General features: G+C 45.9%; 1 protein-coding gene across 1 annotated transcript; it reads left to right on the top strand.

Moving 5' to 3' along the window:
• Positions 1-268831: 268831 nt before the first annotated feature.
• On the top strand, positions 268832-554115 carry LOC144756262 (complement factor B-like). Its single transcript, XM_078645907.1, has 18 exons — positions 268832-269086; positions 326435-326665; positions 328566-328751; positions 346826-346999; positions 355605-355703; positions 356920-357053; positions 381478-381616; positions 390922-391053; positions 391436-391525; positions 399994-400131; positions 416150-416247; positions 428221-428341; positions 482229-482400; positions 493569-493648; positions 494072-494190; positions 524899-525031; positions 545885-545934; positions 552718-554115. The coding sequence occupies exons 1-18, from the start codon at positions 269029-269031 to the stop codon at positions 552880-552882; spliced, it is 2319 nt and encodes a 772-aa protein (XP_078502033.1). The 5' UTR covers positions 268832-269028; the 3' UTR covers positions 552883-554115.
• Positions 554116-576716: the final 22601 nt, after the last annotated feature.

The raw sequence follows: 576716 nt of genomic DNA, 5'->3' as shown, positions 1-576716 counted from the left end.
TCCATGCGGTGGTGCAATCCCTCCGGCAGAGCCGCCGAGTATTCATACAGTTCCACAGTGCTCCAAGCTTAGGATGCACTCCCCATCTGCAAACCTCCGTTATATTAGTCTGCAACAAAGTCCATCAATGCATGAGTTCAATAATTATGCCTTACGCGTTTCAGACATTCATTCTGCCCTTGGTCACAGGCTGAGTGGCAGAAAATAAATGGCAGAGACTAAGAATCACATCGCCAGTTTCTTTTATTGCCCACATCTGGGGGCTCACATGATCAAAAATTGCCTTCTGGGATATGTAGTCTCAATAACACCAGAGTTCGTAATAAGGACTCACGCTGTCATCTCAAAATTACTAAAAACAATATGGCCATTAATGGGCTCCGGCTGTATGACATTACAACGCATGCTTTTACATCGCATGCCTTTACAACGCGGTTATTACAACGCATGCCTTTACAAAGCATAGTGCTTTGGGGCGCTGGATAGTGAATTGTTTAATTTACTATTCCAACTCCAGTCCCCGTGGATAGTAGGGAAGGTGTTGGATAGTACATTAAACCTATTCCCTGTCCTAGAGCGCCCCCCAGCGCATTGCGTTGTAATGGTTTGCGTTGTAAAAGTTGCGTCGAAAAGGCACTGCGTGGTAAAAGTTGCGTTGTAAAGGATGTTCCCCATGGGCTCCTCATGTATTGAAGCCCGTGTTGCACAACAATAAACGCCCAGCAGAAGGGCCGATATCAAGGCTCCTCATATAGAGCCCGCTGGGCCGCTTTAACTTCATGCGGTGGTGCAATCCGCCCGGCAGAGCCGCCGAGTATTCATACAGTTCCACAATGCTCCAAGCTTAGGATGCACTCCCCATCTGCAAACCTCCGTTATATTAGGCTGCAACAAAGTCCATCAATGCATGAGTTCAATTATTATGCCTTACGCGTTTCAGACATTCATTCTGTCCTTGGTCACAGGCTGACTGGCAGCAAATAAATGGCAGAGACTAAGAATCACATCGCCAGTTTCTTTTATTGCTCACACCTGGGGGCTCACATGATCAAAAATTGCCTTCTGGGATACGTAGTCTCAATAACACCAGAGTTCGTAATAAGGACTCACGCTGTCATCTCAAAATTACTAAAAACAATATGGCCACCAATGGGCTCCTCGTATCGAAGCCCCTGTTGCACAACAATAAACGCCCAGGAGAAGGACCGATATCAAGATTCCTCGTATAGAGCCCGCCGGGCCGCTTTAACTCCATGCGGTGGTGCAATCCCCCCGGCAGAGCCGCCGAGTATTCATACAGTTCCACAATGCTCCAAGCTTAGGATGCACTCCCCATCTGCAAACCTCCGTTATATTAGGCTGCAACAAAGTCCATCAATGCATGAGTTCAATTATTATGCCTTAAACGTTTCAGACATTCATTCTGCCTTTGGTCACAGGCTGAGTGGCAGCAAATAAATGGCAGAGACTAAGAATCACATCGCCAGTTTCTTTTATTGCCCACAGCTGGGGGCTCACATGATCAAAAATTGCCTTCTGGGATATGTAGTCTCAATAACACCAAAGTTCGTAATAAGGACTCACGCTGTCATCTCAAAATTACTAAAAACAATATGGCCACTAATGGGCTCCTCATGTATTGAAGCCCCTGTTGCACAACAATAAACGCCCCAGCAGAAGGGCCGATATCAAGGCTCCTCATATAGAGCCCGCCGGGCCGCTTTAACTCCATGCGGTGGTGCAATCCCCCCGGCAGAGCCGCCGAGTATTCATACAGTTTCACAATGCTCCAAGCTTAGGATGCACTCGCCATCTGCAAACCTCCATTATATTAGGCTGCAACAAAGTCCATCAATGCATGAGTTCAATTATTATGCCTTACGCGTTTCAGACATTCATTCTGTCCTTGGTCACAGGCTGAGTGGCAGCAAATAAATAGCAGAGACTAAGAATCACATCGCCAGTTTCTTTTATTGCCCACAGCTGGGGGCTCACATGATCAAAAATTGCCTTCTGGGATACATAGTCTCAATAACACCAGAGTTTGTAATAAGGACTCACGCTGTTATCTCAAAATTACTAAAAACAATATGGCCATTAATGGGCTCCTCATGTATTGAAGCCCCTGTTGCTCAACAATAAACGCCCAGCAGAAGGGCCGATATCAAGGCTCCTCATATAGAGTCCGCCGGGCCGCTTTAACTCCATGCGGTGGTGCGATCCCCCAGCAGAGCCGCCGAGTATTCATACAGTTCCACAATTCCCCAAGCTTAGGATGCACTCCCCATCTGCAAACCTCCGTTATATTAGGCTGCAACAAAGTCCATCAATGCATGAGTTCAATTAATATGCCTTACGCGTTTCAGACATTTATTCTGTCCTTGGTCACAGGCTGAGTGGCAGCAAATGAATGGCAGAGACTAAGAATCAAATCGCCAGTTTCTTTTATTGCCCACAGCTTGGGGGCTCACATGATCAAAAATTGCCTTCTGGGATATGTAGTCTCAATAACACCAGAGTTCGTAATAAGGACTCACGCTGTCATCTCTGTTGGACCCGGCCTCGTGGCGTGGTTCGCCCATGCTCCTCCTCACCCTGTTTAGCGTAGCCCTACACCCTGAGTCCCCGCGCAGCACCCCGTCAGTGTAGCTTGCACCCCGAGCCCTCGTCGTCCTGCTCCCTGTACGCCCAGATCCCGTAACCGACGACCAACCCCTCTTATCCCGTCCCACTCCCGGCTCCAAGCGCCTAACCTGGCATGCCCCACAAGGCCCGGCAGCCATTTTCCCTTCCCAAGATCCCTGTCTCCCTGGGCCTAGCGTGACCCCGGCACCAGCGAAACCCAGACTCCAAAGGCGCGCCAATCCCGGCTGGGGGGGTAAAGGGCTCCCCAAGTGAGATAAGCCAGGGAGTTTCGATGGCACCTCCGGCCTCCCCTGAGAGACTGGTTTCTGTCACACCTCTGGCCTTCCCCTGGGGGCCAGTTTCGATTGCACCTCTGGCCTCCCCGAGTGCTGGCTCCAGACCTGCTGGGCGTCTGGGAATCCCCGGACGCATCTTTCAAAGAGATCAAAGAGCCAACCGCCGTACCTCGCCAACGACCAGCCCCCAAAGCCTGAGACCTCCGCCTGCGAGGGTCCGGACATCAAAGGGCCAGTGGACTATATCAAGGCCCGCACCACAACTAGCGGGCAGTTGTATCTTGGACCTGAAGCCCTGCTGATCTGATCGCGGCTGACCCTGAGAAGAACTCAACCTCGCATCGCTGAGCCCTGCTGACGCTGTCGCGGCTCCCCCTTCGCAACAAGGACCTGAACCACCTGAGCCCTGCTGACACTGTCGCGGCTCGAGCTGAACTCGTAACCATCGGAGCCCTGCTGACGCTGTCGCGGCTCATCCTCTCTAAGACCTCGGAGCCCTGCTGACGCTGTCGCGGTTTGAGCTTGAACTCGTAACCATCGGAGCCCTGCTGACGCTGTCGCGGCTCGAGCTTGAACTTGTGACCACCTGAGCCCTGCTGACGCTGTCGCGGCTCGAGCTTGAACTTGTAACCATCGAAGCCCTGCTGACGCTGTCGCGGCTCCTCACGAACTTCTCCGGATCGAGCCCTGCTGACCTCGTCGCGGCTCGAGGAGTACTCTGGTCCGGCTGGACCATCGAGATCACCATCACGACCGAGCCGACTCAAAGTGAGTGAAGCAACCAGTACTACCATCATCTCCCGTATCCCCCGGCTCGAGGATTGAGAGCTGTGTGCAGGGTATGCCTCGTACTGGCCCCAAAGGCTAAAGACTGTCCCGCTTCCCTCTTCCCGAATCCCTAAAGACTTTATGATCCCTCGATCGTCTGTACATAAGAGTGCTACTTCCTTTTTACTGTTTATAAAGAACTTGTTACTGAAAACCTACGGTGTGGTGTCCGTTCGTAAGTGTGGTGTGAGCTCAGTGTGTACGATCCTAGACTCGAAGTCCTCCCCGGTGGGGACCTCACGATAAGACTCGACAAGATCTGTGGGAGAGGTGGGTTCTCGGGTAGTCGGGTGAGCACAACCTGGCCCTCTGAGATCGCCCCTTCTAACAATCTCAAAATTACTAAAAACAATATCGCCACTAATGGGCTCCTCATGTATTGAAGCCCCTGTTGCACAACAATAAACGCCCCAGCTGAAGGGCCGATATCAAGGCTCCTCATATAGAGCCCGCTGTGCCGCTTTAACTCCATGCGGTGGTGCAATCCCCCCGGCAGAGCCGCCGAGTATTCATACAGTTCCACAATGCTCCAAGCTTAGGATGCACTCCCCATCTGCAAACCTCCGTTATATTATAGGCTGCAACAAAGTCCATCAATGCATGAGTTCAATTATTATGCCTTACGCGTTTCAGACATTCATTCTGTCATTGGTCACAGGCTGAATAGCAGCAAATAAATAGCAGAGACTAAGAATCACATCACCAGTTTCTTTTATTGCCCACAGCTGGGGGCTCACATGATCAAAAATTGCCATCTGGGATACGTAGTCTCAATAACACCAGAGTTCGTAATAAGGACTCACTCTGTTTTCTCAAAATTACTAAAAACAATATGGCCATTATTGGGCTCCTCAAGTATTGAAGGACTTTGAAGGGCGTTCATTGCTCAACAATGAACGCCCAGCAGAAGGACTGATATCAAGGCTCCTCATATAGAGCCCGCTGTGCCGCTTTAACTCCATGCGGTGGTGCAATCCCCCCCGGCAGAGCCGCCGAGTATTCATACAGTTCCACAATGCTCCAAGCTTAGGATGCACTCCCCATCTGCAAACCTCCGTTATATTAGTCTGCAACAAAGTCCATCAATGCATGAGTTCAATTATTATGCCGTACACGTTTCAGACATTCATTCTATCCTTGGTCACAGGCTGAGTGGCAGCAAATAAATGGCAGAGACTAAGAATCACATCAACAGTTTCTTTTATTGCCCACAGCTGGGGGCTCACATGATCAAAAATTGCCTTCTGGGATACGTAGTCTCAATAACACCAGAGTTCGTAATAAGGACTCACGCTGTTATATCAAAATTACTAAAAACAATATGGCCACTAATGGGCTCCTCATGTAGCGAAGCCCCTGTTGCACGACAATAAACGCCCCAGCAGACGGGCCGATATCAATGCTCCTCATATAGAGCCCGGCGATCCGCTTTAACTCCATGCGGTGGTGCAATCCCCCCGGCAGAGCCGCCGAGTATTCATACAGATCCACAATGCTTCAAGCTTAGGATACACTCCCCATCTGCAAACCTCCGTTATATTAAGCTGCAACAAAGTCCATCAATGCATGAGTTCAATTATTATAACTTACACGTTTGAGACATTCATTCTGTCCTTGGTCACAGGCTGAGTGGCAGCAAATAAATGGCAGAGACTAAGAATCACATCGCCAGTTTCTTTTATTGCCCACAGCTGGGCGTTAACATAATCAAAAATTGCCTTCTGGGATACGTAGTCTCAATAACACCAAAGTTCGTAATAAGGACTCACGCTGTCATCTCAAAATTACTAAAAACAATATGGCCATTAATGGGCTCCTCATGTATTGAAGCCCCTGTTGCACAACAATGAACGCCCAGCAGAAGGACTGATATCAAGGCTCCTCATATAGAGCCCGCCGGGCCGCTTTAACTCCATGCGGTGGTGCAATCCCTCCGGCAGAGCCGCCGAGTATTCATACAGTTCCACAGTGCTCCAAGCTTAGGATGCACTCCCCATCTGCAAACCTCCGTTATATTAGTCTGCAACAAAGTCCATCAATGCATGAGTTCAATTATAATGCCTTACGCGTTTCAGACATTCATTCTGCCCTTGGTCACAGGCTGAGTGGCAGAAAATGAATGGCAGAGACTAAGAATCACATCGCCAGTTTCTTTTATTGCCCACCGCTAGGGGCTCACATGATCAAAAATTGCCTTCTGGGATATGTAGTCTCAATAACACCAGAGTTCTTAATAAGGACTCATGCTGTCATCTCAAAATTACTAAAAACAATATGGCCATTAAAGGGCTCCTCATGTATTGAAGCCCCTGTTGCACAACAATAAACGCCCAACAAAAGGGCCGATATCAAGGCTCCTCATATAGAGCCCGCCGGGCCGCTTTAACTCCATGCGGTGGTGCAATCCGCCCGGCAGAGCCGCCGAGTATTCATACAGTGCCACAATGCTCCAAGCTTAGGATGCACTCCCCATCTGCAAACCTCCGTTATATTAGGCTGCAACAAAGTCCATCAATGCATGAGTTCAAATATTATGCCTTACGCGTTTCAGACATTCATTCTGTCCTTGGTCACAGGCTGAGTGGCAGCAAATAAATGGCAGAGACTAAGAATCACATCGCCAGTTTATTTTATTGCTCACACCTGGGGGCTCACACGATCAAAAATTGCCTTCTGGGATACGTAGTCTCAATAACACCAGAGATCGTAATAAGGACTCACGCTGTCATCTCAAAATTACTAAAAACAATATGGCCACTAATGGGCTCCTCATGTATCGAAGCCCCTGTTGCACAACAATAAACGCCCCAGCAGAAGGGCCGATATCAAGGGTCCTCATATAGAGCCCGCCGGGCCACTTTAACTCCATGCGGTGGTGCAATCCCCCCGGCCGAGCCGCCGAGTATTCATATAGTTCCACAATGCTCCAAGCTTAGGCTACACTCCCCATCTGCAAACCTCCGTTATATTAGGCTGCAACAAAGTCCATCAATGCATGAGTTCAAATATTATGCCTTACGCGTTTCAGACATTCATTCTGTCCTTGGTCACAGGCTGAGTGGCAGCAAATAAATGGCAGAGACTAAGAATCACATCGCCAGTTTATTTTATTGCTCACACCTGGGGGCTCACATGATCAAAAATTGCCTTCTGGGATACGTAGTCTCAATAACACCAGAGATCGTAATAAGGACTCACGCTGTCATCTCAAAATTACTAAAAACAATATGGCCACTAATGGGCTCCTCATGTATCGAAGCCCCTGTTGCACAACAATAAACGCCCCAGCAGAAGGGCCGATATCAAGGGTCCTCATATAGAGCCCGCCGGGCCGCTTTAACTCCATGCGGTGGTGCAATCCCCCCGGCCGAGCCGCCGAGTATTCATATAGTTCCACAATGCTCCAAGCTTAGGCTACACTCCCCATCTGCAAACCTCCGTTATATTAGGCTGCAACAAAGTCCATCAATGCATGAGTTCAATTATTATACCTTACGCGTTTCAGACATTCATTCTGTCCTCGGTCACAGGCTGAGTGGCAGCAAATAAATGGCAGAGACTAAGAATTACATCGCCAGTTTCTTTTATTGCCCACAGCTGGGGGCTCACATGATCAAAAATTGCCTTCTGGGATACGTAGTCACAATAACACCAGAGTTCGTAATAAGGACTCACGCTGTCATCTCAAAATTACTAAAAACAATAATGGCCATTAATGGGCTCCTCATGTATTGAAGGACTTTGAAGGGCGTTCATTGCTCAACAATGAACGCCCAGCAGAAGGACTGATATCAAGGCTCCTCATATAGAGCCCACCGGGCCGCTTTAACTCCATGCGGTGATGAAATCCCTCCGGCAGAGCCGCCGAGTATTCATACACTTCCACAATGCTCCAAGCTTAGGATGCACTCCCCATCTGCAAACCTCCGTTATATTAGTCTGCAACAAAGTCCATCAATGCATGAGTTCAATTATTATGCCTTACACGTTTCAGACATTCATTCTATCCTTGGTCACAGGCTGAGTGGCAGCAAATAAATGGCAGAGACTAAGAATCACATCGACAGTTTCTTTTATTGCCCACAGCTGGGGGCTCACATGATCAAAAATTGCCTTCTGGGATATGTAGTCTCAATAACACCAGAGTTCGTAATAAGGACTCACGCTGTCATCTCAAAATTATTAAAAAGAATATGGCCATTAATGGGCTCCTCATGTATTGAAGCCCCTGTTGCACCACAATAAACGCCCAGCAGACGGGCCGATATCAAGGCTCCTCATATAGAGCCCGCCGGGCCACTTTAACTCCATGCGGTGGTGCAATCTCCCCCGGCAGAGCCGCCGAGTATTCATACAGTTCCACAATGCTCCAAGCTTAGGATGCACTCCCCATCTGCAAACCTCCGTTATATTAGGCTGCACCAAAGTCCATCAATGCATGAGTTCAATTATTATGCCTTACGCGTTTCAGACATTCATTCTGTCCTTGGTCACAGGCTGAGTGGCAGCAAATAAAGGGCAGAGACTAAGAATCACATCGCCAGTTTCTTTTATTGCCCACAGCTGGGCGTTAACATAATCAAAAAATGCCTTCTGGGATACGTAGTCTCAATAACACCAAAGTTCGTAATAAGGACTCACGCTGTCATCTCAAAATTACTAAAAACAATATGGCCATTAATGGGCTCCTCATGTATTGAAGCCCCTGTTGCACAACAATGAACGCCCAGCAGAAGGACTGATGTCAAGGCTCCTCATATAGAGCCCGCCGGGCCGCTTTAACTCCATGCGGTGGTGCAATCCCTCCGGCAGAGCCGCCGAGTATTCATACAGTTCCACAGTGCTCCAAGCTTAGGATGCACTCCCCATCTGCAAACCTCCGTTATATTAGTCTGCAACAAAGTCCATCAATGCATGAGTTCAATTATAATGCCTTACGCGTTTCAGACATTCATTCTGCACTTGGTCACAGGCTGAGTGGCAGAAAATGAATGGCAGAGACTAAGAATCACATCGCCAGTTTCTTTTATTGCCCACCGCTAGGGGCTCACATGATCAAAAATTGCCTTCTGGGATATGTAGTCTCAATAACACCAGAGTTCTTAATAAGGACTCACGCTGTCATCTAAAAATTACTAAAAACAATATGGCCATTAATGGGCTCCTCATGTATTGAAGCCCCTGTTGCACAACAATAAATGCCCAGCAGAAGGGCCGATATCAAGGCTCCTCATATAGAGCCCGCCGGGCCGCTTTAACTCCATGCGGTGGTGCAATCCGCCCGGCAGAGCCGCCGAGTATTCATACTTTGCCACAATGCTCCAAGCTTAGGATGCACTCCCCATCTGCAAACCTCCGTTATATTAGGCTGCAACAAAGTCCATCAATGCATGAGTTCAATTATTATGCCTTACGCGTTTCAGACATTCATTCTTTCCTTGGTCACAGGCTGAGTGGCAGCAAATAAATGGCAGATACTAAGAATCACATCGCCAGTTTCTTTTATTGCTCACACCTGGGGGCTCACACGATCAAAAATTGCCTTCTGGGATACGTAGTCTCAATAACACCAGAGTTCGTAATAAGGACTCACGCTGTCATCTCAAAATTACTAAAAACAATATGGCCACTAATGGGCTCCTCATGTATCGAAGCCCCTGTTGCACAACAATAAACGCCCCAGCAGAAGGGCCGATATCAAGGCTCCTCATATAGAGCCCGCCGGGCCGCTTTAACTCCATGCGGTGGTGCAATCCCCCCGGCCGAGCCGCCGAGTATTCATATAGTTCCACAATGCTCCAAGCTTAGGCTACACTCCCCATCTGCAAACCTCCGTTATATTAAGCTGCAACAAAGTCCATCAATGCATGAGTTCAATTATCATACCTTACGCGTTTCAGACATTCATTCTGTCCTTGGTCACAGGCTGAGTGGCAGCAAATAAAGGGCAGAGACTAAGAATCACATCGCCAGTTTCTTTTATTGCCCACAGCTGGGGACTCACATGATCAAAAATTGCCTTCTGGGATACGTAGTCTCAATAACACCAAAGTTCGTAATAAGGACTCACGCTGTCATCTCAAAATTACTAAAAACAATATGGCCATTAATGGGCTCCTCATGTATTGAAGCCCCTGTTGCACAACAATGAACGCCCAGCAGAAGGACTGATATCAAGGCTCCTCATATAGAGCCCGCCGGGCCGCTTTAACTCCATGCGGTGGTGCAATCCCTCCGGCAGAGCCGCCGAGTATTCATACAGTTCCACAGTGCTCCAAGCTTAGGATGCACTCCCCATCTGCAAACCTCCGTTATATTAGTCTGCAACAAAGTCCATCAATGCATGAGTTCAATTATTATGCCTTACGCGTTTCAGACATTCATTCTGCCCTTGGTCACAGGCTGAGTGGCAGAAAATAAATGGCAGAGACTAAGAATCACATCGCCAGTTTCTTTTATTGCCCACCGCTGGGGGCTCACATGATCAAAAATTGCCTTCTGGGATATGTAGTCTCAATAACACCAGAGTTCGTAATAAGGACTCACGCTGTCATCTCAAAATTACTAAAAACAATATGGCCATTAATGGGCTCCGGATGTATGACATTACAACGCATGCTTTTACATCGCATGCCTTTACAACGCGGTTTTTACAACGCATGCCTTTACAAAGCATAGTGCTTTGGGGCGCTGGATAGTGAATTGTTTAATTTACTATTCCAACTCCAGTCCCTGTGGATAGTAGGGAAGGTGTTGGATAGTACATTAAACCTATTCCCTATCCTAGAGCGCCCCGCAGCGCATTGCGTTGTAATGGTTTGCGTTGTAAAAGTTGCGTCGTAAAGGCACTGCGTGGTAAAAGTTGCGTTGTAAAGGATGTTCCCCATGGGCTCCTCATGTATTGAAGCCCGTGTTGCACAACAATAAACGCCCAGCAGAAGGGCCGATATCAAGGCTCCTCATATAGACCCCGCTGGGCCGCTTTAACTTCATGCGGTGGTGCAATCCGCCCGGCAGAGCCGCCGAGTATTCATACAGTTCCACAATGCTCCAAGCTTAGGATGCACTCCCCATCTGCAAACCTCCGTTATATTAGGCTGCAACAAAGTCCATCAATGCATGAGTTCAATTATTATGCCTTACGCGTTTCAGACATTCATTCTGTCCTTGGTCACAGGCTGACTGGCAGCAAATAAATGGCAGAGACTAAGAATCACATCGCCAGTTTCTTTTATTGCTCACACCTGGTGGCTCACATGATCAAAAATTGCCTTCTGGGATACGTAGTCTCAATAACTGCAGAGTTCGTAATAAAGACTCACGCTGTCATCTCAAAATTACTCAAAACAATATGGCCACCAATGGGCTCCTCGTATCGAAGCCCCTGTTGCACAACAATAAACGCCCAGCAGAAGGACCGATATCAAGATTCCTCATATAGAGCCCGCCGGGCCGCTTTAACTCCATGCGGTGGTGCAATCCCCCCGGCAGAGCCGCCGAGTATTCATACAGTTCCACAATGCTCCAAGCTTAGGATGCACTCCCCATCTGCAAACCTCCGTTATATTAGGCTGCAACAAAGTCCATCAATGCATGAGTTCAATTATTATGCCTTAAACGTTTCAGACATTCATTCTGCCTTTGGTCACAGGCTGAGTGGCAGCAAATAAATGGCAGAGACTAAGAATCACATCGCCAGTTTCTTTTATTGCCCACAGCTGGGGGCTCACATGATCAAAAATTTCCTTCTGGGATACGTAGTCTCAATAACACCAAAGTTCGTAATAAGGACTCACGCTGTCATCTCAAAATTACTAAAAACAATATGGCCACTAATGGGCTCCTCATGTATTGAAGCCCCTGTTGCACAACAATAAATGCCCCAGCAGAAGGGCCGATATCAAGGCTCCTCATATAGAGCCCGCCGGGCCGCTTTAACTCCATGCGGTGGTGCAATCCCCCCGGCAGAGCCGCCGAGTATTCATACAGTTTCACAATGCTCCAAGCTTAGGATGCACTCGCCATCTGCAAACCTCCGTTATATTAGGCTGCAACAAAGTCCATCAATGCATGAGTTCAATTATTATGCCTTACGCGTTTCAGACATTCATTCTGTCCTTGGTCACAGGCTGAGTGGCAGCAAATAAATAGCAGAGACTAAGAATCACATCGCCAGTTTCTTTTATTGCCCACAGCTGGGGGCTCACATGATCAAAAATTGCCTTCTGGGATACGTAGTCTCAATAACACCAGAGTTTGTAATAAGGACTCACGCTGTTATCTCAAAATTACTAAAAACAATATGGCCATTAATGGGCTCCTCATGTATTGAAGCCCCTGTTGCTCAACAATAAACGCCCAGCAGAAGGGCCGATATCAAGGCTCCTCATATAGAGCCCGCCGGGCCGCTTTTACTCCATGCGGTGGTGTGATCCCCCAGCAGAGCCGCCGAGTATTCATACAGTTCCACAATTCCCCAAGCTTAGGATGCACTCCCCATCTGAAAACCTCCGTTATATTAGGCTGCAACAAAGTCCATCAATGCATGAGTTCAATTAATATGCCTTACGCGTTTCAGACATTTATTCTGTCCTTGGTCACAGGCTGAGTGGCAGCAAATGAATGGCAGAGACTAAGAATCAAATCGCCAGTTTCTTTTATTGCCCACAGCTTGGGGGCTCACATGATCAAAAATTGCCTTCTGGGATATGTAGTCTCAATAACACCAGAGTTCGTAATAAGGACTCACGCTGTCATCTCTGTTGGACCCGGCCTCGTGGCGTGGTTCGCCCCTGCTCCTCCTCACCCTGTTTAGCGTAGCCCTACACCCTGAGTCCCCGCGCAGCACCCCGTCAGTGTAGCTTGCACCCCGAGCCCTGGTCGTCCTGCTCCCTGTACGCCCAGATCCCGTAACCGACGACCAACCCCTCTTATCCCGTCCCACTCCCGGCTCCAAGCGCCTAACCTGGCATGCCCCACAAGGCCCGGCAGCCATTTTCCCTTCCCAAGATCCCTGTCTCCCTGGGCCTAGCGTGACCCCGGCACCAGCGAAACCCAGACTCCAAAGGCGCGCCAATCCCGGCTGGGGGGGTAAAGGGCTCCCCAAGTGAGATAAGCCAGGGAGTTTCGATGGCACCTCCGGCCTCCCCTGAGAGACTGGTTTCTGTCACACCTCTGGCCTTCCCCTGGGGGCCAGTTTCGATTGCACCTCTGGCCTCCCCGAGTGCTGGCTCCAGACCTGCTGGGCGTCTGGGAATCCCCGGACGCATCTTTCAAAGAGATCAAAGAGCCAACCGCCGTACCTCGCCAACGACCAGCCCCCAAAGCCTGAGACCTCCGCCTGCGAGGGTCCGGACATCAAAGGGCCAGTGTTTTTTCAAATCGGAGGGGGACCCCACATCAATTTAGGCAGGTCGATGGGGAAAGTAACAATCAAACACTGAAAGGGGACCTGCCCGCAATAATTTTTGTCAATGGCCTAGGAGAGGTCCTTTGTATTATAAAAATTGTCCTGAACCCAAGCAACTCATATAACAAGTTAGATTTTATCAAAATATATTTTTTATTTTCATGAATTCATTATCATTGTATATAGATATAAATAGTTATACATCCAAATAAATAAACATCTTGACAACAATTAAATGGTGGTTCTGACTTCATACTAACATACCCTTCACATTCTTACAAAAAACATTCACACATCATGCATCCTACAACACTAGGCAGAGATGATTTTTAGATGACAGGGGGACCGATGATCGGATGTCCGGGTTGGTTCAGAAGGTTCCTAAATAGGAACAGACGCCAACGCGCGTTTCGGTGTATGGCCCCGTCCGGGGCAACACCTTCATCAGGGCAAAGTGGGGTAGAGAAGAAGGAACCACACATGTACAGAAGATCTGTATGAAGAAACATATTAAAAACATATATTTTAGAACACATGCTTGCGTGGGTTCAGGGTACAATAAGGCAGAAATATATAAATACTCATACAAATAATGACTAACAGTTTGTACCGTCCAGACTAGGCCCAGAGACAACAATTATACAATAGAGGAACCACACCAATGTATAGACATTTTTAGAAAAAGAGAAGAAAAAAACACACTTAGGTGCCTAGATGGAAATATTAACGAAGGACATCTCCTTTAGCCTGATATAATGTTAGTGCTGTTCAAGATTTTTACCTACTGGTAGCGGAAGGAGCTGGCGTATGGTTAACCACAGTTGAAGGCAATTTGCTTATGCCTGGAAAAGATCGTGTTGCCGTGGGTGAATGGCTGGGATAGAGGGGATCACGTCCCCAGTTGTATGTGGCGGAGTCAACCCCAAGGGGGGTAACGCAAGGATAAGTAAGATTGTGAGTCCCTGGGGTGGAACAAAAGGCACATCAGTATGCTTGTCTTGCCCTAAATTAGTTTTTGCCTAAAAGTGAAATGGTAAGGTACAGTGTCACGGTTTGTAAACACATACCTTCACATCAAAAGGGAGATACCGTGGAGGACAGTTGGAGGATGCTGACCTTGTCTGCTACCCATATAGAATAAATATACCTGAAAACATCAGAAATGGCAGTTTAGTTTAGACGCTAACTATTAGTATCGTCCTGACACCAAGAGAGACACACGTTAAAACAACATAGGGAATTATTTCAGGGGTACCTTTTCTAGGTAGGGGCGAAAACCACAGTTGGATTCTGGTCAGAGCTGGGGCCGCCGGCTGAGTATGTAGGTTAGACTTATCTACAACAAAGGGAAGAGAGGGGAGGTGGGATGAGTGAGGATTAGGCTGCAAGGAGCATCGGCTGAAGGTAAACGTTAAGATAGGGGCTAGCCTACCACAAAGGATGTCTTGGACGTATTCGTCGGTACTGCCGTCAGGTTGGTTTCGGGTTTAGTCTGATCCCGTCTAGATGGAACCTGGGGGGTGACAATCGAATATTACCGAAATGCGGGGATTATACAAAGAAGGCGGTTATGGGTTAAAGCTGTGACTGCTCAATTTAGTCAACAGACTTACCTGACGCATGGGCAAGGGGCAGTCTCCAGTCGGCGGTCCGGGTCGCTCACACGAGGATAGGCAAAACGTACGGCGTTTGAGTGTGACTATATATACTGAATATGGGTGCCGGTATTGGGTTCAGGTGTAGGGACGCGAGGGAATCCTAGCGTTTACGCGACATAGAGGACGGGTTTAGAAAGGTATACATTCCTGCGGTGAAACCGCGGCGGCCATCTTGTAATGGGGACCCATCATTACAGAACAGAGGTTGAGATTTAGAGTACTTTAAGACGATCGACAGACCAGAGGAATACTCTAGGCAGATAGCGAGGTATAATTAAATCAAAATTTACAGTAGGGCATTCGCCCATGGGCATTCCTCGTTCAGGCCCTTCTCCATGCTGTTGAGAAAAAAGATCCAAAAGACCTCACGTTTTTTTCTCAGCGATGTGGGGTCAGTGCCTGCAGGAGTTTGAATTTTTTCCAGTATGGACCATCTGAGGTCGTTTTCGGAATGTCCCTTGGATATCCAGTGTTCAACTAGAGGAGCTCCTCTTTTGCCAGTGCGTATGTTGGATTTGTGCTCTCCAATGCGCAACCTGATCTCCCTTCCTGTTTCACCAACATATGGTGTTTTGCATGGACATATGATGATGTAAATACAATTGGAGGACCTACAATTGCTCATTTTAGAGAGGTGAATGGTACGGGTGGGAGTCACTATTTCATTTCCCACTAGAGCATTTGGGCATGCATGGCATTTACCACATTTATGGTTTCCCGTCACAGGACCGGTCCCAGTGATGGAACTCTGTGTTAAGGGTTCCGGTCCTCGCATTTTACCTTTTACTAAGTGATTTTTGAGGTTTTTATTGCGTTTAAATGCAAAAATGGGTTTCGGTAGCGCACTTTGGTCTTGGTTTAGATTGAGCAAAAACCAACTAGAGTTAATTGCTTGTCTTAGTTGGTTGTTTATGGTCGAGTGTCGGGTGATACAGACAATAGATTCCCTGGGGTTAGGGTCCCTAGGTTCGAACATGGCTTCTCGGTTATAATACCGAGCCCGTTTGAAGCTGTCCTTAACCAGCCGGTAAGGATACCCCCGTTGCAACAACTTCTCCTTGAGTACATCTCCCTCAGTTAAGAAGTCTTTGATGTCTGTACAATTCCTTCTGATGCGAAGGAATTGACTGAAGGGGATGTTGTCACGTTGGCAACGGGGGTGGTAACTTCCATATTGCAGTATGGTGTTTCGGGCGGTGGGTTTGGTAAAAAGAGACACTGTGATCTCCTCGTTGCCATGTTCGACCCATAGGTCCAAGAATTCAATCTTGTCTTGACTGAAATGGCTCGTGAACCTTAAATTGGGGTCTGCTGAATTGAGCCATGCAATATATTCAGTTAGGGTGATGTCATCCCCTTCCCAAATGAAAAAAACGTCGTCGATAAAGCGAGACCAGGCTCGCACGTTCTCGTAGAAAGGCGACATCTCGTTGTAGACATGCATGCGCTCGAATTCGCCCATGTATAGGCAGGCAATGCTGGGGGCGCAAGCAGCGCCCATGCTGACTCCGCCTACCTGATGGTAAAAGTTGTTATTGAACTCGAAATAGTTCTCCTTTAGTACTATTTTTAGGCAGTCCATAATGAAGTTGGAATTTTGTATCTGGGGGTTGGATGTTAGAATGTCTTGTACTACCAATAGGGCACCTTCCTGGGGGATGTTGGAGTAAAGAGACTCCACATCCAAGGTTACCAGGAGTTCCCTGTTGGGATGATAGGGGGTTCCCTCTACCTTAGAGATAAAGTGGCCAGTATCTTTGATGAAAGAGTCTAGAGCTCCGACCAGAGGTTGGAGGAATTGGTCAATGTATTTTGATAGGGGCTCTAGGGCGGATCCTATCATAGATACAATGGGCCTTAAGGGTGGGTCAAGTTGGTTTTTGTGGGTTTTAGGAACCCCGTAGATAATCGGTATCCTGGTGAATGAAGGGGTGAGAAACTCAGCTTCTTGTTCACAGATATCACCGTTCATGACTCCTCTTTCGGTCATTGGCAGGATACGACGCTTGAGGGCTGGTTCCGGGTTTCTGGTGATTTTTACGTAATATTCAGGGGCAGATAGAAGGATGTTCATCTTATCTATGTAGGTGGGTGTGTCAAAGATGACAATGCCCCCTCCCTTGTCACAGGGTTTTATGGTGAGTGAATCGTTAGTTTCTAGGGACTTTAGGGTTAGTTCCTCAGTGCTACTTAGGTTTTTGGGTCCTGTGGGAACAAATTTCAAAATTCTGTTAATTTTCAGAGTTACCGTTTTTTCAAATGTTCCTACCTCATGACCGATTTCTTCCAAACTCGGGGTAAAAGTGGATGGAGGTTTGAGACCTGATTTGTTATCAGAATCCACTAAGGTCGGACGGTTAGAAAAGAATTTTTTGAGACGTATTTTTCTGAAAAAAGAATGTAGGTCCCTCAGAAATTCAAATTTGTTGAAGTGGGTGGTGGGCACAAAGGATAGGCCCCTGGTGAGTAGTCCTACTGTCTCAGGGGTCATATGCTTATTGGACAGGTTAAATACTGGAATGGTTTTCACCTTGTCCAATATTGTTGATGTCGGGTTTGTACATATGGCTGGGGAGGACCCTGATGGTAATTCCCTCTGGGAGGATTCCGATTTCTCGGTCTGAAATTCCCCCGGCGGTTCCCTAAAAAACGGTTGGGTCGTGGGGTTCGATCTGTGTTATCCTGTCTGCCTGTCTGAGGGTAGTTGGTGTCGTAGTTGGAGTCATAGTTGGAGTTGTGTCCATCGTCGCCCTCGGAGTCCGTGGTATCGGAGAACGTGGTTATACGTTGATGGCCCCATCTTTGATAACCACTTTGCTGGTCAGTACTGTTTTGAGTGTTATAAAAATTGCTGGTAAGGAACGGATAGGCTCTCTCTTGAGTAAACAAGCGGATGTCCTTGCGGAACTTATCCGTTTTCCTTTTTAATAAATACTCGGAGAATGAGTCCAATTCTGCTTCAATCTCCTCAAGTTTCTTTTTTCCTAGGTCTACGGCATCTTCAGATTTTAATTTGGCTTCCAATGTCTCGATTTCTTTGGCTAGGAGATCTAAAACCTGCCGGGCGGTCTCAATGATGAGCATCATCCAGTCCCTGGAGCAACGGTTCGCAATGAGAGCCCATTTCTCCAGGAACTGTCTGATCTCAACAAAGAGACCCGGGATGTTCCTTACTCGGAGGCCAATGGGGATGGTGCCTGCCTTGAGGTAGTCTAGGATAAACTTTGCATGTAATTCTGTGCGTTTGGATTTTTTGCGGAGATTGAGGAGTTTAGACCACTCCCCTTGTAATCCTTTAGGTAGGGAGAAGGTCGATTCATTACTCGATGTGGCTCCGACCATTTTAGCAAATTCATCGTCAGAAAAGCCAAACGATTTAATACTTTCCATCTTAGGGAGTCCAAGAAAGAGTGACTGGACGGTGAAACAGCAAAGATACAAAAGTTTGAAAAAAGAGAAAGTTGAATTAAATGTGGTTAAGGCAACTGCCTGTTAGAATAAATGAGACAAAATCAGGACAAAAAATATTCAGAGGGCCTAGACCGGGTTACGGAAACAATACTGAAGTCATACGAGTATAATAGAACACACAAACCCCCACAGCATAGGCTGTGAAGAAACTTCAAATCGGAGGGGGACCCCACATCAATTTAGGCAGGTCGATGGGGAAAGTAACAATCAAACACTGAAAGGGGACCTGCCCGCAATAATTTTTGTCAATGGCCTAGGAGAGGTCCTTTGTATTATAAAAATTGTCCTGAACCCAAGCAACTCATATAACAAGTTAGATTTTATCAAAATATATTTTTTATTTTCATGAATTCATTATCATTGTATATAGATATAAATAGTTATACATCCAAATAAATAAACATCTTGACAACAATTAAATGGTGGTTCTGACTTCATACTAACATACCCTTCACATTCTTACAAAAAACATTCACACATCATGCATCCTACAACACTAGGCAGAGATGATTTTTAGATGACAGGGGGACCGATGATCGGATGTCCGGGTTGGTTCAGAAGGTTCCTAAATAGGAACAGACGCCAACGCGCGTTTCGGTGTATGGCCCCGTCCGGGGCAACACCTTCATCAGGGCAAAGTGGGGTAGAGAAGAAGGAACCACACATGTACAGAAGATCTGTATGAAGAAACATATTAAAAACATATATTTTAGAACACATGCTTGCGTGGGTTCAGGGTACAATAAGGCAGAAATATATAAATACTCATACAAATAATGACTAACAGTTTGTACCGTCCAGACTAGGCCCAGAGACAACAATTATACAATAGAGGAACCACACCAATGTATAGACATTTTTAGAAAAAGAGAAGAAAAAAACACACTTAGGTGCCTAGATGGAAATATTAACGAAGGACATCTCCTTTAGCCTGATATAATGTTAGTGCTGTTCAAGATTTTTACCTACTGGTAGCGGAAGGAGCTGGCGTATGGTTAACCACAGTTGAAGGCAATTTGCTTATGCCTGGAAAAGATCGTGTTGCCGTGGGTGAATGGCTGGGATAGAGGGGATCACGTCCCCAGTTGTATGTGGCGGAGTCAACCCCAAGGGGGGTAACGCAAGGATAAGTAAGATTGTGAGTCCCTGGGGTGGAACAAAAGGCACATCAGTATGCTTGTCTTGCCCTAAATTAGTTTTTGCCTAAAAGTGAAATGGTAAGGTACAGTGTCACGGTTTGTAAACACATACCTTCACATCAAAAGGGAGATACCGTGGAGGACAGTTGGAGGATGCTGACCTTGTCTGCTACCCATATAGAATAAATATACCTGAAAACATCAGAAATGGCAGTTTAGTTTAGACGCTAACTATTAGTATCGTCCTGACACCAAGAGAGACACACGTTAAAACAACATAGGGAATTATTTCAGGGGTACCTTTTCTAGGTAGGGGCGAAAACCACAGTTGGATTCTGGTCAGAGCTGGGGCCGCCGGCTGAGTATGTAGGTTAGACTTATCTACAACAAAGGGAAGAGAGGGGAGGTGGGATGAGTGAGGATTAGGCTGCAAGGAGCATCGGCTGAAGGTAAACGTTAAGATAGGGGCTAGCCTACCACAAAGGATGTCTTGGACGTATTCGTCGGTACTGCCGTCAGGTTGGTTTCGGGTTTAGTCTGATCCCGTCTAGATGGAACCTGGGGGGTGACAATCGAATATTACCGAAATGCGGGGATTATACAAAGAAGGCGGTTATGGGTTAAAGCTGTGACTGCTCAATTTAGTCAACAGACTTACCTGACGCATGGGCAAGGGGCAGTCTCCAGTCGGCGGTCCGGGTCGCTCACACGAGGATAGGCAAAACGTACGGCGTTTGAGTGTGACTATATATACTGAATATGGGTGCCGGTATTGGGTTCAGGTGTAGGGACGCGAGGGAATCCTAGCGTTTACGCGACATAGAGGACGGGTTTAGAAAGGTATACATTCCTGCGGTGAAACCGCGGCGGCCATCTTGTAATGGGGACCCATCATTACAGAACAGAGGTTGAGATTTAGAGTACTTTAAGACGATCGACAGACCAGAGGAATACTCTAGGCAGATAGCGAGGTATAATTAAATCAAAATTTACAGTAGGGCATTCGCCCATGGGCATTCCTCGTTCAGGCCCTTCTCCATGCTGTTGAGAAAAAAGATCCAAAAGACCTCACGTTTTTTTCTCAGCGATGTGGGGTTAGTGCCTGCAGGAGTTTGAATTTTTTCCAGTATGGACCATCTGAGGTCGTTTTCGGAATGTCCCTTGGATATCCAGTGTTCAACTAGAGGAGCTCCTCTTTTGCCAGTGCGTATGTTGGATTTGTGCTCTCCAATGCGCAACCTGATCTCCCTTCCTGTTTCACCAACATATGGTGTTTTGCATGGACATATGATGATGTAAATACAATTGGAGGACCTACAATTGCTCATTTTAGAGAGGTGAATGGTACGGGTGGGAGTCACTATTTCATTTCCCACTAGAGCATTTGGGCATGCATGGCATTTACCACATTTATGGTTTCCCGTCACAGGACCGGTCCCAGTGATGGAACTCTGTGTTAAGGGTTCCGGTCCTCGCATTTTACCTTTTACTAAGTGATTTTTGAGGTTTTTATTGCGTTTAAATGCAAAAATGGGTTTCGGTAGCGCACTTTGGTCTTGGTTTAGATTGAGCAAAAACCAACTAGAGTTAATTGCTTGTCTTAGTTGGTTGTTTATGGTCGAGTGTCGGGTGATACAGACAATAGATTCCCTGGGGTTAGGGTCCCTAGGTTCGAACATGGCTTCTCGGTTATAATACCGAGCCCGTTTGAAGCTGTCCTTAACCAGCCGGTAAGGATACCCCCGTTGCAACAACTTCTCCTTGAGTACATCTCCCTCAGTTAAGAAGTCTTTGATGTCTGTACAATTCCTTCTGATGCGAAGGAATTGACTGAAGGGGATGTTGTCACGTTGGCAACGGGGGTGGTAACTTCCATATTGCAGTATGGTGTTTCGGGCGGTGGGTTTGGTAAAAAGAGACACTGTGATCTCCTCGTTGCCATGTTCGACCCATAGGTCCAAGAATTCAATCTTGTCTTGACTGAAATGGCTCGTGAACCTTAAATTGGGGTCTGCTGAATTGAGCCATGCAATATATTCAGTTAGGGTGATGTCATCCCCTTCCCAAATGAAAAAAACGTCGTCGATAAAGCGAGACCAGGCTCGCACGTTCTCGTAGAAAGGCGACATCTCGTTGTAGACATGCATGCGCTCGAATTCGCCCATGTATAGGCAGGCAATGCTGGGGGCGCAAGCAGCGCCCATGCTGACTCCGCCTACCTGATGGTAAAAGTTGTTATTGAACTCGAAATAGTTCTCCTTTAGTACTATTTTTAGGCAGTCCATAATGAAGTTGGAATTTTGTATCTGGGGGTTGGATGTTAGAATGTCTTGTACTACCAATAGGGCACCTTCCTGGGGGATGTTGGAGTAAAGAGACTCCACATCCAAGGTTACCAGGAGTTCCCTGTTGGGATGATAGGGGGTTCCCTCTACCTTAGAGATAAAGTGGCCAGTATCTTTGATGAAAGAGTCTAGAGCTCCGACCAGAGGTTGGAGGAATTGGTCAATGTATTTTGATAGGGGCTCTAGGGCGGATCCTATCATAGATACAATGGGCCTTAAGGGTGGGTCAAGTTGGTTTTTGTGGGTTTTAGGAACCCCGTAGATAATCGGTATCCTGGTGAATGAAGGGGTGAGAAACTCAGCTTCTTGTTCACAGATATCACCGTTCATGACTCCTCTTTCGGTCATTTGCAGGATACGACGCTTGAGGGCTGGTTCCGGGTTTCTGGTGATTTTTACGTAATATTCAGGGGCAGATAGAAGGATGTTCATCTTATCTATGTAGGTGGGTGTGTCAAAGATGACAATGCCCCCTCCCTTGTCACAGGGTTTTATGGTGAGTGAATCGTTAGTTTCTAGGGACTTTAGGGTTAGTTCCTCAGTGCTACTTAGGTTTTTGGGTCCTGTGGGAACAAATTTCAAAATTCTGTTAATTTTCAGAGTTACCGTTTTTTCAAATGTTCCTACCTCATGACCGATTTCTTCCAAACTCGGGGTAAAAGTGGATGGAGGTTTGAGACCTGATTTGTTATCAGAATCCACTAAGGTCGGACGGTTAGAAAAGAATTTTTTGAGACGTATTTTTCTGAAAAAAGAATGTAGGTCCCTCAGAAATTCAAATTTGTTGAAGTGGGTGGTGGGCACAAAGGATAGGCCCCTGGTGAGTAGTCCTACTGTCTCAGGGGTCATATGCTTATTGGACAGGTTAAATACTGGAATGGTTTTCACCTTGTCCAATATTGTTGATGTCGGGTTTGTACATATGGCTGGGGAGGACCCTGATGGTAATTCCCTCTGGGAGGATTCCGATTTCTCGGTCTGAAATTCCCCCGGCGGTTCCCTAAAAAACGGTTGGGTCGTGGGGTTCGATCTGTGTTATCCTGTCTGCCTGTCTGAGGGTAGTTGGTGTCGTAGTTGGGGTCATAGTTGGAGTTGTGTCCATCGTCGCCCTCGGAGTCCGTGGTATCGGAGAACGTGGTTATACGTTGATGGCCCCATCTTTGATAACCACTTTGCTGGTCAGTACTGTTTTGAGTGTTATAAAAATTGCTGGTAAGGAACGGATAGGCTCTCTCTTGAGTAAACAAGCGGATGTCCTTGCGGAACTTATCCGTTTTCCTTTTTAATAAATACTCGGAGAATGAGTCCAATTCTGCTTCAATCTCCTCAAGTTTCTTTTTTCCTAGGTCTACGGCATCTTCAGATTTTAATTTGGCTTCCAATGTCTCGATTTCTTTGGCTAGGAGATCTAAAACCTGCCGGGCGGTCTCAATGATGAGCATCATCCAGTCCCTGGAGCAACGGTTCGCAATGAGAGCCCATTTCTCCAGGAACTGTCTGATCTCAACAAAGAGACCCGGGATGTTCCTTACTCGGAGGCCAATGGGGATGGTGCCTGCCTTGAGGTAGTCTAGGATAAACTTTGCATGTAATTCTGTGCGTTTGGATTTTTTGCGGAGATTGAGGAGTTTAGACCACTCCCCTTGTAATCCTTTAGGTAGGGAGAAGGTCGATTCATTACTCGATGTAGCTCCGACCATTTTAGCAAATTCATCGTCAGAAAAGCCAAACGATTTAATACTTTCCATCTTAGGGAGTCCAAGAAAGAGTGACTGGACGGTGAAACAGCAAAGATACAAAAGTTTGAAAAAAGAGAAAGTTGAATTAAATGTGGTTAAGGCAACTGCCTGTTAGAATAAATGAGACAAAATCAGGACAAAAAATATTCAGAGGGCCTAGACCGGGTTACGGAAACAATACTGAAGTCATACGAGTATAATAGAACACACAAACCCCCACAGCATAGGCTGTGAAGAAACTTCAAATCGGAGGGGGACCCCACATCAATTTAGGCAGGTCGATGGGGAAAGTAACAATCAAACACTGAAAGGGGACCTGCCCGCAATAATTTTTGTCAATGGCCTAGGAGAGGTCCTTTGTATTATAAAAATTGTCCTGAACCCAAGCAACTCATATAACAAGTTAGATTTTATCAAAATATATTTTTTATTTTCATGAATTCATTATCATTGTATATAGATATAAATAGTTATACATCCAAATAAATAAACATCTTGACAACAATTAAATGGTGGTTCTGACTTCATACTAACATACCCTTCACATTCTTACAAAAAACATTCACACATCATGCATCCTACAACACTAGGCAGAGATGATTTTTAGATGACAGGGGGACCGATGATCGGATGTCCGGGTTGGTTCAGAAGGTTCCTAAATAGGAACAGACGCCAACGCGCGTTTCGGTGTATGGCCCCGTCCGGGGCAACACCTTCATCAGGGCAAAGTGGGGTAGAGAAGAAGGAACCACACATGTACAGAAGATCTGTATGAAGAAACATATTAAAAACATATATTTTAGAACACATGCTTGCGTGGGTTCAGGGTACAATAAGGCAGAAATATATAAATACTCATACAAATAATGACTAACAGTTTGTACCGTCCAGACTAGGCCCAGAGACAACAATTATACAATAGAGGAACCACACCAATGTATAGACATTTTTAGAAAAAGAGAAGAAAAAAACACACTTAGGTGCCTAGATGGAAATATTAACGAAGGACATCTCCTTTAGCCTGATATAATGTTAGTGCTGTTCAAGATTTTTACCTACTGGTAGCGGAAGGAGCTGGCGTATGGTTAACCACAGTTGAAGGCAATTTGCTTATGTCTGGAAAAGATCGTGTTGCCGTGGGTGAATGGCTGGGATAGAGGGGATCACGTCCCCAGTTGTATGTGGCGGAGTCAACCCCAAGGGGGGTAACGCAAGGATAAGTAAGATTGTGAGTCCCTGGGGTGGAACAAAAGGCACATCAGTATGCTTGTCTTGCCCTAAATTAGTTTTTGCCTAAAAGTGAAATGGTAAGGTACAGTGTCACGGTTTGTAAACACATACCTTCACATCAAAAGGGAGATACCATGGAGGACAGTTGGAGGATGCTGACCTTGTCTGCTACCCATATAGAATAAATATACCTGAAAACATCAGAAATGGCAGTTTAGTTTAGACGCTAACTATTAGTATCGTCCTGACACCAAGAGAGACACACGTTAAAACAACATAGGGAATTATTTCAGGGGTACCTTTTCTAGGTAGGGGCGAAAACCACAGTTGGATTCTGGTCAGAGCTGGGGCCGCCGGCTGAGTATGTAGGTTAGACTTATCTACAACAAAGGGAAGAGAGGGGAGGTGGGATGAGTGAGGATTAGGCTGCAAGGAGCATCGGCTGAAGGTAAACGTTAAGATAGGGGCTAGCCTACCACAAAGGATGTCTTGGACGTATTCGTCGGTACTGCCGTCAGGTTGGTTTCGGGTTTAGTCTGATCCCGTCTAGATGGAACCTGGGGGGTGACAATCGAATATTACCGAAATGCGGGGATTATACAAAGAAGGCGGTTATGGGTTAAAGCTGTGACTGCTCAATTTAGTCAACAGACTTACCTGACGCATGGGCAAGGGGCAGTCTCCAGTCGGCGGTCCGGGTCGCTCACACGAGGATAGGCAAAACGTACGGCGTTTGAGTGTGACTATATATACTGAATATGGGTGCCGGTATTGGGTTCAGGTGTAGGGACGCGAGGGAATCCTAGCGTTTACGCGACATAGAGGACGGGTTTAGAAAGGTATACATTCCTGCGGTGAAACCGCGGCGGCCATCTTGTAATGGGGACCCATCATTACAGAACAGAGGTTGAGATTTAGAGTACTTTAAGACGATCGACAGACCAGAGGAATACTCTAGGCAGATAGCGAGGTATAATTAAATCAAAATTTACAGTAGGGCATTCGCCCATGGGCATTCCTCGTTCAGGCCCTTCTCCATGCTGTTGAGAAAAAAGATCCAAAAGACCTCACGTTTTTTTCTCAGCGATGTGGGGTTAGTGCCTGCAGGAGTTTGAATTTTTTCCAGTATGGACCATCTGAGGTCGTTTTCGGAATGTCCCTTGGATATCCAGTGTTCAACTAGAGGAGCTCCTCTTTTGCCAGTGCGTATGTTGGATTTGTGCTCTCCAATGCGCAACCTGATCTCCCTTCCTGTTTCACCAACATATGGTGTTTTGCATGGACATATGATGATGTAAATACAATTGGAGGACCTACAATTGCTCATTTTAGAGAGGTGAATGGTACGGGTGGGAGTCACTATTTCATTTCCCACTAGAGCATTTGGGCATGCATGGCATTTACCACATTTATGGTTTCCCGTCACAGGACCGGTCCCAGTGATGGAACTCTGTGTTAAGGGTTCCGGTCCTCGCATTTTACCTTTTACTAAGTGATTTTTGAGGTTTTTATTGCGTTTAAATGCAAAAATGGGTTTCGGTAGCGCACTTTGGTCTTGGTTTAGATTGAGCAAAAACCAACTAGAGTTAATTGCTTGTCTTAGTTGGTTGTTTATGGTCGAGTGTCGGGTGATACAGACAATAGATTCCCTGGGGTTAGGGTCCCTAGGTTCGAACATGGCTTCTCGGTTATAATACCGAGCCCGTTTGAAGCTGTCCTTAACCAGCCGGTAAGGATACCCCCGTTGCAACAACTTCTCCTTGAGTACATCTCCCTCAGTTAAGAAGTCTTTGATGTCTGTACAATTCCTTCTGATGCGAAGGAATTGACTGAAGGGGATGTTGTCAAAGGGCCAGTGGACTATATCAAGGCCCGCACCACAACTAGCGGGCAGTTGTATCTTGGACCTGAAGCCCTGCTGATCTGATCGCGGCTGACCCTGAGAAGAACTCAACCTCGCATCGCTGAGCCCTGCTGACGCTGTCGCGGCTCCCCCTTCGCAACAAGGAACTGAACCACCTGAGCCCTGCTGACACTGTCGCGGCTCGAGCTTGAACTCGTAACCATCGGAGCCCTGCTGACGCTGTCGCAGCTCATCCTCTCTAAGACCTCGGAGCCCTGCTGACGCTGTAGCGGCTCGAGCTTGAACTCGTAACCATCGGAGCCCTGCTGACGCTGTCGCGGCTCGAGCTTGAACTTGTGACCACCTGAGCCCTGCTGACGCTGTCGCGGCTCGAGCTTGAACTTGTAACCATCGAAGCCCTGCTGACGCTGTCGCGGCTCCTCACGAACTTCTCCGGATCGAGCCCTGCTGACCTCGTCGCGGCTCGAGGAGTACTTTGGTCCGGCTGGACCATCGAGATCACCATCACGACCGAGCCGACTCGAAGTGAGTGAAGCAACCAGTACTACCATCATCTCCCGTATCCCCCGGCTCGAGGATTGAGAGCTGTGCGCAGGGTATGCCTCGTACTGGCCCCAAAGGCTAAAGACTGTCCCGCTTCCCTCTTCCCGAATCCCTAAAGACTTTATGATCCCTCGATCGTCTGTACATAAGAGTGCTACTTCCTTTTTACTGTTTATAAAGAACTTGTTACTGAAAACCTACGGTGTGGTGTCCGTTCGTAAGTGTGGTGTGAGCTCAGTGTGTACGATCCTAGACTCGAAGTCCTCCCCGGTGGGGACCTCACGATAAGACTCGACAAGATCTGTGGGAGAGGTGGGTTCTGGGGTAGTCGGGTGAGCACAACCTGGCCCTCTGAGATCGCCCCTTCTAACAATCTCAAAATTACTAAAAACAATATCGCCACTAATGGGCTCCTCATGTATTGAAGCCCCTGTTGCACAACAATAAACGCCCCAGCTGAAGGGCCGATATCAAGGCTCCTCATATAGAGCCCGCTGTGCCGCTTTAACTCCATGCGGTGGTGCAATCCCCCCCGGCAGAGCCGCCGAGTATTCATACAGTTCCACAATGCTCCAAGCTTAGGATGCACTCCCCATCTGCAAACCTCCGTTATATTATAGGCTGCAACAAAGTCCATCAATGCATGAGTTCAATTATTATGCCTTACGCGTTTCAGACATTCATTCTGTCCTTGGTCACAGGCTGAATGGCAGCAAATAAATAGCAGAGACTAAGAATCACATCACCAGTTTCTTTTATTGCCCACAGCTGGGGGCTCACATGATCAAAAATTGCCTTCTGGGATACGTAGTCTCAATAACACCAGAGTTCGTAATAAGGACTCACGCTGTTTTCTCAAAATTACTAAAAACAATATGGCCATTATTGGGCTCCTCAAGTATTGAAGGACTTTGAAGGGCGTTCATTGCTCAACAATGAACGCCCAGCAGAAGGACTGATATCAAGGCTCCTCATATAGAGCCCGCTGTGCCGCTTTAACTCCATGCGGTGGTGCAATCCCCCCCCGGCAGAGCCGCCGAGTATTCATACAGTTCCACAATGCTCCAAGCTTAGGATGCACTCCCCATCTGCAAACCTCCGTTATATTAGTCTGCAACAAAGTCCATCAATGCATGAGTTCAATTATTATGCCTTACACGTTTCAGACATTCATTCTATCCTTGGTCACAGGCTGAGTGGCAGCAAATAAATGGCAGAGACTAAGAATCACATCGCCAGTTTCTTTTATTGCCCACAGCTGGGGGCTCACATGATCAAAAATTGCCTTCTGGGATATGTAGTCTCAATAACACCAGAGTTCGTAATAAGGACGCACGCTGTCATCTCAAAATTACTAAAAACAATATGGCCATTAATGGGCTCCTCATGTATTGAAGCCCCTGTTGCACCACAATAAACGCCCAGCAGACGGGCCGATATCAAGGCTCCTCATATAGAGCCCGCCGGGCCACTTTAACTCCATGCGGTGGTGCAATCTCCCCCGGCAGAGCCGCCGAGAATTCATACAGTTCCACAATGCTCCAAGCTTAGGATGCACTCCCCATCTGCAAACCTCCGTTATATTAGGCTGCACCAAAGTCCATCAATGCATGAGTTCAATTATTATGCCTTACGCGTTTCAGACATTCATTCTGTCCTTGGTCACAGGCTGAGTGGCAGCAAATAAAGGGCAGAGACTAAGAATCACATCACCAGTTTATTTTATTGCCCACAGCTGGGGGCTCACATGATCAAAAATTACCTTCTGGGATATGTAGTCTCAATAACACCAGAGTTCGTAATAAGGACTCACGCTGTCATCTCAAAATTACTAAAAACAATATGGCCATAAATGGGCTCCTCATGTATTGAAGCCCCTGTTGCACAACAATAAACGCCCAGCAGAAGGGCCGATATCAAGGCTCCTCATATAGAGCCCGCCGGGCCGCTTTAACTCCATGCGGTGGTGCAATCCGCCCGGAAGAGCCGCCGAGTATTCATACTGTTCCACAATGCTCGAAGCTTAGGATACACTCCCCATCTGCAAACCTCCGTTATATTAAGCTGCAACAAAGTCCATCAATGCATGAGTTCAATTATTATACCTTACGCGTTTCAGACATTCATTCTGTCCTTGGTTACAGGCTGAGTGGCAGCAAATAAATGGCAGATACTAAGAATCACATCGCCAGTTTCTTTTATTGCCCACAGCCGGGGACTCACATGATCAAAAATTGCCTTCTGGGATACGTAGTCTCAATAACACCAAAGTTCGTAATAAGGACTCACGCTGTCATCTCAAAATTACTAAAAACAATATGGCCATTAATGGGCTCCTCATGTATTGAAGCCCCTGTTGCACAACAATGAACGCCCAGCAGAAGGACTGATATCAAGGCTCCTCATATAGAGCCCGCCGGGCCGCTTTAACTCCATGCGGTGGTGCAATCCCTCCGGCAGAGCCGCTGAGTATTCATACAGTTCCACAGTGCTCCAAGCTTAGGATGCACTCCCCATCTGCAAACCTCCGTTATATTAGTCTGCAACAAAGTCCATCAATGCATGAGTTCAATTATTATGCCTTACGCGTTTCAGACATTCATTCTGCCCTTGGTCACAGGCTGAGTGGCAGAAAATAAATCGCAGAGACTAAGAATCACATCGCCAGTTTCTTTTATTGCCCACCGCTGGGGGCTCACATGATCAAAAATTGCCTTCTGGGATATGTAGTCTCAATAACACCAGAGTTCGTAATAAGGACTCACGCTGTCATCTCAAAATTACTAAAAACAATATGGCCATTAATGGGCTCCGGATGTATGACATTACAACGCATGCTTTTACATCGCATGCCTTTACAACGCGGTTTTTACAACGCATGCCTTTACAAAGCATAGTGCTTTGGGGCGCTGGATAGTGAATTGTTTAATTTACTATTCCAACTCCAGTCCCCGTGGATAGTAGGGAAGGTGTCGGATAGTACATTAAACCTATTCCCTATCCTAGAGTGCCCCCCAGCGCATTGCGTTGTAATGGTTTGCGTTGTAAAAGTTGCGTCGTAAAGGCACTGCGTGGTAAAAGTTGCGTTGTAAAGGATGTTCCCCATGGGCTCCTCATGTATTGAAACCCGTGTTGCACAACAATAAACGCCCAGCAGAAGGGCCGATATCAAGGCTCCTCATATAGAGCCCGCTGGGCCGCTTTAACTCCATGCGGTGGTGCAATCCGCCCGGCAGAGTCGCCGAGTATTCATACAGTTCCACAATGCTCCAAGCTTAGGATGCACTCCCCATCTGCAAACCTCTGTTATATTAGGCTGCAACAAAGTCCATCAATGCATGAGTTCAATTATTATGCCTTACGCGTTTCAGACATTCATTCTGTCCTTGGTCACAGGCTGAGTGGCAGCAAATAAATGGCAGAGACTAAGAATCACATCGCCAGTTTCTTTTATTGCTCACACCTGGGGGCTCACATGATCAAAAATTGCCTTCTGGGATACGTAGTCTCAATAACACCAGAGTTCGTAATAAGGACTCACGCTGTCATCTCAAAATTACTAAAAACAATATGGCCACTAATGGGCTCCTCATGTATCGAAGCCCCTGTTGCACAACAATAAACGCCCAGCAGAAGGACCGATATCAAGATTCCTCATATAGAGCCCGCCGGGCCGCTTTAACTCCATGCGGTGGTGCAATCCCCCCGGCAGAGCCGCCGAGTATTCATACAGTTCCGCAATGCTCCAAGCTTAGGATGCACTCCACATCTGCAAACCTCCGTTATATTAGGCTGCAACAAAGTCCATCAATGCATGAGTTCAATTATTATGCCTTAAACATTTCAGACATTCATTCTGCCTTTGGTCACAGGCTGAGTGGCAGCAAATAAATGGCAGAGACTAAGAATCACATCGCCAGTTTCTTTTATTGCCCACAGCTGGGGGCTCACATGATCAAAAATTGCCTTCTGGGATACGTAGTCTCAATAACACCAAAGTTCGTAATAAGGACTCATGCTGTCATCTCAAAATTACTAAAAACAATATGGCCACTAATGGGCTCCTCATGTATTGAAGCCCTTGTTGCACAACAATAAACGCCCCAGCAGAAGGGCCGATATCAAGGCTCCTCATATAGAGCCCGCCGGGCCGCTTTAACTCCATGCGGTGGTGCAATCCCCCCGGCAGAGCCGCCGAGTATTCATACAGTTTCACAATGCTCCAAGCTTAGGATGCACTCGCCATCTGCAAACCTCCGTTATATTAGGCTGCAACAAAGTCCATCAATGCATGAGTTCAATTATTATGCCTTACGCGTTTCAGACATTCATTCTGTCCTTGGTCACAGGCTGAGTGGCAGCAAATAAATAGCAGAGACTAAGAATCCCATCGCCAGTTTCTTTTATTGCCCACAGCTGGGGGCTCACATGATCAAAAATTGCCTTCTGGGATACGTAGTCTCAATAACACCAAAGTTTGTAATAAGGACTCACGCTGTTATCTCAAAATTACTAAAAACAATATGGCCATTAATGGGCTCCTCATGTATTGAAGCCCCTGTTGCTCAACAATAAACGCCCAGCAGAAGGGCCGATATCAAGGCTCCTCATATAGAGCCCGCCGGGCCGCTTTAACTCCATGCGGTGGTGCGATCCCCCAGCAGAGCCGCCGAGTATTCATACAGTTCCACAATTCTCCAAGCTTAGGATGCACTCCCCATCTGCAAACCTCCGTTATATTAGGCTGCAACAAAGTCCATCAATGCATGAGTTCAATTAATATGCCTTACGCGTTTCAGACATTTATTCTGTCCTTGGTCACAGGCTGAGTGGCAGCAAATGAAAGGCAGAGACTAAGAATCAAATCGCCAGTTTCTTTTATTGCCCACAGCTTGGGGGCTCACATGATCAAAAATTGCCTTCTGGTATATGTAGTCTCAATAACACCAGAGTTCGTAATAAGGACTCACGCTGTCATCTCTGTTGGACCCGGCCTCGTGGCGTGGTTCGCCCCTGCTCCTCCTCACCCTGTTTAGCATAGCCCTACACCCTGAGTCCCCGCGCAGCACCCCGTCAGTGTAGCTTGCACCCCGAGCCCTGGTCGTCCTGCTCCCTGTATGCCCAGACCCCGTAACCGACGACCAACCCCTCTTATCCCGTCCCACTTCCGGCTCCGAGCGCCTAACCTGGCATGCCCCACAAGGCCCGGCAGCCATTTTCCCTTCCCAAGATCCCTGTCTCCCTGGGCCTAGCGTGACCCCGGCACCAGCGAAACCCAGACTCCAAAGGCGCTAATCCCGGCTGGGGGGGTAAAGGGCTCCCCAAGTGAGATAAGCCAGGGAGTTTGATGGCACCTCTGGCCTCCCCTGAGAGACTGGTTTCTGTCACACCTCTGGCCTTCCCCTGGGGGTCAGTTTCGATTGCACCTCTGGCCTCCCCGAGTGCTGGCTCCAGACCTGCTGGGCGTCTGGGAATCCCCGGACGCATCTTTCAAAGAGATCAAAGAGCCAACCGCCGGACCTCGCCAACGACCAGCCCCCAAAGCCTGAGACCTCTGCCTGCGAGGGTCCGGACATCAAAGGGCCAGTGGACTATATCAAGGCCCGCACCACAACTAGCGGGCAGTTGTATCTTGGATCTGAAGCCCTGCTGATCTGATCGCGGCTGACCCTGAGAAGAACTCAACCTAGCATCGCTGAGCCCTGCTGACGCTGTCGCGGCTCCCCCTTCGCAACAAGGAACTGAACCACCTGAGCCCTGCTGACACTGTCGCGGCTCGATCTGAACTCGTAACCATCGGAACCCTGCTGACGCTGTTGCGGCTCATCCTCTCTAAGACCTCGGAGCCCTGCTGACGCTGTCGCGGCTCGAGCTTGAACTCGTAACCATCGGAGCCCTGCTGACGCTGTCGCGGCTCGAGCTTGAACTTGTGACCACCTGAGCCCTGCTGACGCTGTCGCGGCTCGAGCTTGAACTTGTAACCATCGAAGCCCTGCTGACGCTGTCGCGGCTCCTCACGAACTTCTCCGGATCGAGCCCTGCTGACCTCGTCGCGGCTCGAGGAGTACTCTGGTCTGGCTGGACCATCGAGATCACCATCACGACCGAGCCGACTCGAAGTGAGTGAAGCAACCAGTACTACCATCATCTCCCGTATCCCCCGGCTCGAGGATTGAGAGCTGTGCGCAGGGTATGCCTCGTACTGGCCCCAAAGGCTAAAGACTGTCCCGCTTCCCTCTTCCCGAATCCCTAAAGACTTTATGATCCCTCGATCGTCTGTACATAAGAGTGCTACTTCCTTTTTACTGTTTATAAAGAACTTGTTACTGAAAACCTACGGTGTGGTGTCCGTTCGTAAGTGTGGTGTGAGCTCAGTGTGTACGATCCTAGACTCGAAGTCCTCCCCGGTGGGGACCTCACGATAAGACTCGGCAAGATCTGTGGGAGAGGTGGGTTCTGGGGTAGTCGGGTGAGCACAACCTGGCCCTCTGAGATCGCCCCTTCTAACAATCTCAAAATTACTAAAAACAATATGGCCACTAATGGGCTCCTCATGTATTGAAGCCCCTGTTGCACAACAATAAACGCCCCAGCTGAAGGGCCGATATCAAGGCTCCTCATATAGAGCCCGCTGTGCCGCTTTAACTCCATGCGGTGGTGCAATCCCCCCCGGCAGAGCCGCCGAGTATTCATACAGTTCCACAATGCTCCAAGCTTAGGATGCACTACCCATCTGCAAACCTCCGTTATATTAGGCTGCAACAAAGTCCATCAATGCATGAGTTCAATTATTATGCCTTACGCGTTTCAGACATTCATTCTGTCCTTGGTCACAGGCTGAGTGGCAGCAAATAAATGGCAGAGACTAAGAATCACATCGCCAGTTTCTTTTATTGCCCACAGCTGGGGGCTCACATGATCAAAAATTGCCTTCTGGGATACGTAGTCTCAATAACACCAAAGTTCGTAATAAGGACTCACGCTGTCATCTCAAAATTACTAAAATCAATATGGCCACTAATGGGCTCCTCATGTATTGAAGCCCCTGTTGCACAACAATAAATGCCCCAGCAGAAGGGCCGATATCAAGGCTCCTCATATAGAGCCCGCCGGGCCGCTTTAACTCCATGCGGTGGTGCAATCCCCCCGGCAGAGCCGCCGAGTATTCATACAGTTTCACAATGCTCCAAGCTTAGGATGCACTCGCCATCTGCAAACCTCCGTTATATTAGGCTGCAACAAAGTCCATCAATGCATGAGTTCAATTATTATGCCTTACGCGTTTCAGACATTCATTCTGTCCTTGGTCACAGGCTGAGTGGCAGCAAATAAATAGCAGAGACTAAGAATCACATCGCCAGTTTCTTTTATTGCCCACAGCTGGGGGCTCACATGATCAAAAATTGCCTTCTGGGATACGTAGTCTCAATAACACCAGAGTTTGTAATAAGGACTCACGCTGTTATCTCAAAATTACTAAAAACAATATGGCCATTAATGGGCTCCTCATGTATTGAAGCCCCTGTTGCTCAACAATAAACGCCCAGCAGAAGGGCCGATATCAAGGCTCCTCATATAGAGCCCGCCGGGCCGCTTTAACTCCATGCGGTGGTGTGATCCCCCAGCAGAGCCGCCGAGTATTCATACAGTTCCACAATTCCCCAAGCTTAGGATGCACTCCCCATCTGCAAACCTCCGTTATATTAGGCTGCAACAAAGTCCATCAATGCATGAGTTCAATTAATATGCCTTACGCGTTTCAGACATTTATTCTGTCCTTGGTCACAGGCTGAGTGGCAGCAAATGAATGGCAGAGACTAAGAATCAAATCGCCAGTTTCTTTTATTGCCCACAGCTTGGGGGCTCACATGATCAAAAATTGCCTTCTGGGATATGTAGTCTCAATAACACCAGAGTTCGTAATAAGGACTCACGCTGTCATCTCTGTTGGACCCGGCCTCGTGGCGTGGTTCGCCCCTGCTCCTCCTCACCCTGTTTAGCGTAGCCCTACACCCTGAGTCCCCGCGCAGCACCCCGTCAGTGTAGCTTGCACCCCGAGCCCTGGTCGTCCTGCTCCCTGTACGCCCAGATCCCGTAAACGACGACCAACCCCTCTTATCCCGTCCCACTCCCGGCTCCAAGCGCCTAACCTGGCATGCCCCACAAGGTCCGGCAGCCATTTTCCCTTCCCAAGATCCCTGTCTCCCTGGGCCTAGCGTGACCCCGGCACCAGCGAAACCCAGACTCCAAAGGCGCGCCAATCCCGGCTGGGGGGGTAAAGGGCTCCCCAAGTGAGATAAGCCAGGGAGTTTCGATGGCACCTCCGGCCTCCCCTGAGAGACTGGTTTCTGTCACACCTCTGGCCTTCCCCTGGGGGCCAGTTTCGATTGCACCTCTGGCCTCCCCGAGTGCTGGCTCCAGACCTGCTGGGCGTCTGGGAATCCCCGGACGCATCTTTCAAAGAGATCAAAGAGCCAACCGCCGTACCTCGCCAACGACCAGCCCCGAAAGCCTGAGACCTCCGCCTGCGAGGGTCCGGACATCAAAGGGCCAGTGGACTATATCAAGGCCTGCACCACAACTAGCGGGCAGTTGTATCTTGGACCTGAAGCCCTGCTGATCTGATCGCGGCTGACCCTGAGAAGAACTCAACCTCGCATCGCTGAGCCCTGCGGAGGCTGTCGCGGCTCCCCCTTCGCAACAAGGAACTGAACCACCTGAGCCCTGCTGACACTGTCGCGGCTCGAGCTGAACTCGTAACCATCGGAGCCCTGCTGACGCTGTCGCGGCTCATCCTCTCTAAGACCTCGGAGCCCTGCTGACGCTGTAGCGGCTCGAGCTTGAACTCGTAACCATCGGAGCCCTGCTGACGCTGTCGCGGCTCGAGCTTGAACTTGTGACCACCTGAGCCCTGCTGATGCTGTCGCGGCTCGAGCTTGAACTTGTAACCATCGAAGCCCTGCTGACGCTGTCGCGGCTCCTCACGAACTTCTCCGGATCGAGCCCTGCTGACCTCGTCGTGGCTCGAGGAGTACTCTGGTCCGGCTGGACCATCGAGATCACCATCACGACCGAGCCGACTCGAAGTGAGTGAAGCAACCAGTACTACCATCATCTCCCGTATCCCCCGGCTCGAGGATTGAGAGCTGTGCAGAGGGTATGCCTCGTACTGGCCCCAAAGGCTAAAGACTGTCCCGCTTCCCTCTTCCCGAATCCCTAAAGACTTTATGATCCCTCGATCGTCTGTATATAAAAGTGCTACTTCCTTTTTACTGTTTATAAAGAACTTGTTACTGAAAACCTACGGTGTGGTGTCCGTTCGTAAGTGTGGTGTGAGCTCAGTGTGTACGATCCTAGACTCGAAGTCCTCCCCGGTGGGGACCTCACGATAAGACTCGACAAGATCTGTGGGAGAGGTGGGTTCTGGGGTAGTCGGGTGAGCACAACCTGGCCCTCTGAGATCGCCCCTTCTAACAATCTCAAAATTACTAAAACAATATCGCCACTAATGGGCTCCTCATGTATTGAAGCCCCTGTTGCACAACAATAAACGCCCCAGCTGAAGGGCCGATATCAAGGCTCCTCATATAGAGCCCGCTGTGCCGCTTTAACTCCATGCGGTGGTGCAATCCCCCCCGGCAGAGCCGCCGAGTATTCATACAGTTCCACAATGCTCCAAGCTTAGGATGCACTCCCCATCTGCAAACCTCCGTTATATTATAGGCTGCAACAAAGTCCATCAACGCATGAGTTCAATTATTATGCCTTACGCGTTTCAGACATTCATTCTGTCCTTGGTCACAGGCTGAATGGCAGCAAATAAATAGCAGAGACTAAGAATCACATCACCAGTTTCTTTTATTGCCCACAGTTGGGGGCTCACATGATCAAAAATTGCCTTCTGGGATACGTAGTCTCAATAACACCAGAGTTCGTAATAAGGACTCACGCTGTTTTCTCAAAATTACTAAAAACAATATTGCCATTATTGGGCTCCTCAAGTATTGAAGGACTTTGAAGGGCGTTCATTGCTCAACAATGAACGCCCAGCAGAAGGACTGATATCAAGGCTCCTCATATAGAGCCCGCTGTGCCGCTTTAACTCCATGCGGTGGTGCAATCCCCCCCGGCAGAGCCCCCGAGTATTCATACAGTTCCACAATGCTCCAAGCTTAGGATGCACTCCCCATCTGCAAACCTCCGTTATATTAGTCTGCAACAAAGTCCATCAATGCATGAGTTCAATTATTATGCCTTACACGTTTCAGACATTCATTCTATCCTTGGTCACAGGCTGAGTGGCAGCAAATAAATGGCAGAGACTAAGAAACACATCGCCAGTTTCTTTTATTGCCCACAGCTGGGGGCTCACATGATCAAAAATTGCCTTCTGGGATATGTAGTCTCAATAACACCAGAGTTCGTAATAAGGACTCATGCTGTCATCTCAAAATTACTAAAAACAATATGGCCATTAATGGGCTCCTTGTCAAGCCCGCTCTGGTGTCGAAGCTTTCAGGTACTAGGTCATCGCCAAGATCGTTTAACCAGTTATCCCATCTACTAACTCCTGCTAGTTGGAGTCAATTGGTGGCGCAATTCAGATGGAGAACTTCCTGTTGTTCCGCTGTTGAAAACGTCAACCCTGGGTTGGCGTTCTAGCCTTTGAAGCAGTGCCGCCATTTCGTGCGTGCGCTGCTCTGGCGCTGCGCACTTCAACTGAAGAATTTGGCGGAGTCGGTTGCGTTCCAGAGAGCCTCTCCTGAGGTGTCTTCATTCTGCAGCGGCTCGTCAAAAGAAGATTTTATCTTGTTCGGAGAAGTCTCAGAAGATATTGTATTCTGGGTGAGAAGTCCAGTCGGCAGTATCGTTGCCTTCAAGTAAAGGTCTGGTTTCCGTTATCTTTCCACTCTCGTTTGCCGTGCAGTTTGTCCGAGAGTAACGGTAAGACTAGAACTTATATTCAAGTGTTTTCCAGACTAATTCTGATTAAAGAAGCATTCTCTGGGAGTGAGACCGTAGTGAATTCCAGTATCAAGTTCGCTCCAGAATTCTCTAAAGCGATATCAAAAGACTTTGATATAGACTCAGCAATTGGGTGATGGCATCGCCCAAATGACCGCAGTTGTATTATGAACTTTCCTTATCTGACTTGAAATTCATAGAGGAGCATTTTGAGAACTTAATTGAGCCTACTCGCTACACCGAATTTCTGGGCAAGAAAGTGTTTAGGGGGATATCTATATGCGCATGTAGTTATATTCTCTTACTCACTAGAGTAGTTCTCAGTGGCATCATCTCCATTATCAACGCAAGTCTCCACATCAACTCCTCTACAGAGAGAAGCAAATTCCACATCTACTACAGGTATAAGAGGAGCAGTTTCTGAATGCGATATAACCTGAGCAATCTGGTCAAGCTGGTGAGAATGTATTAATGTTATGTTCCTCTTACAGGTGCCGACAAGCTGAAGACACCAGGGTGTGGCAGTCTCTCTGTTGTTTGTTATCCACTTCCCCTTTCCCCCTCATTCCTGAGCTCAGAGGTATCTGGGACCAGGGGTGTTTGGGAATTGGGAATTACTCATCTGGACGCCCTTCACTCTCGCCCCCACAGACCACAGGAAAATCAGGTACAGCGATTCTTGACAGATTGAAGTGCCCAAAAATAGGTTGCCTTCTGTCTGGGCGAGATGGCTGAGGGTCTGGACGTTAAGGCCTTGACCTCCGTCCTGGAAAGTTTACAGAAGCAGTTGAGTGAGACTAGGGAGGAAGTTAAGAGGTCCAATTCTGAGACTAGATATCTTAGGCAGAGAATAGATGAGATAGCAGCAGCTCCCAGTCCCAGTCCCAGTTTTGAGAAAATGAAGGGGCAAGGTTTCGCGCCTTCTTCCTCTTCGTCAGAGTTAACTACTCAAGTAGTGCATGCCATGTCCCCAACCATTCCTTTGGCCCCTCCAGAAAGGTTTCAGGGGGATCCACTTAAGGCTCAGATTTTCCTCACACAGTGTGCTCTGCATTTTTTGTGTAAACCCATTTTGTTTAAAGAAGATCAATCCAAAGTGGCTTTCGTTCTGTCTTACCTGAGTGGGGATGCAGTGGCGTGGTCGTTGCCTTTGGTATCGACAAACGATCCAGTATTATACAAGTATGAAGACTTCAAGGCAGAATTTTTACGAATTTTTGACCGAAGAACAATATCCCAAACCACAGACAATGAGTTACTAGATTTAAAGCAAGGTAATAGGGATCTGGTAGCTTACATAGCTCAATTCAATAAGTTGATAGTCGAGACCAGTTGGCCAATGGCTAAGAGAGCAGCCATTTTTTATCGTGGGCTCAAGGATGAACTAAAGGATGGGTTATCCCAAATCCCGAAGAGACCTACTGAGTTATCGGAGCTGATTGATTTGGTTTTACAGATAGATCAACGTCAATTTGAAAGGCGCAGTGAGCGTCGAAAGGAGACAAGAGTACTTCCCCCCAGGTTTGATCGAGCTCGTTTTGATGTGAGTAAGAGTTCCGAAGGGAGTTCCAGTGAAGAACCGATGCAAATTGGAACTGTTCGAGGTCCTCTCAGCAAAGAGGAGAGAGAGAAGAGACGAGCAGGAAAGCTGTGTATGTATTGCGGCCAATCGGGTCATTTTGTTCGAGAATGTCCTAGAAAACCCAAGTCTGCGGCGTTGGTAAAAGATCGGCTCCACCAGTAGACGGAGTTGCGCTGGTGGGAGCTGAATCGGAATCAACTCCAGTTTCACAATCCTTAGCTAATACTCTTCAATCTTCCGCTCCACACTTAATCCTTTCCAGTCGGATCACTTTTGGAGAAACTGAGAAGGAAGGCATCTCCATTATGATTGATTCAGGAGCAACCGGAAACTTCTGCGACATCCAGTTTGCTAAGTCTTTGGGAATTCGTTTTGAGAAGAAGCTGAGACCTGAGCCAGTTCGTGCAGTGGATGGCACAAATTTATCCTCGGGCCCCATAGTTGCTGATACCGAAATCATCACTGTGTATGGTCCCGGAGAGCATAGAAGTCATGTCCGTTTTAATCTGATTGATGCTCCCCAGTTTCAGCTCATCTTGGGGTTGCCTTGGCTCACCGAGCATAATCCAAGAATTGACTGGGCCACACGTACTTTAGAAATGAATTCTGAATTTTGTTTGGAGCACTGTTTCAAAGCCTCTTCGGGGGTGGCCTTGCAGTCGATGTCTTCGAACTTAGCCAATCAGATCCAAACCATTTGTGCCATAGAAGTTCCAGAGATTCCAGAGGAATATTCAGACTTGAAGGAAGCCTTCAATGAAAAAGAAGCCCGGAAGCTCCCTCCACATAGACCCTATGATTGCAGAATTGAATTGGAGCCAGGGGCGGCCTTACCTTGTAGCCGCATTTATGCTTTATCTGAACCAGAGAACGTACATCTGAAAGAATACATCGATCAACACCTGGCGAGTGGTTTTATACGACCGTCAAAATCTCCAGTGTCTTCCCCTCTTTTCTTTATCCCAAAGAAGGATGGAACCTTGAGGACCTGCATAGATTATAGAGCCTTGAATTTGGTTACTAAAAAGAACCGCTACCCTCTGCCACTCATTTCGGAGTTATTAGATCAAGTTAAGGAGGCCCGAATCTATACCAAATTGGACTTACGAGGGGCCTACCATTTGGTTCGTATGGCAGAAGGCGAAGAATGGAAGACGGCATTTCGCACCAGGCTGGGATTATTTGAGTACCAGGTGATGCCTTTTGTGCTGTGTAATGCCCCAGCAGCTTTCCAGCATTTCGTGAATGACATTCTTCGAGAGTACCTAGATCGATTTGCAGTCGTCTACATTGACGATATTTTGATATTTTCAAACAGTTTAGAAGAACATGTGGGTCATGTGCGTGCCATTTTGAAGCGGCTGTTGGAACATCAATTGTATGTGAAGTTGGAGAAATGCGTCTTTCATTCGTCCAAGGTGGAATTTTTAGGCTTCATTCTTTCCCCTGAAGGAGTGTCAATGGACGACTCAAAACTTCAAGCCATCAAGAACTGGCCTGCTCCGCGATCCGTCAAAGAAATACAGAGTTTCTTAGGCTTTGCAAATTTTTACCGGCGATTCATTCCTGATTTCTCCAGCACAGTGAGTCCCATTACTCGATTGTTAAAGAAGAATGAGAAATTCGTTTGGGGACCTGCGTCGGAGGAAGCATTCCAGCAGTTGAAGGAGGCATTCACCACTGCTCCAGTGTTGCAACATCCAGATTTGAATGAACCCTTTTTTGTGGAGGCTGATGCTTCGAATTTGGCCCTTGGGGGAATTTTGTCTCAGCGACAGAAGAATACAGGTCAGCTCCATCCAGTTGCGTATCATTCTCGAAAATTGTCTCCTGCAGAAATAAACTACTCAATAGCAGACAAGGAACTCTTGGCAGTGAAGGATGCCTTTCAGGTCTGGCGCCATTATTTATTGGGAGCCAGACATGTTATAACGGTTTTCACTGATCATCGAAACTTACAATTCTTAAAGTCCGCTCGCACTCTCACTCCTCGACAGTTGAGATGGTCTCTGTTCTTCGCTGACTATGATTTTGTTTTAACCTACAAACCTGGCGCTACTAATGTTAAAGCTGATGCTTTATCGCGACTGGATTTGGGGAGTGAAGCTGAGCATCCGAAGGAGCAATTTGTCATTCCTAAAGACAAGATAATTGCCACCTCTGTAGACGACGACCTGGGCACAAGGATTCGCGAAGAGTTCTCTAAGGAGAAGTTTCAAGATTGGAAGTCAGAGGGTCCAGATCGAGAGGTCAAGGAGGGAACCCCCTATCTTCAAGGAAAGATCTTTGTTCCAAGTGAAGATCTGCAAACTGAAATCATTCAATTTTCCCATGATCATCTGATGGCCGGACACAAGGGTTTCGCAAAGACTTTGGAGTTGGTGAAAAGAGACTTTATTTGGCCTGGCATGGACACTCAGGTGAGACAGTACGTTGCCACATGCGAGCAGTGTATCAAGGGGAAAAGTTTAAGGCAGTCCCCACAGGGTCTTCTCCAACCTTTACCGGTAGCTCCATCCCCTTGGCATACCATCTCGATGGATTTCATTGTGTATTTGCCCTCTAGTCAAGGGACTTCTGTCATCTGGGTGGTGGTGGATCAGTTCACTAAGATGAGTCATTTCATTCCGTTGAAAGCCCTTCCCACAGCTCCCCAGTTGGCCACATTATTTGTTCAGCACATTGTGAAACTTCATGGAATTCCCAAGGTGGTGATTTCCGATCGGGGACCCCAATTTGTGTCCCGTTTTTGGAGGTCCTTCTTGAGAGGAATTGGGGTAGATTCTCGGCTGTCCACCAGTTTCCATCCAGAGACGGATGGACAGACTGAGCGGGTGAATCAGGATCTGGAGCAATACCTTCGCATGTATTTAATGGATCAAGAGGGCGAGTGGCCCTCCTTGCTTAGTACTGCGGAGTTTGCTTACAATAACGCGGTTCATTCAGCTACTGGTTTCTCCCCATTCTTTTTGAATTCAGGCAGGCATCCTAATATGTGGGTGGGTAAGGTGGAGGTTGAGGTTCCGGCAGTTCAGGAGCTTTTATCAAAGTTGCAGCAATCTTACCAGACAGCATCCGCTAATCTTTCCAAGGCTAAGACCAGTTACAAAAATCAGGCAGACCGAAAGCGTAGAGAAAGTCCCATTTTAGAACCTGGGGATCTGGTATGGGTCTCCACTAAGCATATGCGTTTGCGAGGTAATCGCAAGTTTCAACCAAGATTTGTGGGTCCATTCCCTGTAGATAAGATGGTCAATCCTGTGAGTGTCAGAGTCGTTCTTCCAAAAACCATGAAGATACATCCAACCTTTCACGTCTCCTTGGTTAGAAAAAGTCCCCCCCATCTTAGACAGGATACTCCACCCACTTCAGTTTCAGTCCAATCCTCGGAAGAGTTTGAGGTTAAGAGAATTCTAGATTCCAAGATTAAACGAGGGAAACTGTTTTATTTAGTGGATTGGAAGGGTTTCGGCCCGGAGGAAAGATCCTGGGAGCCGAGTGGTTATGTTCATGCCCCAAGATTGGTGTCAGCTTTTCACAAGACTTACCCACAGAAGCCTGGGGAGGGGGCTTTGGTGGGGGGTACTGTCAAGCCCGCTCTGGTGTCGAAGCTTTCAGGTACTAGGTCATCGCCAAGATCGTTTAACCAGTTATCCCATCTACTAACTCCTGCTAGTTGGAGTCAATTGGTGGCGCAATTCAGATGGAGAACTTCCTGTTGTTCCGCTGTTGAAAACGTCAACCCTGGGTTGGCGTTCTAGCCTTTGAAGCAGTGCCGCCATTTCGTGCGCGCGCTGCTCTGGCGCTGCGCACTTCAACTGAAGAATTTGGCGGAGTCGGTTGCGTTCCAGAGAGCCTCTCCTGAGGTGTCTTCATTCTGCAGCGGCTCGTCAAAAGAAGATTTTATCTTGTTCGGAGAAGTCTCAGAAGATATTGTATTCTGGGTGAGAAGTCCAGTCGGCAGTATCGTTGCCTTCAAGTAAAGGTCTGGTTTCCGTTATCTTTCCACTCTCGTTTGCCGTGCAGTTTGTCCGAGAGTAACGGTAAGACTAGAACTTATATTCAAGTGTTTTCCAGACTAATTCTGATTAAAGAAGCATTCTCTGGGAGTGAGACCGTAGTGAATTCCAGTATCAAGTTCGCTCCAGAATTCTCTAAAGCGATATCAAAAGACTTTGATATAGACTCAGCAATTGGGTGATGGCATCGCCCAAATAACCGCAGTTGTATTATGAACTTTCCTTATCTGACTTGAAATTCATAGAGGAGCATTTTGAGAACTTAATTGAGCCTACTCGCTACACCGAATTTCTGGGCAAGAAAGTGTTTAGGGGGATATCTATATGCGCATGTAGTTATATTCTCTTACTCACTAGAGTAGTTCTCAGTGGCATCATCTCCATTATCAACGCAAGTCTCCACATCAACTCCTCTACAGAGAGAAGCAAATTCCACATCTACTACAGGTATAAGAGGAGCAGTTTCTGAATGCGATATAACCTGAGCAATCTGGTCAAGCTGGTGAGAATGTATTAATGTTATGTTCCTCTTACAGGTGCCGACAAGCTGAAGACACCAGGGTGTGGCAGTCTCTCTGTTGTTTGTTATCCACTTCCCCTTTCCCCCTCATTCCTGAGCTCAGAGGTATCTGGGACCAGGGGTGTTTGGGAATTGGGAATTACTCATCTGGACGCCCTTCACTCTCGCCCCCACAGACCACAGGAAAATCAGGTACAGCGATTCTTGACACTCCTCATGTATTGCAGCCCCTGTTGCACCACAATAAACGCCCAGCAGACGGGCCGATATCAAGGCTCCTCATATAGAGCCCGCCGGGCCACTTTAACTCCATGCGCGGGTGCAATCTCCCCCGGCAGAGCCGCCGAGAATTCATACAGTTCCACAATGCTCCAAGCTTAGGATGCACTCCCCATCTGCAAACCTCCGTTGTATTAGGCTGCACCAAAGTCCATCAATGCATGAGTTCAATTATTATGCCTTACGCGTTTCAGACATTCGTTCTGTCCTTGGTCACAGGCTGAGTGGCAGCAAATAAAGGGCAGAGACTAAGAATCACATCACCAGTTTATTTTATTGCCCACAGCTGGGGGCTCACATGATCAAAAATTACCTTCTGGGATACGTAGTCTCAATAACACCAGAGTTCGTAATAAGGACTCACGCTGTCATCTCAAAATTACTAAAAACAATATGGCCATAAATGGGCTCCTCATGTATTGAAGCCCCTGTTGCACAACAATAAACGCCCAGCAGAAGAGCCGATATCAGGGCTCCTCATATAGAGCCCGCCGGGCCGCTTTAACTCCATGCGGTGGTGCAATCCGCCCGGAAGAGCCGCTGAGTATTCATACTGTTCCACAATGCTCGAAGCTTAGGATACACTCCCCATCTGCAAACCTCCGTTATATTAAGCTGCAACAAAGTCCATCAATGCATGAGTTCAATTATTATACCTTACGCGTTTCAGACATTCATTCTGTCCTTGGTCACAGGCTGAGTGCCAGCAAATAAATGGCAGATACTAAGAATCACATCGCCAGTTTCTTTTATTGCCCACAGCTGGGGACTCACATGATCAAAATTTGCCTTCTGGGATACGTAGTCTCAATAACACCAAAGTTCGTAATAAGGACTCACGCTGTCATCTCAAAATTACTAAAAACAATATGGCCATTAATGGGCTCCTCATGTATTGAAGCCCCTGTTGCACAACAATGAACGCCCAGCAGAAGGACTGATATCAAGGCTCCTCATATAGAGCCCGCCGGGCCGCTTTAACTCCATGTGGTGGTGCAATCCCTCCGGCAGAGCCGCCGAGTATTCATACAGTTCCACAGTGCTCCAAGCTTAGGATGCACTCCCCATCTGCAAACCTCCGTTATATTAGTCTGCAACAAAGTCCATCAATGCATGAGTTCAATTATTATGCCTTATGCGTTTCAGACATTCATTCTGCCCTTGGTCACAGGCTGAGTGGCAGAAAATAAATCGCAGAGACTAAGAATCACATCGCCAGTTTCTTTTATTGCCCACCGCTGGGGGCTCACATGATCAAAAATTGCCTTCTGGGATATGTAGTCTCAATAACACCAGAGTTCGTAATAAGGACTCACGCTGTCATCTCAAAATTACTAAAAACAATATGGCCATTAATGGGCTCCGGATGTATGACATTACAACGCATGCTTTTACATCGCATGCCTTTACAACGCGGTTTTTACAACGCATGCCTTTACAAAGCATAGTGCTTTGGGGCGCTGGATAGTGAATTGTTTAATTTACTATTCCAACTCCAGTCCCCGTGGATAGTAGGGAAGGTGTTGGATAGTACATTAAACCTATTCCCTATCCTAGAGTGCCCCCCAGCGCATTGCGTTGTAATGGTTTGCGTTGTAAAAGTTGCATCGTAAAGGCACTGCGTGGTAAAAGTTGCGTTGTAAAGGATGTTCCCCATGGGCTCCTCATGTATTGAAGCCCGTGTTGCACAACAATAAACGCCCAGCAGAAGGGCCGATATCAAGGCTCCTCATATAGAGCCCGCTGGGCCGCTTTAACTCCATGCGGTGGTGCAATCCGCCCGGCAGAGCCGCCGAGTATTCATACAGTTCCACAATGCTCCAAGCTTAGGATGCACTCCCCATCTGCAAACCTCTGTTATATTAGGCTGCAACAAAGTCCATCAATGCATGAGTTCAATTATTATGCCTTACGCGTTTCAGACATTCATTCTGTCCTTGGTCACAGGCTGAGTGGCAGCAAATAAATGGCAGAGACTAAGAATCACATCGCCAGTTTCTTTTATTGCTCACACCTGGGGGCTCACATGATCAAAAATTGCCTTCTGGGATACGTAGTCTCAATAACACCAGAGTTCGTAATAAGGACTCACGCTGTCATCTCAAAATTACTAAAAACAATATGGCCACTAATGGGCTCCTCATGTATCGAAGCCCCTGTTGCACAACAATAAACGCCCAGCAGATGGACCGATATCAAGATTCCTCATATAGAGCCCGCCGGGCCGCTTTAACTCCATGCGGTGGTGCAATCCCCCCGGCAGAGCCGCCGAGTATTCATACAGTTCCGCAATGCTCCAAGCTTAGGATGCACTCCACATCTGCAAACCTCCGTTATATTAGGCTGCAACAAAGTCCATCAATGCATGAGTTCAATTATTATGCCTTAAACGTTTCAGACATTCATTCTGCCTTTGGTCACAGGCTGAGTGGCAGCAAATAAATGGCAGAGACTAAGAATCACATCGCCAGTTTCTTTTATTGCCCACAGCTGGGGGCTCACATGATCAAAAATTGCCTTCTGGGATACGTAGTCTCAATAACACCAAAGTTCGTAATAAGGACTCATGCTGTCATCTCAAAATTACTAAAAACAATATGGCCACTAATGGGCTCCTCATGTATTGAAGCCCCTGTTGCACAACAATAAATGCCCCAGCAGAAGGGCCGATATCAAGGCTCCTCATATAGAGCCCGCCGGGCCGCTTTAACTCCATGCGGTGGTGCAATCCCCCCGGCAGAGCCGCCGAGTATTCATACAGTTTCACAATGCTCCAAGCTTAGGATGCACTCGCCATCTGCAAACCTCCGTTATATTAGGCTGCAACAAAGTCCATCAATGCATGAGTTCAATTATTATGCCTTACGCGTTTCAGACATTCATTCTGTCCTTGGTCACAGGCTGAGTGGCAGCAAATAAATAGCAGAGACTAAGAATCCCATCGCCAGTTTCTTTTATTGCCCACAGCTGGGGGCTCACATGATCAAAAATTGCCTTCTGGGATACGTAGTCTCAATAACACCAAAGTTTGTAATAAGGACTCACGCTGTTATCTCAAAATTACTAAAAACAATATGGCCATTAATGGGCTCCTCATGTATTGAAGCCCCTGTTGCTCAACAATAAACGCCCAGCAGAAGGGCCGATATCAAGGCTCCTCATATAGAGCCCGCCGGGCCGCTTTAACTCCATGCGGTGGTGCGATCCCCCAGCAGAGCCGCCGAGTATTCATACAGTTCCACAATTCTCCAAGCTTAGGATGCACTCCCCATCTGCAAACCTCTGTTATATTAGGCTGCAACAAAGTCCATCAATGCATGAGTTCAATTAATATGCCTTACGCGTTTCAGACATTTATTCTGTCCTTGGTCACAGGCTGAGTGGCAGCAAATGAAAGGCAGAGACTAAGAATCAAATCGCCAGTTTCTTTTATTGCCCACAGCTTGGGGCTCACATGATCAAAAATTGCCTTCTGGGATATGTAGTCTCAATAACACCAGAGTTCGTAATAAGGACTCACGCTGTCATCTCTGTTGGACCCGGCCTCGTGGCGTGGTTCGCCCCTGCTCCTCCTCACCCTGTTTAGCGTAGCCCTACACCCTGAGTCCCCGCGCAGCACCCCGTCAGTGTAGCTTGCACCCCGAGCCCTGGTCGTCCTGCTCCCTGTACGCCCAGACCCCGTAACCGACGACCAACCCCTCTTATCCCGTCCCACTCCCGGCTCCGAGCGCCTAACCTGGCATGCCCCACAAGGCCCGGCAGCCATTTTCCCTTCCCAAGATCCCTGTCTCCCTGGGCCTAGCGTGACCCCGGCACCAGCGAAACCCAGACTCCAAAGGCGCTAATCCCGGCTGGGGGGGTAAAGGGCTCCCCAAGTGAGATAAGCCAGGGAGTTTGATGGCACCTCCGGCCTCCCCTGAGAGACTGGTTTCTGTCACACCTCTGGCCTTCCCCTGGGGGTCAGTTTCGATTGCACCTCTGGCCTCCCCGAGTGCTGGCTCCAGACCTGCTGGGCGTCTGGGAATCCCCGGACGCATCTTTCAAAGAGATCAAAGAGCCAACCGCCGGACCTCGCCAACGACCAGCCCCCAAAGCCTGAGACCTCTGCCTGCGAGGGTCCGGACATCAAAGGGCCAGTGGACTATATCAAGGCCCGCACCACAACTAGCGGGCAGTTGTATCTTGGATCTGAAGCCCTGCTGATCTGATCGCGGCTGACCCTGAGAAGAACTCAACCTCGCATCGCTGAGCCCTGCTGACGCTGTCGCGGCTCCCCCTTCGCAACAAGGAACTGAACCACCTGAGCCCTGCTGACACTGTCGCGGCTCGAGCTGAACTCGTAACCATCGGAGCCCTGCTGACGCTGTTGCGGCTCATCCTCTCTAAGACCTCGGAGCCCTGCTGACGCTGTCGCGGCTCGAGCTTGAACTCGTAACCATCGGAGCCCTGCTGACGCTGTCGCGGCTCGAGCTTGAACTTGTGACCACCTGAGCCCCGCTGACGCTGTCGCGGCTCGAGCTTGAACTTGTAACCATCGAAGCCCTGCTGACGCTGTCGCGGCTCCTCACGAACTTCTCCGGATCGAGCCCTGCTGACCTCGTCGCGGCTCGAGGAGTACTCTGGTCTGGCTGGACCATCGAGATCACCATCACGACCGAGCCGACTCGAAGTGAGTGAAGCAACCAGTACTACCATCATCTCCCGTATCCCCCGGCTCGAGGATTGAGAGCTGTGCGCAGGGTATGCCTCGTACTGGCCCCAAAGGCTAAAGACTGTCCCGCTTCCCTCTTCCCGAATCCCTAAAGACTTTATGATCCCTCGATCGTCTGTACATAAGAGTGCTACTTCCTTTTTACTGTTTATAAAGAACTTGTTACTGAAAACCTACGGTGTGGTGTCCGTTCGTAAGTGTGGTGTGAGTTCAGTGTGTACGATCCTAGACTCGAAGTCCTCCCCGGTGGGGACCTCACGATAAGACTCGGCAAGATCTGTGGGAGAGGTGGGTTCTGGGGTAGTCGGGTGAGCACAACCTGGCCCTCTGAGATCGCCCTTTCTAACAATCTCAAAATTACTAAAAACAATATGGCCACTAATGGGCTCCTCATGTATTGAAGCCCCTGTTGCACAACAATAAACGCCCCAGCTGAAGGGCCGATATCAAGGCTCCTCATATAGAGCCCGCTGTGCCGCTTTAACTCCAGGCTGTGGTGCAATCCCCCCCGGCAGAGCCGCCGAGTATTCATACAGTTCCACAATGCTCCAAGCTTAGGATGCACTACCCATCTGCAAACCTCCGTTATATTAGGCTGCAACAAAGTCCATCAATGCATGAGTTCAATTATTATGCCTTACGCGTTTCAGACATTCATTCTGTCCTTGGTCACAGGCTGAATAGCAGAAAATAAATAGCAGAGACTAAGAATCACATCACCAGTTTCTTTTATTGCCCACAGCTGGGGGCTCACATGATCAAATATTGCCTTCTGGGATACGTAGTCTCAATAACACCAGAGTTCGTAATAAGGACTCACGCTGTTTTCTCAAAATTACTAAAAACAATATGGCCATTATTGGGCTCCTCAAGTATTGAAGCCCCTGTTGCACAACAATAAACGCCCAGCAGAAGGGCCGATATCAAGGCTCCTCATATAGAGCCCGCCGGGCCGCTTTAACTCCATGCGGTGGTGCAATCCCCCCGGCAGAGTCGCCGAGTATTCATACAGTTCCACAATGCTCCAAGCTTAGGATGCACTCACCATCTGCAAACCTCCGTTATATTAGGCTGCAACAAAGTCCATCAATGCATGAGTTCAATTATTATGCCTTACGCGTTTCAGACATTCATTCTGTCCTTGGTCACAGGCTGAGTGGCAGCAAATAAATGACAGAGACTAAGAATCACATCACCAGTTTCTTTTATTGCCCACAGCTGGGGGCTCACATGATCAAAAATTGCCTTCTGGGATACGTAGTCTCAATAACACCAGAGTTCGTAATAAGGACTCACGCTGTCATCTCAAAATTACTAAAAACAATTTGATACGGTGAAACGGCAGTCTTTGTGTCTTAAATTCCCTGAAGAAGGGGCGTTCATGGCCTCGAAACGCGTCGGATAAATGTGGACACTTTTTGAAGGAGAAGGGTTATGAGTGCTGCGTCGGGGCGCAAACAGGCTGGATGGCAAAGCAGCGTGGTGTGCCTTCTTAAAGCTATAGCGCTTATAGCTACTATATATATATATATATATATATATATATATATATAAGGCCAAAAGAGACGCTTACCTGAGGGCCGAGATGGTGCCTTCTGGGAGTAGTGGTCCGCCGATGGGGACTACGATATGGCGCTCACTAATTACCTTCGCTGGGCTCCCGCCAATGGGAGCGAGATGGTTTACTTGAAAAGCGGCGGTGACAGTGCGCAGTTTGCAGGCATTTGATAAAGACATTTAACGTCGAAACGCGTCATGCCGTCTGTGCAGAAATAAAGTTTCTCTACCTGGTCCCCTGTTGTGTCCCTTCGGTTCTTTGGAGCAGTGAGGAGCCTTTTTTGGATACATTACACGCTATCCCTTGGCGTGTTGTTGGGACCCGTCTCGTTTGTGGCGAAAAGCTTCAAGGGTACAGTCTGTGCATCCGTGCAGTCTTTAAGTGGCAACCAAGGTATTGGACAGCTTTAGCCCCCGCAGCCAGGAACCGTGGACATTTCGTTGCAAAGCAGTCTGTGACTTCACAGAGGGACGAGCTCACTGAAGTTAGCCCCCGATGCTACAACATCCTGGAGTCATGCGGTGAGACGTCGATGGGGGCCAGGGGGAAGAACTCTTACTGCAGAGACACTGTGAAAATTATTTAATCTGCACCATACACGCTTGTTCAGACAAACGCCAGCGCTCACCAAGAGTTTCAAAGAAGGCCAAAAGAGACGCTTACCTGAGGGCCGAGATGGTGCCTTCTGGGAGTAGTGGTCCGCCGATGGGGACTACGATATGGCGCTCACTAATTACCTTCGCTGGCCTCCCGCCAATGGGAGCGAGATGGTTTACTTGAAAAGCGGCGGTGACAGTGCGCAGTTTGCAGGCATTTGATAAAGACATTTAACGTCGAAACGCGTCATGCCGTCTGTGCAGAAATAAAGTTTCTCTACCTGGTCCCCTGTTGTGTCCCTTCGGTTCTTTGGAGCAGTGAGGAGCCTTTTTTGGATACATTACACGCTATCCCTTGGCGTGTTGTTGGGACCTGTCTCATTTGTGGCGAAAAGCTTCAAGGGTACAGGCTGTGCATCCGTGCAGTCTTTAAGTGGCAACCAAGGTATTGGACAGCTTTAGCCCCCGCAGCCAGGAACCGTGGACATTTCGCTGCAAAGCAGTCTGTGACTTCACAGAGGGACGAGCTCACTGAAGTTAGCCCCCGATGCTACAACATCCTGGAGTCATGCGGTGAGACGTCGATGGGGGCCAGGGGGAAGAACTCTTACTGCAGAGACACTGTGAAAATTATTTAATCTGCACCATACACGCTTGTTCAGACAAACGCCAGCGCTCACCAAGAGTTTCAAAGAAGGCCAAAAGAAACGCTTACCTGAGGGCCGAGATGGTGCCTTCTGGGAGTAGTGGTCCGCCGATGGGGACTACGATATGGCGCTCACTAATTACCTTCGCTGGGCTCCTTCCAATGGGAGCGAGATGGTTTACTTGAAAAGCGGCGGTGACAGTGCGCAGTTTGCAGGCATTTGATAAAGACATTTAACGTCGAAACGCGTCATGCCGTCTGTGCAGAAATCAAGTTTCTCTACCTGGTCCCCTGTTGTGTCCCTTCGGTTCTTTGGAGCAGTGAGGAGCCTTTTTTGTGTATATATATATATATATATATATATATATATATATATATATATATATATTCTGAACTCCGCTCCCAAACCTGCTTTTCAGCAAGAAAGGATGCAGACACAAAATTTGTGCTTAAGCTGTTTTATTTCGCCCGCACCACCGCCATAACGCGTTTCACCCTGATCCCAGGGCTTAATCACATGACAGGTTTGAAACTTTTTTTAACCCTTCATAGTCACTCTTGCTGCTACGTCTACACCGTATTGAAATCGAGGCAAGGACATGGAAGAAATTTGCACATTCATTGACCATAACGCAGACTGTTCTCTTCCTGCTTAAACCTTAATGGTACTCAGGTTGTTTTATCTTGGTGTGAAAAATAGAATATAAAATTCACATTATATTTGTAGGTTTGCATGAGAGTATAAATACATAATCATAAATATAAAAATACATATATAAATACATAAATATTTATCATGTTCAATAAAAACATTTCGTTTTTTTCAAACCCCAATAAAATATTGACCACAATATTGTCATTATGAAACAACCATACTGCTGATAAAGCTTGTAAAATTATATACATTGCTTCTACCTGTTTCCAAAGAGTGCAATAGGTTAATAGCTAGGCTGCCTCCTCGGATGTGCAAATAGATCCCTTTCTAAATCTATGTAAATAATATTGCCCCAGTGGGCTTGGTCTCCATCTCCTCAAATACGTGTCACGTAAAGTGCATTTGTGCAAATGTGTAAACTTAGCAATTTTATTACCTGGTTCTACAGCCCTAAAAACCTGTGAGATAAAATTACTCTAAAAAACCATTATTATAAAAATAGATATAAAATGGATAGTGCAATCAGATGTTATATATGTGTTAAAAAGTGCAGATATAAATGTTTCTAAAAATTGTTATTTACCAAAATTCACGTTGGAATGAAGGCGACAATTATCCCCTAATGGGTGACTGCAGCATAAGTGTGTGTGTGTGTGTTAATTAAATGCTGTGGATGGTGGCTGTGCGCATGGAGAATGGTGTTCCCTGCTGTCTCCTTTCTATGTAACCGGGTTTGGATTTGCTGGTCCCTGATAAAAACTTCCACATCCAAGAACACCACTGCGCTTTTGCTCCTCTGTGATGTAAATTCCAGATTCACTGTGTTCACGTTAATTTCCTCAAAGAATCTGATAGCAGAACTTTCATCACCTTTCCAGATCAAGAACAAATCATCAATAAAACGATACCAACATATTATGTGTTCGTGAAAGGTGTCCGCATGTTGTGCCATGAGGATCTGTTCCTCCCAGTACCCCATATGCAAACAGGTGTAACTGGGAGAAAAACAGGCCCCCATGGCTACACCCCTCACCTGATGATATATCTGGTCGTGAAACAGGAAAAAATTATTTTCCAAACACATGAATATCATTTTCAGTAACATTTTGTTATATATATAACGATATGGAGGTCTCTGAATATTCCCTATCAAATGAATGATAGGACTTTATGGCCTTCTTGCTGTCGATCTTTTTGGGTTGTGGCCTTCAGGATCCTCTTTGCCCCTTGAATGTGTCACTTAGAATATCATCGTCAGATCAGCTTGCTCTCTCTTAGTGCTGGTACTCTTTTTATGGAATTATATGACATTTATCTGCAAAGTTGGGGGGCGTGGTTTGGCGCGCGGCAAGATGGCAGCACAGTGGAGCTGCTCTGCCGGCCACCACAACGACATCTTGCAATATCCTGCCCTTAAAGTGCCAGCCGTAATTATATGTGGTGAGCGACGAGTAGTGGGTGCCCTCCTCTGCAGTCGGTAAAAGTTCTGGAGGCAACGCGTGACAGATGCCGGTGAAATCGGCCCCGGTAGCTCCGGCCGCAGAGAAGCCCAAGTCCTGCAAAGAGACGAGCGCGAGTGGCGCTTCTTTGATTGAACCCCCCCGGAGCACCGGAGCTGATGATTATCGCGACGGGGAACGGTGCACGGCCACCAGTGAGCTCCATCCCCCCCTCTTGCAACTCGGGCGGGGCGGAGATCCGCGCGGACCTCGAGTTTTGAGACGCTGGAGAGCGAGGAGGGCCTGAAAATTGAGCGGCCGGCTCCGTGACGGCTGGTGGGCCGTGAGTAGGCCACGAGGACCGGGGCTGGACACACGGCGACTCACGGATGCGGAGCTTCCCAACATTGCCTTAGTGGGTAAGACTTGCAGTGGGGGCCTATGCTCAGAACAGAGGTGTAGACCCTGCTCTGTGAGGGACAATTATTGAGATTGGCGAGCGCGCAGATCTACACTGCACTCCTGCTCCCACTGCCCCGACATTAGCGGAGGAGCGGCTGGTGGTATCGAGTGTGGATAGGACTACGCACCTGGGATCCACGCTGAGCAGCTCCATGCTCCTAGGTGACCTGCTGGGACTCGGTTGCACCTCCATTGGGACACTGCTGACGGGCGCTTGGACAGGCCCTTTCTTCGTGGTGCAGCTGGCACACACTTGGTGCGGAGTGTAGTGGATTGCGGACTGTGAGGGGCCTGCGCAGCTAAGCTGCACACCGCTTTGCACCATCCTCTTCGATGCCCTGCCGGAGCCCACTTCGGGTACTGCATGATCGTCGTGACCGAGAGCTGTTGAACTGCGGTGGGGATGCCTATGGCGGATGTGACGACTCCCATTGGCTGGGGTAAATCAGAGCTACACCATATAGCGCGGCATAAAGATACGCTACACCACTCGCGAAGTTGTGCCGAGACAGGTGGTTGGAACACGGTGGTTCTGGAGAGGCCGGGTGCGGAACAAGGAGGGCTTCAGCGCTTGCCCGGGTGCTGGAGAGGTGCGCACGGCTAGCGTCATAGTGTGTGGTGAGTCAGGCACGCAGAAACACAATGGGCAAACCGGACAAGACGCAGCCCAAACTGACCTTTGAGCTCTGCAGGGGTAGTAAACAGACCAACTCATATGCGGCGGACGTGGACCACGACGCCACATCGCAGGGACCCTCCATGTTGGAAACAACGCTGGTGGCGATACAAGCGAGCCTGCAGGTGATAGATGGGAAAATTGAGGCCTTAAATGTACGCATGGACCAATTCTCGGCTAAACTTGACAAACACGCCACGAGATTAGGGGAGGCGGAGCAGAGGATCACGGACACGGAGGATGATCTACAACAGGTGGCAGAAAAAACTTCAGAGATGGTCAAGCTTCTGGAAGTGATTCAGGCTAAGAACGAAGACATCGAAGCGCGGGCCAGGCGCAACAACATCCGCGTCCTGCGACTGCCGGAGTCGACCATTGTGGGGAGACTAGAGGACTACGTGGAGACCATGTTGCGGGAGATCTGTGGCACTGACGACCTGTCCCCCATGTTCGCGGTCGAGAGGGCCCACCGTTCGTTAGCAGCTCGCCCACCACCTGGTACACCGCCGCGGCCCATAATTATAAGACTGCTGAACTATAGAGACCGGGATACTGTGCTACGCATTACACGACAGAAGGGCAAGATCACATATCAGAATAACCAGCAGTCCTTCTACCCCGATTTCACTGCTCAAGTACAGGCGGCGCGGAAAGAATTTCAATCTGTGAAGCGGTTACTCTAGTGTGAAGAAATACCATATGCTATGCTCTACCCTGCGAGACTTTGTATTGGTGAATTCGAGGGAGGGAAAATCTTTGCCACCCCCAAGCAAGCGATGGCATATGCTAAGACACTACAAAAACGTAGCAAATCACCTGCTGACACGTCGGACGTCGACGACTGAATATGGTTGTGTGCTGGTACTCACTGTGGTTGTTGTGATTGGTTGCCCTGCAGTTGGGGATGCGATTGGGCTGGGGAGGGGAGGACAGCCTGTCAGTTCCATTAATAGTTCATGTCCTCGTTGATGATCCTCCCCGTGTTGATAGCTTCTTCAATTACATGTGGGAGGACGGGTTGCAAGTTCAAGTACCAATGTCTATACGGTTGTCGAAACGTTGCATGTCTCACCAGATGCATCCGCTTGGTTCATGTAGGCTGGCGCGATAATGGGCCACTGATTGATACTTGCGGAGGCCCACTTCTGCCTTGTGCCGGAAGTGTGCATTGCCTCCACTGCTCCCAATGGGTATGACCCACATGCTGAAATGTTTGTTGTTTTGTGATGGGTGGGAAGGGGGGGGGGGTAATTGAGGTCCTTTGGCGGGTTGGGATTGCCAAAGTGGGAGGGGGGGGTCTGGTCTCTTTTTCTGCTTTAGAGCATATTCTGCAGCTACTACTCACCTAATTGCAATGATCATATCACTATGTAAATGTGCTTTGATACACGGCGACACTGTTTTGCGGTCTACTAGGAGCCTCCTTGATGGCGGGTGAGCGATATACCTGTGTCACCTGGAATGTGCGCGCCCTCAACACGCCTATGAAGACTAGGCAGGTGCTTGCTCACTTCGACAGGCACGGGGTACAAATTGCATTGCTGCAGGAGACGCATTTAACTGCACAAAGTGAGGGATCCATAGCACGTAGATGGGCTGGATATCGACTAGCCTCCTCTTATTCTAATTATGCCCGAGGAGTCCTCAACCTCATTAAAAAGGCGTACATTTTCAGCCACTAGACTCCTGCACGGATCGGGAGGGTCGCTGGGCAGCTGTGCGAGGCACATTGGGTAAGATGGTTGTGACTATCGCTAACATAAATGGCCCTGTGATTGAAGAACCAGCGTCGCTGTCCTCTTTGTTTCAGGTGCTGCGCTCATGGCCGGAGTCGGCGATAGTGATTGGGGGAGACCTGAATACACACTTAGACCCTCGGGCAGACAAATCCACTTTTGCGGGTAGCCGTATGTTAAAAACTGCTGCATGTATCCGGCAGTTCATGGAGGAGATGGGGTTGGTTGACGCCTGGCACCTGAGACACGAAGGTGTTCGGGAAGGAACTCACATTACACCTTCCCACAATACGTGGTCCCGCCTGAACTACTGGCTGGTAGACGGATCGACCAATGGATGGGTAACTGAGGCTCATACACTCCCCAGGACTCTATCGGACCACAATCCGGTCATGCTTAAATTGCAGGTCCCACACACTGCACACCCCCCATTCACATGGCGGTTCCGGGCGGATGCCCTGTTAGATCCAGTCTTTGCCAACACTATCCATAAAGCTATAGTACAGTATTTCGACCTGAATGTGGGTACGGTTGATAGTGCAGCTACCCTATGGGAAGCGTTTAAGGCCACTATAAGGGGTGTGTGTATAGGCACGACGGCAGGCATCCTACGTGACCTGAGATAGCATATACGTAGCATAGAATTCAAACTGCGTGACCTGGAAACCTCATATGATGCGCTCCCCTCACTAGACACATTGGCATGCATTAGGGAATACGCTGAGGAGCATAAATCTCTGGCGGAGACAGAAATGAAGTATATATCAAAACGATTTGTGGCGAGAGCGTATGGGGAGGGTGGCAGACCGGGTAGAGTGCTAGCCAACCGTCTGCGGGAGCGTGAGAATGCCCCTCCTATAGAGCACATTGTAGATAACGATGGCACTAGTCATTACACATCCGACGCTATATTGGGCCGATTTCATGCATTCTACGAACATCTCTACACATCTCGCGGCGACATGTCTGACTCTGCGATGGCCGACTACCTACAGGACACGGCCTGTGCCTGGCTGTCGGACGCCCATAGGAAATATCTTGGCCTTCCTATTGATGAGGCAGATATCAAAGAGGCCATACTTGCCCTGCCGAACAAGAAATCTCCCGGTCCGGATGGGCTGACGGCGGAATTTTATAAGCGTTATGCTGATCTCCTGGCGCCCCACATTTTGTCCATGTACGCGGAGGCACATGAGGTAGGCTATCTCCCTCCATCTTTGCGGCAAGCGCTAATTATAACTTTACTGAAAAAAGATAAGCCCCCCACCAGGTGCGAATCTTATCGCCCCCTGTCCCTGATAAATATTGATGCCAAGATTCTCGCAAAAATACTAGCCACCAAGCTTCACCCATTGATGCCAATGCTTGTCCTGTCCAACCAGTCTGGCTTCATTCCTGACCGTTCCACATCTTGGAACCTCCGGACGATTTTTGCAATGTTCCATGTTCTAAATCCAAATCTACAAGCCGTGGCCGTGTTGCTGGACGCGGCCAAGGCCTTTGATTCGATCGAATGGCGGTACATGTTCTTTATCCTGCGCAGGATGGGGTTCCCCCCCTGTCTTTATCCAATGGATACAGATCCTATACACGGATGCCTCGGCACGAGTGAGGGTCGGCTTCACCTCTGATCCACTGGCTATACAACGAGGTACTAGACAGGGGTGTCCTCTCTCCCCATTCCTCTTTGCTATTGTGCTGGAACCACTGGTGTGTAGAATCCGGCAGAAGCACAGGGAAGCAGCGCTAAACTTTTATAACAGACCAGTGGGTATCTCTGCCTATGCAGATGATATGGTTGTGTATGTTCGAGAGCCACGCACCCACCTGTCGCAGATTATCCGAGAATATATCCGATTTGGCCTCTTCTCTGGACTGAGTATAAACTGGGAGAAGTTGGTTATAATTCCCCTCACGCTGGCTACTTCCACCCCCACGCTGGAGTACCCTTTGGTATGGACTGTAGATCCGGTGAAATACCTTGGTATCTGGATCCATAGAGACCCTGCTACTGTCATACGTGAAAATTATGGAAGGGCTTATACTGACTTAGTGCAACAGGTGGATAGATGGGTGAGTCTGCCTCTGTCCTTGGCGGATCGCATTGCGGTCATAAAAATGGTAGTACTCCCCAAGTTTCTGTACTTATTCTGTAATGTCCCTATTCGCCTAAATAAACATTTTTTCGCGACGCTGCAAACACAATTGCTCCGCCTGGTGTGGGGTGCAAAATCTCTACGTATCAGCTGGAACACCCTAACATTACCATTTGACAAAGGGGGGTTCTGCGCTCCAGATTTTTATATTTATTATTTGTGCGGACTAGCTCACTTCGCGTTCTTTTGATACAGACCGCATGGCTTTATCCCACATGTAGCGGTGGAGGAGGGAGATGCGGGTGATATTCCTTTGCAGGGCATAATAACGCATACACACAGACACACGCCTACGGCAGAGATCAATACGATTGATGCCACGAGCTCGGCTTGGCAGGAGATTGGTAGACAGACGGGCCGCCTGCCTCTATATGCACCGAATATGTGCATCATGGGACATTCGCCTTTTCTGTGGCACAAGAGCGTGGCCCAATGCGAATGCTCACTGAAGCCAGCATCTCTGTACTGGGAGACCTATTTAAAGATGGGATCTATGTCTCCGGAGATGATCTGAACTATATTTCCAACATCTCTGCTGCGCGGGACCATTATCCCAGTTTTCCACGTGAACCTGTCATCTCCAATTTGCTACAGCTGGTGATTACGGCTGCCACTAGGAAGCATCTGCTCACCAGACTATACAGGATGTTGTCCTCAGAATTGGTTCTCCCGGAGGACCGCAGCTTAGCTCGAGGGAACAATGCTCTGGGTATACAGTTGGCGGAGGACATATGGGCCCAGATCTGCTCGCTCACGGGTAGGCTATCACCTAACAGCAATTTACGTATTATACACCTGAAGTTCATTCATCAGACGTATCATACCCCCACAAAGCTCCACAGAATAGGCTACAGAGACACTGATTGTTGCTGGAAGTGTGGACGGGCTGGCGCTGACTTTATACACTTATCGTGGCACTGCCAGGCTGTTCACTCCTACTGGGTAGATGTTCTGAAAATGTTAGATGTTATGACAGGACTCACTCTGGACTGTACACCGTTTCTGTGTCTTCTGGGACATGTGCCAGAGGCCAAAGGGGTGCTGGGCCGATTTGTGAGAGTGGCTCTGCTGCTGGCGAAAAGGAGGGTACTGTTCACGTGGGATGGGAAGCGCTGCCCCAAGGCATCCCAGTGGCTTAAAGACTTGGTCTATTGCCAGGAGCAGCTAAATACATACTCGGAAGAACTTCCCAGGAGCTCTAGCCCTAAAGATATATGGACAGCGCTCAGAGACTATTTGCTGGCGTGTAGTGAACAAGAAGGAGACACCGAGGATGTTGTGCAGAGTAATGTGGATTTGGCTCAGTAGTCCCTAGGTGCCACGCTGACCGATTCAGGGGGTTTCGATTGTAGCCTTAGCTTTATATATCTTAAATAATTTGCATAGGTGAGGGAATGTTACTGATACAGCATGTCTCAAATTGCAGAATGTGGGACCGGGAAGTGGGGTTGACTGTTAAGTCGCAGTTCAATTTTCTATAAAAATAACACTGTATCTTGTTCTATCCTTGCATTCTAACTGCTGTCAATAAACAAATTAAAAAAAAAATGTATCTGCAAAGTTTGGTTCTTCATATTGCCTCAGTCCCTCTGGTTTCATCTGAGACAAAGAGAGAGGCATCCCTGCTTTCTTTAACCCCTTCCACGCTCATGACGAGCTCAGCTCATCATGAGTTACGCCTGTCGTACGCTCATGACGAGCTTAGCTCGTCATGAAACGCGGGTTTTCGCAAATGTCAGCGCACAGCGGGAAAACCCGCAGCGCGCATGGGGTTAAGAGGATCTCAATGAGCCAAATCTGGTTTGCATTATGACATACCCTACAATGCTTAATTTGTAAAATAATAAGTGCCGGAGACCAAAGTTTTGCTCTGAAGTCTGCAGCCGGGGCTATGGAAGGTTGAGGTTCCAAATACCAATGCCGCATTGTCTTAATTCCACCTCATGCCTCTTTCACACACCACCAGACACATGAATTCCACAAGAAGCTGAAGACCTGGCTTTTCAGTTAACCAACCACCATAGGCAGATCTAGACACACAGGCACCGGCTCAGCTCCAGGATTCCCTCGCGGGTGATAGTGTACATTATATAAACACATAACAGAACACTCCCTGTCTATTTATCTCACTCTTGCTGGTCCTTTTCATCCCTGCTTTCTGCCTTCGTAACTTTTTTTCAGTCTTTCTCTTCCACCTTCTTTTAGTGTGTTTTTTGTCTTGTCAAAAGCCAGTGGAAGAAAAATAAGTGATGGTGAGCCCCACCTGCAACCACCGGCTCAAATGAAGCACTGGTTCCCCAGACTGTTATGTTCACTGCCCCAGTTCTAATGATTCATTCAGTTTGAAAAACACCGAACATCCCCCACCAAGTCAAGATGGGCTCGGATATAAGGAGACTTGGGCCGACCCAGTCTCAATTCGGACTTCTCTTCAATTCATAGTATATCAATTACTAAAAACTTCACACGTATCTGCACAAAAAAATCCTTAGCCTGGCCACTGTATGTGCACAGATGATTTAATTCTAATCAATTTGATGCATAAAATCTCTCACTGCGTCCTTGATGTTTATTTTCTGTACTTAGCTTTGCAAACATGTTATATCTAATGTTTCTACCTTACATCTTCCATGTTTCTCTGCTTCTGCTGTTCATCCAGTGAGTATAGAATGTTAGTGTGAATGTGATGTTATTGGAATGTTTGGTATGCTGGGAGTGGAACTGTCAGTTGGATCCTGGCTGAGCAGCAGAGAGGATGCTCCTGGTGGGGTTTTGATTACATGTCTATTGGATAACCTATCTATCCATCTAAGAAGAATAAACGTATCATCTGTAACCTATCCAAGCCTTCTGGAACTCTTTAGTAGAATATAACAAAACAGTTTTGTAAGCCAGACCTTAGTCGCTTATTTTTACTGTGTACACACACACATGGATCTCTTTTCACTTCTCTTTCTGTTCTGTTTCTGGTGTGAGTCATTTTTTAGTCTGATGATTCCAAAGAATATAATCTGGTTTGATTAATTAAGTCCCTGTCCTGTCAATTAAAAACAAAAAATGAACCTCTCAGTGTTCCAAATGGGCCCCGGGTGCATCAGCTTCCCCCGCTGATACATGTTGCCACAGCGCCGGTTTGTCTCTGCCTGGTGAAGACATGACTCCTCGCGAGGGCATGACCCCTCTGTGAACGTGCTGTGGAACTATTTCACTTATTTATAAATTCCTGCCTGCACTATTTCTAAATTTCTTTGGAATTTCCCCAGCACTGTCTTACGCCCTCCAGGAGTTTTCTCTTTCCTGGCTGGGCCTACATGTCGTAATACAAAGCAGGTGTGTGTGGGGGAAGCAAGTACAGTGTGTGAGTCCAGGCACTGTGACGTCAGAGAAGCATGTCCCACCAGACACCTGTGCTTCACTGGAAAAACAGAACAGGTGAGTCAGGGTTCATTATGGATGTGAATCCAAAGGCAGGATTGAGATGGGGCTTGACATTCATCTTTAATGGGTAAGTAAGTAAGTAACTTTATTGTACAGTTAATTAAAACTCACAATTTGTAAAATTCACAACTTAACAAAAAGAAAAAAATATTTATCAAAGATTAAAATTCATTGTGCGCCGTATTTTGCGATAGTAAATAAAATTCATGTTTCCAATTTACTTTTTAATGTTGTTTGTATGAGCTGCAGTCCCAGAATTGTGCTCTAGAGCGCTGTCTGCCTATTAGTCTGCTTCCTCATTTTGCTTGTTCTTAAGTCTTTCTGTCACTGTATCAAAGAATTTTGAGAGACGGCAGTTTAATTGGGTCTCCTGCGGGTTAAAACATAATTTGACTGCCTGTCTGCAGGTTCTGATACCCTTCCGGTTCCATCTTTAATGGTTAGGAATACATGTGAAACAGCATTTCATGACACTACGCAGAAGCGTAGCCATACTGTTCTTTGGGCATAGTACAGCTGGGGCCGCATTATGTATTGTTCCCCCGGGGGTGCAACATGTGAGTGCGCCCAGATTGTGGGCCCCAGGGCACTATGGTTTTACCCAAAGGGCAAAGATACTTGTGTGGGTCTTTCTATAATACTGGTAGCACTTGTGCAGGTAGCGCCAGCTCTATCTCGAGAGGGTGTTCCCTCATTTGCGCGGGGGCGTGGCCCCATGCAAATGAGGGAATCACTTTGCCTCTGCGCCCGCGCCCTATTATGTGCATCAGCACAGAGGCAAACAGACCCTTAGGAGGCACACTGACAGTGTGCTCCAAAAAGGTGGCACTTTGTTAGTGTGTCGCCTGACAGCAGCCTTAAGGAGGGGCTAAAGGGAGTCCCAATACTCCAATCACTTACTGTGTCTGCCAGCAGGGAGGATCTCTGTCCCCTCTTTAAAGTGCAGATGGCTGCTAGGTACACTTTGAAACACACAGCGGCTTGGAAGCAGACGCTCTGTCGGTCACTGAATGTACTGGCTGCAGGGCATTATAATAGGGCACACTGTTCCGGTCTGCGCCAGGCACGCCTTTAGAAAGGTGCACATGGCACAGACTGGAACAGTGCACCTATTAAGTAATGGGGGTCTGATGGGTATAGCAGAGTACAGTAATTGTCATAGTTTATGGCTTCTGAATTCTGATAGGTCTATTCTCATGAATTGGGTATTTTAATAGGCACATTCTCCTAGGCCCAAGCATTCTAACGACACTTTCTATGATGCAATAATTGTGATTTTATTGTGCTGCCGTCAGACACTGTTGCATGTGCTTCAACTATTCACAACATGCAGTGGGAACAGGGGGTGACCTTGCCAAGTCCACACTAAGCACACGCCTCCTGAGGCCAACACTGCTTATTACTGTGCATGCCAACACTTTCGATTTAAGCAGGGTACCACTCCTTTGTTTTCAGGAAAACATTATGATAGTTAATAGATAGTTAATTGATGGAGACTTTTACTATTTGATGTATGAAATCGAGTTTTACCATCTGTTTGTTTGGGGAGATCTCTGCCACCAGGCGGACATCTCTGAGTGGAAGTGAAGAAGGAAATAGTCTACACCCGAAGTAAAAAAAAACACTCACATACATGACATTCTGTCACATAGCTAGTACATTAAATGCATCCTACACCCGGGGCTCTGCCCTTTTACTCTTAGAGAAGACTTGTAGTTATGTTGTAGTAGGACACAATGACAGTCGATGTCCATTCAATCTCAGTGGAGCAGAGGAGACAGCCTTGTGGCAGACATTACGGACTCAGTAAATGCTTAGGGCGAGGAGGCAGGCACAGTGGAAGACATTAAGTAGAAATGGCAGGATAAGAGGAGGCGGGTGAAGAAGTTCTCCATGATTATGATTTAGGTGGAAAAGGTGATTCTTGGAGGCAGACCTGGATCCCCTCTCCATCTCACTCCCTCCTCCTGCCCCCATCCCCTTCCCCCAAGCCCCCAGGAGCATGCCCTTTTCACCTTGCATTTTGAACTGTTAATAGGCTGCCTATTTCTGAAAACACCAAATTCAGGCCAGGTATGAAATCCACACCTTTCTATCCCAACTACTTCTAATTTACGCCATCATGCCAATCTGCCATGCGCAGCCTGTGCTGGTAAGAGCAGTGGGGCAGGGGGGGAGTTGACAGACGACGATGAGGTTAAAAAACAGAAAAACACTTTACCTTGTGCTTGCCGCATCGCCGACTAGGCCGAAATGCAGCAACCAAACAATCAGCTCAAGTGAAAAATTAAACCACTGGCACACCCAACTTCTTCTCTGTGCCTCCCTCTGGGAACCTGAATGTGCCTGTAGATTGATGGTTATGTCTATTTATAAGGTCTTTCACACTTAAATGTTGTGCAACATGTAACACAATTACGGAGGAATTCAGGAGGACTCTCCCGTTATGGTCTTGACATATGAAACACGGCATAAGGATCCCAAAAGCAAGTTCAAAGATGGCACGTGTACCTATGTGTGGCCTAATGTACCTTTGTTCAGGCTGTGTGGTAGAACCTCTGAATGGAGTAAAGCGAAAGGGAGACAGGGCTTCTGGGGCATCACCTGTAACAAAGGCGTGATTTTGGTTATGTTTTGGAACTAATCTAGTTATGGAACATAATCTATACATACATGTAGTCACTGTCATGGATATGTGTGTCTATTATGATGTTGTGAAGTAATGAGTGACAAGGTATCCCTTAGATGTACATGCCTCTTCAGTGTAATTTACAATAACTTACCAATTGGCCACACGCCACTTAAATCCCCGCCACCACCTGATGAGTAAAAGGTGACTGCCGGATGACGTAGCTGTTGTATGTGCTTCTAAGAAAGACAGAATGCATATCAGTTGGGCAGCCCCTGGCATTGCAGACTGCTTGCACATTGTTGGAGTGCCAAATGCTGCAGAGACAGCTTGGGAGTAGCCGCTAAAACTGAATCAAGCTCCTGCTACCAGTCAGCAACTACGTCAAGGATCATTTCCAATGAGGAGCAGTATCTGACAATGACTGCTTCACTAGACTTGCCAAATATGTTAATCCTTTGCCTGCCAAACCTCTCTCCTTCCTCAACTACTGCTCTTCAAAATAAGGGGCAAAGCTACATTCACTAACATAGTGAACCAAAAAGGTTGGTTGCAGTTGTAATGAGTTATACCTGTAGATGGGTTGTAAGAGTCCTGACTGCTCACTAACTCTTCCCTTTTTCATTAGCAGGTCATGTCATGTGAGCCTTATTGTAATATTTTCTTTTATTCATTGTAAAGTTAATTTAAATATTTGCAAATATATGGCTGTATAGATATATTAAAAAATGGTATGGTTAATTCGATTATTTGTTTGCATTTTCTTCTTTTTTGCTATGTTCTTCATTGGCTCCTTTGATTTGTATCAGAGTTTCTGGCAGTATCAGTGATTGAAAGAATTCCTAGAACTGGTGTCCCAGACACAGTGTGCGCTACTGGCTCCCAAAAATGGGCTAACAATAAATCCACTATATAACCAAAGGCTTATATGATAAATGCAAATCAATTCATTAATAGTGTACATGTACAGGAAGTCACCAATAGAAAAAGATGAATTGTGCGTAAGCGTAGTTTTTCATCCAATCACTCTATTGACAGCGATGTGAACATTCAAAAATAGTTTCAATACATCAGTTAGTCTTGGCAATCTTCAGATGCTAGCTGCGAAATGGGTTCCCAATGCATTTCGGGCTACCGAAAATGCCCTTCATCAGGGGTATTTCTGTCTTTTAATCAATAATGGTTACCATCGATATCTGTGCCATTGTCAAAACCTGTGCCGAAGAGAAATGCACGAACCAGGAGAGTGCATTAAAAATTCACTGCCGATTGAAAGTGCTCCAGCTGCAACAGACTGACGCAGTCCGTTACACAGACTTGAAACCAGGTGAGTGCAACACCAGTTCTCACTTACCTTTCTTTCCAAAATGTATCAGTGATTGGCCATGTGTGGTGCTTGAATTACAGTATCAGTGATTGTCCATGTGTGGTGCTTGAGCTGCAGTATCAGTGATTGGCCATGTGTGGTGCTTGAGTTGCAGTGTCAGTGATTGGCCATTTGTGGCGCTGGAGTTGCAGTATCAGTGATTGGCCATGTGTGGTGCTTGAATTACAGTATCAGTGATTGGCCATGTGTGGTGCTTGAATTACAGTATCAGTGATTGGCCATGTGTGGTGCTTGAGTTGCAGTATCAGTGATTGGCCATGTGTGGTGCTTGAGCTGCAGCATCAGTGATTGGCCATTTGTGGTGCTTGAATTACAGTATCAATGATTAGCCATGTGTGGCGCTGGAGTTGCAGTATCTGTGATTGGCCATGTGTGGTGCCTGAGCTGCAGTATCACTGATTGGCCATGTGTGGTGCTTGAATTACAGTATCAGTGATTGGCCATGTGTGGTGCTTGAATTGCAGTATCAATGATTTGCCATGGGTGGTGCTTGAGCTGCAGCATCAGTGATAGGCCATGTGTGGTGCTTGAATTACAGTATAGCTGATTAGCCATGTGTGGTGCTGGAGTTGCAGTATCAGTGATTGGTCATGTGTGGTGCTTGAGCTACTGTATCTGTGATTGACGATGTGTGGTGCTCGAGCTGCAGCATCAGCATCAGTGATTGGCCACCTGTGGTGCTTGAATTACAGTATCAGTGATTAGCCATGTGTGGCGCTGGAGTTGCAGTATCAGTGATTGGGCATGTGTGGTGCTTGAATTACAGTATCAGTGATTGGCCATGTGTGGTGCTTGAATTACAGTATCAGTGATTGGCCATGTGTGGTCCTTGAGTTGCAGTATCAGTGATTGGCCATGTGTGGTGCTTGAGCTGCAGCATCAGTGACTGGCGATGTGTGGTGCTTGAGTTGCAGTATCAGTGATTAGTCATGTGTGGTGCTGGAGTTGCAGTATCAGTGATTGAGTTGCAGTATCAGTTGCAGTATCAGTGATTGGCCATGTGTGGCGCTGGAGTTGCAGTATCAGTGATTGGCCATGTGTGGTGCTTTAATTACAATATCAGTGATTGGCCATGTGTGGTACTTGAATTATAGTATCAGTGATTGGCCATGTGTGGTGCTTGAGTTGCGGTATCAGTGGTGCTTGAGCTGCAGTATCAGTGATTGGCGATGTGTGGTGTTTGAGCTGCAGCATCAGTGATTGGCCATCTGTGGTGCTTGAATTACAGTATCAGTGATTAGCAATGTGTGGCGCTGGAGTTGCAGTATCAGTGATTGTCCACGTGTGGTGCTTGAATTACAGTATCAGTGATTGGTCACGTTTGGTGCTTGAGTTGCAGTATCAGTGATTGGCCATGTGTGGTGCTTGAGCTGCAGCATCAGTGATTGGCCATGTGTGGTGCTTGAATTACAGTATCAGTGATTGGCCATGTGTACTGCTTGAGCTGCAGGATCAGTGATTGTCCATGTGTGGTGCTTGAATTACAGTATCAGTGATTGGCCATGTGTGGTGCTTGAGTTGCAGTATCAGTGATTGGCCATGTGTGGTGCTTGAATTACAGTATCAGTGATTGGCCATGTGTGGTGCTTGAGTTGCAGTATCAGTGATTGGCCAAGTGTGGTGCTTGAGCTGCAGCATCAGTGATTGGCCATGTGTGGGGCTTGAGGTACAGTATCAGTGATTTGCCATGTGTGGCACTGGAGTTGCAGCATCAGTGTTTGGCCATGTGTGGTGCTTGAGTTGCAGTATTAGTGATTAGCCATGTGTGGTGCTTGAGCTGCAGCATCAGTGATTGGCCATGTGTGGTGCTTGAATTACAGTATAGCTGATTAGCCATGTGTGGCGCTGGAGTTGCAGTATCAGTGATTGGCCATGTGTGGTGCTTGGGCTGCAGTATCAGTGATTGTCATGTGTGGTGCTTGAGTTGCAGTATCAGTGATTGGCCATGTGTGGTGCCTGTACTATTCTACAATACATTTGACCCAGGTTTGTCAGTAGTAGAGTTATAGTGAAAACATAAATCTATTTTTTGAATGACAATTGTCTTACTCTTTTGTGAGTGCATTTTTGTACTAGCAAGTCCCTCCCCAAACCCTTGCTGCAATTTTCCTTAACTCCACCCATTTAGTTGTATTTACTTATACATCTTATACTTACTTTTGCGGGGATCTCTGTCCGGAAAAATATTAGAATCAGAGCCCTCCAGCTGGAGGTTTGTGAATTGAATTCTGGACAATGTAAAATTTACTTCTTTTGGTACTTGAAAATAGTTTCATTATTAGGGCCCTACTCGCACATGGAATTAAAAAAGTTGAGATCCCTGTTGTTTGACAAGAACTCAAGCCTTTACCTCATTGAGGATTCCAGGCACTCAGAATGCCTCGCTATATCACTTGATGTCTTTCTGTATCCTCCATGTCTGAACCATTATCACTTTTCATGACTTAGCAACAGATTCACGAACCGATCTGGCTGAAGTCACTGCATCAAACTGAGGGAAGGTGTTAGCACATGGCGTTCATTAGCGCCTGGTCGCAGTGGTCGCTTGTTGTCTCGCGATATTCCCAGGTGATTTCAATAAAATTGTGGGATTTCATTCCCGGTTTACCAACAATGTAAGTTTGATTCTGTTTTTATCTGAAACCAATTAGCAGAATAAATAAATATTAACACTATGAACCATTAAACTTTCACAGCAGATGAATTATTTGGGTAATCTCTGACAATGTGGTAATGTCGAGAAGGACCCCAAATACGTAATTTTAACCTGTGATGTTTGACACTTAGCTTGGCAGGTAGATGGACTAGAAGAAATTCCCAGTCCCCGTCTGAGTTTAAAGTCTAGGTAAAGTATGTTCAGATGATGTTGGTACTTGCAAAATAAATGCGAATGTCACCTGGCCTGTGCGTGGGATGTATGTGTGGTGTGAGGCCATGGGCACTCATTTCTGCACTGGCTCATAACTAGCTCTTTAAATCCACCTAAACCTTTCTATACACCAGTCTTTCATGCTTGAGTTGGACCCGCATGAATATGTTCTTTAGTGTATCAGGTAAACTGGCAGTGCTACAGTACTAAGTGTTCTGTAGTTCATATATACCAACACTTCCATGTACTTGGACGACTCACAGTTTGAAGCCAAAAAAATTGCATTGTTTCAGATTTCTGAAATACAAGGTAGCAGGGCTTTAATTTGCACTGGTGTTTTCCAAATCTGTGTTGCTAAATGTTGGCATGCATGGTGGGTGTGTCCTTCCACTAGCCCAGGTCCTAGAATTTGACTAGTTTCCTTGGGCTTTGGGAAACTGAAGAGGGCACGGGGGGCCTTTACCATTACAGACCCCTGAGTTAATTGCTACCATGGCTCATGAGAGATAATGCTCACGGCATGCATGCCTCCTGGCACTGCAGCATCATGCAAGCCATTCCCTGCCACTTGAATCATCCGTGCCATAATGCATTGTGTCTTCTTCATTGATCGGCACCCATTGTACTTCACATTGTCGCATTTGCACAAGCGTACTGTCATCAGTATCTACTGCACCATGTCATATCTTTACCTGATTAGCCAGAAACCGGTCCAGGATGCTTGTTTCTGGTCCAGGGAAGACATGGCTTGCCAGTTCGGGCTGAACTGTTCCCATGAGACACAGGGTCAGACTGATTTGCATATGGCCATGTCTAAACTGGGGTGGTGGAGTGAGCTAAGGAATGATGATGGATTAAACCCAGAACAGTTGACTGGGGGTGAGTGCTTGCAATGTTCAACACTCCGTCCATCATCCCCTTTGGTTTTGCTTTGTTCCCCCTAAGTTGGCAGGGTATGCCCAGACGTGGGTCCTTGCTCACTTTGCCACTGGATTCAAGCTAGCCTGGCTGATGACGGCTGATTAGCCAGAAACCGGTCCCAGGTTGCTCGTTTCCGGTCCAGGGAAGACAGGAATGACAAATAAAACGCTGTGTCACTGGCCATTCACCCCTTCCCCTTTTCCTCCACCCTACATAAAGTCACCTTTGTATATAATTCTCACTTTCACGAATATCACAGAACACCAAAACGTCACCTTCATCACATTTGATGCGCCGTCATGTATTGCTTACAGCCTTGTAAATTGTGAATTTAGGGTAATTATAAATTAAACTAATTTATAAAAGTATTTTGATGTACCCTATTTGGTTTGGTTTGACGCTTCTTCTTCAGTTGGATTAATTTACTGTTTAGAAATATGAATAACTTGCTGAATATTCAGAATATCTTGAAGAAATAAGGTAAAACCCGACAGAACCAATTGTATACTTCATACTATTGCCCAGACACTAAGGGATACTAGGTTACCCCATTGTGATTTCTTGGACTGTTCCCATGAGGCACAGGGTCAGACTGATTTGCATATGGCCATGTCTGAACTGGGGTGGCGGAGTGAGCTAAAGAATGATGATGGATTAAACCCAGATCAGTTGACTGGGGGTGAGTGCTTGCAATGTTCAACACTCCGTCCATCATCCCCTTTGGTTTTGCTTTGATATCTTGACCCATAGCATTTCACATTCGATAGTTTGTATCTATTGCATTTCACATTCCTTACTCTGCATCTATTGCATTTCATATTCTGCACTCTGGGTCTATTGCATTTCACATTCAGTTGTCTTTGCATATTACATTTCACATTTTATACTCTGCTACTATTGCATTTCACATTCAATAGTTTGCATCTATTGAATTTCACATTCCGTACTCTGAGTGTATTGCATTCAGCGGAGGCTGGCATCTATTGGAAGGGGGAGTGGGCAGGCAAATAATATATAAAAAAAAGTGCACCCAAATAATATATAAAAACCACACGTAACTTACATGAACACGACGCCTTCCGGTGCAGACCTCTTCTTCGCAGGAACTAGACTTGAATGCAGCAACTCCCTTGGCCAATCCTAGCACTGCTCTCCCCAGCATGAGATCATCGCTAGGATTGGAGGGAGCGGCCTCACTTAGCTCTCCATAGTGCTCTGGAGGCTTTGGCCTGTTCATACCCAGCTGTATTTGAACAGCTGTATTAGAGATGTTTAAAGTGCACATTTGTGGTTGGCCGTCGCAAGACGGCCGCTCAAAAAGACATGCTCACTTTAAACAATGCACAGCCAGCCCACCCTCCTCCCTGCTGCTGTCACTCAGCAGTGCAGTGGCCCGCCCCCGTCCTGATGCTCTGTTTGGGACGGGACATGAAAAATAATATGGTAATAAATTACCATTTTATTTTCCATCTCTTGGCCTTGGGGTGGGTTTTAACTGTGGCGACACTCCTCTGCTCCAAAGGAGGAGTGCCACTTATTGCATTTCACATTCAGTAGCCTGTATCTATTGCATTTCACATTCTGTACTCTGTGTCAATTGCATTTCACATTCTGTACTCTGCGTCTACTGCATTTCCCTTTGTATCTATTGCATTTGACATTCTGTACTCTGACTATTGCATTTCACGTTTCGTGCTGTGTCTATTGCATTTCACATTCTGTACTCTGCATCTATTTCATTTTACAATCAGTAGTTTGTAGCTATTGCATTTCACATTCTGTACTATGTTCATATAGCATTTCACATTCCGTACTCTGTGTCTATTTCATTTCACATTCCGTGCTCTGCCTCTATTGCATTTCACATTCAGTAGTCTGTGTCTATTCCATTTCACATTTTACAATCAATAGTTTGTATCTATTACATAGCACATTCTGTGCTCTGTGTCTATTGCATTTCACATTCAATACTCTGCGTCTACTGCATTTCACATTCCGTACTCTGTCTATAGCATTTCACATTCCCTACTTTGCCTCTATTGCATTTCACAATCAGTAGTTTGTATCTATTGCATTTCACATTCTGTACTCTGTGCATATTGCATTTCACATTCCACACTCTGTCTATTGCATTCACATTCGCTACTCTGCCTCTATTGCATTTTACAATCAGTAGTTTGTATCTGTTGCATTTCACATTCCGTACTCTGCCTATATTGCTTTTCACAATCAGTAGTTTGTATCTATTGCATTTCACATTCTGTACTCTGCATATTGTATTTCACATTCCGTACTCTATTGGGTTTCACATTCCGTACTCTGCCTCTAAGGCATTTCACAATCAGTAGTTTGTATCTATTGCACTTCAAATTATGTACTCTGTGCATATTGCATTTCACATTCCATACTCTGCCTCTATTGCATTTCACATTCAGTAGTCTGTGTCTATTCCATTTCACATTTTACAATCAATAGTCTGTATCTATTACATAGCACATTCTGTGCTCTGTGTCTATTGCATTTCACATTCAATACTCTGCATCTATTACATTTCACATTGCGTACTCTGTCTATAGCATTTCACATTCCCTACTCTGCCTCTATTGCATTTCACAATCAGTAGTTTGTATCTATTGCATTTCACATTCTGTACTCTGCATATTGTATTTCACATTCCGTATTCTATTGGATTTCACATTCCGTACTCTGCCTCTATGGCATTTCACAATCAGTAGTTGGTATCTATTGCATTTCAAATGATGTACTCTTTGCGTATTGCATTTCACATTCCGTACTCAGTCTATTGCATTTCACATTCCCTACTCTGCCTCTATTACATTCCACATTCCGTACACTGTGTCTAGTGCATTTCACATTCCCTACTTTGCCTCTATCGCATTTCACAATCAGTAGTTTGTATCTATTGCATTTCATATTCTGCACTCTGGGTCTATTGCATTTCACATTCCGTGCTGTGTCTGTTGCATTTCAAAATCAGTAGTTTGTATTTATTGTATTTCACATTCTGTACTCTGTGCATATTGCATTTCACATACCATACTGCCTCTATTGCATTTCACTTTCCCTACTCTGCCTCTATTGTATTTCACATTCAGTAGTTTGTATCTATTGCATTTCACATTCCGTACTCTATCTATTGCATTTCACATTCTGTACTCTGCGTCTAATGCATTTTACATTCCCTACTCTGCCTCTATTGCATTTCACATTTCCTATTCTGCCTCTACTGCATTTCACAGTCAGTAGTCTGTGTCCGTTCCATTTCATACTCTACATTCATACTTGTGGGACACCCCCGCGTCGCACGGCCACCAGCTGCTGCGTGCGCCCCTCCGCTGTGCCCTGCCTCGCTGCCGGCTGACCCTGCTGTTTCAGTCACTTGTGCTTGTTCCGCTGTTTTGTTCTCTTGCCCGCGTTCTGCGTTGTTTTGACCCTAATTTGTGCTTGTTCCGCTGTTTTGTTTTCTTGCCCGCGTTCTGCGTTGTTTTGACCCTAATTTGTGCTTGTTCCGCTGTTTTGTTTTCTTGCCCGCGTTCAGCGTTGTTTTGACCCTAATTTGTGCTTGTTCCGCTGTTTTGTTTTCTTGCCCGCGTTCAGCGTTGTTTTGACCCTAATTTGTGCTTGTTCCGCTGTTTTGTTTTCTTGCCCGCGTTCTGCGTTGTTTTGACCCTAATTTGTGCTTGTTCCGCTGTTTTGTTTTCTTGCCCGCGTTCAGCGTTGTTTTGACCCTAATTTGTGCTTGTTCCGCTGTTTTGTTTTCTTGCCCGCGTTCTGCGTTGTTTTGACCCTAATTTGTGCTTGTTCCGCTGTTTTGTTTCTTGCCCGCGTTCTGCGTTGTTTTGACCCTAATTTGTGCTTGTTCCGCTGTTTTGTTTCTTGCCCGCGTTCTGCGTTGTTTTGACCCTAATTTGTGCTTGTTCCGCTGTTTTGTTTCTTGCCCGCGTTCTGCGTTGTTTTGACCCTAATTTGTGCTTGTTCTCAAGTTCAGGCCATCCCCCGTCCCGTTTCCCGCCTCCCTCGCCGCCCCCGCTTCCCGCCACCACCGCCGACCCCGCCCCTTCTTTCCTTCTGTTCCCTCCCCGCTCCCGCCTCCCAGCTGCCCCGCCCACCCGCGCACTTCGCCTTAAATGGCGACCGTGCGAACGCGCAGCGTTGACGCGCAGCGGGCGCGCCGATTGTGCGCCGAAGGCGCGCCAAAGGTAAGCCCGTCTGCGCCCGTCCGCGACCGGATCGCGACCAGCGCCAGGACCCCTGGCCCCCACCGACGGAAGCCGACCCGACGAACCTACAGCGCCGCCGACCTCATCGCACTCAACACCGGCCATATCCCAGGATGTCACCGAGCCGCCCCGAAGCACACCCACGGACCCTTCAGCTGCCTCGCCTGCAAGTTCACCTGCATCCGGACCTTCCCTGCACCCGCCAAGCCGAACTCTAGCAGCACCCACCTCAAGTGCATCCTGCTCAACACCCGCTCCGTCCACAGACACGCCGTAGAACTCTGGAACCTGCTCGACACCACCGCCCCCGACGTTGCCTTCATCACCGAGACCTGGATGAACGCCTCCTCAGCCCCAGACATCGCCATCGCCATCCCAGAGGGCTACAAGATCACCCGGAGGGACCGCGACAACCAGACCGGAGGAGGCATCGCCATCATCCACAGAGACACCATCCGCATCACGACCAACACCGACGACACCCTCACCACCGCTGAACACCTGCACTTCCAGATCCACACCAACCCGAAGACCACCCTCAGAGGCACCCTGATCTACCGACCCCCGGGACCGCGCACACGATTCAGCGAGGACATCGCCGACTTCGTCAGCCCGCATGCCCTCCCCTCCGCCGACTACATCCTCCTGGGGGACCTCAACTTCCACCTGGAGAACAACAACGACCGCAACACCATCACCCTGCTCGACAACCTCGACAACCTCGGACTCAAGCAACTGGTGACCACCCCCACCCACCTCGCCGGACACACACTCGACGCCGTCTTCTCATCCAGCAAAGACGTCACCTTCAGCCACGCAACAGGACTCCACTGGACGGACCACAGCTGCGTCCACTTCACCTTCAGAAGAACGACGATCCACCACCTCCAGCAACAGGTTGCTCGAAGAAGCTGGAACAAGATCACAGCCGACCAGCTCACCGCCTCCCTGAGCCAGCACCCTCCCGCCAACTCAGCGAACCCCAGCCAGGCCGCCGACAACCTCACGAAGTGGATCAGCAACTGCGCGGACGAACTCGCCCCTCTGAGGACCCCGCCCAGCAGATCCTGCAGCAGAAAAACACCATGGTTCACCGACGAACTCAAGTGCTCCAAGAAGAACTGTCGAGCCCTCGAGAAAGCCTGGAGAAGGGAACCGACGACGGACAACATGACCACCCTCAAGCTCGCCACCCGGAAACACCACCAACTGATCCGCGCCACCAAGAAAAATGCATACAAGGACCGGCTGGACAACAACGCACACAACTGCAAGGAACTCTTCAACAGCGTGAAAGAGCTCTCCAACCCCAACGCCGGAAACAACGACATCACCCCGTCGCAAGACCTCTGCAACTCCCTCGCGTCCTACTTCCACAACAAAATCACGGACATACACAACAGCTTCAACAACCAACCAACGCAAGCCACAACCGCAACGACGCCACCATCCACCACCCTCCGCACCTGGACCCCGATCAGCACCGAAGACACCATCCGCACCATGAACTCCATCCATTCCGGATCTCCGACTGACCCCTGCCCTCACCACGTCTTCAACAAGGCCGACGCTGTCCTCGCACCCCACCTGCGGGACATCATCAACACCTCCTTCGACTCCGCCACCTTCCCTGAGAGCTGGAAGCACGCCGAACTCAGCGCTCTCCTCAAGAAACCCACAGCAGACCCCACCGACCTCAAGAACTACCGTCCCATCTCGCTCCTCCCGTTCCCGGCCAAAGTCATCGAGAAGACCGTCAACAAACAGCTGGCCGCCTTCCTCGAGACGAATGGATCCCTCGACCCCTCACAGTCCGGCTTCCGAGCGAACCACAGCACCGAGACCGCCCTCATCGCCGCCACCGACGACCTTCGAACTCTGATGGACAACGGAGAAACAGCGGCCCTCATCCTCCTGGACCTCTCCGCGGCTTTCGACACTGTCTGCCACCGCACCCTAGTACAGCGCCTCAGCAACATCGGAATCCAGGAGAAGGCACTGGAATGGATCACCTCCTTCCTCGACGGAAGAACACAAAGAGTCCGCCTACCACCGTACAAGTCAGAGGCCACCAAAGTCATCTGCGGCGTACCCCAAGGATCCTCGCTGAGCCCAACCCTCTTCAACGTCTACATGAGCCCCCTCGCGGCCATCGCACGCCAACACAACCTGAACATCATCTCCTACGCCGACGACACCCAGCTGATCCTCTCCCTGACCAACGACCCCGCCACCGCCAGAGCCAACCTGCACGAAGGGATGAGAGACGTAGCCGAATGGATGACGACCAGCCGCCTGAAACTGAACTCAGACAAGACGGAGGTCCTCATCCTGGGCTCCACGCCCTCCGCCTGGGACGACTCCTGGTGGCCCCCCGCCCTGGGCACCGCACCCAAACCGACGGACCACGCACGCAACCTGGGCTTCATCCTGGACTCCTCCCTCTCCATGACCAGACAAGTCAACGCCGTCTCCTCGTCATGCTTCAACATCCTGCGCATGCTACGTAAGATCTTCCGGTGGATCCCCACCGAGACGAGGAAGACGGTCACCCAAGCCCTCGTCACCAGCCGACTGGACTACGGCAACGCCCTCTACGCCGGAACCACTGCCAAACTCCAGAAGAGACTCCAGCGGATCCAGAACGCCTCGGCGAGACTCATCCTCGACATCCCCCGACGCAGCCACATCTCCGGACACCTGAGAGATCTGCACTGGCTCCCGGTCAACAAGAGAATCACCTTCCGGCTCCTCACCCACGCGCACAAAGCCCTACACGACCAAGGCCCGAGCTACCTCAACAACCGGATCAACTTCTACGCTCCCAAGCGCCTCCTCAGATCAACCAACCACGCCCTCGCCGCCGTCCCCCGCATCCGAAGAGCGACAACAGGAGGAAGGTCCTTCTCCTACCTGGCCGCCAAGACCTGGAACTCACTTCCGACCAATCTGCGCCTGACCCAAGACCACCTCTCCTTCAGGAAGAAGCTCAAGACCTGGCTGTTCGAGCAGTAGCGGCACCCCCCCCCTCCCAGCGCCTTGAGACCCTACGGGTGAGTAGTGCGCTCTACAAATGTCCTGATTGATTGATTGATTGATTGATTGATTCAGTAGTCTGCATCTATTACATTGCACATTTCGTACTCTGTGTCTATTGCATTTCACATTCCGTACTCTGCATCAATTGCATTTCACATTCCGTACTCTGCGTCTATTGCATTTCACATTCAGGTGTCTGGGCCTACTGCATTGTGTCAACTGCACATATTGCATCAGTCAGCCTGTGCCTTTGCACTTTCACAGTCGTCGGACCCTCAGTTTACTTGAGCTACAGTCTGTACACCACGTCCACAAAATCTAAACTCATGCAAGCATCCACCCTACAACCTCATACACCGCAACACCAGACGCTACCCACATGCCCTTTACCTTTCATCCCTATAAATGCCCACTCTGTACACCAACAAGAAACAGCTCATTCTTATTTGCACCCCTAACTTCAGTGATCTCATCTAGGAAGAATACACCAACATCTACTAATCTACTGGTGCTATCATCCACTACCTAACTGCACTAGAACAGTGTTACAGTTTCTGGAATCACAGTTTGTTTGGTTACTTATGAAGTCATTAATTGCCCATCTGGCCAGGACATGCTATACAATTATCTTAAATAGATACACTAACCTGTCTGCAAGAATTGGGTTTCGGTCACACAGTTGTTCATATATCAACCAATCACTCTCCTTTATCCACCCCTGTACATTCACTCTCACCCACCCATCAGCTAACATTCATCACCTTTCTAAATGCGACAAAAAACAAAATAGTCACTTCTCCAGTCTCATCGGCTAATCATTCACCTTCCAATAGCAACAGAGCCTAACCGTTGCCAGTTGATCTGAGTAGCATTCAGAGCCATCGTTTTGTGCCTACGGTACCACACTAGGCATCAGTACTGATCCTGCTCTCCTTGGGAATGGTTCATCCCGAACTGAAATGTAAGCGCCCCTTGAAAAGAGAACACAAGCAACTTCTGACGGGTTCAGTCTTGTGGGGCCTTGGCAAAGGGGTATGGCTCGGATCCTTAAGAGGGTCCCAGATTGAAAGGGAAATGCTTAAGAAACGTCCTTGCTATTATTAGTAGTTTTTGATTGTAGATAATTGAAGGAGTTGGAGTTTATAAAACAAGAAGCCAACATTACCATACATCAGGGTTGAGAAAGAGCTCAGCATGAGATATTACACCAAAGCAGAAACAAACTACACAAATCTAAGAAAGCCAGACAAGAATCCAGGTGAAGAAAACCAAAGTAGAATCCAGCTACACAAAATCAAGAAATCCAGCTGCAGAAAACTAGGAAAGCCAAAGTAGAATCCATCTGCAGACAGTGGAAAATCTAAAGTAGAATCTAGCTGCACAAAAGTAGGAAACCCAAAGTAGATTCCATCAGCAAACAGTAAGAAAATCCAAAGTTGAATCCAGTTGCACAAAACTAGGAAAGCCAAAGTAGAATCCAGCTGCAGAAAACCAAACAAATCCAAAGTAGAATCCAGCGGCAGAAAACTAGAAAAACCAAAGTAGAATCCAACTGCACAAAACAAGGAAATCCAAGTTAGAATCCAGCTGAAGAAAACCAGGAAAGCTAAACCAAAATCCAGCTGCAGAAAACCAAGAAATCCAAAGTAGAATCCAGCTCCAAAAAAACAGGAAATCCTAAGTAGAATCCAACTGCAGAAAACTAGGAAAGCCAAAGTAGAATCCACCAGCAGAAAACCAAAAAAATCCAAAGTAGAATCCAGCTGCAGAAAACCAGGATAACCAAAGCAGAATCCAGCTGCACAAAACCAGGAAATCCAAGTTAGAATTCAGCTGAAGAAAACCAGGAAATCTAAAGTACATTCCAGCTCCAGACAACCAGGAAATCCAAATTAGAATCCAGCTGCAAAAAATCAGGAAATCCAAAGTAGAATCCAGCTCCAGAAAACCAGGAAATCCAAAGTAGAATCCAGCTCCAGACAACCAGGAAATCCAAAGTAGAATCCAGCTTCACAAAATCAGGAAATCCGAAGTAGAATCCAGCTCAAGAAAACTAGGAAATCCAAAGTAGAATCGGGCTGACAAAATCAGGAAATCAAAAGTAGAATCCAGCTCCAGAACACCAGGAAATCTAAAGTAGAATTCAGCTGCACAAAATCAGGAAATCCAAAGTAGGATCCAGCTCCAGACAACCAGGAAATCCAAATTAGAATCCAGCTGCAAAAAATCAGGAAATCCAAAGTAGAATCCAGCTCCAGAAAACCAGGAAATCCAAAGTAGAATCCAGCTCCAGACAACCAGGAAATCCAAAGTAGAATCCAGCTTCACAAAATCAGGAAATCCGAAGTAGAATCCAGCTCAAGAAAACTAGGAAATCCAAAGTAGAATCGGGCTGACAAAATCAGGAAATCAAAAGTAGAATCCAGCTCCAGAACACCAGGAAATCTAAAGTAGAATTCAGCTGCACAAAATCAGGAAATCCAAAGTAGGATCCAGCTCCAGAAAACCAGGAAATCCAAGGTAGATTCCAGCTGCAGAAAACTAGGAAAGCCAAAGTAGAATCCAGCTGCACAAAATCAGGAAATCCAAAGTAGAATCCAGCTCCAGAAAACCCAGGAAATCAAAAGTAGAATCCAGCTGCACAAAATCCGGAAATCCAAAGTAGAATCCAGCTGCACAAAATCAGGAAATCCAAAGTAGAATCCAGCTCCAGAAAACCCTAGAAATCCAAAGTAGAATCCAGCTGCAGAAAACTAGGAAAGCCAAAGTTGAATCCAGCTGCACAAAATCAGGAAATCTAAAGTCGAATCCACCTCCAGAAAACCAGGAAATCCAAAGTAGAATCTGGCTGCACAAAATCAGGAAATCCAAAGTAGAATCCAGCTCCAGAAAACTAGGAAAGCCAAAGCAGAATCCAGCTGCACAAAACCAGGAAATCCAAGTTAGAATCCAGCTGAAGAAAACTAGGAAATCCAAGTTAGAATCCAGCTGAAAAAAAACAGGCATTCCAAATTATAATCCAGCTCCAGAAATATAGGAAATCCAAAGTAGAATCCAGCTGCAGAAAACCAGGAAAGTCAAAGTAGAAACCATCTACAGACAGTGGAAAATTCAAAGTAGAATCCATCTGCAGAACAATAGTGCAAAAATCAGGAATTAAGACAAAACAATGTCTTCAGCAGAATGTCGTCTTCCACGAAAGATAAGAAGAACCCTCTGTTTGAGATCATTCCTTTCTTCCATATTTCTGCAATTCGCTCCCACCTCTCAGGCCGCTTCTTTGCTCTTTGCAGAAGAGCCCTCTCGGCAGTGCTGGAAATGCCAACACTCTTTCCTTCATGACTTCCCCGCACTCTTTGATGCAGAGCTACCCCTACTTATTTTTTTCCTTTTCTTGTTATGCCTTTCACGCTGGTCCAGTCCAGTCTCATATCTCCTTGTGACTTTGGACCATCTTTCTATTATGGCCTTTTTCCCGTTTACTACTTCTGTGAGCCACGTCTCCTTCTATCTGTGCCAAGGCAAATTCAAACAGAAAAAGATTTCGAATTGGACTATACTTCTGTAGTTCTAAGCGGATGTTTTTTGCAAAGGCTGGGGTCAATTCCACACCTTTAAATTCACTGAAGGCGCCAGCACCACTTCTGCATGTTCCTATTCATTTAATTATAGATTTGCATCCATATCATGATTGCAGGATTGAATTTAGAAAGAAAAATAGCCTAACAAACTCTAAGGGCCTGATGTAGATCACCAAATACCGGTCGTTAACGGCCGAATTCGGCCGTTAACGACCGGCATTTGGTGATTGAGATGAAGGAGGCAATATTTTGAACAATCAGTAAATTCCAGATGTAGGTAGCACTGTTTACAGTGCCACAGGCCTTCAGAATTCGGTATTTTACCACCCAATCCTTTTGGGTGATAAAATACCGAATACAGGTGTACATGCACATCTGTGCATGTACACCTGTGCCATGTGGCACACAGACATGCCCTAAGGGCATGTCTGTGTGCCACATGGCACACATGCCTGTACTTGGGGTGCTAGAGGGTGTCAAAGTGACACCCCCTGCACCCTTGCAGGATTCGGTATTTACAGAATCGGTAAATTCCGAATCGGTATTTCCCATTGATTCCTAGGGGCTTCAAGGCCCATAGGAATCAATAGGAAATACCGATTCGGTAAATACTGAATCATATAGATTCGGTAATTCTAAAATAAGAATTACCTACATCTGCCCCCTTCCTATTTACCTACTCATAAATACCGAATCGGTATGATTCGGTATTTAAGAGTAGGTAAATAGGAATTACCTACATCGGGCCCTAAGTGAGGTCCCAAGTCGAAGTGACACAACTCCACTGGCTGTCTTTCCTGACAGACTAGACTTCCTGCTGCTCCACGCTGCCTCTGACCTGTGGACCTGTGTGCACAGGCTCCTGACGTCATGTGTTTGGCAAACACCAGTAAACTACAAGAAGGCCTTGGGATTTCAGACCTCATTTCCAGTAAGGGTGCTACACCAGACAACGAAAAAACTAACAAATAGCGGGTGGTTAACTGTTATTTCCATGAAACATGTCCTGCATGAGCAAAATGTAGTGGTCTAATATGTGTTTGGTTTGTTTTAATTATGCTGATCTGTTTTTATCATTTAAGCCATGCCCATTGTCGTGTATTATCTCCTAGTCCTTATTTACTTTCCCATAACCCTAAAATGTAACAGGAAGCAAAGAGCTCTGACCGATGGATGAGAGCCAAGAGTTATGATTCAAGGTTGTTTACCAAGAAGCAGGTGCCAGATGTATTCCTATTGAGTGGGGGCCAGTGCTTGTATGCTTCTGATGGCCAGAGCGGAAAATAGGAGCCAACCAGAGCACCTACAACAATCGGCTACAGGGTCTGTATAAATCAGATTTTAATTGTATGTATTGCAGCATTTTCTTTTTATGGCTATATATGCCAAATAAAAATATAATAAACAACAACAACAACCTACAACATTCAAGAGCTGAGGTCATCTTCCAGTTCTGGGGCAGGGCATCTGGCATCTGTGCCAATTGTCCCTAGTTAGGCCAGTTAGGGTGGATGTATGACATTACAACGCATGCTTTTACATTGCATGCTTTTACAACGCGGTTTTTACAACGCATACCATTGCAACGCATAGTGCTTTGGGGCGATGGATAGTGAATAGTTTAATTTACTATTCCAACTCCAGTCCCCGTGGATAGTAGGGAAGGTGTTGGACAGTAAATTAAACCTATTCCCTATCCTAGAGCGCCCCCCAGCACAATGCGTTGTAATGGTTTGCGTTGTAAAAGTTGCGTCGTAAAGGCGCTGCGTGGTAAAAGTTGCGTTTTAAAGGTTGTTTCCCGTTCAGGTTAGTCTTAGGTGAGGCTTGTAGTCAAACAATCATCAAAGCTGCTCTCTCACACTAGCAATGCCTACACGTGGCTCAACCTTGATATTAATCAGGTAGAACATATAGGTTAACAAAAGGGTGGTGACAGGGATCAATCCCTTTGCTTCTGAAAAAAAGCCTAGGGGAAGGCTTGAAACATGTAGACCAAGGAGAAAATCACTCATTATAGTGTAAATTCCTCCCCCTTTTTTTAACAATACCAGCCACAGGAATTATTAAAGTATGGTTTCCACGTAGTCAGGTATTTTTTAACTCACATTTTTCTGACTCTTCCACTCTCACAAATAACACATAGTATTAATTTACAAAAGTGCTCCCATGTCTCCGTCGGTCGCAGCAGGCCCCGTCCCACAGCGGGGTGGGAAGAACCCGATAATGAAGCATGCCACCAAGGTGGGTGAGGGCTTTTTTAAGAAAACTCATCGTTTTCATTAACATACAAAGCCAATCACTAGAAGTACAGCTATTTTCAAGAATGAAGGGTGGACTTTCTTAGTTTTCTCTCGACTTCTAAAGGAGGCTGAGTCCCCATTGCACCTAACCTCTTTTCTCCCTTCCTTGATCTTGGTTAATAAATTTAACTAACAGCAGCTCCATCTCATGGTTGGTTTACGTCAGGAACACCTTAACCAACTTAGACCTAAGAGCAGTTTTCGATTCCCCGGAGAGTATCAGGCCAGAAACTAGAGCCTTGGGCCGTGTACAAAGAGGACATTGAATCAACTGCACATATTCCATCGGTCAGTCTACGCCTTTGCACTTTCACAGTCATTGGACCCTCAGTTTACTTTAGCTGAAGTCTGTACACCACGTCCACAAAATCCAAACTCAAGCAAGCATCCACCCTACAACTTCATACACCTCAACACCAGACGCTACCCACATGTCCTCAGTACTCAATTATATGCTAATTTACACCACCCATGGGATGGAACCCTACTTAATATGGGTCGAAAACCAGGAATATAGATTTTTTTTAATTGCTTAGCCACCAAAGATCCTCAGCACGTTTTCCCATGAGGGGCGAAACTATTTTCTGGATGCCGCAGGGGGAGACTACATCTCCCGTCACCCCCTGCACTTCCTGAGCGCTTTTAATCGTGACGTCACCCCACAGCCCCCAAAGCCGACAACTATTATCTGCACGTTTCCCCAGGAAGGGAGAAGCTATTTTCTGGATGCCTCAGGGGGGAACTACATCTCCCATCACCCCCTTCACTTCCAGAGTGCTTTTAAACGCAACGTCGGCCAATCGCCCCTGTAGCTACCAACGATCCTCTGCACGTTTCCACAGGAGGGGAGAAGCTATTTTCTGGATGCCACAGGGGGGACTACACCTCCTGTCACCCCTTGCACTTCCTGAGTGCTTTTAAGTTAAGCGCAACACCGGCCCAGGGCACAGGACGTGCCAGGGATGTGCCCGGGCAAATCCTGGGCCAAGGGCTGACCCGTCCGCGCCTGTTGGAGCCCATAGGAGGTTGGGCCCCCCATCTGACACACGGCTTGGGAAAAGGATTATCACCCGTTGGACTGAAAAACTGCTCTTTGAGAATATGGGTAAGCAACAGAACGCAAATTATCATGCGAGTGGGGTGATAGTGAATACTCAAGCAAACAAGCATTTACAATGCAATGGCTTCGCCTTTTGAAAAGTTTGAGCTATTCGCATTGTAAATGACAAAATTTGTATTTATGTATTGGTTTTGAAAACAGATAAATAAATGGCATTGTCATTTACAATGCCAATAGTTTAATATCTGGCAAATGCCACACAAAAACACACAGACCCACACACACACACAGACCCACACACAGACCCACACACACAGAGCCCCACACACACACACACACACAGAGCCACACACACACAGAGCCACACACACACAGACCCACACACACACAGAGCCACACACACACAGACCCACACACACACAGAGAGCCACACACACAGAGAGACCCACACACAGAGCCACACACAGAGCCACACACACACACCCAGAGCCACACACACACACCCAGAGCCACACACACACACCCAGAGCCACACACACCCACCCAGAGCTACACACACCCACCCACCCAGAGCCACGCACACCCACCCAGAGCCTCACACACCCACCCAGAGCAACACACACCCACCCAGAGCCACACACACCCACCCAAAGCCATACACACAATCAGGAGAGCAGGCACAGCGAGGGGGCAGGGAAGCAAGCACAGCGAGGGGGCAGGGAAGCAAGCACAGCCAGGTGGCAGGGGAGCAAGCACAGCCAGGTGGCAGGGGAGCAAGCACAGCCAGGTGGCAGGGGAGCAAGCACAGCCAGGGGAAGGGGAACCAGGGGGCGGGGGAGCAAGCACAGCCAGGGGGCAGGGAAGCAAGCACGGGCAGGGAAGCAAGCACAGCCAGGGGGCAGGGAAGCAAGCACAGCCAGGGGGCAGGGAAGCAAGCACAGCCAGGGGGCAGGGAAGCAAGCACAGCCAGGGGGCAAGGAAGCAAGCACAGCCAGGGGGCAGGGAAGCAAGCACAGCCAGGTGGCAGGGGAGCGAGCACAGCCAGGGGGCAGGGAAGCAAGCACAGCCATGTTTCCAGTGCTTGGCTATTCTGAACAAACCATTGGTATCCGGCCTGCCACTCAAACGAAAACAACTCCCAGAATACCTTCTATGAGCATTGGTACCCAGGAACCTGCACTAGCCTAACTGACTTGATAAAGTAACAGTGACCAAGTGGTCTCACTAGTGGTGTGACACCTTGAGCCAGTTCACCTAGAGAAAGGAGCACATGCAGACCTCCACTTCACATAGAAACAAGGGCACACGCAGACCTTCACTTCACATAGACAGGGACACACGCAAACCTCCACTTCACAGAGACAGGGGCACACGCAGACCTCCACTTCACAGAGACAGGGGCACACGCAGACCTCCACTTCACAGAGACAGGGGCACACGCAGACCTCCACTTCACAGACAGGAGCACACGCAGACCTCCACTTCACATAGACAGGAGCACACGCAGACCTTCAAATAGACAGGGGCACACGCAGACCTTCCCATCGAGACAGGGGCACACGCCGACCTTCACATCGAGACAGGGACACACGCAGACCTTCACATCGAGACGGGCACACGCAGACCTCCACTTCACCTAGAGACAGGAGCACAGGCAGACCTCCACTTCACCTAGAGACAGGAGCACACGCACACCTGCACTACACAGACCGAAGCACACGCAGACCTCCACTTCACCTAGAGACAGGGGCACACACAGACCTCCAATTCACCTAGAAACAGGGGCACACGCATACCTTCAAATAGAGACGGGGGCACACGCAGACCTTCACATAGAGACAGGGGCACACGCAGACCTTCACATAGAGACAGGATTACACGCAGACCTCCACTTCACATCGAGACAGACCTACTCTTCAGATAGTAGTAGTGTGTTGGCGCCTCTCTGAGCACTCGTCTAACTCCAGAAAACATTGAGACTCCAATACAGTCATACATGCACCTGGAGCCCCGGGTCATACTACAGACTGCAGTACCTCACGCCGGAGCCGATCCTTCCACGGAGGCTGTCACCCACCTCGGCAGAGACTGCCCGCTGTCCTCCCTTGGACCCAGTGCCAGAGTCTGCCCGAACTTCGGCAACTCTCCTGCCCCGTCCCTCGCCCCGCCCGCCGCTCACTTCTCCTGCACACAATAACCAGGAATCGTGTCGCTCTGCGGTAGGTTTGAGCGATGGAAGAGGCCAGGCTGTGGCAGGGGGCAGAGGGACACCCCCAGCTGGGGCCGGACCGGCGCCAGCACGGCCCAGTCTGAAGAGGCACAGAGAAGGAGGGGCCGAGGAGGAGAGGCGAGGCCATAGAGGGCAGGCAGGATTAATGGATGGAGGAGGGAGGGACAACGGAAGGGGGCAGTCACACAGAGGGCACGAAGAATCAAAGGAGGGGAGGGACAGAGGAGGGCCAAGGATGGGGTGGTGGAGCAAGGAATCTTTGTGTGTGCGAGAAAAGTGGCTGAGGTGAAAGAAAAGGCAGCCATCACAAACCCAGCTACAGACTTAATGGAGATTGCTGCAAGCACAGCACCGAAACCAGGCAATAAGGCATCTCGGGATTTGGAGTGTTAATTAACTGGGGCGTTAAGGAGATAGGGGTTGGGGAGGGGCAGCAGTAAGACAGGAAGAGGAGGATGGCGGAGAGCCAGTAAGGGCCGGGGCGGCACCGGTGGACAGAACCAAACCTTCCCAGTCTGGAGACAGACCGGACAGCGAGGGGTCGGGGCTGCCAGCAGCAGAGACCTAGCAGAAGCGCAGGCTCCCTCGCTGCCCGGCGCAGACACTCCCGGAAGGGAGTCTGGTCGCCAACTTCTGTGTGAGGAAACCCACTTCCAGAAGTGGCAGGACTCCGTTTCCTCCTTGGAAGAACACATGCGTGCGAAGAGGGACCAAAGTGCGTCCGTGTCTGCCACAGAGGGGACACGGCGAGCCTGGAAGACAGGCACCCAAGAGGCCATGTACATAACACAGCAATGCCTCCACGACGAGCCTGGAAGACAGGCAGGCGCAGACAGCCAAGAGCCATGCTCAAAACACAGTAATGCCTCCAAGGCCAGCCTGGAAGACAGGCAGGCGCAGACAGCCAAGAGCCATGTTCAAAACACAGTAATGCCTCCAAGGCCAGCCTGGAAGACAGGCAGGTACAGACAGCCAAGAGGCCATGTACAAAACAGTAATTCCTCCACGGCGAGCCTGGAAGACAGGCTCAGACAGCTAAGAGGCCATGTACAAAACACAGCAATGACTCCAGGGCGACCCTGGAAGACAGGCAGGCTCAGGCAGCCAAGAGCCATGTACAAAACACAGGGACGGTCACACGGACAGCGGGAGGGGGGCGGGAACGGACTCACGGACAGCGGGAGGGGGGGCGGGAACGGGAGTAAAATATGCCGCTTACCTGCTAGCAACTCTTGGAAAGTGAAATCGCGCCGCCCACCCCTGCAAGGCACACGTTGGAAATGAAACCAACATGCCAATACAAAAAAGAAAAAACAACCGCCCACCGCCGGAATGACGTCACAAAGGGGCGGGATGAGAAAAATTCGACGGAAATGCCCACGAATCGCCTCGCAGAATGACGGACGCCTCTCTCTTCCAATGGCTAGCCTCCATTTATGGAGCTAGCCAGTGGAACAGAGAGGCGGGACAACACACACATACTATTCTCAAAAGATTTCGCCTGCGCGAAACGCTGCTGCGCAGCTGTTCGCCAGGCGAAACCTAAAAAGGGGGACCCCCTCTGAGAAACGTAATTTGAGGTCAGAGGAGAAGAGGGGAAAAGCAATAGAACAATATAAAGAAACTCCCTTTGTGATCTATATTTCTTTCACAAATTAGAGATTACATTCAACATGGGCTAACCAGCTATATCATATCAAAAATGTACTTCAAAAAGAGGAAAGACTTATATAATTTAACATTTTGTCATTGTTTATTTGACCTCATTTTTATATTTTACAAAAATATATATTTTTCTTAACTTATTTTCTCCTTTTTTTGTGTAAAAATATAATTTTCAACATGTACATATAAATAAACATAATTTTACCATACAGAATAGAATGCAATACAATCTATCATAATTAACCCCTGAGTGAAGAATCATACACCGAATTCATACACACTACAACACCAATTCGCAGGGCTACTTCCAGGCCCTCGTGTTACTGACCGACTGATGACTGTGTGGCTCCCAATCTCGAGCCCTATTAGCACTGGCCATGACGAACGCATAAATACAAACTGGAACGTGCACGAAGTGACTCGTTGTAGCATCAGTTCATCGCATGATCAAATCTGATTAGTATTTGGACCCATGCTACGAGGAGACCTTTCACTGCTGACAAACACCATCAACGCATATTGAATTTAATGCATACCACACGTGAGGTCTTTTAGATCGTGAATTATCAGCGACTAAATATTGCAAAAGCAGACTTGCATAGTCAATGTCTTCCTCGGCTGATACAATTTTTTATTGAGAGATAAGTATCCCCTGGGTGTTTCTGTGTTTTGGCATCTGGCTAAGGTCTTGAGGAAGGTGGTGTCATCATCTTTCTTACCACCGGAATGTGCATCGACCAATATTGTTCAGATACTGCAGTATGCAGCCATTATAATTGGTTGTGGAGACAGTGCAATCTTTTGTCTCCCACTTTCCAGATAACCGTATTAGTGTATGTTGTATGAATTGGTATGAGAGTGCATGTTGGTGTTGTAGTATGTATGAATTCTGTGTATGATTCTTCACTCATGGGTTAATTCTGATGAAAATGTTAAATTATATAAGTCTTTCCTCTTGAACTACATTGTTGATATGATATAGCTGGTTAGCCCATGATGAATGTAATCTCTAATTTGTGAAAGAAATATAGGTCACAAAGGGAGTTTCTTTATATTGGGGTAATAGTGAATACCCTAGATGCCTTCCTTTGGAGGGCTGCAAACGTGCTATTGCAGGAGATTGCATTTTCTGGAGCGCTGGCTCTCCCTGGAGAAGGATAGGAGGAATACTGTATCAACATCACTTCTACCCAAAGCGCACAACGAGTGTTTGGAAAAGACGAGAAATAAACCTTCTACTGTTCAAGTAATCAGTTCTCCCGTGGCTCTTGCAGAATCTGAAACCCCTCCCCTATCTGATTTAGTTGTTCAGCCAGCGGCAAAAAGGAAAAGGGGTGGTAGAGTTCAAGAACAAAAAACTTATTTACAAGAACCACTAGAGGCGATTCGTCTAGAGAAGACAAGAGGAGTAAGGCCCAATCTCCATCTGAGAAGTCTCCTGTTAAATGATGAGTCAGAATGGCAGAGGCTAGAAAATTTGATCAATCTCTTACTTAATCCATTGGTGCACAGATTAACCAAAATAGAGGAACGATTAGCCTCCATTAATAAAAACAGTCCAAGTGGTATGGTCTTTCCACTACCCCCAATCAAAACAGTGCTCTTCAAGGACAAGGGTGTCCCAAATCACAGGGACTTATTAGTAGATGTTGTCTCCACCAATCAGCCCCACACAGTTCCACAACTCCCCCCGCCTCAGACCCACAAGGCGAAATATATGGGGGATAGGAATACGGTGTTAAGGAGAATTAATTCTCTTGGAGGTTTTAATGACCACAGAGGGGCAAAAGACAGACATGGAAGGAGGGTTATCAACAGGCCAAGTAGTCAATAATAAGAGAGTATATCAGTCATTAGATCTCCCGCCCGCTGCATCCCGGTTAGTTGGGGTTCTGTCAAATATCCCGGTGCTTCGAGAGGGGCAAATGGAATCAACACACAACTATTAGATACATCACTTCATTGGCTAACCAACCACCTTGCAAATCCCGGAAGAAATAAGGGTTTAGCTACACATATTATCATGGCCAGGAGAGTGGGGTGGGCAGGCCCCTCAACCAAAGCATTTCAGGGGGATTGTGTAGTAATAAATTTCAATGACAAACATGTAACAAGATTTTTTTAGACAGATTGCAAGAAGTGGCATTACCCAGGACTTAGATTTCCACACTACCTCTGGAGTATTTTTATAGACACACTTCATTTTCCTCTAAAACTATTATTGGAGTTCCGAGTGTAGGACTGCCTGGCAATGTAACACCAGGGTGCAGGGGCTGGAGTGGGTTGAGTGTAGTGAATAGTTTGAACCTTTTACACATCTGGCAAATCTGGAGGCTTGTGACTGACAATGAGCGGAGGCCATATACTAGCCCCGGGAGGAGGAATAGAGGGCTAATAATCAAGGAGAACTAAAATCCCCTGATTGTCAGATAATGGAGCAAGAAGTAAGCATTAAACCAGCCTCTTGGAATGTAGTGGGCGTTGGGTCAAAGTTGGGCAACCCTCAATGGCTAGCATACTGGCATAATCTGCAAGAGATATGGTCGACTAATCCCATATTTATTGATGTGTATCGCTCAGTCTAAACGGAGGCACTTCCATCTACCTCAGGAAGAGCAAAGGGGGGGTTTGTTGACTCTTATCTTTTATACTTTGACATTAAGTATTATAAGATTTGAATGACTGAGTCCGCATTTTCATCTTCTGTTAGTTGAGGGGGATAATGATTGGGGGTGGCTCTTAATAAACTTTTATAACATCAATTTTGGGGGCAACATGCAGGAAGTGGTGACCTCTTTAGACGCAGAGATCGATAACATTAATAGAGTCATCCGAAAAAAAGGTGTTAATATCCTGTGGATAGGTGAGTTATAAGTCCAGCCATGCAAGTGGAACTTAAATAAGGTTTGTGGCCTAGAGGACACGCTGGGGGACCCTATTTGTCATTTTAATCATCATGAATATGGCAACAGCTTAAAAAGACTGCTAATTGCTAGAAACTTGAAAGTTATTAACAAGGCAAATCCATTGAGGGCGATCTTTACAATACCTTCTCCCGAAATGAGTATGAATCTACTCTTGATTACGTACTGATGTCAAAGACTTTCCTGGGAATGACTGAGTAAGTTGACATTCAATGTTCTTGTTTAAGTGACCAAGCAGTCATTCCTATTACATTGGCAGTGGCTCCACGAAATAGTACGCCCACAACAAAAATTAAAAAACCAATGCTGGTAATGAAAAATGGCTAGAAATTAAAATGGAGTCAAATTGATGAAGCCAAAATAGTTCCGCAAATTATATCTAATAGCAAGGAATATGTTTTACATTGCTTGGAATCAGATCCCCTGACTCACTTGTTCACTATTTTTTTTAATTTCTTTAAGAAATTAAAATGGCCCTGACTCGTATGAACCAAAAACAGTAGCCCCTCTCAATTGATGGTTTGATCACACCTGTACCAAAGCGCTAAAAGCATTGCATATAGCACTTAAAGCCAGACCTAGAAACAGTGCCCTGATAAAGTCCCTGCGTACAAACTATCTAGGTGTAAGGAAGGCAAGGGAAAGAGCCTTGAGGGTGGAGGCTTGGGAAAACCTAGAAAATGCAGCAATCACCAAAAGCAGTAGGGATTTTTGGAGAGTAATTAACTCCCCTCTTCTCAAAAATCCCTCTGATCCCACGCTGGGCACACATGTTAGTGAAGATATGTGGGTGGTTCACTTTGAGCGGGTTTTTGGCTCTTTAGATCCCACCCCCAACCGAACACTCCTCCTCGGTCTTCCCATTGAAGAAATACTTAACATTCTAGATTGGTGAAATAATAAGTAGCCTAGGGAAATGTATTGGCGGGAAGGCCCCGGGCCCGAAGGGCGTTCCCATTGATTATTTTAATACATCAGGACATGTGCCCCCCCCTGCTAACAAATGTCTTCAATCCAATAGCAAGAAACGTCCCTTTAGCTTTGTGGAAGTCTAGCATAATTGTACTGATTTTCAAAAAGGGTGTTAAAGAGAACCCCCAAAACTATAGACCCATTTCCGTGCTGGACACTACTGCAAAACTCATGGGCCGTCTTCTGTTACATAGGCTAGAAGACTGGGCAAGGGAGAAGATATCTTGATCCAGGCACAGTACGGCTTCCAAAATGGTAGAGGCACTATAGACCAGTGCCTCAACGTAAGCCTGACTGTAGAAAAATACACCAAAGCAAAGGGAGTCCAGGTTTTCATGGCATTCATGGACTTAACAGCTGAATTTGATTCCATGAGCCATTCCAAACTATGGAGCCTAATGGAAACTATGGAGATCGAGACTGTAATAATAACCTTCAGCCGTCAATTGTATTCCAGTGCAACTGCATGTGTCAGTTTTGGCAAAAACGGGGAATGTATGCACCCTTTTAAGATCTCTAAGGGACTAAGACGAGGGTGTGTCCTCGCCCCCTTTTTTATTTTCAATCTACACAAATGGGTTGAGGCAGCACTAATGGAGTCAACAACTGAAGTTTCAGTTTTTGACAAGCTCACAGTACCTATGCTGTTTTAATCGCCAGAACGGGGTTGGCCCTCCAACCTTTAATACAGGAATATGTAGCCCTTATGTTCTCATGGGACCTGAGAGTCAACCAATCTAAATGTTTCGTTCTCATAACAGCGGCATCTTCAACTAAAAGAAAACCACACTTCCACATAGGAACACGGAGTCTAGAGGTGGTAGAGTCCTTTCTGTACCTAGGGATCCGGTTTGATAAAAAAATCAGTCTTGGTAAGTATGGTTGCTAACAGGGCCCTAGTGATGGAGAGGAGTATAGCAGCAATCTCTTGCTTCATTAAGAAACTGGGAACCAAACCTCTTGAGTCAATTAAAAAGATTTATCAAGCAAAGACAGTATCTGCTGTGTCCTCTGGGGCAGGAGTGTGTTGAATGGCTCCTGTAGATCTACTCCAAAATTGGAAGATAGATTCTTTAAGAGTGTAGTCTCCCTTCCCAGATCTTCTCCAAATTATATTTGCCATCTAGAGTTGGGATTGACCTATGTGTCAGACTGTACCAAGCTAGCGTCGATCATGTTATGGCATTCCATATGGCACAGGTACACGTTAATCTTAACACAGTCCATTATAAAAAAACCTGTTTAAAATTAGATAATACTCACAAAATTACTTGGCTCCAGTATGTGAAGTCAATGTTGACCTCAGTCGGGCAAATGGAACTGTTTGACGACCAAAGCAAGAATTAAAAGCCATCTATCTGAACAAGGTCGCCCTTGATCTACACAAAACAAATCGTGCAATGAAATCAGTTATGCTAAAGCAGCAAACCCTACCAATTTTAGAGAGATATTATTCTTATTTAGAAATGATCAGAATACCACAACATAGAAACAACTTGGGGCCATATGTAGGTGGCCAAATACCGGTCGGTAAAGCCGAAATTCGGTAAATTTCGGCTTTACCGACCGGTATTTAGCCCTGTGCGATGTACGTATTACCGAATTCCATCGGTAATAACGAATCGGTAAATCATTATCGATTCCTTATTTACCGATCGGTGAACACCGAAACAAACAATACCGAACCGGTAAATAACGAATCGGTAAAAATCCCAAAATGCGATGTAGCAAAAATCGGTAATACCGAATATGACCAAATTCGGTATTAACGATTTGGTATTTACCACTGATCCTGAGCAGGTGGTAATCAGGTGCAGTGCTTAAAAACAGCCCCAATGGCGGGCCTCTACCTCATAGCAAGGCGGATACATTTGAGAGCAGCAGGAGTGAAGATTTGGAGACGGGAAGAGCGGGTGTACAGACTGCGCGTCATATTGTTCCAATTGACTGAACCAGAAATCCATGAGAGGTACAGGCTGCACCCACACACCATCCTTGACCTCAAATGGGACCTGAAACCATATCTTGAGCATCAGACACCAAGGGCGCACGCAATACCCACCCATGTACAGGTGCTCTGTTGCCTGCACCTCCTGGCCTCAGGAAGTTTCCAGGGTGTGATAGCCGCAGTAGGTGGTGTGTCACAGAGGTGCCTATCCACATTTTTCAACACCTTCCTGGACGCCATGATAGACCGAATGCATCATTACATAACCTTCCCCAGTACACAGGCGGAGCTGCAGAAGACCAAGCTGGATTTCTACCAAATGGTGCAGTTCCCACACGTCATTGGCAGCGTCGATGGGACCCACATACCAATCTGCCCACCTGCAGCAACAGAATACATTTATCGCAACCGCAAATCCACTCACTCCATAAATGTGCAAGTGATATGTGATGCAAAATTCATCATAACTGACATTGTGGCAAAATTCCCAGGGAGTACCCACGACTCGTACATATTCAGGAACAGTGGTATCCATTGGCAGCTGGTGAATTCGGAGAAGGATACCTACTAGGTAAATCAATGTGACACACCCTGATGTATTCCTTGGCTCAACCTATTGGTGACACAAATTAATGGCACTTTCATTTGCATTTAGGTGGCAGCGCATATGCCCTCCGGTCCTACCTACTCACACCAAGGAAGAGAAGATACATTGTGGCACATAAGAGAACACGCAACGTGGTGGAGCGCACCTTTGGACTGTTTAAAAACAGATTGCGTTGCCTCCACAAAAGTGGAGGTGCACGTCAGTACTGCCCCATCAAATGCTGCAAAATAATTGCAACATGTGCAATGCCCCATAATCTAGCCACAAAATAAGGAACAGCAGTGGAACTAACTGACTCTGAGGACGAGGGCGAGGACAAACCCCAGCCAGAGCCCTGCGCAGCTGGTGTTGCAGTAGAACAGTATGGGAGACACAGACGGGCAGAGATAACTTCCAACTATTTCTGAGTGAGTAACGAGACAGAGCCAGTAACAGTTTTTGTGCAATGGTGTTTAATCAGCACACCACCAGGATTGAAAGCAGTGTCCATAAAGACATGGGTTACATCACCCATCTAATGATTGCAAATAATAGCAGGTGGACCTATTTTCTGCGCCCACACGCTGCATGTCCACGTTCCCTGGCCACACTGTCTGTAGTGTCAGAATGTTCCTGGGCAGCGCTGTGGCGTTCGCTGCGCCTCCTGCCCTCGGTGGGAGAGGGTGTAATGCTACCACGGCTGGTAGCCTCCTCACTGTCCCCCCCATCCATTGTAGCCACCTTCACATTCTGCAGCAGTTCCAATGCAGAGGTCATTGAGACCATGCCCCTGGCCACGTCACTGCTACAATGCGCCATCTCTTCCTGCATGGCGATAGACCTTCGACACATTAGGGAGGTAGCACTGGCCAGCCGGTTCACTGCCTTGGTGTAGGCCTGGAGTCTCTGCCTCTCCCTGCGCCTATAAAGACGGTCTGGCTCCAACTGGCTGCAGAGTTTGTCCATCGAGGTTGCAATTTTTCCTCATTCCCTCAGACATGTTGTCGCCCATTGAACTAATGCCCTTTTCAATCCTGTACATGTGTTTGTTCATGTGGGCCACCTCTCTGTTCAATATTCGCATCCCCCTCCATTGCAGGCACTGGACCTTGAGCATTTTGCCTTCCAGTCCAGCAAAGACACTTTCTTCCTGTTCGGAGCCTTGAGGACTGGCTGGCCTTGCCCTGCGGCGTCTTGATGACGTGTGGGTGCCCTCAGATGGAGTACCAGCCCTCACTATGTTGCCCTCCTCATGGACTGGAGACTGTTGGCCCCCTGTGCCCTCCTCCTCCGATTCCTCCATCTGCTGGAGGGTGGCCACGGCATGCCTCCTGCCTGACTGTGATGGTGGTGGTGATTGTTGCAGTGGTGATTGAGTATGAGGAGATGGTGGCATTCCCTGGCGCTGTGGTGATGTCTGTGAAGGAGTAGTTGGTGGTGGTGGTTGTTATGCGGAGCTTGTGTGCCCTGCAGGCAAACTCTCTTCATCATGTTGCCTCCCCTCTGGCCTGGCTGTCTTTGTTCTGCTCCCCTCTGCAGCACGGCGAGATGTCTCGCCTGTAATGACAGAATGTAGATGTACTCACTTCTCTGGCTGCATTTGCGTTGCATTAAACTTCATGCCTAAAGATCACAGTGACTGTCCTGAGCTTGCCAATTACTCTCACATGCTATTGTTTTTGCTAGGCTGACTGTCCTATACATCAGTTCCCTAGGACTACATCTCCCACAATGCATAGCAGGTAATGAGTAAGACATGAAGTGGAGTGGGAGCCCCTATGCCACTATGGGGATTGGGGTTGGGGAAGGGGTAGCACGGCATTCTGGGCATGCATCTTACCTTGTTTCCTTGCAGCTCTGGCAGAGCTGTCTGCGTCTCCCACGCCACTCACCCTCTCCGGCTGGAGGGTGGACTCTACCATCAGTTCCAGTGGTGTTGATGCAGGTGCTTTGTTCTTCCCTTCGCCAGTTTTGCCAGCCTGCCTCTGCCTCTCAGCCATCCTTGCCTTCGCTGTCTTCCTGAGGTCGCACCACCTCTTCTTGATGTCCTCAATGGAACGCTGGGTTACACCAATTGCATTGATCTTGCTCTGTATCCCACTCCAGATCTGTCTCTTCTGAGATTCTGGCACATGGAGGGACTGCTTCCCAAAAAGCTGTCATTGTCCTGACTCACATCCTAAATTAGCACCTCCAGCTCCTTCTCGCTGAACTTCATCTTCCTTTTCCTTTCAGTTGCCTCCTTCTCTCTCTCCTGGCTTGCCATTTCAAAAGTTTTTGTTGTTGTTTAGTAGCTGTGAGGCTATGTAGCTCCTGGATCCTCAGCTCACCTACCTGCCTCACAGTCAGCTCCAGGTTCATTGCAGCTGCCTGGGTGTGGCCACTTCCTGTTTGGGAGGTAATTGGATGACACAGGATTGGCTGATTCATCAAATTACAAATTTTTGAATTACCGAATCTGTGTTTACCGAATCGGTAATGGATTTGGTAATTCCGATTCGGTATTGCTGTTTCGTTTTTTTTTACCGATTCCTTCCGAATCGGTAATTTTACCAATTTTTTTACGTACATCGCATTTTCCGATTCCTTAATACCGAATCAGTAATATTCGGTATTAAGGAATCGGTATTCATAGTTTACCTACATATGGCCCTTGATGTGGTTCGGACTGAATTTAATCCCACTGATGGTGGGCTTTCCTGCAAAGATGTTTATCCATTCTGGTTTGTTAACCTGTCCGTGTGATAACGTTACAAAGAAGTCTGATCTCAAAAAATATATTTATATTATGTGGTTTTTATAAGGAGGAACATGAAAAATGTATCCTTCCCATTTTAAGACGTTTTAATTTTAAGCACTGCTGTGTAGCATTATATTGTTTAAAGAAACTTTCTGATACTTTTATATGTTGTTCAAGAACTTACTTTATTTGGGCTTGCATAAGGAGAACTAAAACATTGTACCCTAGCCTTCATTAATTGGGACGATGAGGCGCTTGTGCTGTAAAGACATTATGTTATAAAGTATGCTAGCATTATTTAGAAAACTGGATTTGCTGAATTTGAGGGGCCCTTTTTATTTGGAAATGGATTTTGTGTCAAATATTAACATATTTATTCATCTTTTTTAAATGTCTTTTTGCACTTTCATGATCTGTATTTTGAATGGATCGAATAAAAAAATTGAAAAGAAAAGAAGATGTTTTCCCCTCTGGTTTTCCTCCCTACCACCTTGACGATGTGATTATTCCTCCATCCAATCTAAGGGGCATTTTATGCTTTTTTGCACTTTTTACCGCAATTTTAGAGCCCGCTTTTTATTCCCCATTTTAAATTATGCTCACCTTACATCGTTGTTGTTGTTGATAAAGCTTTATTCGAGGTATATACTCATAAAAGCACAATCAAGCATTTAAAATACACATTAATTAAAAACATTATTTCATACATATAAGTATTTTTAAGACAGTTGTGCAGCTTCATCGAATAGAAAAATGAATTAAAATTTTAAAACAAATATCAGGTTGCATTAAGAGATATAGCCCTCCGCCTAATGGACCATGCCCACCCCAAATACTTTGCTGTTCCCAGAACAATAGGCATGTCAGTGGATGTACAAATAATTCTTAGCCCCTCAACACCACTAGATGCCCCAAGGTTTCGACAAACTGGGGCCAACCATACTCTCCTTGGAATAGCATAGGCCTCGCACAAAAATATAAAATGGCCTATACTTTCATTAGTTGCACCACACATTGGGCAGCATGAAATATTCGAGCTCCGCCATCTGCCCGTCAGGGATCTCAGGGGAAGGGAACCAGACCTTAACTGGAAAAATAACTTCCTGTCCATTGGGGCAGTAATACTGTCCCAATACTGTTCTAATACAGGACTCATTTTAAATTCCAGAAATCTACCCCCCATTGTGTCAGATTTTGTACTTCTCCAGAGTCTACCATCTATGTAGTCCCAGTACAGGGACTTAATGATGTTTTTACTTGGAAATACTTCCCCAGATGGATTATCCCAGAGATTAGGGAGGCCAAGCTCACCCAGAGCAACCCTGAGATTCTTCAACCAAGGTATTTTGTGGAAGGTATCGGCTTTAATTAAGGCTAGAAACCCATCGGCATAATGCCGAATCTCAGGGGTGGTCCATAGACGTCTGCAATAAAGAATAGGCCGTAGTCGAGCTCGGTCGCTAACAGATCTCCTCCCTAGATCTAGACCGAGCGGGATTAGTGGCGCACTCTGTGGGAGCCCCGTAATTCCCCTTAAGAACCTATTCTCTGATGTTTGCAGGGGGAGAAGCCGCCCAAAACCCCACACTTCTGCCCCATATAGGGCTGACCCTATAGCTTTGGCGTCGTATACGACAAGAACCGGTTTTATAGGCTTAGTTTTTTATTTTGATTGCTCCACCCGTAGTGCCCCTGAGATCTGCTGGTGCCTCAAAACCGCCTTTCCTATATGGTGGGACCAACCTGGCTTACTTGTTATCTCAACCCCAAGATAAGTAAAAACACTAACTACCTCAAGCTCACTGTTGTTCAGGAAAATCCTTGGGCGAGGTCTACACCTTGGGGAAAAAGCCATCAGCTTGGTCTTGCTAACGTTAACTTCAAGGCCGTGCTCCTGACAGAAAACATCAAATATATTTAGAGCACGCTGCAAACCAGCCGGAGTTTTGGACAAAATTAAAGTATCATCAGCGAACATCAGGATCGGGACCCTGAGGCCCGCTAACGAGGGAGCATCTAGACTTACATCCAACATCCTACCCACGATTCCATTAATGAATAGGGAGAAGAGCAAGGGTGCCATTGCACACCCCTGCCGTACTCCCCGCTCAACCGGGAAATCGACGGAAGATTCCCCATTCACCCCCCACTGGACTTTGGCAAAGTTGCACTCATGCAACCTCATGATCAAGGTGAGCAACTCGGGTGGAACCCCCGTTCTGCTCAAAACCGACCAGAGTTTGCTCCTTGGGACCAGGTCGAAGGCAGCCCGCAAGTCGACAAAGGCGACATATAGGCTGCCCTCACCAAGCAAAACCGTCCCCCACCGCAACATGGTGAAACGGAATACTTGGTCTACCGTGCTGGTCGCCCGCCGAAAACCTGCCTGGTAAGGAGACAAAGCATTATTCTCCTCTACCCAGTCCATCAGTTTGTTTACCACCATCTTCCCGATCACTTTTTGGACAGTGGCAATCAAACTTATTGGCCTGTAAATGGCCGGGAGTGACCGATCACCTTTCTTATAGATGGGTATAATAATTGCTCCCTTCCATGTTTCTGGGATTGCAGCCCCCATTGCGATGGCATTTCCCAGTAGGGTCACATACCTGGCCCATCGTACTTTATCATTTTTAAATACATCGGAGGGTATCCCATCTAAACCCGGTGCCCTACCCCCTTGTAAGGTACAAATTACAAGTTCCGCTTCTTTAGGGGAAAACAAACTTCCAATGCAAAATACGGTTGAAATTGCTTCCACGTCCACGACTTCCTTTGTCTCTGCATACTGGGGTTTAAAGTACTCCACCCAGGCCGCCTCATCGACATTATTGTCTGGTTTATTTGGGGTGCCGCCTCTACCCCACTTTACAATTTTCCAAAAAAGCCTGGAATCCTTAGCCCCCGAGGCCTCGAGCAATTCGTCCCAGTACTCTTCATCCCACTTTTTCTTAGCCAGGCGAACACTAACATTATATTGCTTCCTGGCTGCACAGATCACAACCTTATCCCTAGTTCTAATTGCTCTACCCAATGCTAGTCTGGCTGCCCTACACTGCTTATTGAACCACCTAGCTGGTTTGGGTAAAACTTTCCTATTTGCCTTAAAAGATCTCATAAAATTAGGTTTTAAAAGGGAAAAAAACTTGTTGTGTATATCTGCAGTTAACTTAGACCCTGGGATTATAGAGCTTACTGCCTCCATGGCACCGATTGCAGAATCCACCTCTGAATTTATAAAGTCCATGGACTCCGCATTCGCCAACACACTTGGCCAATTAAGTCTACGTGTGTCGTTGGCCATATCGGGCAATACTCGATCCCAAGGTTGCGAGCAACCTGTCATAGGCGTCCACCAATTATGGGTGACACAGAGGGGATTGTGATCGCTTTCCAACCTACCCTCGATTTCCATATCACATAACCCCTGCCATAAGTTAAGGCTACAAATGACATAGTCTATTCTACTTTTGCTATATCCATTGTCAAATGTACAGACACCTTCCTGGTCACCCTTAGTTCTTCCATTTAGGGCTCTCAGCCCGTATTCCAGGCACATAGCATTTAGTAGTAGTATGTCCTTCGTCCACCGTTTGACTGCAACCAAATTTAGGGTTGGAACACCCCATAGGATGTCCTCCTCCTGGCCTAATGGATTCTCAGTGTTATCCATCGGTTCAAATGTCCTATTTAGGTCGCCAGCCACTACCACTCTGTTTCCCAGGGACTGTGATTCAAGGAAAGTATACAAGGCCTCTAGAGTGGGTGAACTCCCAGTGTTGGTACCCCTGGCATAAATATTGTAAATGTCAACCACACCCCACTTGTCCGATGTCATTGTTAACAATTGGATGTCCTTGCAACCCAGGTCCAGGACTTTTACTTTAACTTGTAAACCTTGCTTAACCCAAACTGTTAAGCCTCCCATAGGTCGACCCCTAGCACCTCTACTTGCTGGGATTGAAAAGTTTAAATAACCTGGTAAAAAAATAGGATCGCACGCCCATGTCTCCTGGAATAGACACACTTCAAACCCCTTAATAAAATCTATCCAGTTTTGGGACAATAACCGGCTAGATAGCCCTGCAATGTTCCACGAGAAAAACTTCCCTGGGATTGGGCCATCTCTGATTCCGACCTCAGGGACTAGCGTGGAAGATAGGTTAGTTGGGCTTTCAGTATTCCCTTCTTGAACTATTCCAAAGTCCAGAAAGTTATTATCAGTTTCCTGGGAATTAATAGTACTTGCTATAAATGCTTCCTCTCGCCCCATACTATACGTACAGGCCCCACAATTTGCCCTCGGACTCGCAATCTTCCCACCAGTAATCACCTCTTTTGGGGACACTCTTGTGTCCAAACTAGGCACGGTAGAGTTCCCACATAAGTCCCCCTTTTTTATCACACCTCCCCCGATACTCAGGGGATCACCCGACTTCGGTCAACAGCCCCAACCCAAATTTTTAGTCCCATCATGGGAATTATAGGTTTGACCATTGTAGAAGTTTGGTCGTAACATAGGCACAGTGTGGGGGACATTCCTTAGCAAAGGAAAGTAATTGAAACTACCCAGGTCGTTATTTGCACCAGATTGGGCACCCATTGGTCTTGGGTAGAAAAGGTAAGATCCACAATACCAACCCCTCCGCTATTAGTGCCCCAGCCCGGCCTTGTTATCCAACCTGCCACCCTTGGGTCTTGGAAATTTATTACAATACACTTCCCCCCCAGATTTTTAGGAGTACAACCTATCCAATTAATCCGTCTTACCCCGATAATCAAACCATCAACTTCCCCGGGCAATGGTCTATTAACCCTTAACCAGTGCATGACCTTATTATTTAACATCTGTAAGGTTTCTCTTTGTCCTAACAATAAAGATGGAACATTGGTAAGGACAGCCACATAGGGGTAGGGATCTGGGGTAAGGTTCATAGGGGTATCCTGGGGGGAGGCTTCGTCACAGGGAGTGTAGGGCGGCTAATGTCTGGAACAACAGGGCGGGGTATTAGAACATTTTGTAAAGCCTGGGGGTTATTCAGTGTACCGTTGCTTTTTCTGTGGCTGTTGTTACCACCAGCCACAGAGCCAGAACAAGATTTCTGGATGCTTGGTTGGTATTGGATACTATTACTTAAAGGAATAGCATTTTTAGGACACTCTTTACTACCCTTGGCCACGGTGTCAGGAAACTTTGTTATCCCCCCAATGGTGCTACCTAGGGGCACTGGCAGTTCGGTATTAATCTTGTTGCTTTGTCCATTTCCTTTAGGCCCAATTACAGTACTAACCACGGGAGGGTGCAATTCAACCGTAGGAGCACTTTCATCCTGTCCAGCAAAATGCTGGGTGTTCCTACTCTCACCCGTCCTAAAATGGGACTTAATTAATAATTTTGTGGAGAAGAAGTTATCCAGACTAGCCTGCTCAAAGTGATCTAAGCGATCCGCTAGTTTTTTAACTCAATCCTCTATAGGAGCCAGAAGGGACCTTAACAGTCTCTCCAACTCAGGGAACAGTAGCGAAATAGACGGTAGTGTCTCAGGCGACACTATCGCTATAGGGGCTGGACTTACTGGAACAACTTCCCCCTCTCCCGTCAATGCCCCGATAGAACTACTCCCAACAGATTCCTGTGGGTTTGTACATATTCCCACTTTTCTGATTTTTCTCGGGGGTTTTTGGGGCATAACTTTTTTTAGGAGCCACACTCCTCTTCCTTTTAGGACAAGGTTTGGATTGTACTACATGAGATAATACACTAGTTTAGTGGGATTTGCCCACGGCTGGTTATTGTTGTTCTTTGTTTTCCCCTTCCCTAATGTCTTCCTGAACATTGCTGAGTGTGCTGAGGGGGGTGGGTGTGGGAGAGTTGGACAATGGAGTGAGGTGGACCCTGGTGGGGCTGCTGTTTATAGACTTGGAGGGGGGGAGTTCGCAATGCTAAAATGTCTGAGTTAAAGATCTGCACCTGGAACATCAGAGGCATGCACACACCAGCGCGCCGCTATCAAATATATTCCTACTTAAAAAGGCAGCAGGTGCACATTGCACTCCTACAGGAAACACACTTGTGCGGGCGGAGGTGGCTGCGCTGCGTCGTAGATGGAGGGGACAACTGTATGCCACAGAGTACTCCTCATTTGCCCGTGGGGCGCTACTGTGGGTGAGGCCGGGCACTCCCTTCACAATGTCGGATGTACTAATAGACCCGGAGGGGAGGTATGTGCTACTGAGGGGCCGCATGGATGGGCAACCGGTAGTACTGGCGTCCATTTACTCTCCAAACACAGACCAGGGGGGGTTCCTGGTACGCATATCGGAGAAGCTGGCGCCTTGGCACGGTGTCCCCTGGATACTGGGGGGAGATTACAATACAGTACTGGATCCCATGTTGGACCGCTCGGCCCCACCCAGGCCGGACGCGTCGTCTCTGGGAGCCACGAGAGCACTCACACAATGGGCGGCACAGTGGGACTTGAAAGATGCATGGCGCGCTCGCAATCCCAGCACCAGGATATACTCCTATTACTCAGGGGCGCACGCGCTACACGTCCGCCTCGACAGGTACATGGTGTCCACAGAAATGCTACCACACAATATGGATTCTCAATACCTTGGCAGGACACACTCAGATCATAATCCACACACACTACACATAGCCTGGGAACGCCCACATCCGCCCATTCCCACATGGCGATTACAACCTGCCCTACTGCTGGACGCCCCCTTTCGAGACTCACTGCAGGCCTGCGTAGCCCAATATTTCACAGACAACACGGGCACAGCGTCCTCCCCACAGGTAGAATGGGACACCTTCAAAGTGGTGGTACGGGGGCACTGCCTGGGAACGCAGGGAAGTATGCAGAAAACGCTAGAAGCAGATTTACGCAGGGTGGAGGTGGACCTGCTACGCTGGGAGCAGGAAGCGGTGGCTGGGGTGGGAGAACGCCTGAACAAGGCCCGAGCGGATCATGCGGCATTATTGGAAAGACTGCGGCACATCAATTATGCGGCCCACTCGGCGCGCGTGCACCAACACAGCGACAAACCCGGGAGATTGCTGGCATGGCTTGTCAGGCAAGAGAACCGCACGGAGCCGGTTTCCGCCATTCGCACAGTTGAGGGAGAAATAGTGTACACACAGAATAAGATACACCAAGCCTTTGTAAGTCACTACCAGGCACTGTACAAGTCCCAGCTGAGGGTCTACCCGGTGTCTATTTCAGATTACCTCACAGACATGCAGCTGCCTTCCCTTACGAACGCGCAGCAGGGAGAACTAGGAGCACCATTCACCCAGGAGGAAATGCGCGAGGCCATTTTCGCCTTGTCCAATGGCAAAACCCCTGGCCCAGATGGCTTGCCTGCTGAATTTTTTAAAGCATGTTCGGACACACTGATCCCGGAGTTGCTCAAGATCTATAACGTGGCGATCGAGGATTCGGCACTCCCGGACACGCTCAATGAAGCCAATCTAGTCTCACTTTTGAAGCCGGGCAGGGATGCGACGTGCATGGGGTCCTACAGGCCACTGGCCATGTTGAACACTGACTATAAAATCTTCACCTCCTTGTTGGCCCGACGATTGGCCCTAGAGGTCTCAAACCTAGTGCATGCCGACCAGAACGGTTTCATGCCAGCGAGGAGCACTTCCCGTAACATACTCCGCCTGTTCAGAGTCCAGGAAGCCGCCACGTTACATTGGCCGTGATCGGGGTGTCTAGTTTTGGACCTTGAGAAGGCTTTTGACTCCGTGGAGTGGCCCTATCTGGGGGCGGTGCTGGACTGGTTCGGTGTGGGCGATGCTTTCACGGACATGGTGGGACTCCTCTACCAGCGGCCCAGCGTCCGCGTGAGGACGGGCAGGCTGCTCTCGGAGGCGGTGCGGGTACGCAGGGGCACCAGACAGGGCTGCCCCCTGTCACCCCTTCTCTTCTCCCTGGCCATTGAACCCCTGGCGGCACTGTTGCGGGACAGGGGAGCAGAATGGGGGATCCCGCTGGCTGGCGGGGTGCACACAGTTTCGCTTTACGCGGACGACCTACTGCTATATGTGCGGGATCTCACCGCGGTACCGGACATGCTGTCAGACATTTTCCGGACCTTTGAGGAAGTATCGGGTCTCAGGGTCAACTGGACTAAGTCTGGAGTATATTCGTTCAGTCCGGACCTGCAGGAGTGTGATGTGCGCCTCGGTGGCAATCGACTCACGTGGTACCCCACCACGTTTAAATACCTCGGAATGTATATTTACAGGGATGCACACAGCATCCTGGAGGGCAACCTGGTGCGCGCTGTCTCGTCGTTGCGGGCCCAGATGGCCTTCTGGAAGACACTGCCACTGAATGTGCCCAGCAGAATAGCATTATCCAAAATGATAGCCCTGCCCAGGCTGCTATACCACTTTGCAAACATTCCGCTGTATGTCCCCACTAAGATATTCCGCGACCTGGAATCAATGCTCCGCAGCCTGATCTGGAACACTGGGCGCCCCCGCGTGGCACTGGCGAAGCTGTATTCCCCAGCTGCTGAGGGAGGACTGGCAGTCTCTAACATGGAGCTGTATTACCTGGCCGCACAGCTACAATGGGTGACACACTGGCTCAGCGGCACGCACCTAGACGACACGGCCACCGCTGACTACCAATGGACCCACCCGCAGATTTGCGCTCTGTTTCACCCCCTGACCAAGGGACCCCGCCCCCTCCCCCTGCACGTGGATGTGGCCCGCAAATGCTTTATCCGTAGCCTGAAACTGACTCGGGAGGTCAGGCCGTATGCCCCTGCGCTCCCCCTGCTGGGCACCCCCCGGAGGAGTGGAACGGTAACAACACGTCTCCTAGAGAGCTGTACTACGGCTGGGGTGGAGACCATGGGCGATCTCTATGCGGATGGGGCCATGCTCTCATTCGCGGAACTGTCGGAGGGCACGGGCCTGCCGGCGGGGCAATTCCTGCTACACGCGTCCATACTGCGAGCATATACGGAGTCCTGGGGGGATATTCAGAATGAGCCACCGATTCACCACCTAATTCAGTACCTGCACGTTATGGGCAACGGCTCCCACGTCATTCACTGGCTGGCGCAAGCCCTCCACATACACACACGACGACCCACGCAACCAATCAGAGACAAATGGGCAACCCACCACGGGAGGGATTGGACGGATAAGGAATGGACCCTGGTTCTGGCCAGCCCCGTGGATGTCCCACGCAACTCCCGCATCCGGATCATCCGGTTGTATATACTACACCAGGCATATTTATCGCCAGACAGGATCAACAAATATTTCATGATCAACACTGCCGCCTGTCCTAGATGCGACTTACTGGGCGCGGATATCTTACACATGCTCTGGCATTGTCCCTCTCTGGCTGCATACTGGGGGGAAGTAACATCTCTCCTGACACATAGCACGGGCCCGGGGTTACCCCACACGTGGGAGGCTTGTATCCTTGGGTTGTACAAAAGAACCAAACACAATAAGACGCAGGCTCGGTTCTGGGATCTAGGACTCATTACAGCCAAGAGATTGCTCACTAAGCACTGGAAACGAAGGGAACCGCCGATCCCCAAACACTGGTATGCATCCTTCACCAACTGGGCTAGAGCAGAAAGCACGGCACTACACAGGGAGGAGATAGCGGGCTTAAGGCAGTTCCCGATAGCCCAACTATGGGACGAAACACTGAGGACCCTCCAGGGGGAGGGCGCGGCCAGAGGGCTCACGTAAAGTTCGCCGCAAATAGGATAGCGCTGCTGGGGTAGTAGTGGCGAAGACAGGGACACAGGCCGCATTCCCCCACAACACGACGCCCGCCAGCAGGAAGCGTTGGGAATGAGGCGCCAGCGAGTCATAGGCAGCTTGCCTCCCCGCCGGACACACTGGATAGCGACTGCGCCATGCGTCTGCCATGCTAGCCCCGGACACGGGCGAACACCCACTCGAAGACAAACTAACCCACAGCAGATTGATACACGCCCCAGGCCACTCCCTGGGCATCGCTCCCGCAGGCACACTCTCCCTTACCACTCCCCATCCCACACATATCCCCATGTTCATTGTTTCGGACTCTGGTTTCCCACGCGTAGCCACGACCTCCTTGCGCACCACACCTGGAGGATGCACCTTGACCCTTGCCCGGCCACAAGACCGGACTCGGGTGGCGTCCCCCGAGGCCATAGCATGGCTATATTAATCATCCGTTAGGCGCTATGCACACTCGGCCGACGGCCCGAGGGGCCCCACTGCCCTCAACGGCTGTCGCAAATTCCGACGGCGGCAGACTGAGCACATGCACTGCTGACCCCCGCTTCATTGCCGCCCCCCCCGGGGATTGCTGCGCAGTTTCTGTGGGTTTAAGTGTCATGGGTGCCAACAAAACACGCGATGGCGCAGCTACATATTGGGATATACCAATGAGAACTGATTTGTTTTGTTTGCAGAGTTAAAAAGCTTACTTATAAGAAAAAACGAAAAAAAAAAAAGACGTCATTTGCAGATATAACTGTGCAGTAAACGCATGTGATATGTAAACTGTGTTCGAAGCCTCATCCACTGAGGGTGCAACGGATGGTACGATGCATTTTTCTATGCACCCCCTTACCCCCGAGATACATCGCAATGTTGCAGCCGGCCCGCAGGGTTGTAGGCTAAGCTATATGTACTGCTTTCTTGAACGATAATAAAAGTCTTTATCCAAAAAACAAAAAAAAACAAAAAATGAGATAATACACTAGGTTGAGCCATACTTGGCTGACCAATAGGTGAATCAATAGGGGTGCTAGAAGGGATTTCGGGCAAAATAGAGGTGTCAGATTCTAAAGACAGGACAACCAGTGGCTCTATAGTTGGAGGAAAGGGGTAAGATGTTTCCAATACAACTGGGAGTGTTGTAGAAGGTAAAGGGGTAACCAGTGCCGGAAAACTTTGTGGGGTACGTTTTTCTACTGGGTTTTTCAAAAGTTCAATAGATAACCTGCGTTCCGCACGTTTTTCCGCCAGGGCAATGTCCTTGTCAATATCTTGGGTAAATCGATGAAAATATTTTTCCAATGGACCCATAATGGCAGGCCCTGCCTCAGGCACCAAAGTGGTGCTACTAAATGATGAGGACATAGTTCAGGATCTCCTAAACGTTCACCAAAAAACCAAGAAACACTTTACACAACAATACGAGTTACAGAGCACACTGTTAATAAAACGGAATACCAGTGATATGAATGTCAGTGAGGGGGCCCAGCCCGGCCTCCTTCGGCCCCTGACGGCCACAGACGGTCCCGCCCTTGTCCCGGGCTTCTCCCGGGCTTCTCCCGCGCAGCGGAAAAGACAACTCCTATTAAAGGAAGGAGGTGTTCAAGGGGCGGGGCAAACAGGGAGAGCGTCCAGGTGCAGGTGATGATGGCAGCGCAGGGACTCCTGGGCAATGGAGTCCCTGTCCCTCACCTGGCGCTCGCAGCCCTGTTATTTCCAGTTCCAGCCCACAAGGTCCAAAGTCAAAGTCCCTAGAGAGGCGAGGCGCCCAGGCACACGGGCGAAGCGGGACCCGCGAAGCGGGTGCCGCGAGGTCTCTTGACAAAGAAAGCAGCCTTGGAAACGAAAACGGCACACAGAGGGCTCTCCCGCTCTAAAATCATCAAGTGTCTCCCACTGGTCCAAAAGCTGGCAGGCACCTTTCAATCGGTGCTCAAGGGGCGGGGCAAACAGGGAGAGCGTCCAGGTGCAGGTGATGATGGCAGCGCAGGAACTCCTGGGCAATGGAGTCCCTGTCCCTAACCTGGTGCTCACAGCCCTGTTATTTCCAGTTCCAGCCCACAAGGTCCAAAGTCAAAGTCCTTAGAGAGGCGAGGCGCCCAGGCACACGGGCGAAGCGGGACCTGCGAAGCGGGTGCCGCGAGGTCTCTTGACAAAGAAAGCAGCCTTGGAAACGAAAACGGCACACAGAGGGCTCTCCCGCTCTAAAAACAGCAAGTGTCTCCCACTGGTCCAAAAGCTGGCAGGCACCTTTCAATCGGTGCTCAAGGGGCGGGGCAAACAGGGAGAGCGTCCAGGTGCAGGTGATGATGTCAGCGCAGGGACTCCTGGGCAATGGAGTCCCTGTCCCTCACCTGGCGCTCGCAGCCCTGTTATTTCCAGTTCCAGCCCACAAGGTCCAAAGTCAAAGTCCTTAGAGAGGCAAGGCGCCCAGGCACACGGGCGAAGCGGGACCCACGAAGCGGGTGCCGCGAGGTCTATTAACAAAGAAAGCAGCCTTGGAAACGAAAACGGCACACAGAGGGCTCTCCCGCTCTAAAATCAGCAAGTGTCTCCCCTTACATCTTATCAAGGAGGGATGATCTTTCTAAAACGTTTAGCCTCCCCCAAAACCTGCTTTGGTATTCTTAATTATATTTCTACTGCTATTAAATTGAGAAAAAGATGAGCTTTATCAAATTTCGCATTTTTCCTTTGAAAAATGAGAGACTTACATTTTTAAATGTTTATGTACTTTTTGAACTTATTGATTGTTTGTCATGTATTTTTATCCTGTGCTTTTATGGTCAATAACCTGATTAAAAAAAGAACATTGAGACGAAACGAAATCACTTAAAATCTACCAGGTACAAGAGATTTCAGTAGCGGTGTCAACCTTGGAGAGTCAGGATGGGGAACCGAAGAGAATCGAAATTTGCCTAGCTTAGTAATGGTAAGTTTCAATTCTATTAAGGACACGGAGGCAAGGATTATGCTTTTCTTTCTCCAATCTTTATTCTTATACAAACTCACAGCAGCCTAGAAAGCCAAAAAATGCTTATATCCCAGAAACACAGGGAAAAACGCATTTTTTTATTAGCGTTTTGAAGGACATACAATGTCCATACAGGTAAACAACACACAGACCATAGTAAAACAACATCCATCATCCAGTTTGTTGCGATTTGACAATGTTACCAGTAAATAACATTTGCTACATTAAAATTACTATGCACAATTAATCAACTTGGTACGTTCGTAAAAATTCAATCGTACGTTTTCAGAGCGTCTTTACAATACGTCATATCCTGAATCCACTGTTTGATTTTTGGGATCTCTCTACTATCCCACCATAGCGAGATTCTACGCTTAGCTAGAAGCAAAGCAATTATGCAAAATTTGTGCTTAGTAGTGCGTACTCTTTGAACAAGGCCCAGCAGGCAGGTACGAATAGTACATACAAAGTTAATACCCACCATATTGCCTAGTATCTTTATAACGTTTATCCAATAGGCATTCACTCCTGTGCAGTACCATGCAAGGTGTATAAAATCAGTCATTTCGGCCTTGCAGTGTTGACACTACGCATCTGTGTGCAGTCCATATTTACAAAGCCTAGCTGGAGTGTAGTAAGTTTGGTGTTGATATTTATAATGTAACATACGCACATTTCCATTGGGCGTTAGCAGACCTGTTAGGGAACATGATATAGCCTAATATTGCTCCCAGCTTATGGCAGAGCCATTTTAAGGCACTATACTCAGAAGAAGAAAGGTCTCCTAACAGCTCTTTCAGCACGCCAGGCCCGGGTATATGTGGCGATAGTTTTACAGAAAAAGAAGTGAGGGTGGCCATAGCTGGGCTTCCTGCTGGAAAGGCCCCTGGTCTTGATGGGGTACCTGGGGATTTATTTAAACAAGAACTAGGAATATGGGCCCCATACCTCACATTGATATTCAATGCTATATTGGGAGGTATGGAGGTCCCGGATACTTGGCTGGGCGCAGAGGTGGTCCCAATTTATAAAAAGGGGTCCCCTCTGCTCTCAGCCAACTACCGTCCAATTAGTCTTATAGACATATCACAGAAGCTTTTTGGGAGATTGGTTCTGAACCGACTGCAGGACTGGGTAGATGAGATGGGCATACTGACTCCTTACCAGGCCGGATTCAGACATGGAGTATCCACAACAGACCAAATGTTTAGGTTGAATCTGCTATACTGGAGGACAGCTATAATCGAGGGCGGCACCCTGTACACAGTCTTTGTGGACTTGCGTGCCGCCTTTGATTTGGTACCAAGACCGAAGCTGTGGAAAGTGTTGGAGGAGCTAAAAGTCCCTGGAGATATTTTGGGTATTCTGATGCGATTGCATCATAACAACTATGCCCGCATTAGGTGTGGCAGAGGGGGCAACCTAACCGAAAGGTTTCCCGTTCGCAGAGGGGTAAGACAGGGTTGTGTGCTAGCACCGACCCTGTTTTGCCTCTTTGTGAATGGGATAATTGACCACCTAACCAGGATTCCAAACACCGATGCTCCAAGGTTGACTGGCAGCAGGGTGCCTGCAATTATGTTTGCAGATGACACCCTGCTGCTGTCCAAATCCCCGATGGGCATTCAACGTGTCTTGGACGGGTTTTTGGAGTTCTGTTTAGATCGAGGACTTGAAATTAACCCCCAAAAGACCCAATACATGATCCTCAACCCTAGGCCGCACAATCGACCCCCGCCTAGGTTGGGAGAAGTACTACTGGAACGTGTCCACACAATTGAATACTTGGGGATTACTTTAAACGAACACCTAACGTGGTCGTCTCACCAGACGAAAGTGAATATTAAACTGGCACAGTTGGTGGGTGGCATCATGAGACTGGCGAATAAATCCCCCTTCCGCCCACTCAGCCCCATTATTTACATCTACAAAGCCCAAGCTCGGGGTGGTGTCAAGTATGGGGGTGAGCTGTGGGGGCACATTCCTTCACCTAAACTACTAACAACTGAAAATAAATTCTTGAGAAGGATTGTTGCACTACCACAGAGTACTCCACTACTCCCGCTCAGACTGGACTTGGACATTCGACCTATAACGGAGGAGCTGGGACTAAAGCCCCTGACATTTTGGCGACGTCTATGGAGCAGTCCAGACTTCACAATCTATAGAGCCGAGTTCCAAGAATTTCTAGAGCTACCTAATGCCAAAACAATGCCATGGTTGATCTACATCAGGAGAACGCTGGAGGCAATTGGACTTTATGAACTATGGACAGACCCACTAAATTTTTCCCCCAAAATCTCAAAAAAGACACTGGCGAGAGCTTATTACGATCACATGCTCCTTAGATCCATGGTCAGTGCACGTGCGGGGTCATTGTCCAATAAGTTCACACAAGCAAAAGACTCCTATCACCTTGAAAGCGTCCTAGATGCCATATCTCCACAACTAACCAGGAAACTATTTCTCCAATGGAGATATGGAACCCTCCCTTTAGCATCATTCACAGCATCCTGGTCTTCTCATTCCTCTTCAGAAACCTGCCCGGCTTGTGGTCACTCAAAGGAGAATGACGTTCACGTTGCCTTCTTTTGCAGGGGGTATGCAAGGAGCAGGAAATTTTGGCTAGTACCCTTACTCAAGAACCTGGGATTCAGAACTTTTCTACCCGCCTACAGAGTCCTAAAGACAGACTTATCCCCTACTGTAGTATTTGCTTTATCAACATTTTTAACCGCCATGTGGTATGCCCGATGTCACTGCTTAAAAATGATGTGTTAGGAAACTTGAAGTCTCAAGACAGTCTTAAAACTATGTCATATTTTAAACTCAGTTTTAGCACGATCACCAATGTTGTTTAATATGCCTTTTAAATTTTGTATAGAATTGAGTGTACATCTTTTATGATCTTGTGATCGAAATAAAGATTAAGAAAGAAAGATATAGCCCATTCCTCCTCTGTAAGTGGGTCATCTAGGACATCATTCCATTTCCTTAATGCTTTATGAGGTGTGTCAGCTATGTCCTCCTGTAATTTGACATATAGTTTAGATACCATGTGCGTGTTGCGAGGTGTGGTGAGCATCAATTGTAATACTGACAGCTGTGATGGCTCAGCAGGGTTAGAGGGGTATAACTTCTCGATCGCTCCCTGTAGCCTATAATATGTGAAACGAAACAATAATGTTTGACTACTGATGTACGTAAGGTCGTTTGGTGCTCTAAAAGTGCCATTGTTATATAGTTCCCCCATGGTATCTATGCCCACTTGTTTCAGTATACCCATGCCTACCAATTCTTGAGTAGCCAACAAGTCTGGGTGAGGATTTGGTGGAAGTTCAGGGGCATATAAGGGGAGTTTATGCACTAATCTACCCATCTTACGCCAGGCAGCATTGGTCGTGTCTATAGTATTGATATCCCGATCATGAAGAGGGTGGCGGCGATGAGTTATGATAGCATTTAATGGTATTGGGAGCGCATCACCTTCTTCAATTGACACATGAGTGATGTAGGGAACAGGGTGATACCAAAAATGTGCATATTGCGCTTGTGCACATAAAAAATAAAGCAGAAAATCCGGGACTGTAAAACCTCACCTTGAGTAGGGTAATGTAAGAGCACGCATCTCAATACTGCTTGCCTGCCCATATCAGGTGAGTCACCATTGCAGATAATCGTCGAAAAACCGCTTCTGGGGCAGTAATAGGGATATTATTAAAAAGATATAAAAATGTAGGTAATATGACCATCTTGACGATTGCTAATGTTAAAGGTAATTGAATCCACTGCCCTATTTTGTCCTCCATAGTACTAATCACCCTACCATAATTAGCACGGATCACTACTTCTGGGTCCTGGTGATACCAGACACCTAAATATTTAACTGGGTCTGATTGCCATTCTAGCGGGAACTCTGTCAGGTGTGGATGTGTTGTGTCTGTTAATGGTATAATGAGAGCTTTGGACCAGTTAATTTGAAACCCAGATTGATGACCGAATTTAATATATTCCCTCAGCAGGGAGGTCAGATCATTCTCAGGATCTCGTACATATAGCATCAAATCATCTGCATAAAGAGATATATGCAATGGTCGCTGTGGGAATTGGAGTGCTAAATAGTGATGTCCCTGCCAAATTTTACAAGCCAGCGGCATAAACGCTATCACAAATAGCAAAGGGGACAGTGGGCAACCTTGTCTCATCCCCCTTGCAATCCGAATGGCTTCTTATATGTATTTGTTAACTTTGATACGCGCTGTAGGCGCAGTATACAATATTTGCACCCATTGCAAGAAGATGGGTCGGAATCCCATTCTTCGTAGAACAGTACGGAGATAGGGCCATTTGATGGAATCAAATGCTTTTGCAGCATCTAAAAGAACCGCAGCAGCCTTAGTACTGGGGATTAAATAATGTGAGAGTGCAAATATTATTATTTTATTTATTTAAAACATTTGTATAGCGCGGCTGTCACCTTGCAGGTATCCTGGCGCTGGACAAGAGAAATTACTCCTCAGATGGAAAGTAGGAGGGAACTGAGAGCGGGTAGCCATCGTAGGTAGTTAGGGGAAGAGCCAGGTTTTGATACGTTTCCTGAAGGGAAGGAGTTGCGATGTTTGGCGAATGTCCAGGGGCAGTCTATTCCATAATTTTGCAGCTGCGACTCTGAAGGACCTTCCCCCAGTCCTGACCTTGTTGAATCTGGGTACTGTGACAAGGTAGGCTGAGGCTGAGCGATGGGCTCATGTGGGGGTGTACCAAGTGAACATAGCTTGCAAGGGTCTGGGCCCGACTCCATGCAGTGCTTTGAAAACGAGGCAGAGTGCTTTGAAAGCCACTCGTTGCTTCAGCGGGAGCCAGTGCAGCTCGGCTGTTGAAAAGTTAGCCCATAACGCACCGGATGCCCAGGCTGCTGGCGCAAGACGCCTCTTAGTTCCCATCGTAAATAATTACCAAATAAAGAGACGGGCACTGGAAGCAGGAAGACAAAGAAAGAGTTTTATTTCTCATGAGGAGAGCCTGTCATTTCGGACACTCTCATAGTGTCTTTCTGGAGGTGCTCTAACAAGTTTCTCTGAGGCTTCGTCTTTTATACACAGGTGTATGACACACACACATCCTTCATTACAATCAAGACATTTTGAAGTATGAAGATATTCCAACACGTGGCTACAGTAGGGGCCCTTATCCTCCATACAATAGGAGGGGGCTGTCACACAGCTGAGTGTTCTGCTGATTCCTTTGGAATGTGTGCGCCTGGTCGAATCTCAGGGGGTGGGGAGGTCGTGATCAATAGTAGCTCCTTTGGAAAAGGGGCGAGTGCATACAGTAGTGGGCAATAAACTGTATCCTCGGGCTAAGGGATGACCAGCGGTCCGTGCAGACAATCGGGCTCAGAGGAAGGGGTCATCAAAGGAGGGATATTCATGAAAGGAAGGATCGGTGTGGACAATCGAGCGTTGAGGAAGGGTTTATCAAAAGAGGGGTATTCATGGACGGGAAGGAGGTGTTGGTCAGGCGCGGGGTGTGATTCCCAGTGACAGAGTCATGCGGGAGGGGAGGGCTCATGACTTGTGCATGAGAGAGCGGGGGCAGTCAGGGTGCACGGGGGATGCTTGCAGGGTCAGGGAAGGGCTGATGAGCGATCGTGAACAGGGAGACCATGGTACCTAAAAATGGCTGTCGTGTACATGTGTGCATGGGTCTATGCTGGCGGGATGACACAGTCAGTGTTTCGCGATATCTGTTTTGTTTACACCAAGGGGTACAGTGAACACAAATGAACGCCGCTTATGTGCACATATATTGTTATTTTCGACAGTCGCCGCTTTTTACATAAGCTAGATCCTTTGTGTTTTCCCTAACAGACGGAGTGTACACACATCCATAGGTCACCAATGAAATAGCGTTTGTTAATACTAGCAGCGTATAACCATATGTAATCGATACGAATGGTGGAAATGCTATACATATTATAGAATCAGTTTCTGACTTTTTCCTCGGTGACATCAACATACAGTAGAAATGCTCTTATACCTTCGCGTCCTGCCAGTGCCATACGAGACTTGTGAGAAAACTAAATACATGAGTGATTGATAAAACATTTTTGAGAGCAATACAAAAATTGTTGAGGGAGGATTTTAGTTCGATACGAGCAATTAGTCCAGGGGTGGGTAGAAAGTTCAGGAAGGGGGGGTTTGAGTGAAAATGTCTTTTCAACGACGAGCCACCACTGGTAGACTCTGGTAGTCCGTTTTTCCTTTCGTTGGCGCTTTTGAGCACCGGCGGTGGAGCTATAGGTCCAGCTCGGATTCATCCTTACGCGTTGCAGGGTGCGATCAGTCCTCTGCTGTTAGATCACAGTCTTGTTTCCTAACTGATCTTCTTAGGGGTGCCTTATGCTGGGCACCTGCGTGTCTTTATTCTTCCGTGGCAAAACCTTAGTCTATAGTCAAAACTTATGTGGAAAAGGGTGAGTTCGTTGAATAATCGAGGGAAGAGAGGGCGGGGTGGGGCCAGACCTTTAAACACACCAAGGGACCAAGGGAGCAAAGGACAGCGAGCAGGCAGGCCCATCAGTCGGACTCAAAAGGGGACGGGGACTTCAGGCACGAGTGGGTCAGCAAGTCGAGGGCTTCAAGGCAGCCCTTCATTCCTTCATCTGCCGAGTTTGAGAGTTGTGCCTCGTCCCGCGTTTCGTTGCTCTGTGGCTCCACCTTTGGTTGAGGTCCCACGTGCTTCATGATCTGTGGCCAGGCTGCGCGTCACGTCCAGCTCCTCTCCTCCGGTCATTGTATCTTTGAATGGGTGAAAAACAAGTTTTAGAAAAACTGGTCGAGAGAACAGTTATACATCTCAATTCCATCCCCATTCCTGAGTAGGTGGGGGATAGGTTCATCGGTCACAGTCAGAAGTCATCACTTTATGGCAACAGCAGGAGGGCATTTCCACCAATTCGTAAGCCTATTTGGTGTTTATTCGTGTCGTACGTGGAGAGTGTATTCTAGCCAAACTCAAAATCGAGTCCTTAGGTAGAGACTCGTCTTTTTAACCTACATACTGACAACCTTACATTTCCCTTTGGGGTCAGTTAACTCTTGTAGGCAGGGGTGCTATTATCATAAGAGGGGGGCAGAGACTAAAACATGCTTTTCTTTGGGAGCGACGGTTAATCAAGGTTATTCATTGTGCGCGGGGATAGCTGGTATGGAGCCGGGATCAATCGTGAGAAACGAGGACACTTTGGACATCCGCACTTAAGTGCAGAGGGGCGGGGCAATCTGGGCATTGGAGATCGCATTTCTAATGAACTGAAAAACAGAAGACCATTGACGTTATAGTCCCCCTATAAAAAGGCCAGATTAGGGGACGTCAGTCGTCTGACCTGTCCTTTCTTTCATTACCAACTCGGGTTCTATCGTTTTGCAGAAAGGAGAGGTAGTAATATGGCAAGTTACAATCGTTTAGTTCCTGTCAATTTTGCCGAACACCTTTGTGCTCGAAGAGACCCAATTGGGTTCGTGCCAGGGAGGCACGACGTTACCGTTCAAGGAAGGAGGGAACAGGAAAAAGAGGGGGGGGTCTTGAGAGAGAGAGAGAGAGAGAGAGAGAGAGAGAGAGGGAGAGAGAGAGAGAGAGAAAGAGGGAGGGAGTCGTTCGCCCTCAAATCGAACCATTCTGTACACGTTTCACATGGAGAAAGAGGGAGAGAGAGAGAGTGAGAGAGAGAAAAGAGTGAGACGTGTACAATAATGGGCCATTTGGTGCGCACACAACGCTGAACAGTCTGGGTCAAGTAATACGGAAAACACAGGCAGAGGGACGACGTAGATCCATACATTACGTACACACAAACTCAGACGGGGGAGACAGTACATGTGTTATATATAAAAATCCGAGACAAAACATAGAACAGTTATTGGCCAAAATTATCTTTTCCTGTATGCTGTGCGTCTTTTAACATCCTAAACTATTTTTACTTTTTGTTCTTCTCTTTTATCGTCGGCTGCCTTCACTAGTGGCTTTCTTTGTACACACTTATGCCTTTGGCAATTGGTTGTGAACTAACCTAGTCGGGTTAATGCTCACGGTGATATTTCCGAGTCATTTTAGCAAATGCGTTTCCAGGCTGAGACAACAGTTGGTGTCAATTGGAGAACAATGGGGCAGTTTTTAGTTACATGTCTATGAGGATGCGAGAAAGGAGGTAGTAGGTTTTTAAATATTGGCAATATTCCTAGTCCTCCCGGCGGAGGATACTTGTTTAAACCTTACCTCGGAATAATCCTTAAACTTTCCCTATTTAGTTAAACATAGGAATGCATTCGTGATTGTACGTCATTTTTTTAGTTGCATTATTCGGGGTTTGTCGCGGTTAGGTACCATAATCGAACCCTCTTTCCCGTCTCTTCGTCCGCAAGATCACCATTTTCGTATATTAATCGACATTCCGATGTGACCTGCAGAGAGAGGGAAAAAAGAAGGGGCAGGGGCTACATTGATAGACACATTAGCGCGCATAAATCCAGAAAGGTTTTTACTTACTGCGTACTCGGCCTATCTCCACGGGATGCAGTCACTGCCAACTGGGCGTTCAAGCCCAGGTGGACCGTTAGTGTGATTTTTCTTATACAGGTAGCATATAAAGTATAGGCTAAATACCAGGATCTTTAGTGGTTGCCTTTGGTTGTATAAAAAGGAAAAATGCACAACTAAAACTTGGACCCTTCATATCTCTATATATTATATCTTTCAACTCTTAACTAATCGAGCTGAGTCATTTCACCTGTATTTCAGTTATATCGGAAACAGTGGTCATTTTATTCGAAACTTATCAATTTACGCGTGACAATCACGTTTGCTTTTTCCAAAAATCTTTAATAAGAATGTCGGTGCACACATACGGGCCTACAACCTCGTAGGCGTTGTTAATTTCATAATTTTAAAAGTGCTACAAGTGCAATAGAATCACATCGGAACTTCTGTGTGAGTGAGTATCGTAGGTGTTGGAAATCGAATTTCCAATGATCATGATGCGCTAAAACTTAACAACAATTCATTGTCCGGATGTTCAATCAATACCCATCTGATGTCAATTTACTGTCTGAACACATAATCGGTACCCATCCCATATCAATTCATTGTCCGAACATACAACCAGTACCCATCCCATATCAATTCATTTCCCGAACTGATAGTACACATCCTGAATCAATTAATTGTCCGAACATATAATCAGTACACATCCAATATCAATCCATGTGGTTAAAAACCTGCATACATATCTCATGACACCTAGGGCTGAACAATCGGGGTACAACAAGGAGTTGAAAGTTTCATTTTCATGGGCGCCATTTTGGGTGCAGTCAAGCAGATCCAGGCATAGTCTAAATCTCCACTAACTCGTGGTTGGCCCAGAGCTACTTTTGGCAGTCCAAAAGTTCCGTTAAAGGGCAAAAGAAAGGGTCGGCGGTCTGAACCATCAGTCAAAGGGGGGAGGGATGAAACAACTTTTCCTACCGGGTCATTCTGGGCTTTCACCGGAACTGATCCGAACTGTAGTCTGCAGGATTCTAGTCATTCAAACTGAGGCTGGAGACAGCATGGGAGCGCCAACGTCCCGCGGCTACAGTTTCATCGTTCCACTGGCCATCATGGCAGTCATTCCCCATCGGGGGTGTCTGCGGGGGTCGGGGACTCCCGCGGCTCCTCTAGAATCTTCAAGGTCGTGGAGAACTTGCATGCTGGTGGAGTCAACAAGTGACCGGGCCATTCTTGCATGCTGGGCCCACTCTTGCCGGGTCGACCGCCATCTTGAGAGCTCGGCAGCCACCGGCAATCGCGGGGTCAAATGAGCTGGCGGGCTCCAACCTGCCGGGTGAGGCGTCGCAGCATTCCCACAGTGGACGAACCCTTTGCTGGGTGCGAGGGGTGTTGGGGGTGCAGCTGGGGAGCCTCCACCTGGGGAGGTGGGAGAGACTCGTTCGCGCCGTCTCTCCCTTCCAGCGCACCCCACGGCGTTTCGCTTGACATTTGTTATGGCCGGACCAGGCGATGAGGACGAGGGGGGGGGTCGGAGGCATGTGCAAGACATCCCCCCCTCAGGGTTGTCGCAGCCATTATAGAAGAAAGAAGAAACGTCCGGTACGTCTTTGGGCCGGGCCTCTGGTTGATGGTGGCCGGACGCTCCTTGCCACGGCCCCAGGAACGGGTCCCTTAGTCCATCCTGGGGACAGACCTTGGCGCGCGGCGCCTCCTTCGGGCTGCTAACGTAGTGGCCTCTCCACCCCCAGGCCTCCCATGGAAGCTGGTCCGGACTGTCTGAGAGAGGGGGGGGGTCGAGGACATGGACATTCCCCCCCCTGCAACTCTCCAGTGTTGTCGTAGCAGCCCCCCGCGGCCGGATCCCGTCGGCCTCGGCCTCTCCTCAGGCCCACCCCATGTGACGATCTCCGGCCGACGGTTGGCAGCGGGACCCGCCCTACATGTGCTGCTTCCGGCTGGGCGTAGCCGCAAGCCTGTTGCACTTTGGGAGTTTCCAGAATGGGGGCGGATGGCTGTTTCACTTGTATCTTTTCCCAGGTTGCCGTTATTTGGGCGTGGCAGGCGGTGGGACAGACACGTTTGGGGCAGTGAGGGGCGATGAAGCCTCGTTGCCTCGTGGTCGTCGCAATGTCAAGCTTGGCTTCTCCTATCATTCTCATGTTTCTCATTACGGGCTTATTTCTAACGTTTCTAGTTTCTAAGGCAATCATGTGTTTTATCATTAAGCGTTGTTGTTGTTTCCTTATTCGTTATTTAATAAAAATTTCATCAGTGGCCTACTGATTTCGTTTTCCTTATTCCTTTCTTTCTAGTTTGTTTCATGCTAAAGTTTCTGTTAACAGGTTACAGTGATCACTTCGTTATTATTGCATATGTCCTTTTCACTAGGGGTGCCCTCTGGTCGGGTCAGATGACCTACCTCTAGTAAATGGTCCGGGTGGAACTAGGTTATCAATCAGTGGGGAGTAGATAGGCATGACAGATTTACAACGGGGGACAAAGGTCCGCATTACCTACCCTTCCTTACTTGCAAAGACTAGACAGAATATTCCTATTCCACGTTATTTGCAAACAGAGAATACCTCCAAAAAGAACCAATTCCAAACAATCCAATGTTTGGACAAACAATCAATCAATGAGGAATGAAAATAGGCACGACGGGTTACAATTGGGGGCAAAAGCCTGCGTTACCTACCCTTCAATTTCTGCAAAGGGAGAGAGAATATTCCTATTCTTCCCCGTTTGTAGGCAGAGAAGATCCTTAACCCCTTCGACGCTCATGACGAGCTGGGCTCGTCATGAGGTAGCCTCCTCGCACGCTCATGACGAGCCCAGCTCGTCATGAATAATGGGTTTTTGAAAATCCCAGCGCAGGAAGGGAAAATGTGCCGCGAGGATGTGGTTAAGAGAACCAACTTCGAACAATTCAATGCTCGATTCAATCAATCAATCAATGGGGAGAAAAATAGGTATGACGGATTACAATGGGGACAAAAGTCTGCATTACCTATCCTTCACTATCTGCAAAGGGAGACAGAATATTCCTATTCGTCCCCGTTTGTAGACAGGGAATATCTCAAAGAGCAATAATCGATAAAAACCGATTAACAAACAATCAATGGGGAGAAAAGATAGGCATGACGGATTACAATGGGGACAAAAGTCTGCATTACCTATCCTTCACTATCTGCAAAGGGAGACAGACGTTCCTATCCGTCGCTGTTTGCAGACAGAGAATGTCTCCAAGAGAACCAATACTTCAAGTAGCACCCAAGGCTAAATGAACCAATCAATGAACAATACCAGTATCTAAATACCGTTTCCAATATCAATAATCAATCAATCAATCAGATGGATAAAGCCATCCTACCAATTAGACGTAAAGACGTCCTACTTAACCTTACCCGGAACGGACCGTGTGGACAGTTCTTCGTCTTCCTTTTTCCAGCGCCCGATCGTTCTCTTTCTCCATGTTTTTACCGCAGCATTCCTGTGGGATTCCAGTCAGGACAATAGGTCACTTGAGAGGTTCGGAATCGGTGAAGTTCCTTCAATCGGCAGCCGGACGAGGGCCCTCTCAAGGCAGGTATACTCCAATCATTTAGATGTTCACCCCATCGTCTGGACCTCTCTTACCGGACCTTATGTCGCTGATGGGCCCTGCGTTGGGCGCCAATTGTTGAAAAGTTAGCCCATAACGCACCGGATGCCCAGGCTGCTGGCGCAAGACGCCTCTTAGTTCCCATCGTAAATAATTACCAAATAAAGAGACGGGCACTGGAAGCAGGAAGACAAAGAAAGAGTTTTATTTCTCATGAGGAGAGCCTGTCATTTCGGACACTCTCATAGTGTCTTTCTGGAGATGCTCTAACAAGTTTCTCTGAGGCTTCGTCTTTTATACACAGGTTTATGACACACACACATCCTTCATTACAATCAAGACATTGTGAAGTATGAAGATATTCCAACACGTGGCTACAGTAGGGGCCCTTATCCTCCATACAATAGGAGGGGGCTGTCACACAGCTGAGTGTTCTGCTGATTCCTTTGGAATGTGTGCGCCTGGTCGAATCTCAGGGGGTGGGGAGGTCGTGATCAATAGTAGCTCCTTTGGAAAAGGGGCGAGTGCATACAGTAGTGGGCAATAAACTGTATCCTCGGGCTAAGGGATGACCAGCGGTCCGTGCAGACAATCGGGCTCAGAGGAAGGGGTCATCAAAGGAGGGATATTCATGAAAGGAAGGATCGGTGTGGACAATCGAGCGTTGAGGAAGGGTTTATCAAAAGAGGGGTATTCATGGACGGGAAGGAGGTGTTGGTCAGGCGCGGGGTGTGATTCCCAGTGAAAGAGTCATGCGGGAGGGGAGGGCTCATGACTTGTGAATGAGAGAGCGGGGGCAGTCAGGGTGCACGGGGGATGCTTGCAGGGTCAGGGAAGGGCTGATGAGCGATCGTGAACAGGGAGACCATGGTACCTAAAAATGGCTGTCGTGTACATGTGTGCATGGGTCTATGCTGGCGGGATGACACAGTCAGTGTTTCGCGATATCTGTTTTGTTTACACCAAGGGGTACAGTGAACACAAATGAACGCCGCTTATGTGCACATATATTGCTATTTTCGACACGGCTAAGGCCGCTGTGGCCGAGGATCTCCTAGTCCAGCCAAGGGCTAATTTGGCGGCGGCCCTCTGAATCCTTTGGAGTCAATCTAACAGTACAGCTGGGGACTCGAGCAGCAGAGCGTTACAATAGTCAAGGCGACTAAGAATAGTGCACCTGACTATTAACGCTCGGGCCTGTGCGGGGAGGAGTGGCATGATCTTGCGTAAAGAGAGCAGCAGGGCTGAGCAGGTGGACACTGTTTTCGCCACCTGGGTCTCCATGCTAAGCCTGTTGTCCAACATGACACCCAGGTTGCGGACAGTGGTGACTGGCAGTGGTTTTTCCGGGGCTTCCTGGGGCCAAAAATCGGTTGGGAACAGGCGAGGAATCCGACTTCCAGCGCAAAACAGAACCTCGGTTTTGGCGGAGTTGAATTGCAGGGAGTTTTTGTGCAGCCAGCCAGCAGTGTCTCTCAGGCATTCATGAAATGATTCTATAGGGATCGATTCTTCCCCCTCCCAGGAGAGAATGAGCTGGGTGTCGTCCACGTAATTTATGGCTTTTAACCTATGGGATTTTATCAATGTGACCAAAGGTATAAGGTAAACATTAAAAAGAATGGGGCTGATGGACGAGCCCTGGGGCACCCCATGGGCACTGAAGAGAAGGCAGATTGAAATGGAGGAAGGGACACAGCCTGCTTCCTATCCCGCAGGTAGGACTGGAACCAGAGCAAGGCAGTGCCATCAACCCCAGCCTCCTTTAGTCTCTTCAGCAGGATCACATGATTGACCGTATCGAATGCGGCAGACAGGTCCAGTAAGATCAAAGCTACTGCTTGGCCCCTGTCTGCACGCATACGAAGATCCTCCATGGCCGTGAGGACAGCTGTTTCGGTGCCGTCGCTGGACGAAAGCAAAATTGAAAGTCATCCAGGATGTGATTCTGCTCCAGATGTGTAGAGAGACAAGAGCTCACCCAGCGCTCGGCAGCCTTTGCCGGGAATGGCAAGAGAGATATAGGTCGATAGTTTGGTAAACACTCGGGGTTTAAGGAGGGTTTTTTCAGCAGCGGGGTGATAAGAGCCTGCTTCCAAGGAGTCAGAACAAATCCGCAACGCAGGGATTGGTTACAGATCCTGCGAAGGGTGCAGAAAAGTTCTGCTCCAAAAACTTTCCAGGTTTTAGGGGGCAAAGGGTTGAGAGGGGAGCCTGAAGTGATCCCGTGCACCAAACTCTCAAAGTCCGCTTCCAAAATGGGGGGGAAGTCCCGCAAGCAAACCGAGGCTAGGTTTCCTAGGTTCACCGAGTCGGTGTCAGTGGAGACAGTCCCAGGGCCGTTGATACTGTCCAGTGAGGAGGAGACATTCAGGTTGTGGATAATGGTTTCAATTTTATCCTTGAAGAACAGTGCGAGATTATCGCAGAGTGCTTCTGTGGGAGGGATAGTTTTTTTGGCACATTCGGGGTGGATGAGGTTGTTAAGAATCTGGAAAATGCTTTTTGAGCTGTTAACGGCATTAAGAATAGTGGAGCAGAAGTAGGTAGATTTGCGTTTAACAGTTTCCATTTTGTATTCCCGGAGTTTATTTTTCCAAAGTAACTTATTTGTGTCGGAGTAACCTTGCCTCCATTTCCTCTCGGCCTGTTTACAGGTTGATTTGAGGGCTTTCAGAGAGTCGTCAAACCACGGGGCTGATGGTCTGCACCTAGGTTTGCATCTTTTTTGGGGAACATGGGAGTCGGTCGTGGAGGAAATCATCATGCAAAAGGCCTCGTAGTTGTCCTCTACCGGGTAGGCGGGAGAGAAAGTATCTTTTACGTGGAACACCGCACCGGTAGAGCTCAGCTTTTCCAGAGCTTTCCAGTCTCTGTACCAGAATTCTGAGGTGGTGCTGTGTGCCGGCAGTCTGGGTCCTTTACTGATAATGTGGAATTTGAGAAGAGCATGATCAGTCCAGTCCATAGGCAAGATGTCGTTCAGGTGAACTAACTGAGGGGTGGAGAAGATAAGGTTGAGTCGGTGACCTGCTATGTGAGTTGGTTCTTTGACCAATTGGTGGAGTCCCACGCTTTCACAAGAAAGCAGGAGATTGTGCAGTCCGTTGTCCAGACTACCGTTCGGCCAGAGATTAAAATCACCTAAAATGATTAGCTTGTTGTGGGAGGTCGCCATATTTGTGAGGGTGGTGAGTAGCGATTGTTGTTGTTGGGAGTTAAAGATCCCCGGAGGGCGATAACAAATAATGGCCGTGAACGTGGTTCCAGTGTGACAATTTTTGGAGAGGCCGAGGAGCTCGGTCCCAGCGACCAGGTCCATGTCTAAGATGTTAACGAGCCACGAGGCTCTGTGGATAATACCGACTCCACCACTGCGGCCTTTGGGCCTAGGAAGATGCAGAATTTTGTAGTCCTGAGGACAGGCCCAGTCTAATTCGATGTTGCAGTCGGCGTGGGTCCACGTCTCAGTTAGGAAAAGAACATCTAAGTGATGATTCTCAATAAGTAACTGAATTTCATTGGCGTGTTTTGGCAGAGATCTAACATTGAGAAGTCCTCCCAGGAGCAGACCCCTACTCGCGAAATCATGTAATGGAAAGGCAGTGTCGGCAAAAGTAAGATGACCTTCGTGCGCATACTCTCTCAGATTGAGCAAGGTCTCACGAGTGTAGAGCGAGGTGGAGATCCTAGGCCTCGTGAGGATCTGAGCAGAGTGGGCCGCGCTAGTCGCGTCCTGATCGCGGACGAGTGCAGACGAGCTTGCCTTAAGCGCGCCTTCGGCGCGCCATCGTCGCGCCCGCTGCGCTCGTCCGCTGCGCTTCCAGCCGAGACTCATGATTTATGGTCAAGGCTCTGGGAGTTGGAGAGGGGGGGTGTGGCCGACCGAGGTGGGCGTGTCTCGTGGCTCCCTCACCAGGCAATGGCGGCAAAAACGAGCGTTTTGGCCGGGGCAGCGTTCAATCTGCTGCTCGGTAACCAATTAGGTAAGTGCCAGGGGCAGGGGGTCAGTGCAATAATATTTAAAAATACACAGTATCACAGTTTTAAAATCAAGAAATTGGTAGTCACAGCTCCCGGCTTTCCGCCTCAGGAGTTTCTCTGTTTAGCAATGCAGCGCTAGTATTCAGCGCGAGTTATTTATACCTGTAAGGGGGGGCGTGGCCGACCGAGGTGGGCGTGTCTCGTGGCTCCCTCACCAGGCAATGGCGGCAAAAACGAGCGTTTTGGCTGAGGCAGCGTTCAATCTGCTGCTCGGTAACCAATTAGGGGGGCAGGGGGTCAGTGCAATAATATTTAAAAATACACAGTATTAGTGTTCTGGTGTTGTGGGTCGTAGCTCTGGAGGGAATAAACCCTGACTGATCCGGCAATATTAGATTGGTCATCAGTTGCTGCAATCTGGTGGCAAGAATTTTGGCCAAGATCTTTGTATCTAAGTTAATACGGGACAGCGGTCTATATGAGTCACAATATTCTGAGTCTTTGTTTGGCTTTAAAAGGGCAATTAACATGGCTTCTCTCAAAGTAGGCGGTAACAGCTGTTTGTCATAGGCGTCACCGTACATTTCAACCGAATGGGGCGCTAATTGTCCACAAACGACTTATAGAATTCACAGGTGATTCCATCAGGGCCTGGTGCTTTACCATTAGGGAGTGATTGAATGATTTCCATAACCTCCTCCACCGTTATCGGTAAGGACAGATATTCTCATTGTGTATCTGACAGCCACGATATCACCACATCTTCTAAGTATTCCATGATTTCAGAGGGTGTGGCAGTGGGTTGCGATGCATATAATTCACCATACGTTCTCATAAACTCCCGCAGTATTCCCTGCGCATCATTCTGTAACTCTCCATTTGCATCCCTGACCGCCAGTACCGTTTGAGGTGTGCGACCAGTACACATTTTGGATCCCAATACCCTTCCCGGTCTACCCCCTTCTCCATATGATCGTGCTGTCTGTCATTTTGTAACATATTTAAGTTCATCCTCTGCATATGACTGATATTCCGACAGCACAACCCTTATGTCAGCTAATATTTTCGCATTTTGTGTACGCTCGTACTCCCGCTCTAGTGTTTTTGGTGTAGCTTCCCGCATGCTAAGCTGCCCACGTATGTCCTTCAAAATACCCGCATTGGTGCTAATACATACTCCCCTTATTGTAGCTTTAAAAGCTTCCAAGAGTAAGCCAGGGTCTTCAGTGGTGGGTTTATTGAACTCCAAATACTCAGTGATAGCCTGACTAATGGTGTCGGTGTATACTGAATCCAGTAATGCTTTTGCATTAAATCTCCAGGCGCAGGGCGGAGGTGCATAGTGAGGTATATTTATGGAAAGCAATACTGGATTTTGATCCAACAATGTTCTGGGTAGGTGACTTATATTCCGCGTCCACAGCACTGTGTCGTTGGTGCCCAACCAGTAGTCTATACAAGACCAACTGTTAGGCACCGCTGAAGAATGTGTGGCCTCCCCCCGTCCTGGATTTCGGGTTCTCCAGAGTAATTAAGGTGTGTTTCAGTCATAATATTCTGTAACATACCCACTGCCCTCCGATGCGGCTGTTTTGATGTGTCTGATCTGTCAAGGTTGTCATTCAGAGCAATATTAAAATCACCACGCCAGAGTATAGTCATGGCCGACAAATCATTGATTTCACGCCAGAGCGTGTGATAGAAGTCTGGGTCATCGACGTTTGGGCCATAGGTATTAATTAACGCTAGTCGCTGCCCCCTAAGTCGCCCCGTGATAATACCATAGCGCCCAGATCATCAGTTACAGTACTGTCTATGCTAAATTGCATCTCCTTTTTCATCAGAATTAGAACCCCTCTGGAATAGGAAGTGTATGACGAACTGTATATTGCCTCTGCCCATTTACGCCCAATGTGACTGGTATAATTAGGAGCAAGGTGCGTTTCCTGGAGGAGGGCGATATCGACATGAAACCCACTTACAATCAAAAGGATGGCTGCTCTATATATTTCAATTAGTGGCTTAAGGAGTCCAGGGATTTCATTTCCGCAATTTTGAGCTCACTGCATTTCAAGGCCGCACCACATCATAAACGAAACAAGAGATAGAAAAATACAAATTTTTCTTTTCTTTTTCAGAATATACTTTTTTATTTTTCACAATCGTGTCATAAAATATCACTTCACATGACAGTAGTTCAATCATAAAATATGCCTGTCGAAGTACGCAAATATTTGCCAATCTACTTTTGCGTTGTTAAGCCCCCTAATGTTCCAAGTAATCAAGTTTAAGTGCACTGGTTGTAGCCTATTGGTGGACATCTTTAAGTATTAAAATACATTGTAGAATATTGCAGTCTCCGCAACTTGTGCATCCTATGCTGTTTAGTAAAAGCCCGGCAACAACAATCATACGGAAGTCAGTCTGCATAACATTTTTCAACTCCGTCCCTCCCACCCACCACCCACTTCAGCATCCCAACCATGCCAAAGACAAACCCCTAGAACAGAAACAAACATAACAAAACCACTTCTTGGGGAACACCCACCTGGGTGGTCCGCCAAGTGCACACAACTCTATCCAACATAGTGGATATGGTCAGGTATATGTTACTAATGCAGATCTAACATTACATAAAACAGATCAGGTACCAAAAAACCACCCAATTACTATGCATACCTAATTTTTATATGATGTAAAGTAGCATCATTCCCCCCCCACACACATATAGTGCAACCTGCATGAGCCTTCAACTTTGAGGTCCATAAGGCGCTATATCACAGACTTGGGCCAAAAATAACAAGGAATGATACAAACATAGCCTCAATAAACTGTATAATGCTCCCCCAGTATCCTGATATGGACCCATGACCACCATCTTGGGATGACTCAAGTCATAGTACTTTTGATTAAGCAGTCAAGTGTCCAGTGTCTCCAGGGAAAATTAGGCTCATCAAACTGCTCCATGTGATCCGAAATACAGCATCCATGAACACCACCTAGAACAGAACATTCTATGCATGACACATACATTACCACCTGGTGTACTCAGCGTCTCTATTCGCCACCATACATATGTTGTCTAGTCCCGGGGTCTCCAACCTCCCCTTTTTGTCCAGAGAAAGTCTAGGGAGCCCATCTGGCCGGCAGCAATATCATGCAATCATTCAACTGTCTCCAGTGCAATGTACGCACAGAGCGGCAGGAGTGTTCCATCAGCATAGCCCGTTACCACCATGTACTTCTTAGATCCCATCAATCCATCTCGATAGGAATATAAAGTCAGCACTCATTCTGAATCTTAGTTCTGTTCAGCATGTTTTTGCTCTTTGCGCTTGCTGATCATTTTCTTAATGAAGTTTTGCGCCGCCTTTGGAGATTGTAGTATCGAAATGCGACCATCACACGTGACCCTCCGCCGAGCTGGGTAGAGCACTGTATACTCTACTCCCAGCTCTTGCAATTTCTTTTTTGCCGGATTAAAGTCCATGAGTGCTAGTTGGACCGACATTGTAAAGTCCGGGTAAAATGCCAGCATGTTGCCCTGTTAGGTGATCTGCTGTTTTTCTTGTGCCATTCACAAGATTGAATCACTATCCCTATAATTAAGGATATGGCGACTATGGGCCTTGGGGTGGCGCCTGGTGGTGGTCTGGGGGCCAAAGACCTGTGTGCTCATTCTACTATGAGGACCGTCGAGAGATTATTGGCACCAAACACCTTACGAAGCATGTCGTCCACATACGTCTCCATCCGTCATTCCCGCAATTCTGATGTTATTGCAACGGAACCTCGCTTCTAAGTCCTCGACCTTGTTTTTTATGACCTCCAATAATTTCTCCATATCTGTGCACTTACGAGATGTGGCATGTGATTCGTCCTCCACTGCAGTAATACGATTCTCTGCCTCATCAAGACGTTCTCCTTGCTTGTCCAGCTTCGCCGACATGTTGTCAACTCGTTGAGTAAGGAAGTCCAACTTGCCATTTATGTCTTGCAGGCTTTGTTGTATTGCCTGATGAACCTGTTCCATGCCATTGCCCGTTGCGTTCTCCGCTTCCAGTTCGGTGTCTGAAAGCCCTGCCGTGCCTTTGGTATGCCGTTTCGTTTCAAATGTCAATTTTGATTGCTGCCTATTGGGCTTACCCATTCTTACAATAACCAGCACTGCAGACGTTGATGTATGATGACGCATAACACCTCAGTTGGAATGTAACATTGCGCAATTGCTCCGCTGCCCAGAATTATGAGTCCCCAGGCCTTGGCTCCGTCCGCAGAGCAAAAGCAATAACTTCACGGCCCAGAACACAATCGTCAGTGGTAGAAGTTGCTGATGGCCCTAGATATCGTGTTGTCACAGAGTTAATTCTCCGTATCGTACCTGTAGATTGCCCAAGAGAGTCTGCAGCCGCACATCAGCAAGTTACATGCCCTCCATATGCATCATTACCTCGTCGCAAATACTGCAGTCCAACAACCCCAATAGTTCTGGACAGCAGGTCACAGTCTGTGCAGTGGGGCCTAGCAATGTTATATGGTATGTAGCATAGACTTCACTTTCCCACATTCCCAGGTTGCAGCGGTGGCAGCACCCACCATGCGTTCGAGGCGGGTTTAGCACATATGTAACTCCGCAGCGCTGATTGACTTTGTTTGCTACACCCCAGCGCCTATACGATCTTTAACAGCAACCTCTCACAACCAGACCTTATTTTTAGGGGTGGCGGTGTGGGTGTGTATCCTGCAGCACACTCGCAACATATGTTGGGACAGGTTCCACGTTTATAGAGATTGCGCAGTCCTGCACTGTTTACGATCTGGGGGCAGACTTGTCAACATATCCACTTATATATATATTGCTCATGTGCACCCATATGTTTGGAGATTTCACTGCTTAAGAGCCGAGGGCATCGGCCACGGCGCACCCGTTACAGCGCTCCGCCGTTTTGTGTTAGCATTTCATTTCCCCCTTCGCTTATGTCTCCCGATCTGTTTGCGAACACTTACAGCTTGCTTCAGTATGTTGAACTGTCAGCCGCCTCCCCGGGGACATGTACATTCGGTATAGACTCCCGTCTCCTGTGTCCCGCGCAGCTGTACATTGATCCTGATCAGCTCCGAATCAGCTTCCTGCTTCTTCGATGTGCCACAGGTCTCCCGTTGCCCTCATTATATGCACAAACCGTTCCGATTACCATTGTTGCCAGCAGCGGTCGGTTTCGGATCCGCAATCCGGTCTATATTGCCAATGGCAGAACCTGACCGGCGGAGCTGTCTCCATAGTCAGCCATTCCGCAGTGCGCCCTTTAGCGCCCCCTCTGGGAAAAACGCATTTGACAAGAAAAAATATGATACTTCCAGAGTAATCAAACTACAACTCCCATCAGTCCATAAGGGTAATCCGCAAAACACAACTCCATAGTGTCCATGAAGGCTGGATAGGGCGTCCATCTTGTGCCATCCTTCTCTTTCTTCGCGCGAGTCACACCAACTACTTACTGGTCCTGTTTTGAACAGTCGTTCCCTAAAGGAAAACCAACAACGTAGATAAGATGTAAGCTCTAACATAACAGTGTCAATAAAACACTACATCATCCTTAGCAATGCACACCTCTCCCAGGTAAATTGACAAAATCTGATTACTTACTTCAGTGCGGGCGGGTTTGTACCCGAAGGTGTTCTGGGAGGGATAATCCTCGCTTTTGTGTCCTTAATAGAATTGAAACTTACAGTTACTAAGCTAGTCGAATTTCGATTCTATCTCAGGACTGGAGACTCAGATTATGCTAGTTCAAAGCTTACTTACCACCAAGTGTGCGACGTCCATAACTGGTTTAAAATAAAACCTCTTAAAAGTGGAGTCCGAGGACCAATCCGTGACGCCCATCAAGTTCTTCATGCGAGCTCCCAGAGAAAATGCCTTAGAAGCCATGGCACCTCTGGCAGAGTGAGCTCCAAACAGCTTAGTGCAATACCTGTATCTTGCATGACCCATCGCACCCACCTGGCCATGTTAGGGGAGGAGACTGCTCTGCGTGGTTTTTTTAAGGCAATGAGTAGTAGTCGTTCGTCCGGAGGACGAAATTCTGAAGTCATGTCTTCGTAAGCCTTAAGGCACTGAACAACACAAGGCTTGGGGAAGTCTAAAAAGGCTGGATACAAAATCGTTCTTGACGCAGATTTTGTACATCGACCCACGGTAAAAGTAACCCCTTCTGGGAAACAAACTCTTGCCGAGATGTCTAATACTTGGACAACGGAAACTCTACGGCAAGACACAGAAACATGGCCAACTTGGCCAAAAGTTCTTTCAAAGAAAGATATTTGTTAGGCTGCAACGACAGGAAAAAATTCAGAACAATATTGACGTTCCAAAGGACCGAGTAACGTGGCTCCGGGGGCAATGAAAGTGGAATACCCCTTAGGAGTCTACACACAAAAGGATGTTCTCCCACCGGAGATCCCTCTACCGGGTAGTGAGCCGCCAAAATCGGTGAATGCACTGTGTTGATAGTGCGGTACGCAGGCCGTCTGTTGCTAATTCTGCAAAAAAATTCACAATAGGAACGACAACTGCGACCAGGGGATCCAAGTCCCGTTGAAGACACCAACGCACCCACCGAGTCCATGCAGATCGATAACGCTTTGCGGTACTGTCTGCCCAGGCTTTGGATTAGAGGTCTTCAGCTGGTCTCGAAAGGCCTGGGAGCGACCAGCGCTGCCGGAAAGCTGCCATGCCATGAGGCGGAGAGAACCCTGAACGATGAGGTGATGCTGCTCCCTGTCTGGATTGAGAAGAAGGTGAGGAAACAGAGGAAGTAGGATTGCAGAATCCCAAGAACGTTCCAGAAGAACCGGAAACCAAACTTGTGACCTCCAGAGTGGTGTCACCACCACCAACTCCACATTCTGACGGCGCAGCTGGGCCGCCGTCCGCACCACTGTCGAGAAGGGGGAAGCTCATAAAACTTCTCCTGACTCCAGTCCTCGAGGGAAGCATCTGTGGCGTCCGTGAGGAGATTCGGTCTCCAGCTGAAAAACCGTGGGAGCTGGTGGTACAGGCGAGACGCAAACAGGTCCACCCAGAAACGTCCCCAAAGGTGTTCCACCCAATGGAAAACCTGAACGTCCATCTTCCACTGGCTGGAGTCCCTTAGGTACCTGGAGTGCCAATCTGCTACCTGATTGGCTTAACTCGGTAAGTACTCCGCTGCCACGGAAATATGGTGGGCCTGGCAGTAATCCCAAAACTCTTTTGCCAGGTTCGCTAGAGCTCGAGAACGTGAACCACCCAGATGGTTGACGTATCGAACCACTGAAACATTGTCCATTTTCAATAGAACACATGACCATGTCCCTGGTCCAGGAACGCACTGCGAAGGACCCCACCAGAAGCTCCAAACAGTTGATGTGCAATTTCTGTTCGCCTGTCGACCAGGCACCGCCTGTGGAAAATTCCTAGCAACGGGCACCCCAACCCAACCTGCTGGCGTCCGATTCTATCACGAGGTCTGGGACCGAACCGAAGATCGCTCGACCGTTACAGGCTTCCATAAGGGTAAGCCACGAGGACATCTCTTCCTTTACTTACGCAGAGAGAGAGACCGTCTGGTCGTAGGACATGCCTCTCCGGAGATGGTGCGCCTTGAGGCGTTGTAGGGCTCGATAGTGAAGGAGTCCCAGGAAGATTGCCTGGATGGAAAAGGAGAGGAGCCCCAGCACCCCTGGCGGAGGGAGGTGTGAGGCTTGGCCATTGTTTGTCGCAGTACATGCCAGATCTTGGGCATCTTTCACGACGGAAGACTTAAAGAGGAACGGAGGGAGTCTATGACAAATCCGAGGAACACGACACTCTGAGATGGTGTGAGGACTGACTTTTCTCTGTTGATGACAAAGCCCAGTCCTTGTAAAAGGGAAATTGTCTGCTGAATCTGGAGAACCAACTTCTCGGGACATTGGGCCATCAATAAGATGTCGTCCAGGTAGACAATCATCCAGATACCCTGACTCCGAAGGAACTCCACCGCTGGGTGAAGCACCTTTGTGAAACACCAGGGGGCCGATGAAAGGCCAAACGGAAGGGCAGTAAATTCGAATACCTGATCTTTCCAGATGAATTGTAGAAACCGACGGTGCGGAGGACGAATGGGCACCACTAGGTACGCATCCTTGAGGTCCAAACGGACCATCCAATCGTTCGGGAGGAGAACATCTTGGAGGAGATGAATTCTCTCCATTTTGAAATTACGGTAAATCAACCACCCGTTGAATTGTTTGAGATTGATTACCGGACGTCTGCCTCCATCATTTTTTTCCACCAGAAAAATGTTGCTGAGAAAACCCAAAAGATGTCGAGTTGATCGACAAATGGCCCCTTGGCAGAGCAGTTCTGAGACCTCTTCATCGACCAACTGAGCATTGGGTGCTGAAAAGGTTATAGGGCGGGGAGTCCCTGATTGGTGTGGATGATCGTAAAACTCTATGTGGAAACCGCGAATGGTTTGTAAGACCCACGGGTCAATTTGTGTAGTTGGCAGAGGTGTTGTATTGACCCCACCCGGAGTCTTGACCCTTTCTGGTGAATTGCTGACCATCACGGCCTGTCATGCAGCCCCTACCGCGACTGTCCCCTTGAGAGAAATGAGATTGTAAGACCCTTTTTATGCTGGACTGGGCCTTGTCCAGGGAGGTAAAGGTGGACACAAATGTATCTAGTTCTTTAATAAAGGGGTCTCCGAAGAGACCCCCCTGCGCCACAGCACCTGCCTCTGAGGAGGCCAAGTCTCCCAATTTAGGGTCCATCTTGATTAGGCAAAACCGCCGGTGTTCGGTCGATAGAGTGCAATTGGCGTTCCCTAAGAAGATGACCACCCTTTGCGCCCAGTTTGACAGGAAGTTGGGGGATATGGCAGAGCCTGTCACCTTCGCTTCCTCCGGTAAACAGCCTTTACAACGAAACTTTTACAACGAACTACCATTACAACGCAACTTTTACAACGCAAACCATTACAACGCATTGCTCTGGGGGGCGCTCTAGGATAGGGAATAGGTTAATTTACTATCCAATAACCTTCCCTAGTGTCCACGGGGACTGGAGTTGGAATAGTAAATTAAACTATTCCCTATCCAGCACCTCAAAGCGCTATGCGTTGTAATGGACTGTGATGTAAAAACCACGTTGTAAAGGCAGGCGTTGTAATAGCCTGCGTTGTAACGTCATACATCTGCTTCCTCCACCATATCAAGGATCTTTGTGATAGGCCCTATTGAGACTAGCAATTATTCCTGGCAGGAACGCCAGGAGCGGTCAATACCCTTGCGAGGGTCCTTCATGTATCTTGCGAGGAAGGTGGCCATCTTAGAATCTAATTCTGGTGTTAAGGCCACCTTCCCCTCCAATGTGGCTCTTGGGCATTGCCCCCGCAGACAACTTCTCGGTTCCTTTTCCAAGGGTTTGCGGAGGCATCCCGCCACAAACTTTGCCATTTTGTCCCCAGGCGTCCTTGCTGCGGACCGCGGATGGGTGATTTCATCCGGGTCTAACATGCGGGAGCTGTCCTGCGGTAACTCGGAGGCGGAGCTGGATGGGCACAAAGAACTCACCGACCCCTCTTCATCATCTGTGTCTGTCGTAGACTCCCCGACGGGGGATGCGGAAGACATACCGATAGACACTGAAGGGTCGGAGGCCGGCGGCGGCGCAAGGGTGGGGACAGTCACCTTTGCCAAAAAAAGCATCACGCAAGCGTTCAAAGGCACCCCTGTCCACCCCCTGAGCCCCCTCAGGGTACCCTTCTCTGCAGGGTCTTTTAGGGGCCGGGGGTTCTCTCCTGTGGGAGTGGGAACTGTGACCGGTGTCCCTAAATAGGCATGCGCCAACTTTGTGCACTTCTGCACAATACAGTTGGACAGACGGTCCCCCATGTGACACACCGGTAAATTGAGGTGTCCACCTCGTTGAAGAACTCATCGTCATATAGGTATTGATGAGTTTTTTCCTCCTTATAATAGCCGTCCTGTTCCATGCTAAAGACAGACAGTGGCTGAGATAGTGACAGGTTAAGTCAAATATAAGATCAGGGATCACAGGGATTGGAAAAACTCCAATGGTGTATTATAAGGCTGGGGAAACCAGAGCAGACTGTGGACAGACCAAAAGACTGCTAGGATTTTTGGGCTGGGAGCCAGCAATAAAGGCAGCACAAACCTCTAAGCGCACTGACCCTCTGCAAGAGACTGGGTCCAAACTGCAACCCAGCGCGCTACCTTACAGATATGCAAATTGGTGCTAAACTGCCTTCAGGCGATTCGCGTGGTTATCACCTCTATACAGACCCCAGCGGGGTGTTCAGGAAATGCTTCGGGGCTAATACGGACCCAAAACAGGCATTTTAGGTGAGGCGGTAGGGGGCAAGGCTCTGGCGCGTTCAACTCTGCAGCGCAACACCTCTCTGTGAGGAGAAACTGCGCCGCGAAACCTTGAGACGCCACTGCTCCCACTAGCGGCTGCTATGAGCACTGCCGATGAATCTGGGCGACTGCGAAAGGAGCGGAGAACACTCCCGCGGTTGTGTGGGGCTTTGAGGAAACAAACAATGAAATCAGCAAAAATGCCAGCAATACATTGCTCACGCCAAAGCCCCTGATATAATTAAAATGCTAACAACATGTAGGTAAGATCAATAACAAATAAATAAAAAACAGGCAAATCAACTTAACTGGCTGCGAAGCAGCGAAGAAAGAGGGGGATGGCACAAGATGGATGCCCTATCTAGCCTTCATGGACACTATGGAAGGACTTGTGTTGCAGACTACCCTTATGGACTGATGGGAGTTGTAGTTTGATTACTCTGGAAGTTTCATATTTTTTCTTGTCAAATGCGTTTTTCCCTGTGTTTCTGGGATATAAGCATTTTTTGGCTTTTCTAGGCTGCTGTGAGTTCGTATAAGAATAAAGAGCGGCGAAAGAAAAGCATAATCTGAGCCTCCGGTCCTGACATAGAATGTTACTCCCCGTGCTCTGGCTGTTGATTGGTAGGACCCTATACAACACAAGCACACAGTCAGGGGAAAAGGAGGGGGTGATTGAACAAGAAAAACACAGGTGGTAATTGTCTACTCAGGATGGCACATAAGCTGGCATACTGAGCTTGCAAAAATAAAGCCTAGAGACAAAATGTGAGACACAGGTGAAAGGTGTAAAAGGTAAGGATTCACACAGCAATCAGAGGGGGTTATCTTACCAGATTCCATGGCGAACGGTTCTGTGGAGAGCCCAACACCGACCTGGATACAGGTGTTGAACCCCAAGATGCCAGAGGATAACATACTCTATAGAATGGTAAGAAATCGGAAACTGATCAAATTCTGCTCAATGCTCTAACAGAAGGATACTGATAGGGGAGAAAGCAAGGTGCAGAACAGAATATTGGCTATATACAAATGGGAAGCTATACAACTACTCAGAAAGGCTCCCAGGCACTGAATGCATTTTGCAACAGACCTTAAGTACTCCCGGTACCCCCACAAAGTCCTAGAAGTGAATAATTTTGCCAGGAAGTCGCTACACGTGAACCGGGGAGCGGTCTAGCTCTCATTCATCGTTTCCATAACCCTGCTCCCCAGCCCTTCTAGCCCACCCTAAGACCTCTCTTCCTGATGATCACTGGGACTTTTGGTCTAACCCCCCCTTCAGTCTGTGAACCTTTCTACACAATGTCTCTCTGCACTTTTCCCTGAGTGTCAGAGCTTCCCTCTGTTACATCCTGGTAAAGGGGGACCAGGAATATATCCTGCATATCCTGTTGGCAGGTATGTCCAGCCAGTTCTCAAACAGGAGACCACCATCTAGTGAAGCCTGCACACATGGTCTACGTGTGCGCCACCATTTGTCGTGCAATCTGTGAACAACACTTATGACCCACCCACCATGCATGGCCCAGATATTATGAAGGCAAGATAAAGGTATGTGTGTGAGATAGCTGATAGGAATTCCGGGGCTCTGAATGCCTTCCCGTATCACTTGATATCTTTTTGAAGCCTCCATGTCTATATCATTATCTTTTTTCTTGACTTACCAACAGATGCACTTGCCTATCTCGCTGAAGTCATTGCCTCAAAGCGAGGAAAGGTGTTAGCTCCTGGCGTTCATACGCCTCTGGTTACAGTGGTCACTGTAAAAGGTCTCTACTCCTGGGCTGCCGATTCGTTGTGCATCAAGTGCCCACAGCAAAATAGGAGACTTTGAATAGGCCCTGTTGGACTTTGGCAAAGAAGTAGTGGTCTACGAGCAGCCACAGATGTTGGTGTAGAGTTTGTAATTTTCCGCACTACAGGTCCCAGCAGGCTGTGGTCTCTAGGGATGGGTTAAGTCTTGGGAGCATTTAGAAATACAACTTCCTGCATGCCGAGTCTTCTGGCATTGTACCAGAAAATGCCAGATGACAAAATTGCCAGAAGGGCTAAGAGATTCCAGAAAGAGCAAGAACAGTAGTTACAAGGAGCATTGTGCCATTGGGTCCTTGCTAGCCAGGCTGTCTGTGTGGAGTTCCTGCTGAGTTTTGAAGAGTGTGTTTATGCTGCTGAGTGAAGGATGTATAATTGCTGTTGAGGAAGTCTTCAACATCTGAAGGAGTTTCTTCTTCCTGTTCAGAATTTCCACTTGATATAGTGAGGTTTAGTAAGCTTAGTTCGGTTCTGGAAACTTTATGGTTTTGTACTGTATATTTGACTGGACACTGGTTGAACAAGTTCTGAGTGTATTTTCTGTATGTGCGAATATTCCTGGAGGGGACAGAATCAAGTGTTGGCACCATAGTCCTCTGCAGCCATTTTCACATTCCAGTCTGGTGTATATTCTTCGATTTGTTTGTCTAATATTCCAGAACCAAATATGGGACCATTAATGTATATTTCTTCTTTTCTTAGACAAATATATGTATTATGTTATTCGCGATTGCTTGATGCTGACGAGGTCCAATTGGCCTTCCACCTTACAGGGTTTCACCTTCTGTATTTTAATAGTAGTAGTAGCAGCAGTAGTAGTGGTGGAGGTAGTAATAGTCACAGCAGTAGTGCTAGTAGCAGCAGTAGTAGTGGTAGTGGTGCAAGTAGTACAAGTAGTAGGGTGGTAGTAGTAACAGTAGCAGTAGTGGTGGTAGTAGAAGTAGTGCTAGTAGTAGTAGCAGCTGTAGTAGTTTTTAGTAGTGGTGCTGGTAGCAGTAGTTACATATGGTTGTCTATCAACACGCTCTCTTTCAGGGAGTGCTGCGCCACTTGGTGGGAGTCCTGCGGTCGAACTGCTCCTCCTCCTGCGATTGACTACAGTGAAAGAACTTGAGCACAGGCACCCCCTCAACCCCAGGCAAGCTCCGGGGGATGGGGTAGTCGAGGTGGATGCAGTGCTTAATATAAGTGCCGGGGACCAAGGTACTTCACAGACGTCTACTGCATCCACAACCCACAACCCACAGCTCCTGTCACTACTGCTGAATTCTAGCCCTAGCATTACCCACTACCGATCACACTTTGGACTATTCCAGGTCACGTCAAACTGCAGGAATGGCCTGGATGTCCAAGCTTTATTAATTTTTTTTAAAGTATATTGATATTTATACTTTCCACTGATTAACTTTTTGTGAAAATATAGACAAACAGCCCCACCGTGTGGTGGACTCTTGAAAATACGTGCTGGTGTTTATGCCAACATCAGCACCAGAAAACACCAGCACAAATTAAACAGGGGAAAGGCAAGCCAAATAATATGTGGAGAGAGCCAAGCTAGTGGTCCGGCATGGCTCTGAGGGCGTAAGCACGTTCCGCAGCAAAAGAAAACTGTTCCACAATGTTTGCCACCCACCATTGGTCTTAGACTCCCACTTGTCTGCCTTTTGCTCACACCCCCTCACATGTATTCCTATTTCCTCTCAAACACATTCTCTTTTTCTGATCTTTAACTTTGTTTCCCTCATACCCCATCCTCACACTCTCCCTCTCTGAGTTGGCTTTGCCAGGTACTTGTCTTTTTCTCTCTCTTGTGGAGAAGCGTGGCTCAATGGTTAGAGTGGCAGACCCTGATGCAGAAGTCTGTCCCAGGACCAGGGTTCAATTCCCTGCCTCGGCGGGTCTTGGGCTAAAAAATTCCACAGACCTGATAATTCTCGCCTCGGTGCCTATTCCAATCATGGAGTCCCACTCTGCAACTCTGGGCAATAGCTTGCTTAATCTCCACAATGGCCCCCACAACACTATGGATGCCTGGCCTCCACCTTGGGGGTGCCTAGGCGTGGACATCTCACAGGGAAAAGCCAGGATGGGTTCCACAGCGGTATTCCTACAAGTGCCTTGAGACCCTTGCGGGTGAGTAGTGCGCCATACAAGTATCAATTTACAATTTTTACAATTTCTATCTTCCTCCACTTACCTTGTGGTCTCTTGCTCTTTCTCCTCTCTCCCCCTCGAGGAACCAAGCAATGTTAAGAAAACAAAAACATTCCTGTGGTATGTGTCGGTGTGTAGCAATGGACTCTGGCAGGATAATCCATGGGCGTAAACTAAGGGTCGCCAGGGGTTGCAGCTGCAACCCTTGGCTTGCCCTTTTCTACCCCTGGCAGAGTCCCTGCCACCCCTGACTTACACGACAAAAGAAAAACAAGAATCTCACTGTCGTGCGACCTGCTCGTGTTGAAAGCACTGAACGAAGCTACAGCTCCTGACAAACATTTGTTCCCGGATTAAATGCAATGTTGCTGAAAGCAATGACTGACAGGTCACAAGTTCAATAAGGAAACAGTTACCTGGAGCTTGGCCACAGAGATGGGTCTCTCACTGTATGTGTGTGTGTATCCCTGGGAAAAGGTATTTCCATTTGCACAGTGCTTTTGGCCCACTGATGTGTTTATGCTGAAAAGCGAGGGGTTCTGACGAAAGTGCAAACGGCTTAAAAAGTTGCTCGGCCGTGCCAGACAAGCACTGCTGCTGCAAAAGACAGATTGGATCTCAGGCATATCAGAGGACACGCTCTGTGCTTTTATGAAACAATGTAGAGCAGCTGTTGAGGATGGCCTTTGGTACCGGTAAATCTGCAATTTACTCAGTGCTGTAACGCAGAGCGGAGCATTTTTATGAAAATTGATCACCCTAAAAAAATAAGTACAATACATACACAGTGGATATTTTGGGTCAGCTACATTCAGCATTTTACGGATTAACGGAGTAAAATCTTTATTACCACTAATATCTGTAGTTTACAGTACCTAGAAATTGCAGAAGTGTGGTTTGAAGCACTGTGTAAAAAACAAGTTATTATTATTATTAGTAGTTGTCATATTATATAATAATAATCCTCATCATAATAATAATGACTTGTTTTTATACAGCGCTTCATACCTGAAAACAATATACTTCTAGAAATATGCTACCTACACTTGCACAAAAATCACTAAAAACGCAAACTCATCCAGAAAACATTTATGACAGGCTTTTGCACCGCAGCTTTTGTATTATTTTTATTATATTATTATTATTAATAATAATAACACACATAATAATGGAAATTGTATCCATGGTTTGGGTCCATGCAGCCTGTGTACAGTCTGGTTTTGAGACAGAAAAGCATCTCCCCCCATGCTTTTATGAGGCTGTTCGAGTCGCATCTGAATGGCTTTCGGAGACACTGAGTTGGTCGGAGCCGACTGATATGTCTCTATGGGGCGCTTCGCTGACTGAGCGAACTTGATGTCGGTTTCGGACAGCCTTTCCGAATCGGTCTTTCTGGCATGGATCGGCTGTCAGAATACGACTTTTGGGGCCCATAGCAGGCCCCCCTTCACCAGGCCTCCGAATGGGCTACATGGGACACTGGTGTGGTAAATAAATAATTAATTACCGGTAATATTTTTGAATACATTAATAATAACAGATAGCTCAATAAATAAGAGGCAGGATCCGGGGTATCTGAGTCGAACGGGCTTTATTCAGGCACAAGGGAAGGGACAGGATCAGAACAGCCTGAAATAAAATGACACGAGTGGCAGCTGCAACTTCTCATTAACAGTACAAGGTATATATAGTGAAACATCACAATTACATTACATACAGTAGGCGTAACAAGTGACAAGCGTAAGATAAGAACACATGGGCGTGAAAAGAAGGCGTGCACAGGGCGTGCACGTAGACATGTGATGAGAACGTCACAGAAGTGTCATAAAGTGGGTGGAAACATGGAGGGGGCTACCTGAGCAGCTGGGACCTTTAACCTAGTGGTGCGCGCAAACGGGCTATGACGTGTTACCGGGGAGAACTGGGGGCTATGACTTCTGCACTAGAAGAGGAGACTAAAGTCTGCGGTGTCAGGACGACATGTACCTATAGCATATCTGGTATCTGGTGTTTGGAGTACATGTTGATAGAATCTAAAAGTTATCAGGGCAAAGGCTACTTGACACTAAGACTGGTGCATGCATATATTCTACATGTATTGCGTGTGCTATGAATCTTCATGAATATTAATACAATAATTCACTTGCATGGAGACAGAAAGACTAGACTATAGCTGAAGCTGTTTATGCGGTTCGCTAGCTTAGGAATGTGAAGACGGAGAGCTGAACTGATAACTAGAGGCATAACATATTCTTGGCAGACAGGCAGGCAGGGCCAGGCCGGGCACCGCGCTGCGCGGCAGGAAGTAAGTGAAGGGTCAGGGATGCAGGTGGGGGCTGCTTCGCTCCTCGGAGTGGGTTCAGGAGACTGGAGCTTGAATCTGGTGTCCGGGCCCTTTTGAGGCCTAGAAACGGGGACAATTCAATGAATTAACGTGCACACTGTAAAACGTGGCAACATAGGCCTAATACTCGTTGCTTTCACGAGAACTGGAAACTGGCATACTAGAGTTGGACACAACTATAATTGCGTCTTTAATCGATCATAGGGGGATATATGCATATCGATCATGCACATATAACATAGGATGGGGAACACGTAGGCACATATGACAAGGCAAAATTCAATTTTCCTCTTTCCCTCCTTGTGCCCTACGTTTCCATCAGGAAACATCAATATTCATGATACCATCTATCTGTTCATATAGCATCATTTGCTCGTCTCGAATCTTCTTGGAACGGGACTTAGGACTAGGAATACTAGAGGTAGCACACAAGCCGCAAATCGCAGGGCCACATTGTAAACAGAGACAGCAACTGAATATAATCATTACTGCTATACCTAGGAATGACAATACTTTCCATCCCCAGGCAGATATTATACTCCAGAGCCAACCGGACCATGTCCAGGTGCCTGGATTCTGGTGTAACTGATGGGCAATTTTATGAAGTCTGGTTATAGCTGAATAAACAGACGGTGCGTTATTAGGAATGAAAATGCAGCAACTAGATCCGATGACTCTACAAGCTCCTCCCCTATCGGCCAGTATGACGTCAAGGACGAGACGATTTTGGAGCACGACAAATCTCAAAGCAGATTGCTCTTCAGTTAAGTTACCTAGAGCGGAAGTAGTCTCATTCACTACTGCTTCAAGGGTTATGGTTAGCCTACGTATTAGTTTACTATTCTGGACAGGACCTATGAAGAAAAAGAAACCTTTATTGAAATCTTGATATTGTTCTAAGGCAGTTTCAGTTTGATCGACAATTGGGGACTCGGTCTCCCTTCTATGTCTAACGTGTACTAGATGTGTGTTTCTGTGATAATCGGATGGGGCTAGAAAAACTGGTGGCAGTAGGAAGGCAATGTAACATGTTCCATCCCAATCGAGGGGCAGACGAACATATGCGGTCTGACCACACACAAAATAAGAATGACGTGAAGCTTTGAAAATAGATTTCCCACTGTCACTATACTCGATCACAGTAGTACAATCACTATAACCTACATGTGCGGAACCATTCTTTCTGACACATAATTCGCCTTTGACGGGTAGAACTGAAATAGCAGGCAAATCTGGAGTAGTCTCGGACTGAACATTCAAAACCATGAAATTCGAGGAATAATTACCTAAATCATATACTTCATTTTCTAGATCTAACCCTGTTCTATGGGAAATACCTTCCTTGTCTGGGAAACATGTTCTATTCAGAAGGGACATATCATTTGAGGATGACGTTAACGTGAACCATGCTCCACACGAACCATTATGTGAAAACGGATAAGGAAACAGTGGCAGAACTCCCTTCGGTGTCTGGAAAGGGGGGAGTCGACCACACACCCAACAATTAGTGGCATTGCTGGTCTGGTGTGAATAGTGTAACATTCGGATAAACGTGTTATTGCGCATAGCAAGACGATAAGATAACTCGTGAGGAGGCAGGTCACTAAAAGTGTGCTCTACTGTAACATTAGAAAACATATGTACATGTGAATTAATAGGAAAACATAAATGTAAGGCATAACTTATGCAGGTAACCATAAGACTCAGAAATATCATGAAAAGTAAAGTAACAATACATCGACTTCGAAGATTCTTTTGATAACGTATTCTCTTAGAGTTTTGACTAACTCTCTCACTGTGTGGGTCTATCTCATACATGTCAGGAACCTGTCTAACCGTTTCACCCGAGAGGGACTTAGACAATTAAACTGGCTGACTTACTAGACCTTAACTTTTCTTTATACTCCTGCTGCGGAGTTTTCTCTAACAGGGGAAGTTTAGATTCAGTGTCTGGGCAGTCCTTGAGAACGGGGCAGTCCTTGAGAACGGGGCAGTCCTTGAAAAATGTCTTTGGCCGAAGTCCATGAAATCTCTTTACATGACTGGAGTGCAACCACCCCTTCCTGCCTTCAACTTTTATGGCAGTCCTCGTTGTTAGCAATACAAGTCTTGGCTCCTTCCAGCGGGGCTCCAGCGGACTTGAACGATCAAAGTTACGAATCAAAACGAGGTCGCCTGGTATGACCTCATGCGGTTTCACTTCGGTGTTGTCTGGAAAAGCAGCGGCAACCTGTGAACGACAAGAGTATAGTGCAGACATCAAGGAGGCCAAGTAATCTGTCAGCATATTACTGTCAACATCTGTAATTGTACGTGGTCTAGGTGTACCCCACATGTTTGGGGGACGACCGAACACTACCTCATAAGGGGACAGACCGGAACGGGAGTGAGCGACCATTCTCATATAGAAAAGGGCGACTGGCAGTGCTACCATCCAATCTACGCCTTTCTCTGCGCATACTTTGGCAATGCGGATTTTCAGAGTCTGATTATGTCTCTCTACGAGACCGGCTGCTTCAGGATGTCGTACACAGTGGAATTTCCACTGGTACCCTAACAGAAGGGATACTTGTTTCATGAGCTCGGATGAGAATGGCTGGCCGTTATCTGAATACACGACCCTAGGCAATCCATAGCGGGGAAAATACTCACGAACCAACTGCCTGGCAGTGGTCGCAGCGGTGTAATCTGGAACTGGATATGCTTCTGTCCACCTGGACAAAGCGCATACAACTACGAGGACATACTTGAAACCTCGACATCGCTCCATCTGAATATAATCCATCTGGAGGACTTCAAAAGGGTGGTCAGGAGGATGGAATCCACCTTGTTCCACCGGAACACCTTTACCTGGATTGAACTGACAACAGATCATGCAGGTACGCACTTTCTGCTTGGCTGCTGCTCGTAAATGCTTGTTGAACCAGAGGTTCTTAATACTGTCTAGCATGGCTTTTTCTCCTAAGTGTGCTGGACTATGTGCGGTGTTAATAATGACTTGAACCATAGAATCGGGGAGAAACCATGTGGCTTTTCCCTTCGTCAACCATCCTTGATCTGTCTGGACCCCTCCTTGTTCAGACCATTTCTTGATTTCATCGGGAGTAGCATGTGACTGTATATCTAGTACGTCTTGTATAGGGTCCTTGACTGTCATACAAGTAGTCTGATCTGGAATGTGTGTCTGTGGCGTGTTAACTGGAATGTCTGGAGTCTGAGCTGTGAGCTTGGCTGTTCGATCTGCTAGATCGTTACCCTGGGAAATGATGTCAGTGACTTTCGTATGTGCCTTGCACTTCATGATAGCGATAGCTGTCGGTAAATGTATTGCATCTAACAGAGCTTGAATGAGGGGGCCATGCTGAATCTTGGTTCCATGAGAAGTCATAAAACCTCTTTCTTGCCAGAGCACTCCAAAGTCGTGTACGACTCCGAATGCATAACGTGAATCTGTGTATATGTTTACTTTCAGGTTCTTAGCTCGTATGCAGGCTTGAGTCAGAGCGACAAGCTCTGCTGCTTGAGCAGACAGGGTGTCAATACGATGTGTTTCTATAACTTCAGTGTCAGTAGTCACTGCATACGCGGCTACTAGTTCTCCTGTACTTGTTCTCATACATGAACCATCCACATAAAGTGTCAGGTCTGGATCAGGTAATGCAATGTCTGTCAAGTCTTGTCTTGGCTTTGTCATGGTGTTAACAACTTCCACACAGTCATGTGTGGCAGGATTCGAGGTAACTGATGGTAACAGTGTAGCGGGATTTAAAATGTTGCAGCGTCTGATGTCTATGTGTGGCTGAAACAATGTCAGTTCATAACCTGTTAAACGTGCAATTGTCAAGTGCTGGGTCTGTGTTCGGTTTAAAAGAACTTCCACGGAGTGTGGAACTTGTACTGTCAGGGAGTGTCCTAACACTATGGAATCACTTTGTCTGATAGCTAGAGCTGTGGCTGCAACTGACTTGAGGCACGCAGGCAGAGCCTGGGCCACCGGATCTAATGTGCTAGAAAAATAAGCACAGGGCTTGTATTGTCCTGCTTGATCTTGTGTGAGAACAGATAATGCAGTACCATCACGTTCAGTGACAAAAAGTGTAAAAGGCTTACTGTAGTTCGGTGTTGCTAGAACAGGTGCTTGGCATAAAGCTTTCTTTAACTCATTAAAAACAAGTGTATGTTCCTGGGTCCAAGGGAGAACAGTCGATACGGCTGCCTCCTGAGTCGTTAACTGTATCAGTGGCTTGGCTAGAAATGCGTACTGAGGAATCCATTGTCTGCAGTAAGAAGTGAGGCCGATAAAAGCTCGTACCTCCTTCTGAGTCTTGGGCTGGGGAAGATGTGCTATTAACTGGATACGGTCAGGTGTCAACTGCCTACCCCTCTTGGACAGTAAGTGTCCTAGGTAGACCACTTGCTGGACACAGAATTGTAATTTGGAAGGGGACACCTTGTGCCCCATCTCTGCCAGGAAATACAAGACTGTAAGTGACGCACGTTCGCAGTCACGTTCAGAACGGGCTGTGATCAATAGATCATCGACATACTGGAGCAGAGCAGTGTCAGTTGGCATGTGAATATTGTCTAGTTGTCTTTTAAGTGCTTGACTATAAATGCTAGGGCTTTCTGTGAAACCTTGAGGAGCTCGTGTGAATTTATAGCTCCTTCCATTTAAACAGAATCCGAAAAGAAACTGGCTGTCTGGATGAATGGGGACACTAAAGAATGCGTTCTTGAGATCGATAACAGTGAAGAACGTAGCTTCGGAATCAATGGCAGTCAATAGGGAAGAAATATCTGGAACCACTGGGTACTGGGGTATGATACATTTATTAAGTTCTCGAAGGTCAATCACTAATCGATAAACTGGAGGTGCATTTGGATCAGTACGTTTCAGAATCGGAATGATAGGAGAATTACATACATTGGAGTCAGTTTCTACAACTACTCCTTGAACAATAAGCTCGTCAATAATTTTGGATAAGGCTGTTACAGCCTCAGGTGGCAATCTGTACTGTCGGATTCGTGGTAATACAACACCTTTCTTCAGAGTGACACGATGGGGTGTGATGTGCATACAACCTACATCAGTCTGACCTTGCGCCCATAAATGCTGTGGTACATTCAATAATCTTGGATCAAAATCACGTAATACATAATGACCTTTAAAATCTCTCAAAAACAGTCGCACTCCTTCTGGGGAACAGCATATTACTGCTCCTAATTCTTTTAGGGTTTTAATGCCTAATAAATTCTCTGGACATGATTTCGTGAGTAACAAGTCTGTAGTTCGGGACAATGGACCAACTTCTAGAGTAACTGGTTTCGATATTTCATTAACAATAGGCTTTCCTGAAAATCCAAGGGAAACATTTCTAGAGCCTGAGAGTGGAGCCCCTGGAACCTCGTCATGACTGATGGTAGTCCTACTTGCCCCTGTATCAATCAGAAACTTTCTGTCTTTCCCTAATACTTGACTATGTACATAGGGACCCTCTTGATCTACAGGAATCTCGATGAGAGGCAAGCCAACCTCCCTCTCTAGGCTGTTTCATGAATACGGCTGATAATCTGGATACTCTGACTGTGCGTACTGGTACATCTGCTGTGTAACGTGTTGTGTTGCAGCTATAGGCTGCGGTACTGTAACTGTCTGTTGTGCATTCTGCGGCTGGGAAGTCTGTGAAACTTGCTCTTGTCTAGGCAGACGTGGTCTCTCTTTCGTTTTACCAATAGCTATGTTGTGTTTCAGAACTGCACATTCGTTTATATAATGACCTGGCTGTTTACAGTAATTGCATGTCCCTTTAACGGGAGCTGTAGGATGACTGGTTTGACTCGGACCCCTCTTCTGACTGTCTTGCGGAACAGACTGTGCAACTAGTACTTTCATTTTCGTGTCTTTCATACGTCTCCTTTCGTGTTCCTGCTCTTCCCTGATTCTGTTCTGGTGGTACTGTAGCATCTGGAGCATCTGTGACGGAGTATTAGCTTGCCAGGTACTTTCGACTTTCAGTACTCGATTTTTAACTTGTGGACTTGAATTCTCGACTAGCTTGGTAACAAAAAGATGTGGGTACGATTCACTACTTGTTTTCAGACCACTATTAATAATGAAACATTTCTCAAATCTAGAATAAAAATCACTAGTGTCTTCGTCTTGTTTCTGTTTACAGGCTGAGATGGCATCCCAATCTTCCTTTTTCGTGGCTAGTAATCTTGGCAAAACTTGTATTAGTAACTCGGGCAATGCTTTAGCTTTATCCCCAAGACCGGTACTTGGAACTCGTGTGTTATCTTCAGTTTCTAATGCGGTCCAATCTATCTTTTTCTCTCCCACCTCCCATTCTTTTTCTTTGAGTTTTTCATATATGCCCGCAGGCAACAGGACCTTTAACATTTTAATGATATCAGGATACGTGTATTCTCCCATACGGAGCATGTCCTTTAGTTCACGGTGGAACCCTGCTGGATCTTTATCGTGACAGGGAATTAACTTCTTCATTTCCAAGAGTTCTATTTTCGTGATAGGGGTGTAAACAAATACTCGTTCTAGGCCACCCCCCTCTACCTTAACTGGATGTACTTCTCGTAACGGATTCTGTCTGTCTATGTAGAATGATTTTCTTTCTGGGGGTGGAACAGGAACAAAATGTGGATTCAGAAACGTTCTGTATTTGTGGCGCTGTTCTAATATGACACTAATTAAATCGGTACCTAGACCTTTCCATCTGTTTAGAAGTAACTCGTTCAATACATCATGTAGAGGACCTGGATCAGAATGCTGATCCTCATACAGTGTAATGAGGTGCTGGATCATATACGTACCCACCAGACGCTGCTCGGCTGGGGGCAGTTTCAGAAACGTTTGGGCCACTATTTCATCTGGAAATGTGGTAGAATCACTAGTCCATCGGACTGCTGATCGGGCTAGTTCTTGTTCATGCATCGTACTAAGCTCGCTATAACCTATTCGTGATTTCAGAATTTGATCGGTGGCCTGGAATACTTGTTCAAGAGAACACTGTTCTGGTACTGGAGGAGGAAAAACTTTCTTGTAATCTAGGCGTGAATGTCTGTCGGAAAGTCTAGTTCTACCTACATACGCTATTCTGGAGGGATTCTCGCTGTCTACCTCTTCACTAGAAGAGTCATTCTCTTTCTCGGTTGCTCTTTTTGCTTCCTCCTTCTGGTGTATACTTATGATTTCCTTACGAATTTTCTTGTACATACTGTCTACACTACCTTGTGTCTTGTGTTTTCCCTCGGCTATATTGTCACTCCACTTAGTCAGACCTTTCATCTCGTCTTTATCTTTATCAGGATAATCTTGTTCTCTTATTAAACAGTTAATCAAGAACTGTAAAATCATATGTTGAGTCTCGACCTTTCTGTGTGCCATAGCTTCGTGAATACTTCCTGGATTCTCTCCTGTACGGATAAAACGATATATTCTGTCTAGATGTTCCTTCATGTCGGGCAGGGTGGCCAGAAAGTTGGCAACCCGTCTTAAACGTAATGAATATATTACCATGTGATCTTCGCCTGGAACTGGATCATATATAAAGTCAGTAAGAAGTCGCTTGAGATCTGCGTGTGTAGCCAGTTTTGGCGTACGCTGTAACGCTGCGTCGTGCGGCGTCAGTCGTCTTACTTGAGGCGGGGTGATAGGAGCACTTCCCCCCACTGCTCCTGAACTAGAATTGTCAGTTAATACTGTACGTGCTGGTAAAGTGACTGGCAAAGCGGGTACATTTACTGTGGGCTGGTCCGGGGGTACTGGCACATTAACTTGGCCCCCAGGACCAGTGGCTGGAGGAACAGGAATTACATTATTTACAGGATGCGGAGGGTGAGCGGGCGGAATAGGATTTGCATATTCTGGGACTGTGTCGTCCAAGTAGGACGAAAGAAAAATTTCAGCTGCGGTCGGTTTATGACGTAGCTTAATCGGGACCAATGGTGGCGGTAAATTACAGGGTGCTTCCGGGGTTGCCTTCGGCAAGCCCTCGGCAAGAAGAGGATACATACCTTTAATAAGGGCATTTCTCTGTCTGTCTGACTGTTCTGCTCTAACTCGTTCACCTTCTTCGATTAATTCCCTTTCTTGGGCTTTCTCTGAGGATTCCCTACTTAATTCTGTTTTTCTGAATTCTTTTTCGGTTCTTCTATGAGATTCTTTGCGCCATAACTCGATGGCATCGTTCTGGGACTGTCTGGCTTTCTTCTTCCATAATGCTTCTTCTACTCGCATGATGCACTCGGCATCCCATGTACCTGATACAGGCCATCTATATTTCTCTTCAAGATCTTTCGTATAATCCGCCCATAAGTATAGATATAATATGGCATCTAAGCCGTGCTTGTGATACATAAAGTGTCCAGGACTGTCCCTAGGGGGGACAGGAACTGCTTCTTCGAGTAACCCTTTTCTGGTTTTTATCTGACGTAATTTCGAAAACAGAGGCATGGCTGAGTTATACTTGGAACACAATACACAATAATCACAGTAATAAAATGGCAAACAAATCATTCATACCACGACATAAAAAAATACATTAATAACAGTTCGAACAGAATACTACCTGATACACTGAAAACATAACACATGAATTTCTCGAGAACGGACTTACTAGAATTACTGGATGCACTGCTAAAACAGTACAGAACATACCGGTCTCGTAAAGAGACACGTCATACCGTATCCACCTAGGTGAATACTTCGGACTGGATCTGTGTACCCAAACCCATCGGACCAGGAACAAACTAATGAACCTGTCTAGATACTTCCCCCGCAACGGTACTCACCGGGAAGCAGAAACTGAAGGCCTCGGACTGGACTGGACTGCTACGACGTCTGGTTACGAACTTCGGACTTCAGAAACAGGTGGGCCTCCGGATACCTCGGACCTTGCTCTCTCGGCTTGGGCTCTGGTCGGGACGAACCGCATTCCACACCGCCTCGTCTGGATGCCGGACCGCAGTTCCCGTCTCCTCCGTGGGCCTGAGGGAGACTTGAAGCAGAAATATCTGCACGTGCACGGTAGAGTTCCGTCACGGCTGTAGAAGGGTCAGGGGGCCTGCGTTACATCGCCGGCGCGTGGGGAAAGGGCACGTTCCTGTTCGGGCGCCATTTATGTGGTAAATAAATAATTAATTACCGGTACTATTTTTGAATACATTAATAATAACAGATAGCTCAATAAATAAGAGGCAGGATCCGGGGTATCTGAGTCGAACGGGCGTTATTCAGGCACAAGGGAAGGGACAGGATCAGAACAGCCTGAAATAAAATGACACGAGTGGCAGCTGCAACTTCTCATTAACAGTACAAGGTATATATAGTGAAACATCACAATTACATTACATACAGTAGGCGTAACAAGTGACAAGCGTAAGATAAGAACACATGGGCGTGAAAAGAAGGCGTGCACAGGGCGTGCACGTAGACATGTGATGAGAACGTCACAGAAGTGTCATAAAGTGGGTGGAAACATGGAGGGGGCTACCTGAGCAGCTGGGACCTTTAACCTAGTGGTGCGCGCAAACGGGCTATGACGTGTTACCGGGGAGAACTGGGGGCTATGACTTCTGCACTAGAAGAGGAGACTAAAGTCTGCGGTGTCAGGACGACATGTACCTATAGCATATCTGGTATCTGGTGTTTGGAGTACATGTTGATAGAATCTAAAAGTTATCAGGGCAAAGGCTACTTGACACTAAGGCTGGTGCATGCATATATCCTACATGTATTGCGTGTGCTATGAATCTTCATGAATATTAATACAATAATTCACTTGCATGGAGACAGAAAGACTAGACTATAGCTGAAGCTGTTTATGCGGTTCGCTAGCTTAGGAATGTGAAGACGGAGAGCTGAACTGATAACTAGAGGCATAACATATTCTTGGCAGACAGGCAGGCAGGGCCAGGCCGAGCACCGCGCTGCGCGGCAGGAAGTAAGTGAAGGGTCAGGGATGCAGGTGGGGGCTGCTTCGCTCCTCGGAGTGGGTTCAGGAGACTGGAGCTTGAATCTGGTGTCCGGGCCCTTTTGAGGCCTAGAAACGGGGACAATTCAATGAATTAACGTGCACACTGTAAAACGTGGCAACATAGGCCTAATACTCGTTGCTTTCACGAGAACTGGAAACTGGCATACTAGAGTTGGACACAACTATAATTGCGTCTTTAATCGATCATAGGGGGATATATGCATATCGATCATGCACATATAACATAGGATGGGGAACACGTAGGCACATATGACAAGGCAAAATTCAATTTTCCTCATTGGGATCCACTCTTTGCAACCATACACACTATTGCAGGCACCATGGGGTGCCCACCACAGGGTGCAAGGTTTTCCGCATCCACCCCTTGTTAGGTCTCGCCTGAGCTAGCGCATACGCTGCTCTGGCGAGACATTTTGTAACTGGGTTTTAAAAGTGCTACCCACAGGCTTTTGCCGGCCACCAGCTTGCTGTTACGCAGAAGCGCACGCGACGTGCACAGCACGTTTTCACGTCGCGCGTGCACCACTCGCGTCACCACTCGCGTTTTTTTAATTTCATTTTCGCACACAACTCCCGGTCGCTTCCAATGTTTGCACTTTTTCCTGTTGCACTCGTGCACACCACCCACGTAACCACTCGTGGTTTTTTAATTTCATTTTCGCACGCTCACAACTCTTGGTCGCGGCTAATGCTTGTTTTAAATATCTGTCAAAGGCCGTTGTCAGCGCTTTCACGTGACTAACCCCATGAGGAGAACAGCCGGCTCGTGGTTGCTTCTGGGGCAGGCTTCACTTTCAGTTTCTGTGCAGCAAGTTCCTGTCTGTGCGGCAGGGTAATAGCTGGCTATCAATCTCCTTATTATAAACTGTGTGCCAGAACCCCTTTTATCAAAGGTGATATGTGATCCCTGACTCGGGCTTCGATACATAGTATTTGATAACAGAAAAAATTCATCTGGGGGGAAACATGGCGGCCGCAGGCTAGTGCGGTGCGCGCGCTAGACGCTGAAGCTCCGCACCACGGAGATCGCCTTTCTTTCTACCGACCTGTCGCCTTGATGAAGTCCGTTATGCGGGAGCTTGCTCTCGTGTAAAGCCTCTGTTAAAGCCCCTGTTAAAGCCCCTGTTAAAAAATACTGAATCTCGTTGTTGTTACTGCTGACGATCTCGGACCCGGACTAGACTGCACCGCGAGGCTGGAGGCTGGAGTCTGTCGGTGTTTTTCTCCGTTCTGCCTCGGATGTGTTGCGCTTTGCTACCTTCCGGCAGCTCTTCGCCCCTCCAGGGGCCGTGGTACAGAGCAGCCGTGGAGCTTCGCCGAGGCCGATCGGCGAGAGGTCTGCTGAGAGGTAGGCTGGGCTGCGCTGGCTCAGGGAGTGCAGAGGTTCAGTTATTGCAGAAGCAGTCTGAATCAAATAATATAGACAAAAATCAGACGCGAGCAGGGGACACGATTGAAGGGGAGATAGACTCTCTCATTAGAGAAGCTTGTCAGGTGGAGGTTACTGTGTGCCCTGGGGACCCTGTGAACAAGAGGGCCGAGAAGGACAAGGAGATCTCCCGAGGGGGGGTGAAAAGTCTTAAAAGCTTAATTAAAAATCTAGAAGAGATTCAAAGGGTCAGTAAGGAAATACTACAACTACCAGAACCCCCTGCTCCAGGGATAGTGGCATGGATAGCGGCAACAATTCAGCCCTCTGCCTCCACCTCTGCAACAAGTAAGCCCTCTATTCCTAGCCTCGCAGCCTTAACAAAAGAAAAGCCAAACCAGAAGCTCAAGCCGAAAGCTAAAGGGAAAAGAAGCAAAAAAAGTAGTAAAACTGGTCTTCAAGGAGGGGGCAAGGCTTTGAACTCAACTAGCAGTGCTGGAAAAATAACTCCTTCCTTGCGCTCTTTTTTCAAAGTGTTGCCGCAGGTTTTAGACTTAATTCCAGTCAGTACTCCGGACGAGAGTCCCAGCATTGATACCCCCTCTGTCAGTTTGTCCACTACAGATATCGACCCGACTTTTTTAAACTCTACCAGGTTTTCTGACATCTTTATCCCAGCTACCAATATGGCTGATCCACTGCCCCCTCCACCACTGACTGTATCAGCAAATACTCTGGAGGATGAGGGTGAGGGCGAGGTGCAAGCTTCGATTTCCACATGCCTTCCACAAAATTTAGTAGGGAGAGACAAAGAAGAGGAAGAAGGAGACAGCCATAAGACACCCACTAATACCGAGTCCGCCCTGATAGCCCTGGCAGCATCAATTGCCTCAATGAGAGAAGAGATCCGTAACAATTTTCTGGTCTCCAAGACAAATCAGAACGATATTCGATCATCTTGCGAAGCTTTGGAGAGGAAAGTAGATGGCTTGGGGGAAAGAACAGAGGCACTGGAGAGTGCGGTGGGAGGAATGAAAGCCAACTTAGACGCAGCTGAGTTGAAAATTCAAAACCTACGGAGGGAAGGGGATGCGATGAAAGAAAGAGTGGAATCTTTAGAGAATTATTCACGCAGGAATAATTTGCATCTTCTAAAGATTCCGGAGGGAAAGGAAGGAGGAGATCTCAAGAGTTATATAGTGAATCTACTGAAGGAATCTCTAGACCTCGAGGAGTCAGCAGAGGCGTTGGAAAAAGACATACAGAGAATCCATCACGACCCTTTCCGACTTAACGCAGGCAGGACTAAACCCAGGAAAATTCTCGTTAACTTCTTGACATATGCTCTAAAAGAGAAAATACTCAACATTGCACTTAAGCTTAAAACCACAAAAAGCCCTGATTTCCCCTTCGAAATCCGCTCTGACCTATCTAAGACTACGCTCGACAGGCAGTGGGAGTTGGGCCAGAAGATGGATAAATTTAGAGCGGCTGGTGTAACAGTTCAGATGAGGTTCCCGGCTTTTCTGCGCATCATGTACAATAACAAGATGCACAATGTCAGATCACCTCATGAGGCAGATGAGCTCCTGGAATCTATTCGGAATCATTCTCAAGGCAAACTCTAAACGATTAAATCATTAAGTTTCTATCCCCCATTATATTCTCTTTGTGTTCCCCCTGTGTGATTCCTTTTCATCTGATCTGTTGTTGAACGCAGTAGGGGCGATTTATAGGGCTATATGAGCTATTGAAAAATCTCAGGAAGTTTCAGGTAAAAAAATAAATAAAAAATAAATAAATAAATAAACTAGAAAATTAATGGAAAAAATTAGAAGGGGAAAGCGGAAGGGGAATATATGAAAGTTTCTGCACAAGATAATGCACAAGATAATGCACAGGCAATTCCTTAATTTTTTTCTTCTTAAAGGCGAGCAATACATGGTGTGGGAGGAGAAGACGCAGTCTGGCGCAAAGCCGGCCCTACATCTGGCCGGAGTAAGTAGGGTTGGGTTTTCCAAGGGGAGGGGGGGGGGGAGAGCTGGGAGTAGAGGGGGGGTCACAAAAATTCAAAAATTTCTTCAGAAGTCTGGTCCTTCAAAACAGGTTCTTTTTTTCAACAGTCCAACTGCCATAGCCAAGACAAACATAGTTAATAGAGGCAACAACATTAAAATGTGTAGTAGGGAAGTGCACACCAGGGAGGAACGATGACCTCAGCTCAGTTCCTATCTTGGAATGTCAATGGTCTGCGCGTGCGAGGGAGAAGAGAACGCATCCTACAATATCTACGCGATTCTCCGGCACAGATCATTGTCATCCAAGAATCACATCTCTTAAAAAGTGAGGCCGACTCAATATTAAAAAAACAAAAGTGGATAGACAAATTCATCAGCACTGACCACAACGCCAACATAAGAGGTATTCTCTTCATTTGCAAAAAATCAGCAAATGTGCAGATCCTTAATTTCAATGAGGATAATAGTGGAAGATGGCTCTTAGTTAAGCTGTCTGTACACGGGTGGGTATGTAATCTAGTCGGATATTATGGCCCTAATATAGACGCTCCATCTTTCTTAGAAATCGTTAGAAACAACTTAATACCCACCTTGGACCCCATAATATGGACCGGAGATTTTAATGTTACTTTGAATCCAAAACTAGATAAATCCACTCACTATAGCAGATATAGAAGTCAACCTCCTTCAAAAGCCAGACAGTCCCTTAAAGGGATCATGGAGCAAATAGGTTTGGCAGATCTATGGAGAGAAAAGGCTTGCTCCAAACCAGGGATATCGTATAGAAATCTAAAATATAAACATACATCAAGAATTGACTTTGCCCTGTTTAGTTATTGCCTTCAAAACTCTATATCTACTATCAAATACATACCCTCTCATCTATCGGATCATTCAGCTCTTTTATTTACACTAAAACTCCAAGATAAAAAAAACATCCCTCTTGGTCATTTGACCGAACCATTCTATTGGTCCCGGAGGAAGTGACACATTTAAAGTCCGAAACTAGGATGTTCTTAGATACTAATTTGGGCTCAGCCTCTCTTGATACTGTCTGGGAGACTCTAAAAGCATACTTGAGAGGATGTATTACAAATAAAGCCACCTACTTGAGGAAAATCTATATATCGAAAATCCAGAAACTTGAACAGGAACTAGAGATAATTGAACAGAGACTTGAGGCTTCAATTGGGTCACTACAAGACCAAAAAAATATGATTGATCTGAGAAATCAGCTAGAAAACATTTTACAAGAGAGGGTATCAAAGAGATGGGATGCGAGCAAAATATCAAATCAAATTTTGAATTCGGGGAAACAGCGGGTAAGATCTTGGCCTGGAGGGTCAGAGCTGATCAAGCCAAAAATTATATAAGAGGGATCAAGGCTGAGGGGGAAAGCGAGCTCAGGACATCAGATCAAGAGATTAGCACAGCCTTCAGGAAGTTCTTTGAGGAGTTATATAGGGAAGATATCCTTGATAACCAACAAGCAAGGGACACATAGTTGAATCAGATACCCTTACCATCTCTCTCGTCTGCACAAAGCGAAGCGATTGAGTTGGATATCTCCGAAACAGAAGTAAGGAAGGTTATTTCGTCACTCAAACACGGCAAAGCTCCAGGCCCTGACGGCCTACCTGGAGAACTGTATCGAGTTCTGGCCGACGCAATTGTCCCCACTCTAACGGCCCTATTTAATGGTATCTTGAGAGACGGCTATGACCCCCCTCGATCATGGAGCGAGGCCACTATAGTATTGATTCCTAAACCTGGCAAAGACCCAACTTTATGTGGGTCATATCGCCCAATATCACTACTGAACAGCGACTACAAGCTATTTGCCTCTATGTTATCATCTAGATTGGGTTCAGTAGTGGGGGAAATCATACATCAGGACCAGAAGGGATTCATTAAAGGTCGTCAGCTTTCTGATCTAACGTACGACCTAGTGGGGGCAATTGACATCGCCTCATCCTTCTCCCTTCCGCTGGCAACTCTCACCCTAGACGCGGCTAAAGCCTTTGATAGGGTAAATTGGCCCTATCTCAAAGACGTTAAAGAAGTTTAACTTTGGGGAGAAATTTTGCCGCACAATAGAACTTATGTATAACTCACCATCTGCACGGCTCTTAATAAATGGTACACTGTCTGAATCACTCGGGATTTCGAGAGGCACTAGACAGGGCTGCCCGCTTTCCCCCCTCCTCTTCAATCTGTACATTGAACCGTTTGCGGAAGTTCTAAGACGGGATGTATTAATTCCATCTTTCAGATTTGGGGAGTGGGAAAAGCGGGTAGCTCTATATGCAGACGATATCCTAGTCTTTACTTCAGACCCGGAGACTACATTCCCAGAGGTAATGAGGAGAGCTGAAGAGTTTGGCTGCATCTCGGGCTATGAGATCAACCCAAGCAAAACTGACATCATGACCTGGAATATCCCCGATTTACGGCTAAACGTAACCAACTCAATGAGATATCTGGGTATCCGGGTAGTGCAAGACGTTGGCAAAATCGCACAAGTTAACCTTGAGAGAGTGCTTAATGAAAGTAAGAAATTACTAAAATCTTGGTCTAATCTCCCATTAACTATTTTTGGCAGAGTAAGTCTGATGAAGATGTCTATCCTTCCAAAATGTACCTTTATTTTTAACACTATCCCTCTCGCATTTGATAACGTAGCCTTGGAGAAATGTCAGAGAGAGCTTAATTCCTTTCTGTGGTGCTACAAATCGGCAAGAGTGGCATGGAAAAAACTGAGAAAGAGGAGGGAAAAGGGGGGTCTCTCTCTGCCTGATTTGCAGTATTATGCGTGGGCATTCCAATTGTCTCATTCAAGAATGCTTTTAAAAGTTCCAACTAATACATCAATAGGCCTCATGTTTAATGCCATGCTGATTGGAGCCGGTCTACCAACTAACGGCTACATGTTTAAATATGGAGACCAGAAATACTTCAAAAAAGTAAAATTAAAGATTCTTATGTCCCAAGCGAAGTCATGGTCATATATAAGGAGGAAACTAGGTCTGTCATATTATTCTAACCATTCACCCATTTGGGAATCCCCAGGGCAGCCGCGTTGCCTGGACGACAGGCTTGCCACCCCGTTGAGAGTAGGAGGAATATAAACATGGGGAGATTTGTTGGCAGGCGAATCATTGAGGCCCTGGGAGGAGCTGCGCGACCAGCTGGGTACAGAGCTTTCGTGGTTTAAGTTCTTACAACTAGACAGCTGGTTCAAAGTACTGATCAGGTCAGGGGCAATACTTGGGAAGCACAGCATCATCGAAGAGAAATTGGTAGCACAATCAGGAGGGGGTAAAGAGGTCTCGCAGTGGTATTGGTGCCTGGTAGAAGAGACCGATGGAGAATTCATTCTCCCGGAACAGCTATGGGGCACAGAACTCGGTGCCCACAGTATCGAAATCTGGCAGAAATCCTGTACCTTGTTATACAAGTGTGTTAAACCTGCATCGCTTAGGCGCAATCACTTTTTTACAATGCATCGAGCCTACTTTACACCCCTAAAGCTATCTAAATTCATTCCAGGGAAGAAATGTAATAAATGCGACTACATCGCAGCCTCAGACATTCATATGTTTAAGGAATGCCCTAGCATATTACAGTTTTGGAATGAAGTTAAAGCGACTTTGGACTCCATTCTCAACACCTCGATTACTATTACACTTCCCCTGATTATATTTGGATGGGACAACAATATCAAGTGCCAGGCGAGAACATTTCTCTTCTATGCAATATTGCTTGCAAGAAGAGAGATATGCAAGGTTTGGACTGAAAACGTGGCACCAATACATGCAAACTGGCTATCATCTCTCTACGCAACCTCCAAAACAGACATGTTAAGATCAGGTGGCTCACGCTGCCGGGCTTTTTGGAACTTTTTGGTTCATTGGAGGCGGTAACCGGGGGGTTTTTTTTTTCCCGGTCCTATGATTATGCCTCAGAACTCCAAGAACTAGGCCCCTCCAATTGGCTCCGAAGGCTAGTTCAATTGATTAAAACATCAAGCTTGGAGTCATTACCCATTTTACTCTTCGGGCCATCTCTTGCCGACTCTCACCAATCGTGTTATCAGGTGCAATGGAATCCCTGCACTCTTAACGCGCACATGGCAATTGGAGGCTGAATAAGAGTAGGGCCAGGCAAATGAGGATAACATTTTTTTTTTTTTTTATTCATCTGTCAACCCCCAGTTCTACCAATGTAAATAAACCGTGTTTAGGAGGATGACAGTAGAGACGACAAAGCCAAATCTTAAATACTACCACAGGAAGGGTAATTGGTGAAACAACATCAAATGCGCACAAAATGCCTCAGTTTTCAGAAAATAACAGAAGAAAAGGTTGGCACAGGCTAAACGAATAAGACATCAACAGCGTTGGCATGCATTCTTGTTTCAATGTCTGCCTAATGCTAGCTAGGAAAATGTAAATGTTTTAAAAACATGGGCGTTGTTTAGTTATTCTCTGGCTAGTATGGCGGGATCGCCATTCAACAGATGAACTATATTTTACACACACAGGGGTTAAAGATTTGTCAGAAATTGTAGGCTCTAGGAACTGATTAATCTCTAGAATTCCTTCGCCTAACGCAGGATAGCCCAGTGAGTTGAACGCCAAATTGGTTATTTGAATCCTGTTGAGGCCTCCTCCGTTACACAGTCAGCATAATGAATATAATTAAATTGGCTAATATACAGTTATCATTTACAGCGCTTAAAAATGGTAGAAGTACTATTTAAAAAGCGTTATAATCTTTTAATTCAGTACTTGTTATTCATTAACGAATACGTGTCTAATACGTTAACTAAATATTAAGTTACGGTTTTTCCTTTGCATTCTTGTTTATTCCATAATAATGTATCCAGGACTACATGTCCCAAAGTGCAAAGAAAAAAAAACCTTGTTTGGTGCAGCTATTTAAGCACGGATTTTGAAAGTGTGAGCTAAGCAAGTGACGTTAGTATGCAACTGAGGCATTGCGCTAATGAATCAGGAACACATTATGTGACTTCAAAATGGACACTACTTCCTGTCTCTCATACCTGAATGATTAGTTTTGAATGGCGGCCGCAGAACACATTCAGGCTGTGCAGATAGGCAGCAAGCAGCGGGAGCCTTGGGGCTACAGCTAGAGCTATCGACTTTGAAGCTGGGGAACCAGGCTGAGCGTTGGTTCAACATCCTGTGCTTCAGGGCAAATCAATTATTATCACCATGCCTATTGCCTACCAAAATTAGCATAGCCTGCCAAGTTTCAGATTGCTTATGTTTGACATTTGCATGCTTTCAGTGTAATTATGAGAGACATTCAATGACTATGAGTGACAATTTTTTCATCATTATTGCTACATACACGAGCACAAATATTTTAAATGGTGCTCGATAACTTGTCATCAGCAAAAGCAAGTATTTGAAATCCTTCACAAGAACGAAAGCAGCTCATACTTCCATAGAACAGCAACCACATGAAATAGTGAAAAGTAAGGAGATCACTACTAAATTAATTAAAGTAAAATGCTACCAGTGAAAGAAGACTCCAAATATAATTTTAGCAAAGCTACTTACTTGGCACCTTTACAGGATGACATACAAATGCAGAGTCACTCAGACAAATGGATATATAAATCACTGCATTAGTGGCACATTTGCGTGGAGGGAGACAGCGCGGCACATAGGGAGCGATTATCCTCACTTCCGGGGGCACATTACTCGCGGCCATCTTGGCTGAGGTTTGACGGTCTAGTCTTGTGCTAGCACTGAGCCCAGCCTACTACTTAAAGCACCTATGGCGATGATGCGCAGCGGACGCGTGCAGCGGGAGCACCGATGGCGCGCCGAAGTTGCGCCAAAGGTAAGCCCGTCTGCGCCCGTCCGCGCACCGGCCGGGCCTAGGGCCAGAGATGATGTCCGTTTGCAATCAACCATCCAATATAGTAGGGATTCTTTATTATCATTACACACCACCACCTGTGCATGTCGGCACCTATTAGATTTATTGTCTTGGGAAGGCCCCCTGCCTGGACTGCAAAAAATCCTTCACTTACACGCAAATATCATCAATCACAGGCTCTTGTAAAGGGCTGCGTGGGGGACTCATAAACGCAAGGTCAATGTCCAAACACGCATTGCACATCTTTGATTTGATAACTGAAAGTGACCTGGACTTTCTCTTTATCACAGAGACTTGGCTTAAGTCATGGAGTAATCCAGATATAGTGCACGCTTTGCCCCCAGGTTATCTTGTACAAAGGGTGGACAGAGTGGAACAACGGGGTGGAGGCCTTGCGATTATCCACCGTGATACCTTGAAATGCTCTATAAATGAGCTCCAGGACATCAAAGGCGCAGAATGCGCTGGTTTTTGCATTAAGGTCAATGACTCCTTTACATTTGCAGGAGCTCTGGTCTATCGTCCTCCAGGCCAGAATAAGGAATTTCTGGAAAGCATTGGGGAGGCACTCAGCAACTTGGCCCTTAGATTCTCTAATTTCACTCTACTAGGGGATATTAATCTTCACCTGGACTCCCCTACAGATCCGGCAGCCATCTCGTTTAAAGACACAATGGGTGTTCTAGGTCTATCAGTGCTCACACTGACTACAACGCATAGGGCAGGACACATCTTAGACTGTATTTGCTCTAACCTGGCTACGCTCGAAGTAAGCCATCCTATTGTCCAGACCTGGTCGGAACACTTACTGGTCCCTTTCAACTTCTCACTAGACGGGGGATCCACGAGCAAACACTTAGGGAAAGTGTCGCAGTCTAGAAATGGGGGTTGGTAATCGATCATTGGGCATCCGGATCTGATTACGATAGCTAGTGAATGTAGGCCTTCAATGACAGGAAATACGGTAATAGATTATAATCGCTTCGGGGAGTGGATGTCTACTCTTAAGGATAAAATTGGTCATGTTAATGACAGTGTGGAAAAGTGAATTTTGCCTTGTTATATGTGCCTACGTGTTCCCCATCCTATGTTATATGTGCATGATCGATATGCATATGTTCCCCTATGATCGATTAAAGACTCAATTATAGTTGTGTCCAACTCTAGTATGCCAGTATCCAGTTCTCGTGAAAGCAACGAGTATTAGGCCTATGTTGCCACGTTTTACAGTGTGCACGTTAATTCATTGCATTGTCCCCGTTTCTAGGCCTCAAAAGGGCCCGGACACCAGATTCAAGCTTCAGTCTCCTGAACCCACTCCGAGGAGCGATGCAGCCCCCACCTGCATCCCTGACCCTTCACTTACTTCCTGCCGCGCAGCGCGGTGCCCGGCCTGGCTCTGCCTGCCTGTCTGCCAAGAATATGTTATGCTTCTAGTTATCAGTCCAGCTTTCCTTCTTCGCATTCCTAAGCTACTGAACCGCATAAACAGTTTCAGCTATAGTCTAGTCTTTCTGACTCCATGCAAGAGTTACTGTATTAATATTCATAGAAGATTCATAGCACACGCAATACATGTAGAATATATGCATGCACCAGCCTTCGTGTCAAGTAGCCTTTACCCTGATAACTTTTAGATTCCATCAACATGTACTCCAAACATCAGATACCAGATATGATATAGGTACATGTCGTCCTGACACCGCAGACTTTAGTCTCCTCTTCTAGTGTAGAAGTCATAGCCCCCAGTTCTCCCCGGTAACACGTTATTGTCCGTTTGCGCGCACCACTAGGTTAAAGGTCCCAGCTGCTCAGGTAGCCCCCTCCATGTTTCCGCCCATTCATGACACTTCTGTGACGTTCCTCATCACATGTCTACGTGCACGCCCTGTGCACGCCTTCTTTTCACGCCCATGTGTTCTTATCTCACGCTTGTCACTAGTTACGCCTACTGTAATGTGGAAAAGTAAATTTTGCCATGTTATATGTGCCTACGTGTTCCCCATCTTATGTCATATGTGCATGATCGATATGCATGTATCCCCCTCTGATCGATTAAAGACGCAATTATAGTTGTGTCCATCTCTAGTATGTCAGTTTCCAGTTCTCGTGAATACAACGAATATCAGGCCTATGTAAAGCTACGTTGCCACGTTTTATAGTGTGCACGTTAATTCATTGAATTATCCCCGTTTCTAGGCCTCAAAAGGGCCCGGACTCAGATTCAGCTCCTGTTTCCTGAACCCTCTCCGAGGAGCGATACAGCCCCCACCTGTATCCCTGACCCTTAGCTTACTTTCATGCCTCGCAGTGCGCGGCTCGGCCTGGCTCTGCCTCCCAGTCTGCCAAGAGTATGTTATGATTCTAGTTATCAGTCCAGCCCTCCTTCTCTGCATTCCTAAGCTACTGAATCGCATCAATAGTTCCCGTCATGGTCTAGCCTTTATGTCTCCATGTAAGGGAAATACTGTATTAATATTCATAGAATATTCCTCGCACACGCACTACATGTAGAATTATGCATGCACCAGTCTTAATGTCTGTTAGCCTTTACCCTGATAACTTTTGGATTCTATCAACATGTACTCTAAACACTAGATACTAGATATGCCTGGGTACATGTCGCTCTGACACTCCAGACTTTAGTCTCCTCTTCTAGCGCAGAAGTCATAGCCCCCCAGTTCTCCCTAGTAACACGTCATTGTCAGTTTGCGCGCACCACTAGGTCAGAGGTCCCAGCTGCTCAGGTAGCCCCCTCCATGTTTCCGCCCCGTTTATGACATATTCTGTTACGTTTACACCACATGTCTATGTATACGCCCTGTACACGCCTTCTTGTTGCATCAGTTTTGCCCTTATCTTTCGCGACTGCTACAAACCCCGCCTACTGCTACGCCTACTGTATTGAATGTAATGTCTTTTGTTTAACTATAAATATTGTGCACGGATATTAAAGTTTGCTAGCCAATTCCCAGATCCTGCCCGACAGCTGCCGGGCCCTGCCATCCTATTCCCGTACAGGCTGTCCTGTTCCTGTCCTTTATGCTTGATTAAAGCCTGTCAACTTCAGCTACCTCGTATCTTGACTCTTATTTATTGAGCTACCTGTTTATTGATTATAGTAAAAAATAGATCCGGTAAGAAATTTATTTATTTACCACATAATGGCGCCCGAATAGGGACTTGCCCTTTCCCCACGCGCCGGAGAAGCCACGCAGGCCCCCTGATCGTCTGCAGCCGTGACGGAACCGTACCGTGCATGTGCAGATATTTCTGCTTCAAGTATCCCTCAGGCCCACGGAGGAGACGGAGGTTGCGGTCCAGCGTCCAGACGAGGCGGTGGAGGAACACGGCGAGTCCCGACCAGAGCCCAAGCCGAGAGTCCAAGGTCCGAGGTATCCGGAGGCCCACCTGTAACTGAAGTCCAAAGTTCGTCCGTCCGTCGTCGTAGCAGTCCAGTCCAGTCCGAGGCCTTCCGTTCTTGCTGCCCGGTGAGTACCGTTGCTGGGGTAGTATCTAGACAGGGTCAATTAATTTGTCTCTGGTCCGTGGGTTTGGGTACACAGATCCAACACGAAGTGTTCACCTAGGTGGGCGCGGGTCCTGACGTGTCTCTTTATGGGACCGGTAAGTTTCGTACTGTTTTAGCAGTGCATCTAGTCATTCCAGTAAGTTCTGTTCTCGAGAAATTCATGTGTTCTGTTTTCAGTATTTCAGGTAGTATTCTGTCCGAACCGTTATTATAAATGTTATTTCATGTGTTTTCAATGTCGTGGTATGAGTGATTTGTTTTCAGTTATTATTGTGTTTATCGTGTATTGTATTGTGTCCAGATTCCAGTCTAAGTTATGCCTCTGTTCACGAAATTACGTCAGTTAAAAACCAGAAAAGGTCTGCTCGAGGAAGCAGTTCCTGTCCCGCCTAGGGACAGTCCAGGTCATTTTATGTATCAAAAACATGGCATAAGTGCCATATTATATCTAGATTTATGGGTGGAGTACACCAAAGAATTAGAAGAAAAGTATAGATGGCCCGTATCAGGTACGTGGGATGCCGAGTGCATCATGCGAGTAGAAGAAGCATTATGGAAAAAGAAAGCCAGACAGTCCCAGAAAGATGCCATCGAGTTATGGCGCAAAGAATCTCATAGAAGAACCGAAAAAGAAATCAGAAAGTCAGAATTAAGTAGAGAATCCTCAGAAAGAGCCCAAGAAAGGGAATTAATCGAAGTAGGTGAACGAGTTAAAGCCGAACAGTCAGACAGACAGAGAAATGCCCTTATTCAGGGTATGTATCCTCTTCTTGCCGAGGGCTTGCCAAAAGCAACCCCGGAAGCACCATGTAATTTTCCGCCGCCATTAGTTCCGATTAAGCTACGTCACAAACCGACCGCAGCTGATATTTTTCTCTCGTCCTATTTGGACGACACAGTCCCAGAATATGCAAATCCTGTTCCGCCAGCTCCTGTAAATAATGTAATTCCTGTTCCTCCAGCCACCGGGGCACCTGTTACAGCACCTGTTACGGTACCCCCGGTCCAGCCCATAGTACAAGTTCCCGCTACATCAGTCACTCTGCCAGCACGAAGAGTATCAGTCGACGATTCTAGTTTAGGGGCCGCGGGGGGAGGTCCTCCGGGTACCCCGCCGCCACACAAACGTGTAACGTTAGTCGAGTTACATGAACGTGCGTTACAGCGTACGCCCAAATATCAGTCCGTTGCAGATATCAGACGAGCTCTTACCGAATGCCGTTATGATCCAGTCCCAGGCGATGATAATATGGTTATATATTCATTGCGTGTAAGACGGGTGACCGAGTATTTGGACACCCTACCGAATATGAAAGAAGATCTAGACAGAATATATCGTTTCATCCGTACAGGAGACGATCCAGAAAGTATTGGCGAAATCATGTCTCTAAGGAAAGCTGAGACCCAGCTCATGCTATTAAAGTTTCTAGTTAATTGTTTAATAAGGGAACAAGATTGTCCGACTAAAGATCCGACCGAAATGAGAATTCTGACAAAGTGGAGTGATCATATAGCCGAGGGAAGACACAAGACACTCAGTAGTATAGAGAGTATGTACAAGAAAATTCGTAAGGAAATAATAAGGTTACACGAGCAACGTAAAGCAGCGCAAGTGTCCGAGAAAGAAGACGACTCTCCTACTGAAGAGGTAGAAGACGAGAATACCGCCAGAATAGCGTATGTAGGTAAATGTAGACTTCCAGACCGATATTCACGCCTAGAACACAAGAAAGTTTTTCATCTTCCAGCACTAGAACAAGAGAATCTTGAACAAGTATTTCAAGCTACCGATCACATTCTGAAATCACGTATCGGTTATAGTGAACTTAGTACCATGCATGAACAAGAACTAGCCCGATCAGCAGTCCGATGGACTACTGATTCTACCACTTTTCCAGATGAAATAGTGGCACAAATGTTTCTGAAACTACCCCCAGCCGAGCAGCGACTGGTGGGTATGTATATGATCCAGCACCTCATTACACTGTATGAGGGTCAGCATTCTGATCCAGGTCCGTTACATGATGTTCTGAACGAGTTACTCCAGTATAAATGGAGAGGTTTAGGTACCGATTTAATTAGTGTCATTCTAGAACAGCGCCACAAATATAGAACGTTCCTGAATCCGCATTTTGTTCACGTCTCACCTCCAGAAAGTAAACCATTCTACATGGATAGACAGCATCCGTTACGAGAAGTACACCCAGTTAGGACAGCGGGTGGTGAAATGCAACGAGTATTTGTTTACACCCCTATTACAAAGATGGAACTCTTAGAGATGAAGAAATTAATTCCCTGTCACGACAAAGACCCAGCAGGGTTCCATCGAGAATTAAAAGACATGCTCCGTATGGGAGAATACACGTATCCAGATATTATTAAAATGTTAAAGGTCCTGTTGCCCGCAGGGGTATATGAAAAACTCAAGGAAAAAGAATGGGAGGTGGGAGAGAAAAAGATAGATTGGACAGCTCTAGAAGCTGAAGATAAAATACGAGTACCAGGTACCGGTCTTGGGGACAAATGTAAAGAATTGCCCGAGTTACTGATACAAGTTTTGCCAAGGTTACTAGCCACGAAAAAGGAAGATTGGGATGCAATCTCAGCATGTAAACAGAAACAGGATGAAGACACTAGTGATTTCTATTCTAGATTTGAAAAATGTTTTATTATTAACAGTGGTTTGAGGACAAGTAGCGAGTCATACCCTCATCTTTTTGTTACTAAATTAGTCGAGAATTCAAGTCCACAAGTTAAAAATCGAGTTTTGAAAGTCGAAAGCTAGTACCCCGTCACAAATGCTTCAAATGCTCCAGTATCACCAGAACAGAATCAGGGAAGAGCAAGAACACGAAAGGAGACGTATGAAAGACACGAAAATGAAAGTACTAGTTGCACAATCTGTTCCACAAGACAGTCAGAAGAGGGGTCCGAATCAAGCCAGTCATCCTGCAGCTCCCGTTAAAGGGACATGCAATTATTGTAAACAGCCAGGTCATTTTATAAACGAGTGTGCAGTTCTGAAACACAACATAGCTACTGGTAAAACTAAAGAAAGACCACGTCCGCCTAGACAAGAACAAGTTTCACAGACTTCTCAGTCACCACAGAATGCACAACAGACAGTTCCAGCACCGTAGCCTATCGCTGCAACACAGCATGTTACACAGCAGATGTACCAGTATGCCCAGACAGAGTATCCAGAGTATCAACAGTATTCATGAAACAGCCTAGAGAGGGAGGTAGGCTTGCCTCTCATCGAGATACCTGTAGATCAAGAGGGTCCCTATGTACACAGTCAAGTACTAGGGAAAGACAGAAAGTTTTTGATTGATACAGGGGCAAGTAGGACTACTATCAGTCATGACGAGGTTCCAGGGGCTCCGCTCTCAGGCTCTAAAAATGTTTCCCTTGGATTTTCAGGAAAGCCTATTGTTAACGAGATTTCAAAACCAGTTACTCTAGAAGTTGGTCCATTGTCCCGAACTACTGATTTGTTACTTACGAAGTCATGTCCAGAAAATTTGTTAGGCATTAAAACATTGAAAGAATTAGGTGCAGTAATTTGCTGCTCTCCAGAAGGAATACGATTATTTTTGCGTGACTTTAAAGGTCACTATGTATTACGCGATTTTGATCCAAGATTATCCAATGTACCGCAGCATTTATGGGCGCAAGGTCCAACTGATGTAGGTTTTATGCAAATCACACCCCATCGTGTGACCCTCAAGCAAGGTATAGTCTTGCCACGAATCAGACAGTACAGATTGCCACCTGAGGCTGTAGCAGCCTTATCCAAAATTATTGACAAGCTTATTGCTCAAGGAGTGGTTGTAGAAACTGACTCCAATGTATGTAATTCTCCTATCATTCCAGTCATGAAACGTACTGATCCAAATGCACCTCCAGTATATCGATTAGTGATTGACCTTCGAGAGCTTAATAAATGTATCATACCCCAGTATCCAGTAGTCCCAGATATTTCATCCTTATTGACAGCTATAGATTCTGAAGCTACATTTTTCACTGTTATAGACCTCAAGAATGCATTTTTCAGTGTTCCCATTCATCCAGACAGCCAGTACCTTTTCGGTTTTTGTTTAAATGGAAGGAGCTATAAATTCACACGAGCTCCTCAAGGTTTCACAGAAAGTCCTAGTATTTACAGTCAAGCACTTAAAAGACAACTAGACAATATTCACATGCCAACAGACACTGCCCTGCTCCAGTATGTCGACGATCTACTGATCACAGCCCGTTCTGAACGTGACTGCGAGCGAGCGTCACTTACAGTTCTGTATTTCCTAGCCGAGATGGGGCACAAGGTGTCCCCTTCGAAGCTTCAGTTCTGTGTCCAGCAAGTGATCTACTTAGGCCACTTACTGTCCAAGTGGGGTAGGCAGTTGACACCAGATCGTATCCAGTTAATAGCGAGTCTTCCACAGCCCAAGACACAGAAGGAGGTACGTGCTTTTATTGGCCTCACTTCTTACTGCAGACAATGGATTCCTCAGTATGCATTTCTAGCCAAGCCACTGATACAGTTAACGACACAGGAGGCAGCCGTATCGACTGTTCTCCCTTGGACCCAGGACCATACACTTGTTTTTAATGAATTAAAGAAAGCCTTATGCCAAGCACCTGTTCTAGCAACACCGAACTACAGTAAGCCTTTTACACTTTTTGTCACAGAACGTGATGGTACTGCATTATCTGTTCTCACACAAGATCAAGCAGGACAGTACAAGCCCTGTGCTTATTTTTCGAGCACATTAGATCCAGTAGCCCAGGCTCTGCCTGCGTGCCTCAAGTCAGTTGCAGCCACAGCTCTAGCAATCAGACAAAGTGATTCCATAGTATTAGGACACTCCTTGACAGTACAAGTTCCACATTCCGTGGAAGTTCTTTTAAACCGAACACAGACTCAGCACTTGACCATTGCACGTTTAACAGGTTATGAACTGACACTGTTCCAGCCACACATAGAAATCAGACGCTGCAACGTTTTAAATCCTGCTACACTGTTACCGTCAGTTACTTCAAATCCTGCCACACATGACTGTGTGGAAGTTGTTAACACTATGACTAAGCCAAGACAAGACCTGACAGACATTGCATTACCTAATCCCGACCTGACACTTTATGTGGATGGTTCATGTATGAGAACAAGTACAGGAGAACTAGTAGCCGCGTATGTAGTGACTACTGACACTGAAGTTATTGAAACACACCGTATTGACACCTTGTCTGCTCAAGCAGCAGAGCTAGTTGCTCTGACCCAAGCCTGCATACGTGCCAAGAACCTGAAAGTAAACATATATACAGATTCACGTTACGCATTCGGAGTTGTACACGACTTCGGAGTACTCTGGCAGGAGAGAGGTTTCATGACTTCTCATGGAACCAAGATTCAGCATGGTCTCCTCATTCAAGCTCTGTTAGATGCAATACATTTACCGACAGCTATCGCTATCATGAAGTGCAAAGCACATACGAAAGTTACTGACATCATTTCCCAAGGTAACGATCTAGCAGATCGAACAGCCAAGCTTACAGCTCAGACTCCAGACATTCCAGTTAACAAGACACAGACATTCATTCCAGAACAGACTACTTGTATGACAGTTAAGGACCCTACACAAGATGTCATAGACATACAGTTACATGCTACTCCTGAAGAAATCAAGAAATGGTCCAAACAAGGAGGGGTCCAGACAGATCAGGGATGGTTGACGAAGGGAAAAGCCACATGGTTTCTCCCCGACTCTATGGTTCAAGTCATTATCAATACCGCACATAGTCCAGCACATCTAGGAGAAAAAGCTATGTTAGACAGTATACAGAACCTTTGGTTCAACAAACACTTGCGAGCTGCAGCCAAGCAGAAAGTCCGTACCTGTATGATATGTTGTCAATTCAATCCAGGTAAAAGTGTTCCGGTGGAACAAGGTGGATTCCAACCTCCTGACCACCCTTTTGAAGTCCTCCAGATGGATTACATTCAGATGGAGCGATGCCGAGGTTTCAAGTATGTCCTTGTAGTTGTATGCGCTTTGTCCAGGTGGACAGAAGCATATCCAGTTCCAGATTACACAGCAGCGACCACTGCCAAGCAGCTGGTTCGTGAATTCTTTCCCCGTTATGGACTCCCTAGGGTCGTGTATTCTGATAACGGCCAGCCATTCTCATCCGAGTTAATGAAACATGTTTCCCTTTTGTTAGGGTACCAGTGGAAGTTCCATTGTGTGCGCCATCCCGAAGCAGCCGGTCTCGTAGAGAGACATAATCAGACCCTGAAAACCCGTATTGCCAAGACATGTAAAGAGAAAGGTGTAGACTGGCTAGTTGCCCTGCCAGTTGCTCTATTCTTCATGAGGATGGTTGCACATTCCAGATCAGGTCTGTCCCCTTACGAGGTCGTATTCGGCCGCCCCCCAAACATGTGGGGTACACCTAGACCCCGCAGTATTACAGATGTTTCCAGTAATATGTTGACAGATTACCTAGCTTCCTTGATGTCTGCCCTACACTCTTGTCGTTCACAGGTTGCCGCTGCATTTCCAGACAATACCGAAGTGAAACCGCATGAGGTCATTCCAGGCGACCTTGTCCTTGTAAGGAACTTTGATCGTTCAAGTCCGCTGGAGCCTCGTTGGAAGGAGCCGCGACTTGTCCTTCTGACCACCCGCACGGCCGTGAAGTTGGAAGGCCGCAAGGGGTGGGTCCATCTGTCCCATATAAAGAAATTTCATGGACTACCAGACAAGACATTTTCTAAGGACTGTTCCATTTCTAAAGACTGCCTGAAACCAGACTTTGATCTGAATCCTGAACTGAAAGTTCCTCTGTTAGAGAAAACTCCGCAACAGGAGTATAAGTTAAAGCTCCGGTCTAGTAAAATAAGTCAGCCAGTTTAATTGTCTAAGTCCCTCTCGGGTGAAACGGTTAGACAGGTATCTGACATGTATGAGATAGACCCCCGTAGTGAGAGAGTTAGTCAAAACTCTATAAGATGTATCATTTTTCTAAGTTTCTTATTGTTTCTAAGTTTGATGGTTACCTGCACAAGTTATGCATTACATTTATGTTTTCCAATTTCTCATGTAAATAAGTTTTCTAATGCTACAGTAGAGCACACATTTAGTGATCTGCCTCCTCACGAGTTATCCTATTGTCTTGCTATGAGAAACAATACATTTATAAGAATGTTACACTATTCACACCAGACCAGCAATGCCACTAATTGTTGGGTGTGTGGTCGACTCCCCCCTTTCCAGACACCGAAGGGAGTTCTGCCACTCTTTCCTTATCCGTTTTCACATAATGGTTCGTGTGGAGCATGGTCCACGTTAACGTCATCTTCAAATGATATGTCCCTTCTGAATAAAACATGTTTTCCAGACAAGCAAGGTCTCTCCCATAGAACAGGGTTAGATCTAGAAAATGAAGTTTATAATTTAGGTAATTATTCTTCGAATTTTATGGTCCTGAATGTTCAGTCTGATACTACTCCAGACTTACCTGCTATTTCAGTACTACCAGTCAAAGGCGAATTATGTGTCAGAAATAATGGTTCCACACATGTAGGACATAGTGATTGTACTACTACTGTCGAGTATAGTGACAGTGGGAAATCTATTTTCAAAGCTTCACGTCATTCTTATTTTGTTTGTGGTCAGACCGCATATGTTCGTCTGCCCCTCGATTGGGATGGAACATGTTACATTGCCTTCCTACTGCCACCAGTTTTTCTAGCCCCATCTGATTATCACAGAAACACACATCTAGTACACGTCAGACATAGAAGGGAGATTGAGTCCCCAATTGTCGATCAAACTGAAACTGCTCTAGAACAGTATACAGATTTTAATAAAGGTTTCTTCTTCTTTATAGGACCTATCCAGAATAGTAAGTTAATCCGTAGGTTAACCAGAACCCTTGAAGCAGTAGTGAATGAGACTACTTCTGCTCTAGGTAACTTAACCGAAGAGCAATCTGCTATGAGATTTGTCGTGCTCCAAAATCGTCTCGTTCTTGACGTTATACTGGCCGATAGAGGAGGAGCATGTAGAGTCATCGGATCTAGTTGCTGCATTTTCATTCCTAATAACGCGCCGTCTGTTTATTCAGCTATAACCAGACTTCATAAAATTGCCCATCAGTTACACCAGAATCCAGGCACCTGGACATGGTCCGGTTGGCTCTGGAGTATTATATCTGCTTGGGGATGGAAAGTATTGTCATTTCTAGGTATTGCAGTAATGATCATATTCAGTTGCTGCCTCTGTATACAATGTGGCCCTGCGATTTGCGGCATGTGCGCTACCTCTTGTATTCCTAGTCCTAAGTCCCGTTCCAAGACAATTCGAGACGAACAAATGATGCTGTATGAAATGATAGATGGTATCATGAATGTAGATGTTTCCTGATGGAAACGTAGGGCACAAGGAGGGAATGTGGAAAAGTAAATTTTGCCATGTTATATGTGCCTACGTGTTCCCCATCTTATGTCATATGTGCATGATCGATATGCATGTATCCCCCTCTGATCGATTAAAGACGCAATTATAGTTGTGTCCATCTCTAGTATGTCAGTTTCCAGTTCTCGTGAATACAACGAATATCAGGCCTATGTAAAGCTACGTTGCCACGTTTTACAGTGTGCACGTTAATTCATTGAATTATCCCCGTTTCTAGGCCTCAAAAGGGCCCGGACTCAGATTCAGCTCCTGTTTCCTGAACCCTCTCCGAGGAGCGATACAGCCCCCACCTGTATCCCTGACCCTTAGCTTACTTTCATGCCTCGCAGTGCCCGGCTCGGCCTGGCTCTGCCTCCCAGTCTGCCAAGAGTATGTTATGATTCTAGTTATCAGTCCAGCCCTCCTTCTCTGCATTCCTAAGCTACTGAATCGCATCAATAGTTCCCGTCATGGTCTAGCCTTTATGTCTCCATGTAAGGGAAATACTGTATTAATATTCATAGAATATTCCTCGCACACGCACTACATGTAGAATTATGCATGCACCAGTCTTAATGTCTGTTAGCCTTTACCCTGATAACTTTTGGATTCTATCAACATGTACTCTAAACACTAGATACTAGATATGCCTGGGTACATGTCGCTCTGACACTCCAGACTTCAGTCTCCTCTTCTAGCGCAGAAGTCATAGCCCCCCAGTTCTCCCTAGTAACACGTCATTGTCAGTTTGCGCGCACCACTAGGTTAGAGGTCCCAGCTGCTCAGGTAGCCCCCTCCATGTTTCCGCCCCGTTTATGACATATTCTGTTACGTTTACACCACATGTCTATGTATACGCCCTGTACACGCCTTCTTGTTGCATCAGTGTTGCCCATATCTTTCGCGACTGCTACAAACCCCGCCTACTGCTACGCCTACTGTATTGAATGTAATGTCTTTTGTTTAACTATAAATATTGTGCACGGATATTAAAGTTTGCTAGCCAATTCCCAGATCCTGCCCGACAGCTGCCGGGCCCTGCCATCCTATTCCCGTACAGGCTGTCCTGTTCCTGTCCTTTATGCTTGATTAAAGCCTGTCAACTTCAGCTACCTCATATCTTGACTCTTATTTATTGAGCTACCTGTTTATTGATTATAGTCAAAAATAGATCCGGTAATAATTTATTTATTTACCACAGTAATGAAATGAAATGAAATGAAAAATTATATTTATATAGCGCGTACATACCCGAAGGCCTCGCAGCGCTTGAACTGAATAGTGTGATGAGCAAATAACAGGATTTAACACATTTTAGCAAACAGGTGAGTTTTTAATGTTTTCCTGAAAACCATCCGGTCACTGATCTCCCGCATGTTCGGCGGGAGCGAGTTCCACATCTTTGCCGCCATGTGTGAAAAAGCCCGACCTCCCCAACGAGCCTTATTGACTTTAGTTGTAGTGGCAAGATGCAGGACGCTGGAGCGAAGGGTTCTCGATGGAATGTAGGGTATGACCAAAGAGCGCAGGATAGCTGGGCCTGTTCGGTGAAATGCTTTGTGCACAATGCACATAGCTTTGAAGTGCATTCTGGCAGCTATTGGGAGCCAGTGGAGTTCTTTTAAGGCCTTCCTTGCTGATTGCCAGCGGGGGATGCCAAACAAAAGTCGAGCAGCACAATTTTGTGTGACTTGGAGCCTGTTGGTCACTGCTACCGGGGCTCCCAGATATAACGCATTTCCATAATCCAGGCGGGAGAGTATTAAGGCCTGAACCATGATTCTCCTCGCCTGGAAAGGAAGCAGAGGGAGGATCTTCCGGAGCATTCTCAACAGTCCAATACAGATGGAAGCAGTTTTGGTGGCCTGCACAGAAAAATCTAATGCTTTATCAAGCCAGACTCCAAGGCTCTTGATGTAGGGTTTTGGTGAGGGAGGAGAGCCAAGACAGGCGGGCCAGATGGAGACCAGAGTGGTCGGTGCGAGATTGCCCAGTAGCATAATCTCTGTCTTCTCCCCGTTGAGTCTGAGACATGAGGAATGCATCCACTTGGCTACAGCCTCTAGACAGGGCCCCAAGGTGTTGGATGAACCCTCTGTGTGATCCAAAGAGACCACCAGTTGGGTATCATCCGCGTAGGTGATAATACGCACACCGAAGGGCTGAACTATCCCTGCCAGAGGACTCATGTAGACATTAAAGAGCGTGGGGCTCAGGGCCGAGCCCTGAGGAACCCCACAGCTCAGTGGATGTTTCAAGGATACTACCTCGCCCTCAAACACCTGGAAGAAGCGCTCATCCAGGAAGGAGGTCAGCCATTCCAGGGCCGGGCCCGACACGCCCATGCCACTTAGACGATGTAATAGTGTGGCATGGTTAACCGTGTCGAACGCGGCACTGAGATCTAATAGTATAATGGCCGCCTTCCCTCCCCGGTCCAGCACAGATCTAGTTTCTTGCGTTACCGCCAGTAAAGCGGTTTCGGTGCCATGTTGAGGGCGGAATCCCGTCTGGGAGGCACAAAGCAGACCATTGGACTCCAAATAATCTACCAGGATGTTATTGATGTGTCTCTCCAGCAACTTACTCATCCAAGGGAGAAGGGAGATAGGGCGGAAGTTGGCCAAGTTGTTCTGATCTAATGTAGGCTTTTTGAGAAGGGCCCTAACCATCGCACATTTCCACTGGGCAGGGACCAAGCTGGAGACAATGGACGCATTTAAGATGTCTAAGATGACAGGACATATGGCCTCGCTGACTTTAAGGAGGGTCTGGGGAGGTGCAGGATCATTGGGAGATCCTGAGGTGACTTTAGAAAATATTTTCATCAATGTGATGGAGTCAAGAAGAGGGAACTCATCGAGCGAACAGTGGGCTGGGGCATCCGCTTTAGGGCCAGCAGTGGTAACCAGCTCCTCTACATCAGTGGGGAAAGAGGAATAGATGGCCTGAATTTTCTGAGAGAAAAAGGTAGCCAAATTGTTGCATCGAACGAGCGCACCAACAGAGGATAAGCACTCAGGAGGGGGGGAGATTAATGACTTTGCTATTTTGAATATTTCTTTGGGGGAATTTGCAGCTGAATTGATTTTAAAGTCATAAAATTGGATTTGTGCAGTTTTTAATTCACTCTTGTATGATTTAATAGCCGCTCTATACTCGGTTTTCTTGGATTGCGAATATTCTCGCCTCCAAGCTCTCTCCAATTTACGACACGATAGTTTAATGGTTCTGAGGGCGGGGGAGTACCATGGGGCTACTTTAGATCGTTTTATGGAGTGTAGAAATTCTTTTGGAAGGACCTGGTCCAGAGTATCAGTAATCCAGTTGTCATAGTTAGAGGTGGCTATACTGGGGTTCATTGATTTGGAAGGTAAATGGTCATCAAGAGCCAGTCTCCATTCAGAAAGAGGCAGTGAAGCCCATTTCCTACCCCAGTGCTTATTCTTATTTTGTGGCGTAGGAGGGATGTTAGTGGGCCACATAAAGGGTACTAAATAGTGGTCAGTCCAGGGCAAAGGTATAGGAATTTCCACTGTTAGACTATCAAGATTACTAAAAATATGGTCCAAGAGGTGGCCTTTACTGTGCGTTGGATGAAAACCTTTTTGCAACAGATTAATGGCTTGCAGATTAAGTCAAAGACCAGTAACTGTTGCATCCTGGGAGTCATCCAAATGCAGGTTCAGGTCGCCCAGCAGCGTGAAGTTTGCTGCCGGGAGCATCTGATTAGCGGCCACATCTGTCAGCTCGGTGATAAAGTTATTCAACGGGCCCGGTGGTCGATAAACTAATATACCAGAAAAAGTGGATGTTGGGGAGAACTCCAGAGTAAAGTACAAACTTTCGCATGCTCGCATAGCCGGGGAGGAAATGCGGCATCGGAAGATGTCTCTATATATGATGGCCAACCCTCCGCCTCTACGTAGCTTACGATCTAGTCGTTTTAGGGTGTAACCATGAGGAATAGCCCATACTACAGTAGGATCCATTTCCAGCTGGAGCCACGTCTCTGTTAAAAAGAGGGCGTCAGGATTGAGTTCCTCTATCAACATGGCTAATTCGGTACAGTGTCTAGGTAATGACCTGCAGTTAAGAAGGAACATTTTCCGATCATGTCTGGGAGGATGTATTAGTGTGCTCGAGGTGGACAGAGCCCAGGTGCAAATTTTACAGTGGGCCATCGGATTGGTCAGAAGGACCGAATGTAGACATGAAGGGTTAATGCTAGATCTTAAAGCCAACAGAGAAGAAGCGCTATATATAATGCGAGGCCCTACCATGATACTCGGTGGAAGCAGAGCGCCAGACGCGTCTGGACGCGGACTGGCGCAGACTGGCTTCTCTTAGGCGCCTCTTCGGCGCTACTGAGGCACTCCCGCTGCGCGTCACCGCTGCGCGGCAGGACCGAAGTTTTAATAGATTAAGGGACAGTAGAAACTAGAGCGTCACCCTCCTAAAGATGGCCGCCCTGCGTGGAGTGATCAGGAAGTGAGGACGCTTTTCCTCCCTCCACAGCAAACAGCATGAATTGCTGCGGTGGACCGGGGAGTCAGCGTGTAGGTAAGGCAGAAATTCAACAGTATTAAAATACAGTCAATAACAACACAATTTTAAAATAACTGCTAGCAGAAATGCGAGTTTCCTGCCAAGCGCTAGCACAACGATGTTCTTAGTTCAACAATTTGTGCGCGAGTGCACTGAGCCCTTTAGTAGTCAGAGGGACAGTGGAAACTAGAGCGTCACCCTCCTAAAGATGGCCGCCCTGCGTGGAGTGATCAGGAAGTGAGGACGCTTTTCCTCCCTCCACAGCAAACAGCATGAATTGCTGCGGTGGACCGGGGAGTCAGCGTGTAGGTAAGGCAGAAATTCAACAGTATTAAAATACAGTCAATAACAACACAATTTTAAAATAAATGCTAGCAGAAATGCGAGTTTCCTGCCAAGCGCTAGCACAACGATGTTCTTAGTTCAACAATTTGTGCGCGAGTGCACTGAGCCCTTTAGTAGTCAGAGGGACAGTGGAAACTAGAGCGTCACCCTCCTAAAGATGGCCGCCCTGCGTGGAGTGATCAGGAAGTGAGGACGCTTTTCCTCCCTCCACAGCAAACAGCATGAATTGCTGCGGTGGACCGGGGAGTCAGCGTGTAGGTAAGGCAGAAATTCAACAGTATTAAAATACAGTCAATAACAACACAATTTTAAAATAACTGCTAGCAGAAATGCGAGTTTCCTGCCAAGCGCTAGCACAACGATGTTCTTAGTTCAACAATTTGTGCGCGAGTGCACTGAGCCCTTTAGTAGTCAGAGGGACAGTGGAAACTAGAGCGTCACCCTCCTAAAGATGGCCGCCCTGCGTGGAGTGATCAGGAAGTGAGGACGCTTTTCCTCCCTCCACAGCAAACAGCATGAATTGCTGCGGTGGACCGGGGAGTCAGCGTGTAGGTAAGGCAGAAATTCAACAGTATTAAAATACAGTCAATAACAACACAATTTTAAAATAACTGCTAGCAGAAATGCGAGTTTCCTGCCAAGCGCTAGCACAACGATGTTCTTAGTTCAACTGTATGTAATGTAATTGAAATGTCTTACTATATATATGTATGTAACCTGAATTATGAAGCAAGCGAGCGGTGCAGCTGCCTCCCCATTTTATTTCAGGCTGTCCCGATCCAGTCCCTTCCCTTTTGCCGGAATAAAGCCCTTTAGACTCGGATACATCGGATCCTGCCTCTTATTTATTGAGCTATCTGTTATTGTTAATGCATTCAAAAATAGTACCGGTATTTAATTATTTATTTACCACAACAGAAATAGGTCAATCCTAAAAAGAGTATCTGCCCCTTGGTTTAATCACACACTAAAAGAAAAACAAGGAGAGGTGCGAGTACTTCAATGTAGGTGGCGAAAAAACTATCAAGATCAGGAACGCTGCAGATATAAAATAGTACGAAGACAATATCATGCACTGATTAAGGAGGCCAAAACTAATTTTTATACGGCAGCAATAGAAGTGGCTAATAACAAACAAAGATCGATCGTTAAGATCGTGAATGGTTTTAATAACCCAAAAATACTGCTGCAGGAAATCCCCCCGTCTGGAAAAACTCTGCAATACTATAGCGGACTTTTTCGAACAAAAAGTACAGGTACTCACCAAAGATTTTGTCACCCCCAACATACCAACAGCAGAAGAAGAGAGTGTGTTAAGTTTACACTCGGACAGTATGGAGACCTTTTGACCTACCAGTCTGCAGGAAACTCGCCAGGCCATACTGGCGATCAAGTCAGGATCGCCGTTTGATCCATGTCCCCCTACTCTTCTTCAAGCTCTTGTAGATACTGTTAACCCTGTAATTAATAATATTGTAAATGCATCATTGGCCACTGCAATTATCCCTTCGGAATGGAAACTTGCGGCGGTTAAGCCTTTGCAGAAAAAACAACTAGCAGATCCCACCACTCTGTCTAATCTCCGACCCATCTCGTGGCTTCACGTGTTATGTAAATTAACAGAAACTTTTGTGAACAAACAACTCACAAAGTTTCTTGCCTGGCACCCGAATCAATCAGGTTTCAGAGCCCAACACTCCGCAGAATCAGCCCTCCTGTTTACCACTGATACTATTCTAACGGCTATGAATCAGGGTAAGAAGGCTGTCCTGATCTTATTAGATCTGTCGGCAGCCTTCGACATGGTCTCACACACCATCTTGATTGACCGGCTAGCAACATCGGGCATAACAGGAGACGTACTGGAGTGGATTAAGAACTTTCTGAGTGCCAGACGGCAAGTGGTTACCCTCGGTGACTTTTGCTCAAGGGAAAAAACACTTACGTCAGGAGTTCCTCAGGGATCTAGTCTGAGCCCGACGCTCTTTAATGTTTACACTACCCCTCTGATAAGGCTGATATCGTCCTTTAGGATGGATGTTATCGCGTATGCGGACGATACGCAGCTTATCCTAGTCCTTGATAAAGATACAAAGGACTGGGAAGAAAATCTGAAATGCTGCCTGACGGCCACTTTTGATTGGATGGGAAAGAATCATTTGAAGTGCAATACGGAAAAAACGGAAATCCTGCCGCTGGGCCCGCAAAATGACTTTACTCCTAAACTATGGTGGCCTGAAGATGCGGAGATACCGCCAAACACGACTAATGCGGCACATAACTTAGGCATCAAGTTTGATGCCGATCTGTCGTTTAAACAACAGGCGCTGTCAGTAGCTGGCACCTGTTTCAATGTCATTAAAAGTCTAAGAAAATTCTTTGGCTTACTCCCACTATCAGCCAGGAAAATGGTAGCGGTCGCCCTGGTAACATCGAGACTTGACTATTGTAATAGTCTATATGCGGGAACCAACAAGGTGGTTACTCATAAGTTGCAAATGGGGCAGCATGCAGCCGCCAGGCGGGTTCTGAAATGGCCAAAGAAATCCTCAGCGTCTACCGCATTGAACACTCTTCACTGGCAACCAGTGGTCAAATAAGTGTTGTTCAAAGTCCTAGTAATCACCTTCAGGGCCTTTCATTCGCAAGGACCAAAGTACATACAAAAAAGGCTTGTCCGATATTGTCCATCGCGCACCCTTAGTTCCTCAAATGCCAATTTGTTGGCTATTCCGACTTTTAGACTCACTTCAAGGGGTGGCAAATCTCTGCCAGTCCTAGGATCCAAGGCACGGAACAAACTCCCCCCACATCTCCGTGCTATGGAATGGGAATATGAGTTCAGAAAGGCATTGAAGACCTGGATCTCTCGTCTTCCTGACACGTGCGCAAGAGCACTAGCATCAGTATCCTGGCCATACTACTGAAAACAGCCAGACCAGATTCTAGATCCACTCTGGTCTGTGTAAGCGCCAAGATGCTCCTTGGAGTGACAGTCGCGCGGAATGAATACCATCTTACATTACATTACATTCGCAAATACCAAGTCGCACTATCCGGAGAAGAGACCTGAATAAATATTGTTTTTGGCCAATTGCAAATCTGCCAAAGGGCCAAAGGCTATGAATAAATATGTTTTTGGGGCTTGTGAAATACACTGAAACAAATACTGCAGACTTTCAGAGAAAAAGAGGCCCCGTTTTTTTAAATTTATGTATGATAGCGCTTGAAATCAGTTGGCATCTTTCAATCGCAAGAGACGGATCGCCTTCACACTAATAACACATTTGCAAAGGCCACATCATCATTTAACAACATTAAGTGCTCGTTCTGTCCCCTAGAAAAAAAGGACTGTATTTTTCTAGGGGACAGAACGAGTTCTAAGCAGAGAGTTGACATATCATTCCTTTTATTACTAGAAAGATAATCCACCCATTCACTCAAGGGAGGCAAATTAGCTTTTCAAACAAGCACAAGTCAGCTTCCAGCCAAGCACGAGAAGGATGCATTAAAGTGAATAAGTTTCTTTTATGCTGCAAGAGTGCTTGAAATTTAAACAGAAGGTGTATTGTGAGGTTATGTCAATATTTATGAACTACGAAGAAGAAAAATCTTGTTGAAGATTAAAACTATTTAAAGTTTTGATGTGCCATTCTAGTTTATCAAGAATGTTTTTTTTCCATTAGATCCCATATTCTCTACAAAAAAAGAATGCAACAATACTATTATTTCCCTGTTTCTTTGGCCTATTCCTCCGAAAGCATGTTCTGTTATGCCATGGCCTCCATTGCCTTCTTTATGTAAGCTTCTCGCACTAGGAGCAGCAGTCACCAGGGACATAAGCCTGATGAACTCTGAGAAACAATTCAAAGTGCCCAGGATTAGACAACTGGACAGTGTGCCTTTTTATGTCTAGAACAAGACGAATATTATTAATGTCTGTTTTTATTATGTGCAGAAGGCCAACCTTCTTAGTCTAGCACCTAACGGCAAACAATCAAAACAAGTAGGTGTACTGTTACTTTAGACACAATCATGCAGATTCTTTGTCTTGTCCTTAAGGCGTTCAGATTGTCTCCCTACCCCTCTCTCTACCCCTCTCTCTACCCACCTCTCTCTACACCCCTCTCTATACCTACCTCGCTCTACAAACCTCTTTCTCTCTCTCTCCACACACACCTCTCTCTCTTTCTCTCTACACACCTCTCTCTAACTCTAAGTGGCAACCGGAGCCTGATAGCACTGCTTGTCCTTTAAAAAAATAAAAATAAAAAAAAAGCATTGCCATAGCCAATAGGTCTAGCCTTTGGGGCCATATAAGTGTTTAACCATGCAATAGTTAATGTTGGTGCACCAAGGATATTGTGCTGTATAACTAAATACTTATAAGGTCCCAAAAGTGAGACCTACTATGCCAATGCTTGTTTCTATGGGAGCCTGTGTTGTGGGACGGAATACAGGCTCCCATTGAAGTCAATGGGAATTCGACCAAACGGTGTTCAGAACCATCGTAATCGGTCCGTCGGACTTCCCCAACCCGAGTCGGTTGGAAACTATTCCGAAACCGATTCGGTCTGAATTTTTTCTGGCCAACATAAAATCGGCCCAAATGTTTGAAAATATGATGATAAGACTTGAGCATTCAATGGTTGAGCCTATGATGGCATGCCCCTTTGCTGAAAACCCCGGGTATACGATGCAACATCCTTTATATATAGGTGTAAACCTAATTAGTCTTGTCTACTTTAGTGTCTTTTCTATTATTATGGTGGCTTGTTTATATTGTAGGCCTTTCATGTACAAGGATATCACTTCCTGGAAAGTCAACCGATGTTGAGTGTCATGAGATCACTTCCTGTGATCAGAATGTGTGATGTGACTTCCCCCTGGTATTTTAATGAATCAACATGCATGGGACAATCCTGGGAAGGTCGTGTCTAGCACAAAAGCAGCGGAGGCCGATTATTTCCCCCTGACCTGCATCTCTCTTGAAAGAGTGGAGGATGAGGCATGTATGGTCGAAGTGAGGCATTCTCTTGGAAGGCAGTGCTGCAGATGCCGATAATGCAATGTGGCATTACACTATGGTGAAAAATGTTTTTAATGGGCTTAGGTGTGGCTGTGTAATTGCTGCATGGGAAACGAAAGAGAACAAAACATTTGTGGCTACGACCATGCGATCTACTCCCTTTTCTCTGAACCTTATGTCTTTGGGGTTCATTTCCTCTTCTTTGCTTCAACTGTCTGTTGTGTTACTTGTTACTGTATGCTTCTTTCCTCTTCCTTTCACTCTTCTTCCATCCATGGCAGGCAGGGCTTGCCCCAGTCTTACTAAAGGCCTTTGATGCTGGAGGGACCCCACTGGGTACAGCAGCCTGACCAGTGCATCTGTATTTTTTGTATTTTGGGGGCTGGTCATCACTCCTCTGCTTCCTATATTTTGAGGGGAACTCTTGCAGAACCAGAGACAGACATCAGCTCAGTTTTTAAATGATTTCAGCCTACTTATACATTTAAAAAAGCAGACAGGACTCATAAGGAAGGGGACACAGGACAACACTAAAGGGCAAATAAAGACAGTGTTAAAAATCACTCAAATAAGCTCACCCCAAATTGAAAAAGCATTATTCACACGTTTCACAGACACTAACTAGCACTTCTTTTCAGGTCCTCATACAAAAGGTTACTTTTTTCAAGAGCTCCACGTTAATAATCTACTTATCAGTGGGCCATTGAACGTTCAATTTTATATTTGTTCTCAGAAGTTCATTCCGGATGCAAGTCGGGAAGGGGTCAAAGGGTCACCACGTATTTCATAGACTCATCCAGTTCAAACAGGAGAGGGACTGGAAACTCTGGAAGACTGAGCAATGGCATCTGGGAACCACTGGACTGCCAACTAGCATGTGAAAGAACCTCCTGGCACAGGATTCCATTTCCGGGTTTGAAGGGGTACAGCACATTTAACAGCAATGCACTCATGGCCTCAAGCGTGGCAGCGATTCCTAGTTGCTTTAGCTCACACCTCCCAGTTAATGCGTGTCCCAGCAAGTCTTGTTTTTTTTCCATGTCCCATTTTTGGGCTTTGACTCTGCCCTTGTGCCTTCTATGCTTTGGCTTTGTTGTGTATATGTTGTTTGTCTACCATCTGGCTACTGCTGGAAGGGTTTACTGCTCTTTAGTGCTCTGGTGGTTAATGCTGGTTTCCTGGTCTATTTCTGGTTTCCTCATTGTCTCTCCCATGCTGTTCCAGGGTAATGTTGTACTCACCCCAATATTGGGAGACATTCAACTGTGCAAGATTTTACTTTTAAATGCCAGGTTATTGAGGTTCTGCCACTTAGTATCTCCATCTTGAACTCACCTTACCGCCTGCTTAAGAGTTAGGGCCTGATTTAGATCTTGGCAGACGGGTAACTTTGTGACAATGGTGACGAATATCCCATCCTCTGAAATATAAATTCAATAGGATATAATGGAATGCATCAAGAAATGTATAATACAGCGGAAAGGATATCCGTCACCGTTGTAATGGAGTAACCCATCCACCGAGATCTAAATCAGGCCCTTAGTCAGAACAACAGTCTGCTAACAGATGGCACTCCAAGCTGTGTATGACTGATAACAACTCACCACACTGAACACTCATGGGTTTTCTCTTATCCTTCCATGTTTTTCCCTTGTTTCTCTTGTAGGGAGAACTAGTGCTCAATACCTCCAGAGAGATTCAGGATGAGAGAGATTCCCACTGGTATAGGTCTTGACTGAAGCTTCATGCATGAATATTTGGGGAGTTTCAAATCTCTAATCCGACCCTTCCCCACCCTAGAAATGGAGAATTGCTCATGTACTGGGCTGGATCAACTCCCCTTTCAGGTTGGGAAGGGGTACAGATCGCACTGACATCTGCTGGTGTCTAGTAGAAGGGCTTTCTCTATGGGGAAAAATATTTTTACTTTTGCACAAGGGATTATACTATCACTTTGTGGAATTCTCCCCTATGGAGATCTCCGTACAGCGTGAATAGAAGCCCACTGGAAATGTCGCCTGACCATCCAAAGTGTATGCCGGAAAACTTTGAGCCTGGTGCAGCTTTCAATGTGTACTCTTGGAACTGCTGGTAAATAGCAAAAATGTAGGAAAAATGTGTTCCGGTGGAGAGCCCCACCTTTGCGTTTCCAATTTTTTTTTGAATCCGACCCAAACCCAAACGAAAAGGGCTACAGCACAAGCTGCCGCAAAAAGGAGCTCTTCTTGAACATCCATGGACTGTGTGCCATGCACTATGTGGTGCATGGCGCACAGTGCTTGGAGGTGAGTGAGGGCACAAGGGACAAGAGCAGTATTTCGGCCCCCCAATATCGCTTTCTGAAAGCCTGTACATGGCGGTGTTCCCGCCACCATTAAGGGCCGGGACTCCGACCACCACCCCAGAGGTTCTGAGATCTTGGCAGAGGTAGCAGTGTGGACTCCGTCCGTATAGGGTCCGACCCCAAAATCATAATCAGTAGTCAAGCCGAAGGGCTGTTAGTCAGACCGCCACAGACGGCCTGTCGGTGGCGGTCAGACCGATATTGTAATCATTCCCTAAGTTCTTGTTAAGGTATTTTAACAAGGAGAATTCTTATATATGACTTAGGATCTGTATGTGGTTCACTTCAGAGCAACCATTTGTCCAGGCGAAGGTTTTTATTATTTGTTTGTATTGTATCACTGTATTTTTAATTTGTTAGTGTATTTTTACAAAAGAATAACTTTTTTCAAAATAGCAGATTTGATTGACTTAAAATCTGACTCCCCCATAAAAGAGTATTTTAAATTACAATTCATTTGAGACCAAACATGACATTTCTACCTGTTCCCAAACAAACGTTAACACTCGTTAAATGTAATAAGGTAACCCAGTATTATTTTGTGAGAGAGGGAGGCCTTACAGTAGTGAAAAACGAATTTCACTGCCATGGCATGTTAAACTGAAGAACACACCCTACTTTTAAATACATTGCAACCTGGCCTATGGGTTGCTTAGGGTCTACCTTAGGAGTGACATATGTGTTAAAAAGGAAGGTTTAGGCCTAGGTGAATTGCCAGTTTGAAACTGCACTACATGCTGCAATCGGAGGTCTAAGCCACGTTTTAAAGTGCTATTTTAGTGAGTGTGGGTGGCAGAAAGAGTGCTGCAATCCCACTAGTAATATTTCACTTACAGGCCCTGGGTGCATGTAGTACTGCCAATTGGGTGTCAGCCAATTGCACCATGTTTAAAGGAGTGAGCGCAAGCAGTTTAGCAGTGGTTTAGCACTGGTTGGCAGTGGGAAAATGCACTAAATTCTAGTGCCAACAAAAATGAATTTCAGAAAACAGGAGGGGAGAAGGCAGAATGTTTGGGGTAAGACCACACCACAAATGACTGGACTAACAACACTTAACGTTTTGATTCCCACACAAATATCTGAATGTATTACCCTTGACAGGAGGTTCCCCACTCTCTCCCAGAACACTTTAATTGGAGGGCATTCCCACCATACACATGAAGTCATTCTGCTTGAATAGGGCCATAGTTGCTATTTTAATCTGCTGCTCTACGAAAGAAAATTATGTCTTTCAGTCAGTTAATCTTGTCATAATATCAGTTTTCCGAGTTTTAACAAAATAATGCAATACTCAGTAATATGGGTTTTATTCTGAGGTTCGAGTAACATTGGCAAAACACCAAGGGGGAGATTTACAAAAAAGTCACACAGCACAGACTGCGCAGCGACGGCAGCGTTGTGCGACAGGGAGGGAGCAGGAAAGCACCATATCTTCAGAGATATGGCTCTCTCCTCCCCTTTCCCTTGTGCCACACTTATCAGCCATGCACCATGCACACACCTTAGCGCCGTAGATGAATGAAAAATAACACAGATTGAAAAGATAGCGGAAGAAAAAGACGGCAAAACCATCACAAATAGAAGGGAGAAACCTGCTCCGACATTTGTAAGATGTCCAGAGTAAAATTGATTATGTCATCTTGGATACTGATTTTTGACACTTTGTGTTTGTTAGATTTAGAAATGTTGCCTAAATCGGGCAGCACTCATAATCGTTTTGCTCTATGTAAACAATGTTGTCAATCATTTAAGCGCTTATGTCCATGACTCACCCAGACTGGGGGATACCTGTTCCTTCTTTGTTATGTGCAGATAACACTTGTTTGCTTTCCCGTTTTCCCACTGGGCTACAAAATGTGCTCAATAAATTTGCGGACTTCTGTGACCTATGTAGCCTAGAAGGGCACACCTCTAAGACCAAGATCATGGTGTTCGAACCTCAGAGACCGTGTCAGGGCGAGTTTCAAATGAAGGTGACGTGACTGCAAAAAGTTAATCATTTTGATTATTTAAGAGTTAGGATAGGCAAACCATACAATTGAAAATCTCATATTAAAACATTTGAATTGACAACACTTCATAGTGTATCTGCATTTTTTCCCCAGCATTTTATATATAGCGAACTTGACCCGAAGGTATCAGAGAGCTTTACATGTGCACCATTGCGTTACACAAGGACACATTCATTTTTTTTTTTTTTGTTAGGCACGGGGAGATTAAGCGATTTGGGCAGAATCACAGGATGTTGGGCGTCATTGCCGAGAGTTGAACCTGGTTCCCCAGATTTTAAATCGACCACTCTAACCGTTAAGCCACGTCCTCTCTCCAGTTACCAAGAGGTACAAAGCTACCACTCTCAAATCTGCCTCAACGGCTGTCGAGATATATAGGGCAAAGGCGCAGGCTGCTGCACTTTATGGGCGGAGATGTGGGCGGTAGGAAAAGTTGGTGCTTTGACATCTAAAGAAAACCGTTTTTTGAGATTCTTATTTAGCCTACCTAAAAGTACCACAATAGTTCCCTTATTTTTTGATACAGGACTCAAAAGGATAGATGACTTAGCTACCCTAAGACCTTTCCTTTTTTGGGTAAGATTGTGGCCAACCCCAGAATTATCCATTTATAGGCTTGCTATGGAAGAAATACTCAATTCAGGGAAGTATATTCTCATCCCATGGTTTTCACACATTAAATCAGACCTTAACGGCCTAGGTTTGAGCATGTATTGGAGTAACCCGGGTTAGACCTGTCATCGTTAGGGTGGTCTTTCCCCCAGCGTTTTGACTTTTGCCTCTCATTTTTTGCTGATTCGTTTTGTTGGCCTTAGGACTCCGAGCACTTTGCCACTGCTAACTAGTGCACTTCAACTAATACCTGCATCCGCTACAATGGCCAGAAGCGCGATTGATGTGAGTACTGAATTTGTACAGTGATCTTCCTTTTATGGACTTTTCCGGTCCAGGTGCGGTATCTGAAGCACCAGTTTTTCAACAAACTGCTTCTGTATAATATGTGGTGTTGATGACTTTTCTTTGGATTCTTCTGATTCTTCTGTTTTAGACTCTCCTCCTGCACGAATCTATGTTTTCTTTTCACGGCTTAAACATACTTATCTAGTCCTACATTCGATATATCTTTGAATAACACTTTCCTTGGTTTTTCTATTCCTGTGGATCGGTTTTGTGGCTGTTTTTTGTCTTGCTGATCAATGACCACTATCCTTTAGAACGCTCTGCTACAGGAATGGTCGACGGGGTTTTGGCTCCCCACTCTTCTTCACATCAGCTAAAAGAGACGTGTCCATCATGAACATTTCAGCTGTTCCAGTAACTGATGGAATTGTTTGTAATAAAATTCCTTACAACATATTGAGTTCTACGCAAATACAGAAAATATCATATGTGTTCAGGGTTTCAATGGGGAATGTGATTGAACCTGGGTTACATTCAAATGATTGGGATGTTGAAACTGTGAACTCAAAGCTCTTGGAGCAAGAATATTAAACAGTTTTCGTATCAGAGGATTTCTACCTTAACTCTGTTAACTATGGTGAAACGTTCTGTACCACCATTCTGGACATCATTATTTGCATTGAGCCAGTGTTTAACGCACACGTTTTAATTATACACAATGGGAACATTGTCGAGCTCCCCCACAGGGGAGCTCAAAAGCATACAAAAGATAAATTCACATATTGTTCAGGATATGACACGTCTGACCGAAATCATATTATTTTAAACTTGTCCCTTTATCACTGAAAAAATATATGCTTACGCAAACTAAGCTAATATATACAGACACATTTATCACACAATGGGATATGAAAGGATACGATTATTGGAAAGATAAAATTGAAATGAAATCAATTTGGGGTACCAAACCTTGGCAAGTTCAGGGCACTGAAACCTTGTTCTGGGCCTGCTTAAATCCAACACAAATTGTTTTTCTGAATGATACAGTTCACCTGACCACGTGTTTAGGATTAGCTAAAATTAAAGAAATGAATGCATCAAGAAATCCCTCTTTTGACCGATTTGATAATAGGCAGCATCTAATAAATTACACTGCTGAACAACTCAATAGTATGTTACAGAATGGTACATGTAACACCACACGTTTAGGTCCTCACTGGTGGTTATTGTGGCATTTGGATCCAAATAGATGTCATGCACATTTTTTTTAATTCCACACCGGGGTTTAAAACTAGCAGACCTGACCCTTGTTATTTCCAATCCCAACACTCCGAAATTGTCACCACCTATTCAGTGGGAAAGTTATGTTGATAATGGTTGGAACACTCCACACTATCTGCAGTGAAAAAATATCTTTCTCTCCTGTCGGAGGGCAAGGCATCTCTGACTTTCTATTTGGTCCTAAATCTCTGCATTCTAAAAGATTTATTTATGCTACATATAATGAAATTTGGAAATTGTCACACATGGAAGGAAGCTGCCGCACATTTGAGACAAATTGATCCCGATAATTTGGATAAAGTGCTTGCTGTTGTTGATAATAGTATCAATATGTTGTATCCTCGTATTTACAATTTGAATAACATTGTGTCATATGTCAATTACATCATGCAAAGTTACATGTTAACTTTGTACCATGGGCAAATTCAGTTTAGAGCCATCATGCTGTTTAGCTGCACCCTTCAGACCCTTAAGAATAGTGGTGTCCCTTGGTGTTACCTTAATTCCAGATACCTATTCATGTCTTTCAACCTGCCGCAAACATCGACTCATGACGAAAAAAGATGCAAGCGATGTTACATCCCAAGAAGTTAGAACAGCTCCCTTTCACTATACCAGAAACTCATTCTGCTGTATGGTTAATACATGGCATAATATATTTTCCAATTTTAACATTTCAATTCACAGCTTGCATGAAACATTTCCCTGTCGGTAGATATAATCCCCTAGGAGGCAGTTTCATTCATGAACTATTGTCACTCCCATTTTACAACTGTGAACGTGCCAACAAAGAGGTCTTCCTGACATGAAAGGAATGCAACTCTTCAGTTGGACATTCATTCATTCGCAAACATTTTAAAATTTCCAGGACATGTAATGTGTCAGTAGCAAATCTGGCTTGTTATCTCAAAGGCATACCAGCCCCTACAATGCTCCCATTCATTACAGTCCTTTCAAATGGGAGTTATTTGATGTTAAGTGGCCAAGACTGCTGCAAGATACACACTTGGATCCAATACATTTTATCGTTTTCCCAGTGACCTGCTGTAACAACATCCTCTTCCCTCCCACTGAAGGGGGTATGGATAGTTCGTTGTTGCCTAGTTGCTGATTTTTACAAGCTAATCAGACTCAAAGCACTATTGTTTCAAAAAGAAATAGCCTTAAAATCTGCTCAGAAACTTTTGAATTACAAGTTGCAATGACATCCAGTGAGATACAGTCCTTGTTAAACACTAACCTCCCATTACATTTCGGCTAACTAGTGCATCTCATTTTTAATGCATCCAACTGCCCGCCTCGCTGTGTTCCACCTTAGTTAGTTTCTTCCAAACAATCATTGGAGTACTACCAGCTTTTATTCATTCACTTTTTCCCAGTGTGTTCGGGGGATACCCGCTGCTGTTATTCCTCATTTGCGGCATTTTGGTACTATTTTTGCTCCTCCGCAATGGATGTTGTGTTTGCAAACCCACTGTAACTACCATCCCTTCAGCTGTGCCATGAGTGCATGCTTCGATTCTTTGGAATCCTCTTGCTCCAGGAAATAGACCTTGTTTGATTATTGTTACTCTGATCTGCCTGGTTTACCTGTGTGCAAGCTGTATTTCAGTGCCTCTGGTGCCCTTTCGAATGCGCACTGGACAGTAGCCTGGCTCTGCCAATGTCAGCTCACATGAATATAGATATCTTGATGAGTCCATTAGCGACCCATTTTCAAAGTTTTCCCTTGGGTCTCTGGCTTCTTCAAAATGTTAGCTATGAGCCACCTATTTCAGTGGAAACTAGTGCTTCAGCTCATGGGCTGTTCACAACTGGCTCAAATGACACAGATGCAGGTAACCCAGTTACTTTCTCAGCAGTGGTTAACACAGAGGTTCATGTCTGTTTTCTGGAGTTGTAAACTGGGCTGTTGACCAATCATCATCTGTGGAGATGGAGTTTTAGGTTCATTGGCATTTGAACTGGCGAAAGACATCTTTACACCTTCAACACACTTTAATTCTGCAACCTTTTAAAAAATTGTCATGTTACATTTTTTATAATTTGCCCATCAGCAATGCTTTGGACTTTCTTAGCTTCTTTCCACATTTTTTATTATTCATTTAGTTATTGCTTTATTGTCATGACTAACGGGGGGTTTTATGAGTCCCCTGTTGGACCCACTGTAGTTTTCCGCTATATTAGCCTAACTGCACCTGCTGTACACGTTGTGGGCTGCTTTTGCTTTGCTCACATTACGGAGTAACATGTTTGTTTTTGTGCCACACTATTATTTTAGAAAGAGGCTCCGCGTGTTTTGTTATTTAGCTTTTCTGCTGGGATTCAGTCTAAACATTTTGTACGAAGTCAAACAACACTGTGCTTTGTTTTTCTCTGTGGTTGGACCCTAAAACCCAGACATAATAGAGAGCTCCTGCCGCTGTTTTTGAGAATGGCATTTCGTAGCATATAAGCTGAGACTTGCCGTTTTCAAAATAGAGCAGAGGATTTCTAGCAGATAAGAGGTAGCAGAGCAAGCCTGCCTGCTTTGCGCTATCTGAGATGAAGACTAGCTAACTGCAAATGCCAGGTATGAGGCCCATTACCATCACAGAGATCTTAGATGTATTATTATGAGGCTAGACTTAGGCAGAAATACTCATAACCATGATAGGGCATTTCATTGTACACAGTTTATTAGTAATGCCAATTACACTGCTAAGTTTTGTATGCTTTCTAGTTGTTGTACAGTTGCTTCATAATAGAGCACAATAGTTTCAATCAATATTGTAAACTGTTCTTGTGACTTGTTCCTGTTTATTATGGACATGAATGCAGGCCTTGGCGGTAAATTCCGTTCCGCTTGCAGAATTTGGGTCATTTCGTGTTCCGCAGAGAACGCGGAATTGCCAAATATTCTACAATTTTGGATCTTATAAGTGTTTAGCTATGCAGCATATTATTCTGGGACAAATAGAATACAACATAAATGATGTTATAAAAAAATAGAAAAGTATATAAATGCAACCACCTAAGTTTTTTCATGTCATCTCTATAAATATAAAATCCATCTATTTCCCAATTCCCTCCTTGGCACTAATATCAGCAATCCAAAATGCACATGACTAGTCTAGGGCATGTTAACAAACCAATAAAGTTAAGCTATGCCAGAAACACTTTTTTCCCAAATTTGTATAAAAATAGTGGCATGGTTGAGGAAGAAACAATACTGGGCATGACACGATGTTGAAAACCAAAAGGGTTTACTTAAGGCAAAACTCAACAATCTTCTAAAAAAAACTAATTAAATACCTTAAAGCTGCAGTACATTAAACAGGACTAATAAAACGTATGTATTTAGAGCCCAAAACAAATAACAACGGCATGATGTCGAGGAATTTGAAAACACAAATGTTAAGAGTAGGTGCTTAGAGCAATACAAAACTCCACATTTCCCGACACGTCGGACAAGGCGTGACATCCTTTATTATGTATGCCGTAGTGTTGCTCAGACACATATCTGTACTGTCCACATTTCTGTGCACACAGACACAACCGGGAGATCTTCGGAGGCCATCTGGGCATGCTGGCAAAGGTTTTAACATGCCAACCTTTTGTCCTGAAAAGACCTAAATGAACTGCACTAGGTATGCATATGTTTGGCAAAGGAATGTCAAACAATGAAATCAGCCAGATGGAAGCAACAGCTCGATGTGCTACGCAAATAGGTCTGTGAGGTATTAAAAAAAAATTCCAGCTGAGGTATGTGTACGAGTTTCAAGTTCTGGCAAGCTTAGCACACCAACTGCAACGTTTGCGGTCATAAGCTAGTGTAAGACTGTCACGCGTTACATTTATTTACATTTAGATGAGGACGGGATCGCATTGCTGTAACGTGATATAAATTTGCAAGTTGTGACCAATCAAAGTATACAATCGAACAGTGTTGAGCTAAAGTCCTGGTTGGTATTTTTCTTAGACCATTACCCCCAGCTCCCTTATGCCCTCATCCCATTCATTAACAAAGTGGAGAAAAAGAGGAATGCTGGGACCCTAATCCTAACCCCTCGTATTGGGAGAACATAAGGAGTAGTTTCTGTCCTGTAACTCCAGTTCTGTAGTAGGGGTATCTCTGTTATAGTCATAATCTAGTGAATAGTCCCGCCCATGTGCGTGGACCCCGGGGCAATCAAAAATAATCTCTTACAGTGTCGAAAAATGCAGAACTGCACAGACACTTAAGAGAGAATTTAAAGACAGATAATGCAGCCTAAAAAGGCTACACTGTCTAGTACTTCAACTAGAAATTCCACCAAAAAAATCCACAAAACAGCAAAGACTGTACAGATTTCCCTTGCTTTAACAGCAAAATCCCTCAGGAATGATAGAGAGAAGAACCTGGACAGACAAGCCCCATAGGCTGCCATTATGTGGCTCAGAACAGGATACTGTGCCTTTAAGAGAACTTTCCAGAACTTCACAGTATCCCAGAATGCCCTGCAGGTCCCAGTTACTTTCAGTTCTTTTTGAAGGCGTAACACTCCAGACCTGTAGCATTCCTTACATGAAAAAACTCTCTCCACCGGGGAGGAGGGCGGGCGCTTATGACTATAACAGAGATACCCCTACTACAGAACTGGAGTTACAGGACAGAAACTACTCCTGTAGTAGGGGATCTCTGTGTATAGTCATAATCTAGTGAATAGAATGGCAAGCCCATCCCCACACCAAGCGGCGGTGGAGAAAGAAGAAATAATGCCACTATTGCGCGAACAGATTCGGGAGCGAAGCCTGCCCTACCTGAGCGTCTGCCCTGGCATCAGCGTCCAGGCAGTAATGCTTAGCAAAGGTATGGACCGACTTCCAAGTGGCGGCCTTGCAGATCTCTGCAATGGGAACATTACGAAGCAAGGCTGTCGTGGCAGCTTTGCCCCTGGTGGAATGAGCCTTAGGTTTGCCCCCTAAGGTCTTATTAGCTTTGTAGTAACACAATTGTATGCAGGACACAATCCACCTCGAGATGGACTGTTTAGAGGTAGCAAGACCCGTCCTGACTGATCCATAATTGATGAACAATTGGTCTGACCTACGAATATCTTTGGTTTTATCCAGATAAAATTTCAGCACCCTCCTAACATCCAGGGAATGTAAAGACCTTTCCGCTGGAGATGAAGGATTCTGAAAGAACGTAGGTAAAGTTATAGTCTGGTTGATATGAAAATCAGAAATAACCTTGGGAAGAAACTTAGGGTGAGTACGCATAACAACCTTAGGGGAGAGGAGTTGGCCTAACGGCTAGGGCGCTCGACCTCTGACCTGGGGATCTGGGTTCGAGTCTCGGTAACGACACCAAAACCTACTGTGATTCTGGGCAAATCACTTAATCTCCCCGTGCCTAAAATGAATGTGTGTCTGTCCTCATGTAACGTAACTGGTGCTATGTAAAGCGCTCTGATACCTGATTCGGTTCGGGTCTAGTTCGCGCTATATAAAACTCTGCAAAAAAAAAAAAAACCTTAGCAGCATGAAATACAGTATAAGGTTCTTGGCAACACAACGCCTGAATTTCACTCACCCTGCGGGCCGATGTAATGGCCACGAGGAACGCCGCCTTCCAGGACAGGTGCTGCAACGAAGCCTTATGAATAGGTTCAAAAGGCTCCTTCATCAACCTGGACAGCACCACATTCAAGTCCCATGAAGGCGAAGGAAGTCTGACAGGAGGGAACACTTTCTTCAAGCCTTCTAGAAAATCTTTGATCACAGGGATCTGGAAGAAGGAAGTCTGTGAAGGGCATTTCCTGTAGGCAGTCAAAGCAGCCAGATGAACCTTAATGGAATGGACATTAAGGCCAGACTGCGCCAGATGTAGCAGATATGGAAGGATGACATCCTCCTTGCATGTCGTAGTACTTAGACTTGCACCAAATGCAAAACCTCTTCCACTTGTAAGCATAAGAAGTCCTAGTGGAAGGGCGCTTAGCCTGCTTCAGTATGTCCATACAATCCTCTGGGAGATTCAGATGGCCATATTGCACTATTTCAGGAGCCATGCCACCAAACTCAAAGACGAGAGGTTGGGGTGCACCATTCGCCCCCCGAACTTCGTGAGAAGGTCCGGCCTGCACGGCAGCTTCATGTGAGGAAGGAGAGACCGGTGAAGCAGGTCCGTGAACCACCACTGCCTGGGCCGTTCTGGGGCTATCAGGATAATCCGCGCCCTGGACTGGGACAGTTTGATGAGCACCGCCGGGATCAGGGGAATGGGTGGAAAAGCGTACAGAAAGCTGTTCGACCAGTTGATCCATAACGCGTTCCCCAGCGTCCCTGGCTGGTAGTACCTGGAGGCGAAGTCTCGGCATTTGCTGTTTTCGGCGGTGGCGAACAGATCTACGTCTGGACTTCCCCACCTTGCGAAGACTTCTCCTAGTACTTCGTCGTTTATGACCCATTCGTGGTTTTCCTGAATCAGTCCGCTCAGCTCGTCTGCCTGAACATTCTGCACACCTGGCAGATGAGTGGCGTTATCGACAGTCCTCGGGCCAGAAGCCAGTGCCAGATCACCTGCGCCTCCTGCGACAGAGTGCGGGATCTCGAGCCCCCCTGCTTGTTGAGGTAATACATCGTAGTCGTATTGTCCGTCTGTACAAGCAGAGAGTTGATCCGGAAGGACGGATGAAAAGCCTTCAGCGCTAAGTGAACAGCTCTGAGTTCCAGGAAATTGATGTGGTACGTGGACTTCGTCGGGGACCACGTCCCTTCAAACTGTAAGTCTCCGGAGTGCGCTCCCCATCCTTGGAGAGAAGCATCCATCACGATAGTCTGTGTGGGAATGTCCTTATGGAAGGGAACCCCTCGGAGGAGAATCTCCGCCGAACACCACCACTTCAGAGACTGAAGAGCATGTAGAGACAGTCGTATTTTGTCGTCCCAAGATCCTCTCCTCTGGTCCCACTGATCTTCTAAGCACTCTTGCAGCGGTCTCATGTGCAGCCGCGCATGTGGCGTCAGGAAGATACAAGAGGCCATGGATCCCAGCAGAGAAGACACCGTCCTCACTGTCGTAGATGGAGTGGACATGAGAGCCTGAGCCTTCCGAAGGAGTGATAATCGTCGCTCCTCCGAAGGAGACACACTTGCTGACAGCGTATCGATGGAAGCTCCCAAGTACTGAATGCACTGGACCGGCGTCGGGACAGACTTGGACATGTTGATGTGCAACCCCAGCTTGTTCAATAGAACGCACGTCTTCTGGAAGTGTGCTTGAGCTTCCGAGAAGGAGGAGGCTTTGATCAACCAATCGTCCAGGTACGGGTAGACAAACACCTAGTTCTTCCTCAGGTGTGCCGCTACCACTGCCATGCACTTCGAGAACGTCCTGGGCGCAGACTTCAGCCCGAACGGAAGTACCGTGTACTGATAGTGATTGATGCCGACTTGAAATCGTAGGAACTTCCTGTGTTTGCGTGCAATGGGCACATGGAAGTATGCATCCTGTAGGTCTATGGCACATAGCCAGTCTCCCTGTTGCAACTGAGGATAGATCTGATGCAACGACAGCATGCAAAACTTTTCTCTGCGAATCCACTTGTTTGCCTGTCGCAAGTCCAGAATGGGCCTGAACTCGTTCTTGTCCTTTTTGCGGACCAGAAAGAACCGGGAGTACAGACCTCTTCCTCTTTGAGACAGAGGTACATCTTCTATCGCCCTGGAGCTCGCGCAGCTGATACTGCGAGCTGACCGGAGGAATCGATGGAGGAGGGCTGGGAACCGAAGACTGTATCCATTGCAAACAATATTCAGCACCCACTTGTCCTGAGTAATTTTTCTCCACTCTGCCAGAAAAAATTGAATGCTTCCCCCCACCGGAGCGGGTAACGGATGAAGGCGAAGTAACCGCTCAGGGTCGAGACCCGGCCGGGCCTTTGTTCGCGGTAGAGGACTGCTGTCCACCTCTACCCCTCTGGCGTTTCTGGAAGGGTCTCCGGAACTGCTGCTGTTGCTGCTGCTGCTGCTGCTATCCCGAAGACTGACCTCGTCCTTTCCCCTGCGAGCCGAACCGCCGTTGGAACTGGCGGTAGGGTTTCTTGTCTTTGGGCTTCTCCAAGCCCACAGCCATCAGGGTTTCATCCTCGGCCTTCATCCGGGCCATTTCATCGTCGGCATGTTTCCCGAATAGCGTCTCACCGGAAAACGGCAGATTGGCCACCCGCTGTTGCGCCTCAGGCTTGAGTGACGTAAGCCTGAGCCAAGCATGGCGGCACTGGTTGATACCGTGGCAGTAGCCATGTGCGGCCAACAGTGCGATATCCGCAGCGGCGCTGATGGCCTGGTTCGAGACCAGCATCCCTTCCTTGACAATTTCTAGGAAGTCCTCCCTCCTGTCGCGTGGGACAAGGTCCGCGAACTGTTCCAGGGAGTCCCACAGCGCACGGTCGTACCGCCCCAGCAACGCCGAATCGCTGGAGGCCTTCATCGTAGTGGAAGAGGTCCCACACGCCTTCCTTCCAGCTGAATCAATCCAGCGGCTCTCTTTATCCGGAGGCACGGTGGAGGACGGGGAGGTGGAATGCAACTTCCTGGCCGCCGTCACTATCACTGAATCGGGCACTGGGTCCATCCTTAGGAAGGCCGGGTCCGAGTCAGGTGCCCTGTACTTCTTCAGAAGTCTGGAGGGAGCGGCCTTCACCACCGCTGGTGTAAGGAACAGCTCTTCCGCAGGTTCGACCAGTCCTGGCACCAACGGCAGCAGAGGGCGAGTCAGGTGCTTCTTGTGCAGAGTCTCGAATATCACGGACGTCGTAGGTGTAGGAGCCGTCACCGTGATACCCAGCTTCGCAGCCCCCCTCAGGAGAACCTCCTGGAACGTACAGATGTCGTCGATCGGAGACACCCTAGTCTCCGGGGAGTCCGACAAGGTAGGCGAATAGGAACGAGTCCTAGAGGATGCCGTATGGGACCTGGACCTACGCCTCCTATGGCGATGCCGAGATCTAGTGGAGGATCTGTGTCTACTCCTCGATCTTCCTCTCTGTCCGGAGCGCGATCGCGACCTCCTAGGTCTGGGACGTTCTGCCGGTTTCCCCGGGGCGGACGTCCTGGGCTTGGGCGGTTCCCTAGACTTAGGCGTCTTCTTGGGCGGGGTCGGAAGCCTGGGCAACGAGACCGACCTCGGCGGAACCGGTGGCGGTTTGTCTGGCACAGGAGGCCGTGGTCCCGCAGGAAGCGGGGGCAGAGGAGGCAACGGAGGAGGGTTGGGAGCCCTCGGAGGCGGAGGTGTAACAGTCTTCTTCGGAGTATACACTTCGGAGTACACCGATCCCGGTGACCCGCCATCCTTTCCAGACTGAGGGGAGCCCCCCACAGTCTTAGGCCTGGTATCACGATCCCTGGACGTCGAAGAACGGTGACCAGACGGTGAGCGTGGGTCCCTCGACGTCGAGCGCCCCTTTGGCGTCGACCGACCGCCATGCTTCGGCGTCAACCGTTTTCCAAGCCTCGACGTCGATCCCGACCATCTCGACGACGACCCCTTGTGTCTCGACCTCGACCGCCTCGATAGCGACCTCGACCGCCTCGACGGCGACCTCTTCTGCCTCGACGGCGACCTCTTCCGCCTCGACGGCGATCTCTTCCGCCTCGACGGCGATCTCTTCTGCCTCGACGGCGACCTTTTCCGTCTCAACGTCGGTCTCGACGACGAGGATCCCCTCGACGACGATAGCGTCCTCTCCGTCGACGGCGAACGGCGGTGTCGCCTCGAGGGCGAGTGCCGACGCCGGGCCCGTCTACGCCGATCACTCGACGTCGACGCCGAAGACGACGACGATGAAATCGTCTAAGGATTCGACGGCGGCCTGTGTAACTCCCTCGACGTCGACGGGCGACGTTTCTTCGACCCAGAGCCCTGGGGAGACGAGGAGCCGGCTGTGGACCTCCCTCTCGACGTCGTGGTCAGTGCCACCGACCCTGACGGAGAATGGGGACGTTTGCTGGACTTTCTGCCCCTGGGGAGCCCCCCAGAGGCCTCAGCACGGGCAGATGAAGCCCCTCCAGACCCACCTTGCGCCTTCAGCCTTCTTTCCTCGAGGCCCTGAAGTCTGATCTTCATTCTGTCCTTCGGGGTCCTGCCAGAGAAGCCCTGACAAATCTCACACTCCTCTGGGATGTGGGAAGCTGGAAGACAGAGGATACACACCTCATGTGGGTCTGATTTTGCCTTCTTCCTGGAGCACTCCGGGCATTTGTCAAATAATGCAGGCATATTTGACATTCAAAGGGAGCAAAAACCAAGAAGAACAGCACAAAAGTACTTTGAAAGCACTCAAATCGAATTTAAATTGAAAAAACACCAATAAACCCTTGAAAAGGGAGAGCTCAATGCTCCAGGGTCCTGCTTGCAGGAGCCGGAAAAAAGAACTGAAAGTAACTGGGACCTGCAGGGCATTCTGGGATACTGTGAAGTTCTGGAAAGTTCTCTTAAAGGCACAGTATCCTGTTCTGAGCCACATAATGGCAGCCTATGGGGCTTGTCTGTCCAGGTTATTCTCTCTATCATTCCTGAGGGATTTTGCTGTTAAAGCAAGGGAAATCTGTACAGGCTTTGCTGTTTTGTGGATTTTTTTGGTGGAATTTCTAGTTGAAGTACTGGACAGTGTAGCCTTTTTAGGCTGCATTATCTGTCTTTAAATTCTCTCTTAAGTGTCTGTGCAGTTCTGCATTTTTCGACACTGTAAGAAATTATTTTTGATTGCTCCGGGGTCCACGCACATGGGCGGGACTATTCACTAGATTATGACTATACACAGAGATCCCCTACTACAGAAACAGTACTTACCCAGCATTCCACCTGTTCTTGTTTTTGGTCTGTTGACAGAATTGGGATGTGGATGCTGGTGCTGCTCCTGCTGGGCTTGAGTGGCTTTCTTCCTTGGACTTCCCCATCAGGCTGCCTGGCTGTGCAGTCTGTTTGCCTAGTGCTCTGCCTCCCAGCCTGCCTGGCTTGCTGGGAAGCTTAGTTTTCCCGGCCGACTCTTGCATGCCGGCCGGTCTTTTCCAGCTGGTGCGCCGGCCTCCCGGTTCCTTCCAGGTTGCTGGGCTCGTGTTCCTGGGGCCTGGCCGGCTGGAGGATGAACCGTGTTGCCTGATTCCCCTGTCTTTCTGTTTCCCCCTGCCTTAGGGGGAATGTGTTCAGGCGCCTTAGGCTGACTGCGGCTAGAAGGGGGAGAAGGGGCCGTGTTCCTGTCTGCCTCTCCCCCACCCCACCCCCGGTGAGTCCAGCATAGCGGTTTCTGTATTTTTCTTTCTGTCCTAACGCCTCCTTCTGCCTGCCGAGGCCACGGACAGCTGCTTCCCCTGTTATTCCCTGCAGTGCATGTCAGGTTCTCCTCTGAATCCTTGCCGCACGTCATTGCTGTTGCAATGCGTGGAGGCTTGTAGTGTTGTTTTCCCCCATTTGTTGCAGATTTGCTCCCGCTGCCTGCTGCTCTGCCTGTCCCGCCTCTCTGGCATTTATGGTGTTGGGGAGCTGACTGTGGCCTAGTGGTTGCGGTTGCAGTCTTTTGCTCTTGTGGTTTATGTTTTCACATTATGGGCATTGGCACTTTCTTTGTAGCGGACTGTTGCTTCTTGTTTTGGGGGGTGTGGTGTGCTGGCCGGAGCTGCCTGCTTTGGAGCTGGGGTTGCTGGTTCGATTTCGGCATCGGCTCACCAACCTGTGTTGCTGAGTGTCTCACTTGCTTCTCCAGTGCCTGCCATGATTACCTGTGTCATTATCTGGTGTTCCTGCTGAGAGCCGCTGTTTCTTGTTAGGTGCCTGTGGTAAGCACCGGATGCCGCTGGCTCACATTAGGCTCTGTGGGTGCGTGCATTGACTGTTTGGGGACTGCGGGTTCTGGGCAGTTGACTCCAGCCTACTGCCATACCCCCTGATAGCACCTGCTCTCGTCTGCTCTCAGAAGTTCAGCAGGGTCCGGCCTCTTTGGTACCAGGATGAGAGACCGCCTGGGCATGCTATGTGATGTGGGCTACACACTGCTAGCCTCTACGGTCGCCTGGCTCGTGCCGGGCTTTGGCTCTGCTCCAGGTCCCTCGAGCCCATACCGAGTCACTCCTTAATGTGGCTTCTGCCTGCTGCACACGGCCTGGCCTTCTGGGTCTGGTCTTTTACACTGTTTCTTTCTTGCTGGCATTGTGGCTCCTTGGCGCTGTCTTTATTCTTTGATGTCCGGGTGCCTGGCGGCCTCGGGAGAGCCTTGTTCCTGTTTCTGGCCCCCCCAGGTGTTTTCTGCGTGGTGGGGCTGTTTCCTCGGTGTGCTATTCTGGCTGCCTGATTCCCTGCTTGCCTTGTGTTCCTCCTGTGGTTCCTTTTTTTAGAGCTCGTTTTTTAGGTCGTGGACCGTAGGCTGCACTTGCACAGTTCGGTCCGAAGATTTAATGATTTTTAGTTAGGGGGCTTGAACCCGCCCCTCTTCTCCATTGGCTGGCCTCGTAAATGCTGGCCAGCCATTGGAGGAGAGGGGCGTCACTCCGTTTAAGCTCTGTCTTTTTCGGATTCGGGGGCGTGTTTTTTAGGTTCTTTCTATCTGTGACGTCTTCAGTCACTCAAACCTAAAAAATACGCCCCCCAGTCTGAAAAGGACGGGGCTTGCTGCCTCTCGAGGACACAAACTTTGTGTTGGCAATATATATTGCTGCACTCCTTCGTTTGGTAATCCCGGGATGTTTAGAGCTCCTACCTGATATTTTAATGAGCCAATGTTCCTGGCCAGTATCCCCAATAAGAAAAAATGTCCCATCACCATTACCAGACACTAATGTATACGCGAACGCTGGGAATGATCAGCAGCTGAGCACACAAGTGGCCATTGTGTCTCTTATTATCTATCGAGGCTTAGGTTTGATTAAGCATTGTTACGAGTGCTTCTTCGAAAACACAGGGCGTCTCTTTCACACGATTTAAAGCCAGCAATTAAGCCACGATATAACGTGCTGCATGCCAGAGTCGTTTTAAAGCGTTAATAATGTGCAAGCACTATGCATACAACTAGGCTACGGGTGCATCAGGTAACGACAACATAACATTGCATGCTTTAAAAGTAGCAAACTAAAGTGCACTTAACCTACACCCAATGTTACGTATTTATAAATGATTATGCGAGATGCTACTACTACAAAGCACTGCAATAGTCGGCAATATTTTGCCTAATGGAACTGACTGCTTCACTGCACATTTGTTAACACAGCGCTAGAGCACGGCTCTACAGGGACCTCTAGTCACGGACTGCGAAACTGCACCCTGGTTCAGCCAGGGCTAGAGAACGGCTCTAGAGGCACTTCTAGTAACAGACTGCGATTCTGCAGGAACCTAGCTCTACAGACCTCTAGTCACAGACTGGGACACTGCACCCCGGCTCAGCCAGCGCTGTATTATGGTTCTACACAGGGACATCTAGTAACAGACTGCGATTCTGCACCCTGTTCACATCGCGCAGGAGCCTGGCTCTACAGGGACCTCTAGTGACGGACTGTGACACTGCAGCCCGGTTCAGCCAGCGCTAGAGCCTGGCTCTACAGGGACCTCTAGCGACGGACTGCGATACTGCACCCCAGTTCACCCAGCACCGAAGCCTGGCTCTTATAACGAACGGCCTCTAGTACTGCACTCTAGTAAACCCATGGCAGGTTCCGAGTGACAGCGGGCCTGTGAATTAAAACCTGTGTATACATAACGATAAAAACCCACAAAAATGCAACGGTATCACTTGGGTTAAAGATATAACGCGCCGGAAATCAACAGTAACAACGCTGTGCTAGGCGAAAACAAGGCAAGGAACCAGATTGAATGTTACAGACCACTTTAACGAAAACTTGAGGACACACAATAAAAATAAACAAGCATTGGCAAAAACCAATAGGTTTCGCCTACACAAATTCTATTGCGTTTGTTAATGTTTTTTTAATATATATTGCATAGCAGTTGAGTATAGACCACAGCTTCTTTGGAGATAAAGCTCTTCAGCCTATTGCAGTGGTTCCTGAGGTCAGTCTCCAGGTGAAGAGGCTGATCAGGGATGCTTCAGATCTCTAGCAGGAGGCCCAAGAATGAAAGGGCACTAGTGTAAAGACCACCGGGCAAAGAGGCAGCAGGAGAGTTCCCAAGCATGGTGTTTTGAAGATGCATAGGTCTCAGGTCAAGCCATTTGGGTCTAGGTGGGTAGACCAAGACGCCATCAAGGGAGGCCTACCTTAGGTGGCACAAGCACATCAGTTTTCAAAGGTAGGATGTAACATCACCCTACAATGCCTCGTTGTTTGTGCTTGCTCTCCTGCCCCCTCGTTGGTTGTGCTTGCTCTCCTGCCCCCTCGTTGGTTGTGCTTGCTTTCCTGCTCCCTGTTCCCTCGTTGTGAGCGTTTTTTCTAGCCTGTGTGGCTCTGTGTGTGGCTCTGTGTGTGTGTGGCTCTGTGTGTGTGTGTGTGGCTCTGTGTGTGTGTGTGTGTGTGTGGGGCTCTGTGCGTGTGTGTGTGTGGGGCTCTCTGTGTGTGTGTGTGTGGGGCTCTGTGTGGCTCTGTCTGTGTGTATGTGGCTCTGTCTGTGTGTGTGTGGCTCTGTCTGTCTGTCTGTCTGTGTGTGTTTGGCTCTGTGTGTGTGTGTGTGTAGCTCTGTGTGTGGCTCTGTGTGTGTGGCTCTGTGTGTGTGTGTGTGTGGCTCTGTGTGTGTGGGGGGGCTCTGTGTGTGAGGGGGGCTCTGTGTGTGTGTGGGGGGCTCTGTGTGTGTGTGGGGGGCTCTGTGTGTTGGGCTCTGTGTGGCTGTGTGTGGCTATGTCTGTGTGTGTGTGGCTGGCTCTGTATGTGTGTGTGTGGCTCTGTGTGTGACTCTGTGTGTGTGGCTCTGTGTGTGTGTGGCTCTGTATGTGTGTGTGTGGCTCTGTGTGTGGCTCTGTGTGTGTATGTGGCTCTGTGTGTGTGTGTGTGTGTGGCTCTGTGTGTGTGTGTGGCTCTGTGTGTGTGTGTGTGTGGCTCTGTGTGTGTGGCTCTGTGTGTGTGTCTCTGTGTGTGTATCTGTGTGTGTGTGGCTCTGTGTGTCTGTGTGTGTGTGTGGCTCTGTGTGTGTGTGTGTGGCTCTGTGTGTGTGTGTGGCTGTGTGTGTGTGTGTGTGTGGCTCTGTGTGTGTGTGTGTGGGGGGCTCTGTGTGTGTGGCTCTGTGTGTGTGTGTGTGTGTCTCTGTGTGGATAGCTTTTTTTGTAGGTGGCTCTATGTGTGGGTGGCTCTGTCTGTGTGAGGGTGGCTCTGTGTAGGTGGCTCTGTGTGTGTGGGTGGCTCTGTGTGAATGACTCTGCGGGTGGCTCTGTATGTGTGTGTGTGTGTGGCTCTGTGTGGGTGTAAATGCAATAGGTCATGCATATGCGAGTGATTAAGCTATTGGCATTGTAAATGACAATTTTTTTTTTTTTTATCCTCATCTTGCGGTATTATAGATAAGGAGGTTTAAGGAGTCAAATGGTTCTTGGCTCTTATTCCTTCACTGCCCCATTATCGAATTTTCCTTTGGGAGTATACCCTTGTATGTTGTGACCATTCATTTTGCTCCTGTAACCTGATATCGTTACCAATAATTCCATGGTTTGGGGAGGGAGCTAGCCTGTTTGGCTACTCAGCAGTAATCAGTCCTGCTTGGAATTATTGTCTCCACTTTAATCATTGGATTTTATTTGTTGGTGTTATAAAGGAGTTAATGGCATCTCTAAAAATGTTGTTCCCAAATTTCCCAAAATTTTATGCTCTTGGTATATTTTCCTTTTCTATCAAGTTTATTGGTTTTTATTATGGAGTTTAGCCAGTTATCATGTGTAGGCGGTCCCGGTTTTATCCAATTTATACAAATCTCTCTACGCGCCAGCAGGATTAGCATGAACATCAAGCTTTCTTGTCTTGTACTTAGTTTATCTTTACTAATAGCACTATTATTATGTATTCCAAAGATAATGAGAGAGGTACTTATAGTTATGTTGACTCCTAATACTGTAGTTAGTGTCTTACCAATCTCATTCCAGTAGGCGTCAAGTGCGGGGCATTTCTGAAACATATAGACGTCATCTGCTCTTGTCTCTCCGCATTTTGGACATGATTTTATGTTCGTACCTTTAAATTTAGACAATCTTTTTGGGGTCCAATACGCTCTATGTAGTGAGAAATAGTGATTCCTTTTTAGTGAGGCAGGTTTTACACAGGACCAGCATTTTTCCATAGACTTCTTCCAGAGTAGTTTTAAATCCAAGTCTTGTTCTGGCATGTCTTTTCTCCATATGTTTTCCGGGGTTAAAAAAACTTCCTCACCTGCTTCAATAAGAGCCCAATACCATTTCGCTATTTCTTTCTTTCTTGGTGTTATTTTGGTCATTTCGCTTTCAAGATTATCATTGTTACTCTTATTTTTTGGTAAACTGTTAGACCAACTGCTTAGTTGATAGAATTTAAATTTTGATAGTTTTCCTTCAGTGATTGAAAATAGATGATCCCACGTTGTTAAGGTGTTTTCTGTCAGTAACTGTCCCCATCTTTCAAGTCCTGCATTTTTGAGTGGGGTCGCCAAAGAGTCTTTTAAGCAGTCCGGTGTCCCGGGTGAGTTCCATACTGGGGCTGTGTTACTGTAATACGGGATTTTTACTGTTGTTCGTATTTGGCTCCAAAGTTTCGCTGCGTTAAATAGAATCTTTAGTTTTATTTTTTTTAAGTATTTAGGATGGCCAAATTTAAATAGGAAGTGGTCTCTCTTCAGTCATAGTTTGTAGGAAGTTTGGGTATGTTTGATGTTTTCCTAGGAGGGGTCTAAAATTTTTAAATTGAAAAGATCTATAATATTCGTATATATCCGGACTTGCTATTCCGCCTTGTTCTTTCCTTCTCCTAAGTTTATTCCACGCAATCCTTGTACTTTTCGATGCCCATATGAAACTAGCTATGTCTCCTTGTATCTTCTTTAGAGTTTCTTTTTTAAATTCTAGGGGGATGGTGTTGAAAAGGTAAGTAAATTTGGGAATAATGGTCATTTTTACAGCGTTGGATCTTCCTAGAAAACTCAGGGGGAGTCCAGACCAGATCTTGAGAAGTCTTCTCATTTCTTTCATTACTATGTTTAGGTTAAGTTGTGGGATATTTCCGAGTTCTTTTGCTATTATGATTCCCAAATATTTTATTTTATCTCTGGAAAAGCGTGTGTTGGGGTTGGTATTCCAACTCATTGCTTCTGTTTTTTCTTTGTTGGTTAGGTATCCTGAAACTTTGCCGAATTTTATCATCGTGTCCTCTATTGTTTGACTAGCTTCTTCATAGTTATTTGTGAATATCATTAAATCATCTGCGTAGAGTGCCACTTTTTTTGACCAGGTATGATATTTGAAAGGTGTTATTGTAGGATTATTTCTGATCGAACAAGCTAGTGGTTCAATGTAGAGGTTAAAGAGTAAGGCACTCTGGAGTAGGGAGGAAGATGGCGGCCGGCTGAGACGCTCGGTCGCGAGCTCCGAGGCACCACTACACGGAGCAGTGTTTCGCTCTCCTAGACTTTGCTTGGAGGTTATAACTGATAAAAACGGATGTAAGGGATGATCTAAGGACTCTAAACAGACTTTTAAAAACTCCAGAGAATTAGCGACTCTTGTGAGAAAGACTAGTGAGAGACTACCAGACCTCATCTGTGCACTCTGCGCGGATAAAGATCCTTGCTGACGCCGGCACGAACTTAAGAAATATAACGGTTGCATAACACCCCCCTTAGAAAACCATGGCTATCGGAATTCTAGGGGAGAAAAGCGTACCTGAAATTACTTTGTCACCGGTAACGGGGATCTGGGCAAAGGCACTGAAAGCCTCGTTGACCTGCCGCAGAGCATACCTCCGAATCCTCTTCCAGGGCACGCCCGGTGGAATCAGCGCGTCAATTGCCGAAGGGCGTGGAGAGCTGCCTGCGGCAGAAAGGTCTTCCCCGCTCGTAGGAGGCGGGTTTACACAGCGGTCGCCGATGAACGCTGCATCGAACAAGTTAACAGGGCAAGAGGCCGACCGAGGGCACAGTCTTTCAGCGCCTGTGATTTTTACAAGAGAACTGTGCCGGTCGAACAGAGTAACATCTGGTTTGGAACTGACAGTCAGTCGAAGCGACGACCTTGCAACAAAAGAAATTAAAGAACTTAAAGCATCTCTTGTGCAATCTGCCAAACTTTACAGAGTTGTCAGAAAATATAAAAACAAGGTCCGCAAAATTAAAGAACCAGGGGTCAAACGACTTAAAACAAATACAAAAAATCAAAGTGACCCCTTCTTTAAGATCGTACTTCAAAGTACAACAGTCAGTACAAGTGAGAGGAGGCCAATCACGAGTAGAAGTCCATCCTCCATCTGTAAAATCTGAGGATCGAAGCCTAACTACTACATCTGAGGAGGAATTCGAGGACTTGGAGGAATTGGAGGAAATGGAGGAATTGAAAACTACTCAACCAAATCACTCCTCACAGGAAGATCTAACAAAAAAGTTGACTGAGCCACCATCTACCTCAATGAATATAACTCCTCCTATGGAGACAAATACTGATAATACTACTCCTATGCAGTCGCAATCAGAGGAACCTGATAAACCACTGACACAAGTGAGTAAAGATCCTATGGCAGACTCTATGGAAGAAAATCATATGGGAAAAATGATGGCAATATTCATGGACAAAATGATGGGAGAGATGAGAGAGAAATGTTCTATCTCAGAGGGGAATCAAAGCAAAATACAGGAAGTATGTGAAAACCTGGATCAAAAACTAAACGACCTGGCTGAAAGGGTCAATACAGTAGAAATGACAACTGGAATACTCAGTAAAAAGATAGACATAAACCAAAAAGACATAAGGCACCTGAAAGAAAGTGATAGAACCATCAAGGAGAAACTAGAGTCTCTTGAGAACCAAAGCAGAAGGAACAACCTCAGGGTGTTAAATGTTCCCGAAAATGTGGAAGGGACAGACATAAAAACCTTCAGTATTTCTTTACTTGAAGAATTTTTTCCATGGACTAAAGATTGTAACTTAGCGGAAGACATTCAGCGGGTTCACAGAGACCCTTTTAGGAAAAGTAAGGACAGAAAAGCTCAGAGAAAGATCCTAATTAACTTCAAAACCTATACCCTAAAAGAAAAGATTCTAAGTGAGGGTCTAAAAAATGGAACTCTAAACAAAGATAACTGGTCATTTAGGATACGATCGGACATTTGCAAAGCCACCCAAGATAGACAATGGGAATTAGGACAGCACATGCAGGAACTGAAAAATCTGGGAGCAACCGTACAAATGAAATTCCCAGCAGCATTAAGAATTATGTGGCGCAACAAGATGCATAACATTAAAGACCCACAAGAAGTTGAGAATCTTATACAACTAATTAAAGACCAGATACGATCTGAAAAAGACAAGTAAAGAAGTTTCTTAAAAGACTTTAAAAAGTAAATTAGAGTCCGCAAGAATCCATGAAACTACAAGCATAAGTAATTACAAATAAGTTACAAATTACTATAAAATATAAAAGACTCGCAAAATAGAATTTAAAAATAAATAAATAAATAAAAAGGGAGAAAAGTGTAGGGGCCAAATAATAAATAAAAGGAAAGCGACCACAAAACCACATACAAGTATGTATATAAGCTTGGTGACATCGGAGCACGAATAGGGTGGGAAATTCTACCCAAAAGAAGAAAAGGGGAGGCTTCCTCAGGGTGGGAACAGGGAAACACACTCCTATTTAAAAATGTTAGAAATGACGAGACACGGGTGGGGTGCAAAATAGGGAAAAAAATAGAAAAAATATCCTCAAAAAACAAAAATAAAGGAGTAAATTGGGTGTCAACTGAACTATGTAACACACGCCCCAAATTAGCAGGGAAAGAGGTAAAAACAGACTTATATAGACAATAGGAAAACTAGTTAAAGTCCTCTCATGGAATGTAAATCTTAAATGGGTGGACACCTGCATCTATACTACACAAGATTGTAACATAAAAGGGGTAGCGATTATCATAAAAAAATCTCTAAAAGCTAAGATAGAAAAAAAGGTAGTAGATAATAATGGAAGGTGGGTAGTAATCAAAATTAGGATTGAAGATAACATTTTAACCATAGCTGGATATTATGGTCCGAACCTGGATGACTTAACACCCCTCCAGAAGCTTTACACGGAATTGATAACAACCACTGCCCCCATAATAGTAGGGGGAGACTATAATATAATTCCAGATCCCAAATTAGATAGATTACCCCCAAATAAACAGATGAACCTTCCCAAAATGAGAGAGTGGTTAGGAATATACAAACAAGCATTGGAAATGCAATAGGTCTCGCAATAGAAGGAGGCAGATAATGAAGTTTCTGTGCCCCCCCTCCCCCCCTCCGTGCCCATGAGAATAGCTCTCTGCCCCCTCCCCGCTCCCTCCGCGAATCTGACGGCTCTGCCCGGGATCACTCTGCCAGCTCAGCTGGAAAGGAATGTAACCCTTGCAGCGCTGGGAGGAGGGGAGGGCAGAATGGGGGAGGTGGGGGGGGCTGAGCAAGAACCGAGGAGGAACTGAGCAGGGTCGAAGAGGAGGGAGCGGGTGGAGGGGTCCAGAGGAGGGGGGCGTGGAGGCGGGCAGGGGGGACTGTGAGGGGAGAACAGGAGGGTGGGAAAAAGAGATAGGTCGAGTCACTTTGAGATCAGATTTGTAGTGTGATGTATCCAGGGTACAGAAGACATCAACACAAGAATGGCTGTTTTCGCCTGCAGAACCTAATGTGTGTTATGGCCATTTGTATAATGTTGTATGTTGTAACTAGATCCAATTTGATCTAGCATAGCCATGTGATGTCATAGAACATGGAATGTTTAGCATGTCATGGGTGAGACTAGGACTGACAACTGCTGTCCCGTCTTGGCAGTTGCTGTCCTGTCTTGCAGGGTTGGTCACGCACTTGTTACTTGACTTATAATAAACCATTGTGAAGAAACTGATGGTGCATGTTCACTCCAATTGCGACGAGGATGGGATCCACCCGAGAAGAGCACTCTAAGTGAATTTGCGTGGGTACACAGTAGTGGCAGAGACCGAGCTGCGGTGGAGCTCTATGGCCAGGAAAATGGCGTCAGGACGTGTACATTTTAGTGCTGGTAATGGGGAGAAGAGCACCATGAGGCTGTGACAGGTTTAATCCCTGAGGTGAACTAACGTAAGGAGGGCCAGTTTGGGAGAGAGAGGAGTTTGTGTGCCTAGTACTTGTGAAGTTTGGGGAGGGAGAGCATGTAGTGTGGCGAGTGCGTGACTGCACGAGCGCAGGCCAGTGCAAGTGAAGTGGATCGGTGGAAGAAGCCTCAAGCGCGGCGCGTGCACTGACTGCACAAGTACCATCCTGCGTTCTTGCGTGAGGTGCCGCAAACCGTGAGCAGGAGTAAGGGAATGGCGAACAGCCTGAGCGGCTGTAGCGGAGCATGTTGCGAAGTGTGCCAGGTGAAGAGATGTTCACCCGAACGGTGAGAGGAGCCCGTCAGCCTAACTGTATCTCGTAGGAAGACGGTCGAGGGCTGCAGGAGGTGCGTGGAGAAGTATTGCTGGTAGCACAGAATTCTGTATTGCTCGGTGTTTCAGGCAGAACGAAACTTTTATAGTTCAGGGGCACTTGCTGGCAGTAGTGTCTGTTCGTGTAGAGCTGAAAGTAAGTGCTGGCAGTCAGGTGACCAGTGTTTTGAAAGCAAGAAGACTCTTAAAACAAGCGTGAGAGGACAAGGACGGATGCCGGCTTGAAAGTAGATAAACAAGCTTCTGTGATCTGCGACACGGCGGGCAGGGGAGGGGGCGGAGCGTAGCGGGGAGAGGGTGTGAAAACAGCAGGGGCCTGGAGTGCGGCTGAGGGAACTGATGTGCACGCGCTTTTAAGCTCAATGCACATGCGCATTGAGCTTAAAAGTCACGGGCACTGCAAGGAATCGCCACGATTCCTTGCAAGTTAGTTAAAGAGTGGTTAAGCCCCAATAGTCTCGCAAGCTCGATGCGCATGCGCATCGACAGGCGAGACCTAAAAAGACCTTGACCTAGAAGACATGTGGAGACAAAAAGGGGAGAAAACTCGTCCTTACACCTTTCACAATAAAAAGCTAGGTCACAGATCAAGAATTGATTTTTTTCTAGTAAACAGACTCCTCCAAGATAGTGTGAGAAAAATCGATCATATCCCGGCTCACCTATCAGACCACTCCGGAGTACAATTAATTCTCATATTACCAGAAAACAAAACCCCCCCTAGATGGACGGTAGAACGATCCATACTGAAAGATGCACAAAGTGTGAATCAACTTGAAACAGCTTCTAAGCAGTATTTTGAAGAGAACACAAGTGGGACGTCAAAACAAATCAGATGGGACGCGTATAAAGCCGTGATTAGAGGTAAACTACTCAGCTTAGGAGCACATAAAACAAAAATTAAAAAGCTGGAAATCAAAAAAATTGAAGAAGAGATCAATACAATAGAGAAAAAAATGCTCTATGGAAACTACTCAGAAACAAGGGAAGAATTAACAGAAAAGATCTATAAACTTAAGGAGGTTTTGAATGATTATCTGGAGAATATAGTTCAAGAAAAATGGGAAAACAGCAAATTGTCAAACTATGAATATGGAGAGGGATGCGGGAAAATGCTCACCTGGAAAATGAAAACTGAACAGGTAAGGAACAATATCCCATGCATTCAGTTGCAAAACCAAGCCTCGCAAAGTTCGAATGATGACGTAATAAGACAAGAGTTTATGAAGTTTTTCTCCAATCTATACAAAGAAAGCTCAAACCCAACAAAAGAAGAAATTACGAACTACCTGGATACCATACCACTCCCGAGCTTAACAGAAGATGAAAAAGTAGAATTAAACAGGAAAATTGAACCTGAGGAAGTTAGAGCGGCAATAAAAGACCTAAAAAAAGGAAAAGCAGCGGGCCCTGATGCGTTACCAAACGAATTCTACATAACATTAAAAGAGTCCCTAATCAACCAACTAACAGAAATCATGAATAACATATATTTGGACCATGAAAAAATACCTGAATCATGGAATGATGCCACGATTAGTATTATTTTAAAACCAGGTAAAAATCCCAAAATTTGTGAGTCTTACAGACCTATATCACTACTCAATTGTGATTACAAGTTATTTATGCAAGTCATTGCCAAAAGACTGGCCAAGATTATGCCAACTTTGATTAACCTGGACCAAAAAGGTTTTATTAAAGGACGACAAATTCAGGAAATCACTCATGGGCTATTTGCAGCTGTCGATATTGCTATTTGTGAAGAACTACCCTTAACCATTATTACCTACGACGCGGCTTCAGCCTTTGATCGAGTTAACTGGTCCTTTTTAAATGAAATCATTGAAAAAAACAATCTGGGAGACTGCTTTGGTCACATGGTAAGGGAGATCTATAAAAGCCCAAGAGCAAAAATAATTGTAAACGGAAATCTAACTAACAATATCGATTGTAAATGACAATGCCATTTATTTAACGATTAAGCTATTGGCAATGTAAATGACAATGCTATTTATTTATGATTTAAAAAAAAAAAAATGTCATGAGCAATACCAATAGCTCTACCTTTAATAATGCTGAGACCATTGCATTGTAAATGCTTGTCTTTCCCTCTTGTGAGGTTTGTCTCTTTGTGGGACGGGGGGCCTGGTTCTGTATCCGCTGGGGCCCGCCTCCTCCGGGTGCGGGCTCTGTGGTGGTTTTGGCCTCCTGGAGTGGCGTTTGGCCTTTTCTGTCTTGCCTTTTAAACTGACACTGCGGGTTCCTGGCTCATCCTCCTAGGTGTCCGGGTTCCTCGCCTGGTCGCTTCCATTGCTGCTCCTGTGCCACGTTTCCTCTTGGGGTGATCCTTTGATTTGCCATGGCTTCGATCTTCCTCGCGGGGTGTGTCTGCCCTCTGCGTGTTCTGGCCCGGTTGTTCCCTGGCTGGGTGCCTGCCTCTGTTTGCGGTGGCTGTGGTCTCTAGCCCCTCTTTGTCTGGTTTTGGGCTGCATCTTGCTGCCTTGTCCACCCCGGTTTTGCCTGGTTTTTGGGTGTGGTGCTGGTTTGGGAATGGTCCTTCCCTCTTTGCTTGTCCGCCTGTGGTTGCCGCAGCTGTGGTGTTTGTGTCTCCGGTGGGGGGGAGGAGCCTCTGTGGGCCTTTTTCTTCATCAGGCCATCCCTGCCTCCGGCTGGGTTTGCCTGCTGGTCCCTGGTCTCGGCACTTTCTTTGGTGGGTTGGGGCTAGGTTGGGGCTGGTTTGTGGCCTGCTTATGTGGGCCTGGGTGGTCGGGTGCTCTCTGCTTCTGCTGCCGGCTGTTCTTCTCTGCTCTGTTGGGTTCGGGGTTTTGGCCCGGTCCTGTGGTCTCTGGCTGTTTGGTCTCCTTCTGTGGGTGGCTGTTCCCTCAGCGGTCGGTTCCTGGTCCTTGCTGGTGTGGGCTTGTTTTGCCCCTTGTGGCCTGGGCCTCCCCTTTCCGGCTTCGCTGATCTGCTGCCTGGGCAGCTGTTCCTGTCTTCCCTGCGTGCCCCCCCCCCTTTTTTTGGGGCCCACTCTCGTTGGTGGTGTCCGTCCCTCTGTGCCCCCTCTCCCTCTGTTCTGGGGGGGGCGGTCGCAGGATGTTTCTCTTGCCCCATGGGATGCCTGCCTGCTTGACTGCTGATTTTCTGGGGCTGGTTGCTGTGGTTTGAGGGGGCCTCTGGCTCCTCTGGCCCTCCCTGGCCTTTGCTTTTGCTGGTGTCCTGCTGGGGCCTTTTCAGTTTTGGGGCCTTCCTCAGTTATGGCTTGGCTCCGGCCTTGGTTTCCCGTCTGCTTGGTGCTCTGTTGTCTGGCTTCTGCCCTGGGTTTTTTTTCCCCCCTGCTCCTGCCCTCCCTTGGTGGCTGCTGGGCCGTGGTGTTTGGGGGCCTGGGCAGTCTGCTTGACTTCCGCCCTGGCTTCTGTTGCCTCTGGCTTGGCTGGTTTTAGGGGTTCTTTTGGGGGTTTCAGGTTTTGGGCCATTGGCTCTGCCCCGCCCCTTCCGGGCCTGTGCCGTTTCCGGGATGTTGGTCCCTGGTCTTTGCTGGCCTGTCTGTTGTTTGGTCGGCTGTCTGCCTGGCCTCTTGGGGGGCGTCTTCTGCCCTCGTCTTTGTGGCCTTGGGGGTTGGCCTCGCCTGCCCCTGCTTCTCTGGTGTTTCTTGTTGGTCTCTGGTTCGGTTGGGACCTTGTTTCTTGTGGGGCGTTTGGCCTCCTGGGGTTCTGGTCTCTGGCTCTTCCCCTGTCCTTTTCGGTTTGGTTGGGGTCTGACTGTCTGGTCCTCCTGGAGTTCTTTCGGAGGCTGGTTTCTGTTGAGTTCTCGGGCCTGCTCCCATCTGGCTCTGTGGGCCTTGTGGGGTGGCGTTCCTGGGGTTGTGTTCCGGTGTCCCTGGCTTTCTTGTTTGTGCCTTGGCCTTTTTTGGCTGTTGGCCTGTTCCTGGGCTCTCGTTGTGTCTCCGCCTCTCGGACAGGGTGCTTGGTGTTTGTCACATGGCAGCTCTGGTGGCTGCTGCTGGCTGTTCTTTCCTGGGACCTGGTCCTACACTGTGGGGTTTCGGGGGCTTTGTTCTTTGGGTTCTCTGGGGGCCTGGTCGTTCTGGTTGGGGGGGTCGGGCTGCTTCCTGGCCGGTGCTTCCCTCGTTCCTGGTTTGGTCTGGGTGGAACTGCCCTTGGGTGGTCCTTTGGGTTTGTGCCTGTGCCGTGTTGGCTGGCCCTGGCCTCTTTCCTTTTTTTTTTTACATTTTCCGGTGTGGCTGTCCGTTGGGTTGGGGTTTGTCCTTTGGTTGGCCCTTTTCGCCCTTCATGCCTGGTTGCATCGGGGGCTGTGGGGTCTTCCTTTCTTCCCCTTTTGGGGCTGCTTGTATGTCCGTTTGTCTGTTGGGGCATCCCTTCTTTCTTGTTTGGGCTCGCTCTGTGTCTGTGCTGCTGCAGGGTCCTGTGTGCCTGCCTGGTGGTGCTGGGCTTGTCTACCTTTTTTGTCCCTTGGTCGTGTCCTATTGGGGCTTTGTCTTCTCTGGTCCGCTGCGGTCTGGGTTTTGGTTGCTTTGGCACCTCTTTCCCTTCTGGGGATTGGACTTCGCGGTCTCTTTGGGGTGCCATCTTTTTGGCTTCACACAATCCCATTTTCCTCAATTAACGCACTAACGCACAACCACCTGCCCCAGTACTCCAACCACCCCTTTGACTACCCACCACTAGCCCACCAGCAATTAAATAAAATACACCAACATACACACTCCAGCTCCCATTTGAACCTAACAAGACACTCACCTCCGCCTTACAGACCTATTGTTTTGTAAATGCTTTTTTGCCATGCTCCAATGCAGTGCAGCATGACGAAATAACAAAAAGGCTATGACGCAGCCATCCACATCATTTTGTAGGCGAGTGCACTATACATGCATGCACCTAGAAAATGACCAGGCTGCTTTTTTCACGTTTTATTTGCTAATCAGAGTAAAATCAGCATATAACGTAAAAAAAATGAGTGAAAGCATTTTCTGTAGCGTGCAGGAGGACATGAGAGCAATCACAACATGGAAGCGTCGTGGGGAGAAGCAGTGAGGAGCAAGACAGAGTGGAGGGGGAGAGAAAGTCACGAAGGAGAGAACTGGAAAACACATGCACTCTTGTGGAGGGCTTAACTTAAAAGAAAAAGTAGTGCTTTAAAAGCATGCACTGGAAGCATAGAAGACAGCTAAACAAAGAAATGGTAAAAATGCTATGCTGCTTTTGAGCAATAAAAACTCTATTGTCAAGATGGGACATGAATAAGAAGCAGGCAAATGAGAGCGACAGAAAAGCCAAAAAATGGTAAGTAATGAGCAACCTCAAAATCACTGTATGTTTTTAGTAAGCCCACAATATGTTTTTCACAACCAGATGCAGTTGTCTGGTATGCTCAACCTGAAAATGTAGGTGCCAATGGCGGGCTTAGGCATCGAACATCACAAAAAACAGAAAAGTACTGGTCAAATCAGTAGCAGGGCCTGCTGTCCTGTTAGCTTTGTCAATGCCTGTTCTCTTTTGCCATGGTGTTCATAACACATTATTGTGGAAGCTGCTAAGCCCTCAACAATATTTAAATAAAAAAGAGAGAGAAGTTAACTTTTTTTGCTCTCAAAAAGCACATATTGCCATAGTAGTCCGTGGCGCTGGAGGGGACTATTTTCAGGGGATGTGCTCCTTGTGAATGAGCTGAATATCATGATTCTGAGTGAAGTAAGCCAAAATAAATGCCAGACCACTCTGGAGTGTGTTCAAAAGATGAGGGGTAGATGTCCATCAAACCTGTGAGCGATGTGGGCTCGATGTATCCTTTGGGTGTAAACTCATTAAAAGTTTTCAAGGTTCAAAAAAAATGTTTAGGGTCTGGAAAGGGCCTATGAGGCTGGCCTTCAGAAATGGGTCAGTTGTCAGTGCAATGCCTTTATGATAGCAACCTGCATGTAGAGCTTGTGTGAAATACTAAGCTAACCAAATACTGGAACTATAAAACTGAATTATTCATTATTGATGCATTTTTATATTTGGGGTCTTCCAACCCTGGCTTGTGCAAGGAGTGAAGGCTATGTAATGCAAAGCTTATTATACTGCAGCTCCTAAAAGTCTGGAGGAAATGATATAGCTACAGGGGAACTGATATCAGAGTAATTAAGTTGGCAAAAGCCAAGAGGCAGGATATGGAGCAGTATCCTGTCTAAACAGATAAAAACCAAAAGCACCTGAAGCAACACACCTGATAATCCAATAACGCTGCAAGAGGTTACACCGTAAAACCTGTGAATTTGTAGCATTCTATCAGCTTTCGTACACTTTTCAAAGAAGAAGAAACCAAAGGACAAGCCTTCTGAGGCCACCTGGCTAGGAATTTAGACAATGTCTTTCTAGAAACGATGTCTTCTCCTGAACTCCTTCACTTCAGAAAGAAGCTGATAAGTTAACTCCTCAGCATCACGTCATCATTCACCACCGACATGTCGTCATTCGCCACTGAGATGTCGTCATTCGCCACTGACTCGTCGTCATCCCCCACTGTCAAAGCAATGCTCACACCGTTACCGGCGAATTGAATAGGGAGCTTTCTCCACCACCAGCTATTATCCGGGCCTAGAATTATTCCCTAACCTACCTCTTTATTGTTCTGCCATACAGTTCACATGTAATACATTTCAGTACATAGGGCCCGATTCACAGAATGAACTTAACACAAAATTCCTAAACTTACTACCATTTTGGTATTCACAGAATGCACTTACTACTTCTGGTATTCACAGAATGCACTTACTACTTTTGGCATTCACAGAATGAACTTACTACTTTTGGTATTCACAGAATGAACTTACTACTTTTGGTATTCACAGAATGGACTCACGACTACTAACTTTACGTGCAATTGATTGTACCCATTTGGCCCTTCAGCCACCCCACTGCATTGCACACATCTTCTGCAACAGACACCGATGGTATTCCATCAATGTGCAGGCTGTCTTCGATGCCAGTGGGGCGTTCATTAATGTGCATGCAGTGTTCTCAGGCAGTACCAATGACAGCTTCATATTCCGCATGACACCTCTTGCCCGGCAGATGGCTGTGGGAGAATTTGGCAACATGTGGCTACTGGGTAAATACAAAGTACTAAAAAATGAGTGATATGTGTTTTTGAAATGTCTGAATGCCCCCCAATATTGACCATTGTACAATAAGAATCATGTTCCAACAGACACTGCATGTACTAAAGTATAGATCATGTCCTGTGCAAATCAAAGAGGGAAATGTAACCAACTACCCTTTCATCAGTCCTCAGGCGATGCTGGGTATGCACTCTCCCCACATCTCCTCACCCCTTACAGGCGTGCAAACAGCGTAGGTACAATAGGGCACATATACGGACAAGAGCCACCATAGAGCGCACTTTTGGTCTGTTGAAGTCGCGATTCAGATGTCTTGACCGTACAGGGGGTGTGCTCCTGTACTCACCAGAAGTCGTGTGCAAGATCATATTAGCCTGTTGTGTTTTACGCAACATTGCTTTAACGCATGGCTTACACATACCTCTAGAACCTCGGCTAGCTCTGAAACTGGGAAACCGGGCCATTGCACATAATCGAAGTCAGGGCATGCAGGCCTGTGATCAGCTCGTTGCCACGTTTTTCACATGAGCAACTTGTAGTGTCACGGACAAAATGTGGTTTGCTGTCTATTGTCAATGATGAAACTTGAAAAGACACGACTGTGTCAATAAATTCCATCCTGAAATGTCTTTGCGAGCCACACTAACTGCATGTAAATCACAGCTGATGAAAGTAGTCAAAACGTGGAGTGTGCCTCAGGACATGTGCCATGTCAGCGATCAGTGTAGTGGATGTCCCTAAAAACAACTATTCACGCAGATGACAAACAATACATGTCATGAGAGACCTACCTGGACCTCATGAGGATGGGTTACTTAATCACAAAAGGCCATAACCATTGCATACTCAGGCCTGTGCCCTCAACAGATTTGACTCCCCCACAAATGATGGGCCCAGAACGTGAGTGATGATGCCATGGGTGAATCAGGCACCATGTGTCTGTGATATATGCACACTGCTCCACCCCACTGTTACGTAACACATCACACAACTCTGGTAATGAGCACTCAATATGGACTACATGTACCATAATGCAAAGTAGGAGAAAATGAACTGGGGTTTGATGTTGTGTCTGCCCCCCCATCCGTACAGAAATGTCATTAAATGGTCTGTTCCCCCTTTTGTTACCTATTCATGATTCTCAACTGCACTGTCATTTCAGTTTTTTCTACATCAGAACAGAAGGATGGCAGATGATTTGATTACTGATTGTGGATGGATCAGGATAAATACAAAATGGCTGCCAACTATTTCCTATGATGGATTTCCTGCCTCCCACTTCCTGTAAAATATTTCCTGTATGAAATTATGTGTTCCAGGTCATTTTCGGAGGTTTAAGGCCCGAAAACGTTATTTCTGGTTGCGAAGCGTAATGCGCATGCGCGGACCCGACGCTCCGGAACCGGAAACTACGTTTTTGGGCCATAACCTCTGAAAATAAACTGGAAAACATTATTTCATACAGGCAATGTTATTCAGAAAGTGGGAGACAGGAAACACATCACAGAAAGTAGTTGGCATCCATTTTGTGTTCATTCTGAGTCATCCTCTATCACAGATCAGATCCTCTGATATCCTGCTGCTCTCATCTCACGTATTTCCCCCCAAATGGCTGAGGAGTATGAAGAGAAAGCACCCCCTTTCACAGAAAGGGAATTAGACATCTTGGTAGAGGGGGTGCTGGACAAATTTCCTCAGCTATATGGGGACCTTGAGTATCAGCTGAGCACTGCAGCCCGGCCAGGCTATGGGCCAACATCGGTGAGCACTGCAGTGCAGTGGGAGTCCACAACAGGAGTGCTAGGGCATGCCGCAAGTACTGGGAGGACCTAAAACGTTGGTCCCGGCACAACGCTCAGGAGCTGGTGGGATTGTCTTCCCAGCACCATGTGCATCATCATCGCCTCTCCCCACTGTACAGGAGGGTCCTGCGAGCAGCTTGGCCAACCCTCCATGCTCAGCTGGAGGAGCATGAGCAGCAGAGACCTGGTAAGTGCATTATATGTAATATGTGTCTGGGAGTATGATGTGAGTGAAACAGTGCTGTTCCATTGTGTGTCCCATGCCTCCATTCACCAATTCCGTTTCCATGCAGCAGTCACCAAGATTAAAAAGGCACACTGGCATATGGACTGTACAGGGCAGAGTGCATTTTGGGAGTTGTAGTTTCTTCATGACAACTGGGTAAATGAGCCACACTTGTGCATTCATATTGAAATCTGCTCTGCCAGCACAAATACCATTGAACCAAGGAAATCATAACTGATGTGTGCATTGCATGAGCAATGGTACAGACACTGTCCAGTGTGCGCATGCCAGACCAAATTCATTCTGATCAAATGGTAGGCCCCCCTAAGATCTAACTTGGTGTAGATTCTTGCATTCTTTACCTGGTCTTAAAAAACAGAAATGAGGGGAAGCGGATAGCGATTCTTTTTTGTAATCTTGTTTATTGCGCGATAGTCTATGCATGTTCTTAGATCACCCTCTTTCTTCGGCACAAAAAAACCGGGGCGAAGATACCGGAAACTTGGACGGTCGGATGAAGCCATTTGCCAAATACTTATCTAAGTATTCCTTTAAATGTTGGTGTTCTTTTTCAGTCAGAGCGTAGACTCTACTGCAGGGTAAATTCGTGCCAGGCTCCCATTCTATTGTACATTCACAGGTCTGGTACGGAGGTAATTGTTCAGCCTCTTTTTCACTGAATACATCTTCGAAGTCTTGGTATTCTTGAGGTATTTCTTGCGAGTTGATAACGCACACCGATGTACCCATCATACACAACGAATGAGCAGGGTTAGCTTCATAGTCTGCTTCCTTTCTTCCAACACAATTCTCTTTACAGTAATTCGAATTCATTGCTATCGTTCAGGCACTCCAATCGATGGTGGGATTGTGTTCAATCAACCATGGCAACCCTAATATGAGCTGAAATTGAGGTGCATCAATTAGATTAAACTGAATAACTTCTTCGTGTCCGTCGCTGGATTTCATCTATAAGGGTTTGGTGTGACTTACAATTGGTCCAGACGAAAGGTTTGTGCCATCTACTGCTCGTACTGGTTCACTTTCTAGCTTTTGTATGGCCTTCAACCCTACCTTTGCTGCAAACTTTAGGTCACTGAAGTTTCCAGTGGCCCTCGAATCCACCATTACTGATACATCCGTAAGAGTTGTCTGTCGGAATTTAATCATCATAGACAGAACCAAATGAGGTGAAGAGGACTGAATCGTATTCGCCAGCTGATGTTCCTTCTGAGTTGATTCTTGATTAGCATCCACCGGTCTAACTCCCCTTACAGGTGGTGCTGCGAGTTTTCCTTCGGCTTGAACAAGGTTTTTTTTTTTTCGGACAGCCTCTCACAAAGTGTCCATTCAAAGCATAATACATACATAAATTTCCAGCTCTTCTTTTTTCTTTCTCTTCTTTGGTCAATGGACCTCTTATGGCCCCAATTTGCATCGGTTCCGGGTTTGTTGGCCTGTCTACTATTTGATTATAATCTGACCGGGCTCTATCAAATCTGGGCACTATGGGTTTTTGGTCTTTTTTTCTTTCACCTTTTATTTCTCCCTGACGAAAGTCTATCTCTAACACCAGATCTACCAATTCTGATATCTCAGTGGGTCGATTAGGTATCTGTGCTAGTACATCCTTTAGTTCATCTCGTAATCCACGATAAAAAACTGCAGCCCTCTTGCTCTCCGGCCAATTCGTCTCCAAAACCAGCTTATTGAATTGGGCTAAGTAGGCTACCAAGTCCCGATTGCCTTGTCGCAATTCTAGTAATTCATTGTCTACAGCTTGCAAAATTCTCCTGTCGAAAATTCTGAGAAATTCCCTCTTAAACTCGTCATAGTTCTGTAGGATTGGATCGTCCCTTGTGACTAAGGGCATTGACCATGCAGCTGCGTCACCACTCAAGTAAGACAGAGCAAACGCAACCTGTGAGTGCACATCTGGGAAAATAGAAGGGTGACACATAAAGTGAAGGGAAAATTGTGTAAGGAAAATTTGTGCTTTGCTGAGGGTCCCCACTAAATCGCTCGGGAGGGGCCAGTGGAATTACTGAGGACAAGGAATGGATAACATGTGTGGTTAGTCTGTTTGAGCCCTCAGCCGAAGTTTCTAAACCTTCCCGTCCTGCACTGAAAGGTTGCCCCATTCTTTGAGCTAATTCCGCTGTTTCTATTCTTGATTTTACCACCTCTTGTTTAAGATTTTGGTTTTCCTCTCTAACAGATATCAGTTCTTTTTGAATGGCCTCCAGAACTGTTTACAAGGTCTGTAGATTTATTCCTTCTGCCATCCTGTTTGAGTGCAATTAAATAACATGGGCACTTCACTCTGTCAGCGACTAAAAGTGAACTCTTACCACGACTTGCACAGGAACAGGTAGCTGCCTTTTTCCCAACTCCACCTCCAAGATACCGAGAGTATGTTATATAAAACTTGACTCTGAAGGACCTCTGAGGGGGAAGGGGGAATGGATAAAATAATAAACAATAGAAGAGACTGCTCCGGAATATTCTTTTTCGGCTTCCTAGGTCTCGTCTGTAGGCGGACGGATCTTAAGGAATCCTAATGCATTAAAAGAAAAAACATGAACACATTTCCTTTTTCTCTACCTTTTCCCTATGGCTATCTCAATCTAGTTCTAACCTAACATTCCAGAAACTAGTGCTACTCTTCTGTCTTTTTTCTTTTTCTTAGGCTTGCCTCTTGAGGCTATATCTGCAAAATATATATATGTACGTCTACCTTTAGTTTACCTTGTGAACTCTAATCTATTTAATACTCATCTATTTCTACTCATACCTTCTCTAGAGGACTCTTGCTAGTTGTATTTAAAACTTGACTTTTAATTCTCTTGCCTTATCTCATAAGTTACTTCTTTTTTTGTCTTGCTGGTATATGCTGGATTGTTATGTCCTGTCACTTGGGTAAGTATTATTCTTAAACCTTACTTGTCTCTGTAGATTCTCTGAGTAATAGTTTTGCACTTGTTGTTCACCAAATACTCCACTTGATCTCTAACTATTTAAACTCAGTTTTCACTTATCTGTATTTCTTATTCTTTTTCAGGAAGCTGGGAGACGCTGACTCCAACGGACAACAAAGACCTTTGAAATCCTGACTGGAACTGAAGACCAGGATTCGATGTCCAGGTTAGTCTTAATCCTTTTCTCTCTCACTTCTTGCTGCTTGGGATTAAGGGAAAAAGGGGGTGGTGAAAAGGCAAAGGGAAAGGTCCGACTTGGAAACGGAACAAAACGGGAGAAAAACGCGACGCAGTGGGCTAAAGGGGACAGAACCAAAACACGACTGTCTCTTCAGGTTGCTCTGGTTAAGTGCGCACTATCGTTAGCGCTCGCGCTTCACCAGCTGTCCGTAAGCACAACGAAAGCAACAACTAGACCCCCGACTCGTCTTCCGAGTCGGCGGCCATCTTGGAATTCCGCTCGCGAGTTAGGAAGCTCCAGCGGCGGTTCCAAGATGAATTTTCTTTGTATGGCCAGCTATTCTTGGTTCTCAGGATACAGGCGGAATGCCTTGGCCTTGCTAGGATTCTGGTAGGTCTGACAGTACCCCCCAACAAAGGAGGTCCTTACTCATTTGGCCTTGTTGGAAATCTCTTGTGAAAAGATCTCACCAAACGGGGAGCGTGAACGTCTGAAACAACCTCCCATGATCGTTCCTCAGCACCATAGCCCATCCAGTCCACCAAATAGTACAAATTCCCATTTGATCTCGTTGAACCTAGAATTTCTTTCACTTCAAATTCCACTCCTGACTCTAACGGAATGGGTTTTGGTGGTGAGCCTTTCCGTAACTCTGGTGATGTCTTTTTCAATAAAGAGATGTGAAAGACCGGATGAATTTTCATCTTAACTGGTAATTTCAGGCGATAGGTTACTGGGTTATTTGTTTTTCAATTGGATAGGGTCCTATGAATCTAGGTAAAAACTTTCTATTAACCTTCAACCTCAAGTTTCTAGTACTTAACCACACTTCATCTCCTTCTTTCAAGTTTGGACCCTCGCTCCTTCTTTTATCAGCATGGGTTTTATAATTCTTTTTTGCCTGCTCTAAATTCTGAGAAGCATCTTGTGGAATCTTGTTTTAAATTAACAACTTAGTTCTTAACTGCTGGAACTGAAAGTTCAGAATTTTTTACAGTAGAATTTGGGGGTATGTAACGTTTACGACAAAACTTTTACAACGCACTACCATTACAACGCAGGCATTACCACGCATACCATTACAACGCATTGCGCTGGGGAGCGCTCTAGGATAGGGAATAAGTTTAATTTTCTATCCAACACCTTCCCTAGTGTCCACGGGGACTGGAGTTGGAATAGAAAATTATACTTACCACTATCCAGCACCTCTAAGCGCTATGCGTTGTAATGGTATGCGTGGTAAAAACCGCGTTGTAAAGGTATGCGTGGTAAAAGTATGCGTTGTAACGTCATACATCCGAATTTGGGTGTCTGCCATAGTTTAAATAAAACGGGGAATAACCTGTTGAAACATTTTTTGCATTATTGTGTGCGAATTCTGCAGCCCACAAATAATCGGACCACTCTCCTCCTTGCTTCAGTAGGAATAACCTCAAATACTGTTCAAGTTCTTGATTAACTCTTTCAGTTTGCCCGTCTGTCTCAGGATGAAAGCTAGTGGAGTACCTAGCCTCTATTCCCAAACCTCTCAAAAAGGCCTTCCAAAAATGGGACATAAACTGCGAACCCCAATCTGAAATAATAACCTTGGGAATTCCATGAGCTCTGACTATGTGTGTATTAAAGTGACTTGCCAGCTGTTTTGATGTTGGTACCCCTTTTAATGCTAGGAAATGTGGCATTTTGGTAAATGCGTCCACAACCACCAAGATAGTATAATAACCCTGACTGGAAGGCAAGTCCACTATTAGGTCCATAGCGATGGTATGCCATGGACCTGGAGGGGTGGGGATAGGTTGCAACAACCCTTTTGGAGCCTGCCGTTCTGATTTTCCCTGTGCGCAGATTTCGCAAGTTTTCACATAGTTCTCTAGATCAGTGGTCATGTGCGGCCACCAATAGTGTCTTTTTACTAATTCCTTAGTTTTAGTCTCTCCTTTGTGGTCGGCCAAGAGGTTATCATGACACTCGTATAGAACTTGGTTCTGTAACTCCTTTGTCGGTATGTACAAGGACCCCTGGTGATAAGGTAGTTGATGCAGGATTTCTCTACCCTCTTCTTCATTTACCCATTTCTGAATGCATTCTGGACTCATAACTCGAGAGATCTGTTCTCCAAAGGTAACTGACGTAGTGGCACAGATTATCCTTGAAGTTGGTATGATGGTTTGACTTTCTTCCAATGATCTCCTCTCCTCAGTGCCGATCCTGGACAGAGCATCCGCCTTTCCATTTTGCGTTCCTGGTCTGCAAGTGATCACAAAATCATATTCCGCAAAATACAGTGACCATCTCAGCTGTCTTGGCGTTAAGGTTTTGGCTGATTTCAGAAACTATAGATTTCTATGATCTGTAAAGACCGTCACTTTATGTCTGGCTCCCATTAAGTAGTGGAGCCACTCCTTGAAGGCGTCCTTAATCGCCAGCAATTCCTTTTCTGTAATTGTGTAATTCTGTTCTGCAGATGTTAATTTCCTTGATCTGTAAGCTATCGGTGTAGTTGGCCAGTTTCTCTGTGCCTTTGGGACAATACTCCACCTATAGCCTTATCGGAGGCGTCTGTCTCTACATAGAATAGTTCCGATGGATCAGCATGTACAAGTACTGGGGCTGAAGTAAAGCTTTCTTTTAGCAAATTAAAAGCCTTCTCTGCTTCTTCAGTCCATTCAAACTTAACACTCTTTCATAATAACTTGGTGAGAGGCAGGATTTTCTTGGAGAATTTGTCAATAAATCTCCTGTAAAAGTTGGCAAAACCAATAAAGCTCTTCACTTCTTTCACACTAGTGGGAGATGTCCAATTAACCACTGCTTGGACCTTACGTTCATGCATATTCATACCGGTTGGAGAAAGGACAAATCCCAAAAATTCTACCTTGGAAATGCCAAAAGCTCAGTGTCATTAGAGTATATCAGGATGTCGTCAATGTAGACGATTGCACATTGATCTATAAATTCTCTCAGTATGTCATTGATAAAGAGTTGAAAGGCTGCCGGGGCGTTACACAGGCCATATGGCATGACCTGGTATTCGAATAGCCCAAACCTCGTCCTAAAGGCCGTCTTCCATTCATCGCCCTCCTTCATTCTGATCAAATGGTAGGCCCCCCTAAGATCCAACTTGGTGTAGATTCTTGCATTCTTTACCTGGTCTAATAAAACAGAAATGAGGGGAAGCGGATAGCGATTCTTTTTTGTAATATTGTTTATTGCACGATAGTCTATGCATGATCTTAACTCACCCTCTTTCTTCGGCACAGAAAACAGGGGCGAAGATACCGGAGACTTGGACGGTCGGATGAAGCCATTTGCCAAATACTTATCTAAGTATTCCTTTAAATGTTGGTGTTCTTTTTCAGTCAAAGCGTAGACTCTACTGCAGGGTAAATTCGCGCCAGGTTCCAATTCTATTCTACATTCATAGGTCCGGTTCAGAGGTAATTGTTCAGCCTCTTTTTCACTGAATACATCTTCGAAGTCTTGGTATACTTGAGGTATTTCTTGCGAGTTGATAACGCACAGCGATGCACCCATCATACACAACGAATGAGCAGGGTTAGCTTCATAGTCTGCTTCCTTTCTTCTAACACAATTCTCTTTACAGTAATTCAAATTCATTGCTATCGTTCAGGCACTCCAATCGATGGTGGGATTGTGTTCCATCAACCATGGTAATCCTAATATGAGCTGAAATTGAGGTGCATCAATTAGATTAAACTGAATAACTTCTTCGTGTCCGTCGCTGGATTTCATCTATAAGGGTTAGGTGTGACTTACAATTGGTCCAGACGAAAGGTTTGTGCCGTCTACTGCTCGTACTGGTTCACTTTTAAGCTTTTATATGTCCTTCAACCCTACCTTTCTGCAAACTTTAGGTCACAGAAGTTTCCAGTGGCCCCGGAATCCACCATTACCGACACATCCGTAAGAGTTGTCTGTCGGAATTTAATCATCATAGACAGAACCAAATGAGGTGAAGAGGACTGAAGCCTATTCGCCGCTGATGTTCCTTCGGAGTTGATTCTTGATTAGCATCCACCGGTCCAACTCCCCCTACAGGTGGTGCTGCGAGTTTTCCTTCGGCTTGAAAGAGGTTTTTGTTTTTTTCAGACAGCCTCTCACAAAGTGTCCATTCGAACCATAATACACACATAAATTTCCAGCTCTTCTTTTTTCTTTCTCTTATTTGGTCAATGGACCTCTTATAACCCCAATTTGCATCGGTTCCGGGTTCGTTGGCCCGTCTACTATTCGATTATAATCTGACCGGGCTCTATCAAATCTGGGCACTATGGATTTTTGGTCTTTTCTTCTTTCGCCTTTTCTTTCTCCCTGACGAAAGTCTATCTCTAACACCAGATCTACCAATTCTGATATCTCAGTGGGTCGATTAGGTATCTGTGCTAGTTCATCTCGTAATCCACAATAAAAAACTGCAGCCCTCTTGCTCTCCGGCCAATTCGTCTCCACAACCAGCTTATTGAATTGGGCTAAGTAGGCTACCAAGTCCCGATTGCCTTGTCGCAATTCTAGTATTTCATTGTCTACAGCTTGCGAAATTCTCCTTCTGTCGAAAATTCTTAGAAATTCCTTCTTAAACTCGTCATAGTTCTGTAGGATTGGATCGTCCCTAGTGACTAAGGGCATTGACCATGCAGCTGCGTCACCACTCAAGTAAGACAGTGCGAACGCAACCCGTGACTGTGCATCTGGGAAAATAGAAGGGCGAAACATAAAGTGAAGGGAACATTGTGTAAGGAAAATTTGTGCTTTCTGAGGGTCCCCATTAAATCGCTCGGGAGGGGCCAGTGGAATTACTGAGGACAAGGAATGTGTGGTTAGTCTGTTTGAGCCCTCAGCGGAAGTTCCTAAACCTTCCCTTTCTGCACTGAAAGGTTGCCCCATTCTTTGAGCTAATTCCGCTGTTTCTTTTCTTAATTTTACCACCTCTTGCTTAAGATTCTGGTTTTCCTCTCTAACAGCTATCAGTTCTTTTTGAATGGCCTCCAGAACTGTACCCAAGGTCTGTAGATGTATTCCTTCTGCCATCCTGTTCGGGTGCTAAATAACGTGGGCACTTCACTCTGTCAGCGACTAAAAGTGAACTCTTACCACGACTTGCACAGGAACAGGTAGCTGCCTTTTTCCCAACTCCACCTCCAAGATACCGAGAGTCCGTTACATAAAACTTGACCCTCAAGGACCTCTGAGGGGGAAGGGGGAATGGATAAAATAATAAACAATAGAAGAGACTGCTCCGGAATATTATTTTTCGGCTTCCTAGGTCTCGTCTGTAGGCGGACGGATCTTAAGGAATTCTAATGCATTAAAAGAAAAAACATTAACACATTTCCTTTTTCTCTACCTTTTCCCTATGGCTATCTCAATCTAGTTCTTACCTAACATTCTAGAGACTAGTGCTACTCTTCTGTCTTTTTTCTTTTTCTTATGCTTGCCTCTTGAGACTATATCTGCAAAATATATATGTGTACGTCAACCTTTAGTTTACCTTGTGAACTCTAATCTATTTAATACTCATCTGTTTCTACTGATACCTTCTCTTGAGGACTCTTGCTAGTTGTATTTAAAACTTGACTTTTAATTCTCTTGTCATATCTCATGAGTTACTTCTTCTTTTGTCTTGCTGGTATATGCTGGATTGTTATGTCCTGTCACTTCGGTAAGTATTATTCTTAAACCTTACTTATCTCTGTAGATTCTCTTAGTAATAGTTTTGCACTTGTTCTTCACCAAATACTCGAATTGCTCTCTAACTATTTAAACTCAGTTTTCACTTATCTGTATTTCTTATTCTTTTTCAGGAAGCTGGGGGACGCTGACTCCAACGGACAACGAAGACCTTTGAAATCCTGACTGGAACTGAAGACCAGGATTCGATGTCCAGGTTAGCCTTAATCCTTTTCTCTCTCTCTTCTTGCTGCTTGGGATTAAGGGAAAAAGGGGGCGGTGAAAAGGCAAGGGGAAAGGTCCGACTTGGAAACGGACCAAAACGGGAGAAAAACGCGACCCAATAGGCTAAAGGGGACAGAACCAAAACACGACTGTCTCTTGAGGTTGCTCTGGTGAAGTGTACACTATCATTAGGGCTCACACTTCACCAGCTGTCCGTAAGTGCAAGGAAAGCAACAACTAGACCGCCGACTCGTCTTCCGAGTCTGCGGCCATCTTGGAATTGCGCTCGCGAGTTAGGAAGCTCCAGCGGCAGTTTCCAAGATGAATTTTGTTTGTATGGCCAGCTATTCTTGGTTCTCAGGATACAGGCGGAATGCCTTGGCCTTGCTAGGATTCTGGTAGGTCTGACACATGTACAGGTAGCTGTCACAACGACCCACCACTGTTCACCGGTGTCCTGCACTACTGTCAACAAAGCCAATATGTGGCACTGGATTGTCAGATTATGTGTGGGGACAGCAAAAGGCTAGACCCACAATGTAGCTAGAGAAATAGCCCAGACCCAATGTGGATGTGTGACCCACATTCAGCATTTGTCTTGTCCCATACAATGCTACAAAGCAGATGACACTTGTCCAGACTTTAAATAGCTGCAACTCCATATCAATGGCCAATTTCAATTAAATCTGGACTCTTCATGTTCTCCTTTGGTGGACTGGTTTTGGAACTGGCACATGTAGCAGTGACAGGACACACAGATTACAAGAATGCAAAGGTTGAGGGTTGGCCAATACAGTTGAGTAAGCCACAAAAATTCATGTGAGATATCCAAGTCAGACTCAATTCAGTAAATGACAGTGAAAACACATGGAAAGTAAGTTCATAAACACTGACAACTGTAGAGTGTGATCAGAGGAAAAGAAAGTCTGACCTTGGCTCATCTATGTATGTGTCTCGTCCTGCATGAAACAATCACCACATCATGATTTTGCTTCCATTTCACACTTGGGGAAATTGAAGAACAGCAAGACCAGGTCCGGAGCAGGAGGCCATTAGTGTGCGGGCGGCTACACCCTCTTTCCACCAGTGAGGAAGAAGAGGATGAGGAGGGACCCTCAACATCAGGAGTCAAGGGGATTGCGCCCACCCGGACTGAAAAGGAACACTACTCTGGTGCTAAGTCCCGGGTGGAGGCTGTGGACATTGAAGGTGGCGGGGGGAAGGACCCGACATCTCTGCCCATGATGTGGTGGATAGCTACTCTCCCCCAGACTCTTCATCTGTGGGTACTGAAGAGGTGTCCCCGGGGAAGACCAATACTCAATCTGGGCCTGTCATCAGCCCCTCCCTACCTCTAGAGTCCCCAATGCCATCGGGGGCTCCAGCTGCATCCCCTGCAACCTGTTCCCCTCCTCCTAGCTGCCAACTCGAACACAACATCTGCTCCGGACCTGAGGCACCACATCCCTTCTTTCCCCCCCAGGCCTCTCCCGATGTTGTTCCTCCTGTGGCTGTGCCAGGGGACTTGAGGTGGATGTGTGAGGGTCAACCAGACATGTCCACTCGCATCATGCTACTAGTGTGTCTGGAGATACGCACGATGCGAGAGGACATTGTCCGATCTCTGGACAACCTCACTACCAGCATCAATTCCAGGGCCACATCCATGTCGTCTGTTGTCTCCCAAATCCCTTCCCATACCACGTCAATGTCTCCCCCTGTCCGTTGCCCCACACTGTTTCCCCCGTACTCCTCGTGTGTCACGTACCCATGTGGTGACTGTTCCTGCACCAGCCAGCCGTGTGCCTGCATCGGACACTGAGGATCTGGACATTGTGGTACTAGAGGATGACCAGAAGGACACTTGACTTTTTGACTGAGACGTTGTTGTGGACAAAGATTTCATTTTCCCCTTGTAAATAGACTGGTTTCCCTGACGCTCCCTGACGTATTATATTTTTGTTGCCCCACCCCAATCCAAGTTCCCTTCTCCATCTGCATTAAGATCATCATTTGTTTTCCTTTCTCCCTTCCAAACGGACGGTTGTTCTCCTGTTCATACATAAATATCTTTGAGGAATTCTACTTACTTTAACTTCTTTGACTTCATTTTGAATGTCTGGTTCAGAATATGGACACATACTTCGTGAGTCATCTGCTATGCACATAATAGCTTGTTGCAATGATAGGTTACACTTGTAACTGTGCCTCACACACACACATACCTACATCGTTATACAGAACATGATACACAACATAATCTTACTTTTGTAGATCTTTATTTTTTTATACACATATTCAAGTGGTTAATTTGTCTTGGGGTTCTTGTCACTGGCGATCATGCTTGTGACTTTGTGTAGGTGGGTGTTGTCCATGTGCCTGTACAGGGTGATCTACATGTGCAGGGGCAGATGGTGTCTGCACATTGGTGTTTGTGCCTGGACAAGGGCTGGTTGTGCATGTGGTGGGAGTGACTGTACAGGGGTTGGTGGTGGTTGTGCAGGTGGTGGGAGTGCCCATTCAGGGGTAGGTGGTGATTGTGCAGGTGGTGGGAGTGCCCGTTCAGGGGGTGGTGGTGGTTGTGCAGGTGGTGGGAGTGCACCGTTCGGGGGATGGAGGTGGTTGTCCAGGTGGTGGGAGTGCCCATTCAGGGGGTGGTGGTGGTTGTGCAGGTGGTGGGAGTGCCTGTTCAGGGGGGGATGGTGGTTGTGGAGGTGGTGGGGGTGCCTGTTCAGGGTGCCGGTGTAGATGTGTTCCTTTGCTGTGGTGCTGTGCAGTTGGTGGTACATGTGTGTGGATGTGCTGTCCTGCAGGCAGATATGATGACACCACTCCCTGCGTTGACCGTGAAGGGAGACTTTGGAATGGATCACTTTCAGCATGCCCTCTATCATCTTCATGGCCAAGGCATGGTGTCTTGCACTCTCTTCCCTTTGGATGGATATCATGTCTCTCATATTCCTGGACATGTTCTGCCAAGTTCTATCCATCCTATCCAAAGCTTGGATCAGCCTGTCCACCACCTGAGGGAATTGGACCATGCCCTGCAGGGACTCAGACATGTTTGACAGGGTAGCCCCTATGGCACGAATGTCCTGCCTCACATCTGCCTGCTGTTGGAATAAGTCCTGCTCCCACTGGCCACCATAGCCAGATGCAGGCCCCTCTGCAGGTGTCTGCCATGGATGGGACGAGCAGGTCCAACAGCAGGGAAGGGGGTGGCAGGTGGAAGCCTGTGGGCAGGAGAATGGTACTCAGGGGATACCTGCACCACAACTGGTACTTCCCACAGATGGTGGAAAGATGGCAGGGATACATTGTTTAGGGAAGAGCGGGATGGGGAACCACCATGTCGGTCCTGGATGTGAGGGCTGTGAAGGAGTGATGTCTGTGTTGGGATGCGTGGGAGCTGTGGCTGGTTTGCTCCATGCTGGGGACAGGGAATTGTTTGTTTGAGAGGAGGTTGACGAACGTTGCTTGGCGGAGGATGTGATGCCGTGACTGATTTTTGCAATCTGGCAAGAAAGCTCTCATTGGCATCAGAATCGTCACCCCGGAGTGGATGGACATGTAGTGATCATCATCCACAAAGTCAACGTCCTCAGGAACTTCCTCCTCCTCTTGAGCAGTACTTGCTGCCGACATAACTGCCTGGCGGATCAGGGGATTCTCCCCTCTGATTCCCCGTCGGCCCGCACTGGTCGTATGTCTGTCACCCTCATCCTCAGCATCATCTGGAACACAGAGGTTGCAACCGTATTAGTGATTGACCTGGTATTACATGTGGTGCAAACCAGGGTTGTATTAACTGTACTTTGCATTAACAGATGAGGATCATGTGACCTGGTTAGGGTACCACCACAAATGACCGCTCACACCATAGCACTGAGGTGTTACACGGAGATGTACATAATACTAGCAAACTCACCAGAGGGTAGAGACAACATTCTCAATGATCTTCATCACCAATTGACAGACAGGCACATGTGACACTCCTGATTTGTATTTCACTTTGTAAACAACAACTATTGATTCCATGTAGAAGGGGTTCTTGATCTCCGTCATGGCTTAGTAATATAAGCTAGTGACACACCTCATGGTAGAATTACCTGAAAGCCAGGTACGCAAGGGTTTCACTGCTGCAGCCAGGATGTCATGCATCCCCGGATGGTGTCCGCTGCAGTGGTATCATCCGGTCAGCAGCTGTGATGAGACACACATGTCCATATTTTAGTACAATAGATGGTAGCTATGAGCCAACATGTCATTCTTAATAACCATTTGCGGTCAATCCAGGACAATGTGCAGCATGTTTACCTCATGGACTTTACATTTGGGCACCTGCTCACATGCAGCATTTGCCAGTTGTTACCTCCACGCAGCACTGACATCAACAAGATGACACATCAACTGACAAACTTGTATGAGAAGGTTACTGATATTTCAAGAAAGGGGATAAATGACCCGGACTCCTCCGCATTACACTGATTTCACCTTTACCATTAAGACTAACATTTTTCATGAGTGTAATGTTGTCTGTTGACAAGTCAGAAAGGAGTTCATGTGTGAGATGTGCAGTAGTCAGGGACATGATGTTGCTCATTTGTGCTTCTATACCCATGAAGTCACACAGCTCATTTTTGAATGAGAGAACACAGATTTCTTATGTCCATCCTTTGAGTGTTCTCTGTTCCCATCTTCCAACATCATGGTACTACTTAGCTGACTACGGATGGTTTCTTGTAAAGCAGACATCCAAACCTCATATTTCAAACACTCACCTATACATGTGAATACGATAGAAGAGGAGGCAAGCAGAAAACAACATTTGGTTATGATCACACATTGCGGATAAGCTGAGAAGCTTTGATGCTTTCCGCCTGCACTGGATTATCGTGTCACTCTTCAGCCAAGTTATTTTGCAGGTATAACTGCATGAAGATTCACCTTAGCAGCCCCTATATCCATCTCAAAGGTACACAACTGGCATAAGAGTGTGCCTCAGCCATACTAATTTCATTATGATTTAACCATATATATTTTGCTAGGGCTTTATCCTATCATTGAATTGCAAGCCTGTTGTGTTTTGGTCACTTCATATGACACATTTTTCAATTGTGTGTCCATTCTGCACTCACTTGGCATACATTTTGTGTCATACTTTCATTAGCCACCAGGGTCTTATCTGGCATGTTTTCAATTGCCATATGTGAGCATATTGTGATGCAGGACAACAGTGTTGTACAACACATACAACATACAGTGGAGGTGAAAGGCACATTTAATGAACATTCTGCAAGAATTATTCTTGGGTTTACTTACCTTGGCACAGCACCGGAACAGTGTGTGGTCCCTGAACAGGTGCCACATCCAACCTTGTAGCAGAAGTCAGGTTGTGTCTTTGATTCTGGGAGGACCTCATTGTACCTACAATGATAAGTGTATTTTCCAAATTTACATTTCTGCAGCCACATGTGATGAACTCAATTTCTGGCACAAAGGACGAGCACAAGCAGTTGTGGGCACCACTATTGCAGAAGTGTGTTATACGTAATATCATGAGTCCTCCCACATTTAACTTAGAATAGGCCCACTACCTAGATGCAACCTATATCACAATGACATGACTACGAATTCAGAGGTAAGGTCCACTATTGTGTTTTGTTGATGCCAAACAAAAAATCCATCCAATGTAAGAAGTACATGACCAGCTATGTGGACTGTGCAATTTAATGTCTATTGGAAAGATATGAAGTTGGACAGTGGATGCATTGTCAAAACTACTGAGACTGGTATCTCACTGCTTGTTCATCATTACCATATTTGTGCAAATTGGATTTCTTGATTATGTCTACAGACACTATTACAATATAGTGGGGACACCCTTTTGACTAGTTGTGGCACTGGATTGCCAGGTCTGGGACTGTTGGTGAAATACATGTTATGTTCCACAATTACAAAGGTATGATGACCCAAGACATGTTGGGGCAGATTTACAAGCCCGTTGTGCCACATTTGCGTCACTTTTCCCATGTTAAAAATGACGCAAATATGTTGCAAGGGGCTTGTAAATCTGCCCCGTTATATTTTGACTTTCGCAGTTCACAAATGTCATATGCTGAAGGTGAATGTCTATTGACAACTTCAATTGTAATGAAGCTATTTTTTTATCTCTGGTTGACTTTTATACGTGGGCACTATATGTCCCTCTGCCGTCTCCTGACAATGTATACAGTTTGACCATCTCCTGGCCAGTTTGACTTACCAGTTAGTGAGGTTGTAATGCTTTTCTCTGTACATTGTCGATTCCTCCCAGTAGATGCAGGGAATCTGCTACTGCAATTGTCTGTGCTCTGGCTGAATGTGTCAATGGGTGAGAAGAGAGAAAAGTAACCAAATGGGAAATGTGCTTGTCGAACTTTTCAGGGATTTCCCCATATCTTCTGCAGTGTTGTAAAGTACTGCCACAGACGGGGCAGGTAGGAGTAGGGGTGTGTTGGGGATGTAATGGCGTGGCAGGGTGGGAAATGAACAACAGAATATGTGCATGACATATTTTGATCTGATGATTCTCTCACCTTCTGCTTTGTGATTTAGGCTGGCACAGGGTGGTTTACTTCCTGGATAATCTGTGGCAGGTTAACAAGCCCCTTGAAAAAGATTTACACTGCTGCTGCGTCACTTTTGTGACACAGCGGTGGTGTACAACAGATGACACATTTTGAATTATTCGCAATGTGACGCATCTATGGTGAAGCGTCACATTGTGAAGCCCTGCGCAACATTGAACCTGCGTCAGCTTTGATGTAGGCAGGGTGGGCGTTCCTTTGGGATATGCCTCGTAAAAGTGATGCAGTGAAATCTACAAGATTTCATGAGGTCACTTTTCAGAGGCAGCTGCGGCGCGACCTTACGCCTGCTCGAAGCAGACGTAAGGCGTGGGGCAGCATGTTAGGTATGGGAGGTCCATGGACATTGTTGGAGTTGCATTGCACTTGCGACACGACTCCAGCAAAGCACCCCCCTAATGCCATCAGAGGCAACACATATCTGTCTATCCCTGCGCCACAGTGCACCGCAATGCACCGCAATGCACCGTAATGCAATGCGACGCATCCGTGGTTGCGCAAGGGTTGAATTGCGTGTCGCATTGGTACTGGTGCATCCTTGCTAATATTTGTCAATTGCTACTTAGCAGGGTTGTGTATGTACGGCAGCAGTACTGTGCCCATGTTTTCAAAAGGGGGAGGGATTTGCCATTTCTAATGCAAAGGATTCTGGCACTTGTGGTGCTGATAGTACCAGATGATGCAAATGAAAAAAAATTGTAATCCAAAAGTAAATTAAATGCCCAGATGAGTAACACAGCATGTAATACAGCTGTTATCCATGGGAGGAGACAAAACAACAAAAGGCGGGACAAATGTAACCAAATCACCACTTAAAAGCAAGAATTTCCAAACAGCATACAAAAGAACAAACGGAAAATGGTGGTAGTGCTTGAAGCTCAAAGAGTAGATACAGCACATCTCGAAGAGACATCGCAGGCGCTGCCAAGGTGAGACCTGAAAAGGAAGCACTTTTAAATGTGCTCTAGAGCTAAGTTAATGATCCCTGAAATATAATTAAAGTAAACAAAGACAGAAAAGTCATGCTGCAAATGAATGCATACAATTTTATTTCAAGTCGTATTTACTCATGTTCAGACCTCTGCAGACTCTTAAAACAACATCAAATGGGCTGTATTTTTCACTAGGAGCTATATCGGGCCTTAGCAGTGACAACTTGCAGCAGGGCTTGGACCTACCTGTACCAACCCCTTCGGCCTGCCAGATTTCCTTGAGTCCCGGTCAACCTCCCTCGTTTGGAGCAGTGTTGCCTTTCCGGCCTGGCTACTGCTCACAGGTGCTGCTTAGGGTCTTGTTGGCTGACGGCCCATGCACTGGCCTACATCGCAGCCTGTATTGGCGGATGTCTCTGCCCACCCCTCCAGCTGGGGGACGGTGGGGCAGCACTGCATCGCTCCCATGGTGGACCGTGGGCCAGTCTGTCGTGCCTAAAGAAGAATTCTTGGACTGCCTGAATCCCGGCCTCAGCAGCCTTCTGCCTACCAGCGACTGCCTTTTGCCCTCCTGCTGGGCCTGTGTGCCGCCTCTTCCCTTGGCCCCATGGGACCCTTGGCACAGTTCATGCTGGGCAGCAGGCTTTCTTTTGCCTGTGGCCTGGTGAGCTGTGCTGCTGTGCCCCTCCATTGATGGCCCCTGCTCGCTTTCGCAGTGCTGTGCCTCTCAGCCTTGACCAGGCCCTGCCATGATGTACCTGTAGAGCGTCTTCTCACCACTCTAGAGTCAGGGACGGATGCCACAGTGCACTTATATGCTGTAGTGGGGGCCACCTATTACTTACATTTTTCCAGCCGCCAGGTGTATTCTGGACCATTGACTGGGCCCTGGGTTGGCTCCATTGCGTGCACTGGCGTGGGAATTTCCGCCTGACAGCAAACAACTCCGTTTGGGGTCTCTACACTCTTGCTTCTGGGGCTTTTCACCATTGTGGTATACCCCCTATCGCCCCTCTTGACCGATACGACAGGGACAACTGCGTCCTATTTCCTGGCCTCCCCTTCTTACAGCCTACCATCTTTAACATTATCCCCGGTCAGTGCATAACAAGGGGTGTGGCGACCCACACCAAAAGAAACTGCCATTTGAGCAGCTGAAAGACTCGGACAGGCAAACGTTCTCAGAGGACATGGCTACTGACGGAGATCTGGACCGGGTTCCGAGCCAATAATGCCCATTTTGACGCCCTTGTAGGCAGGCTGGACGCAACGGGGGAGCGCCTGGACCACCACCAGACCGGTCTACGTGATGCCAAGGAACATCTCTCTATGCTGGAGGACGGTGCAGTGAAAGCGACAAACACTTGACAAGCTAGAACATCTTAAAACCGTTGCCCTAAAGAATGAAGACTTGGAAGCTAGGTCACGCCGCAACAATTAACAGATAGCTTGGGTGGCGGAGACCACAGTCACTGGCAGGATGGACCAGTTTGTGGAGCACCTTTTGACAGAATTGTTTAACCCAGACCAATTCACTTCTACCTTTGTGGTAGAACGTGCCCACCGTACACTTGTCCCAAGGCCCTCAACCCCTGGGTCACACCACATCCTATAATTACCCGTTTACAAAATCTTAAGGACGACAGACTCGTGAGCAGGGCCAGGTGCATTACCAGGGCTCCAAATTGTCCTTTTTTCCAGGCTTTGAACTGATGGTGCAGGAAGCATGTCCCAAATTCACTGATACCAAAACTTTGCACAGGAAGATGTTGAAGGCAAGGCGAAAATCCTTGATAGCCCGCTGATGTACAGGCCTTCTGTAAACACTAAAGACCACCCACCCGCCACAACACCCCTGACTGCTCTCCTCTGGATTAACATGCCACAGTCAGCTCAGATTTGTTTCCCCAAGACTGACCTGCATCTAGTGCTAGCTCACCTATTTTCTCTCTACTCCTATCAGCGACCAGACGTATGGCAGTAATTGTCTTAGTACCATTCCATCTGCCGTACTCCAGATGACTCCATTTGTTTGCATATATTATTGGCCTGCAGTGCTGCTCACCCCCAGTGGTGGATACCAAATTGTTACTTAATCTTGTTTTAGTTGATATTATGTTGTTTGTTCTTATGGGCTGTCTCTAGACATATTGGGGCTTGTTGTGGGTGGGGTGATGGCAGGTGGTCTTATTTTTCATTGTGGAGTATGTTGTTTTGGTTTGACATGTGGAAGACCTTGCAACATTGGATGTATGCTGCCTATCCTTCCATTACCAGCATTACGCGATCATGCCACCTAACACTATTGACCCTAGGGTCGAGATATTGTTTCTCACTTGAAATATTTGGGGCTTTAACAACCTCTGTAAGGATAAGCAAGTTCTACAGTATCTTACACGACTTGGAGTCCGGATAGCTTTCCTTCAGAAGACTTATTCCCCCCTTCCCAGTGCCGCAAGGCAAGCCTGTCTGCGCCCGTCCACGCCGAGGAGTCCCTTATTGAGACTAGTGTACTCTACCAAGGAGATGCTAAAGATGAGATCTAATCCCTGCCTTGCTAGCTGGTCTGATTCCTGGCCTTCCTTGGAGGGCCCTTTCTCATGTTCAACCTGCCGGCACCAACCAACTATGCCTCTGCTAACACTCAACCCTATGCCCCCGACTTGCTATTTCTGAGTGCTCTAACACAGGATTCCATACAAATAATACAGGCAAGCTTCCCACTAATTTCCAGCGGGGTGGAGAAGTTTATTATGTAACGTAAGATCTCTTCCCAAGCACTCCGCCAAGGTTTGGGATCTCCTTTCCTCGGGGCAGCCTGATCTTGGGTTCCTGACCGAAACTTGCCTGAGGCTCCACTCTGTCCCCTCTATCGCCCTTGTATTACCTGAGGGATATAGGCTTGCTCGAATGGACAGACAAAAAAAATGGGGGGTGGAATTGCCATAGTACACAGAGACAGCATTAAGTTCACCACGCTAGAACAACGTAGTGACTCGATTATGGAAGTTATGGTTTTTCGCATAGACTTCTCGTCCCAAATGAGTTGGAAAGGGGCTCTCGTCTACCGACCCCCTGGCCCTTTACCTGAATTTCCTCTTCAGCTCACTGAATTAATCGCCCCTTATGTGATAGTGAGCAGCAATTTTTGCTGCTGGGCGATTTTAATATACACAGTGAGTGTGCTTCCAACGTGGATGCAGGAACACTCTTGACAGACTTAGCTACATTGGGGTTAACCAAGCTTAACGAAGGCCCCACACACTTAGCTGGTCACACACTGGATTTTATTTTCTCAAACTCTCCTAATATCTCTTGTGAATCCCCACAACCTTTGTCATGGTCTGACCATGCGTCAATTGAATTTTCTATCCAGATCCCTAGGAAGACAACCAACCATAACCAAGTCACCCACCATCTTTGTAGGCAATGGAAGAGAGTTACCTCGGAGAGCTTTCAAGACTCTTTTGTAGAGACACGGATCTCAAAATTAGACAACATAGAGGAGGCTCTCCCCAAGTATAATCTGGCACTTTCTAGTGCTATTAATCGGTTAGCACCACTGAAATCTTTCCTCAGCACTCCCAAGCGCTCCCAGAATGCTTGGTATTTCCCCCTACTTCGTGCCCAGAAACGAATTCGTAGGAAGCACGAAAGCGGTGGTGTCTCACTCATGACGAGGAAGACAGGGATCAGTTTTATGCATCTCAGGCCGACTATCATGGGAAAATCAGGGCAGCACGTAAAGCCCATATAGCAGTACAATTAGATCAGGCTCAAAATGACCCCAAAATGCTATACCGTGTTCTACAATGGCTCCTACACAAAAACTGTGTGATGACATTGGAACTTTCTTTACACAAAAAATAGAGCTCATTTATGACAAAATAGTTTTGTCAGGGAAGCATCTCACAACCATCTTGCCCCCCGAGGAGCCTGCACAAACAGCCACTCAATTGCTGGGAAGTTTCCCCCCGGTCACACAGGAAGAGATAGAGTCACTGATTCGTACTATAAAATCAAGGTCACCTCTGGACAGCATACGGCCTAAGATCACGACTTCCCTTGCTTGTCATCTGTCCCCCTCCATTGTCCATCTTCTCAATTTCTCCCTGAAAGAGGGCCTTGTTCCTTTGGAATGGAAAGCAGCACATGTTATGCCTATCCGTAAGAACACCAAGGCCCCGCTGACTGAGCTTTCTAATCTCCATCCTATCTCTCTCCTCCCTTTCCTGAGCAAGTTATCGGAGAAGCACATAAACACACATCTCTCCAATCATGTCGAACGGATGGGTAGTCTTGACCCTTCCTAATCAGGCTTTCGGCCTAAATACAGCACAGAATCCACCCTACTAGCGGTCACCGACAACATCAGGATGACCCTACACAGAGGCCACTCCACGACTCTGGTGCTGTTGGGCCTATCCACCGCGTACAACACGGTTTCTCATCAGATACTGCTCAGGACATTGGAGGAGATTGGATTTAGAGATTTGGCTCTTCAGTGGCTGACGAGTTTTCTATCCTCTCGTTCGCAAGCGATCAACCTCGGTCCATATCGTTCTGCCCCAACAGAATTGACCAAGGGAGTACCACAGGGCTCCTGCTTGAGCCCAACTCTGTTTAATATCTATGTGGCTCCCTTGGCCAATCTGTTAAGGAGTTGTGAGTTTACCCCCATCTCCTATGCTGACAATACCCAGTTGCTCTTTCCATTTGCAAAGTTTACTCCATCAGTGCAGGCCACCTTCTCCTCAGGAATGAAAAGTATCTCACAATGGATGAAGAGTAATTTTCTTCAGTGCAACGTGGGAAAAACGGAGATCATGCTCTTCGGTGAGGCCCAATTATTATGGACCCCTAACTGGTAGCCAACCGATTTGGGTACTCCTCCTGTTCCGAAAACCATGTGCATCAAGACAGATTGATCAACAAGCAAGCTGGATGATAATGGCTTTTGTTATATGTTTGTAAAGTATTCAAATACAGTTGAAATTACTTTTGGATTACGTTTGATTACTGTTTAGAGTACTTTTTGGATTACTTTTTCTACTTTGTGTGATATGCCTTAGCTATCACACTGGGACATTTCCTAGATAAAAGGTAGGTAAAACAGTTGTCTTAAAACCACAGTTTCTTATGTTTGCATACAAACACCGTCAAAACAAGTTTTTCAGAGGAAAACAGTCAATGTAATACTATGTAGAAAAATGAGGTTATCGGTTTGCAGGTAAATAAACGGTCTTTAGGGGTGAGTTTCTGGCGTTAGAACAAGGGTTCCCCAGAGTCAAAGATGCACTCAAAAAGCACCAGCAGCGGCACTATTGTGGCCGGGTGCAGAGTGCTGAGGCCCATTGTTAGCCTATGGCGCTAGGGGGGCCGTCGGTTGGTGGCTGGTCTGGAGCAGGCCACAAGGTTGGGGGAGCAAAACTCCTGTGGCTAAGCTCAGGGCAATGGGGGAATCCAAGGGTGGTGTGTGGGTGTTAAGGTACAGGACCTCAAAGGGTGGCACAATGTGGACTGCAGTCCTTAGAGGCCTTCCCTGGTCACAGTGCTCTTAATACCCATGGTACCTTTTACAAGGGACTTACTTACATGTGGCCAGAGAGTTGCCAATTGGGTATGCAACAGTACAGTTTTAGGGAAAGAACATAGGCCCTGGGTACCTGGTTGGCAGGAACCATGAGCACACTTAGTCAAAGAGCATCAACATTAGGCAAAAAGTGGGGGCAACCATGCAAAAAGGGGCTTTTTCCTACAGGCTGATAAGGGAGAAACTCTTGTACTCCCTCACCCTGCCTCTTGCAGATAAATGATGTCTGCTCCTTACATTAATAATAATAAAGAGCTTATAAAGCGCACAGTAACGCCATCACGGCGTGTCCCCGCGCTGGTGGAGCTAATAGCACACCCAGACCTCATTCATAACCCCCGTCCCTACAAAATGTACAGAAGGGTTTTGAGCCTAGACCGAAACGCCGAATCACTGCTTTCCAGTCTCATAGCAGGAGGAAGTTTGCTCCATTGCTGAGCGGCTTGAAGCGAGAAAGATCGCCCGCCCATTCTGGCCTTCCTTACCGTCGGAACTGTCAGCAGCCCAATGCCCTCTGAACGGAGGGCCCTTGACGGCTCATACCGGCTGACTAAGTCCCGGAGATAAGCGGGAGACCTGCCCCAGACAATACGGTGAACGAACAGAAGGCATTTGAACAACACGTGTGTCCTCACTGGCAACCAGTGAAGGACATCCAACGCCTTCTGCGAGTTTGCTCTCCTCGGTCTCCTAAGCACCAGTCTGGCGGCGGCATTCTGGATGACTTGCAGGCGACCTAAGCATCCCTCGGTGGACCCAAGGAACAGAATGTTCCCATAGTCCAACTGAGAGGTCACCAGCGCCTGCGTCATCGTCCTTCTAGCCTCTAGAGGTAACAGATCTAGTGTTTTATTAAGGGTCTTCAGTACCCCGAAACACTTACCCACAAGGCGCCTTATGTGGCCCTCAAAGGAGAGAGTGGGGTTAACCCATACTCCCAGGTTCTTAGCTTCCTCACAAGGTGTGGGGGTGGGACCCAGACATGAAGGCCACCACTCTGCCGACCAGCTGTCGGTCTTCCCCCCCACTACCAGAACCTCTGTTTTTGAACCGTTGAGCTTAAGGCAGTGGGAGTCCATCCAGCCAGCCAAGGCCTGCATACAGGCCTTAAAGTTGGAGGAAGCAGTGGCTGGATTCTGCGATAAAGAGATCAGCAGCTGGGTGTCGTCGGCATAGGATACCAATTCCACCCCAAATGCCTGAACCACTTTAGCCAGGGAGGCCATATACAGATTAAAAAAGAGTGGGGCTCAAGGCTGAGCCCTGAGGCACTCCCTGGTCTAGTGGCATCTCTACAGATCGACAGGCCCCTTGTTGTACTTGGAAGCATCGTCCTGAAAGCCCTTGTCAAAAGCACACTAACACGGCATGCACTACGCACACTTGGGGATCTGCCCCTGACCGACATGACCTCTCACACGATGACAGCACGCACTGTGTTGAGGCTACCCCTATGGACCACTTTGTTCTGCGGCGCTTATACCGCCACTTAGCGCTCAGCTCTCCACCTATCACCTCGCCCCTGCTGAGTTCTCTCACCAGATTGATAGAACACGCAGATGGTGGACACTTACAGCCAGATTCATCAATGTCCCGATTTGCGAGTCCTTAATAACGATTATTAAGGAATCGCTATTAAAGACTCGCAAAACGGGATTCATGTAGAAATCGCACAATTAAATGCGATTTCTACTGCTTCCTTATTTGCGATTCGCTAATTGCTAATCGCAAATCGCAAATAAGGAATGACTCCCCATTCATTCCTATGGGAAAGCCCATAGGAATGAATGGGGAGTCATTCCTTATTTGCAATTAGCAATTAGCGAATCGCAAATAAGGAAGCGATTTCAAGGGTGCCAGGGTGTCCAAAGGACACCCTGTAGCACCCCGGAAATGCAAATGTACACAGGTGTTGCGCACACACATGTCCAAAGGACATGTGTGTGTGTAACATACAACTCAGAAAAATGCACTAAAGTGCATTTTTCTAAGTTTTCGCTATTTACCACGAAGTTACACTTCGCGGTAAATAGCGGCCCCATATTGCGAATTCGCAATTTTAAAAAGGTTCATGAATAGCATTTAAGGAAACTCTAATTGAGATTCCTTAAATGCGATTCTTCGCTATTAAGCGATTTCGGTAATTGCGATTTTTGCATTTGGGATGATGAATCCCAAATGCAAAAAAAGCGCTTGCAAAGGGCCGGATTCTCAGAATCTGGCCCTTTGCGAGCCGATTTTACATTGATGAATCTGGCCGATAGTTTCTGCACTCTATCTTGTCACCTTGGCTCTACTCCCTGTTAGAGATGGCCGTCTATGAAACCTGTGGGAGCGCGAGTTACAACGGCCTCTGACAGAATGGATTTTTCTCAAACATAGACATAAATAGATTCACTTTAAATTCCTTAGACGCACCTACACCACAAGCTAAATTGAATCCCTGAAGGTCCTCACACTGTCCTAGGTGCCGTTGATGTTGACTTTGCCCCCTGACCTGGACGTGTACACACATAGGTGAGTTTTGGATTGCTGTCTTTGTCCAACTCTCGCTAATGGTGAGGTTAACAGTGGCTCCCGACCCTTACTTACAGCGCTGCGAACAACATGGGACTGACTGATACAAACACCTACCTGGTGCACTTGCCCCCCTTAACATAAGTGCACAGACCGTTGTAGCCTGGTGAGCACTCACATTTTCTCGCCATGCTTGTGGGGCGCTTTACCTCTTTGCTTACCTGTGGTATGGGACGCTCAAATGCGCAGTACATGTTGCAATGTTGATTACATTATTGGGCTGGTCTTTCCGCTATTGTCGATTTTGTTTAAATACATACATCTTTCCCACTGCGTGGGCTGTTATGTATGTCATATATGTATGAAAAATGATAAATAAAGCTTTAAAAAAAGGCCATACTGTGTTCAAGCAGCCTTTTGATTTGCTGATGAACCCATTTACATTTTCTTCAGTTTAGCAGGTACCTTGAAGAGAAGGACCGCTCCTTCTTCAGCTGCCTCTCCCTTCTCTCATTTCAAAATAAAGGAGACGCTTTTACTTCCCTTTCAACCTGACGGAGTTCACCATTCAGGAAAGGTTGGTTTGCACTTTGTAGACAAAAAGTATGGGAACGGTTATGGTCAAATTAAAAATGCTTGGGGGTGCCCCTGCCCACGTCCGCCTCTGGCGCCACTGCATCTCTGCGGTATCTTGTGGGATACCCAATAGTCAGGGGAGGATCCCTTTTGCTTACCATAGTCATTGACCTCGATGCACATACACAACTCACTGTTGAAGAACAAGATATTGAGAACTTTTTATTTCATTTAGTTTTTATTGCAGTTTTCTATACAGTGTAGAACAAAACAAGCATTTAACACTGTGCTATAGATTCTAACCAATTAGCTAAAAACTGTTTGTGGGGGTCCATGTAGGGTAATCACACTCACTGGTGTTCCTCCCTCAGGATAGGAGGGTGGTATATGCTTGCTGGGATACCTGAGATGATCCGGGTGGAGAAGAAGGGCAGCGGGGAGAAGAGGGGGAGTGACCCTGAGGGTATCAGGTCTCATCTATTTGTGTGCCAAACCATGGTGGTGAGGGCTGAGGTGGGGGAGCACCTTCCGCCCTCTAGTGCAAGGGTCGCACCAGGCTGTTTGTTAAAGGTTTAGGTTCCAAAGGTGGGTATTATAGGTGATAGGCATGCTCTGGGGCCTCACCTGGTGAGGCTGTGTGAGGTTGTTGTTGGGGTCACGCCAATGGGATTTAATGGGTGCCAGACGTGCTCTGGAGCCTCCCCTGGTGGAGCTCGGTGAGGGTGTTGTTGGGGTCATGCCAATCGGGTATTATGGGCGCCAGGCATGCTCCGGGGCCTCCCCTGGTGAGGCTGGGTGAGATTGTTATTGGGGTCATGCCAATTGGGTATTATGGGCGCCAGGCGTGCCCAGGTGCACCACTGGTGGGGCTCTGTGGAGCTGTTGTTGGGATACTGCTGAGGTGGGTATTATGGGTGCCAAGCGCGTACCGGGACCTCCCCTGGTGGAGTTCTGAGGGGCTGTTGTTGGGGTCATGCCGAGGTCAGTATTATAGGAGCCAGGCATGCTCTGGGGCCGCCCATGATGGGGCTCTGTGGGGCTGTTATTAAGGTCACACAGAAGTGGGTATTATGGGTGTCAGGCGTGTTCCTGGGCCTCCCCTGGTGGGCTCTGTGGGGTTGTTGTTGGGGTCACACTGAGACTAGTATGCCCACATAGAAAAGTAATGAGGAAAGTCTCTTAACTCTGCATTTGTTCAGATATTCCCAGGCCTCTGCAGTTGTCTCTGCTTAGGGTCCCTGGTTCCAAGTGCACCTAATATTTAACTAGGTCTGTCCACTGCGGGATGTTGGGACCTCCTGTGGGCGATATCCCATTAGTGGCTACGGTCTTCTTTGCTAGCACAAGGGCTAGATTAATGAAACGAGTACCCATATTTCCCTTTTTAGGACGGGGGAATCAATTCAAGGGGCAGGATTTTAAGTTCAGTAAGGTGGAGTGGCCTGTTGTTCCCTGGAGGTGGGATATTACTGATTCCCAGAAGTTCTGCACAATGTGGCAAGACCAGATAATGTGGGGGCAGCCGGCGTCATCAAAGCCGCATCTGTGGCACGCTGAAGTGGTCCGGTGACGAATCAGCCCTAATCTCTTTGGGGTGATGTATGCTCTGAAGAAGAAATGGAATTGCTGCAGGCAGAATCTCAGGTTTCTGACGGTAATGAAGACACCAAGGAGTTAAGCTTCCAGATGTGCTTGGGAGAGATTTTGTAGGAGAGATTGGCATAACTGTAGAGCAGTCTGGGGAGAGCTGCCATCTTGGTGACAGCAACTCTGCCCATCCCCCGGCCAGCGGTAATCTCTTCCAGTATTCAAGCTTCCCCCGAGTGACCGCTTTGCCCTCCCGATATTCGCCTTAATGATAGCCTGCGTGCCATGAAAGACTTGGATGCCCACGTTCCTAAAGGAGGAGGAGGATTCCAATGGACCTGTCCAACTTGGAGATCTTGTGGCAGTGGCGGCCGTCACAGAGTAGTATGCAGTGCTTTAAATGGGCCGGTACTGAGTACCGGCACTTTTTTTTTTCACCCCGAGAGTACCGGCACTTTTTCCTTACAAAAGGAGAGTACCAGTACTCATTTAATAAGGTCAGCATCTCAGGTCTAGTGAGCATGCGTCACATTTTTAAACTGTGACACATGCTCACATGATGGCCATTTCACACCGGTTACACACTGGTAGTGACGTGGAACTGCCAAACAACGTCTGACGTCACCCGCCAGGCAGTTGTTTGGCGCGAAGTATCGGGAAGCCCTTTAAAATGGCCAGTTTAGGCTGGTTTTCCGTTTCGGTTTTACAGGTCATGACGGAAAGCAGAGGCCACGGGATCACACAGAAGAAGAGTACTATCGTGAAGGGATTTGCATCGCAAGTCAGACCCAGCGAGGAACCCTCTTCACCAACTCCTCCGGTATTTTTTATTTATTTTATGTGATTTTATATAGCGCGAACATTACCCGAAGGTGTCAGAGCGCTTCACAATAGGAACAGTAATCACGCGCCTGACTCCGTTTTGGCTTCTCCCCACTGCCACACACCTAAGCTAAACACCCATCTGACATCTTTTTACTACAAACATGTACACATTGTGTAGTGTTGATGTTCTAGTGTACGCACGTCGCGTGATGACGCGACGTGCTGGCGGCCATTTTAGGAATGCGCGCGCATCCCCAAGCAGAAGGCGCGAGTGTCGGAGCACGGATGTTACCGGCTCGGCGCTCTCTAAGAATATATTGCTTATTAAACAGCGTACCTCCCCAAACAGAGTACTGTGTTATTTGAGAAGGACTAGTACCTTTACAATGGCGACGAGGTCGGGATGAAGACCAAAGAAAAAAAAACGATATAGAAAAAAATAAACGAACAGCACACAGGAGGATACAGTCTTGAACCAGGCACCAGACACACCAACTGATGCATCAGCCTGTAAGTAAGCAACCACACAGACAAAGTGGATATTAGAGAGCGCGGCAGAGCCCATAGCCCCAAGGAGGAGCCTGACGGGGCACTGGGAAGGAAGCAAAAGAGCGCGCAGAGGGAAAAACCACCCAGGGTACCCCACTGAATAACACAACCGGGGCAGGAGCGCTGGCGACCTCAGGGAAGAGTGAAGGGGCAGAAACAGAGAGCCCCCAGCCACAAACCGAGAAACAAGAGGAAAACAGTGCACCGGGCAGCCCCAGAAGCCTCAGTGGGACCCCACCTGCAGAAAGGCGCGAAAAGATGTGCGCACAAGCAGCGTCTGCGACGGCCCCCGTGCAATTCTTGCCCAAGCCAGGGGAACCCCTCATGAAGTGGGAAGATTGGAGAGACTATATCGACAACTTCATTGAAGTATTAGAGGATGAAAATGATGAAAAGTTTACCAGCAAAAGGAAGAAGCGGATACTATTACATAATCTAGGCCCAGAGGGGCTCAGGATTTTCAAAAATCTGGTACCCAAGCAACGGGGAAGTACAGACGATGATGTGTATGCCCATGCAATCGATGACTTAAACGAACACTACAAACCTGCGGTTTGTGTCTCGATCGACAGATATAACTTCCAGCAAAGGAAGCAACAACCAGGGGAATCAGTGGAAGAGTACGTGGCGGCATTAAGGAAGTTGGCGTCCACGTGTAAATACGATACATTCCAAGACGAATTCATCAAGGATCAAATCGTGATGCACACCACGAGGACAGCCGTGCAAGACAAGCTGTGGGCCAGCGGTGATGCCATGCTGAAGGAGGTAATGATCATAGTCATGAGAGCGGAATTGGCGCGAAGGTGTGCAGAGGCGGCGAAAAGGGAGACCATAGCAAGTCCGATGGTGAACAGAATTGAAGACGACGAGCCCCAGAAGGACAGAAGAAGCAAAGGGCCCACATCGAAGTGACCGAACAGGTGGCAAGGGAATCCAGGACCACCGGGAAAACAGACGGGGAACAACAAGAAGGCCTGCTATAGATGCGGAAGCTGGGCACACGAAGCCTATGACAGGAAGTGTCCGGCATTTCGCGCCAAATGTATGTACTGTGGAATCGTAGGGCACTACGAGAAGGTATGCCGCAGGAAGTCCTCCAGGAGCATGGTTAAATATATCGACCAAAGACAAGAGGACCAGGAGGAGAATGACCATGAAGATGTTGACACCGTACTCTGTATCTACGACCAAGTGTTAAGTGTAGACAACAAGAGATCGACCAAGCCAGTGTTGGACATGACGATCGGAGGGGTGCCAATCAGTATAGTGGCAGACACTGGATCGCCCTACACCATAGTCCAGAGAGCGGTGTGGAACGAAACATTCAAACCACATTTAGGCCCAGACCTGTAGCGGCTGGACATAAGGCCAGTCACATACAATGAAGATCGCATACCCATGGTAGGCTTTCAGAAGATGCAGCGCCTACTGCAAACTGTACATTTCTGAAAAGGGACCATCGGTGCTGGGATGGTTGGACCAGGGCGACCTGGGCATCAAACTGGACCCAGGAGGTAAAGAGCAGATCCTACTCACGGAACCTGAAGTTTGGCCAGACCTGGACAAGTGGAAGAGAGAGTACCCCAAGGTATTTGGAGGCACGGTGGGGAGGCTCGAAAAGTTAGCTCACAAAATTGTCCTCAAAGCAGGGGCCACGCCGGTGTCGCACAAAGTGAGAAATGTGCCCCTCGCAGTGAGAGAGGCGGTGCAAGAAGAACTGCAGGAGTTAGAAAAAAGAGGAATCATTGAACCAATCACGTGCGCCGAGTGGCTGGCGCCATTGGTAGTGGTCATGAAACCCAGCGGGAAGGTCAGGCTGTGCGTGGACCTACGCGGATTGAATAAGAACATTGTGGTGGAGAAGTTTCCATTACCAAGGATCGAAGAAATGTTGGCCAAGACGAGAGGAATCAAGTGGTACTCAACCATCGATCTAACCTCAGCATACCATCAAATCGCACTGCACCCGGAGAGCAGGAGGTTGACATCGTTCATTACCCCCTTCGGGTGCTACCAGTTCCGTAGCGTGCCGTTTGGACTAGCATCGGCGGCAGCGGTGTTTCAGAAATTGATGCACCAACTGTTTAAGAATATGGACGGCATCCAGTAATTCCAGGATGACATCCTAGTGATGGGTCGAGACAGGTTAGACCATGATGCAAAACTGACCAAAGTGCTGAGAGTGTTAGAAGAAAAAGGCCTCACGGCGGAGTGGGAAAAGTGCCGCCTGGGCATGGAATCAGTGACCTACTTAGGGCATGAAATCGGATTGCAAGGGATTACACCCAAGACTGAAAATGTAAAAGCGATTTGTGAGGCACCACCACCCGCCAGCAAAGAAGATGTCAGGTCCTTCTTAGGAATGGCAGAATATTATAGTAAATTCGTGCAGCATTTCGCAACAAAGACGCACCACATGAGGAAACTAACAAGAGAGAGCTCAGTGTTCTGCTGGACAGAAGAGGCACAAGGGAAATTTGAGAGCATAAAGAAAGACATTGTGGGAGCAATACCCCTGCAAGGATACGATCCTCATGGAAGCACCGTACTCACGACAGACGCCAGAGATAAAGGATTGGGCGCGGTGTTGATGCAGGACCGAGGACATGGAGTCATGGAAACATTGAGCTTTACCTCTCGCACACTGAGCGACACGGAGAGAAAGTACAGTGTCATTGAAAAAGAGATGTTGGCTGTTGTGTGGGCAATGACAAGGTTCAGACATTTCCTGTGGGGCACACGGTTTCAGTTGAAAATGGATCATAAACACTTGGTGAAGGTACTAACCTCCAGTGGACATGCGAGTGCCACCCCCAGGATTTCAAAAATGACATTGAAGCTGTTGGAATTTAGATATGATGTTGAGTACATTCCAGGCAGTCGGAATAGAGTAGCAGACTATCTAAGCAGGGCGGCGGCCATGGAACCTGGAGAAGAGGACCAGACAGGTGGGGAAGGGATGGTGGCCCTAACGGATGACCAGGAGAAGGTCATCAGCCACCAGGAGTGGAGTGAAGCCTACAGTGAAGACCAGACCATGCAGGAGGTGAAAAAATGCATAGTAAAGGGCTGGCCAGGAAAGAAACATACCTGCGAAACCCTAAGAATGTACTACTAGGTCAGGGAAGAATTGTCAATGGACGATCAAGGAGTGTTTGTGTATAGGGGAGACAAGGTCATTCCCCCAGCAGGCATAGTTCCAAAACTATTGGCGATACTCCATGAGGCCATTTGGGGATAGGCAAGACAAAGTTGAGGGTCAAGCAAGGATACTGGTGGCCAGGCATGGACCTACGAACTGAACGGTATGTCAGGGATTGCCCCCAGTGCCAGGAAGCGGACAAGACACTCAAGCCACTGCGGCCGGCGCTGGGGAAATTTGACCCCCCCACAGAACCCTTGGGAGGAGCTGTCCATCGACATCCTGGGCCCGATATTGGACGGGCAAGGTATCCAAAAGTATGTGTGTGTCCTCATCGACAGATACTCGAAATAGCCTGAAGTGATGGTGGAAGAAGTAATGGACACAGAGACTATCTTAAGGTTTTTGGACGACACGTTTGTGAGAGAGGGCATTCCCAAATCCATCCTGAGTGACAATGGCCCTCAGTTCACTTCAGACAAATGGACCTGCTTTATGGAAAGAAACGGCATCATCTCTAGACACACATTGATCTATCACCCAGCTGCAAATGGACTGGTAGAACGTTTCAACAGAGTGGTGATGGGATCCGTGTAAGCGTCAATATCAAACAACAAGGACTGGGAGAAAGAAATATGGCAATTGATATGGACGTACAGAATTACCCCCACAGGAACCGGATATAGCCCCTTCCAAATATTGAGGGGCCGTGACCCCTTCACGAAGGACAATAGAGTGTGGAAGGAGAAAACCATAACGAGCAAATGGTCCCCCGCAGTGGTTCAGGCGAACTTGGAGAAAGCACAGGCAGTCTACAGATTTACAGATTAAAGAGCTCAGCTGAAGGAATGAAAGGAAAGTTATGACAATGTATTTTTTCTTTCAGGATTCAAAGCAAAGTAATCAACGGCAAAGGACGAGGAAGAGGTCCATGGGGAAATTGGTGGGCCAGATACAGGTATATGGCTAAGGAGCAGTCCTTGGTGTGGACACAGAGGGAGGGGGCATGCAAACAGAAAGGGAGAAGGAGCACGACAGAGTGATTTTAGTACGATTGTCACATTCAGGTGCACTAACTAACGTTACCTTTTCCCTCCTTGGCCCCTTTTCCGCCCTCGCTCGTGAGTTTACTTCGCATCGATCGCACGTTTCGTTCCGCCTTTTTGCAACGCTGTGATGTAAGTATGGAGGGGTATGGGACTCGCACCAGTGTTATCTCAAGACGGACAGGGTATTGTCTTTGTTTGTGTGCTGTGGCTGATCCTACTTTTTATCCCCAGATCCGTGTGGGTGAACAACAGTGGGAATGGACAGCCAAAGTCCCCCCCCCCCCTCTTTCAAGAAATTACCCAGGCGGAGGACTCTTTGCCGGGTACCTCCCAGGACGCACAGTGGGCAGACTTTTTGGAGATGGCAAAGCTCAAAGGCCTTGCTTGGGCACAGAGTTTGTTGCACACGCCAGAGCCAGACGATTCTGTTTTCCCGGGTGATTCTCCAACGTCGGACACCCAGAACAGTGCCGATGCCGCTCCCTCCAGGCCCAAAAGGATCAGAAAGCCCACGGTTAGGGATTTCCCCCTGGAAACACTGCCACAAACACGAAGCAAACCCCCGTGAAGTCCCGTCGCAAGGGGTAACTGCCACTCTGCCGCCCCAGGTCTTCTCTAAGGACAACCAGACTGCCCAAGGTAACTTTGCTACAAGAGACGATCTGGCTAAATTGATGGACACCATGAACAATTTCATGGGGCGCTTCCAAGGGGCGTTTAATGCTGCTAGCTCGCTTCCAATTGGGGGAAGTAGCATTGTTAGCGCTAGTCCTGCTCCGGCAGCTTCCACTGTGTGGTCATCTGTGCAACCATCTAAACTAGGGGACACAGTGCAGGCTGCTACCACACCAGTGGCTGTTGCGACTGGGGTGCTGAGTGCGGCGCCTTTGGGGAGTCCCCCCGCCACTCCTCCCCCGGTCACCACCTTGGCTCTCAGCACTCCCTCGGCCTCGGCGAACAGTTCCACAGGGGTGCCTTCCACTGCCAGCGCATTGCCCGTTCCCTTGCCTGTCCCTGGGTTATCCACTGCACCGCTCCTCTCCGGGCGATGCTCCTTGGCTTGGCAGGTAACCCAAGCTGCCAAAGAAGGTATTTGGAAAAGGGAGTTTATAGATATCTTTACCCTTCTTATGTTGGGGCAGGAAGGCATGGACGCTAGAAAGTTTGGGGCAAAGGAAGATGACAAAAAGGTAAAGTATCAGCCTTGGCCCGAAAAGAATATTTCTAATTGGTTAGAAGCCTTCTCCATTTTAGGGTCAGTCACTATGGAGAGATTCCCTGAGCAGGGCCCAGGCCTGGTACAATATTCTAGGATTATTCACAATGAGGCCTTGAAATGTGGTGGTAATGGATGGATCAATTACGATAGGGAATTCAGAAGGAAAATGTCTCAGTGCCCAGAAATGAACTGGGATCAAAAGGAGGTGCAGCTCTGGATGGAGCACATGGGAGCACGGGGTCAGCTCTCGGCTGGAGCAACAGGTAGTCTTCCCGGTGGGCAGTCTTCTTCAGGGGGGTCCTCCCAGTTTCGGGGTAAGGGAAAACACGCCTTTCGGGGAGGCCGCAGGGGAGGTGGTTCCAGAGGTGGCTTCAAGCGATCCCCCCCTGGCACCTGCCGTCTCTTCAACAACGGGTCTTGCTCCTGGGGTAAGACATGCAAATTCGTACATGCCTGTAACACATGTGGGGGACCTCACCCCGCAACATCAGCTTCATGCCACTCCAAGCAGAGCTCCCAGCCAGCAAGTAAAGGGGGACAGTAATTTGGTGATAGGCAGCATGTCTCCTTTTCTGGCCACCCCTTACACGCTTTCAGATTCTCCCCTGTTGCCGTTCAGCGAGTCCTCTGGGCGCTCTCTTTCTCCAGTTACACCCTCTGCTCCACCAATTTTCCATCTGCAAGCGCCACTAGGAGTGTCCCCCGTGATCCTTGACAACATTACTCCATTGCTCAGGCGCTATCCTTTAGAGGCAGACAGCCGCTTGCTGTTGTTCGGTTTCCACTAAGGTTTTAAGATCCCTTTCACAGGTGCCCTGGGGAGCAAGGACGCAGACAATCTAAGATCTCCTAAGGACCAACCAGAAGTGGTTAGGGCTAAGGTGGAAAAAGAGAGAACTTTGGGCAGAATAGGCGGTCCTTTCCTGCACGCACCTCTAGAGAATTTTGTTGTATCTCCCCTGGGGTTCGTTCCCAAAAAGGAACCAGGAGCCTTTAGACTCATCCATCACCTTTCCTACCCTAAAGGGACTTCGGTCAATGATGGACTAGAGGAGGGAGCATGCTCGGTGTCATATTGCACGCTGGATGTAGCATTGGATCTTGTCAGGAGGGCAGGCAGAGGGGCCTGGATAGCCAAAGCAGACATTGAATCAGCTTTCAGGTTATTACCAGTCCACCCGAGCAGCTATCACCTGCTAGGTTTCAAGCTAGACGGCAAGTTCTACTATGATAAATGCATGCCCATGGGTTGCGCTGTGTCCTGTGCGTACTTCGAAGCTTTCAGTTGTTTCCTGCAATGGGCACTCCAAGACACATACGGTGTGGAAGGGGTAACTCATTACTTAGATGACTTTTTGTTCATCGGGAGCGACGGGACGCAGCTTTGCTCTCAAGCACTGGCAGACTTTGTTCTTCTCGCAGACCACCTGGGGGTACCCCTTGCTCCTGGTAAGACAGTGGGGCCAGCGCAAATTTTGACCTTCCTGGGAATAGAGATCGACTCGATTGCAGGGGAGTCCAGATTACCAGCGGATAAGGTGCGCGACCTGATCAACAAGATTCAGGCGCTGGTAGGGCTGGAGAAGGCTTCCCTGGGGTGCATCCAGGTCATCTTAGGTCTCCTCAATTTTGCTGCCAGAATCATCCCTATTTACAACAAGGGGTGGTGATGGACAGAGTCTCTGAATTAAGCAGAGTAATCTCACCCAGTCAAGAGATCAGGGCTATATCCAACACCGTTTTTTAGCTCATTGCACCATCCCAGTTTCAGAACCTGGCTGTATGCAAATTAGTCTGTTCCTGGCCCAGTGCATCATGGGAACAGGGCAGACCAGACTACAAAAGCCAATTCTTACACTGGGAAGGAAACAAGCTTCCGGGGACCGGTTTCTGGCATTTCAGCCGTCTTCGGCCCGGCTTGCTTGAATCCTGATGGTGCAATGCGCAAGGGACTCACATCTGAGTATACCCTTCCACGCTTAGGGTGGACAAAATTATTTACAACAAGGGGTGGTGATGGACAGAGTCTCTGAATTAAGCAGAGTACTCTCACCCAGTCAAGAGATCAGGGCTAGATCCAACACCGTTTTTTAGCTCATTGCACCATCCCAGTTTCAGAACCTGGCTGTATGCAAATTAGTCTGTTCCTGGCCCAGTGCATCATGGGAACAGGGCAGACCAGACTACAAAAGCCAATTCTTACACTGGGAAGGAAACAAGCTTCCGGGGACCGGTTTCTGGCATTTCAGCCGTCTTCGGCCCGGCTTGCTTGAATCCTGATGGTGCAATGAGCAAGGGACTCACATCTGAGTATACCCTTCCACGCTTAGGGTGGACAAAATTATTTACAACAAGGGGTGGTGATGGACAGAGTCTCTGAATTAAGCAGAGTACTCTCACCCAGTCAAGAGATCAGGGCTAGATCCAACACCGTTTTTTAGCTCATTGCACCATCCCAGTTTCAGAACCTGGCTGTATGCAAATTAGTCTGTTCCTGGCCCAGTGCATCATGGGAACAGGGCAGACCAGACTACAAAAGCCAATTCTTACACTGGGAAGGAAACAAGCTTCCGGGGACCGGTTTCTGGCATTTCAGCCGTCTTCGGCCCGGCTTGCTTGAATCCTGATGGTGCAATGAGCAAGGGACTCACATCTGAGTATACCCTTCCACGCTTAGGGTGGACAAAATATTTACAACAAGGGGTGGTGATGGACAGAGTCTCTGAATGCCAGAAACCGGTCCCCGGAAGCTTGTTTCCTTCCCAGTGTAAGAATTGGCTTTTGTAGTCTGGTCTGCCCTGTTCCCATGATGCACTGGGCCAGGGACAGACTAATTTGCATACAGCCAGGTTCTGAAACTGGGATGGTGCAATGAGCTAAAAAACGGTGTTGGATCTAGTTCTGATCTCTTGACTGGGTGAGAGTATTCTGCTTAATTCAGAGACTCTGTCCCTCACCACCCCTTGTTGTAAATATTTTTGTCCACCCTAAGCTTGGAAGGGTATACTCAGACATGAGTCCCTTGCTCATTGCACCATCAGGATTCAAGCAAGCCGGGCCGAAGACGGCTGTAATGCCAGAAACCGGTCCCCGGAAGCTTGTTTCCTTCCCAGTGTAAGAATTGGCTTTTGTAGTCTGGTCTGCCCTGTTCCCATGATGCACTGGGCCAGGGACAGACTAATTTGCATACAGCCAGGTTCTGAAACTGGGATGGTGCAATGAGCTAAAAAACGGTGTTGGATCTAGCCCTGATCTCTTGACTGGGTGAGAGTATTCTGCTTAATTCAGAGACTCTGTCCCTCACCACCCCTTGTTGTAAATATTTTTGTCCACCCTAAGCGTGGAAGGGTATACTCAGACATGAGTCCCTTGCTCATTGCACCATCAGGATTCAAGCAAGCTGGGCCGAAGACGGCTGTAATGCCAGAAACCGGTCCCCGGAAGCTTGTTTCCTTCCCAGTGTAAGAATTGGCTTTTGTAGTCTGGTCTGCCCTGTTCCCATGATGCACTGGGCCGGGGACAGACTAATTTGCATACAGCCAGGTTCTGAAACTGGGATGGTGCAATGAGCTAAAAAACGGTGTTGGATCTAGCCCTGATCTCTTGACTGGGTGAGAGTATTCTGCTTAATTCAGAGACTCTGTCCCTCACCACCCCTTGTTGTAAATATTTTTGTCCACCCTAAGCGTGGAAGGGTATACTCAGACATGAGTCCCTTGCTCATTGCACCATCAGGATTCAAGCAAGCCGGGCCGAAGACGGCTGTAATGCCAGAAACCGGTCCCCGGAAGCTTGTTTCCTTCCCAGTGTAAGAATTGGCTTTTGTAGTCTGGTCTGCCCTGTTCCCATGATGCACTGGGCCAGGGACAGACTAATTTGCATACAGCCAGGTTCTGAAACTGGGATGGTGCAATGAGCTAAAAAACGGTGTTGGATCTAGCCCTGATCTCTTGACTGGGTGAGAGTATTCTGCTTAATTCAGAGACTCTGTCCCTCACCACCCCTTGTTGTAAATATTTTTGTCCACCCTAAGCGTGGAAGGGTATACTCAGACATGAGTCCCTTGCTCATTGCACCATCAGGATTCAAGCAAGCCGGGCCGAAGACGGCTGTAATGCCAGAAACCGGTCCCCGGAAGCTTGTTTCCTTCCCAGTGTAAGAATTGGCTTTTGTAGTCTGGTCTGCCCTGTTCCCATGATGCACTGGGCCAGGGACAGACTAATTTGCATACAGCCAGGTTCTGAAACTGGGATGGTGCAATGAGCTAAAAAACGGTGTTGGATCTAGCCCTGATCTCTTGACTGGGTGAGAGTATTCTGCTTAATTCAGAGACTATGTCCCTCACCACCCCTTGTTGTAAATATTTTTGTCCACCCTAAGCGTGGAAGGGTATACTCAGACATGAGTCCCTTGCTCATTGCACCATCAGGATTCAAGCAAGCCGGGCCGAAGACGGCTGCAATGCCAGAAACCGGTCCCCGGAAGCTTGTTTCCTTCCCAGTGTAAGAATTGGCTTTTGTAGTCTGGTCTGCCCTGTTCCCATGATGCACTGGGCCAGGGACAGACTAATTTGCATACAGCCAGGTTCTGAAACTGGGATGGTGCAATGAGCTAAAAAACGGTGTTGGATCTAGCCCTGATCTCTTGACTGGGTGAGAGTATTCTGCTTAATTCAGAGACTCTGTCCCTCACCACCCCTTGTTGTAAATATTTTTGTCCACCCTAAGCGTGGAAGGGTATACTCAGACATGAGTCCCTTGCTCATTGCACCATCAGGATGCAAGCAAGCCGGGCCGAAGACGGCTGTAATGCCAGAAACCGGTCCCCGGAAGCTTGTTTCCTTCCCAGTGTAAGAATTGGCTTTTGTAGTCTGGTCTGCCCTGTTCCCATGATGCACTGGGCCAGGGACAGACTAATTTGCATACAGCCAGGTTCTGAAACTGGGATGGTGCAATGAGCTAAAGAAACGGTGTTGGATCTAGCCCTGATCTCTTGACTGGGTGAGAGTATTCTGCTTAATTCAGAGACTCTGTCCCTCACCACCCCTTGTTGTAAATATTTTTGTCCACCCTAAGCGTGGAAGGGTATACTCAGACATGAGTCCCTTGCTCATTGCACCATCAGGATTCAAGCAAGCCGGGCCGAAGACGGCTGTAATGCCAGAAACCGGTCCCCGGAAGCTTGTTTCCTTCCCAGTGTAAGAATTGGCTTTTGTAGTCTGGTCTGCCCTGTTCCCATGATGCACTGGGCCAGGGACAGACTAATTTGCATACAGCCAGGTTCTGAAACTGGGATGGTGCAATGAGCTAAAAAACGGTGTTGGATCTAGCCCTGATCTCTTGACTGGGTGAGAGTATTCTGCTTAATTCAGAGACTCTGTCCCTCACCACCCCTTGTTGTAAATATTTTTGTCCACCCTAAGCGTGGAAGGGTATACTCAGACATGAGTCCCTTGCGCATTGCACCATCAGGATTCAAGCAAGCCGGGCCGAAGACGGCTGTAATGCCAGAAACCGGTCCCCGGAAGCTTGTTTCCTTCCCAGTGTAAGAATTGGCTTTTGTAGTCTGGTCTGCCCTGTTCCCATGATGCACTGGGCCAGGGACAGACTAATTTGCATACAGCCAGGTTCTGAAACTGGGATGGTGCAATGAGCTAAATAACGGTGTTGGATCTAGCCCTGATCTCTTGACTGGGTGAGAGTATTCTGCTTAATTCAGAGACTCTGTCCCTCACCACCCCTTGTTGTAAATAGCCAGAATCACCCCAGCAGGTAGGGTCTTTGCCAGGAGACTCGCTAGGGCTACTGCAAATATATCCAAAAAGCACCACATGGTGAAGCTGAGCAAGGTATTCAACACGATTTGGCCATGTGGTCTGAGTTTCTGCACAACTTCAATGGGGCGGTGATCTGGAGGGCTCCATGGCTGGCAGCCCTGACCTTGCCCTCTACACGGATTCTTCAGGTAGGCATGGTTTTGGCGCCATCTTAGACAGGGAATGGTGCGCTGAGAAATGGCCCAACGCTTGGATAAAGAAAAAGGTGAAAACTAAGATCACGGTTCTCGAGCTCTTCCCCATTGTAGTGGCCTTCCACTTATGGCCTGCTATCCTGTCTGCCAAAAGGGTCCTGCTGTGGTCAGACAACTTAGCAGTAGTACAGGCCATCAACTCTCACTCTGCTAGTTGCCCCCTGGTTTTATGTCTGCTGCGGGAACTGGTGCGAACTTGCCTTTACAACAATGTCGAATGCAGGGCGCGACACATTCAGGGTACCAAGAACATCGCAGTTGACGCTCTCTCTCGTTTTCAGTGACAACGGTTCCGAGAGACTTGGCCAAGAGCGAGAGAGGAAGCCACCCCCTTCCCAGCACACCTCTGGTACCTTTTGAAGTGGTGAACAGAATGAGGGCCCTGGGGGAGATGTCGTTGGCGCTGAACACTAACAAAAGATACAAAGCATGTGTAAAAAGAATTGTGCGACTGTGGGGTCGTGGGAGGACTCTGGGGTAGCCGCAGAGTTGAAAGTTCAGGCCTTCATCCTGTGGGCCAAAGATAACAAAAAGAGCCATTCTTGGATATCAGGCCACCTTGCAGCCATTAGCCACAATGCCAAGTTGAAGGGGCAGGCTGACCCTACCAGGACCTTTGTTATTAGGGCAGCTTTAAAGGGGTGGGCTAGAGGTGAACCCAAAGTGCCCGACAACAGATCGCCCATTGATTTCATAACACTCCAAAGAATGATCTTGTGTTTGCCTCAGATTACTTCCTCTGTTTACGAGACAGCTTTGTTCGCATCTGCTTTCAGTTTAGCTTTCTTTGGCGCTTTCAGGATATCACTGGGCAAAACTTTTTTTGTTTTGCTACTCTTTATGTTTGTGGCTATAATACCAAAGTGCTCAATTATTTGATCACTACTAGAATTATGTCCCAAACAGGTCAAAAAGCTAGTAGAGCACGCCTCCCAGAGTTCCTTGAAGAATGTTGCGGGGATTACTTTGCTCCAGTTAAGGGTATACCCATTTTGTTTCCCAAGAACCACATCAACCGCTGCCTCAGCAAGTGGCGCGGCCGCGGATGGGTCTGGGAATAGTTCTGCTACCTTAAGGCATTGTGGGAGATGATCACTTATGGGCAATAGGATATTTGTGACCCCCAAAACTCTATGTTTAAGATTACTGGAGGCGATAATAAAGTCAATGGTTGACGCCAAACCTCTACCAACAAAGGTCGGGACAAAGGGTGAGGGTTTTAACGCTGTTTCATTAGCAAACCCCAAGTCAAACATGAATAATAATTCGTTCAGCAGATCCCCCATTAAAGTGTGATCGAAATGGGTCAGATTCATATCTCTCTCTGTCATTAGGCCACATAGGCCCTGACTCCCTTTGGAACAGAGTGAACAGTTAAAATCCCCCCCCCCCATAAAATTACTAGATCTCTGTCGTTTTTATCTACCTCTAACTGAACTACCTCCTTGAGCTGCTTCATCGCAACCACAATATCTTCCCTCGGGACGTTATTATAGAAATTGATAATAATCACCTTTGCTCCTTTAAGACCTCTAAGAACTATGAGCTGGAAATATTTGGAATGTAAATGACATTGGACCTGTTTAATTTTAAGGGGGTTTGAAACAAACGTAATCAAACCACCCTTTGCCCTTCCAAAATGGCCTCCAATTGCTGGGGTAAAAAAGGTCCTATAGCCGTTTACATGGATTGGGTCCTGGGTCCATGTTTCTTGCAGGGCCACTATATCCTGACCGCTTATTACAGACTCCCAAGCTGGGTTTGTGATTTTTTGCCTCAACCCAGCTACGTTCCAGAAAAGCAGTTGACAAAAGTCACTCTTCACCTGTATAGAACCATTACCTGTCTTTTCTCTACTCCCATTATTGTCATCTATTTTAGACTGCATCTGCTCCAGGAAAACACTGTCACAAGGTGTTAGCCTATCAAGAGTGCTAGTCTTATTTAATATGGGAGGTTCTTGGGGTGACTCAGTGGGGGCCTCAATGGTATTAGGGGAACCCCACCCCTAGTGGAAACTTGAGAAGCTGGGAAAGAAGACTTTTTCCCAGCCACAGATTCTATGGGAATCTGAGCTTGCTGTCAATCTACCCCGTCCAAACCGGAAAAGATCTGATAACGGTTTTGGGTCGGTAGATTGTACATATGTGGCAACAGTCCTCTATTGTTCCATGGTCTACCTTGCATAGGGGTGGGTCCCAAGTAAGGTGGGTAATGATTGCTGGGAGGGGGATATTGATAGACCTGATAATCGTTTCTGGAATAAAAGTCCTCCGGCCTCTGAGTGTAAAGAGAGGGGCCTTGTTCACTTGCATAACCAGAACAACCCTGCAAAGACTGTGCTTCCCCAGGCCCAACCCTATCCCATGATCTTACATTTCCAAACCCCCGACGTTGATGGACTGGCTTCTTAATAAGCTGCCTGTCCCTACCCCAGTTATTAAAACTTTTTGGGGGTGCATAGGGATAAAAATAGGAAAGAAGATGTGTAGAGATGGAATCGCTGCTACTAGCATCGAACCAATCCCCAATGTGCCTCACGGCCCTATGATCCTTAAAATTGATGATTATAACATCACCATTTTTATCCTTTGGCCTGGCTCCCACCCAGTTGGCACGCCTTAGACTTATAATTTCGCCATTTATTGAAGCAGGTAACGGTCTATTATCACGGAGCCAGAAGACAACCTTGTTCCGTAGTGCTCCATGATCTTCCCATTTTCCTGCAGGTAGTTCTGGGACCCCTGCCATTACAATGACATAGGGGGCAGAGTCAGGGGTTAGGTCTATGACACGATTAGTTTTAGTTTTTACTGGAGCACTGGCCAAAACATTCCCTTTACTAGACTTAGTCGTTTGTAAGTCCTTACTACCACCTTGATTTTGAGTTCCCCCTGGTTTGGGTGTTTGCTCCTTAGTTACTGGAGCCGCCAATTGGGGTATGGCCATCTGTGGGGATGGAGTTATTAACGTAATTGCAGGACTACCCGCTCTTACCCCCTCTTGCACAGATTTCTGTTTTTGTACAGGTACCAGTGTTGTTAGTGCTGGTGTTATGGGTACTCGCGTTAGAGGGGGCCCTGTTACTGTGGGTTTGACAGGTGGGTTGGTTCTTAATAGAGGGTTCGCCTTTGGTTTTCCTAGCCCCTTAACCAGGTCAAATAAGAGGAGGGAATTCTGATCAACCTTCTTCTCTATTTGATCTAGATGTTCACACATCCCAATGGTCTTATCTAGGAGTGGTTGCATCACACCCCTGATAAGTTCTGCAACTTTGGCCATCATGGCCGCCTCACGTCCTAGGGTTTGGCCGGTTTGTGTCTGGGGTGCATAAGCAACCCCTCTCCTTATTTTATGTGCTCGATTTCCCAATGGCTCTCCCCCCCTTTTTTTGCTATTTGTCATATTAAGGGGGGATGTAGGGGACATGGGCGATGGGTCAATGGGGAGTTTCGGGGAACCCGATAGCCTAACACTATCATTCCCAGTAAGTAAGTCCAATACGGATGAACTAGTAGGTGTACTAGACAACGGGTGCTTACTTATCATGGTGGGGTCATAAGAAGACCTTTCAATGTTATCGGTGACCCCTGAGTGTGATAAGTCGATAAGAAGCAAAGAATCTCTGGGGCGTTTAGGCGCAATGACGTCCCCTATTTCTCCTGGTCTAACTGATCTAGTGTCTGTAGATACTGATGGAAATCCAAACTCACCCCCCCCCCTCCTTGTGTAGTTTTATGGTTGTTTTTCCTTTGCTTCCCCCTGCGTCTCACACGGGCTTTCTTAAATCTTCGTGGGGATTCCTTTGCTACAGGCTCGTGTATTTCAGAAGGGCCTATACCTGTCCCCGCGAGGGCTTGGGCGTTTGAATCCTCATCATTATGACCCGCATGAATCATGGCAACTACAATCGTTGCTTTGCGTGCAGGGGCAGGGGGCTCCTCTAAGAAGGGTGTATCTGTCACGATAAATGGAAGCTCCGGAGTATTTGTAGAAGGAAGCTCCAATCCCAAAGACGCCCTTCTGTTGCTATTAATTTGGCCAACCTTTTTAATTAAGAAGTTATCCATGGTTACCAATTTGGAGGGCATAATATAAGATAGCTCCAGGCTTAAAATAGTGAGCAGAAATAGTATATGAGCAGTGATATCTAACTCACATGTGTAATATACTAGTATCTAACATAGAGCGGTGATGGAAAGGGATGTAGCCCCGGCCCGGCTCCCTCGGTCCCCGGAGGGCCACAGAGGGCCCGCCCTTGTCCCGGGCTTCTCCCGGAGCCCTCCCGCGCGCTCCCGCGCAGCGGGGTCTACGCCTTCTTTAAATAACTCCCTGTTAGGAAGTCTAGCGAGTGGGCGGGGCCGGCAGGGAGAGCAGCCCAGCTGTTCCCAAGGGCGCGCAGGGACTCCTGGTCCTTGGAGTCCCAGCCAATGCTCGCAGCCCTGCCGGTTACCCACTAAGTGCCCCCAAAAGTCTTGAAGCTATCGCCTATGTCCAGGGGCGATGCGGTGTGGGAGGAAAAGTGTCAAGTTAACTGGGCAACAATAAAAGTGGTCAACAAATAAAACTGTCAAGTTAACTGTGGTGATTAATGTGCCTACTGGAGATAGGATTTTGTCTAGTGGCAGTTTTCACTCATCTAAGTTAGCGTAGAGGGTTAATATGCCTGCTGCAAAGAACGTGTACCATGCATGTCAAAGAATCATATTTTATATGCATAGCTCAAAGGGTTTACTGCTTCTGTTCAGAGATTCTTTTGTTACTGTCAGTTCATACGCTACAATTGTAATCTAGCACAGTGAGCTACTAACTGCCAAGAGCTGCATGCAAGCTGCATGGTACAGATTAGAAAGTTGTGATTTTTTCCCAGGCTTTCATTATCCTGATGTTGCTACAAAAGGTTTGTTTGGGGTAGAAATAAATTCTTATTGTTAAAGTCAACCCTAACCACTGTGTTATGTTCTGAATCCTGAGTTTGTGCTGCTCCAGACCAAGCACTCTAAAAAAGTGTCTACCAGTTATGTATAAAGTGAATCCTACACCCTGTAGTCTCCTTTGCTTCATGTAACATTTTCTATACACTGATTTACACAGGTTTGATTCACTGCCTCTGTATGTGTGTGTTATGTAAATTGCTCCAACACCCTACACTGGTATGAATTGTGCTATAAAACAAATAAAATACATGTGACAGAGGGGTTATGGAGAGATGAGAGGCACTATTGAAGGCTGACAGCGAGGGTATCATCGAAGAACCCCAGCAAAGAATGCGGTAGTCTGGTGCACAATGACGTCATCATTTACTATGCTTTAAAAGCTAATACAACTGAATATATAATAACAAATGTGTTGTAGAATGCACCATTGTTTCTGAATTGTCTTGAGGGGGAGAACACCTCCAAACCCCCCTCTTTGTAGTGGTCAGGCTTGCTCGCAGCACCATACTGGGGCTGGACTGAATAAATTTGCCAGGGCTGCTTTGGGTTCCCAATCCGGCCCTGATAGATGCAGGCAGCTGGAGACTTCTTCAGAGTTCATCAGGGTCGGGCCCCCAAGCACCAAGCACCATTGGGAGACCTAGAGCAGGCTCCATCTAATAGTTCGAACCAGAGAAGTCGTGAATTTACTACACCAGGCACCAAAAGAAAGGCCTAGCCAAAAACAAACTTAGTAACAAAATGGTAGATGTCAACCCTATAGTTCCTCAAATTCCTCTGCTAAGGAGGGAGCTTGAAAGCACAAAGAAGGGATGCCAGACACAAAGAAAAGGGTGAAGAATGGCATTCACCAATGCCTGAGATATGCCAACTCTCGATAAAGCATCAAAGAGGTCAGGGTGTGTACACTGACATCCACATGGAGTCACCATCCAAGGTGTCACTGGTTAATGAAATCTTCACTTGTCATGAATACCTTGCAGGAGAAGCCAACAAGCTAAACACCTGTTGAAGTCCCACAGCCAAAGTCTTCACTTACTGCCAAAAACACTCAAGCACCTCTAAGGCGCTAATGGTGCTGCTACCCTGGCGGTTAGAAACAGTGTTGTAGATCTCTGGCACTCCAGCAACATCAGATGCAGAAGAACAATCTCTGATTATGACCTTGTGCCCTCCAGAGCAGCAGCCAAGATGCTTCCAGTAAGCCACCTAAGTGGAGTCTGAGCTCCCCTGTGACCCCACTAACTGGAGGGCCACGTTGATGGGATCTGAGTTGAGTATTAACCCACCCCCCACTTACTAGAGGACCCCTTAAGTAAGAGTATCTGAGTGGGGTGGCCTCATTCACTGGAGGGGGCCCTTTATATACGGGTATCCGAGTCGGTGCTAGGCCCTATATTTGGAGGGCCTCTTTGAAGGTGTCTGAGAGGGGTGCTAGACTCTCACCTGTGACGCCCTTGACCGAAAGGCCCCCATAGCTCTGTCTGAGCGGGATGTTCGACCTCATATGCCCCCATTGACTGGAGGAACCCTTTACAGGTATGAGTGGGGTGCTAGATCACTTGTGGGCCGAATGACTGAAGGGCCCCTTTGAAAGTGTTTGATTGGGGTGCCAGCCCCCCCTTGTGGCCACATTGACTAGCGGGCCCTGTTGAAGGTGTCAGACTCCTGTGGCCCGGCAGGGGCGGCCTTAGGCATGTGCAAGCTGTGCACCTGCACAGGGCCACCAACCCCCAGGGGCCGCCACGCCAATATATGTCCTTAATATAATAATCCTCTGAGGATGGATACATATTTGCGTGGTGGCCCCTGGCAGGGATTTGGCGGCCTCCGGCTCTGTTCCACTTCCAAACACCCTGACCCCGGTTCCCCCCCTCTTCACTGGACTCCGTGCCTGCGTTCCGCCTCTTCAGGGGCCCCCTACCTACGCTCCCTGCCCAGGGCCGCCATGAGCCTAGAACCGCCCCTGTGGCCCCACTGAATAAAGGGACACTTCAGCACCTATGAGCGGGTGCATGAGATCCTGTATTACACCATTCATTGGAGGGCCCCTTTGTGTAAAGCATCTAAGTACGGTGAGGTCCTATTCGCTGAAGGGCCCTTAGGTATCCACGAAAACGCGTTCATTTGAGTCTTAACGGGGCATCAGACCCCCATATGACCCTATTTATTTGAAGGGTTAGGTGCCTGATCACTGGAAGACCCCTTGCTGACGGTGCCCTCCCCAATCGGAGGGATGGGTGTCCGCGCGTTTGCCCAGAGTTTCGATCGTGCCTGGGTTTATTTTGGCCCTGCTCCAAGCCGCAGGTTTCCCAAAAGTGAGCCGGTTTATCAGCAGCGATAAAAGATGTTTACACTGAAGCGGAGTCCACTGGGTTGGGAAACTCCGAATTTCGGTAGAGGATTATGCAAATATGCGCCCTCCCCTCTCCAGCCCCCTCCCTGGGCACTTTAATTCCAAGCCGCGTCGAGTGAGGGACGCAGAAGAGGGCAGGAGAGTGCAGGCAGGAGGGTTAGAGGTAACACAGGGAAATACCGAAGGAGAGGCGGAAAGAGGAAGACAGAGGTGAGAGAGCGGGAGACCACGAAGAGGAACCGCGCACTGAAGCCGGAGCACAAGAGACACCGAATGATGAAGACGCTCGTGGGGGCGGCGCTGGGGCTGGTGGTGCTCTTCATCCTCGGCAGTAAGTATTACCATGCCTCCGAGTCAAAGCGCTTTCTAAAACAAGGGGATGAGATGCTAATGTAGCGCACAGTGATTATCCCACCGCCTCTAGGCGTCTTTATCAACACTCGACAGGTTCGACAGCAAACTGTTATGTTAATTTCTTTAATCATTGTATTGTAATTGCATTGATATAGCGCTTACTACCCCAGGCGAGGCATCGAAGCGTTGTTTCGGCGAGTAGCACGCTACTCCGGGTCCCATAGAGGATTAGTGTTGAATTAGTATAGTGAAACATGCAAGTACATTTTAAAGTGGTGGATAGGTTAGGCAGTTATAGGTTAGTCAGTTATAGGTTAGGCAGTTATAGGTTAGGCAGTTATAGGTTAGGCAGTTATTTGGATTCGAAAAGATAATCATAGAGACAAGATTTTTAATTTGTCGTCTAGGTCGGTAAATCTTTGTAGTTCTGCTTGGCTCAGGGCAGCTTTATTCTACCTCGCCCCGTGTCTCCCGTGACCTTGTTTTTCTGTACGGGATCTTTATTTGGTTACCTTGTGACTCACTTAAAAGGGTCGTGTGCTCGGAATCGTCTAACCTGACTTTGGAACCTTTACTTTAGGTGGCAAGATTTTGAGAGCATAGGGTGTGCCCAGGTACCTGTGGCCGAATGTCAACACATATCCGAATCTTTAGGGGTTGATATAACAGCCTGTACCCTCGTGTATACACAGCCTAAGCCCTCACAACGTGAGATAGCAAGAGAACAGAGTCACAGGGAAACAACGCGGTTTTCGCAGGATCACAATACGAGATGTGCTGAAAGTCAGGGAGCTGAGATTGGAACTCGAAAGTGACTTGATTCTGCTGCCAACAATTCACTCACTAGACAACATCCCGCACTGACCACTAGGCCGCATCTAAAGTTTTACTCCGTTATGACACTCACTGTTGCGCTTTTGTGTTATGAATGACGGCTATCAGGTGTGTTAGTGAAATTATGTCAATAAAAGAAAATCAAGACTAAAACACCCTGAAAGCCCTAGATTACTCACTACACATGGTCAGGGCAGGCTACAGTGTCCTTGATGCCAGCGAGAGGTGGCCACCATACTGTCACTTTAACCACCAGCACACATCTCACTTTCATCTCTGTAACAGTAACACTTCTAACTACTAGACCGCAACACAACCAAACCCTGGAGCCCGACACACATCTCAACCAACCACAAACTCATCTCACTTTAGCCAGTGATTACATCTACACATAAACACCACACCACATCGCAACTTATCCACTGAACTGCATCTCAAGAGGCCAAGAGACCACAGGTAATCTCAGCCGATGAACCACAAAAACAAAAAACAAAGGGATTGCACAATAAAAGGCTTGTTTGGTGAGGACAGAGCGGTGACAGGGTCGAGGGAGGGCAGATCGGTAACAGTTGAAGCTGGAACACGACCCTCAGAGGGCTGCGAGGTTAGGGGAGGAGGAGAAATGCTGAGTTGTGAGTGGCGGGCAGAGGAGACTGGAGGCTGTCGGGCTTCTGGTCTGGACATAGAAGTGGTTGATGTTATACTGGGCGTGTGATGGTTGTGTTGGCTTGAGGTGGTGACTGGGGCTAGAGGAGGGTAGCTTGGCGACTCCAAGGGTTAATGCTGACTGCTGAGGCGAGTGGCAGTCACTGCTGGTCTTTCGATACAACAATGGCTGTTCAGGCAGAGCCGGAGGGTTGAAGTGGCTGACCACTGGGCCTAGATACTGGGCACAGAGAATGAGCACTTTCTGCTGTTGTGAGGGACACGGGGGCATTGACTGTTGTGAGTTGTGATGGAAGAGCGGGGACTTCTCTGGTTAAACCCGACTGAGGTTGCTGGTTTTCTATTGATAAAGCACTGACTGCTGAGGCCTGAGCCACAGAGTTGTGGTGACTTGGGGGAGGGGTGCAGTGTTGCTGGAGGGTGATCAATGGCTGCTTGGGTGTGGCACGGAAAGCCAAATCTGCTTAACAATCATTCACGCTTTTGGGCAGGTAGCAGGGCTGGTGCAAAAGTCCTAGTAGTGTAAATACTTTACTACTATTCATCTTCCGGTCTGATGTATTTTGTGCATATGAGTGTGCTCAGATGGCATGGAAGTGGTGTAATAATTTTGTAGATTTCAACTAAAAGCCTGGTGCTGTGTGGTCTACAAGTGCTGAATGCTGTTGTGTGTGGTTCTTGTTGTCAGAGGGGTTGCTGTATAGGCTGCTTGAACTAGGGTTCTGATTGGCTACTAGGGCTAGAGTTTCCTATTGGATTTAGGGATTAGGGCTTTGATTGGCTGTTAGGGCTAGGGCTGTGATTGGTTAACAGGCCCACGTCTCTCATTGGCTCTAGGGTTTAGGGTTCTGATTGGTTAGAGTTAAGGCTAGGGTTCCATTGGCCAATAAGGCAATTTTAAGCATAGAGCTCAGAGCGTCTTAGCCCAGTCTCGAGGCTAATGGTGGAGAAGACAAGGGCAGTTGCCTGTTTGGGCAGGGCAGAGAGGACAAGGGCAGTTGCTAATGTGGGCGGGGCAGAGAGAACAAGGGCAGTTGCCTGTTTGGGCCTTAATGGGTCAGTCCTAGGGCCAGATCAGAGATGCTGCCCAGTTTTTACTTACAAGGTACCACCTTAAGCTCGCAACATCCAAACACAATATCAGCAAAGGCATTCTACTCATTCACTTCATACAGATTTCAATGTGTAATGAACCATTAAACAACCACTACAAACCCCACAAACCACACCTATACACAATTCTACCTCAACTACAACACTATGGCACCGGCATTCTCACACAAAACACCTCTGTCCTATACCAATAACACATCCCTCATACTGATTTCAGTGTGTATTGAACCACGACACAACCACTACAAACCCCACAAACCACACCTACACACAACCCTACCCCAACTACAACACTATGGCACCTGCATGCTCACACAAAACACAACTCTGTCCTATAACACAAATACATCCACACATCACCAACACAACACAAAGTCACATTATACATAACTTTAATACATCCAGACACATACTCCCTATTCAAACAAAGCAGTAGCTCTATCCTCTACTTGCTCCTAACAGATCGCCTTTTATCATTACAGAACCTATACTTAGCCGTCCATCACATCATCCATCAACAACGCCTGTTCTTTTTACCAATTACATACAACCACACAATCCTTACGAGCCACTCCACCCCACACATTACCTATTCCAGTGATCAAATCTACCACAAACACTCATAACCCGTGTCCATCCACTCTTACACACCACATACTCTTTTCAAAAACCCATCACCACTCCTGTACTATTCAAATACCACTCACCAGCAGTACTGCACATATCAATCTTTCACAGAAAACCACAACATCAATATCTCCTCTCACTACTCCACAAAAACAAAAAACACAAATCTCAACATATTATATTCCTTAAACATATATTCCCTAGAAAATGATTATTTTCTCGAAAGCTTTACTCTGTCCTACCATTACCCTACACCTCTATCAATGTATCCTCTATCTTCACTCTCTCGCATCCCAAAACCTTTCTACTACTATGACATCCAGAATAACCCTTCCTAGACTGCTCCCTCATCCTCACCTCCTGGCTCACTCCAAACATCTGTTTACTACTATGATGTCCCAAAAAACTCTACTAAATTCTCCCTCATGTTCTCTCATTTGTCTCAACCCCAACCTAATTTTTGTTCTCTGAGTCTCTTTCTCCCTAATCCCTTTCTACCCGCTCTTCCCTCCTCCATCTCTCCTTTACACATCCCAGACCTCAAATTACTACTATGATCTCCCAATTAACACTTCTGGTCTTCTTCCCTTTTCTATCCCTCTATTACTCTATTCAATCCAACTAACAGACTCACATGTCCTATGATCAAATTAACTTGTACCTTCCTATACTAATACTACACTCATATTTCCCTATACTAATCCACCACTAATCCTTATTTTTTTTTATTTCTTTTTATGGGTTCTGGAGTAGCGTTACTCTGCGAAAAGAGATTTGACGCCGGATGTATGACATTACAACGCATGCTTTTACATCGCATGACTTTACAACGATGTTTTTACAACGCATGCCTTTACAACGCATAGTGCTTTTGGGCGCTGGATAGTGAATAGTTTAATTTACTATTCCAACTCCAGTCCCCGTGGATAGTAGGGAAGGTGTTGGATAGTACATTAAACCTATTCCCTATCCTAGAGCGCCCCCCAGCGCAATGCGTTGTAATGGTTTGCGTTGTAAAAGTTGCGTCGTAAAGGCATTGCGTGGTAAAAGTTGCGTTGTAAAGGATGTTTACCTTGACGCCTCGTCAGGGGTACTAAGCGCAATTTAAATACAATTACATCATACCTTAAGCATGAATCAAATCTTGCTTTAACTAGAAAAACTCATCTAAACATCACTACACCACCAATCACCTCAACTACTTGACCACACCTGACATTAATAACTAGATAAAAGCTCACCTTAACTACAAGCATGCAACACACTATAGCCACTAAACCACATCTCGCCTCAACCGTTAAACTATATTTCGCATCTCAGCTTAACCACCAGATAACATCTTATCATCAGTACATCACATCTCACCCCAACTAAACCACACTTCATCTTAGCAACAAGATCACATCACAGCTTAACCACAAAAGCACATCCCACCATAACCATTAAATCACCTCTCACCTCAACCAGTGTGCTTTAGCCACTACATCACAGCTCACCTTAATTACAAGTTCACAACACACCATCGCCACAAGACCACAGCTCGCCCTAAACCATGTCACATCTCAGCTTAACCACCAGATCACTTGTTTCCATCAATGCAGCATATTTCACCATAACCACTAACACTGGCCACTATTAGCACTGCAGGAAGAATTCAAAGGGTCATTTGTAAAAACTCCTATATTTGCATATGAGAGGACAAAACATCTCAAAGAACTAATCAAAAAACCAAAACACAAGGAAACAGAGACATACAAAGGAACTATACCGTGTTACAATTGTGGGAACTGTTCAGCAATCATTAAAGGGAATGTCATCAATCATCCCACTAAAGGAACACCAGTCAAACTAAAGGTATCAGGTACATGCAACAGTAGTAATGTTGTATACATGTTGAGATGTCCGTGCGGACTGTCATATGTGGGGAAAACCCAGAGGAAAATCAAAACCAGACTTGTAGAGCATAAAAGTAACATCAGGTTAAAAAACTAGAAATCCACAGTGGCAACACATTTTAATGAAGCCAAACATAACCCTTCTCAACTAAAATTCTGCATCTTTGAAACAGTCGCAAATCTGCCTGGAAGAGACAACAACAACCATTTATTGAGGAGAGAAACATTCTGGATTAATTTCCTATGTACTCTACACCCGAAAGGGCTAAATGAACGGATTGAACTTAGTTGCTTTTTGTAACTTTATTGACATGCATTGACCACGACGATGTATCAAATGTGATTTAATTTGATATGTGCAGTTTTTATGACAGTTTTTAATTTGGTATGTGTAGTTGTTCACATGACACGTTCTAATGACACAAAGATCACACAATACAACATCACGTTTCCGCCGTAACTGAGGAATTCCGTTTATTCACTTTTTCATTCACCCCGCTTCACATCACTTCACATGAGATCGGACTAACAATGAGCATAGAGTAGCGCGTCTCACACAGAGTGTCCACAACAGAACACGTGACTGATCTAACAGCGAGCATAGAGGTGCGTAGATAGAAAGTAGCACGTTTCACCTAGAGCGTACACACCCTGTGACTATAACCATAGACGTACACATGGATAGAGTGTCGCACGCCAACAGCGAGAGCAGCAAAACCGAACGAAGAACACACACGGTAAGAAATAGGCAGACGAGTTTATGCGGGGAGAGAACTTGCTGATAGTGGTACAGACCATTGTTTAAAACAAGCCTCGTTTATCGTTACAGCTATATGACCATTGCAGCGCAACAAAGGTTCAGGTTAGTGTCACAAGACAACCAAACACCTGTGTATGTTAACTCATGCAGTCACAAACCATGCACTAAATTATGAAAATGCAGGGTTATAAGGTGACACCGTCATACCAGATTTTGTATGTATTGTATGTATTGTGAACATAGGGAACGTGTGAAATGTGAAAATTTTATTACAATGAGATTTGCTTCAACTAAACTCGGTACACTTCAAGTGAACAGACGTATATATTTCTTTCAGACAAACAGTCCCCTGAGGAAGAGCTGTGTAGCTCGAAATGCATCGGGCAGCATGAAATATTGATGAACTGTGATGATAAATTGAAATAATTGAAATACTATGGAGAAACAACAATTTCATGAGAATTAAATGAGATTGACAAATCAAGAAATAATTTTGACATTTTTTTCCAAACCGTAATTGAACAAATTATTGAACAACTGTTTGCATGAAAGACAAACCAGAGTGCTTATGTGAATGTGAATCTTGTGGTTCAAGAAACGCGCGTCAGTGTTAATACCATAACCACTAAACCACATCCCACCATAACCACTAAACCACATCCCACCATAATCACTAGCCCACATCCCACAATACCCACTGAACCACATCCCACCATAACCATTAAAGCACAACCCACCATAATCACTAGCCCACATCTCACCTTAACTACTAGCCCACATTCCACCATGACCACTATAGCACATCTCACCCAAACCCTAGCCCTGAAATTAACCTAACCACTCCTTAGCCAGTGGAGATGTAATGTCAGTGGTTATGATTTTACTTTGGTGGGGTGGGGTAGTGGTGGTGTCTCCTCCATTGTTTGTCTCTTAGGTATACAGTGCACCTGACACTTCTCGTTGCGTTCCTTCCCTGGTCACCCAGGTAGGTTGCTGTGGCACATTCTGTGCAACTTATGTTATCAACCTATAATATTTGTTTTTTTTCAGGGAAACTGACTGGAAGATTGAAATCTTTTAGGCTGTTCTGGTGCAACCACATGCATTTCAATGGGGTCAGGGATAAACAGCATCAATGAAGTCATTATTATTTATTAACTAGTTTGAAGCCTGTTCTCTTGTGCAGGAACAGCACTGTCGCAAGAGGGGCATGCTGCACATCCCAGTGTGTTCTAATAAACTTCCCAATGCCCCTATGACAAGGCCAATGCACAGACGTGTCTGGCCCACATCTGTCATTCCCACTCTGCAATGCTGGGAGACAGGAAATCTGCCCTTCAAGACCTCCAGCACCCCTTCTGCCACTAAAACTGCCCTCAAAACACCAGCTTATGTTCTGTAGTGAGGACAGGGGACGTCTTCTCACAATGGGGTCTAGTGTAACAAACATTTCTTTCCCACACCATACAACATGGGACTTTAAGTTTAAAATGCTTTATTGAAGGAATAAAAGCAATGTAAAACATCATTACAAAAAAGAAATGAGCAAGGAAATAGGAACAAATTAACAATTTGGAATGCATAACAAACTTAGAAGAACAATGCCCTATAAATATAAACTATGCTTAGTAATGATACGGCGGGATTTCTGATCTATTGCTATAGGTCTAGATCCCAACTCAGGTCGACTCAACCGTTGATACCTGTCATAGAGTAAAAGGCAATCCACTACTAGGTTAATCAATAAGGACTTATACCACTCCAAAGAACCACCTACTACGAGAAAGGTTTAAAAGTTTATTTCAAAGCCAAAGTTAACTGGAGATACAAACATCTCAATATAAGATTCAAAAGATATACTGGTATCAATACAAACATACATTTTCTAAATGCTCTTAGTCGGCAGAAGAATATCACCAAAACCAATTCGTAAATCATCAGAGTTGCAAGAATAGACACAAGCTGTAGCTTGTGAGTCATTTACAGAAAGGAAGAAAATCCAGATTAGACTGTCCCTACACTAGACTAAGTGACATCCCTACTTAGCAGAATCTTAACCTAAAAAGGTGTCAGCCGTGGTGACTTCCAAAGAAGATCACTCACTTCCCTTAGTCTTTGTTGTAAATCGATCTCTCGCAGTTAACCTATCTGCCTACCCATCCGCTCTCTTAGGTTCCTCAGATCATCTGCCCTAACTCCACCCAGGGGTGCTGTCCCTAATACAAAAATCACATTTACAATAGAAACGCCCTTTAGAGACGCCCCTCACGTGGTGTTGGTTCTGGCATTTTCCATGCCGATACTCCTCTGGGCCCATCGTTAGCGTTGACCTTGCTTCTCAGGCTCTTCTCCGGCAGGACGGTACCCCCCAGGAAATTCCTGAAGCCTCCTCCAGGCCTGTGCCTGGCTCACTGAACAAAAGTCTATTCATTACTCTCTTGATTGGAACCTCCTCGCACCTGCAAACAGACACTTGTACAGTGGGCCCCAAATTCCGGCCTCCACCGTATCTTCTAAGTCGTAAACCATCGAGCAGGCTCCGAAATTTATGCTTAACATGACCTTCCTTTAACTAGCACGTGCAGACCTAAAGAAATGACTTTCTCTATTCAGGCCTATTAGAATTACATGAAACGGGCCTGTGCACTCTGCAAACCTTTAATTTCTTAATCTAAATAATATTCTAACTTATTACACACAATGGTTATATGAAACACTTCTATAAAACATCTATTCAGTTCTATGATCAATAATACTTTGAATTATAACAACATTAAAATCCACATTATGTGAGAGTGTAACAGCATCTTTCGTTCCTTGTGAACTGCCATGTGGCCTACACATTTCTACGTTTAGCAGAATTACATTCTCCTCTACAACAGCCACATAACATGGTATTTCAACATCATTAATTACACTTCTACATTTAGCTTTTCACACAAATATATGCATTCTATTTTGATTAAACACTCTTATATATTTTCACTCTATAAATTCAACACTCTTATATAATCTTTACTAAACTAATGCAACGTGCTTGTAAATATGGTGCACTTCTACTTTTTCTTGATTTGCGCTCTCTCAGTTCCCCCCTTTGATGACTTTTAGTAGTCATCACCATCACAACACCATCCCTGAGGTATGAACTGATTCAAACTGAACTCGTTGCAGTATTCCCTCGTTTCATCATCTCTAGAGTCCTCAGACTCCTGTACTGATTGTCCTGCATCGCAGCTAATCTCCTCTCCTGCTCTCTCATGGATCTCTGCAACCTATTTGATCTATACCATTGGTACAGCCGCACCAATCCCCACAAGGTGATTACACAAATCACTATTATGATGATAGGTTTCAGTATGTACCAAATGAAACTCTTTCCTAGGTTGGCAAACCAACCTCCAACTTTACCCATTCCATGACCTACTTTTTCCAACACAGTTACCTGTGTCAAATCCTCAATCTCATGATGAATTTCAGTGATGTTCTGTATATACTTTTCTAGAGGTTTTGAATTGTCTGGAATGTAAGTACAACATTCCTGAACCTTCAAAGCCTTACAGACTCCTCCCTCTTTGGCTAACAGAACGTCTAGAGCAAGTCGGTTCTGAAGAACCATTGCCCTTATCGATTGCATCTCTCCCTCCACCAGCATTAATGATCTAGCAGTACTGGCGGACAACCTATCTACAACTGTTGCCAATCTCCTAATCTTGACATCATTCAGTGCTATCCCTAAAAGAGGAAACATAGCACCAAATACGTCTCCAATTACCTCCTCATAGTTTACATCCCTTCTTCCTCTAGCTTGAGTTCCTCTCTCTATAATCTCCAGATCCTCAGCATGGTATATTTTGGGGAAGACAATTGCTAAATAACATGATCCATACCAATTATCCGGTAGTTTCACGTATGCATTTTTTCCACAAACAAAATATACATTCGGGATCACCTGCATTCCCTTCAAGAAATATTTTGTATAATATTCTATTTGGAAAGCATGTTCACAATTTACTTCTCCCACAAACACATTCTCATAGTAGGTTTTACCCCTATGTATACACAGTTTCCCCTTTTTCTCTCGATCTAACGCTATTGGACCATTACTACCCTTTCTTTGGTGTGACCTTTCTTCCTCGGTCCAATCTGTTTTCCATTGGTCTGAAGCCTTTAAGATCTTTTGTCTCCTGTATCGATCATCCACCTGTCCTATAAACCTTTTCTCAATTTCTGACACTTTACAAGTCAAATTATTTCTTCGGGCATGTGAAGTATCCAACGTTTTCCAAGGAATGAAAAATTTCTTTAATCTATCTTCACTCTTATAATAATCCCATTTGTTCATGTGCTTATAGTTTGGAACTTCTGGTAAAACAGCATCAAAGTTTGAAAAATAATACTCAAAACCATCACGTTCATAAAATATACTAAGCAGCAAACTACATGTGATTCCATAAGTCAATGGAAGATGATGATATCTAATACCTTCGTCTACAGAGGCTGGCAATTGCATGCAAACGTAGCAATTCTTTACCTCCATAGCATCAATATATTCATAAAGCAATTTAGTATATGCATTTGATTTGAAATTTCCCTGTGATTCATCCATATGTAACCTACGAGTCTCTGCTGCTAATAAAGCTTTATCTTTCTCTGTATTGTCCCCCCTTTGACCAGCAGTAGTAGGTTTCTGTATCGATACAATTTTTTCTTCCTTTGTTGCTTTCTCTTCATTTCTATGTCCCACTACATATGATATGGCAACTACTAAAACTATGAGAAAAATTACTCCCACTAAAAGTGTGCCTACTATGCATTTTGTCCTACGGTTTGGGTTGCCGGCCTCCATGATCTCAAGACAGTGTAGTTCTGGTTTTCTTTCACAACACAAAGTCTCTATTCAGTCTTTCCGAACCACACCTGGAAGCTGATAATCCCTTCTGCAAGATCAGTCTTTGAGTTCTATAGTAACAGACAACCCTAGCCCTTCTCCGTCCACTAAATGGAAGTCCCTAAATTTCTTCTTCTTCCACTTGGCGCTAGGTTATCTCTCAATCTGTTTATTTACAAAGTCTTTAGCAATCTGGAATTATACGTGTTCCGGCAGCTCTGATTACGTATTCTAATATTTCAAAACGAAGAATGATCTCATCAGGTGTTGGCCCCATTGTACAAGAAGTCGGAAATTCTAGTCTGTTTAAAACCATGTCTCTTATCCTGCTAAGTAGGGGAGGATTGGGAATAGTGAATGTCAGCAACCCTTCGACCTCCACTCCTGGTACCAACAACACTATTTCCAATGTTATGATTGGGTCAGTACTGATCAGTAGCACTTCCCTCACCCTCCCAGATCTCCGTGCACAGGACATCTGCAGCTAGGTAGGTCCACTCAGGTGTAGCGTATCTTCTGCAGGGCACTCGCTCTCTCCTCGATCTTCTCGGACCTTCCTGTTCCAGTCTTTGTGCACCTTCGTCTAGATCCGAGCCTTCAGATATAGGAGCAAGAGTCCTCTCTGGAGTTGACTTTAAGCTCGGCCTCTGCTTTCTTTCAGGCCAACTAGCTTCTCCACGCCTCGTTCTCCTATTTCTTGTCCTCACACTCGGTTCTTGATCACTCTGGTACTGGTTTGTCTCTGAGCCATATTCACAGCAACTTTCTCCTTCAGTGGCAACTTCAGTTTCACTGCCGTCCTGTCTTCCTTCTTCCGGATCTGTAGCGCTCCCAACTTCTTCCGACAGCCCCACAGCTTGACTGATCCCCTCTAGTGGTTCGTCGTCCACGGCTGGATTTTCATCTGTGAGAGAAGCTGTTTCTTCTAAGGGTGCTGGAACTCTTTGAGTATGGGAGGCATGTATCCAGTTTGGCAGCCCTCCACACTTTACAGCAGTATTCGTTGTCAGGATTATTTGGTAGGGCCCCTTCCAACGCACGTCTAGGCAGTTCTTCCGGACGTGTTTCTTCACCAGAATCCAATCACCGGGGCACAAATCGTGACATAGGTCTCTGGAAGATGGAACTTCAGCAGCCTGCACCCGAAGAGACACAGAATGAATGGCGTCAGACAGTCCCTTGCAGTAATCCAGGATCAGGTCATCTGTAATATTCAACAAAGCTGTAGTTGGGACAGTCGGAAGTCTCATTGCCCTCCCCATTAGGACCTCGTGTGGAGAGAGACCTGTCCTCCTGTCTGTTGTACTACGCATACTCTTAAGTACCAAGGGCAGAGCATCAGGCCAACTTAAGGACGTCGATGAACATACTTTGGCCATTCTGGACTTCAGAGTCCCATTTATCTGCTCCAGGATACCTGAAGCTTCTGGTCGATAGCTACAGTGCAACTTCTGATCAATGTTCAATGCAGAGCAAAGCATCTTCACAACTTCACTGTTGAAATGAGTTCCTCTATCTGATTCCAGGGAGGTCGGCACCCCGAAGCGCGGGATCAACTCTCTAAGCAACAACTTTGCTACTGTGAGTGTGTCGCACCTGCGTGTAGGGTATGCTTCGACCCATCTGGAAAATATGCATACACCCACCAGAACATACCTGAGGCGGTTGACTTTTGGCATCTCAATAAAATCTAATTGCATTCGGTTGAAAGGCCCCCCAGACCTCCCAATGTGACTCATTGTAACTGGTGTTCTTTTCCCTACGTTCAATTGCTGACATGTGACACATCGTTTACACACTGCTTCTGCTGCTATCCTAAACTTGGAACAATACCAAGTCTGCCTAAATAGCCTCAGCATGGCATCTCTTCCCAAGTGAACTGGACCATGTATCTGTCGTGCCATTGGACTCACTAATTCCTCAGGTAATACTGCCCTTCCATCTGCTGAAACCCACAAATCCATTTTACCTTTTACACAGCCTGCTGTTTCCCATGCTTTTTTCTCAGAATCGGGTGCGTTTTCTTGAATGTATTTTAAATCTTCCCAAGTATCTACTGTTTCCAGCACCATGTTTAACTCTGTCTTTTCCTGAGTCCCACCTACTTCCACCTCCGTGAAAGAATATCCTTGCTCCGCGCAATATCGCGCGACTTCGTCTGCATATCGATTTCCTTGCGACACAAAATCTGTATTTTTGGTGTGGGCTACACATTTAACAATCGCAATTGCTGCTGGACCTTGTAATGCTTCTAACAACAGTCGCACAAATTCCCCATTTCGAATAGGCGAACCAGAGGAGGTCATGTAACCGCTCTGAGACCACAATTGCCCATAATCATGAACTACACCGAAACCATATTGGCTATCGGTATAAATGGTGACTCTAATTTTGCTACCTGCTAAACAGGCACGTGTCAATGCAATGATTTCGGCTACCTGAGCGGAGTGTACTCTTTCCAGGCAAGCGGCTTCCACAACTCCAGTAATGGTGCAAACAGCATAAGCTGCTCTCAACCAACCAGTATCGTCTCTTACACATGAGCCATCCACAAAGAAAATTTCATCAGGGTCAGTCAACGGCTCATCCACAATATCTGGTCTTGGCTTGGTGCATAGTTCAGTCACATCAAGGCAATCGTGATCTTCACATTCTTCGCCTTCTATATCATTAGGAAGTGGCATCAATGTAGCTGGATTCAAAACAGAGCACCTCTTAAGGGTCACGTTCTCCGCAGCAAGAATAACTTGCTCGTAGCGCGTGAGCCTATTATTGGTTAAGTGCTGTGTCTTGGTCCTGGTCATTAACAGTTCTACAGAATGAGGTACATACACCACTAATTGGTGTCCCATGACGATATTTTCACACCTTTCAATGCTGACACCTGTTGCCGCGCCGGATTTGAGACATCCGGGCAACGCTGCGGCTACTGGATCTAAAGTAGCCGAAAAGTATGCAACTGGTCTACGGGCATTTCCATGAGTTTGTACTAAGACTGACAAAGCACAACCCTCTCTTTCGCAGCAGTAAAGTGAAAATGGTTTTTTCGTAATCAGGCATCCCTAAGGCTGGAGCACGGCACAAGTCCTCTCTCAGCTGTAGGAACTACATCAAACAGTCCTTGTCCCATGGTACCGGATCGCTCACCTCCTTGTGCGTCAGTTTTTGTAAGGGTGTTGCTTTCAGTGAAAAGTTAGCTATCCACTGTCGGCAATAACCAACCATTCCTAGGAACATCCTGACTTCTCTCTGTGTCGTAGGCGTGTTCATCTTCATTATCGCCTCTATCCTATCTGGTGACACCTTGCGCTTTCCTTTTTCTATCCGGTGACCCAAGTACTGTACTTCTGTCAAACAGTACTGCAATTTGCTCGGAGATACCTTGTGCCCATTTTCGGCTAAATGGTTCAGCAAGGAGATGGTATCTATCTTACAAGCTTCTTCCGTTCCTGACGCAACAAGTAGGTCGTCTATGTACTGGACCAGAACCGAGTTCTGTGGCAGTACTAGACTTTCAAGATTTTTCTTCAATAGCTGGTTGAAAATTGATGGGCTTTCTGTATACCCTTGTGGGATACGACACCATGTTAAGACACGATTTTCCAGCTTAAAAGCGAAAAGATACTGGCTCTCCTCATCTAATGGAATTGAAAAGAAAGCCTGACAAAGATCTATCACTGTGAACCACTCAGCTTGGAATGGTATCTGAAACAATATCACTGATGGATTCGGTACCACTGGACAACATGAAACAACTATGTTATTAATCTTTCGAAGATCTTGTACTATTCTAAATTTCCCACTAGGTTTCTGCAAACCCATAATCGGGGAGTTGCATGGACTACCCACGATTTCCTTCAGTATTCCCTGTTGAATCATGGAGTCGATTACGGGTCTTATTCCTGCAATCATCTCCGGGGTCAATTTGTATTGGGGCGTTCTTGGATATTCAACTTTTGGTTTTACCATGATCTTCACTGGTTCTTCTCCGTTGATCAATCCTATCTCTTCTCCAGTAAAATCCCATACCTCAGATGACACTGTATCTCGTAAATCCCAAGGAAGCTCCTCCACTGTCAGGGTGGGGTACAGTTCTACGCATACTCTCGAGTTTGCAACTTTAAAGGTAGCATCATCGTCTGTAGTCTGTACCTCCACTCCCTGAGGTGTGCAGTATATTGTGCAGTTCAGTTTGCACAATAAGTCTCTTCCTAACAGACACACAGGACTTGAATCACACACTACAAACTGGTGTTCATTGGTGTAGTTTCCTATTTTCACTGACACTGGTTCCGTCAAAGGGCTAGTCATTCTCCTATTTGCGACTCCTACCACTTGAATTGTTTCCCCCGATATTGGTAGATCTGGAACCACTGTCGATCTCAAAGTTGACCGAGTAGCTCCGGTATCTACTAAGAATGTTGTAGGACACCCTGCCACTTCAGCCTCAACAAACGGTCCTCTTTGATCCACCTCTAGAACTGCCCCGAGGGTACAGTCCTCCTCTCTACTTACACGTCGTCCCGTCAATGGATCAACGTAATAACACTCTTCTTCATCTGTGAAAAAAGGCATTTGTCTATAGATCTTTCCCCCTGTCGTAATCTTTGGTGGTTGCGGGAACTGAGCTCGTGGAGCCGAAGTCCCACCTTTGGCCACCCTATTCTTTGGCACTGTCACCCCTTGAATTGGAACCTCTTGAACTTCCTCCTCTTCTACTTCTAGCTCTCCATTTTCAGGGTTATAGGGACACTCGCGTTTCCAATGTCCCACCCGGTGACACTGGTGACACTTTGTCGTTTTCTTCAATGTAGCAAAGTCTATTCTAGGTCTCAAATTTTCCTCGCTGTCCTTATTCTGACTATTTGATTTCCGTCCCATTGTCCCTGTTCCCTGTTGCTGCTGTCCACCCCTTCCAGCTGACTGCATCTGCACCATCATCAGTTTCTCCTTTAGTTTCTTTGCTTTGGAATCTATTTCATCACTGCAATACCTTGCGTATCTCAAAATTTCATCCAATGGTTTGTTTTGCCAACAAATTAAATGTTGCTGAATCATCAAACAAATATCAGGTCTCAACCCCAAAACGAACTTCGATACAAATTGTCCTATCTCTTTGGGAGCCATTACATCTAATCCACTGTATTGTTTGAACGTTTTCAGCAATCGCTCATAATACTCATGAACTGTCTCCTTGGGTTCCTGTCTTGTTCTGTCTATTTTTACCCAATCTATATCCTGTGGCGGCACCTTCTCCTTTAGCCATGTCATCATCCTTTCATATTTTAGCATTACACTTTCTGACGGTCCATTAGTAAGAGCATTCCTTTCTGGTTCTGCAGTTGGCCATTCGACACTAACTTTGCATGCTATCCACAAGTCTCCTGGGACCACAATGTCGAATAAGGTGTTCAAATCAACCCACAATACTTTTGAAATCTTGACAAACCTCTCTACCTGCTTGTACCACTCTACGGGATTTTCCCTTAACTTCGGAAATGAATTGGTAAATGGAGCCAAATCTCCCCTACTCCAGGGTACGTGTACATAACTCCCATTCGCTATTTCTCGCAAAGGGAATGCCTCCATCTGCATTAGCCTTCCCTCTGGAGACATCACATTCGCGCTCCGCCTAACAGTTCCCCTTTTGGACCATCTCTCTTCCCATTTGTCCAGATCTCTCCATGCTCTTATTCCTGTGATCAGTTCCCTTATGTGTGTTTTTAATCCAGTTGTCCTCCTCTCATCTAAGTCCTGATCTGAATAATGCAACCTATGGTTACCCTGCAATGCCTTTGTTCTGGACAAATCTACCATGTACTTGTCTGCCAGTTCAGACAGTTTCTCATGAGTTGCCCTTGCCTTTCGAGTAATATCCTTTGCTATAAACAGCAGCTCATCTTGTTCGTACATGTCAATCCTTTCTAAAGGCAACACACCCTCTATTATATCGTCCAGGTCAGATCTTAAGCTGGTCACATCTAGTCTTTTGGCTTTTATCACAGCCTTCAGTACGCCATCTCTAGAGAGTCCATTTACATCTCTCCCATCACAGCTCTGAGTCCTACGTCTGGGCTCAGGCGTGTTATGGGGAGTTCTCCCATGCTCCCATCTCTCCAGGTCCCATGCAGTTCCATCCTCTCTGGGTATATAGTGAAACACTTTTCTATTTCCCATAGTCCCACATTTCTCATTCTGCCTGATTTCTCTAGGTGCATGATAAGACATTCCATTATTCCCCATGCCTTCACAATTTGCCTGTGGTCTCTGATCACTCGACACATGGCAAGATCCTTCGCGGTTCCCCATGTTCCCACGATTCCAGTGCTGTACGTTATCATCAGTTGCGTGGAGAGTGCACTTAAACCTGTCCCTGTACTCTTGTGTCCTTTGGTCTTCCTCACTTTGAATGAGACGAGACATCTCTCCACACTCCTTACTTCTGCCTTTTTGCTCCTGCCCATTTCCACCGTCAATCTGACGTGTAACTCCTCTGCTCTCCTGACTTTTACCATCCCACTCCTGACCGCTTTCGCTAGCCCCGCAGTGAGATAATGTCCCGTTGCCTCGACTTCCCCATTCAGGTTCTGCTCTTGACCTGTTGCTTGGTGCTTCTGTGGAACTATCCCATTCTCTCAAGTCAGCCCTTAGCTCTTTATAGGATTTCGGCCGTGGTCCCCTCAGGTCCATTGGTCCTCTCTGACCCCCCTGTTCTGTTACGGGACCCACTGCTGAATCCAATGGGGTGCTCCACGTTATCGGTCCTGGCAATTGTCTCCAGGCATTCGTCGTGTTATTCTTTCTTTCCATCTCAACTCTTTCTCTGTCTAGCCATACTTGTTCTTCCTCTCTCCCTTTCTCAGGATGATAAACCGACACTATAGGACCTATGGTAACGGGTACTTGAAGAGCATCTGGCAATCCATAAGACTCAACCCTCTCTGTTGCTGGCATCTTCTGCACCACAACCCTTCCGACTACACTCTGTACTGGACTATGTTGAGGTGTCTCCTCACCTTTAGTAGATGCCCAATTCGTGATAGGGGGTAGCCTATTCCCTTCTGTGTCAACCCTACCTTCCCTTGGGAGCTCCGTACTTTCTATCTCCCTATTGCCTGGAGGCGGTCTATCTATCAGCAATCTATTTATTAGGCCATCCTCCGACTCGCTCTCTTCATCCTCTTCTATGGGTCTCTTTTCTCCTGTAACCTCTCTCACTGGGTACAACTTATCCACTTCAATCGTCTGTACCCTCCATTTCTTGGCTTCCGCATCCCATTTGCCATCTTGCACTGCCCTTACTGATCGCCTTACCCTTTCCTGGCGTCTATTTTGATTCCTGTCGTGCGCCGCCCTAATCCACGCATTAAGGGCTTCAAACTGTGTTGGTCTAGGCAAATGTCTGAATGAGGACATAACTGCTTTCAGCTGATGCAACACTTCTAGTCTAAACGTTCCGTATTTCGGAAAAGTCAGTTCCTCATTCCCTTCTGTAATCTTACTCCAAGTATCAAGCCACAGTATAGTATGCAACCCAACGTTCGTTGCCATATAGTGAGCTGGTGTACCCTCTGGCGGTGCCTCTTCCCCGTAATAAGATTCTCTTCTTTTCATCTTAAAGATCGCTCTTAAACATTTAAAACACTTCATGTTCAAATTCTACAAAATTTCTATTTTCTCCGCGTTCGTTTACTTCCTGATGACAATCCACCAATCTCAGCGCGGTTTTCACTAACTGGCCTATCACAGCGCGGCTCTCTGCTGACGTCACTCCAACCGGCCTATCACAGCGCGGCTTCACACCAACCGGCCTATCACAGCGCGGCTCTCTGCTGACGTCACACCAACCGGCCTATCACAGCGCGGCTTCACACCAACCGGCCTATCACAGCGCGGCTCTCTGCTGACGTCACACGTCCCCTTCGCAGCAGTTCCCCTCCTTTCTCAGCTCGTCTCCCGGTCATGCATGCGTCTCATTCATACTCTGAAAAATGATTACTTCCGACCAAGCGATCACTTTCCTTGACTGTACGCTCACGGTCTAACTGTAATTGTCACCTTAACTGATGAAATGTCTTTCCGTGTACGTCCAGACAATCGCCTTAACTGATAGGTTACTTACACATGGTAACTTTCGACCTGCGTCCGTTACCCACACACTCACTCTTGCGTTCCCCCTATCTCGGTCCTACGGGCGATCAATGGTACCTCATGACCCCCTTTACTCTGGTGGACAACTACTCTGGATGTTCGATACACCCGAACCACTTAAGCTCTCACCCGAACTTAAGATTTTCCCGGTTTGCCAGGTTGTGCGCGCTCACAACCCTCTCTCAATCACACTACAGGCATTCAACTCCGCATGACATTACAATACAGATACAACACAAAACACCACAATCTGTCAACGCATGACCCTTGTTATACTCACTCTCGTCCGACCCTGCTGCTTTTCTCTCGCACCGTCAGCACCTTCTTCGGCAGGCGATTCTTCCGCTGCTCATCTCTCGATCTCTAGGGACCTTGGGGTAATCTAACCTAGTCTAGATCACCTTCCTCTAGAAGGTAACCATCCTAATCTGCTACCAACTGATACGGCGGGATTTCTGATCTATTGCTATAGGTTTAGATCCCAACTCAGGTCGACTCAACCGTTGATACCTGTCATAGAGTAAAATGCAATCCACTACTAGGTTAATCAATAAGGACTTATACCACTCCAAAGAACCACCTACTACGAGAAAGGTTTAAAAGTTTATTTCAAAGCCAAAGTTAACTGGAGATACAAACATCTCAATATAAGATTCAAAAGATATACTGGTATCAATACAAACATAAATTTTCTAAATGCTCTTAGTCGGCAGAAGAATATCACCAAAACCAATTCGTAAATCATCAGAGTTGCAAGAATAGACACAAGCTGTAGCTTGTGAGTCATTTACAGAAAGGAAGAAAATCCAGATTAGACTGTCCCTACACTAGACTAAGTGACATCCCTACTTAGCAGAATCTTAACCTAAAAAAGTGTCAGCCGTGGTGACTTCCAAAGAAGATCACTCACTTCCCTTAGTCTTTGTTGTAAATCGATCTCTCGCAGTTAACCTATCTGCCTACCCATCCGCTCTCTTAGGTTCCTCAGATCATCTGCCCTAACTCCACCCAGGGGTGCTGTCCCTAATACAAAAATCACATTTACAATAGAAACGCCCTTTAGAGACGCCCCTCACGTGGTGTTGGTTCTGGCATTTTCCATGCTGATACTCCTCTGGGCCCATCGTTAGCGTTGACCTTGCTTCTCAGGCTCTTCTCCGGCAGGACGGTACCCCCCAGGAAATTCCTGAAGCCTCCTCCAGGCCTGTGCCTGGCTCACTGAACAAAAGTCTATTCATTACTCTCTTGATTGGAACCTCCTCGCACCTGCAAACAGACACTTGTACAGTGGGCCCCAAATTCCGGCCTCCACCGTATCTTCTAAGTCGTAAACCATCGAGCAGGCTCCGAAATTTATGCTTAACATGACCTTCCTTTAACTAGCACGTGCAGACCTAAAGAAAAGACTTTCTCTATTCAGGCCTATTAGAATTACATGAAACGGGCCTGTGCACTCTGCAAACCTTTAATTTCTTAATCTAAATAATATTCTAACTTATTACACACAATGGTTATATGAAACACTTCTATAAAACATCTATTTAGTTCTATGATCAATAATACTTTGAATTATAACAACATTAAAATCCACATTATGTGAGAGTGTAACAGCATCTTTCGTTCCTTGTGAACTGCCATGTGGCCTACACATTTCTACGTTTAGCAGAATTACATTCTCCTCTACAACAGCCACATAACATGGTATTTCAACATCATTAATTACACTTCTACATTTAGCTTTTCACACAAATATATGCATTCTATTTTGATTAAACACTCTTATATATGTTCACTCTATAAATTCAACACTCTTATATAATCTTTACTAAACTAATGCAACGTGCTTGTAAATATGGTGCACTTCTACTTTTTCTTGATTTGCGCTCTCTCAGTAACAAGAGCATTTTGGAAAGACTTTCTAACAGAGGGCGAAAAGAAGAAAGAGAAAGAGAAAAAGAGAAGATAAAGAAACATTACAATAAAATCAGCATAAATCAGGTTGGCTTCCTAGACAAAAAGGTAGTGAGGGGCAACCAAGGTAAGTCTCTCTTGATTAACAAGGCGGTGGAGCAAGCGTAAGCTTTGTCCATTCTAAGATGATGACATAGTAAGTTCCACCAAGCTTGGTAAGAAATTGCAGAAGTATCCTTCCAATTGACAGTAATGCATTGAAAGGAAATTGCCAAGAAGAGGTTAATAAAAGGGGAAACCTCTTTATGATCAGCAAAAACAGGGGAAAGACTACCCAAGAAAATATGCTGAAAATGAAAGGGAATCGCAAGTTGGAGGCTATCGTTGAGTTTATTCCAAATAGTGGTCCAGAAGGTGTTGGTCAAAGGACAATGAAAAAACATGTGTAAGAAGTCTGCCTTAGCATGAGGACATGACCAACATTTAGGGGAGTCTGTCAAGTGAAAACAATAAAGGTCGAAAGGGGTCAAAAAGAGTCTATTATAAAAATAATACAAGGTTTGTGTTGTACTAGCAGAACGGGGGGTAGTGTGGATCCTAGACCAAAGCAATTCCCAAGTATGTATAGGAAGGTCTACGGTCAAATCATTTTCCCATTGTAGTTCTAAGGGAGATTTTACTCTTGCAGTCTGGGTATGAGACAACAATTTGTAAATAGTAGCCGCCTTAAATTGAGTGGAAAGGTCAATAGTGATGGGGGGATTTAGTGACTGGTCAGTGGAGGAGACGGGGGTGGAAGGCGCAGACGTGTAGTGTCGAGTGAGGACAGCAGTGAGTGCATTATAGCGAGAAGCATAATGCGAGGGAAAGTGATATAGAGACTGAAGAGTAGAAAAGGGCCTAAAAACACCATCTTTCAACAAATGTTGAGGGGTCATGATACCCTTATCAATCCACTACTTCCAAAACAAGGCGCGATTATTAATCTTAAAATATTTATTATTCCAAAGAGGAATGTTGGTAGAGGTAGAGGTAAAAGAGGGATGGGCACGTAATGAAGAAAGAGCTAAAGTCTTAGAATGGGAAAAAGTAGGAAAAGAGAAACGTTTTTGAGGTAAGGAAATAAGGATGGCAGAAAGAAGAGAAAAGGGAAAATATTGAGCCTGCTCTAAAGAGCTCCAAGCAGTACAAGAAGAGGAGGTCGAATCTGAAAGGAAAGTCCAGATTTGTTTCAGAGTAAAGGCTGAATGATATCTTTTAAGGTTGGGAAAATTAACCCCCCTGGAATCTTTAGGAAGTTGGAGTCTAGCGAGTGATATTCTGGATTTGCGGTTGTACCACAAAAACTTAGTAAGTATAGAATTAATGGTACGAAAGAAAGTGTTAGGAAAAGAAATGGGAAGCATAGAGAGATAAAAGTTAATAATAAGGAGAAGCATCATTTTAATCGTGGCCAATCTTCCCCACCAAGAAAGGAAAAGTGGAGACCATCTATCGATAAGGGCTGATATTTTCTTGCAAATTTCAGCAAGATTAATTTTGACAAGATCCTTGAGATTATTAGAATAGAGAACACAAAGACATTTGATATGTGAAGAGGACCATGCAAAGCCAGAGTCTGAAAACATAGAGATAAAGAATGGGAAAGAGCCTTCTTCTTCTTCCGAGAAACATAATCTATAATAAAGCCCCTGGCGGAGGCATTAAAGGCGTCCCAGAGAACATGAAATTGAGAAACGGAGGAAAGATTAAGCTGAAAGAATTCCTGAGGAAAGGCGAGAAAGTGTTCAGAAAATTGGGAATCTAGAAGTAGGGAGTTATTAAAGCGCCATCTCTTGGAAGCAGAGGAAGGTGAGGGATAGTCCATATCTAAAATGACAGGGGCGTGATCGGAGATGAGGATGGAACCAATGTCAATTTTATTTACAAATTGAAAAGCAGGTTGTGTGAGAAAGAAATAATCAATCCGTGAGTGTGATTTGTGGACAGGGGGAAAGAAGGAGAATTCTAGAGTGTCGGGATGAGAAGTGCGCCAAGCATCTATGAGGCCTCTATTGGCAATAGCTTTGGAGAAACCTTTCTGCATTCTATTGGGGACATATCTAGTTTGAGACTTGCGGTCAAGGAAAGGGTCCATTAATTGGTTACAGTCTCCACCAAGAATGAAATGCTCAGCAGGATGGGAGGAAAGGAGGGTGGATAAGTCATTCCAGAAGGATAAATCAACACCAGTGGGGCCATAAACATTGCACAATGAAAAAGGGTGGTTATTAACCATCTACCATTATTATCAGAAAATTCATTTTGCAGAACAACATTTAAAGACTTATAAAATAAAATGAGCACACCATTCTTGTTATTCACAGCAGAAGAACAGAAGATCTCGCCAACCCAATACCTGCGTAACTTGGAAATGTCTTAGGTTGTGAGACGAGATTCCTGCAACATAGCAATTTGGCAGTTTAAACGAGCAAGGTGTGAAAGCACTCGATGTCTTTTAATTGGATTACGCAATCCCTTATCATTCCAAGTGATAATACGTAAACCTTTCATAAGAGAGGAGTGGAAAAAGATAGAGAATTAAAGTAAGATACAGTTTTAAAAGGAAAAGAAAAAGTAATGAAAATCAAGTAAATAAGAGATAAAGGGAATGAGAAAGGTGAACAGTAAGATTGAATATCAGAAAAGAGGGCGGAACTAGATGGAAAGAAAAAATTCAAAGGGAATATGAAAAGAAGATAAGGAAGGGGAAAGAACCCAAAGGTATGAGATGAGCAAAAATATGAGAAACGGAAGGAGATAAAAAATGAAGAGAGACCAAAGGAGGAAGAGAGAAAATAAAAAAGCAAGAAAGAAAGGAGAAAGAGAAAGAAAAAGAGAAGTGGTGGAGGATAGGACTTCACCAGAGAGAGTATCGAGAAGAAGATGACCAAGAGTCCGCAGACTCGAGTCAAGGAGCACTGTAAAAGGAAAGACATTAGAAGGGGAGAGGGGGCGGCAAAAGGCAAGACAGCCACACAGGAGCTGTACACCGAGAAAGTGAAAAGGTAAAATGGGACAAAGTGAAGAAGTATATGAGAAAAGATAAGAGAAGTAGGATGAATGAGAGATTACCATTTTACAACAAAAAAACAAAAACACAAAGGATAATACATACAAAAGGGAGGATACAAGGGGCTTACCATACAACAGGAAGGAACAGGGTCAGGAGATAATACAGCACACGTGGGATTCGTAGGAGGGCAACAATGAAGGGGAGGCCAGCAGCTGGACTAGACAGAAATACCTGAAAAAGAAAATAAAACAAAGGTGGTGATAATGAAAAGCAAGACAATTAACAGGGAAACAGCATACAATGATTTGCTGCCAAAGCGAAGCGCATTGCTGGACTCGCGCTCACCTGCCGCACTTTGCACTTTGAGGCTCGCCGCACCGGCTCCGCGGGTGCCGCTTCGCCACGGACCTTGTGCTGACTCTGCCTGCTTCCTGTGGGGGCATCCCTGATTGACCAACGGGACCAGCAACGCTACAGGGCTGCGAGCGTGCAGGGACTACCTGACCCAGGTGTCCCTGCGAGACCGAGTCCACCTTCCGGTCCGCTCTCCCTGTAGCTCCGCCCCCCGCCCATCGGAGGGCCGTTAAAATCAACTGGTCTTGCTCTGGACCCTTGGGACACCTGTTTGCTGCCAAAGCGAAGCGCATTGCTGGACTCGCGCTCACCTGCCGCACTTTGCACTTTGAGGCTCGCCGCACCCGCTCCGCGGGTGCCGCTTCGCCACGGACCTTGTGCTGACTCTGCCTGCTTCCTGTGGGGGCATCCCTGATTGACCAACGGGACCAGCAACGCTACAGGGCTGCGAGCGTGCAGGGACTACCTGACCCAGGTGTCCCTGCGAGACCGAGTCCACCTTCCGGTCCGCTCTCCCTGTAGCTCCGCCCCCTCGCCCTTTCCAACTACTACTAACAGTGTCTGTTCTCCCGCAGCGCGGGACGCAGCCCGGGGCGAAGACCGGGCTAAGAGCGGGCCGTTTGAGGCCGTTCGAGGACGGCAGAGGACGGCCCTGGCCCATAACCCCTGCACCGTTTTCGATACATGTAAGGTAGGCGGACTTGTTAACTTCAACCCATTCCCCAGCTCAGAGTGTTTGGACATAAGAAACATTATATATTGACTGTGAGGGCTACTTACCATCTAGTGTATAGGGCTCCACACAACAAATGTCCACCATGCGCAATAGAACCAGAAGTAATACTAAAAAAGCAATGGCCGTAGCACAAGTCACTGGGCCTATAGACCACTTTATTTCACGGGTCAATGAAACAATCGACCATAGCATCATCCTGTTGGAAAAAAGAGTTTCCTTGGATCTTATGAATGCCAAACGCTCGTCCTTGGGCCTTTTGGCAACCGTAAGCTCACCTGTCCAGCAACCTTTAACTAATTGTTCCCTCCCTCTACCTTCAACTGCTGCTGGTACACACACAGTTCCAAATGCTGTTGATCTATCAGTAACTCAATCAGAATCTGACCCGTCTTATGTTGATCTTGAGGCCACCCCAGACTTAGAAGCCTGTCAACCATCTGAAAAGTCAGAGTTGAGTGTAGAGAAACATCCCCATGCACCAAATGTAGGAACAATCCCTGTATTGCCTGATCCAGGGAATAGAGGTACTACTAAAAATGCGCTTAAGACTAAGGAAAAGCCTAAAATTAAAATTAGGAACCACAACCTTGTCTCACCTACCCCTAATTCTGCATCAGGCATACCCTGTTGGGTTGAAAATATGGTAATAGACCTAAAATCGGATCTTGAAGCCACAATAGCGGCTCAAATCAAGCCCTTAATATCTAAAATTGATAGACTGACGTAGCTAATCAACTCGAAATGGGCTAATAAGGCAAGTGGGAATGTGCCTATACAGACGCACGGAGTAACAAAAGAAGTGCCTCTAGAAAATGCACCTAGTACCAAGCCCTCGAGAGATCCTCCCATTAAGGCTAATACTTTTTTAGTTAGTAAGGGAACAGCAATACAGCACTCGACTCAAATAGGGGGTAAATTTGCTGTACCTCCACCCACTCCTAGTGCGATTGGTTCCATCCCGACTATACAAACACCTGCTGGCCTAAATAAAGCGAGTAACCAACCAGCCAAGGGTTCCAATGGTCTGGCCACCAATTCGACAACAACTTCTTCCTTAAATAAGACTCAGGAACCAAAGACAAGGCAGGCTCGTTTTAAGACAATTAACTTGCCGCCGGAAGTCTCTCCCTTTGTGGTTGTTCTGACGGGTGTACCACCATTGAAGGAGGGAAGAAGAGAAACCTTCGTTGAATTGAGAAACAAATGTGCCCAGTGGCTTCAGTTGCACAAACCCCTACCCATCCATATGAGCGGTGAAATTCTTTCTGTACGTAGAGGAGATTGGGTGGGCAGGAACGCTAAGACTATAGCAGGAGATGTTATTACTGTTAATTTCAGGGACACAGGGGCAGTGAATTATATATGTAACACACCCAGTAGTGGACCTGCTACTCAAATTAATCCACTTCCCTTGTCTTACTTCTTACCCATGCCCCCAAGACAAAATCCCCCTAGGTTTAGCTTCCCAATTAATAGAGGGTATGCACACGCTCCACAAAACATTACTCATCAGTGGCAGCAACCATGGCAAGGATTGCCTCCCCCATTTGACCCCTTTGTATCACAGTTTGCCCACTGGAACAGATTCTGTGCGTTGGATGAGGTTGACTGACTCAATTCCGACGAAGCTTCCTCCATACATCTTGATATTAACAGGGGTGAGGAGGAGGTTTCTTCAGTCATATCCCATCCTTTTTGCCCTAATCTTTCAACTGTGGCGGCTACTAAACTAATACCTTATGCCCTAGATAGGGATTGTGCAGATTCCCTTAACTCTAGAGATACTATCGACACTAGAGGAGAAACCATCAAGGATGAAATAAAAATTCTTAGCTGGAAGCTTGCGGGGATCAATAGGAAATTAGGTTTGCCCGAGTGGAGCGATTTGGTTGAAGCTCATAAGATCTGTGTATTTCAGGAGACCTGGAGCACTGAGCCACTCTACCGAGTTGGGTTTGTCACCTATTTTGTTCCAGCAGAAAAACCCAAGCAAGGGAAGGGGCGCCCCTCAGGGGGGCTCATTACTTGGGTGAGCATCTCCCTCAACTGCCGAATAACCCTTAAGCAGATAGATAACCCAGATATTCTTGGTATCTCTCTGTTTAATCACCGTAGAGGTTTGACTTTAGATCTTTACAACGTCTATGCTAGAGGCACTAAAAATGGGTGGAACTCACCTGTAATATCTGACCTTGAGGTACAATTTAGGGATTTTAAAGAACCTGACCACATCTTAATAGCAGGCGATTTTAATTGCACATACGAGCCACTTCCCCTGGATGGAATACCTGACCTAGGTGAAGAAGATAGTAGATGGGGTATTCCCACACTCACCATCCCTCCTATCAAACGCTGGACTCGTAGCGCAGTGCAGTTAAATGCACTGACTCTGGAGTTTGGGCTAAGAGCCACCAATGGCCGTACATTTTCTGACCGGATGGGTGCTCCAACGTTCAACAGGGCTGGTCATACCTCGAGGATTGACTATATTCTGTTGGACTTGGGGCTCTGGAGTTCGGTCATAGATATGGTAATTATACCGACCGTAGAGAGCGACCATAATTCACTTTCCCTAACTACTACGAATCCCTGGTCTAATGGAGCATTATTAGCACCACCTAATTGCACACATGGGGTTACTGTTTCCTCCTGTGGAAGACGCCTAAAGTGGAACAAAGTCTCCAGCAATGCTGACAAACTCTCTACTATAGAAGAGGTCCTAAAAGCCTCACAAGTAGAGATTAGTACTATTGATCCACTTATGGCAGCAGACAGGGCAACATCTATTTTTGAAGCAGCTATAAAAGCTATAGGGGAAGTTTTCTGGGTAAAGGGTACCGCAGGGAAGACCATGTCCCAGAATAAATGTAAAGGGATACATGATTGGTACACTGCAGCTTACAGGAAAGCTAAGACCAGGCTAATTGAGGCCGTTAAGGGCAAGTCCCAACCCCTAATACAGATAGCCAGGAAAGAACATAAGAGAACACTGGGGTTAGCAAAAAGGGAGTGGGAAGAGGCCTATTGGTCTACCCTTAAAGAAGCTAGCTCTAAAAAAGATTCGAAATGGTTTTGGGATACTATAAGAGCTCGCAATAGGCCAGATAGCGACCTGATAACCTGTAATATCCCAAGTCAGGCATGGGTCAAACACTTTTCAAAGCTTTACACCCGTCATGACGATCCAGATGGGGCGGAGATGGTCTCACTATTGCTCCCTCAAATTTGTGACATCCAGCCTACCGACTTTGATTTTACAATCAAGGAAGTGGAATATGCAATAAGCACTATTATTCCCCAAAAAGCGGCTGGCCCGGACGGTATTCCTGGTGACCTTTTAAAATCCGATTCCTTGAAGTGGGGGAAACTGATCCATTCCCTACTTGTTGCTATTTGTAAAGGCGCCCCCATCCCCTCTTCGTGGAAAGGGGCTGAGGTGGTCCCTATCCATAAAAAAGGCTCTAGAGATGATCCATCTAATTATAGGCCCATTAGCCTGTTAGACATTAGCCAAAAAGTAGTCGGTAAGGTCCTGCTGGTCAGAATTTTAAACTGGGTAGAAGAAAATAAAATTCTTTCTGACTATCAGGCAGGCTTTAGAGTGGGTACTGGGACAATTGAGCAAGCCTTTAGACTCATGATGGTGTACTGGAAGGTTGTGGTCATAGGCAAGGGCAGTCTTTATCTCGCGTTTATCGATTTAAAGACTGCCTTTGACCTCGTACCCAGGGAGTCTCTATGGAGTGTATTGGCTGACATGGGGCTGCCCCACTACTTGCTATCCCTACTTGTCAGGCTACATCACAATAGTTTTGCCCAGGTTAGGTGGGGCCCTGGGGGGGAAAAAACAAATAGTATCCCGGTTGAGAGAGGTGTCCGCCAGGGATGTGTCCTAGCTCCCACCCTCTTTTCTCTTTACATCAATGGGGTGGTTGAGCACCTTCGGAAACATCCTTCAGACGAACCATCCCTGGCTGGCGAACGTATACCAACCCTCCTCTTCGCGGATGATACGCTTTTAATTTCTAAAACCCCCATGGGCCTCCAAAGGCTCTTGGACAACTTTCAATCTTTTTGTACTAAACGAGGTCTGGTAATTAACACAAGCAAAACCAAATACCTTGTGCTGAATCCTCCTAAAAAACAAGCCCGCTCTCCTACCCTGAATGCTGAACTCTTGGAGAGGGTAGAGGTCTTTGACTATCTTGGGATACGTCTTTCACACAAAATGGAATGGACCCCACACTTGGACAAAATGTTGCTAACTCACAAGAGGATCACAGGAGCCCTTTTGAAAGAACAACGCTCCTGCACAATAAGACCAATAGCTACAGTCCTTGAGATTTATTCAGCTAAAGGTGTTAGTTCTGCTCTCTATGGGGCCGAACTTTGGGGCTCATCCATTACTGACGCTTTGCCAAGATCAGAAACTAAATTTTGTAGAGCGATTATGTCTCTCCCGCAGGGCACCCCTACAGTCCCGCTAATGTTGGATTTAGGCTGCCGCCCAATTGATGACGTTGCAAAATTCCGTCCATTATTGTTATGGGCACGCATCTGGCGTGTGGAGGAACTCAGCAGATATGCCCAAGGCCTAGCAGAAATCATGTCACTACCAGGCTGGCATAAAATTAAATGGTTGAGGGATATGAAGATCCTGCTAACAAACTTGGGCTTGAATGAAGCTTGGACGAATAGAGCTTCACCCCCGAAGCTAGTTCTTAAGAAGCTTTATTGGGATTGGATCCTTTCTCAGAGGAACACTAGTACCACCATGGGTAGACTCACGGAGGACTTTCTGAAGTTCAAAGATCAACCCAAACGCGAACTGTATCTTGACATTATTGAAAAACCTTTTGATAGGGCTTTGTACTTCAGATTCAGAACAGGAACCCTTTCCCTCAATTCTTTCACCTCACGCTGGAAATCTCGCGTGCAAACTACAGAGCTTTGCCCAGCATGCCTTGATAAGCCAGAGACATTGGCACATCTTATGTTTGAGTGCAGAGAGTACGCAATACCCAGGAGGGCTTGGCTCAAAAACTTATGTCGGCAGCTGGGCACTAGGAGCCATGCGGCAGCAATCAGGATACTAATATCTGACAGCCGTGCGACCTACGTTTGTGCCTTAGCCAAATTTTTATCATGGGCTTGGTCCATTCGAGCCAAAAGGCTAAAATTGACTGTTTAATTCTATTTTAAACTCATTGTTCAAATGAACTGCCTTATGAACTGTCTTGTAAATTTGCAAAAACTTAACGAACTAAAAGGCTAGTATCGTTTGCTCAAACTTTTTAAAATTTTAAGATTGATTGCTTAATCCACTGTTTTGTCTTGTTTGTCAATCCTTTTTAAATAGGTCAAATCTTTATTGTATGTTTACGTTTGTTTTTAAAATTGCTCTATTGTGATTCTTGTGCTGCTTTTATGATAACTTTTTATCGAAATAAAGCCTTTTTGACTTGACTTGACTTGAAAAACAACCATTGATAGGAGACAGAAGCAGCAACCACAAGTAAGACAAACTACAAAAAGAAAACAATGGCAAATCTTCATGGTCTGCTGAGTTCCATCTGTTCGGCACTGTGTGAGTGGATGAACTTGCGAAGGTCTGCTGGGTCCTCGAAGCTGAAAGTTCGTTCTTTGTACGTGACCTTGAAAAAACAAGGATGGATCAGCCCATAATGAGCGTCCATTGAGCGAAGTGCAGGTCTCAGATCAAGGAATTCCTTCCGACGACTGGCAGTGGATTTGGAGACATCTTGGCTCAGAAAAGTTTTATGACCTGACCAGAAGAGTTGTTTATGCTTCTTAGCTGCAGTAAGAATAGCAATGAGGTCTGAGTAAAGGAGAAAGTAAGCAATGATGCCACGTGGTTTGGAGGGAGTAGAAGAATTCCGAGGCCAAAGCCGATGCGCCCTCTGAATGTTATAATCCATAGTTTTAGGAAGACCAACAAGTGGAAGAATTTGTGCTTTAAGGAATGCTATTAAGTCATTATCCTCGGAATTTTCTGGAATACCATAAAAGCTTAGATTGTTGCGCCTATTTCGATTTTCCAAATCCTCCAAAGTCTTTTTCAGCATACTAACCCCCTTTTTAAGGGTTTCGACCGTAGGCAGCACATCCTGGACATCACTGACCCTCTGTTCCACGTCAGATAATCTGAAGTCAAGTCCAGTCCATTTTTCCTCGATGCGCTGAATGGCGGCTGCAGTGTCTGACATGAAGGGCATGAGAAGGCGCAATTCTTTCATGATGTCCTGCAACGTAAGTGGTAGAGGCGACTTGGAAGGGGATGGTGGGTCTTGTTTAAGGCGTGTACTGGTGCTAGCCTTAGTGTCCTTCCGGCCCCCAATTGGAGAGCCCTGGGATTTCTGTGAAGATTCCATTATAATAGCAAAGTGGAACAACAGGCAAGGCAATGCTCTGACAGAATCCAAAAAGAAAGGGCAACAATGCAGCTGGACCAATAGAAAATGAGGACGTTTCCACAAAAAAAAAAAAAATTGAGTAGAGAGAAAAATTATCCTAAGGGGCAAGCGTAGAATGATAAGTAGCGCATAAATTGAGGCAGAAGAGGTCACCATGCCATGAATTGATGTGTGCTCCCTAGTAGGTGACAGCAAAAATCAATAGGTGAGAGCTGGGAGCATGAGGAGAGGGGGAAAAAAAAGTCACATTGCCCCAACAAAAGTGCTAGTAATCAGCATTAAAGGGCAAAGAATGGGGCAGAAGAGAGGAAAAACAAGCACTGGCGTTGCCAATAGGTCTCGCAGAATGCAGTGCATCCTTCTTGCTCTAGTAGGGCGATTGGGTGGCTGTTGGTAATTAGAGAGTGGCCGGAGGGAAGCCGGATGGGGGCAGGAGAGCTGAGATAGCGTGTTAGGGGAGGAGAAGCCGCAGCGCGCACGCTGGGCGAAGCCCTTTGATGTGCTGTGCGGCCGTGAATGCCAGCGTGTTAGGGGAGGAGAAGCCGCAGAGCGCACGCTGGGCGAAGCCCTTTGATGTGCTGTGCGGCCGTGAATGCGCGTGCTTGTTTGCTCACGTGATTCACGTGAACTTAAAGAAAACCGCACGAACGAAACCCTTGGTTTCACGATTTTTTTGAGCACTTGAATTCTCGCTCCCTCAATGCGCTTGCGCGCATTGATAGGTCACGAGACCTAAAAAACGGCATCACAGCATTACACCAAGTGAAAAGTAAATGCGCAGATGAAAAAACATCCAAAATGGCGGCCGTCAGATCTTCACGAAAAACGGGAGCTGTAGAAGGTGCAAAAAGACCTCCGTGAGGTCCTTCAAGGAATGAAATGAAATGAAATGAAATGAAAATAGGTTTTATAAAGCGCAGAATAGCTGCCCGGAGGCGTCCCAGCGCTGAAAACTAACAGGTGTTGCCCATAGGGCCAAGTACAGGAGAAGCAACTTATTTGTTAAACAGGAAAGTTTTTAAATTTTTCCTGAAAGAAGTAAGGTCTGAGTTGGACCTAAGATGATAAGGTAGGCTGTTCCACAACTTGGCCGCGTTCAAGGAGAAAGAGCGACCTCCTGCTCTGGATCTCTTAACCTTTGGCACTACTGCCAGTAAGGCATTAGTAGATCGAAGTTGTCTATTGGGAAGATAGGGGGTGATTAAAGTGCGACTAATTAGTGGCCCAGTTTCCCAAAAAGATTGATGGGCAACACAGAGAGATTTGAAGCTGACCCTGTCTTTCACGGGAAGCCAGTGTAATTTTTTCAATCCTGCCTTCACAGAGGTCCTACGGGGGAGCTGGAGCAAAGTTCGGGCGGCACAGTTCTGAATTACCTGCAACTTTTTCAATGTGGAGTCAGGGGTACCAAGGTAAAGCGCATTTCCAAAATCCAACCTGGCCAGTATTAGTCCCTGGACCACAATTTGTCTGGCCTCAAACGGGAGTAATGGAAGAATCTTCTTCAGCATTCTAATCAGGCCAAAACAGGTGGCAGATAGTACAACGGCCTGATGGTTAAACGTCAGGGACTTGTCCAACCAGACTCCCAGGCTCTTGATGGCATCCCTGGGGACTGGGGGGGTACCCAAGCAAGCCGGCCAGATGTGATTGATCGTGGATGGTGCTAGATGTCCCAGCATCATGACCTCTGTCTTGTCTCCATTGAGTTTGAGACAAGACATGGTCATCCATCGATCAATCTTGCTCAGACATTCGAGCAGGTCCACTGTACCCACAGGGTCTCCAGCCCGCGTGAGAGAGACTACCAGCTGGGTATCGTCCGCGTATGGAAGCAGTCTCCATACGTTCCGATGACCGGAACCACCGTCTGATAGCCTGAAGAACGTGCAGGAAAGGTCCCTGGCAGGCGAGCGCTGCTCGGTGCGGCAGAGACTCCCTAGGAGGCGGCCATCTTGGTTCGCCGCGCGCCGCGTCTTACAACATGGGACTTGCTTTTAAATTTTCAAGTTTTAAGACACATTCCCTCATCCATTAAGTTTTTGGATTTGGGACAATTGGTGGGGATACAGGTTCTTCTACGCCTCCCATAAATCTGTGCCTGCTGGCTTGCACTGGGGGGAGAGAGGGTGTTCTGTCCTTTCCATGAATGTCCCGCTGAGACCTGAGTTGGTATGATCCACATATTAGGGACAGTTTGTGTGTGTGTGAGAGAGACAAGGTGTGCAAGCCTTTGTGTGTGACAAGGGGTGGGTGCTGCGAGGTGGAATACTCCTCCAGATCCTAGGTGTATAGGGAGCTTGATTTCTGTTTTTCTGCTTTTTAATTCGGTCAGCCTTTGATTTTGCTAAACTTATATATGTAATATACTTACCTATATTGGCTTTCAGTCACCTCTCTTCATCCATTGGTCTGTTGCTGTTATTCACATTTTTCTCCTGCCCTTTACAGTATACAGAATGGGGGATGCTCCCATCAGCCATTGGTTACTTCACAGTGAATGACAGCACTCTGCTGTTTCACAAGGAGCGCATCCGCACACAAAGTAGTTCCCTTCAGTACCACGGACTACTGTGCCAGTGTGTGCTTTTTTGAGACCAAATAATTATTTTGCTTTTAGCTAATGATTTTTTTTATATTGGTCAGGGCCTACCAGCTTATCCAACAATAATTCTTCTACAAAATCCATAAAAAATTAATAAAACAAGCATTGACAAAATTAAAAGGCCGACAACCAATGACAGACCTATTGGCAACGCGTATTGCTCACTGTGTTGCTGTTGTCAGTCTAAATGTTTCACTTTTCGCCTAGGTTTTTGGTGGGCTGGTTCTTGAAGTTTTAGAACTGACATAATGGATATGAATGATCAATGGGGGGGTCTTCAGATGGTGCCCATTCAAGTCCTACAAAGTAGGTGTGATGTGATCTTATTTGCTGAGTTCATGGCAGGTGGCGGCAAGCAGGACACATTTTAGCAGAATCCGTGGAGGAGCAAGGCCATTCTTGAGAAGGTTTGGATTGCGAGTTTGTCGTCGACTTTCTGGAGTGCACGCAAGGACCGTGCTGCACACAACGACCGTGCTGTCTTGATTTCGAGTTATTGGGCGTTGATGGTGAGCTAGTGTGTGAGTTTATCAAGCTTCATACTGCTAGACAGTCTTGGATCAGAGCATGACGGTTGCACCTTACAAATAGATGGTTTTCATTTATGGTCATGTTTCATTTTGGATGGGAGCTTGACAATCAGTTTATATTGAGGCACAGCAGATCTTGATTCGATTATTGTGATTAGCAGCTGAAAACGTCTGACAGATTTCGGTGTCCTGGGTGCACTGTAGGATTTTGATTTCTCGTCAATGCATGCCCCTCCAAGGGGTTCTGTATAGAGGTTGAAGATGACACAAAACCAGGTGGAACCCCAAGAGCACTCGCCAGTGACTTGCAGATTCTGAAATCTGGAGTCTGCCATCTGGAAGAATACAAAATGGTGGTTTTACATACGTCAAGTGAACCACATGCTCATTTGCCAATGCAGTGTGCATGGATCGATATTAGTGATGATCTAATGTTTGCTACTATGAGGACTTTTCTTATGTTGGTTTATTTGTGGTAGGTTTACTTGTAGGTAACTTTAGCTGTTGTGATCAGTCTGCGGGCGGAATTGGGAATCTTGAGTTGAGTTTGGTTGTATAGCCAATGGTTTTCAAATGTTATTTTCTTGCTTGTGGGTGGAGCGTTCATCGTAGCTGTGTTCGTTGGAGTACCATCGGCATCAATATAGTTCTGTGTGGTTCCTGACCAGGGTCCCTGCTCTTTCTAATGTTAGTGCTTTGTGAAGGGAGAAGATTCTAGGCGCACCTTTGTGTGAAGTAGAAGGTCGTCTGCTTGTTTCTAATGACTAAGGGGTCCAGAGCTGGAGTAGCCATTGTTCCTCCCTGTTCTTCCAATAGTAATGCACAACCTTCAGACCTCCATTACTCCTGGGAGGGCTCTAAAGCCTCAAATTTGTTTATAGCCCTGCTGCCAGAATTAGGGCTATCCCGTGACTGAGCTTACATCTAACGACTGGACATGATCCCCGCACTTCCTTGAACATGACTATGAGTTTTATATAGCGCAAACTTGACCCTAGGGCATCAGAACGCTTTACAAGAATTACATATACATCATTTACAGGAGCAGAGAAATTGGGAATCAGCACACATCCAGGCAAAGTATTATTTAGAGTTCAAATGATATCAATTGTCCATGATGACTTGAAGAGAAATGCCAGGTCCAGATTTCTCTTTATAATCAAAAATTATTTTCTTTATTGGTAAATCATTAAAATCCAATGTTCACATATTCCATTGAGCCATTTAGCCAGCGTGTTTCATCTCAGGAGAGACTTCTTCAGGTCTCTGAATAGTAAGAATATATTGTGTCCAAAATCCAATAATGAAAGAAATTTCTAAAAGCATAAAGATCACATTTGAAATTATTGATCTCGGAAAGATGATGATAAAGTGAACACTTTTTGCACCTTTTCTAAGATACAAGTTCGGACGTTTGCTGCTGGCCACTCTGCCGCTTACTGATGATGTTCATTTTATCATCATCATCTAGTGTCCCAGGCCCTCTGGTACTACTGCACTCTACTTGAGTAAACAAAACTCTGACTGTTCTAGGAAAGGGAGGGCCGAGCACTCAAGGCTTACTCAGTCAGTCATTATACTTTTATTCGACACATGTATCATAAAAAGTACAAACATACAATACATACATAAATATAAAAACCATTTCATCATTACAAAAGATACATATGAAGATCATATAGGAATATTGACTGTAGGCGCATTATATAACAACTTTAACCTAATAATCCAGGCACATGATAAAAACTTTGCAACCCCACAGACAGTAACCATACAGGAGGTATTGGAGATGATAATACGTAGGGCTGATTTGTAGTCCCTAACTCCAAGATTCTTAAGTACAGGTTTTAACCATTTGTTCCTAGCTAGGGTATATGCTTTACAGGCAAAAAAGAAATGACCTAATGATTCTTCTGGGCAGGAACAGCCCGGACACTTTCTATCTTCTTCCCTCCTTCTACCCCATCTGGACGTAAAATTTTTGAGGGGGAGTGTACCATGTCTAAATTTCAGATAAAGGGTCCTATCCCGGGGAATCTGGATAAAATCCAAAAACAATTCTAGCTTTGTAGTGAACTTGTGAGATAAAAAATTCTCAGTTAGTTGCCCCCAGTTTGGGTTGTGCAAAGCCTTGGCCTCTATCCAGTCCCAATAAAGTTTTTTTACCGTTTGTTTTGATGGTGGGGATTGGGAAGCCCATGCATCGCTTAAGCCCACGCTAGCTGTAAGTTGCTTTAAAACATTTAGCCATTTGATCTTGCCCAAGGTGTTTAGTTTTAAAATTTCATCAAACACTAAAGCATAATTAGCTAATTCAGGGGTCCTCCTGAGGCGCACCCAATATAAAAGAGGACGTAGCTGAACAATGTCCCGAATGGACCTCCTACCCAAATCGGCAAGTAATGGTTTCAATGGGGTAGAGGCTGGCAGCGAAACCAAATCTCTCATGAACTTATTCTCAGTTAGCACATGAGTGTTGGTATTCTCAATTTCTGAACCATAGACCGCTGAGGCTAAAGCCTTTCCCTCATAGACTGACAGGGCGGGGGCTATTGGTCTGCTCACTGAGAGGCGCTGGTTCTTTAAAATAGTGCCGGAAACTCTTTTAAGATTTAAAATCATTTTACTCATATGGGGTTCCCATTTCATTTTATTATTAATTCTAACCCCGAGGTAGTCAAACTCTTCCACTACCTCAAGAGGAGATCCATTCAAAAAAAGGTGTATCTTCCTATGGTTTCTCTTAGCAGTCATAACCATTAGTTTCGTTTTTGTAGTATTTATTGTTAGTCCCTGATCCTGACAAAAAACACTGAAACGATCAAGAAGGATTTGCAGGCCTTTGGGGGTTTTAGATAACAGAAGGGTGTCGTCGGCAAAGAGGAGCGATGGTGTTTTCTCCCCGGCAATAATAGGAGCATCTGCCGGTATCTCTCGCAGATGGTTCACCACTCCATTTATGAACAGAGAAAACAGGGTGGGAGCCATCACGCACCCCTGCCGCACCCCTCTGTTGACAGGAATACTCTTTGTGAGTTGCCCCTGCGTCCCCCACCGAATCCTAGCAAAAGTACCCTCGTGTAGTTTGATTATGAATTGTAACAAATAGGATGGGAATCCCATATCCAATAAAACATCCCATAATTTAGCACGGGGGATTACATCAAATGCAGTTTTTAAGTCTATAAAGGCCAGGTAAAGACTCCCTCTGGCTATTGACACTGATTTCCAAAAAACGGCACAAAATCTAAAAACCTAATCCATTGCTCCTACATTGCTTCTGAAACCTGCCTGGAAATGGGACAAAATATTATCTTCCACTAGCCAACACTCAATCCGATTTATAATGACCCTACCAACTACTTTTTGAATGGCATCAATTAAGCTAATTGGTCTGTAGTTGGCAGGGTCCTCTCTCTCACCCTTTTTAAAAATAGTAATGACTTCAGCGCCCTTCCACGAATCAGGTACTTGGTGGCCAGACTGAATGAGATTCATAATATTTGCAATAAATCGGCCCAGACCGTAGGGTTATACAATAATAGGTCCCCCGGGATACCATCCGGGCCAGGGGCCTTACCCGGAATTATTTTATGGATTGCATCCTGGACTTCACGGGGCGTAAACAACTCATTTATATTGTCACCATTTGGTTGGACCAAACAACCAATATCTAATACAGGAGATGCTAGCACAGCTTCCAGGCTACCTTCACCATATAACTTAGAGAAATGGGAATGCCATTGGCGCTCAGTGATGTGGTTTGGAATAGGCTCAGCTCCACGCCTGTCCAGGATATTTATTAATTTCCAAAACACAGTGGCGTTTTTCCCATGGGCTGCTTCCTTTAGTGCCTGCCAATGTTCCTCTTCCCATTCTTTTTTGGCTCTCGCAATGCTGTTGCGGTAGTCTTGTCTTGCAACTCTAGCAGCTATTGTGTCCTTGTTTTTTATGGCCAAGGAAATGGCTTTTCTTTTTTTTCTACAGGAGACTGTATACCAAGGATTACCCTTCCTTTGGATATGCTTAGTCAATTGCTGGCCCTTAGATTTTTTAGTAAAAAACGTACTAATCTCACCTATTAGGTTCGTATACTTGGCTGCTGTAGTGGGCCCCCGAGAATGGGGGACTGTTGGAGTAACTGGTGACAGGTCACTCGATGCAGCCTGAACTAGAACTTTAATATTATCTAGTATCCCTTCATCGCACCTAACTATGTTCCATTTGAGCCTGCGATTGCAATTAGAGGGAACTACTTCTTTGGTAATCATCTCTTTAGGAACACTATTACCAATATTATCACCCCAAAACATACCCATACAAAGGGGATTATGGTCGCTGTCAATCCTCTGGCAGACCTTCATATCCACTAGGTTAACCCATGACCAAACATCTAAAAGGATGTAATCAATCCGTGAAGGGCAGCCTATTCGATTAAAAGTCATTGCACCCAAACGATCTGATGTGGTACGACCATTTAGGGCCCATAGGTCGTGAACAGAAACCAGGGCATTTAACTGAATTGCTCTCGCGGACCACTTCTTAATTGGAGCCAAAGTTAAAGATGGGATAAATTGGTTCCCAAATTTGTTATGAGAACCCAAGAGATCCTCCTCATCCAAGGGCTCAAAGGTACAGTTAAAATCACCCCCCACTAATACTGAAGATTTGGGGGGGAGGGAAGATAGCCTGTTATGTAGCAACTCCAATGTGGGTGAGGATTGACCACCCGGTAAACCTCTGGCATAAACACAAAAAAGGTCCAGGACATTTTTGCCAGACTGGCTTTTAACAGTGATGTGCAATATATCGTTGGAGGGGACATGATTAACAATGACAACACAATTCAAATCTATCCTTACCCAAATGAGTAAACCTCCCGATGGTCGCCCCTTCCCCGGCAAGATCGCAGGAACAAAGAATGTAGAATAACCATGCTTATATTCTGGCCGAACACACCAGGTTTCTTGGAACATACAAATATGATAATCTTCTAAGAAATTATTCCAATCAGGATTAGACAGATTTTTCTTTAAACCTGCTATGTTCCAAGACAGGATTTTGATAGGGGAAAGGGACGATGAAGGGTCTTTCGAAGATGTCAAAGTAACAATGTCCCCTACCAATGTGTCTAAACTGGTACTATCTAGAGTGGGTGGTACCTCCCTGGTGTTGGAAATAAGGCCAGTGCCCAGGGGAGTAAGCACCCCTCGCTCATTGGGAACTTCAGGGGGCTGAGATGATGGTCAGTCCACCCCTTCTAACCCACTAAAACGGTTGTAACAAGGGAATAAGGGATGGTTGAGCTGCGGGCCCCGCCCTTCTCCATTCAACTGGGGATCACCCATCCAATGACGCCCCGTCCTCCTAGGTACTAAGTTCCAACCTTCCTCATCAGCCCCCCCCCCACTTTTGGGGGCTCTGGTAGGTAGACTTATCGCTCCCACTACTCCCTCTCCCTGGCCCTTTGTCAGCCGGCCTCAACCAACTCCACCTGGCATCCTGATGGCCCTCTTGTGCATAAAAAAAAGACAGCGGTTTAGCTGATACCACCGACTTATTATCACATGGAGGAAAGGAACAAATAAATTCCACCAATCGTGGGTCCTCAAACGTGATAACGACACAGTCACCCTTTATACTTTTCTTGTTCCCACCTACCCAAGGGGCCCTCTCTACCATAAGAATGTTCTTGTTTAAACCAGGGGGTGGCGGGTAATTTTTGTCAAGCCAATGGCATATTTTATTTTTAATTGCCCAAAAGGGCTCTGAGACAGACGTGGCCAGTTCAGGAATACCAGTCAAAACAACCACAAACGGGCAAGCATCAGGTGGTAAATTGATGCTTCGTCGTGTATTAGAATTTCTGGGCTGTGGTTGGGGAATAATAGGAGCTGGGTTACTGGGAACCTTTCTCTTCACAACACGGGGACATATGGAGGTAGGGGGTTTGTTGATACTCTTTACATTGTTCGCCAGTAATGAGATATTGGGCGAGCCGGATGAAGGTACCGGGGTAGCCCCTGTAGGAGGGTTTTTAGTGATAGGCACCTTGTTGGAAACAGAAGATGTTACAACAGAGGTGGGAGGACCGGGGTGAATCATCTTGGGATCTTGTAATGAAAGAATAGTATCAAGTTGATGTTCTATATTAGCAAGCCTGGTTTCCAAAAGCAAGAGTAATGATTTAATAAGAATAGACATGGAATTCATTAAAGAATCAAGCCCACCCTCTGGGTTAATTGAAGAATCATTGCTTCCGCTAATATCCAAGATACTGGCCAAACTGCTATCATGCGTTATGTCATCTGGAACACCCAATGTTAGTAAGTGGGGGGTGGAATCCAACATATCAGTCTCAGATTGATCGTTAGAGGCCAGGAGAATCCCATCCTCCGTCATCCCAACACCCGAGTTAGCCTCCCCATCATTTGAGCCCATGGCCTCTTGTGGAATTATAACAGGATTATCAGTTAGAATGTTCGAAGTATTTAGAACTGGCATAATAATGTCCGAGCCACCCACATGTAAAGATTCATTCTCACGATGAATTACCACCACTGTTGCAACTGAATTATTTAAATTGGGATTGACAGTAGATGGTATACTCGTAGGGGGAGGGTTAATAGGTAATGATAATAAGCACGTAGCAGGGGTTGGGTCATCAACTGACTGACTAGAGAGAGGAGCAGAATTATTTGTTCCTTGGATCGGGGAATGAATTAGAGCAATGTTGCCTAGTGATGATCTTTTCGCTTGAATAAGATCCATCGAAACCCTCCTTTCCATAAGAGAAATTCCCTGATCAATCAGAGAATTAGTGCGCGAAATAAAGTTGTCTAAAGTGCCAATAACTTTTTTGGTTTTAGCATTACCTGCTCTCTGGCTTCGAGTTTTACAAGTAGACATCGCTAGAGAGAGGGAGACAGGATAGAAAAGGAAAAAAACTGATGCTAGCCAAAATCCCAACAGCAAGTTAACACTAAAATGAATAACACAAAAGACTAACTGTGTATAAATTAATACCAAACAGGTAAGTGGATGCTGAACTTACAACCCAAGGGCGATAGACATAACAAATATGATGCGGGTAAGAATAAAGGGGCATGCCCAGGCCAGGCTCTGCAGGCCTCGGAGGGCCACAGAGGGCCCGCCCTTGTCCCGGGCTTCTCCCGGCGCACTCCCGCGCGCTCCCGCGCAGCGGCACCAGAGTGGTAAGTTATAGGAAGTGCGTAAGAGGGGAGGAGCCTGCAGGGAGAGCGTCTCAGCTGATGGTAATGGAGACGGGCAGGCGCTCCTGGGACTTGGAGTCCTGCGCCTACCCTCGCTCGCAGCCCTGCACCTACGACCGCCCCAAGATGGAGTTTGGGCGATAAGTAGGTTGTCCCCCAGCAGCGTCAAAGGAGTCCCAGTCAGCAAAGTCCAGAACGAAGCGGGACCCGCGAAGCGGGTACCGCGAGAAGTGACGGTGAAGGGAAGAGCAGTCCGGGGTGAAAATGCTCGCAGTCCCAATCCTTGGCAGGTAACAAAAAAGAAGTGATCCAACGAAGCCCCAGGAACAAGGGGTTTTAACAGCGCTGAAACGAGGGAGGAGCATGCAGGGAGAGCGTCTCAGCTGATGGTAATGGAGACGGGCAGGCGCTCCTGGGACTTGGAGTCCTGCGCCTACCCTCGCTCGCAGCCCTGCACCTACGACCGCCCCAAGATGGAGTTTGGGCGATAAGTAGGTTGTCCCCCAGCAGCGTCAAAGGAGTCCCAGTCAGCAAAGTCCAGAACGAAGCGGGACCCGCGAAGCGGGTACCGCGAGAAGTGACGGTGAAGGGAAGAGCAGTCCGGGGTGAAAATGCTCGCAGTCCCAATCCTTGGCAGGTAACAAAAAATAAGTGATCCAACGAAGCCCCAGGAACAAGGGGTTTTAACAGCGCTGAAACGAGGGAGGAGCATGCAGGGAGAGCGTCTCAGCTGATGGTAATGGAGACGGGCAGGCGCTCCTGGGACTTGGAGTCCTGCGCCTACCCTCGCTCGCAGCCCTGCACCTACGACCGCCCCAAGATGGAGTTTGGGCGATAAGTAGGTTGTCCCCCAGCAGCGTCAAAGGAGTCCCAGTCAGCAAAGTCCAGAATGAAGCGGGACCCGCGAAGCGGGTACCGCGAGAAGTGACGGTGAAGGGAAGAGCAGTCCGGGGTGAAAATGCTCGCAGTCCCAATCCTTGGCAGGTAACAAAAAAGAAGTGATCCAAGGCTTACTACCAGAGCTGGCAATAGGTTTTAAATTCAGATAAATGTATAATGCAGTACTGGCACTAACCAAAATAAACCTCCACTCAGATCAATATTCTAAAGAAAACAACATTTACATGTAGGAAAGTTTGGGCAGGTTTAACAATGCACAGGAAAGAAAGCTAGAAGGTTTTACACCTCATGGGTGTTAGCTAAAACCTGGCAATATATCATAGTGCCTAGGTAGCAAGGTGCTACAATTCTGTTAACAAGTGAACAATTTTAGCATATGGGGAGGGATCACAGAGACTTATCAGACCCCGAATTCCTCAGATGTTGTGTCTTGTCAGCTGTCAATAAACTCTGATTCTGCAGCTTTACAGCGGGTATATAAGACCCAGGCTGAATGCTAAACTGTAGCTTCCAGAGCTCTGGTCTATCTGCCATTTATTTATTTATTTATGCATTTTTCTATAGCGCGAACTTTACCCCAAGGTGTCAGAGCGCTTTACATAAGCACCAGTTGAGAAACATAAGGACTTAGGATTACATGCGTTACAAAAAGGATACACACGGAAAAAAATTGCAAATGCACAAGATGTAAAGTCACACAAGGAGGCGATACACGTTGATATACTGTAAGATGGTATAAAGGTCTACTGCATATACTAGTGATTACTCTATATACACAGGGAAGGGATAGACATGGATATACTCTAGGAGTCACATAGAAATGGAAGAGAGCACAGCGGTCTACTGCATATACTAGTGATTAGAGTTATCTCTATATACATAGGGAGGGGATACACATGAATATACTCTAAGAGTCACATAGAAATGGAAGAGAGCACACCGGTCTACTGCATATACTAGTGATTAGAGTTATCTCTATATACATAGGGAAGGGATATGACTGGATATACTCAAGGGTCACATAGGAACGGTAAATGGTACAAAGATCTACTGCAAATACTAGTGATAAGAGTTATCCCTATAAACAAAACTAGGCACACATAGTAGAGATCCTCAGGCAGAGTTCCCTTAAGTGGGGTTGTAGGGGGGACGAAGTCACAACACCAAGGTAGGGTGGGAGGGAATCAAGGGTAGGGAGAGAAGGCAATGCATAAAAGGGAGGAAACATTTGAGGAACATCAAGGGGGAAACGGGTGGGAGGGAAAAGGGTGGGAGGGAATCAAGGGTAGGGAGAGAAGGCAATGCATAAAAGGGAGGAAACATTTGAGGAACATCAAGGGGGAAACGAGGGAAAAGGGTAAAAGACGAAGGAATGGACAAGAAGACAAGCCGGGGACAAGAGAAAAACGGCCGAGAGCAGCAGCAAAATGGCCATGTCTTGGTATTTCCACAAAAACAACAGTTGATGGACAGAATGCAGAACAATGTCATACATTCACCCCAGTACAGAGATCTGGGCCTAAATCCATCGTTTTTTTGCTCACCGTGCCATTCCAATTTGAACCCAGCCATATGCAAATCAGTCTTGACCCTGTGCCTCATGAGAACAGTCCAGCCCGAACAGCCAAGCCAGGTCCTCCCTGGACTGGTAACAAGCATCCTAGGACCGGTTTCGGGGTTTCACCCCTCTTCAGCCAGGATAGCTTGATTCCAGTGGCATGGAGAGCACGGAACACACGTCTGGGCATACCCGTCCCACTCGGGGTGACAAATGCAAAAACAACAGTTGATGGACAGAAAGCAGAACAATGTCAAACATTCACCCTAGTACAGACACCTGGGCCTAAATCCATAGTTTTTTTGTTCACCATGCCATTCCAGTTTGAACCCAGACATATGCAAATTAGTCTTGACCCTGTGGCTCATGGGAACAGTCCAGCCCGAACTGCCAAGTCAGGTCCTCCCTGTACTGGAAACAAACATCCCAGAACCGGTTTCGGGGTTTCACCCCTCTTCAGCCAGACATTTATTAGACACAGGCAGATTAAGGGATTTGGCCAGAACCACAGGAATTTGAGCGTCCCTGCTGAGACTCGAACCCAGTTTCCCAGTGTTGAGTTCGACTGCTTTAGCCGTAAGGCCACATCCTCTCCCCAAATCCCCATTATCTTCTCTGGGGTTAAGGAGGATAGCAAGGATTGTCTGCGCTAGGACTGCATGTTTATGCTGCAGCCCAACAAACGCAGAATCCAGTAAGGAATGGCATCCCAGCCATAAGGCAAATGGAGTTGCTGGCACTAGAACACTACACAGCGTCCCTAGTCAATGGGGGCTCTGAAATGCCAGTTCAAAGAGGCTTCAGTGCCATGATACGGTTATCAGACACAGTCAGGGGAGAAGTTTTGGCTTCTAACAAGTTTAGTATGGCAAGTGTCCCGCAGCATACCAAGGGACCTCATTGTGTCTCACACTTCAGGCACCTGCACATACAAAAGGTAGGATATTGCTACAATCTGGCCTACCAATGGGCTCCACTGGCGATCCCTAGATCAGGGTAAAGATTACACTGAATCTTCTGATCACAATACCTTGTGAAGGTTTTAGTGGGCAGTAGGTCATTACAAGCATTCCTGTACTACAAGTTCCTGAAGGCTTAGACAAGTGATACCTGCTTCTTTCAAGAGGGTTCTAGAGCCCTCTTAATGCCGCACACCCTGTCACCACTGGCTCAAAGGAACAATAGCACCAATGAACAGAGGTATAGGTTGAAAGGCCTGCGGGGTCATCAGAAGGCTCTGTCCTTCAGCCTCTTCAGCACATTATTGGCCCTCTTGTGATGTAGATGTCGGTCTTGCTTTTCAGGGTCACTCTCCATGGCAAGTTGAGCTGCTGGTCCTCAGGCCCTTTAGCCAGGTTCTCTCCCCTTTATCCTTTGGGCAGGTCTCGGCCGGCCAGGCCTCATACTGTCTCTCATCGTCAGGCGAGGTCCTGCTTTCATCAGTCCACTCAGTTTCATGTCTATCTGGAAAGCCAGAGCTGCTGGGCTGCTACGTGGTTCTGGTGCTGAGCCTTGCCTTCTCTCAGCTGGTGCTGCAGAGATTAAGATGCCGTTAAGATGTATACACGATACTGACTCCGCAAGGCCAATATTTATTCCAAACTGGGAACACGGGTGGAATTCTAGGACCGAATCAGAGGTGCACTCTCTTCAAACTCAAAGGCCATTTCCATGCATTTTAAAGGGTTTTATGGGTTAAAAGCAACAATGTTTAAATGGTTTTCCATTATCAAGTCAATAAGCCAGGCATCCCAAACTGAGATGAGTTGTTGGTGGGCAGGTCAGGAGACGGGGATCCCCAATGTTCCAAACTGGTGCCAGTGAAGTATTGTTGCAGGCTTGGTCTCAGAGCTGAATACTGATCTCAGCCCAGAAACCATCAGTAGATGAAGCCATTATAGGGTCTCTGTGAGGTTCCAAGTACAGGAGATCTGGAATGGTCAATACACTGATGCAGAGAAATGCACATTAAATCAATCTGCTGCGTCCTTAAACAGAACACAATGTATATAACACAAAGGGGTCTATTCACAAAAGCATTTATGAGTACTGGAAGTAGTAATATCGGAGTACTCTTTTACGTACTCTTACACATTGAATTGACCCCACAACATCTGAAATGGTAATAAAATGATAATATTAGGAGTCTATTTATATACATTAGTACAAATAGAAAGGACTGTGCCCTCTTTGCAATCTACCTATAGGAAGTTGGACATTTTTGGGCTGACTCACATAGGATTGTTAGAGTATGTAAGCGTCCTACAGGAAAACTACTTTCACTACTCGGTAAATGCTTCTGTGCATCAGCTCCACAATCTCTACACCTCCTACAACACACATAGTGAAGTGCAGGACTCTGTTTATAGGGGAATGAACTGACTTTCTTTGAGGGCAGCAGTTAAAAGGGTCAATGGCCATCTGGTAGCAGGGGTGGTATTGCTAACTGGAGAGTGGAAGGGCCTTCGTCCCTACAACTTGTAACGAGCATCAGCAAAGCCAGTAGGCTAACATTTTTTTAAATGTAGGTTCATACCAGAAGAGAGGACAGGCTGACTTCTCTGAGCACAGTCATGTGGAAAGAAGGTTAAAACATCAGCAGCATGTGGAGTCTTAAGTGAATTAAAAATGTGCAGAAAAACAGAATACAGTTTGGAAGGGTTCCTGATAAGAAATGGGATAAAAAAAGTTTGAGCATTCCAGGACATTTTCCAAACATTCAATGAAATTGTGTACCGTAAATCTCTAAAATATACAGTGTTAGGTAAGCTTACAGAAACATACAGAGCGAAAGGTGTCTAGGTCCTTAGCTAAAGAAATCTGAGCATGAAAACCAGGCAAAATATTGGAATCCATGTGGGACAACTAAGCTCTCCATCCTTCAATGTTTGATAAACTGAATACAGTTACTTTGGGTTATGGTTAACATTTTACTTACAGCAGAACAACAAAGCAAAAGTGTGGTAGCCAGCAGTACATAAAATACATCTATTTCAATAAAGAGTGTGAGACAAATAAGGAACCTCTACGCATCTTACACACCAGATACCATTATCATGGGAACTTGATGTACTCTATGCACATAGTCTGACTATTAGAAACATCTGCGGTACACACATACAAACTATGACCAATACAAAAAAACTTCATGTACGTACAATTACAGTGTGACCAATGCGGTGTATATAATGTAGGATATGATCAATAAAGAAGATTACAGTGTAGAGTACATTGAGGAGCCCAAGAGGCAGCGCCACTGGAATTATGCAGCAGGAGAGATCCAAATTATGCAGAAGGTGGAGTAAATTATGCAGGAAGAAAAAGATAATATGGCATTATGCAGCACATTTTCTGATAGTATTACTTCATTATTTGTACATTTGTTAACACTGTCTGGGCATTGGTTGTACCTCATTAGTACCAGTTTAACAAACAAATATAACAACAAGCAACAAAAATGTGACCAGTCAACCTTTGCAAAGGGCCTTTTATTGTTTGGCAACACGTGACGCTGCGTTTTTAGTAAGCTTTGAACGGTTTGATTTTCTTTGCTAAATTAGTAGATTATGCGGCAGATGATAGATTGTGTGGCAAATTATTATTATTTGGAAAATTGTAATGTGCACTGCTACCACAAGGGTTTTCTGGCGCAGGACAGCTGCACATAAGGTGTCCCAGGACAGAGACTTAAATTCGCAAAAGGCAAGTAATGAATTTCAGTTTCTAAGATCGTCAGGCAGAGAATTCCATAAAAGGTAGACAAAAGAGTGGCCCTTCATGTGGGTCGGATGGGGGAAACATCCTTTACCACGAAACTTTTACAACGTGGTACCATTACCACGCAGGTTTTACAACGCAAGTCGTTACAACGACTTGCGCTGGAGGGCGCTGTAGGATAGGGAATAGTTTAATTTACTATCAAACTCCTTCCCTACTATCCACGGGGACTGGAGTTGGAATAGTAAATTAAACTATTCACTATCCAGCACCCCCCAACGCAAGTCGTTGTAACGACTTGCGTTGTAAAACCTGCGTGGTAACGGTACGCGTTGTAAAAGCACGCGTTGTACCGTCATACATCCGTCGGATGGAACCTTGGCACAGAAAACAAAGCTTGACTCGAGGATCTCAAGGAACAAATGGGCTGATAAGGAGCTACCAGTTCCTGAATGTATCAAGGTGCTATGCCATGTTTGGCTTTAAACATACAACACTGGGCTTTAAGGTCAATGCACTTAGAGACCTTGAGCCAGTGTAGTGCCTGAAACAAATGGGAACCTGAAGCTTATTTCGGTAATCGAAAGAGCAGCCTGGCAACAGCATTTTGAACAATCTGCAAGCGATGGATCAAAGTCTTATCCACATCCAAGTACAGCACATTGCCATAATCCAATCTGGATAGGACTAGAGCCTGAATTACAGCCCATTGAACCGTTAGGGGAATTAACCAAATAATCCTTTTCAGCCATTTAAGGACTGAAAAAACAGGTGGCAGAAACCTAAGTCACCTGTGGTTTCGAAGAAAGCTTATCATCAATAAGAAAGCCCAGATTTTTTACCTAAGTAGACGGGGTGGGCAGAGTCCCAAAGAACTCCGGCTAGTGTCACGGGCCCCAAAGAGAGGCGTTGTTACCCAAGACCATGACCTCAGTCTAGTCACCATTAAGCCTGGGTGCGTTTTTATTCATCCATGAGACATTTTCATCAGGCCCATGTTCAGCAAAGACATGTCATGGTTCTGAGCCGATGATAAAGAAAAGATAATCTGTGTATCATCAGCGTATGAAAAAAGATTAAGCCCGCAATTCTCTATTAAGTGCGTCAATAAGCGGACATAGATGTTAAATAGTAAGGGGCTTAAAATGGAACCCTGTGGAACACCAGAAGTCAGAGCTTGTGGCTTGGATCTCACAGTAGCCGAAAACACCTGAAAAGTACAGTCTTTTAGAAACAAAAAAAGCCACCTCAAGGTTGAACTTTCAAGGACTGAAGACTCTAGTCTGCCAGCCATAATACAATGAGATACCGTCTTGAAAGCCGCACTCAAATCTAGCAGAATGAGTGCTGCAGTGCCTCCTGTGTGCCAATGTTCTCTCTAAGCAGGAACGTCGGCCAAGCTCCTGAGATGGCTGCAACGCATCCAGAACGCCTCTGCACACCTGATCCTGGACATTCCCCGCCGCAGCCACATGACACCCCACCTGAGAGACCTGCACTGGCTCCCCATCAACAAGAGGGTAACCTTCAAGCTCGCCTCCACGCGCACAAAGCTCTTCACAACACCGGCCCAGCATACCTCAACAGACGTCTCAGCTTCTACACCCCCACCCGCCAGATTTGCTCCACCAGCCTCGCCCTCGCCACAGTTCCACGCATCCGAAGAACGACCACTGGCGGCAGATCCTCCTCCCACCTCGCCGCCAAGACCTGGAACACCCTCCCCACCAACCTACGGCAGACCCAAGACCTACTGGCCTTCAGAAGACTCCTCAAGACCTGGCTCTTCGATTAGTAGCAGTACTCCCCCCACCCCCCAGCGCCTTGAGACGCTCACGGGTATGTAGTGTGCTTTATAAGTGTCTTGATTGATTGATTGAGATGTTCCCTCCCACCAGGAAGGACGAACTCAATGCTGTGTTCAGCCCTGGCAATGTGGCAAGTCTATAATTATACGAAAAATGCCAAGGCTGCACAATCTCATTATTCCAATGGACCAGCCAATAGGTCAAAGCAAGTACAGGTGTTACCGACATGGCACTGCTTAAGGAAGCTGACTGCAAAAATGGGATGTGTGCATTGAAAGTGTAAGCAACAGCATACAGCTGCCTCAAACAATGCTAGGTAGACAAAGATGGGAAGCATGCAGATAGATATACTGAGTAGTACATAGCTAGTTATGTGACATACGAATAATGTACATTTGCAGGTTCTGGGCCCATTTACAATATAATGGATTGTGTTGAGATAAGTGTCGTGAATGAAAAATGAATCTTTAAATCTGTAAATTGTTTAAGGTAGATTTCAGAAATAAGATTAACTACATTTCTGCTGCTGTTGAAAACCTTCACGAAAAAAGCTTATCAGATGTAAAAAAACAGTAACCCTTAACTGTCAAGTGATATAGATAAACACACATTTCCAATATAATTGTAAGACGTGCACCTGGTGTAAAAAAATAAAAGGAGCCTAATAATGTTGCACATGGTCAATGTCTACTACACAGGTGAACAAACACCCAGGCGGGCGGTCCCGTTTTCCGTTAGGGTGGATGTGCCCCTAGAGTCATTAAATAAAATAGATACGCTCGGATCCCTGTCGCATTCCATCCGTGCAGATCGAGTGACACCCGGAAGTAAACCATACTGTACACGGGTGTACACTGTAATAACCTCCCCAGTTTAAAGCCACAAACACCAGGTGCGAACGGGGTGATTCATCAGCGGTGAATGCTACAACACCTTGAGGTGACAGGATTATTCGCCTATTGAATCTCACACCGTTGTTTTCTAGAAGCTGGAATACAGCGGTCAGCCTGCAGGGCGGGTTCAGACCTGGGGTTGTGTGGAAACGAAAGCTGACATCAAGTGAACCCAAATACCTGTGGCGTTAGTCCCACGGGGAGGGGCTGCTGCTACCGTAAGCAAGCACTGAGCTCTAGTCTACAGCACGGAAGATCATCAGGAGGCTATTAAAATAAAATAAAATGGAAAAAAAGCTCCAATCCATTTCGGATGCTCTGCTGACAATTTGCCCGGAATGCAATTGATTTTTGGACCCTGCTGGCTGCCGTCCGCAGGAGCACGAGCACTTTCAAGACTTACTGAATGTGAGCAGTCGTGCCTGTTAAATGACGGCACCTTGTAATGGTTTTATTTTAACCGAAGCAAAACATTTATAACACACAAATGTTATATTTGTTCAAACTTTCCAACTTTGGACATCTTGGACATGCTGGCTTTCCAAAGCTGGAGACTGGAGTATATAACAAGCATTGGCAAAGAGGGTTGTTTTTACTAGTGTTGTGGTGCTCTGGTTATAGCCGTAATGCAGCGCGGGGACACACTAGCATAGTGTAACCAGGCGCTTTATAAATTCAGTTATTATTATTATACCTATGAGAGAGCTGTTGGCTTTGCAATGTGCCGTTGCCATTGTGTACACCAGTATATCTGCTCTTCAACATGGCCAAAAGTTAGTGGCGTGGGATAGAGTGGAGTGGGGGAGTTGGGTAGATTAGTGGGGTAGATTGAATTGGGGTGGAGTGGGGTAGCATAGTTGCCAACTGTCCTGTTTTTGAGGGGACAGTTCCAGCAAGTTGGAGACTGTCCTGGGTAATATTGTTGCTGAAACTGTTCCTCTTTATTACACACAGTTTCGCAAACAAGAACTTTCTATCCACCGTAGCCCTGTGCTGTAGAGTGTCCCGGGAATTTTTATTCAAATTTGGCAACCGTAAGGTAGATCAGGGGAGATTGGGTAGAGTGGAGTGGGGTATATTGGGATAGGTTGGCGTGGAGTAGGGGAGACTGGTGAAGAGTGGAGTCGGGGGAACTGGGGTGGATTGCAGCGCAGCAGGTTAGAGTGAAGTGGGGTAGATTTGAGTAGGATAGATGGGGTGGATTATAGTAGGGTAGAATAGAGTGGGCATATATTATAGCAGTATATATATATTTTAGCAGTTTAGAGTGCTGTAGGTAGAGTGGAGAGGGGTAGATTGGAGTGGTGTGGGGTACTCTGGGGTGGGGTACTTTGGGATGTGGTGGGGTAGAGTGAGGTACATTAGAGTGAAGTAGATTGGAGTGGGGTAGACTGAATTTGGGTAGACTGGGGTGAAGTGGAGTAGACTGAGGCAGAGTGGGTGGATTGGGGTTGATTCATGTGAGATAGATAGGTGTAGGGTAGTTTGGAGTGGTGCAGATTGAGGTGAAGTGAGTAGATTTTGAAAGCAGTAGATTGGAGTGGAGGTGGATAGGGTGGTGTGGAGTTGAGATTGGAATGAAATTAGATGGATTGGGGAAGAGAAGAGTGTGGTATATTGGGTGGATTAGAGTAGGATATATTAGAATTGAGTGAGGTAGATTGGAGTGTGGTAGAGTGGAGTGGGGTAGATTGGAGTGGAATGAGGTAGATTGGAGTGGGGTAGATTGGGTGTATTAGAGTAAGGTAGATTAGAATGGAGTGTGGTGGAGTGAAGTGAGGTAGATTGGAGTGGAGTGTGGTAGATTGGAGTGGGGTAGATTGGGTAGATTAGAATAGGGTAGATTGGAATGGAGCGGGGTTTATTGTGTGGATTAGAGTAGGGTAGATTGGAATGGAGCGGGGTTTATTGTGTGGATTAGAGTAGGGTAGATTGGAATGGAGTACGGTAGATTAGAGTGGGGTAGGTTGAAGAGTGAAGATTAGATTAGGGTAGATTGGAGTGCTGTATAGTGGAGTTTATTGGGCTGGAATAGATGGGGTATATTGGGGTGGGGTATATTGGGGTGGAGTGGGTGGGGTAGATTGGAGTGGGAGTGGGGTAGACTGGAGTGAAGTGGAGTGGGGTAGATTAGGATAGAGTGGAGTGGGGGTAGAGGGGAGTGCAGTGGTAGATTGTGTATATTGGAGTGGGGTAGATTATGGTAGATTGGAGTGCGGTAGACTATGGTAAAGTGGGATAGATTGGAGTAGAGGGGTAGATTTGAGTGGAGAGGAGTTGTATAGATTGCATTGGAGTTTGGAGTGGAGTGGGGTAAATTGAAATGGAGTGGAGTAAATTTGACTGGGTTAGAGTGGAGTAGAAAGGAGGTTGAACTGGAGTGGGTTAGACTGGGATACACTGAAGTAGGGTGGTGTGGGGTAGATATCAGCAGAGTGGGTTAGATTGGAGTGGAGAGCGGTAGATTGGAGTGGAGAGCGGTAGATTGGGGTGGAGATGGGAAGATTGGGGTGGGGTATGGTTGATTGGGTTTCATTGGAGTGGAGTAGATTGTAGCAGAGTACCGTAGACTGGAGTGGGGTAGACTGTAGTGGAGTGGGGTAGATTTGATCGTAGTGAAGCTGATTGGGCTAGAGTGCAGTGGGGTAGATTGGAATGGATTGGAGTAGATTAGAGTGGAGTGAGGAATACTGGGTGGAGTGAAGTGGAGTAGATTGGAGAAGATTATAACAAAGTGGAGTGGGTTGGGGTAGATTGGAGTGGAGTGGAATGCTATATATTGAAATGAAGTGGAGTGGCGTAAGTGATGTGGAGTGGTGTAGAGTGGAGTGGCATGTTGTGTCATGGAGTGACATCGCTTGAAGTTGTGTGGAGTCGAGTGGAGTGGCGTAGAATGGAGTGGCGTGGCACTGAGTGGAGTGGCATAGTGTGGCGTATGCATGGTGTGGTAGTGCACTCCCATTTCAGAAAACATATTTTCAACTGAAATGACCATTATATTTGCATCAAAATACGGTTTTAATACACAAAACACAATGGGCTGATTCACAAAGGTAGACCTAGACTTTTGGTCTAAACTTAGACCAAACATCTAAGTTGATGACTTTGGGAATTCAGAAAGGGTATTTACGAGTACTATGCGTATGTCCGAAATCGGATCGGATCTCTACCTCGAGTGCGGACATCAAGATAGTTCTCGTAAATGTCCTTCATGGATTCCCAAAGTCATAAACATAGAGATTTGCTCTAAGTTTAGAACAAACGCCTAAGTTTACCTTTGTGAATGGGGCCTAACATTTGCAAATGTCATCACCTAGTGTATTGGAGTGATTTGATCGTATTCAAACATTTGTTTCCAACACACTTCAGAATTACAAAAAGAATTGCTTTGTTTGTACTAATTCTAATATGTTCTAAAACATCAGCACAGTTTTTTGTTGTTGTGTGTTAGAAAAATAAATATCCTACACCATCTCTTCTTACATGGATTCTCAACAGAATTGTCACATACATTTTCTCACTTTGAAGTCAGAGAAAGAAAAATAAAAGCCATGCTCCCTTGGAAGAGAGAGCTTGACATTTGACCTCTGTATTTCAATGAACATATGTGACAAGATAAGAACAAGATTTCAAGGCCTATTTACAGAAAGCAGGTTTGTGGAAGAATACAGTAAACAATTATTCTTGCAGCAGTAGAGCCTCTCATGATCCCGACTGTGTCCAGCTGCTCTGTAAATGCGTGTTTAATGCATTTTAATGTGGTGATGGGAACACCAGCACTAACATGTGTTAGTCTAACCCCTGTTGTGTGGTGCTTGGCAGGGCTGGAACACATGAAGATCTACACCTGTGTGATACCTGCTTCAAAAAGCTTCGTATTAATGGCTTTTGGGAGCTGCAGCCGACCCTGTCGGGGGCAGGGTATCAAGGAGATACGCGTAGAACAGCTTCAGGACATAACAGTGTCTCCTACTTTTGTGACTCAAGCTTAGACATGCTTTCACCTGGTGTAAATAACTCATTCAATCTTGTACTTCTATTTCCAAATCCAAATCCAAAGATATGGAATTCTCTTCCACCGGAAGTACACAGAATCTCTTCAACGAAGGCTTTCAAATTGGAAGCTAACCGATTCCTTATGAACAAATTCTTACCCAAAGAGGGATAGCCTCACTTGCTCGTTGACATTGTTCCCACTATCATGATGCCTCCATTTGTAACAGCTCTTCTTCAGTGCACACTAGGACCCCCCCCTTGTTGCCCGTGTACACCTGCTTATTGTACTACCCTCATGGGCGCAATTGTCCCGCATTCTGCAACCAATCCAGTCATTTATTTCTCTCTCTCTCTACCGGATGTTGATATTGCATTTATGTTCTTCCTCACATCATATTGTAAAGCGCACTGATATCCTTCGCAATCTTGTTCGCGCTATATCAATCTTTACAAATAAATAAATAAAATAAATCAAGGTTGTTTTTGTCTGTAGCGCTATAGTTAAAACGTAACTTTCCTTCACTCACATTCCCTCCATCCCGTCCCATTCAAGGATATTTTGTGCTCCTTATCTTACCATATCTGAGTTTATCCACAAACAGTATCCCTCCTGACCCCCCATCATGGTGCACCAAGAGGGTATTTATTCACATCCCCTCCTGTGCAGCCAGAGTTCTGCTGCCCTTTAACCCTCAACCTTCCATGCCCCCCTTCTCTTTAGTTTTTGAAGTCTTTGTTCATGTCATCTTCACATTCCTTTATTGGTCTCTGTATCTCCATGAATGATGGACCTCTGTGCTCTATCTCTTCCCAGTATACACTAAGGGTACTTCTTCAAGTCCCCGCATCAGTGCTTATTTTATGCTAGATGTACCTTTGCTTTTGTTGCGGATAAAATCCTACACATATGTAAATACAAATGCGAATGTATACACGGGTTGAACTGCGGTGTTTATGGCCCCCCTCAGGCTAGGACATGGTTAGGCATGTCCTGGGTTTGTACAACTTACTTTGTAGGGCTAAATAAGAAGAAAAGTGGCGGTTTGTCAAAGTTTATTTGTACCCAATTTCCTGGTTCATTATTCGCAAATTCCATTCATCCTTGCCAAGTTAGTGTTAGCAGGAAATATTATAATGCCAAAACTATTGGGTAAAACAACTGGGTGCTGCAAGTTAGTTTCGATTTGGATTATCTCAAACTAACTAAATATGGCGCAACTGTATATCTACCTGAAGTGGCAGATCTGGCCACAGTCAATAGGAATGCCGTGCTATTTAGCATCTGCTTTGGAACATGGTCTGGCTGAGAAACAGAGGCCTCCTGTTATTCGTAAATAGAGGTATTTGGTCATGTATCCTTCTCTGGAAAAACTTTGTCTACTTTGCAATAATTATAATCCTGTATTACGTTTCTGTAAGGCTCTACAAAAAATCAACATAGATCTCTTCTTTGTCCTCTGTTTTTAAAACATAATATAACTTCTGCATTTGAGGCCCTGTGTTTATATTGTCACCTGCAAATATGCTACAGTGTATTTCACATTTTTAACAGTTTCTTGTACCTTTGTATTGATAAACTGTGATGTCTCCAGCAGACACACTTTCCTTTCAATTATTTGGAAGGTGCCATATCTGATAATGAACTCCAGTCCACTTCCCAAATTATAAAGTAGAGAACTTAACTTTCAGAAGTTCTTGGTTACATCTGTAAGGCAAGACTGTAGCATAAATCGATTTTCACAGTTAACACTTCTCACGTTACGCAAGCAGTAAATGTGTTACTATTACAAGCAGCAATTGGAGTCACCACTTGGGGGACATTTACAAACTGTAGAGCTCAGGGGGGTAGGGGCGAGGGTGTCTGATCTGGAAAATCTTTAAGATGTTGATAATGAAAACAAATCTTGGGGTTTCGTGTCACGGTATTAAGGTCAATAATATCAACATGTATAGACTACCGGCATATCATCAACGTAAGCATACAATAGTGCGCGTAGATTTACAATTCTTAACCCCACCTCTACTTGCCTTGGAAATATGGTTGTAATCCATCTAGTGGGTGGTAGCCCAAGGGCCGTAACCGATGACCAAAGCAATGATGTCAATAAAAGAGTAACCTTATACAAATCTGCTCCAAGCCCATTGCACCACAGTCAAAAGATAAAGATGGCTGACAGCCAGCGGGCAGAGGATTTTCCTGCTGCACACGATAGCATGCGTGCAGAGGTGATGAAACCCGAAAGGACCCGAGAGGTCTGGTGAAAGTGTGGGGAAGGTTACCAAACACTGCAACATTGTAATGTGTCAATAGGTAAATACATATCTAAATAAGTAATACGTTTGAATGTAAAATATAAATTAAAAAACCTCTACTAACCCTGACCTACATGTACACTCTTCACAGGCGTGCTTAGGAAAACAGGCTTAAATTAACATGTACCTAAGTACCGGAAGTGTACATGCCTACACTTTGGATCTCACTGCCAACAAGGATAGCCACTTATAACAAGTTGTAATTCAGGCAGATGGTGGGGAGCTGGCTCTTCCTTAGATGAGGCTATTAGACCCCTCTTTGGCTTGAAGACCCGTGTAATGAGTTTTTAGCAACAGTGCATTGATTTCACCAGCATTCTTACACTAACCTGGTTTTACTTCCCCCCAGGGGCAGAAGGGCTTCCTACTACACCATGCAGCCTGACTGGCATTGATATTAAAGGCGGTAACTATACCATAACCGTATCCCAAGTTGGTAAAGAGAGGAAAAGACTGAAGTACGACTGCCCAGAGGGGATGTACCCTCACCCTGTTCTTGGCAGAACATGCAACCATGCTGGCAAGTGGTCAACTATGAGATCTCCTGATGGGAAGACTGTGGAGAGAGCGACCTGCAAAGGTAAAGTCCAGCCGTGTTTTGTTGTTTTCTCATGAAGACCGGTTCATGCTCTGTAATTTATTGTGCCACCTCGCATAACTTTTTGTAGGGGCTGTGCACCCCACAATCATCCTTTCTTACTACACTCAGGTTGATGTTTGTTCACTGTTCAAACAATCGCTGTGTGACGGACGGCTAACTTGAAGCGTTCCCATCTCCACAAGTATCCTGGATCCCTCAGCGGATCGTGTTGAAAAGAAATCCACTCTTCACCTCCACAACCTAAATCCTTAGAGGGGTAACTCTCTAACATCAGGATTTGTATGTCAACAGATGCTTAAAGAAATCACCTTTCACGACCCACTGTTTTGTTCATGTACTATAATCCAACACCATATTTCCGGGATAGGATCCCACTCACCTGTTTGGGCCACACTGCATCCCTTTCCTTTATGCACTGCCCTGAATCTTGCTGCTACTATGTAAACCCAGACTTTGTCACTTACCTCGCTAACAACCTTCCTTCATGGTCCAAACCATCACATCTTTTTCTCTTCTCTGACTTCTCTATCCTAGATTCAAAGGTGTTGTGGGTAGCAACACCTTTATTTATCTAACACCCTCTGCTCATGCTCCTCCTTCCCACGCATACTACCTTTCAATTACCCAAACAAACCATACCCTATTTACTGAAATTACCCTATTTAACTACATATGAAACAGTCCCTCAACTACAAGGACAACAACTCAAATTGGTTTCTTCTCTAATTCTGAATATGCCTGCAATAAAACATCCTGCATCTCCAAAGACGTTGACTTCCATCTCCCACACCACACTTTATGGCGATAACTACGATAAGGATCAGCACTAAAAATTCATTAACTTCAACAGCCTTTCACTAGCATACCATCTATTCCAACACACCAGGCAGTGATCGCAAACATGCCTTTTTAGTACATCTCTCCAGATCGATCTCAGTCCTGCACTGAATCCTCTCCCTCAATCCAGGAGTCTACATTAGCACAGAGATGCCTTCCTTCAATGTGACCCTTTAACAGTCGCCCAGAGCTATCCCATCTCTGGAGGACTGAAGTGCTCTACTGGACTCATATCCACCTGCTAATCCATTCCTTAGACTTTGAGATAAGCTGAACCTCAGACTAAGATCCACTAGCAGAATATTCCGTTCTGCTTAACAACAACCAATCATTATTTGTGATTACACACACCCACACACAAACACAATAAAATGTGATACTCATCTACAATATATTGATCCCCTGCCCGCCAACAACCCCTCTCCCTTCTTAGACCACACAGCCATACATCAAAAGAATCCACTATGGAATTTACCCATAAACAGAATCCACACTATCAACTTTCAGCATATTGTGAACATTGGGAAGTACAGATTTACTATTCTAACTCCAAGTCTTCATACCCTGACAACATGTTAATAGTGGATATCGTGGAGTGGATGTACGTGCAGGTGGATATTAATATTTTGATATTATGGTAGCAGACAACTGTATTGAACTCACAATGGTCTATCCACACCTTCACCCTACATGCATCCTGAAAAGTTGAATCCATTTACTCCTTCCTGGATGCCATATAGTGAGGATGAAGGGCCACCTGGAGGCCGATAAATTAGCGAGGAATACCATGATTTCACTCCTAGGACCTAATAGTCTCCTTTGACTCCCCTCGCCAGCTACTCGTCCATATCATCATCAACAGTTTATAATCCCCACTGCAGGATTGCTCAGTGCCCAAATATCATGCCTAGCAGCAGGGAAGATATTTAAAGCTTGTTACAGATGATGGAAAACTACTGATTCAGATAATGTTACTTGAAATGAACATTTTTGTATTCTTTTTCATGTTCATCAGTCTTTCCATGTTTTTTTCTAAATGTAGAAATCCGATGCCCGACGCCAGTGGATTTTGAGGATGGCGCATACTTCCCCAGGCAAAACATCTATCGCATTGGGGACACTCTGGAGTTTGAGTGTTTTGAGGGCTACAAACTCCTCAACTCTGCTAAACGGACATGCTTACCGAATGGAAAGTGGTCAGGAGAAACCGCTATATGTGCCGATGGATGTAAGTAATTTATGTGTATGTGATTTCAGGGCAGTTTGATAAACTGCTTTTCTTTGCCGAGGACAGCTCACCAATAAAATACAAAAATAGGTCCTGGGGTGTAGCATCAACCAAGCTAGGTAGCAAGAGAGTCTGAACAAAAAGGAACGAGTCCACGGACTGCTGTTCATAACTTTTCTGAGAAGATAGCAAGATGAGACGTCCTATCTGGTGGGAGCGTGTTCCATGAAGTGAAGCAGTTTCAGCTTCTTCTTGACTTTTGACAGGATTGAGGAGCTCCTGTTGTCGGCAGGAATGCTGTTCCATGTCTGCGGCGCAGACAAAGAAGATCTCCCTTCTGGTACTTTCTTTCCAGCACATTTTTCTCTCCAGTTTGTCGATACCTTAGCTACTGATCTGGCCTTGTCCACCTTAGGTGGTTACTTTCTTTTTCTGATTGCTTTATAGGTGATGCAGGTGGGTATGAAGCCTTGAGGGGGAGCCAGAGGAGTTCTTTCAGTGAAGGGGGATGTGGTCAGCTTTCTTTAGTCCCTTGATGAGGTGTGCCAGATTGTAGGAAACATTCGATTTTACATTATTGTCCACTTTTAAATATCACCCAGTGTCTCTACCAAACCAAAGTTACCCATGTTCACCCAGACCTACCATAACAAATAAAAACATACCCAAGATTTGACTTCCATGTACTCACGTATGGCATACTTTGGAATGTTGTTGGGACTTTTGCTTATGCTTTTCAACCGATAGTACTGTTTTAAAAAAAATTGTCATCGGAGAACAGATTGCGCATTACCCTAAGGTTCTGTGCACACAATATAACACATCACTATGTTAATTAAAAGACAAGAGGTGAAGTCGATGCTTAAGAATTTAATCTGGCTCATGTTCAACCTCATCGCTACCTACACAAATGAAGAAGGTGTCTTGATTTTGACTTCCTTGGTGACTAAAAGTCCAAAACAATGATCGGTGCCTTCTCGACAATGAACGCCTTCTTTAAAATTAACTTTCTCATGATTTGCACATAATTGACAATGATAGCTTTGAGAATAAAACAGAAATAGTCTTCAAGAGTTTACTGGACTTAGGGCCGCTTTATCTGTCATGGTAAAGTATGTAACTCTATATCCCTTGCCTCACCCTGAGCTCGTGACCCGACAACAAGTCTTCAAAAGAGGCGCCATTACAGAAGTTCTACAGAGACTAGTACCATCAATAAATGTATTGACAGGGAGCTGGCTGAATTGTACATTTACTCAGAAAAAGGCTGGCAAGATAAAAATAGCAAATGCAGAGGAAAACACAAGAAAGGAATATATAGGTGGAACAAAAGATCAGATACTGAGAAAGCCCTTCTGAGGCTTGGATTACATCTTGGATGGAGTGATGTGATATCTCCTGGTGGCATAAATCTCCATCTAATTATAGGTGGCATAGTGTTCCCACATCTAGATTTCCCAACCCAAGAACTGAGACTCCTCTAGAGAACTGGGAATTTCACACAGAAAAATTGACAGATATTCCAATCCAATGGGGGAATAACTTGTAATTAGCAGGTTAAGGTGTGGATATTCGGTCCATAATTGTAAATAAAATCCATATCTTTATCCCCACAAAGAAAGGCAGTTTGTAGCCCTTCACCATTGTTTTAGCTTATCTCCTTACCCCTGACTGTGAGGAGTATATTGTAATTATCACCAACGAGCAGTGATCCTATTTTTCTTGTCTCGTCTACTGTGACAGATGCTTTACGTTGAAGGTCCATTTGAAAATCTTTCCCTAGTATCTGGGTAGGTATTCTCTGGACTTTTTCTTTTCTTTGCTGTTTTTAGGAGAACCCTCTGATATGTAGCTACCTCCCATGGACAGTGTCTTTATAGAGTGATAGGAAAATGTCATTTGGTGTGTAGATGCCGCAGACATTCCCAACAGAAACCTATCATTCTGCATGGGAGCTTTCCCACCTGGACACATTCTTCATCTCTTCTTCCGCTTTAGATGTTCGCACAGTGCAAATGTGTCTCCTTGTAAAGTTGTACAAAAGGGGGTGGTGATGGACGGAGCATCTGAATCAATCAAACACTCACACCCAGTCAAAAGATCTGGGTTTAACCATCACCGTTCTTTAGCCCACTCTGCCACCCCAGTTCAGACATGGCTATATGCAAATCAGTCTGACCCTGTGCCTCATGGGAACAGTCCAGCCCGAACTGCCAAGCCATGTCTTCCCTGGACCGGAAACAAGCTTCCGAGGACCGGTTTCTGGCATTCCAGTCGTCTACAGCCCGGCTTGCTTGAATCCAGTGGCAAAGTGAGCAAGGGACTCACATCTAAGCATACCCTGCCACACTTATGGCGGCCAAAAGCGGTACAAAAGGGGGTGGTGATGGACGGAGCATCTGAATCAATCAAACATTCACACCCAGTCAAAAGATCTGGGTTTAATCCATCACCGTTCTTTAGCCCACTCTGCCACCCCAGTTCAGACATGGCTATATGCAAATCAGTCTGACCCTGTGCCTCATGGGAACAGTGCAACAGAACAAAGCGGTCCATCACCACCCCCTTTTGTACCGCTTTTGGCACATATTATCAGAACTTCTCACTAAACACACCTGCCTTCAGTTTCTCTACAGGTCTCGTTTGAATTCCTACAATGCCAACTCGTAATTCTGAAGTTTATGCATTCATAAATAAATTAATCATGTTATTTGTAGTGTTTGGAAATGCAAATGTGGGGTATAAACTGCTATTTAAAAAGATGCTATTTTTCTCGCGCAGTTTAAAAAAATGCTGAAAGTATGCATTGTTAGAATATTATGTCCCCATTCTGGAGGTTGTCTGTGAAACAGAAATATTTCCCTCTCCCCTTCTCCTCTCCTCTAGGTTTGAACAAAGCAGTCAGTTGTTCGCTGTTGGACTTGACCCTTTCTGCAGGATCATCTCCAAACTCTTTGTCTTCACCTTCCTGTTTTCTGAACCCATTTTCGTTGACTTTTAGGACTCTGCGCACTTTACCACTGATAACCAGTGCTAAAGTGCTTGTGCTCTCCCTATTAAACATGGTGAAATTGGCTTCCACCCAAATGACTCATTTAATTTTCTTGTAAGCCCCAAATAAATTGGTACTAGATGTACCCAGGGTCTATTAATTAAATGCTATTAGTGCGTCAGCAGCACTGAATGTGCCACATACTTGAGTAGCTTTCTAAACATGTCTCAGGTCTGCCATTGCAGCCAGTGTGTGCAGTTCTAAAATTGCCATATTGACCTGGCAAAATAAACATTTTGCTAAGCCTAAACTTTCCTTTTCAATCCAAATAACTTGCCCTTGGGTGGGCCCTACAAAGCCTAGTATGAAGGGTGCAGTGTATTTAAAAAGTTGGACATTCACTTTTAACGTCTAAATATCCTGGCAGTGAAACACTCTTAAATTCATTTAGACTATTACAAGGCCTGCCTCTCTTATATGATAACATTTTGTTAGCTAAATCGACATTCAAAAAAGTGATACCTTTCAATTGGGAGTAGGTAGAAATATTGAGTTTGGTGTCTAAAGAACTGTAATTTAAAATCCCCTATAAAAGTAAAGTCAAATTATAAGCCACAATTTAAAAATGACGCTGTTAGAAAGTTGGGATTTTCTTGTCCCCACCAGTTGGTGCCTGCAGCCTGTATACTGGGTCCATTGACAAGATTTAGCTGGCAATTGATCTTTGTGTATTGCTCACAGACAGTGAGACAAAGGGGAATAGGTGTTGCCAGGATGGGCCATCTCTGAGTTGACAAGGGGGCAGAGCTGTCACCTACCACATTTGCATATCGCAAAGCTTCTGCCTTAGCTTTGTCATCTTATATCTCAGATGAGAACTTTTTTCCGAGCCAAATTATCGCGTGGAGATTTGTGTACTTTCACCCACACACTTTTAATCGAGCCTTTTCGAATCTGCATACATACAGTGTTTGGAAAATACAAATTTCTCAAATTAAAACACATTGGCACGGATATATGAAAAGTACACAAAAGCTTACATTTTTAGCCCTGAAGAAGTCCGATTGTAGACAAAACGCATTGGTGGTTGCAAAAAATATGCGAATAAGGGATGAATTTCAAATATCGAAAGAACATATCGACTCTTCTTGGGAAAACAATTGTGACATAAATGTATCTTATTGTGGATTGTTCACATCTGATATTTATAAGTGTGCTGAGCTGTACTTGTTGTATAGCAATAGATGAATCAGTAAGGTTTCTTCTGGTTTTCCTATATTGGGACCTAGGGGATTGTATACCAAGCTCTTTGCACCTTGTTCTGTACTTAAATTATAGGGACATAAAGACTAGTGTGGGTATCCAGGGTTTGATCCCCATTTTTTGTGTTCTGTTTTTGCAGCATAGCTGCAAAATCGGCCGAAACCGGCCCTGGCAAACATCTCGGCTGGCCCCCCTGGGAGCGGCCGAGCTGTTTGCCAGGGCCGGTTTCGGACGATTTAGTTTTGGATCCCAGTTCGGCCCTGTTCATCCTACTCTGAAGTGACTACAAGGGTCAGCTGACTGACCTCCTGTTCTGAGCAATGAGAACATAACAAGCTCCAGAGGTAATCTGCATCTGCCCAGCTGACCTGCTGGAGTAAGTTCCTGATCCCTAAGGGGTGCCACTCAGGTCTTAGTTCCTTGGTGTGGCATCAGTTGAAAAGAAGAAATTCAGAAGTTTTGGCCTTTTCGCAAACAGGGCTGTTCGTGCCAAGACCTTGCTTCGATCAACATTAAGCTCTGGTGAACACAACTCTTTGTGCCGCAGCGACTGCCAGCATCAAACGGCAAAGCGGGATCTGCACTTCACGCTACAGCATCGACAGCCTGCAGTGACCACCAACACGAATGTCCAGCAACATCCGTCCACGATATCCCGACAGGATCTTCATGCTACAGCGACAGCTGTCCGCGATGCCCAGCCTGCTCTTTGTGCCTCAGCGAGGACTCTCCGCAGCACTCTTGTTGCTCTTCACGGCCACCTCCACCGCAACCATAACTCTTTGCACAGAACTTTAGAAGATAACTCTTTCAGCAGGACTAACCTGCCCCTGTATCCGTCCTGTGCTATATCGCAGTCAACTTGCATATGTGACTTTCACCGGGTCTCACATAACCAGATAACCACGAGTGGTGATTTGTGCTTTTAGATGTTCTACTTACCTTAAATCTTTGAAACTGCATATCTCTGGTTCTACTGATTGGATCTTTTCGTTTTGGTGTCATATACTTTGTTGAATCCTACTTTATTTTTAGGTCTTGTATAGGCAGTGCTTGCGCTTTCTCTTCGATACATGCTGTGTATACTTTGTGGTTTTTAGCCCGCCCCAAGGCTTTCAATTTGCTGGCCCCTTCGTCGCTCTCTTATTCTTTCTCCCCATTTGTCCATTGCATGCATTTGTTATGCCTCTTGCTGTGGTTAGCTCTCCCTGAGAACAGGAACCAAGTATTATATCAGCATTTTAGCATATGTTTCAGGAACTACTTTTTTCTTTGTTAAAAAGAAATTCACACTATCGGTCCTGTTTTCATTCACTTTGAGCTCCGCTGTTTTTGTAAATAGGCCTGTAAATCTTGTTTTTATCTCGTCACATTGCTGTGCAATCAAAGACAGACGTCAACTGTGGCGAAACACTCGAACACTCTTGAAGCAAGCAAGTAACTGAAACTGCATTTACCACAATGCCAGGGGCGAACCTTGCTGGGAGGTGAAGCAGTGTGCTCCCACCCCTGTTCCTGTTGAAAAGTACTCCTGTGAGTCATTGAGCTGACAAGCTCGTGGATGAAGCACCTGCATGCCTGTGAGAGGTACCTGACCTGAGAAAGATGTTGGCAGCCTACTCAGCACACCCCTAATTTGAAAGACTGTAATCTCTACTGATGACTGTTAAAGAACCAGAAACATGTGTCTAGAGATCAGCAATATCTGCGCCAACTGTGGCTAAACACTCGAACATTCATGAAGCAAGCAACTAACTGAAACTGCATTTACCACAATGCCAGGGGCCAACCTTGCTGGGAGGTGAAGCAGTGTGCTCCCACCCCTGTTCCTGTTGAAAAGTATTCCTGTGAGTCATTGAGCTGACAAGCTCGTGGATGAAGCACCTGCATGCCTGTGAGAGGTACCTGACCTGAGAAAGATGTTGGCAGCCTACTCAGCACACCCCTAATTTGAAAGACTGTAATCTCTACTGATGACAGTTAAAGAACCAGGAACACGTGTCTAGAGATCAGCACTATCTGCGCAACTGTGGCGAAACAGTCGAACACTCTTGAAGCAAGCAAGTAACTGAAACTGCATTTACCACAATGCCAGGGGCGAACCTTGCTGGGAGGTGAAGCGGTGTGCTCCCACCCCTGTTCCTGCTGTTTGCCGAGGGTGCCTGTTTCTTTTTATGACTTTAAAGTGAGGATTTGTGGCTCATGAACATTGTTTTGTATTTTATGTATACAACATGAACTCTGCCATCAGTTATGAACCATGTACCCTGTTTCATAGGACATTGAGTTGACTCCAGCACCCGAGCCTGGTTCCCAAGATCAAAAGTAGGCAGTCCTGCCTATAAGGCTACAGCAGCTCGAGATGTGTCTAATCTGCCAGTACTTGTATTTGATTGCATTAGGCTCCCTGCCAGCAAGTATTTAATTTTATTGCTGCTTCTTTTAGAACTTCCTCTGTGAAATTGTGAAGGCTAATGTGCCGATCCCAATCCATAATGCGCATGCAGAATTACTGGGCACGAAGCAGTCATTATCTCCAGCTTATTCATCCCCAAAATGCGAGTTCGAGTTCAATACAGGAGGCTACTTCTGTTTCCGGCATTGACGGCACTAGCTTTGCTTGTACACATCTATTTTTGGAACTATGCTAAATTTAATCTGGGAACCAATGAAGTAAGCTGCTGTGTCATAAAAATACTGATAAAACGTGCCCCGTGTTAATTAATATTTTTTTGCAAGTCTTCCCATGCGAATTCAGCAACCTTTTATCGCAGGTCAAATGTAATGATGTGAGCACAGTGTAGTAATATAGTTGAGATTGGCAGTCACTATCATCTTTTCAACAACTGTTGTTATTTGTGTTGTTGAATTACAAATCTAGGAGATGTATTCACAAGAACGTGTGATAACTACCGCAAGAGTAGCATAACGCAACTTTCAACATCTCAGCCTATTGTGGGAAAACAACTCAGTGACAATGAGGAATTCACAACGCGGCGGTAGCATGCGATAGTTTGCCGAAACCGTGGACAATGTTCGCGATACAACCACCTCGACGGAGATAAAAACCTGTGATGTGCCAAAGCGCGATAAGAAAACAGTGACAACCAGCTCCAGGGCAGCATTACTCGCGCATTGCAGGAAAAAGTACAAGAACAGCATACAGGAAATGCCACAGTACAAAATCCAACAACAGAGGAGTACCACGTATGCTCCCTGGCCAACTGCAGAGGACAACATGTACACCACAACATCCAAGCACCGTGGAAGAACAGAACCGACAGGCACACTGCATGATAGAGACCAGTGGCAGACAAATCAGAGTCATAGGAGCGACACACCCACCGTGCAGCCTAGGCACATAAGCAGAAGGGCACCTCAACATTGACAACATCCCGGTACAAACAGCAACCCTTCCACAATTGAACACAGAACACAACTTGTTCCGCAATTGTGCACAACCCGGCAAATCACATCTGAAACCGCATGGAAATGTAACATGACAATGTACAAGTACAACCTTTAAACGCAAATATGTTTTAATCACACATGCAGTGCAGTTAGACATCTTCTACTGTTGCATGATTGCCATGGGCGGTCAAAATGATATGTGCTCATGAGGAGTAAGTGTCAATGATGGCATTCCTACGGGCCAGTCCTGCCACAGCTGCAGTGGGATGTGGGCCACCTGCCCATCACCACCATCATCAGCAGGTACATCTGGAACTTGGATCCATGGGGCCCTGGTGCGAACACAGATGTTGTGTAACACACAACATGTAACGATCATCTTGCACATGCTGTCCGGGCTGTACAAGAGCTTCCCACCTGTGCCGTCCAGGCACTGGAAATGTGACTTCAACACTCCAAATATGTGTTCAACGATTCCCCTGGTGCGTTTGTGGCCGCATTGTACTGCCTCTTGGCGGGTGTGTTTGGGTCTCGGAGGGGTGTCATCATCCAAGGGCAGAGTGCATATCTTTGATCACCTATGACAGTGCAGGGAGAAAAGAGCCAATTCTTGGTTCGGCAGGAAGTGATGGCAGGCCCACTAATCCAGTGACGCCTGTGCTGGGTGTGTGTGGGGTGAGTGTAAGCCACCCCTCAGGGAGTAGCTGGTAACTACACCAACAGTCATCAGGCGAGGCTCTGTTGCCTACTGCAGATAGTCACCGTCTTTACACCTGCTTGAGGAAGGTGTTAAATACCTGCAGCTACCGCGGCTTATCGCCTGTTTTTGGTTCGCTTCGCAGAATTGTCAGTTTGTTGTGAAAGTGGTGTTGTTTTGTCGGGTATCTTTGCACGGGAATGCCTACTCTGCATCTCATTAGGGTTAGTTGGTGGTGTCCGCAGTGGTGTTAGGTTTTTGGGCAGTCATCATGGGAAAACTGACGATGTCTGCTGTTAACACCAGCTTGTGAATGGTGAGGTAAATTTATCACGACTTTGGCTGCGATAAAGTGCTGTAAATTCGGCGATAGCTCCTTGTGAATATGCCCCTGTGTTTATTGCTTAGAAAAAGACCCTTCATGAAGACAAGTTTTTGTCAGTTCCAGAGAATTATTCGTCAGAGAGAGATTTGTTACATGGTGTCAATTATCTAGGGCAAGTCCAATCATCCGGGGGATTTGTATGACTGGGGTATTTATGTAAGATAAGCTGATTTGCATATGGTTTGATCGAGCATTTCGTTCCCTCCCCAGTGTCACTTTCAGAGCAATTGCGAGATGTGTTCGCTTTTCAGGCATAGCTCTACTCTTTTCGGGATCTTAACATTCTTTTTGCAGTTTAATGTTTGATGTTTTACCTCATATATGTTTCTTTTCAACATTTGTTCTTCTTTGAGTCACAACACTGTCACAGTAACATCAGTTAGGGGATAAAATACGGCTAAAAGACATTCACATTGACAATGCCAATAGCTCGGGCATTGCCGAGACCTAGTGGCTTTGACAATGCTTGTTCTAAATTGGTGTGGGATTTTCTTGTGTTATGTTTTCACTTTATTACTGTTTGGAGTGCTGCATAAATACTTTACATTTTGCCTCTAACTTAATCGTGACTGCTTTTGTGCCAAGATACCAGGGGGTTGAGCACAGGTTAATTTTCGCCCTGACAAGAATTGTGGATGCTGCTGAATTGTGGTTGCTGCTTGAGTAAGGTTTCCACCCCCTCAACTAGTAACCCAATTTCCTACATATCCCAAGATTACATTTCTGTTTATAACTTGAAATTCTGATACTTCAAATGTTTCATTTAAAAAGCAGGACTACATGTATGGGAAAGTGAAGGCATAATGCACTCCTTACATATGCCAGCTTGAAAACTGTGAGACACTTTAGACACGAAATATAAAAGCTGTGCTAACATGTACCCCTTGTAATTGTTTTTAAAAGTCACATCCAAATACTCAGATTGTGTCAAAGTCCTCTGCAGAAGTGAAGATGTAGAATGGTACATCTTTGTAGCTGGAAGATATGAATAAAAACTGCACTGCCAAAACACATTTGGTTTCGGTAAAATTAAAAAGCAGCTGCACTGTTAGAAAGGTGAGCCAGCTTAGAAGATAAAAGATTTCAGTTTGTGACTTTGTTAGCAGTGGTGTTTATTTTGAGGAGATGGAAGATACATTGTTTAAGTGTAAGAGCGTGATCGTCTTTGAGATGAATATGTTCATGATTTGCAGTGTGTGGCCTCTCTTTATGGGTGATGAGCCCAAGATAAAGCACAGTAAATTAAGTACCATCACCTTATCCTCCCCTTAGGCTCCTTCAGCCTCAGTTAGATCATCACTAGAGATCAGGTCTGACCTTTTATGTCAGTGATGAAGACTGTCTCTGTTCACTGTTATAGCTGTGTTCATTTCTGGAGATGCAGGCTGTCACCGACAGCGATTGAAATTCACCTGTGCCTCAGACCATGAACAGTCTGTAATGAACATAAGCAACAATATCCTATCCATCCATGGGCTAGCAGCGGTCACTCCGGCCTAATGGGCACTGTTCTACTAACAATATACAGCATGATTTTTAATGGATTTGGGGGCAAGGGATGAAGTACGTGCGGTGACCACCAAACCCAACTAGAGTAAAGTTAATTGGGACGAGAGGCGTTCTGCCTTGTTGGGTGGGGTGGGAGGATCTAAGTCCACCATGCAGGGAGGCGGGAGCTACAGTGGGAATGTTTCGTTTTTTATTGTTGTTTGGTTAATGTGTGGGTTTTTCTTCAGACACTGTCTATGTATACTGACAAATGAAGCCTTCCGCGCCCCTGTAGCCGGTCCTCCAGGCTCGGGAGAAATCAGATCAGCCCCCTGGGGACCCTGATGAGAGATTTGTTGTCGGTGTGATGACTGGAGATACTGACAAATAGTTCTTGTAATGGAATGTGAACGGAATTGGGGATAAGATTAAGAACGCGGTGCTGGTGGTGCTCCAATATCTCAAACGAAATGCGCCTGACATGGTGCTCCTACCGGAAACCCACCTGTTAGGTAGCAACTACAAACCACTGAATAGATGCGGTCTACAGGTCCAGCTCAAGGGGAGCCAGAACTTTAATAAAGATATCGCTCCCAATCACAATTCAATCATTGCACGTTGGCAGACCCATAGGTAAGGTATGTGACCCTGTCCAGTACATGGGAGAGTTGGACATTCACTGTTTGCTCGATTTATGTGCTACTGCGCTTGCACCAAACCACCTTCTCCAATCTAAGCACACTTTTATTGCAACTGCCTGAGAGCATGATGCTCACGGAGCGATTTTAACCTAGCACTAGAAGATGAGCGAGATCGGTGGCACCCAAGACTGCGTGGGACAATCATTAGCCCCCTTGGGGAATTTTTAGACGCTCTAGGAACCAACTAGAAGTTGGTGGTAAATAATGAAAACCTTTTAAAAAGCATTTATTTTGCTTTTTAAACAGTGCCAAGTTGCAGACATACATGCCCTAAGGGCATGTATGTCTGCAACATGCGCACCCATGCACAATTGAGGGGTGCAACAGGGTGTCAAAGTGACAACCTGCCACCCTTCAATGTTTCCTCCAATTACCGAATCGGTATTTACCGATTCGATAATGGACATTCATTCCTATAGGAATGAATGGCAATTACCGAATCGGTAAATACCGATTCGGTAATTACCGAATCATACCGATTCGGTAATTAAATCGGTAAAATTACCTACATCCCGATTGCCAGTTCTTAAATACCGAATCTGTATGATTCGGTATTTAAGAATCGGTAATCTGGATTTACCTACATCTGGCCCTGTGTATTTAATTAAAGTTACTTTTAAACTTAAAATATTTACATAAATTTTTTATAAAGTATATTATAAAATTATAAAAAATAATTGTTGGATTATACTGAATTGTTTACATTTTAAAAATAAATATAAAATACATACACATGTATTACACATAACATTTAAAGAACATTTAAATAATAAAAAAAGATCTATGCGTATAAATAAGTTAAATATAGTCACAATCAATCACCATATCCGTTAGTCTTCCACCACCATGGCAGCCGCACCAGAGCAACGAACAAATAATTCCCAACAAACAAAGTGAGCACAGCAAGATGCTGGTAGTAGTTTTATTTAATCAAACTCAGTGCAAGATGCCAATGCGTTTCGGCTATCACCTTCAACAAGGCAACCCGCCCCCCTACACCATAGTGATTAATATACAGTCCTTCTACCGTTACTCTGCTTTCTCTCCCACGAGCTGGACCACTACATTTTAAATCTTTTGGGCCGTCTTCTCATGCCATATTGGAAATGCGTATATGTTTCCATTTAAATGTAAAAGTAATTCAACAGATGTAGAATAATATGTCTCCCAGGCTGATCGGTACTGCATCGAAATAACCTTGTCACATCTGGCCACAACAGAGGGGGCTTACTAACCTTAAAAGCAAGTGCAAAATAATGGACATGGTTACTGATTCTCCGTTCTTCCAGATTATATGCATTACACTGGGACCTTTGCCCACAGTGATCCTGAACAATTTTTATCACAACAACTTCGACACAAGAGATTGCAGAATCATAGACTTTTTGGGATCTGCTCTTGACAAAGTCACAGGAACTATTCCAGGGGATTTTAATATACTGTGGGGATGAGGGGGGTGGTAGGGGCGATTTTAACCTAAGGTTATGTGTTTCATTAGCAATAACATATGTGGATTGTGGGAGACGGACTCCCTGGATCCTTCGCACTTTAAACACAGCCTGTGTGGCACTGCTTTAAACACTCTCTTGCTAAAATACAATCTAATGCTTACAGTTAACTTGTCGGGTGAGAGTACAGATCGACACGTCTTATTACGGGGCGAAGCACTGGAAGCCTAATTGACTATATAGCAGCCTCAGTGGAAATAAGAACAACAATTTTTGATTATGTTATTTTACCCAGCAAAATGAGTGACACCAACACACAAGTTCTTTCTTTGCAACTGGAATTAACATCCAATATAATTATGCAACTTGCACCTAGTGCAGCCCACTGTAAAAACCAGGGACTTGAACCTGGATGCAATAGAATAAGTTCTAGCAGTCTGAATAGTGAAACTAAGGTGAGCGCTGCTATGTGACATTTTGGATTGTGGAATCAAAGAAGTTACAATTATATCATGTCAATTGAATTTAAAGTGTGGCTAGCAGCAGGCAGTTAAGGAAATGAAATTTCTGTACTTACTGACTCACTTGAAACTGCATCGTGAAAGGCTGCCAAACACTCGGAAATAGACAAGTGAAATATGATCTGTGACACTTTTAAAGATATCAGGAAGTTAATTAAAGCGCACACGAGGTTACAAAGATCTGATGTGAATGCTCTCCATGTTATAAAAGACGTACATTGCGCAATAACTACACTCCACTACATTACTTGAAGCGTAAAAGGCCATTTAATTAGGACAAGGTTGCAATTATTTGGACTTTATTAACAGTACATAACTGCAAGAAAATACTTTTCCCATCCCATACCGACACATTCTCCGTTCAGCCTTCTCAAAACCATCTCACCTGTTTGACTCTTCCCCATTCACTCAGTGACCTCCTTCCTCTCCCCATTCTCACCTTTACTTGCAATCCAAGCATCCTCTGTTGACTTTCCTTCATTGCTAATTGCCTCCTGCACCCTGGTATCAGTCATCTGTGTACCGTTCCCCCCCCCAGGGGTGGATCCGCCTGTATGTGACTCCCCACCCCTCCAAAGTACCGTAACTTCGCTACACTGCAACCTGCCCTATTCTGGCACGCTAAGACCGATCCAATCCCAAGCCCTCCACCTAACCTGTAGGGTGGTTGGGTGGACAAACTTTTCTTCTAATTCCCCCCAGTGGTGCTATAGTGTCAGGAAGAGGCCGGATCATCCTCTCCTGACACCTTATATGCATTCCTAACTCCCGCCCCTTCCCCAATCATCTAAACTCTCCCACACCTTGTCCTTCCGGCCATCGCACGAATAGCCCCAGGGGATGACTGGTCAGCGACCTTCACTTCCCCGTGGGCCGTCATCGCTAGAAACATGCAAAAACCAAAATTCTGTTTTAACATTACTTTTCTACAAGTGATTGCCGAGACGTGAATATTGGGAACTACACACACGAAAGAGAAAAGACTACAAAAGTGATTCTTTCATGTTTATGCAAGTGGCTACACCTGTGGAAAGGGTTTAAAAGAAAAGGAAAAATCAGTGCATTTTATGGTTGACAAGCGCTGTGTCTACAGCCGAAACGCGTCCCAGTTTTTTATGCAGGTGCTGTTGGTGAATAAAGGAAGTGAACCCCAAGATTCGAGTCCGGATTTTCTCTAGTTGGAGGGAAGAATGTTTTGCATAAATATATATATAAATACCTAAATTACAACAAATACTTAAAAATATAGAAACACATTTAACATAACATTTAAATAAACATAAGAATGAATCTGTTGTACAAACACTTAAAATGGTACTATACAACAAGATTAAGTTCTCAATATTTAATACGTCTATGTTATTGTATAAAAAGAAAAATCGATACATAACCTCGATATAATTATACTCACGATATTCTGGCTTCAATATTTAGTACCATTAATATTCTGACTTAGATATTAAGGGTGCACACCGGAACTGATGATGAGAAACGTTGTAAGAAGTTACTCTCCTGTTGTTTTCAGGTTGTCCATGTACTCTGTAGCAGTAAGAGGGTGGGTTAGAATGGGTATTGATTTGAATTGAGCGATTGATAAATCTAGTATGAATATCAAACACACTTTTGACATTGCTCTTGTCTTATCTGCCCAGCTGGTGACCGCCCCAATCCTGGCCAGCCAATTGGATCCATCAAGTACGAGACCCAAGAGCTCTCGATGTCTAGCTCCATAGAGAGGCAGTGTTTAGAAGGCAGCGTGTGGAGGTAGTCAGAGCCCATGTGTTGACTTGAAGAAGTTCCTGAACACCAGGAGCTCATGTTGTTGTGTTTTTCCTCATCCAGCCTCTTCTAGTTATGTAAACTCCAAGGTCTGCCTATAACATACAAGGCACAGTAACATGAAAAGGCCTGATTGGAGTTGGCAAGGAGCGATATCTCTGATTCCTGCAGAGCAGTGACTATGGTAGGTAGGGATGGTGAGAATTCATGCAGGATAAGTTGGTTTCTGGAACGCTTGGGCAAGCTGGTGAAGGGCTAAATGTATTATTAAGAAGTCATGGAATGATTCTGCAGTGAAGCACGAAGCAAGGCTGTGATGGGCCCAGTGCAAGAAGCCAACATTCTTTCGATAGGATGCCACCTCAGAAGCAGCAGAAGACTGGTGATGAACAAGCGTTCATGTTTTCAGTGGTGGAGCTTTGCCAACTGAGAGCGTGCAGGAGCCTGATCATGCGTTTGTTTGACTAGAGACAGTCCTGGGAACCAGCCCTGACAGCCTATGAGAAAGAAGAAGGCATACAATGGGCAGCACATGATGACAGTTGAGGCTTTACCGCATACATGTGGAGGTGACTTAGTGTAGACCATGGGCACTGTGCTGCATCTCACAACAGCCCTTTCTGGGCATCAGGGCAAAACTGGACTTATCTCAGATTTTGGTCTCTGTTCACTAACTTGAAACAAGACATCACAACTTCAGACTAAAATGAAGTATTCAGTAATTTCTTGCCTACAGAATTAGGCGGACCCGAGAACTTAACAAGAAGCAATGGTATTACCCTTCTTTATTGCAAAAAGATGGACTTCAGTTCTCTTCTAAAAAAGTGCATGTGGCTGCCATAGCAGACATCATTTCACACCATGCCAGTGATAATGGATTTTCGAAATGGTCTGCGCTTAATGCTGTCGTTAACAACTTACTGCCCCCCTTTTAAAACCCATGCACGTGGTAGACCTGCAACACATGGAAGTAGCTCTTCTTGTTGCAATAACATTGGTCAGAGGGGTGAGTGCGCTTCCATCTCTGTTTTCGGAGGAACTCCAACTGGTTTTCCATTCAAAAAACTTTCCCTATGAACCCAACCTTCTTTTCTTACCAAAGTAATTTCAGACTTTCGATGATCTCACAGGTGTGATTCTATCTGGGTCATTCCTTTCTTGCCGTAAGTGCTTTCCATACTTCAGATGTTATAGGAGCTGTGGAATATTATTTGGACAAAACCATATTTGACATCCCAAACAATTATTCATAAATGATGGCACAATCCACGTGGATTTGCCTTCTAGAAAGTCAACTCTAGCTGGAGAGATTGTTTCTTGTCTAGTTGTTTGCTACCAAAAGTTGAACAAAGATCTTCCAAGTAAGCCTGAGGCTCATTCTGCTCGATCAAAGCAGGTACTGCTGCTCTCATGTGGAATGTGCCTATTTCAGATTTTTGTAGAGTAGCAATCTAGACATCAGTGAATACTTTCCCTAAGCCTTTATGTGTGGACTTCTAGAACAGATGCTCTGGTAGGTCAGGCCTCATGCACAATTTATTTTTTTCTGCAATAGTTGTATCCTCTTCTTCATTGTCTTTGGAACCCTCCACCGAGGTTGAATTAGATTTAGGTTTCTACTCTGTTCTTTTGTTTATGTATATCCCAGAGAATCTCATAAAAGAGCAGGAAAGGTTATTTACCTGTAATCCTAGTTTCTGGAATAGGGGTTCTCTTTAAATCCATAAACAAACCACCTGCCTCCCTGTTTAAAAGGACTTTTGTGAATACGGCAGGAAGATAGCAATTCTTTCACTATATTTTCTTGACAACCCAAGACCCCCCTGACCCTGTACTGCAGGATAGGAAGGCCGGTTGATTCTGAAGTTGCATTAATGTTCTGAGTCTGATTGGTCGGGAAACATCCTTTACAACGAAACTTTTACAATACAGTGCTTTTACAACGCAGGTTTTACAACGAAAACCATTACAACGCATTGCGCTGGGGGGCGCTCTAGGATAGGGAATAGATTTAATTTACTATCCAACACCTTCCCTAGTGTCCACGGGGACTGGAGTTGGAATAGTAAATTAAACTATCCACTATTCAGCTCCCCAAAGCGCTATGCATTGTAAAGGTTTGCGTTGTAATACTTGCGTTGTAACAGCATGCATAGTAAAAGCATGCGTTGTAACGTCATACATCCGATTGGTCTAATAGAGGCTCCATTTCCCTTTATTTTTTATTTTTTAAATCGGTATAGTTCAATGGTGTTTTCCACCCAATATGTTGTATGTCAGTCAGGCCAATTTGATTTACTTTATAAAGCCAATAAAAGAGAGTATAAAATGTTGCGTCTCAATGGCATATTTTCATAGTAAAGCATTTCTTTAAAATGATGTTCCGATGAGCTGCATATGTGTGGAGATGGTCTACTGTTTATTGATTCTAAGAGTATAATCGTAACACAGTACTAGGATTTCAGGATAAATAACATTTGGTGATGTTTAGCATTAGAGCAACTTCCCTGCTCAAAACTATACACTCTTCAAAGGTATGCAGATAAATGTTTCCTACTGAAAGTCTTGACCACCTTGAAGGAGGGATAGTGCACAGCACTGCTCGGCCAACCCCTACTTCACAGGCCGTCCTTTGTGAATTATGGACCATTTGCATTGCTATTATCAGAACACTATGCTTTCCGAATTCTGGACAAACTTTATCTGAAGTCTAGAACTGTTCAGCCACGGACGGTAGTGGGAGTACCGGCCGGGCGGTGACGTGGGGAGGGGCAGGGTGGGATGTAGTAATTTATGTATTACGGAGTTTAACAGGTAAGTAAACATATAAATAAATAAAACGAATTTCGTTGCGCGCACTGCATCAAATTTGGTGATACAGTGCACGTCACCGCCCGGCCAGGACTCCCACGGCTGGAACTGTTAGAATCTCTATATCAGGCCTTATAAGCTATGGCTCAATCTCGGGGATAGAGATGGTTATTAGTACTGTTTGGGAAATTAAAAGTGTAACTATTAGAGACACTGTGGCTTCAGGCTACAGGATAACTCTGTCACTGTTCACCACTCCAATTTCATTACTATAGCTTGAAAAGGCTATAGCTGGTGTGGGGTCTCGTGGCCTGATACTATTAGACAATTGAAAGGAGTTCTGCTGTCATTTTGAATTTTAATTATTTGTGTTTTACTACTGTTAAAATATTGTTCTAAAGAAATCATTCAAATGAGGAACTGGTGATAAGGAATCTTGTAAAAAGTATCTTCTCTGTACTTTTCAGGTTGCGCATGAGTTCTACTGCACTAGGAGGGGGTGTTTGAATTGAGTGATCGATATATCTGATATGACTATTGTACACATTTGTGACATTCCTTGTGTCTTATCTGCACAGCTGGTGACTGCCCCAACCCAGGCCAACCGATTGGATCCATCAAGTACGGGACCCAATACAGGATCGAAGACAAAGTGTCCTATGAGTGTCGGAAAGAGCTCTCGATGTTCGGCTCCAAAGAGAGGGAGTGTCTAGAGGGCGGCGTGTGGAGTGGGTCTGAGCCAATATGCCGACGTAAGGGCATTGTCTCTTGTACACTGCACTTTGAAGGGCCCATATTATTTGCTTTTTTCCTTATACAGCCTTTTCCATTTATCTAAATTCCAATGTTTTGACTATTACCTGCAAGAGACTGGAACATGCAAGGGCCCGATTAGGAGTCAAGCTGAGGGATTTTTCCGACACCTCCGTAGCAGTTAGTGGCCAGTCAAAGAACAGTGTTAGATGTGGCAGCCTTCGACTCACTCTGAGTCACAGTAATGTTTGTCTGCTTTGGAAGGCAGTGGATGAACGTGCAAGGAGCTCAGCATGACAACATCTACTGCTGTGACTGCAGCTATAAAGGTAGTTAGGGCACAACCAGATGCAGCATTTTGTTATTGTTATTGTTATGGTGAATTTATACTGTGCACAAATACTCAAGAGTGTCTTGGCGTGCAAAATAACTGTGACCTGGTGGAGCGAATAATTTAAGACGGCTGCTTGAAGAAGGTTTTAAGTTGCTTTTTAAAAAGTCTGAGGTTCTGAGTGTTCCGTAATTCCAGGGGCAGGGAGTTCCATGCCATAGCTGCATTTACAGAAAGGGACTGGCCCCCAGCCACCTTCTGCGGAATCGTGGGATCGCCATCTGTCGTTGGGTGGCAGAGCGCAACGATCTGTTGGGGAAATAGAAAGCAAAGAACTTCCTGATGTACATTGGTCCAAGACCGTGCTGGGCTCTATGCGCCAGGGCGAGGGCTTCAAATTGCACTCGCTGGACCACAGGAAGCCAATGCAGTTCTCGTAAATGCTGTCTTACGCTAGATCTCCCAGAGACGTAAAACAGAAGTCTAGCCGCAGCATTCTGTATGGTCTGTAGTTTCTTTTGCAAATATCCAGGAATACCAATACACAGAGCATTGGCATAACCTATGGGGGAGAGAATGAGAGCACGGCGACCATTTCCTTGGCCGGCCTCGGAAGCAGGGGGAAGAACCTTCTTAATGACTTAAGAGTGCCAAAGCAAACTCTTGTGAGTTTCTTAATTTGCACCGAGAACCCCAGGTCTTCGCCAAACCAGACTCACAAGTTCTTTGCGGGGGCACCCTCTGAGTTAGGTCGAGGGAAGTCTGGAGGCCACAAAGTTTCTCTGAAGGCAAGCGGAAACTGACCATACAGAAGGACCTCTGACTTGTCCTCGTTGCATCTCAGTTGGGCATGGGCCAACCAGTTAAACACAGACGAGAGACAGTTCTGGGCAATTTCTGTCGACAGGTTGGAGTCCTTCCAGGTAAATAGGAGCTGGGTGTCATCAGCATAGGCAATTATTTTTGCTCCCAGTTACTCAGCCAGAAAAATCAGAGGAGTCAGGTAGATATTAAAGAGCAAACGGCTCAGCGTAGAACCCTGAGGGACTCCGGTAGACATTTTCTTGGCAGTCAATGAAAAAGGAGGCATCCAGACCTGCTGGGTGCGCTCTTTCAGAAAGGATTTCATCCAATCCCCGGTGGGGCCAGCGATGCCAATGTTTGAGAGGCGGCGAGAAGTAATTGATGGGGCACCGTATCGAAGGTGGCAGAGAGGTCAAGTAGAATCAAGGCCGCTCTGCCTCCTGCGTCCAGGCACTCCCTGATCACCTCAGCCATTTCCACCAGTGTGGTCTCGGTACTGTATGTTGCCCTAAAACCAGATTGGGGTTGATGGTGAAAACTTTTCCAGGAAAGAGGAGCAGCAAAATGGGCTGGTAGTTTTTGAGCTCGTTGGGGGTCGGCTGATGGTTTCTTGAGGAGGGTTTTGACTTCAGTGTGTTTCTAATCTTCAGGGAAGATGGCCGAGGTGATGGATGTGTTGAAGATGGCAGTGAGTTTGTTGCTGATAGTCCTGTTTCCGAGGTTGAACATGTGGTGTGGACAGAGGTCCGTGGGTGCACCTGAGTGGACGGAATGCATGTTGGTGGTGGTGCTTTGAGTGGTGAACTGGTTCCAGGTGATCGGAATTTGCATCCGTGGGGGCTAGGAGGCTGAGGATGTCAGAGGCGGCGGGTAGAATAGTATTTGTAGATGTTGAAGATCTTGTTGTGGAAGAGGTCCGCCAGGGTGTCGCATATTTCTTGGGAAGGGGTGATGATGTTTTCGGGTGTCCTTGACTATTCTGAAGAGTTCTTTGCTGAGGTTGGAGCTGGCTTTGATATGGTCAGTTAGAGCATTTTATTTGTCTCTTATGAGTTGGTGGTAGTGGTTGAACGATGTCTTGATGTGGTACGGCCTTTGGGTTCCTTGCTGGTGCATCATTTCCTTTCTAGTTGCTTGCATTTGGCTTTTGTAGTTCTCAGTACCGGAGTGTACCAGCTGGCATGTTTGGTGGTTCTCTTGATTTTAGAGGGTTTGTTGGGGACGACTCTGTTGGTGCAGTCAATGATCCAGGCAATGAAGTTCTTGACAGTCTGTTCAAGGTTTGTTGTGGTGTTCGGGAGAGAGGTTTTGATGGCGTTGAGGCATTGACTTTTGAATACTTTGTTCCGCTGCTGTGTGAGGTGCTGGGCAGCTTTGGGGATGTGGTGATAGTGAAGTGGACAATGGAGTGGTCCGTCCAGGTGAGTTTGGTGACATGGCTGTACTTGACACTGCAGCTGGCTGTGAAAATGGGGTTGATCGTGTGTCTAGCGTTGTGTGTGGGGTCGGTGACTAGTTGGGTGAGGCCGATGTTGTTCATCCTTTTGAGGATGTTGGCTGTGTTGGCCTTTCACAACAATTGATTCAGCACTCGGTACAGTGTTTTCAAAGAAAAGTTCACAATAATAAGCACATAAGGAAGATTCTGGAGTTCCAAGTGTCTTCTTTTAATGCCAATTAGTTCTTTATTCAATATTAATTTAACTCAGAAGGACCATAGCCAACGCTTTTCGTCTCGAAAAGAGACTTCTTCAGGGCTATAGAAAAAACATATATGCAGACTTTAATTAAAAACACAATTTCTCCATGGAGAAACTCAAATTAAAAAGACGCATGCCTAAGATTTCAAATATTAACCGTTTGGGATGCTTACAATGTGGCATCCTCTTTCAGAAACATGTACAACAAATTATATGTGACACAACCTTATTTCTCTTAATAACTTGATGGGGAACATTTACATATAACGAGTGAGATCAAATGCTACAGTGCAGTACATTGCACAATTATAACAGTGCCCTATATGTACAATATCAGTTAAAGGAAAAGCAGATTTTCCTTATTATAAACAATAAACCTTTAAGATAATAAAGTATAACAGCGTACCTCATAGAGTTCACAAAATGTTTTCACAGTTGTTTTATATTGCATCAGTCCATAATTCAAGCGAAGAAATTCATGTATTATTTGTTTCTTAAAATCATAAACTTCACGTTACCATAGGCCCAATATTAATCGTATTCAGAGCAGAAATGGAGAATAATGACAATTTCCAATTTTATTACATTTGAGATACATCGGAGATCATGCATTCTATACGGTGCAAAACATTCTCTTTACAGCAACCAAAATACTTGCTATAGACTAGTCCATTTTTAAATTTGTAGAAAAAACGAACATGGTCAGGGCCTTGGACTCTTTTCTAATACCATCAAATTTCTCACAGCCACAAACAATACTATTAAAAATCGTTCAAAATAATCTTTAACAACCTCTCCACCGTTTATTCATAATGCTCATGTATTCTAGGGGCCAGTACCGAATTATACATATCTATTCCTTTTCCATCCCCTTTCCGCAACTTTTATATTGACAGCGCAAACTATTTAAGTTTGCATGCGTTCGTAGTGACATTGCTAAAAACCATTTGCATAAATCTTGGGGATAGGAGCATTATTTTCGTATCTTTCTTGCTGCTAACGCACGAAACCCCCGGTATGACCGACACTAATACGTGTATTATTGAGAAACTGTCACACCTCGGGCGCTCTGTTTGAGTGACATTCTCGTTCTCAGCTTTTTTAATGCAAAGGGTTTGATAACGCAATCCCTTGTATATGAGACATTTCACCCAATATTCTATAACTATTTGGCACAGTCTGTAAAGAAAACGCGATGTATCGAGTCGCTCTACGGGCATGGCAATTTAACATGTAACTTAAAATCAACACAGATTTAGTTTGCTCCCACTATTCTTAAACTATTTAACACTAATAATAGAGAGAGCGTGAAGTATCCAATCGCTCTACATACGCGACAATTCGATTTATAACCCAAACATGGCACAGAATTCATTTGCAAGTAAAGACAATATGTTAGAGTCTTTCTTACTTTAAAATCACATTAATCATAATTTCCCAACTGTGATATGTGTTTTTTATTTACTGGACACCTCGGGCGCTCTATGTTCATGACGCCCCCGTTGCTCACACTAATAGCATAAATATTACTTTAAAATTCTAACCGGTTAGTTTTTAGATCAAGTACACCCTTAGATTCGCTATTATGTAATTTTCATCTTCGGTGCCATATTTCATGAGAGATTAAGGTAGCCTTTTAGTTTGTGCTACAATTGTATCCCTGTACAACTCACCATGAATACGGAGTGGTGGTCGGCAGCGCATCCGTACATCGATTTAAAAATCAAGAAACTCAGGGGCATATTATCAACAACTAGCGATATTTTATGATTTATGAGCACAGCGATATTTTTTTTATCGCCGCGCATCGCTGGATTTTATTGTAGCGATAACGTGCTATTAGCAACGTTTATCTAAAATGCGATAAAATATCCAGCGAAAGCGGCTCATTGCGTGAATATCGCTGGAAATCCAGCGACATTCAGGCATTATCGCCAATGGGGACTTAGCCAGAATATCCACCTCCCATTGGATATAATGGCTAAGAAGGGGTCTGAGCAGGCGTTAGGTTTTGGTAATATACGCGCTTAGCGCTAATTTGTTCATCGCTACGCCTGCGTTGATAATAGGCGATAGCGATGTTAGTGTCTGCTTTCAGTCGCTAACAGGTTGGGTACGCCCACTTTGCATGCGGGTCCCAAACCGCTCGCTATCACCTAAAAGCTGTCGCTAACTGATGTTAGCGACAGCTTGCTAATAGGGCAATTAAATTATCACCGCTGTTCTGCCGAAAACGGCGCAAAAGCGGCGATAATTTCATATCGCCTGCCTTGGTAATATGCCCATGAGGGACATATTTGCAACAGGCAGCGATAATTATCGCTGACCTTGTATACCGCATTATTTTCTATCGCTGGAATATTTCGCCAGGCTAGCGTTGTATTAACAACGTTTAGGGCCATGGCGATGAATATTCCAGCGATAGCGCCCTTTTCCATGGAACATCCCTGGTTTTTCAGCGATGTTCCATGTCAAACAGCGATATGCTTGATAATGCGACCCTGTGGTCTTATTACATGAATCCCCTCTCATGTTAGGTATGCCTTAGTCAGAAATTTAACTGACGGTAAATTCCTGCGTTAAGGCATACTTAGCGCGATTAAAATAATCGTTCGCCCGCTTTGTAAATATTGCGAAGCTGCCTTGGCGATATTTACCCATGTTGTTTTCACAGACACGCCTACTTTGCATGTCATTAGCGATGCAAAGTTAGTCGTACTGGAAACGGGAGAAAAATCAGCAAAACATGCAATAGCGTGTCTTTGCTGATAAGGCGATAAAATTATCGCCGCTTTTCGGCCGAAACCGGCCACAAAAGCGGCTATAATTTTATATCACCGACTTTTTAATATGCCCCCTAGTGAGTTATGGCAGGCTTTTTATACATGTGAACATCAAGGTCAGACACCCTCTATACTAAACATAGACAAAGCGCACAAAGAGTGCTGGCCAGTTACATGTTTGCGAATCTTAGGGTGTACGTGGTCTAAAAGCTAACTGGTTAGACTTTTAAAGTAATGTTCACAAAATTCAAGTTAAATGTCGTGAACGCATTACGCTCTATGCACAGCTTTGTATAATAATTAAACACCAGCGAGAGAACTCTTACTCATATAATGAACTGTTATACAAACCATTATGCTATTAGTGTGCGCAACGGGGCGTCATGAATATAGAGCGCCCGCGGTATTCCGTATTTTTAAATAAAAAACACATATCACAGTTGGGAAATTATGATTAATGTGATTTGAAAGTAAGAAAGGCTCTAACATAATGTCTTTACTTGCAAATTAATTATGTGCCGTGTTTGGGTTATAAGTCGAATTGTCGCATTTGTAGAGCGATTGGATACTTCACGCTCTCTCTATAATTAGTGTTAAATAGTTTAAGAATAGTGGGAGCAAACTAATTCTGAGTTGATTTTAAGTTACATGTTAAATTGCCATGCCCGTAGAGCGACTCGATACATCACGTTTTCTTTAAAGCCTGTGCCAAATAGTTATAGAATAGTGGGTGAAATGTCGCATATACAAGGGATTGCGGGCCATATTATCAAGGCCAGGCGATAAAATTATCGCCGCTTTATCAGCAGGAAACTGCCACTAAAGCAGCGATAATGGGCTTGATAATAGGCCCTTGTGAATTCCCATAGCAGCCCAGGTCCTGGTGTTAACGTGGGCTGCTATGGGAATTCACAAGGGCATAATATCAAGCCCATTATCGCCTCTTTAGCGTCAGTTTCCTGCCGATAAAGCGGCGATAATTTTCTCACCTGTTCTTGATAATATGCCCCTGCGTTATCAAACCCTTTGCCTTAAATAAGCCGAGAACGAGAATGTCACTCAAACAGAGCACCCGAGGTGTGACAGTATCTCAATAATACAGGGGGTTTCATGCGTTAGCAGAAAGAAAGATACGAAAATAATGGTTCTATCACCAAGATTTATGCAAATGGTATTTAGCTTTGTCACTACGAACACATGCATAATTAAATAGTTGGCGCTGCCAATGTAAAAGTTGCGGAAATGGGATGGAAATGGGATATGAATAATTCTGTACTGGCCCCTAGAATACATGAGCATTATGAATAAACGGTGGAGAGGTTGCTAAAGATTATTTTGGACGATTTTTAATAGTATTGTTTGTGGCTGTGAGAAATTCGATGGTATTAGAAAAGAGACCAAGGCCCTCATCATGTTTGTTTCTTTACAAATTTAAAAATGGAATAGTCTATAGCAAGTCGTTTAGTTGCTGTAAATAGAATGTTTTGCACATTATGGAATGCATGATTTCCGGTATAGCTCAAATGTAATAGAATTGGAAACTGATCATTCTCCATTTCTGCTCTGAATATGATTAATATTGGACCTATTGTGACATAAAGTTTATGATTTTAGGAAATAAATAATACATGAAATTTTTCGCATGAACTATGGACTGATGCAATATAAAACGACTGTGAAAACATTTTGTGAACTCTGAGGTACGCTGTTATTATTTATTATCTGAAAGGTTTATTGTTTACAATAAGGAAAATCTGTTTTTCCTTTTACTGATATTGTACATATAGGGAGGCACTGTTATAATTGTGCAATGTACTGCACTGTAGCATTTGATCTCACTCGTTATATGTAAATGTTCTCTATCAAGTTATTAAGAGAAATAAGGTTGTGTCACATATAATTTGTTGTACATGTTTCTGAAAGAGGATACCACATTGTAAGCATTACAAACTGTTAATATTTGAAATCTTAGGCATGCGTCATTTTAGATGGATTTTCTCCATTGAGAAATTGTGTTTTAATTAAAGTCTGTATATATGTTTTTTCTATAGCCCTGAAGAAGTCTCTTTTCTAGATGAAACGCACTGGCTATGGTCCTTCTGTGTTTGAATGAATATTGAATAAAGAACTAATTGGAATTAAAAGAAGACACTTGGAACTCTGGAATCTTCCTTATGTGCCTATTATTGTGGACTTTCTTTTCTTTGATCACACTTCACCGAGTGCTGAACCAATTGTTGTGATGTTCATATAGGATTTTTTCCTAGTAAGGAGTTTAGAGGGAAGTGCAGAATGAAAACGAGTCAGGCACAATAAGGACAACAGGATAAATGCAACAGTGATAAATGAAAAAGAAAAACTAAGCAAGACAGAAATGGGAGCACAAGTGAGGAAGAGGTAATGGAGAGCTGGCAAGGGCAAAAGGATTTGTGCCATCTTACATAATTATACCAGGGTACAAGACTAACCATGCGTTTTTCCTCACCCTGTACAATGGAGTCGTAAATAGGGTTTGACATGTATGTAGTACACATTACTTTACACAAATACATTAGGCTACATTAAGCGGGTATCAGTACTTTTGTGTTTCCTAAATACCAGACTATTACAAGATTGCCCCAGAGAAATGGGAAATAACATGCGACAATCAGATTGCTCGCACAGATTCTAGAATACCAGTCGTCATTGGTGGGCCTTTTCTCCCCGGATATTTTACCTTCTTGAGCAGGCAAAATATCCAGATGAAGAACATCTTAGCCATAGTTTTACTGCTATTTTTTTATTACCCCTAGGGCTTTTAATTCCTGGTAATGGCCCCAATGGAAATACAGGCCACAAGTAGATGAGCTTTAATTTACACAGTTGTGCATTGTCTCCCAAATCCCCCATACTGCACTTCATTCCTTTGCTCTGCATCTATGTTACTATTGTGTAAATACTAGTGCATGAATACATGTCTAATGAGATGCTGGCTCTTCTTCAACAGAGTTCTTCACATTTGACACAGCAGAAGAAGTTGGCGAGTCCTTCATTTCCTCCCTATCTGCTGCTGTAGAAATCGCTGATCCGGACAAAGTGGATGAAGGTAGGTCCACAACAACTACTAAGGGCCTGATTACGAGTTTGGCGGCATTGGAACGGGCTGCCACGCCAGCGCCCTGCTCTACACCGCCAAACTCGACAGTGCACCAGATTAGGATTTTCTCGGGCAGTGCTTTGGCAGTCCCACGTCAGGACATATGTGAGCGTTAGCATGGCATCGCCAAAACAAGTTCCTGTACGGCATGGACTGGTGCAGTTCATGCCGTGCAGGAACAGGGGTGCATACAGACAGGGGAGCACAACATCTGCTCCCCTGCATGCACCCCCATACACAGGGGCAACAGGGGGCCGTGTAGGGGGCCGCTTAGTTTCCTGACTGACACACTTTTCATGGTGGCCTCAACGCCATTAAAAGTGTGGAGGTCTGGGAACTCAGAATATGTTTGTTGGTGCCGCAGCGGCACTGCCAGAATATCGCTGCCCCAGATCGCTGCATCACCACCAAAATGAAATGAAATGAAAAATGAAATGAAAAAAAGAACTTGGTTAAGCGCACTGCGGCCAAGCGGCTTCCTGGCGCCGAGGGTTCCCGCATCCTCGCGGCGGTCCTATGGTGGTCCAACCACCATACTCGTAATACGGCAGTCTGACCGTCAGTGCAGCTGTAGCCCCAGCGAGGGTTTGTCGGTCCATCGGACCGCCAAACCCGTATTTGAGGTCTTAGTGTTTTTAAATATTGTTTAGGCTGCTTCTTGAGTGGATGGTTGGGAATGAAGTAAGAAGTAAAAAAAGATGGAAAGTGGGTCATTTGGAAGGTAACAAATGTGGGTTAAGGGGACAAGATGAGCTTTAAGTTAAATGACAAGCTGTGGCTTGGTGAATGAGGATGTGTATTGATTTTGAAATAAGTCAGAAGCCTGGGGGGAGAAAGTATAATGACATAAGGTGGATTAGGCTAGAGCACTATTTAAGTTTTTATATTTGGTTTACCGTTGTTTTTTAGTTTTGGTGTAGTAGCACTGTAGCCACACTAGGAAGGACTTCACATTTTTTGCAAAGAGTACTTCTATGTTTGCACAGCATGTACAGTGTACATTAGTGTAAGCATGGCACATGGATCCTCTAATTAACAAATCAACATGTTCCACGTACCACCGTAGTGGGGATCCGCAGGAGTTGGGCTGCATACAGCAGCAGCTGATAGCACTTCTGCCAAATGTTTTATCTTCATCAGAGCTTATTTCTTCTTCTATCAACAGCGACTGGTACACGAAAAATTCATATAGAGAAAGATGGGGACATGAACATTTACATCGTCCTGGATGCATCGGAAAGTGTTGGAAAAGAAGACTTTGATAAAGCTAAAGACTGTATCGTCAGCCTCATAGAAAAGGTAAGATAGGACTGGAAAGCGGGAGAGCACAAACCAGGCACGCTGGTACAATGAGTAGCCCAACACCGGTGCTAGCTGACAAACTAATACTGAAAAATCTGCATTAGGAACTTTTAAAATGGGGTTGTTGTACCAAAACGTATCTTGCATTCAGAATGTCCTCTAAAAGTCTTTTTGGGTGATATCGACTGGCAAAATCTTATGGTGCAGGGGTCTTTATGCCCAGGGCTAACAACAAATGTAAGTCATTATTCAAAGTTGTGAACACTCTTACTACTATGTACCACCCAATTTCTAATTCTGTGCCGAAAACAATTAACAGACATTAAGATGTATTCTTCCACCACCTTTTATCCTTCAATAATTACCCAGTTTTTAGGTCTCGCCTATTCTATCCTGCAGGGATTAAATAGGCGAGATTATAGTAAGCGGTCCGAAAAGGCCACCTAGCTGCGGATCGCATACAGTTCATGTGAGACAGGCGCGTGCACATCGCACACCCACACCATTGCCCAGCCACATCCCACACCATTCGTCTGAGACTCGGCATCAGACTTCAAAGGAAGCCACTCCCCCCATCAGACTTCAAAGGAAGCCGCTCCCGTGCCACACAAATGCCGAGAGCTTGTTTTACCGATTATTGTGCTTAAACAAAATACATCCCCCCTCGCTCCCTCTGCCTTCCACACAGAGCACGCGTGACCCACAACTGCCATTTGGCTTCTTCCTGCGCTCCCCCCTCGCTCCCCCTGCCTTCCACACAAAGCACGCTTCCACCCGCCCACTGTCCACGTTTACTTTGGATCCTCTGCATTTAATTTGCAGACGCCGCTGTCTTTACTCTCCTCCTTCTGTACCGGCATTTAATTTCACTACCGCGGGCAATAAGTTGTAGCTGTTTAAGTTTTTTGCAAACTATGTTTAATGTTGATCAAAGGCTGACTTTTATTCACAGGCAGAAGTTCTACATTAAAGCAGTGATGATTTCTGAAACATCTCGACATAGTTTGTGTAAAGAGGGTTTTGTGACACCCTCAAGCTGTAACAAAAAATAACAGTTACTTTTCTTCCCCCTCTGCCTGGCCGGCGTTTTCACTCTCCTCCCTTTGACCCGCCTTTTAATAACCACATAATTGTGTAGCGTTTACTTTTTTTTTACCGATTATTGTGCTTAAACAAAATACATCCCCCCCCTCGCTCTCCCTGCCCTCCACACAGAGCACGCTGCGCTCTCCCTGCCTTCCACAAAGAGGGCCGACAGAGCCATCCTCAGTAACCCCTCATTTTTAGAAACAGCGTGCATCCTGCTTCTTTAGCTCCTTCCTCTCTGCTGGAAACATACAGCCGGCGCCACTGGGGCAATCTAGACCGAGCCATCCTGTTTAATGAATGTTTAGGGGAATTCACGTGTTTAAAGGAAACAAACTCCAAGGGACAAGAGAGCAAAAGCCACACACAGACATCGGCTTTAATTAAAGTTACTCCTCTAAAGTTAATTATTTTACGCTAAATTCTAATGTTTTGGATTGAACAAAACCCTGGAATTTTTAAAGGATTCTATCTTAGGCAGTATTGTTAGCGTACACATTTATCATCCGTATAATGAGATTTAAAATAAAGGACAGAAGTACAATATGGGAACTCGTGTTATGCAGGACCATTATATGTTAATGTAGGGTCTTATGAAACATTATAGTTATTTAAAAAACACCTCGACATATGTTGTGTAAACAGGGCTCTGTGACACCCTTAGCCTTCTACGAAAAAAAAAAACGGTAAGTGTGCTCATTCATCAGCCTGGTTGCTATGTTATCTTTATTAGCGGCTATGTTAGGCTTTCTCCCCATGATGTGGCTTTAACTAAGCACAGAATTATGTTGCGTGTACTGTTTTAAGCAAGTTTTTTGCTTATACAAAACATCCTGCGTTAATGTAGTGTCTTCCGAACAATTATAGCTGTTATTTACTAAACGCCTTTACATCGTTTGTGTAAACAGGGTTCAGTTACACCCTCAGCCTCATACTTAAACTACCGCTCAATGTGCTCACCCCTCAGCCTGGCCCCCATGTTAGCCACTTGATGGCACCATTAGAGCACTTAAAATCCTTGCATGTTCCTTAGGCATTAAATAAATAAGCCTCTGTGCCAGTTTTTATTACATAAAATATGTAGGTAAGGATAAAGCAACTGAATGCCTAGGCTTATTTTATAAAAAAAACTAATAGCCTCCTACTACAAATACCGCTGAATGTGCTCAACCCTCAGCCTGACCACCATGTTAGCCCTCCTCCCCCTAACACAGCTTTAAATAAGCACACAATTATGTAGCATTTACTGTTGTGTGCACATTTTGGCTCATACCAAAAACATGGCGCAATCATGTCCATAAGTAATGTACCTTTTTATTTGAGCACAAATCCAAAACAGTGCATGCTCGATCTCTAGACACCTCTCTGTCTCTCTACATACCTCTCTCTCTCTCTACACACCTCTCTCTCTCTATCTCTCTCTACACACCTCTCTCACTCGCACTACACACATCGCTCTAACTCTCTCTATCTATACATACCTCTCTCTCTCACTCTACACACCTCTCTCTAACTCTCTCTCAATGAATAACAAGCTCAGTAGCTACTTACTGGTCTCCCGCAAGCAAACATGGTACCAACAATTTATAAACAAGCATTGCCATAGCCAATAGGTCTCACTCTTGCGAGAGTTTATGCTATTGGCATTGTAAATGACAATGCCTTTTAGTTTATTTTTTTTAAACCAACAAATTAATAAAAGGCATTGTAATCTACAATGCTAATAGCTCAAACTCTAGTAAATGCAAGACCTATTGCATTGTAAATGCTTGTTTTCATTGTCTCTTCCTTTCAATAATGGATCAGAACGAGCAATGTTCTAGGTCAGTGATACTCAAAGTATGGCTCGTGGGCCACTTGCGTCCCCCCTGACCTTTAAGTGCAGTCCCCTGGCCAACAGCACAACTGGGTTCTTGTTTACTTGACTCAGCACTCACATTATAATTGATAAAATGTGAAATAAACAGGCAAGCATTTACTTAAAGGTTCATTGAAGTAAACTAAAGGAAGTAACCGGCGTGTCCTTCACTGTGGAAAGCTGGCTCTTTATATTGTATACCACAAAGAGGTATACAGTGCAAAGAGTCCAGGTATCCCTTATAAGTGGACATGGACTTGCTCTAGCAATCTCAAGAAGCTCTTTTAGGGGGAGTTTGGTCAAGAAACATCAGGCTTATCAGAGAGCAGTGTTAGACATCTGCAATACACACAGTCAATAAAAGGTGCACATGACTGAATAAGGAGTTCCACACCCATTTATAATAATAACATGTAAATTTATATATATTTAGGCACCACAATCAATACGATCAGGTAAGTATGTTTCAAAATAGAAATATTTAAAGTTTTCAAGAGTCAACTGTGCAATTTTCAGAGGCAGCAATGTTATCCTATGGACGAAAAACAAATACTGCATATAAGTTCTTTACAGCAACTTATGAGACTGGACTCCCGGACTTAGGGTGAGTAAGGGGGAAGGTCCAAGCTAGCACCAACAAGTCACCTGGGGCAGCCGGGTGCAGAGGTGCAATACAGCATTTGGTGCCCCGTTGAATTCAATGGGGATCCGTCCGGTCACAAAGAGGCTGCAGGCTTGGACTGTGTGGCCAGTCCAGCTGAACCAACTTAGGGGCTCAGGTTTCACAATGCTCGGGGACACCTTTGGTCTTCTTCTCTTTGGGCTGGGGCGGGCGGGTGCAGAGGTGTTTGGAGGCGTCGGGTTTCTGTCACCAGAGACACTTGCGTTACAGGGGGCCTGCACAAAGAGGCTGCAGCATCAGGAAGTCCACAGCTGGGAAACCCAAGGTGGGCTCCAAGTCTGGGGTCCACTCTGGCACTGTTGGCTCGAATTAACTTGGGCTAGGGGCACGGGTGCAGTGGTGCTTTCCATTGGCAGGTTTTTCGGTGGTCCACAGTCCTCACAGCTACTCTGCGGTGCCTGCAGAATTCAGGGGAGCAGGTCCACTGTTCCACTGGAGTTTCTGGGTCTTTAGTAGAAGGCTGGAAGTCCTCCCAGGCTTTTGGAGGCACCAGCAGCTGCAGGAAGAGTTGTCTTTGGCACAATTGTCAAGGACAGCAGGAATGCTGGCAGGATTGGCGCCAAGTAAGTTGCTGGTCTTCTGTTATTGCTTCTTGCAATACTTCAGCATCCGTCTTCTTCTTTTAGGTTGGCAGGATCTGATTTCCTTGTGCTAGGGGCTCCCATAAATATTAGATTTATGGGTTTTATGAGAGTTGAGGTAGTAGCCAATGGACTACTTACCCCAATATGACCATTTCTTGTGTGAAGTGGGAATAACCCTGGCCCAGAGTTCCTAATTCTGCCACCACAAAGAAGGCAGACTGAAATTGTGTGCCCACATCAGGTAGCCCACCTTAGAGGTGGAACTAGCGTGAGGGCGAACACGCCTCTCAGACTACTAATTTTCCTGTCCAGGTGCCAAATGGGACCTAGTCAGGGGGATGGCATCCCTCTGAAGGAAGTCAGAACTCCATACCAAAGGTGGTGAGCTCATTGAATCTCCCTGCCTTGAAATACACATTTACAGATCATCCTGCTGAATGGGAGTGTAAAACACCTTCTGCCGGAGCAGGCTTTGTTCCTGACCTCCTGAGAGCTTTCGCCCTCACCCCTGGGGATCACAAACTTGTCTGTGGTGGCAGGCTGGTTAGAACTGGTCATTCAGCGAAAAAGTAGTTGGTAGGTTATCAGGGGGCACCTCGACTGCATTGAGTGCATGTATTATTAAATCCGTCACTGTAAGCAGTGTGGGTTCATTAACACAAGATGTTTGATACCAAACACCTTTGGTTTCAGTGATGCCATCATGTAGCTGGGGAACTCGTTTTCGCCAGTGTCCTGCACATGTATTTTTAAGTGGCTTCCCTGATCACTTGTACTGGCAGTAATCAAACTGGCCAACATACGGGCATATCTGCTCATGCAGATATGTCCACACATATAGTATAGTGCACCCTGCCTTGGGGCTGTAAGGCCTGCTGTAGGGGTGACTTACATATACTGGATGCAATGTCTGTAGGCATGGCACAAAGGGCTGTGTGCCATGTCGTGTTTTAACTTTTGTCTGCACCAAGACACACAGCCTGCAATGGCAGTCTGCATGAGTTAGGTGAGGGGTCCCTTGGCGTGGCACAATATATGCTTTATCCCCTAGGGGCCCTCTTTAACCTCCTTGTCATAGGTACCAGGGGTACCATTTACCAGGGACTTACAGGAAGTGTTAAAGGTGTTGCCAATTTGGGGGAACAATTGTCGAGCTATAAGAAAGAGATCTGGCAATGGGGACCTGGTTGGCAGGAAGCCAGTGCATGTCCAGTCAAAATTGCATCAAATACCATGCAAAAAGTGGGGGTGACACTGTCAAAAAGGGGCACTTTCATAGACAATCTGCCCCAAATCAAAGAGAATGAGACTAACCTTTCCCAAGAGAGTCTTCATCATCTGTAAGCGGAAAAACCTGGAAAGGCCATCTGCATTGGTATGGTCAGTCCCAGGTCTGCACTGTACTGTAAAGTCCATACCCTGTAGGAAGATGGACCACCTCAACAGTTTGGGGTTTTCAGCTGTCAATTACATTAGCCATCTGAGCGGCCGGTCGTCAGTTTGAACAAGAAAATGAGAACCAAACAAGTAGGGTCTCAAATTCTTCAGGAACTAAACCACAGCAAATGCCTCCCTCTCAATGGCACTTTAACACTGCTCTCTGAGTAGTAACCTCCTGCTAATGTAAGCAACAGGATGGTCCTGGCCATTATCATTGGTTTGGGATAGGACCGCTCCTATCCCATTTTCAGAAGCATCTGTTTGCACTATGACCTGCCAAGAATAATCTGGAGCTTTCAGAATGGGTGCTGAGCACATTACTTCCTTCAGAGTGTCAGACGCCTTTTGACAGCTCACTGTCCAGTTCACCTTCTTTGGCATTTTTTGGAGGTGAATTATCTGAGGTGTGCCACAATAGTACCATACCCCTTCACAAACCTCCTGTGGTACCCAGTCAAGCCAAGGAATGCTTTGTATTGTGTCTGGGTGGTTGGAGCTACCCAGTACACATGGCCTCCACCTTAAACGTGGCCCAAGTATTCAATATAGCTCTGCTCTATCTGGCAGTTGCTGGCCTTGATAGTGAGGCCTGCCCTCTGCAGAGCCTCAAGAGCCTTTCCAAGGTGGATCAGGTGATCCTGTCCAGTGGAGCTATAGGCAGCAGTATCATCAAGATATGATGCAATGAAGGTCTCCAGCCCAGCAAGGACTTTGTTCACCAAACTTTGGAAGGTGCCAGGGGCATTCTTTAGTCCAAAGGGCATCACAGTGAACTGATAATGTCCATCTGGGGTTGTGAATTGTTGATTTCTCATATGCTCCTGTGACCAGACCAATCTGCTAGTGCCCTGATGTCAAATCAAAAGTACGGAGAAACGTTGCTACCCCTAACCTGTCAATCACTTTATTTGCCCTACGAATTGGGTGTGCATCTGTCTTGGTCACTGCATGAGGTCCCTATAGTCCACACAAAACCTCAACCCTAGTTTGTTTTCCACCCTCCTTGGAATGAGGTTATGGGACTAAGACTACTAGGCTGGCCCAGTGGCTCTCAGACGGTTCAATGAATCCCAATTCCAGCATCCTGATGACTTCAGTGTTGATGCACTCTTTGACTTGGTCAGAATGCCTGTATATTTTATTTTTTGACAGGAAGGCTGTCACCAGTGTCCATGCTATGTGTACACCATCTTGTCTGACCAGGGCTCAAGGAGAAGAGCTCAGCATACTGGTGCAGGATTTGCCTGTAGTCAGCCCGCTGTTGGGCAGAGAAGATGTCTGAAAAGACAACTCCTTCTACCAACCAATCCTTAGGGTTGTGATAGAGAATGTCAGGGAGAGGTTCACCCTCTTCTTCCTGATCCTCATCCGTGACCATCAGCATGGCCACATCCACCTTGTCATGGTAGGGTTTAAGATGATTTACATGGATGACTTTCTTGGGGTTCCTAGGAGTGCCAAGGTCCGCCAGATAGGTGACCTCCCCCTTTTCTCTGAAGGATTGGGTAGGGTCCACTCCATTTGTCCTGGAGGGCCCCAGGAGCCACAGGCTCCAAAACCCACACCTTCTGCCTTGGTTGGTACACCACCAGTGCAGTCGTTCGGTCATACTGGAGCTTCTGGAGTTCTTGGCGGACATCCAGGTTTTCTGAGGCTTTTTCCATGTATTCAGCCATCCTTGAATGTAGGCCAAGTACATAGTCCACTATGTTTTGTTAAGGCTCTTTGAGAGGTCTCTTCCAGCCTTCCTTCACTAGCAGTGCTTAATTTGTAAAATATTAAGTGCAGGTGCTCTCCTTTTTTTTGGGAGGCCACACTCATTTCTCCTGGCTGCCACCCACTTCCTCCACTGGCTCCACCCACTTCCTTTATGGGCTGAACCGACATCCTCGACTGGTACTGATGAAAGCCAGAAGTAATACCCGATCTGAATTTCAGCAAGGGAGACCTCCTCAAGGATGGTTTTGGGAGGAGGCTTTCCCCGCCTCTGAGAAAAGTTTGAAAAAAATGAAAGCATAATAGCACTTTTGGAATAAATTGGCTAAAATGGATAATGCCACTAATGCAACTTCTGCAATGTAACACAGTGGTTTGAGTTAGCTTTACTAACAACAATGTATTTCTAAATTCTACCTAAACAAACACGTTTTAATAAAATTAGGATAGTCAAAGACGGGGAAAAAAACGAACTTTCTAATCTGTACCACGCTGTTTGCATCTAGCGCTTTGATGGCAGGTCATAGTTTACTGTGCTAGATCATGATTGTAGCTTATGAACTGCACAGTAGCAAATCTCTAGGACAAAAGCAGTAACCCAATGAGCATTGCAAATAAAATATTGTTCTGTATAGTACACGTTCTTTGCAGCAGGCATATTAACCCTCTGCGTCTACTCTGCACTACCTTAGATGAGTCAAACTGCCACTAGACAAAACTCTGACCTTTCTACAGCAGCCAGGTGAAGCCAGAGAAAACCGCTATATTAGAGGAACAAGCAACCTCTGCATTTTTTTGTTCACCTGCAAATTAGAATCCGATTTTATTTGCTTGCGAAAAACAAACAAACCCAAGACATCAGGATTGGAGCATATCCTTCAAGTACACCCCAGTCACGCTCCCTGGTGACCTCCTTTGGCCGGTTCTCTTCTATCTACAGAGATATTAATGTCACTTACAGGGCCCAGGTTCAACTCCTAGTACGATAGCTTGGTTGGTTTATGTGCGCACTGCAGAGACCTCTCTGTAACCTGCAGGTCATGGGTTGTGGTTTTTAGTAAGTTAGTTTAGAAGGCTCCTCCCTCCTTCTGTACAGTTCAGATTTGTGTATAATCTACGGTTTTCAGATTTGGATCATGGCAGTGGAAAGTCAGCCTTTCCATTTGCAAAGCTCATAAAAACTGAAACCCCACAGATAGACAGTTCCATTAGGTATTAAAAGTGCCTAATAAAAACTCAATTTGTGATCCGCACTGTATAGTTCTCCCAGTCTTTTGGTGGCACTGGCAGATGCTGGAAGAGATGTCTTTGGTGCAATTGTTGAGGACAGCAGACAGGCCGCATGATTGGCGCCAGGTCAGTTTCTGGTCTTCTTGCTTCTTGCAACTCTTCAGAGTCTGTCTTCTTCTTTCAGGTCGCCAGGATCTGATTTCCTGATGCCAGGGGCTCCCCTGAATATTAGATTTACGGGTCTTAGGGGAGTGTATGGTAGTATCCAATGGGTTATATACTCCTGGGGTCACTAAGGCCCCTCTATGTCCACTTCTTGTGGGAAGTAGGCATAACTCTGTACCAGAGATCCAAATTATGTCATCACAAAGATGGCCGACTATGTTCGAATTTGTGTCCACATCAGGTAGCCCACCTTAGGGGTGGAACTAGCCTCACGGCAAACACGCTTCTCTGACTACTAATTCTCCCGCCTATCCAGGCACCAAATAGGCCCTGGTCGGCGAGGCGTGGCATCTGAAGCCAGATTCGCATACCAAAGACTGCGGGCTCTTTGAAGCACCCTGCCTTGTAATGCAAATTGACAGTCCATCCTGCTGGAAGGGGGTGTAAAACACCCTATTTGGGACCAGGCTTTGTTCCTGACCGCCTGAGAGCATTCACACACACCTCTAGGGGACAAAAGCTGGTCAAGACCGGTCAGCAAGAACACTTGTAGTTGGTAGGTTTTCAGGGGGCTCATCTAAAATGCCCTCTTGGTGCATGTATTATTAAATCGATCACTGGAATCAATGTTGGTTTATTAATACAACAGATACCAAACACCTCTGGTTTTAATGAAGCCACCATGTAGATGCGGAACTGGTTTTCACCAGTGTCCAGAGCATGTATTTTAAAATGGCTTTTCTGGGCACTTGTATTGGCAGTAATCGAACTGGCCAACGCAGGGGCATATCTGCTCATGAAGATATGTCCTCACATGTTGTATAGTGCACCATGCCCTAGGGCTGTAAGGCCTGCTGTAGAGGTGACTTACATATACTGCATGCACTGTATGTAGGCATGACACACAGGGCTGTGTGCCATGTCGTGTTTTCACTTTTGTCTGCACCAAGACACACAGCCTCCAATGGCAGTCTACATGAGTTAGGTGGGGGTCCCTTAGGGCGACACAATACATGCTGCAGCCCTGAGGGACTCTCTTTAACATCCCAGGTACCAGGGGTACTATTTACTAGGGACTTACAGGGAGTGTTAAAGGTATTGCCAATTGGTGGAACAATAGTACAGTTTTAGAAAAGAAATCTGGCATTGGGGACCTGGTTGGCAGGAACCCGGTGCACTTCCAGTCAAAATTGCATGGAATAACAGGCAAAAAGTGGGGGTGACCACGTCAAAAGGGTCACTTTCCTACATCCACCACCTAACTTCTGGATCCCCTTCATTTCTAAAGACATTTTGCAACAAAAGTGTAAGAATATGATACACTTCTTGAATTTTGAAGAGACTATTTCATTAACAAGCAGGTTAAACCGATTCACCTTAGTACACCAGATTATAGCAGTACATTTATTTAAAGTGATAGTTTTCAAACATACATTTAAAAAAATTAATTCTCCATCACCCCTCACCCCAACAAGACCAATAGTGAACTAAATGCCAAGTCAGTTGTTTGGGTGGCCTTTGGATGGCCTGGGTTCCTAGTGCACTTGAACAACATTATAGTTTATTAAATCAAACACAGGAGAAGGTTGCCTAGGATTACAAGATTTGGTAAAGTGGGTAAACACTGAAGGTCAACTCCTATCATGTCCCGAGCACCGGGACAAGTTGGTACTACTCCACATTGTAACAAAATTATTGATAGACTTGTCACAAAGTGATTTCAAAGTCGATAAGGAGTGGCACACAGATAATTCCAGGGATGAGTATTGAATCAGGAAAAAATATATAATTTGCAAAGGGCACTTAATTCGGCTTCCACTTTGCACGATGTAAGCTCAGAACTCGACGGCGGCTCCCAGCATAATAACGAGGAGAAGGCGATCGCCTTCTCCTCGTTATTATGCTGGGAGCCGCCATCTCCTCGTTATTATGCTGGGAGCCGCCGTCGAGTTCTGTGCTTACATCGTGCAAAGTGAAAGCCGAATTAAGTGCCCTTTGCAAGTTATATATTTTTTCCTGAGTGAGCACTTTAAATTGCCTGCCAACACCTGGAGAGGCTCAATAATAAATTCATTATTCAAGGGAAGGGAGCGAACTGATCCAGCAAATTATCGTTTAATTGCATTAATCGATGCCGAAGCGAAGTATTATGCCTCTCTAATTTTGGCAGATCTAATTAGCAAGTCAAATAGCAATAAAATCATCCCCATCAACCAGTCTGGTTTCCGACGCGGCTCTAGTACGATTACGAACATATCACTAGGTCTGATGGCAGAAAAAAGTTTATGACAGCAAAATAACTTGTTTTTATGCTTTGTTGATTTTAAAGCTGCCTTCGGTCGAGTTAATAGAGGCATTTTGTGTAAAAAGCTTAAGCAGTGGGGTCTGCCAGATAGAATATTAAAACCGATCATGGAAGTTTACTTGGATACATGGATGCAGGTAAAAATAGCTGATGGGACGAGGCTTTCAAGAAAAATCTATATGAAGGAAGGACTCAAGCAAGGGTGCGTCCTAGCACCTCATTTATTTAATCTATTCATGGCGGATTTATCACCAAGACTTGATAAAATCAACTCACATCCTCCTCGTTTGGGAACTTTGCAGATTTCTCATTTAGCGTATGCTGATGACATAGTCTTGGCAAGCCATACAAGAATTGGCCCCCAAAGAGCAATTGATGAGCTAGGGATCTTCACCAGGAAGAAATTGTTGGAAATAAATGCTGCAAAAACCAAGGCCTTGATTATAAGTCGAACTATTCAAAAAGTAACCTCATTAAATTTGGTAACTCGAATCTTGAAGTAGTGAGCAGCTACAAGTACCTACGAATATATCTGGATAAACAATTAACTTTCCGAATACAATATGAGGCCACACAAAAAAAGGGAAACAGACTTACATTTGCATTCTGTTCTATTTCAAAAAGATTAAAAGGTCCCTCCCTCACTCCATTGCTATCCATCATGAAGGCAAAACTACTCCACACCCTTCCATATGGAAGTGAAGTCCAGTTTGGGAAAGATGCTGAGGTTCTGGATAGGCTCCAAAGGCGAGCATACAAAAAAGTATTTTCACTTCCGCATAATGCCTCGCCTGCGCAGGTTCGACTAGAATTCGGTTTACAACAGCAACAGCTTCATAGAAGATATGCCACAATAGGAGCCTGGTATAAAATTTGGCGCAATCGAGATAATGAACTCAATAATGCACTCTGGACTGCGTTACAAGATGATTCATAGTCCGCTTATTATGCATAGCTTCAAACGTCATTACAGGTCACAAACATCGCAGCTCTTTGGCAGAAGAATGTTCCCTATTCAACTTTCCAGCAAATCCTGAAGAAGGGAGCAAAGCAACACTCATTACTTGAGTACAAGGCCACACTAGGCAGATGGGCACATGCGTGGATGGTCTTGCAATCTTATGTAAAACTGCAACCGGCAGCATATTTGGATCAGCCATTTTATTACAATCGAAAATCTAAATTCATAGTGATACGCTTTGGTAAATTGCCATCAAATGCAGACCAGCCAAATTGGAAATATAATAATAATAATAATAATAATAATAATCCCCATTTGTAAAGCATGAACAATCACCCGTTAGGGTCTCTAGGCGCTTGGGGCCGTCGGGAAGATTAAGCAAGCTATTGCCCAGAGTCACATGGTGCTGGGCTGATCTGCTGCCGGCGCCGGGGATCGAACCGTGCTCCCCAAATTCCGGAGTCAGTCGCCCTAGCCGCGGCGCCACACCTCTTCCCAAAATATTGTTGTCTCTGTGGAGCACTAACGCAGGATTTTATTCACCTAGTATGTATCTGCCCAGCGTTAGGCGAGGATCGCCGGAAATTGTTAAGGGGGCCACTCAATACAAGAGGCGTTCGCTCTTGCAGAACTGCAATATTAAAATGCCTAGATCCGAAACATCCACAGCTTAACTGTTGCTTAACCAAACTCCTAATTAAATATGAGGAAATATCAAATAAAGACTAGTGGCAAGGCTAAATGGAAGCAATATGTATTATTGGACACTATGCTAAGTGAACCACTTACTCTCGAGGAACTGATATATAAAAATGCTCGTGAGCAGCCTAGTCGACCCTTGATCAGCCTCAAAATCTAGTAAAAGGAACATTTAAAACAAGGCTGGTAAACCTGGTAAAATAGTTGTTTGATGTAACACTTGAAATATTGTTTTTAATAGTAGGCAATTTTATTAAATGTTTTGTTTACATTATATAGGAAGAAGTGTAAATATCATAATAAGAAATAGTTTTATCTTTAGACAACACAAAAAGGGATATTTGTTTCAATGTTGCTATTGTTGTGGTTTTAATTAACTGAACAATAAATGTATTTTACTGTTACTGTCCAGTTAGTATAGGCTTGCCTACTAAGGCTACAAGATTGAGATCAGGGTGGGCAGCTATACGCTTCCATCTAGGCTTTGGAGTTGAGTTGTTATATGCCTGGTGTTAGAAATGGGGGTCTCTAGTTGGCAGAGGTAGGTACCCTGGTCCAAATAGGGATCCTTCTTACTAGTCAGGATAAGGGAGTTACAAATAACCCCTGCTCACCCCCTTGGTAGCTTGGCACGAGCATTCAGGCTTATCCTAGAATCAGTGTTTAAAGCATTTGCACAAAACCAACAGTAATGCAGTGTAAGCACTACAAAAGGACACCACAGAAGTTTAGAAAAATATCCAATATTTTTGTATACTCAAGACAAGACCAAAAACGATTAACAAAACACTATACAGTACTTAGAAATCTTCAGTTATCAAAATAACCTTGAAAAACAGTTCCATGAAGTCGATAACTCGCTCTGGGGCTATCACGGCATCGTGAACAAACAAATCCAAAACAGTTCTGGCGTCGGAGGCCAGCTACGGTGTCGGGAAGACCCGCAAAACAGTACCTTTGGAAATGCAGGGCATCGGCGACCTTTCGTTGAGCTACCAAAAGTACGGCGTCAGAAGGCATCGGTTTCGGTGGTCGGTGCAGGAGTCGTCGGGCCTTCGAAGTCACATGCTTTGCAAATCGAACTCCTCGCGGTTGAAGTTCAGGAGCGCTGGCGTCGGCAGGCGTCGGATGCTGCAGTGCAGGGGGCAATGCCCGCAGGTCGCTGTGCAAGCAGTGGCTCAATGGCGGCGTCAGATGGCGTCGTCGGTAAGACCAGGGTCGCGGTGTTGGCAGTTCACGGTGCAGACAGCGTCATCGACGTTGCTGAAGCACTGTCATTGGCTGACGAACTGGAGTCGATGGCGCCGGCGTCAGTGGGCCACGGATGCTGTGCGGGATGAGGGCAGTGCGTCGTGTAACTTTACGAGTGGTGCGCGGTGCGTCGTGTAACTTTACAAGTGGTGCACGGTGAGCCGTGTAACTTTACGAGTGGTGCCCTTGAACCACCGTGCAAGCAGCAGCGTCGATTTTGGCGTGGAGCGTCGTTGTCGGGGCTAGTAAGGTGGTGTTGTGAAGCGAGACGATGCGGAGTGCGGTGCCCACAGGTCGGGGTGCGAGTAGCGGCTCGGTGGTGGCGTCAGCAGGCGGCGTCGGTGAGACAAGGGTTGCGGTGCGGCATTGCGATGGTGCCCTCTGCAGTGCCTTCAGGACACGGAGTCGGCAGCGGCATCCTAGACCGCGTTGGGCTGCTTTTTCTTCTGTTGCAGCACAAAACACACAGTCCCCAGTGCTGAGGGCAGAAGAACTTGAAGTCTTTGCTGTTCCTGAGACTTCTTGAACAGGAGGCAAGCTCTACCTCAAGCTCTTGGAGAAACTCACAAAAATAGATTGCAGAAAGTTCAAGTCCAGCCCTTTCACTGCCCAAGACTGAAGCAGCCACTGCAGGCCAACACAGCAAAGCACACAGCAAAGTGGCAGTTCCTATTCACAGCTTCTCCAGCTCTTCTCCTTGGCAGTCTTCTTGGTCCAAAAGAGTTCTACATTTTAAGGGTTTGGGCCCCACTTTTAATAGCCCAAAATCCCTTGTCCTCTTAGGCAGAGAGGGTCTGTGCCCAGCCAGAACCAGTTCTGCCCTCTCTGGGTGGATTCCTGGCAGGAGGTGGAGACAGCATTGTCAGAGGCAGACCAGGCCAATTCAGGTGAAAGTAAATCTCGTCCCCCTACTCAAAATGCAACCCAGGTCTATTCAGCCCTTTTCTGACGCACCTAGACTATCTGGAACCACTGCTCCTGCCCAGCCACTGTCATCCAAAACCCAGTCAATCCACAAACCCAGCAGAGGCCTACTGGATGGCTGATCAAGAAAATACCTTCTTTCTAAAAGTGGTATTTTCAAACACAGAATGAAAAAATCACCTTCACTAAAAGATTCATCTTTAGAGTCTGAGTTCAGGCATACTAAACTTTATTTTCCTACCTTGTTCCCAGGGCCAGTTATGTTTATAAGATATTATAAACAAACTCCCCATTCTGTCCTATGGGAACAGGTAGCGTTGCAATAGTGAAAAACGAAATTGGCAGTAATTCACTATCAGGACATGCCACACGCACCAGGGCATGTCCTACCTTTCACATACACTGCACCCTGCCTACAGGGGTACCTTGAGCCTACCTTAGGGGTGACTGACATGTAAAAAAGGGAAGGCTAGAGCCTGGTAAGTGGGTACAATTGCCAAGTCCACATGGCAGTCCCAGACTGCACACAGGCTCTGCAATGGCAGGCCAGAGTTACACTTACAGGCTGCTGGTGTGGTTGGCACAATCCAGTTCTGCAGCCTACTAGCAGCATTTGATTTACAGGCCCTGGCACACTCAGTGCACTTTACTAGGGACTAACAAATAAATCAAATATGTCACTCACGGAAACACCAATCCATAACACAATTTACAACAGGAGCATTTGCACTTTAACACTGAACAGCAGTGAGAAGTGCGCAGAGACACTAAACCAGAAAAACAGTGAAAACGAGGAGGTCAGAAAGCAAAAAGACAGGTAAAACACGCCGAAAGATGTCAAGTCTAACACCTAGCCTCTATGTTTTGTCATATGTTCACGCCTGATTTCCTAGTGTATAAGTTCATGATCAGACCAGTTGAGGCCAACTGGCTCCTTAACAATATGGGCCATAAGGTTTGAGCAGATGTCATCCAAGCTGTGACCTGCGTCAGGGGTAGAGGTCACAATATGCTACTTTAGGCCTAGCGTGGCGATTGTTTCTCGGAACTGAATTGTCCCAGGGTCATCTAGGTGAATATTGAACTCTCCTAATAGGGTGAAATTGTCAAATCTAAGAGCGAGTGCACTCAAGAGGTCACCTATGCTTTCTAAAAAGATATCATTGGGGCCTGGTGGGCGGTAGACCAATGCTCCTGAGAAGGCAAAGGAGTCCTCTAATTGGAAACAAAAGACAATAGTCTGCTCCTTTAAGGTCTCAAATACTCAAATACTGAGCATTTCAGTGATCTGCGGTAAATGATAGCCAGACCAACACCCCAATGTTCACGTCTGTACAGCCTATGAATAAGATAGTCAGGAGGGAGGGCGCAGACAATGTCTGGATTACAACAGGTTTTTAGCCATGTTTCTGTTATAAAGAGACAGTCTAGGTTGTCGTTAACGATAAGATCATTAATGTGTTGGGCATGTTTACATAGTGATCGGGCATTATTCTGCCCTCCTTGCAGGTAGGTCGGTTTGAAATTGTTACTTGTCGATGTAGTTTGAGTAGGTTCAAGAGTTGTACTGCAGATTCTACAGCAGATGGGACCACTCCATTTAGCCACATCGATGGAGTCTTTGCAGTTATGAGGGCTATTATTACGTTTCAAGAGAGTTTCTCACGAAAAGCATGTCGTTTGAGTGAATTGAGACTAGACTTCCTCCTTCCCAAAATGGCGACAGCTGATGGGTACCCAGATGTGAGGAGACCGAGAACCCAATACTTCCCTCCACTCTTGACTGACTTCTCTTCGCACCTCAGAATAGTTGCTTCAGTGTTGAGCTCAGGAACAAACTCAAACCCCACTGCTTCACAATCTTCCTACCACCAAAACTGCATCCCTTCCTTTGGCCATCTCACCTAAATGTGATGCTTTGTTTCTTTTTCATTTTGCATATTTGGTGTCCTGAGTTCTCATTGTAAACTCACCCACTGGTTTCTCTAACCTCACATGTTGGCTCTCTATCCTGTTGCTGCACAGTTCTCTGCTGCCATTGGGTGTTCTGTATATTCTTTATAAATGATCCCAATAAAATAAAAAGATACAAATAGACCTATCCCACCACTATTATGCCATTATGGAGATCAGCAAGAGTAGGCACACAGGTCACATTCATCCACTTTTTAACGACATGGCTCCTACATTAGGCTGAATCTGCACACCTCCAGCCAAAACTCACACAAACTGGAAGGTGTAGCATTCAAGCATAGGCCAAAACATGTGGTTGATCGCATACACATGGTTCCTTTATATTGAACCAAGACATAAGACACTGCATACGTTTTGGGCATCAACGTTTTTCTTCCTAACCTGTGGCTTGAAAGATATAGGGGCATATTAGCAAGAACCTCGTTAAAATTATCGCCGTTTTAGCAGCAGGAAACTGCCACTAAAAGGGCGATAAAGGGCTTGCTAATATGCGTTATAGAATTCCAATAGAAGCCCAGGTTAGATGTCCTGCACATTTAACCTGGGCTTCTATTGGAATTCTATAACGCATATTAGCAAGCCCATTATCGCCGTTTTAGCTGCAGTTTCCTGCCGCTAAAATGGCGATCATTTTAACGAGGTTCTTGTTAATATGCCCCATAGTTTGTGCAAGTGAGATATGAAATATATTGTGATGCGATCCACTGAACCCTTTGTTCCCCTGAGTGACCTTAAAACACGTTGATTAGAACAAGCTTGTAGCTGCCTCCTCTGCTTCTTCCAATCAAAGCATACCTGTAGGAAGCTGGCTATCTATGCAGTGTACCAAATATACGGATACACTATGTGGCTAGTTCAGGTGACCCTCATTGGTTTACAGGACTTAAAGTAATAATCCTAAATGCTCTCTTTGTGGTAGTGTGGGCAAGCAGTTGAGGCTTATCAGAGGGTAGTGTTAAGCAGTTGTTGTACACACAATTAATAAATGAGACATATTCTCAAGAAGAACTCGAGACCAATTTAGAAAAATAACATCGATTTTTATATAATTTTAGACACCAAGATTATCCATATTAGTTAAGTACTTTTGGAGTTCTGAATTTCTACAGGTAAGCAAAAATACTTTAATAACGTTTTTGAGGCATGAGCCTCGAACACGGTAATGTTATCCTATGGAAGAAACATTCACTGCATAGGGTCACTTGCAAATGACTTACAGGACTTACAATAAGTAGGAACCAAGGTCCAAGACAGCACCAACAGTTTATCTGCCTGGGGAGTCTGGGTTCAGACGTGCTTTTCGCAGTGGTAGCCTTGAGAGCTACTCGTTGAAGTCAATGGGGGACAGGACCTGGAAAGAAAGGCTGCAAGTGAGGACTGGAGGACCAGTCCGGCGCGAACCTAAAGGGGGGCTTGGCCCTTGAGGGTCTCAAGACCACAGAAACACTGTCAGTTTCAATGGACTCGAGCTGGGGGGGTTCATGTGCATAGGCATTTTGTCCAAGTTTGAGGCTCTCATGGTTCTCGGTTCACCTGCACAAGAGTTAGAAGAAACACAGCAAAACAATGTTGGCATGGAGCTGGCCTTTGTTGCAGTCCCTCAACATGCAGGTACGGTTTGACTGCGGTGGTGTTCGGACTGAACACAAACAAGCCTTGGTGCTTGCAACAGGCTCTGGCACCCCCGGTATTGGTGCACAGTGGCTCCTGGGGGTTCCTCATCTCTAAACGTGTGGGGGGGGGAGACAGAACTGACCTCCTGGAACACCGTGACCTCTTCCTAGGTGGCTGCTGTGTCGGTGGACCCAATGGACAGCAGATTGGTGGCCCAGACGTCACGATCGGTGGCTGCAGGAAAGTGGCTCCTCCAGTCCAAGGGAGATGGTGATTGGTTGGCGCAGTGCTGGCAGGCCTCCGAGACTTTTGGAGGATGCACAGCTGCAAGACGTGTCGAGTCTTTACAATTGTCAGGACTGGAACAGGCAGGCAGGGTTTGGCTCCAAAGTCCACAGCTAGTCCACAGTTCTCACGTCTTTGGCTCTTCTTTGTCCTTCTTCTTGTAGTCAGATGTATCTAAGCTCCTGGTGTCGGGGGGGGGGCCCTAAATACTCAATTTAGGGGTGTTAAGGAGAGTGAAGGGTAGTAGACACTTGGGTCACAACACCCCCTATATGACCACTTCCTGTGGGGAAAAGGGCATAACCCTGTCCGAGAATTCCTAATTCCACCAAAAACAAGATGGTGGAACCCTTCCTTCATGGGAAACATCAGGCAGCCCACCTTAGGGGTTTGACTAGCCTGGTGGCACAACACTTCCCCTAGCATAGCGAGTTCCCGCCTGTCCTGATGCAAATGGGCCTCAGGGTACGGGGTGGCATCTCCCTGGTCTTAGGGAAACTGGGTCGCATATCAAAGGCAGCGGGTGCTTTGAAGCCACTAGCCTTGATATGCTAAATCACTAGCCATCCTTCCTCCGAGCAGGCATTGTTTCTGACCTCAGGGAGCGTGGGCTGTCACCTCCAGGGGGTCAGAAACCTGTCTGTGGTGGCTGGCTGGTCGATACCAGACAGTCAGCACACTCGACTAGTAGGGTTCAGGGGGCACCTCTAAGGTGCCCTCTGGGTGCATGTCAGGAGAAATCCAATACTGGCATCAGTATGGCTTTGTCAAGACGAGGTTTTGATACCAAACACCATAGGTTTCAGTGAAGCCCTTAAGTAGCTGGGTAACTCATAATGACCAGTGCCCAGTACATATACTTAAGATGGCTTATCTGTTCAGGTGTTCCATCCAGCAATTGAACTGCACATGCAGGTATGCCCTCACATGTAATAAAATGCTCCCTGCCTTAGGGCTTCAAGGTCTGCTGTAGGGGTGACATACATATATTACAGGCAGTGAGTATGCCATGTGGTACTTTTATTCATGGTTTTGTACTATGACACAGTCTGCAATGTAAGGATGCATGCAATTTGTATAGGGTCCCTTAGTTTGGCATAATACATGCTGTAGCCCTTAGGGACCCATCTTTGGTACCCATGCGGTAGGTACCAGGGCTACCATATACCAATCAATCAATCAATCAATCAATCAGGGGATTTGTAAAGCACACAACTTACCCATTAGGGTCTCAAGGCGCTGAGGGGGGAGGGGGAGCTGCAGCTAGTGGTCGAAGAGCCAGGTCTTGAGCAGTCTTCTGAAGGCCGGGAGGTCTGCGGTCTGTCGTAGGTGGAGGGGGAGGGCGTTCCAGCTCTTGGCAGCGCAGTGGGAGAAGGATCTGCCCCTGGAAGTGGTTCTGTGGATGCGCGGGATGGCGGCCAGGGAAAGGTCGGTGGAGCGGAGTTTCCTATTGGGTACGCAGAAGGCGAGTCTGTTGTTGAGATATGCTGGAACGATCTTGTGGAGTGCTTTGTGTGCGTGGATCATGAGTTTGAATGTGATTCTCTTGTCGACGGGGAGCCAGTACAGGTCTCTCAGGTGCGGGGTGATGTGGTCCCGGCATGGGACGTCATGGATCAGGCGTGCTGAGGTGTTCTGGATTCTTTGGAGTCTGTTCATGAGTTTGGACGGGGCTCCGGCGTAGAGGGCGTTTCCGTAGTCGAGACGGCTGCTGATGTGGGCAAGGGTGACGGTTTTCCGTGTGTCCGCCGGGATCCATCTGTAGATCTTGCGGAGCATACGGAGGGTGTGGAAGCAGGAGGAGGAGACTGCGTTGACTTGGTTGGTCATGCTGAGCTTGGAGTCTTCTAGGTAGCGGGTGAGCTGGGTGTTGACGATCTTTTCCATGACTTTCGCTGGGAACGGGAGCAGGGAGAAGGGCTGGAAGTTCCTGAGGTCGCTCGGGTCCGCCTTGGGTTTTTTCCAGGAGGGCGTTGCTCTCAGCATGCTTCCAGCTCGCCGGCAAGGTAGCGGTTTCGAAGGAGAGGTTGATGATGTTACGTAGTTGTGGTGCAATGAGGCTGTCTGCTTTGTTTGCGATGTGGTGGGGAAGAGGATCAGACGGGGGACTTACAGGGGTGCCAAAGTGTGTGGCAATTAGATCAGTTGACCTTGTTTCAGAGAAACAGCAGTGGCACTGACACTATCCTCTGATAAGCCTAAACTGCATGTGCACATTACCACAAAAGAGAGCATTTGGGGTTATTATGTTAACCCCTGTAAACCAATATGGGTCACCTGTGCTATCTGCATAATGAACCCCTCCATTTGGTACACTACATAGATAGCCAGCTTCCAAAAAAGTCTCAAAGGGTGAATATTATTCAATTTCCTAACCAGTCGTGGACCACCTGAGTAGGTTTTGTGGACCATCAGGCGTCAGCAGACAAGTTGTTAATAAACGGTGTCTTAGGGGAACTCATTTTACAGTATGATACAATAGAATTTATAAAGTTCCCAGGTACCAGGGGTTTCCCGGTGCTGGGATTAGCAGAGTAAAAAAGATCAGCAGGGGGAGAGTTAGAAGAGCCGAGGTTTGACCCATGCGGTCATATAATTTTATGATGCAGCATTCCAAAGAGAATGAGTTCCTTTGGAATTGGTGATTGACCAAATGAGATGATTTTTAGAGTATTGTAGCATTGAGCATATTAGATCATCAATATATCATCCCAGGAGCTATTTTGTAGAACTCCTGGGATGAGTAGAACAATTAAGAATTCTAAAGGATCAGCTGCAGTTAGCCTTAGTAAATGGAGTGACTTGGAAATAGGTTTTGAATGATATGTTACGGGCAATGACGACTACACCACAAATGAGTATGGACATATCACCTTTTGTGTTAGTGGTAGAGATCCAGGATAAAAATTGAAGTATGTATGGTTGTGGGAAAGGAGATAAAGATAATAATAATAATAATTTAAAGAAAGTTATTGATGTGAGCAACAGAGTACAAGAGCAGTATGCTGACAAATATAAAGATAAATGTATGTGAAGTAAATTTGGTAGGGCAAAACACCAGGGGCGATATGTATCAACATTCCATTGTGCGATTCCTAAATAGCGATTTTTAAGGAATCGCTATTTAGGAATCGCAAAATGGTATGTATGTAGAAATCAGCTTCTTTTTAGCGATTTCTTAATATTCCTTAATTGCGATTAGCAAATTTCTAATCGCAATTAAGGAATAATTTCCCATTCATTTCTATGGGCCAGGAGGCCCATAGGAATGAAGGGGAAATGTGCGATTAGCAATTAGCTAATCGCAAATTGAGAATATTTTCAAGGGTGCAGGGGTGTCCAAAGGATACCCTGCTGCACCCCTGAAAATGACATGTGTGCGCATATGACGCTTCGCACATACATGCCCTAAGGGCATGTATGAGTGCCACATGGCACCTTTTGTTTTTAAATAAAATGCTTTATAAAAGGAATTCGCAACTTACCACCAACTTGAAGTTGGTGGTAATTTGCGATTCCTTAGGAACAATTAGCAATATTTTATTGCATCATACATTGCATTTAAGGAATCGCAAATTTTGCGATTCCTTAAATGCAATCGCAAAATAAGGAATAGCAAATTGTGCGATTCCTTATTTTGTACCACATTTGTTTCATACATACCATATTGAGAATTCGCATTCGCAAAGGCCGAAATTCTGCGAATTTCGGCCTTTGCGAATGCGAAAATGCTTGATACATATCGCCCCAGGTCTTTACACATTTAAATCAAAGTTTTCAGCACCTGTATTCATATGTGTGAAAAGCGTAAGAGAACACACAGTTGTAATTGAAGATTGTTGTGTTTGGAATTTTGACAGAGCCACAATGGCAGAAACGAATCAGTAATGCTGTAGAGGAGGGAACATCGCCTTCCTACGTATTTGGAAGATTCTGTCACAATGTGATATATTTTATTTACCCATTTGAGCCTTCACAAAAGAATTCGGGTTTTACTTTTTACTGCTTATCTGATTAATGATTATTTATTACATTTGTTTTACGTTTTGTGCGGGGATGTGTAGCGTATTGCTATCCACTGTACTTAGACAATTGCTTACTTTAGTTCTTATGAAATGTTCCTGTGTTTGAATGCCAGTGTTCCCAGCTCTAGCAATTGCTGTGCAGGTGAGGTGCGACGGTGCTGTTACCATGTGTCTCCAGTAAATACTACATTCTTTTGGCATGCGGTTCATTTCAGCTAGTAGAGTAGGGGCAGAGGGTAAATCGCCTCGAAGCAAAGAATATGAATAACGAAAGCAAAACTGAAATTGAACATTTCTGGAAATATGAAGGAATGAAACATTAGTGGCTAAAAATTAAGTTCATATCCTTAGCTTGACTTATGGGAGCAGCTCAAGTACAGCATCTTGCATGGACGATTGATGGCTTCAATCGAAGCACTGGTTGGTGCTGACAAAAAGAGAGCATGCATTATTAGCAAAAGAGGCAAGTTGGTATACTAGACTCTAGCATATTGGTTCATATGTTAGAAATAAAACCACATTTTGAAAAGCTCCAAACTTCACATAAAAATTTAGATTTTTGTATTTTCTTTGTTTATGAATAACATTAAGTGCCCGATGTAGGTTGCCCAATACCGGTCGGTAACGGCCGAAATTACCGAATTTCGGCCGTTACCGACCGGTATTAGGCATTTGAGATGTAGGGGCCAAATCTAAGGATTCGGTCATTTACCGAATCAGTAATTTAAGGAATCGGTAAATTACAGAATTCTTAAGTACCGATTCGGTAAATTACCGAATCCTTAATGTAGGGAGCACTCAAGTGAGTGTATTTTACATGTAAGGATTCGTTGTCTACCACCAACTACAAGTTGGTGGTAAATATCGAAAACCTGTGGAAAAGCAAATTTGTGCTTTTCCAAAAGTGCCATGTGGCAGACATACATGCCCTTAGAGGCAGACATACATGCCCTTAGGTCATGTATGTCTGCCACATGTGCACCCATGCACTATTCAGGGGTGCAACAGGGTGTCCTGGTGACACCCTGCCACCCTTGTAAGTCTTCCCCCTACTACCGATTCGGTATTTACCGAATAAGTAATTCTCATTCATTCCTATGGGCCTCCAGGCCGAATCGGTAAATACCAAATCGGTATTTACCAAATTTTACCGATTCTGTAAAATTTACCAAATCATTAGCTACATACTATTTTCCGATTCTAAAATACCGAATTGGTAAGATTCGGTATTTTAGAATCGGTAAATAGTAGTTACCTACATATGGCCCTAATTATTTTATTAATTGCATTTTTTTTATGTATAGTTGATTTCTCTATTTCTATGAACTGGTTTGAGGCTAAAGCCGTTAAAATTGCTTTGGATGGGGCCCCTTACTTCTATTGGTAAGTCAGTGAGGGTCCACATAAGTCAAAAGGTTCAGAGCTGCTGCACTACGATATTAAAAGAAACACCGATTGGGTTGCTGATCATAGAAGATGCAAATCTGTGGAAACGGGGCTAGACGAAAACCCAATTATCATTGACTGTGAATGTGCCTATGCTAGCTGTGTTTTTTAACCCTGGAGAGATAGGTTTGGGATTGCAGATCATTTCAGTAATGTGTACTTTCTTCCTTCGGTAGATCTCAACCTACGACATCACACCAAGGTACGCAATCATTACCTATGCCACGGAACCGAAGCCATTAGTTGCCGTGGAAGACGATGCAGCCACTGATCCTTCCAAGGTCATTGAACTACTGCAGGCATTTGATTACAGCGGTGAGTTGTCGACACAATTCTTTCATGATGCAGCATGCAGAACTGAATATTGAGTGCAAAGAGACGTATTATACTAAGTGCCTCAGGAGCTAAGGTGGGGTGTGCACTCGTTTTCTGCTCCCTTGAGGCACATTGGTATAATGGAATGCGCTACAGACACTTGCGCAGCCCCTTCTGTAATGCAGATCACGTCGGCGGCACACAGGTAGCGCTCAGGGCTGGACTGGCGATAGCGGGCACCGGGTGTTTCCCCAGTAGGCCGCTAGGGTGTGGGGCCGGTTTTGGGCCCCTGGGGGCCGTTTTTGTTACCGGGGCCGAAACTGGCCCTCGCAAATTGCTCGGCTGCACTCCCCCTCACTCCAGGGGGCGCTGTCTGAGCAGTTTGCCAGGGCCGGGTTTTGTTCCCTGTCTGGCCCTGGTAGCACTGGCACCATACTAGAAGGGTGTTCTCTTATTTCCATGAGGGCGTGGCACCATGCAAATGAGGGAAGATTTGCCTCTCTATTTGTGTCAGATTACAGACGCGGGCACAGAGGCAAAGCAGCCTTCTGTAAGAGCACAGACTGTGCACCACAAAGAGAATGCTTGTTGAAAGGGGGAAAAAGAGGTCCCAGGCATCCTGCTGCAAATGGGTACAGCCACTTGCTGAACCTGCCTGAAGAGGTTTCGCTCTCCCTTGTAATGCAGATCAGATTTCCGCTTACAAAGAGAAAGGAAGACCGGTAGCTACAAACATCCAGTCTGCCTTTCACTAATGCTGTGTTTCAAGGGAAGGCATGAGTTTGCCATTTTACTGGGAGCACCACATTGACTGTAATAAAGCAAACTTACATGGTGTGCACCCGGCACACCCTGTTACGAATGTGTCGCAACACAGCCCCACACTGTTGTTGTCTTAAGATCACATTTTAAATTCTCATGGTTATATCAGCCTGAACCATTTTGTTGACATTACCCTATAGACTGATTAGTTATTATAACTATATGTGCCTCAAAACAACACAACAAAAATTAGCATATAGGTGAGAATATAATAAGCGACCAGGTTATTAATCGAGGACATCCACATATTGAAGAACATATCAGACCCCGTTTGGAGGGACATGGGGCAAATGGGCTACTGGGCCTCAGCCGTGGGGGCTGTGGTCATTGCCTCTGATATCCTGCGTTACGTCCTAGTATGGCGCTGCACACTTGACCAAAGGATTTTGGCACAGTAAGGCAATAGGGAGGCAGCACAGTAGTTCTTTAGTACCTCTGGGTTGTCACTGTTTTTTCTTTTAATAGCAGCAGAACTATGGCTTTTTTAAAATCATCAGGAAATATTCCCATCTTCAAGTAGGCCATTAAGTGGCTTTGCTATAGCCAGGACTATAGCCTGCATAACGTTGGGAAGACAAGGGTCTCAGGGAAGCCTGATTTTATTTTGCCCAAAAGGTATTGATCAGATTCTTGGTTTAGATGAGTAAACGTGGCTAATTTCATGTGGTCCTGTTTTTTCCCTCTAACTTCTCAATACCAATCTTAAGGCTATCTATGATGGCCTCTTCAATCGACCTTATCTTATTTAGACCATTGGAGCGTTCTGGAGAAATCCTTTAAGCTGACTAATTCTGTCTATAAACCAGAGGCTGCTCATGGTCTTAAAGGTTTCTCTCTGGGGTTTCGGGCTTCACAGACCCTTTTAGTAAAGTAGGTGATTTTTACTTGTGTAAATTCTTTGTAGTTTATCAGAGCCTTCTTATAATTTACTTTACAAATTTCATCGTTAGTGTTACAACATTTCCGCCCCAGGTGCCATAGGCATAGTTTAGCTTCAATTACATCTGTAGAAAACCAAGGGGCAGGTGGACTTCTTTTGATTTTCCAACTGCTAATAGGAGGAGCAAACTCATTTTCTATCCTATCAGGTCAGTTAATAAAAACTTGAACTGCTTCATCTGGGTTTTTTCTAAATGTAGGTTTAGTTCCCATGAAGGCCTCTATTATTCTTCCTACCAATCTTATCCCATTCCTGTAGGAAATTAAATCAGCTAGCTATTATTTTTTGGAAGAGGTAATCCCATCTGAATGGTGTGGTAATCACAGCAAGCACATGGTTCTATAGTGTAATTCTCAAGTTGGCAATTAAAAGCCCAGACAAGGTCAAGCATGTGATCTTAATAGTGCTTCGTTTTTTTTAATGTTGCGTTAATGCATGTGAATAATGTTGGAAAGCCATTCATATAATATGGAGGTCGGTAGACAGTGTTCAGATAACATGGCTATTACTTTCCGTGCTAAGTAAAGCAAGGAAAGACCCATGTCCTCGACTGACTCAACTGTAAAATTAGTGACCACTATGCATAGGATTACTATTGCAGCCTATCCTCCCCCATTCTAACTACGGGGCGATTTGCTTCAGTACAACGCGACAGAGTGGCAGCGTCTATTATGGCTGGGCTGTTGATTGACCAGCACAGACAGGTGCAGATGGGCTTGCCTTTGGCTCACCAGTGCAGCAAGCGTGCTCATAACCTTTCCCTGGCACATCTAGAGCGCTAACCGCTGCAGCATGGAATACACTTCCTGTTTCCCTTGTTCTTCATGCCTAAATCATAAACACGGTCAAAATTCAAAGTTCACTTTGGTAAATACAAGATTAAGGGGCCGATTATGATGGCGGACGGACCTGAGTCCGTCCGCCACCATAGAGTAGGAGGGACCGTCCGCAGGGGCAGCAGTGGTCCCTCCGTGCAGATTAGGATGTGACCTCCAGGGTGGCGGTCACATCCTCTATCTTTAACATTGCAATGTTAAAAATGCATGCACGGCATTTGCGTGCACAAAGCGGCAGGCACCGCGCGGTGCCAGCCGCTTTGTTCACGCAAATGCAGGGGGTACCATAGGTACCCCCCATGTGCACCCCCCACCCCCCCTTCACCCAGGGGGCCCGCAACGGGCCCCTGAAGTGAAGGTCCATATGCTTTTCCACGGCGGAAAAGCCGCCGTGGAAAAGCATACTTTCTACTCCATCCTAATATGGCTGGCGGTGTCTGATAGACACCGCCAGCCATGTTAATGCTTTTCCGCCGCGGTCGGAAGGCGACCACGGCGGAAAAGCAGCGGACAGATTGCAAGACCCACGAGCCATCCTAATTTGGCAGTGGGTCTTTCAAGCCTCCGTGGCGGTTTTCCCGCATCCTCCGGGCCGGCGTTGGCTTCCGCCGGACCGGAGGATGCGGGAAATCCGCAATCGTAATAGGCCCCTAAATTTTAATGTGTAAGTACAATAGACAGTCAATATAACTCATTATCACCGCGTAAAGCACATACAAATGACATCTCTCAAAAATCATCTTCACAAACAATTGATCGCATTGTCTCAGGGGAGAGCGTCCGCTAGGCAGGCATGCTTACAACCAATGCTTTAAATGGGATGGTACTGTCTGGTACGGAATACCGGCACTTGTTTTATTTTGAGAGGGAGAGTACCGGCACTTCTCAAGAGAAATACTATACTTTTAATTAGAGAGTACCTGCACTTCTAAGAAACAAGCAGGTTCTCTGATTCAGAGTAACTGCACTTCTATTTTTCCATTTCAAGGACTGCTTATAACCCTGTCCCTGGCATGTCTAGATTGCTAACCGCTGCAAGCAGGCACTCCACTACTTGGTTCCGTCATGCTTCTTGCCCAAATCTTAAACACAGCTCAAATTCAAAGTCCACTTTGTGGTAAAACAAAACTGAATTGTAATGTTCAAGTAAGACAGAAGGTCGATATAACTCACTGACCTTTTCACAGAATTACATAAAGTGAATAAAAATGAAATCTCTCAATAATTTGCTTCAAAAGCAATTAAACTTAACCTCCTCTCATGTTACCCCAGTTTCGTAATGATTATGCTGAATTAGGGACAATCCACTTATTACATTGTCACCACAATGCACATCCCAGTGTTCTCTCTGGGGGCAGCGGGGAAACCAACTACCTTTGTCTCTGGCCGAGACATACTCTGTTTGAGGTTTAGAGACAAGGCGCCCATGCAAACAATGTTTTCATTCAGATCTTTTATTTTAATGTGTATTTTAGACAGAAAGCTGTTTTACGACATCAAGGGCTAATACATTGTCTAACAGGGTAAAAAATAATTGGAGGAACAGACAGTGAACATAGCCAGATACAAGAAAATAAAAAAGCAATAAGCAAATTAAATAGAACATCATAACATTGCTGAGTTTTGTATCGCGCCTGGTTACCCTTGGGCATCCCCGCGCTCTTCCAAAAAAAAACAGAGGCACCATAACAGAAGAGAGAGGCATTAGGCAGAAAACAGGTGGGTCTTTAAAAGTTTACGGAACCGTAAAGAACTCGTTTCAGAGCGTAGGAATAACGGAAGGGAGTTCCACAAAGTTGCAACGTTTATGGAAAATCTTCCACATCAGAATCCCTAATAACGCCTTCGGGGTAAACTGGAATTGCAAAATACAAAAACAGAAACTGTGTTATCATTGACAAAGACCCACACATACCAGTCAAAAGAAACCCATACCGCGATATTTAAGCTGTAGTTAACTGTAACAAAATAAGTCCCCAAACTGCAACAAAATAAGTCCCCGAGAAAAAAGTAACCTATGTTTACTAGACTGTATGCAGGTCAGTGCCTCCATCATTCTTCTATGCGTAAAGATATAATTTTCAATGTAAAGTAACACCATGAAAGGAAAGGGATAACAGTTATCCAGAGATGAGCTGCCATGAGAATCAGTGAAAACCAGTGCACTAAATCAGAAGAAACCAAGTGAAATATATGGACGGACACCCATGAGAATGTTCTACAATGTGGAAGTCTAAGGAGAGTTTGCCAAAGTGCACATAGCAAGAGAAATAAATTAGGCCTGTACGGTGAACTTTGCTCCGTTTGCAGAGTTTGCAGAGTTTTCTGCACTCCGCAGAGCTCGCAGAGTGCAGAAAACTCAGCTTTGTGATGTGCAGCAGAGTTTTTTCCCCAATCGCGAACGATAAGTTCGCGAGTGCGAGTTGCCACTCGGGTAGAATTTCTACCGGAGCAGTAGACATACCAGCACAAACTGCAGTTCGCACTGCACTCGCGGAACTTCACAGAGTTTTTTTGTAACTTCGCAGAGTTCCGCATAGCAAACCTCTGCGAACTACGCTCAGGCCTGAAATAAATACAATACCCTTTGTTATTGAACATCGAAATTTCAGAGCAAGTACAGTTTATTCATCTGACTGTAAATTGTTTGTCTGTTCTTCCCGCCTTTCACCAATTCTCATGGCAGCTCATCTCGGGATAACTGTTCCTCCTTTCCTTTCATAGTGTTATTTTACATTGAAAATGGCGTCTTTTCACACAGCAGAATGATAGACACACTGATCTGCATACGCTTTAGTGGACATAGGTGCCTTTTCTTTTGTTACTGTTAACTACAGCTATAATAGAGAATGCCAGTCTGTATTTTCATACCCTACTATAAAGGATTTTGTAGAAATGTACATTAATGAGAGTGACATCTCCCTAAGCTGTGACAGCCCCAAGTAAGACCTCTCTGTAGGCCTTACTATACTTTTTGGCGCACTATTTGTGCAGCAGCATCCTTGCCCCCTTTGGTTTCTCTCCTGGAAAGTGGTATTCTTGGTTGCCATAATTTTCCTGCTGAGTATAAGCACACATCAGGCCTTTTGATTCAAAAATACCATCCTTCGCTGAAGGGAAAGAAAGTGGGCACACTATGTCTTAATACAGCAGGAAGATTCTACTGAGTCCACCACCAGCAAGGTCTGTGAGTCCAATGCCAATGTGGATGAACCATTCAATAATGTAGAAGGGCAACAGGAATGGAGTATCTACAATATCTCTGAGGACTCGGACTCTGGAGATGAAGCTCTAGGAACACCACTACAGCCGGCAACCAGGACCAAGTCGTACATCTTGCGTCTCTGTACTCAACATAGAAAACTGGCAAAGACAAAACTGCCATTAACAGGGTACATCCCTGCAACACTCCATGGACTGTTCTTCTGACGATTGACCTTAAGTTAAGTGTCAACACCCTACGAAGAAACTGCCTCAAAAATTCTCTACTTTGCAATTGAGGGTCAATGCCCATTGTACCCACTGAAGAAATTCGAGGTAGAATAACAACTTTGACTTTGGAGGAGGCTTGACATTAAGACACGTGTGAGACTAGCAATGAAGCTTGGTTTTGAGATGACCCTCAATAATCTTCGCTGCCAAAAATAGTTTGGTGCTAAGGAAAACCTTGATGCTTAGCAAAGTTTCAGATCTGAAACTAGCCCACAAATATGTCCCACTTCTAGGAGGTCATTCCTCTACTGAAACAATTAGACTACATGACAACACTTGATCTCTACAATGCCTACTTTCACATTCAAATACATCCAGTGCATCATCAGTACTTAAGATATGTGGCAACAGATTACCAGTGCAAAGTCTTAACTTTGGACACATGACTAGCTGTAGTAGTAGCAAATCTTCATCACAAACAAATACATGTCTATCACTATCCAGTTGATTGTTTACTAAAGGGCACCACTCACTCTAAGTGTCAAACCAACACAAAACAAACAGTTTGACTTCTCCATTAATTAGTCTTCACAAACAATATAAAAAATTATACCATGCGCAGTATTCAACATTTTCTTGGCACTACTTTCAATTTGTGTTGGGCACTGCGCTTCAATAACAAAAGAGAGTCATGAACTTTCAGAGACATCTTCCTCTTTACAAGATAATCTGATAGTGAGGATTAACCTATAAGGAATGATCGTTTCATTCATTGACGTTGGTCCCCATTGCTCAACTGCACATGTCTTTTGCAGGAATATCTGACCAAACAATATTCACAGAGGAACAGGGTTGGTAGGATCTAATGTTAATAGAGCTTAAAGTTTAAAAGCATTTCCTGCATGGTTGGAAGCACCTCTGCCTGGCAATAAAGCTCAGTGCCAGTGGTCCCCTCTGGAGAACTTTCACCACATTGGCAATGGTATTTTCAGCCAGGCTATGTTTCGAGCCGGTCTTAATTTGAACTGACAATGTGACCATCATGTACTACATTTAAAATCAGGGAAGAACACACTTGTCACAGCTGCCCAGGATGGCCTAGGCAATATGATATTGGCCAATGTAGAATCAGAAACACTTGCTGGTGGAGCAAGGTTTGTCTATCTCCTAAGAAGACCCCTTTAAGAGATATTAATAGACAATCAACTCCCAGCTTCTAGATTAGTACTTCTACCAGTGAGATCCACAACTATAGATCTGTTCACTATGCAGACAGTCGTCAACTACCAAACACGTCTCCTCTAGGTCTCTAAATAGCCAGTCTTTCAGAATGCACAATTTGATCGACTGGTCCAGGACATCTGTATTTGTTCCCCCCTTCACCCCCCACTTCCAAAGATCTCTTATGCTGTGTGCAAAAAAATGCAAGCACCAATGACACTCATTATAATGGTTCAAATATGGGCACATGGACTAGGGAGCTCCCTTTTCTAGGCAATATACATGCATCAACATCAAAGACATCCATTACGTCCAGATTGGCTCAGTCTGCATCAATGCTAAATGGTCCATCTCAATCCCAAATCCTTCAATCCAATGCTTTGGCACCTGAGGCCTTAGAATGAGAGGTTCCCAAATCTTAAAGGAAGCTATGCAAAGCATTTCACAAGGGTATGGTTTGTAGTTAAATGGGCTTGTCAGATAGTTAACTCCTCAAAACATCGACCCTCTAATAGTTCAGTATGTTACTTTCCACTTTTTGCCCTAGGAAGAGGCCAGGTTGGCACACACATCTATATGTGTTCACTTAGCTGCACATGCAGCATATCTTCAAAATAAAGAACACCAGTCTGTTGTTCATATATTACCATTATGGACTTTTGTGGAACTGCATGTTAACAAGTGTGGCATCTCTCTATGCAGTACCAGCCACAAGTAAGACCTCAATGTAGTCCTCACTAGACTAATTGGTGCAACATTTAAGCCGCCGTATTCTTGCCCTCTTCCATTTCTCTCCTGGTAAGTGGTGTTCTTGGTTGCCATCAGTTCCCTGATGAGAGCTATTAAATTTAAGGCTCTGTCACTCAAAGAGCTATCCACATAGAATCATATGGACATTGTAGATGCTAATTATGCATTCTCGTTTTCTGCAAAATCTGCTCTTATCTTTCTGATGTGAGTCAGTCTGTTGATATGCCAACTGCAATTGTGATTTGTTCAATGATGATGGTGATTGTCTCTGGGTGGCAGAGCATTGCAGGATATATGCTTAATATGCAATCAATAAAATCTGTTTAAAAAAAAAAAAGGGGGACATAATAGCTTTCCTTGGAAAAATAACCATTTCAAACCTGACTAGGTGTTCCACACCTAATTACCCCGAAGGAACTAACAGGCACAAAACTTGATTGCTCCGGTTTTTAGCACAACCGCTAAACTCCAGATGAATAGTTCACTGGGACTGTCTACAGAATAAGGAAGCTCATTGAGTAAACTACTTTTTATGTACCTCTTAGATGTAAATGTTCTTCATTTCATGTTGTAATTTATGTAAACACCACTGATGGTTACCCAGCCTAACCAGAACATTTATAAAATATCTAACACTGTGCTTTTTGAAGTAATGTTCCTCCAAGTGTAAAAGAACTCAGATATGATCATTCTCAGTGGAGTGCATAATGGGGCATGTGAGGGAGAAGATACACTGGGATTTTGGGAGGTGGAGACTTTTCCAAGAAGTGTTGCATGAAATGCTGATCCTCTTTAAGAATTCTATATTATTAAGTGTGATATCTTGCGTGCGCAGAGTGTGCAAATCAACAGCATTCTATAATAGACTTGAGGCGTTGAATCAGTAAAGTTCCATGTGACATTTGCATTGGAAAGACATTGGCTGAGGTGCTACGAACCGTCTCACCACTCTGAGGTCACATAAGAGGGTAATGCATAAGTGCAATCCCGGTTGTGTGGAATGTGTGATAATTATCTGTCTCACCACTAGGTGGTATTATGGATCAATAGCCGATCAAGAGCTGATTCCTAGAATATCTGTTTATAATGGCCATTTGCATCCATGTGAGGGCTAATTTATAGTAGTGAATGATGTCACAACACGTTTTACAATCCAAACAGACATTCTCAAGCAAAGGGACATTAAAGAGCCATTATTGTTGGTGCTTGTTATTGATGAAGGATTGGGTAAGAGGTCGAGCTCTTTTCTTTCCACTGGATGCCCCTTTGAAGTACACACCTGAGTCTGTCTCTCTATTCTGCAGAACACGAAGACAAAACGGGCACGAACACCCGTCGTGCTATCGAAACTGTTTACGAGATGATGAGTCTGCACTCACAGCGTAACGCCGACAAGTTCAAAGATATCCGGCATGTGATCATCCTCATGACCGACGGTAGGTCCCACCTACTAATATATCGTAGCAGCTGTGCATCCCTACCTAGAAGGGATGGCTCGACAGGTGGTAAGTCACTTTGTGGACAAGAGCGAAGCTGGTCAGGAAGTCTGAGGTAAGAAACCGTCAGTAGGCCATTTGGTAGAAGAGAGCAAGTTTGGGTTCCGCCTTTGCTTCATCTTAACATGGTAGAAAGTTCTGATTTAAATACTGTGCAAAACTGGGCTTACCCTCCTTCGACACTAGCCTGCAGCAAGACTTTATTTGTATTGTAGGTATTGTTCATTGGGACTTACAAATCACATGTAAGTCCATGATTGGAATCACAAATTAATGTCACGCTGTTGGTGCTTCCATTGCATAACTATTTCCCTCTTTTTAGGAAAATCCAACATGGGAGGAGACCCCAAAATTTCCATGTTGAGGATCCACGACTTCCTGGAAATCAACGAGGAGAGAAAAGACTATCTGGGTGAGAAAATCATGATTGAAGCCAAGAGGATCAAATGCCAACTGCGCCATTGATGTGCAGTTGTTCTGTGATGTACTCAGTCATCATCATCATTGACATCTTTATTCAGCTTGTGTCAAACCATAAAAGAACACAGTACATAAAATCCATCTATATGTAAGAAATATATCACAGCCATTAAATCAATAGAACAGAATATATACAAATAGCAGAATTTGGGATTCCAGATACAAGGTTTAACAAAGTGACACATGCATTAAAGTATCATTTCCCTACCATATCTCTCAGTCCAACTCAGCCATGATAAACTTGTGTGCCATCATACAAATATATTCAGATTGTAATAATTGCAAATGATACAGGGCTGGTATATACTTTCTAATGTTCATGGACCTAAACAATGGTATAAGATATTGTTTCCTAGGCACGGTATACAGTTGACAGAAGAAGAAATAATGGAGCAAAGATTGATTAGACTTCGAATCACATGGACATGGCTCAAGGCCTCAATCATTATAAGCATGTCTGGGGTATTAAACTAGAAGATGCGCTATTTAAATCTAAATCTTAGCAGTTAAGATGCTCATAATGAAGCAGTAAAAAGTTCAGATAAGACTCCATATGATAAGTTGTTACTATCAGATGAAGGGCAGTCACACTCTTTTTGCTACATTCTTGACTTTTCCTCCTCTGTCCTTGCATTGGAAAAAACTCAGCTTTTAAGCATTTTTTTGATAGGGTACTCATATCATGTGGACTATAAAAACATTCCGACCTCCTAAGCATAGTAAAGTGTTCCTTAATGTACATCAGCCACGATAGACGGTGAGCATAATCTAGTTTTAAACAATCAGTGATTATGTCCTAGTTCAGGAGTGTAAAAAATATATTAAATACTTATTAACGTGCAGTTAAATATTAATAATTCATTTGTTAATATGTTAAAAGTGTACTTTTTTAGGAGAGGGTTTTTGGTTTATAGGGGAATAGGATGGGAAGTAATTTAATTGTAATGAAGTAATTATTAAATGTTAATTATTGGTATTGATAATTAATTAATTGCTAATTATAATTGGCAATTACTTTTTTATTAATTAATGAATTCATAATTATATTAATTGTATCAATTATTAATTGGTAAATAATTTTTTATATTTAATATATATCGGTATTTATAATTAATTTATTGTTAATTAATTATTATGTAGTAATTAATTTATATTAATTGAATAATTGATAATTATATTATTTATGTAAAAGTTTATGTGGAGTGGGTTGTGTGTTTATTGGGGAATAGGGTGGGAAGTAATTTAATGCTATTAAAGCTATTATTCATTTTTATTTCTTGGTATTTTTAATTAATTCATTGTTAATTCAAGAGAATTCATTATTTAATAACAAAAATGTTTTAATTTATAAGTATGTTATTTTTTAACCCCTACGCTATCCAACACTTTCCCTACTTTTGCACTCACTGGAGTGAGAATAGTAATTTTTACCCATCCGCTATCCAACACTTTCCCTACTTTTGCACTGTTTGGAGTGGGAAAGTAATTTTTACCCAACCGCTATCCAACACTTTCCCTACTGTTGCACTCACTGGAGTGGGAATAGTAATTTTTACCCATCCACTATCCAACACTTTCCCCACTGTTGCACTGTTTGGGGTGGGAATAGTAATTTTTACCCACCAGCTTTCTAACACTTTCCCTACTGTTGCACTATTTGGAGTGGGAATAGTCATTTTTACCCACCAGTTATCCAACACGTTCCCTACTGTTGCACTCACCGGAGTGGGAATAGTAATTTTACCCACCCGCTATCCAACATTTTCCTTACTGTTAGCTCGGTGGAGTGGGAATAGTAATTTGTACTTTCCCGCTATCCAACACTTTCCCTACTGTACCACTCGCTGGACTGGGAATAATAATTTTAGCCCCTACGTTATGCAAAGTTTTCACTATTGTTATATTTAATGTACTGTAAAATATTAATAATAAAAAATATTTGTAATGCTTTGACTTATTATATATAATTTATTTGTATATTTATATTATAGATTTATTTATATATATATATATGTAATTATATTCTAAAATATGTTTTTAACATCTTAAAATTAGAAATAATAATTACTTTTTAATTTTATAAAATAATATAATAATATATATATATTAAAATAAATAAAAGTGTATGTTTATTTTTTTTGAATACTTGTTTTATTTATTAATTTGGACCTTTTTTACTTAATTTTGAGTATGTTTTACTTAATTATATTTATTATTTAATTAATGTTATATTATTTTCAAGACATTTAAAAATATCGATATTTTAGCATTCTATATTTTTAACATCGATATTTTTTATTCTATATTGTTGCACTTACCTATTTGTAGATAGGGAGTCGATATTCTGTCATTCTATATTTTTACTTCGATATTCTGGTAAATCGATATTCTTGTATTCTATATTCTATCAGTGATCCGTGGCCATATTTATAATTCCTAAAGGTGAATGTATTTATTTGGTCCCCTTTTAAATGCCAGATATCAATTAAACCCAAACCATCTTTGAACCTATTCAAGCATTCTCGCATCATCGGTAAGTTTAAAACTCTGCCAGGGGGATGTCTATCTCTTTTAGGATCTAGTAGGATATTATAATCACCTCCTAAGATAATTGGTGTAGACTGTAATAATAACTGAGAGTATAACAATTGAAGAGGTGCGGGATCATCTATATTAGGGCCATAGTATCCCACCACAGTAAAAGCGGAATCTCTAACTTTTATGTTTGCTATGGCCCACCTTCCTCTTGAATCTACTAATTGACCTACCAACATAAAGAGCTGTGATTTTCTAAGAATATTAGCTACCCCCTTAATATTACATGTTTGATTTGTACAAACAGTTTCAGCAATCCAATTCTCGTATTTTATAGCTTCAAGTCATTCATCTCCTAGGAGATGTGTTTCTTGTGATATAATAATATCACAATTCTGCAGTTTAAGATATTCAAAAAAATTTTGACGCCTCCCCCTAGTTCTTAGCCAATTCACATTCCAAGTCATTATCTTCAGTTCACCCATTGAATTTGAACTCCTTCCTGCTGCTTATAACTCCTACCCTGATTGCTGTGCAATTTGCATATCAGACAAAGAATTTTTTTGGTGCCTTTTTTCCCCAATGCTGCCCACCCAAAAAAATTGCAATGTGCAAAAAAAGAAAGATAGCTTGTGTTTGCCCCCACCCTGGAGAACCCTCCCCAATACCATGAACAATCCTAGTTGCCCAGTAGGAGAGCCGCATTTGAATAGCCAACATTTTATTAAGAATGAGGCTCATAATGTTACTTATCCTTGTTCATCTTCATGTGTTCAAGTAGTGTCTCCACTTCTTTCGGGTCTCTGAAGTTGTAAGTTTTATTACGCCACATAATACGTAAGAGGGCTGGAAATTTCATCTAAACAGTGGCTCCTTCAGCCCTAAGGTCCTGCATATATTTTCCTATGGCCCATTGCCCATCGGCTGTTGCCATGGATATGTCTGAGCTGATTTTATAGTTGTATCCATCTCTTGTCAGGGTGCCAGCGTTTAGGGCTTTGTTCAATATATGTTCTTTTATTGAGTGCGTTTTAAAATTAACGAGTAATCTGCGTGGGTATTTCCTATCTCTATTAAGCCTGAATGGATCCCCGTGGACTCTCTGTATGCCCTCATCCAAGTTTTATTTGTCCATATCTGGTATGAAATCTTTTAACAGACCTACAACGAAGGATCTTACGTTTTGCCCTTCTTGACCTTCAGGAATGTTTAATAAACGTAAGTTATTCCTCCTAGAGTTGTTTTCTAAGGTCTCAATTTTATCCCTGAGTTCTCTTTCTGATGCTGATACTTTCTCAATATCACTTTGGCAGAGCCTCACTTCCTCCTTGACTTGTTCCAGAGCTGTCTCGACCAGCTCCACTCTTTCTACAAGAGCATTACATTTGGTCTCCAAAGCCTCGCATGTAGCCTGGATTTTTTCCTGGTTTTTCTCAGACTAAGCAAACCCATTTTTCATCTCTGTTAATAATGAGGCCACAAGAACCCTTATATCACCCCGATAGGTGTATCCATAACTTGCTCACTACCTTGGTCCTTGGCAGGCTTACTTTTTTGTAGGTGATCCTCTATTTGCGGGACCCCTTCTAAAGTACCTACAATGGGATTCTCTTTGCCCTCCTCCTGCTCTTTTAACATGAGAGCTTGGTATTTGTTTGGTGACTCTATTGACTTCAGTGATGATGCCGACATTGCGTAGGTTAAGACGTCTCTCTGTGCCTGCTTATCTTCGATCTTAAAAAAGGAGCGCAGTGAAGGGGTAACCTTTAAATTTGAGCCCCTCTTTAGCTGTTCTCTTTTTGCCATTTTTGCAGCTCTGGTGGACACCACTGCTACTGCAGCACCTTGATTTGTCTGGGCCCTCTGTTTCCTATTTGTATATTTAGCTGAGCCAGTATCCTGTGATGCGTTCGAATTTTCTACTTGCCCTCCTTGTTCCTGAGGTAATTCAACAACCCTGCCTAATGGTGCAGTGTCTTCTCCCGCTAGGCACGTGAAGTTTGACGAGAAATTTAACTTTTGTGGGTCAATTCCTGAGGTTCCTAAAGCGATTTTGGAAACTGTGGGACTAAGTTTGTCATCAACATCCACCACAGGTGACAGGGGTAGTTGTGGAATTCCTATTAGAATTCATGCATGCAGACTCAACCTCATTATCTGCACAGGAGGAATGGCTGTATGAGTCAGTTTCAACCTTGCTATTTAACCTGCAAAACCTATTTGATTTTAATAGCCTGTAAAGTCTGACTTCAGCCTGGCCGCAAGGGGGACCCACACAAAGAGTATGGGCGCCAAATAACCCCAAAGATTCAAGGTGGTATAAGAAATTGTAGGGAGCCCCTCTATAGCTTTGCTTGATTGTGACCCCACGTAAATATTGGCAACTTTTGGCCACCTCTGTCCAGAAACCACTTAATTTACCACTTGCACTCCCAGGGCTAACAGGGCTGCCACCGCTATTATGGAAATTCCCCTGAGTGGGGGTTAGTGCTCCTCCAGTTATCCCTACCACTCCCTGTCCCATCCAGTACCTCTGAGCACGCTATGCGCTGCACACTGCTTTCAGTTGAGCAGTAGGATGTAGTGAAAGTGGTTAAAAAGCTTCCCAGATGTAAGGCACCAGGAGAGGATGGTGATCCATCTAAAAAGTATTACACTTTGTTTAAAGATCTGAAGTGTCCAGTCAGAGCTTTTTAATTAGATCCTTCTGGAAAGGGGTTTTATTATGCTTCCAAATAAAGATAAAACTCCAGAGGATGTAAATTCATTTTATCCTATTACTTTATTGAACACCAACTTTAAAATCTTTCTGAAGGTAATTGCAAATTTGATAGAGGTAGATAAAAATTGATTTATATCAACACTGCAACCGTACTTTAATATGTACTTTCTGGTAGAGTCCACCAACTAATTTACTGTGAATAAGATACTTGCAGTAGTGTTGTTTTAAGACGCTGAAAAAGCGTTTGACTTTGTGCGTTGGAAGTTGTTGTTTAAAGTTACTGAGGAAATTAAATTTCTGGACCAACTCACGAAGAAATTTGTCCAAATATATCAAGGTTCTTTGGTGCACCTTTCTTTAAATTTGAAAACTTCTATTCTGATGGAAATCACCCGAGGCACCGTGCAAGGGTGCCCCCTATTGCTCGGGCTGTTGCGATTTTTATTGAGCCCCTTCCCTGTGCTTTGAGGTCACCGAAGGCACTTAAGACAGCTATCCCTGAGTCTTCTAGACCCAAAATGTACACCGATCACAAGCCGAATACAAATGTTATTAACAAACTTTTTGAGCTCCTTGCATCCTTCTCAGCGCTCACTGGGTATCTTGTGAACACTGCCAAAACCTGAAATGCTGCTTTTCAATAGACGTGGACTCATTGCCTCAATCTCTGCAATCAATTTACCATAAAGACACAATTAAATATTTGGGGAATAGTGTCTTAGAAAACCTGGAGGATCTATATATATATTAAATTGCGCCCTTTTATGGGCATGATTAATTTTATGTTAGACAGATGGCATAATCTACCAATCACAATTGTAGGCAGGGTGGTAATAATTAGGATGCACATTCTACCTATTAAATTTGTTCTTTTCTGCAATCCTAGTGCCCTTTACAACTGAATTGTTTACTGGATAAAATACAAAGAGCATTAGCTTTATATGAATAAGAAATCACCTCGGATAAGTTGAGAGAAGTTAAATCTTTGTCAAAAAGGGATGGCTCTCCAAGATTGGAAAGCCTTTATACCTAGCAGCCTTTTTAATCATACATGCTAGAGTTTATAATATAACCGATGATTCAACCTTCAGTTGCACAGATTGCACTGCAACACTCCTGGAACTCTTATGTCCACCAGATCTACAATGTACAATCAGGAATTGGAAAAAAGTAAAGATAGGTAAAATAGGAGACTGGATCAGTAATAACAAGGGAATAACTTGGTAGTCTCCCAAGGCTAAACTTCCCTCAGTTCAAACAGAAAGTGTCATATATATATCCTGCAAACACAAACCGTTATAAAAAAATCACTTCCTCTTCAAATAGGACCTACAAGGGAAATACTGAAGGAACTAGTGTAGCAACTCTATGGATAATGACTTTAGCCGCGCACAAAAGTGGTGGATGAAAAAGACTGGTATAAATCTGACTCAGGACGAGTGGCAAGAAATATCTTCCTTTAGTTGACAGATGCTGGGGTGGGGGCAGATTTCGTTCTATGTAGATGTGTGTCCACTGGTTAGTCTGCGCTCTGAAAATTGCATGGTGGGAATTCAAACAGTTTTGATAGCTGTCCCAGGTGTAGTAGGGGGAGCACATGGGAACAAATGATCTGAGGATGTGCAAAGCTACCTTGATTTAGCACAAAGGATATCCTGGACCTTCAAGCCTCTTCAGACATCCCAATGTCCCTGGATTCAAGAACTGTACTATTGGTAGACTATAAAAAGGAAAAACCTATATGCTAAATGAATAGGGGGGAGCAAAAAGTTTCTCAAAACTTGGACATGTTTTAGGAGTTATGGAAAATGCATGCTACTGAGATAAATATCTTAAATTAGACTATTATTGGGAGTGTCTGCGTCAAACACTATTAGTTCCACTCCCGAAACAGAACTTTCTTTTGGGAAATTAAAAAAAATTGAATGCTTCCCTTGGAATGGAAGTCATTTCCCATAGTGGGGGAGCATATTTTGCATTTTACTGTCCCTTACCACCAGTAGGACAGTAAGAAAATGGTTAAATGTGCGCCTATCCTGTTGGGCGGGTGAACATATAGCCATTTGTCCCATGGCACTTACTCTGTTGGGACATCTGAGAGGTTTGGCTATGGCAGTGACAGAATAGTCACTGCCCTAGCCAAAGCAAAGGATCACCCACATTTAAATCAGGGTGGCAGACCATCATGTTGGCAGTATGTATACTTTATTGCGATGTCTTCATTGCCCTGATTGCTTGATATCAATTCCCTTTAAACAAGGTTTGTTAATGAGGACTTTTTCTAGTAACGTTTTATTTTTATTTTTTATTTTTTAAAGTTTGTTTGCCCATTCTAAAAATAAATTAAAGGAATTGCCCAATATTAACTACTTCATAGGCTGCAAAAAATTAAAATGTTCTATGTAGGAATTTGGCCTTTCTGAAGTGTGTAGAAAGTTGAACACAAAGGAAGATATATTTGGAAAAAGTGCTCCAGGATCCCGCACCTGGGGAGGGCTATTCAGTGCTTATGATTTCAAAAAAGGTTCCCCTGAATGAGAACTAGAATTGCAGATTAGGAAACCTTTCCTTTTAACTACTTCCAGATCCTGGTGTAAGACTTGGTTGCTCACGCCCAACCTGAAGGAGAGCAATTGCAGAAAGAAAAGGTCCTTCCCAACTCTCATGCTTAGTTCATCTTTGATGTCCAGATGCTGTACAAAAGTTTTGACTATAGAGTCATTACTTATGATCCCCAACCATATTTACACGTTTTCTCCCATTTTCCCCCCTGTTTGTTGAAGGGTCTATGTTCCCTTTTGCTTGTATTCCTATTTTATCTATATGTTTATCTCCCTTCTTTGTCTATAAGTTTTTCTCCTGTTGGTGTGTATGTCTGGCTCCTCTCTTTCTCTACATGTATTTCTGCTCTCCTTATTCATAGATCTATCTCCTATTTTTCTCCTTATCTGTCTCTCTTCTTTGTATATGTCTGTCTCCTTCTTTCTCTGTGTGTCTCCCTCTTTTTGTTTCCGTCTCCTCTCTTTATGTTGTTCATTCCCATTTGTATGTGTCCCAGTCTTTCCATCTTTCCATATATGTAGATGGCTGTCAAACGAAACATCAAAAACATCACCTAAATACCTGATCTTTGTTTACCTTAGATGTGTACGTGTTTGGCCTGAGTGATGATGTCAGCGATGAAGAGATCAACGGGCTAGCTTCCAAAAAGCCGAGGGAGACTCACGTCTTCAAAGTGAAGGACATAGACGATCTCCAGAAAACCTTTGATGCAATGATAGGTGAGCCTTTAATGTTGCTTCATAAATACATAAATAGAGGAATAACGAGGAGGGGGCTCAAGTGAATATACTGAACCATACAACAAGCATTAATGGCCTTTCAGTGCTACATGCAGCATGTGGAATTTGGAAAGGCAGGAAAGATGCAACATCCTGTAAAGCAATTGTGTCTGTTTTGCTTCTGACATCCAACCATGTTACTTTCTTTTAAGCTATGCATTTGAGATTAGAAAGACATTGCACTCAGTCCACAATAAGCCAGTTACAAAAACTGAAAATATTAACACATCTTCACATTATGTCTCCAATATTCACACTAAAACATGACTACAGGTATGAACAATGGAGTAAAGTTATTGAATATAAAGGAAGGACGAGGAAAAGTTATTAATATTTATGCAGTGTACAATTGCAGACATGACGTGGGTTCCACTCACCATTCTTGACAATGTAGTGACTACCAACAATGCTACTCTTTATGCATATATTTATTTAAGGATATGACAGGCATTTTAAACCCACTCTAAAAGTTTTAATGAAGGGACAATCAATTTGAGAAGTACTGCATTTAATCCATATTCTTCTGACCACCAGTGGAGAGGAAAGAAATCTGAAAGACGTAGCATATGTTAAAGGGCTAATCTTCAGTTACTGGAGATCGGAAGGGGTTCACTTACTTCAGTCAGTTTAAATCTGAAGAGGTTTGTTTCAGTTATTGGTAATCTGAAGGAGTTAGCTTCAGTTCAATGGAAGCGGTTAGCTTCACTTAATAGAGATCCGAAGGGGTTAACATCAGTTAATTGAGACAAGAAGGTGTAACCCTTTAGGCAATGGAGATCTGAAGGGGTTTGGTTCAGTTACTGGAGATATGAGGGGTTAGCTTCAGGTAAGGAGGTTGCAAGGGTCTAGCTTTGGTTATTGGAAATCTGAAGGAGTTAACTTCAGTAAATGGAGATCCAAGAAGTTAGCTTTATTTAATGGCGATCAGAAGGGGTTTACTTCAGTTAATGGAGATATGAAGGCGTTAGCTGTAGTTAATTGAGAGCTGAGGGGGTTAACTTCAGTTATTTGTGATCTGGAGGGGCAGTGTGGTAACGAAACTTGAGGGGCCCCCCTGCAAAAATCATTGAAAGCCCTACCCCAGCGGCCCGGCCCACCACTTACCACTTTGCCCCACTGCTCAAAAACCTAGCATATTTGATTTGAAACCTCCATCATTTAAATGAAATACCTCTATAATGTCTTTCTCAAAGTTCTAATGAGAAAGTGGGAAACCCTCTTAACATATAAGCTACGCCATTTGTAACAATAATGTCAAAAGCAGAGTATTTAACTGAGGCAGCAATCAGAGCAATGCCAATGTGCGATCCTATTGTCTCAGGAACTGCAGCAATCAGAACAATGCCAAAGAGCAGTCCTATTGTCTCAGAACTGCCTAGGGCTGAAGAATAACTATGAAGGGTCTGAATTAGAATTGGCATTTATGGACAATAACATGAGCATTTTAAACTTTGAAAGATAAACCCAAACCTGCAATTCCGTAAAAACTCGACAGGCAATATACATGAGAACAACACAAGATATAACTCAGTATCCTGAGAAAGGCAAGAGAAATAGGCTGGTGAATGATCTGCATGCCACACACTAGCGACTGTCAAGGGTTGTGCATGATATTAACATGAACAACTTAAATTTCTACATCATGTCTTTATCAGTAAGTATTACAAAACAGGCAGAAAAACAAGGCTGAGGACGAAAACTGTTTGGATGCTTCAGAACATTGATGCCGATGTTTGTCTGTTTTAATGTATCATTTCTGTAGTGTAAACAATGCTAAATACAAGATTTAAGGCACACATATTACAGACAAGTGCAAGCAACACCATAAATAACACTGCATGTAGAATAAAAACAAAACATATCAGCAAGTACCTAATGGCAATCTATACAAACTTTAGTTGGTAAAGCAAGAGAAAAGGGCAAATACTTTCAAAGTGCACAATAAAGTAATCACCAGTCCGACAATAAACAACAATCAAGCATGTTTAGTAAAACAATTAACTTTCTTCTTGCGTCAACGTGAAAATACTTTCAAAGTGCATGATAAAAACAAGTCCAGCAGTATGCAAAAAGGAAGCCAGGTTAGTCAAACAATTCCCTGTTTAGTGTGTGCATAAAGGCACATATATTCTAAAGGATCACTGACATAATATCCAATACACAAATATAGAATTACCAAAAATATTGATGAAAAAACTATAGAATGCAAAAATATCGAATTCCTATCTACAAACAGGTAAGTACAAAAATATCAAATCAAATATATCGTAATGAAATAATAAATATAATTAACTAAAACATACTTAAAAATATTTAAATAACCTTAACATTTTTACATAATTAATTTAAGTTGTATAAAAAAATATATTTTTTAATATACATATTACCATAATATTAATGAAAAATATACAATATTTTTACCGTAGTATAACGGGAGGGTAACATTTACTATTACCACTCCAATGAGTGCAACAGTAGGGAAAGCATTGGATAGCGTAGGGGTAAAAATTACTATTCCCACTCCACTGAGTGCAACAGTAGGGAAAGCGTTGGATAGTGTGAGGGTAAAAATTACTATTCCCACTCCAGTGAGTGCAACAGTAGGGAAAGCGTTGGATAGCGGGAGGGTAAAAATTACTATCCCCACCCCAGAGTGTTACCAGTCGGGGAACAGAGGGACACAAGAGAGAAAGTCAGCGTTACCATTATCCCGTCACCTCCTGTGAAGAACCTCAAACAAAAAGGGTTGCAAGGAGAGGAACCATCGGAGGATCCGAGGGTTCTGCCCTTATTACGACTCAACCAGAGCAAGGATGAAATGGGAGCCCTCCAGGTAATATGTGAGCTTGTCCACGGCCCACTTGATTGCCAAACATTCCTTCTCTATTATGGAATACCTCTGTTCGCGAGAAAAAAGCTTAAGGCTGATAAACAGCACCGGGTGGTCCATACCCTCTGGGGAGGTTTGGGAGAGAATAGCCCCTGATTTGAGGCATCGGTTTGAAGGAGGAAGGGCTTTGTGAAGTCAGGGGAACGGAGTAAGGGGGCAGTGGTGATGGCTTCTTTTAGTTCCTGGAATGCTTGTAGGGTAAGAGAGGGAGGGTGTGGGAGGTCTTTGGTCTTCACCTGCTGTTTGAGAAGGTCGGTTAAGGGACTGGCTATCTCTGAGAAGGGGGGAATGAATCTTCTGTAATAGCCTAGAAGACCAAGAAAGGCCCTGACTTCTTTTTAGTAGAAGGAAAGGGGGTGTTGACTATCGCCCTGATCTTTTCTTTCTGTGGCTCAATGACCCCATTTCCCAGGAGATATCCCAGATACTTGACCCGCTTATAACCCATGTGGGACTTCTTTGCGTTCACATGTAGACCTGCCTGCTAAAGGGCCTGTAAAACTGCCTGACAGTTGCCCCGTGTAGACAGAAGAGGAAGACTGTAAACTCAAAGTGACACGTTGGGGTTGAAATGCAGTCTTCTCCTGGTCTCCTGGGTTGAGGGACACCTGCCAGTACCCCTTTGTGAGGTCTAACGTGGTTATGTATTCTGCATCCTGAGCCGTTCAAGGAGTTCGTCCACCCTCGGTAATGGATGTGCGTCGAATTTAGATATAGCATTGACAGCTCTGAAATCTATACAAAAACGCACAGACCCATCAGGGTTTGGCACGAGGACTATGGGGGATGACCATTCGCTTTGGGAGGGTTGTATTACCCCCATTTCTAACATGTTTGCTATCTCGTTATTGATGGCCTCCCGTCTGGCAGCAGGTATGCGATACATTCTTTGTTTGATGGATTTACCCGGTGGGGTGGTTATGGAATGTTCTATCAGGTTTGTTTTTCCTGGGTAATCCGAAAAAAGAGAAGAGTGCGGCAGAACGGCATCTTGTAGGGCCCATTTGTGGGGTCTGACAGGGCCTTATTTATATCAAAGTACTCCATGGTGCTTTCTTGCTCCTTCGGAGAGTGTGCTATGTGTATGTTTTAGGGCGCTGGGCAGAGCCATTTTTTAAGAAGATTTATATGGTACATTTGGGATTTTTTTGGTGACAACTGTACCAGATAGGTGTTGAATCCTATTTTCTTAATGACACAAAAGGGCCCATTCCATTCTGAACGGACTTTTGATAGGCTAGAGGGCAGGAGTACCAAAACTCAATATTCTACTTTCAAATGTCTCCACCTCTTCTCCTTATCACAAAAGAGTTGTTGTTTTGTTTGAGCTTTTTTGAAGTTGGCGTCCGCGAAATTGCGTGGCTTATGTATGCGGGTGCGTAATGCCAAGGTATAATCAAGGAAAGAACAGGTTTCTTCCTGTTTCTCTTGTTCCCAAGCTTCCCTGGTGATCGCCAACAGATCACACACAGCCTCCCAAAAAGAAGCTCGTAGGGTGAACACCCCAAACTGCTCTGTGGTTGACTACGGATTACAAAGTGGGCTAAAGGGAGGAGCATATCCCAATCTCTACCTTCTGAGGCTAGCATTTTTTTTAGAGAGAGCTTTAAGGTGTCATTATATTTCTCGCAAAGACCATCGGTTTGTAGGTGGTACACCGAGGTCTTTATGTGTGAGATGTCGAGGGATTTGCAGACTTGGGACATCAATCGTGAGACGAAGGGGGTCCTCTTGTCGGTAAGTATTTCTTTAGGAAACCCGACACATAAGAACAATTCAACAAGGCAATCACTAATGATGGTGGTTGTGGGTGCTCTCAGGGGAAAAGCTTCGGGGTAGCGGGTGGCGTAGTCTACAATGACTAGCGCGTATAGGTTGCCTTTTTTTGTACGGGGAGGGGGCCTATCTGGTCCATTCCCACGCTTTCAAATGGATTCCATATGATAGGGAGTGGTTGCAGGGCAACAGGCGGAGGTCGGTAGGTTTTTGCGCTGACAAACCTCACATTCCAGACAATATTTGGAGACTTGTGAGTATACCCCAGGCAAATAAAAGTTCTGTAAAATCATTTGTGTTGTTTTTTGTGTTTCCCAGTGTCCGGCCAGCAGGTGTGAATGAGCAAAAAACAACAAATTGGTCTTGAGAGGCCTGTGGAACCAGCATTTGGGGGGTTGACTTATCATTTTCTGTTCTATATAGAAGATCATTTGTAATGTGGAATAGAGGATAGACCGGGGTTTGTTTGACCTGTGTCCAGGCATGTTGTAGGGTGGGTCGTGTTCCTGACAATACCGGAAGCTCCTGTCAGAGAGCCAAGGAGCTTGGGTGAGGAGAGTCACCTATTCTGGGGGAGATGGGTTGGGGTCCTGCAGATTCTTTCCTCTGGGAGGTATGGTAACACCCTGAGTCTAGCCTGAAGGGTCTTCCCACCTGAAATGAGGATTGGGAGGTGTATGACTGGGTAGGCATGAACATTCCCATGAACATATCTTATGGGTACGCGTTTGGTGGTACTAAGAACAGAAGAGGACACCAGGGACTCTCGGACAACAGATTGACGGCACCCCGAGCCAAGTAGAGCTTTTACAGGCATCCCGTTCACCTGTACACTCAAGTAAAAATATGGCCCCATTCCTTCTGTATATAGGACCATACGGGGGATACAGCTAACGTCCATGGGTTCCTCTGTCTGTTTTCGTAAGGGGCAGAACCGGGCGATATGGCCCCACTCCCCACAGTCAAAACATTGCGGTCCCTTGGATGTTGGGGTCTTGGGGTGGAAGCGAGGGCGAGGTGGTTGAGGTAAAAGTCTTGGGGCCTTTTTCTCGTTTTTTTGGGAAGGAGCAGCCAGACGTTGTTTGTTTGTGTCCATGGGTAGTGAACGGGGCTGGACCCGGGCGAAAATGGAGGCAATGTCCACCGCTTGTGTGGCTGTTAGATTTGGATGTTGTTTTAACCAACGTTGTGTGGGGTATGGGAGGGACTCCAAGAACTGCTCCAGGTAGATCAGTTCCATGAATTCCTTCTTGGACTGTTCCTGGGGTTTAAGCCATTTGTCGACTGCCGCTTTGAGCTTGAAGTATATGGTCTTAGGGTTGTCCCCAGGTATTCCCCTTTCCCTCCGGAAGCGTGCCCGATAAGCCTCGGGATCCACACCTAGGTGATCCAGAATGATGTCTTTCACTTCAGCATCTGAAGTGTTCCCCAAAGGATTGGCCACTTGGTAGGCGGCCTGTGCTTCTCCGCTCAGTAAAGGGGCCAGGAAGAAGGGCCACTTGGCAGCAGGCCACCCACATGCATGTGCAGCCCGCTCAAAGTTAGTCAAGAACACATCAGGATCCTCTCCTGGGAGGTACTTTTGTAAGGCGATGTGGGGATTGGTTGGTTGTCCCCCGGTATGACTTTGCAACTGGGTAGTCAGCTGGAGCTGGTCAACGGCAACCTTTTGGATGCATTCTATGTGTTGATTCATAGATTTTTTTAACAGTTCGTAGTCGGCCTGGGCCGACGTCATCTGCTTCTTGACGGCCTATTCTAGCTTCTGCTGTCCAGTGATTATCTGTTGTAATAGGTTTTCCATACTGGCTATGGAGCTAGATTGTCAGCATTCTCCAGTCAAGGAACAGATACAAGAGGGTAGGTGCTTCAGAGGTAAATTTATTTGAATAAAGGACAGTGTCATAAGGGACTGTTCAAACAAACAAGGGAGTTGCCACTTCTGTCAGTGGGTCTTCGTTGAGCGGTGTTCCGGCTGTGGGTCTTCAGACCGCTCAATATCGTCGTGAAGGAGAATGGGTAGGGAATGTAACAAGAAAAAAAGAAAACTACGGTCAGTTCCTAAGTCTGTCCAAACCATCTGTCACCTGTGTGCGATAGCGCAACGTGGCACAACAGCAGGAACGGTGTCTTAGCACTCACAGGGCGGTTGCGTGCCTCCCTCCGCCCTTCCAGCTGGCTTCCCGCCCAGGGGTTGCTTAGAGTACACCGATCTGATGCGAGCACGCAACTGCTGTAGCCACGCTCCTCCGGGAACATGGCTGGCTTCCTCGCTGTGCCGAATCGGGTCTGGCGCCCCCTTGACTGGCGAGAGATCCACCTCTCTCTCTACACTCTAGCCTGGTCCACTCGGCTGAAATCCGGCGACTGGTATTGGGCAGAGAAGACTGGTCAGCTGCTCCGGGTTCTCATTTCTCCAGTCAGCTTGCCCGCCGAGTTCTTCCTCTGGCCTCGTTATGGCCCCGGAGGTGGGTCTGTCTCCTTCAATAGGATTCCACGTTCCCGAACGTCCAGGTCCTTATAGGCCCACAGTACCTTTGAAGCTGAAGAGGACTGAAAAGAAAGGAGGGCCGAGAGGTAATGTCGGAACATGTCGGAGTCCTCCTCCCCCAGCAGGTCAACAGCTGGGACCTTGTGACACATGCTTATTGAAGGAATAATCCCACCGGGGAAGGAGAGTAAGAGACTAGATGTGGTTTGCAGAAAGATCTGTGGGTCAACCGCTGTGGCTTTTAAAACATCAAGTCCTAGGCATATTTGACAGAGTGTTATGGGAGTCTGTTCCTGCTTTCTAAAGAAAGGAAGCAAGACTTACTAGAAATAGTTTAAGAAGGACAGTCCACAACCAATCCATCAGTGCTGCAATAGATTCAGCAGACTTAGCAGTGACTTTATACTGCCATGAGATATTGCTACGCCAAGCCTCTTAGCTCAGGAAATCTTTAAAATTATAGACGGTTAAAGATCATACATTTATTGTTCACTGTAGTAATTCTATTCGTTCCTCACACAGATACGGAAATGGATTGCATGAAAAAAGAAATGGAGAACTTCAAAACTATTGGTTTTAAGGAAATTAAACAAATTACAAATCTCAATATAAAAAGAGGGATTCTAGGTACGAATGTAGGGTATTTTTTCCCCACAGTGGGTTTCTTACTCCCAATCTCAAGGTCAACAACATCAAAAATAGTCTCAATACCATCAGAGAAATGGTAGAGCATAAAGCCAACATCACAGAGATGGTATTCAAAATCTCGCTCACATTCGAAGCTGTGAACGACCCATCCTTCCTGTCTGTTACCCACTCAGTTGGGAGAGAGTATTACTAACCATCTGACAAGCTACAGAAAAAAGAGTCCTACAAATCATCCAATCTGTCTATGTTCTTCAATTCAATGCCCCACCTACACTTCAGTTGAATGCTCCACCTCCGTCAATCACTCCAAAACCAGCACCAAAATACCAACTACAACTTTTGAATCAGGAAATACAATCGCTCCTCTAAAACAGTGCAATAGAATTCGTTCCTCCTTCTCAAAGAGGAAAAAGCAATTGCAAGATATTTTTTGGTACCCAGGAAAGGTCCCAAAAAGAATTCAGACCTATTCCAGATGTAAGACAAGTAAAAGAATAGCTCAGAATGGAAAGATTCATAATGTTGGCTTTGCATCATATATATCCACAGCTTATGAAAGTAGACTCAATGTGTTCTGTGCTTCTGCAAGTCACCTGTTTCCCCATTCCTGTAGCAGCAAAATGCTGACATTTTCTCACTCACCTACAAATCAAGGTCCTACATCTGGACTGAAATTAGCTCTGAGGACGCTCTTTAAGTACATGTCGGTAGTAGCCACTCATCTCCAAAGGAATGGAATTTACATTTATCCGTACTTGGACACCGGTTGATCAAAGCACAATCTGCACATCAGACACAAATGGAGTTCAACATAATAAACTATTACATTGCCTGGGGCTGCATATCAATGTAGAAAAATCAGCCTCAATTCCATTACAAATCCTCAGATACTCAGGCGCAACTCTAATCACTAAAAAAGAAAAAGTGTGTCCTTTAGGGGAGATATTATCTACAATTTTGTAAATATGTCACCAGTTACTGCCCAAACCTGTTCCTTCTTGTCAGCTCTCATTCCTGTTGGGGCCCATAGCCTAATGCATTTACGCATGTAGAGACGAGCATTGAGAACAATGCATGCCTCCACGTAAGACTACTGCACCAATACCTAGAGGGTCATTGGTCTCACAGAAAAGACAACTGGAAGGACAGATTGAGTCTTTCTGTGCAAGCGAGACAATCACTAAATTCAATCTCCTAAAAGGAATTCCCTTCTATCAGGACGTCCCAAATCAAACGATTGTCACATATACCTCTCTGACAGGTAGGGAAGCTTATTTTCAAGATGTAACTATTCAAGGACTGTGGTACCTAAAACAGCATAATGTACTAGAAATTAAAGCAGTCCATTTAACCCTCAGAGCCTTCTTACCGATGTTGAAAATGAACAGAATTGTAGTTCAAACAGACAACACCACAACAATGCATTTCCTCAAAAAATAAGGCAGCACTAGGTCCAGAATTCTATCACTAGAATCTCTATCAATTTGACATTGGTTACTAGTGAGAGGGTTCTCGATCAAAGCAGTTCACCTACCAGGATTACAAAAACCTTAATCCAATCTTCTAAGCAGATATTTTCAAGAAACTCACGATTGGAAATCGCAAGCAGAAGGCTTATTATATAACCTCCAAGACTAGGGCTTCCCAAATATACATCTCTTTGAAACTTAAACAAGTGCAAAATGGATATGTTATGCCTCTAGGACATGGGATCCAAAATCTCTGATCAATTGCTGTGGAAAGTGTTTTATACTATTCCTCGGATCCAACTAATACAAGCAGTGATAATCAAACTGAGACTCTCTAATGCAACAATGATCTAAACAGACCAGAATGAATGGCAAAGACAATGCAATTGTGATATTCAGAGCTTCTTCGCCTATATGTCAAACCCCACAAGAAGATGATGTGCTAACAAAACCTGCTCTCCAGAATGCAAGCACATATTCTCTACCCCCAAAGTAACCTCACTGCATTTGGGAGCATGGCTTCTGAAATCATGTAATATGGCCATTTGAATTTACCACCAGACTGTATGTACATTCTTAAGGAGTCCAAACGCTTATCCATCAGAGCATCATATGCATTCAAATGGGAAAGATTTGCTCTAAATAATGGTCATGAGTCTATTATGTGCCATTACATTGTTGTGCCTTATTTGCTTCTTCTGGCCAGGTTTAAGCTGCAACATTCCACAATTAAAGTTCATATTGCTGTCATTATACCTTATAAAAAAGGACCTTCCCAAAACTCATTCTTCACCATTCCAGTACTTAAAGACTGTTTAGAAGATCCACCTTTTAAGCCTATGCAAAAGGCCTTATTGCACCACCTTTCATGGAAGGAAGGTTTTGTAATAGCAATTACCTCTGCAAGAAGAGGCAGTGAAATTCAAACTCTTTCAGCAGTCAAGCCTTTTTACTGTTCGTTCATAGCAATAGGGTAGTCCTCAGAACATACCCTTCTTTTCTACGTACACTAGTATAAGATTTTCATACACATCAAATTATGTCTTTGCCAGTATTTTTCCCCAGTAGAAAGGTCTTTTTAACAACTAGACGTTAGAAGGGTCCTTTTGTTTTATTTATATATAAACAAAGCAAAACAAATCAGCTATTTGTTAAATATGGTCCGTTTTGGACATGTTTGGCTTCTTCGAAGCAATCCATTGCTAGATGGTTAGTTTCTTGGATTTCATGTTAATAACAACAAGTCAACAAACTACTTCCAGGGAAAAACAGAGCTCATTCCACTCAGAAAAGCAGTATCTGTTGGTTGGTTAAGAAATGTACTCTTAATAAAAATAGGCAAAGCAGCTACCTGAAATTCAATATACAGTTTTCACCAACCATTGCTGTTTGGATGAAGAATCAAGAGCTGATACACTACTAGGTCAATCAGCTTGGTTAACTTACTTCTGTGTTAGTTACCCATAGTTATTTCTATTATTTTTCCATATTATTCGACAACCTCATATTAGGGATATGCTTGCTATTCTAGTTTGTGTTATTCTACTATTGAAAAGAAAATGTTACTTATTTGTAATACTGGTTGTGCATCGTTGCTTTATACTAAAGGATAAATATAGTTTTAATAGGATATCATTTTAGAGTGGAAGTTATGAGTTTATATTTTTTATATTGTACACCTTAAATGTCATTTTAGGATGGGTTTTTGTGGCAAAACTAAAAGCCACATGTCTGTTTACAGATTACAAGTCCTCCAAAAATCATCTATGTTGGCTTTATTTGTAACTGGTGAACTTAGTAAAACTAGCCTGAAAGTTTTACAGCTTCTTCATTCACTGACAATCTGAGAAAGAGAAACACCTTAACAAATGTTCACTTACTAAAATAAAATAAAATCCACAAAAATACGATATCATTCAGTGAAAAGTGACACCTGATGATGAGATTTACATTTTTAGCTTTGTTAAACCATCTATAGAACTTGGGTATAGCAGGCACAAGATGTGAGAAGGTATTTTTCATCACTGGAGGATCTCCAATTCACTATTGACACTTGGATTTTCAGCTTCCGATGCGTAAGCCATTGGGAATGATGTTAACCTTTAATGATGACAGTGAGTAATAGACTAGCTCTCCGTGACTGATGAACATGTTTAGGATTTGGATATTCAAGTGGTTAATAGAACTGAGTTGTTACCTGAATTACAAAATGTTCACTAAAACCCCACACTGTGGACCTATTGTGTATATGAGACTCTCTGAATGTAAAGTGTGTGAAGGTGTAAAACGAGAGGGTCCTACCAAATATAACAGGATAGAGTATTCACTGTTTTCCTGGGCTTTGGTTCCATTCAAAGGTTTGTATATGCATTGACATTAATCTTAACAGATGATGTATAGCACATCGTTCAGTAGATACTTGTTTCATACTGTGGATGAATCATAAATTGATGGGCTCTCTCAAGGCTTTTGAAACAAAACTTGATTTTATTTAATGAGCTTTTCCCTATGCTCCAGTTGCTCTGGAATAATTATGTGAAGTATGTGTACCTCCTTCAATACTTCCTATGTACAGTTGAATTACAAGGAAAGAGGTGACCTTCAGGGTGAAAGGATTATACACCACACTATATTATATTGGCAACATAAATGTTCAGTATCAAGAAGTGTATGGAGCCCTAGAGGGAAGGACTGTTGTGCACATCACATCTGTGAGAGGAGATTGAGAAGGTTTATAATGAGCGAGCAAATTTAGACCACAGTAAGATATAGGGCCTCATTCAGGGAAAGATGAAGTGACTTATTAAGCACGATAATTGCTCCGAGGCGTCTTGGAGCTATGCAAATCTAGAATCAGAGCAACCTCAATTGTCAGTTTGCTGAACCAAGAGCTAGGTTTTCAGCAAATTCTTCAATACAAAAAGAGAGGGGGCAGCCTTCAGACTATAAGGGGCCGTAGACCTGAAGAAACATCTCCTACCTCAAGATGACCGTTTGAACAATAGCACCACTAAGTGCATGTAAATGTAATGTAAATGTATTGTATTTATATAGCGCACTTCTACCCGGAGGCCTCGCAGCCCTGTATTCATACCACTGTGGAACCCATACTGGCTTTTCTGTGAAATGTCCACTTCTGGGCACCCCCAAGGTGAAGCCAGGCATCCAAGCGCTGCTGGGGCCGTTGTGGAGATTAAGCAAGCTATTGCCCAGAGTCACAGAGTGGGACCCATGATTAGACTAGGCACCGAGGCGAGAATTATCAGGTCTGGGGAAATTGAGTCCAAGTGCCGCCGAGGCAGGAATTGAACCCCGGTCCCGGGCCAGAAGTCTGCATCAGGGTCTGCCGCTCTAACCATTGAGCCACGCTTCACACATGGCAGAACTGGAGTGAAGACTACTGCCAGGCACATACCAATTCAGATTCTTCCTAAAGTAGATAGGGCCTTGCCCATGAACAGTCTTAATGGCTGCACATAGGGCCTTAAAGATGATTCGTTGTTTCATCGGCAACCAGTGCAATTTACTAATCGCCACTTTCACAGAGTGGAATTTAGGGATTTTCAGAAGAAAAAACGCAGCTGCGTTTTGAAGGCTTTGAAGTTTGTTTAAAGAACCCTTGGGCAGGTTTAAGAAGAGATTATTGCAATAATAATACAATCTGGCCAAGACCAGTGAGATGAGCACTGTTTTTAAAAGATCGTAAAGTATTCATTTTTTGATTTTTTGGATTACTCTTAAGTGCCTGCGAAAACTAAGACAAACTAACCTTATTGACTTGATTTTTATATTTCAGTTTGTTGAAAAGCAGCACCCCAAGATTTTTTAGCTTTGTAAAAGAAGCTGAAAGTGAGGCCAGATCAGATGGGCACCATGCAGGGGAACAGAATGAAGTGTTGGTTGACCTCTGTTTTAGATGAATTATGTTTTAAACAGATGCAGTTCATCCAGTTACTTAGCGCACTCATAAAAATTCCTGAATAGATCGCTTGAGTGGACATCATTTTTTAAAAGAGATACTACTATCTGAGTATCATCAGCATAAGTTGCTAATGATAAACCAAATGATTTTATGAGTGCAGCCAAAAGTGTTACATACAAGTTGAACAGCGCTGGGCTCAATGAAGGACCTTGCGGAACTCCACAGGGCAAGGATTATGGTTCTGAGGTGAACTCTTCTAAAGACACCGATTAAAGTCTTCTGGAGAGAAATGACTGCAGCAGTGCCAACGCCGGGCTATCTATTCCAAGGCGACTGTCAACCAAAAGATAATGGTTGACCGAATTGAAGGATGCTGACAGATTAAGCAGGATGAGGGCGGCATTACCACCCCCATCTAGTGCTACTCTAATTTCCTTGGTGGCTACTATCAGTGCCGATTCCATGCTCTGATCCTGTCTAAAGCCAAACTGAGTATTGTTGAGGAGCTGATTGTTATCTATGAAGTGAGCAAGTTGCTCATTCATCAGTTTCTACACCAGTTTGGTTGGATAGGGGAACCTGGAAATTGGTCGATAATTATTCAGGTCCAACACATTTAGGTTAGGTTTTGTTAATAGCTGGAGGACTGAAGCCGGCTTCCAATGGGTAGGAAAAAGGCCTGTCTCGAACATAGCATTAAAACTCTTGGCCAAGTATAGTGCTGCTGCCTCTTATGCTAACTGTGCTATTAATCGAGGACCCTGGTCCTGGGGGGATCCGGATTTAGTATTCTAACTGATGGGTTTTAGTTGATCTACTATGGGAGCCTCAAAATGATGAAAGCCTGCAGTGACAGATTGTTATTATGGCAACCAGAGCCATCAGCAGTAAATAATTGCTTTCTCCAGAAAAAACCCTGTTAATGAATCACCAAACTCTTGGCTATTTGCCGCTGTATTACTTGCCAACGGCAAAGTCCGTTTTTTATAGACTGAAAAAGAGTTTTATTTGAATCACTTGCTGATTTTATTTGGCCCAAATAATAGGCCGATTTGGCAGCAAAGAAAGTTTCTTGTATAATGCTATGCATCGTTTATACTTTTCTCTTTCTATCAGCTCACAGGTTCTAGGCCATATCCGCTCCTGTCTCCGACATCTTTGTTTGGATGCTCTAAGTGTCTCATCAAACCACAGTTGCGACACCTTCTGGATATTGTTTGTCCTGACTTTGGCAGGGGCAATTACATCAAGGGCGATGTGAGCCAATTAGAATAATCCACCGCCAACTGGTCAGGTTTGTCCGAAGGTTCTGGTAGCGAGATAATAAGTAGCGAATTTAGTTCGGTGGCTTGTACCGTGTGCCAGGCTCAGCCAAAAGGCTTCTTATTACATAGTAGAGTAAGAGGCTTTTCCTGAAGCCTCATCGCCCAGAAGACTGCATGGTGATCCGACCAAGTCAATTATAAAAGGAATGAGTTTCAAATACCTGGATTATTTGTAAATATCTCATCAAGTGTGTGTCTCGCGCAATGCGTGGGGCTGCTGACAATCTGGAAGAGTTAAAAATAAGTTAAGGTGTCTAAAAGGCGGTTCAAGTCTGGATCCAGCTTATTTTCCAGATGGAAGCTGAAATCGACCAAAACCGTAAAATCAAATTTCAGATTAGGATATTCCAGGAGCGAGATAGTTTTGTCAGAAAAAGTCATCCTAGGCCATGAGGAGTCTTAACAAGTTAAACAGTGAAAAACAACTCTCCAAGTCCGTTCACTGATGCAGATGTAAAGATAGCTGAAAAATGGTCACAATAATCCACTGCCAACGCTCCTCCCCTTCTACAGGGTCTATCTAGGCAAATAAGTAGATTAGCCTGTAGAAACTGCTGCAATGAGCTTAGTGCCAGAAGTATCACCAGGCCAGGTTTCCGTAATGAAAATCAGGTCCACTTGATGTATCGTTAAGAGCTCAAAAAATTCAGAATGGTGCTTAATCAAGGACTAAGTATTCATCAGAATACATTTAATACCAGAGTTCTCAGATAACACTTTAACCCTATCCTCACGATGATAATAAGATATCCATCTACAAATACAGAATATCCCAATCAGCTCAGCCACTGCATCCTCCATCTGGTTTAGAGCTTGTAAGATTCTAGTTGTCCCAGTGGTGACGGGAAACCAACGGTAGCTTACATGGTAGAAGCCTTCTACCTTTTGTCAGATGCTGCTTTCCCAAGTCCAGGTTCCCCTCACACCCCACACTCACCATAATGGTCCTGGAGAGGAAATTATTAAAAGTTAAAATAACGTCCCCCAGGCACTGGGAGAAAACACCATGCTCATCATTGGGCTTACTCTTTCATTTTCCAAAGAAATACCCCTGCTTTGAGAGTTTAATTTTAGAAACAAAAGAAACCCACAATGGTCCACCATAGTCACTGGATTGACACTGATTTCACTGAAGTGGCTCCTGTCAGGCAATCAGGAATGGCTTCAGTGGCAGGAACTGCATTGGTGAAAAAAAGATGCTGAGCCAGTGAGAAACCTTTGAGGACCCAATATACTCTTAAATACCATACATTAAGTTCATACTGTGTCGGTGAAAAGGTCAGAAGATGTTTTGAGAGTGAACTGGTGGGCTATAACGTGAGACATACTAGTTATATCATGTTGGGTATGCAGTGCAACACTTGTTCAGCATCTTTAAATATTGCATCTATATTGCCTCCATTTAATAACATTTTCATTTTTTTCGCCCATACACAGATGAGGATGCTGCCATGAACATGTGTGGGATGGCAAAGCAGTATAATGAGGCACGAGCTGAGGAAAAGAACCCCTGGCTTGTCTCCATCTCTATTACTGTGAGTCTGCAGAGCTATGTGCTGTATTCTTTGTGCCCGCGGTTACAATGCATATTAAAACAGACAAATGTTGGGGACTTTATAATATGCACACTACCCTAAAATGTCTTTTGGCATCGATGTAAAAGTTATTTATCTTCATTACTAATGTCTGTAATTATCAATCACGTAAGACTCTTATATTCTTTATATATGGAATAATGATGGTCAATAATATTTTGATGCATCAACGTTGAAGATCCCAGAAAGCCCCGACGAAGTCTAGGTAAGAATGCCTCACAAAATATGTGTTGAGAGTACTTTGAGAGTGTGTTTACCTAAGTGCTACATCTTAGACTCACCGTCATTTTATTATACTAATCCCTGATAAAGTCTAGGCAAGAAAGTCTAACGAAACACGTTTTGGCTAGACGTATTAAAGGAAATAAAAGAAAAGTCCATGCACACTTCTTGAAAGACTCGACATGTGGTCTTTCATTCTGCTTACAGTGACTGAACAATATCTCATATGTGTACCAGACGATCCAGAGATGTAGATAACTAGGGCATCTTGGACAGACACGCGGGATAAATAAACTCAGGCAAACACTTAAGTACATTTCAGTCTGGTTCAGGAATATATCTCTTAAAAGAATTTGGATTTTTAAGTGTATAGCTGGTGGATAGGGAGTTTGGGGACACTTGCATGGCCACCATTCAAAGGCATAGAATAAAGCATATGCCTAAAAGACATAGCCAGCCTAGATAAAAACGCACTCACCAGTAAGAATGATTCTTTGCTTTTGGTATTTCCATGGCTAGTCACGCTTGGATGAACATGTGCCATGGCATCAACCCTTGACCCTGTAACACTTTCAGATATCCATGATTTGTTGTATTCTCTTGATCAATAAAGCCCAAATTTTCAAGTGACTCAGTGATAGCCCTGAAACTTTAAAACTAGTTCTGACCCTCCATTGCATCACCCACAATACCTGTTGTGTGTTTTGGTATATAGTGGCACAGTCCTTTGAGGCGAGAGAATTACAGCTTGGGTGTATGAAGAACAGAACAATGGAAGCACAAGCAGCAGAGCACAGTACAGGCTCAAAGGCAAAGATACAATGATGAGTGACAGAAAAGGAAGGTGGGGTCTAAGAGTGTAGTTGGACTCTTACTGGGTCATGACGTAGTGTACTTTAAAGACATGTCTTCTTCGCTTTATTAAATTGGAGCTTTCCCTTCATCTTCAGGTCTCAAAGTTTTCTCTAGCAGAGCTGGGGCTTAATATAATTTGGACTCAACAATCCCTTCTGTGTAACCCTGATGGGGGTTACACACCAGGGATTGTTGAGCATATCACTTTGCAGAGTGCTCTCCTTCTCTTATCTGCCGCAAGTGTGTGATGGACAGGGTCCCAGACTCCTTCAAGGAATTTTCAAAGACCTTTTGCCCCTACCTGCCACCAGTCTGGTTGTTACATAACAAAGGGGTATACCCAGTACCCAGTTGGACCTGGGCTGATAATGGTACATCACAGTCTGGACACACCAACAGGTTCTCATAATATAATATGCACTTTTAAGATTATCCAATCCAATCCAAATGACTTTATTTCGGCCACTAGGGCCATCAAAGTACAGTTCACAGTAAACAAGTATAATACATTTTGTAGTTAAAGATTATAAATCTCTCAAATTCATATATTAAACAAGTTAAAAATCTCACAAATAGTTAAAAAAAAGCTCATAATACAATCATCAGCCAATTAAAAAGATAAAAGATAGAAGTAGCCGACTAGGGAAAGCAGCATTCAAGGATTAATACACAGCTAAAAATGTGAGACTATAGCACTAAACCCAGAGCATGCATATAATTACCGAACCTATCTAAATTCAGTGCATTTCTACAGCCCCATGGTTCTGCTTTAGAATAGCTCTTCGAATGTGCCACATGCTATTTAAAAATCGAGGTACAGCAAAGACTATTGGTGGATGAGTGTCATACTTTAAAACTCTGTAGGCCTCTGTGCAGCGAGCAAAGCCTAGGTTCTTGCAGAGTTGTATTAACCAGCGCTTGCGCAGCAACCGATAGCCGGGACAGAGGAACAGAACATGTATTTCAGACTCCACCTTATAATTACATGCAGGGCAATCCCCCCTTGGTTCTTTGACCCACTTGCTGGTAAATGCTAGTAAGGGGAGGGTCTCTAGTCTAAATTGCATCTAAAGTTTCCTAGCCAGTGGGGGTTGAATGAGGTCCAGAAACTGCTCCTTACTGTATGTATTTTTAACGAGCAAAAATTCAGCTATTAAGCGACCACGTGAAGCACTTTCTTCTAGGGACATTAGATTGGTTTGTCTGAAACATTTGACTAGTTCAAGCCTCGATGTCGTGGCACATGATGCTTCGGGAGTTCTCCAGAGGCCCGGTTTACCTAGCTTGGTGGCTATGTCCCTTATGTGACGGAACCACAGGAGCTTTTTAATAGTACTTAGGGTCAGAAGCTCCTTTAGCTCGGCCCTTGAGATTTTCGTAATTCACCTGTCACCCCTTGGTGATGGGGGTTACCTCTATCCTCAGCATTTGTTTACTATTAGCAGAGACTCAACCAGCTCAGACAATGGGTTATAGGAGATGAGAACCCATCTCAAGCTGGGTACGAAGGTTATGTATGGATCTTCAATGGAATGGTGATCTCTTCGGGAGAACTAACAGGACCATTGAGTGACTTCCTCCTCTTCAGTCTGTCTCACCTCTGTCTCACGTGCAGAGTTTTCAGTCACCCCAGCTCCTGTATCCTACTCGGACATCACAGGAACCAGCCTGGCTAGTGTCATGCTCTTTATGAGTGGGCCTTGGGTAGCTCTTTAAGGCAAGTATTTTTCATGGATCTTCTGTCGAAGAGGGGGATGTCCTCATGAGAACAAACAGGAGAGCCAAGTGGCTTCATCCCCTCCACACAGTCTCACATGCACAACTTTAAGTCACAGCGGAGAGCCACAGGAGGTGACCTTGAGCGGACCGGTTAACTGAGGTGTGAGCGGAGACCTGGGAGTCCGCCCGGGGTCTCGCACCTGAAAGGAGCAGTGATACCGAGATGGAGGAGCTCATGCATAAGACATTCCGAGGGCTGTCAGACTCTGAAAGGAGAGGTATGGAGTCCAGGTGGCCCCTCGGGCCCAGATTAGGGCCAGGGAAGGAAAAAGAAAGAGGAGGGAGCAACTTTGGTGAAAGCCGCCAACCCCGCTAGGTTGAAGAGATTGGGGGCCCCCATTAAACCAGACGTGGCCTAGGCTTTGGAGCTACTCACCGTGCATGAGAGGTGGGGCCGCTGGAGAGCAATGGTTGTGGCCTGAGGCTGGCCCGATAGAATATAGCCACGAGGAGGGGAACCTTATGTGAAGAGAGCACTGGCGGGTGCTTGTCCAGACCTAAGACAGTACCCTGCAGACGCTGAGGACTCCAGAGGCGGCCTCGGCCTGGATCCCTATGCAGCGTGGATAGTGGACCAGATCAGTGAGCGGCGAAAATGACGTGGTATGGGTGCCTACACCTCATAATACATGAGGCGAACAGAGTGCCCACCTAGCGGGGACCATACAAGTGGTGCTGGACCCAGGACAGGCCTGAGAGGTGACGCCGTGGATACGGCCAGTGACTGAGACTACCCAGGTCTAAGTGTTCATGTAGGAAGCCAAACCCCCACAAGAGGAGTTGTAATGTTAATCTAGGGAACTTGTGGTCGGTACACGTTGGACCCTGAGCAGATGACCACTGGAGCTTGATGATCACACTGCTGGGGATGAACTGATGGTATATCACTGTGCTGGAGAGTGAACCTAGATACTAGCCTCTACCGTATCTCCGTTCGGATAGCAGTGCTTGCATTCCTTCCAGTGCAATGGGCAAACCAAGCACGAGACAAGCAGGGGCCACCTAGGAAAAGAAAGAAAAAGAATCCACAGGAAAGAACGCAGAAAGACCCTGATGACCCTTTGCAGCAACAATTGGCCAAAATACTTGAGGCCATTGCTGATACAAAGGCCACCCTGCACCAAGATATCAGCACCGTGTCGGTAGCGTTGTGCCTCCTCAGAGAGGAGCACAAGAAACTGGATTGAGGGTGAAACTGACAGAATCCAACATTGCAGAACTCAAGCCTGCGCAGAAGACCCTGACTTCGCAAGTAGGAGACCTTACAGATAGAGTCCACATGCTGGAGCGGAGAGCTGAGGATGCAGAAGGACGAGACAGGAGAAACAACATTAGGGTCCTAGGCCGGCTGAAAGAGGTGGAGGGTAGGACATGGTGACCTTCTTGGAACAGTGGCTCCGTACTGTGGTTGCCTGCCGACATTTTATACCCTTGAGAGAGCGCACCGAGTGATGGCTAGGCCGCCAGTCCCTGGCCAACGTCTACGCCAAGTAGTGGCCAAGCTCCTCCATTCAAGGATAGAGACACCCTCTTACAAAAAGATCGGACCGAGGGTCCATACACTGTGGACAATAGTAGAGTTTCCATTTTCCCTGATACACTCTGGAGGTTCAAAAAAGGCATGCCTCCTTTCTGGAGGTCAGGAAAGCGCTGAGGGAAGTGAGACTCCAGTACTCCCTGATATTTCCTGCCTGATTGTGTATACTCCTCGATGGGAAAGCAAATTTCTGTGATGATCCAACGGAAGCGTAGGAGTGGGTAAAAGCATACAGAACGGGGGATCCCCAGGCAGCACGAGAAAGTATGGCATTTGTCCTTTATCACATGGAAGCGACATCCAAACAGCAGGCTGCAGTGCTGTCAATCGACCTAGAAAAGGCCTTTGACATGGTTAGCTGGGAGTACCTGTTTGAACTTATGCTGCATATGGGCCTTTGGAGCGGCTGGGTGAGGTGGGTACGGCTCCTCTATGCATCCCCCACGGCGAGGGTCAGGACGGGCAAAACGATATCCAACCAATACAAGATTTCCCGGGGAACTTGAAAGGGTGCCCTCTCTTGCTCCTACTCTTTGCTCCAGCAATTGAACCACTTCCTGAGAGGGTCTGATTGGGTGGTGAAGGGATAGGTCTCAGGATGGGTGAGTGGGTTCATACCATTTCCCTTTACGCGGACAACTTGTTGATTGATCTGGAAGAGGCAGTGAGGGGCACTGCCTCGGCTATGCAGCTCCTGGGGAGTTTTGGACAGTTATCGGGCCTCCAGGTTAGCAAAACCAAGACGTACCTATTCCCTGTGGTGGGTCCTATACCCAGGCCTGCTGTCTTTACAGCAGACATTCACTGGACCCCCTCTCATGCAAATACCTGGGTATCCATATCTTCCATTCCATGGAAGATCTGAGGGAAGGAAATCTGAACAGGGCTTTATGATCTCTTAGATCCTGTGTTCTCTTCTGGCACATCCTGCAGTTGCCTATTATGACTAGGATTTCCCTATCTAAAATGGTTATGATACCCGGACTATTATATTTCTTTATAGATCCCCCAGTCCTGATGCCCCCAAGATGGTTCCGCTCATTGAACTCCCTACTGCGAGACCTGGTGTGGGGAGACGGGTGACGGAGGGTGTCATTGAAGACACTATAACGTCCTATGACAGAAGGCGGTTGGGGGTACCGAACTTCGAGCTCTATATGTTGGCTGCCCAACTGCAATGGCTGGCACAATGGTTAGAGAGTGTGAACAAGGAAGACATCTGTCTGACGGAACCTGATATCTGCCCTAGCCTATTGCTGGCAAAATTATTAGACCCAGCAATGACTGCCCCACACTGCTCGTTATTGCAATACACAGCCTTGCAGACCTGGAAAGATGCCTGACCAAGATGCAGAGAACCCAGAGGTACATCCCAATGCTGCCCCTAGTGGGACTTCCCCATGGAGACACTAAGAGAATATTCACTGCTGAACAGTTGGCGCCCTGGACAGAGGCAGGTTTGGAGAACGTTGGGGATTGCTACCTGGAATAAACACTGATCCCATTCGAGGAATTGGTGGACAGCCACGGGCTCCCCCCGGGGCAGTTTCTGTGGTATGAGGCCTTGGCTCACACCTTCGGGCAACTATGGGGAGGGGGAGGGAGGAGCCTGAGAAATGTGTTGCATTTGTTGATTACCCAGGGCTCTGAGGAACACCAGGTGAAGTGGTTCTATGCTACCCTGATCACTGCGTCCCGCAACCCATTACACGAGTTGCGGGGGAGGTGGGAGAAGATTGTGGGTGGAGAACTCACAGATGTAGAATGGGGTGAAATCTTGCAGTCCCCCAAGGTCTCCCGCAATACACGCTTGAAATACATACAATTCAATTTAATACATATAACTTATATCACACCTCACTGCCTCAATGTCACATATGGGGGAAATACAGAAGTGCCAAAGATGTTGCCAAATTGATGGAGATTTCATACATATGACATGGGAATCTAAGTCTATACGCCCTTTTAGGGAAGCAATCCTAGCCAAGATTAAAGACGCCCTGGAATGGGAATTGGACCTCACAGTGCAGGTGTGCCTACTAGGACTCTTCCCCCGGCAACCTAAACGTAAGGTTGGGAACAGGTTGATAGTCTTAGCCATGGGACTAGCCAAACGAAGAATAGCAATAGAATGAAAATCCATGGCTGGACCTCAAGTTGCAAGTTGGAATCGCGATGTGATCGGCTGGGTTGGGGCGGAAGGTAGATCGCTGAGCTGGAAAGAGGCTAGGGGAATGCGGAAGGGCCCCATGGCTGACCAATGGAAAGAGACAATGTTGTCCTGAGAGAAGCTGATGCAAACAAGCAGGAAGGAGGAAGGGGGGAGTGAGTGAGACTGTGAGGAAGTTCTGTACCATAACAACCTCCTCATAATAATGTTGTCATGAGATAGAACTATTCAATGCACCTCAGGATCACTTATAGCAGAGGAAAGATTATGTGATTGTGAGAGGAATGGACACAATAGGGGAGACCCTTTTAGCTCTCTTATGAGCTCCTTATGTTATACCGTCCCCTCCCTCCCGAATACGAACAGCCGGATGCCCACATACACCATCCTTCTGCACAGGTTTAAGTTCACAGTTTGAAGTTAAAGTAGATTAATACATTCCCAATAGTATTGCTGTGCCCTAGAGTGTTGCTGAAAGCCACCCACCTAAAAGAAACTGAATAGAATGTGAAGCAAATAATAGAATGGCAAATTGTTCACTAAGGGCAGGGACACTCCACTAGGCTATTTTCTGGCTCAAAATATTGTTTAAAACAAGTTGTCAATAAGTATCCTCTGAACCCGGAGTGGCATAGACTGGTGTACCTTTGTATTGCAACAGATAAATGTGACTGAATAAATGCCTGATGCTTGTAATCTGTAATGTTAAATATAAAATGCCAATAAAAATATGTTTTAAAAGGAAAAGAAGTCTTCTAATTAGGTCACATATTTTATATCTTCGCTCCCACACAATAACATAAGTTCATTCCCCTTTATCACCATATACCATGTCCACCTCACTCCCTTCACACCAGCTTATTCCACTAAACATTAAACATAGTGGAGTGGTGTGGCTCACTCGTTAGAGGCGGCAGACCTGTAAGCAGAAAACGGCCCTGGACCAGGGTTCTATTCCCGACGCGGCAGGATCTTGGACCAGGGTCAACGGACTCGATAATTCTCGCCTCAGTGCCTACTCTAACCAGGGAACACACTCGGCAACTCTGGGCATTAAGCTTGCCTCATCTCTACAACGGCCCCCCACAGACGCCAGGGATGCCTGGTTTCATCCTGGAGATACCCAGAAAGGGACCATCTCACATGGAAAACCAGGACGGGTTCCCCAGCGGTCTTCAGCGCCAGGACACTCGGTTAGAATAACAGTGCGCTTTACAAGAATCCCACATTTACATTTATAGAGCCTCCAGTTATCACAAGAGCAAGACAAGCAAACCCAGTTATCACAAGAGCAAGACGAGCAAGAACTTTATACACAAGTCAGGACAAGACAATTCCACTGTCGGCCAAGTAGAACTATACATCTTGAGGCATACCTGGCCAAACACTGGTTCCATTATGTAACTGTAACGGTCTAGATGTTGAGAGGATATCAACACAAGACCTCTAGCCCGGAAGGGCCTGCACACTATGTAGCACTCTGGTCTGGCGTGGCCCGAGAGCATAAATAAACGGGCGGAGGTAGCTCGGGACTTCCGGCACACTTCAATGAACCAGTGGCCTGTGTTTGCCTATGGCATAGGCCCCTGCAAGCCTCAGTGAGCAGCACTACACTGGCGACAAGGGTGGGCGTCCATCATTCACATACCGCTGAGAGCCCCTGCCTGTCGGCCTCACGGAGCAAAGAACGACGTTGTCGCAGCAGGTACGAGAGACGCACGCTTCGTTCCTCTGGCCCCCTGCAGGAGCGGTCGCATCAAGCCTCAAGGGTGAATGAGGCACTGTTGCCGTGTCGGATGTGGTTCCAAGAGACATCAAGTATACCTACCCGGACGTGCATCAAGGCGGTCTCGCGAGGTACAGAGCGCTGCCTGCCCCGTCTGGCTTGCCTGACTCACACACATGCTGCGCCGCACATAACGATACAAAAGGGGATGATGGACGGAGCGTTTGAGCAAATCAAACACTCACCCCCAGTCAACTGATCTGGATTTAATCCATCACCATTCTTTACTTCACTCAGCCACCCCAGTTCAGACATGGCCATATGCAAATCAGTCTGACCCTGTGCCTCATGGGAACAGTCCAGCCCGAACTGCCAAGCCATGTCTTCCCTGGACCGGAAACAAGCATCCTGGGGCCGGTTTCGGATTCATAATCCTCATCAGCCAGGCTATCTTGAAACCAGTGGCCAAGTGAGCAAGGGACTCACGTCTGAGCATACCCTGCCACACTTAAGGCGAACAAAGCGATACAAAAGGGGATGATGGACGGAGCGTTTAAGCAAATCAAACACTCACCCCCAGTCAACTGATCTGGGTTTAATCCATCACCATTCTTTAGCTCACTCAGCCACCCCAGTTCAGACATGGCCATATGCAAATCAGTCTGACCCTGTGCCTCATGGGAACAGTCCAGCCAGAACTGCCAAGCCATGTCTTCCCTGGACCGGAAACAAGCATCCTGGGACCGGTTTCGGATTCATAATCCTCATCAGCCAGGCTATCTTGAATACAGTGGCCAAGTGAGCAAGGGACTCACGTCTGAGCATACTCTGCCACACTTAGGGCGAACAAAGCGATACAAAAGGGGATGATGGACGGAGCGTTTGAGCAAATCAAACACTCACCCCAGTCAACTGATCTGGGTTTAATCCATCACCATTCTTTAGCTCACTCAGCCACCCCAGTTCATACATGGCCATATGCAAATCAGTCTGACCCTGTGCCTCATGGGAACAGTCCAGCCCAAACTGCCAAGCCATGTCTTCCCTGGACCGGAAACAAGCATTCTGGGACCGGTTTTGGTTTCGGATTCATAATCCTCATCAGCCAGGCTATCTTGAATCCAGTGGCCAAGTGAGCAAAGGACTCACGTCTGAGCATACCCTGCCACACTTAGGGCGAACAAAGCGATACAAAAGGGGATGATGGACGGAGCGTTTGAGCAAATCAAACACTCACCCCCAGTCAACTGATTTGGGTTTAATCCATCACCATTCTTTAGCTCACTCAGCCACCCCAGTTCAGACATGGCCATATGCAAATCAGTCTGACCCTGTGCCTCATGGGAACAGTCCAGCCCGAACTGCCAAGCCATGTCTTCCCAGGACCGGAATCAAGCATCCTGGGACCGGTTTCGGATTCATAATCCTCATCAGCCAGGCTATCTTGAATCCAGTGGCCAAGTGAGCAAGGGACTCACGTCTGAGCATACCCTGCCACACTTAGGGCGAACAAAGCGATTCAAAAGGGGATGATGGACGGAGCGTTTGAGAAAATCAAACACTCACCCCCAGTCAACTGATCTGGGTTTAATCCATCACCATTCTTTAGCTCACTCAGCCACCCCAGTTCAGACATGGCCATATGCAAATCAATCTGACCCTGTGACTCATGGGAACAGTCCAGCCCGAACTGTCAAGCCATGTCTTCCCTGGACCGGAAACAAGCATCCTGGGACCGGTTTTGGTTTCGGATTCATAATCCTCATCAGCCAGGCTATCTTGAATCCAGTGGCCAAGTGAGCAAAGGACTCACGTCTGAGCATACCCTGCCACACTTAGGGCGAACAAAGCGATACAAAAGGGGATGATGGACTGAGCGTTTGAGCAAATCAAACACTCACCCCAGTCAACTGATTTGGGTTTAATCCATCACCATTCTTTAGCTCACTGAGCCACCCCAGTTCAGACATGGCCATATGCAAATCAGTCTGACCCTGTGCCTCATGGGAACAGTCCAGCCCGAACTGCCAAGCCATGTCTTCCCTGGACCGGAATCAAGCATCCTGGGACTGGTTTCGGATTCATAATCCTCATCAGCCAGGCTATCTTGAATCCAGTGGCCAAGTGAGCAAGGGACTCACGTCTGAGCATACCCTGCCACACTTAGGGCGAACAAAGCGATACAAAAAGGGATGATGGACGGAGCGTTTGAGAAAATCAAACACTCACCCCCAGTCAACTGATCTGGGTTTAATCCATTACCATTCTTTAGCTCACCAAGCCACCCCAGTTCAGACATGGCCATATGCAAATCAGTCTGACCCTGTGACTCATGGGAACAGTCCAGCCCAGGTCTCTGTTATTACACTTCACGGGGGAGGAGATCTACAAGCACCTACCCAACACTGGGGCACCGATTGACTACGATGCAGCGGCCAGGCCCCTGAACGCACATTTCGATCCCCAATTGAACCCGGATTATGAAAGATTTAAGCTGTGCCAAGCATGCCAGAGGGAAGGGGAGTCTATGGACGCATTCCATGCGTGGCTATGTGAACTGGCGTTTGCAAAAGAAACAATTGATGGACGGAATGCTGGACAATGCAAACATTCACCCCCAGTCACAAGGATCTTGGTTAAATCCATCATTTGTATGCTCACCACAACCCCCCAGTTTGGACCCAGCCATATGCAAATCAGTCTTGACCCTGTTCCTTGTGGGAACAGTCCAGCCCAGCCCAAATTTCTAAGCCAGGTCCCCCCTGGACCGGAAACAAGCATCCTTCTGGTGAAACAACTCATGACAAGGACAGATGAGGTGATCATTTTATACATGAACTTGAAAAATGTCTTGGTGTTGAGGAATCCTCTCTGTTTGAGTAGAAAATAAAACTGGGATGATAAACAGAATTGTGGGTGCTGAAGAGCTGGTGGGCTTAAAGGGGCAGCAGTTGGTTACAAATGCTGACTCTCCAAGAGTGTTTTTAGTGTAAGACACTATGAAATGATTTTTATTATTGATTTTAAAATAAATGTGTTTCATTATACTTCGTTAATATAAAGGTGTTGTGAGATCTCGCTGGAAATTCATCAATATCCTACCTGTTTTATATACGATATTTATCCCTGATTGATAACATAACCTTTATCCTGAACCTGTAATGCCTAGTCAGTTTGATGTATCCTGGCCGTTCCTACGACTTCTGGGGCCCCTGGCGAAAGGGAAGATGTGAGGCCCCTCTAATTTGCTTGTTACATCACAAAACGTGACATCACAGAAAGTGACATCGCAGGGCTATTAATCTTATTTCTCATCACTGAATAGACCTAATGTGGATATCAGTAACATGGAGAAAAAGATAAAAATACCAATAAAATAAGTCCATTTATTTCAAAACTGTATTAAATGGCTTACATTGGATGGAAAAGCTAGGTGTATGTCTCACAAAGATGCAGTCTACACTTTGAGAATGTGAACTATCCAGGACGTAGGGGTAATCTTGATTATACAAATATACTGCAAAGACAGGCCAAACAGAAGGCGTGCAGGTGGTTAGAAAGTGGACAGTGGGAATCAGTACTGTTGGTGCCTTTGTTAGTCATACCTTCTCTCTTTCTCAACAGCGAGGAAGCGGTGTGGAAAAATGCCAGGGTTCCGTGCTAAGCACTCATTTTATTCTGACGGCAGCTCACTGCTTCAATATCGACGACAAGGCAGATCAAATCAAGGTGCAGACAAACGATGGTAAGTGAAACAATTATAAATGCCTGCCATCTTTGTGTTATTCTTGTGTAAGGATTCATTTAGTGAGAACCATGTTACAGAGCAGCAGATCACAGTGCAGTAGAGGGTTTATATTGTAGTTGTGAAAGGGGAAGGTGAGAGTGGGGTCAAGAATGGAGGGGCGAAAAGAAGATAAGGCAAATGGACTGGTTTAAAGATTGGTCCTATTTGATAGTACTTCTGCCATTTAATTTTTTTTATTGTTAATTTGGCCCACTTCCTTTGTTCTTCATAGTATTATGGGCCTGTCCAAGTGTTAAACATCTTGCACTTTATTTTAAGTGCCATTGCTTCCTTTGATTACTTGCCCACCATTCACCTGCTTCATTTTAATTTTCTAGATAGGAACATCTAGACTCCATTTTGTTTTTCGTTGTCCTCCGAGTTCTGTCATTTAGGGCCAGATGTATCAAGTCTTTTTGTGTTTGCAAACGGGTAGATTTGCAGAATGTTGTATTTCAGTGGATTTAGTTTTTTTTAGCATTCTTACTTCTCATTACAACATCTAGCTATGTCACTTTAACCTTTAGTTTGAGTTTGGTACTTACATATATATCTATATAAATAAAAATGTAAATGTTAATTTGTTCAAAATCGTAAATCTACGAAAGTTCTTCACCGATTGCTTTGAAATTTGGACACAACGTTGTATTCGAATACGCACGTGTTTTTATATACACAATGTAGGATTCGAATACACGTGTCGAATACGCGCGTGTTTTTAATCGAAAGCCCAAACAGACACATAAAAATGTCAATGTTCGTTTGTTCAAAATCATAAATCTCCACAAGTTCTTCACCGATTGCTTTGAAATTTTGACAAAACGTTGGATTCGATTAAGCGTGTATTTATATATACACAACATTGGATTTGAATACGCGCGTGTCCAATACGCGTGTGTTTTTCATCGAAAGGCCGAACATACCCTATCGATTGGGTTGCTGCGCAACAACTACAATTGACGCATAGAGACAATAGTCTATATAGATTAGGATGGACAGTTGGTGCAAGGATGGCAGACCGGGAAGTGGGTGGAGGGAGGGGGAGGAGTCGGTTCACTTTGCAACATTAGCGTGTGTTTATATATACACAACGTTGGATTCGAATATGCGCGTGTACAATACGCGTGTGTTTTTAATCGAAAGGCCGAACAGACCCTAGCGATTTGCTTGCTGCGCAACGACTACAAGGGACGCATACAGACAATAGTCACAAAAACATATTGTATACCCACACGCATTGTGAAATTAAACATATTAGAAATGTGCACTTACTCTTTTCTTTCTCTTCCATTTAACCAGACTGAGCCACAGCAACGCGTGGCCGGGTACAGCTAGTATATATATATATGAATTCGCATACTATGAGTATTTCATTAACTTCCACTACTTGATGAATTTGGATGAAAACTGTACATAACTGCCATGATTTATCGTTTAATTGACTATTCATGAATTGAAACGTTATGAATGCCCATCCAGGGCACTACAACTTATACACAAACAATTATCTGATCAAGGCAGTGCTGCACATGCTAATTATCTGATTTGTATTATTATTTGGTTCTATTTTTTATTTTTACCGTTTAAAGATGGCGCTTATGATTTTGGCCTTGGTCCTGTTTCTATGTCTTTCACTTGCCACTATTTACACTCGCCTCGCCGCCGCCAGTTTGAAACTGACGAAGGCAAGAGCCGAAACGCGTTTTTCCTGTTTTGTGCAATAAACCGAAGTGGTTTAACTTACTGCGAGTGCTGGTTTTCTGACTCTGGTCAGGGGAGCTGTAATATATATATATATATATATATATATATATATTTTCCCACCGATCTCCGGTATAGTCGGGTTTGCTGTCGTCGGGCGGTCCGAGCAGGGACACCGGAAGTCCCAAATATGCTCTCCACAATCTCCTCTCCTCCAAGAAAGATTACTCGGACACCTTCCTTATGCAAGTAAAAATGTAGATTTATTTGGCACAAACAACGCGTTTCGGCGATTAAGCCTTGATCACGCTTGTAAGTCTCCACACACACAGTGAACATTTAAATCCATAAATATAGACATAAATATAGGACTATTTCATAGGTAACTTCTAAAAGACAGTAATCATGTCAGCCATTTCGTAGTGTGGTTGAATACCCAAACACTATATAGTACCATGCAGTCATTTCAGAGAAATATAGACAGAATGCAGGTTAATACTTTCATGATTGGAATACATTTCTGCAACCTAGTTCGTGATCCGTCTTTCAACAAATAAAACAGTGCTGTGATATTTTATGTTATAATAGAGAAACAGGGATAGAAGGAAGGTATTGCCCAAGTGGGCTTGTCACCATTAACACATCACTGCATCTTACAGATCATAAACAGTATTTCATCTGTCCTCTAGCCCATGCGGGTGAAGGGAGGGGAAGTATTCCAACACAAGACAAATATCTCGCATTTCCTTTCCCAGATAGAAACTTCATGCAAATGAACATTCATATGGCCACATAGTCTCAAACAAGTAGAAGCACCTAAAAAACAGAAATTTAAAATTCCATAAAACAGCAGCTGCGGTTCTACAATTCATATAAACCATAATCATATTCATATTTAATGTAAGTGTATTGCTAACTCTTCAGTGATGTTCAATCCATTCGGCACAATGCTCTCAAAATCAATAATGTAAGTCGATTCAAGTTTGCGTAAGGACAATTCTTGGTTCCCACCCCTCACCCCAAGATCCACATTATCAATCACAACCATCCGTACTCCCGTCTCATCTTGGTAGTGATGTGACTGAAAGTGCTGAGCTATGGGATACAATCTGTTGTTATTCCTTATAGCTCGAAGGTGCTCCAGGACTCTTTTTTTAGCTTGATGTTTTGTACTCCCCACATGCCATTTGTTACATGGACAGATCAAAATATATACACAGTATGTCGTATTGCAGGTTAGATGTTTTTTTATTAAAAATTCCCTTCCTGTACTTGGAACTACCAGTCTGTCACAATTAAAGCCTCCTCTGCATGCTTTGCATTTATTGCAGCACTTATATCCTGTTTGTGTGCCAGGCTGCCCATGTTTCTCATGGGTCACATGATTGTGGCTTAATTCATCTTTGAGTGATCTGCTTTTCCTAAAAGTAATCTGGCGGTTACTCCCTAGATCCGGTTTTAGGTGTTCATCAGTGAGTAGGACATGCCAATGTTTTTTTAAAATCTCACAAATTTTATTGGCTTGTTCTGAATAGGTGGTAATGAATCTCACAGTCTCAGTACTTGCGGTATCCCTTACTGGATACAGCAGATCACTTCTAGCGGTTTCTTCAACCCTCTTACATGCCACAGAGATGGTTTTTGTGCTGTAGCCCCTTTCCTTAAATCTTTTGCACATCGTGGTTTTCTCTGATTCGAAGGTCTCTGCTGTACTGCAGTTCCTTTTGGCCCGCAATAATTCCCCATAGGGGATACTGTGTACCAAATTGCGGGGGTGTGAGCTGTTTGCCCTTAGGATACTGTTCCCTGCAGTTTCCTTGCGGTGCAGTATGGTTTCAATGCTATGACCATTGATTGTAAGAGAGATGTCAAGAAACTCAATTTTGGTCTTACTGATCTTTGCCGTAAAAACCAAATTCAAATCATTACTGTTGAGTTTCTTAACAAAATTCCTAGCCGATTCTTCAGACCCACTCCAAATGACGAAAATATCGTCAATATAGCGCAGCCACAGAGCAACCTGGGTGTCTAACTCTTCCATGGGTGCGGCCACCTGCTCCTCCCACCAGCCCATGAATAAATTCGCGTAGCTGGGGGCAAAGCAGGTGCCCATCGCGGTGCCCTGTGACTGTCTATAGATGGTACCATCAGAGACAAAAAAATTGTTTGTCAAACAAAATTCGATCATACTGATGATCATATTGGAGTGATCCAACAAGGAGATTGATTGGGTTTTTAAAAAATGCCTAATGGCCTGTAATCCCAGTTGGTGCCTGATGCTGGTATATAAGCTACCAACATCAAGGGTAATTAGGACATAGTTGTCTTCCCAATGTATGCCATGTATACTTGTGAGAAAGTGGGTAGTATCTCTCAAGTAAGATGGAGGTGCCAATACATAAGGTCTTAGAAAATAATCGATAAATCTAGAGGTATTTTCTAGAAGGGATCCCACTGAGGAGACTATTGGCCTTCCCGGGGGGTCTTGGCAGTTCTTATGCAGCTTAGGCAGAAGGTATAGAACTGGGATACGGGGGTGTGGGCAGTGAAGATAGTAATATTCCTCCCACTCCAACTGACCTTTTTCTCGCCATTCCACTAATCGTTCCCTGTATGTAGTATTGGACTTCAATATCTCTGCCATGTCCGACTTTTGATAACAGGAAATATCCTGTAATTGCCGGATTCCCTCCTCCAAATATTTATTTTTCTCTAAAACCAGCACGTTTCCTCCTTTATCTGATTGACAGATGACAATCCTGTCATCCGCCTTTAGATTTTCGATCGCATCAATCTGGGAGGGGGCAAAGTTTTTCTGATGAAAAGGAGTTTTGGCTGATCTTAATTTTCTCAGGTCTGTCAGAACACCCTTCTCAAAAAGATCTATTGCTTCACACTGTACATTAGGAAGAAAGGTTGATCTAGGTTTAAATTTGCTCCCAGGGTTTCCATCAGTATCAACCCCCCAATTACTCCAATCAGGGTTATCAGCAGTGTCTTGAGTGTCATTAAACATTCTATTACACAGGGCTATGTCCTCAGCATTCAGGTTACTTACAGTGTTCAATGCTTCATCCGTAGTATGATAAATATATATATATGCCACAATCCTTAAAACAAGGGAGTCGACGCCTTGTCTTTGCATCCAAAAACTGTTTAATGCCAGCCGAAAATGTTTGACGTGTTTCGCCTGCCCAGCAGGCTTGCTCACTAACAATTTGGTAAAGTTACATCAGCAATTTTAAACTTGTGAAACACCCATGTCACGTGATTAATCGAGCACGAAAACAGACTCGTAGTTTTTACATTATCGCATTTGTAGTCCATTGCAGAAACAGTAACATTTAATTGCGCTATATACTAAGTATAATACTTTGAATTGTTGTTTATTATAACTCATTGGGGTGATCCGGGCAAGCTCTCTTGTTTATCATGTGCCTGCTACTGCTCTCGGAATGCGTGAATACGCGTTCAGGGTATCAGCAATGAATTGCCAAACAAATAACCTCTGTATTTACAATGCTATATATACACTGCACTGCTGGCTTTTTAAATCGTTAAGAGTATTATACTTAGTATACTTAGTCTTCTGACGTTTCCCCTGAGTGGCCTTTACCTTTTCCTTTTGGAGTGGGAAGTTGTGGATATATATATATATATGTGTATATAGATATATATATATATATATATATATATATATATATATATATATATATATATATATTCACTGAAAAAACCATAGGTTTCAGGAGTTATATAGTTAGGAATTAGCTTTTACAAAACCTTTGAAATTCACTCAAAAAACTATAAGTTTTAGTGGTGTTATAGTTAGCTGGACATTTTACTCATACAAAACCATTGAAATTGCTCCTATATAGTTAGTTGGACTAACTATATTTCGCGCACCCGCAATCCACTGCTGATGATGTTACATATTACATCATTCATGACATGGTCAGTGACATCACTGATGACATCTCAAATGACATCACTGATGACATCACTGATGACATCATCCAGTGAATGTGGTTTGCTTCGTTATTTAAATATGCATTATATATATAGCAATTTACATTGAAGAATGAGTGGATATATATAAATAAATATTTGGATGGAGGATTTAGTAGCAGTGTAATTGACTGTTTACTTGACCAATTTATAATGTCTCACTAAATATAGTGGATAGTGACTAAACTGTGTGAATATCTGTATCACTTTGTCAGTTGTTGTGTAAACTGATTCTACAGTTGGTTACTAGCTATGTGAAAGTCTATATTAGTTATTGATTAGTTAACTGAGTATTTGTATGGGAGTGTGAAAGTGTGTGTGGTTCGGTGGGGGGGGTGTGACTGTCCAAAGATGTGTGAATAGTTGATTCAGTAGATATATGAAGTTAAAACTACATGTTCTAACAGTTTGGGTGAGGGAGTCTCTTTATGGGTGTGGTGATGAGCAAATCTATTTCTCAAAGGTACAGGTCCAACAAACTAGAAAAATAAAAGGCAGTGTATGTGTCAGTTGTTGTATATAAATAAGTATACATAAGACACAATGATTGTGTGAGTGACTGTATGGATAACTGTATACTTGTAATAATGATTTTATAATTCACTAAGTATGACTTACTATGTAAATGAATAGAAGAAGTGGTGTTTGTATAAGTGTTTTGCTAAGTAAATATGTAAGTATGATCCATTGTTTGCATAAGTGAGTAGGATGACTTCATATGTGAATAGGATGCGTGCTGTTGTTTAATGTCGATATAGATGTATAAGTATTTTTGATATTGTTCTATTGTTCATTGACAGCATGTATGAGTGAATCCAAAGGTAAGTGATTAGATGTGTGTATACATCTATGAATCACTGAGTGGATTTTTAGATACTTGTATTGCTGTGACAATGGATTTAAATATGATATTCTGTATTTTACAAAGAGTGATGAAAAATTGTAATAGTGTATGAAAAGGTGTATGTGATTGTCACATGGATGATGTCATCAGTGATGTCATCAGTGATGTCATTTGAGATGTCATCAGTGATGTCACTGACCATGTCATGAATGATCTAATATGTGACATCATCAGAAGATTTTCAGTGAATTTCAAAGGTTTTTTAAATGCTAATTCCTAACTATATAAGGCCTGAAGCCTATGGTTTTTTCAGTGAATTCGCAAGGTTTTTTAAATGCTAATTCCTAACTATATAAGGCCTGAAACCTATGGTTTTTTCAGTGAATTGCAAAGGTTTTTTAAATGCTAATTCCTAACTATATAAGGCCTGAAACCTATGTTTTTTCAGTGAATTTCAAAAGTTTTTTAAATGCTAATTCTATTAGCGGATAACGTTTAAATATATTAATATCCTAGTGGGACCACCTGAGCAGCTCTAAGGGGTCAGGGTGTTTCTACACTGCCCCCTTTTTGTGTTCTACACATTTGTTTTTCTGCTTTCTTGTGCCTAATTCCTAACTATATAAGGCCTGAAACCTATGTTTTTTTCAGTGAATTTAGGTGTGCCATACTTTTGTCATAAGTAAGACTGTTAGCGCTCTAGTTGTTCTCTAGAACACGCTGGGACATTCTGTCATTGGGCTATAATTGGGCTACATCTGGCTGATATTTGGGCTACATTTGGTTTTTTTTGTCTCTGGTGGCCATCTTTGGGCTACATTGGGCTACAATGGGCTACATTTGGGCTCTAACATATATATAGCCCAATGTAGCCCAATATATATTTTTTCAAAGTTAATTTTCGTAAAAACCACTGGAGCATTATCTTGAGACATAGCAAAGGCACATCGGGCTACCAGTCCCTACAATTTTGGCAAGTTTGGTGGAAAACCATTCAGCCGTTCGGGCTAAAAGTGAGTCCAACCGCCCTATGGAAATTAACATGGGGAAAACATGTTTTGGGACCCCCCTTGTATCTCGGCCCCCGCTTGACGGATCCCCCCCAAACTTTTAGGGAAGGACCGGAGCGCCACGAGGCGAAGTTAAGGAAAATTTCAGGAAGATTCCTCAACCTGCGCCAAAGTTATTCCTAATAGAATGTTGCGATTTCCCTATGGAAAACAATCCTAACTATATATACCTACCGGCTATCGCCAGTAGGTAATATATATATATATATATATATATATCCAACCGAACAGTTGCCTGCTGTGGAAGAAGACTTCACCACGGGTAAATATCAGCCCAAAATATTTATTCAAAGAAGCAGCAGCAACACCAAACAAAATGTCCACTGCATTTCAGTCCCTTCCCGACGCGTTTCATCTATTGACTTCATCAGGGGAGTTGGGTGGGAGTAAACAGCTCGGCATGGTTTGGCGGCACCTTTTCAATTCAAACCGGCTTCAGTGGGCGTGGCTCACTGCATGGCCTCCTGGTAACTGTAGTCCCAGCCAGTATTATCAAGTGTTTCGCCTGCTGTTAACTCTCAAAATTATCGAATTTCAAATCCAAGTGGATCGTGGCATATGTTGTTCAGTGGAGCCAGCGCTTGCATAACCTTTGATAAAGGCACCCGTTCCAAAGGTCAATCCGCCGCTTGACGGACTCAATGGGACACTGTTGCCAGCGTCGGGTCATCTTCCGCGGCCCAGGCAGGCCGCTATAAATCCAACCGAACAGTTGCCTGCTGTGGAAGAAGACTTCACCACGGGTAAATATCAGCCCAAAATATTTATTCAAAGAAGCAGCAGCAACACCAAACAAAATGTCCACTGCATTTCAGTCCCTTCCCGACGCGTTTCATCTATTGACTTCATCAGGGGAGTTGGGTGGGAGTAAACAGCTCGGCATGGTTTGGCGGCACCTTTTCAATTCAAACCGGCTTCAGTGGGCGTGGCTCACTGCATGGCCTCCTGGTAACTGTAGTCCCAGCCAGTATTATCAAGTGTTTCGCCTGCTGTTAACTCTCAAAATTATCGAATTTCAAATCCAAGTGGATCGTGGCATATGTTGTTCAGTGGAGCCACCGCTTGCATAACCTTTGATAAAGGCACCCGTTCCAAAGGTCAATCCGCCGCTTGACGGACTCAATGGGACACTGTTGCCAGCGTCGGGTCATCTTCCGCGGCCCAGGCAGGCCGCTATAAATCCAACCGAACAGTTGCCTGCTGTGGAAGAAGACTTCACCACGGGTAAATATCAGCCCAAAATATTTATTCAAAGAAGCAGCAGCAACACCAAACAAAATGTCCACTGCATTTCAGTCCCTTCCCGACGCGTTTCATCTATTGACTTCATCAGGGGAGTTGGGTGGGAGTAAACAGCTCGGCATGGTTTGGCGGCACCTTTTCAATTCAAACCGGCTTCAGTGGGCGTGGCTCACTGCATGGCCTCCTGGTAACTGTAGTCCCAGCCAGTATTATCAAGTGTTTCGCCTGCTGTTAACTCTCAAAATTATCGAATTTCAAATCCAAGTGGATCGTGGCATATGTTGTTCAGTGGAGCCACCGCTTGCATAACCTTTGATAAAGGCACCCGTTCCAAAGGTCAATCCGCCGCTTGACGGACTCAATGGGACACTGTTGCCAGCGTCGGGTCATCTTCCGCGGCCCAGGCAGGCCGCTATAAATCCAACCGAACAGTTGCCTGCTGTGGAAGAAGACTTCACCACGGGTAAATATCAGCCCAAAATATTTATTCAAAGAAGCAGCAGCAACACCAAACAAAATGTCCACTGCATTTCAGTCCCTTCCCGACGCGTTTCATCTATTGACTTCATCAGGGGAGTTGGGTGGGAGTAAACAGCTCGGCATGGTTTGGCGGCACCTTTTCAATTGAAACGCGTCGGGAAGGGACTGAAATGCAGTGGACATTTTGTTTGGTGTTGCTGCTGCTTCTTTGAATAAATATTTTGGGCTGATATTTACCCGTGGTGAAGTCTTCTTCCACAGCAGGCAACTGTTCGGTTGGATATATATATATATATATATATATATATATATATATATATATATATATATATATATATATATATATATATATATATATATATGTAAATCCAGCTTTTCCCCAATGTGCTTACCGCACGGAAAGGCACGCAGACAACCAAATCAGAACTTCAAGGCAGGTGGTATAAAGTTGCTGTCTTTTATTTCATCACAACAAGTGGGTAAAAAATGCCATCAGACGCGTTTCGGGCACGTCCGTGCCCTTGCTCACTGATACTCGACAAAAAGCTGCACATTCATTTTAATTAGCAATCTGGCGCCAAGATTCACTAGTAGTAAACAAGGAGGAAGGACTAATCAAAATACATGGGCTCCTATCGATCATACAATATGGGCGCCATTTTGTAACAGTAATAGTACATGGATAAACCAACGTTATCTCACGTATGGCATGCATTGCATATGACCCTTGCAAAACCGAACACAAATTTAACTATATACAATATACAAATTATAAAAAACATGTCTGTACATTTTATCTACATTAGTTTTTAAAGGCTCAAATGCCTGAATTGTATATACGCTTTGTGTCAACGGTAAGCCAACATGCATCCTGCCCTTCAGTACTCTCATCAACGAAAGCGCCTGTGCCCAAAAGTGTCAAAGAAGAAGAATGTAAGTGTATATAAGGTTACATCTCTGTTCTCGTTATGGGCATTATTTAACTACATAGAGCATTGCTAGCAATATTTACTGCCTAAAAAACAATCACATATAACTGTACCAATACATATTATTACGCAACTAATGTTGATAGGCAGCTGCATCATAAAGTTATTATAACATGTGGATTTTACATCTTACATACCAAATGTGCCTGTGGGTAATGGAAATTAATAATTTCTCTCTCCCCACAATCCGTTGCAAATTCATTTGACTGGATGAATATAGACATGTGTACCAATGCATACAATGCGTCCCGCCCCATAGTGAAGTAATCAGAAACATTCTATAATTTACTCTTCCTTCAATCCGTCCTCCTCTCTTAATCTTACTTGGCTACAAAAAATGTGCGTCGCCTAATTGGGTGCTCTAAGGGTGATAATAGTGCGAATGAGGGAAAAAAGGGAAAATACATATAGTGCAAATGTGAAAAAGTGCTTGTATATATTATAACTATCTCTATCGATAGTGGGGACATTTTAGGCCATTTCATTGATCATATATTGAACTTTACAAAGATGCATATATCGCACTCCGGAGTTGAATAAACTAACTCATATCTGCCTGCTCAGTATTCTCATTGTGATCTACCAGAACATAAGACTATACCACTCCCTGGAGTCACAATCACAAACAATTGTGAAGGTCTTCACCCATATTTAGACCCCCTGGGCTCTTACTGTTGAGTAACACTATATAACGTGACTCTAATTGCCGCAATTTTTTCTCATAGTCACCTCCTCTTTTACTAGGGACCACTGCGTCTATGACGAAGTAAGTTAGGTGAGCCAAATTTTTATTATGTACAGCTTGAAAATGCCGGGCTACCGGGTAGCTCTGATCGGCATGTACAATGGCGCGCAAGTGCTGTAGGATGCGCTGGTGCACAGGTAACTTCGTGCTGCCAACATATTGTAAATTACAGCTACATGTAAGCACATAGACAGCTAGTTCTATATATATATATATATATATATATATATATATATATATATATGCAACAGCTGCAGCTTCCCAAAGCTCCGTGTGAAAACGACCAAGGAAAACCACACGAATCCAGCGTAAATGAAGGCACAAAGTTTTATTTAAAAGTTGAGCCCAACAAGAATCTGACGCGTTTCGGGCATCCGCCCTAGCTCACATATATATATATATATATATATGAAATCAATTGTTCCTCTATGTTTCAGAACATCACTCTTTATATATTCTAGCTCCTCCCTCCTAGTGGCGGCTGGGCTCACCTGCGCCGCATTGCTTTTGCTCGCATCGGTATTTGGAACTACCAGTCCCGGAATGCAGCGTGCTGGCAATGCAAACGTAGGCTGATGAGGCTTCACTCTTAAACACTCTTGTGACTGTTTTGTGTCCCATGCTCTCTGCCACAGCCTCTGAGATAACACAGCTTTCAGCGCAGACTAGATGCGGCATCTCTCCGCTCCCTCTGCGCTCGATGGTTCAAGTTGCTGGAAATACCTCAAAGGTTACTGGGGCGGACGGTGGTTTTACCTCCCGACCCGCAACCTGTGCTCCGCTGCACAAAGGCGGCTGGTAATCCCTAGATTCCGGAGAGCACGCCTGGGAGGTCAGTCCCTGGCGGTAAAAGCGTCTACCATGTGGAATGCTCTGCCTGATGCACTAAGACACACAAGGGAACTAACCACCTTCAAAAAACTCTTGAAAACATATATGTTTAAACAAGCTGCGTAGCCTCCCCAGTCTGCGATGTCACTGTTCCCCCAGCGCGCCAGGACACTCTTGAGTAGCAGTGCACGATACAAATCTATATATAACATAACATAACATATGTTTTGCCCCAGGGGAATGTAGTCTTCAGGGCCAGAAGGCCAACCCTACGCAGCACACTTCAAAGCCTGTGCACAGCGTGGGGTCGGGAGCCTGCTGGGGGGTTGGCCACCAGGCCTGGCAGCAGGCCAAGCCTTGTGGCTAACTCCCCACTGTGCAAAGCCAATGTCCTTGCGCTGCGAGGAGTTATGTGCCTGCAGGGAGTTGGCTGCCCCGGGTGACTGCCTGCGGGAACCTATACGCAGGGCCTGGCTGCAAGAATATGTGCTGCAGGGGCTTGGCTTTACCTATAGTAATACAATATTACTTTATGTTAAAAAAAAAACTAGAAAAAAAGAGTGGTTAAAGTAACGTTATAGTGAGGTGAAATGTTCAGTAAAAACATTAAAAGTTTTTATTTTCACTACATCATTTTATTGTTGACAGCCGGTACAGGTTTGATGTCCCAGGGGGCACCAATAGTAAACAATAATCAACAGCATTAATGATCTCAACATTTTCACTGTTATCATAGCATTGTTCATGCAGTAAACGTAATTGAATATAACTCTTAAACACAAACAATAGTGCCATACTAAGATTACAGAGAATAGCAATGGGTCTTGGGTACATATGGCCGAGCCATCCATTTTGAGAATAAATATGATCAACATCCAAGTTGCAACATGATACTATCATCCTGGCAATTCCTCGACAGCAGATGCATGAGAAATAGGTTCCACCACAACCTTCTGTATTCTGCCCACCTCTTCCATATTTTATAATGTTTCTGGGGGCACTCCCTCGCCGTGAAGATGGGCATCTCCAGACCCATACAAAAACCAAGACCCTTCTTCCATATTGCTACTGATGGAGGAATCTCATCCTTCCTTGCCCTGGCGATGTTGTGTTTAGCCAACGTGAGGCCGAGAAATAACAGGTGGTGCCTATATCTGTAGCCACACAGTCCCTCAGTAATATGGAGCATGAACAGTCGTGGCGAGAGCGGGAAATCCCCAACCCAGAAAAACATAACATTTTAAACTCTAAAAACCATACTTCTTCAGTTCATGAAAGACCTCAAGACTTGGCTCTACAGATGACCCCAACTGAACTGCAACCCCTCCCCCAACCCCCCATCGCCTTGAGACCCTAATAGGTAAGTAGTGCGCTCTAAAAAACCCTTATTGATTGATTGATTGACAAGGCTCTTTAGGCGCTTAACTCTCCCTGTGTAGCAAGGACAAGCAGTCAAGTCTCACTGCTGGAGGTGGAGAAGCAAAGCCACTCAGAAACAATGTAACAAATAGATAAGATGTAATCACTTTAATGTACTTTGAGTGCTTAATGTTAGAAAAAAGAGAATTATTTTAATAATAGGTATGTTAAATAGTACAGTTAAAATGCAGATACATGTTGAAAACCAGAGATTGGGCTGTTGTTACAAAACCAAAGCTTGTTTGAGCTCCCTCACACTATGTGCTTGATTTTTCTTTACCATCGAGCACTGTGGCCACTGTTACACTATTGAAGTAGATTGGGTCAACCCAGTCATGTCAGAAGTGTTAAAGAATAATACAGGTGTGATTGATATGGTACAGACAGGGATTCTGGTAAGACTCTTCAATGTCTTCCACGCAGAAAAGCACCAAAGGCGGCACAGAGCCACTGCAAGAATAAGTGCAGCTCATTCCTTAGCACTTGCAAGACAAGTTAGACAAGGGACATAAGACTCTTATTGTACACCCAGACACGGGAAAACTAGGCACTATGGGAAAGAACACTTTTCAGGAGGACATTGCTGGGTCTTAAGCAACATATCAAGAAAAAAAGAAGAAAGACGGAGGCACAAGCCCTATTTGTTTCCCTTCTTCTACTTCTCATCCTGCTTCTCCTCTTCCTCTTAATGATTCACCTCCTATTCCAACTTCACCTACTTTACCTGCCCCACCAGGTCAGTGCAGACACCCTCTCTAGAACACTTGCCTTCTGAGCAAACACGTATCTCAACAGATTAGTCCCCTACCGGTGAGGATCAACCAGAGGAATACAATATCCCTATTTCACAGATCAACTGGAGATCCCAATACTGCCCCTGATCAATGGGATATTTATGATAGTGAACCACTGGATGATACAGATCCTAACATCTACCCATCCAAACCCTCTCTGCCAGATGTTACAACATTGTACCGTGACCTCATCAGTAGGGCTGCTGCATACCACAAGGTAACGCTACACCCTATCCCACAAGAAGAGAATTTTCTGGTTGAGACACTTAATAGGTCACAAAAAACTGCTCAATTGCTCCCTATTCTTAAGGGAATTCATTCTTCCACATACAACATATTTAAGCAGCCAGTTAAATCCAGGGAAGTCACCCCTAGAATTGAAAAGAAATACAAAGAATGCCCATTGGACCCTGACTACATTAAGGGCCAGGTTACAACAGATTCATTGGTAGTACACACAACCAGGAAAAGAACAAATTCAAAAGGCACAGGGAATGTACCTCCTGCAGATAAGGAAAGTAGGAAATATGATGCTGCTGGTAAGCGCCTTGCAAGCAGCCAACCACATGTGTTTTGCAAATTCTGAGGGGCTACTCTCCAGATATAATTGTGCCAAATTGAATGATATGCAAGAATTACTGCAACACCTCCCTGATCAATAGCAACAACGTGGTGTACAATTGGTGGAGGAAGTCAGAGCTATATGTAAAGCCACTATACAACGTGCATTAGACTCCACAGACCTATGCACCCACGAGGTTAACACCAGTGTCCTTATTAGACGCCGCTCATAGGTCAGAGTATCCGGCTTCAAACCGGATATACAACAACATATGCTCAATTTACCATCTAATGGACAAATTCTATTTGGCCCTCAAGTGTATGAAATGCTAGTAAAGTTATAAAAAGACACTGAAACTGATAACGCAATAGGGGCCCTATAAATATTTCAATACAGGGGTGCAGCCAGAGGGGTTCCTCCACTGACTCCGGCACTATCAGAATATATTTACGAGGTGATCTTTCAATAAAACCCATTATAGAAATAGAGGTAGAGGCCGTGCTACAACTACCAAAACTCCCACCCCTCCAAAACAGTGACCACCTGCATCTTCCTCAACCACATATAACACAGGTGGTGGGAAAGTTGACACTTCTCTATCTACACCGGCAGGATATCACCACGGACCAATGGGTAGTATCCATAACAAAGATGGGTATTGTCTGGAACTCAAACAAACCCCACCCACAATTCCACCAAGAACATAGTTTGTCACAAGAACATCTTACCCTTTTACCTTGTGAGGTTCTATGTCTCCTTCAAAAAGAGGCAATAGAAATTGTATCCTCAGAAACACAGAATATAATCCCTTTAGTTTCTCATTCCCAAAAATTACAAACTCTTCAGGCCTCCCTAGGTCTCAGGCCACTCAACAGTTACATCTCATCAGAACACTGTCACATGGTCACACTGCAAGAAGTCATTCCACAGCTTTAGCAAGGAGATTTTCTGACCGCATTAGACCTCAAGGATGCATACTTCCATATCCCTATTCATCCAGCACACCATCATTATCTCTATTTCCAATTCAACGGCCGGCACTATCAGTTCAAAGTGCTACCCTTTGGGTGTTACTATAGCTTCAAGGATTTTCACCAAGTACCTGGCAGTGGTAGCGGCTCATCTCAGAAAGGAAAGGAATACATATTTTCCCCTATCTAGACGATTAGCTCATCTAAAGCTCAAGTTAAACAAAGAGTCTTCAAGAAACTCAGCAAGTTATCAACCTGCTGCACAAACTGGGGTTTACTGTCAACATACAAAAGTCTCACCTGCACCCGTGGCAAATTCAGCCTTTCCTAGGTGCAAATCTAAATTCGGTTACGGCTAAAGCATATCCCAATACAGAAAGTGTGCAAAAGGACACAGAAACATTACCTCTTTTTCATCCACAAGCTCAACTTACAGTAAAGCTAGTGATACAGTTGTTAGGCATGATGCCTACCTGCATAACCATAGTACCACATGCTCGTCTGCATATGTGTCCCCTTCAACTCATTATGCAATCTTAATGGTCTCAATTGGAGGGGCATCTACAAGATCTGGTGTTGGTAGGGCCAGCGACTCATCGTTCTCTGCAGTGGTGGAACAGCAACAACTTGTTGCAAGGCCAGCCCTTCAAAGTCCCAATTCCTCAAATCACTATTACCACAGATGAATCCCTTCAGGGATGGGGAGCATATATGCAAGGTCTCACAGTTTGCGGTCTAAGGACAGTAGCTCAAATACATCTTCACATCAACCATCTAGACCTTTTAGCAATTCAGCTAGCTCTCAAAGCATTTCACAATCACCTACACTAGAAGATAGTACTAATCCACACAGACAATATGACTGCAAAGCATATTCCAAAATGGGGTGGGACACTCATCACAACTATCCCTCCTATCAGAGCGAATCTGGCACTGGGCAATCAATCATAAAATCCACCTCCTAGCAGAATATCTACCTGTGGTGGATAATGAGTTCGCAGATATGCTCAGCAGGACACATCAATGGGTACACGAGTGGCAGATCAACTTACCACTACTCCACTCTTACTTCAAAAGATGGGGAACACCGTACATAGACTTATTTGTCACTCACATCAACGCCAAATGCTAAAGCTTCGCCTCCGGGTTCCCTCAACCTCAATCCAAGGGCAATGCCCTATGGATGAATTCCCTCTTCTCCCACTGATTGCATATGTGGTTCAGAAGTTAACACAAATGTCTCTAACTCTATTACTAAGAGCCCCAACATGGGCACAGAAAGCATGGTTCACAACCCTACTGCAAATATCTTTAGTGCCACACGAGAAACTACCTCTTTGGCCACATCTATTAACTAAGAATCAAGAAAGACTAATGCATCCTAATCCCAAGCAGCCAAATTTAGCACTTTGGCTCCTGAATACTTAGGGCCCTATTCACAAAGGTAAACTTAGACGTAAAGTAGTAAACTTAGACATTTGGTCTAAGTTTTGAACAGAAGTCTAACTTAGACCAAAAGTCTAACTTTACTAGTAGTACATTTAGACTTTTGGTCTGAGTTTAGACCTGAAGTCTAACTTAGACCTAAAGTCTAACTTTACTAGTAGTAAAGTTAGACTTTTGGTATAAGTTTAGCCCTGAAGTCTATCTTAGACTAAGTTAGACGTGGACCAAAAGTCTAACTTTACTAGTAGGAAAGTTAGAATTTAGGTCTAAACTTAGACTTCAAGTCTAAACTTAGACCTTTGGTCTAAGTTTACCTCTGTGAATAAGGCCCATAGAGATTGGGCATTTAAAAGTACCACAAGAATATATGGACATCCATAAACAAGCTTGCAGGCCTACAACTAAAGCATGTTAAGCTGAAAAGTGGAAAAGGTTTGTACATAACTGTACAAATAGGCAGATTCAGTCTTTAGCACCTACAGTACAAGACATTATAGGCTACCTCTTCCACCTACAGCAAGCAGGGTTTACCTACACGTCTATCAGATTACACTTAGCAGTACTAGCTGCTTACATGCAAAACAGGCAATCTATGTCTTTCTTTGAAATACCAGTAATCAAAGCATTCACAGAAGGACTCAAAAGGGTTATGGAGTAGTTTCTTAACTGTAACTCCAGTTCTGTAGTAGGGGTATCTCTGTTATAGTCATAATCTTGTGAATAGTCCCGCCCATTTGCGAGGACCTCGAAGCAATCGAGAATAGTCTCTTAAGTTGTCTTCTTCTGCAGTCCTGCATAGACACTTAAGAGAAAATCAAAGACAAATAATGCAGCCTAAAACTACAAGGCTACATTGGCCAGCACTTCATCTCGAAGTAAAAAAGATAGCCAAATAATATTAAATTTTACACACTTTGTAAAGTTTCACACCTAGAGAAACACCCCTTCACAAAAATCCTTTGCCATGATAGAGAGGAAGGGCTGCCATTATGTGTCTGGAAAAGGGATACCGTGCCTTTAAGGAACTCTCCAGAGACCCTCGGTATCCCAGGATGCACAGCCAAAGGCCTTTTACTTTCAGTTCTTGTTGAAGGTGTATAAAGCCAGGCCAGTAGCATTCAGTACATTATCGTTTCATCCACCGGGGAGGAGGGCGGGCGCTTATGACTAACAGAGATACCCCTACTACAGAACTGGAGTTACAGGTAATAAACTACTCCTTCTGTAGTAGGGGATCTCTGTGTATAGTCATAATCTTGTGAATAGAATGGCAAGCCCATCCCAACAAACCAAACCAGCGGTGGAGGAAACAGACAAAACCACTACTGGACAAACAGATTTCTCAACGATGCCTGCTCAACCTGAGCGTCTGCACTGGCATCAGAGTCCAGGCAGTAGTGTTTGGCAAAGGTATGGACCGACTTCCAAGTGGCAGCCCTACAGATATCTGCAATGGGAACATTACATAGCAAAGCTGTTGTAGCCGCTTTGCCCCTGGTGGAATGAACCTTAGGCTTACCCCCTAAGGTCTTGTTAGCCTTTTGGTAACATAGCTGGATACAGGACACAATCCAACTAGAGATGGACTGTTTAGAGGTGGCAAGACCAGACCTGACCGAACCATAATTGACAAACAATTGGTCTGACCTACGAATAATAATAATAATAATCCACATTTGTATAGCGCACAATCACCCGTTAGGGTCTCTAGGCGCTGGGGGCCGTCGGGAAGATTAAGCAAGCTATTGCCCAGAGTCACATGGTGCTGGGTTAACCTGCCGCCGGAGCCGGGGATCGAACCGTGGTCCCCAGATTCCAACGTCAGTCGCCCTGGCCGCGGCGCCACACCTCTTCCTCTTCCTCTTCTTCCGAATGTCCTTGGTCTTATCCAAGTAGAATTTCAACACCCTTCTTACATCCAGGGAATAATGAGACCTCTCCGCCGGAGAGGAAGGATGTTGTAAAAACGTAGGTAAAGCTATTGTCTGATTAACATGGAAATCAGAAATTACTTTCGGAAGGAACTTAGGGTGCGTTCTCATGACAACTTTGGACGCATGAAACACTGTATAGGGCTCTTGACAACACAGAGCCTGAATCTCACTCACCCTGAGGGCCGATGTTATAGCCACAAGGAAGGCCGCCTTCCAGGATAAATGCTGTAGAGAAGCCTTATGAATAGGTTCAAAAGGCTCCTTCATCAACAGTGACAGCACCATATTCAGCTACCATGAAGGCGACAGACGCCGAACAAGGGGAAATACTTTCTTCAATCCCTCTAAAAAATCTTTAATTACAGGAATCTGGAAGAAGGATGTTTGTGAAGGGCATTTCCTATACGCAGTTAATGCTGCAAGGTGAACCTTAATAGAATGGAAATTAAGGCCAGATTGAGCTAAATGCAAGAGGTATGGATCAGCATTCTTGGACGTGCACCAGATGCAGAACCTTTTCCACTTATAGACATAGGAAGTCCTTTTGGAAGGTCTCTTAGCCTCCTTGAGTATTTCCATGCAGTTGTCTAGCAAGTTTAAGTGTCCATATTGTACTATCTCAGGAGCCATGCCTCCAAACTCAACGATGATCGGTTGGGGTGCACCATCTGCCCCCGAACTTCATGAGTAAGTCCGGCCGACATGGAAGCCGCAGATGGGGTTGGATAGACCGGTGGAGCAGGTCCGTGAACCACCACTGTCGAGGCCACTCCAGAGCAATGAGGATCATTTGTGCTCTGGATTGAGACAGCTTGATGAGTACTGCCGGAATCAGGGGAAAGGGTGGAAAAGCGTACAGAAAGCTGTTCGACCAGCTGATCCATAGCGCATTCCCCAGAGTCGCTGGTTGGTAAAACCTGGAGGCGAAATCTCGGCATTTTCTGTTTTCGGCGGTGGCGAACAGATCTATTTCTGGAGTGCACCATCTTTCGAAGATGTTTCCTAGCACCTCATCGTTTCAGACCCACTCGTGGTTTTCCTGGACCAGCCTGTTGAGTGCGTTCGCCTGAGCATTTTGCACACCTGGTAGATGGGTAGACGTTATTGTCAGTCCTCTGGCTAGCAGCCAGTGCCAGATCGCCTGCTCTTCCTGGGACAGCGTGCGCAATCTCGAGCCCCCCTGCTTGTTCAGGTAATACATTGTGGTCGTATTGTCCATCTGCACAAGCAAGGAGTTGGTCTGGAAGGACGGATGAAAGACTTTCAGCGCCAAATGAACAGCTCTGAGTTCCATAAAATTGTTGTGATACGTGGACTCCACCTGGTTACCACGTTCCTTGAATCTGTGGCTGCTCCCCAGCCATGGAGAGAAGCATCCGTCACAATAGTCTGTATGGGAATGTCCTTGTGGATAGGAACCCCCTTGAGGAGATTCTCTGCTGAACACCACCATCGCAGGGACTGTTGAGCGTGTAGAGACAGTTGGATCCTGTCGTCCCAGCTCCCTCATTTCTGGTCCCATTGATCCTCCAGACATTCCTGCAGCGGTCTCATGTGGAGGCGTGCATGTGCTGTGAGGAAGATGCAAGAGGCCATCGACCCCAGAAGAGAAGACACTGTCCTCACTGTCGTTGACGGAACGGACATGAGAGCCTGAAACTTCAGAAGGATCGATAAGCGTCGCTCCTCCGAAGGAGACACGCTTGCTCTGAGAGTATTGATGGAGGCTCCAAAGTACTGCAGGCACTGAACAGGAGTCGGAACGGACTTGGACAAGTTGATGTGCAAATCCAGCTGATTCAGCAGAACGGCCGTCCTGTTGAAATGCAATTGCGCTTCCTGGATGGTGGAGGCTTTGATCAACCAGTCGTCCAGGTACGGTTAGACAAACACCTTGTTCTTTCTCAGGTGCGCTGACACCACTGCCATGCATTTTGAAAAAGTCCTGGGTGCAGACTTCGGACCAAACCGTAGTACGGTGTACTGATAGTGATTGGTGCCAACTAGGAAGAGCAGAAACCTCCGGTGTTTCCGTGCAATGGGCACATGGAAGTACGCATCCTGCCAAGCTATTGCGCAAAGCCAGTCTCCTCGTTGCAACTGAGGATAAATCTGGTGCAAGGACAGCATGCAAACTTTCTTCCTGCGAATCCATTTGTTTGCTTGTCGCAAATCCAGAATGGGCCTGAACTCGTTTCTGTCCTTTTTGCGTACCAGAAAGAACCTTGAGTATAGACCCTTTCCCTTTTGAGATAGAGGTAACAGGGTATCGGCCTCCGCTTGAATTCGCTCAGCTGGTATTGCAAACGAACCGTTGGAATAGCTGGAGGAGGGCTGACAAAACGAAGACTGTATCCATTGCAAACAATATTCAGCACCCACTTGTCCTGAGTAATTTTTCTCCACTCTGCCAAGGAATTCTGTATGCTTCCCCCCACTGGAGCGGGTAATGGACAAGGGGGAAGTAACTCCTCAGAGCTTAGACCCGGCCGGGCCCTTATTCGCCAAGGAGGCCTGCTGGCCGCCTCTGCCCCTCTGACGCTTCTGGAAGGGTTGCCGCTGATATTGCTGTTGTTGGTCAGCTTGGCGACCTTGCACTCGTGGAAATCTCTGGGAAGAGTAACGCCTCTGGAAGGGGCGGAAGGACGTCAGCTGCTCCTTTGGTTTCTCCAAACCTACAGCTTTCAGCGTTTCCCCTTCCGCCTTCATGCGTGCCATCTCTACGTCCGCATGAGTCCCGAAGAGGGTAGATCCCGAAAAGGGCAAGTTAGCAATCCGCTGTTGCGCCTCTGGTTTAAGAGAGGTAAGGCTCAACCAGGAGTGGCGTCTTAAGTTTATGCCATGGCAGTACCTATGAGCAGCCAGGAGAGAGGCGTCTGCCGCCAAACTGATGACCTGATTCGAGACCATAATGCCCTCATTCAAGATCTCCTGGAAGTCTTCTCTCCTGTCCCTCGGGAGGACCTCAATAAATTGCTGCAGGGACTCCCACAAGGAGCGGTCATTCAGACCCAAAAGCGCTGATGAACTCGCTGCTTTCATAGAGGTGGCAGCTGTACTGCAGACTTTTCTCCCTGCCAAATCCATTTGACGGCTCTCCTTGTCGGGAGGGATAGTAGACGAAGGGGCAGTAGAATGCTGCTTCGTGGCCGCTGTCACAATGACAGAATCCAGGACAGGATCTGATCTTAAGAATGCTGGATCCGAATCCGGGGGCCTGTACTTCTTTTGAAGCCGGGATGGCGCCTACTTCACCGAGGCCGGCGTCAGAAAAAGCTCCACGGCCGTTTCCTCCAGTCCTGGCACAAAAGGCAGACAAGGGCAAGAGAGGTGCCTGCGCTGCAACGTTTCAAAGATCACAGAGGTGGAAGGGGTGGGCACCAGGGGTGGGCACCGTCAGTGTGATCCCCAACTTCGCTGCCCCCCTCAGCAGCACACCCTGGAATGTCACAATGTCATCCACTGGTGACACTCTCATAGGAGGAGAGTCCGACAAAGTGGGAGAATATCTCCTGTCACTGGACAAGTCCGTGTACCTGGACCAAGACCTTTCCCTCCGCCGACGATGATGGGACCTCGTCGAAGATCTACACTCACTGCGAGATCGATGCCTCCTTCTGGATCTTGACCTTGGCTTTCTGGGCCTTGCAGGAGCCACCGGCCCAGGAGGCTGCAGAATCGGAAGAGATTGAGCCGGAACCAAAGGCTTCAGTTGTGGAGGCCGTGGCGGTGGTGGAGGAGGAGGAGGAGGAGGCGGAGGAGGAGGAGGAGGCAGTGGAGAAGGAAGTTGCGGAAGAGTAGGAGGCGTAGGCGTACTGGGCCTTGAGGGCGAATAGGTCCGGGAATAATCAGAGTCCGGTGACCTAAGAACTCTCCTCTTCTTACGGGCAGGCCTCGGGGAGGATGCTCTGGAGGTAGATCTCTCTGAGGACGAGCGCCACCGCCGCCGCGACCGATGACTCGCCGATTATGAGGAGACGCTAACCACAGAGGCACTAGACACCGTTCTGGGCCTCGACTTCCTCTTCGACATCGACTTTTCCCTCCTCGGCGTAGACCTCTTCGACGTCTCTCTTCTCGACGTCGCTCTTCTTGACGTCGACGAACTCCCCGACGTCGAGTGCCTTCGCCTTGACGTCGATCTTTCTCTCCTCGACGTCGACCTTCGCGTCGACGTTGACGCCGAACGGCAGTGTTGCCTCGACGGCGAGCGCCTGCCTCTTCGAGACTCATCACGACATAGATGGTGTGTCGACGCCGGTGAAGTCCTTGACCTCGTCCGAGGTCCCGACGTCTTACCCCTCGACACCGAACGTCGACGTCGCTTCGACCCAGAGCCCTGGGTCCACAGGGAACAGATGGTAGTCATACCTCTCGACACCGACGTCGAAGCCATCGACGTCGACCGGGACTAAGTAAACTAGGAGACATTATGACTTTTTACACCTGTCACTTTATTGCTCCTTTTCTAACGCTCACCTGATGGGCCAAAATAATCTAACAAAGGAGCTGAGAAACATGGGCAATACACATTGGAGGAGGAGTCACTATGCCTTGTGACTCGAAGACTTCTTCGAAGAAAAACAACTTATAATCAAACGAACACAGCAATAGAAGGCAGGATAATGCTCATCATATAACTCTACAGCTCTACTCACTACAAATAAATGCTTACAAAGTAACTAACATATTCCTTTTTGGCTATGTTTATAAAACTTGTCCTTCAATTGTGGGCTCCTCATTCGCAATATATACGTTTTAATATGCTGAGGGACATTTCATGTTAAAATCTAGGTTTATCCTTGAACAAATACTTCAGATTTTTCCCATGTTACAGAAACACTAAGGGGCCGATTACAATCTCGCCCGGAAAGCATTCCGACCGATTCAGTTCTGAAATGCTTAACGAACAACTCGGATCGGGGGAGTCCGACCAAGCGTTTTTGATGCATTCATATGCTTCTGGTTACAATTCAATTGGACTCCAATTGACTTCAATGGGAGCCTGTGTTCCGATTGAGAACACAGGCTCCCATTGAAAAAAAGGGTGGCTGGGGAAAACCTTGCATCCTGTGGAGGGCACCCAATGGTGCCTGCCTGTTAGACGTGGCATCTTTTGGTGTGTTTCCCCCGAGTTTTTGCTTTCTGCCCTCCTGGTTTTGACTCTGTTTTTGCTGGTATAACGTTTCTGCACGCTTTTCACACTGCTGATCAGTGGTAAAGCGCTGGTGCTCCTGTGGTAAATTGTGTTATGATTTGATGTGTGACTTACTTGTCAGTCCCCAGTAAAGGGCACTGCGGGTGCCGGGGCTTGTGAGTCAACCGCTACTCGTGGGCCTGCAGCACGGATTGTGCCATCCACGTACGTAGCCCGAAAAAGGTATAAGTGAACGAAGTTTGGTATGCCTGACCTCAGTGTCTAAAGACGCAGCCTTTAGTGAGGGTGCCCTTTTCAGTTCATAGAGGCCACTTTTATAAAGTGGGTATTATTTTGCTCGGTCATCCCGTGTGCCTCTGCTGGAATGTGGATTGCCTGTCTGGTTTTTGGACAACAGATGGATAGGAAGCTGGGTGGCTCCCGATAGTCTAGGTAGGTCAGGAAAGGGCTAAATAGACCTGGGTTACGATGGGGGAAGAGGAAGGAGATTTCCTTGCACTTCAAAGGGCCTGGTCTGCCTCTGACATAGCCGTCTCCACCTCCTGCCAGGAATTCACACCAGAGTAGGCCAGACTGGTTCTGGCCAGACACCGTCTGCCTGGCAGATTAAAGGATTTTTGTGTACAAATACTGGGTCCCAGACCCCTGAACTTTAGCACTCATCTAGAACAAGAAGACTGCCAAGAAGAAGAGCCGGGAATCTGCTAAAAGGAACGACTGCTTTGCTGCGTGCTTTGCTGGGCTGACCTGCAGTGGCTGCTTCTGACTTGCGCAGTGACAGGCCTGGACTGGACTTTCTGCAACCGAATTGGTGAGACTCTCCAACGGCTTGAGGTAGAGCTTGCCCCCTGTTCACGAAGTCTCAGGAACAGCAAAGACTTCAGGTTCTTTGACCTGCAGCACTGGGGACTGTCTGATTTGTGCTTCAGCTCGAAGAACGCCACTCAACTACGTCTACAACAACCCTGCTGAACCCGTGTCCTGAAGGCACTGCAGAGGACACCGTGACCCTGGTCTCACCAACGACGCCTGCTGACGCCTTCCCCGAGCCGCTGTTCACACTGCGACCTGTGGGCACCACACTCCGCATCGCCTTGCTTCACGCCGAAGCTTTGGCACCGCAGAGGGCACCGCCACCACGCCGCACCGCAACCCTAGTCTCACCGATGATGCCTGCTGACGCCATCTCCGCCATCAACGAGACGCTGCTCGCACCACGACCTGTGGGCACCACACTCCGTACCGCCTTGCTTCACGCTGAAGCTTTGGCACCGCAGAGGGCACCACCGCCATGCCGCACCGCGACCCCGGTCTCACCGATGAGGCCTGCTGACGCCATCACCGAGCGGCTGATCGCACCATGACCTGTGGGCCCTGCACCGCCTCACTACACGACGACGCCATGGCCTTCCTGACGCCGCCACTTCCTGCTGAAATCAACGCCACTGCTTGCACCGTGGTTCAGGGGCACTGCTCGCAAGTTACACGACGCACCGCCCTCATGCCCCACCGCAGCCTTGGCCTACCGACGCCGGTATCATCGACTCTATTTCGTCAGCCAACAACAGCGCTTCAGCAACGACAATGCCGCTGCTTGCACCGTGACCTGCTAGCACTGTGACGAGCACCGCCTCCATCTCGCACCGCAACCCTGGTCTCACCGACGCAGCCATCTGACGCCACCACCGAGCAGCTGCTCGTGCCGTGACCTGGGGGCACGGCAAGCTGCACCGCTGCACTTCACACCGTGGCACCCGATGCCTGTTGGCTCCAGCACTCCGAATCCCATCAGAAAGGAGCTCAACCTGCAACGCAAGTGACTCCAAGGGCCCCATCGCCCTGCATCTCTGAAAGGTACTGTTTACGGGTCTTCCCGACACCGTAGTTGGCCTGCGACCCCGCAGTCAGCCAGAACTGTTTTTGGATTTGTGTGCTCACGATGCCGTGGAAGCCCGGGCGGAGCTATCCACAAAGGAACTCTTTTTAATCAACGTATTTTTGAACTGTGAACTTTTTAAGTATAGTATTATGGATTTACATCGTTTTTGGTTTTGTTTAATATTGGATATTTTTCTAAACTGGTGTGGTGTCCTTTTATGATGCGTACACTGTCTTACTGTTGGTTATGTGCAAATGCTTTACACTCTAAGATAAGCCTGGCTGCTTGTGCCACGCTACCAAGGGGGTGAGCAGGGGTTATTTTAGACGCGTAACTCCCTTATCCTGACTAGAGTGGTGATTTTTGCCTGGCTTTGGCCCGCGCCCTGGCCTACTAAAAATCTCATTTCTAACATTGCTTGTCAGAGAGGATCGGACTTACGTTTGCACTTGACTTACAGTGATTGGTGTGCAATACTGCCATATCGCAGACCATTACGTGCCACATCCTAACCCGTTTTCTTTTTGGCAGATTTTTGTGATCTTGCCATGTGAACGTTCTGCTTCATCATCCCAGAATCAATAGCATCATCCGTTGCATCCATGGACATTACCTTTGAGGAGGATATGTTGGAGATGTACACTGTGAGAGAAAGCCGTGTGTACAAAAACCTAAAAGTCCAAGTCAGAGGCCTCACTAGGAAGGACGAGGTATGAAAGGCGCTACGTGCCTGGGTAGCAGTCAAAAGATGCAAGTGGGCAATCTGGTGACCTTAGTGTGTTGTATTCTGCTTTAGGTGTCCATATATATGTTTTCCTGAAACATGTCCTTATATAGGCACAATCCGCATTGCCATTATATAGGCATAAGATCCCAGGCCTTATTTAAGCATTAGCCATGCTATCCAAATACAGGCATGGTCACCTACATCCATCCACCCCCAACGTCACAACGAGTTCTTAGAAACCAGACCCTTAAGCTCTTGGGAGTTCCCCTTGCACAGGATTACTGATTTCTCCAAGAACTCATTTATTATGCATGAACTGCTATTCCTTAAGGGTTCATTCCTCACATCTTCCTCTGCCCAACTTAACATCAATGTTAACATTCCAAGGCACCTACCAGGTATAAATATACCATCCCTTGCCCAAGCAAGTAGGAGGAGACCTCGACTTTAGAGGAGCCCGTGTCCCAGCCTGACGCACTGACAAGAGACGCTGTCATCCCTGCTCCCAGAGAATCCAGCTTCCAGTGTTCTGACTCCCTTAGCGGGGTGTTAGAGTTCGAGATACGGAAAGAGATTCCCACCTCTCTCATTCTCAAGATATGGAGCTGACTAGAACCTAGAGGGACTCTTGGCATACCAGACTATAGCATACCATACTATAGCCCACCATACTAGAGAATACATAACCTACTTCTTACCTTATACTAAACTTCAGTTACGTACACTGGGGTAGAACTAGTTAGAGAAGCATCTTATGAGTACTCTCATTTTTAGCTTATGTTATTTATGTATATGACTATATGCATCATAGCTAAAAGATAATGCTAGCGCAGTATTATTTTTCTTTTTTACTGCTTACGCTGTACACAATATATCTTGCGTACTCTTACGATTGTGACAGCTCATATCTCTTACACGAGAAACAAGACTGTTCAATAAATCCTTTTATTGAAACGCCTGTCTATTCTTTCTGTGTAACTCTGAAGAAACTAAGCATGCACGATTGGCTGAGTAAAACTGTTATCTGTTGTTTCCACGATTCTGAGTGTTCCGATTCTAAAGGGAAACAATGTTGTCATGTTTATGCAGTTGCCGGAAACTACTCCCTTCTTGTTTATAAGGAGTTGCTAGTTGCCTCTGAGTTATCTGGCACAAAGTAATTAAGTTTAATATACTCGATAGGGGCATACTGACCTCAGTCCTATGCCAAATCTATAGGGTATATTATTCCAATGCGCAGAGCCTATTAGGGAAAGAGGAACTACACTACATGGCGCCCAACGTTTGGTAAGGAACTAATTTAACGCTAGATACTGAGTAACTCAGTCATGCTTTTCTCAGAGACCCCTACTCACATACTCCATAAGACACATGGAGTGGGTAGGGTTAAGTATCCGCCAAAGCTGAATAGGACAAAAATCCTATCTATTCGCTGTTTGGTTTGTTGTGAGAAAGTGCCATCTTTCTTGCATTGGTATGCCCCCACTTTTTTCTGAACTGCTGATGTGCTTTGACCGAGTGTGCCCTGGGCTCCTGCCAACCAGGTACCCAAGGCCTGTGTTCCTTCCCTAAAATTGTGTTGAAACTAAAACCCAATTGGCATCTCTGGCCACCTGTCAGCCCCTAGTAAATGGTACCCTAGGTACCCAGGGCATGGTGACCAGAGAAGACCCCAAAGGGCTGCAGCACTTATTGTGCCACCCTTAAGGGCCCTATACCCTGGCACCCACACACTGCCTTTGCAGGCTGAGTTCCTAAGTACAGAACTAAACAAAGAGTCGACATGGCACACATCCCTGTGTGCCATGCCCACAAACCCACTGCTCTGGCATACATCAGTCACCCCTCTAGCTGGGTGCCCTATGCCAGTGGTGTGGGCACATGTGCATGAGCCCTGTGCCCCTACAGTACCCAGGGCCATTCCTGGGCACTGTAAGTGCAGTGATGCCATTAAGAGTATATGGTGCTGGGAGGTCGACATTACGAACTCCACAACACCATAATGGCTTGTGGAATTTAATGAAAAATGCACCACAGAGGGCATCTTAGAGATGCTCCCTGAAAGCTAACTACAATCCACGTCTGGGCTGAGTGGCTGCAGACATGCTGGACCCCTGGGTGGCTCTCCTGGGCCTACAACTATGCACATCCTGGGCGAGGTGCTAGGTCTCCTCCCCCAGGATGGGCAGGGTGAAGCTTCAAAGGCATGCCGCCTCTGTGAACTTCTCCAGACCATTTGCTGTACCCAGCAACTGGCCCCCACCAGTCCCGAACCCCACTCTAGAGGGAAGACTGGCGGGAAAAACTACGTCAGGAAGGGGGGGGTGCCAGCCTGTGTCAACCCCACCCCTCAGGTGGGGGAGTTGAGGTGAAGCACGACCCCGGGCTCCGGCCATCTTGAAGATGGGGAGCCCTGCCCAATCACAGCTAGGCTCCTGCCCCCCTCTCACACAGGAGAGGAGCAGGCTAGGAGGTGTACCCACCCCAGGACAGGGACCTATTGGTCCCTGCCCTTGCCCTACCTGTAAGGCCCCTAAATTCAGTATTTAGGGGCTCCCTGAACCTTCCTTCCTCAGATCCCGATACGAACAGAAGAAAGAAGATCAAGAGGAAGAAGACCCTCCGCGCAGCTGCTAACAACCAGATGACCACAACTGACTTGGCCCCAGCCCTACCGGCCTGTCGATCCTGGAACCTGCTCCTGTCCAATCCCGGCGACTCATGCCTGCCTTGAGCCTCTCGAAGACTGGGACTCCCATCAGCAGAGGCTCTGCTGCAACAACACCCCTGGTGCTAGCCAGGAAGCTTCGGACCAGCCCACTCTGCACCCACCGAGCCCGGCCCATGCCCGAGTGATCCAAGACCACGAGGACGTCCCCTCAAAAAATCTTCTAAGTGTGAAGTTTTGAAAACTTAAAATATTCATATAAAATCAACCGAATTCCAAAGTACTCACCTGTGATCAGGAGAGAAGCCAGTACTGTACCTTGTAGCCCAGTACTGAACCGCAAAAGTAATCCTTACCGGGTTTACTAGTAACCTGTATTTTCTCCATAGGAATCCATGAAATCCATTTCTATGAAATTTCTTCAAAGTGTCTACTTTTGAAAATTCGAAATATTCTTTAACACCTTGCCTGCTAAGGCAATTCCCACTGGGTGCTGAAATGTACAAAAACAAATTCTTCATGACAAGGTCAGCTCGTCATAAGCACAGCTCCAGTGTACTGCATGACGAGCTGACCTTGTCATTAGCATGGAAGTGGTTAAAAATCATACGAGGGGGGCGTGGCCAAGATGGCGGCGTGAGCAGACGGAAAGCTCCGAGGCTCCCGCCGACGGCCCGCATAGCACCGGCCCTTCGGCCGTTACAGCGATAAGTAGCAGCAGCAGAGGCGGCGCTAAGTCTGGGGGAGCCCCGGAGCGTTTGCCAGAGGAGGTGGAGACGGCTGTGACCCTGCCTAACACCCGGGATCGGGAGGCGCCTGATCTGCTGCCTCGCTGCGGAGACCCGACACTGTGGAGCAGCTAGGCTGGAGGCTCCTGGCGGACGGTGGCAGCGGAGGGGAGGACGGAAGATGGGGCGGCCATCACGGGTGGCCCAGGTCTGGAGGTGACAGGCAGCAGATCGCGGCCGGCTGCGGTGAGAGGCCGCTGAGAGACTTGTGAGTGTGGACCAGGGCCGCGGCGAAGCCGCCATCTTGGTGCTGCCGTCGCTCGCGGGCCCTGACGCCGGAGCTGGGACCTGGCCAGATCATCGCGGCGGTGAGTGTTGGCGCGAGGCCCCGCTGAGGATAGTGGCAGGACCTTGCCGGCATTGCAGAGTGGCGGTCAGCAGTGGATAGACTGTTGGGGAGGCAGCTGTGCCTGGTTCAGCCGCCATAAGGCCCTGCGTCCCTTCCGGACCATGCGCCAGTGACCGCTGTATTTTCCCTTCCGCCTGTTTTTTTTTTTTTTTGTCCTCATTTGCCTGGCCCTCCTCTTATTCAGCCTCCAACTGCCATGCGCGTATTAAAATCAAGGTGCAAGGTTTCCACTGCACCTGAAAACACGATTAGTAAGAATCGGCAGGACATGGCCCGAAGAGAAAAACGGGTAATGACTCCAAACTTGATGTTTAGTCAATTGAACTAGCCTTCGGAGCCAATTGAGGGGGCCTAGTTCTTGGAGTTCTAAGGCATAATCATTAAACCGGGGGAAAAAAAAAAAACCCCGGTTACTGTCTCCAATGAACCAAAAAGTTCCAGAAAGCCCGGCTGCGTGGACCACCTGATCTCGACATGTCTGTTTTGGAGGTTGCATAGAGAGATGATAAAAAATTTGCATGTGTTGGTGCCGAGCTTTCAATCCAAACCTTGCATATCTCTCTTCTTGCAAGCAGTATTGCATAAAACAGAAATGTCCTTGCATGACCCTTGATGCTGTTATCCCATCCAAATATAATCAGGGGAAGTGTAATAGCGATCGAGATGTTGAGAATGGAGTCCAAGGTCCCTTTTACTTCATTCCAGAACTGTAGTATGCTAGGGCATTCCTTAAACATATGGATGTCCGAAGCTGCGATATAGTCACATTTATTGCATTTCTTCCCTGGGATAAATTTAGACAGCTTTAGAGGTGTAAAATAGGCTCGATGTATTGTAAAAAAATTATTGCGCCTAAGCCATGCAGGTTTAACACACTTGTATAACAAGGTGCATGATTTCTGCCAGATTTCGATACTCTGGGCACCGAGTTCTGTGCCCCATAGTTGTTCCGGGAGGATGAATTCTCCGTCTATCTCTTCTAACAGGCACCAATACCACTGCAAGACCTCTTTGCCCTCTCCTGATTGTGCTACCAGTTTCTCTTCAGTGATGCTGCGCTTTCCAAGTGTTGCCCCTGACCTGGCCAGTGCTTTGATCCAGCTGTCTAATTGTAAGAACGTAAACCTCGAAAGCTCTATACCCAGCTGGTCCCGCAACTCCTCCCAGGGCCTCAATGATTCGCCTACCAACAATTCTCCCCATGTTGATATTCCTCCTACTCTCAACGGGATAGCGAGCCTGTCTTCCAGGCAAAGCGGCAGCCCTGGAGATTCCCAGATCGGTGCAAAGTTAGAGTAATATGGCAGACCTAGTTTCCTCCTTATATATGACCATGACTTCGCTTGGGACATAAGAATCTTTAATTTTACTTTTTTGAAGTATTTCTGATCTCCATATTTAAATATGTAGCCGTTAGTTGGTAGACCGGCTCCAGTCAGCATGGCATTAAACATGAGACCTATTGATGTATTAGATGGAACTTTTAGAAGCATTCTTGAGTGAGACAGTTGGAATGCCCACGCATAATACTGCAAATCAGGCAGAGACAGACCCCCCTTTTCCCTCCTCCTTCTCAGTTTCTTCCATGCCACTCTTGCCTATTTATAGCACCAAACAAAGGAATTAAACTCTCTCTGACATTTCTCCAAGGCTACATTATCAAATGCGAGAGGGATGGTATTAAAAATAAAAGTAAATTTAGGAAGGATATTCATCTTCATCAGGCTTATTCTGCCGAGGATAGTCAGTGAAAGGTTAGACCAAGATTTTAGTAATTTCTTGCTTTCATTGAACACTCTCTCAAGATTGACTTGAGCGATTTTGCCAACGTCTTGCACTACCCGGATACCCAGATATCTCATTGAGTTGGTTACGTTTAGCTGTAATTCGGGGATGTTCCAAGTCATGATGTCAGTTTTGCTTGGGTTGATCTCATAGCCCGAGATGCAGCCAAACTCTTCGGCTCTCCTTATTACCTCTGGGAATGTGATCTCCGGGTCTGAGGTAAAAACTAGGATGTCGTCTGCATAGAGAGCTACCCGCTTTTCCCACTCCCCAAACCTGAAAGGTGGAATAAATACATCCCGTCTTAGGACTTCCGCAAACGGTTCAATGTACAGATTGAAGAGGAGGGGGGAAAGCGGGCAGCCCTGTCTAGTACCTCTCGAAATCCCGAGTGATTCAGACAGTGTACCATTTATTAAGAGCCGTGCAGATGGTGAGTTGTACATAAGTTCTATGGTGCGACAAAATTTCTCCCCAAAGTTAAACTTCTTTAGTACGTCATTGAGATAGGGCCAATTAACCCTCTGGGGGATCTGTGGTGTTGCTTTCATCCTGGGAGCAGAGAAGACACCTATTACTCTAATGCACACAAAACGTATGCGCGATTGGATTATCTACTCGCATCCCCTTCACTTCAGGCACTCATAACCAGTGTGGATATATGTGCTGCGTCCCTTCCGGACCATGCGCCAGTGACCGCTGTATTTTCCCTTCCGCCTGTTTTGCGCGGGAGACAGAGCTGGCGACTGCGGGAGACGCTGCTGCACCGTAAGGAGGTGGTGGCTTGACTCAAAGTTGTTATAACGGACTATCTTGTTCATAATGGCATTACAGACACCTCGCTGACAACGCAGTGTGCAGCATTAATGGCAGTGTTGCGGGGCGAGCTTATTGCGATATCGGCGGCAGACAAAGCCGAGTGCGCGCGCAAGAGGGAGGAGCTCACACGGCAGAAGGAGCTAGAAAAAATGCACCAGCGGAAGGGGGACCCCAGGTTCTGGAAACAACTCAAGGCCATACAGCAATAGTTGGCTGCGTTAGACCAAGACCGGGCAGAATATGCAGCTTTGCGGCTGAAACACACGTATTATTCTGGCGTAGACCAGTGCGGGCGACTGTTAGGTTACAAGTTGCTTGAGGCGCGCCAGCGGCAGAATGTGCAGGAGATCCTCTTGCAGGGAGGTGGATGCGTTGCAGAGGACGCTGCCATTGCCGCTGCCTTTAGCGATTTTTCCGCCGCTCTTTATGCTGGGTCCACCGTTGAGACTTCCGCGGGGGAGTCTTTCCTCGCCTTTATCCCTCTTCCAGTGCTCACAAAGGAGCAAGCAGACCTTTTGGACTGTGACATTAGGCCGAAGGAGGTCATTTCGGCCATTTCGCGCCTTAAGCTGGCCAAGGCACCTGGGCCTGATGGCTTCTCTGCAAGCTTTTATAAGATGTTTTGTTTACAAGTAGCCCCCCTCCTGACAGTCCTTTTTAATTATTTTTCGGAGCCAGGTGCGATCCCCGGAGACCTGCTGGATGCCACCATTTCCGTCATTCCCAAGTCAGGGAAGGATCGTTCGCAATGTTGGGCTTACCGCCCTATATATCTTCTTAATGTCAACCTTGAGCTCTATACGGGCATACTAGCAGCACGGCTTGCGCCCTTTATGAGTGGTCTGATTGACCCAGATTAGGCCGGGTTCATTCCGGAACGCCAAACCTCTGACAACACCAAGAGTGCCCTGTACTTGGTGGAGAAAGCCACACGTATGTCCGGGGAATTTATGTTCCTGGCAATAGATGCCGAAAAGGCATTTGATCGGGTTCACTGGCCTTATTTGGAGTGGGTTTTGGTGAAAGCGGGAATGGGGGAGATATTTCGTACTTTTGTTATGAACTGCTATGAATTCCCAACTGCGACGGTCCGAGTCAATGGCTGCACCTCCCCCCAATTTCCTATTGAGCCGGTCACGAGACAGGGGTGCCCGTTGTCGCCCCTGCTTTTTGCTCTATATATGTAGCCGTTAGCACAGAGACTGAGGCTTGATCCGAAGGTCCAAGGTATCAAATTCGGCGGCTACACGCACACTATACGTTTGTACGCAGACGATGTGCTACTCTCCTTGTCTCATCCACGGGAGTCATTACCGGCATGTCTCGAGTCCCTCGATGCGTTTGCACAAGTGGCAGGTTTTAAAGTCAATATGTGCAAGTCCATGGCCTTGGACCTGTCCCTGGACAGGCCCACACAGGAATTTTTGCAGGGGGCTTTCCCTTTCCAATGGGCGACCGAAGCAATCCCGTACTTGGGGATTCAATTGGCACCTACTCTCACTGACACGGTTCGTATTAACTACGCGCGGTTACGCCAGAAAATCAGGTACGAGTTGGGGAGGTTGCGACATTTCCTGTTATCCTGGTTGGGGAAGGTTGCGGCAGTGAAGATGACGATTCTTCCTCAGATTCTTTACTTATTCCGCACCATTCATTGGCGGCCCCCAACAGACTGGATCCGTCAGACTCAGTCTGAACTGGCTCAGTTCATCTGGAATGGTAAAAAACCACGGATGAAGCTCCGACTCGCGACCCCCCCTGAGAAAGGGGGCCTTGGCTTTCCAGATTTGCTTCTCTACTTTCAGGCTGCCCAGCTGCGCTTTCTTGTAGAGTGGAGCAGGTGAGAGTCGGAAAAACATTGGCATTTCCAAGACTAGGCGATAGCGGGCCGTCCGCTCCAGGAGATCCCCTTTCTCCGCCCGCAACATAGACCCCCCCAACCTGTATGCATCGCACATTACCAGAGTTCCTCTGGAAGTTTAGGATAGCACCAACGTCAAAACACGAGCTCACCTCCTTTCCGTCGCCTCTCACACCACTGATGGATAGTCCAGATTTTACCCCAGGGCAAGACTCCATGGCTTTTGCAAAATGGCGGCCGGCGTGGTGTCGGTTTTTGTATCACTTATACTCGGATGGAGGGGTGTTGTCGTTTGCATCCTTTCGACAGGCATATGGCTTGCCGGAGTTGGAGAGGCACAGATATCATCAGGCCCAACATTGGGTGCTCAACAACCAAATACACCCCATGGCTGACAGACACTTTTGGCCGTATGGGTACTGGTTAATCACACGTAAGTCTGATAAACAGCTTATCTCAGACTTATACAGATGCTACAGACCAAGTACACACACATATACAGTTCAGGGAAGACACGCTGGGAGAGGAAGATGGGTCGGACATTCAGCCATAAAGAATGGGAGGATATCTATTACAGGGCCCGGCATTCTGCATACCATATGGGTCTTACGGACACCCTCACTAAAGTCGCCACATATTGGTATTACACGCCGGAGAGGCTACACGAGATGGATCATTCCAGGGAGGCAACATTTTTGCGTGGGTGTGGGGAGACAGGCATGCTGGTCCATCTACTCTGGGATATTGGAAGCAGGTCTTGGATGAGATTGATAGGCACTTTGACACAGAGAACCCATGGTTCCCTTCATATGTATTACTAGGTTTGACGAATCCTATTACAAACCCGCTGCGTTCCCGTAGGGGCCGACTAATAGCTATTGCACTGGGTTCTGCTATCCAGAATGTTCTTTCGCATTGGCGTACGGCACATGCTCCCACATTTCAAGGCTGGCTCCATCGTTTGTGGCATGTGTTGGAAATGGAGAAGCTCTACTTGACGTTGGCGGGCACTAAATACTCTGAGTTGCGGCAGCCCTTCCTGTCTTTGCTTGCTTCGGAGTTCTGGGAGGTTACGTGCCCTTGCTATTTGCGCCTACTAAGCTTGTCTGATGTGGAACAGCCAGGGCAGGATTAATGGGACAGGGCCCTTATTGGAGGGGAATGGTGGACTTGGAATTAGGGTGGCGGGTGGGATAAGGGGGTTTGGTTGGGTGTTGTTTTTTTTTGGGTGTTTTGGGTTTTCCTTTTGTTTGATTTGGAGGGTACATATTTACGGCACGTCTATTCTTGGGCTTTGCCCTACTGCGTGATATGGCTTTATTTGTTTTCTTATTTGAGTTTTTCACCTTGCAATGTACTAATGGTTTTGGGCCTCATGGTCCTGTGCTGTGTCTGCATGCGTCTTAATCTGCCAATAAAAAGATTTAATACTAAAAATCATATGAAATACTGAAACGAAATTACTTACCTGTTTTAAGTTGAGACCCCAGTGCTGGACCTAGGAGCCCAGTACTGGATTACAAAAGTAACAAGATCGTACTTTACCTGCAACCTGATTTTTCTCCAATTGGGTAACATTGCCAGATTTCTGTTTCAAAGTTTCAAAGTGTGAACTTTTAAAATAGCTTTATATTCCTGAAAAATCACTGCAATAACTAAAACGTTTTTACTAAATTGTTTTCAGCTTAGACCCCAGGACTGAATCTAGGATCCAGTCATGGAACTACCAAAGTAATCAACTGTGTTTATGTAGGAAAACCCATTGAGCTTAATGCTAAATTGTGTGTAGGATTGTGTTGCCTACTACAACCCCTGTAGCTATTGTGTTTACAAAGTTTATTGCCTTTCAGCAAAGTACTCATCTGAGACCTCTCATATTGAGAACAGTATATCTTGATACCTGCTGGTTCTAAAAATAAAACCACTATATCTTTGATATAAAAACAATTGGCCTGGAGTTCAGTCTTTGAGTGTGTGAACATTTTTGCTGACTGAGTGTGTACAACAAATGCTTTTCACTGTCCTCTGGTACTGCCTTACTCCTCAACCAAGCTACCACTTTAGAGAGTAAGGTCACACCTGGCTTTAACCTCTGTTATACCTCTGGGGTTTGTGGACTCTATACACACTGTACCTTATTCTGGTCCAGTATATATAGAGCCACTTTCTCACATGTGTTCAATGTTGAAGGATACAGTGTTCCTAAAATATTGTGCACCTTATCTTTGTTTCCTTGAAACTTGTTCTACATTTTTCACAAACATTGTCCCTTAACGGGGATAATAACACCGAGAACGGTCTAGCTGTGGTGGACCCAGTCGTAACAGCTTTTAATTTTACAGGTTTAAATGAAACCGATGAGGTTGTTATAAACTTCCCTCCAAACTTAAGGAGAGCCATCACTCTAAAACTTATAAAACACAGCCTAACACCAAGGTGGTAGAGCAGTTTTCGTGATAGAGGCACACAAATCCTTTCAGGCAGAGGTATTCTATTCATGGATTGTATTCCCAGAATCAAATCCAGTAACAAAAGTGTTTCACTTCTTTAAAAAAGATGAACCACCTGAGGAATATATTCCTTTAGAGGATATTGAAATTCCACTTACATACCAGGAGCATAATCTCTGGTTTAAAGGTGCCCTAAAACATCACAACATTACCAGGCTCGGTCCACTAGGTAGACCAGGAGCAACATGGCTGATTCTAGCCGGCTACACACCTCATCCTGACATCAAAGAGATGTCAGACGAGGAATTACTTACTCAACTACAAGAGTTAATACAAATGTACAGACAATTAGTCCAATATGTCATTCAGACTTTCACAGTCCAACCACCAATGACCATTCCAAATCAAACCCCTCAAAAGGGGTATACACTAAACATTACTCCACAGACTTTACACACAGTCATGGGTAAAATGCACACAAAACGTGAACAAATTCCATTCTGGTTAGCTCAAAAAAACTCAAATCAAAGCAGTATTTCCAAATACTAGCCCTTATGAGAAACACAGGATCCTAACAACCTGTTTACCAATGGGGATCACACCACAACTGGCAGACTGCACCACTTGGGGCACAGTCTTTGCTGCCATCTATACTAAAACACATTGTGTTCCGTCAATTGCAGTAGTACCAGATGTCCTGAAACAAATTCAAAACGAATATGGGGCAGAGCCTGCTCTGAATTTAGGTATGAGATTACTGAAAAACGTCAACCATGTCTCAACAATAAAATTATCTAATATTAAAGGGAAGGCAGCATCAGTGGTGATCTGCCAACGCTTAAGGGAATTTGATGTAACAGAACATCAACATGAACTACCCAGAATAATAGAAAAATCCTATGCAGAATTAGGCAGAGACAGTTTGGGTGAAAAACCTTTGAAGCCAAAACTGTCTGAAGGTCCTGAGAAGGACTCTATTAAAATCCTACATCTTCTACTAAGAAGTGGGAAGCTAATAAACAAAATTCAAACGTGAAACGTTCTCAATCCCAAGGTAGGCCTTCTCAAACTGAGTCCTCTGAAAGGAGGAATGACCTCTAGAATAGGGATAATTCAAGAAAACATGACAGGTATCAGGATAATTATACACGTTCCTCTCATACTTTTCAGATATCGTCACAGATATCAGAAAGAAGAGGACAGTCAGATCACAAAGAAGAATGTGTGAAGTCCAAAGATGATCAACATGTTCAGAAAAATAAATCAAAACTTCAATTCACCAAAAAGAAGGTAGTAGGTCTGAAGATCAGACATGCAGCGAATACTGTGAGCACAGCTCAAGAACGGAGAATGGGCTCAGACAATGCTGTACAGTGCAGCAGAAGTAACAATAGCTTGCCAGAACCTGAAGAAACTTCTGGAGATAGTGGACTTAAATGAGTACATCACAGTAGAGACTGTAGACACCAGGGTTAGTACTCCACAAAAGTTATATGAAATAACACTCCGAGTGGAGGGAGATATACCAAGAAAAGTGAAAGCACTCTTTTGGGAGAAACTTTTAAGGGGTTATGATATACTTCTAGAAGAACAGGACTGGCCACCAAATTCTGTCAGGGAGTGCCCACATGGCGAGGACATCATTATGCTAGCCTTCTCCAACCATATTCCAATTCACCTAAAATATACTTATGCCAGGAAATGAGCAGTTGGCCAGGCCCCAGCATTTTACAAAAATCATGTAGGATGGGATGAGGTCTAGCCTCAACACAAAATACAGCTAAAAAATCAACCTACTGCACAAAGGCAGTACCCAATAAAGCAAGAAGCTAAAAAGCAGGTCAGGGAGATCTTAGATCAACTTGAATACCAAGGCGTGATTGAAACATGCACCTCCTCAATGAACAATCCTTTGTTTCCTGTATCCAAACCAGACAATACATATGGTCTAGTTTTGGATTACAGACACTTAAACACTTGTTCCAAAACATTTGCAGTGCAAAATCACACATAGTACAGCATTAATGAATAACATTGTTTTGCACTAAACTTTTTAAATGCTGCTAATTATAGTGACCAATTTTTGCTGTATATAAATGTGATATATCTTGCAGGTTTTAAGCAGATTGGACTGGATATCGATGTAATTGTTTTTAGTAAAAGTTTCATTATTCTTTTTTCTCTTTACAAATGTGATTTTAACTGCATTCTGAATGTTGCTATGTGGTTGTACCCGTACAAACCGAATAAAGCATTTTGAAACTAGAAAACTAGAATAACATTGTATGTAAAAAATATAAAACCACATTGGAAATTTCAAATGGTTTCTTTTGTCAAAACATAGTACCTGAAAGCAGGTACTTAACAGCTTTCTCAATAATGGGTACCCAGCGTCAATTTTGTCGCCCACAAGGGTTCAAGAACAGCCGGGGTTGATTCTCAGCAAGGGTAACAGAGTTACTACAAATTTATGATGACGAGGCATTGTCATACGTCGATGACATCTATCTGACAGACGATGACCAGATAGGCATTTGAACAGGGTGAGTACCATTATACTGGGCTTCGCCTCTGAGGGCTATAAATTCAACTTTAAAAAAATCCAGGATTGCCCAGCCCAATATCCTTTTCCTAGGATATGAGCTTTCAAGTGAAGGCAAAAGCCTGGCAGCTAACTTTTTAGAAAAGTGTGCGCTGCTCCAACCTCCAAAAATGGTGAAAAATTTACAATCCATCTTCGGTTTCCTAAATTTTGGAAGAACTTACATTCTAAATTACGCAGAAAGGGTTAAACCTCTCTTCAAATTAATCAAACCTGATTTTTCAACAAAATATTGAACACAGGAACACACAGACATCCTGCGTTCACTCCAAGCTAACATGTTAGCAACAAAACACTTACAAACACACGTAAATAAACACATTTAGTGATCCGAATCATTTCGGGTCAATGCAGATTCACCTATTTACCATTTAATGAGGGTGAAAAAGTACCAATAGCATACAAATCACATTTGTATACACAAGCAGAAATGCGCTTCACTTGAACAGAAAAAATACCGACAGCAGTTCAAACGGCTGTAGCAAAAGAAAGAGCACTAGCTCAGGGGAAACGCATTATTGTCGTGACTCCAATACCAGCCTTAGAGGCGGTTACAAAAATGAGCATTCCAAATGCAAAAGCTTTACATCCTAGATGGATACAATGGGTTAATTATCTTGCTGCAACAGATGTTGAATATGTTTTTGATCTTGATTTAAAAACAAAAGCGTTCCTGCAGTATGAGCATGAATGTCCTCTGCCCACTGAAATTCTGCTTCTCGATCAGTATGAATTTATAATTGATACTGACGGATCAGCACAACCCGCTACATGGAGTAAGCAAGCTTACAGTGTAGGGTGGCAAATGCTAAAGGTCGCGTGCGCGATGGTAACTTCCGAACAAAGGTCACTAAAACTCAATCTCTAGGAGATTGTACAGTCAGCGAGCTGAACTACAAGCATTCAAACTGGCACTTGAAAGTACAGATCGCGAATTCCCCAAACTTAGTGTGCGATTCCTTATACTGTGTTCAGTCACATAATGAATATTTACAGAATTGGCTTCAAAATGGATTCAAAGATGCAAAAGGTGGCACAATAAAGAATACAACGCTTCGGGAACAAGTAGTTCATTTGAGAAGCGAACTACCAAAAGCTCACGTGATACACGCTGAGTCATCAACTTGATGGCGTTCACGTTGCAGGGAATTCATTGGCTGATGAAGCCGCAAAGGGGATTGTTCAGACGGCTTTCGTAGCTGGGATCACTCGTTCAAAAACGAGAATAGACAGTGAGATATTGATGGCTGTCAATGCTTCAAGCAAAGGCAGTGGTGCAGCTTTACCAAATACATTTTTACTCAAGTACTCTTATGTAATTGATGCCTACAACGTTCCTTTTGCTCGAATCCATGGAGTGGGGGATAGGGTAATTCCAAACATGGAATGTACATTAGGACTGCTCCTAGCAGCACATGAAGGGATAGCCTCTGCCCATGCAGGTGTTTCTGCAACAGTATCTTTACTAAAACAAAGATATTGGTGGACTGGCATTAGGAAACAGACCAAAAACGATGTTTTGGAATGTGAAATATGCCAACAGATGAAAGTCTCCACAGTGAAACGTTCTGCGCAGACACCCCTGTTGATTTCAGACAAACAATTAGCGTGTGTTTACCTGGACCACTGCGGTCCCTTGCATAAATATATAATGGTCGCAGTAGATTTGTGCTCAAGGTTCCTATGGATGTGGCCTCAGCGCTCCGCTGACGCTCAAACTGTTATAACAGATTTGCGAGTCTTTATCTGCACATACGCAATTGGCGCACTACATTCTGACCATGGCCCTGCGTTTAGCTCTCGGGCTTACAAAGAAGCCATGGCCAGTTTGGGTGTAGCATTGCGGTACTCCTCTCCGTTTCATCCTGAGAGAAATTCTGTTGTGGAAAAGAAAAACAGGGACATAAAGCTAGAGTATTAGGTTTGGGTGATGGGTGGGTCAAACATCTTTATGGGGTCCAACGCTCAATAATTAATTTGCCAAGAACTTCTCTAGGGGTGTCACTCAATATGAGGACCTATTTGGGACAAGAAGGTGGGTTCCTGATCCCGATTGTAAAGGCACAGTGGTGAAAAATAAACCCTTTGATATCAAAGATCGTTTGGCTGTTTTACAGGATCTAAATGAACTAAGATCGAAACAAAACAATGTGTTCCTGAAGCCAACCATCACAGGGGAAAAAACGGCAGTCCCAGCAAGGCCTGTCTGGATCCCAAAAGTTGGGGATCTAGTCAGAGAGAAGATTGCAGACAAGAAGGAATTTGAACCTTCTTACAGACAACCAGTACCTGTCTTAGCCGTCCACAGAACAAGAACAGTACTTCTGCCGCCCCGTGCTGGAAAAATGGAGTAAAGATTTGTGTCAATCGAACTCATCAAACCACACTATGTGGCCGATACCTAAATAGTAGGCCCGGTGAACTCCGACCTAGTAGCAGATGCCCTCCTTTCGCTAGTATCCAAGAGGTTCAGTCTGACAGACTCATAACCATTGGGAATTCAGCAGTAAGAGATGAAGCACTAAGCAACAATGCTATGGAACTCATCCCTCTTGAAACTAAAGTACCAGTTCGTCCAGATGCACCTTTTTACACCAAAGTAACACGTGATCCACTGGTTCCAGCAATTTGGACGAATCATGATGCAATTCCAGCAATTGACCGAAATGCTTCTGGCTACTTCATTAACTTTGATATGTTTTCTGAGGATCCAAGTGAGCCTGAAATGACGCCAGCCCTAAAAACTTTCAAACAAGTACAAGACTTTTTTCATTTTCTGATAGATACTTATCTGGTTTCACCATGGATTGAACTACGATGTATTTCTAGAATATTTTTCTTTCTGCTTTGGCTAGCTTTGGTAATGACTCTTAGAGTGCTTATGAATGGTAGATACATTCGTTTGGACTCTGAAAGTAAACATTTAAACTTACTTTTAAAGCCACACAAATCGTCCCATTGTGAAGCAAGAGGCTTGTCAGCAGTGAACATCACAGCCATTCCTATACAGGATGGTACAGTTTGGGACAAAACCGATTTCAACATATTCGGCCCGACAGAACTTTTGAAGATTCCACATTTATTTAAAATTTTATGAAGTGACTTTATCACCTCCACTACCTATTCTGATGATAGGGTCTTTGAAACTGTTAATAACATGATGTCTGATCTAGAAAGGTCTGCTGCGTTCTTTAACAATAAAAACTTAGAGGGTTCATCAGACTACGAACAGCTTTATTGTTACAACCACTATGGTCATCATTGCTTGCATAAATCTGCCCAACTGTCTAGACAAGGATTTGACTTTTGGAAAGACACAATCGACACAAAATCTGTCTGTGGTTCTAAAGATTGGCAAGTGCAGGGGACAGAAGCTTTGTTTATAGCCTGTATCATCCCACAGCAAATAATGTTTTTGAATGATACTGTGCAACTAACATCTTGCCTTGGATTAGCCAAGATCAAAGAAATGAACACACTTTCTGTACCAACACCTACAAGTAATAGCACTACACAGGGCGCAGTCACAGTAGACACAATACTACAAAACAACAGATCAGGCCCTGAATGGAAAAAATGGTTAATCTGGCCCACAGACACAAACATCTGTCAAGAAAGATTCCTGAATAGAATGCAGGGCTTTACTATCCATAGGCCAGACCCACGTTATGTTGAACGACAGCACCCGGGGGTAGTAACAACATACAGTGTAGGAAAGTTGTGCCTCGACTGGTTACAAAAATCTACACTCGAGCATGTGAAACAACAACTCTTTACTTAAAGAAGATGCAGACCTTAGGGATTTCTGGCTAGGACCAAGAAAACTGCGTCAAAAACGTTTCATATATGCTGGCATTTATGCTGCTTATAATGAAATATGTAAGGTTTCACAGGCAGAGGCCGCAGAAAGAAATCGTGAGCTTGATTGTATTAACTGAGAAAAATCTCTCACTGTGGTCGACAATGGGTTAACAACTTTGTCATCCAGAATATATTCACTATGCTATTGACATACTGGAACAAGATTTAGCCATGTTACAACAAGGCCTATCTCAGTTACTTTCTATTATGTTATTAGGCTGGGCACCGCAATCCTTGTGTGCAGGCTATGTGGCTTGGCGTTTTATCAACACATCATCTCTGTTTTCAGGATACAATCTCATGGATAAACAGATCGCACTGGCACAAAGGGGAGCAAAGTATACAGTGCAGAGCATTGAAAAAATGGAAACATTTCCATTTACGGTAGCAGAAAAAACACCTACAGAATGGCTTATCCATGGCAAAATAACTCTGCCTGTCACTACTTTTCATTTTCAGTATTGCCTCAAACAAATGCAAGCATGCAAATATGAAAGGTTGGGTAAAGAATACAGATGTTGGAGTGGGGGTCGTGAAGTGTTTCTAAGCGGTACACACTGTGAAAATGCACTGAGCGGATCACTCATATGTCAGGACATTTCTTTACATGGGGCTTGTAATGGTTCTGTGGCAAACTTGTCCTGCCACCTGCAGGGTACACCAGCTGCTGTGATTAATCCAACATTTGGCCATCTTTCTAACGGGAGTTACCTCATGTTGAATGATCAAAGCTGCTGTGGCATGTTGCCAGGAATCCCATATCTGGTAATGGTTAGCTCCAGGGTTACTTGCTGTATGCAAGTATTGTTCCCCCAAATAGACACAGTCAGGGAGTCACCTCTATGGCCTTCATTGAATATTTCTTTTATATGTTTTGATACTTTAAGCAGAATGAAAGCCATGCTTTTGCAACAGACCGTGCCTTTGACCTCGGCAAAAGAAACCTATGTTCTACAAGTTGCAAGGACTTCGGCTGAGATCCAGGCTCTAATATGTACAAACTGCCCTATACATTTTGTAGAAATGATGGGACGTATCTTAAACATGTCCAATACGAGCGGCATTGTACATGTATTTAAGACCTTATGTTAAGGACTATTAACACCTTTTCAGGCGGTCCTCGAAATCATTCCAAACTTTGTACATTCCGTGTTTGGTGGTCTGCCATTAATTCTAGCACTCGTTGCAGGAATCCTGTTTCTATTCCTACTACTACGCTATGGCAAGCCTATCCACCGGCGTCACTCCCAGCAAATTGGAGAAACCTCATGAGGCATTGAGGTAGTCTGCCTGGAAAATTGAGCCTAGCTCCAAACCTCAGCCTAATTCTCCAATTTACTCTAACACATACCCCAAATGAACACTAAAGCTTTCAGTGCAGTGGTTTATAGGCAATCATATTTCAATGTAGTGGAATTAATGCAAAACTGTGGGAATTATACATCTCTCTAATATGAAGAGGTTTTACTCCATTTCTTGAAAATGTATTCCATATCAGGCATCCTGAGCCCACCCACGTAAAGTAGCTCCTTGTACAAGACAAACTAAATAGAGGTAACCTGGAAATGGTAGTCAGAAGTAAAACCAGGTTGGTGTAATTTTCTGTATTGACCGCTTGCTAGAAATGAAACAACGTAACATATATTTCATAAAAGTAACTTGTGTGTTTGTGTTTCTTAATGGTACTCCTTTTAATGATGATGAAAAGCTGAGTATACACACCGGGATTCAAACCACTGACCACTTGTCAAATACTGATGCCTGCAGTTGATCTGTCAGTCCACTGAGGCACTTGAACCAGCTTGACAGTTTGAGGTTATAATACATAGGAACCTACAATCCCAGTATAAAAACCTGTCTCTATTTTCCTAATTACAGCTGAATTGTGATGTTTATAATTATCTGTAATAAGAAAATGAGGTAGCATTGTAATTGTACTACGATTTTACAGTAGAGTTATGACACTACAATGCCTGCTGCAATAGCAGCTGCTAAAGTGAAGGGTAGGTCACACAGAAGCACTGCAGCTGCAGTTTAAACAGCAGAAACAAAAACTGGCTTTTCATTCTTATTTTCTGTTTTTCTTAAAATAAAAACTTATCAGGAGAAAGTAGAGATTCATGGCAATGTGTTTATTGCTTGCACATAGTTTACTGCAGGAAAAAATGAATGTCTACATGTTAGTACTCTTTCTGATCTATAGACCTTTTGTAACCCCATCTACATTAAACTGATTGTAATCGTTTTTTTACAGCAAATTACTAACTACGTTTGGTGTGTTCAAATTCACACTACAGATTCCACTTTTATCCATTATGTCTACAACCATACTATGTCTTTAATATGAAGTACTATGTAATTATTATAAGGAATAAAATATCCTGTACAGTGGATTAAAAGGATATTACAAGTCACCTGATTATAATCTGGAATATCGAGTACAAGAATATTGAGGCATATCAATTTCCTAGTCAAAATTGGGAGAGACAAAATATCGCAAGATAAATGCATACACGGAAGTATAGATTTATAGATTTACTATTCTTAACTCCACATCTAAGAACCTTGATGATTTAACTTAATTGTGGCATTAGGTATAGAAAATCTATACATACTTATCTTTCTATATTTTGTCCCTTGAAATGTTGTCCTCGATATTGGTGTCCCATGATATTCTGTATTCAATATTAAGGAACCAAATAACCCAAAAAACGCCCATAGGTGCTTTTTATATCAACAGAGGAGCATACATTCACTCCAAAATCACAACTTGACATATTCAATAGAACAACTACTTGAACACTGTGCAAAAACTAAATAAATCACATTTATGAAAAGTATATAAAAGTATTCCAATGTCATAATATTTTTATAGCATCAATGATAAAAATAAATATAAACAAACGTATTGAATATCACATAACATAACATATTAGACATAACCTCTGAAGAAATAAAAAACATAATTGGTCATTACAAGCTTACACATCTACCACATAATGTCACTGTACATTTATGAACTAATATGTCATGTACACTTATTTAGTGTGGGCAGATTGTGAATACAAAATTGTTGCCACGTATTGGTGGGGTACGTTTATGCTATCCACATTCTTCAATACAATAATTCATTTATTCTCAATGATTATGTAACATATCAATTGCCATTTGTAGCACTTACAAGTAATCTAAAGACAAAACCAAAAAAGGACAACATACATAAAATAAACATTATACATACATAAACATATAAATACATACTTATCTCAATTTTTTTATCCTTATTATTAAACATATTTTTATACTCGCCAAACTTTTTATTTTACACCAATGATACACCCTTATGTTTTTGTACAAAATCACATGAGGGTACTATATTATTCCCACATATACTTCAAAACTCTGTTCTTTGAGAAATAAAACTTTTTTTTAGATATTCACAAGCCATGAATTAACTGGCTATTTTAAAGATGTCTCACTCTACATCACCTATTGTCTCTCCATACAGTGTCAAATTGCAGGACCCATTCCACAGTCTCCAACTGGGATGATGTAATCACTCAGTGGGAGAATAACGTACACACAAAAACATTGTTCTATCGTACTAGCAGTTCTTTTATTATGTGCTATGTTACACCAATGAATGGGATTTCCGGTCCCAAAGTGTTGAATTAAGAAAAAGCAACAACAACAAACAACTGAGGTTCTTTTGGGAAAGTTCACAGTCATGGGTAGTAGTCTTCCTCTGTGTGCTCCTTTCTCCCCTCAGTATATGGCAGGACTTGCTTTCCTCTTCTCCTTGTCTTAATGAGCAGCCGCAGAGGGGTGGAAGTACGTTTTATCCTAAAAAAACACAAAGAGCAACAGAACGTAAGACGAATTGCTCAGGGACTCATGGATTAACCCCCACCGAAACACCCTGGTTGTTGTGTTGCATGCTTTGTTCTTTGGAAGTGGTTTGGTGCAGTTTTACAGTCCCCACCACCTCCCTATTGTGAAATAACAGAAGAGAGGTACTTGCCTATAGCCACGGCCCTCCTGGGTCATGGCAGGATGAGTCCAGACATCCTCTCTCTCCTTGGGACAGTTGGACGGGCAGAGGTTGCCTCTAGGCTGTCCTCCGTCATCTGCTTTGGCTGGAGTTCTTGTTTTCAGTCAGGCCTTGTCTACGCTGGCTTCCGCAACAGTTTTCTTCTCCTGGCTCCTCTTCTCAGGCTCCTCACGCTCACCCTCCATGATGTTGCCCCTTCCCAGTGTCTCCTGCCCCCATAGCTCAGAGTCTCTTTCTCTCTCCGCCCTATGTGTCTGCGATGTTTCTAACGACGTAGTAGTCACATGGTTGACGTCTCGCTCTGCTGGAGAGATAACCGCCTTTTCGCCTAGGTAATCCACCGCAGCCACAGCCATTTTAGGTGTCCCGCTCGCAGGATTACAGAAGGAGTACAAATAATCTCCTTATAGGTGATAACATACATAGACCTATTAATATGATCTCCTTTATTTCAGTATCACACACAGTACATCAGCCAGACAAGTGATCACTGCATTAGGAATTTAAAAATCTAATTTTCTTAAAAATTATTAAAATTAGCTTGCATAGTGCTTTTGAAACACTCCCCTCCTGAAGCAACAATTAAAGAAGAGGTGTTTTCTATTCTCCTGTCCAGTAAATAAAACACAATGATATTTACGTTGCGGTTCCTTAGAGAACTTAAAAGTGACAGGAAACAAGAGCCATTGGCATAGCTGTAAGTTATCATGACAAAACATCAACAGTTTCATCATTGGCCACAGGACTGCACAACTGATGGCGGAAGGAGAAACTGAAAGGTTAGTTTAGCAAACACATGAGTACGTTCTTGCATATTTGAAGTTAACCACTGTTGTGCTCCATCACTAAAACCTATTTCCCTTAGTCTGGTCATCACAGTGTGAAAGATCACAGAAAACCTGATAAAACCAGGGCTTTGGCAATGTCGCTATCCGCCTTTAAACGCGAGTCACAAACACAGACACAATGACATGTATGTTGTGTAGTTATCATCATGTATATCTTCAAATTAGAAAAATAGGTGAAGTTAGTTCACTACAGTCTGTTCTAGCACCTTTCTCACAAACTATGTTGGCTTTCTATTTTTAGGTTTGACGCGTAATAGTGCGTAATAGAGCTTCCACCAACATAATGTACTCTTTCCATACTCTCATGGGCTTTTGCTTCAGCCTCCTCTAGCCATTGGCTTTATTTGCTCAGGAATCCTCAGCCTTTGAGACATTGTCAGTCATACGGTCGATAAGCCCACAAGACTATGTTTGTTTCACCTTAACTTTCTTGGCTGTTTGGTGTATCCTTCCTCTTCCAAGGCAATGGAGGAGGGACTACTTTGCAACTGAAAAGTAACATTTTGTTATCAAACATGTAAACAAAGCAATTCTTATTGTTTTGCAGTGCAGCAGGCATTTTATTTTTTTTATGGCTTTTGTCAGTATCAATCCTACTGACTTTGCTAGTACTTTTTTGCAGATGTAACCTTTACCTAGAAAGGTATAGAGAGGCCAACCTTCTCTATGAGAGTAGAATGATGTCTGAAAGTTTGAAGAAATAGCCTTTGGCAAAGCCAATATGCCTCGCCTTTAAGATCTATCAACTATGCCAATGCCTTTTGATCATGTCGTGCGGCATTGGCATTGGCATTGCAGTACAGCATGAGCAAAAGAAAAAAAGGTACAATGATGTGGCTGTGTCATTTTGCATCATGCACACATATGTCATATCATATGCATGCACATCCTTCCTGATGTATGTTCGTGACATGGGTGCCATTTTATTTTTCGTTATCAGAGACATAAAAAAATGAACATAAAAAGCATGAGAGGGATTTTATTTCTGAAGCAGAAGGAGGCTTGTATTTCTAAAGCAGAAGGGCCAGCAGCAAATTGATGAATGGCCCTCCCAAAAAAAATGAAAAATAGGACTGATAGGAAAGGGCAAAGGAGGATCAGGTAAGGAAAAAGTGTCTGGGGAAGCAAGGGATAACAAGCGGACGGAGAGAGCAAAAAGGAATATGATAGAGATGCACACAAGGGAGAGAACAACACTGGGCAAAGGGAGAAGCATAAGTTCCAGAACAACATGGAGCACTAAGGAGAGAACCATACGAATGAGAGAGATTAACAAGAAGCATGGGGGCCTCTATATATAAGAGGTGAGTCGTACAAATTGTCTAAATAAAGAGCCCAAATATCGAGAGGACAAAAATGTGTAACGGTCAGTTTAGTAGAAACATCCTTGAATGTATAGACTCGAACAAAAGAGGCCCCTCATAATAGGTAACAATGTGCTATGGCCCAGCCCCACAACAGATAAGGAGCAGTAGCGTTTAGAGTAGACTCCACGTAATAATGAAATAAAGGGTTTTTCCCTGATTCCATTATTACGTGGAGTCTACTCTAAACGCTACATTTTTGTCCTCTCGATATTTGGGCTCTTTATTTAGACAATTTGTACGACTCACCTCTTATATATAGAGGTCAATTGTCCTTGTGACTCCAGTGGAACGCCTTCTGGTGCTTTTACCTGACAGCTATCACCTCGAGCGATCTGATTTGACCATTTGGACTCTTGTTCCTTGTAGTTACATGATCGTCTTGAACTCATTCTGCTATGGTTCCTGACTTTTAATATTTGCAACGTGGATACGCTCTAATTTGGGATACGCCGTGACTAGTCCGATTCGCATAGCCTTGAAAAAGTCATAGTACTGATCTGCAGTACTGGCGAAACACGTGTCGGCTGTTTCTTGTCAAGTCCACTCCTATGGATCTTCTAATAAAGAAAATGATAATTTGAACTTTCCTGCTTGTTTGTCATGTCCAAATGTTGATATGATGGGATAATTTGCATACACTGTGAAACAACAAGGAGACTTATCAGTCTTTTATTGTACATATGTTCGTTAGGAATGTGCTCTCTTTGACCCCTTCTTTTCAGTTGTTTCTTGCCAATCTTTGATTGTCATCAGTCTTTCTTGGTAGTGGGGAACAGTGGTCTATGTAGCACTCCGTCTTTTAAACTAAAGATCTATGATTAATCCAGTACTGATAACAATTTGACTGTCAATAGTGTATGTGCGGTCTTTTCCTTTTGGATACACCACTACCGATCTTCTTTTGCAAATTAAGTATCTGTGTTTGCCCTTCATCTGCTAAACATGCATTTGAGGCAACGTTCTACCTCAATCACTCAGTTGACATCTGGGTATCTGCAACTGAAAATATTGACATTTTAGAAAGCATTCTCCCCTTTTATTTTTAATTTGAGTTGAATTTTCATAAACTGCAGAGTGACGTACTCCCAGATAAATAGAGAATACCACTCTCCCACACAAAGGCTCAAACATGACAAAGCAATAAACACAACACAACACCACCTGGAAAGGGATTTCACGTTATAAATTTAAACACATCAAACACCGTTCTCAGGATAAGGCTTGGGGTTCTATTTATGCAATACTTTCAAACAGAAAGGCTTTCCCAGATGTCAAATGAACAACATTTATATATATGTATAAATACAATGCCTGGAATATACAGGAAATAAAATGCAAGCAGATAACAATAATAAAATGAAACACAAGTAGTTAATAATATGGAATGAAACACAAGCAGATAATACTGGACGTTCTGCAAGAAATCCGAAAGATATATTATTTACACTAAATACATCAGATGATTAATTTGGATGTGCACACAGACACACACACATCACAATGACTGTTACAGCCAATGGAAACTGAATATGCTCACAGACATTCAAACATCACAATAGCAATAATCAATAAAAAAGCAACATCACCGGCTGAAAACTTCATCTTGGCCCACTCTAGACTGGGGGATTCACAGTTGGGGTCAAGAGACTCAGCAAAACCAGGAACTGCTGCACTGTAGACGCGTCCGTTGTTCAGGCTCAAACAATCCCGGTTTCTAAGTCAACAAACCCCTGCTTTATATTCTCAAAACACACTAGGAGGTTCCGAGAGGCGTTCCTCTTCCAAAGGCAAAGGAGTTCTCACGTTACTTCTGCATTCTCATGTGTTCCAGCCTTTATCTTAATGAAGCTTATGAAAGTCTCTGGCAGTACATTCAACAATCTCCGAAAGCACAGAAAACAAAACAACCTTGAACGTGAATAACCTAAACAACTTGAGTAATCTGGGGGCCTGCCTATGTGCGCAAAAAGCTCAAGCAAGACAGAGTCAGATTTAACCCTGGGCGGAGCAAGCGTAGTGCCTCTACGCAAAATGCCACAGAGTTGGAAAGCAACTCCATGGAACTACGCTACGCTCCGCGCCCTCCCCAAATAATTAAAAGTTATTAAAAGGCACTAACCTGCCCCGTGAACATCTTCCGGATGCGCATGCGCACTCGCAAGACATTCAACATAGGGGTTAGCATTGACCTCCTCGCCGTCCTGCTGCAATACTAACCCCTACGTTGAACGTCTTGCGAGTGCGCATGCGCACCCATAAGACGTTCAACGTAGGGGTTAGCATTGCAGCAGGACGGTGAGGAGGAGGCAGGAGAGTCTCAAGGTTCCTCAGGCGGCAGCCACGGAGCAGGTACGTGCCTTTTAAAAACCTTTAGTTATTTGGGAGGGTGGAGAGGCAGGCTAACTACGCTCCGCCATGAATTCAAGATGACATGAGGGCATGTCAAAGCCAATAGTAAGAACTTCATAATACTTCCCATTGTACAACACAATGCACATTTGTGCACCACTGCCCATAGCATCACATACTACATCTCCCAATGTACAACATAATGCACATTTGATCACCACTGCTTATAACACTGCACTTCGAGACCAAGAAGTACATTCCACATCTCTCTCACTCTCATGCTTTCAATTACACATCCCACTTGTTCTGTTCCTGGCAAGGTTGTTCTACTCTGTGACAGCTCCCACTCTGCTAAAACTACAAAGAGATACAAAAGAAATCTTCAAGGGAACATGCACATGCAGGGAAATTATGTCGTACATTCAGGCTAGAGTAAAATAAAACACCAAAAGTCAATTAAAATAATGGCTGTCGAAGGTCATCATGTGGTTTCAAAACATAGGAGTGCCTCTAGCACTACACCTGTCCACAACAAGGTGATTGTCTTACGTCACGTCCGCTCCTCTCATCATTCTCACATCCTGCAGGGACCTCCGGAACTTCTTGAAATGCAGACATGGTTGATCTGATTCTCTTTTTAATGGTCTGGTGACACCCATGTTGCCTTGTGTATTCTTTTGTGTGTAAATGCACTACCGCCTACGAGAGACTGTTCAGGGTACAGAGATCTGCAAGCCTTTCAACATTATGTAGGGTTTAGCCCACTGTAAACATGTGGTAAGCTGACAATAGGCCTCTTGCAACACACATCTTAGCTGTCTGGTAGGCCTGACCTAAAAACAATGTTAACACATGATATCTTGTTTTCTGCTGGTCTTGTGTAATCTCTGGATTCTTCTAGAGCATTTAGCAAATACACATTTGTGAGTTTTTGAATCTCATGTTTAAAATATGTGCGAACAGTCTCACAGAAATAATCAGTGGGTTTCAAGTCCTCAAGCTAGCTCCTGTATTCCTTAACTCTCTCCACAATATATGAGAATCTATCTTAGGGTTATTCCAATCATCTATTCATTAATAAGAAAAGCATTTCCTTTCAGCTTGAATTAGATGTTTGTATATTCTGACTAGCTGCAGATAAGTACATTTTTCACTGGAATTGAATTGGAGCTGTGTCATGTGGCGCATCACAGAAATTATTTTGTGTATTTCATTTGTAATATATGGTGATTTATTTGCATTCACAGGCAAGAGGTATAAAGTAAAAAATCTCCTAGTCCATCCAGATTATAATATCAACAAGAAGAAGCCGAAAATTGCAGAATTCTATGACTATGACATTGCTTTAGTGGAAATTGGTGCTCAGAACCAAAAACCAGGTGTAAAAGAAGACAAGATAGAATTCAATTCCAAAGTCAGGTGAGTGAAATGTTTGGAGTTGCATTTAGAAGGGAAGAGGTGAGGAGAATGGGAATAACTATTGTTTGATTCATTGGTGTGCTGGTGGTTGAACTCTAGAAGTATATACACAGATGTGTGTTGTATGACAGGAAAGGCAAGAGAAATTATGCGTAGTCAAAGGCAGGAGACAGATTATCCTGTGATGAAGGGGAATGTGCTAGGTTTGTCATCAGAGAGTAAAACAAATAAAACGGTGACTTACAAGTTGTAATAGCTTCTCAATGAAAGAAACATCCCTATATGTACAGAATGATTCCTGGCAGCAGGCTGCAACTCAGAACCACCCCAATTGTTTACTTAAAACCTCAATATCTATTCCATTAAAAATATTTTTTTTCTTGCATTTTTTTTCAAATGTGGCATACATTTAAATTTAATGAAAAAATAGTTTAAATTGTACCACCTGAGTTACAACATTTCTTTGTATTATTTTTTTTAAAGGTGAGTGGGGCTTTGTTAGAAATGGGAGTCTTTAGTTGACAGAGGTAGGTACCTTTGTCCAAATAGGGCCCCTTGTTCTAGTCAGGGTAAGGTGATACACTTCTTAAATGACCCCTGCTCACCCGGTTGGTAGCTTAGCACGAGCAGACAGGCTTATCTCAGAGGCAGTGTGTAAAGCATTTGTGAACACATACAGTAATACAGTGAAAACACTACTATTATCTAAACCAAAACGAGACCAAACGACAAAAATCCACAATACAGTATTAAAAATAAGGCTTTAAAAAGGTAGAAATAGTTCAGTTTAATGCAAGTTGTAAATGCGACACTTTTTCCACAAAGTACCTTCGATGCGTTGCACAAAACAAATAAAATGGCCACAGGGAAGGTGATGCGTTGGTTCCTTGCTTCGGGGGAGGTGATGCGTCGGTTCCTTACTGCAGCGCAGGGGAGGTGATGCGTCTGTTCCTTACCGGAGAGGAGGTGATGCGTCTGTTTCTTACTGTGTCCCCCAACAGTGCAACAAACTTGGCGCAGCGATGCGAAGATCTGGTACGATGCGTGAACTCTTGCAGCCGCACTGCAGGCCTTGTGTGGAAATCAGTGCGTCAGTCTCGGACTTCAAAGATCGGAGCACTCGATGAGGCGTGCAGCGCTTTCTCGAGCCGCGGCAGGCGCTGTGATGGTTTCTTCAGCGATGCGTCAGAAACTGGTGCTGATGCGTCTCAGTTCTTCCTCGTTGCATCTCCCTGTGGAAAACAGTTCTCTAGAGCCCCAAAACAACAGCAGGCACCTCTTGCAGGTTAGAACTCTCAGCAGGGCAGTTCAGGGGAGCTAGTGGTGAAGTCTTTGTGTCCCTGAGACTTCAGAACAGGAGACAAGCTCCAATTCAAGCCCTTTGAGATATTTTCTTCAAGCAGGTGACAGAGCAAACAGCCAAGTCCTTGTTCTCCTTTCCTTGGCAGCAAGCAGCCACTGCAGGCCAACCCCAAACAGCAAACAGCACATGGGCAGTATTCCTCCTCAGCCTCTCTAGCTCTTCTCCTTGGCAAAGGTTCCTCTTGATTCCCAGAAGTGATCTTAAAGTCTGGGGTCTGGGGCCCTCTTTTTATACACCAATATCCTTTGTTCTCTGACGGCAGAGAGTGTCTGTACCTAGCCAAAATCAGTTCTGTCCTAACTGGTGCAGCTTCCTGGCACGGGGTGGAGACAGCATTGTGGAAGGCAGACCAGGCCCATTCAGGTGAAAGGAAATCTCCTCTCCCTACTCTAAATGCAGCCCAGGTCTATTCAGCCCAGCCCTGACTCATCAGACTTCTGGAGCTGCTGTCCCTCTCCGACCCCTTTCATCCAAAAGCCAGACATGCAATGCACAAACTTAGCAGAGGCACACTGGATGGTTAGGCAAGAAAATACCTACTTTCTAAAAGAAACACAGAACGTAAAAATCACCCTCTCTAAAAGATGCATTTTAACATTCTGAGTTCAGGCATACTAAACTTTATTTTTCTACCTTGTTCCCAGGGCCAGTTATGTTTATAAGATCTTATAGTTATAAACAAACTCCCATTTATGTCCTATGGGAACAGGTAGCCTTGCAATAGTGAGAAATGAAATTGACAGTATTTCACTTTCAGGACATGCCACACACATCAGGGTATGTCCTGCCTTTCACATACAATGCACCCTGCCCAGAGGGATATCTTGGGCTACCGTAGGGATGACTAATATGTAGAAAAGGGAAGGTTTAGCGACTTGCAAGTGTGTGCACATGCCAAGTCGACATGGCAGTCTGAGACTGCACACAGGCTCCTCTGCAATGGCAGGCCAGAGTTACATTTCACAGGTTGCTTCTGTGGGTGGCACAATCAGTGCTGCAGCCCACTAGCAGCATTTGATTTACAGGCCCTGGGCACACACAGTGCACTATACTAGGGTCTGACAAGTAAATCAAATATGCCAATCATGGAATCGCTAATCCATACCAACACTTTACAAAGGGAGCGCTTGCACTTTGGCACTGAACAGCAGTGGCAAAGTGACCAAAGCATCTAGACCAGAAAAACGGAGTCCAGCACACAGCAAAAACACAGGAGGCAAAGGCAAAAAATGCAGGGGAGACCCACGCCAATGGTGCCAGGTCTAACAGGCTCACTTCATTTCAGAGAGCTTAGCCCTATAAGATGTTTCACCTGATTTGTTTTTCATTATTAGATATACAACTAGCCGCAAATAAATAGAAACAAGAGGGAGGAATCGTTTCTCATCCAAGACGTAGAGCAGTGTTTGGGAGGTCATGATGGATACAGGGAAGTTGTTCCTGAACATCGTGCATAGATATAAAAGGTCTGCTGTCTTCTATTTTTTTTTTCTTACACTTTTTAGTCTGCAGACTGATGGTGACCTGGCTGTGCCAAAAACCTCCAGAGATAGTGAGCTTGTCTAAAAGCTAAAAGGGGTTGCTGGTAGTCGTGGCTCTGTACATAATGCAGTTGGTCTTAAAGATGGTGCGGGAGAGCAAGGGGGGGGATAAATGGCGTTCCTTCAGGATGGGGTGATGTGATCATATTTCTTCAGATCCTGGATGAGACCTGCTGCGACGTGTAGGACGCCCTTAACAGCTGCCAGTGTGGGGTCTGGGAGGTCATGGAATAGGGTGCTGTCACCAGCTAGATGCGAGATATTGCTTAAACAGCAGTTCTGTAGTTACTTTCTGGAAGAAACAGTTCAACCTTTTTCTTTAGAAGAGAGAGCTGATACCAAGCCGTTTTTCATTTTTTGGGCAATGTGTTCCTTGAAAATAAGGTGATGTTCATGTTGAATCCAAGTGACTCAGCATTCAAAGCTGTCAAAGTTCATTTCATTGAGCCTGGTTTGTACTGTTTCTCGTTCTTAGAAAATAACAGGAATTCTGTGTTGTTTGGGGTGTGTTTCAGGTCATCCATGTCTGGAAGATGTGCAGGGTGTTTGAGGCAAGGCGTGTGAATGAAAGAAGACTTTCAAATAGAGCTCACTGGTGACTCAATGTTATCTGTGAGTGGAGCACCAAGTGGCTTCTCGTACAGGCTGAAGATTAAAGGAGATTAAAAGATTAAAGGAGACAGTATGGAACTCTGAGGGACTAGGCAGATGATAGACATCTTTTGGGACCTGGAGGTGCCCATGTGAAGAAACTTGTGCTGGTTGGAAATGTAGGAGGAGAACCAGTGAAGGACATTGGCAGTGAATCCTATTTTAAACTCCAGGGTGGGTAGCTTGGCTGTGTTGAAGGCAGCTGAAAGGGCCAGCAATATCAGAAGGTAGGGGTCCTCTTCATCTGTGGTCAAGAGGGATTTATCTAAATTGTGTAAGGTAGTGATTTCTGTGCTGCAGTGTGATTTGAAGCCAGACTAGTTGTCGTGCAGGATATGGTTAATATTGATATGATCTTGGAGTTGAAAATAGACTGATTTTTCAATGATCTTGCTGATGAATCGTAGGTGAGTGATGAGCTGTTAGGTCATTGTAGTAATTGGCTAGGTCATCAGGGTCTAGTGTAGAGTTATTAAGGATCGGGAGGGTCTGGCCTGTGTTCAGAGCGTCTGGAAAGATGTCTCGAGTGAGAGAGGCATTGACAATGGAGAGTAAGGGTGAGAAAAAGCGCTTTGATGAAGGCCGAGGGTAAAACATCATCTTCGAAAGAAGTGGCTTTGAGCGAGTTGAGTGTCTTGTCAAAATCTGCTTGGGATAGGACTTGGAATACTGACCAATGCCCTGGCTCCAGCTTGGCTGCATGAACAATGAAGTGGTCCTGAGAGAGGCATTGACAATGGAGAGTAAGGGTGAGAAAAAGCGCTTTGATGAAGGCCGAGGGTAAAACATCATCTTCGAAAGAAGTGGCTTTGAGCGAGTTGAGTGTCTTGTCAAAATCTGCTTGGGATAGGACTTGGAATACTGACCAATGCCCTGGCTCCAGCTTGGCTGCATGAACAATGAAGTAGTCTGAAGTAATTTGTGTGAAGGCCCAGCACAGCCCATTCCTTTGCAATTGGGGCTGTGCCCGGCTCCGTCTCTCCATCCTGCAAGTGATGGCACATACAGGCACACCTAATCCCACTATCGTGTAGCTGCCATGGAGGAATACAGCGACAGCTCCTCTGTTATGGCGGAGAAGCATCGCCCCCCCTGGCAGCACTTACAAAAATGTTAAAAAAGAAAACAATTATAAAACAAGTCTAAAACCCTTTTTATGATTTTTTTATTTTTCTTGTGCCGAGTCTTGGCGGCAGGGCCATGGTGGTGACAGGCTGAAGGGGGAGTGGTGGACACCAAAACACACAAGGTGATGGACGGAATGTTGCACATTGGCAAAACAATCACCCCCAGTCACAGATCTGGGTTTAATCTATCGTTATTTTGCTCACCACGCCACCCCAGTTCTGACATGGCCATATGCAAATCAGTCTTGACTCTGTGCCTCATGGGAACAGTCCAGACCGAACTGCCAAGCCATGTCTTCCCTGGACCGGAATCAAGCATCCGAGGACCGGTTTCTGGCTATCATACGTCTTCAGCCAGGATAGCTTGACTCCAGTGGTGGAGTGAGCACGGGACCCACGTCTGGGCATACCCTTCCCACATAGGGTGAACAGCAAAACACACAAGATGATGGACGGAATGTTGCACATTGGCAAAACATTCACCTACAGTCACAGAACTGGATTTAATCCATCGTTATTTTGCTCACCACGCCACCCCAGTTCAGACATGGCCATATGCAAATCAGTCTTAACCCTGTGCCTTATGGGAACAGTCCAGACCGAACTGCCAAGCCTTGTCTTCCCTGGACCGGAATCAAGCATCCTAGGGCCGGTTTCTGGCTATCATACGTCTTCAGCCAGGATAGCTTGACTACAGTGGTGCAGTGAGTACGGGACCCACGTCTGGGCATACCATTCCCACATAGGGTGAACAGCAAAACACTCAAGGTGATGGACGGAATGTTGCACATTGGCAAAATATTCACCCCCAGTCACGGATCTGGGTTTAATCCATCGTTATTTTGCTCACCACGCCACCCCAGTTCGGACATGGCCATATGCAAATCAGTCTTGACCCTGTGCCTCATGGGAACAGTCCAGACCGAACTGCCAAGCCTTGTCTTCCCTGGACCGGAATCAAGCATCCTAGGACCGGTTTCTGGCTATCATACGTCTTCAGCCAGGATAGCTTGACTCCAGTGGTGCAGTGAGCACGGGACCCACGTCTGGGCATACCCTTCCCACATAGGGTGAACAGCAAAACACACAAGATGATGGACGGAATGTTGCACATTGGCAAAATATTCACCTACATTCACAGATCTGGGTTTAATCCATCGTTATTTTGCTCACCACGCCACCCCAGTTCAGACATGGCCATATGCAAATCAGTCTTAACCCTGTGCCTTATGGGAACAGTCCAGACCGAACTGCCAAGCCTTGTCTTCCCTGGACCGGAATCAAGCATCCTAGGACCGGTTTCTGGCTATCATACGTCTTCAGCCAGGATAGCTTGACTCCAGTGGCGCAGTGAGAACCGGACCCACATCTGAGCATACCCTTCCCACATAGGGTGAACAGCAAAACACACAAGGTGATGGACTGAAAGTTGCACATTGGCAAAACATTCACCCACAGTCACAGATCCGGGTTTAATCCATCGGTATTTTTCTAACCACGCCACCTCAGTTCAGACATAGCCATATGCAAATCAGTCTTGACCCTGTTTTTTCATCTGGGGTCTACCTACTCCTGTCCATTCCCGGATGACTGTTTTCCATCTATTATTATTAGATAAGCCCATGGCTATTATGTACTTGTGTATTGGATGACTGGTTGTGGTATGAGTTGTTTGAAATGTTGGTATGTATGAAGGTATGAGAGTTTTGTATGATGTTGGTAGGTGGGACTATATTTGTAAATCATCTGGTTTTTAAGAAAAAGCCCCCTGTGGTCTGTTGTTAATGTATTGGGAAAAAAAATTCTCTATGGAATACAATTCATATCTATTTGCTATTATGTGCTGATTTGATCTATTTTGGTCTGGGTGGTTCTAAATATATCAAAAGACCTCCTTGTGAGGCCTATATTTAACGTATCTGGCAGGTATCTTTCTTCTTGTTGTATTTTGCTTTCTCCCCATGGTAATAGTCCAGACCGAACTGCCAAGCCATGTCTTCCCTGGACCGGACACTGTCTTCACTGCGCATGTGGGTTTACTCTGAGGGCGGCCAAACCCACATGCGCAGTGAAGCTCTCTCCGACCCCAGCTGCATTGTTGGTTTGGAGAGAGCAGGCACAGGCTCCCTGTCTGTCCTGAAGTGCAAATCATCTGCGCTCAGCCGCAGGGTAAGCAGGGAGCCGGTGCCTTCTTGCAGCAGAGAGGAGCAGAAGAGCGTGACACGATGCTGGAGGGCAACAGGTATGTTTTTTAAAGTTTTTTTCTATTCGTCTGCATCGTCCCCCATTTCCCCACCTCCCCGACCCCCTCTCCTGCCTCTTTTCCCCGACACAAACCACTCCTGGAGGAATATACAAAGTCCAACTGCCAACTACACCCAGTGATGTGACCCAGGAACAGGCTGCAGGTACCAATTAAGGCAGAAAAGCGCCACCTTTCCTAAAGTATTTACAACAAGGGGTGGTGAGGGACAGAGTCTCTGAATTAAGCAGAATACTCTCACCCTGTCAAGAGATCAGGGCTAGATCCAACACCGTTTTTTAGCTCACTGCACCATCCCAGTTTCAGAACCTGGCTGTATGCAAATTAGTCTGTTCCTGTCCCAGTGCATGATGGGAACAGGGCAAACCAAACTACAAAAGCCAATTCTTACACTGGGAAGGAAACAAGCTTCCGGGGACCGGTTTCTGGCATTACAGCCGTCTTCGGCCTGGCTTGCTTGAATCCTGATGGTGCAATGAGCAAGGGACTCATGTCTGAGTATACCCTTCCACGCTTAGGGTGGACAAAAATATTTACAACAAGGGGTGGTGAGGGACAGAGTCTCTGAATTAAGCAGAATACTCTCACCCTGTCAAGAGATCAGGGCTAGATCCAACACCGTTTTTTAGCTCACTGCACCATCCCAGTTTCAGAACCTGGCTGTATGCAAATTAGTCTGTTCCTGTCCCAGTGCATGATGGGAACAGGGCAAACCAAACTACAAAAGCCAATTCTTACACTGGGAAGGAAACAAGCTTCCGGGGACCGGTTTCTGGCATTACAGCCGTCTTCGGCCTGGCTTGCTTGAATCCTGATGGTGCAATGAGCAAGGGACTCATGTCTGAGTATACCCTTCCACGCTTAGGGTGGACAAAAATATTTACAACAAGGGGTGGTGAGGTCCCCGGAAGCTTGTTTCCTTCCCAGTGTATGAATTGGCTTTTGTAGTCTGGTCTGCCCTGTTCCCATGATGCACTGGGCCAGGGACAGACTAATTTGCATACAGCCAGGTTCTGAAACTGGGATGGTGCAATGAGCTAAAAAACGGTGTTGGATCTAGCCCTAATCTCTTGACTGGGTGAGAGTACTCTGCTTAATTCAGAGACTCTGTCCATCACCACCCCTTGTTGTAAATTATTTTGTCCACCCTAAGCGTGGAAGGGTATACTCAGATGTGAGTCCCTTGCTCATTGCACCATCAGGATTCAAGCAAGCCGGGCCGAAGACGCCTGAAATGGCAGAAACCGGTCCCCGGAAGCTTGTTTCCTTCCCAGTGTAAGAATTGGCTTTTGTAGTCTGGTCTGCCCTGTTCCCATGATGCACTGGGCCAGGGACAGACTAATTTGCATACAGCCAGGTTCTGAAACTGGGATGGTGCAATGAGCTAAAAAACGGTGTTGGATCTAGCCCTGATCTCTTGACTGGGTGAGAGTACTCTGCTTAATTCAGAGACTCTGTCCATCACCACCCCTTTTTGTAAACCTTTCCTAAAGTGGCATTTTTAAAGTTGTAACTTAAAATCCAACTAAAGCATTAAAGAGTGTTTTAAATGACAATTTACCAGACATTAAACATGATATTCCTACCTGCTCCCAATCAAAGATTAGCACGTATTAAATGCACCGAGGCTACCCAATGTTATCCTATGGGAGAGGTGGGTCTCACAGTAGTAAAACATTATTTTAGGGGTTTTTCACAACCTGGACATCGAAACTTAAAAAGTACATCTCCAACCTTTTAATTACAATGCACCTTGCCTTCTGGGCTACCTTAGGCCTACCTCTGGTGTGCCTTATATGCAATAAAAGGGGAGTCTAAGGCCTGGCTATGAGATGTTATTGCCAAGTGAAACTGGCACTTAAAAACTGCATACTGGCTGCACCGGCAGGCCTGGGACATGGTTGAAGGGGCTACTTAAGTGGGTGACACAATAAGTGCTGCCAGACCACAAGTAGCATTTAATTTACAGACCCTGGGCATATGGTATATCACTTTACTAGGGACATCATAAGTAAATTAATTATGCCAATCAGGTGTTAGCCAATTTTACCATGTTTTAGGGAGTGCGCACAAGCATTTTAGCACTGATTAGCAGTGGTAGAGTGCACAGAGTAAAAGACAGTTTTGAGGACAGACCATCCTTAAGCCGGCAGGTCTAACAGTGGGCCGTAAGGAATAGTATTCAGATTTGGGCATTCCACTGTCTGAAACACAATGGAGCAGACATTGCTGTCTTGTTAAAACAATACCCGTATTCCAGAAAGCTTCAACCAGACTATTTCGAGGTTCTACACAAGGGGCATATGATCAATATCACTCTAAGGCACTTATTACGAGTGGCCCATTATTTACAAGTTGCACAGCACAAAAGCACTCCAAAGATAGGGATTTACAAAGGAGAGGCTGAGACACAAGAATACCACACTCAACATACTGGTGGGTAAATTATTCCTCAGAACATAGTGGTACTAGAGTCTTGCAAACTATCTGCCTTACCTTCAAAACCAGGAGAAACTACCCATCAACTTAAGGAAAATGTAACTCAGCACCCACACAAAATATCTTCAGTAATGGAAAAAGTACAGATTCAAATTTGAGCTACAAGATGCACAGACTATAAGAATCATTTTCTTGATAAAACAGATTCTTTATTCATGATTTTTATATTTAAAACATTTATTTTTCTTCTCTGATTTTGCTGTAGGCAATGTGTTTTGTCCAAAAGGACTTCTTCAGGGCTTATTTCCTGAGCTTCCAAAGGCAATGATGGTCTAGAAATGGTATGCTAATAGTTTCCCATCAAATGACAATGCATTGAAGAGCGCAGATTCAGATGAGTCTGATCGTGCAGTGTTCCTGGAATATGAACCATGTATTCAAGCGCACGTTTGTGGCAATCCCAGACTTTTAACGATTACAGAAAGGAGTTTCACAGTCTTTTGGTTTGTAAAGTCTGTGGAATTCAAAACCTCCCAATAGTGGTTCAAGGTAAGAACCTGTCAAATCTGGAGTACGATAGCTCTAACGTTGTAAGAAGAAAAATACATTTTCTAAATGGAAAAATCAAGAACAAATAATCTGTTTTATCAAGAAAAAGGTTCTGGGAGTCTGTTCCTTCCTGTAGTTCAAATGTGAATGTATACTGGATGCCATGATGAATGTTGAGTATTGCACTCTCTTTTAGACTGGCACTCAACACCAGAGAAACGCAAGATCTTACTTGGGAGTGTTTACAAATGGCCATATCACTTCCTAAGCACAAAATTTAAATTCACTACTGATCCCATTATTGGAAAAATACTTCATAGTCATCAAAGATGGAGTACAGTGGTATTTGATGGTTGTGATCTTAGGAATGCAAACATTATATGGCATTAATGTATGACTCCCTGCCTGCATCTTACTGAATGTACTCTGAACTGACATGAGCTGTAGACTGAATACCGGTTATATGTCGTTACTACGAATTCCGTTGCAAGGCATGCCTTTTCCATGCATGCGTTACCACGGAATTCGTTTTCCCTGCATCACCTTTACCACGTCGCTCTTACGTCGTAAAGAGGAAGCGGAAGTTTATTCCGCTTCCTCTCTAACGACGCTGATTTCTTCGGCACGGCTGGTTCATTTTTTTATGGGGGGGGGAGACCCCCCCAACCCCCCTTTTTATTCCTACGCTTTTTTTTATGCGTGGTAAAGACGATCGTTGAAGGCATACGCATTGAAAAGACATTTACGTGGTAAGTACCCCGTTGTAAACGGTACGCGTAGTAATGCCTACGTTGTTAATGATGTTTCCCCTGAAGGCCTTGTTTTCGTTCGGTGGCTGAGAGTATTGTGGATTACTGTGTTATGTCCTTCTATTGCTACTGATATGAGCCTCCTATTTTTGGTTGCTACAGCTGTGTGGTTAATAGAAATATTTGACAAAACCCGCACTTTGCACTGCACTTGTCGCTCTCAAAGTCGGGTCACACTTAGCACAAGCAGTTATACAGTTAATATGTTGGCTCCTTTCTTCTCGTCATGTATGTAAGGTCTCATTTCAGCAGACTCCTATAGCTGACATGAAAACTTCTCCATAAGGTGCAAGAATCTATAAAGAATTGTCTAGATATGTATATAGTTCCCATGACTGTCTCTCACCTCCAGTCATCTGCCTGACACCTCACTCTGCAGTCTGCATCCACCAGGACCCTGTTCTCACATTCACCTTTCTTCTGCAGGCCTATCTGCATCCCGTGCACAGAGGGCACCACCCGAGCTTTGAGGAAAAAAGTTGCACAGACCACCTGCAATGAACACGGTAGGCGTTGTAACAGTAACTTGTGTGGGGTTCGCCTGCACCAATCCGAGACAGTCTATGTGGCAGGGTAGCCATTTTGGTGATGCTGGGTGAGCAAAAAGAGACTTTAAAGCAGCCAGTTAATAACAGAGAAGTTCATTGAATCAGGGGCAATCCAAGGATTGTTTTGCCTTTGATATTGGCAGTCTGTCCTACCTACCACTCTTTTCTGTCCGTGCCTCTGCATATGGCCCTGGCCCTGGCAATGCTTGGCTGCTGCCCCATTCACCTCTCCTCCACAGATCTGCCAAGGGGAGACATCCCTTTTGCTGTGCTTCCCTATTATCATACCTACCTGCATCGTTCCAGAGTGCCAGCCTGGCACAGGGAGGGCAGTGGTATTCTCATAGCTTTAAGTGAGCAATGTTTATTTGTTCCCTGCAGAGGCGACACTGCTGAAGTGGGGGCTCGTCGAAGCCATGTTCATTACACAAGAAACAAACAGGGACACCGGATACGACGAGCTGACCAGAAAAGATGTGACAATTAAAACTGGAGACCAGGTATGGAACAGGTTTTATGGACAAGTGGTACAAGGTAGTGCTGCTCCATCTGTAGCCAGACTTACAATAACTTCGGATGTACATTTGTACTGCCACAGCGTACCACAATGTACCCTAAAGCAAGGCTTTGTGCTCTCACATCTTCCACGTGTGCCATTATTGCTGTTTTCTATTGATTCTGTACTGGCTTGAGTGCATGCACTTGCAGCCTGACTTAAATCAAAGACAAAGTCAGGGGGAATTTAGCAGAGGGTGGACACCTGGTCCATTGGGCACTGTGGAAAAGAGGTGCCCGATGCAGCTCCATGAACTGGATCCATCTCATATTTTCAGGATAAAGATGGTTATATGAAATGTATTTATATATATTCACTCCCTATAAATGAATCTCCTATAAAGAACTTGAAAACCTGATATAAGAAAATGGAAAAACAAAGTTTAGCATCCAGAAATGATAACTTAGACAAAGTCATTCCATAGTACAGTGGATCTTAACCTGGGCTTCACGTCCCCTGGTGGTTTTGCAAACAGTAACAGATTAATGAATCATAGATAAAACATTTTTTTAAAGCTCTGCCAATGTTAGGAATTTGATATAGGGGGCTAAAATTAAGTTGGCTTCCTCAGCATGATTCGTGGGAGCAGCACAATTACATCAAACAGAATACAGTATGTACAATTGGTGGCTGCAATTGAAGGAACGGGTAGGCACTGACAAAATGAAAACATGGATTAGGAGCCAAAAAACAAAGGGATATGCTAAAGTCTAACATATTGCGCCTTCTTTAGACATAAAACGACATTTTGAAAAGCTGTAACATTCCCATTAAAATAAAAACTTCGTCATTGGCATCTTTTTTGTTTGTGAATTTAATAAAATATTTCAGATCTATATGACGTATACTTTTTCTGCATTTTTGTGTATTGTTTCGAGATTCAAATCATAGAAATTGCGTAGGCAGTGGTCCTCAGTTTCCAGTAGTGATTAATGGGGGGTCCACAGAAGTAAAAAGGTTAAGAAGCATTGCTATTGGCAGATGGCATACTGGGGCGTCGGATAAAGTTTTAGGTCTTTGCTTTTTGGTTGAAAAAGTTGGAGGGGGTAGACTGTTTTTCGACCACTTTCTTCTTTTCGTTGTCCTCTCGATTTCCTTATCTCTATGCCTTTTTTTGGGGGTTTTCTTGTAACTGTTAATCCATAATGATTTTTGAGTAATGGGTGTGGGCTCAGCTGGGGAGTCACCGTGGGGGGACTGTCTCCAAGAAGCTGCCAAATCAGCAGCAGCTCATAAAAGGGGATGTTTCCTTCTTCACGAAATGGGGAGGGGGTGGGGCCGCTTAGGGCGAACGGTTGGTGGGGTCGTGTAGACTCTAGTAGGGCAAGAAAAGGTCAACACAATGGCATATAAGAAATTAAGAAGCAAGCTTGTAAACAGAGATAATGGAAAGGAAATGACAAATGAGTACAGAACTTAGGATGTATACAGGGTTGGGTAGTCATAAAGTGGAAGGGAATAATCTTTGTAATGGATTGGATTAAAGGTCTTGCTTGGAATTTCGCAGGCCTTAATATTAGAATTAAGTGGCAACTTGTCTGTGAAGAGCTAAGAACGTATAATCCCCAGATAGTCTTGCTAACAGAGATGCATCTTTCATTTAAGGATCGGAGTCTTCTTAAACACTTGGGGTACGAAACTGTAGTGTGTACGCCACAAGGTACTTCAACGTTGCTATATTAAAGCATAAACGTTTTTCATGTATGATACATAAGACACTGGCTGATCAGAGGGGTAGATGGGCAATTGCACAGTTGGAAATAAGGGGAAAGAAATATGTTTTTTGCTCATTGTACGGGGCTTATATTGAGGATTCTTCTGTTATTGATCTGCTGAACATGGAATTGCTGAATTGGGAGGGGGAGTGGGTGGTAATGAGAGATTTTAAATGTGTTATGGATTATAGTATAGTATAGATACAACTAGACGTGGGGCTACCCATAGAATGCGGAAGGGGCGGGCGGCAATTTTAGAATTGGGGCGGCTCCATTTAATTAGGGATGCATGGAGATACTTGTATACAGCTATCCCAGGGTATACAGGGGTGGACTCTGGAAGGGCAAGAAAAGGTCAACACAATGGCGTATAAGAAATTAAGAAGCAAGCTTGTAAACAGAGATAATGAAAAGGAAATGAGTACAGAAATTAGGATGTATACAAGGTTGGGTAGTCATAAGGTGGAAGGGAATAATCTTTGTAATGGATTGGATTAAAAGTCTTGCTTGGAATTTCGCAGGCCTTAATATTAGAATTAAGTGGCAACTTGTCTGTGAAGAGCTGAGAACGTATAATCCCCAGATAGTCTTGCTAACAGAGATGCATCTTTCATTTAAGTATCGGAGTCTTCTTAAACACTTGGGGTACGAAACTGTAGTGTGTACGTCACAAGGTACTTCAACGTTGCTATATTAAAGCATAAACGTTTTTCATGTATGATACATAAGACACTGGCTGATCAGAGGGGTAGATGGGCAATTGCAGAGTTGGAAATAAGGGGAAAGAAATATGTTTTTTGCTCATTGTACGAGGCTTATATTGAGGATTCTTCTGTTATTGATCTGCTGAACATGGAATTGCTGAATTGATAGGGGGAGTGGGTGGTAATGGGAGATTTTAACTGTGTTATGGATTATAGTATAGTATAGATACAACTAGACGTGGGGCTACCAATAGAATGCGGAAGACACGGGCGGCAATTTTAGAATTGAGGAGGCTCCCTTTAATTAGGGATGCATGGAGATACTTGTATACAGCTATCCCAGGGTATACATCCTATTCTACCTACATAGACTGTATTCTAGAATCGATATGGCATGGGTGTCGGAGCAAATATTATTCTCATCAGATCTGGAAGTATGCCCATGAGTTACATCTGACCATAACCCTAAATTATTGTCATTCAGGACCACAGCTGAAAGTAAGCCACTTAGACCCTTTTCTTTTCATAGATATCTACTCTCAGATGATGAGTATCTGGCTAACATTAGGAAACAGCTTGAATTTTTCTTTAAAGATAATATTGGGTCAGCCTCACGGCTCAGGGAAGGCAGTTATAAGAGGCATAACCCAAATAGTGGTGGTGGCCCATGTTGGTAGTTGGGGTATTGCCACGTCTGGGGTCCTTGGAAATGTGCAGGTCCCTGGTTGGGTGATGGTCCATATCCATACATTGTGTTTGATGGCGTTCTTTGTTGATGATTGGATTGGCGTACCTCTCGGCTGTCGGTTCTAGAATTGCTTCCTGACGAGTAAGTTCTTCTGCATGAGTTGCTGCTGTCGTCAGATGAGTTATTGTCTCCTGAGGGTGTGTAGTCTTCTTTGAGGTAAGGGTATATATTTTCCTTACTAAATCGTGTGATGTCCTTTTGGAGGACCCCAGATGTGGCAATATCCCAACCACCTACATGGGCCACCACCACAAGTTGCTCCCTTCCAACCACACCTTTTTTAGGCAGAGGCTGGGGCAGAGGGCGAGGCAGAAAAAGAAGAGGGATACAGAACAAACCGAAGCAAGTGCATTGGCACGACCAAACACAACAAATGCACATGGAATTGAGGAGCCACCAGGAGATGAAAAATGGATTGTGAACCTCTCGGACCTCACAAGCGTAGAAACCACCGTACTCAAATGGGGATTAGGTTTCGTCCCCACCCCCAAACTGGATTGCGAACTACAAAATCTTTTCAGGAAGATTTGCATTAAAGCCTATTTCGGCAATCAACCTGAATCTCCACCAACAGACACGGGTCTGCGCAAGTCATCCAACTTCACGCCGAACACAAACATGGTCCCTCCGGAAGTCCTCACCTTTGAAAGAGCTGTCCTGTCTCTAACTCAAGTTCTCAAACACATCTAAACTAGAAGCTGAAGCCATTAAAAAACCCTTGCCAATGACCCAGCAATTACCATAAAAGAGGCTGATAAGGGTGAGGCAATAGTGATTATGGAAAAACCAAAGGGGATGATGGACGGAGCGTTGACAATACAAACACTCACCCACAGTCACCTGATCTGGGTTTAATCCATCACCGTTCTTTAGCTCACTCCGCCACCCCAGTTCAGACATGGCCATATGCAAATCAGTCTGACCCTGTGCCTCATGCAATAGTGATTATGGCCACCACGGATTACAGAATCGAATGCCTGTGCCAGCTCGAGAACAACTGCTACTACGCTCCTCTAACATAGGATCCCACTCCTCGTCTACTCAAACACATGAATTGCATGGTCTCAGCGGCCCTCAACCAAGGGTGGATTTCCAAAAATGATGCCGACTTTTTGACTAAAGTAATTTCTACGACTTTTTCTACACTCTGCCCAAAATCCACAAAGGCGTCAAACAGTCCCCTGGGAGACCAATTGTCTCCCAGGGGGCGTCTATCCAGATTCTGTGACCACTTATTTCAACCGTTGGTCTGTACCACACCCACATTCCTCCAAGACACCAGAGATGTCCTAAAACTAATCAAGGAAACCAATGAAGAGGGCTCCCAACCTGATGTTCTCCTAACACTAGATGTAGTGGCCCTCTACACCAACATTCCCCAACAGAACACACTTGAGGTTCCTGACGAGTAAGTTCTTCTGCATGAGTTGCTGCTGTCGTCAGATGAGTTATTGTCTCCTGAGGGTGTGTAGTCTTCTTTGAGGTAAGGGTATATATTTTCCTTACTAAATCGTGTGATGTCCTTTTGGAGGACCCCAGATGTGGCAATATCCCAACCACCTACATGGGCCACCACCACAAGTTGCTCCCTTCCAACCACACCTTTTTTAGGCAGAGGCTGGGGCAGAGGGCGAGGCAGAAAAAGAAGAGGGATACAGAACAAACCGAAGCAAGTGCATTGGCACGACCAAACACAACAAATGCACATGGAATTGAGGAGCCACCAGGAGATGAAAAATGGATTGTGAACCTCTCGGACCTCACAAGCGTAGAAACCACCGTACTCAAATGGGGATTAGGTTTCGTCCCCACCCCCAAACTGGATTGCGAACTACAAAATCTTTTCAGGAAGATTTGCATTAAAGCCTATTTCGGCAATCAACCTGAATCTCCACCAACAGACACGGGTCTGCGCAAGTCATCCAACTTCACGCCGAACACAAACATGGTCCCTCCGGAAGTCCTCACCTTTGAAAGAGCTGTCCTGTCTCTAACTCAAGTTCTCAAACACATCTAAACTAGAAGCTGAAGCCATTAAAAAACCCTTGCCAATGACCCAGCAATTACCATAAAAGAGGCTGATAAGGGTGAGGCAATAGTGATTATGGAAAAACCAAAGGGGATGATGGACGGAGCGTTGACAATACAAACACTCACCCACAGTCACCTGATCTGGGTTTAATCCATCACCGTTCTTTAGCTCACTCTGCCACCCCAGTTCAGACATGGCCATATGCAAATCAGTCTGACCCTGTGCCTCATGCAATAGTGATTATGGCCACCACGGATTACAGAATCGAATGCCTGTGCCAGCTCGAGAACAACTGCTACTACGCTCCTCTAACATAGGATCCCACTCCTCGTCTACTCAAACACATGAATTGCATGGTCTCAGCGGCCCTCAACCAAGGGTGGATTTCCAAAAATGATGCAGACTTTTTGACTAAAGTAATTTCTACGACTTTTTCTACACTCTGCCCAAAATCCACAAAGGCGTCAAACAGTCCCCTGGGAGACCAATTGTCTCCCAGGGGGCGTCTATCCAGATTCTGTGACCACTTATTTCAACCGTTGGTCTGTACCACACCCACATTCCTCCAAGACACCAGAGATGTCCTAAAACTAATCAAGGAAACCAATGAAGAGGGCTCCCAACCTGATGTTCTCCTAACACTAGATGTAGTGGCCCTCTACACCAACATTCCCCAACAGAACACACTTGAGGTTGTGGAAAAAATACTTCACAGCAACCCATGGTCCTCGCCTACCCCAATGAGCTTTGTCATGGAATGTGCACACATTGTGTGGACTGAGAACGCTTTTCATTTGAAGGATCGCCTTTTCCACCAGATCCAGGGTACATCCATGGGCAGTATCTTCACCCCGAGTCTGGCGTGTTTATACATGTCGGACTTTGAGGCAGGCAGGGTATGTGCTCACCGACTCCAACGCCTATTTAGACAATGTCGAACTGTGGCGTTGCTATATAGACAACATCCTGGTCGTCTGGAAGGGCAATGCCAACGAGATTCCTGCCTTCCTACTTCGATCAATAGTCTCAAACCCTACTTAAAATTTACAGCTAACAGTTCAGAACAAGAACTTCACTTCCTTGACCTGCTGATCATCAAAAAACAAGACAAACTGGATACCATCACTTATAAAAAACCTACCAACAGTCATTGTCCAGTACTCTACCAAAGTTTCCAACCCAAGGCTCTCAGAGAGAACCTACCTTACGCTAAGTTTTCACGTATGCGTAGAAACTGCAGTAACGTGGCGGATTACAAAAGACAAGTGTCAGAATTAAGTATGCACCTAGCTGAGAGACAATACCCACCCAGCACAATAAATAATGCCCAGAAAAGAGCTTGTAACACACTCATGTTGGCCATACTGGAAACACATGCCAAACCTAAGTCTGATCTCATTACATGTGTCACAACTTACACATCTGAATCAAATATGTTAAAAAGGGTCGTCAACAAACATTGGAAAATACTCCAGATAGGAGAATTATCTCTGAGCAAGCCTAGGTAGGCATTCAAACGTACCTCAAACATCAAAGACCTACTCATCAACACAAGACCAAAAAGAAATACACCCTCAGCCCCTAATACACTATGGAACCTTCCACCAGTTACGGGACATTATCCTTGTTGACAATGTATAGACTGTCCCCTCACCTCAGCAACCAAAACCAATCCATTAACCAACAACTGAACATGGAATCAAAACAGGCATACCAACTGTGAAATAGGCAATTGTGTTAATCTAATCACTTGCCCTTGTCACCTTCAGTATATAGGGATGACGACACGTCCGGTGAAAACAAGAATCCCTTAACATAAAAGTAACATCAGGTGCAGAAAGACCAATACCAGGATGTGTGCACACTATGTTGAACAAAACTATACACCAAATGACCTACACTGGACCATCCTTGAAGCTTTCCCCGACATCATTAAAGAAGATTTATTTAGGAAGGAACAATATTGGGTTTTCAAACTGAAAATGCACAACAGGGGGCTCAACGATCATATCCCATGGGCGGAACTGAACCATTAGGGATGACCATGCCAATAATCCTCACTTTCCAATATCCCCCACATTACCCCTGTTCATGTACAATACCTTAACCTAAACACATACCCCTCACTTGAGTTAGCAACTAGTGCCAATGATGCCCAACCCAACTGGCAAGTGCCATGTCACGTACCAAACAACAAGACCACAGAGTACTTGGCACGCTCTGTATTACTTCCTGCCTTTCCTCTATAACACACACTGGTTATAACCTCTGTACCATCACTAAGCACCGCTAAATTTCTTGAATGAGTTTTAAACACCGACCTGTTCCATAACATCCCAAGCGCCAAATATTGGAACTAGACACTATCCCAAAATTGCCCACATAATGTTGTCCAGATTCAAATACAACAGTTAATCTCAGCACTTGACAAAACTGGAATTGTGCTTACACACTTCCACCTGTTCATAAAACTCTTAGAGCCGAATGAGGCCATTGAACAAGATGGCACATGTAGTGTCCGATACACTTGGTTCAATAAAGCTAACTTGAGAAATTCACACCCAAGATGGCCGCGCCGTTTATCTCGCCAGCCTATGCATGCCTCACATGTCTCAATAAAAGGCAGAACCTGGAAGGAACCAGCATGGGGCCACGAGCAATGGTTAGGATTCACAGCTTGTTGTCTGCCACCCGATGTGAGTATCTCATCGATATCTGGAATTCCGGTAAGCAATAACTGCACGTCCTTGCTACATTCCTACTCTCTCCAGAGCCTTGGAGCAACAGCATGATCTGCTTCCCCCGTCAGGCTTAGGCTACAGTACTAGGGGTGAGTTTTCTTCCATCGCTTTTCCTTTCCAGGCATAGTATACCAAAATGATCTATTTGATATAGTGGAAACACACGCACGCAAACACTGGCATTTTTAATCAGCATATAGCATATGCATATAGCTATGAGAGCATATTTATTTAAGAAGTTTTATATAGCGCTGGCTCCACCCGGGGGTATCAGAGCGCTTTACATTTACATTTACATGTTTACATTTACAGAGCAATTGAATAATAAATGAAGCAATTATACATGGTGGACTAAAAGAGTCAATAGAGCAATACAGACAATGATAGTATAAAGGTGCATAAGGGTAGGTTCAGTGGTCATAACGCAGGGGGGATTGAGTCTGTACGAAGGAGAGGAAAAGGAAAAGTTTGGATGGAAAAAGAGGGAAGTAGGGGGGAGGAGGGTCAGGATGGGGAGTGTGAGGAGCGAGGGGGAAAGCAAAGGAGTTTAAGGGAGGAGGGGGTGGATAGAACAGGAATGATAGGAGAAGGATTTATGTACCCCAGTATTTGTTGAGCAGGTGAATTTTAAGGCCTTTTTTGAAACTAATATAGGAATGGGTACATTCCTATATTCTTTCTATATTTCATTCCTATATTCATATATAGTTCTTTGGGGAGGGCATTCCAAATGCTAGGGGCCTTTCCAGAGAAGGAGCGTGACTGGGAGGCTTTTTTTTAACAGCTGGGGGACAAGAAGAAGAGAGCTTGTGCTTCTCAACGTCTGGGCGCAACCTGCTTTTGTGAGTTTGTTGGAGAGGTAGATTGGTGTCTGTTGATAAAGGGCTTTGTATGTAATACAGGGGATTTTATAGGAGGATCAGCCTTCAATGGGAAGCCATGTGAGGTCCTTTATGGCAGGTGAAATGTGTTTGGAACGCTTACCGTCAGTTGTAAGCATGGCCGCTAAGTGGAGAACAGATTTGAGGGGGGTATTATACCAATACGATCCATTTGATATAGTGGTAACACGTGCACGCAACCACTGACACTTTTTAAGCCACATATAGCAATGAGAGCGCCATCACTGTATACCGGCATTTGAATACCTAGTGACCGCCCGGTCTAAGCCAATTTCCATTTGTATTTTTAAAGCCCGGCATTAGTCATGCAAGGACCACAAAATTGGGTCGCAGAGGTATACCCCTCAAACAATCTACATCAGCATAGGCCTGTTCCTCACTGCATGCATGGTCCTCTTGCATGACCACTAAGACTGGCAATCAGCATCTGCTTAAAAAGCCAGGCTAAGCTGGACATGCTGGATACCAAACACACATACAATTACTAATTACTTCCTGCCTAATTATGCTCGAACTGGCAATTGTAAACTAGTGTGATGCACAAGTCATTTGTCCTCCTGACCACCGTGATTGATATTTGCAGATCACACTAATGTACCCCTTAAGCTTCTGCTACACTGGAGCACATTGATCTGCAACAAGCAAGCTAAAATCTACTAAGTCACACATGCATGTGCATGCTTCATTACAGTTTAATTAAAGCTGGCATTATTACTGTTGATGGAGGACGATGACACACATTCCTGTTTTTAATGTCTACTTGGTTGTCCTCCTTTTGTTTTCTCTTTCTCCCCTTCTCACCAGGTCTACAGTACGCCAGTACTAGCCTGCTAGCGTACCCCCTACCGAGTCTGGCAACTAATTAATAATTATAGACCCAGACGGTAGTCCACCACTCACAATTTAGTTTCTTCTTGTCCTGATGAAGTGCCAGATGACCCATTAGGGGTAAATAGGGCACAAAACATGTTGACCAACTACACTTTAGCAGCCCTTTAGGAACATTACATCCACTTAGGGCTTCCACACTTTTTAATGAGGCTCGAGCTACCTTAATATTAAAACTAAGTCAGAGTAGGATTGCTCCTGACCTTTTTAACTTTACTTACCCGTGCACTACTCAGCCCTGACACCCGCACGGACCCTATGGCTTCTTCAAAAGATCTCCGACAAAGAGCCCCGTTTACGGGCATTGTAGCGCCGCCCCGACGAGGAGCAAGGCCCAATGATTAAGCATGACATCCTCCGGGGTGTGTGAGGGCATCACGAAGAAAGACCTCCCTTTCCCCACACATCCAGTTAGGAACTGCACACCCCTCTGATACACATATCCCATTCACAACCACAAGAGATTCTAGAACAATTTCCCAGCTATTACCAAAAGATATATACCCCAACTATCGCACCAAAAGTGGAAGACATACAACGGTATCTTCAGGGTATATATTTAGCAACTATGAGTGAAAAGACATCAGCTATATTAGAAAAGGATATCTCAAAGGAAAGCAATATCCACCCTGTCATCTGGTAAGTCGCCTGGGGAAGATTTTATACCCATCAAATTTTATAAGCTTTTTAAAGACGTTTTGTCCCTGCCGCTCAGCTTGGTTATACAATGTATTGGTACAAGTGGAAAGATAGCAGAGTCATGGAATATGACCCTGATAGTCTCCTTTCTAAAAAAGGATAAACCACCTGACGAATTCGGCTCGTACCGGCCAATCTCGCTTATCAACGCTGACGCTAATATATTCGCAAAAATACTTGCGAATCGTCTTGCCCCAGTTATGCTGGGGCTAGTATCTCTTCATCAACATGGTTTCATTCAAGGTAGGGATACTACAGCCCACATTAACATGGTGGTTGGAGCTTTCGATATGGCAGGAAAGATGACAATCCCTCTTGATATGGTACTTTTAGACCCCAAAAAGGCTTTCGATAGGGTGGGTTAGGATTTCTTGTGGGTTATACTTGCAATGTTTGGTGTTAAGGGACAATATAAACAATGGATACAAGCTCTATATAACAAACCTCAAGCTAAACTAGTATATTTAGGTCTACAGTCATTAACTTTCTCGATCCTCTGCGGTACTAAGCAGGGCTGTTCTCTATCGCCTTTGCTACTTGCTTTATATTTTGAGGCCTTTATTTGTGCTTTGCAGCTTAACTCTCAAATTACGCCATTAGTCTCAGGTGCAATGCCGCTCAAGGTTATCGACTATGCAGACAATATTGCGTTTTAACAGTGGAACCAGCAAGAGCGGTTAAGGTCATTGAAGACGAAGCAGCCAAGTTTGGCCTTATTTCAGGGTATAAACTAAACGTTAAAAAAACACAAACACTTCTTAATTTTAAAGCTGAAAAATCAATTCATGAGGTTTGTTCTGTGGCTACCTACTGATGGTTAAGCTATCTGCACAGATGGATAGGATATTCTCTTTAAACTATGAATCTTTAATGAAAGATACAGCTAGACCATAAAGAATTGGCATAAATTGCCTATAGGTTTTATTGGCGATCCAATATTATTAAAATGAAGATACTACCCACATTTTTGTACCTATTTGGATCCATTCCATGCGGGTTCCTAACTCTTTTTTAAGAGATTGGAAGCTGTTTTAAGCAACTTTATGTGGGGCTATAGAAAAGCCTGGTGAGCAATAGACTTGCTAAAACTTCCATATAAGCAGGGAGGGCTGGATTTTCCTGATTTTAAAATGCATTTTTGGTCTGCTTTTGCTGGGCGCTTTAGCAGCCTCCTAATTCCTGCATATATGATTTTTTTTTAATCAATTCAAGCTGGGTGATGATAGCAGCATGAATCTATATAGAATTGATGACCCGAATTACTTTAAAAGAGTCAAGTTTAAGACTATACGAGATACTATATATATATATATATATATGAAAGCTCCAAAGTTGCCCAGCTGGCAGGGGGCACTCATGGAATCAGCAATGCCCTGTTGACTGTGAGACTCAAGGATTGCAGCCTAACGCGTTTCAATAAAATCTTCCTCAGAGGCCGTTTTCATGTGTAAAATGGCATGAAGCGCCACACCTTTAATTTCGACTGCTACCTCCTGATAGGTTGCCGCTCACAGGGCGGTTACTGCAGTGTCCCACAGCATTGTGGTATTAGTAGTGCGGCGCTGATAGTACCTTGATAGGTGCCATTCGACTCATGTCCACTGATTCATGCCCTGGATGGGCTCCCAGAGTATCAGAGTCTATATTTCGGCGCTGATCCCATCGTTTGCGAGCTGCGCAGGATGACAGCTCGCCGACCCGCTTCACTTCTCACGGCGGTGCCTCCCTCGCGGCAGGGCCTGCCGCGTTAATATGAAAGCTCCAAAGTTGCCCAGCTGGCAGGGGGCACTCATGGAATCAGCAATGCCCTGTTGACTGTGAGACTCAAGGATTGCAGCCTAACGCGTTTCAATAAAATCTTCCTCAGAGGCCGTTTTCATGTGTAAAATGGCATGAAGCGCCACACCTTTAATTTCGACTGCTACCTCCTGATAGGTTGCCGCTCACAGGGCGGTTACTGCAGTGTCCCACAGCATTGTGGTATTAGTAGTGCGGCGCTGATAGTACCTTGATAGGTGCCATTCGACTCATGTCCACTGATTCATGCCCTGGATGGGCTCCCAGAGTATCAGAGTCTATATTTCGGCGCTGATCCCATCGTTTGCGAGCTGCGCAGGATGACAGCTCGCCGACCCGCTTCACTTCTCACGGCGGTGCCTCCCTCGCGGCAGGGTCTGCCGCGTTAATATGAAAGCTCCAAAGTTGCCCAGCTGGCAGGGGGCACTCATGGAATCAGCAATGCCCTGTTGACTGTGAGACTCAAGGATTGCAGCCTAACGCGTTTCAATAAAATCTTCCTCAGAGGCCGTTTTCATGTGTAAAATGGCATGAAGCGCCACACCTTTAATTTCGACTGCTACCTCCTGATAGGTTGCCGCTCACAGGGCGGTTACTGCAGTGTCCCACAGCATTGTGGTATTAGTAGTGCGGCGCTGATAGTACCTTGATAGGTGCCATTCGACTCATGTCCACTGATTCATGCCCTGGATGGGCTCCCAGAGTATCAGAGTCTATATTTCGGCGCTGATCCCATCGTTTGCGAGCTGCGCAGGATGACAGCTCGCCGACCCGCTTCACTTCTCACGGCGGTGCCTCCCTCGCGGCAGGGCCTGCCGCGTTAATATGAAAGCTCCAAAGTTGCCCAGCTGGCAGGGGGCACTCATGGAATCAGCAATGCCCTGTTGACTGTGAGACTCAAGGATTGCAGCCTAACGCGTTTCAATAAAATCTTCCTCAGAGGCCGTTTTCATGTGTAAAATGGCATGAAGCGCCACACCTTTAATTTCGACTGCTACCTCCTGATAGGTTGCCGCTCACAGGGCGGTTACTGCAGTGTCCCACAGCATTGTGGTATTAGTAGTGCGGCGCTGATAGTACCTTGATAGGTGCCATTCGACTCATGTCCACTGATTCATGCCCTGGATGGGCTCCCAGAGTATCAGAGTCTATATTTCGGCGCTGATCCCATCGTTTGCGAGCTGCGCAGGATGACAGCTCGCCGACCCGCTTCACTTCTCACGGCGGTGCCTCCCTCGCGGCAGGGCCTGCCGCGTTAATATGAAAGCTCCAAAGTTGCCCAGCTGGCAGGGGGCACTCATGGAATCAGCAATGCCCTGTTGACTGTGAGACTCAAGGATTGCAGCCTAACGCGTTTCAATAAAATCTTTTTCATATATATATATAGATATAGATATATAGTGTGCTATATTATATAAATGTAATATATTGTTTTATTATGATAAACTTCCCCTATGGGGCAATCCACTATTCCCGGAGGTGTTCCAAGATGCCGTTAGTAAATGTGGGTTAGGTATGGGATTATCTGTCTTGGGGATATATTTGATCATAATGGTTTTGTATCCTTCAGGAACTTGCAGTTGCAGTATAAGTTACCAGAACATATGTTTTTCAAATATCTTCAAATTGGGGATTATTTCTTGATACATTTAACCCTGATAAAAACGTCTAACTCTGAGATATAGTATTGCTTGCATAGTGAGAAGACACAATCTTTGATAAGCCACATGTATAAATGCTTCAATAATTATAGACAAAGGGCTTGCGAAAGATTGGCGGAGCGCTGGAGCAAGACTTTGAAGATAGGGGGGGTCACACCTTTTGCGATCCAACAAGCATTAAGTATTATCGATGACTCAGTACATTCTATCAATTTGCGGCTACAGCAATTCCAAACTATGTTTGTTGTACTATACGCCAGGAAAAATTGCTAAATGGGCTCCGCTTGGTTTAATTAATGATTGGCAGAAATGTCCTAGATGTAATTTGTATGCGGCTAACATAACGCATATGTTTGAAACATGCCCAGAATTAGAGATATTTTGGCAGCAGGTGGGTCAAGTATTCTCTCAGAGATTGGGGATAGACTCACCAATTACGGTTATGGAAATTATGATTGGTTTTAAGAATACGAATCACAGACTCACCCGGTTATCTTCAATACTATTGGTTGCCGCTAGGCTGGCAATTGCCCGGGTATGGATTGCTCCAAAACCTTCTTCTATAAGTGATTGGTGGATGCTGGTTAGGGAAACGTATGAAATGGAACATGCACTGGCAAAAGTAAGAGGTTTCTGCTTTCTGACAAAATTAAATGCAATATGGGGGCATTTATTTTAGAAGTAAGTCTATGTGAATGTAACTGTGTCTGATCTTGATAGCTGTTATGTTTTGGCAATCTGTTGCTGCTTAATGATGTATGTCATCCTGCTTTTAGTTTTCAAGTCATGTTCTCTGTTTTTCTTTATGTAATAATGTGATGAGTTTTTTGCCCTCTTGTTGACAAATAAAAAGAGTTTTAAAAAAAAGAAGTATTACTATAGGGCTCACTCTATTCTTACAACAATTTCATCAAAAACATCAGGTCAGAATTGTCTATGCCAGGTGGAGAGTTCATGCATAGGAGTTAGCAGGTTGTTGAGTTGGCAGGTGGTAAGATGGTTCTTCATTGTAGTTTTGAACACTTTAGGAGAGTCAGCTACCCATATAATTCTTGAATGAGAGTTACAGATTTTTAGGATGTGGTCTGTGAAGGAGCTCTTCACTAGATTTGTTTATATGCGTGGGGGTGCCCAGTAGTAGAGAATGCTTCCCTCTTAGTGTTTTGCTTACTCCAGAGATGTTAAAGAAAGGTTACTTACCCACTAACTATTAATTTAATTAATTTTCTATATTTGTAGAGCGCCTGGTTACGCCCACTGGTGGGTACCCGTGCTATTAAAGACCGCTAATCATCCTTTAGAATGTTGTATTGTCAGCTCAAGTGCTATTTTATTCTTGTGTATACAACCAGGTATTTAGTTTTTTTCGGAAAAGTTTCTCCGATGATTCCCCCCTCAGGGCCAAAGGAAGGGAGTTCCAGCTTTTTGCTGCCGGATAGCCGAAGGAGCGTGCTCCCATTCGTGCCCTCCTAATCCTCGGTACTTTCATCAGATGTGTCCCTGTGGATATCAGTTGTCTTCCTGTCTCGTAAGAAGTCTTCCGGTCATTAAGGTACAGTGGACTGGACACCTGCCATGCAAGATTCGATGTCCAGTGCACAGGGCCTTAAATGTGATTCGTTTCTGTATCGGTAACCAATGCAATGAATTTAGTGCATTCTTTGAGGATGCTCTCTTTGGCAGATTCAGAACAAGACGTGCTGCCGCATTCTGGACATACTGAATCTTTTAGCCCTTTTTTGTTAGCACCAAGGTACAGCAAGTTTCCATAATCCAGCCTGGAAGTGACTAGTGCATGAGTCAAGGTCTTTCTTGGGTAGGATATCTAGGGTCTTCCTCAATATTCTTAGGATTCCAAAGCATCTGCCTGTCACCCATTTGATTTGGGTCTCAAAAGATAGTATCTGGTCAATCCATATCCCCAGGTTATTCACCTCTGTCCTTGGTGTTGGAGTCTGACCTAAGTTTGCTGGCCACCAAGCCGATGACCAGATGGAAGGTGTATTTCCTACTATGAGTATTTCTGCCTTGTTTCCGTTGAGCCTTAGACAGTTATCTGTCATCCAACCTGCTAATTCTTTTAGGCAGTTTGAAAAACCACTGGCCGCTATAGCAGATTTTTGTGTTAAAGTGACCACTAGTTGTGTGTCATCTGCGTATAACACTATTGTCACACCATGCTTCTACACTATTTCGGCCAAGGGGGCCACATATAGGTTAAACAGCGTTGGGCTCAGTATTGACCCCTGTGGAACTCCTTGTTCCAGTTTGATGTGTTTGGAGGTGTGTATGTCTTGTGCTACCTGAAAGCTTCTCCCATGTAGGTAGGAAATAATCCATTTCAGGGCCGTCCCATCCACACCGCCTCTTCTGAGTCGATGTACTAGCACCTCATGTGATACCGTGTCGAATGCTGCGCTGAGGTCTAAAAGCACCAGCACAGTAGTCTGACCTTCATCCACTCTCTTCCGTATCGACTCTGTGGCGAAGAGCAGTGCTGTCTCTGTTGAATAGGATGATCTAAAACCAGATTGTGTTGGATGCAGTAGATCATGTGTCTTAATATGAGCCCCTAACTGTATATGGAACACTTTTTCCGCTATTTTTGAGAAGTAAGGGAGTAGTGAGACTGGACGCAGATTTTCCATGATGTTCCCAACCGCTGTCGGCTTTTTTTTAGTGGGCGGACAATGGCTTGTTTCCATGAGTCAGGTTCTAACCCTTCTTTGAAGGACATTACTAGTTGCTGCTGGATGTGGGGTAGTATTGTACTTAGACCGGTACATACTACATTAGGTGTAGCTGGGTCAAGTGGTGATCCTGATTTTATGCTACGAGCTATCTTTTCGAGCTCTTCTAGTGCAGGAGGGGTAAACTGGCAGATACTATTTCCCCCCCCCCGCTCCATCATTTGTTCTTTATCATTTGGATGTCCGTTGTGTGCACTGTCTGGGAATTTGTCATATATTTTAGATACCTTTTCAGCGAAGAATTCTGCGATTTTATTGCAAGAGTCTTCTGAACAAGGGGCAGGTGTTACTGTTCTGTCTAATGAGGATAGTTCTTCGAAAATGCCAAATAATTCCTAGGAGGAATTATCCGCTGTTTCAATCTTCTCTGTGTAGTATTCTGCTCTTGTTTTCTTTATGAGTGCATGGTACTGTCTCAGCTTTAGTTTATATGCTGTTTGATCAGAGTCTTAAATTCTGGCTGTACCAAGGTGCGCTCTTCGTGCTCCTGCGAAGGAGCACGAAGAGCGCACCTTGGTACAACCAGAATTTAAGGATGGCGAAACATGCTTGTAAAAAGTTAGAACGGAAATGGAGGAAGGGCTTCTTAGACTCTGATCAAACAGTGCACCTTTAATCCAATTATTTACTTCCTGACTTTGTTGGTTAATATTAGTGTGAAGGATGGGGGTATTAGTAGACAGAGCCTGCAAGAAACTGCTTCCCTCAAAATTCCTCCATTTCCTATGTCTGTTGCTATATGCTGGCTCCTTTTTTCGAGGTGGTTTTATTAGCGTGATTGAGAAGGCCACCAGATAGTGGTCAGAGTCTGTAGATTCACATGTTCTGCACACTCCTGCCAATAAGGTGTAGGGCATGAGCCTTACAAGTATGTGCCCAAGTGAGAGATTTCCATGGGTTCTCTAGATAGCTTCAGTACTGAGAAATAAACTGCTATGCTCCTATAACAAAGATGTATTTTCACATCGGAAGAAGCAGAGGTAGCTTCAGCATCTGTATTATTTAGGTGATGGTCCGAGTGAAATCCCAGAGTATTCCGGTACTTGTACTTTAGACTAGTTTATATTTATTTGGTGATCCCCAGCAAGACCACAGCTTTTCTGCTACTTGTAGTCTTATCCATGACATCAGTATTAGTATTCTAGAGTTCCGAGGAAGACTATGGGCTATTTTGGTATTCATATTTGTAAGCAACTTTATTATTATTGGGAGTGGATGACTACCCATCTCAAGAAATAATCACAACCCTTTGTCAGGGAGAACACTCAAAGTCACAAAATTAAACTGAGCTCGACCCCTTGGTAGCTATGGCGCAGAGCTGACAGTTTAAACAAGAGTAAAGGAAGGGGGGTTAACCCAATAAACCCTTGCGAGCTTGGGCAGATAATCTTATAAAAAACAAATTGCCAGCAAGGGATTTGTTTCACATTTGAATATGCAGCATCATAGATCTTCAGTGAAAGATGATTTAGATCCACACTGTATACATCAGTAGCTGTATCGATATTTTTAAAGAAAATTCAATTGTTTGAAACAATGCAGCTAGTGTGGTAGCTTCGCATGATGACTTTATGCATTGTTTCAAACAATTGAATTTTCTTTAAAAATATCGATACAGCTACTGATGTATACAGTGTGGATCTAAATCATCTTTCATTGAAGATCTATGATGCTGCATATTCAAATGTGAAACAAATCCCTTGCTGGCAATTTGTTTTTGATAAGTTTAAACATGAGGCAATATGTAAAATACTAATAAACCTAAGATGCAAAACAATAAAACACCCAAACCAAAATGGCAAAAATCTAATAAGGAGAACCGGAGATATACATGTGTTAAGTTTTCAATAGGAGAAGAGCTAAGAAGCACAAATGGCCAATGATAGTGCATGGTTGCAGTAGACCAGGATGTAGGCGCAATTTGAGGCACGTCACAATGGAGTGCAGGTCAGATAAACCAACCACGTTCATCCTGGTCAAAGTTTATACCTTTTGACTTAGGACTTGAAGTCCCAATTCACCACAGGAGTACACTTATGAAGCCACCCAGGGAGCCATCCAGAGATTCACACAGTGTAAGACAGAGGCCAACAGCAGGGTCCAGTCCAGTTGCCAGTAGTCGGCTGGGCAGTTACAGGAAAGTACTCTTGTAGCTTGTAGTATCCATGAAGCTTGAACAGAAGCTTAGCCTTATCACCATTGGAGTCCACGTCTTTGGCCTGGGTGCGAGAGGGAGCCATAGGTATTGGCAGGATGGGTCATCTCTGACTTGATGAGGGGGCAGAAGCTGTCACCTACCACACATGTTCATTACAAAGACTCTTCCTGAGCATACTCAGAAAGGGCTTGGTACTAGTCTATTGTGACCTAGGACAATCTAAGGCCAGGGCAATGAGGCAGCAAATTGCAAATAGCTGTGGAGGGTGGAAACTGCCAGAACCTTCTCCTACTTCAAAGTGGGCACCAGGTATAACTATTGGACTCTCAGACCTGACTCTTCAGATCACATCTAGACCTATGGAAGACTCAGAAGAAAGACTGCTGTTCTTCTGTGCTGCAGGAAGGACTGCCACTCTGCTGCCCTCCTGTCTGTATGAATGGATTTGCATGTTGGACTCAGGACCACCAGAGTGACTCCAAAGGCTATTTGACTGGTCAAAGCTTAGGAAGAGAACAGGCTACAACAGCCTTGAACCCAGCACTTGGGCTCTGCAAGCTGTGAGCCCTACCTTCCCAAGTGATGCTATCTCATTCCTGGACCCTTGGAAGTGGGCATGAAAGTGCTCTACCAGGCCAGCTGTGGTCTCAGCAGAACCACACAGTGCGACTCATCGCCTCCCAGAACCACTGTATGGTGCAGCCCCAATGCAAGACTTTGCATCGTAGCTCACGGCCTCTTTGGAAACACTGCTGTGCGATCCATCCTCATCGCAGGTCTTTGCCCCTCCTTGACGGCATACTAGATGTTGGTGCAGAACTCCTCTTCGCAAGCCCCACAACTCCTTTGAAACCAGCCGGTGCATGATGCATTTTCGATGGAGGATTTCACATCGCAAGCCCCTTTTCGACGGCATCCTTGACAACGATGCAGGATCTCACATCACAGCCTTGCAGCTCCCTGGAACCGATACTATGCGACGCATCTCCACACTATAACCCCGCAACACCTCAGCTGCGCAACACATCCTTGATGAGGGATCATGCAACCAGGATTTAAGGGACTCTTGTTTAGCGTGCCTACCTGGGTTCCAGTAGATAGCCCGCACTCCATCGTGGATGGCCTGAACCGGCACGACCAGAAACCACACCCGGAGCTTGTGCTTTTTGGTGCTATTTTCACTTAAATCTTTAAAGTTGCATATCTCCAGTTCTACTGATTGTATTTTTGTTGTTTTGGGTCTTAAATTATTTTTTAAAAATGACTCTATTTTCTAAACTGGTTTGGGATTTTTTGTGAGTTGTGTTTTTCACTTTATTACTGTTTCAATTGCTGCATAAATACTTCACACATTGCCTCTAGGTTAAGCCTGCCTGCTCTTTGCCAAGTTACTAGATGTTTGGGTGCAGGTTAATTTAGGGTTTGAAAGGATTGTGGTTGCTGCTTGAGTAGGGTTTCACCCCCCTCAACTAACCCAATTTCTCACAGTGCTTTCCACTAGTGATATTTTACTTACAAACTATGGGTACATCTTGTACCATTTACCAGGGGCTTATATGTAAGTTAAATATACTAATTAGGAATATGCCAAGTCAACCATGTTTAAAGAGTTAGCACAGGCACTTTACTACTGGTTAGAAGGGGTAAAGTGCACAACGTTCTAAAAGCAGTAAAAACAGAAGGTCTAGCAAGAGGCGAAAGAATCGGGGTAACCACGTAGAAAATGTGGATTTCCTACAGCAATCTTTTACATCACATCAATTTCATTATTCGGATGTTGGTCCCCAGTCAATGCCCAGGATGTTCTTATTCTTGCGGTCTGTTACATCGCTTCAATTTTACAATGCAAATGTCGGCCCCAGTGACACCCAGTATATTCTGGTACTGATACCCCTTGAATTCACAGCATGTCATATATTTCTCAATTTTAAAGCCAGTACGTAGGAAAGTAGATTATTATTTGGTGTGGACATGTGTCCACCTCAAAGGATAAGACCGCCACCTGGTAGATGTCACACAAACAACTAAAATAAACCTGTGCTCAACCCAGGTAGCGTGACACATTGCAGCTTAAATCAAAGGCAATGTGCAAAGTAATTAAGCAGTGCATACACAGTGGAAAAAGTCACACGCAACACAATAAAACTCCAGAAAAATGTTATGAGAAAAATTAGACCAAGGGGGGTGTGGCTAAGCACGCAATGGCGGAGGTCGCACTAGGGTAGAGCTCCGAGTTAAGCTCCCCTTCCCTGGGCCGATTCTCCGCCAAAATTAACCGTTGCCGCCCGAAATTGCAGGCGGACCTTCCTAGAGCAATATTCGGCATCCTCACCGACTTTGGTTTTGGAGACCCGGCGCGGTCCGCACCGGCCTGTCCTACGGCCCTCCTGCGGGACTTGCTGCTTCTCACGCGGCGGAAAAACTACGAGAGGACGCGGATCAGGCCCGGCGCCCAGGCCTCAACCTGAGGCACATACCCTAGCAGGCGCGGCCGCCCGGTCAGCTGGCACTGAACTACGGGAGCCCTCTGGCAGCCCTGAACCCCTCTCCACCTCACTACTGGTCACCAGCGAGGGGCCCGACTTGGGAGAACAGCGGGCGCCTGGCCCCGGTCCCGCGGCTGCCGCGCTGCTGTTGACCCGGGCGAGAGGCGCGCCTGCCTGGCCTCCTGACGACACACCTGAGGACGACGCGGCTCCTGTGCCATTACTGGCGGCATACCGGTGGGGTGGCGGAACCGGCTGACGGGCCCCACCTCTGAGCCTTGCCAAGAGACCAGGCCCACCCGGTAAGACCCCTCCTCGCTTACCCGCGCTGCCACAGCGGATGCTGCAGAGAACCCGCGACGGGCACTGGGGCCACGCACGAAGGAACCGCCGAACACCTGCTGGCGCTGCTAGCGCATTGTGAACCCCCCGCTCTGATTGCGGCGACGCTGCCCGAACCAGCATACTGACCGACGCACACCTACATTTGGCGGTTTAGCCGCTCCTTGTACCGAAGGCCTACAGCAGCCCGCTCTGCGCCGGACTCTTTCATAGACTACTCGCGGGGCTGGCTGCCGCCCGACCGGTGGAATACGACGCGAAAGGCCGTGGATTGGGCCTGGCGCCTGGGCCTCCAGGTGCGGCCTGCGGACGACATTGCTCTGCCTCTCTGCCTCCCTGCCTTTTCGGACACGGACCCAGAGAACCCGCACACGGCCCTGGCACTGGTTCCTCGTTGTGCCTCGAACAGCGCAGAGACCCTGCTTCAGAGGGAGGCGAGGTTCTGCTTGACAGCCCTTGCCCGTCACACCGGCAGCGTGTGCTACCGTTCCATCCTACCCAACGACCTGGAGTATACGGAGGGGGAGGCGCCGACTGGCCGCCCGCGTGGGAACTGGAGATACCGTGGGCAGAACTACACATCGCGGCCATTGCCTGAGTCGCACACTGGATGAAGTGTTCCCCTTCTGCTGCACAGTCTGAACTGTTCACCGGGCGACCCTGCACATGTCCGGAGGGGTGCGGACCCGCACTGGGACTGGAGGTGCCCCGCCAAAGGGTAAAACAGAAAAATCGCAGGGCAAGATGGCTGCCGGTCAAGTGGCCACGAGACTAGACAGCGTGCTACCAGCTATGGAGCGCATGGAACAGTCGCTCCAACTGACCAGAACCTCACTGGAGTCCAAAATAGACAGTGTTGCCATCGATCTCACCCACCTGCGAGACGACCATAGGAAGCTAACTGATCGGACCAAGACACTGGAGGGAGCAGTCAAAGAACTCGAACCCAAAGTCACCCAGACGGATAAGCAGGTACAGGACCTCCTGAACAGAGTAGAATTCCTGGAAGACCGTGCTGAGAATGCGGAAGGGAGGGCAAGACACAATAACATCAGGCTCGTGGGGGTCCCGGAAAAATGGGAAGGAAGTCAACATGCCCAACGTGTGGAGGACTGGCTCAGAAACTTACTACCTGAAGGTACGCTTTCGCCATACTTTGTAGTGGAGAGGGCACACCGAGTTCCTACGAGACCCCACACCACAGGCACTAACCCGAGGCCGCTCCTCTTCCGGATATTGAACTATAGAGACAGAGACACGGTGTTACGAGAAACCAGACGACTCGGAGAAATTCCTATAGACAATGCTACAATAATGTTTTTCCCAGACTACACTGTCCAAGTACAACGTCAAAGGCACGATTTCTTGGAGGCAAAGCGACGTCTCCGCACTGCTGGCCTAAAATATTCTCTCCTCTTTCCTGCAAAACTGAGTGGTGGCACGGGACAAAACCTACTTTTTTAACACCCCAGAAGAGGTCGGTGAGTGGCTGGACAGCGGTACGGACACGGCGCCCAGACAGATGCAGGGAAATGAGGCGAGGCCACGCTCACGAGGGCCGCGCCGCCGCCGCAGAAACAGAGGCCAACAGGCCCGCCGCCCGGAGGAAGTGTCACGACACTCCACGCCAGCAGATCAAATGATCCAAGAACAACGGGATGCACTCCGGAGAGTCTCCCAATTGAGCAATTCGCCATCATCAGAAGCCATTCTGGAAGACGGCCCACAGACAATCCCCAGCGATGATGACGCCATTTACGGGCTACCGTAGAACTGCCGGACGTCACGCCGCAGACGGCGGACATGCTTCACTGAAGACAACTAGCCACCGCGAACGGACCCTGCCGGAGTGAAGGAGATGGAGCCGAGGGCGGGACGACCGCTACACACTTCGAATGCTTGTTGTCGGACAGAGCGACTCCCACTGCTCTGGTGGTGGATGGAGTGACCTTCCTACAGTGGGTATACCTCCCAGACTAGTAGACACTGAGCAGGTAAGAAGATGGTGGAAATGTACTGCACTTTTTTTCCCCGCCTTTCCTCCACGTTTGCTGCCCCTCCCATCTTGAGACTCGCCTCTACCGAGGAGTTGGGGACTGAGAACTACTTGTACTCCCCCTACATTATTAGCCAGGCGGGAGACCACACGACGCGGGGCGGCAATGGTTCCCCGGATAAGGACTTTGAATGCACGGCGCAATCGGCATAGGGCCCAGGGAAGGGCCATTGACCCTCTTCCCCTCCTTTGCCTATATAAACCGCCGATACTGTGATTAGCACATGACACCCCCTAGACTTGATTAATGAACTTTTGCCTCTTTGGTGTGTTTGGACGGCGACATGTTCCGTGGCCGACCTTATGGTATTTGTTACTGTTTTGCATTGTTTGAGCATTCTGCTTCTTCCCCTACCCTTGCCCTCGGAAGATTACCCACCCTATTCCTTTATGAACAGGTGCCTGTGTTTGGATTGAGCGAGGAGGGAGGGCTGGGGGGCCTAGGGAGACTCACACCAGAGGGGTGGAGGGCGGATGGGGCGGGCGCTCCTTGCCAACACTGTGAATATGGCTGAAATCAGGATATGCACCTGGAATGTCAGGGGCATGCACACACCATCAAGACGCTACCAAATCTATTCCTACTTGAAACGTCACAAATTTCACGTAGCATTACTACAGGAAACATACTTGAACGCACCAGAAATACATGCACTGCGCAGCAGATGGCGCGGGCAACTTTATGCCACCGAGTATTCCTCCTTTGCTCGTGGGACACTCATACGGATTCGACCGGGCACCCCGTGGGCGGTTATGGACACACAGATTGACACAGAGGGTAGATACGTGATTGCCCGGGGCAGACTTGATGGACGCCCTGTAGTGGTCGCCTCTATATACTCCCCTAACATTGACCAGGGTAAATTCTTTGATGGCCTCTCCACGAAACTGGCGCCCTGGCATGGGATCCCGTGGATACTTGGGGGTGACTACAACTGCATCCTAGATGTCAACCTTGACAGATCAACCGCACCCACGGCCACAGCCCAGACACACACCACCACGAAAGCTCTCCTCAACTGGGCCATGCGATGGGACCTCCGGGATGCATGGAGGGCTCACAACCCCGCTACACGGACGTACTCCTACTGGTCTGGGGCCCATGCACTACATGTCAGGTTAGACAGGTACATGATCTCTACTGAACTTCTCCCACTAGTCAAAGACACTCAATATATGGGCCGCACGCACTCGGACCACAACCCACATACACTAGCGATTGCTTGGGAGAACCCGCACCCACCTATCCCCACTTAGCGCCTACAGCCAGACCTCTTGCTGGATGCGACCTTTCGTGACTCCCTGCTCACACAGACAGCCCAATACTTTGAACTTAATGCTGACACAGCGTCCTCCCCCCAGATCGAGTGGGACGCCTTCAAGGTAGTGACCCGGGGACTCTGTTTGGGTACACAGGGACACATTAAGCGACAACTAGAAATCGAGCTGACGCGTATTGAGACTGAGCTACTAGCCCTCGAGTGCGCTACGGAGGGGGATGCGGACGCTCGGCTGACGGAGGCCAAGGCAGTCCAAGATCGCCTCCTGGAGCGTTTACGCACCATTAACTTTGCGACACATTCTGCCCGCATGCATCGTCAAGGTGACAGGCCTGGTAAGCTGTTAACCTGGCTGATTGCACAGGAGAACCGTTCGTCTTCCATCTCTACGATTCGGGCGGAGGGAGGTGGGTTACTCTACACCCAACGTCAAATACACGAGGCGAACACCAGTCACTACTCGGGACTATATCGTTCCCGTTTACGCGCCTCGATGTCTGACATAGCCGAATATCTCTTACCAATACCTCTGCCCATATTAACGGCTGAGCAGCAGGATGACCTTGGAGCACCCCTAGACCCCGAGGAGCTCCGCGACACCATATTTAATCTTTCGAACGGCAAGTCTCCGGGACCGGATGGCTTGCCGGCCGAATTCTACAAGGCCACCTCTGACATCCTTATTCCCCAACTGGTGAAATGTACGCAGCAGCGACGGACGATTTTCACTTGCCCCCGACGCTTAATGAGGCTACCCTCGTGTCACTGCTCAAACCCGGCAAGGATGGTGAGCAGATGGGATCCCACCGCCCTCTAGCTCTCCTTAACACGGACTATAAAATACTTGCCTCCTCACTCGCTCGTAGACCAGCCCCTATGGTACCCACATTGGTGCACCGGGACCAGAATGGGTTTGTGCCGACGCGCCACACTTCCCATAATATCCGCCGCTTATTCCGACTTCAGGAATATGCCCCACGACAGTGGCTGCGCGCTGGATGTCTGGTACTAGATCTGGAGAAGGCGTTTGATTCAGTGGAATGGCCCTACCTGCGAGCGGTCATGGACAAATTTGGACTAGGAGACGACTACATGACCATGGTTGGCCTCTTGTACCGCAGACCTACTGTCCGCGTCCGCACTGGTGCTCTCCTATCTGACCCGATACCTGTGCAAAGAGGCACCAGACAGGGCTGCCCCCTGTCGCCCCTGTTGTTCTCCTTAGCTGTGGAACCCCTGGCCGAGATACTTAGATCCCGAGGGGAGGAGTGGGGTATACCGATGGCAGATGGCCTACTTGCGGTATCGTTATATGCCGACGATCTTCTCCTTTATGTGAAAGACCTCAGTGATGTCCCGGAGTCCCTCACTGACATTTTTTACACTTTTGAGGAAATGTCAGGCTTGAAGGTCAACTGGGCCAAATCGGGAGCCTACTCCTTTGACCCGAATACACCAGAGAGTGAGATACGCATCAGTGGTGTGAACCTGCAGTGGTATCCCACGACGTTCAGGTATCTGGGGATACATATCTACCGGGAACCTGCAGATATACTAGACGGGAATCTGCTGCGGGCGATTGCATCCATCCGATCGCAGGTTGGATTCTGGAAAACACTGCCACTGAACGTTCCTAGGCGTGTAGCTCTGACGAAAATGATCATCCTGCCACGACTCCTATACTACTTTGCTAATATTCCAACATACGTCCCCAACCGGGTGTTTCGGGACGTCGAAGCCTTATTACGAGACCTACTCTGGAACAAAGGCCGACCACGCATCGCTCTGGCGAAGCTATATATGCCAACCGAAGCGGGAGGACTGGCTGTTCCTCATCTGGAGCTGTACTATCTGGCAGCGCAAATGCAGTGGGTGTCGGGCTGGCTGGGCGGAAAGGACTTGGGGGATACGGCCACGGATGTCACGGTCTGGACACAGTTACAGGTCCAGGTGCTGTTTCACCCACTGACCAGGACCCCGCGCCCGTCGCAGCTACATCTCGCAGTAGCGCGCAGATGGTTCCTCCGCTGCCTGCGCCTAACGTGGGCGATAACACCATACGCCCCAATACTCCCCTTATTGGGTACCCCGACTGCGACAGGGACACTAACGGCTGCACAACTTGATGGCTGGACCACAGCGGGCGTGGAAACGTTGGGAGACCTTTACTCTGACGGCGCTCTCCTCCCCTTCGCCACCCTTGTAGATGACGCATCTCTACCGGCTGGACAATTCCTATTGCATGCCTCCCTCACACGCACGCTGACTGCCGCCTGGGGCGACATTACTGTTGAATTGCCCACCCATAACTTCCTGCAGTACCTTCACGTCATGAGTAATGGCACACACATAATCCACTGGCTAGCGCAAGTTCTTCTTCTCCATACTCATCCCACCACGGTGCAACTGAGGGAGAAATGGGCGACCAACAGAGGACGAGACTGGACGGATAAGGAATGGACAATGATTTTGGCTGGCCCGGTTAATGTCCCTCGTAACCCCCGCTTTAAAATTATACAACTCTACATACTACACCGCGCCTACCTCACTCTGGACAAGATAAACAGGTACTTCTCGGTCAGGGATACGGCCTGCACTCGCTGTTCCCAGACCGGAGCGGACCTCTTACACATGCTCTGGCACTGTCCTACCCTTCAACAGTACTGGGACGGGGTGACCATGCTACTGACGCTTTGTACTGACGAACGAGTGCCGAGAACGTGGGAGGCCTGTATATTGGGATTGTACAAACGTACACGGCTGAACAAAGTCCAGGCCCGATATTGGGATCTTGGGCTCATCACGGCCAAGCGACTGCTCACCAAATGGTGGAAAGCCGACACGCCTCCACAGATCCGACACTGGAGCCTATCGTTGGTGAACTGGGCACGGGCAGAGAGCGCAGCCCTGCGACGTGAGGAAACGGCAGGCCTAAGAAAATTCCCGATTGCACAACACTGGGACACTATCCTCCAATCCTTTCAGCAGAAATGTGTAGAGCCAGGGATCACATGACAAGATGTAGGCCATCCCTGCTTCCACGCGCAGCGATGAACGCCACACATTGTGACTACATCTGACGAGTCTTTCCCGTATCCCATTTCCCCCCCTCCCTGGTCCTGCTGCGATATTGAAACGTAGCTGTTGCTGCACTGCTCGCTGCCTCCATGACCCCCGGGTCTTGGCCACTGTATGCTACGTACCCGACTGTCTAGTGCTGGCGGGTGTGTAGTCTTTCCCACACCCATGTCCCCACACACACTACCATAGCCAGGAGTCTTACCGCTGACTACGTGCAGATCAATACTATCCTGTTACAACGGCCATACTCTTACGCTGGGAGCCCCTCCTTATGAGCCTGGCACACAAGCGAGCCCCCTACTGCACACCCCGAGCTACCCCGCCCGCTGAATAGCTACCGACATATAGATGCCACATCCCCCCCTAACGCATGGCTACCTCCATCCCACTCCCCTTCTCCCTTTCACTTGTATTTCCCAAGTTACTGTTATAAATGTTATCGACCTCTTGGTCCCCCACACCCCTGGACCACACCCTTCCCTGCTGCTTCTCATACGCGCTGCGTCTTGGGGTCTTTGAGAATACCTGTCAGGGCCGAGGTGATCCTACCCGGATACGACTACGTCAAACATGTTATATACTCACCCAATGACTGCCACACTTACGATGCTATGCAACATCGTCCCTCCTTAATGCTGTCCTGCGCCCTTCTAGAGAACGGGCTAGCTTATCATCCTTTATGTGACTTACAAGTGTTATAGCGGGCCACGGCTTACAGACTGTCACTGATGAGTGCTACCATAGCACTGTGTTTTTGAGTTTGCATATGAACAAATAAGAGAAAAAGAAGACCTACAGACTTACACTCGTTATTTTCACTTTGTATTATTGCATTGCTGAATGTTCACATGACTACAAACTTCGGAATCAATCACTTAAACGCCGGCGGACCCCCGGATTGTCGGCCCTGTGGCTGTGTTCATTCAATGCATGTGCTGCGACTTTAATGATATGCGGCTGGCCCGGATGGGTTGTAAGCAGAACGCTGTGTACTGTATGTTTCCAACAATAAAGGTCTTTTTTTTTAAAAAAAAAAAGAGAAAAATTAGACCTAAAACAACATAAATCCAAGAAGGGGAACGGATACAAGATTATTTTTTGTAACATATTTTATAGATTTTTTAATAGAGGTTTCATCATAAAACTAAAGCAATGCAACAACTGTACAACCATGGTGCTTCCCTCTCCAACTCCTCCATAACCCCTTCCCCACAATATGTCAACCTGGGTGAAAATACCTATTTTGGGATATAATCACAGGAAGGGAGAATGAATCACTTAAGTGTCCTGTTTTCCAAGTGGTTCACCAACCTCTACCAGGAGGGAGTCTGTCTGTGTGTAGACAACGTTATGTCACTTAAAATGATCTTATATCCAGTGAGGGAAATTTTGATATGAAAGAACTGGATAAGGATAAGATTAAAATCAGGTTGGTATTTATGTGGATAGGTTATTGGCCCACAACACCTTATGATTGGGACAATATGTTTCGGCGAATCTATGCCCTAATGGGTCTAATGGCCTTTATCAGGACAGTTTAGTTGAAGGCCTAGATTATAGGGTGCTTCATTTGTAAATGTGGGCAACACTTCTAAGGGAGTTTTAGTCACCCTTAGGGTTGGAGAGTGCAAGGTACGGCATGATCTGGTCTCATACAGTTGGATGGTCCTATGCGGAGTAACCGCGTATCTCTCTCTCTCATCCCAGAAAGACAATTAAGAAGTTATGCACCTGAGGCTGAGCCTATAACCCCATCTCGACTCGAGCAAAGTGTTGAAGTCACGAAGACTGGTGTGTGTATGTACACGCCCACATTTACGAATGAAGCACCCTATAATCTAGGCCTTCAACCCATAATGGTTGGTATTATCAATGGAATTAGAAGAGGGGTATTAGAAGAGCAATGTGAAGTGCAAAAGGTAGGAGTGTCAAGTGTGCAGTGCAGAATTCGGCGTGGGTGGATTATGGAATTTAGAGGGAATTCTTGATCATTATCTAAGGGTCCAGGCTGTTTTACTGCTTCTGTAAAAAGACACAGGAACATCTCCTTTGTTGTAAAAACATTAGATGGAACCATTCCAATTGCTATGGGTATAGTGTGTCCCAGGATAGCCTCAAACAAACTTAGGAGTGGGAGCAGGAAGAGATACGGAGCTGGTGTGGTCAGGTTTCTGATTGCTAAAGTATCCTTTGCTTCTGACCCTTTTTTTCCTACCACCTAAGGGGAGGGAATGAGTAATTGGGATGGAAACAGGCAACATGTTTTGTGCTTGTTACTCCCACAATATTCTCTTGGTTCCTTACACAAGGCCTTTAGGTTAACCTGAAGGCTGCGCCAAGCTAATTGGCGCAGCCTTCAGGTTAACCTAAAGGCCTTGTGTAAGGAACCAAGAGAAAGCAGGGATTGGCCAAGACAAAGGACCATGAATGAAAAAAACCTTAGGAAGTTAGAATGACAAGTGTGAAACAACGGTTTCACTTCAGGATTCTATGAATTATGCCTCAGTCAACATCAATACATGCCTAATTTGCTGGTCTCAGGGTGGTCACAGAAGTTTAAAAAATGGAAAATGTTTCGATAATGTAACCTTCTAATGATGTTCCCTCTCTAGAAACCAATGTGCAACAGGGATGCACTGAAAGCCTCCCTCTACGTGAATGTCACAGATGTCAGCGAAGTGGTGACAGATCGTTTCCTATGTACTGGTGGGACAGAACCTCATGTCGACCCGTTCACTTGTAAAGGTGGGTACAATATATAAGAGGTGTCTCTGTGTAATACCAGGGCTGTTGAATGAGGGACTTTTCCCTGTTATCAAATGTAGGTACAGGATAAGGTGGTGTCCCGGTGTGAGCAAAGGTGGATATACAAAAGACTGGCTAAGGTAGGTACAGGATAAAGAGATGTCCTTCTGCGAGCAAAAGTGAGTGTAGGAAGAGTGGCAGTGCCTCTGAGAGTTAAGGTGGGTACAGTATGAGGGGAGGTTCTTCTGCCAGTAAAAGCTGATATACAACGAGAGATGGCCCACTAGTAGCTAATGTGGGTACAGGAAGAAGAGATGTCCTTCTGTGAGTAAAGGTGAGTGATTATAGGATAATAGGCTGTTCCTCTGAGAGTTAAGTTAGGTCCTTATAACGTAGAGTCCTTCTGCGTCAAAGTGGATGTACTGCAGAGAGGCTCTCCTTTGTGTCAAATACGTTACTCTTGTTTGTGGTGTATGAGGTACATCTGTTGTGCGCTTCTGTGGGGAGGAGGATATATGGTTTATATGTGGACTGGTGATCGGCAGGGTCCTTGCAGGAAAGGTGGGCTTATTAGTATTTGTCAGAACCTTGTTCAGAGGCCATGGGCATGTAAGGGTTACTGGACCCAACCATGGGGGCCGATTACTCCTGATAACGGGCCCATCCTACTAGGGATATTGAGCAACTGACCAAGTACCCTTCCAGCACTTGACTGTCACTGGTAGCTATTATCAAGCAGTCCAAGGCTCCCTTGGCAGGAAGTGTGAATACAGGTTAGTGAACACGACTCATAACTCAAGGAGCGCCAAGCAGTGTCAATAATATAATGTCCAGTCAAATACCCATTTCATGATAAAAATAAGTATTTTATTTCTAACTCTACACATTCAAAGCAATGGTACTACATATATTAGCAATAGCACATTTCCCATTGAGGTTGGCGTGCTAGTGTACCGCTGACAAGCCCCTGTCACACCTGTTCTTCGTAATGTGGTAGGGGTTATTCTCCATTCACTGGCGATAACTACTTAAGAGCCCTTTCCAAGCAAAGTAGTGTCTTGGCCTCTAGCAGCACGTACCCCGGGCGGATAGGCACGTAACTGGTCTCCAGCAGCGAGGAGGAAATGAAATGAAATTTATATTTCTAAAGCGCACTACTACCCACGGGTGTCTAGACGCAGACTTCTAAAATAGGGTGGGTCCGAGTAGAGAATAACTACAGCCCTAGTGAAGCAGGAGAGGTGGAAAAGCATAAAGAACTACTGGTTAAATAACCAAGTTTTAAAGCTTTCCGAAACGTGTAAAGATTCTTTGAAGTTTTGAGTGTTAGTGGCATCGTATTCCAGAGTTTGGCAATGGCCACTGCAAAGCTTTTGCCACCCCAGGTAGCTCTTTTAAACTTGGGAACAACCAAATTAGCCTGGGAGGCCTTTCTTAATTCTCTGTGAGGTATGTAGCGATGGAAAAGTTGCTTAATTGAAGCTGGGGCTTCAGAGATGAGGGCCTTAAAAGCTATGCACAGGGACTTGAACATAACCCTCTTTTTGATTGGAAGCCAGTGGAGTAGGGGGAGAGACTTGGGCACCAACTGATATTTTGGAATTCCCAAGAGCAGTCATGCGGCCGCGTTTTGAACCATTTGTAGTTTATCCAGGGCTTTCTTATGGGCAGTCAGGAAGAGGCCATTACAGTAATCTATTTTAGAAAAAATCAGTGTTGTGATCACTGCTTTGCATAGGCCCAGAGGGATAAAAGGGATTTAAAGATAAAAAAGCATGACGAGGTTATGGCATTGGCATGACCCACAAAAGAAAGTTTTTCATCAAACTATACTCCCAGGTTTTTCGCCTTTGTCACCGGGAGAAGGAGGGCACCCAATTCTTGAGGCCATCAGCAAAAGGACCAAAAGGATGGTTGCTTGCTAAAGAGTAGCACCTCCATTTTGTCAGAGTTCAATTTCAGACAATTACTGGACATCCACCTCCCAATCTGTACCATGCAGTTGTGAAAGCATTTAGCTATGTTATCAGCATTCTCTGTGACTGATACTACAATATGGGTGTCATCAGCACAGGAGACAACCGAGAAGCCAAGGCTTTTGATTACGAAGCCAAAGGTGTAACGTACAGATTAAAAAGGGAGGGACTCAATGCCGACCCATGTGGTACACCCAGGGAAGGGTGAAAGATGTAGATCTGTGACCTTTACATTCCACATACTGTATGTAGTCTATCGGTGAGATATGAGCTGAGGAGTTTAAGAGCAGAGCAGTACCTCCTACTCGTATCTTGAACAGGGGGCTGATAAGGAATTGATGGTTAACAGTATCGAACGCTGCAGAAAGGTCTAACAATATTAGGTCAGTATTCCCTCCTTTGTCTAAAGTGGTAATGACATATTCAGCGGCTGTGATCAGGGCTGTCTCAGTGCTATGTTGGCTTCCAAAGCCAAACAGAGAGGGATCCCGTAAGTTGTGAGCCTGGATGAATAGAGAGAGCTCAGTATTTATAGCTTTCTATATCAGTTTGGCCGGGAAGGGAAGTGGTGAGATTGGCCTGTAGTTGTGAGCCTGGATGAATAGAGAGAGCTCAGTATTTATAGCTTTCTATATCAGTTTGGCCGGGAAGGGAAGTGGTGAGATTGGCCTGTAGTTGTTGGAATTATCAGCATCCAGATTGTTTTTTTAAGAAGGGAAGGATTGATGTAACTTTCCAATTTTTAGGGAAATATCCTGACTGAAGCATTAGATTAAAGATTCCTAGGAGGTGTTCAGGAACTACTCTGAACCTAGCTGCATAACTCTTGCCGGACATGGATCAAAAGGTGACCCTGACTTAATTTGCTTGAAACCAGTTGGATACTGGGTCTTTTGTAAGAAGGTTGAAAGCCAAGAGAATGGAATTATTAGATTGGAAAGGTGTTAATATGTCAGTCACAGGAATAGTGACTTCCCTGATAGCCTTCCCTGGGTTGAACCCATTGCCCTCACCGACTGTTGGTTGTCATTGCCCCCTGCTGCCAGTGGGTTGCCATTCAATCCCAGCCCCCCAGAGCTTGGGCTTGAGGTTAAGGCATTAAAGATCCCTTCAGCCTTGCTTTTGAAAAAGGTAGCAAGTTTGTTGCAGAAGGAGGCATCTTTGGTGGGGTTACTGGCTGGTGGTGGGTTGCTTAGCTTGACCACTGTAGAGAATAACTCTTTAGGGGTATTCATAGCGAGTTAATTTTCTCTATAAAGAACTTAGCTTTAGTTAGAAGTTTTTTGTATTGTAATAGTTCTGCCTTATAGGAGTCTTTATCTTCAAAGCAATACTTTGACCTCCATTTTCTTCCTACTCTTCTGCACGATTGTTTGGCCAGTCTAAGCTCATCGTTAAACCAAGGTTCAGATGGAACAGATCTATTTTTATTTCCTCATTTAGCTGGAGCTAGAGTGTTAATAGAATCACTAATCCATTTTTGATAATCGTCAGTTGCTTAATCCAGATTGGGAGATATTGATATACTACATTCAAGCTGGGTCTCTGTAAGTAGACCTTCCAACATCAGGTGCCAAGGTCGATAGTTAATGCTAGGCGAGCTCACGTGCTCTACCGGGCTGTGTCCCACTAGGTTCAGATGAAACATCACTGCTTTATGGTTTGACCAGGTTAATGGTAGAGAAGGAGAGACCTGAATAAGAGGATAATCTGAAAAAATGCCATCTAGGGTGTGGCCACCTGAATGCGTGGGACCGCAGACTAGTTGCGCTAAGCCTAAAAGAGAAAAGGAGAATAAGAGATCCTTGATGTCCGGATCCTCCTTGTTCTCTAGGTGGAAATTAAAATCCCCAAAAATCGTGAAGTCAGGGGAATTGGCTATAATGTCCCATGGGGACTTGTCTATATCTAGAAAGAGGGTTCTAAGGCCAGGAGGGCTATAAATCAAGGCCCCATATAAGGTGTGGTGATTTATGAGACCAATTTTGAAGGACAGAGCTTCACAACCCGGGTGGGGTAGTGGGTCAAATCTGCTTTAAAATTACGGTAGCTCTAAAGATAATTGCTAGACCCCGTCTCTGTTCCCAATGCGTCCAGCCTGATACGAGTAGCCAGAAGGGGTAGCAGTAACCAGGTCTGGGCCAGAGGCAGTGTCAGCCCAGGTCTCAGTAACAAAAGCAGTGTCAGTTTTTGAATTATCTAGAAAGTCAGCCATTTCCATTGCATGATTAATCAGTGATTGGGCATTTAACACGATGCATTTTATCGTTTATGTTGTCCAGTTTTGAGTACTGTTCCTAGCGTGGTCCCATGATTTTATCTTAAAACAGTTGAGTTTGAGGGCGTAGACTGGTCAGATTTGGCATGATTGTGTATCACCAGGCGATAGTTTGGAGCCTGTACAAAGCCATGCTTCAGTGTTGAAGGAGATGCTGGCGCCCCGTCTGTGGACACTTACACTGCTCCAGTCCAGTCCTCTGAGTCAGCTACATGGGGGTGCAGAAGCACTTTGCACGCTGGCTCTCTCCTGAGCTTACATGGCCAGCTCCAGCAGAGATCAGAGGTGTCCAGGTGCTCTTCCTGTGCAGTACGTCTTGCTCTCCTCATCGGGGGAAGGGATTGGATTCCGGTGCTCCCAGCGGGGGTCCCAGTGATGTGCACTCACGGGGCCAACTCAGGCACAATCCTTGATGGTGACTCACTGATCATGAGGTTCACAGTTGTTCTCAGGCAATGGCCCGATCCTCCGCAACTTTGGTATCGACAGCCCCTTCTGGCATACGGGGCTGCCGTAACACTAATGGCCCATGCATTGGTCCCCACCACAAAATAGTTGGTACCTCGGCTCCTCCTGGCATATGGGGTCACCGCTTGGCTCCGCACAGCTTCGGGCCTTTTAATCTGGCAATAAACTTTACAGCCCCCACTCTGGCTTCACTCACCTTGCACTGCACTCTGTTCACAGTTATCTTCACGGAGGTGCTCTTCTGGCATATGGGGATTGCTCACTAGAATCTGTACCTGGGCAATAACACGATCTGTGTAGTACCCATCTCCTTGTACTAGGAGTCTTCTCGTTGGGCCCGCAGCTGGACCCTTCAACGCTCTTCTCTTCCTCACAGGGCACACGGGTCTTGGGAGTCAGACAGGCACTGGTACTCCAAAGCATGTGATCTTGGTTTCCCTGGGTGATATGTCCTCACCCTGCAGGGAGGCTAGCAAGCCTAAGCCCCCAGTCCTGGTTCTCACATAGCCTGACTTGCTGCTCAGCACAGGACACTTTTTTGGGGTCTCAACCTCCCCTTCTTATAGTCCATTTCCAGACACCAAATGTTATTATGGTCTGGGCCATTGCAGTTTTATGTTGGAGTGGGTTATGCTTCTTTTGAAGTACACATTTCTCTTTTCCCTCTTCCTCTTGAAAGACGGTCAGTCAGAGTCGGAGAGACTACGAAGCTGACAACAACACAAGCCACGGGAGAGACTAAATTTCACACCTGGATGTCAGTCACAGTAATGTGTACATCAAAAGGTTAATCTTGGGTTATCAGCGCTACTCTTTATGATTCCCTTTTCAGTCCCATCTCCTTCCTGATATGTGTCCAGGCCCCTTCCTTGTAATCTCTCAATGATTCTAAGAGCGCCCCTTTGAAGTATACAGAGGGATTCTCTCGCTCTCTCCCCAACATCCAGTGTGTCCCACCCAGATCACAGGAATGCAGCAAAACACAAATCTGACTAGGGGGATTCATCTACTCCTCATGTCTTTACCAGGCAGGCCTGAGTTTCCAAAATGGAACCCAGTGTCCTCCAGTTAATGTACCATACACACTCCCGTGTATATACACGGCACACACACTGTCCAGTACTGTTGCCTCCATGCATTGTGCCTCCTAAGGCGCACATACATTTAGTACTCACATTCACCCTGCATGCATTTCTCAGAACTGTAGCCTTCCTGTACTGCGCGATGGTGTGCGCGCACTTCACAATACCCAGATCACTTGACTGGGGGTGAGTGTTTGATTTGCTCAAATGCTCCGCCCATCATCCCCTTTTGTATCGCTTTGTTCGCCCTAAGTGCGGCAGGGTATGCTCAGACGTGAGTCCCTTGCTCACTTTGCCACTGGATTCAAGATAGCCTGGCTGATGAGGGTTATGAACCCGAAACCGGTCCCATGATGCTTGTTTCCGGTCCAGGGAAGACAAGGCTTGGCAGTTCGGGCTGGACTGTTTCCATGAGGCACAGGGTTAGACTGATTTGCATATGGCCATGTCTGAACTGGGGCGGCAGAGTGAGCTAAAGAATGGTGATGGATTAAACCCAGATCAGTTGACTGGGGGTGAGTGTTTGATTTGCTCAAACGCTCCGTCCATCATCCCCTTTTGTATCGCTTTGTTCGCCCTAAGTGTGGCAGGGTATGCTCAGACGTGAGTCCCTTGCTCATTTTGCCACTGGATTCAAGATAGCCTGGCTGATGAGGGTTATGAACCCGAAACCGGTCCCAGGATGCTTGTTTCCGGTCCAGGGAAGACATGGCTTGGCAGTTCAGGCTGGACTGTTCCCATGAGGCACAGGGTCATACTGGTTTGCATATGGCCATGTCTGAACTGGGGTGGCAGAATGAGCTAAAGAATGGTGATGGATTAAACCCAGATCAGTTGACTGGGGGTGAGTGTTTGGTTTGCTCAAACGCTCCGTCCATCATCCCCTTTTGTATCGCTTTGTTCGCCCTAAGTGTGGCAGGGTATGCTCAGACGTGAGTCCCTTGCTCACTGTGCCACTGGATTCAAGATAGCCTGGCTGATGCATAGATTTATAGAGACCCAGAGAGAGTGACCAATGATGAGAAGTGGGTAAACTGGTGATTGTTAACCAGGAACCCCCTCGGGTGATTCGACCGTGAGGCACTCTCTCTGTTCCCACTTTAATTTTTGGGTGTCAATGTACAGTGACCTGTGTTTATTTGTCTCTATAAATCTATGCATCTTGACCTTGGGTACAGTATTAATTTACACGTTAAGGGATTCTAGATTTTTGATGATACATCAGATCTCCCGTTTGGTCTAAGTCCTGGATGCGGCTTGTCTTGGTAGAGCCCTTTGTGATTAAGAGTTGTTTGAGTGGGGGGCGGCTCTACCAGGTACTTTCCCCCTACACCCCTAGATATTGAGAGAGACCATGACTTGCCCAGGACACAGCAAGCCGCGAACGGAGGAGAAGACGCCGTCTGTCGGCCTACCCCGGAGTTCTGAGGAACTGTCTGGAGACCAACGCCCCTATGCTGCGCCCCGCCACGGTCCCGGAGGAACGTGGCTAGAACAGGTACGCGCTCGTATCCTGGGGCCTGGGAGGTCGTTGCCTGCGCTATCGGGAGACGGGAACCTGATCAGGGAGAGTCCAGAGATTAGGAGACGCCTATCGTACCTAGTCTGTCCTTCCCCTTCCTACCTCCGGTGACGGTTCCATAAACCCTACACATTCCCTGCTTGAAGGTGAAGCCTCCCTGCACTCCCCTCCCCATTGTTACCTCCAAAAACCTCAGCACTAACGGAGGGTTCTCTCCGATTGTTTTTGTTACCCCTGTTGGCGGAGACCCAGACAGCGCTGCTCACAAGACGCAAAGGAGGGAGAAGGTCATCCCCCTGAAGAGGACGCCACGAGAGCAAGCAACAGGCCGACCTCATTACCTAGACGCACCTTCCTTTTTACTTACAAAATTCCCCTTGTAACCTCAATAAAACCTTTGTTCGAACTAAACTACGGTGTGGACTCACGTGTTTACCTGTCACAGGTTACACAGGTCTATGTCATGGTGCACACGCATGATCCGTGTTTGAGCATGACAACAAAAATCAGCATTAGGGATCCAGACAACAGTACTGTTGGGGACTCAGGGCAGGGGTACATGTCCATTACCACACAGAGGACTTTTACATCCCAAAAGATGTCCCTCTCAGATCAGAACACTACGAACCATCTCCTTACATGGAGAGTCTAGGTGGTCAGATCGGTACAATTGTCGGGAACGGCAATCAGCATTCCTGTGGCTCAATATGGCTGTGTGCTCCACTTCATAGTCTAACCCTTGCAAACAAATAGACTATCTCAATAACTTGGGATACTCTGTGTTCATAGCCATAAACCATTTCAGTTTCTTATGATCTGTTTGCACCCCAAACTTAGTGCCACCCAAATATGGGTGAAATGAATGCAAGCCCCAGACTTGGCAGGCGCTCCTTTACCATTGCTGCCCAGTTCTGCTCTCTGGTAGTAATCTCCTACTAATTAAGGCTACAAAACGTTCTCTATCTTTGTCAATCTGTTGAGCTAACACCCTTCCAACTCTTTTGTCGGAGGTATAGTGCCTTCTTCAGTTCTTCAAATGCTTCCTGGAACTCTGCAGTCCATATTACCTTCCTGGGCTGATTCATTGAGGTCAAAGAAGTCAATAGGGCAACTATACTTTCATAGGTGGCCACAAAATACCTGTAGCACAAGTTACTTACCTTCGGTTACGATCTATCAGTAAGAAACAGTAGTTAGTATTAGATTCCTTACCTTAGAATATCCCCAGGCGTCAGACTGGATCCGGAAACTTTTGCGTAGCAGTACCCCTGCTCGTCGGTAGGCGTCGTCTGCGGCTCCACGTCCGTCGTCGGCGTCGTTGGCGCCGGGATGACGTCGCCGGAGTACTTAGACGCCGCCCTCGCGTGCTGACGTCAGTTCTTATACACAGCTTTTCCGAGCCAGAAACGCAGAGCCATGATAAAAACCAACACTGATGCCATGAAACTAGGGCCCTGAAAGGGGATGACCTTTTTTTAAAAAAAATCTTTATTTATCATTTTCCAAAAGAAAAGCAAAACCAAGGGCAAACATACATGGTAAAAGCATACAAATGAATCATAATGTGTCATACTAGTCATATACGTATAATTTACAATTATCAGAACATACTCATATAATATACTTAGGTCAAGTTGTAATGTACGGGGTGGGATTTGCTTGCATTTTACATCGGAGGGTGCGAGACCATGCAATGGAATTAACAGAATTTTAACATCTCCTGAGTCTCCCAATCAGCTTGAAAAAGAAAAGGAGGGCAAAATAAACAGGGGTAGCATACAATACATGACATAAATCCATTGACAAAGTTTGTAACCCTGTCCAATCCCTCAACTAATCCCCTCAGGTAGAATGTTATGATTAGGACTGGTCTGGCTCTTGGCCATGGCGCCGGCAATATATGTGCGGTAAGGGCCCCAAATATCAATGGGTCTGGACGTTGAGGGAACCATGGTGGAATACTCCTCACTGTTTGTGTTGCAACGCGCCAAGCTCCGGAGCCAAGAATCATGTGACGGAGGGCGGCGGTCACACCATCGCAATGCCACCTCGCGCTTGGCCAATAAGAACCCCAGCGCTGCCAATTTACGCGTCGCCCGCGGGAATTCAGCCACATACCCCAAAAGGGCAATCTCAAGGATGGGCACCAGATTCAGGAGCAGCATATCACCAAGTGTGCGGTGCACCCGGGACCAATAATCACGGATCACAGGGCACGACCACGAGAGGTGTGCAAAGTCCGCAAAGGGGCCACCACACTTGGGGCAAGCGTGAGGTCATGCCGGCTCTATCCTATGCAATCGCGCTGGTGTGTAGTATAATCTACGCAAGAATTTGCAGGAGCTTATGTTTACTGTTGAGGGAGATGTCTTTAGCCGCCCTACAGCACCACTGCCATTGTTCGTCTGAAATAGGGTAACCCAAATCTGCCTCCCATGCAGTTCGCACTCCTAGATCCGGGGAAGGGAGAAGTTTGCAGCACATATGATATAACTTAGACACCATTAGATTGCCCGAAGGGTGTTGAATGAGAAAGGTGAGGGGGGACATCTACTCAGGAGGGAGGGGGAAAGAGGGAAACGAGGCACGCAACAAAGAGTGCAGCCTGGTCAGCACAAAAGAGTCCATAAATGATCTCTCCATGAAGCGTTGATTTTCTGTGAGTGTAAAGGCATGACCATCAGGCAACAAGTCCCCAATTGTAGAAATGTGGTATTTGGTTAATGTGTGCCTCACCACAGATTCCCCAGTTATTGGTAGCCAGGTGGGATTGGGTAATGGGAGGGCCGGAGAGTACATCAAGGCCAATAAGTCGTTGCAGCCTCCCCCACGCCCAGCAGGTCGATGAAACAGTTTGAATATCCCGTGGATCTCTGGGAAATCCTGACGGTAGAGTGGTGGACAACAGCCCTGGTAATACCAAATCGGCCTCCGGTTTCAGATAAACAATCCGGGCGACAGGGTGAAACCATGGATATGCGTAGGAGCATTGTGCAACCAAAAAATACAGGTGAAAATCAGGGACACCAAGTCCGCCACGCTCATATGGGAGTGTCAACACGCGCCAAGACACTCGGGGAGTCTTGTTTCCCCACACCAGCTTTAATAGTAAGGAACGTAACTGTGTGAAAAATATTTTAGTAAGGGGCACAGGGATATTATTGAACTAATATAAAAAACGTGGCAGTACTATCATTTTAATTATGGCGATACGCCCAGCCATGGACAATGGGAGTCGATTCCACAGTTCAATCAGGCTCTCCAGGGCAGTCATTGCAGTAGCATAGTTCAATCTAATGATGGATTCAGTATCTAAATGAACGTGGACTCCCAAGTATTTCACCGAGTCCCGGTTCCACGTGAGGGGGAAGAGACACGGCCATTCTACAGTACTGGGCGTAAGTGGAAATATGACAGATTTATGCCAGTTTATACGCAGGCCCGAAAATTTGCCAAATCGGGTTATCTCTAAGATCAAAGGTTCAAGATTGATCTGAGGCTGCCTGACATAGAGGATGGTGTCATCCGCATAAAGCGAAATTACAAGTGGGCCTGTGCGAAACTGGAGGCCCCGGTGCAAGTGCTTCTCCTGAAAATGACGGACCAACGGGTCCATCGCTAAAATGTACAACAGCGGCGACAGGGGACAACCCTGTCGCGTGCTGCATGTTAAGCGGAACTGGTTAGTAATAGTACCGTTAAGGCGCAGTCTGGCCGTAGGAAGAGTATACAATAGCTCCACCGTGTTCATTAAGCACTCAGGTATTCCCATGCGGCGCATCACAGACATAAGAAATGGCCACTCTAAAGAATCAAATGCCTTTTTGGCATCTAGCAGAACCGCCGCTGGCGGAATGGCAGGATCAACACGTTGCAGAATTGAGAAAAGGGTACGAAGATTAAGTGAGGTGGAGCGATGGGGTACAAAGCCAGATTGGGCCGGTGATATAATGGACTCCATTAGTAATGAAAGGCGGATGACTTTCGCTAGTATCTTGTAGTCCAAGTTTAGTAAAGATAGAGGACGGTAAGATTCACACAAGGTGGTATCCTTACCCGGCTTGGGGAGTAGCACTATAACTGCCTCCCTAAGGGTGGGTGGCAGACATCCCATTTCAAGGGCCTCAGCATACATTTCCACCAAGCGGGGTACCAACAGCTCCTTATAGGCCTTGTAAAAGTCGGCCGAGAAGCCATCTAAGCCAGGGGCCGAAGACCCTCTCATGGAGTCAATTGCTTCTACAATATTGTCTGGCGTGATGGGATCGGCCAGAAAGTCTCTCATCCAATTCTCCAAATACACCATCGCTATCTCGTTAAGGTAGGTTACCACGGTCAGTGGCGTCATCAGTTAATGTGGAAGTGTACAAAGATGTGTAATAAGTCAAAAAGGTCTCACAGATCTCGGGAGTGGTGCGCAGTGTGTCTCCTGTCGCGCCCTTGAGGTTCCGTGATGTAGGAAGATTTGTAAGGGGCCGAAGCAGTTGTGCCAACAATTTGCCCGGTCGATCACCTTCACGATACTGCCTAGCCATGTGTGAATTAGTCAAGAATCTGAGTTCCATAGGGAGGCCTCCTCCCTGAACTCTACCAGCAACTGCAAGCGTTGTAGTTCCCTCTCCTCAGTATGGTGCTGAAGCTGCTCTGCATCAAGTGTCGCTATGGCTTTCTCTATTCGGGACAGGGCAGCGTGGACAGCGCGCAGCGTGCCCCTGATGGTTGCCTTAAACCCCTCCCACTGGACAGCCCAAGTGTCAACCGTACCCGTATTGAGCTCGAAATATTCCTCAATGGCCTCCCTGATCTCCTCCGTGAAAACCGGGTCAGACAATGCTTTCCTGGGGAAGCGCCATTGTCTTTCATAGCCACCCGCCCTAGGAATCTTTAGCTTTAACACTATGGGTGAATGGTCAGACAGGGTGCGTGGGAGCGTAAGGATGTTGTCAACCCACCCAACCACTTCGGGGGAAATAAGCCAATAGTCGATCCTAGTCCAGGTATCATGGAACCCTGAGTAGTGCGAGTAGGCCGGCGTCAAGGCATGTAAAGACGCCTCGATGTCCACGAGGGAAAAGTGGGAGCATATATCAAGGAGAACTGGACGTGAGTGGGGTTTAGTGTCCGGGGCAGAGGACGTACTGTCTCTGGATGGATTAAGCAGCAGATTAAAGTCGCCACCAACCGCAGTAAACCTGGGTCCGACTTCCATAAATGTACTTGTAGTTCATAAAAAAAAGCAGGGGTGTCAGTGTTAGGGCCATAGACCCCAACGAGTGTGATCTTGTGGCTCAACAGGGTCCCCTCGACAATGACATATCAGCCATCCCTGTCAACTACAGTGTGAGTGAGGACAAAGGGTACCCGCTTATGAATACAAATAGCTACCCCCCTGGAATATCTGCTATAGTGGGAGAAGAAGCGGTGCACTCCCCAGCTTCTGGCAACATGTCGTCCAATGATAGATGGGTCTCTTGCAAAAAGACTATGTTAATCTTGTGCCTAGTAATGTTATGTTATGTTAGTCTGAATTTGTAGAGCGCGCGTTCACCGAATGGTTTCTTGGCGCTGTGTGTGCCGCTGGGGAACCCTTCCTGGCTTTCCCTGTGAGATGGTTCCTGTTGGGCATCCCCAAGGTGAAGCCAGGCATCCCCAGCAGCGAGGGGGCCGTTGTGGAGATTAAGCAAGCTATTGCCCAGAGTTGCAGCGTGGGACCCATGGTTAGAGAGGTACCGAGGCGAGATTTATCGAGCCCGCTGACATTGGCTCCGTACCCTGCCGCGTCGGGAATTGAACCCTGGTCCCGGGCCGACCTCAGCTTCTGGGTCTGCCGCCTCTAACCGGTGAGCCACACTTCTCCACAGTAGTTTAAACTTGTTTACATTACCTGGCATTGTTTAGTCCGCTAACATTCCAGGACATCATAGAGAGCTCAGAGGGGCCGAGCTGTAAACCTAACTTGGCCATAAGTACAGTGAAAGGAAAGTTGACCTACACCATGAGTAGCTCAGCACGATAAGTGCTATTGTAGAAATGACGTGACACATTATAAAAAGGCAAAACCAAACAAAACCACACTCCCACCCTCCACCCAACCTCTTACAAACCCCAAAGAGGAAAACCCATCCCAGTGCGGCGGTGATATGCAACATTATGTATGAAGGATATACAGTGTAAACTGAATTCACCGCAGTAATACCAGCAACAAATACCCAGGAAACAAAGGCGATCGCCATTGGGGGCAGCAACGCCACGACATCCGGGCTAACCAATACAAATGACTACGTTATAACCAGACCTGTGTGCCATCAGACAGTTCTCAAATTGACCACTGCATAATAGGATAACCAAAGAACATGAGTGGGAGTCAAAATATCAGCCAGGGCCTGAGTTCGAGAACAGTTCCACGCTGTGCTGGGAGTCTCCTTGCGCCGGGGAGGGCGCTCTGGAGTTGGCATCTGCCTGTGTGCCCCTGTTCTTATAAGAATGGCAAAACTCCTGGACTTCCGTCGGGGTGTCGGAAATACGGGCCTTGCCGGCGATTTCCACCCTAAGGCGCGCAGGATAAAGCATACCATATTTAAGTCCTAAATTGCGTAGTGTAGCCTTGACTCCAGTAAATTTCCGTCGTGCCTCCTGCACCATGAGGGTGAAGTCTGGATAAAGGGATAGGGAATCGCCTTGCCATCGTATCTCCCCCTTCTCACGGGCCGCTCGAAGGGCAGCATCGCAGTCCCTGAAGTTCATGATCCTGGCTATAATGGGACGCGGCGGCTGACCCGGTTTAGGTCGGGGACCCAGGGACCGATGAGCCCGCTCAACCACGAACCCTAGAGTAAATCGCTCCTTGCCGAACAGATCGATCAGTAGGTTTTCCACAAAGACGTCCATCCGACCACGCCTAAAATACGAATGTTGTTGCGTCGTCCGCGTACCTCTAAGTCTTCATTTTTTATGGCCACTTTCTTTAGGATCTTTTCAACGCGCTCTAGGCGCTTCAGCACTTTGGCGTCTGCGTCCTCAATATCGGAAACACAGGCTTCAACAACATCCAGCCGGCGATCATGCGCTTGTACTTTAGAACCCATGTCGGCGAGGTTTTGCTCCAAGCTGTCAAATCTGCTGTCAAGTGATTTGAACCCAGCCCTCATTTCGTTCATCATGGCCGTGACCAAGGAGGTGGTGTCGCCCTGAGGGGGGGAGGCGCCGTGTCCGACGAGGCTCCAGCAGAGGTGTCCGTAGCAGGCATGGAGGCCTTGTCGAAGCTGAGCTTTCGCTGATTAGGGTCCCTCTTCCCCATGCTGTCTAGTGGCCAGCAGAGTGTGGAATGTCAAGGAAAAAGGCGGATAAAAGGTAAGCGACAAGGCCTCATGTAAGCGATCAAGAAGGGGTGCTCAGTGCGGGATCGCTACTGCGTTCAAATAATTCCTTCAGAGAAAGGAGGACTCACAGTGGTCTGGCAGCCAAAAGTCGCGGAGTGGCGTTTAGGAAAGCAGGAGTCACGAAGGCAGGCCACACACCGGGAAGGACACTCCCGGTATTCCGCAGCGGGTCGAGGAAACACACCTTGCCAGGATCCTGAACATCATGCTCATGAAGATAGCTCCCTCTGGCAAAATGGCGGCCCAGGCCTGCTGTGCCGACAGGTAAGGAGCAACCGGATCAGCTGTTATAGCGCCACACTCACCAGTCGGCTAAGGGAGGGAGGCACCGAGGGGAGGCGGGCCACCCGGCCACGCAGCACCCCAAACCCCCGAGACGCCCGCCGCCACCCACACGTACCCCCACGGCACCCGGGCCACACCGCACCAATCCCCAGAGCCCGCCGGGGCCGGCCGCTACCAGAGTCCCCGGCTCCGGCCTACGCTCCGGGCCCAAAGACCACAGTGCGCCCCAGAGCCGCGGAAACAGTACAGCCAACCCCCGAGTCGGTCCGGGGAAGCGCGGCCAGGCCCCGAGCGCCCCGAGCAGACGCAGGGCAAAAAACGATGCGCCCCAGGCGCAGAACTCACCGGATGGCCAGGCGCAGTTAGAGAGGTCGCCGGTGGGGTGGCGCTCCGTCTCCTCCGCCGAACGGACCCTCAAAGGGCGCCCCCGAGCCCAAGGCAGGTGTCAGATGATGGCGAATCGCCACAGCTACAGGATGAAGGTGAGTAGCGGGTTCAGGTTAGGTTTGTGCCCGCAGGATGGTGTGAATTGGCCGCCCGGACCGCGGAGCTTCAGTCGGAAGCGGCCATCTTGGTCGCCTCCGTGGCCACACCCCCGGGATGACCTTAACCCTAGATATCGGTTGGCAGAAAGGGGAGGATGGGTGGGGCGGTAAGGAATCTAATACTAACTACTGTTTCTTACAGATATATCGTTACCGAAGGTAAGTAACTTGTGCATCTGAAAGAAACAGGTTAGTATTAGGTTCCTTACCTTAGAATAGATACCCCAGCAATACCAACCCCGGTGGTGGGTCTGCGAACTAATAATCACACCAGAAAGTCCTGGAGGACGGAACGGCCAAAGAAGCCATCCCTTCGGATTTGGCTGTCCAGGCAGTAGTGTCTTGCGAACGTGTGCAGCGTGGCCCACGTAGCTGCCTGACAGATGTCCTGCAAGGGGACTCCCCGGCCCAGGGCAGTAGTAGCCGCCGTGCCCGAGTGGAATGGGCCCTCAGCCCAACAGGAGGCTCCTTCTTAGCCAACGTATAGCATGCCTTGATGCACAACACAACCCACCGAGAGATGGTCCTTTTGTGCACCACCCGTCCCTTCTTAGCGCCCATGTAACCAACAAAGAGTTGGTCATCCACCCGGAACTGGCAAATGCGATCCAAATAGAAAGAGAGCGCACGTTTTGGGTCCAGACGGTGGAGCCGCTCTTCCTCTTTCGAGGTATGCGGAGGCGGAAAGAAGGTGGGCAAGGTGATGGACTGCCCGATGTGGAAGACCGTGACTACCTTGGGCAGAAAAGAGGGTCTTGTCTGCAACACAACCTTGTCCGGATGGACAGAAAGGAAGGGAGGCTTGGATGAAAGAGCCTGGAGCTCACTCACTCTCCTGGCAGAGGTGATGGCAACCAGGAAAGCAGTCTTAAGGGTAAGAAGACGGAGAGGACAGTTATGAAGTGGCTCGAAGGGAGCGCAAATCAGAAAAGTAAGTACAAGGTTCAAGTCCCACTGAGGCATCATGAAAGGAACAGGGGGGTACATATGAGTGATGCCCTTTAAGAATCTATTAACAATCGGGGACTTGAACAAAGAAGGCTGATTAGGTAGCCTGAAGAAGGCAGGAAGGGCAGAAAGGTAGCCCTTGATAGTGCCCAGAGCAGAGCCCTGCTGGGCAAGAGAAAGAAGGAAGAGGAGAACCTCAGAAAGAGGGGCAGAAAGGGGATCCACAGCCTTTGCTGTGCACCATGCCACAAACTTGTTCCACCTGCAGGCGTATACGGACTTTGTGGAGGGACGCCTGGCTGCCAGAATCACATCACAAACTTCAGGTGGCAAGTCAAATGGCCTCAACTGCCGCCGCTCAATCTCCAAGCATGGAGGTGGAGACTGGACAGGTTCGGTTGGAGGACAGTCCCCTGCTCCTGCGACAGAAGGTCCTCCTGAAGAGGCAGACAAATTGGGGGATCGACAGACATGCTGAGTAGCTCGGGATACCAGTATCTTCGTGCCCAGTCCGGAGCCACAAGGATAACTTGGGCCCGGTCGCGCCTGATCTTCTTCGGCACTCTTGGCAGAAGTGGTATAGGCGGAAAGGCGTACAACAGACCGCAGCTCCACTCGCGATGAAAAGCGTCTCCGAGTGAGTGCTGCCTTGGAAATTCCAGCAAGCAGAGCTGATGACATTGCGCGTTCTCTTCTGTGGCGAATAGATCTAACCAAGGCTCTCCCCACTGCTGAAAGATGCCCTGCGCCACGTCCGAGTTCAGACGCCATTAGTGATCCATCATGCACCGGCGGCTGAGTTCGTCTTCCCTGGCGTTCAGGGAACCTGCCTGGTGTTGAACCACCAGGTACACGCCCTGATGTTCCAGCCACTGCCAGAGGCGCAGAGCCTCATGCCATAGGGTCTATGACCCCACCCCGCCCTGTTTGTTGCAGTACCACATGGCGGTGGTGTTGTCTGTGAACACCTGCACTATACTCCCCCGGACAGAGGGGAGGAATGCCTTCAGTGCAAGCCGGATCGCCCGCAGCTCCAGAAGGTTGATGTGGAGCCGGGACTCCGCCGGAGTCCAGAGGCCTCTGATCTCCGCCTCTCACATGGGGCCTCCCCAGCCCTGGAGGGACGCGTCCCTCACAACTACGTGCTCCGGTTGGGGTAGGGAGAGGGACCTGCCGCTGACCCAATCGTGGTCCGTGAGCCACCACTGCAACTGTCTTGCAGTGCCCTCCGAGATCAAGAAATGGTCGGACAGGTTACCCTGATGCTGGGCCCACTGAAACTTCAGGTCCCACTGCATAGCCCGCATACGCCACCTGGCGTGATGCACCAGAAGGATGGAGGAGGCCATCAGCCCCAGAAGCCACAGCGTCAACCTGACCGAGACTCGGGATAAAGGCTGAAAGATCGGAATCAGTGCCTGAATATCCTGAACCCGCTGCTCGGGAGGATAAACCCGAAACTGCGCCGAGTCCAGAACCGCTCCGATGAAGAGGAGCTTCTGAGAGGGACACAGGTGTGACTTCGGCACATTGATGGAGAACCCCAGCAGGTGCAGGAGGTGGGCCGTAGTCTGGAGGTGGCAGACGACTGTCTGGGGCGAGCCCGCCTTCAACAACCAGTCGTCGAGGTAGGGGAAGACTGAAACCCCTAACCTGCGCAGATGAGCTGGGACCACCGCTATCACTTTCGTGAACACCCGTGGGGCGCTGGTAAGGCCGAAGGGGAGCACGGTAAACTGAAAGTGCTCGTGGCCTACCATGAACCGCAGGTAACGCCGGTGGGCCAGCAGGACGGGGATATGAAAATAAGCGTCCTGCAAGTCCAACGCTACCATTCAGTCTCCTGGGTCCAGGGCAGCTAGGACCTGAGCTAGTGTCAGCATCTTGAACTTCTCCGGCCGGAGGAAGCCGTTGACGTTCCGCAGGTCCAAGATAGGGCATAGGCCCCCTTTGCCCTTCTTGGGTACCAGAAAGTAGTGGGAGTAACAACCACACCCTACTTCTGGCCCAGGAACGCGCTCGATGGTCCCCTTGGCCAAGAGGGCGGTAACATCCTCTCGTAGAAGTGTCAAGTGATCCCCCGACACGCGGTGGTACTGCAGTGGCATGGCTGGAGGGGTCACCTCGAAGGGGAGGGAGTAGCCCCTTCGGAAGATTCGCAGCACCCACCTGTCCGATGTGACAGTGCACCAGTGGAGGTGGTGATGGCGAACCCTGTCCCCCACTGGCGTCACATGGGCCTGAAAGCTCGGACTAGGAAGGTTTTGAGGCGGATGCTGCACGGGCAGGTGTGGACTGGCCTCGCCGTTGTCCCCGACCGCCGCCACGGCGGTTTCCACTTCCACCACCGCGCTGGATGGTAGTCTGCGGCCCGTGGCTGGCAGGAAGTGTGAGGGCGCCCCTTCCTTGGCCACGAAAGGAACGAAAAGCAGCCGTTTGCTGGCGCGGGGGCGAGAGGCCCAAGGACTTGGCCGTAGCCCTGGAGTCCTTAAAGCGCTCAAGCGCATGGTCTGTCTCGTCGCCAAAGAGGCCTTTCATCCTGCCAACACGTAGTCCACCCATGTCTCGCTGTCTGGGAAGAATACACAAAGTTCAACTGCCAGCTACCGGTTAGGACAAGGAAATGCCTACTTTCTAAAGTGGCATTTTCAGAATTGGGACATAAAATCCGACTGCACCGTTAAAGATGGTTTTAAATTATAATTCATTTTAATGTGAACATGATATTCCTACCTGTTCCCAATAAAACGTTATCACTTATTAAATGTAATAAGGTAACTCAATGTTATCCAATAGGAGAGATAGACCTTGCATTAGTGAAAAAGAATGTAGGAGGTTTTCACTACTAGAACATGAAAAGCTTAAAAGTACTTTTAAATGCACTGCACCCTGCCCTAGGTGCTGGTCAGGGCCTACATAGGGGTAACATATGTGTTAAAAAGGAGAGTGTGGAATTGGCAAAAGGTTTATTTTGTGAGGTTGAAATGGCAATTTAGAAATGCACACAAACTGCAATGGCAGGCCTGAGACAGGTTTTAGAGGCTACTTAGGTAAGCTGGCAATATGAGTAGCATTTAATTTGAAGGCCCTGGGTCCATGTAGTACCTCTTTACTAGGGACTTACAACTAAATTAAATGTGTCATTGTGTGTAAGCCAATTTTACCCTGTTTGAGGGCGAGAACATAGACACTATAGCCCTGGATAGCAATGGTAAAGTGCACAGAGTCCTAAAAACCGATGAGTAGGGTTCTGAAGACAGGAGGGCCAGAGGCAAAAAGTTTGGGGGCGACCCTACAGAAAGGGCAAAGTCCAACAGAAGTATTTAAAGTGAGGCTCGTGGCCTGATACCATGATTTTTCCAGCAGATGCTGTTGGGGGATCCTTGTTGATGATGATGATGATGATATTGTTAAATAGTTCAAGGAACATTAGATAGTTTTGAAAGGGGATGCTATACCTATCAAGCACAAGTTCAGAACTGCTTCTCTTGAAAGTGTGACAATGGTGGAGTTATTGATTCTTTCAAGTGGTTGTTCCCTGCTTAAGTTAATTCTACATAATTACTGTATCCCAAATGAAAAACTGAAGCGCTGGGCGATTAAAAAGGTGGGAGCCCATCAGTTTTTAAAATGCGGTTCAAGATTCTAACAACATGAGGAGCATTTACATGAAAATACATGCATCTGTGAGCTACAGATGACAAATATTCACTGATTACATAGGCACCAATAAGTAGTGTAGTTAAAAGCACCAGTTGTCAAAATAGTTTTGTGATATTTATTTATGAAAACATCTTAACACGTTATGTTACCTACATTTGTAAACCTCTTTTCTACTACTTGTATGGTCCTTTTTCACACTCTGGGTGGGGTTTAGAGATCTGTTGTGGTGGCAACACTCAGCCAACTAACTGTATGACTGTGATACCAGCAGCACAGCAGCTGCATTGTGAAAGCAAACGTCATGATGAGCTTTATAAACTTAGAACATAAGACTTTCTGCTGTGGCTAAAAAGGACAAATGACCAAGAAAATATTTGTTTAGGCTATGTTGGGGATGTGTTAGCATATGAATAACCGATGTAAACATGAGAAACTAGTAATTAATAAAAAAAATCTCTACTTAGTGCACCAACTCTTTGGACCAAAGGTACGGATTGAATTATAGGTCACCAGACTCAGTTTCGGTTCATTGGACACAAAGAGTTCTGTTCTCCTAGTATGCCGGCATAACCAATAAATAGCTATTGTGCGGTCCAGTAGACTTCCAAAATTCAAGTTGAAAATGCTCCAACAATGTTAAGATCTAATTTAGATTCCACTATATAATACACAAATGTTCTCATTTGTTCATATCCCCTATCTTGTAGGTGACTCTGGAGGACCCCTGGTGATAAACTACAGACAGCGATACATTCAGGTTGGTCTTTTAACACTGTACCCTGTTATGCACTATTTTGCAAACATTGCATTAAGTTTTGATTACTATGTAAAATGTAAATTTTTGCGGGTTACTCCAAACTAGAGTTTCTAGTTCTTCCCACAAGACACCTACAAGAATCTGATAATTTTATCACCATGAACATACATAGAATTCACTACAACTTACTCTAATGGTGAGGCAGTTGATCTTAACCCCTGCCCTCCCGCCTCCTCAGCTGACTGGATCTCTACTCAAATGTTTAGAAAGTGTCTTCATTACCTTCCCTCCCCCCATAAAAAACATCCTGTGCATCACCACCTATTTTCAGGCATTGTGTTAGTATTTTAAACTGTGAAATGGGCTGGTGTGTGTCACAAAAAAATGGATACAGACCTATACCTGAGACAATCTGTAGCAAATTGAAGGTAATTGCTTTATTTTCTGTTGCCTAGGTGTACTTGAGGGATTAAGAACCCCACTAGTACTGCATAAATATGAAAACTGAAATGGCAATACACTGTACGACCCAGGCTACAGAAGGGCTACTCCACCTCAAAAAGAGAGAACGCTTGATACTTCTCTGAATGCACTGTCTGGTTCTATTTGGCTCACATAGACAAGACTCCCCCTCAATCCTTCCTACACTGCCCAAAAAGAAAATGTTATCCTCGAATCAACATATGGGGAAAATTCTGTCATTTCAGTATCCAAAGACCCGGGGGTTTATTTACAAGTCCAGTGCACCCTGGTTCACAGTGCAGACGCATATCTACGAGGCCACGGAAAGCCACCGTACCTGGCTTTTCATGCCCTTGGAGGTATGCTGTAAGGCAATGCAGCACAAACCACAGTGTTATCTCACACTGTCTCAGGGAGGCGTGCCAGGGGCATTGCGGTGGGTGTACACACTCAAAGTCCATGGTTATAGACACATTCTCAGATTTACAACATGGCGTAAATCTGGAAATGTGTAATAACTCTGATTCTCCCCAGGGGTGGCGTACCCATTTTTTTTGTGCAGGAAGTTGACCCTTCCTGCACAAAAAGTGGATTTCAACAACAGGCACCCTTGCACCAAGATGCAAGGGTGCCTACGTTGGCACTAGGCAGCCATTTGTGATATGGCGCATTCCTGTCCTTTTCTTTTGACGCAGGGCAGTGCAGCAAAGTGACATGCAGCGCTGCCCTGCCTCAAAGTGTTGTAAATGAGGACCCCAGTTTCTTTACATACCAGTGTCTCGGCCTGTCCCTCCTCTTAAAAGAACCCTCACCAAATCCTGTAGCATCATTGGATTCTACTCAATAGACGGTGGAGTGGCCTCACTAATTACAACATTTGTTACAATAACCCTCCAGCGAGCCCGACAGTCATGCTTTAGACCAGGCCTCCAGGCTGCCCTGCAAGTAGCAGATTATACACTTTGTATCAACCCGGTCTGGGGACTAATTGTAGTCTGCCAGTAGACATGTAGGGAGGTCAAAGTAGATCATAGAGGATCCCCAGAATTTTTAAGCCAGACACCATGCAGAAGACCACGGATTGGCAAAATAAAAATATACAAGAATGTATGCCTTACCATCTAGTGCAGGGATCTCATGGCCACAGGTTAGAAATGTGGTTAAAAATAAAGGATGAAAGACTGCTCAGTCAGTCTTTCATCCTTCTGAAGATAATGAACTGAATGTTATCTGTCATAAAATCTAATGCTGTACTTTTCATCAACACAAAACAATTTGCCTGAGCTTGTATTTCCTGTAATTAACAGAAAGCACATGCTTGAATCCAGATCACCCTGTGTTGATGGCGTTTGTTGATCAAGGCTGGCACTCTCATCTTTGATCTTCAGCATTAATACTACGGAGGGCTGTTACCAAACCCATGCAGCAATATTTTGACAATACTCCTAAATCTTAAGATTATCCCAGGTCTTAAAATCACAATAGAACACCACATAACGTATGTTGAACTAAGTCTGACCTCAATCGAACAAATATCCATAAACTGTATTGCAATGAACCTTGCTACACTTTTCAACCTACTCATATGACTCTACATCCAACAATAAACGTGGGCACTGGCAGCCACTGGAAAATTCCTAATACTGGCATTAAACTCCAGGTCTCAGGCGAGAACTAAATGAAAATATTACCTTCAGTATTCATCTTTCTGGTAGATAATCTATCTACCTACAGAGTCCTCACCTCTCAAATATCCTAAGGTGCCAGACTAGATTTGTAACTTTTTCCGTGGCTGTCCCACATTGGTTGAGGACACTGACTTCACCTTGACGCTTGAAGTGACAGCAGAGTGAAATAAGTGGAGCCATAGGGACCATCCTGGTGCACAGACGTCAGTTCCCCATCTTTTCTTCTGATGCATGTTATACCTGTGGATTCCTCACCTGTTAAATAGTTTTGAAACCAGTACCCCTAGCAGGTGGTCAGTCTTAAGGTGCGGTCAGATGAGAAACTCCTGGAGCTCCAACCATTGTGCAAAATGGTATTTCAGTCTTACTTCTGAATCTGAACAATAAGGCCTGGTGAAGTTGTGATGGGACACCCATGTCCCCACCCGTTAGGACACGTGGTGAGATAAATGACCTTCCTGATGCAGTGAGACTGGATTCCCTCCGGCTATTCTTTCTTCGCAAGAGCAAAACCGATCTTTATATTCTCAGGAATACAGAACCGCCTTGCCTTTCTGCTGTCAGTATACCCCTAAATAGCTGGTCATCAGATCTGATCTCCTTGTTACACTCCATCTGGGGTCCAACATTTGTAATCCCTTGTCCTTAAATTTGAAGCCACTTGAGAAGGCTGAAAACTTACAACACTGACACTAGTCTCCAAGTTAAGACTGGGGACTCAAAGATCGGGCTGACACCTTCCCAGACTTCATTCTCTTTAGCATAGCACCTGCTTTATTCCCAAAGAGACATGCTTTATTGTATACCACGTCCATCAATATTGTTGAATCAGTGGTATCCAGTCCTACTCTGATTATCTGTTTATTTGATTCTGTTTCTAGTTGGGCTGCAGTGAAAGCACCCAGATTTTTTCTTGTGCAGCTGCTGTTATATGTCTTATGCTGAATGACATCTGGTGTCTCAATATGATCTAAGTCAGTTAATGTTAGTGTGAATTTTATGGCTGCTTCTCCCTAAACCTTTCCTCCACTACTATGCTCTAGTTATCTCTTGTTGACCTCTGGAGGATAGCATTAGCCTTCAACACCGGCCGCTCTATAGGTGGCACCGGGCCGGAGGAGCTGCAGTGTGTGTGTCAGTGATTGTGGGAGGTCAACTGATGAGCGTTTCAACACAGAAATTACTCTAGACGACAACAGAGGTTTTTCATATTGAAAGTAGGAGGCTTATGGCATCAGGGGAAAGTCCCACCAGCAGGAATCCAAAGAAATCCTTATAAGGTCTGTGGGCCCATAGGCGTGCCATGGGGACCGAAGTGTGGCAAAATATCTCCATAATAGCATGAAGGAAGAACGCCGCATCAGCTCCTGAAATTTTGGCTACGTCTAAAGCTGCCCTGAATACAGCCATTGTGACAGAGGAACCAGTAGGTGTCCAGTGACTTTTACTATGGCGCTGCAGATGGAGATTTTTTGGAAGACGTCAACCGCTATTGGTTCTGGCTCCGAGGTTGAATCCAAAGGGGGTGGAGTGTGTTGAGGTGACAAACCTCTCAACTGTGAACAGAGTTTTGGCAAGTCGTCTTCAAGCCTACTCTTCTTAGTGGAATTTGCTGGAAGAGAGGAGCAGGATCCAGAGGGAGACATCAACTAGGAGTGCGACCGCCGCAGAGCTTGACGCTTGGCAATGACCATATTTTGACTTTGTACTCCTTGATGCCCTTGGGGTTTATGAAGCCACACTTGTCGCATGGCCTTGAGTAGTGCCTCGATCCCAAGCACATCGACATATCTCATGTCACACTGTAAAATGATAAATTCCAGGAGAGAAGCTCTGGATCCATGTCATAGTGTCTTGAATAAAAAGGAAACTGGTGAGGCTATGTCAGGGTGGGTGCTTTATGGCTCCGGTGATGTCACTGTAGCATTACCACAATGGAGCCAGCACTCTATAGTTGCACAAAAGAGCTATGGAAAGGTTTCTGGATCTAGTCTGGTGTCTCGGGATATTCAGTAGGTGAGAAATCTGCAGTTATAATATCTACTACTTGGGCATGTATTAAAGACAATGAAAATCTTCAATATCTGTTTTCTGATACACAACGTCCTGCTACCCTGAAGCCAAGCTGTGCATTAGTAGAAAACTGTAATCTTGTCCAGAAAAGACAGCTGTTAAGGGTTCTCCGATGGGCCTTTTCAAGAGATGGATGGCACAGTTAATATCTGTATACCATGTTGACCTGACTGATATCAGTGTATCAGCACTTCCACTACATTTCACCACTTCTCATGTAGCTATTTTGTCTCACTACAGTAGGATAGTGCATCTTCAAATAAACCTGCATTACTAACAAAGCTGTCCTCCAAAACTTCCACATATAGCTTTCTCAGGGGCTAAACGTACTAGCTGGAGAGGCATCAAGGATCTGCATGGGGAGGAGCTTCCCCTGGAAGAGACAGACATCAGGAAACATTAAACAAAACTAAAATAAAATATCTTCCAGGAAAAGCCTAATCATTCAAAGGGCTTATGTTCAGGCCTTCTTACCAAAAAAGATACCCCACTTGCCAAACCTTACCCAATACATCCTTCTAATAGATCTACTGAGTGATGCACTTCTACGACTTACACCCAGTAAATTACAAATGTGCTGAACCGAATGCAAGAACTGATGGGTATGTCGGCTTAACTTATTAGAGGCGTTTTGGGACCACTGATAAGGTGATGATGTTTCTTCCGGTTTAGTGCATCAAATAAATACTATGGGCCTCATATATGAGGCTGTGCGTCACTTTTACGCCACAGGTGCATAGCTTTTTGTGAAGCACCAGTAGTGTAAAAAATGCGCCTTGTTGCGCCATATTTACAAAGTGACGCATCTAGGTAGATGCGTCACTTTGTAAACCCCTGCGCCACTTTATACCTGCGCCAGGTATAATGTATGCAAGGGGGGCATATTGACGCAAGAAAGGGTCATGGAAATGACGCAGTGAAATCTATGAGATTTCACTGCGCCACTTCTATGACTCAGATGCGTCAAAATCTTATGCCTGCCTCACAGCAGGCGTAAGACTGACGCAGGCCCTTTCACATGGGGCTTGCCCCATGTGAAAGGATACATTGCTGGAGTTGCATCACTTTTGTGACACACTCCAGCAATGCGTCACTTTTGCGCCATACAGATACGTCAGAAATACTGATGTATCTGTAACTCCTTGCGAAATGATGCGTCATACTGTAAATATGACGCATCATTGGTGTCGCAAGGAGGGCGCAGCGATGCGTCACTTTTCATAAATGAGGCCCTATGCTTTTAAAAGGTTTAAATCCAGACGATTGTTATGAATCCTCAGAACATAGTACAGATCCCCCAAGTCTACCTGGTATACTGTACCCATCATAAGTACCTGCTACATTTTCTTCTCTCTACAGTACTCTGACATCATCCAGAGGCTTTTGCGTGCCTTAAGTGATACAATAAATATAATGATCTCCAGGCTGAGCAGTCACGTTTGCAATATGCGGTGAACACTCTAAAGATGTGCTCACATTCAGGACTTTTTTGCTGTGTGTCTGGGCCGGTTGGAAATCTAAAGTGCCTTGACCCTCAGACTCATATTGGATTGAGTAAAAGCAGCATTGTAATACAGACCAATAAAGAAACAATGGTGACCTATTGAGCGGAGGGCATCGGTGAGCTAAATTGATATTTGGTAGAACAACTGAATATAGCCATTCCTTCGTTGAACTATCACTAAAATAATTTTGCACTTGATGGGTCAATGAAACAAATGAATGCCCCATCAAGAGACCAACCTATGTGACATATAGTGATGAACTTTTGCCCAGCCTAAAGTCATGAATTTGTGAGTCATTCTAGTCTTTCAGCTATTTCTCCTGCTGTTATGTCTACATGAAGGCATGTCCACAAGTGAAGCCATTTTAAAAAAAAACAATTCTACACACTCAGAATTGGGCCTACTTTATATTTTCTATGGTTTTGGTTGAAACCAATTGATCAGTAGGAACATTATCTAAAAGCCATAGCCCAAAAATGGTGAAGAAAAACTAATCATATGCCAAAAGAAGTCCTTAAAGTGCTTAGGCAAGCTAGGTAAATGCATGGGCAAATCTGTATGGGGTCTTTGCAATAGAGAAAGTGTGTAAACCTTCTCAGTTCTCCTTAGTAACATCTAAAGGCGAAATTAAAAAGTCTACCTAATGTCCGATGTTACACCTTTTGCCCCAAAATAAATGAAACAATTCTACTCTAAAGAAAGGATTAAATGTCTCTCCTTTGTTTATAAATGCTCACACATTGCTGTCTTCCAAGTGGCAAAAACATTTTGAGCAAAAGTTGAACACAGCTGCCACTTATTTTCGTTGAACAAATGGCCAGCCCTATTTTTCTCTTGTAAATTACTCCTGCAGATGGTGAATCCCATTTTCCCAAGCAACATCACACATCACGAATTTTTTGAGCTTTTGAACGGGCTCTAATAAATCTCTTGTATTTCTCCCTTGAATTTCACTGCTTGCTCTAACTCATGTGCTGTTGGAAGATTTACTAAAGGGCTATAATAACATGCTTGCTTTTAGAGTAACAAAACTGAATACATCTTTTTTCTTTTAGGTTGGCGTAATCAGCTGGGGTGTGACAAACCTATGCTCTAATAACATAAGGCAACCAATTACAAAGCCTCATTCAAGGGACTTCCACATTAATCTATTCAAAGTGCTCCCATGGCTGCAAGAAAAGCTAAAGGAGGACGGGCTCGGCTTTCTGCCACTGCCCTAATGATTTGACAGAGGGAAGCAGATAAAGAATATACGCCGCTGAGTAGAATGACACATTTGGACCCAAGGAACTGCATTTCTCAAATTCTCCAAATTTATATTCAGTATCACTTGTACTACAGACCTCTGACTGTGAAATAACCAATACTTCTGCCACCAAAGACATCTTCAATACTGGTTCAGATAAGCAGAAAAATAAAAGACAGCTTAAGCAAATATCTTTGCTGGGTGCTCTTACATACAGCCGTCGTGTTGAGTATTTACAAACCTACATAAAAGAATTGCTTGACAGAAATCAATGTGAGCAACAACTATCAATCGAATAAGTGACTTAAATACATATGAAATGTTTGCTTTGAACATATCAATATTGCTTAAAGAGTATTGATAACTTTAATAACCAAGTACTCCAGTCCAAGATTGCTGCCAGAAGTTATCTTAGCAGCACCTTTTTAGGATATTACACGTTTAAGTAATGCCGTGCACCATCCACTCAAGTGAGAACCACACTGTAAGGACTTCACATTTACAGGTTGTGCCATCTGCAATGATGTTTAAACCAACTGGCCATCTATGCTCAGCACCGCACTCACAAAGCATCAAGGCAGAGATCAAACAGATTCTGAGAAGAGATATGGAGATGATGTCTAACATTAAAAAGCAAACATTGTCATGCAAACATAATCCAAGTTGTACAGGGAAAAGATCTGCCAAATGGCACCACCAGTAGTATTGAGACATTATTGATTGGCCTTGATGTTTTTCTTAACTATATTTTGTGGTGGGACATTTAATTTAATAAATGGACAACCAATGAATGTATTTAAAATGCCAAATATTTCAGTATCATCTTTTTCCCAAACCAATGAAAGTTCATTGCCACAAAATCAAAATCAGCACCCATGGCTGTGGGCAGCAGAATGGGCTGCTATGTCCAATTCAATGCTTGTGAGGATCCGGGGGAAGAAATGCTCTGGCAAATTGTAGAACAAGAGTTTTAATCATGGCAGAGATAGCCTAGTTGGGTTTGACCAACTGCAAAATGTTGGCCCAGGTCGATGGGCCACCCCTTAACCTCAACCATAAGAAGAAATCATGTTTCCAAAACATAGCCGTGCACAGGCTGAGCATGTATTAGACCTACAAACCTATCTGTAAGATATTCAAAACATTAAGAAAGCGGGTGGGGATTAAAAAAAGTAAAACAATGTATTAATAAAAATATAAAGGAACAGATTAGTGTGGTCCCTCTTTTCTGCCAGACCATCATATTGTTTTGGCCTATTTTGTAAATGTCTATGGTGCAGTTCAGTCACTTGGCAAAGTGAGTGAGTGTGATTGTCATCTGACACCAGTTTCTTCGTTTGCGCAAGAAGAACAAGTCCTGCTGAGAAAAACCTAAATGAAAAACAGAACAATACTACTGCTGTACAGATTTAAAACCCTTTAAGAAATAGAAAATTAACATCTCATTCTCTTGTAGTCAATCCTCCTGGATGAGACATGCTTTAATGGACCTATTCAGTTAGTTACTTCATAAGCAGGTATTCTATTTGTTTAAAACAATTTTTATTTATAAAGCAAAAAGGGACTTGGATGTTATGTCGAGCCTGAGCCAGCACGCAAGCACTGCTCTGGCGATGTGTTGTAGGCGGAGGAGGAGAAGCCCCGTCCACATTTTTTATTGGCTTGTGTCTTTTCCCTTCGTAAATGCTGGCGATTGCGTCCCTAATAGGCTTGTTAGTCCCTCCTTAGTACGGCCATGTCGTCATTTCTATCCTCCCATGGCTACTGGCCACTTTACTTAGTTGTTACACGGTATGTGTACTATTTTTTGTTTCCTGGTGTGTTTTACTTTGTTCCCACCCCTCTCCCGTTGTCCATGTGCCCCATCCTCCCACCCCCTCCCATTGTCCGCGTTCCCTTTGTTCCCGCCCCCCTCCCGTTGTCTGTGTTCTCCATCCACCCGCCCCCCTTCCGTTGTTCAGGTTCCCCATGCCACAGCTCCCTCCCATTGACCGCGTTCCCTTTGTTTTTTTCTTCACTAGTATTGTAAAATACAAACCCCGAAGGCTCTTCGTCCTTCCGCCCTATGACTCAAAGGAGGCAGGCCTTCCTTCCCAGCGAACAGTTTGTTCCACAAAATGCCTGTGTATCCCAGAGTGCAGGATGTTTTCCTGAGCCATCTTAAAATATCCAGGAAGAAATTCCATTCTGAAAGTGGCATTGCCGTAGGCCTCTAGTGTCGCAGGGTTTCCGAGTTGGGCGCCATGTCGCAGGGTTTCCGTTCTCCCACAGAACTGTGCATAGAGATTTGGAACCTCAGTGAATTAGGGTGACCCAAAACTCACCTCAGTACCCAAAACCCCTTACCAGGCTAGCTACAGTGTCTCATTGGTCATAACAGACTCCCAATGTTTAGACAAACCAGAACATGAACTTACAATACCTCAGGTTACGTGGAACACATGAGCACTCTTTCGTTATACAATCATTTCAACCCAGAACGTGGAGTAAATGAGGACACGTGCACATTTGAAATATTTATTTACTAATGACGTTTTCTCAAGCGCAGTATCTTAGATAATACAAGGAAACATATTATCAGAAGCAAAGTTATCAGCATAGTTACTAGTCCATAGAAAGCAAACGGGGACAGCATAATATTATGCTGAAATGAATAAGTGCTAACCACACATAATTCTCACCCTCCCTAACCGTTATATTATATTAATATATTAGAAGGTCTCTTTGGGTTTTAGCAGGGCGGGCCCATACCTCAGGATCCTAGTATGAAGAGATCACATCTGCTTGCACCAGCTCTCTCTGCATGCGAACCGCATCAAGTGTGTATGTGTGTTTCAAGCAAAGCAATATAAAACCCGCCTAAAGCCTAAAGTTGGCAGAAGCTGCACTTATGTTATGTCTATGAAGGCGCGGAGATCAGACCTCATAACAATTCTGTATCGTGTTATTCCTGAAGCTTCAGCACTCTCTGTACAGACATGGTTTATTAAGCAAAGCTGATATCAGAGCAATAACATATTATTCTCATGTAAACCACAACGAACTACTAGGTTGAAAGCTAAATCAACAATTAAGTGTCGTGTGCAGAAGCAGCAAAAGGAAAAATGGCGTTTAAACATTTAATGAGCCTATGCTAACTTAACACATTATAAAGATATACAGTAGCTATATGACACTAGTGGGATAGGGAATTGTACTGAACATTGCAAGATGTCTTGGCTCCAGTATACTTTTCATGAATTGTCCAATGCTTGCTTGTGTTGTGTATGCTTGTTTTGTTATGTGCAGCTCACTGTCATGCAGCATTTTGGCGGCCACACTTCTAACTTGTAGCGCGGCTACCAAACCATTTCTTTATTGAAAATTAAAGTTTTTGGGGGGCATGGCTTGGATGCGGAGGAAGATGGCGGCATGAGTGTTCAGCTCTGCTCTGGAGGAACACGCTCTTCCGAATATCGGCGGTGTTTTGGGGCGCAGCCTCTTGGAAGAGGAGGTCCCATAACAAGAATGTTCAGAGGCATCAAAGGCCTGAGCACAGTGCCTAGAATCGGAGTATTCCGGCGGTTACAAACGGCCCCTGTTCTTCACTGGAGGTAGTGACGCGGGGGGGCAAACCACGTGGCTCCCGGGCTCCCTCATAATGCGTCACCAAGAGTAAGCGCACATATTCATTTTTAATAAGCAGTGCTCCTGATTCTGCTTTCTGTGCTAACTCACCTTCAATGAATTTGGTGGCCTGTCAGTTCGGATGTCTGAACCTAAAATGGCGTCCGCTTAACAACGCGCGTCCGTTTGTTTCTCAACTCAAATTGTTAAAAGACATTATTAAGGAACTAATCCACATAAATCTACACAATGGGCAAAACGCTGTGCATATTTGACTATCTCTGTAATTTTTTTAAGGGATTACAAGTGCTGATAACTGAGCAGCTTGTTCTGGTTGCCTGACCTTAAAATGGCAGCCGCTTGAGTATTTAGAATCAATGTGAATATAAATGTAATCATCAATTGCGGCTTATTGAAAATAAATGTCCAAATCTACATCACAGTTCATATGGAAGACATGCATTAGACCTGGTCTGATATAGTGATGGCGATGGTGTAATATCTGCTCTCTACCGGTCAGCTCCTTTCAGTGATCTGTACTCAAAATGGTGGAAGGCTGACTGTCCTGGGCCAAACAGTTCATTACACCACTCTCCTGTCTCACTGTTCCTCAGTTTCTGAATAGGTCGGCCTGCACTAGTGGTCAGAAACGTGAACAAGACCCTACTCCTGTATTTCTGCCTCTACTCCTGGTCAACTATCTGAGTGACTGTCCTTGATGCCTGACTTTAAGATGGTGCCCATACCAGAGTTGATCTGAATAAACAGTCTGCACTTAATACTGTTAACCAGGTCTCTACTTGTTTACATACTGCACAGCAACCTGTTAAAAGTATGTGACAACTCCAATGGTATCTACAAGTCACTGATCTGCTCATCGAAACTAGCATGTGCCTGGGGTCTGCATCACTAGATTTAGGGTCGCAAAATGCCACCCAAGATTGCTAGCTTACCAGATTTAAGCTTCACATGAAAGTGCCAGTAAAAAAAAAAAAACTAATCTAGCTCGGCTTACCCGGTGCCATTTTAGGGTGCTCTATTACAACGCAATCTCAGTGGAAACTCAGTGTAATTCCAGTGCTACCTCGATCATCTATAGTATTATCCTCAGTTGCTCACACCGCTAGCCTCTTCAGTTTCACAGCAACAGTCGAAAATGGCGGAAAAGGACAATAAACAATCACTAAAATGATTGAAAGCGGACCCTCCGCACCTAGACTCTACAGTAAAAGCAAAACAAGACATTAACTCGACAATGGAAATGATCCCAATAAAACTTGTGGATGTTCACAACTTGGCTAAATAGACAAAAACGAATACTGACATCATGCAAAATGAAATCGCAGCCATTCAAGATATGAAGGAAACAAGCTCCAGAATTGCAGAGGCGGAAAACAGGATCAGCCACCTGGAAGACAACAGAAATATAATGAAAAAGACCGTACAAAATCTCAGTAACGCCTCCTGTTCCTTTGCTAAAGATATATCAGAATTAGAAAACCGGAACAGGTGTGACAACCTACGTATTTTTGGCATTCCTGAAGGTGAAGAAGATTCAGCCCACTGCTGCATTGCCTTTTTTGAGAAATGGTTCACCCAGGCAACTAATTTAAAATTTGACAAGGATCTGGAATTTGATAGGGCCCACAGGGTCCCAACGCGGTTATCTCCTAACCACAAATCACCTCGACCGATAGCATGCAAACCACTAAGATATCAACATGTAGATCTCATCTTGAACCACATGAGGAAGCACAACCACATACTAGGGAAAGGCACAAAAAAAGTCATCTTCCAGGACTACTCAAAGTTGGCTGTTTAAACATGAAAGGTTTCTTAAACCTACGTCCTAAAATGAAAACAGCTGGAATACAAGGTTCATTCAATGCTCCAGCAAAATTCAGGATTATCTCACAAGGCATCCAACATGTATTCATGGATCCAGCTTGCTCAACAAGTTCCTAGAAGAGAAAGGTGAAATGCAAATGGATACTTCGGTTCCCAAGGACTCGAACCCTACTACCATCCACGACCGTTCTAGCTCTTGAATTTGATGACTATTCCTGAACCTGTCTCTAACAGAACGTATGTTACCGAATAACATGTAAGACTATGTCTCCATACACCTCTTACCTCAATATATGTCTATCTCAAACAGGCAAGGTGTTGACCGTCTGTTAATAACTCTTTTTATCAACAATGGCCAACAATAACTAAGAATGGCTTGTATTAACAAATAGGATAGTTGAGGATGGTGTCTTCTTTAAGCTAAATACTCATGCTCCTATGCCTGTACCAGTCGTGACTTTATATGCACGAATGATGCCTGTACACATATAGGACACTATCCCCAACTTGGCCTATCTCAATAAGTGACTACAATTGAATTGAATTGACTACACAAAGTGACTAGTCTGCATGCGTTTGTTGCAGATGGGTAGACAGCCCCACTAGTGTTTGTATGTCCTTCTCACACACTTATTACACATACTTCTAATTTTACCTGGAAGCATATGCACACGTACTTATGGCTACACATTGTAACCGCACACACCTGCTATGCGTGGTTCTTACTTATACAAACAATTGCTGTTTGTCTACAAAGAGGCTTTAGATAGTTTCCACAAATTGTTCTTTTGTACTAGCGCTCTCTCATTGCGCGAGACTAACTTCGCTACACATACCCATTACACACACTTTTTACATACCTCACGCATTATTTATTTATTTATTTTTTTAAAGAATTTTTATTGATTTCTCCATCCAACATACCATCAATCCAATGTCACATTCAAGACCATTGCGCAGATGGTCCCAAATCCAATTTGTAAAACAGGAGGAATCAACTCTCAACATTCTTCCTCTAACTTCCCTACCCGCCTCCCTCTCTACCCCCACCCCCTTTGTCAGTGTGCCCTCGCCTACCCCCCCTCTTCTAGATATGCAAAGAACTCAAATTATCTAACACAAATCAACGGAGGATAACACCATCACCGGTCTCGGAAGACAGGAAGTTCTGTTTAGTTACTCATGTGTGCTTTGAGCCCCTACCCTGATTCCACAATACTTCGTAGCCTAGAGTGTGTGAGCTGACTCCTCTCAGTATGTGTTTAGGTGTCCCCATCCCCATCATACTCCCCAGTGTTCCCCTCTCTGGCCTCTGTGCCCTGATCTATTCCTGCGTCACCTTCATCCTCCTCATCCACTTCTATAGGTGGCTGGAGCCCCGCTACCAATGCACCCCACGCTCTTGCTGCTTCCAGTGCCTTATCATTAGAGGTACGCCTGGCTAGTTGTAGACGAAGCATCCCTTCACTGCCCGCCCAATTCAAGAAACTCACCCTCCATCTTTGAAAGTTAGGTCCCGCTCTCGCTTTCCAATGCATGGTAAGCTCCCTCTTTGCCATTATCAACCCCAAATCGTAAAACTTGCTAGTAATTTTAGTATTGGGTGTGTGCGGGAACCAAAGCAAAAGGCAAGTTCCCATCTCTACCTCCAGTGTACGCTCCGTTACTCGGTTCAAACATGCCACCACGTCTGTCCAGTAAGATCCCAGTCCCGCGCAGGACCAAAACATGTGGCCAAAATCAGCACCTTCTGTGTTGCACCTAGGGCACAGTGATTGGGTGCCCCCGAAATACTGTTGAATTTTGACCGGTGTTAAATAGGCCCTGTGCAAAGTAAAAATTGAATCAGTTGAAACCTGGCGTTGCGCGTTCCCTTCCAGGCCCTTCTCAGTAGCTGCGGCCATGACGTCTCAGGTATGGGCCTGCCAAGGTCCTCCTCCCACTTGCCCTTTAGCTTATCCAGGGGTGAAAGCCTTTCCGTGGACAGTCGCCTATACAGACAGGTGATAGCCTTGAATGGGCCCGCTGCCATAGTAACATATTGACAGCCCAACGATGTTGGGGGTTCCGACACTCCCATCCTCCACTATTTTTGGATTCCCGTCACAAGGGCAGCGTGTAATAAGTAATCCCCCCTCGGCAAGTCAAAGGTACTCTGCAAATCTTGGAAAGGTAACAGGGTGCCGTCCCTGTATAAGTCCCCAATCATGTGGACCCCGCGCTCCTCCCAACCGGCCAGCGCCGACCAATCTCCTCCATGTGGGAGGGGGTGCACATGCCTAAGGGAATTTCCGGGGCATACGGGTCAGTAAAACCCGCTCGTTTCTGGCTTCGCAGCCAGCACAGTCGGAGGGTGCGCTCTTCAAGAGTGAGTTGGTCCAGCATAATTTTCTGCCTAAGCACTATGAATGACAGAACATGGCGGGGAATTACTCTGCCCTGCGGCCCGTATGGGCCTCTAAACTCACACGCTATGGCTTGTGTAAGTCACTGCAGCTGTGCCGCTAAGTAGTACCACTCGAAATCTGGGACCGCCAACCCCCCCTCCTCTCTAGGCCGCATCAGGGTGTTCAACGCTACCCGCCTTCTGCCTGAGCCCCAAATAAACGCTGTCATCAGTGCCTGGAGCATCTTGAAAAAGGACATGGGAATCCATACTGGCAAAGTACGAAAGAAGTAGAGCAACCGTGGGAGTGCCACCATCTTATTCTCCCAGCCACCGATAGGGGGAGGGTTCGCCAAAACCTCACGCTACCTCTGAGCCCCCTCATCGCACCGCCCACATTTCCTTCCAAAAGGTTGGAGTGAGCGTGGTATATGCGGACGCCCAAGTACGGCAAGCACTCAGACTCCCATCGCAGGTCCCCTAGCGTCAGGGGCTGCTGACCATCCGGAGTCAAGGGAAACAGACAGGTCTTATTCCAGTTCACCTGTAATCCCGACAAGTGGCCAAACTCCTGAAGAAGGGCTCGAGCACCATGTACGGAGTCCTCTGTATCTGCCAAATACATCAAGAGGTCATCCGCGTATAGGGAGATGTAATGAATCTCTCCACGCAGCAAAATACCTTCATAGGATCGTCCCTGCCGTGCATGCGCTGCCAGTGGTTTGATTGCTAGTGCGAACAACAACGGGGATAAAGAACAGCCCTGACGGGTACCTCTCTCCACCAGGCACGCTGCTGATACAGCGCGCCCCGTATGAACCCTGGCTGTGGCAGAGCTGTACAACAGTCGGGTCCAGCGTATAAAAAGATCTCCTAAGCCAAATTCCTTCAGTACCCGGAATAGGTATGGCCACTCCACACTGCCTTTTCGATATCCACCGACAGTACCACAGCTCCCGACGACCCTTCACCACTTTCCCCCATGATCCGTATCAACCGCCGTATACACGTCGCGGTATTCCTGGTGTGGATGAAGCCCGATTGGCCTGGGTGTACTAGAGTGCACATGTGATCCAAGAGTCGCGTGGCCAAGATCCTGCTCAGGATCTTGTAGTCTACCGTGAGCATCGAAAGCGATCTAGAAGTGGGGATTCTGCCCCTCTTCAGCAGCGGCACTAGGATCGCTTCTCTGGTGGATAGCGGCAGCTTGCCCAGTTCCCACGCCTCTCTGTACACTGATTGCAATTGCGGTGCGAGGAGATCTATATACGTTGCATAAAACTCCACCGGGAGGCCATCAGCCCCTGGCGTCTTCCTCCTGGCCATGTGTTGAACCGCTGCCCTGATCTCTCCCAGCGAAATAACTGCACCTAATTTGGCACCCTGCTCTGGCTCCAGTCGCGGCAGCTGCGCTGCTTCTAGGAAATCGTCAAGACCATTGGGCAGTTCCCTCCTCCTACTCTGGTAAAGCAACGTATAATAATCCAGAAATTGGTCATTGACCTCTCTCTGCGAGTAGACCAGGTCCCCTTCTGGTGTAGTCAGCGACACTATTGGGGATCCCCTGACAGCTGGATTGGCCAGCCAGGCTAATAGCGATCCTACCCTGTCCCTCTCAGCGTGTGCACGTACCATATATTCTTTATAATCAAAGCAGCGAAGCCGCTCAACCTGAGTGGCCATCTTCTCCCGTGCCGCCATTACCTCCTCCTGTCCGCCCACGTTCGTGTGGCTATCTTTTTCTGCCTGGCGTAGGCGAGCCTCCTCCCGTTCTATTTCGTGCAACTGCGTCTTACGCGTCCCCGTGGTGGACGAGATGCATACCCCCCTCACCACAGCTTTGAAGGCGTCCAACTCATGGGCTCTACTCGTCGCTGTCGCTGAATTTTCTAGAAAATAATGTTCAATGCCCTCTCTGACCTCTGCACTGAATACTGGGTCTTCTAGTGCCACAGGGTTCAATCGCCATGTTGGGATCGCTTGCCGCTGTCGCGACCAGATCACTGTTATCAGACAAGGGTTGTGGTCCGAGAGTGTCCTTGCCAGGTACTCGCTATGGTGCGTGAGCTCCTGGGCCCCCGGGGAGCATAAAACGCTGTCAAGACGTACATGTAAGTCATGCGGAACCGAATAGAACGAGTAGTCCCTGTCTGTGGGGTGATGCGCCTGCCAGGCATCCGTAAGGCCCCATGCTTCCTGCCATTCCCGCCTCGCCTTAGCGATTCTGTGTACCACCGATTGGGCCAATGGGGGGTGGGAACGATCCAGCTTCACATCTGTAACGGAATTAAAATCCCCCCCCCATGAACACCGTGCCTGCTAAGAATGACGCCAACCTCCCAGATAGCCTCGAAAAGAATGCGGTTTGTACAGAGTTTGGGGCGTATACACTGCAAAATGTCACATCTCTTCCGTCTAGGCGACCCAATACCGCCACAAACCTCCCCTCTGAATCTACCACCGTGTTCATGGGTTGGAAGGGAACCCCTGATCGCACCCAAATTAAGATTCCCCGGGCAAACAAGAAAAAGTAGTATAAAATAACTGTCCCCTCCATCTCCTCTGCAGTGCCCGCCCCTCAGCCTGATCAATGTGCGTTTCTTGTAAGAAGGCCACCTGGATCCTGCGGACTAAATATGCATGCACTTTATAACGCTTCCTCATGGAGTTCAGCCCTCGCACATTCCATGTGATACATTTTAGCTCAAGTCCGGTCGCCATAGGAGAGCATACAACAGAGCACAACCCAGTACAGCCTAACAGGCACACTGACAAACCCCGAAGTTCAGAACATCCCCAACTAACCCTCATCCCACCCTTCCCCAGTACAGGCGTCAAACCGTTGTTACCCATCCAAACCCAATCCCCACTAATGGGAATACTCTGGGAGCTACCAGAGTCTCACAGTTAATGTGAGGTAGAGGAGGTGACCCTACACCAAACCGAGCCGGACAACGATCTCACCGTCCCTGCGTGTCGGTTGAGCCTCGTACATGGAATCCCCCACCCCCTGGCAGTGTCCCGCCCCAGGTGAGCCCCCCTCTTATGCTGTTGCTGCAGCCCCGCAGCCGGACTTCCGGTCGAGCCCTGTTCCTGGCTCTCAAGTGAGACCTCAACATGGTCAGGTGGTGCTGCCCCTGGTTTTTGTCGTGGTTTCCCCATGATCTAGGCCCAAAAGCAGGTCTCCGGCACAGAGAGCGAGGGCTAGGCGCCTCCAACCGTGCTCTCTGGGGGTTAAGATATGTGCACCAGTCACCCCTCGCTGCTTCCGTGTTCCCGGGTGGTCAGCAGCACTGCAGGGTGACCCCTCGGCCCACCGGGTGCAGAGTGGGAGCTAGAGTTACCAGTCACCGCCGGCCAGGGAAGCGACTCCACCAGTCACCGTCTTTGGGTTCACCAGGAATTGGCTTCTCTCTATTGCGTTGGCTCCCTGACCACTGCAGCCGCCCTCGTCCCAGCCAGTGCAATCCGCTCTCAGGTGCCACCACCGCTCCTCCAACTACTATGCCAGTCGTGCCGAGGCCATCCCCACCAGGGCCTCGTGCCTGCCACCAGGCGGATCTATCAGCTCCAATGCTTCCGAGCCGGGTCGGTCCCTAAGATGGTGTCTCATAAGTAAGGGGGGGGAAACAGCTACCACCACACCACCTTCCAACTGTTGTATGGCCGCCTCATTCACTCCAGGACATCCCCAATTCTCGAGTTCATCCGAGAGCTGGGCCGCTAAACATCAGACCTCAATGCAAGGTGAAGCTTCTCCGCTTGATTTCGCCCTGCCGTGGGCCAGGTTCCCCACTATCCTGACGTGCAGGGGGCGAGGTTTTTTTTTTCCAGGTCTGGTCCCCGCAATGTCCACACAGTCTGAGTGCCCTCACAGCTGCTCGCCCAGACCGCTCCGGCCCGCGGCCGATCCGTGATATCGGGCCTGTACTCGGCCACCCGCTGGGTTCGGGAGGGTCCCCGTAGACTCCGACGACAAGCCCCCTTATCAGGGCGCCGGGGTTACTGTGTGTTTCGCCGTCCAATGTCGCCGACTCCCTCCCGTGTGGACGGCCGCCACCTGGAATGGCAACTCCTGGGCCGCTCCGCGCGCCTCGCCTTCCCAGAACACCGCCAATGGCCTGCGGTATCTCGGGCACTGCCCTGATAAGCGCCGGCCGCGCAGCTCAGTCCGCCCCTGCCGGCGAGTCCACTCTCTGCGCGGTCATCATCCGCGCCCTACCTCGGCGCCGAGCTCCGCTGTCGCCAGGGTGCTACTCCTCACCGACGGCCTCCCAGGTACTCGAGGCCGGGGATGTCAGGTCCTCCACAGGCCACGATCAAGATGGGCGGTCCCCTCCGGGCAGAGCGGCAGCAATCATCGAGCGAGCAGCCGCCGGAACCCCCTTTTTAAACCCAATGGGTGTGCGGGCACCTCTCAGCCCTGGGGGGCCCCCTCCGGAGCCGCAAACACCGCCAGGGGAGTCTCGATGACAGGATAAATATCCCAGTGTAAGAATTGGCTTTTGTAGTCTGGTCTGCCCTGTTCCCATGATGCACTGGGCCAGGGACAGACTAATTTGCATACAGCCAGGTTCTGAAACTGGGATGGTGCAATGAGCTAAAAAACGGTGTTGGATCTAGCCCTGATCTCTTGACTGGGTGAGAGTACTCTGCTTAATTCAGACTCTGTCCATCACCACCCCTTGTTGTAAATATAAGGATAAATATCGAGGCCTACACGGAGCTCTCAGCTCACGCGTCCATGCTCGAAGGTGTTCAAGCCACGCCCCTACATACCTCACGCATTATACCTGGTCCTGCACGTATGATACTTGCATACATATGGTGCTCTATCACCAACTGTATCTCCATTTGCAAATGTTGACACAAAGTGATATGTCTGCTTCTAAAGTGAACCTGCAAGTTTCTATCTTATATGTTACTTGCTGCTATATCCAATTGTTATAGAGTGGTAAAACAATGTTTAGGTTCAAATATTATTGACTCCTCAGAACACATTAAAGAACACATTAAGTGTTTTGTGAACATTTGTCCACAAATAGGTCTCTTCTACGCAGTGCTCAAATGCAATCCTGCTACACATACTCAGCGTATATATCTATTACACAGCAGTTGTTTGTAACAGCGCGTACCTCACACTCCTACATATTTTATAATCTCAATCGCCACAAAAATAAAATGGTTTGAATATACATACACACTTATATATATTGTCAAAGTTGATCTCTTCCACAATGTTAGGTCCTTTCTGTATTTGTGGTGCTCCACTCCAAAACATTGAAGTTCTTAATACTTGTTCCTCCGAAGGAGCTACTCTGCTCTTATCGCTAAGCCTGTTGGCGAATGTGGGGGTGGTGGGATTGATATGGGTTGGGGTTTCCGTTTGTATTACTGTATCTTCTGTTGGCTCTCTTGCTTATTGATTTGTGTACCTTATGTCTCATGTCAAAACTGATACACACAAAGGGAGGTTTCACAACAAGATGTGGCTTTTGACAACGCCACCTCATAGAAGGGTGACACTGGACTGTAGAAATTCTCTCTCACAAATCAAATGGCGGGTCTGAACCAATGCATTAAGCTAGTCTCATTAAACGTGAAAGGAATGAATCACACAGTAGAGAGGAGAAAGATAGGAGAATATCTGAAAAGAATTAAAGGTGACTTAATTTTTCTCGAAGAAACCAAGCCTGACAGCACACTAGCCCAGAATTTTGCTAACTGTCACTTCTCAGACAGTGCCTACTCAGCAGCTGTAGGGAAGTAAAATGGGGTACTAACACGAATTACAAAAAACTCCAGAATCAACTTAATCTTGAAGTCCTCTGACTCTCAAGGTAGGTGGGTTATCTCAAAGCTTTCCAAAGATAAGGTTGAGTTTTACGTAGATAACATTTATGCTCCTACTAAGGAAGATCCGTCTTTCTGGGATGATCTATACTCACAATTAGGAAAAATCCCTCATACAGCTACCATTATTCTAGCGGGTGGCTTTAATTTACCTCTTGACCCACATCTAGACAAAAACTCTAGGTTCCCATTTCATCCAAATAAGTCACATAAAGCCCAGAAGAACATCTGATCGAAATACAACTTAGTAGGCGCCTGGATAATCCCGAACCCGGCAGAAAGAGAATATATATTTTACTCTTTTCCCCACAAATCGTATCCGCGGATAGATTATATCTTGGTCTCCAACAATACATGTTGACCAAACAACAATTGAACCTAGAGTGATTTCAGATCACTCCTGTATTACACTCTCCATCTCTGACCCTGCTCCACATAAAAAACAAAGTAGCCTCCAGGCAATTAAAGAAACGATTCATAACTTTCTTGATGAAAACAAAGCTGGTGTGACATCCGACCTGACAAGATGGGAGACCCTAAAAGCAACCGTAAGTGGGGAAATAATCAGGGTTAGAACAAAGTAGCACACATGCTATTTGAATGCCCCTTCCTCTAAGACTTCTGGTATAAGGTTTTAGACTACATCAAGTATGCCCTAAATATTCTTCCCACAAAAGAGTTCTCATACATTATTCTGGCCACCTTGGACTCCGAACTCAAGAAGGAAAACGTCTGTTGTTTACTAGATCTAATGCTCATTCTTGCCTGCAAGCTAATACTAAACAACTGGAAAAACTTTAAAGTGATCTCTTTCTCTATGTGGCAAGAGCGGTTAACTTTTCTCAGAGGTGCAGATAACATTGCACTTCAGCTATCCTCATGGAGAGCTTCGAGTTGTTCAATATGGAACACCCTAGACGCAAGATCTTTTATCCACAAGCCTCCATGATCTGTCCTCTAAGAAAGTCACTTCTCCTTCAGCAAGCTCCTTTCACGTCCGATAAAATACACTTCCGTCAGTATTATACTAATACCCGATGTCACCCTTACCGCCATCTTCCCTCATTCACGTGAGACAATCACTTTTTATTTACACCTATGTGCATCTTATATATACACTGGGTTCCATCTAGAACTATAACACCGTATAAGCACATTAGTGCAATCTGTTTAAAGCGGCATAAGTACCTAAATAAGGATAAGATCCTCTGTATTTTGTAGACGTCAAGGTGTATTAATCAGATTGCATCTTTTGATCAGTCGCTCCAAAAGTGTTTTACATGTATGCATATCGCTGAAGTACGACTCATTCGAAAATGTAAAGTCCTTTTACGAAAATATATGTAGGTACCCTTGCTATTCAGATATCACTTATTCACTGTAATATTTATGCCTAATTGAATCTGTACTTATTCACACGCAAAGAAGTGGTCTATATCAATTGCATAATTGTATAATGTATCAACTTATGCACATCCTTTTCCTCTCCCCCTCAATGTAACTCGCCTCTTTCACTGTATATTTCTTTCTTTCACCACTGTCATCTCTGGTTGCAAAACGAATAAAATATATTGAACACAGAAAATTTAAGTTTCTAACGCAGCACCATGCCAGCTTATTCCTGGAGGCCGTCCACTTGCTCTCGGGCTCAAGCTGCCTCCTTCCGCCCATCAGGAAAAAGGGCAGCTGCCATTACAGGCTGCCTGCCATTACAGGTTGCCTCCCTGCAGCCAGGCCAGTCCCCTCTAACCACGGGACAGGAGAAAGCCCCGCCCCAGCTAAAGGGAGAACTGACAGAATGGCTGTAAAAGCAGCGCAGCCAACATTCGTTTTCCAGCATTGTATTAAGGCGGAAGCGCAGTATAGACAACCGGATGTCTGAAATCTATCGAGAACCAGGGGATAAGAATATCCTGCTTCATTCAGTCCTGCGAAGAACCACGCTTCAGGCGTTAGACTAACACATTTCAGTGTGTTGCTCCGCATCACCACACTGAAATGCATTGTCACGCATATGATGCATTCTCTATAGTGTCTCAGGTGAAGCGCTGCCTAATTGGCATGTGTGGCAGCTGGCAGTGGCAATGATTGCGAACGGTTGGGGTGCATGATGTGTCCTGGGACATTGATTCATGTCCTTGGTAAGGTTACCGGATCACTTACTACTTTGAAATGATGGACACTTTGACCCTGACTTTAAATAAAGAAATACATTGTAGGTATAGTACTGATTTAAATAGATTTAATATCACAACTTATTGTCAGATTGAGTGATTTACCCAAAATCACATGATGTTGTGGCACCGGTATCCCCAGCATCTGAGTCTGCAGCTCTGGTCGCTGGGCCACATCCTCTCCAAACCGATGTCTTTTAGCAATGCTTGTTACATCAGGGTTCTTTTTGTGTCTGTGCCGGGTTATCACTTGTACCACTTCCTAGGGTCGGCACCCAGTTTAGGCCATCGCAATGTGGTGCTTTCCTCAGCCATCTCTCACTCCCGCTGTCGGGGTGTTGGGGGTGGTCCAACCTGGACCGGTGTGGTTCTATACTCCGTCCGGTGGTTCTCTTCTTCCCACTGCCATCAGCAGACATCTCCCTGGCCCCTCCTGCCTAACTTGTTATCATTTTAATTGTTGTTTTATTGTTTTTAATTGACAAAATGCACTGACGACTGGCTTCCTACTGTTGCAACCAGACATTGTACAACCTTTTTTAAGTCTTAAACTGTGAAAGCTTTAAATTGTTTTTGAAATCATTAAAGTTGTCGCAATTTGTTTTAAAACATTTAGGGGCATATTCTCAAGGACTTATCACTGAGTTAGCGGCACTTTATCTCTGCCAAAGTGGTGATAAATGTATCGCCCTATTCACAAGCTGGTGCTAACAGCTGATATCACCAGTTTACCTGCGATAGCAGCTGCACAAAACATTACCACATATGACACCGGCGACTAACGCTAATGATATGCAGAGTAGGTGTTCCCGTGCAAAAAGCAGCGACAACACCAGTTTGCATCATTCACAACGCCCAGCTAGATCGGCGATAAAATCACAAAACATGTGATAAGGCGCGTTAGCAGCAGGGATTTAACACCTGCTCTTACCTGGTGTAAAGTCGTACGACAACTTGCACCATAAAAGGGAGCCCAGGCCAGAGCCACACCTGAAGAACAACAGATGCCATGGAGCTACTGATCATGCAGCACGGACACCCAAGAGGGCCACAACACCCACCGCCACCACCCCCCGAACCCCCCTCCCCCCGTGAAAAAGAAATGTCACATCAACTTTACGAAATCATGAACAAAACAATTTGCCTGGTCGCACAATTACACCAATTAACATTCATGTGTGGTCAGAAAAAGGAGAATCAGTCATTCTTCATTGAAATTCCAAACAAAATATTTCATTCAAATTTAACTCAAAACAACTATTTGGAAGAGTCATGGCGGATCTTCCCTGGACAATCTGTAGGTCACAGCCTGCAAGACCAAATCCATGATAAGAAGGTGTGTCATGCGCTCATCAAAAGACAGAGCGAGGAAGAAAGAGAGAGAGAGAGAGAGAAAGAGAGAGAGAGAAAGAGAGAGAGGGAGAGAGAGAGAGAAAGAGAGAAGAGAGAGAGAGAGAGAGAGAGAGAGAGAAAGAGAGAGAGGGAGAGAAAGAGGGAAAGTGAGAAAGAGAAAGAGAGAGAGGGAGAGAGGGTGAAAGAGAGAGAGAAAGAGAAAGAGAGAGAAAGAGAGGGAGAGAGAGAAAGAGAGGGAGAGAGAGAAAGAGAGGGAGGGAGAGAGAGAGAAAGAGAGAGAGACATAAAGATAAAGAGAGAGGAAAAAGAGAGAATGTACATGGGTCACTCTGGCTCTTGGCTAATACATGCCAACTGTTGTATGTGTATCGGCATTGGTGCACCATAAGCCTAAGGCCTGGTCTCAATTGCATTGCGAAAGCCACATCACATTTCCAGAATGCAAGCAGTAGTCAGACTAACGTTAGGGATGAAAGCTCTTTTGTCTCAATACATAAGGCGGAAGGACATATGCACCTCCGACCTTGGTCTTGAATGCGGCTGGCACCCCCTGAGAGAGATACCACAGCAGATGATGACGACTCCCACACCCCACACAGTGCTAATGAAAGACCAACGTATCCAGACCCCACGCACAGAAGTCCCTGCTTGAGGTACTCCTGCATGGGATGCCCTTGACACTTACATACAAAACAACCCATATGTCCAAACGTTGCACACACATACAACTCATTGCTCCGAGCTGTGGCATATCATCCACATAACTGCTGCAGGTCAGAAGAGTGCCAGTTCTACGAGAGCCACAAACGCAATGACAGGACATCCCGGGCACATGCACAACCCCTGTCACGTGGAACTGTACCGCGCACGTATGCTGCATTTGTTGGGGGTACTGCCACTGGAAGTCTCGCGCATCAGTTACCATCTGAGCTTCCGTCTTGCGTACGTCACCTGCGTCCAGCCCTGGTTACACGGTTGATCATGCATATTCGAGTGGCCCATGGATGTCTGCCTATCCAACACAATGGTAGCTGAACTGGATTATGACTTGTGTGTGCGCCCCCTGTTGGCCCACGACCAAGAGTGTAACCGTGATACCCGTGCATGGGATGCCTTGATATTTGGCATATGTGCTGGCAGTTGGGCATGGGAGATGGCACAACTCCTCATGTGCAGTGACTACATTGAGGTGCTCCCCTATTGGGCTGTGTTGTGGATTGGTGAAACGGCGTGGAGGGAGCACATCTGTCCGCACCAGTTAATAGATTGGCTCGCCCTCGTAGTCGTTAAACTCGACAACGACGTACTCTTGGAACTGATTGCCCAGAAAGCTGCACTCGCATTCATGGATGAGTAACTATGTTCCTGAAGCCACGACTGATTGTAACCCAGAGCACAGGTCCCAACACCTTGTTGCATCTTGGAGGAATGTCACATATCCCACCACAACAGTGGACATGTCTGCGTGCACCTACGCGTGTTGACCCACACCTGTGCAAGGTGAGGCAGTCCCATGGACGGAGCTGCACAGCGTCGTTTGGTAATGTTCCTAATTTTGACATACTGCTGGAGGGGGAGTACACACATGGCAATGTAGTACTACATGTGACCTTGTGGACCCTTTCACCTGCTCACTGTCAGCAGAGCAGCCAGTCAGCGCAGTCTGGTGGTACAGCACTATGCAGATCCCATGGGTTGTGAGTCGTGTCCCCTGACACGGGGCAATGAGCATTCGCCAAACATCACATGACTCGTCCGGCAAGGCAAGGTGGGCTGAGACAGTTGCCATCCGTAATGATTGGTGTTCATTTTTGCCTCGCCATTTCTTGCACCTCTACATGTTCCTATGCTGCCAGTTAGTGCCTGAAGCCTTGGTCTCCATGTTGTGGCCCTTGTCGTGCCCGTACTGACACGCAAATGCTAATAAAGTCTACGCAACTTCACTAGTGTTCAACTGTGATGAGTGTTGGTTAGAATGACAAATCGTGTGCCTCAATGAGCATTGTCTGTTCAAAGGGAAGGACTGACTGACGCATTTCACTGGGTGGTGAGTCCCTATTGACAGCTCCACCTCTGTGAGCCAGACATTGTGGTTGGGATAGTTGCTGGTAGACCTGTGCTCTTACGTTTCTTCAGCAATGTGAGTATGGTGTCCAACTTCTTGCCACGTTGATCAATGTGATTCATCAAAACAGTCTGTGTCCATAGAGTTGAGTGTGAGTGGTATGGGAAGATATTTACTGTTGTCACATGTGATGGGGGACACTACTTTGGGCCTGCTACCGAATTTGACATTTTACACACAGCTCTATATAATACATGGACGTGGGACTATGTTGGGGGGTTGCAAGATTGTTGTTTATGAGCAATGAGGCCACAGCTAGTTCACACCTTCAGTCCCCTAATTGGCCATGTGGGTCAGGGTCAGAAATGCCCATTGATGTCATTTCCCAGGGTGTACCTTTTTGTGCAATCAATGTCCCTACATTCATCCATACTTTTATACTTGATTGAACATAGACATGACACATCTGTGTGATTTGGAATGTTTTATTCACATTCTGTGGAGTGTCGGGGCTGGAGCAGTACATGGCCATGCAAACCTCACACTACATGGTTGCCCATTGGAGGGCCAAATCAGAGCCCATTGGGGACCTAGTTTAGGTCACCCCCCGCGCCGCACGGCCACCAGCTGCTGCATGCGCTTCCCGCCTGCCTGCCTCGTCTGCCCCAGCCGCCGCCGTGTGACCACGCCCCCCACCACCGAGCGGCGTGGTCTCGCTGTGCTCGCCTGACCTGCTGCCGTTTTTGCTGTGTCCCCCTCTGCTCAAGAGCCTTTGCTCATTTGTATTGCTTGCTTTGTGAAATTGTATAATTGTTTACTGTTTAACTGTTTCTGTCGCCTGATTCTCGCTCCACCCGGTCTCCTCCCACCCGCTCCCCGCTTCCCGCCACCGCCGCTAACCACGCCCCCTTTCTTTCTGTACCCTCCCCGCTCCCGCCTCCCAGCTGCTCCGCCCTCCCTCGCACTTCGCCATATATGACGACCGTGCGAACGCGCAGCGGTCACGCGCAGCGGGCGCGCCGATTGTGCGCCGAAGGCGCGCCAAAGGTAAGCCCGTCTGCGCCCGTCCGCGCCTGGACCGCGCACAGTGCCAGGACCCCTGGCCCCCACCGACGGAAGACGACCCGACTGTCCTACGACGCCGCAACACTCATCGCACTCAACTCCGGCGGGACCCACGGATGCTACCGAGCCACTCCGAAGCGCACCCACGGACCCTTCAGCTGCCACGCCTGCAAGTTCACCTGCATCCGGACCTGCCTCGCACCAGCACCCGCCAAGCCGAACACCAGCAGCAACCACCTCAAGTGCATCCTGCTCAACACCCGCTCCGTCCACAGACACGCCATCGAACTCTGGAACCTCCTCGACACCACAGCTCCTGACGTTGCCTTCCTCACGGAAACATGGATGAACGACTCCTCAGCACCCGACATCGCCATTGCCATCCCGGACGGATACAAGATCACCCGCAGAGACCGCATCAAACAGACGGGAGGAGGCATCGCCATCATCCACAGGGACACCATCCACATCACGACCAACACCGACGACACCCTGACAACCGCCGAACACCTGCACTTCCAGATCCGGACCAACCCGAACACCACCCTCCGAGGCACCCTGATCTACCGACCCCCGGGACCACGCACTCAATTCAGCGAGGACATCGCCGACTTCGTCAGCCCGCATGCCCTCCCCTCCGCTGACTACATCCTCCTGGGGGACCTCAACTTCCACCTGGAGAATAACAACGACCGAAACACCATCACCCTGCTCGACAACCTAGCCAACCTCGGACTCAAGCAGCTGGTGTCCACCCCCACCCACCTCGCCGGACACACACTCGACGCCGTCTTCTCATCCAGCAAAGACATCGCCTTCAGCCACGCCACTGGACTCCACTGGACGGACCACAGCTGCGTCCACTTCACCTTCAAAAAAACGACGATCCACCACCACAAGGAACCGGTTGCTCGAAGAAGCTGGAACAAGATCACAGCCGACCAGCTCACCGCCTCCCTGAGCCAGCACCCTCCCGCCAGCTCAGCGAACCCCAGCCAGGCCGCCGACAACCTCACGAAGTGGATCAGCAGCTGCGCGGACGAACTCGCCCCACTAAGGACCCCGCCCAGCAGACCCGGCAGCAAGAAGGCCCCATGGTTCACCGACGAACTCAAGAGCTCCAAGAAGAACTGCCGAGCCCTCGAGAAAGCCTGGAGAAGGGAACCAACACCGAACAACATGACCACCCTCAAGCTTGCCACCCGGAAACACCACCAACTGATCCGCGCCACCAAGAAAACTGCATTCAAGGACCGGCTGGACCACAACGCACACAATTGCAAGGAACTCTTCAACATCGTGAAAGAGCTCTCCAACCCCAACGCCGGAAACAACGACATCACCCCATCGCAAGACCTCTGCAACTCCCTCGCCTCCTACTTCCACAACAAGATCGCGGACATACACAACAGCTTCAGCACTCAACCAATGCTCGCCACGACCGAACCACCGCCCCCCACCACCACCATCCGCGCCTGGACTCCGATCAGCACCGAAGACACCGTCCGCATGATGAACTCCATCCACTCCGGATCTCCAACCGACCCCTGCCCTCACCACGTCTTCAACAAGGCCAACGCTGTCATCGCACCCCACCTGCGGGACATCATCAACACCTCCTTCGACACCGCCACCTTCCCAGAGAGCTGGAAGCACGCAGAACTCAGCGCCCTGCTAAAGAAACCTACAGCGGACCCCACCGAACTCAAGAATTACCGCCCCATCTCGCTCCTCCCGTTCCCAGCCAAAGTCATCGAGAAGACCGTCAACAAGCAACTGGCAGCCTTCCTCGAGACGACTGGATCCCTCGACCCATCTCAGTCAGGCTTCCGGGCAAACCACAGCACCGAGACCGCCCTCATCGCTGCCACCGACGACATCCGAGCCCTGATGGACAACGGAGAAACAGTGGCCCTCATCCTCCTAGACCTCTCCGCGGCATTCGACACTGTCTGCCACCGCACCCTAGTGCAGCGCCTCAACAACGTCGGAATCCAGGAGAAGGCTCTGGAATGGATCGTCTCCTTCCTCGACGGAAGAACACAGAGAGTCCGCCTACCACCATACAAGTCAGAGGCCACCGAAGTCATCTGCGGCGTCCCTCAAGGATCATCTCTGAGCCCCACCCTGTTCAACGTCTACATGAGCCCCCTCGCGGCCATCGCACGCCAACACAACCTCAACATCATCTCCTACGCTGACGACACCCAGCTGATCCTCTCCCTGACCAACGACCCCACCGCCGCCAGAGCCAACCTTCACGAAGGGATGAAAGACGTAGCCGAGTGGATGACGACCAGCCGCCTGAAACTGAACTCAGACAAGACGGAAGTCCTCATCCTGGGATCCTCTCCCTCCGCCTGGGACGACTCCTGGTGGCCCCCCGCCCTGGGCAACGCACCCAAACCGACAGACCACGCACGCAACCTGGGCTTCATCTTGGACTCCTCCCTCACCATGACCAGACAAGTCAACGCCGTCTCCTCGTCATGCTTCAACATCCTGCGCATGCTACGGAAGATCTTCCGGTGGATCCCCACCGAGACCAGGAAGACGGTCACCCAGGCCCTCGTCACCAGCCGACTGGACTACGGCAACGCCCTCTACGCCGGAACCACCGCGAAGCTCCAGAAGAGACTCCAGCGGATCCAGAACGCCTCAGCCAGACTCATCGTCGACATTCCACGACACAGCCACATCTCCGGACATCTGAGAGACCTGCATTGGCTCCCCGTCAACAAAAGAATCACCTTCCGTCTCCTCACCCACGCACACAAAGCCCTACACGATCAAGGCCCGAGCTACCTCAACAACCGCGTCAACTTCTACGCTCCCAAACGCCATCTCTGATCAGCCAGCCACGCCCTCGCCGCCGTCCCCCGCATCCGAAGAACGACAACAGGAGGAAGGTCCTTCTCCTACCTGGCCGCCAAGACCTGGAACTCCCGACCGACCGACCTGCGCCTGACCCAAGACCACCTCTCCTTCAGGAAGAAGCTGAAGACCTGGCTCTTCGAGCAGTAGCAGCACCCCCCCCCCACCCCCCCCCCCTTGGGACCCTCCGGGTAAGTAGTGCGCTCTATAAATATCCTTGATTGATTGATTGAATGACAAGTTAATCAGAAGAGGAAGAGTTGAGTCCGCAGCCTGATTGCTGTGTCATTGCTAACCAGAGCAGATATGGCAGTCCATGTTGGGGTCCAGGTGAATGTCGCAGAGTGTTTCGGGGGACAGTGGAAGGTGTTATTCCAGGGCATGATGCAGAGAGCTGAAGCAAGCAGGAACAGGCCATATGGCAGGGATGAATGCTGCACCCTCCTTTCTCACACAGGTGGTGTTATGGCTGCCTTACTGTGTGCCACTGGCACATCAGGGGACAGAGGTGGTATGGCTGCCTCACTGTGTACCACTAACACATCAGGGGGTAGAGATTCCTGCAGCAGTCATTTGGGACAGGC

The sequence above is a fragment of the Lissotriton helveticus genome, chromosome 5_1 (assembly GCF_964261635.1).
Source record: "Lissotriton helveticus chromosome 5_1, aLisHel1.1, whole genome shotgun sequence".
In the NCBI taxonomy this organism is placed as follows: Eukaryota; Metazoa; Chordata; class Amphibia; order Caudata; family Salamandridae; genus Lissotriton; species Lissotriton helveticus.
Note: the sequence above shows the minus strand (reverse complement) of the source record. Positions and strands in the feature narration are given on the sequence as shown.

Coding starts and splice junctions, on each gene's coding strand:
- LOC144756262 (XM_078645907.1), top strand. CDS start 269,029: ATGATGAAGACGCTCGTGGGGGCGGCGCTGGGGCTGGTGGTGCTCTTC. Junction 326,666..328,565: donor GGAGAGAGCGACCTGCAAAG/GTAAAGTCCAGC, acceptor TTCTAAATGTAG/AAATCCGATGCCCGACGCCA. Junction 391,054..391,435: donor GATCATCCTCATGACCGACG/GTAGGTCCCACC, acceptor CCCTCTTTTTAG/GAAAATCCAACATGGGAGGA.